Source organism: Oncorhynchus nerka, linkage group LG27 (genome assembly GCF_034236695.1).
Source record: "Oncorhynchus nerka isolate Pitt River linkage group LG27, Oner_Uvic_2.0, whole genome shotgun sequence".
In the NCBI taxonomy this organism is placed as follows: Eukaryota; Metazoa; Chordata; class Actinopteri; order Salmoniformes; family Salmonidae; genus Oncorhynchus; species Oncorhynchus nerka.
In genome coordinates this window covers 46,157,452-46,633,756 of record NC_088422.1, presented here as the reverse complement: position 1 = coordinate 46,633,756, position 476,305 = coordinate 46,157,452, and the positions used below count along the sequence as shown (strand labels likewise).

The 476,305-nt window shown below is 43.1% G+C and overlaps 10 protein-coding genes across 19 annotated transcripts; 7 read left to right on the top strand and 3 right to left on the bottom strand.

Moving 5' to 3' along the window:
* Positions 1–11,237: 11,237 nt before the first annotated feature.
* LOC115111893 (ubiquitin-associated domain-containing protein 1-like) lies at positions 11,238–31,180 on the top strand. Of its 2 annotated transcripts, none has more exons than XM_065011714.1 (11): positions 11,238–11,645; positions 12,343–12,463; positions 12,581–12,654; positions 12,866–12,970; positions 13,379–13,481; positions 17,284–17,392; positions 19,384–19,642; positions 20,897–20,983; positions 21,192–21,330; positions 21,529–21,668; positions 30,817–31,180. In XM_065011714.1, exons 1-10 carry the CDS (start codon positions 11,508–11,510, stop codon positions 21,642–21,644), a joined length of 1,251 nt encoding a protein of 416 aa, XP_064867786.1. In that variant the 5' UTR covers positions 11,238–11,507; the 3' UTR covers positions 21,645–21,668; positions 30,817–31,180. The 2 variants fall into 2 exon arrangements, with proteins under 2 accessions (XP_064867786.1, XP_064867785.1); XM_065011713.1 differs by having other exon boundaries at positions 12,863–12,970.
* A 12,736-nt stretch (positions 31,181–43,916) lies between these two features.
* On the top strand, positions 43,917–55,441 carry noxa1 (NADPH oxidase activator 1). Its single transcript, XM_029638420.2, has 16 exons — positions 43,917–45,053; positions 45,620–45,800; positions 45,884–45,966; positions 46,260–46,368; positions 48,847–48,984; positions 49,247–49,354; positions 49,453–49,512; positions 49,961–49,998; positions 50,460–50,598; positions 51,587–51,658; positions 52,110–52,197; positions 52,412–52,524; positions 53,579–53,739; positions 53,910–54,015; positions 54,226–54,349; positions 54,467–55,441. Exons 2-16 carry the CDS (start codon positions 45,627–45,629, stop codon positions 54,610–54,612), a joined length of 1,659 nt encoding a protein of 552 aa, XP_029494280.1. The 5' UTR covers positions 43,917–45,053; positions 45,620–45,626; the 3' UTR covers positions 54,613–55,441.
* A 25,013-nt stretch (positions 55,442–80,454) lies between these two features.
* On the top strand, positions 80,455–192,650 carry whrnb (whirlin b). Its single transcript, XM_029638417.2, has 12 exons — positions 80,455–81,851; positions 140,784–140,996; positions 146,025–146,150; positions 156,495–156,721; positions 168,882–168,918; positions 172,920–173,102; positions 173,502–173,705; positions 176,469–176,543; positions 176,797–177,574; positions 178,204–178,376; positions 178,722–178,847; positions 186,984–192,650. The coding sequence occupies exons 1-12, from the start codon at positions 81,093–81,095 to the stop codon at positions 187,194–187,196; spliced, it is 3,114 nt and encodes a 1,037-aa protein (XP_029494277.2). The 5' UTR covers positions 80,455–81,092; the 3' UTR covers positions 187,197–192,650.
* A 5,161-nt stretch (positions 192,651–197,811) lies between these two features.
* Positions 197,812–244,613, bottom strand: LOC115111890 (syntaxin-binding protein 1-like). Of its 2 annotated transcripts, XM_029638415.2 has the most exons (20): positions 244,450–244,613; positions 237,349–237,398; positions 236,374–236,455; positions 236,199–236,275; positions 235,706–235,784; positions 235,044–235,147; positions 232,531–232,679; positions 232,149–232,233; positions 231,574–231,704; positions 230,628–230,735; positions 230,418–230,478; positions 230,216–230,281; positions 229,841–229,921; positions 219,962–220,100; positions 219,659–219,768; positions 219,187–219,291; positions 218,489–218,574; positions 214,180–214,334; positions 201,188–201,313; positions 197,812–199,670 (listed from the first exon to the last, which is right to left on the bottom strand). In XM_029638415.2, the coding sequence occupies exons 1-19, from the start codon at positions 244,484–244,486 to the stop codon at positions 201,204–201,206; spliced, it is 1,815 nt and encodes a 604-aa protein (XP_029494275.1). In that variant the 5' UTR covers positions 244,487–244,613; the 3' UTR covers positions 197,812–199,670; positions 201,188–201,203. The 2 variants fall into 2 exon arrangements, with proteins under 2 accessions (XP_029494275.1, XP_029494276.1); XM_029638416.2 differs by lacking the exon at positions 201,188–201,313.
* An 11,508-nt stretch (positions 244,614–256,121) lies between these two features.
* Positions 256,122–313,926, top strand: LOC115111887 (protein Niban 2-like). Its single transcript, XM_029638413.2, has 14 exons — positions 256,122–256,475; positions 278,567–278,697; positions 281,717–281,845; positions 283,571–283,676; positions 284,188–284,355; positions 296,486–296,601; positions 300,907–301,011; positions 301,270–301,432; positions 302,193–302,380; positions 302,615–302,770; positions 303,894–304,007; positions 308,518–308,625; positions 308,848–308,959; positions 311,002–313,926. Exons 1-14 carry the CDS (start codon positions 256,421–256,423, stop codon positions 312,315–312,317), a joined length of 2,967 nt encoding a protein of 988 aa, XP_029494273.1. The 5' UTR covers positions 256,122–256,420; the 3' UTR covers positions 312,318–313,926.
* Positions 313,927–314,982: 1,056 nt separating this feature from the next.
* Positions 314,983–367,397, top strand: npdc1b (neural proliferation, differentiation and control, 1b). Its single transcript, XM_029638414.2, has 9 exons — positions 314,983–315,445; positions 343,265–343,426; positions 359,759–359,854; positions 360,214–360,408; positions 360,869–360,935; positions 362,332–362,416; positions 362,768–362,847; positions 363,215–363,314; positions 363,732–367,397. The coding sequence occupies exons 1-9, from the start codon at positions 315,337–315,339 to the stop codon at positions 363,795–363,797; spliced, it is 960 nt and encodes a 319-aa protein (XP_029494274.1). The 5' UTR covers positions 314,983–315,336; the 3' UTR covers positions 363,798–367,397.
* A 2,239-nt stretch (positions 367,398–369,636) lies between these two features.
* On the bottom strand, positions 369,637–373,902 carry LOC115111886 (alpha-(1,3)-fucosyltransferase 7-like). Its single transcript, XM_029638412.2, has 2 exons — positions 373,695–373,902; positions 369,637–372,304 (listed from the first exon to the last, which is right to left on the bottom strand). Exon 2 carries the CDS (start codon positions 372,179–372,181, stop codon positions 371,135–371,137), a length of 1,047 nt encoding a protein of 348 aa, XP_029494272.2. The 5' UTR covers positions 372,182–372,304; positions 373,695–373,902; the 3' UTR covers positions 369,637–371,134.
* A 4,463-nt stretch (positions 373,903–378,365) lies between these two features.
* Positions 378,366–460,672, top strand: abca2 (ATP-binding cassette, sub-family A (ABC1), member 2). Of its 6 annotated transcripts, none has more exons than XM_065011711.1 (50): positions 378,366–378,777; positions 411,029–411,122; positions 423,191–423,302; positions 423,826–423,995; positions 425,131–425,252; positions 425,980–426,093; positions 426,180–426,356; positions 426,827–427,048; positions 427,536–427,903; positions 428,254–428,413; positions 429,406–429,534; positions 429,803–429,970; positions 430,518–430,614; positions 430,900–431,073; positions 432,207–432,309; positions 433,316–433,430; positions 433,938–434,128; positions 435,162–435,312; positions 435,687–435,891; positions 436,052–436,210; positions 436,458–436,638; positions 437,059–437,271; positions 437,501–437,697; positions 438,869–439,042; positions 439,517–439,737; positions 441,296–441,416; positions 441,784–441,863; positions 442,064–442,286; positions 442,554–442,772; positions 443,096–443,198; positions 443,446–443,771; positions 444,043–444,256; positions 445,538–445,643; positions 446,246–446,357; positions 447,452–447,512; positions 447,688–447,862; positions 448,073–448,188; positions 448,509–448,656; positions 448,891–449,014; positions 449,120–449,252; positions 449,724–449,844; positions 453,194–453,372; positions 453,869–454,010; positions 454,146–454,280; positions 454,537–454,640; positions 454,863–454,955; positions 455,383–455,485; positions 455,958–456,095; positions 457,347–457,556; positions 457,760–460,672. In XM_065011711.1, exons 1-50 carry the CDS (start codon positions 378,712–378,714, stop codon positions 457,793–457,795), a joined length of 7,605 nt encoding a protein of 2,534 aa, XP_064867783.1. In that variant the 5' UTR covers positions 378,366–378,711; the 3' UTR covers positions 457,796–460,672. The 6 variants fall into 6 exon arrangements, with proteins under 6 accessions (XP_064867783.1, XP_064867780.1, XP_064867779.1 ...); XM_065011708.1 differs by having other exon boundaries at positions 436,052–436,237; positions 457,766–460,672; XM_065011707.1 differs by having other exon boundaries at positions 436,052–436,237.
* On the bottom strand, positions 460,664–463,633 carry paxx (PAXX non-homologous end joining factor). Of its 2 annotated transcripts, none has more exons than XM_029638411.2 (7): positions 463,419–463,633; positions 463,004–463,064; positions 462,858–462,907; positions 462,534–462,718; positions 462,321–462,368; positions 462,084–462,177; positions 460,664–461,745 (listed from the first exon to the last, which is right to left on the bottom strand). In XM_029638411.2, exons 1-7 carry the CDS (start codon positions 463,571–463,573, stop codon positions 461,697–461,699), a joined length of 642 nt encoding a protein of 213 aa, XP_029494271.1. In that variant the 5' UTR covers positions 463,574–463,633; the 3' UTR covers positions 460,664–461,696. The 2 variants fall into 2 exon arrangements, with proteins under 2 accessions (XP_029494271.1, XP_029494270.1); XM_029638410.2 differs by having other exon boundaries at positions 462,321–462,371; positions 463,419–463,632.
* A 23-nt stretch (positions 463,634–463,656) lies between these two features.
* dph7 (diphthamide biosynthesis 7) lies at positions 463,657–473,990 on the top strand. Of its 2 annotated transcripts, XM_029638409.2 has the most exons (10): positions 463,657–463,720; positions 464,136–464,297; positions 467,641–467,768; positions 467,915–468,002; positions 468,254–468,348; positions 471,293–471,450; positions 471,780–471,852; positions 471,976–472,041; positions 472,476–472,648; positions 472,914–473,990. In XM_029638409.2, the coding sequence occupies exons 2-10, from the start codon at positions 464,157–464,159 to the stop codon at positions 473,426–473,428; spliced, it is 1,437 nt and encodes a 478-aa protein (XP_029494269.1). In that variant the 5' UTR covers positions 463,657–463,720; positions 464,136–464,156; the 3' UTR covers positions 473,429–473,990. The 2 variants fall into 2 exon arrangements, with proteins under 2 accessions (XP_029494269.1, XP_064867784.1); XM_065011712.1 differs by lacking the exon at positions 464,136–464,297 and having other exon boundaries at positions 463,690–463,720.
* The last annotated feature ends 2,315 nt before the right edge of the window (positions 473,991–476,305 follow it).

Here is a 476,305-nt window from a genome sequence, read left to right as displayed (position 1 = left end):
GTAACGTGTTACGTGTTAGTATCATGGGCAACTACTTTGGTAACACAGGACCTAGACCAGGTTGAATTTGTGTCCCTGTCCATTGATGCATCCAATCATGGACATGTAAAGCTGCTGCCAATAGTAGTCAGATATTGTAAGATATATGATGGTCCGGATTTGACCATATTAATGACCTAAGGCTCATATTTATGTGTGTTATTATATTATAATGAAGTCTATGATTTGATAGAGCAGTCTGACTGAGCGGTGGTAGGCAGCAGGCTCGAAAGCATTAATTCAAACAGCACTTTACTGCGTTTGCCAGCAGCTCTTCACAATGCTTCAAGCATTGCGCTGTTTATGACTTCAAGCCTATCAATTCCCGAGATAAGGCTGGCAATACTAAAGTACCTATTAGAACATCCAAAAGTCAAAGGTATATAAAATACAAATGTTATAGAGAGAAATAGTCCTATAATAACTATAACCTAAAACGTCTTACCTGGGAATATTGAAGACTCATGTTAAAAGGAACCACCAGCCTTCATATGTTCTCATGTTCTGAGCAAGGAACTTAAACGTTAGCTTTTTTACATGGCACATATTGCACTTTTACTTTGTTTTTGCAAATTGAACATGTTTCATTCTTTATTTGACTAAATTGATTTTATTGATGTATTATATTAGGTTAAAATAAAAGTGTTCATTGTTCATTCAGTATTGTTGTAATTGTCATTATTACAAATATATATATAAAAATCGTCCGATTAATCGGTATTGTTTTTTTTGTTCCTCCAATAATCATTATCGGTATCAGCGTTGAAAAATCATAATCATTCGACCTCTACTAGAAACGACTCGGTTGACCGTTTTTATGTGTGAATTAATTGAGGACCTTGTGCATTTCAGGTAAAATAACAACCTAGTGTTTCTATCCCAGGAGAAATTAGCTAGCAACAGCAAGCTAGCTAATTAGGACAAATTAGCTAGCAAGTGCAAGCTAAATTGCCATAAATGTTTAATGCTTTCGACCTGTCCCCAAATGTCGTGATCGCGTTTGGTGTAGGGGGACAAAATACATTACTGCACGATGGCGCACACGCGCAGCCGGTTTGGGTTCCGTGTCACCCTGTTCACCCGGGCAGGCCTGGGGCATTAATAGAATCCCCTCAGGTTTGATCCATAGACATTCCGTTCGATCATGTATAACATTTGTAATTGGTAGTTTCACATGATAAAACGCTAAATGTTAGCTTTTACCATTTAGCCTAAACCTGGCACACTTATCCCTACATTCTAACAACACCTTGAACATGTATTATTTCCTGTAACAAATTCTGCATCAGCCAATAGGCCTTCTCCAAGTCGCTATTCACAATTTCCCCACGGTGAGGGAAAAACACAGGGATTTTCGTAAACCACCGTTGACGATTTTAATTGGCTGGTGCACATTTTGAGAAGAAAAAAAGTTTAAATTTAAAGCTGTAACTTTTTGGGAGACACGACCAAATTCACATAGAAATGACAGTTACAGATATGTCATTCCAAAGTGGGTCGCGAGGTATCAGAGTAAATGTAGTGTAACGACCCTGGGTTTATCAGCGCGGAAATCGACCCTGCATGCTTTTGCGGCACAGTCGATAGCGCGCCGGACCTCGGGCTCGAAGGTCGAGGGTTCGAGACCTGCTCCCTGCTGTTTCATTACAGTATAATTAATTAATGAATTACTGGGATTGATTTGGCCAAGTGCAACTGCGCTCTCTGTTCAGTGCACTCTCTGATTAGCAGCGGTCTCTGCTCGGTTTGGCAGCTGTGCGACTGTACTGGGAGAGGGAGATGCCCGTGTGCTTCGCGGTTTACCAGATTTTTTTTCTGCAGTTTTCTTGAACGTCACTCCGCGACACACGCTGCAGCGCTGTTGTTCAGCAGCAGATGATGCGCTGTCACTGAGTAGTCATTCCCACTCACCGCTGTCATTAAATGGACTCATGCTAGCCAAATGTTCTGACTGAGCGCAATCGTCATGAAACGCAAATACGCCGATGAGTTTCTCTCTCTTTCATACAAACTTTGAGAAATAACGAGGAGCGCCCACAATGTGTTTGGTGCGATGAAGTGCTTAGTAATTAGTCTCAAAACGAACAAATTAATATGATACATCATCCACAGCATGACGGTAAACTCAGGGAGTTCTTACTAAACAGGGCAGAATGCTTTAGGAAACAGTGCCTCGACAGCGGAGAGGCATTGTTGTCATTTTATAACAGGTGAAATAAGTGAGTACTATCTCGTAGTAGATTTGAGTTTCTCTTTCAAACAGTTCCCTGCCCTTGTACACAGCTAATAGCTAACGTTAGCCAAAGCAAGCGAGCTAGCGACACTAATAACAGTGCAGATGAAGATGAAAAAATGATCAGGCCTACTGTACATTTTACTGTATAAATTATTGTTGAAAACAAGTCTAGGTTGGAACTGTTGCTGTTAAAATACAAGTAATAATTTTATTGTGAACTGGAATAAACTGATTGAAGCTAGATGCTTTTTGAGGCAAACACTCACACAGTTCTGGGTTGCTAATCTCCAAGAAGCAGTCTCCTGCCTGACTGAGAAAGCAGTATATGTTCTGATCCAGTTTGGCACCACATACAGTTGAAGTCGGAAGTCACATACACTTTAACCAAATACATTTAAACTCAGTGTTTCACAATTCCTGACATTTAATCCTAGTAAAAATTCCATGTCTTAGGTCAGTTACGATCACCACTTTATTTTAAGAATGTGAAATGTCAGAATAATAGTAGAGTGATTTATTTCAGCTTTTATTTCTTTCATCACATTCCCAGTGGGTCAGAAGTTTACATACACTCAATTAGTATTTGGTAGCATTGCCTTTAAATTGTTTGTTTAACTTGGGACAAACATTTTGGGTAGCCTTCCACAAGTTTCCCACAATAAGTTGGCTGATTTTTGTCCCATTCCTCCTGACAGAGCTGGTGTAACTGAGTCAGGTTTGTAGGCCTCCTTCCTCGCACATGCTTTTTCCAGTTCTGCCCACACATTTTCTATAGGATTGAGGTCAGGGCTTTGTGATGGCCACTCCAATACCTTGACTCTGTTGTCCTTAAGCCATTTTACAACAACTTTGGAACTATGCTTGGGGTCATTGTCGATTTTGAAGACCCATTTGTAACCAAGTTTTCACTTCCAGATTGATGTTGATGATGATTGATTCAAAACCTACACTCGATCCCTCCGATGTCAACAACTACAGACCAGTATCCCTTCTTTCTTTTCTCTCCAAAACTCTTGAACGTGCCGTCCTTGGCCAGCTCTCCCGCTATCTCTCTCAGAATGACCTTCTTGATCCAAATCAGTCAGGTTTCAAGACTAGTCATTCAACTGAGACTGCTCTTCTCTGTATCACGGAGGCCCTCCGCACTGCTAAAGCTAACTCTCTCTCCTCTGCTCTCATCCTTCTAGACCTATCGGCTGCCTTCGATACTGTGAACCATCAGATCCTCCTCTCCACCCTCTCCGAGTTGGGCATCTCCGGCGCGGCCCACGCTTGGATTGCGTCCTACCTGACAGGTCGCTCCTACCAGGTGGCGTGGCGAGAATCTGTCTCCTCACCACGCGCTCTCACCACTGGCGTCCCCCAGGGCTCTGTTCTAGGCCCTCTCCTATTCTCGCTATACACCAAGTCACTTGGCTCTGTCATAACCTCACATGGTCTCTCCTATCATTGCTATGCAGACGACACACAATTAATCTTCTCCTTTCCCCCTTCTGATGACCAGGTGGCGAATCGCATCTCTGCATGTCTGGCAGACATATCAGTGTGGATGACGGATCACCACCTCAAGCTGAACCTCGGCAAGACGGAGCTGCTCTTCCTCCCGGGAAGGACTGCCCGTTCCATGATCTCGCCATCACGGTTGACAACTCCATTGTGTCCTCCTCCCAGAGCGCTAAGAACCTTGGCGTGATCCTGGACAACACCCTGTCGTTCTCAACTAACATCAAGGCGGTGGCCCGTTCTTGTAGGTTCATGCTCTACAACATCCGCAGAGTACGACCCTGCCTCACACAGGAAGCAGCGCAGGTCCTAATCCAGGCACTTGTCATCTCCCGTCTGGATTACTGCAACTCGCTGTTGGCTGGGCTCCCTGCCTGTGCCATTAAACCCTACAACTCATCCAGAACGCCGCAGCCCGTCTGGTGTTCAACCTTCCCAAGTTCTCTCACGTCACCCCGCTCCTCCGCTCTCTCCACTGGCTTCCAGTTGAAGCTCGCATCCGCTACAAGACCATGGTGCTTGCCTACGGAGCTGTGAGGGGAACGGCACCTCAGTACCTCCAGGCTCTGATCAGGCCCTACACCCAAACAAGGGCACTGCGTTCATCCACCTCTGGCCTGCTCGCCTCCCTACCACTGAGGAAGTACAGTTCCTGCGCAACCCAGTCAAAACTGTTCGCTGCTCTGGCCCCCCAATGGTGGAACAAACTCCCTCACGACGCCAGGACAGCGGAGTCAATCACCACCTTCCGGAGACACCTGAAACCCCACCTCTTTCAGGAATACCTAGGATAGGATAAAGTAATCCTTCTCACCCCCCCTTAAAATATTTAGATGCACTATTGTAAAGTGGCTGTTCCACTGGATGTCTTAAGGTGAACGCACCAATTTGTAAGTCGCTCTGGATAAGAGCGTCTGCTAAATGACTTAAATGTAATGTAATGTAAATGATGTCTTGAGATGTTGCTTCAATATATCCACATAATTGTCCTCATGATGCCATGTATTTTGTGAAGTGCACCAGTCCCTCCTGCAGCAAAGCACCCCCACAACATGATGTTGCCACCCCCGTTCTTCACAATTGGGATGGTGTTTTTCGGCTTGCAAGCCCATTTTCCTCCAAACATAAGGATGGTCATTATGGCCAAACAGTTCTATTTTTATTTCCTCAGATCAGAGGATGATCTTTGTCCCCATGTGCAGTTGCAAACCGTAGTCTGGCTTTTTTTATGGCGGTTTTGGAGCAGTGGCTTCCTCCTTGCTGAGCGGCCTTTCAGGTTATGTCGATTATAGGACTTGTTTTACTGTGGATATACAGTGGGGCAAAAAAGTATTTAGTCAGCCACCAATTGTGCAAGTTCTCCCACTTAAAAAGATGAGAGAGGCCTGTAATTTTCATCATAAGTACACTTCAACTATGACAGACAAAATGAGAAAAAAAAATCCAGAAATTCACATTGTAGGATTTTTAATGAATTTATTTGCAAATTATGGTGGAAAATAAGTATTTGGTGACCTACAAACAAGCAAGATGTCTGGCTTCTTCTTTAAGAGGCTCCTCTGTCCTCCACTCGTTACCTGTATTAATGGCACCTGTTTGAACTTGTTATCAGTATAAAAGACACCTGTCCACAACCTCAAACAGCCACACTCCAAACTCCACTATGGCCAAGAACAAAGAGCTGTCAAAGGACACCAGAAACAAAATTGTAGGCTGGGAAGACTGAATCTGCAATAGGTAAGCAGCTTGGTTTGAAGAAATCAACTGTGGGAGCAATTATTAGGAAATGGAAGACATACAAGACCACTGATAATCTCCCTCGATCTGGGGCTCCACGCAAGATCTCACCCCGTGGGGTCAAAATAATCACAAGAACGGTGAGCAAAAATCCCAGAACCACACGGGGGGACCTAGTGAATGACCTGCAGAGAGCTGGGACCAAAGTACCAAAGCCTACCATCAGTAACACACTACGTCGCCAGGGACTCAAATCCTGCAGTGCCAGACGTGTCCCCCTGCTTAAGCCAGTAGATGTCCAGGCCCGTCTGAAGTTTGCTAGAGAGCATTTGGATGATCCAGAAGAAGATTGGGAGAATGTCATATGGTCAGATGAAACCAAAATATAACTTTTTGGTAAAAACTCAACTCGTCGTGTTTGGAGGACAAAGAATGCTGAGTTGCATCCAAAGAACACCATACATACTGTGAAGCATGGGGGTGGAAACATCATGCTTTGGGGCTGTTTTTCTGCAAAGGGACCAGGACGACTGATCCGTGTAAAGGAAAGAATGAATGGGGTTATGTATCGTGAGATTTTGAGTGAAAACCTCCTTCCATCAGCAAGGGCATTGAAGATGAAACGTGGCTGGGTCTTTCAGCATGACAATGATCCCAAGCACACCGCCCGGGCAACGAAGGAGTGGCTTCGTAAAAAGCATTTCAAGGTCCTGGAGTGACCAAGCCAGTCTCCAGATCTCAACCCCATAGAAAATCTTTGGAGGGAGTTGAAAGTCCGTGTTGCCCAGCAACAGCCCCAAAACATCACTGCTCTAGAGGAGATCTGCATGGAGGAATGGGCCAAAATACCAGCAACCGTGTGTGAAAACCTTGTGAAGACTTACAGAAAACGTTTGACCTCTGTCATTGCCAACAAAGGGTATATAACAAAGTATTGAGATAAACTTTTGTTATTGACCAAATACTTATTTTCCACCATAATATGCAAATAAATTCATTAAAAATCCTCCAATTTGATTTTCTGGATTTTTTTCCCTCATTTGGTCTGTCATAGTTGAAGTGTACCTACAGGCCTCTCTCATCTTTTTAAGTGGGGGAACTTGCACAATTGGTGGCTGACTAAATGCTTTTTTGCACCACTGTAGATACTTGTGTACCCGTTTCCTCCAGCATCTTCACAAGGTCCTTTGCTGTTCTGGGATTGATTTGCACTTTTCGCACCAAAGTACGTTCATCTCTAGGAGACAGAACGCGTCTCCTTCCTGAGCAGTATGACAGCTGCGTGGTCCCATGGTGTTTATACTTGCGTACTATTGTTTGTACAGATGAACATGGTACCTTCAGGTGTTTGGAAATTGCTCCCAAGAATGAACCAGACTTGTGGAGGTCTACAATAATTTTCTGAGGTCTTGCTGATTTCTTTTGATTTTCCTATGATGTCAATCAAAGAGGCACTGAGTTTGAAGGTAGGCCTTGAAATACATCCACAGGTACACCTCCAATGATGTCAATTAGCCTATTAGAAGCTTCTAAAGCCATGACATAATTTTCTGGAATTTTCCAAGCTGATTAAAGGCACAGTCAACTTAGTGTTTGTAAACTTTGACCCACTGGAATTGTGATACAGTGAATTATTAGTGAAATAATCTGTCTGTAAACAATTGTTGGAAAAATTACCTGTGTCATGCACAAAGTAGATGTCCTAACCAATTTGCCAAACCTATAGTTTGTTAACAAGACATTTGTGGAGTGGTTGAAACACTTAGGTTGGAGTCATTAAAACGTTTATGTAAACGTCCGACTTCAACTGTACCTATGTGTACAGAAACAGTCTCAATGCTGTGCCTGACCTGCACTGTCAAAAACTGAGCCCAGAATAGACATGCCTGTTGAAAACTTCAACCAGCCATACACCTCTCATTATGACTGTGTGGGTGTGTGTTTTCTGGTTCACATCTGTGTGATGTGATCAATCAGTTTATTCCAGTTCTGAACAAAAAAATGAATTGTATTTTAACAGCAACAGTTCGAACCTAGACTGATGTTTATTTTACTAGGCGAGTCAGTTAAAAACAATTTCTTATTTTCAATGACGGCCTAGGAACAGAGGGGCAGAACGACAGATTTTTACCTTGTCAGCTCGGGGATTCGATCTTGCAACCTTTCGGATACCAGTCCAATGCTCTAACCACTAGGCTTCCTGCCACCCCATATGTAAGTGTTTTTAATGGGGGAAAATAAGCATGAATAGATATTTATATGGGTATTTCATTTAATTGTTATTGTCTATATTGCATTTGTTTTAGGCATAATGGCAATGAAATGTATCGATATTTACGTAATACAGTTGCATATTTTCCAAAGCTTGGGTCCCAGGAAAAGTTTAAAACCCTTGTGTTGTCTTAAGGGTAGAAAAATGACCCACCACTATGTTTAACAGCAGAGAAAACCCCCTAAATGATATTTTTTCAACTTGAAATTGGATGACTTTTCCTAGAGTGACCCCAACATTAGAAAAAAAAATAAACATCGCCTTTGGTCATATTTCCATGAAAGCTGTACACCACCAGGGTACAAATATTGTCTTAGGGTAATTTTTGACCCAGCAGTTGTAAAATCAATTACACACCACAAAAACCACAAAGACACACACACACACAATGACTGAACTCAGACAAAACTAAAACTTTCTTGTGCATGTGCAGCTCTCCTCCACGACCCAACACATGACTCAAGTTCACAGACAAAATAAAAACAATTTCAGACTAAATAAACATTTCTTGAAAGCATTGTGTACTAATGGGGAATGCAGTCAGAGGCTATAGAGGTGCTGCAGATGACAGTCCCCCCCCAGTTCTCACTTTGCTGAAGCCATGAGTGCACGTTTCAGTGCCCAACAGGAGGTCGTAAATCAGATTTTTTTCAGATGTCCAGGAGGAACAAGTGAGCAATGATTTAGAAGAGGAGGTATCTGAATTAGAAGATGGGGAAGAATTACAACCCAGAGCACAATGCATCATCTTCAGATGAAGATTAAATCCCCCAAGCTGAAAGAAACATTTTTGTCAAAGAACATCAAAATAACATTGTCCTTGTCACCATATGACAACCAGAGCAAGATGGCAGGACAAAATGTCATAAGGACGACCCCAGGGCCCACAAGACATGTAGTTAGTTGCCCATGTCCAGGACATCTCCAAAACATTGTACATGTTCATCACACCAGCCAAAAATACTGGAGATGACAAATTTGGAGGGTTTCTGTAAATATGGAGACAACTGGAAAAGGATTGATGAGATTGACCTGCGTGCCTACATAAGGATGCTAATCTTAGCGGGTGTATATATAGGTCCCGAGGCTAGGCTACATTTAGTCTCTGGGATGCAGAGAGTGGAAGGGCGATTTTCCGGCCACAATGCCTCTCAAAGTCTTCAACACTTCCTCAAGAATGCTATGTTTTGATAACCGTGAGTCAAGACCTGCAAGACATGTGAGAGACAAACTGGCGGCCATAAGAGAGGTCTGGGAGGAGTGGTTGGAGCGTCTGCCATACCTCTATAACCCTGGGCCTGAAGCAACAGTGGATGAGCAACTGGTTCTATTCAGAGGTACATTTCTATTTACATATCTGTAATGTAAGTTATTTTTCACTGTTAATTTTATTATGTATTGCTGTAATATCATTGATTTATGTGATCGTTTTCTGTGACACTGATACTAATTACTGATTATATATATATATATAAATATAATATTTTTGGTTATTAAAAATGTTTTCTAACGTTGGCAAGTATGGACCCAGTGTGTTTCCATTGGGCCCATTCAACCCAATGCATTGCACTGTTTATGAAATACATATTGGCCTACAGAAAAAAGTTAAGGGGATACTGGAAGTAGTGACATGTGTAGAATCTGAATTGTAATGTGTTTCCCATGAAAGGCTGATCCTTCTGTGGCCAAAATAGGATGCCTCAGTAAGGCAATATTTATACTTAACAAAAATATAAAACACAACATGTAAAGTGTTGGTCCCATGTTTCATGAGCTGAAATCAAAAATCACAAACATGTTCCATGTTTACATCCCTGTTAGTGAGCATTTCTCTTTTGCCAAGATAATCCATCTACCTGACAGGTGTAGCATGTCAAGAAGCTGATTAAACAGCATGATCATTGCACAGGTGCACCTTGTGCTGGGGACAATAAAAAGCCACTCTAAAATGTGCAGTTTTATTACACAGATGTCTCAAGTTTTGAGGGAGCGTGCAATTGACATGCTGACTGCAGGAATGTCCACCAGAGCTGTTCCCATCGAATTAAATGTTAATTTATCTACCAAAAAGCCTCATCCAATGTCGTTTGAGAATTTGGCAACATGTCCAACCGGCCTCACAACCGCTGACCATGTGTAACCACGCCAGCTCAGGACCTCCACATCCGGCTTCTTCACCTGCAGGATCGTCTGAGACCAGCCACCCAGACAGCTGATGAAACTGTGGGTTTGCATAGCCGAAGAATTTCTGCACAAACTGTCAGAAAACGTCTCAGGGAAGCTCATCTGCGTGCTCATCATCCTCACCAAGTTCTTTACCTGACTACAATTCGGCATCGTAAAATGACTTCAGTGGCCAAATTACTCACCTTCGATGGCCACTGGCACGCTGGAGAAGTGTGCTCTTCACGGATGAATCCTATGGCATTGTGTGGGCAAGCAGTTTGCTGATGTCGACGTTGTGAACATAGTGCCCCATGGTAGCAGTAGGGTTATGGTATGAGCAGGCATAAGCTACGGACATTGAGCACAATTGCATTTTATTGATGGCAATTTGAATACCGTGAGATACCGTGACGAGATCCTGAGGCCCATTGTCGTGCCGCCATCACTTCATCTTTCAGCATGATAATGCACGGCCCCATGTCACAAGGATCTGTACACAATTCCTGGAAGCTGAAAATGTCCTACATACTCACCCATTGAGCATGTTTGGGATGCTCTGGATTGACGTGTACGACAGCATGTTCCAGTTCCCGCCAATATTCAGCAACTTCACAAAGCCACTGAAGAGGAGTGGGACAACATTCCACAGGCCACAGTCAACAGCCTGATCAACTCTATGCGAAGGAGATGCATGAAGAAAATGATGGTCACACCATATACTTGGGTATGGTGCAGCGGTCTAAGGCACTGCATCTCAGTACTAGAGGCGTCACTACATACCCTGGTTCGATCCCGGGCTGTAATTGCAACCTGCCGTGATCGAGAGAGTCCCATAGGGCGGCGCATGACTGGCTCAGCATCGTCCGGGTTAGGGGAGGGTTTGGCCGGGGTAGGCCGTCATTGTAAATAAGAATTTCTTCTAAACTGACTTGCCTAGTTAAATAAAGGTTAAATATATATATATATACTGACTGGTTTTCTGATCCACACCTCTACCTTTAACCAACAGATACATATCTGTTTTCCCATTCATGTGAAATTCATAGATTAGGGCCTTATTTATTTATTTAAATTGACTGATTTCCTTATATGAACTGTAAATCAAATCTTTGAAATTGCTGCATGTTGCATTTATTTTTATGTTCAGTGTAGTAGGCCCAGGCACTGCAGGCTTTGTCTCCCTCTTCTGGTGGTACATTTTAGGATTAACAGCTCAGCTAAATGAGCGCGAAACTACACAATTTAAAACAACTACAATTCCCATTTTGCACAGGGACAAACGTTGCCTAGGTTCAAAGGTTAATCATAACCAACACAATAGTATACTTGGCAAGTTGCTCGACTCTTGGAGAAAGATAAACAACTCTTCTTTGCGAAATTAACAGCACTCGACTGCTATAGCATTGAAGTCCGATCAAACTGTTTGAAAATCATAAGTGTAGGTGTTTACACTATTGTCGCTGTTTTTCGAAGGCGCTAGCTAATGTTAGCAAACTAACGTAGCCATCACTGAACTGGCTCGCTAGCTATATAGTTACACACAAAACTACAGCTATGTTTGTGCAAGAAGAGAAGATATTCGCTGGAAAAATATTAAAAATCCACATTTGTACTATGGAGGGTACAGAGTGGTTGGAAGAAGTAACAGAGGATACCACTATTGAACAACTCAAAGAGAAGTGCTTGAAACATGTATGCTTGTTTATTTTCTTACTTGCTCATTGATTGGTGTTTGCCCGGGTGAAATTGTAACGCCGATGTTTGCAGCCCTAGTTGAAATAGTCAATGTCGGTGTCAGTCGTTCCGTATTTAGAGTAACTGGGTAGACACTGCTATTTATAATTTAGCAAGTTGATTCACAAGTTAGCGAGCCTAGAATCCCTGCAAACTAGGCGCACCCCATGAGCTCCTTGGCAAAATGTGATAGCTAGCCTAGCCCAAATGCTCGTGTCTGTTGGTGTAACTATGTAAGTTAAGTTACTCTCTTTATGTTCCTAGGCTCCTGCCTTCTGAGTTTTCCATATTTCTTCCACAGACTATACTGTACTGTTGCTATTTAGGGCTACCCATTTTTTACACTTGATTCGTCTGTAAGTGCCAGTATGATGCCCCGCATGCAGCTAGCCTACCCCATATGGCTGCCAGTCTCTTTCTGCACTGCATCCTCCTAGTACAAATTTAGACAGTAAGAGACCCAGCTAATGCAGAAATTATTGGTACCTTTGGAAATATGTTTGGCTGTTGATATAGGGCTAGCTAGCCTATCCATTACCAATTATTTGCGTGGTTAAATAAAAACAACAGTAATATAATTACCAGGGTAAAAGTACTATTTGTTCCTGTCGATGGGATTCTTATTTTTTGGGGGGGGTGGTTGTTTTTTTTGCAGTATGTACATGGAAGCCTCGAAGACCCCAAAACAATCACACACCATAAACTTGTCCATGCTGCCACGGAGAGGATCCTCACAGAAACTAAAACGGTTGCAGATGAAAATCTAAAAGATAAAGGTACTTCTATGGATTTAAAGGTTTGAAGTTGTCTCAATGTTAATATTTTCCAATCAAACAGACGATATGTTCAATGCTACCACATGCCATAAAGTGAATGTTTTCCTTTGGTTTTAGATTTTCTTCTACTGATAAAGAAGAGACCACTGCCACCCCCTCTGAAAATAGCTGACATAACTGCAGAGGAAAAGGTAGGCCAAACAGATTTAAATACTCTCCCTAATTGTATTGGTTTGTGGCTTATCTAACTCGGCACTTAAACTCCGATCATCAGACAAAAATGTTTAATGAATTGTTAAGACTGCTAGAACCAGGGACAACACAACAAGAAACGTATTACGTCCAACTTGTTGTACTGTTTGCAACTATCTTAATGTGTGTTTCCTCCTTGTCTGTCAGAAGAAGCAGGATAACAAGGCTCCAGATAAAGATGCCATCCTGAAGGCCACCGCCGGCCTGTCCACCCGCCACACAGACCGCACTGTCACCCAGCATAACATCAGAGATGTAAGTACAGCACAATACAGTAAATAACCTGTCAGAATGCATAGTTCAAAGCACTTCAGGAGCTTTCCACTGACTATTGTACTGAAATTTAACTAGTCCTAAAATGTCACCTGCAAACTTATCAGAGACATATTAAAATTAGTGAATTTGGTCATATTAAGCCTATTCTAAATCCCCGATACTAAGATTTTGTTTGTTTAATTAACCCGGAAGTTCCAATGAGGTCAGAAGACCTCATTCCCAAAAGAACCTCATTCTTAAAGCGAGGTTATTCATTCTGATTTATGTGTATATGTGTTTATGTGTATAAACCAGAATGAATAACCTCTCTTTAAGAATGAGGTTCTTTGGGAATGAGGTCTTCTGACCTCATTGGAACATAAACAAATAAAATACATTTTCCATCAGTTTCAGACGGAGCTCAGGAAAATCCTCGTCTCTCTCATTGAAGTGGCCCAGAAGCTTCTCGCCTTGAACCCCGATGCTGTGGAGCTCTTCAAAAAGGCCAATGGTACAGTGTGCAGACATTATTTCATTATCAAAGATTGTTTTTGGTAACTGCCTTGCAGGGCTAAGAGACTGGTTTTGCATTAGTTTATTTTTTAACTAGACAAGTCGGTTAAGAACAAATTCTTATTTACTATGATGGCCTGGGAACAGTGGGTTAATTCCTTTGTTCAGGGGCAGAACGACAGATTTTTACCTTGTCAGTTCAGGGATTCGATCGAGCAACCTTTCGGTTACGGCCCAACGCTCTAACCACTAGGCTACCTGCCACCCCAACGGCTACCTGATGATTGTTTAATGAACAACAAGTTGAAGCTGTAACAGTCATATTGTCAATGAGCTTATGTATAAGTGACAGAATAGTGCATTATGTAAGCGATAATCAACTACGTTCTCTGGAAAATAATGTGCGACGTGGAACTCACCTTACACAGAGTTAAATTATTTTCCAGAGTACGCATTAGAGCTCCAAAGTTAATTATCCCTATTATATACCATGGCTATAATTTAACACATTTGATGCTAGAAATGTGTTCAACATCCACTGAAGTAGCTAGCAAGTTTACTAGATATCTATAGTAGTTGCCTTGGTAACCAAACAAATAGACTTGCTAGCTCAGCTAACCAAATCCATAGAAATCAGTATGATTTGATTCTGATTTCTGTGGCCAAAGCATTAGTCCTAGCTTGCTATTATAAAAATCTAATTCAACAATGCCAATAATGTTTTCAAATCAACTATTGCTTTCAAAAGCAGCTCAAACAGAACATGTAAGTATGAATTTCATAGCCACTGAATTATACTGTGCGTTATAGGGAATTATAAACTGGGTGGTTCGAGCCCTGAATGCTGATTGGCTGAAAATCGTGGTATATTAGACCGTATACCACGGGTATGACAACATTTTATTTTTACTGCTCTAATTACATTGGTAACCAGTTTATAATAGCAATAAGGCACCTCTGGGCTTTGTGGGTTGGCATCGTGCCTAAGAACAGACCTTATCAGTGGTATGTTGGCCATAAACCAAACCCCCTCGTGCCTTATCGCTTAATTATACAGCGGGTGGGTCTAATTCTGAATGCTGATTGGTTAAAACTGCGTTGCAGTCGGTGTCTATTCCACAAGTTACCACTGGCTATATCTATGCCGTTAAAATGCCTATTTACTCTGTTCCATCTGACTGCGCAATCCCGTGTCTCATCAGCCCAGCCAGGCAATTTATAAACTTGATCTCTACTATAAAAAGAATCTAGACATTATCTCACCTTTCTTTTAGACTAACATTTAGTTTTCAACAGCGGAGATTTGTATAAATCTTGCTTTCTGACATTTGCAACATTTCAGTATTCAAATTTGAGACAGACAGGCAGCTTTTCTCAGCCAGTCGAAATCATGAATCAGCATACATTTTTATGGATACAAAGAAATGTCAATTAACAGGTAAAGCTAAATGAAGTGCAGCTAGTTAGCAGTCTTTCTAGCTTCAGTTTGAAGTGATTGTGTTAGCTGTGTTGTTGGCTAGCTCCTCTGAACAACAGTGTCCAGATGAGAGTACATTTTCTATGCCAGGTGAAATCGCACATCATTAGCTCATTGTTATGGATGTGTCCCAAAAAAGATCACTAGAAAGCTTAAACAAACGCAAGTGCAGCTGTTATTCTGGCTGCACTTTTTGACATGACTGTAAGTTAGCCGTAGTTGAATAGCTAGCAAGCATGGGATAAGAACGTTGCCAGCCAGTATGGCAATGGAACATTTGGAACGAACGACTGGGTTGCGCCAATACAGTTGAAGTCGGAAGTTTACATACACTTAGGTTGGAGTCATTAAAACTTGTTTTTCAACCGCTCCACAAATGTCTTGTTAACAAACTATAGTTTTGGCAAGTCGGTTAGGACATCTACTTTGTGCAAGACACAAGTAATTTGTCCAACAATTGTTTACAGACAGATTATTTCACTTATAATTCACTGTATCATAATTCCATTAGGTCAGAAGTTTACATACACTAAGTTGACTGTGCCTTTAAACAGCTTGGAAAATTACAGAAAATAATGTCATGGCATTAGAAGCCTCTGATAGACTAATTGACCTAATTTGAGTCAATTGGTGTACCTGTGGATATATCTCAAGGCTTACCTTCAAACTCAGTGCCTCTTTGCTTGACATCATGGGAAATCAAAAGAAATCAGCCAAGACCTCAGGATTTTTTTTTTGATAGACATCCACAAGTCTGGTTCATCCTTGGGAGCAATTTCCAAACACCTGAAGGTACCATGTTCATCTGTACAAACAATAGTACGCAAGTATAAACACCATGGGACCACGCAGCCATCATACCACTCAGGAAGGAGACTCATTCTGTCTCCTAGAGATGAACCTACTTTGGTGCGAAAAGTACAAATAAATTCCAGAACAACAGCAAAGGACCTTGTGAAGATGCTGGAAGAAACAGGTACAAAAGTATCAATATCCACAGTAAAACTATTCCTATATTGAGATGACCTGAAAGTCCGCTCAGCAAGGAAGACTCCACTGCTCCAAAACCGCCATAAAAAAGCCAGACTACGTTTTGCAACTGGACATGGGGACAAAGATCGTACTTTTTAGAGAAATGTCCTCTGGTCTGATGAAACAATAATATAACTATTTGGCCATAATGACTATTGTTATGTTTGGAGGAAAAAGGGGGAGGCTTGCAAGCCGAAGAACATCATCCCATCCGTGAAGCACGGGTGGCAGCATCATGTTGTGGGGGTGCTTTGCTGCAGGAGGGACTGGTGCACTTCACAAAATAGATGGCATCATGAGGGGAAATTATGTGGATATATTGAAGCAACATCTCAAGACATCAGTCAGGAAGTTAAAGCTTGTCTTCCAAATGGACAATGACCCTAAGCATACTTCCAAAGTTGTGGAAAAATGGCTTAAGGACAACAAAGTCAAGGTATTGGAGTGGCCATCACAAAGCCCTGATCTCAACCCTGTAGAAAAATCGTGGCGAAACTGAAAAAGCGTGTGTGAGCAAGGAGGCCTACAAACCTGACTCAGTTACACCAGCTCTGTGAGGAGGAATGGGCCAAAATTCACCCAACTTATTGTGGGAAGCTTGTGGAAGCCTACCCAAAACGTTTGACCCAAGTTAAACAATTTAAAGGCAATCCTACCAAATACTAATTGAGTGTATGTAAACTTCTGACCCACTGGGAATGTGATGAAAGAAATAAAAGCTGAAATAAAATCTTTCTACTATTATTCTGACATTTCACATTCTTAAAATAAAGTGGTGATCCTAACTGACCTAAGACATGGAATTTTTACTAGGATTAAATGTCAGGAATTGTGAAAATCGGAGTTTAAATGTATTTGGCTAAGGTGTATGTAAACTTGCGACTTCAACTGTAGATGGAGAACAAAAAGGCTAAATGACTGTCACATCTCTGGCAACCGAACCGATAGAACGAACGACCGACCAGCCAGCTTTGGTAGCAACCCTAGATTTGTGTCAGTACTTTATCTTGTGGAATGATTAAATAGTAGGAATAAATTCATTTAAAAAAAATATATATATGTATATATATTTCGGTAACCCTTTGTATAAAGTGATAATGCCAGAGAAGCCGGTGTTTGGAGGAGATATTGGCACGGTTTGCCAATATATCCCTCAAACACCGGCTTCTCGGGCATTATCACTTAAATAATGCACGCTCTAGAATTCCCTTCAGTCAGTAGCAATGCCATGGCATGAAGTATTATTATAGTTATACTATTATTCACTAATATTGTGTGTGTGGTTTGTCAGCCATGCTGGATGAGGAGGAGGAGGACCGGGTGGATGAGACGACCCTTCAGCAGCTGACTGAGATGGGTTTCCCTGAGAGCAGAGCCATCAAAGCTCTCAGGCTCAACCAGTGAGTCACAATCAATAGTACTTATCACCACCTGAAGTCAAATGAGATAATCACTGACACAAGGAGTGCAGGGTTTTTTCTGAATCAAAAGGGGGCGTGACGGGGGTGTGGCAATGGGCATGCTCAGCTCATGGTTAGTGCTATCTTGGCCCAATACTCCTGAATTCATTATTTTTGTCTAGCTTTTATTTGAGTGATTTTTATTTCTCAAATAGTTATTTAAAAATATATAGGTCCATTATTTTTTACATACTTGATACTAACTGTTTAGTTTTTTCTATATACAACAACACAGAATGTTTCTCCATCCCAAAAAATGAACCCTCCCCTCTGAAAACATTGTTTGGACCTAAACAAATTATTTGGCCGTTCGCCCAAGACTTTTCTAGGCGAAGCAAAAAAAAATGTATTGTTTAAGATGAGGGAAGATTGTTATTTTATGAGCATGGCCTTATTTCTATTACAGCATATTGGATGACACTCATTCATGTTCAATGTCACTGCGATAGGTTTAGGCTGCCACATGATACTCAATTTTTTTTGAGGTTGCTACAACCTAGCCTATGAATAAAAGTTTACAACGTAGGTGCACACAGGGCGAGACACCAAATTTAGGGTGACAGTGACACTTTTTTGGTTTTGATACATGGACAGATAGTTCCATGTAAATACTGCCTTGCACACTCTTGCCTGCATCTAGCTGATATAGGGTGTAATCATTAGTCCAATAGTTGCAAACGAAAGTTTCTAATTGACAAATTCAGCTACATTTATAGTCGTTTTGTTCCGTTTGCTTCCTTTTAAGAAACATTTTCCAACAGAATCGTCAGAATAAATTCACCCCCAATCGCACATAAACACAGTTCGCTTTCATAGCTGCCACGTTGTATTCCTTCTCGCATCTATGCGCTCTCCTCCTCTCACCTCTTCCCTTTCGCTTGTGGACTTCAATGTGCAACACATCAGCTGAGAAAAAAACCTTTCCAAGCCAAACCGCTACACTCAGCCTACATCATTGTCACCATATTAGCTAAAGTACCGTCATAGTCAGCATAGCTAATTGAACTAACGTGTTAGTAAACCCGCTACAATCATGCAGTAATGTTAGTGTACTGTATAGTCACTAAGCTGTTACACCGGCGGCCCTGGTGGCAATACATTTGTAAAAACCGAAAGCTTACCCTGAGTTCCAGTGTTGTTGGAAAGTCAAAGCCAGCTAGCTAACATAGCATCCCTCTGTTTGAGCAGGGTGTTCAGTAGGCTAAACTAGCTAGCTGCATTTGCTAGCAAAGTGAGAGACAGAAATTACTCTCTCGCTTCTCTCTTTTGGAAGAAATTAATTTAACTGTTCAATTATTGTCTTTCTCTCTCTGAGTCAACTACTCACCACATTTGATACACTAGTGCTAGCTACCTGTAGTTTATGCTTTCAGTGCTAGATTAATTCTCTGATCCTTTGATTGGGTGAACAAAATGTCAGTTCATGCTGCAAGAACTCTGAGGTTGGAGGAAGTCCTCTGGAAGTTGTCATAATTACTGTGTAAATCTATGGAAGGGGATGAAAACCACGAGCCTCCTAGGTTTTGTGTTGAAGTCAATGTACCCAGAGGAGGATGGAAGCTAGCTGTCTTACGGCTACACCATGGCGCTACCTTAGAGTGCTGTTGAGGCTACTGTAGAACTTCTTTGCAAAATAGTGTTTTAATCGATTATTTGGTGACGTGATTATATTTAGTATAGTTTTATCCAAAAATAATAAATGTCTGACATACATGTTTTGTTTTTTTAGAGTTCACTGAGGATGGACCACTGCCCTGGAGTGTAGTCTGAGTCAATGATACTGGTCAGTGGTCATATCAGTGAAGTCTATAAAGAATCAATTAGACACTTAGCCTGTGATTCTATCCATCACAACAAGTGAGTCCAGTCTGATCCGATGAGTCTGAAACAACAAATTCATCCATGCCCCTCCCTCACTGCCTCTCCTGCAGCATGTCAGTGACCCAGGCCATGGAGTGGCTGATTGAGCACGTAGACGACCCCACGGTGGACACCACCCTGCCCGGCCAGGGCACCCCAGGAGCAGTAGGAGCCACAGCACCACCCCTGATCCCATCTATCTCTGCCTCATTTCCAAACCTCCTCCGCACCGTCTCCCAGACTAACACAGATTCCGCCGCCAGGCAGGACGAACTCACTGAGATCTTCAAGAGGATCCGAAGGAAAAGAGAGTTCAGGCCTGAGTCACGGGTGAGTGTTCTCTCTGTCCCAATGCCCTGGGATATACCAAGCTAAAACTGTTACATGTTAGACTGGTCCCATATCTGTTTGTGCTGAATAGTCAACTGAAGGATTTGGCAAGACGACAAACAAATCTGTGACCAGGCAAGATACCTTCCTAATATTGAGTTGCACACCAATTTACCCTCAGAACAGCCTCAACTCTACAAGATATCGAAAGCGTTTCACAGGTATGCTGGCCCGTGGTGCGCCTGGCACGTACTACCGTACCCCGTTCAAAGGAAGGCACTTCAATCTTTTGTCTTGCTCATTCACCCTCTGACATGTACACATACACAATCCATGTTTCAATTGTTTCAAGGCTTAAAAATCCTTTAACCTGTCTCCTCCCCATTGCTATTGCAACCTCTTTGCAATAAGGAATTGTTTAAAAAATTACAATTATGGAACCTTTATTTAACTAGGCAAGTCAGTTAAGAACAAATTCTTATTTACAATGACGGCCTACCCCGGCCAAACCCAGACGACGCTGGGCCAATTGTGCGCCGCCCTATGGGACTCCCAATCACGGCCGGATGTGATGCAGCCTGGAATTGAGACCGAAAGCTCAAGAGAAGTTAAGATTTTATTACCAAGGATGCCGTCAGCTGAATGCATACATTTTTAGAAAGTTCAAAACACATCTTATACTCTTCTCTCCTTTTAGTCACCACCCCAGCTATACATTTTATGACCCCTAATGAGTATCCCATATCTGGACTGTGGAATGTCCACGGTCCTCTCTTTGTTTAGCTTGATGTCAGAATCACACCTCGTCCATCTTCATTGTCCTGCGCCTGACCCTGCTCACTGATCCTAGGCAATTTCCTCTTATCTGATTAGGTCAACTTTTCCAAATTAGCATACACACAGTTTCATGGCCTGAACTCCATTAATACTCACTTGTTAATGATTATTCACTAAACAAGAATCAAACAAACTATAGTTTAAAATGAAACATGTTACATTTGAACAGAATCCGTCAACTGATTGAAGGGGATTTAACAAGTGACATAAATAAGGGATCATAGCTTTCACCTGGAACGAGCAATTACTAATGTTTTGTACACTGTATATAGCTGTTAGCTAGCTTACCTAAAATGTTGTAAACTGTGTCTCTGCTACTCCCTTACTGAATGTTGGCTTCAAACTGTGATAAACTATTGATTATTCTATAGAATGACTGTGTAATGATAAACTCCGTATTGTTCTTTGTCTCTGCAGGCTGTCATTGCGTTGATGGAGATGGGCTTTGATGAGAAGGAAGTGGTCGATGCCCTGAGAGTCAATAACAACCAACATGATGCTGCAGTAGGTTTTACTGTCCACACTGAGGAATAAAGGATCAAAGAAAATGAAGCACACACTTATTGAGTAACAAAATAAGTCATTGCTTCCTGTCTTCTATGAATGGACTGCTTTTTACAGCTCTTACCCATGTTGTCATTTGGAATGAGAACTGTTTCTACATTGACCGTCCTAGTTTAAGAGAAGTTAACTCACCGATCTAAACCCACAGTGCGAGTGGCTGCTGGGGGACAGGAAGCCGTCTCCGGAGGACTTGGATAAAGGCATCGACATCAACAGTTCTCTGTTCCAGGCCATCCTGGAGAACCCTGTGGTCCAGCTGGGCCTCACCAATCCCAAAACACTGCTGGGTAGGTTTGGAGTAAAACAAGTTGTTCAGTTAAAAATAACAAAGCTCAGAGGATAAGGGGAGGGGGTGGACCTGTTCATCAAGCATCACGCTACAGAAACATGCTTCAGTCCAATGGGCCGTTCTGGCTCAGACGAGGCTACGTATGGAATTGTTGTATAGTCTCTAAAACCCTCTAAAACCTTCTGTTTGTGTGTAGCGTTTGAGGACATGTTGGAGAACCCTCTGAACAGCACCCAATGGATGAATGACCCTGAGACTGGGCCTGTCATGCTGCAGATCTCCAGAATCTTCCAGACACTCAACCGCACGTAGAGTGTGTGAGTGTGTGTGGGGGAGGTGAGTGAGCTTGTGTGTGTGTGTGTGTGTGTGGGGGGGGGGGGGAGCGCGTGTGTGGGGTGAGCTAGCGCGTGTGTGGGGTGAGCTAGCGCGTGTGTGGGGTGAGCTTGCGCGTGTGAGTGTGGGGTGAGCTTGCGCGTGTGAGTGTGGGGTGAGCTTGCGCGTGTGAGTGTGGGGTGAGCTTGCGCGTGTGGGGTGAGCTTGCGAGTGTGGGGTGAGCTTGCGCGTGTGGGGTGAGCTTGCGCGTGTGGGGTGAGCTTGCGCGTGTGGGGTGAGCTTGCGCGTGTGGGGTGAGCTTGCGCGTGTGGAGTGAGCTTGCGCGTGTGGGGTGAGCTTGCGCTTGTGAGTGTGGGGTGAGCTTGTGAGTGTGGGGTGAGCTTGCGCGTGTGAGTGTGGGGTGAGCTTGCGCGTGTGAGTGTGGGGTGAGCTTGCGCGTGTGGGGTGAGCTTGCGCGTGTGGGGTGAGCTTGCGCGTGTGGGGTGAGCTTGCGCGTGTGGGGTGAGCTTGCGCGTGTGAGTGTGCACACGGCTGTGACAAGTATTGTTTTTTGCCTTGAAAAGTCAAAGCCGGAGAAGGGGGGAGTGTAAAAGACATATTTATTTATACCACAGAAAACCTTGTACAAAACTATGTTAACATGATTATTACAATTATTGTTGTTTTTTACATTTTAAAAATGACCGTTTTATAGTTATGACGCACATGATTTATTTGATCAATTTATCCATGTACAAAAAAAGACCATCAGGCATCAAACCAATGTTTACTCTTCAAAAACATTCCCTTTTGCCATTTTCAAATATTGATTAGTTTTGATTTGTCTCCATAAATTGTTTTCATTTCCTCAAAGGTGAATGTTTCTAGCGTGAGTTGAATGACTCCAGGCAGCCTGTATAATTTGGTTGAAGACAAGTCAGACTGCAAGTGAACATGCATCAAACTGTTGCGTGATGATGAAATGAGTGTTCAGTACTAACCAGAGGTTTTTTCAGAACATGAAAATGTTCCAAAGGTTGTAGATAGACATGTAATGTATAGAGTGGATCCGATTTGATTATTCCCTGTGACAAATAAGGTCTGTTCTAAATTACGTGTTTCTATCTTAAAGTTGTGTAATGTTCCATTCTTCCTGAATGATTAAACCCCAGGTTATGGCTATGTTCCAGTTAACCTCTCCTTCCTTCTAAATTGTGCACTTGTTCACTTCCCTTCTGTGGTTGAAAAGGAAATGACTGGTGTAAGAAATGTGGTTGAAACTCCCTCTAGTCCATGCCTCCACAAATCTGATGCTTTTAGATTTGTAGGAAGTATTTGGATGCACTTGCTGTGATGGCAATGGTTGTGCTTATCACATTAAGTCCAGGACTTAGTGTGGAGGTACAGGTGGATTTGGGTGGTCAGACACACTGACTTTATATTTTGCTTTCGCTCACAATCTCTCTCGGTGTGTTCAACCTTGGGAGCCTAGTGGTCTGCCTGCTGTGAGTCACAATGTGACACTACTCAAAGAAGTGTGAAAGTAAAGGAGGACATTGTCCTTCTCCCAAATATTTATTTAATGGCAACTTTCTTTTTAGAAAAGTGTATTACGTGCTTACGTGTCTTTTTAGTGTCTGAGGTCAAGTTTGTCTTGGTAATGGTCTTGATTTAAATATATATATATATATCTACAGTACCAGGTCAAAAGTTTGGACACCTACTCATTCAAGGGTTTTTCTTTATTTTAATTTTTTTAATATTTTCTACATTACTTGCTGAGATGCTTTTCCTTCACTCTGCGGTCCAACTCATCCCAAAACATTTTGATTGGGTGATTGTGGAGGCCACGTCATCTGATGCAGCACTCCATCAATATCCTTGGTCAAATAGCCCTTACACAGCCTGGAGGTGTTGGGTCATTGTTCTGTTGAAAAACAAATGATAGTCTCACTAAGCGCAAAGCAGATGGAATGGTGTATCGCTGCAGAATGGTGTGGTAGCCATGCTGGTTAAGTGTGCCTTGAATTCTAAATAAATCACCAACGGTGTCACCAGCAAAGCACCATCACACCACCTCCATGCTTCACGATGGGAACCACACATGCAGAGATCATCCGTTCACCTACCCTGCGTCTCACAAAGACACAGCGGTTGGAACCAAAAATTTGAAGTCATCAGACCAAAGGACAGATTTCCCCAGTCTAATGTCCATTGCTCGTGTTTCTTGGCCCAAGCAAGTCTCTTCTTCTTATTGGTGTCCTTTAATAGTAGTTACTTTGCAGCAATTTGACCATGAAGGCCTAATTCACGCAGTCTCCTCTGAACAGTTGATATTGATATGTCTGTTACTTGAACTCTGAATCATTTATTTGGGGTGCAATCTGAGGTGCAAGTAGCTCTAATTAACTTATGTTCTGCAGCAGAAGTAACTCTGGATCTTCCTTTCCTGTGTTGGGAGAGCCAGTTACATCGTAGCGCTTGGTTTTTGCGACTGCACTTGAAGAAACTTTCAAAGTTCTTGAAATGTTCCGTATTGACTGACCTTCATGCCTTAAAGTAATGGACTGTTTGTTTGCTTGTTTGAGCTGTTCTTGCCATGTTATGGACATGGCCTTTCACCAAACAGGGCTATCTTCTGTATTCCACCCTTAACTTGTCATAACACAACTGATCAAACACATTAAGAAGGAAAGAAATTCCGGAAATTAACTTTTATCAAGGCACACCTGTTAATTGAAATGCATTCCAGCTGACTACCTCATGAAGCTGGTTGAGAGAATGCCAAGAGTGTGCAAAGCTGTCATCAAGGCAAAGGGTGGCTACTTTTTTGGCAACTACATGATTCCATATGTGTTATTTCATAGTTTTGATGTCTTCACTATTATTCTACAATGTAGAAAATAGTAAAAATAAAAACCCTTGAATGAGTAGGTGTTCAAACTTTTGACTGGTACTGTATGTATTAATTAGTTGTCATTGTGCTCTGAATGTTATCGTGTTGCTCTAATTCTGCGCCTGGTCTCAATGCTCTTAAAACAACTCACTACACCAGGAACAAATGTAGTCATATTTTCTGACAATGGGCGGTTTGATTAGTCGGAGTGGCTGTCTGTTTGTGCTATTAGACCAACTCCTGTTCACTGATTGCAGGGGTTTTTCAGGATCAAAAAGTGTATTAGGTGGTGGACGTGACAATGGGCGCAACCGGCCTGTTTATCTTTTTTACACAGTTTGGATGCTTACGCGGGCCGCCCAAGGATTTCAATAGCAGAAAATGACACTGAGCGTTGGAGTTGGCAAGAGCACAAACAGATCAGGGACCAGGCTACATATATATATGATGCTTGATCCACGGATGTCACATTAGTGCAAGTGTGTTGATTGAGTGATGGTATATCATTCCTTCCTGCAACGAAACAAGGTATCTTAGTACAAACATACAAGCCAATGCATTGAAGAATTTGACATGCAGTGGTATACTGAGCTAAGTGAAACGGCTAGTTGAATAGTGGGCCAGTCTTCTTTTGAGAGTAAATTAGATGTGAGCTGTTTAACCAAAACATCATGCACTTATTATTGACTGTGCAATGACTTGCCTTGTCATAAGATAGACCTGTAATAATAGTGCATTTTTGTGCAATTAACGAGACCTGTAAAAATATATTTGATTAGTGTGTCAGAAATGTGTGAATTGAAATGAGTTAGTAAGGCTATATCTTTATTCTATATATTTGTACAATTTATAGTAAGTGTGTACTCCGACTCGCTAGTACTGCTTTTGATGAATCAATATGACCGATTATTTTGGGCTCCGTCCCAAATGGCACACCATTCCATAAAATATATGCAGTACCAGTCGAACTTTTGGACACACCGACTCACTCAAGTGTTTTTCTTTATTTTACGATGTTCTACATTGTAGAAATAATAGTGAAGACATCAAAACTATGAAATAACACACATGGAATCATGTAGTAACCAAAAAAAGTGTTAAACAAATAAAATATATTTTATTCTTCAAAGTAGCCACCCTTTGCCTTGGGAGCCAGGCCCAGCCAAATGTACATTTTTTAAATGTATTTTTTAAATAAGAATAAGATTTCCCCCACAAAATGGCTTTATTATAGATCGATATACTCCTCCCCCCTCTGACGATTCCGCAGGTGAAGAACCCAGATGTGGCGGTCCTGGGCTAGCGTGGCTACACATGGTCTGTGGTTGTAAGGCCGGTTGGACGTACTAAGAAATTCTCTAAAACAACCTTGGAGTCAGCTTATGCTAGAGAAATTAACATTAAATTCTCTTGCAACGGCTCCGGTGGACATTCCTGCAGTCAGCATGTCAATTGCACACTCCCTCAACTTGAAACACCTCTGGCATTGTGTTGTGTGAGACAACTACACATTTTAGTGGCCTTTTATTTTCCACAGCACAAGGTGCACTTGTGTAATGATGATACTGTTTAATCAGCTTCTTGATATTTCCACACCTGTCAGGTGGATGGATTATCTTGACAAAGGATGAAATGCGCATTAACGCGTGTAAACGAGTCTGTGCACACAAAGAAGTGTTTTGTGCATACGGAACATTTCTAGGATAATTTATTTCAGCTCATGAAACATGGGACAGCACTGTACATGTTGTTTTTGTTCAGTGTAGTAGTGCACTATATTAGGGAATGGTGGGACGCAACCTTTAATTTAATTGCGAGTTTCGTCTATAAGAAGAACATGGCTAATGGGAGGTGTGTTTTGCAAGATTTGAGTTTTTGTATTCAATATTTGAAATGTGCTGTTGAAGTGACTGTCCTCAGGGAGGCTGTTGTTGTTTCTCTAGCTATGCCACTGTGAGGCCAAACCTCTACTCCTTTTATGGCTTTAACTAATCCATGGTAACGTGGTTTATTGAACAGAGCGTCAATAAGTATGGTTTTGTTAAATGCAATATTTGAACATGATTTTTTTTTCTATATATATATATATATATATATAAGTATTTCCTTCAATTGTGTGTATTTATAGTTAAGCAAAAATAGTTACGTGCTCTTATTAATAATATTACATTTGCGAGAATCTGAAATCTGCCCTTCAAGTTATTGAAATACAATTTATTTACAAAATAGATAGACCTTGAGAAAATGTAGCATTGTTGAATGTTCAATGCATTTGTATAGAGGCTCTAGACCATATTGGCAGCCTTTCTGTATACAGGTCAAGAATGCACTGTAAATAGTCCTGGTGGACTATTTTGATTAATTGATCAGTAGTTTTATGGCTTGGGGGTAGAAGCTATTAAGTAACCTTTTGGACTTAGACTTGGTGCTCCGGTACCTCTTGCCGTGCGGTTGCAGAGAGAACAGTCAATGACTTTGGTGACTAGAGTCTTTGACAATTTGTTGGGCCTTCCTGTGACACTGCCTAGTGTAATAGGTCCTGGATGGTAGGAAGCTTGGCACCAGTAATGTACTGGGTTGTACCCACTACCCTCTGTAGTGCCTTACGATCAGATGCCGAGCAGTTGCCATACCAGGTGGTGATGCAACCGGTCAGGAGGCTCTAATTGGTGCAGCTGTGAAACCTTTGAGGATCTGAGGACCCATGCCAAATCTTTTCAGTCTCCTGAGGGTGAAAAAGGCATTGTCATGTCCTCTTCACAACTTTCTTGGTGTGTTCGGACCGTGTTAGTTTGTTAGTGATGTGGACACCAAGGAACTTAACTCGCAACCCACTCCGCTACAGCCCAGTTGATGTGAATGGGGGTATGCTCGGTCCTCCTTTTCCTGTAGTCCACAATCATCTCCTTTGTCTTGATCATGTTGAGGGAGAGGTTCTTGTCCTGGCACAACATTGCCAGGTCTCTTGTCCTCCTCCCTATAGGCTGTCTCATCGTTGTCGGTGATCAGGCCTATCGCCGTTGTTTTGTCAGTTAACTTAATGATGGTGTTGGAGTTGCGTTTGGACACGCAGACATGGAAGAACTGGGAGTACATGAGGGGACTAAGCACACAGCCCTAAGGTGCCCCCGTATTAAGGATCAGCGTGGCAGATGTCTTGTTACCTACCCTTACCACCTGGGGGGTGCCCCGTCAGGTAGTCTTTGAGCTTTGAGGGCACTATGGTGTTGAACGCTGAGCTCCAGTCAATTAATAGCATTCTCACATAGGTGTTCCTTTTGTCCAGGTGGGAAAGGGGAGTGTGGATTGAGATTGCATCATCTGTGGATCTGTTGGAGTGGCAAGCGAATTGGAGTGGGTCTAGGGATTCCGGCATGATTGTGTTGAGGTGAGCCATTACCAGCCTTTCAAAGCACTTCATGGCTACCATCGTGAGTGCTACGGGGCGGTAGTCATTTAAGCAGGTTACCTTCACTTTCTTGTGCACAGGGACTATGGTGGTTTGCTTGAAACATGTAAATATTACAGACTCTGTCAGAGAAAGGTTAAAAATGTCAGTGAAGACACTTGCCAGTTGGTCAATGCATGCTCGGAGTACACGTGATGGTAATCCGTCTGGCCCCGCGGTTTTGTGAATGTTGACCTGTTTAAAAAATCTTGCTCACATCGGCTACGGAGAGGATAATCACACAGTCATCCTGAACAGCTGGTGGTCTCATGCATGCTTCAGTGTTGCTTGCCTCGACGTGACCATAAAAGGCATTTAGCCCGTCTGGTTGGCTCGCGTCACTGGGCAGCTCGTGGCTGGGTTTCCCTTTGTAGTCCATAATAGTTCGCAAGCCCTGCCACATCCGACGAGCGTCTGAGCCGGTGTAGTAGGATTCAATCTTAGTCCTGTATCGATGCTTTGCCTGTTTGATGGTTCATCTGAGGACATCGTGGGATTTCTTATAAGGGTACGGATTAGTGTCCCGCTCCTTGAAAGCGGCAGCGTTTGCCTTTAGCTTGGTGCAGATGTTGCCTGTAATCCATGGCTTCTGGTTGGGATATGTACGTACGGTCACTGTGGGGTTGATGTTGTCAATGCACTTATTGATGAAGCCGGTGACTGAGGTGGTATACTCCTCAATGACATTGGATGAATTGAGTTTGAGTTTAATTTATTTTTACAGGGACATTGCACATTAATCAACGTTTCAGTAAAAGTGCCGGTTTTAGCCAACCTGGCAAATTTTCAACCGCAGTCCCTGGGCAGGTTATTAAAAACAATTACAATATAGACAATCATTGAGCAGTGAGCACACGCAGAGCAACATAGGACAAGCAAGACGTAGCATACAGACAGAGCAACATAAGACAAATTTCATAAAAGTATAAAGTGTTTCCACACCTCACAAGCTACAGACAACACGGAAAGCAGCAATACACAGTTATGGATTATGATCACAAATCAGATTGACCTTTAGCCATGTATTCATACATTTTTGTGAAAGTGTGATAAGGTGGTGCAGTTATGTGTGTCTGAAGGCAGTGTATTCCAGACGTGGGAAGCTCTCACAGAGAAAGCGGATTTACTAAAGGTGCTTTTCCTTAAGGGAACTATACAGTCACCTCTCATGGCAGACCTTGTGGATCTGCTGCCATATGTTTGGGTTTTCTGTTGAACAAAAATACTGAGTGGAGGGGGAGCCAGGCCATTTAGGATCTTGAATACAAGACATGCGTCGGTGTATTGCACAAGATTTTCCCAGCTCAGGAGCTCATGCTTTCTGAGGATGTAACAGAACATCCTCCCAGAACATATTCCAGTCTGTGTTAGCAAAAGAGTCCTGTAGCGTAGCATCCACATCATCTGACCACTTCCGTATTGAGCGAGTCACTGGTACTTCCTGCTTTAGTTGTTGCTTGTAAGCAGGATTCAGGAGGATAGAATTAAGGTCAGATTTGCCAAATGGTTGGCGAGGGAGAGCTTTATACGCATCTCTGAATGTGGGGTAAAGGTGGTATAGCATTTTTGGTTGCTCATGTGACATGCTGGTAGAAATGAGGTAAAATGGATTTAAGTTTGCCTGCATTGAAGTCCCTGGCCACTAGGAGCGTCGCTTCTGGATGAGCATTTTCTTAGTGCCAGCGTCGGTTTGTGGTGGTAAATAGACGGCTACGAAAAATATAGATGAAAACCTTCTTGGTAGATGGAGTACCTCATGATAAGCTGTAGGCCACACTAACTCAGACGAGCAATGCCTCAATATTAGACATCTCGCAGCAGCTGTTATTGACAAATTCTCACACACCCCCACCCCTTGTCTAACGGATGTAGCTGTTCTGTTCTGCCGATGCACGGAAAACCCAGCCAACTGTATATTATCCGTGTCTTCTTTCAATGTCACGTTGGTAGGATAGTCTCGAACTGAGCTCATACAGTTTACTCTCCAGTGATTTCATGTTGGCCAATAGAATGGATGGTAGAGCCGGGTTATCCACTCACCTACAAATTCTCACAAGGTACCCTGATCTCCGCCCCTTGTATTTCTTTATTTTCTTCATGCGAATGACAGAGATTTTGGCTTTTGTCTGAGAGCAACTTTATATCCTTTGCATCAGACTCATTAAAGAAAACATATTAGTCCAGTTTGAGGTGAGTAATCGCTGTTCTTATCCAGAAGCTCTTTTCATAAGACACGCTAGCATCAACATTATGTACAAAATAAGTTACAAACAATGCGAAAAAACACACAAAATAGCACAATTGTTGAAGAGCACGTAAAACGGCAGCCATCCCCTCCGGCGCCATTCTTTAACGATTTACATTTGATCAGTGCTTAGGGGTCTTCTTGGTGTGTGTGAGTCATTTTAGCAATTGGGATTGTTCACTGTGTGTTCATACAGTACTGTCCGGTACCAACAACCAATGCAATATAATCTCTCGTTCTGTTAAACCGACTAGCCTCGCCCTCGGGGCTACTGTCATGCAAATCATTATTACATTAAGAGCATTTCTGTTGCAGTATTCTTTTTGAATCCTGTGCTTTGTTTATGTGAAATGGGGAGTATGTTTTGTTTCAACTGGGATGGCATTCTGTTCTAGCATTAAACCACTTTAAGCACTTATTAGCCTATGCTGCTGTGTGATCTCAAGATGCATGTTGTGTGCAGCACTGACACGTACACGACTCTTCTGTTGATTTAAGTATCAACACAGTGACTTTGTATTGGTCTGGTGATGATCTGCTCTTGTACTTACTCCTCTATTTGCCCAACTCTCTTGTCTTGCAGCTGGTCCCAATTTGCTCCCTATCACTACGCTCTTGGTCCTAACCAGTATGTGAACCTGACCCTTGGATGTCTGCAGATCTGTAGGGTGGACCCTCCACCACTACACTGCTTATACCTTTCCAAAGCCTTCATATCCACAGACATCAATGGGTTAGGGCCAAAGGAGGGGGGGGGGGATATGGAGCACATTACGACCAACTGATAGTCCTCACTAACTATCTGATCTAGTTTTGCACAATTCCGCTGTCACGCTGGGTCATTTTAATTAACGTGAATTTGTTCATTCCTCAACTGTGGAAAAATGTGAAAAGCCTTGTAACATCACTTCTCAAGTTTGTTAATACCAATAAAGGTTTTTAACTTACCTGATGCGCGGGAGTGCTCATTTTGTGTGTTTACCATTCACTGCTTTCTGAAAACCAACTGCTCCCTGTCCTTGTAGTGCCTCTCCATCCTTTCATGGAAGTTTGAGTCAATTGCAGGTGTATGCTACAACTCTTTAAATGTGATAAAGAATATATTTTCCCCTATGGCTGCTCTATGGCAAGGTCACAGCACATTCTCAACTGGTGGACCGCAGGTCGTAATCCCGACCCAGAATGGGTAAAACAAGGACTGGATTCAGGATTCGACTCCTGGTATCATACGAACACACATAAGCCATGGAGAATTTTGAATTCTGTAAAGTGAGTGTGGAAGTAGTGAAAAAATTATTGGTATCAACATTGACAAGCCACCGGGGTCTGACAACTTGAATGAAAAATTAGAGGATAATAGCGGACGATATTGCCACTCCTATTGGCCATACCTTCAATTTAAGCCTACGAGAAAGTCTAGGCCTGGAGGGAAGCAAAAGTCATTCCGCTACCTAAGAATAGTAAAGCCCCCTTTACTAGCTCAAATAGCCAACCAATCAGCCTTTTACCAACTCTTAGTAAATTGCAATTGGCTCAGAACAGGGCAGCACGTCTGGCCATTGGATGAACACAGAGAGCAAACATTAATAATCTGCATGTTAATCTTTCCTGGCTCAAAGTGTAGCAGAGCTTGACTTCATCACTACTTGTATTTGTGAGAGTTATTGACATGTTGAAAGCACTGAGCTGTCTGTTTAAACGACTAGCACACAGCACTACATCGAGCCATGACTACATGGAACTCTATTCTACATTGGGTATCTGATGCAAGCAGTAGAATCAGATTTTAAAAAACAGATAAAAGTACACCTTATGGAATAGCAGGGACTGTGAAGCAAACACAAAAACATAGGGGCAGACACATGCATACACACACGATAACATACGCACTATACTCACATGGATTTTGTATTCTACATATGTGGTAGTGGAATAGTGGCCTGAGAGAGCACATCACACGATAACATACGCACTATACTCACATGGATTTTGTATTCTACATATGTGGTAGTGGAATAGGGGCCTGAGAGAGCACATAGTGTGTTGTGAAATCTGTTATGAATGTAATGTTTTTAAAATTGTAGAACTGCCTTAATTTTGACAGACCCCTGCCTTGGCAGCATCTTATGGGGATCCATAATAAATACAAATACAACTCTTGAGTTTATTAGTCACATGCACAGGGTCGCAGATGTAATTGCAGGGTACAGTGAAATTCTTATGTTCCAAGCTTCAACAGTGCAGGTCAAAGAGATGTGAGTGAAACAATAATAGTAATAATACTAAGTAAAATAATAGAATGAAAAAATATAACACGGCATATACTGGATATATATATATATATATATATATACAGTTGAAGTAGGAAGTTTACATACACCTTAGCCAAATACATGTAATCTCAGTTTTCACAATTCCTGATGTTTAATCCTAGTAAAAATTCAATTTCTTAGGTCAGTTAGGATCACCACTTTATTTTAAGAATGTGAAATGTCAGAATAATAATAGAGAGAGTGATTTATTTCAGCTTGTATTTCTTTCATCACATTCCCAGTGGGTCAGAAGTTTACATACACTCAATTAATATTTGGTATCATTGCCTTTAAATTGTTTAACTTGGGTCAAACTTTTCGGGTAGCCTTCCACAAGCTTCCCACAATAAGTTGGGTGAATTTTGGCCCATTCCTCCTGACAGAGCTGGTGTAACTGAGTCAGGTTTGTAGGCCTCCTTGCTCACACATGCTTTTTCAGTTCTGCCCACGATTTTTCTACAGGGTTGAGATCAGGGCTTTGTGATGGCCACTCCAATACCTTGACTTTGTTGTCCTTAAGCCATTTTGCCACAACTTTAGAAGTATGCTTGGGGTCATTTTCCATTTGGAAGACCCTTTTGTGACCAAGCTTTAACTTGAACTGATGTCTTGAGATGTTGCTTCAATATATCCACATAATTTCCCCTCATGAGCCATCTATTTTGTGAAGTCCACCAGTCCCTCCTGCAGTAAAGCCTCCTGCAGTAAAGCACCCCCACATCATGATGCTGCCACCCCGGTGCTTCACGGTTGGGATGGTGATCTTCGGTTTGCAAGCCTCTCCCTTTTTCCTCCAAACATAACGATGGTCATTATGGCCAAACAGTTCTATTTTTGTGCTTCATCAGACCAGAGGACATTTCTCCAAAAGTACCATCTTTGTCCCCATGTGCAGTTGCAAACCATAGTCTGGCTATTTGTATGGCGGTTTTGGAGCAGTGGCTTCTTCCTTGCTGAGTGGCCTTTCAGGTTATCTCGATATAGGACTCATTTTACTGTGGGATATAGATACTTTTGTACCCGTTTCCTCCAGCATCTTCACAGGGTCCTTTGCTGTTGTTCTGGGATTGATTTGCACTTTTCGCACCAAAGTACGTTCATTTCTAGTAGACAGAATGCATCTCCTTCCTGAGCGGTATGACGGCTACATGGTCCCAAAGTGTTTATACTTGCGTACTATTGTTTGTACAGATGAACGTGGTACCTTCAGGCGTTTGGCAACTGCTTCCAAGGATGAACCAGACTTATGGAGGTCTACATTTTTTTTCTGAGGTGTTGGCTGATTTCTTTTGATTTTCCCATTATGTCAAGCAAAGAGCCACTGAGTTTGAAGGTAGGCCTTGAAATACATCCACAGGTACACCTCCAATTGACTCAAGTTATGTCAATTAGTCTATCAGAAGCTTCTAAAGCCATGACATCATTTTCTGGAATTTTCCAAGCTGTTTAAATGCACAGTCAACTTAGACCCACAGGAATTGTGATACAGTGAATTATAAGTGAAATAATCTGTCTGTAAACAATTGTTGGAAAAATTACTTGTGTCATGCACGAAGTAGATGTCCTAACTGACTTGCCAAAACTATAGTTTGTAACCAAGAAATTTGTGGAGTGGTTGAAAAAACAGTTTTAATGACTCCAACCTAAGTGTATGTAAACTTCTGACTTCAACTGTATATAAATATATATACACTGTGCATTCGGAAAGTATTCAGACCCTTTGAATATTTCCACATTTTGTTACGTTACAGCCTTATTCTAAAATTGATTAAATTATTTTCCCTCATCAATCTACACACAATACCCTATAATGACAGTGAAACTTTTTTTTTTTTTTAAATGTAGGATTAGAAATGAAAAACATACCTTTTTTGCATAATTATGAAACTCGAAATTGAGCTCAGGTGCATCCTGTTTCCATTGATCATCGATGATGTTTCTACATCTTGATTGGAGTCCACCTGTAGTAAATTAATTTGATTGAACATGATTTGGAAAGGCACACACGCGGCCAAAATAGCAATGAGGGGAGAGGTGACCAAGAACCCGAGGGTCACTCTGACAGAGCTCCAGAGTGCCTCTGTGGAGATGGGAGAACCTTCCAGAAGGACAACCATCTCTGCAGCACTCCACCAATCAGGCCTTTATGGTGGAGTGGCCAGACAGAAGCCACTCCTCAGTAAAAGGCACGACAGCCCGCTTGGAGTTTGCCAAAAGGCACCTAAAGGACTCTCAGAACATGAGAAACAAGATTCTCTAGTCTGATGAAACTAAGATTGAGCTTGGTTCAAGAGGACAAGTACATTAGTGTCTAGTTTGAGAAACAGACACCTCACAAGTCCTCAACTGGCAGCTTCATTAAATAGTACCCGCAAAACAACAGTCTCAACGTCAACAGTGAAGAGGCGACTCTGGGATGCTGGCCTTCTAGGCAGAGTTCCTCTGTCCAGTGTCTGTGTTCTTTTGCCCATCTTAATCTTTTATTTTTATTGGCCAGTCTGAGATGTGGCTTTTTCCGTGCAACTCTGCCTCGAAGGCCAGCATCCCGGAGTCGCCTAATCCTAATTTAGATGTTGTGGCAGGACTTGAAACTAGCAGCTCATGCTTGAAAACCCACAAATGTCACTGAATTAAAGCAGTTCTGCATGCAAGAGTGGGCCAAGTTATCTCCACCACGATGTGAGAGACTGATCAACAACTACAGGAAGCATTTGGTTGCTGTCATTGCTGCTGAAGATGGAACAACCAGTCATTAAGTGTAAGGGGGCAATTACTGTTTCACACAGGGGAATTGGGTCTTGCATAACTATGTTAATTAAATTAAATAAGTATCCATTTTTGTTATTTATAAACGCAGGTTCCCTTTATCTAATATTAGGTTTTGGTTGAAGGTCTGATAAAATTCGGTATCAAAAATATGCAAAAATCTTTTTTTATGGCACTGTATATATTTACAATTATTTTTAAATTCTGTACAGTTGCTGCAGTTAGAAGGGGCAACGTTTGTAAACAAACGTGGGGCAGGAGGGGAACGGGGAACAGTTGTGGCTATTCGGCAACCTGAAGGTTTGGCCATTCAGTCTGTCAGTTTTTGCCACGATGCTCTGATTCTGAGTGATGAAAGCGGGAAGAACAGGACAAGAAGGATGTGAACAGTTTGGGATTGCATGGGTTGTGAGGTGGGGGGTTTGTTACTAAGCCGATAAATGACATATCAGTCCGGACCTTTACCACCTAGGAAATGTGACTGGACCTTCTCAAATAGTACTTGAGTGTCCCTGCCATAGAGTATGTGGTTTAACGTTTTGAATGTCCGGTAGTCTCTTCAAGACTAGAAGCACGGCATGTGAAGCTATTGCCTGAGTGATTCTGAGGCTACATTGTGGGGGTCAACCATAGAAGGGATACTGTGCCATCATGCAAGACAGTTCAGAACACAGTAGCTCTTGAAATCACCACTAGAGGACACTATTGGTCAATTGTCCAGCAGTAACTTTGGCCTCATGTTAACAAAGATCAAATCAATTCAATTCAAGGGGCTTTATTGGCATGGGAAACATATGTTAACATTGCCAAAGCAAGTGAGGTAGATAATATACAAAAGTGAAATAAACAATACAAATGAACAGTAAACATTTAACATACAGAAGTTTCAAAAGAATAAAGACATTACAAATGTCATATTATGTATATATACAGTGTTGTAACGATGTACAAATTGTTAATGTACAAAAGGGAAAATAAATAAGCATAAATATGGGTTGTATTTACAATGGTGTTTGTTCTTCACTGGTGGACCTTTTCTTGTGGCAACAGGTCACAAATATTGCTGCTGTGATGGCACACTGTGGTATTTCACCCAGTAGATATGGGAGTTTATCAAAATCGGGTTTGTTTTCAAATTCTTTGTGGATCTGTGTAATCTTATGGAAATATGTGTCTCTAATATGGTCATACATTGGGCAGGAGGTTAGGAAGTGCAGCTCAGTTTCCACCTCATTTTGTGGGCAGTGTGCACATAGCCTGTCTCCTCTTGAGAGCCATGTCTGCCTACGGCAGCCTTTCTCAATAGCAAGGCTATGCTCACTGAGTCTGTACAAAGTCAAAGCTTTCCTTAAGTTTTGGTCAGTCACAGTGGTCAGGTATTCTGCCACTGTGTACTCTCTGTTTAGGGCCAAATAGCATTCTAGTTTGCTCTGTTTTTTTGTTAATTACTTGACACATTGGAAATAATTATCTTTTTGTTTTCTCATGATTGGGATGGGTCTAGTCGTGTTGCTGTCCTGGGGCTCTGTGGAGTGTGTTTGTGTTTGTGTTTGTGAACAGAGCCCCAGGACCAGCTTGCTTAGGGGACTCTTCTCCAGGTTCATCTCTCTGTAGGTGATGGCTTTGTTATGGAAGGTTTGGGAATTGCTTCCTTTTAGGTGGTTGTAGAATTTAACGTCTCTTTTCTGTATTTTGATAATTAGCGGGTATCGGCCTAATTCTGCTCTGCATTATTTGGTGTTCTACGTTGTACATAGAGGATATTTTTTAAGAATTCTGCATGCAGAGTCTCAATTTGGTGTTTGTCCCATTTTGTGAATTCTTGGTTGGTGAGCGTACCACAGACCTCACAACCATAAAGGGCAATGGGTTCAAGGTATGTATAGTTTTTTGTGTGCTCTAGGGCAACGGTGTCTAGATGGAATTTGTATTTATGGTCCTGACGACTGGAGATTTTTTGGAACACCATTATTTTGGTCTTACTGAGATTTACTGTCAGGGCCCAGGTCTGGCAGAATCTGTGCAGAATATCTAGGTGCTGCTGTAGGCCCTCCTTGGTTGGTGACAGAAGCACCAGATCATCAGTAGACACTAGACTTCAGATTCTAGTAGGGTGAGGCCGGGTGCTGCAGACTTTTCTTGTGCCCGCGCCAATTCGTTGATATATATGTTGAAGAGGGTGGGGCTTAAGCTGCATCCCTGTCTCACTCCACGGTCCTGTGGGAAGAAATGTGTGTGTTTTTTGCCTATTTTAACCGCACACTTGTTGTTTGTGTACATGGATTTTCTAATGTCGTATGTTTTACCCCCAACACCACTTTCCATAAATTTGTATAGCAGACCCTATACAAATTTGTTGAGTTGAAGGCTTTTTTTAAATCAACAAAGCATGAGAAGACTTTGCCTTTTTGTGGTTTGTTTGTTTGTCAATTAGGGTGTGCAGGGTGAATACATGGTCTGTTGTATGGTAATTTGGTAAAAAGACAATTTGACATTTACTCAGTACATTGTTTTCACTGAGGAAATGTACGTGTCTGCTGTTAATGATAATGCAGAGGATTTTTCCAAGGTTGCTGTTGACACATATCCTACGGTAGTTATTGGGGTCAAATTTGTCTCCACTTTTGTGGATTGGGGTGATCAGTCCTTGGTTCCAAATATTGGGGAAGATTCCAGAGCTAAGGATGATGTTAAAGAGTTTTAGTATAGCCAATTGCAATTTGTTGTCTGTATATTTGATCATTTCATTGAGAATACCATCAACACCACATGCCTTTTTGGGTTGGAGGGTTTTTACTTTGTTCTGTAGCTCATTCGAGGTAATTGGAGAATCCAGTGTGTTCTGGTAGTCTTTAATAGTTGATTCTAAGATTTGTATTTGATCATGTACATGTTTTTGCTCTTTGTTTTTTGTTATAGAGCCAAAAAGATTGGAGAAGTGGTTTACCCATACATCTCCATTTTGGATAGATAATTCTTTGTGTTGTTGTTTGTTTAGTGTTTTCTAATTTTCCCAGAAGTGGTTAGTGTCTATGGCTTCTTCAATTGCATTGAGCTGATTTCTGGCGTGCTGTTCCTTCTTTTTCCGTAGTGTATTTCTGTATTGTTTTAGTGATTCACCATAGTGAAGGGGTAGACTCAGATTTTCCGGGTCTCTATGTTTTTGGTTGGACAGGTTTCTCAATTTCTTCGATTTTTGCATTCTTCATCAAACCATTTGTCATTGTTGTTCATTTTCTTCGGTTTTCTATTTGAGATGTTTAGATTTGATAGGGAAGCTGATAGGTCAAATATACTGTTAAGATTTTCTACTGCCAAGTTTACACCTTCACTACTACAGTGGAATGTTTTACCCAGGAAATTGTCTAAAAGAGATTGAATTTGTTGTTGCCTAATTGTTTTTTGGTAGGTTTCCAAACTGCATTCCTTCCATCTATAGCATTCCTTAATGTTACTCAGTTCCTTTGGCTTTGGTGCCTCATGATTGAGTATTGCTCTGTTCAAGTAGACTGTGATTTTGTTGTGGTCCGATAGGGGTGTCAGTGGGCTGACTGAACGCTCTGAGTGACTCTTGGTTGAGTTCAGTGATAAAGTAGTCTACAGTACTACTGCCAAAAAATGAGCTATAGGTGTACCTACCATAGGAGTCCCCTCAAAGCCTACCACTGACTATGTACATACCCAGCGTGCAACAGAGCTGCAGGAGCTGTGACCCGTTTTTGTTGGTTATGTTGTCATAGTTGTGCCTAGGGAGGCATATGGGGGAGGGAATGTTGTCACCTGCAGGCAGGTGTTTGTCCCCCTGTGTGCTGAGGGTGTCGGGTTCTTGTCCAGTTCTGGCATTTAGGTCGCCACAGTCTAACTAGTACATGTCCCTGGGCCTGGAAATGATTGATTTCCCCCTCCAGGATGGAGAAGCTGTCTTCATTAAAGTATGGGGATTCTAGTGGGGGGATATAGGTAGCACATAGGAGGAAATTTTGAATTTCCTTTTGAATTTCTAGCCAAATGTAAGATGTTCCTGTTTTTATTAATTTAATGGAGTGAGTTAGGTCTGCTCTATGCCAAATTAGCATACCTCCCGAGTCCCTTCCCTGTTTCACACCTGGTAGTTTGATGGATGAGACTACCAACTCCCTGTAACCTAGAGGGCAACCAGTGGGTCTGTCTCCTCTATACCAGGTTTCTTGCAGGATGACAATGTCTGTATTACCGATTTCTTTGGTGAAGTCCAGGTTCCTGCTCTTTAGGCCAAAGGCAGATGACCTCAGGCCTTGGATATTCCAGGATGAGATAGTGAAGGCTTTGTGTTCCATAAAGTGTCCAATGTTGTAGGTCGTGTGGTTTGGCTTCAAGCCAGTAAGTGTGAGCAGAGCCTGCTGAGCATCTGGTACATGCCATTGGCTTGGGCTAGTGTAAGAGTGGGGGTTGGGCCTGTTTGCCCGCTCACAGCCTGGGCGTATGTGTGATTTCCATGTTGAGGCCCTCTTTGCCGGGGTGGGGTGCATGGGGTGGGCAGGAGGGGCATAGGTCTGATCTGAGGAAGGCCTAAATGGGGTGTGGACATGGTTGACTTGGGGGGGGGGTGGAGTGTGTATGTGGCTGGTGGTGTTGTGGTCTGGTTGTAAGTCCTCTTGGCGTGGGTCCTCTATGTGTAGGTCCGGGGGGGGGGGGTGTCTCGCTGGTCTGGGCAGGGTGTCTATTGATCTGTTGCTCGTGTGAAGTGTTGGGGCTATGTTTGAGAGTGATGTCCTTTAGAGTCTGGGCGAAGGTGGGCACTGCTGCCAAGTTGGACCTGGTCATAGAGGCTGTTCAAGTCCAGGGTGAAGTGGTGGGCCAGGTAAACATTTGTTTTTTTCAGGCACAGTCACGGGAGATACTTGCGTTTACCCGCTGTATTGTGGCAGGGTGAAAGTATTTTCGTGGTAGCAGGGTGGAGATAACCACTTGTGCATTGGGGAAAGTAGAAGAAGCTTTTTCAATCACTCCCTTCTGTGCTGTGGCAACCCTTTCCTGCTGTGTTCTCAGGTCATTTGTGCCTGTGTGTATTATTATGTGGCTGGGTGACCCTAGTTGGTCCTCAGACAGCAGGTCTAGGGCGCACTGGGTGTTTGGACACCAGAGTTTAGACACTGTTTGGGAAAAACTTTTTTTCTTGTATTTCCCATTTGAGTCCATAAAGAGTTCAATCTGCGTCTTGTGATTGTCCTCAGTGGGTGTGGGGGGGTTGTCAGGAGGGCTATCAGGGTGGCTGACAGGGGGGTGTTCAGAGGGGGTGAGATCCCCTGGGCTTGGGGTTCTTCATTTGTCTGTTCTGCTGTGATGTCGACGCTATGGTCAGGGTCTGGTGTGGACTGTTCTGCTGTGTTGTCGAGGTGGGCTGTTCTGCTGGCTTCTCTGCGGGGGTGGCCACCTCTCTAGTGGGTTGTTCTCTGTCACACGCCATCCCCCTCAACCCCTCCTCCAGCAGTCTGATCCTCTCCTGCTCCTGCTCTTTCTCCTGTTGAAGTTGTCTCACCACTGTCCAGAGTGCAGATATGTCTCTCTCCACCTCCAGCTCTCCGGGTCTAGTTAGGAGAGTGTTGTTGTGCTGGACTGTTGTCTGGGTCTGTGCTGACTGGAGTGTAATCACCTGCTGTTCCAGCTCTACCTGCCTTACCTCCAGCTGGGTAAATGTATCCTTAATTTTAATGAGGGGGTAGTACTCTGTGCTGGGAGGTTGACTTTCCGCTGGGGGTGGCTCGTCTGTGGGGTTACACACTGCTCAAGAAAATAAAGGGAACACTAAAATAACACATCCTAGATCTGAATGAATGAAATATTCTTATTAAATACTTTTTTCTTTACATAGTTGAATGTGCTGACAACAAAATCACACAAATATTATCAATGGAAATTAAATTTATCAACCCATGGAGGTCTGGATTTGGAGTCACACTCAAAATTAAAATGGAAAACCACACTACAGGCTGATCCAACTTTGATGTAATGTCCTTAAATCAAGTCAAAATGAGGCTCAGTAGTGTGTGTGGCCTCCACGTGCCTGTATGACCTCCCTACAACGCCTGGGCATGCTCCTGATGAGGTGGCGGATGGTCTCCTGAGGGATCTCCTCCCAGACCTGGACTAAAGCATTCGCCAACTCCTGGACAGTCTGTGGTGCAATGTGGCGTTGGTGGATGGAGCGAGACATGATGTCCCAGATGTGCTCAATTGGATCCAGGTCTGGGGAACGGGCGGGCCAGTCCACAGCATCAATGCCTTCCTCTTGCAGGAACTGCTGACACACTCCAGCCACATGAGGTCTAGCATTGTCTTGCATTAGGAGGAACCCAGGGCCAACCGCACCAGCATATGGTCTCACAAGGGGTCTGAGGATCTCATCTCGGTACCTAATGGCAGTCATGCTATCACTAGAGTGAAAGCACCGCCATCATTCAAAAGGGACCAAAACATCAGCCAGGAAGCATAGGAACTGAGAAGTGGTCTGTGGTCCCCACCTGCAGAACCACTCCTTTATTGGGGGTGTCTTGCTAATTGCCTATAATTTCCACCTGTTGTCTATTCCATTTGCACAACAGCATGTAACATTTATTGTCAATCAGTGTTGCTTGCTAAGTGGACAGTTTGATTTCACAGAAGTGTGATTGACTTGGAGTTACATTGTGTTGTTTAAGTGTTCCCTTTATTTTTTTGAGCAGTGTATAATGAAGAGGTCTGGTCTGACCTGCTCCGGTTGGGGATATCTTTCTCAAGGGAGAGCTTCTCCTGCTGGGCTTATTCTTTGATGAGGTGAAAGTCCATCTGAAACGGTTTGGGGTTGCCCTGTACCATTACTGTTCCAGACTTATAGAGATTTATATTAGCTGACTCAGAGTCCTAGTTGTCAAGTATCCTGAGTTTCCACCCCTCATTAACTTATCTAGGATAGGGGGCAGCATTTGGAATTTTGGTTGAAAAGCATGCCCAAATTCAACTGCCTGCTACTCATCCCCAGAAGATAAGATACGCATATTATTAGTATTAGGATTTGGATAGAAAATACTCTGAAGTTTCTAAAACTGTTTGAATCATGTCTGTGAGTATAACAGAATTTATGTAGCAGGCGATACCCCGAGGTCACTCTCTTTTCAATGGTTTTTCATTGGGAGTCCAGATTTCTAAGGGACTTGCTTGCAGTCAGAGGTTTTTCCTTTGTGTAATGAAGAAGTAGCCCTGTTCAAAACGAGGGCCACTTCAAGTGTACTGTTTGATAGAGGCGCATGACCAGAAAGGTAGCGTCAGTTTGTTTTCTTCCTGTATTGAACACAGATCATCCCGTCTTCAATTTGATCAATTATTTACTTAAAAAAATACCTAAAGTTGTATTACAAAAGTAGTTTGAAATGTTTTGGCAAAGTTTACAGGTAACTTTTGAGATATTTTGTAGTCACGTTGCGCAAGTTGGAACCGGTGTTTTTCTGGATCAAACGCGCCAAATAAATTGACATTTTGGATATATATGGACGGAATTAATCGAACAAAAGGACCATTTGTGATGTTTATGGGACATATTGGAGTGCCAACAAAAGAAGCTCGTCAAAGGTAAGGCATGATTTATATTTTTATTTCTGTGTTTTGTGTCGCGCCTGCAGGGTTGAAATATATTCTCTCTTTGTATAGGGAGGGGCTACCCTCAGATAATAGCATTGTTTGCTTTCGCCGAAAAGCCTTTTTGAAATCTGACATATTGGCTGGATTCACAACAGGTGTCGCTTTAATTTGGTATCTTACAGGTGTGATTTCATGAAAGTTAGATTTTTATAGTAATTTATTTGAATTTGGAGCTCTGCATTTTCACTGGCTTTTGGCCAGGTGGGATGCTATCTTCCCACATATCCCAGAGAGGTTAACAAAGGGGGAGTGTGCTAATATAGCACTGTGTCATGCCAGGAGATGGTTTGTGTGGAATATGAGGTTGCTGATGATCCCATTTTTGTAATAGTCATCAAAAAGTGTCTTTTGATTTTCCATAAGAGCTTCATTTTGTGATCTTTTCTTGCCTTATCATTCTTTACATACACAGGGTACTGTATTTGAAGTACCTCTGAACAGCGGGAGGCAGCTTCTAAGGCCTCTCCATTTGGTTGGAGTAGACTGTTCAAATCTCCTGCCATTGTTGGGCAAAGGGCTTTGACACCTCTCACTTGACACGTCAGTGCTAATTGAAGTTGTATCAAGATGGCAGCCTTAATTTAGCGTTCAGTCCTTATAAAGTGATGTAGTGTATTTGTCTTCTAATATAATAATCCTTGGTAGTTGTAAGCCTTCCAGGTGATTCTGTCATTCTGTCCAAAATCAGGTTGTAGGTTTTGAGTTTTGATTTGGAGTAAAGGTTATGTGTAGAGGGTAGCATCCTGTATATGTTCCTGACAATAAATCCAAGTTTATTTAACTCTAAACCTATGTTTTTTAAAGAAAATGCTGAAAAATGCAGGAGCTCATCTGATCATGACCTCTCTCTCTCTCTCTCTGTCTCTATGTATCTCATAGACAAAAATAATTTGTCTATGATTAATTAATAATATGATTCCTTAGGGATAGGTATTCATAAAAAAATGCATAGTTTACTTAAACAAATGTTTAATTTCATTTCTAGAGAAGCTAGAAACCTCATCCCCATATTATTACTTACCCTCTTGCTCTTTTGCACCCCAGTATCTCTACTTGCACATCATCATCTGCACATCTATCACTCTAGTAGTAATGCTAAATTGTCATTATTTTCGCCTCTATGGCCTATCTATTGCCTACCTCCCTACTCTCCTACATTTGCACCCACTGTACATAGATTTTTCTATTTTTCTTTTCTTTTGTGTTATTGACTACGTTTGTTCATGTGTAACTCTGTGTTGTTGTTTTTGTCGCACTGCTTTGCTTTATCTTGGCCAGGTCGCAGTTGTAAATGAGAACTTGTTCTCAACTGGCCTACCTGGTTAAATAAAGGTGAAATAAAAATTATAAAAAGCTGAACCTGTTCTTTAACACGACATAGCTTGTAAAACAGTTAAGCCAACTATCATTCAATTGGAAAGGTGAGCGCTCAAAGAAAGCAGCTCTGGTAGACAGGTAAAAACCCAATGGCAAATATATTTTCCTTCCATCTTCCTCTTCTTGAACATCCATTTAAAGTCCCAAGTTTCAAAGGTCAATTTGAATTACCAGGATGTAAGAATGTAAGAATGTAAATGTCCTAGTTTCATACTGAGTGTGTTATAAAAAGTGTGAATCAGCCATGACCTAAGTCAACCTCAGTGGGTGTGTGCCTTCAACTGTAGTATCGCCCTTTGTGAATCAGTAAAACTTTGTAATTGAAGCTATTGTGTTCTTGCTATTGTCACTGTCTCCTGGAGTATGTCCCAAATGGCACCCTATTCTCTATATAATATACTACTTTTGACTTTTGCCCTATGGACCCTGGTCAAGAGTAGTGCCCTATTTAGGGAATAGGGTTCCATTTGAGAAACAGCCCAGGTGCATTCCGTGCCTTGTTTGCTTGCTCAACCTCCCCACCCCAGGGAATGCGACTGACTTCCTTGTAGAGCAGGGTTGTGGCTCACTCACTGCTGTCGCCAAATTATGCAGCTTTCCCTACCATCCTGAGGGAGACTCAAGGTGCTCAGGTGGAATACTTTACCAGGAACCTATAACTGACCATAGGATTCTCTTCTTGTTTATGTTTTAAGTGTTAGAGGGAGAACCTGTAAGTAACCATTTTTTTGTATATATTTAACAATGATTTAACAATGATTTAAATACATATTTAAAGGCAAGATATATTTAAGGAAGTCCTTCTAGCTTGCATGTGGTTGATTAATACATGTGAAAGACTGGCATACTCTTTAAAAGTCACCCAATCAAAATCTCCCTGCTGTATCTGCTGAGTATGAGCACAAAGCTGATTGTTCTTGTTTAATGGTGAAGATCAGCGAATTATTTTATTTGTTGCGTTATCCCCCCCCCTTCTTAAAGGCTACCACACCAGTTCGTCCAGTTATTACATTGTAGGCCTACATGAAATTCTCAGAGTAATCTCGTTATTTTCTTCATTGCACTCAGTCAAGGTTATCGGTTAATTAGGGAGTCTGGGTTTTGAAAAACAACAGGGGCGATATAAACTACAATGGCTCTATATCAAACATTTAAAAGTGTGAAAATGGATGTACCCAATTCTCTTTAAAATTGCAGTGTATACAATTCTTCTGCTTCCCACTTGTCCTAAATGTTTTGTGGTATAACTTGTCCTTTATATAAAACTTCATACCACAGGAGGAGGATGTTGTACACAGAGTTTTTGCGGTTGTGGGATGAGGCGGTAAAGGCAGTGGATGCCAGAGACTGGCAGGGAGCCCTGTCTAAACTCAACCAGATCACTGAACCTACCTCCCGGACTCTGTTTCTGACTGCCTCAGCTCACCTCGCCTTGGGACAGCTGGAGCCTGCCATCCAGGTCAGTCTGGAGGAGAGTGATTAATCAATATATGGGTGTGCACGTGTGTGTGTCATATTTATCTGTCACCCTGTGTTACCAAGGCTCTAGACCAGACCATAGCAAAGGATGAGCGACTTGCAGTTGGCTTCTTCCAAAGAGCTGGAGCATTCATGATGGCTAGCAGGTAAGTGATCACTGTAAAACATTATGGTTCCTCTTAGGTCTACTGATGTTCTGTCTTTTATTAAAGTAAACAACAGGTTGAGTCTGTACAGTTTTTAGACATTGGTTAACCTATGAAGGCAAATTACTGTTTATTCATTCTTTGGATTACAAGAGACGTTTAGCTGATAGCCATTATATCTGAGATCTCCTTGCTGCTGTGTGTGGGTATGTGTGTGGTGCGTGCATGTGTGTGTATGTGTGTGTGTGTGTGTGTGTGTGTGGGTATGTGTGTGTGTGTGGGTATGTGTGCAGGCTGGAGGAGGCTCTGAATGACTGTACCTCGGCTCAGAAACACATGAGAGGGAACATGGTCATTGATTACAAACAGCTGGGGCTACGCTACAAGCTCTACAGTTGGCAGGTACAACAGACTTACACCATGCTCTTAAAAGCGTACACTTGTATCATACTAACACCGTGATCCTATAGGTGGACTTGTATCATACTAACACCGTGATCCTATAGGTGGACTTGTATCATACTACACCGTGATCCTATAGGTGGACTTGTATCATACTAACACCGTGATCCTATATTTGGACTTGTATCATACTAACACCGTGATCCTATAGGTGGACTTGCATCAAACTAACACCGTGATCCTATAGGTGGACTTGTATCATACTAACACCGTGATCCTATAGGTGGACTTGCATCATACTAACACCGTGATCCTATAGGTGGACTTGCATCATACTAAAACCGTGATCCTATAGGTGGACTTGTATCATACTAACACCGTGATCCAATAGGTGGACTTGCATCATACTAACACCGTGATCCTATAGGTGGACTTGTATCATACTAACACCGTGATCCTATAGGTGGACTTGTATCATACTAACACTGTGATCCTATAGGTGGACTTGCATCATACTAACACCGTGATCCTATAGGTGGACTTGCATCATACTAAAACCGTGATCCTATAGGTGGACTTGTATCATACTAACACCGTGATCCAATAGGTGGACTTGCATCATACTAACACCGTGATCCTATAGGTGGACTTGTATCATACTAACACCATGATCCTATAGGTGGACTTGTATCATACTAACACCGTGATCCTATAGGTGGACTTGTATCATACTAACACCGTGATCCTATAGGTGGGCTTGTATCATACTAACACCGTGATCCAATAGGTGGACTTGCATCATACTAACACCGTGATCCTATAGGTGGACTTGTATCATACTAACACCGTGATCCTATAGGTGGACTTGTATCATACTAACACTGTGATCCTATAGGTGGACTTGTATCATACTAACACTGTGATCCTATAGGTGGACTTGTATCATAATAACACCGTGATCCTATAGGTGGACTTGTATCATAATAACACCGTGATCCTATAGGTGGACTTGTATCATACTAACACCGTGATCCTATAGGTGGACTTGTATCATACTAACACTGTGATCCTATAGGTGGACTTGTATCATACTAACACCGTGATCCTATAGGTGGACTTGTATCATAATAACACCATGATCCTATAGGTGGACTTGTATCATACTAACACCGTGATCCTATAGGTGGACTTGTATCATACTAACACTGTGATCCTATAGGTGGACTTGTATCATACTAACACCGTGATCCTATAGGTGGACTTGTATCATACTAACACCTTGATCCTATAGGTGGACTTGTATCATACTAACACTGTGATCCTATAGGTGGACTTGTAACTTATAGGTGTAGACTTACACCACAGTCTTATAGGTGTACATATAATTACATTCTGTATTATAACTCTAATATAATATGATCTCCGTGCAGGTGTAGTTTTTACCTTATATGTGTGCACCAGGTACCAGTAGTGGAGTAAAGTATGATTAAACAATATTCTAAATGGATCTATGACAATCCAAATGTATATAGTGTCAGATATAATGGTGTCAGATATTTGAATTAAGTTTGCATCCCAAATGCCACCCTATTCTCTTTAAAGGGCACAAATGTTGGTCATTGTGACTTGTTATAATAGGGCTCTTGTCAAAAGAAGTGCACTATATAGGAAATAGGGTGCCATTTGGGGTGTACACTGAGAAATTCATGACTGAGAATATCCCCAGTTCCAATATGTCAACACTTTCATTGTGCAGTTCAGAAGCCAGATACACCACCTGGTAGGGATCTTTGACAAAGCCTCATTGAAGGAAGGGGGGTTTCTGAGGTTACACAATATTAAATACCTCTCATAATGAAGATAAGACATATTACACATTCCTACCCCATGTTAACCTGTGGCTGTGTTTGTCTCAATCTGGGCTACTGACTATGTGTCTGTCTGTCAGGCGAAGGCATTCTTGACATAGGAATTGCATAGGAATTTATTTCCCCAAATCTATCAGCTAGAACAAATGTGTTTATTGTTTTTGGTTTATTAACCACATTTGTGAGACCTTTATTGATTCAAGTTGAATTACGTATTGTCTGCACCCAGACAAATCTATATCTTTTGTTAAGAGATGAGGCGTCACCAAAGTTTTCAATTGCAGCATAATTTAGCTCTCTCCATGGGCTGTTGTTGAGTATTACTTGTCTGTGTGAGCATATGGAGAGTGTACAACAAAATCAAATCAAACTTTATTTGTCACATGTGCCGAATACAACCATACCATGAAATGCTTACTTAAGGGCTTGTTGTGTTGTGACAAATAAAGTTTGATTTGATTTTGTTATTATGGCCCACTATTCCTATACTGCATTACTTTTGACCAGTGCACATAGGGTTCTGGTTAAACATAGTGCAGAAGATAGGGAATCGAGTGCACTATATAAGGAATAAGGTGTCAGTTGTGACAGTCTCTCTATGGTTCTCCAGGTCTTGTATAACGCAGCAGCTGTCCACTCTAGACTGGACCAGTTGGACAAAGCCCGGGACATTCTGATCTCAGCCTCCCAGGAGAAAGGAAGAGGGGGGCGAGGAGGGAACATGGAGGTGGCTTTAGACATGATCTCTGTAAGTACACGATCAGAAACATTCACTGAAGACATCGGAAATCTCCCCACAAAGAACCAGAGGTTGTTTCTCACTGATCAAGTCACATGGGCAGGGAAAAGTCCTGGCTATATCCCCACATAGTCTTTTGACATTGGCATGATGGTGTGTGGTGTCCTGTTCTACATGGCTACATTTCTCTTTGTGCTGAGTTACTCTCTCTCTCTCTCTCTCTCTCTCTTTGTGTGTGCGTGTGCATGCGTGCGTGTGTGTCCATCCCCAGAGGGGAGAGGTGCTGCCTGTCCTCCTGGTGCCAGAGGGGCAGGTGTTCCGCCCCAGGAAACAGGACGTAGAACAGCTGGGAGAGAGAGACTTCCTGGGCAAACCAAAGGTACAGTAAATCCACACCACTCTCTGTCTCTGTGTGTGTGTGTGTGCGTGCGAATTGAATCAGATTTAATCACAGATTGGCCTTTCCTGTGCTTTCAGGTCATTTCCTCTATGATTCCCAATGATGACTTTGGTGGATTTGAACCTCTCAGGGTTCAGGTAAGGCTGCATAATGCTGTTAGAACAGCATTGGAATTACACAGAACCTTGGGTGCACCCCAAATGGCACACTATTTCAGGGGTCGGCAACAGGCGTTTTTTTTTTGGGGGGGGGGGGTAAAAAAAATGGCTGTAAAATTACAAATAGCTCAGCAGAAATTGACTTTATTTTAGGACATCTGTTCCCAAGTATTCCCCCAAATAAAAAAATAGACATACTGTATGTCTCAATGTGATTAAGGTATGAAATTATTGTTATTTTCAAATGCAATCTCTTTTTGGGATTAGTTGTGGTCAATTTGCAATGTACACATTATTATTATTTTCTGCCCCCCACCCCACACCCAAGTAGTGCACTATAAAGGGAATAGGTTTCCCATTTGGGACACAGCCCAAAGCCCATGCCTTCTGCTTCTCCCTCTGACTGTGACTCCTGTCCTCTGAACAGAAACCTGGATACTACGAGCCCAAGGTGGATAGAGTGGAGTAAGTTACATTATTCACATTGATATTTAATTATGTTCCCAAAATGAATGTCATTGGAGCAGGAAAATGAGCAGGGACATCATAGGAAAAGCTCAGAGCTGATATTTGAATCCAAAGAAGATAATATGGTGTTAATATGGTGGATTGAGTGACATGGTGTCCAAAAGTAAAATTGGGTGAGTTTATTTTTGGGGCGGCAGTGGTTAGAGCATTGGACTAGTAACCGAAAGGTTACAAGTTCAAATCCCTGAGCTGACAAGGTACAAATCTGTCGTTCTGCCCCTGAACAGGCAGTTAACCCACCGTCATTGAAAATAAGAATTTGTTCGTAACTGACTTGCCTAGTTAAATAAAGGTAAAATAACATTTGGGGGTTTTCACTCTCTGCACTACAAGTGAGAAAAGCATGGTAGTGTACATGTTTACCCTTTACTTCTAATGGTGTATTTGCCTCCCCGTAGGGATTCTCGCTACATGTGTCTGCGTACCCCCTACATATCCGGGGGCCCTGGTCAGCTGACGGTGCCAGGGGGAGCCATGGTGTTTGTCTTCAGTGATATGGAAAGAGATGGACTGGCCACGGTCATACACGATGGACAGGTGAAAGACCCCTGTAACTAGTGGTCGCTACTCCATAGTAGAAGCTAACAATGATGCTTGAATTACAAAGCACATAAGAGCAATGCAATACTTCCACATTCCAGACGAGGCTGTCTGGCAATTGATAGGCTAGTAGGCTATTTATAGCTGTATACAGTATTTAACTGATAGACTATTTATATTACACATTGGAACTTGGACTCCATGCTGTCGGGGATTTCCGTTCCATCACTCGTAGGCTTACCAGTGTTCACAGAATGGAGGTTGCTGTCATGAGCGCCGCTGGGTCTTTGGCAGTCATCTGCTTGGTTTTCTGGGAGAGGAGGAGGAGAAGGAGGGACTATCACTAGAGTAACTGTCACTATTCTTGAGGGGAGGAAGAAGAGGAGGAGCAAGGCCACTCATTGCCGGGCAAGGGCAGCAGGGGCTCTGTCGGGAATGGGAGGCTGCTTGTGCTAGCTGCTGCATAACTAGGTCAACTAGCTTCCACCTGCGATGGTGTTTCGTAATTTGAGGACGAGGTGGTAGCTTTGATGATGCTTATCCTCAGTAATTTGGCATAAGATTGATTTTTTACAACGTTTTTGTGCACAACTTGGTCTTTCTTGCCTTTTGTTTATCCATCTTGAACAACGCACTCACTGCACCCTGATTCATTTAACTTTTTTGATACTTGATAACCAATCAGGTGAGAAGGCCGAGAAATAGGCAAATTAAATGCATGACAACTATATTGTCTGTCTGCCTCACCTACTACCATCTAGACTGGACAACACAAACACTTTGCTTGCTACGTGTGGAAATGCAAAAAAATATTTATAAAAAATTAACAAATAAATTGGACAATGGGGACTGCGGGGGTTTCCACTACGCCAGTGCACCTACTCCTTTTATTGTGGCCTGTCTTCTTTCTGTATGATTGTGTATCTATGCCTTTTGATATTTGGTTACCACTCATCTTTCATTTTGAATGTCTTTCTTCCTTTAGAAAGGACTTGTCCCCATGACACTGCTCGACCCAGTGGATATCAAGAAGTCCAAAGGCAGGAGAAATAATAAAGTAAGATTTTCTGTTTCTATATTATTTTACAAAGACAATGTCTGTTATAGAGGTGAACTAAATGTGCTACTACATTTAGGAGCAGCTTCATTTACATTTTTTTTTTTACATTTGGGCTATTTAATCTCTCAATTTTCAATTTTAGAGGAATGCTGAACAGAGCTTTATCTCCACTGTACCCCCCCCCCCGGACTTAGTGGGGGAAAAGTGATGTGTCAGGGAAGAAGTTGCTGTATCACAATGTACTAAAGTTGCACCTGCTTAACACTTCTAGATGTAGAGGACAGACAGGCTTGTTGAATTCCCTTGGATTTTAACGATGAGGGAGAGAGGTGTCATAAAAGGAATAGCAATTATTAGCCCAGCCTCTCTGGATAGTTCACTGCTGTAATGGAAAGCACAGAGAGAGATCTGTTACCTTGACTACCCTGTTCTGATGTGTCCTCCACAGAGTATTCCCAGTGGGATCCCCCTCCCACCGGGCCTCAGGCCGCCCACTCGCCCACAGAACCAGCCCAGCCCCATAGCATCTCCTCTGGGTAGGCTCAACTCATTTAACCCCTCTGGCAGAGGACAGGACAAGGGGATGGAGCCAGGCCAGAATCCATCTAAACTAAAGCACCTTTTGTTGTTCATTTAATTATAACAGTCGTCATTCTGGCATGCCCATGTACAGTACTACCGGTATAAATGTGATCATTTTGAAAGCCTCTTCACTGAGTGTTTTAATGTTGTACTGTAATTGATCTGCAGAGAGCCCAGTTAGACAGACACCACCACCATCTTATGCCTCTGCCACCCACCCACCAATCAGTTCCACCCCGCTACGCAAGTACACATCCACAGAAGACAGCCCCACTGAACTGGTGAGTAAAGGGCCTGACTTAATCAGTATTTGTATCTGAGTTTGTAGCTGTTAATCACCAGCGAAATAATACATTTAAAGATAAAATGAAGATTATGATCATGTCATTTATTCCTCTAAAGATAGCAGGTGAAAATATTTAGTCGATCTGTCCTCAAGTTGTACTGTAGGATATCTCACAGAATGTGTATCAGCATGATTCAAAGAAGGGTCAAGGTTTCAAAGTTTATTTTCCATGTGCACAGGAAACAAGAGGTATGAAACAGTACAGGGAATTCTTACCTTGAAAGCTATTTCCCAACAAAGCAGTGATGATGATAATAATATAGATAATTACAGAAATATATATATTTTAAAAAAACACACAACAACTACAATGTGAGTTAAAGAAGCATGAGAATGCAAGTATATACAGGTCAGTGCCAGCACCTTATTCAATGTGCAGGTGTACAGAAGTAATCACTTGACACCCACAAACTATGTTATACTATACTTCCTTCCAGCTGGGTTTACATATACATTATTCTGATGGAGTTGTGTATAAATAGAAAATCATTTTATGACTCATAAAGTGTTGTAGTGGTGTAATGAATAGAATGCTGATGATGTGCCCTGATTAAGTCCAGAGAATGCCTATGGGAGGGAGATGTCAGATAAAAAAATATGTTATTTTGTGCCTCAGCATGTCAGTGACCTGAATTTTTTTCATAAGAAGAAATGACCTCTTAAAATCTCCCTGATGCCTGTGCCAAAATGTAATGGACTTCTCGTGTGAAGGCTGCTATACTTTCCAATATGATGCCTGACTGGCTGGCTAGGGGAAAGAGAGGTTTCAGGGAGAGTGTTCTACACTAGACTTCCCCATCTCTGTCCAGGCAAAAGCTGCCAATCCAGTTATACTGTCAGGAGATACATTTTTTCTGAAAGCTTCCTTATGATCATTCACTCATGTTTGTTTCCTATACAATCATGTAGAAAGTGCTTTTTGCAGAATTTGTTTTCGTTTTTTTGTGCAGATACTTCCCATGCCATAGAATATACATGTTTTCTCACAGGATCCCACTTCACCCCAGGGAGCAGAGGCTGGGTCTGTGGTGGTAAAGGTGCATTACAGATACACCGTGGCTCTGAGTGTCCCTTTAGGCACGCCGTACGATGACCTACAGGAGAGAATTGCACACAAATTGGGGCAGCCAGCCTCACACTTGCGCCTCAGGTAACTGCAGACCTGCCAACCCATTTCTGTCATTTCAGTGCTGCTATCGCACTAAAAATATAACCACTCACCCTCATGTGTGTCCACTTTACCCCCCCCTCTCTCTTCCTTTCTCCCATTCCCTCTCCTCCCCTCCTTCCTCCTCCTCTCCTTATCTCCTCTCCCCTCAGACACAGGCAGCATGGCTCCCAGGTGCTGAAGCCTCTGGATGGGGAGGAGGGGCTCAGGGCCCTGCTGGAGGTGGCAGAGGCAGGCAGAACCACACTGTGGTGCCAGGTGAGATCCACAGGGCTCAGGCAAAAAAGTATTGCAGCATATAGGGAATAGGGTGCCATTTTGGACAAAGACCTATAGTGTATCCCTCTGGAATAATCAATAGTACAATATACTGTATGTAGCACAGGGCCATTTTGAATTTAAATTCATCAATGTATTGTGTGGCTAATTTCTGAGTAAAAATATGTTCCTCTGCTCTCCCTGTGTCAGACTGAGGACCGCCTGGACAACCGTACCATTCTCTACCAGATGGTGGCACTGTATGACTATGCAGCAGAGGGCCCAGAGGACTTGGAGTTCAGTGAGGGAGACTCTATTGACATTCTCAGTGAAGGTAATGGAGAATGAGAAATTATGAAGTCTTGTGCTTTTTAAGTGCACAGTAAGTACGTAACCTCCTGTTCTGACAAATGACTCTATCCCCCCCCTCTTTCCCCCGTCTGTCTACCAGTCAACGAAGAGTGGCTTGAGGGACACTGTGCTGGTTACATTGGCATCTTCCCCAGCTGTTTTGCCTACCGGGAAGCAGAGACCCCCACAACCAGGGGTGCAACTTTCACTGGGGACGGGGGGGGTCATGTCCCCCCCACATTCTGAAATGGCATTTTTGCCCCCCCAGTTGTATCATTGCAATGTGATACAAAAAGAGGCAAAGGTGTGCTTTAGGACCATGCCTCTGAGTGGTCGGGTAGGCTGTTTGGAGTGTTCAGCCAGCTGGATTTAGGACCGCTTGGATACCACAGAGCAGGCTGACAGGCTGTCTGAAGGCAAAGCTTCTGGAAGGCTGGCTGGACCGGCACGCGAGAGTTGAGCATAGTTCAGTGTGTATGTGTTGCGCTTTTTCACAGAGTTGTAAAAATTGGCTACTCTTTAGGCGACTGATGTAACTGACAAGGCAACTAGTGTTTATTCGCAGTGCTGAGCTAGTATTGTAACTGACATGTAACGTTAGCTACTGAGGTGAATGAATTAGCTACGCTAGCTAGTACTGTAGCTACCACAGCCTGGTCAGTTCTAGCATCTAGCTATCTATCAGATAGCGATATGAGGTGGCTATTATTACTATCTAACAGCAGCTGTTTGTATGGAAATGTTTTTTAGCCTTCGTTTTGTTCTGTTTCAACAGAAGTAAATGAACTTGTCAAGCTTTCACAACTTGATGTACCGTTAGAAAGAGAGAGCTGGCAAAAGGTTGGCTAATGTTAGCTATGATTTTTGATCACACTAGACCTGAATGATCACACTAGACCTGAATCAAATGATGAAAACATCAGCCAAATGATTGAGAATTGATATTCTAATGTTTTTTCAGTGCAATGTGAGTCTTTATTAGTCAGTATGGCAATGTAACTTTATTGATCTATCAGTTTCCCTAGCTAATTCCCTGCTTTTCACACTGACACAGTAATAAACAGCTCTAACATTACAGGCTCCACTGCACAGTAGAGGTCTGAGCAGGACCGATTTCTTAATCTGCAGTTTTTCATATCACACTCCACCTGCAACCGCCTGCACCGCTGACTCCCACCTGCTACTGCAAGAACTTGTCCCAAACCCAACCACAGTCCCTCAATGTTATTTTAGGCTTATGTGACTCAGTTTACTTGCCAGCCATGGTCCCTGAAATGTTGCGCCCTTTAGGCAATATCAGATGCGCAAAAATAACTTAAGAAATAGTTTAAATTACCAAAGATTCGGCACATGGCCATAATATTAGGCTATCTGTATTACTGGGCAGCCAGTATGCTAGATGTAGTTTGAAGAGAGCAGAGTAGGAGAGACTTGCACTTTCTCTTGAGCTATTTGTATAGCCTATCTTTTAGGAGTTGGAAGATTATCAGAAGGAGAAATATGGGTGATCTATTTCTAGGCAATGTAGTAAAGTATTTTAGGAAGTACATTTCCTCGGAAAGATAACTGCCCCGTGCTTCTTCGCCCATGCATAGGCTATAGCCTACTCTATTTAATTGAGACCACACACGCACCTGATGTCGCAGGTATGGCTACTGAACTTGAAGCAGCAAGAATTATGACAGCAACACTTCCTACATTTTGCATAGGCCTATAGGATATAGTCTAGCTTTTACAAGGCAGAGACAAATAAATGGATAATCAATAGTTATTTAAAATGAAAAGGTTCAACGCTCGCTTAACATAGTAGTCTAACCTTTGCGCGTGTTGTGTGCCTTTTCTTTTTTCCTCAATGATGATTCCAAAAAAATATTGCACTTTGACTCACGTTGGTTGAGCGCCCTCCACTTCTTTCCATTATCAAAAGCCTATTTACTTACAGACACTGTAGTAAACTACAGTCTAATCATATTTAAGTTAATTTCATATTTAAATTAACTACCACGTGATTCTCCACCCATGTATGCAGCCTACTCTATTTTAACGAGACCAGACATACTAGGCGCGCTTGAACTCTCACGCCCAACTAGGAGAGGTAGGCTACCTAAATTGAAACAGCGAATTCTGAGTGTGAATAAAGATGTGTTTTTAATACAATAGATAGGCTAACGCATATAAAGCAGAAAGCGGACCGTTTCCAAATAATCTAGAGGACAACAAAAATATTTTAATCCCAAAAACGTCTCTCTGACCGCCCGCAGCATGAAAGATGCAGACCAAGTCGCAATGATCTCTGTCGCCACCCGCAGGCATTTTTCAGATGACAGGTAAAACAAAACATCTGAGGAAAAGCTATTGATGATGATGATGAATGGATACAGATATGTTTGAATACCCAGTCATGTTCATATAATCTCAGACATACATTACTGTAGTTTAAGACCATCCATAGAACACAGGTTCATGCTCTACAACATCCGCAGAGTACGACCCTGCCTCACACAGGAAGCGGCGCAGGTCCTAATCCAGGCACTTGTCATCTCCCGTCTGGATTACTGCAACTCGCTGTTGGCTGGGCTCCCTGCCTGTGCCATTAAACCCCTACAACTCATCCAGAACGCCGCAGCCCGTCTGGTGTTCAACCTTCCCAAGTTCTCTCACGTCACCCCGCTCCTCCGCTCCCTCCACTGGCTTCCAGTTGAAGCTCGCATCCGCTACAAGACCATGGTGCTTGCCTACGGAGCTGTGAGGGGAACGGCACCTCAGTACCTCCAGGCTCTGATCAGGCCCTACACCCAAACAAGGGCACTGCGTTCATCCACCTCTGGCCTGCTCGCCTCCCTACCACTGAGGAAGTACAGTTCCCGCTCAGCCCAGTCAAAACTGTTCGCTGCTCTGGCCCCCCAATGGTGGAACAAACTCCCTCACGACGCCAGGACAGCGGAGTCAATCACCACCTTCCGGAGACACCTGAAACCCCACCTCTTTAAGGAATACCTAGGATAGGATAAAGTAATCCCTCTCACCCCCTCCCCTGAAAAGATTTAGATGCACTACTGTTCCACTGGAGGTCATAAGGTGAATGCACCAATTTGTAAGTCGCTCTGGATAAGAGCGTCTGCTAAATGACTTAAATGTAAATGTAAACATACTATATGCCAGTTATACTGGGAAAAAAAGAAATGTCATTCCTCTGCTGGAGGTGTAAAACACAACATGGGACATGTTTGTATATGTTAGGGTCTTGTGAAGGCTGTCTGAATTCTGGCAAAGAGTATGTTCTCTTATCTCAGCATGTCTACAGATTCTCCCTTCTGCCTGTTTTTGTTTGCTTGGCAATGTTGATACCGGAGACTGTTGTCTGAAGAAACTGTGTAGCCGAGCATTTATAGCAGCTAAGAAAAGGTTGGTTATCCTCCAACAATGTCACAATAGATGGCAGAAATGTCAAGTTCATGTATCACTAAATTTGATTTATTACAAAGTTATGGGGATACTGGGCAACTTTTATAAGGTCTGCAGACGACACTACAGTGGTAGGCTTGATTACCAACAACGACGAGACGGCCTACAGGGAGGAGGTGAGGGCCCTCGGAGTGTGGTGTCAGGAAAATAACCTCACACTCAACGTCATCAAAACAAAGGAGATGATTGTGGACTTCAGGAAACAGCATACACATCACGGACAAACTGAAATGATCCAACCACACAGACCGTGTGGTGAAGAAGGTGCAGCAGCGCCTCGAAATTCGGCTTGTCACAAAAAACACTCACAAACTTTTACAGATGCACAATCGAGAGCATCCTGTCGGGCTGTATCACCGCCTGGTACGGCAACTGCTCCGCTCATAACCGTAAGGCTCTCTAGAGGATAGTGAGGTCTGAACAATGCATCCCTGGGGGCAAACTACCTGCCCTCCAGGACACCTACACCACCCGATGTCACAGGAAGGCCAAAAAGATCATCAAGGACAACAACCACCCGAGCCACTGCCTGTTCACCCCGCTATCATCCAGAAGGCGAGGTCAGTACAGGTGCATCAAAGCTGAGATTGAGAGACTGAAAAACAGCTTCTATCTCAAGAACATCAGACTGTTAAACACTGACATTGAGTGGCTGCTGCCAACATACTGACTCAACTCCAGCCACTTTAATAATGGAAAAATTGATGTAATAAATGTATCACTAGCCACAAACAATGCCACTTCATATAATGTTTACATACCCTACATTACTTATCTCATATGTATATACTGTACTCTATACCATCCACTGCATCTTGCCTATGCCGTTCTATACCATCACTCATTCATATATATTTTTATGTACATATTCTTATTCATTCCTTTACACTTGTGTGTATGAGGTAATTGTTGTGAAATTGTTAGGTTAGATTACTCGTTGGATATTACTACATTGTCGGAACTAGAAGCACAAGCCTTTCGCTACACTCAGATTAACATCTGCTAACCATGTGTATGTGACAAATAACATTTGATTTGATGCCTTATATGGAATACAGGACAAGTAAACAAGTCTGTATTGAAAACATGCCCATGTCAGGGGAGATACCTATTTAGGCAATCCCTTGCTGCTGGGCTGCTCAGTCCTGACCCTGGGGGTCTGCTGTCCTGTTGCTTGTGCCATTTGAGACGCAGGCTATATGTGGAGGACTACATAGGCCTACTTTACCTTAGTACCCACATTGAACAGAAAGTAATATTATTTTAATAGGGTTGTGGACTGGCAGAAAGATAGAAGCTTGATTCTGTGTGAATTAAAGGTATAAGGGCAGAGGATCTTGTCTGCATCCCAGAGCCCACCTGTTTTGAGCCCCACCTGTTTAGCAAAGAATATATATACAGTACCAGTCGAAAGTTTGGACACACCTACTCATTCAAGAGTTTTTCTTTATTTGTACTATGTTTTACATTAACCTCACACCCAACGTCATCAAAACAAAGGAGATGATTGTGGACTTCAGGAAACAGCAGATGGAGCACCCCCCTATCCACATCGACGGGACAGTGGTGGCTTCATGAGGTAGTCAACTGGAATGCATTTCAATTAACAGGTGTGCCTTATTGAAAGTTCATTTGTGGAATTTATTTCCTTCTTAATGCATTTGAGCCAATCAGTTGTGTTGTGACAAGGTAGGGGTGGGGTGGTATACAGAAGATAGCCCTATTTGGTAAAAGACCAAGTCCATATTATGGCAAGAACAGCTCAAATAAGGAAAGAGAAATGACAGTCCATCATTACTTTAAGACACGAAGGTCAGTCAATGCGGAAAATGTCAAGAACTTTAAAAGTGCAGCCGCAAAACCCATCAAGCGATATGAAGAAATTGGCTCTCGTGAGGACCGCCACAGGAAAGGAAGTCCCAGAGTTACCTCTGCTGCAGAGGATAGGTTCATTAGCGTTAACTGCAGCTCAGATTGCAGCCCAAATAAATGCTTCACAGAGTTCAAATAACAGACACATCTCAACATCAACTGTTCAGAGAAGACTGTGTGAATCAGGCCTTCATGGTCGAATTGCGGCAAAGTAACTATTATTAAAGGACACCAATAAGAAGAAGAGACTTGCTTGGGCCAAGAAACATGAGCAAATGGACATTAGACCCGGGAAATCTGTCCTTTGGTCTGATGAGTTCAAATTGGAGATTTTTGGTTCCAACCGCTGTGTCTTTGTGAGACGCAGAGTAGGTGAACGGATGATCTCCACATGGGTGGTTCCCACCGTGAAGCATGGAGGAGGACACACTTACTACTACTAAAACACACTTACCAGCATGGCTACCACAGCATTCTGCAGCGATACACCATCCCTTCTGGTTTGCGCTTAGTGGGCCTATCAATTGTTTTTCGACAGGACAATGACCCAACAGGCCTCCAGGCTGCGTATGGGCTATCTGACCAAGAAGGAGAGTGATGGCGTGCTGCATCAAATCAAATTGTATTGGTCACACGTGATTAGCAGATGTTATTGCGGGTGTAGCGAAATGCTTGTGCTTCTAGCTCTGACAGTGCAGTAATATCTAACAAGTAATATCTAAACAATTACAGATTCCCAATACACAAAAAATCTAAGTAGGAATGAATTAAGACTATATACATATGGACGAGCGATGTCAGAGCGGAATGGACTAAGATACATTAGAATAGTACAGAAAAAACAGTATACAGTATAGATATGAGATGCGTAATGCAAGATATGTAAGCATTAAGTGACTAAGATAGCGTAGAATAGTACAGAACACAGTATATACATATGAGATGAGTAATGCAAGATACATAAACATTATTAAAGTGACAAGTCTTCCATTCCTTTAAGTGGGCAGTGATTCCAATTCTATGCCTATAGGCAGCAGCCTCTAATGTTTTTATTTATTTATTTTTTATTTATTTTATTTCACCTTTATTTAACGAGGTAGGCTAGTTGAGAACAAGTTCTCATTTGCAACTGCGACCTGGCCAAGATAAAGCATAGCAGTGTGAACAGACAACACAGAGTTACACATGGAGTAAACAATTAACAAGTCAATAACACAGTAGAAAAAAAAGAGAGTCTATATACATTGTGTGCAAAAGGCATGAGGAGGTAGGCGAATAATTACAATATTGCAGATTAACACTGGAGTGATAAATGATCAGATGGTCATGTACAGGTAGAGATATTGGTGTGCAAAAGAGCAGAAAAGTAAATAAATATAAACAGTATGGGGATGACGTAGGTAAAATTGGGTGGGCTATTTACCGATAGACTATGTACAACTGCAGCGATCGGTTAGCTGCTCAGATAGCAGATGTTGGAAGTTTTTTGCAATTCGTTCCAGTCACAGGCAGCAGAGAACTGGAACGAAAGGCGGCCAAATGAGGTGTTGGCTTTAGGGATGATCAGTGAGATACACCTGCTGGAGCTCGTGCTACGGGTGGGTGTTGCCATCGTGACCAGTGAACTGAGATAAGGCGGAGCTTTACCTGGCATGGACTTGTAGATGACCTGGAGCCAGTGGGTCTGGCGACGAATATGTAGCGAGGGCCAGCCGACTAGAGCATACAGGTCGCAGTGGTGGGTGGTATAAGGTGCTTTAGTAACAAAACGGATGGCACTGTGATAAACTGCATCCAGTTTGCTGAGTAGAGTATTGGAAGCTATTTTGTAGATGACGAAGTCGAGGATCGGTAGGATAGTCGGTTTTACTAGGGTAAGTTTGGCGGCGTGAGTGAAGGAGGCTTTGTTGCGGAATAGAAAGCCGATTCTAGATTTGATTTTAGATTGGAGATGTTTGATATGAGTCTGGAAGGAGAGTTTACAGTCTAGCCAGACACCTAGGCACTTATAGATGTCCACATATTCTAGGTCGGAACCATCCAGGGTGGTGATGCTAGTCGGGCGTGCGGGTGCAGGCAGCGAACGGTTGAAAAGCATGCATTTGGTTTTACTAGCGTTTAAGAGCAGTTGGAGGCCACGGAAGGAGTGCAGCAAGAGCAACATCATTGATATATACAGAGAAAAGAGTCGGCCCGAGAATTGAACCCTGTGGCACCCCCATAGAGACTGCCAGAGGATCGGACAGCATGCCCTCCGATTTGACACACTGAACTCTGTCTGCAAAGTAGTTGGTGAACCAGGCAAGGCAGTCATCAGAAAAACCGAGGCTACTGAGTCTGCCGATAAGAATATGGTGATTGACAGAGTCGAAAGCCTTGGCAAGGTCGATGAAGACGGCTGCACAGTACTGTCTTTTATCGATGGCGGTTATGATATCGTTTAGTACCTTGAGCGTGGCTGAGGTGCACCCGTGACCGGCTCGGAAACCAGATTGCACAGCGGAGAAGGTACGGTGGGATTCGAGATGGTCAGTGACCTGTTTGTTGACTTGGCTTTCGAAGACCTTAGATAGGCAGGGCAGGATGGATATAGGTCTGTAACAGTTTGGGTCCAGGGTGTCTCCCCCTTTGAAGAGGGGGATGACTGCGGCAGCTTTCCAGTCCTTGGGGATCTCAGACGATATGAAAGAGAGGTTGAGCAGGCTGGTAATAGGGGTTGCAACAATGGCGGCGGATAGTTTCAGAAATAGAGGGTCCAGATTGTCAAGCCCAGCTGATTTGTACGGGTCCAGGTTTTGCAGCTCTTTCAGAACATCTGCTATCTGGATTTGGATATAGGAGAACCTGGAGAGGCTTGGGCGAGTAGCTGCCGGGGGGGGGGCGGAGCTGTTGGCCGAGGTTGGAGTAGCCAGGAGGAAGGCATGGCCAGCCGTTGAGAAATGCTTGTTGAAGTTTTCGACAATCATGGATTTATCGGTGGTGACCGTGTTACCTAGCATCAGTGCAGTGGGCAGCTGGGAGGAGGTGCTCTTGTTCTCCATGGACTTCACAGTGTCCCAGAACTTTTTGGAGTTAGAGCTACAGGATGCAAATTTCTGCCTGAAGAAGCTGGCCTTTGCTTTCCTGACTGACTGCGTGTATTGATTCCTGACTTCCCTGAACAGTTGCATATTGCGGGGACTATTCGATGCTATTGCAGTCCGCCACAGGATGTTTTTGTGCTGGTCGAGGGCAGTCAGGTCTGGAGTGAACCAAGGGCTATATCTGTTCTTCATTCTGCATTTTTTTAACAGAGCATGCTTATCTAAGATGGTGAGGAAGTTACTTTTAAATAATGACCAGGCATCTTCAACTGACGGGATGAGGTCAATATCCTTCCAGGATACCCGGTCCAGGTCGATTAGAAAGGCCTGCTCGCAGAAGTGTTTTAGGGAGCGTTTGACAGTGATGAGGGGTGGTCATTTGACTGCGGATCCGTAGCGGATACAGGCAATGAGGCAGTGATCGCTGAGATCCTGGTTGAAGACAGCGGAGGTGTATTTGGAGGGCCAGTTGGTCAGGATGACGTCTATGAGGGTGTCCTTGTTTACAGATTTAGGGTTGTACCTGGTGGGTTCCTTGATGATTTGTGTAAGATTGAGGGCATCTAGCTTAGATTGTAGGACTGCCGGGGTGTTAAGCATATCCCAGTTTAGGTCACCTAACAGAACAAACTCTGAAGCTAGATGGGGGGCGATCAATTCACAAATGGTGTCCAGGGCACAGCTGGGAGCTGAGGGGGGTCGGTAAGCAGGCGTGCTAGTGATGGCTGTTTAACAGTCTGATGTTCTTGAGATAGAAGCTGTTTTTCAGTCTCTCGGTCCCAGCTTTGTTGCACCTGTACTGACCTCACCTTCTGGATGATAGTGGGATGAACAGGCAGTGGCTCGTGTGGTTGATGTCCTTGATTATCTTTTTGGCCTTCCTGTGACTTCGGGTGGTGTCGGTGTCCTGGAGGAGGGCTGGGCGATATGGCCAAAATATTATATCATGGTATTTTTTTTTTTTAATTGACGGTATGACAGTATTTGACGGTATTTTTAGTTTTTGAATAATACAAGTTTTACGTTTGCTTTACGAGTAGTGAGTGATCCTAGGGTGGCAACACATACATTCTAAGTGATTTCAATTAGTCTTTCTCCATTCTGATTGTTTTATACTGTTCAATTCAACTTCAACCAAAACAAATTTCAGCAATTTTATCATTTCTGCATTTCCTGCACTCAATTGCAGTGGTGGAAAAAGTACCCAATTGTCATACTTGAGTAAAAGTAAAGATACGTTAATAGAAAATCACTCAAGTTAAAGTGAAAGTCAACCAGTAAAATAATACTTAAACGTCTAAAAGGATTTGGTTTTCAAAAGTAAATGTAATTGATCAAATGTACTTAAGTATCAAAAGTAAAAGTATAAATCATTTCAAATTCCTTATATTAAGCAAACCAGATGGCACCATTTCTTTAAATTTTTTAAATGTACAGATAACCAGGGGCACACCAACACTCAGACATAATTTACAAACAAAGCATTTGTGTTTAGTGAGTCCTCCAGATCAGAGGCAGTAGATGACCAGGAATGTTCTCTTGACAAGTGCGTGAATTGGAACATTTTCCTGTTCTGCTAAGCATTCAAAATGTAACGAGTACGTTTAGGTGTCAGGAAAAATGTATGGAGTAAAAAGTACAGTATTTTCCTTAGGAATGTAGTGAAGTAAAAGTTGTCAAAAATAAAAAATAGTAAAGTAGAGTAAAGACACCAAGAAAACGACTTAAGTACTTGAAAGTATTTTTACTGAAGTATTTCACACCACTGCTCAATTGAGATCATTTCCACACTGCCACGTAGGGCTGCACGATATGGGCAAATATTCTAGGACTTATTTTTAATTAACCAAATGTTGCAATTGCGATTTGACTTGCGAAACTGTTGGAATCATGGAAATAGAATGACTATTCTAATTCTATAGTTAGAATATAATAGTGGACACTTTGAATAGTGTTGTTTGAGATGACAACGAATTAAAATGGCAGGGAGGAGTTATTGTGACATGATAGGAACTGAAGTGTTGAGAAATGTTTCCTAGGAGACCCTATACAGTGTTGCCACTCAGACCCCTCTAGCGACACATTTTTTAAAAATTGACTAGCGGCTTTTTCTTGTGTTATTGGAGACTTTTGGAGACTGACGTGAAAGCACGTATCGTTCTTACTCTTCTCAACGAGCAGCGGGTGCTGCCGTGGGCCCCACCCCCATCCCAAAGCACCCCCATCCCAAAGCACCCCCATCCCAAAGCACAGCAGTCCCTCCCAGCTGCAGTCAGAGCAGGAGATGTTCACCCCTCCACGTCCAGACGGCAAATGAATAACGCATGCGGGAAGCCGCCGCTGGCTGATCCCGCCAAGGTATACATTCAGGGTGGGATGTAAATGTAAAATGTTTTCTTGTCTAAAATAAACCACTGCACAAAAATAAATCACTGCATTTGACTCACACAGCCTCAGTCACTTACTCACCTTGTCCACAGTGTGTGTGCCTCTCTGTGACATTAGCTAACCGTCCAGCTGGCTAGCTCATCATGTCTCAGTCAAACTATACACTCAAAAATACAGAAAGGAGTGGGAATCAAACCCTGAATTCAAAGGCTGGTTGAAGCCGTTTATTGGAGATGATACACGGGCATACTGCCTGTATTGTAAGGCTGATTTCTACGCCAAACTTAGTGATGTAAAAAAATACGACAACTCAAAAACATACTCACAAGGCAAAACAAGCTGCCATTTATGGTTAAAAAAAATAGACTGCAAAAAAGGCTGAGGCCACCATGGCATTAGCTTTCGCTGAACACTGTTCCATGCTGGCATGTGATGACATTGGAGAGGCATGTAGAGCTGCTTTCTCAGACTCCACTGCTGCTACCCACTTCAACGTGCACAGAAATTATTAATGGTGTTCTAGCACCATACTTTCTGAAAATGTTGGTCGCAGATGTGGGTGACCAGCGTTTCAGCCTCCTCCTCGATGAGTCCACGGATGTAAGTGTTTCTAAGTACCTGGGGGTTGTGATAAGGTACTTTAGTGACACCAAGCAGACAATTGTATCAACATTTCTGGGGCTTGTTGAGTTGGAGGGAGGAGATGCCAAATCTATAGCCCCATGCCAAATCTATAGCCCCATGCTGTTGTGGCTTTCCTCGAGAACAGTGTTGTCTTAAAAAAGAGAAACTCCTGGGGATAGGGACTGACAATGCCTTTGTTATGACGGGGATTAACAATGGGGTCCATAAAGTGCTGAAGGAGGAGTATGACCTCAAATATCTGGTTCTTATTTGCTGTGTGTGCCACTCTCTGCAGCTTGCTCATTTGTAGTTCTAAACATATTAAGGTGTTTTTTCTCATTTCTTGTCTCTCCCACAACATTATTCCTCTCTCCTACAGCATCCTTAACAATTACATGCACATGGCCAATTATGCAAATTAGGCGATTACATCATTTAGCAACTTCTAGCGACTTTTACGACAGCCAGTTGCTACTTTCCTTACTGAGGAGTTGGCAACACTTCCCTATAAGCTTTGGCTACATTGCATGTTTTCTCTTAGCTACTTCATGTAGCTAACATATTCTTGCTTTACATATTCCTCTTTGATTTAGAAGATACTGTTGCACAAACAACATGCTGATTTAGGTCCACACCATCACTAGTATTATCAGGCTGTATTAGCTAGCTGCGTTTGCTCTTACTCAGTACATGTATTAGCTAGCTAGCTATTAGCGGCTAACAAATAGCATCTCACAAGATTTAGGGCAACTTGCGACGAAAAGACAAACTAGCTGTTTGCTGATGTAAGAAACACAAACTAATAGTGCCATTATAGAACACTAGTGGATTTATATTAAGAGGCAAAGTGAAAACAGCATTGTTGTCATCAACATTGTTGCATGTGCTGCATTGACCATGCAGACTGAACACAAGTGTCTGGTGGTTGAGGAACATCAAATTCCCTCCTTGAGTGACATGGAGCGTGGCTAGGTCTGTGTAGAAAGTGGCATGGAGAGAAAGAGCAGAAAGAGATGACTCAAGTAGTGAAGTAAACTATGAACATTTAAATTACACATGGTGTATCACATTTAACAAACCAAACATTCAAATACCGGTATAGAAGTAAAAACCCAAACCGGTTCCTGCATCAATACCGGTATATCATAAAATACGGTATATCGCCCAGCTCTATCCTGGAGGGCCGGTAGTTTGTCCCCGGTAATGCGTTGGCACCACCCTCTGGAGAGCCTTGCGGTTGGGGGCGGTGCAGTTGCCGTACCAGGCGGTGAAACAGCCCAACAGAATGATTTCAATTGTCCATCTGTAAACATTTGTGAGGGTTTTAGGTGACTAGGTTGATGAGGCTCTGTTGTTCCTTCTTCACCACACTGTCTGTGTGGGTGGTCCATTTCAGTTTGTCAGTGATGTGTACGCCAAGGAACTTGCAGCTTTCCACCTTCTCCACTGCAGTCCAGTTGATGTAGATATGGGGGTGCACCCTCTGCTGTTTCCTGAAGTCCATGATCATCTCCTTTGTTTTGTTGACGTTGAGTGAGAGGTTGTTTTCCAGGCACCACACTCCCAGAGCCCTCACCTCTTCCCTGTAGGCTGTCTCATCATTGTTGCTAATCAAGCCTACTACTGTTGTGTCCTCTGCAAACTAAATTATTGAGTTGGGAGGCGTGCTTGGCCATGCAGTCATGGGTGAACAGGAAGTACAGGAGGGGGCTGAGCACGCACTCTTGTGGGGTCCCAGTGTTGACGATCAGTGGAGTGGAGATGATGCTTCCTACCTTCACCACCTGGGGGCGGCCCATCATGAAGTCCAGGACCCAGTTGCAAAGGTCGGGGTTCAGAGCCAGGGCCCCAAGCTTGATGATGAGCTTGGGGGGTACTATGGTGTTGAATGCTGAGCTATAGTCAATAAACAGCATTCTTAAACAGAGTGATGGCAATTGAATCGTCTGTGGATCTATTGGGGCGGTAAGCAAATTGAAGTGGGTCTAGGGTGGCAGGTAAGGTAGAGGTGATATGATCCTTGACTAGTTTCTCAAAGCACTTCATGATGACAGAGGGGAGTGCTACGGGGTGATAGTCTTTCATTTCAGTTAACTTTTCCTTCTTGGGTACAGGAACAATGGTGGCCATCTTGAAGCATGTGGGGACAGCAGACTGGGATCAGCAGACTGGGATCGGGAGAGATTGAGTATGCCCGTAAACACGCAAGCCAGCTGGTCTGTGCATGCTATGAGGACACAGCTAGGGATGCCGTCTGGACCGACAGCCTTGCGAGGGTTAACACGTTTAAATGTTTTACTCACGTCTGCCACAGAGAAGGCGAGCCCACAGTCCTTGGTAGCGGGCCACGTCAGTGTGTTTAGCCTGTCTGGAAGCAAGACGTCGGTCTCGGCGAACTGGCTGGTTTTCCTTTTGTAGTCCGTGATTGTCTGTAGTCCCTGTCACATACATCTTGTGTCTGAGACGTTGAATTGTGACTCCACTTTATCTCTATACTGACGTTTAGCTTGTTTGATTGCCTTGCAGAGTGAATAACTACACTGTTTATATTCTGCCATATTACCAGTCACCTTGCCATTGTTAAATGCGGTGTATCGCGCTTTCAATGCTACCATCTATCCACGGTTTCTGGTTAGGGTAGGTTTTAATAGTCACAGTGGGTAATACATCTCCTATACACTTTATTATGAACTCAGTTACCGTATCCGTGTATGTGTCTAGATTATTTTCGCACACTACCCGGAACATATCCCAGTCCACGTGATCAAAACAATCCTGAAGCGTGGATTCTGATTGGTCAGACCAGCGTTGAATAGTACGAAGCATGGGGACTTCCTGTTTGAGTTTCTGCCTATAGGACAGAAGGAGCAAGATGGCGTCATGGTCATATTTGCCGAAAGGATGGCAGGGGAGGGCCTTGTAAGCATCCCGAAAGTTTGAATAGCAATGGTCAAGAGTCTTAGTAGCACGAGTAGTCAATATGTTGGTAGAATTTCGGCAGCCTAGTCCTTAGATTTGCTTTGTTAAAATCCCCAGCTATAATAAATGCAGCCTCATGATATGTGGTTTCCAGTTTGCATAACGTACAGTGAAGTTCTTTGAGGGCCGTCGAGATTTCGGCTACCGTAATCAAGCAGTTTTGAACCATCCCTGTAACTGTCGCTTCTGCAGAGAGATTGTTTTCTCAACTAAAACTCATAAAGAACTACCTAAGAACTAAGCATTAGCCTCTTGGTCTGATATGCGCTTTTAGACACCTGAGTAAGCCACTAATTGCACTGGCGCCGTCGTAGCCTTGACCACGGCATTTGTTCACCGATATCCACATACTTTCAATCAGTTCAATTATTTATTTTTCAAGGCATGAGGCACTTTGATCAGTCACATTCTTGAAGCCCAATAAATAAATACTTAGCTTCCTAGTACATGTGTAAATTAAAAATATGTATAATTTACTGTTCGTAGTGTTACTGTCAAAATGATTTGTTAAATATTAAATTAATCGATGACAGGCACATGGGCACTCAGAGCTCAGAGCCCCCCCTCCGGTATTCCAGTGTGGCTATGGCTGCATTCCGGATACACTTGAATGTCGTATGAGGGGGGCGCATGTCTTTCATGTATTATTATATAAAACAACGGTTGTTGATGTGTACGGCTACATTTCAGATGCATTTTCGTACAGTAGTTGGACCAATTTTGAACAGTAGTAGGACCAATTTACCTTGTGTTATTATGGCTCCAAAGTAATACTAGTTGTGCCCCCCATGGATTTAAAATGAACCGGACCTGGTGACATCTGATAAAGATAATTATTTCTGCCAGTCCATGTAGCAAGAGAGATATAGAAGAATGTTAAGAATGTTTGATGCAATAGTCTACTGTAGGTCACTGCCAAAAGTTTCAAACACTTGCAGTAGATACGGTAGCAATGGCTAGCTAGCTGGTTAGCTCCAACACAGGGAGCGTGCACAGGATATTTGGTCTATTATGATGTAAAATCCATGATTGAATCATTTTAGTTTAGCAAGCGGTCTGTGTAGGCTTTGAACTTAATCTGCGAGACGAGTCAGTGCGATGATGATATCCAAACAGGTGTTCTGAGTATTTCAAATAGATTTTGGATAATAGTCTGTGGAGATTCCACAGGTAGCAGATCTAAAATACATCTAGGCCAGAGTTAAAAACACCCCAATTCAAATAACTTTTATTTTCTCAAAGGGGAAGTTCTGGAGTCATTAGTTGGTCGTAGCCTACTCGTACAAGAAAACAGAAACAATTATGCAGGCTGAGACCCTGATGACCTCCCATGTGCCCCAGCGTGCCCCTTCCCATGAACCTGGCCTGAGGCTTCCAGCTGTGGTCAGTGAGAGGCAATGCTGCTCCACAGAGAACAAACCTCTGCACCTAAGCACCTTTAACCCTATTGCACCCTAACCTCAGTCTATGAGATAACCCCACATCTATTTAGATTGGTGCTTTGGTCAACAGGGCTGTGTGTTGTCAGTCATATACTAATGATGGTCATGATAGCTATAAGTCCCGCTCACATAATGTTTCAAAAGAGTAGCCCAGGGCTAAGTGAGAACCCATGACAGAGTTTGAATTGTCATTCTAACTCTACAGATGCCGTATATTGATTTGACCCTGCTTCTCACAGCAGGAAAACAATTCTGCAGCAACAGAAAATGTGAATGATTATTTTTCATTTAATTAATGGACATTTTAGATAGTTAGACATTCTCTACTCGCATGAGTGCGAGCAGCAAAGTCATCATGACATTGAGCCAGGGAAGCTTTTGGGCATTCTTCCAGTGTTGCTGGGGAAGTTGATCTGCGTGGCTGCAGCTAGTTGGGGGAAGGGAAAAACTGCTAGCACCACCACCAGTGGAGGAGGGAAAATCAATCAATCAATCAATCAAATCAGCAGAGGTCACAAAGTGCTATACAGAAACCCAGCCTAAAAAAACAAACAGCAAGCAATACAGATGTAGAAGCACGGTGGCTAGGAAAAACCTCATAGAAAGGCTGGAACCTAGGAAAAATCCTAGAGATGAACCAGGCTCTGAGGGGTAGCCAGTCCTCTTCTGGCATTGCCGGGTGAAGATTATAACAGTACATGGCCATTTAAGGCCAGATTGTTCTTCAAGATGTTCAAACATTCATAGATGATCAGCAGGGTCAAATAATAATCACAGTGGTTGTAGAGGGTGCAACATATTAGTACCTCAGGAGTAAATGTCAGTAGGCTTTTCATAACCGAGCATTCAGAGGTCGAGACAGCAGGTGTGGTAGAGAGAGAGAGAGAGACACAGTCAAAAATAGCAGGTCCGGGACAAGCTGGCACATCCGGTGAACAGGTCAGGGTTCCATAGCCGCAGGCCTAACAGTTGAAACTGGAGCAGCAGCACGACCAGGTGGACTGGGGACAGCCAGGAGTCATCAGGCCAGGTAGTCCTGAGGCATGATCCTAGGGCTCAGGTCCTCTGGGAGGGGAGGGAGAAAGAATTAAAGGGAGCATCCTTAAATTCACACAGGACACCAGATAAGACAGGAGAATTACACCAGACATAACAGACTGATCATAGCCCCCCGGCACATAAACTATTACAGCATAGATACTGGAGACTGAGATCTGACTAGGTGTCAGCTCCACGGAGAGCAATACTCTGTGACATCACGGCACTATTAACCAATCAAAGATCACTATAGTTTCAACTGTTCTGCCTTATTATTATTCGACCATGCTGGTCATTTATGAACATTTGAACATCTTGGCCATGTTCTGTTATAATCTCCAACCGGCACAGCCAGAAGAGGACACCCCACATAGCCTGGTTCCTCTCTAGGAACCCTCTCTAGGTTTCTTCCTAGGTTTTGGCCTTTCTAGGGAGTTTTTCCTAGCCACCGTGCTTCTACACATTTACATTACATTTACATTTAAGTCATTTAGCAGACGCTCTTATCCAGAGCAACTTACAAATTGGTGCATTCACCTTATGACATCCAGTGGAACAGTAGTGCATCTAAATCTTTTAAGGGGGGTGAGAGGGATTACTTTATCCTATCCTAGGTATTCCTTAAAGAGGTGGGGTTTCAGGTGTCTCCGGAAGGTGGTGATTGACTCCGCTGTCCTGGCGTCGTGAGGGAGTTTGTTCCACCATTGGGGGGCCAGAGCAACGAACAGTTTTGACTGGGCTGAGCGGGAACTGTACTTCCTCAGTGGTAGGGAGGCGAGCAGGCCAGAGGTGGATGAACGCAGTGCCCTTGTTTGGGTGTAGGGCCTGATCAGAGCCTGGAGGTACTGAGGTGCCGTTCCCCTCACAGCTCCGTAGGCAAGCACCATGGTCTTGTAGCGGATGCGAGCTTCAACTGGAAGCCAGTGGAGAGAGCGGAGGAGCGGGGTGACGTGAGAGAACTTGGGAAGGTTGAACACCAGACGGGCTGCGGCGTTCTGGATGAGTTGTAGGGGTTTAATGGCACAGGCAGGGAGCCCAGCCAACAGCGAGTTGCAGTAATCCAGACGGGAGATGACGAGTGCCTGGATTAGGACCTGCGCCGCTTCCTGTGTGAGGCAGGGTCGTACTCTGCGGATGTTGTAGAGCATGAACCTACAGGAACGGGCCACCGCCTTGATGTTAGTTGAGAACGACAGGGTGTTGTCCAGGATCACGCCAAGGTTCTTAGCGCTCTGGGACGAGGACACAATGGAGTTGTCAACCGTGATGGCGAGATCATGGAACGGGCAGTCCTTCCCCGGGAGGAAGAGCAGCTCCGTCTTGCCGAGGTTCAGCTTGAGGTGGTGATCCGTCATCCACACTGATATGTCTGCCAGACATGCAGAGATGCGATTCCCCACCTGGTCATCAGAAGGGGGAAAGGAGAAGATGAATTGTGTGTCGTCTGCATAGCAATGATAGGAGAGACCATGTGAGGTTATGACAGAGCCAAGTGACTTGGTGTATAGCGAGAATAGGAGAGGGCCTAGAACAGAGCCCTGGGGGACACCAGTGGTGAGAGCACGTGGTGTGGAGACGGATTCTCGCCACGCCACCTGGTAGGAGCGACCTGTCAGGTAGGACGCAATCCAAGCGTGGGCCGTGCCGGAGATGCCCAACTCGGAGAGGGTGGAGAGGAGGATCTGATGGTTCACAGTATCGAAGGCAGCCGATAGGTCTAGAAGGATGAGAGCAGAGGAGAGAGAGTTAGCTTTAGCAGTGCGGAGCGCCTCCGTGATACAGAGAAGAGCAGTCTCAGTTGAATGACTAGTCTTGAAACCTGACTGATTTGGATCAAGAAGGTCATTCTGAGAGAGATAGCGGGAGAGCTGGCCAAGGACGGCACGTTCAAGAGTTTTGGAGAGAAAAGAAAGAAGGGATACTGGTCTGTAGTTGTTGACATCGGAGGGATCGAGTGTAGGTTTTTTCAGAAGGGGTGCAACTCTCGCTCTCTTGAAGACGGAAGGGACGTAGCCAGCGGTCAGGGATGAGTTGATGAGCGAGGTGAGGTAAGGGAGAAGGTCTCCGGAAATGGTCTGGAGAAGAGAGGAGGGGATAGGGTCAAGCGGGCAGGTTGTTGGGCGGCCGGCCGTCACAAGACGCGAGATTTCATCTGGAGAGAGAGGGGAGAAAGAGGTCAGGCACAGGGTAGGGCAGTGTGAGCAGAACCAGCGGTGTCGTTTGACTTAGCAAACGAGGATCGGATGTCGTCGACCTTCTTTTCAAAATGGTTGACGAAGTCATCTGCAGAGAGGGAGGAGGGGGAGGAGGATTCAGGAGGGAGGAGAAGGTGGCAAAGAGCTTCCTAGGGTTAGAGGCAGATGCTTGGAATTTAGAGTGGTAGAAAGTGGCTTTAGCAGCAGAGAGAGAAGAGGAAAATGTAGAGAGGAGGGAGTGAAAGGATGTCAGGTCCGCAGGGAGGCGAGTTTTCCTCCATTTCCGCTCGGCTGCCCGGAGCCCTGTTCTGTGAGCTCGCAATGAGTCGTCGAGCCACGGAGCGGGAGGGGAGGACCGAGCCGGCCTGGAGGATAGGGGACATAGAGAGTCAAAGGATGCAGAAAGGGAGGAGAGGAGGGTTGAGGAGGCAGAATCAGGAGATAGGTTGAGAAGGTTTGAGCAGAGGGAAGAGATGATAGGATAGAAGAGGAGAGAGTAGCGGGGAGAGAGAGCGAAGGTTGGGACGGCGCGATACCATCCGAGTAGGGGCAGTGTGGGAAGTGTTGGATGAGAGCGAGAGGAAAAGGATACAAGGTAGTGGTCGGAGACTTGGAGGGGAGTTGCAATGAGGTTAGTGGAAGAACAGCATCTAGTAAAGATGAGGTCGAGCGTATTTCCTGCCTTGTGAGTAGGGGGAAGGTGAGAGGGTGAGGTCAAAAGAGGAGAGGAGTGGAAAGAAGGAGGCAGAGAGGAATGAGTCAAAGGTAGACGTGGGGAGGTTAAAGTCGCCCAGAACTGTGAGAGGTGAGCCGTCCTCAGGAAAGGAGCTTATCAAGGCATCAAGCTCATTGATGAACTCTCCGAGGGAACCTGGAGGGCGATAAATGATAAGGATGTTAAGCTTGAAAGGGCTGGTAACTGTGACAGCATGGAATTCAAAGGAGGCGATAGACAGATGGGTAAGGGGAGAAAGAGAGAATGACCACTTGGGAGAGATGAGGATCCCGGTGCCACCACCCCGCTGACCAGAAGCTCTCGGGTGTGCGAGAACACGTGGGCAGACGAAGAGAGAGCAGTAGGAGTAGCAGTGTTGTCTGTGGTGATCCATGTTTCCGTCAGTGCCAAGAAGTCGAGGGACTGGAGGGAGGCATAGGCTGAGATGAACTCTGCCTTGTTGGCCGCAGATCGGCAGTTCCAGAGGCTACCGGAGACCTGGAACTCCACGTGGGTCGTGCGCGCTGGGACCACCAGATTAGGGTGGCGCGCGCCACGCGGTGTGGAGCGTTTGTATGGTCTGTGCAGAGAGGAGAGAACAGGGATAGACAGACACATAGTTGACAGGCTACACAAGAGGCTACGCTAATGCAAAGGAGATTGGAATGACAAGTGGACTACACGTCTCGAGTGTTCAGAAAGTTAAGCTTACGTAGCAAGAATCTTATTGACTAAAATGATTAAAATGATACAGTACTGCTGAAGTAGGCTAGCTGGCAGAGGCTGCGTTGTTGACTATGTAGGCTAGCTGGCAGTGTCTGCGTTGTTGACACTACACTAATCAAGTCGTTCCGTTGAGTGTAATAGTTTCTACTGTGCTACTGTGCTGCTATTCGGGGCTAGCTGGCTAGCTAGCAGTGTTGATTACGTTACGTTGCGTTAAAAGAACGACAATAGCTGGCTAGCACCTGCATTGCTTGCTGTTTGCGGTTTTAGGCTGGGTTTCTGTACAGCACTTTGAGATATCAGCTGATGTACGAAGGGCTATATAAATAAATTTGATTTGATATAGCTTCCAGCCCCTACTGGATTGGCTGTTGATAGATACCTAGCACTACCTAGTATGCTTGCTTGCTTGCTAGCACCCACATGAGGGCGAAGCTAGCGTGGCTATCAATATTTTTGCTGATAAGCTAATATTGCCCTTAACGTAAGACAATCCCCTTCTCCTCTTCTACTTCACCCCTGAAATTAATTCCCTGTTTATCTCTATTATATCAATTACATAAATGAACACGAATAAATCAATTGAGTATTATCAACAGAAATAGGCTACATTTTACAACTCTAATACATTTTTGGGGGGAAGAAAATGTCATAAAATGAATGCTATTACATATGTTTATTACATAATAAATCTATCAAACAGATTGAATATTATCAACAGAATAAGCCACATTTTTTTAATCTAAGAAATAATTGAAATAGAATGTCCCATGTTTGAAATGGAAATATTTGTAAAGTGATCGGGTACTGGTCAGCATTGCACCATGAATATGTTACGTTTGGTATGGTTACATAAGACAAAAGGTTATTTAAGGTTAAAAAAAAGAAAGGAGGGTAGTTGGTCGAGCGTATAACGCCAACATCTAGCAACCCAAAGGTTGCATGTTCGAATCTCATCAAGGACAACATCAGCATTTTAGATAATTAGGAACTTTTCAACTACTTACTACTTTTTAGCTACTTTGCAACTACTTACAGTAGAATCTAACCTCTAACCTTAACCCTTTTAGCTAACCCTTCGCTGAAGCCTAACCTCCCGGCACAACGGGGACTGTGAAGAGACACACCGCCATTTCTGTGCATTTTATATTGTATTTTGCGTTGTATTATGTATTGTACTATGTATGCGATGCGTGGTTAGGATACAACTGTTATATATGGTTGTCTCGCCTGGCTATTTTAAGATGAATGCACTAGCTGTGGGTCGCTCAGGATGGGAGTGTCTGCTGAAGTTGTAATGTAAATCTAGTGCTATTTATATTTATGTATATTTTGTATTTTATTTGTTGCTTTGTTTCCTGTTTGGACTCCAGGAAGAGTAGCCGCTGCCTCGGCAGCAGCTAATTGGGGATCCTAATAAATACTAAAACCCTTTAACCTAACTCCTAACCTTAACCCTAACCTTAACTAAACCCCTAGCCTAGCTAACATTAACCAGCTCGTAACATATCATCCGTTTTGCAAATTCGTAACATATCATACGAAATGTATGCCGGACATCCACAAACACAAATGAATACACACCATACGAAACATAACATGACATACTAAATGGAGTGTCTCAGATTTACATACAGAATAATCTGAAATGCTGTGAGACGAGGTCGGTATTCTAGATCCGCTACCTGTGGAATCACTATGGACTATCATCCAAAATAAATTTGAACATCTGTTCAGATATCCTCATCGCACTGACTTGTCTCGCAGATTGAGTTCAAAGTCTACTAAGTGTTTAAACCTTTGGGCAGTAACCTACAGGAAGCTATTGCATCCAACATACTTCTGGAACTACTTTAGACGTCATACACTACAGTTCCACTAGATGGTGCTAGAACATGAAAATATGGGTCTCATGCTCGTGCTATCGCAATATGGATTGGGAGTTAGAATCAGTGGCAATTTTAGCATGTAAACCTCGGTGGGGCAAAAAAAAATAAACATGTTTTGATGCATGCCAGCAAAGCCACCACACAACACTAAACAATACATTAATTGTACTATAACGGTAACAAACGGTGCCCGCAAACTTTTAGGGCCTACATAAAGCTTTCTTTTCAGCACCATGGAGTGAATCCTTACCAACGCTACACCTGGCTATCAGCCTGGTCTGGCAGTGAAGCAGTTCATTTAGCCTCATTTACTGCCTTTTAGAAAAACATAGCTGATATTGCTGACTTGCTTAAACAAATGTGGTTTCTACTAACAATTGAGATGTACAAACTATGGTATAAGGGAACGACGAATGGACATGAGGCAATCCATAATTTCAATGAAGACATTAATGAGCGAGCTAAGATGGACATAGTCAATATAACTATTTGTTCAGCACTTTTGAAATATACAGCGACAAAATGCAGAAACATGGACCCTTCTTCCAGTATTTTCCCTGTACACCAGGTCAGAATGGTAAGATAAATAAAAGGGGCATATAAGCAGACAATGAAAGCGCTTACAATATTTGATGATGACATTTCTCAAAAATAAGCTGTAGGCTACATGTGCACCATGTGTCAAAACAGTAGGCTAAGTAATGAGGGCATAATGAGGGTGTTGCATGTGAATGTTTATCATTTTAAGCTTAGAAGAGACCCTTAAACCCATACTTGGTCCACACACCCTCTCCACTGAATAGCATGCTAGTGATTGCTTGCAATGCTTGCAGTGATCCCTTCCAAACCACTCATTGTTGAATTAGCTTTTTCCAACTTGTGTAATGTTTATGTCCAATGCGCGATGAGCACCGAAACGTTTTATCTATAATTTCTCTTCATTTGACAAGGATTGAAAAGGATTTACAAAGAGATTGTCGACTTAATTCATGATTATGACTGCTTGTCTAACTTGCTAGCTGAGATTTTGAAAGTATGATGTTGACATGATCAGTTCAATCAAAGGTATGGTAGATATAACGTGATTTGACATAATTTTATCTGTGCCCAATGACCTCGAGCCTTCTTGGATGGGCACTTATAATGTAAATCTATGGCAGCACTCAAAGGGCTCGAACTTTCTTGCTCTCCCTGTAGATTTTGCGGTGACGTAGTGTCCCCATGAGTGACAGAACACTGAGCCAATCATGGCACAACTAGAGAACATTACCAACCCCTACGCTCTGTATTTTCCGCTGGCTGCCCCACCACCACAATAATCACTGAGCTAGGCTGAAACACCTGCATTTTGGAGCTGCTTTACTCAAGAAAGCTAGAGACCATGTTTGTATGTGGATTTATTAACTGATGGATTTATTTTTACATTGTTTGTAAACTGATGTGAAAAGTATTCATGCCACAATAACATGCAAAACAGGCAATTTTGTACAAAATAAAAACCTTTTTTAGTCCAATTGGTTTTTGCCCTGAATGACGGGTCGCCACTAGTCTTTAACATCCGTCACTTCATAATTGTCAGCTCATGTTTTACAATGACAACAGATTTGTCAGTTCTTGCTGTGAGATGTTACCCCACTCTTCCACCAAGGCATCTGCAAGTTCCCGGACATTTCTGGGGGGAATGGCCCTAGCCCTCACCCTCCGATCCAACAGGTCCCAGATGTACTCAATGGGATTGAGATCCAGGCTCTTCGCTGGCCAAGGCAGAACACTGATATTCCTGTCTTGCAGGAAATCACGCACAAAACGAGCAGTATGGCTGGTGACATTGTCATGCTGGAGGGTCATGTCAGGAGGAGCCTGCAGGAAGGGTACCACAAGAGGGAGGAGGATGTCTTTCCTGGAACACACAGCATTGAGATTGCCTGCAATGACAACAAGCTCAGTCCGATGATGCTGTGACACACCGCCCCAGACCATGACGGACCCTCCACCTCCAAATCGTTCCCGCTCCAGAGTACAGGCCTCGGTGTAATGCTCATTCCTTTGATGTTAAACGCGAATCCGACCATCACCCCTGGTGAGACAAAACTGTGACTTGTCAGTGAAGAGCCCTTTTTGCCAGTCCTGTCTGGTCCATTGACGATGGGTTTGTGCCCATAGGTGACGTTGTTCCCGGTGATGTCTGATGAGGACCTGCCTTACAACAGGCCTACAAGCCCTCAGTCCAGCCTCTCTCAGCCTATTGCGGACAGTCTGAGCACTGATGGAGGGATTGTGCGTTCCTAGTGTAACTCGGGCAGTTGTTATTGCCATCCTGTGACTGTACCGCAGGTGTGATGTTCGGATCTACCGATCCTGTCCAGGTGTTGTTACACGTGATCTGCCAATGTGAGGACGATCAGCTGTCCGTCTTGTCTCCCTGAAGCGCTGTCTTAGATGTCTCACAGTATGGTCATTGCAATTTATTGCCCTGGCCACATCTGCAGTCCTCATGCCTCCTTGCAGCATATGCCTAAGGCACTTTAACGCAGATGAACAGGGACCCTGGGCATCTTTCTTTTTGTGTTTTTCAGAGTCAGTAGAAAGGCGTCTTTAGTGTCCTAAGTTTTCACAACTGTGACCTTAATTGCCTATGTCTGTAAGCTGTTAGTGTCTTAATGACTGTTCCACAGGTGCATGTTCATTAATTGTTTATGGTTCATTGATCAAGCATGAGAAACAGTGTTTATACCCTTTACAATGAAGATCTGTGAAGTTATTTGGATTTTTACAAATGATCTTTGAAAGACAGGGTCCTGAAAAAGGGAAGTTTCTTTTTTGCTGAGTTTATGTTAGATTTGTCCTTAATAAAGTATATGCACATGATTGAGATATGAATCTATTCTAAAGCATATGTATTATCATTGGGCATTAATATTTAGATTCAATGCAATTCCCCCCTCATGTAAATGAAATACCCCATATTTATCTGTTCAGCTTTATCGTCTCAATAGGTTAATTAGCAACATTCTCAAATCCAGAGCATTTAAATAATGTGTTGTTAGCGACTGTTTTTGTAGGCTGCTGTTTTTGTAGACATTTGCTTACTTGACCGTTTCTGGATAGGCTACTTACCTACCAACAGTTGCAACTCCGGAGCATGGTAAGGTGTGCAGCTATGCGATGAGGTCTGTGTAGGGACCTGGCTAATGCAGATGTATGGTCCTAAAGTCTGCTTGCTGCTTAGCCTATTATTATCTAGCTCCTGACAAATAGAGAGCCACCAGCAACAGTATCTCAGACACAGAGGAGCCCCAAATATTGACCTAAAAAATTATAGAATTATCAGAGATGTATTATAATACACTGAATGGGGACATGTAGCCCTGCATTTAGTCCATAGGCCTACACGTGATTGAAATTAAGTAGTGAACTCTCGATGCCACTCTCACTAGCCTGTGTAGATCTCATGTACATTATGGAACTTTCTTATGTAAGGTAAATTAACTGGAGCGTAGTGATACTGTAGCTGGGAACTTCTATTATTTATGCGCGTTACTTCAATGAGAACAACTCACGTATTGCCAAGCATCTGTATGTGTGGATGTGTAACGCCTCGCAATCCCGTCAGTTTCTCACCAACACACACACATACTGCACACACCTGCGTCATTTCCTAATCAGAAAAGATCTGAGTGAATGAGCAAGTGCGGCGCTTTTAAGTAACAATATGAAATATTCTTCTCCGATAGAGGAAGACCAACTACCTTGCAATTGAAGGGGACACTGAGACGAACGAGAAACAACCAGCTTTTTAATTTTGGTCTATAAAAATAATGATGACATAGGTAGGATACAAAGATGACCAATTGCGAACAGTTTTGCTCCCAGACAACCCAGAGGAACACATCCAGGTGCCACGTAGCGCAAGAGCGCGCGTCTTGTCCGTATTCTTTGTTATCCAGGATAATATTCAGTTGAATAAAAGTTGTTGTCTAGAAATATTCCTCTGCTGCACGAGTATTTTTGCCAACTTTTTGAAGCAATTATTTTCTCACCATCATCTACGGATCTACGGTGCACCTTCGCACAATCCGGACTCTCCATAAATAGGTGAAGATTGAAGATGCGGCGGCAATGGAGAGCTGTTATTATTTGATGCTTCCGACAGGCATTATTGGAAAGATGACAATTTTCAACGCTGACTTCCTCCAAGAATCACCGTGCGGTCATGTGTTTTCGGAGCGGAGAGACTTCTATAGCAGTATCTCAAATGCATGATCTGACCATCCATGTCTGGGGTGTGCTGTTCGTGGTAAAGCTGTAGCATGATGAGCAGTGATTTGGAGCGCGTTTCACTCAATTCAACGACGGCTAACTCGGGAATTGGGTCGGGTGGCCGCGCGCTGTCAGCAAACGTTCGGAAGCTGCACAACGCGCTCAACCTGCTGCTCACAGACTTCGAGAGAGAACAGTTCATACACTGTCTAAATGTTTACCATGCAAAGCGCAACGTCTTCGATTTAGTTCAAACTCTCAAAATAATCCTCAACACGCCAAACAAACGACAACTCCTCCCCATGTTGCGGTTGGTCATTCCGCGCTCAGATCAGCTGTTGTTTGACCAGTATACTTCCGAGGGCCTGTACCTTAAAACGGACCATCTACCGCAAAACAGTGGTAACAACCCTGAAAGCTCTGGAGGAGAAGTAGGCAATGCTGCAAACCACCATGTCCAAATTCCCACTGCTCACTGTATGAACCCTCATGATCTCTCTTGTTACGCATCACCAGGAGCGTGTCCCGGCAAGGATGGTTTCAGCACCACTGCTGATGGGACCGCTCCCCAGGCTTTCATCCAGGGGGAGCCTTTTGGAGAGATCCGCCAAGTGACACTGAGACGCAGAAAGAGCAATGAGGGTTTAGGGTTCAGCATCCGGGGAGGCTCCGAGCACGATGTGGGAATATATGTGTCGCTAGTAGAACCCGGATCTTTTGCTGAGAATGAGGGATTGAGGGTCGGTGATCAAATAGTGACTGTTAACGACATGCTGTTTGACAGACTCTCACACATGGAGGCAGTCAAGGTAGGCTGTGTGGCTGTGTGTATATGTGTGTGTCTGGGACAGCCTTCATGAAGCAGGGATAAATTGGTTGTCACCTCAAATCTCATTGTGTGTGTGTGTTTGTGTACACGGATATCCCTATCAAGTGGCGATTTTAGCATGTAAATCTTGGTGGGGCAAACAAACAAAAACATGTTTAATGCATGCCAGCAAAGCCACTACACAACACACCTTTAAACAATACATTAATTGCACTATAACGGTGACAAACGGTGCCCACAAATTGTTAGGACCTACATACATAAAGCTGTCCCAACAGCAGAGTCCCAACAGCGGTCCTAACAACACCTTACCACTTCTACGCCTGGCTATCAGTGGTGCCTTGTCTGGCAGCGAAACAGTTCATTCAGCCTCATTTACTAGCTTTTAACAAAACATAGCTGATATGGCTGACTTGCTGAAACATTATTTTCAGTTTCCACTGACAATTGAGATGTACAAATGATGGCATAGTGGGATGACGTGCGAATAAGAGGCAATCTGTAATTTTGATTAATACATTAATGAGCGAGCAAGGATGAACTTAGTCTATGTAACTATTTTTCATCACTTTTTGAAATGTACAGCGACAGAATTCAGAACATGGACCGTTATTACTGTATTCTCCCTATACACCAAGTCAGAACCGTAGGATAAATAAAGGGGTCATATAAGCAGACAATGAAAGCTCTTACAATATTAAATGCTTACATTTCTCTAAAACAGGCTATAGGCTACATGTACACCACCAAGTCAGAACAGTAGGCACAATTATGAGGGGAGAATTGACAGTTTACTACACAACATACACTTGTATTACTTTCTTAGCTACAGTATACAAATTACATAATTTATGCAGCAGCAGCATACAAGACATTTTTGGACTCAACTTGTTGTGCTGTGCTCACTTGAACAGGAAGGTGGCGCAGCGGTCTATTACATCAAAGTCTGGCATTCTCTGGATTTATGGTGCTTTCAAGACAACTGGGAACTCTGAAAAAAACAAGGATGAATCCTGATGACTTCAGTGATCTTCAGGTCGGCGCTCTAGAAAGATGCCCGAGTTCCCAACTTGCAATTCCGAGTTGGATGACCATTGAACATGTATTTTCCCAGTCGTAGTTTGCTAGCTAATGTTTTGAAAGTATGATGTCGACATGATCAGTCCAATCAAAGCCAATGTAGATATAACGTAATTTGACGTAATTTTATCTGTGGCCAAAGACCTTGAGCCTTTTTGGATGGGCACTTCTAATGTAACTCTATGGCAGCACCCAACATGCTTTAATTTTTAAGCTCTACCCGTAGATTTTGCGGTGATGTAGTGTCCCCATGAGTGACAGAACACTGAGCCAAGCATGGCGCAACTAGAGAACATTACCAGCCCCTACACTTCGTATTTTCCGCTGGCTGCCCCACCACCACCGAAATCACTGAACTAGGCTGAAACACCTGCATTTTGGAGCTGCCTTACTCAAGAAAGCAAAAAAAGAGACCATGTTTGTATGCGGCTTTATCAACTAAATGTTATTTTTTTAAATTACGTTGTTTGCTAACTGATATGTGACATTTTCATTCCAAAATAGCATGCAAAACAGGCGAATAACCCACGTGCCCTGAATGACGGGTCGCCACTGTCCCTATCCATAGTGCATATGCTTATCCACAACTAAATAGAGAAGATTAATAAAACAGAAGAAACCAAGACACAGGGTAGTAGTAGCAATGATGCCCAGTTCCAATACAGCATAATGTGACATTAATAAACACACAAAAGCTCTTTTTACGTCTCAAATGGCACAATCGTCTTTTTAAAGGGGCACTACTTTTGACCGTGAGCCATAAAAGGCCCTCGTCAACTGTAGCGCTCTCATACGGGATTGTGTGCCTTTTGGGAGACAAATCATGTCTGTTAAGGAAAAAGGACAGGACCAGTGAAAAGCAAACTACTAATGTAGCCTTGTCTGCTGAAACAGAGCGAAAGAGAGTGTCGTGTGGGATACGACATCAGTTTGCTTAAGGTCCAGTTTAAGACGCTAGTTTTAATCCCATCAAAATCAATGTTAATATTTTATTCTACACCACTGATCACAGATTCATGCTCCCTACCATGGCCTGTGTCTCCAATGCGACCTCAGCTGAACTTCTCTTTTTTATTTTCTATTTTTGCAGAACTTTGCTAGTCTGAGGAGAGAAAGTATAGTGCAGATACTGGGGCCGTCCCAAATATGACCCTATCCCCTATATAGAGCACTAAAAGTAGTATGAAATTGAATGTGGACTTGTAAGTGGAACGTAAAGTGGAGGGGGCAGGGTGAGTGGAGTGGAGGGAGATGAATACAAGCAGCAGAGTGGGAGTGTGTGTCTCAAATAGCAGCATATTCTCTATGAAGTGCACTACTTTTGCCCAGAACCCATATGGTGTCATTTAGTGCATTGTAAGGAATAGGGTGCCATTTAAGACTCAATCAGACAGTGTAATGCCTGGTTCTCTTATCTAGTCAGGAAAATGAATGTGTTTCACAAAGTGACATTATTTGTGGGGTTGTTATCAGTGGGGTGTTTTGTTGTCACAGCAGGTGTATTTTATCAGTGCTGCTGTCTGTGTTCGTCAGGCTGTCTGTCACAAGACATTGTATGGCAAATGCCATCTGATTTCACCCAGTCAGACTTCACTAGACAACCTGCAGCTTTCTGTTGTTGCAAAATAAAATCCCTTACAGACGATTCAGAATTGATTGATGTATAATTTAAGACCAAATACAGAACCATTTTCAACACAGTCATAGAACATTTGGCTATTTTGGATCACTTTAGAAGGAAAAAACAGTTTTACAAAGTTAACATGTCCAGTCATTTATTTTGTCAAATACTGAGTCAAAATATGAATAGATAATTTTTATTTAATAAAAATGTATTCTATTGGATATGTTTGCTTGCCTCAAAATGAGGAATTTAGAATGGTTGGGCCTTGGCAGAGTCATGTATTAAGATATACATAAATCATATCTAAATATATGGATGTTGGTCTTGGTGGTTATTGCTCAGCAGGCTGCTAATTGTGCCTGAATAGAGGAGTCTCCGAAGGACAGGCAAATAGGGTTGTGTTGTCTGACTTATTAAGTTTTGAATGGGTTCAGCTTGTTATGTTAGGAACCTGGTAATTATGAGTCAATGTATTGTTGTTGGTCTTCGGTTCTTCTCAAGGTACAGATCTAGACGGACACTGATAAAAGCTCAAACCAGATGTACTCTCCCAACTGGATGCTTCAGCTGGATAGCATACGGTTACACAGTTCTTTATATACAGTGCATGTAGCAAATGTCACAGGAGGATTTGCACAGGCTGGGCCGGATGGCTATTCTTCCTCCTTGAGTTGCAGTTCCTCTCTCTGCATCCTGTTATTCTCACTCTGCTCCCCAACTTCGACGTTGAAGACCATCTCCCGTCTTCCCACAGGAACTAGACTGGTGGGCAGTAACTCAACCACGACCTTATCATTACCCAGACAGATGGCTTCTGTCCAACTCTGCAAAACATGTTCTAATCGCAGACAGATGGCTCCTATCCAACTCTTATAGGATCGTACTTGCACTCAGAGACATGCTCCTTCTGTACTTGTCCGTACTTGTCCATTTGCCCATGTGTAACACACATACAGTGCATTCGGAAAGTATTCAGACCCCTTGACTTGTTCCACATTTTGTTACGTTACAGCCTTATTATAAAAAAAATGTTTTCTACACACAATACCTAATAATGACAAAGCAAAAACAGGTTTTTAGAAATATTTTCAAATGTATTAAAAATAAAAACAGAAATAACTTATTAAGATAAGTATTCAGACCCTTTGCTATGAGACTCGAAATTGAGCTCAGATACATCCTGTTTCCATTGTTCATCCTTGAGATGTTTCTACAACTTCATTGGAGTCCACCTGTGGTAAATTCAAATGATTGGACATGAAATGGAAAGGCACACACATGTCAATTCAATGTCCCACAGTTGACAGTGCATGTCAGAGCAAAACCAAGTCATGAGGGCGAAGGAATTGTCTGTAGAGCTCTGAGACAGAATTGTGTCGAGGCACAGATCTGGGGAAGAGTGCCAAACAAATTCGGCAGCATTGAAGGTCCCTGAGAACACGGTGGCCTCCATCATTTTTAAATGGAGGCAGTTTGGAACCACCAAGACTCTTCCTAAAGCTGGCTGCACGGCCAAACTGAGCAATCGGAGGAGAAGGGCCATGGTCAGGGAGGTGACAAAGAACCCGACTGTCACTCTGTGGAAATGGGAAAACCTTCCAGAAGGACAACCATCTCTGCTGTACTCCATCAATCAGGCCTTTATGTTAGAGTGGCCAGACGGAAGCCACTCCTCAGTAAAAGGTACAACTCCACTTGGAGTTTGCCAAAAGGCACCTAAAGGACTCTCAGACCATGAGAAACAAGATTCTCTGGTCTGATGAAACCAAGACTGAACTCTTTGGCCCAAATGTCAAGCGTCACATCTGGAAGAAACCTGGCACCATGCCTATGTTTTTTTAATTATTTTTTTTAACCTTAATTAAACTAAGGAAAGTCGGTGAAACATGGTGGTGGCAGCATTATGCTGTGGGGATGTTTTTCAGCTGGCAGGGACTGGGAGACTAGTCAGGATCGAGGGAAAGATGAACGGAGAGATCCTTGATGAAAACCTGCTCCAGAGCGCTCAGACTGGGGAAAAGGTTCACCTTCCAACAGGACAACAACCCTAAGCACACAGCAACAACATTGCAGGAATGGCTTCGGGACAATTCTCTGAATGTCCTTGAGTGGCCCAGCCAGAGCCCAGACTTGAATCCAATCATACATCTCTGGAGAGACCTGAAAATATCTGTGCAGTGACGCTCCCCATCCAACCTGACAGAGCTTGAGAGGATCTGCAGAGAAGAATGGGAGAAACTCCCAAAATACAGGTGTGCCCAGCTTGTAGTGTCATACCCAAGAAGACTCAAGGCTGTAATCGCTGCCACAGTTTCCTCAACAAAGTACTGAGTGAAGGGTCTGAATACTTAAGTACAGTGCCTTGCGAAAGTATTCGGCCCCCTTGAACTTTGCGACCTTTTGCCACATTTCAGGCTTCAAACATAAAGATATAAAACTGTATTTTTTTGAGAAGAATCAACAACAAGTGGGACACAATCATGAAGTGGAACGACATTTATTGGATATTTCAAACTTTTTTATCAAATCAAATACTGAAAAATTGGGCGTGCAAAATTATTCAGCCCCTTTACTTTCAGTGCAGCAAACTCTCTCCAGAAGTTCAGTGAGGATCTCTGAATGATCCAATGTTGACCTAAATGACTAATGATGATAAATACAATCCACCTGTGTGTAATCAAGTCTCCGTATAAATGCACCTGCACTGTGATAGTCTCAGAGGTCCGTTAAAAGCGCAGAGAGCATCATGAAGAACAATGAACACACCAGGCAGGTCCGAGATACTGTTGTGAAGAAGTTTAAAGCCGGATTTGGATACAAAAAGATTTCCCAAGCTTTAAACATCCCAAGGTGCAAGCGATAATATTGAAATGGAAGGAGTATCAGACCACTGCAAATCTACCAAGACGTGGCCATCCCTCTAAACTTTCAGCTCATACAAGGAGAAGACTGATCAGAGATGCAGCCAAGAGGCCCATGATCACTCTGGATGAACTGCAGAGATCTACAACTGAGGTGGGAGACTCTGTCCATAGGACAACAATCAGTCGTATATTGCACAAATCTGGCCTTTATGGAAGAGTGGCAAGAAGAAAGCCATTTCTTAAAGATATCCATAAAAAGTGTCGTTTAAAGTTTGCCACAAGCCACCTGGGAGACACACCAAACATGTGGAAGAAGGTGCTCTGGTCAGATGAAACCAAAATTGAACTTTTTGGCAACAATGCAAGACGTTATGTTTGGCGTAAAAGCAACACAGCCCATCACCCTGAACACACCATCCCCACTGTCAAACATGGTGGTGGCAGCATCATGGTTTGGGCCTGCTTTTCTTCAGCAGGGACAGGGAAGATGGTTAAAATTGATGGGAAGATGGATGGAGCCAAATACAGGACCATTCTGGAAGAAAACCTGATGGAGTCTGCAAAAGACCTGAGACTGGGACGGAGATTTGTCTTCCAACAAGACAATGATCCAAAACATAAAGCAAAATCTACAATGGAATGGTTCAAAAATAAACATATCCAGGTGTTAGAATGGCCAAGTCAAAGTCCAGACCTGAATCCAATCGAGAATCTGTGGAAAGAACTGAAAACTGCTGTTCACAAATGCTCTCCATCCAACCTCACTGAGCTCGAGCTGTTTTGCAAGGAGGAATGGGAAAAAATGTCAGTCTCTCGATGTGCAAAACTGATAGAGACATACCCCAAGCGACTTACAGCTGTAATCGCAGCAAAAGGTGGCGCTACAAAGTATTAACTTAAGGGGGCTGAATAATTTTGCACGCCCAATTTTTCAGTTTTTGATTTGTTAAAAAAGTTTGAAATATCCAATAAATGTCGTTCCACTTCATGATTGTGTCCCACTTGTTGTTGATTCTTCACAAAAAAATACAGTTTTATATCTTTATGTTTGAAGCCTGAAATGTGGCAAAAGTTCGCAAAGTTCAAGGGGGCCGAATACTTTCGCAAGGCACTGTAAATTTCAGTATTTTACTTTTATATATTTTCAAAAATGTCTAAAAACCTGTTTTTACTTTGTCATTCTTGGGTATTGTGTGTAGATTGATGAGGTGGATTTTTTAAAATACATTTTAGAAGAATGCTGTAATGTAACAAAATGTGGAAAAAGTCAAGGGGTCTGAATACTTTCCGAATGCACTGTATGTGTGTTACACATGGGCAAATGTTCAAGGAGTTTGAATGCTTTCTGAATGCACTGTAGGTTCAATATAACCCATAACTAGATAATTACTACGGATAAGCTAATTATACTATACATGAAAAGGTGCTCAGGTCACTACAGTCTCTAACAGTCTTTACACAGTTGAACCATTACAAAGAGCTCTATTTACATAAGTGGCCATAGATATTTTCATATATTTTCATAAAATGTGTATAAGCCTTTTAACTCGCTTAATAATACGGTTTCCATAAGTAATGTCGACATTAGAATGCAGTTAAAACCACCTCTTCCGAGCGATTTTACTAATGCGCTTTAGTGTGCCTAAAGTAAATTAAAATGGGTTTTCCAGTGTGTTTGTCGCTGTTATTTTTTTTAGGCATTAATATTTTTTATGGAAAAAGGGTTATTAACTCATAACGTTATGGGAAAAGGGTTTTTGTTCCAGATAACTGATAAGATCCACAGGATGAAATTGTCATTTTACATAACTGTTACATCACTTTTCAGTTTTTGTCTCCTATACGTTCCCAGCAGACTCCTATCAGTTCCTAAGGCCTGTACCACCCTGCTGTGCTGCTATGATTTCCCTGCAGAGAGAGACTGTGGCTCCCTCTCAGTTATTCATTGGTCTCGATCCCCATCTCATCAAGAACTAAATAATTCATTAAAGCTTTTAATTAAGCAGGCAGCATTTAAGGCAGGGAGCAACAAGGCTAATGCTTCCTCTCTTGTGCTACTTCAAAGGATATGTCACAAATGGCACCCTATTCCCTATATAGTGCACTACTTTAGTAGTGTAGTGCACTATTTAGGAAATAGGATGCCATTTGAGACGTAGACAAAGTGCCACTGTAAGTTTGCCAGACAGGAAGCAGCTGGAGGGAGTGAGCAGTTATATACATTTACGTTGACATTTTAGTGATTTAGCAGACGCTCTCATCCAGAGCGACTTACAGTAGTGAATGCATACATTTTCATACCTTTTTTGTGCTGGTATACTCTTCATTGTTTATCCAGTGCTGTTATGGAACACATACAGTGTAATATATTCAAATCCCATATTACTTTAAGCCTGTACGTTTCTCTGTCAAAGAGCTGGGGGGAGTGTAGCTGAAGTGAAATGGAAACTTTGGTCTGTAGGGTTTTACCTACATGGTTCTCCCCTGCAGTGTTGTGACTCTTTCTTCACAGTAAACCAAACAGGCTGGGCAAGGAGCTTATATCGGTCACTCTTATCTGCATTCTCTCCCTCTCTCTTTTCCTCCCTCTCTTTCTCTCTTTCACACGCTCACGCACACGCTCACGCTCTCACACACGCATGCGCACACACACACACACACACACACACACACACACACACACACACACACACACACACACACACACACACACAGAGGAATTTGCTGAAGGCAAAACAGCCCTCACAGTCTTGTGAATAGCTAATACTCTTACTCGTCCTCTCCATTCATTCAGGAGGAAGTAGATGAAGCAGAAACAAGCTGTGCTGAATTCCCACCGCTCTGGAACAGACCTCTAACCAATGCTGCTGCTGCTATTTATATAGCGTGATACACAGGGGCAATTGAGTTTTTCATGTAACCTAACAAAAAGCGAATGTCATGACAAAAGCTTTAGAGAAACGGTACCGTTATATAACGGCGGAGTGTGAATAATGAGGTGAATAATAAGCAAATATTTAAATAAATAGATATCAAGGGAGGGAGCAGCAGTTGTGTTCAGCTGCCATGGCGTGGTCAGTATTATCAAAGTGGATCCCAGCCAGGCTTGGGTTGCATCCCAAATGGCACCCTGTTCCCTATACAGTGCACTCCTTTAGACCAAAGGCCATAAGGCTCTGGTCAAAAATAGTGCACAATGTAGGGAATAGGGTGCCATTGATTCATCAAAGCGCTATTTTGCATTGAGGGGGCAGCAGTGTGTTTTTTTGGAGACGTTTGAAATGTGGTGTTATAGTTGAGTCAATTGGGTGGGTTCTCATCCCATGCACAAAATGTGTGCTTATATATCTTCTCTTCCTTACTGAGGCACCATGGAGGGCCTTGCAGGGCCTAACATACTCCAGCACAGCTCTCTCCACGAGATGCAAGAAAAGAGGACGACACGAGACTCACCTCAACCATCTCTCAAAATCACGCCCTGCTCTTTTTATACTTCTGGGCCTGTATTCATAAAGTGTATTCAACACTGCACCAAAGGACTGAGAAGGAACATATTGAAGCTGCCCAAGGTTAAATGTTGCTAACTAATGCACTTTACATGAGTTCTTGTTATTTGTAGTCTGGGAGCTCATTCTTTTGACAATTAGATTAGTTTATGGCTCAGATCAGCCCTAGCCCATACATGTCCCCCCCCCTAGTTCTGACTGACTTTGTCCCTGGCTTCATTACTGAACTGTCATCCCCATTGTATGTGCTGCTTCTCTTTATCAAAGCCACCTGTCTGTCATCTTCTCCCCCATCTTCCTTTCTTTCCTTTTTTCTTTCTTTTTCACCTGTCTCCTGTCACCAGGGATCCATTTCTTGTCACCCATCTTTCATCACTGTCTTTCAACTCTTTCGCTTTCTCTGCATCTCTCGCTCTCTCTCTCTGTCTGTCTGTCTCTCTCTCTCTCTGGACCTATATTCCTTTCTTTCTTCAGTCTCCCTTTCACTGCTAAACATATCTTTCTGTCCTTCTCTCTTTGCACTCTGTCTTCCCTGGACAATACTGTGTATCTCACTCTACCGCTCACTCAGAATACCAACCAACAGCCCTCTACAGAGAGAAACATTGAAACGGATATGCTTCAGCAGCACATCAAAACAGTCTGTCCGTCAGACAGCAGTGGAATGGATGGATAGATAGACAGGAAGTAGTAAATGATGTGTTTTATGGAGCTGTTAGAGCATTGAGCTGTAGCTTGTAATTACTGTCTGAAATGAAGATACTTGGGCTCTAGACTCCATCTCAGGCTACATCCAAAATGGCGCCCTATTACCCTATAGAGTGCAATACTTTCGACCAACTCAGTGGCCTTGTGGTTAATGTGTCCGCACTAAGATTGGAAGGTTGGGAGTTCAATTCCTTGCTGAGTCATACCAAAGACTGTAAAAATGGAAACTGGTGTGTCTCTGCTTGGCACTCAGCATTATGGAGATTGGGGGTAAGACCCTGTGATAGACCAGTGTCCAGGGGGTGAACTTGTACATGAAGCTGTCTCATGCTACAGAAACAGGAGCCAAGGCTTGTGGAAGGCTACTTCCTTACTATGGGCCGTGTGGGATGCAGAACAATCTCAGGCTCACACGACAACTATGGGCCCAATAATGAAAGGTCCAGACAGGTGACATCCTCACACTATGATAAACTGGACCTTGAGAGAAGGCTTTACCACTATTAGTTGCAAATCTAGGCTTGAGGTAATTGGATGATTATAGGTATTGCTGTAATATGAGCATTAAGATGATTTGGTTTTGGGTGCTAAAATTATATAACATTTTTTAAATATTTTTTATTTGACCTTTATTTAGCCAGGTAGGCCAGTTGAGAACAAGTTCTCATTTACAACTGCGACCTGGCCAAGATAAAGCAAAGCAGTGTGACACAAAAAACAACAGAGTTACACATGGAATAAACAAACATACAGTCAATAACACAATAGAAAATAAAAAAATCTATATACAGTGTGAGCAAATTAGGTAAGATTAGGGAGGTAAAGGCAATAAATAGGCCATAGTGGCGAGGTCATTTCAATTTAGCAATTAAACACTGGAGTGATAGATGTGCAGAAGATGAATGTGCAAGTAGACATACTGGGGTGCAAAGGAGCAAAAAATAAACAAATAACAACATGGGGATGAGGTAGTTGGATGGGCTATTTACAGATGAGCTATGTACAGGTGCAATGTTCTGTGAGCTGCTCTGACAGCTAATGCTTAAAGTTAGTGAGGGAGATATGAGGCTTCAGTGATTTTTGCAATTCCTTCCTGTCATTGGCAGCAGAGAACTGGAAGGGAAGGCTGCCAAAGGAGGAATAGGCTTTGGGGGTGACCAGTGAAATATACCTGCTGGAGCACGTGCTACGGGTGGGTGCTGCTATGGTGACCAGTGAGCTGAGATAAGGTGGGGCTTTACCTAGCAAAGACTTATAGATGACCTGGAGCCAGTGGGTTTGGCGACGAATATGAAGCGAGGGTCAGCCAATGAGAGCATACAGGTCGCAGTGGTGGGTAGTATATGGGGCTTTGGTGACAAAACGGATGGCACTGTGATAGACTGCATCCAATTTGCTGTGTAGTGTTGCAGGCTATTTTGTAAATGACATTGCCGAAGTCGAAGATCGGTAGGATGGTCAGTTTTACGAGGGTATGTTTGGCAGCATGAGTGAAGGATGTTTGTTGCGAAATAGGAAGCCGATTCTAGATTTAATTTTGGATTGGAGATGCTTAATGTGAGTCTGGAAGGAGAGTTTACAGTCTAACCAGACACCTAGGTATTTGTAATTATCCACATATTCTAAGTCAGAACCGTCCATAGTGATGCTAGACAGGCGGGCAGGTGCGGGCAGCGATCGGTTGAAGAGCATGCATTTAGTGTTACTTGCATTTCAGAAGAGTTGGAGGCCAGGGAAGGAGAGTTGTATGGCATTGAAGCTCGTCTGGAGGTTAGTTAACACAGTGTCCAAAGACGGACCAGATGTATACAGAATGGTGTCGTCTGCGTAGAGGTGGATCAGAGAATCACCAACAGCAAGAGCGACATCATTGATGTATACAGAGAAGAGAGTCGGCCCGAGAATTGAACTCTGTGGCACCCCCAGAGACTGCCAGAGGTCCGGACAACAGGCCCTCTGATTTGGCACACTGAACTCTGTCTGAGATGTAGTTGGTGAACCATGCAAGGCAGTCATTTGAGAAACCAAGGCTGTTGAGTCTTCTGATTAGAATGTGGTGATTGACAGAGTCGAAAGCCTTGACCAGGTCAATGAATACGGCTGCCCAGTATTGTCTTTTATCGATGGCGGTTATGATATTGTTTAGGACCTTGAGCGTGGTTGAGGTGCACCCATGACCAGCTTGGAAACCAGATTGCATAGCGGAGACGGTACGGTGGGATTCAAAATGTTTGGTGATCTGTTTGTTAACTTGGCTTTCGAATACCTTAGAAAGGCAGGGTAGGATAGATATAGGTCTGTAGCAGTTTGGGTCTAGAGTATATCCCCTTTTGAAGAAGGGGCTGAACACAGCAGCTTTCCAATCATTGGGAATCTCAGACGATACGAAAGAGAGGTTGAACAGGCTAGTAATAGGGGTTGCAATAATTGCGGCGGATAATTTTATAAAGAGAGGGTCCCAATTGTCTAGCCCAGCTGATTTGTAGGGGTCCAGATTTTGCAAATCTTTCAGAACATAAGCTATCTGGATTTGGTTGAAGGAGAAATGGGGGAGGTTTGGGCAAGTTGCTGTGGGGGGTGCAGGGCTGTTGACCAGGGTAGGGGTAGCCAGGTGGAAACATGGCCAGACGTAGAGAAATGCTTATTGAAATTCTCAATTATCGTGGATTTATCGGTGGTGACAGTGTTTCCTAGCCTCAGTGCAGTGGGCAGCTGGGAGGAGGTGTTATATTTCTCCATGGACTTCACAGTGTCCCAGAACTTTTTGGAGTTACAGGATGTAAATTTCTGTTTGAAAAAGCTAGGCTTTGCTTTCCTAACTGCCTGTGTATATTGGTTCCTAACTTCCCTGAAAAGTTGCATATCGCGGGGCTATTCGATCCTAATGCAGTATACCACATGATGTTTTTGTGCTGGTCAAGGGCAGTCAGGTCTGGAGTGAACCAAGGGCTATATCTGTTCCTGGTTCTACATTTTTTTTAATGGGGCATGCTTATTTAAGATGGTGAGGAAAGCACTTTTACGGAATGAGGTCAATGTCCTTCTAGGATACCCGGGCCAGGTCGATTATAAAGTCCTGCTCGCTGAAGTGTTTTAGGGAGCGTTTGACAGTGATGAGGGGTGGTCATTTGACCGCAGACCCATTACGGACACATGCAATGAGGCAGTGATTGCTGAGATCCTGGTTGAAGACAGGAGAGGTGTATTTGGAGGGCAAGTTGGTCAGGATGATATCTATGAGCGTGCCCGTGTTTACGGATTTGGAGTTTTACCTGGTAGGTTCATTGATCATTTGTGTGAGATTGAGGGCATCTAGCTTAGATTGTAGGACTGCCGGGGTGTTAAACATGTCCCAGTTTAGGTCACCTAACAGCACGAGCTCTGACAATAGATGGGGGGCAATCAATTCACATATGGTGTCCAGGGCACAGTTGGGGGCAGAAGGTGGTCTATAACAAGCGGCAACGGTGAGAGACTTGTTTCTGGAAAGGTGAATTTTTAGAAGCTCAAATTGTTTGGGCACAGACCTGGATAGTATGACAGAACTCTGCAGGCTATCTCTGCAGTAGATTGCCACTCCGCCCCCTTTGGCAGTTCTATCTTGTCAGAAAATGTTATAGTTAGGGATCGCCATTTCTGGATTTTTGGTGGCCTTCCTAAGCCATGATTCAGACACGGCTAGGACATCCGGGTTGGCAGAGTGTGCTAAAGCAGTGAGTAAAACAAACTTAGGGAGGAGGCTTCTAATGTTAACATGCATGAAACCAAGGCTTTTACGGTTACAGAAGTCAACAAATGAGAGCACCTGGAGGGCCTGGAGGGCCTGGATTAACCTTTACATCACCAGAGGAACAGAGCAGGAGTAGGGTAAGGGTACGGCTAAAGGCTATAAGAACTGGTTGTCTAGTGTGTTCGTAACAGAGAGTAAAAGGAGCAGGTTTCAAGACATAATGCACATACAAGGGAATGGTATGGTGTGCATACAGTGGAGGTAAACATAGGCATTGAGTGACGGTGAGAGAGTTTTTGTCTCTAGAGACATCATTTAGACCAGGTGAGGTCACCGTATGTGTGGGAGGGAAACGAAAGGGCTGGTCAAGGCATATTGAGCAGGGCTGGAGGCTCTACAGTGAAATAAGACAATAATCACTAAACAAAACAGCAATGGACAAGACATATTGATATTAGGGAGAGGCATGCATAGCCGAGTGATCATAGGGACCAGTGGGTAGCTAGGCGAGCTGGAGACACAGCGATTCAGACAGCTAGCGGGCCTGGGCTAGCAGAAGGGCCTTGCGATGTAAGAAGTCTGTTGTAGCCCCCTCGGACGGTTACGTCGGCAGACCAGTCGTGTTGGATTGGCAGGGCTCCGTGTAGGCAGTAAAAGGGTCCAGGCCAATTGGCAAAATAGGTATTGTAGCCCAAGAAGTGGCTGATGGACCTCTTCAGCTAGACAGGAGATGGGCCTAGCACGAGGCTAGTTCCAGGCTCACTGGTGCTTGCTTCGATGAGTAGTATGATGGACTAATTTGGATGTACTACAGTTGAATAACAATAGCAAAACTATAGTATCCATTATTGTGATACTCTGATAATTGCCACTGAATTCCCAGTGGAACAGAGATGCTCTTTGCCACCTTTTACATCAGCTTCTGAGCTCCAAGTCACACAGCAGGCAGCATTATGTACCCTAACACTTGATTGCCTGACAGTGTTTCCTGCTTAATTAACTTAAAGTGCATCCCAAATAGCACCCTACTCCCTATATAGTTCACTACTTTTGACCAGGACCCATAGGGCTCTCGTCAAAAGTGCACTATATACTGTAGGGAAGAAAAGTTTGTTTGTGTCTGTTTGGTGGTTGACATTATTATATTTTTACCTCTCTGTCTGGGCCATCAGTTGGGAAATGGTGATGCTACATTCTTTCCCTTCAGTGCACCTCTAGTCTGTCAGTAACAGCAGGGATGCACTTGTAAATCTGTAATCAGGTTGTTTCTTTGGCAGACAGTGGGAATGTTGATACAGCACTGGCACTGTGCTTGCCGTACCACTTCCTACCTAACCAGCACTTACCGAGACTAGAACTCGGAACTTCTGCTTCACACACATGCGCTACCAACCTCTTTGACAATGTCCTAGCAAGTTACGCCACTGAAAAGCTAGCAATACAGCAGTGCCGGTGGAGACATTTTAGGCTGAGGAGTAAGTTATTGATCCCCATCTGTTATACTATTCAGTTATTCGACTAGTGTGATGAACTACATTAGTATAACTCCAGGAACTTTGAACCATTTAGGGAACCAAATTGCTAGCTCGCTTTCTTTCTGTTATTTTGCTCACACCTTTGAATATTCCACAACAGACAATAAGAGGTCAGGGAAAATGTCTTTGTTCGTAGGAGATGTTTTTCTGAGAGTTAGATAAAGGTCAGTGACTTATTATTATTACAGCTGTTATTAGAACCAGTGATGTTGTCTTGAGCATCTCCTGGAGTTCCTTGGAGCCTCTTTATTCATGGCACAACCCACACTTTCAAACAATGACAGCTCTTCTAATAAGACCACATTTTTCAGTGGCTGTTGTTGAGTGTCCTTGAATGTACACTATATATACAAAAGTATGTGGACACCCCTTCAAATTAGTGGATTTGGCTATTGCAGCCACACCCGTTGCTGACAGCTGTATAAAATCAAGAACACAGCCATGTAAACTCCATAGACAAACATTGGCAGTAGAATGGCCTTACATAAGATCTCAGTGACTTTCAACGTGGCACCGTCATAGGATGCCACCTTTTCAACAAGTCAGTTCATCAAATTCCTGCCCTGCCAGAGCTGCTCCGGTCAATTGTAAGTGCTGTTATTGTGAAGCGGAAACATCTAGGAGCAACAACTTCTCAGCCGTGAAGTGGTAGGCCACACAAGCTCACAGAACAGGACAGGACTGTCTTCGGTTGCAACACTCTCTAACGAGTTCCAAACTGACTCTGAAAGCAAAGTCAGCAAGAACTGTTCATCAGGAGCTTCATCAAATGGGTTTACATGGCTGAGTAGATCACCTAAGCACCAAGCCTAAGATCACCTTGCGCAATGCCAAGCGGTGGCAGGAGTGGTGGAAAGCTCGCCACCATTGGAATGTGAAACAGTATTCTCTGGTATGATGAATCATGCTTCACCATCTGACGAATATGGGTTTGGCGGATGCCAGGAGAACGCTACCTGCCTGGATGCATAGTACTAACTGTAAAGTTTGGTGGAGGAGGAATAAAGGCCTGGGGCTGTTTTTCATGGTTCGCTCTAGGCCACTTAGTTCCAGTGAAGGGAAATCTTAATGCTACGGCATACAATGACATTCTAGACGATTCATTGCTTCCAACTTTGTGGCAACAGTTTGGGAGAGGCCCTTTCCTGTTTCAGCATGACAATGTCCCCGTGTGCAAAGCAAGGTCCATACAGAAATGGTTTGTCGAGATCGTGTGGAAAAACTTGACTGCCCTGCACAGAGCCCTGACCTCAACCCCATCGAAAACCTTTGGGATGAATTGGAACACTGACTGCGAGCCAGGCCTAATCGCCCAACATCGGTGCCCGACCTCACTAATGCTCTTGTGGCTGAATGGAAGCAAGTCCCCACAGCAATGTTCCAACATTTAGTGGAAAGCCTTCCCAGAAGAGTGGAGGCTGTTATAGCAACAAAGGGGGGACCAACTCTATATTACCCATGATTTTGCCCATGATTTTGGAATGAAATGAATGAGATGAGCAGGTGTCCACATGCTTTTGGTAATGTAGTGTAGCTCGTTATTCTTCCAAAGCACATATTCTAAGTAAAGTCACTGTGTAGGAGGACATGAAGTGAATCAGATCCTCTGGTGTCTAAAAACCACCCTAACTGGCCATGTAGGAGAGAGTGAGGGAGAGGAAGAGGGAGGTGGGAGTGGGAGTGTAGTAATCATGTCCTGGGTTTGGATGTGTCTCTGCCTGGGGTAGCAGAGGGTGGATGGATGAGAGGGATGGGGGAGGTATGTTTAAAAGGGATGAGTTGAGTCAACAGTGATAGATGAAGAAATGGGGGAAAGCAGCTGGCAAAGAAGATTTGAGGTGACAGACAATTTACCTCAATTTACAGCTGCTACATTGAGGTTGTCCCAGAGACACACACACACACACACACACACACACACACACACACACACACACACACACACACACACACACACACACACACACACACACACACACAATCACTGCTGTTGGGCCTCATATAAACTGTTATGCAATCCTTGTTTACTTATTTGTTGTTTGGAAATCAATCTTGTCTGACTACAGCTTGTGCACATGTAGAAGGGGTTAAGAAAGTATTTGTGTAAATCTACTGTGGTGCTTTGGAAATGACAAACCTCATGAACTAGAAAAATAGTATCTTTGCAGTTTGTTTGCTTTTATGTACAATATCAACTCTATTGAGAAGCATACAGTGCCTTGCAAATTTATTAATTCCCCTTGGATTTTTATTTGGATTTCATGTAATGGACATACACAAAATAGTCCAAATTGGTGATATGAAATGAAAAAAAGTACATGTTTCAAAAAATTCTAAAAAATACAAAACTGAAAGTGGTGCATGCATAAGTATTCACCCCCTTTTCTATGAAGCCCCTAAATAAGATCTGGTGCAACCAATTACATTTAACATTTACATTTAAGTCATTTAGCAGACGCTCTTATCCAGAGCGACTTACAAATTGGTGCATTCACCTTATGACAATACATATAGCTGACACTCCCAAACTCGCTCCACAGCAACCCCAGTAGATGAGCTGAGCACAACTGCAGTTCCAGGTCAAAGCAATATTATAAAGGGCGTCACGCTGCTTGCTAAGCCATACCGCTTTCTCCCGAGCCAGCTCATACCAAGATGAGAAACTCAGGACCTCTGCCTCACAAATACACATGACAGGCCTCTTGAAGCATTCTAACCTGTTGCACAACTGCAGACTAAGGAGTGAGTTTCATAGATCCTCATCTGCTACATCTCCTTAAATATCAGACTGGGAAGAACTGACATTAACGAACCCCCCCCCATTATACCTACACCTAACATGCCAATTCAACAAATATGAATATGTACACATTGAAATATATATTTCTGCAGTGGCAAGAAGTGAAAAAATAAACAACCCGGTTAGACATGGATTACCAAGGAAAAGCTACATCTAGGTTACCAGAGGACTATTGCCAGCGTTGGTAAAGGTGTTATGAATCAGTGTGGAAAATATCTGTACAGGAGATATAATTTATGATGCCCAGGCCAAATATCTGTATCATATTTACAGTAATGAGGGGTGAGATGAAACAGGGTGGTAGTGGTTGAATCCACCCTTCCCCCACTCCTCCTCCCCTCAGTTATCACCAAAACCTCTCTGAGCCAATGGGCCAGGGCATTGTTAGAGACACCTTTAAAAGCTGACAATTGTGCTTTAGTTGTGAACAGGGTCACTAGGGGACTTTGTGTATTATTTTATGTTTGCTTGGGGCCACAACATCAACCATATACAGTACCAGTAAACCCATCATGTTAATTACCTTCAGAAGTCACATAATTAGTTAAATAAAGTCCACCTGTGTGCAATCTGAGTGTCACATGATCTGTCACATGATCTCAGTATATATATACACCTGTTCTGAAAGGCCCCAGAATCTGCATCACCACTAAGCAAGGGGCACTACGAAGACCAATGAGCTCTCCAAACAGGTCAGGGACAAAGCTGTGGAGAAGTACATATCATTCGGTTATAAAAAAATATCAGAAACGTTGAACATCCCACAGAGCACCATTAAATCCATTATAAAAAAAATTGAAAGAATATGGCACCACAATAAACCTGTCAAGAGAGGGCCGCCCACCAAAACTCATGGACCAGGCAAGGAGGGCATTAATCAGAGAGGCAACAAAGAGACCAAAGATAACCCTAAAGAAGCTGCAAAGCTCCACAGCGGAGATTGGAGTATCTGTCCATAGGACCACTTTAAGCCATTCACTCCACAGAGCTGGGCTTTACGGAAGAGTGGCCAGAAAAAAAGCCATTGCTTTAAGAAATAATTAAGCAAACACGTTTGGTGTTCGCCAAAAGGCATGTGGGAGACTCCCCAAACATATGGAAGAAGGTACTCTGATCAGATGAGACTAAAATGTAGCTTTTTGGCCATCAAAGAAAACGCTATGTCTGGCGCAAACCCAACACCTCGCATCACCCCGAGAACACCATCCCCAATGTGAAGCATGGTGGTGGTAGTATCATGCTGTGGAGATGTTTTTCATCGGCAGGGACTGAGAAACTGGTCAGAATTGAAGGAATGATGGGCGACGCTAAACACAGGGACATTTTAGAGGGAAACCTGTTTCAGTCTTCCAGAGATTTGAGACTGGGACGGAGGTTCACCTTCCAGCAGGACAATGACCCTAAGCATACTGCTAAAGCAACACTCGAGTGGTTTAAGGGGAAACATTGAAATGTCTTGGAATGGCCTAGTCAAAGCCCAGACCTCAATCCAATTGAAAATCTGTGGTATGACTTAAAGATTGCTGTACACCTGCAGAACCCATCCAACTTGAAGTAGCTGGAGCAGTTTTGCATTGAAGAATGGACGAAAATCACAGTGGCTAGATGTGCCAAGATTGTAGAGACATACCCCAAGGTGGCTCTACAAAGCATACAAAGCATTGACTTTGGGGGGGGTGAATAGTTATGCACGCTTGTTTTCTGTTTTTTTTGTCTTATTTCTTGTTTGTTTCACAATAAAAAATATTTTGCATCCTCAAAGTGGTAGGCATGTTTTGTAAATCAAATTATACAAACCACCCAAAAATCAATCTTAATTCCAGGTTGTAAGGCAACAAAATAGGACAAATGCCAGGGGGGATGAATACTTTCGCAAGCGACTGTACACAGAGCATAAGATGTGTTCTGTAATAATAGCTGAAATGAAGAGCACCTTTCCATGGTGTCAGCTAATATCTGATACCACTAATGTTAATCTCGGCACCCAGAACCAGATACTTGATTTAAACATTTATGATAATGCTGTGAGGGAAGACTGCTACAGATGTAGGATCTTAATTTGAACCAGTTTGCTACAGCAGGAAAATAATCCTGCAGTAACAGGAAATGTGAATTCATATGTGGATTATAATTAATGATCCATTTTCAGGTTAGGGCAAATCAAGTCTGACACTTTAAATAGAATATGAACTTTAGAAGCCTTTTTAAACCTCAAATACACTACAAGTTTGCATTTCCAACTGTGCAGAAATAATTCCTGGAAAAACAGGATGATCAAATTAAGATACGCATCTGTAGTGAAGTGCGACTCTGAAAGCCCTGTTAGCCAGAGCCACTGCAGCTTGCCGCCTGCCCTGCGTTGACGTCTGCAGTGGCCCCTCTCCTCTAGGCTCCTCTCGGCCTGCTCTTCCAGCTTATAAATAAAGCCCTCTATCCTCCTCCACCCATCACCATACATCCAACTCCAACACCACTGACAGCACTGTTTACGCCCACTCCAACTCTGACTGCATCCGTTGAAAACCTGAGGGAGACATGTATAGCCTAATAGCAGTTGAGTGTTACTCCTCTGTGCTCAATACAGCACTGACCTTCGGCTCTCGTACTCCTATATGAGCTTGGTGCCTGCAGCATATCTACCCAACAACTTAGAATAGAAAGGGGGTTACTGTTCTGTACATCTGACTAAATGTATACTTCAAGAGTGATATAAGCATGTTGTACAAGTAGTGGATGGTTCAGTACATTGTTCCCAGTCAGTAGCCTCCATAAAGATTGTGTAATTCACTAGTGATTCTTTTCTTACTGTAATTCTATGCTAGCATCCTTTTTGTGACCATCGAGCATACATTGTTTTGTGTGTTAGTTAGGGAAACAATTTAATACTGCAGAAGAACGCTGTTCTGTTTTGTTCTAAGCTGTATCTGGGTCAAGTGATTAATACATTGATTATATGTCTCAACCTAATTTATTAAGACCATAATGGGCTAGGAGAGACATTTTAATGTTGAGTGCTTGTTTTAACAGCGTGTCTTTTACTGTGTGCTGTCAGAAGTAATGGAGCATGGGAAGGATTTCATTGGAGGTTGGAGGTCTTTAGTGTTGGAGGACACATGATTTTATATAGACAGCGCCAAGGAAAACACTGTCTGTCTGTTCCCCTGAACATCCATAATAAAGAATAACTAATCACAGGCTGCGTCCTATATTGCACTATATAGTGCACCACTCTTGACCAGAACTCTATGGGCCCTGGTCAAAAGTAATGCACTGAATAGGAAATAGAGTGCCATTTGGGATGCACCCGATGTCTGTCTGCTCCCCTGTGCATCTATAATGAATAATGACTAAACACAGTCGCAATTATATTCATTCCACCACACTTCATTTCCATGTTTGTCATCATGACATTAAAAATAATTTAGAAAGCCTAGCAGATTGTAGGATGGCAGGATAGAACTAGGAGAAAATGTACAATAAATTAGGACATGCATGGGGACTTTTTGCCATGCCCAAAGTATAATGTTGTTCAACATAGTTTACAATCAGACTTCGACAGTCCCTTCTCTGCATTCTGCTGTATCATGTATGTTTAGTGAAGAATGCAGTAATAAAACTTCAGCAACTTATGATATCTCCCATTCTCATATGATAAAACCCAGAACTTACTGTATCTATAATTATCTTGTCATAGAAATGAAGCGATCTACAGTACTATACTGTCACAATGACCTCCTGTCATCTGTACTTGAAACACTTCCTAACTCCCAAATAGAACGGCACATCAAAGTAAATGAGGAACTTCACACATCGTCAAAAAGCACAAGTATTCCTGTTTAATGTGACAAATGCTTTAGAGCATAAGGATGTGGGGTGTCTATCATATTTATTGTTAGAGACTGAGGTAGACAAGACCTAGGGTGCAGCACAAATGTTACTCTATTCCCTATTTATTCTACTATTTTTGACCAGAACCCATGGAATAGGGTGCCATTTGGGTGCAGCCCTACCTTTCCTGCCCTTTTCTACCTGTTTTAAGTGTGTTTCTGGGTCTTCAGTCTTTTGGGGGTAGAACTCAGCGTGCCAACACTCTACTTAGTGTTCTGGAACCATCTGCTAGGACTGGGACTGCTACAGCAGTTAGTTTCAGCCTGAGTGTAGCTGAGGTTTGACAGAGTGGGAAGAGGGGGAGAGAGAAAAGTATTACTTTAAGCTGTGAGTCAGTCAGGCCCAAAAGGCTCTATACTGAGTCAGCTGGGTACAACAAAGGTTCAACAGTACAACAACGGTTCAGTCACTCACATCTGGCTGCTAGCTTCACATTGCTATGGACTGTTGTGGATTGTTTGTTTATTTTCGACTGTACTGATGTAACAACAATTAGTCTGATGTGTTTGTGGCTGGGTGGAGCCTGAGTGGGGTTAATGTTGTGTCTATGGCCCTAGACTGACAGACACACACACCCTCTGATGAAGCTGTACAGGCTGGGCATGTGGATGGTTGAGTGGGGGACCACCGGCCCAGCCCAGCCGAGGCTCATAGGCTCAGCATAGAGGATGCATCCCAAATGGCATTCTATACACTATATAGTGCACTACTTTTGACCAGGACCCATAGGGATCTGAACTAAAGTAGTGCACTACATAAGGAATGGGGTGCCATTTGGGATGTAGGTAACATATCCGAGGTCTGTCTTTGGCTGTTTGTCAGCTGGTTTGTCAGGTTGGTGACGGGCCGAGCACAGTGTGATGGATGAGCAGTGTGTTGCTGGAATGACACTTCAGGTACCTTAGTGCTGAGGCAGACATCCATCACCAACACTGGGGTGGGGATGCATGCAGACGGTACAATGAAAATAATTTGTGTGAATAATAAGCTGTGTGTGCGCACGTGCGTGCACCCGTGTGTGTGTGTGTGTGTTTGGAAGAGAGTCACAGTCATGTCCATTTTGTTTTAAGAGAGGGAGGGAGTGAAAGTACGATTGTCCCAGGGGTAGAGATCACTAATCAGGGCATCACACAAACCATATCTCCTCCCATGCACTGTAAACCCTAATGTTCTGTCATTACTTAATATATTTGAGTCGCCTACAGTTAGTTAGTGATTTTGTAGTCATTTCTCACTGTGACCCTGTAAGGCAGTGGTATTCAATGTCGGGGGGCAAAAAAGTATTTAGTCAACCACCAATTGTGCAAGTTTCACACTTCAACTATGACAGGCAAAATGAGAGAAAAAATCCAGAAAATCACATTGTAGGATTTTTTATGAATTTATTTGCAAATTATGGTCGAAAATAAGTATTTGGTCACCTACAAACAAGCAAGATTTCTGGCTCTCACAGACCTGAAACTTCTTCTTTAAGAGGCTCCTCTGTCCTCCACTCGTTACCTGTATTAATGGCACCTGTTTGAACTTGTTATCAGTATAAAAGACACCTGTCCACAACCTCAAACAGTCACACACCAAACTCCACTATGTGGGAGAACTTGCACAATTGGTGGCTGACTTTTTGCCCCACTGTATATATATACAGTGGGGAGAACAAGTATTTGATACATTGCCGATTTTGCAGGTTTTCCAACTTACAAAGCATGTAGAGGTCTGTAATTTTTTATCATAGGTACACTTCAACTGTGAGAGACGGAATCTAAAAATCCAGAAAATCACATGGTATGATTTTTAAGTAATACATTTGCATTTTATTGCATGACATAAGTATTTTATCACCTACCAACTAGTAAGAATTCCGGCTCTCACAGACCTGTTAGTTTTTCTTTAAGAAGCCCTCCTGTTCTCCACTCATTACCTGCATTAACTGCACCTGTTTGAACTCGTTACCTGTATAAAAGACACCTGTCCACACACTCAATCAAACAGACTCCAACCTCTCCACAATGGCCAAGACTGGAGAGCTGTGTAAGGACATCAGGGATAAAAATTGTAGACCTGCACAAGGCTGGGATGGGCTTCAGGACAATAGGCAAGCAGCTTGGTGAGAAGGCAACAACTGTTGGCGCAATTATTAGAAAATGGAAGAAGTTCAAGATGACGGTCAATCACCCTCGGTCTGGGGCTCCATACAAGATCTCACCTCGTGGGGCATCAATGATCCTGAGGAAGGTGAGGGATCAGCCCAGAACTACACGGCAGGACCTGGTCAATGACCTGAAGAGAGCTGGGACCACAGTCTCAAAGAAAACCATTAGTAACACACTATGCCGTCATGGATTAAAATCCTGCAGTGCACGCAAGGTCCCCCTGCTCAAGCCAGCGCACGTCTGAAGTTTGCCAATGACCATCTGGATGATCCAGAGGAAGAATGGGAGAAGGTCATGTGGTCTGATTAGACAAAAATAGAGCTTTTTGGTCTAAACTCCACTCGCCATGTTTGGAGGAAGAAGAAGGATGAGTACAACCCCAAGAACACCATCCCAACCGTGAAGCATGGAGGTGGAAACCTCATTCTTTGGGGATGTTTTTCTGCAAAGGGAACAGGACAACTGCACCGTATTGAGGGGAGGATGGATGGGGCCATGTATCACGAGATCTTGGCCAACAACCTCCTTCCCTCAGTAAGAGCATTGAAGATTGTTCGTGGCTGGGTCTTCCAGCATGATAACGACCCGAAACACACAGCCAGGGCAACTAAGGAGTGACTCCGTAAAAAGCATCTCAAGGTCCTGGAGAGGCCTAGCCAGTCTCCAGACCTGAACCCAATAGAACATCTTTGGAGGGAGCTGAAAGTCCATATTGCCCAGCGACAGCCCCGAAACCTGAATGATCTGGAGAAGGTCTGTATGGAGAAGTGGGCCAAAATCACTGCTGCAGTGTGTGCAAACCTAGTAAAGAACTACAGGAAATGTATGATCTCTGTAATTGCAAACAAAGGTTTCTGTGCCAAATATTAAGTTCTGCTTTTCTGATGTATCAAATACTTATGTCATGTAATAAAATGCAAATTAATTACTTAAAAATCATACAATGTGATTTTCTGGATTTTTGTTTTAGATTCCGTCTCTCACAGTTGAAGTGTACCTATGAAAAAATGACAGACCTCTACATGCTTTGCAAGTAGGAAAACCTGCAAAATCGCAGAGTATCAAATACTTATTCTCCCCGCTGTATATACTATATATATATATATATATATACAGCTTTGGAAAAAATTAAGAGACCACTCCAAAATTACCAGTGTCTCTAGTTTTACTGTTTATAGGTATGTGTTTGGGTAAAATGAACTACTGTCAACATTTCTCTCAAATTATTGTCATTTAGTGCTTTTATTTGCAGAAAATGACAACTGGTCAAAACAACAAAAAAAGATGCAGTGTTTTCAGACCTCGAATAATGCAAAGAAAATAAGTTCATATACATTTTTAAACAACACAATACTAATGTTTTAACTTGGGAAGAGTTCAGAAATCAATATATGGTGAAATAACCCTGATTGTCAATCAAAGCTTTTATGCTTCTTTGCATGCTCTCCACCAGTCTTTCACATTGATGTTGGGTAACTTTATGCCACCTGTTAGGGCCGTGGTCCCGTGGTGGGAACATCAATCAGCGGAAATGTTCAAGAGCGCCACCTATAGAGGTTGATAAAACTCAAACTTTCATTAAAATGGACATACAATGTACTGAATTAAAGCTACACTCGTTGTGAATCTATCCACCAAGTCAGATTTGTAAAATGCTTTTCGGCGAAAGCATGAGAAGCTATTATCTGATAGCATGCACCCTCAAAATACTGCAACGTCACCTAACACGACAGATTTTGCGGTAGCCGGCGCAAACCAAAACGCAGAAATAAAATATAAAACATTCATTACCTTTGACAAGCTTCTTTCTTGGCACTCCTAGATGTCCCATAAACATCATTTAGGGTCTTTTTTCGATTAAATCGGTCCATATATAGCCTAGATATCGATCTATGAATACTGTGTGAACAACGGAAAAAAAAGTCGACGATAAACTTTCATAAAACACTTCGAAATACTTTTGTAATGCAACTTTAGGTATTAGTACACGTTAATAAGCGATAAAATTCACCAGGAGGCGATGTAAATTCGATAGGTGTCCGTCTTGAAAACATGTCAGGAGAAATCTCAACCAAAACATCCGGTCGGAGACCGGAGGGAATCGGTTCCCTTGTGTCGGTTTGACCAAGAATCAAAGCCGAATCAAATGACAAGACTCTAGACATCGTGTGGAAGCTGTAGGTACTGCAACCTAAACCTAATTTATTCCGGTTCATTACATCATTACATTTAAGTCATTTAGCAGACGCTCTTATCCAGAGCGACTTACAAATTGGTGCTTTCACCTTATGACATCCAGTGGAACAGCCACTTTACAATAGTGCATCTAGGTCTTTTAAGGGGGGTGAGAAGGATTACTTTATCCTATCCTAGGTATTCCTTAAAGAGGTGGGGTTTCAGGTGTCTCCGGAAGGTGGTGATTGACTCCGCTGTCCTGGCGTCGTGAGGGAGTTTGTTCCACCATTGGGGGCCAGAGCAGCGAACAGTTTTGACTGGGCTGAGCGGGAACTGTACTTCCTCAGTGGTAGGGAGGCGAGCAGGCCAGAGGTGGATGAACGCAGTGCCCTTGTTTGGGTGTAGGGCCTGATCAGAGCCTGGAGGTACTGAGGTGCCGTTCCCCTCACAGCTCCGTAGGCAAGCACCATGGTCTTGTAGCGGATCGATCAACTGGAAGCCAGTGGAGAGAGCGGAGGAGCGGGGTGACGTGAGAGAACTTGGGAAGGTTGAAGACGGGCTGCGGCGTTCTGGATGAGTTGTAGGGGTTTAATGGCACAGGCAGGGAGCCCAACAAGTTGCAGTAATCCAGACGGAGATGACAAGTGCCTGGATTAGGACCTGCGCCGCTTCCTGTGTGAGGCAGGGTCATTACTCTGCGGATGTTGTGGAGCATGAACCTACAGGAACGGGCCACCGCCTTGATGTTAGTTGAGAACGACAGGGTGTTGTCCAGGATCACGCCAAGGTTCTTAGCGCTCTGGGACGAGGACACAATGGAGTTGTCAACCGTGATGGCGAGATCATGGAACGGGCAGTCCTTCCCGGGAGGAAGAGCAGCTCCGTCTTGCCGAGGTTCAGCTTGAGGTGATGATCCGTCATCCACACTGATATGTCTGCCAGACATGCAGAGATGCGATTCGCCACCTGGTCGTCAGAAGGGGGAAAGGAGAAGATTAATTGTGTGTCGTCTGCATAGCAATGATAGGAGAGACCATGTGAGGTTATGACAGAGCCAAGTGACTTGGTGTATAGCGAGAATAGGAGAGGGCCTAGAACAGAGCCCTGGGGGACACCAGTGGTGAGAGCACGTGGTGAGGAGACGGATTCTCGCCACGCCACCTGGTAGGAGCGACCTGTCAGGTAGGACGCAATCCAAGCGTGGGCCGCGCCGGGAGATGCCCAACTCGGAGAGGGTGGAGAGGAGGATCTGATGGTTCACAGTATCGAAGGCAGCCGATAGGTCTAGAAGGATGAGAGCAGAGGAGAGAGAGTTAGCTTTAGCAGTGCGGAGCGCCTCCGTGATACAGAGAAGAGCAGTCTCAGTTGAATGACTAGTCTTGAAACCTGACTGATTTGGATCAAGAAGGTCATTCTGAGAGAGATAGCGGGAGAGCTGGCCAAGGACGGCACGTTCAAGAGTTTTGGAGAGAAAAGAAAGAAGGGATACTGGTCTGTAGTTGTTGACATCGGAGGGAAGTGTAGGTTTTTTCAGAAGGGGTGCAACTCTCGCTCTCTTGAAGACGGGAGGGACGTAGCCAGCGTTCAGGGATGAGTTGATGAGCGAGGTGAGGTAAGGGAGAAGGTCACCGGAGATGGTCTGGAGAAGAGAGGAGGGGATAGGGTCAAGCGGGCAGGTTGTTGGGCGGCCGGCCGTCACAAGACGCGAGATGTCATCTGGAGAGAGAGGGGAGAAAGAGGTCAGAGCACAGGGTAGGGCAGTGTGAGCAGAACCAGCGGTGTCGTTTGACTTAGCAAACGAGGATCGGATGTCGTCGACCTTCTTTTCAAAATGGTTGACGAAGTCATCTGCAGAGAGGGAGGAGGGGGGAGGAGGATTCAAGAGGGAGGAGAAGGTGGCAAAGAGCTTCCTAGGGTTAGAGGCAGATGCTTGGAATTTAGAGTGGTAGAAAGTGGCTTTAGCAGCAGAGACAGAGGAGGAAAATGTAGAGAGGAGGGAGTGAAAGGATGCCAGGTCCGCAGGGAGGCGAGTTTTCCTCCATTTCCGCTCGGCTGCCCGGAGCCCGGAGCCCTGTTCGGTTCACCTTTATCAATTCCTGGAAGTGGCGCACGGATATTTATTTCCATTTTCAGTGATCAGATTTTCCTGCACTTTTCGATGAAACGCACGTTCTGTTATAGTCACAGCCGTGATTTAAACAGTTTTAGAAACGTCTGAGTGTTTTCTATCCACACATACTAATCATATGCATATACTATATTCCTGGCATGAATAGCAGGGCGCTGAAATGTTGCGCGATTTTTAACAAAAAGCTGCGAAAATTCGCAACTTCCCTAACAAGATTTATGCCACTCCTGGCACAAGAATTCAAGCAGCTCAGCTTTGTTTGATGGCTTGTGACCATCCATCTTCCTCTTGATCATATTCTAGTGGTTTTCAATGGGGTTCAGGTCTGGAGATTGGGCTCAACTTACTAGAATTATTTGAGTTAAAAATGCCTTGGGGTTTTAAGTAGCCTAATTAGGTAGAGAGAGAGGGAGAAAGAGGAAGAGAGGAGCTGCTGTTTATATTTTACACATCAATTGCAATGTCCTGAAAGTCAAGTTTAATGAAAAACCACTTGAAAATGCACCGTGCTGTGAAATAACAGTCTGTCAGGTTCATTTTAGTTGTTAGTAGGAAGACGTGCAAGTTCACAGGCACTTTCCGCACTACACTAAAAACTGCTATTGTGAAACCCCTTCTGAAGAAAAGTCATCTAGATTCTTCAGTTTTTAGCAATTTTCAGCCAATCTCCAACCTTCCATTCTTAAGCAAAATTGGTTTTCAAACAGTTAAATGATTTGATAGTGCCAACTGTATAAAAACAAATCTGGTTTTCGGGCCCACCACAGCACAGAGACAGCCTTAGTTAAAGTGGAAATGCATCTTACAGCCAAACACAGATGCTAAACAGCACTCTGTCCTTGTACTCTTAGATTTCAGTGCTGCATTCAAAACTGTTGACCATGATATCCTTCTGGACAGACTGGAGAGATGGGTTGGCCTCTCTGGTCCAGTTCTAAATTGGTTTAGAACCGGTCAATAAAGTTTTTTCACCCTTCGTGAACATAACTCGGAGAAAATACATATCACGTGTGGCATTCCACAAGGTTAAATTTTGGTTCCAGTACTGTTCATTTTATATATGTTAACCCTTGGCAGCGTTATCAGAATGCACAGCATTGATTTTTACTGCTACGCAGACAATACACATCTTTCAATTTCTGTGTCACGAGAGGCTTTTAGCTTGACTAATACATTATTAGACTGTATTAGTGATTTAAATACTTGGATGGCTCACAACTTCCTCCACATAAATCAAGACCCAAGGTACTTATTGTTGGAGCCAAAGCAGAGAAAATCTGAGAGAGAATCTGGACGGACATTTTAATTAATGGGCAATAAATATGACCTAAATACCTAAAACCTAGGTGTTATTTTACATTCTAAACTCAATTTCGAAACACACATTAGGAATGTGACCAAAATAGAACATTGCCAAGGTGCGACCGTTTCTCTCTCAGGCTGATACAGAGAGACTCATCTATGCTTTTATTACAAGCAGGTTTGTCTACTGTAATGCTCTCCTGTCTGGTCTACCCAAGAAAGCCATTTGTCAATGTCGTGGAAATATTCAGTCAATAATATTTCTCAAATACCGGAGCCTCTGAGTTCAAATAGACTTCTATTACAAAGTAATATAAGTCGAGCTGGTTCATTAAAACAACTAACTTTCCCAGCCTTGGCAACCACTTTTTATACAGGTTTCATCCTTACGTCACACACATAGTAACTCCTCTTTATGTTAATAATTAATCCCCTCTGGCATTTAGCCACCATTATCTTTTTGCCTTGCATTCATTTTAGTTTAGTTTCATATTAGGGCATAGAAACATTAGAGCCATAGCAATGGTACAAAAATAAACAGACAGGTGCATGTCCAATGTCCGTTGGACCAGACAGATGTCCAATGGTGCCCAATGAGCTAGCCACACATACAGAGCGTACCTATTCTGCTGACCACTCCAAGATGTATAATGGGCACACATGTTCTAGAAAATTCCCAATAGGTGTAATCATAGCAACAGTAAATATTAGGCTATAGCAATGGTACAAAAATAACCAGACATGCCCACTCCCCAGACAGGCGCATGTCTAATGACCTAGACACACATGTAGAGTGCACTTATCCTGCTGACTACTACGAAATGTGTAATGGGCACATATGTACTGGAAAATGTCCAATATATCCCTCCTCTGGGGCTTAATAAGTCCCAAACCTTAAAGTTTGTTCCAGTACAAGTGACAAGGGAAGCACCTTCTATGTTGCTAAGGAGACAATCTGCCTCCCTTAAACCTTATCAACCTTTGCTTCACTTTCTCATTCATACTGGGGAGGCAGGTGTTAAGGCTTCTAGGAGTAGTGGGTGGAGGAGTCAGGCGCAGAGAGAAGGGTAGTTCAAAACGTGGATCTTTATTCCAAGAACAGATTAACGGTCACGCCAAACACAAGGGCACATAAATACCCAGACCAACAAACAGGACGAAACTGTCCGGAAAAACGGAATCCACAATAATCCACACACCATGAACAGAAAAACAAGCCCGCACAAAAGCCAGCGGGCCTACCGGGTTTAAATAGCCCAAAGCAAAACCCAAACAAGAAACAGGTGCAACTAATCAGACAAAACTAACTGAAACAGAAAAGGGGATCGGTGGCAGCAAGTAGGCCGGCGACGACGACCGCCGAGCGCCGCCCGAACAGGAAGAGGCACCATATTCAGCGGGATTCGTGACAGCAGGACCAAATATATCCCTTTACATAGCTAGAAGGAAGTAAAAGATCCCTCCTCAAGCCAATTGTCCTTTAACATACAGTGTAAAAGCATGTGCATGCATTTCCTAGCCTTGCCCTAGGTTCTCAGTTATGTAAAATATAAGAAAAACAAGAAAAACATTTTTTTTTTTAAATAAACTAAACCTCATAAACCCTTATAACATCGTTCTCAGTATGACACCTAAACATATGGCCCTCCTATTAAACCTGTTGAAGAATTAAGGGCAAGGTCCATAATTGGAAAACCCTAACATCATATATCATTCAGCAACTGTTACATTGAGTACATGGTTATATTCTGTTACACTATGTATATACTTTAAACACATTCTCTATCCCAACACAAGGTGCAGTCCCCCCTTTTTCAAATGGCACAGAAGATTGGGTCAGCATGATGAAAATGTCCAATTTTTACATCATCTAGTTTGCACCATTTGCACAAACCTCAAACGTCACAGGTTCAGGTACTATTAATATACCTGTCATGGGGTATTTGCTACACAGTATACAATTGTCCATTCTATGTTTTTGGGCTGGCCCACTTATACCAGCCATTTTTTTCACTCTTTTCTCTCAATTTTAGGTCAATGTTTGATTCTGGGGTATTTTCTTAATTGTGGCTACCCCAATTGGTAACAGATGTCCAGGTTTTCTGTAGCAACCCACTTTCTTGTGTTTCTGCTATTGTCTTAGTTGGTGTTTTTACCATTCTTCTAGGTTTGCCACTGTTGCTGTCAAGGCCATTCTACCGTTCTTCATCTGTCCTGGTTTCCACTGTCTGTTAGGAAGACCATAGGGGTGGCAGGTAGCCTAGTGGTTAGAGCGTTGGACTAGTAACCGGAAGGTTGCAAGATTGAATCCCCGAGCTGACAAGGTAAAAATGTGTCGTTCTGCCCCTGAACAAGGCAGTTAACCCACTGTTCCTAGGCTGTCATTGAAAATAAGAATTTGTTCTTAACTGACTTGCCTAGTTGAATAAAGGTCAAATTAAAAATTAAAAAATGCGAGGTCAGATGTGAGGGCCTTTCCATTCTCCTGTCGTTATTTCTCTGTACCCTTGGACAGCGCCTCCGTCAGGGGTATGTCATCAGGAGCAACAGGCATGTCCCTCCAGCCCATCCCTGGACACTCTGGATCTTCAGGCGAGGGTATCTGTTAACTATTGGGAGTTGCACGGTGATCCTTTTCTCCTCCACCATCAATTTGATTATGTGGCCAGATCGGTCTCTACACAGTATCCTACCATCAATTTGATAATGTGGGCAGATGTCATTCTTTGTTGTGTATAATTATTTATCTCTATTGTACCATTTTGTAAACTCTAGATACTGTAACAGTATGAAACTAATCACATGGCACAGTGATTGGCACATGGCCAATTAGCATCCTCTCCTTCTGTTCCCTCCGGACTCCTGCCTGGAGTATCAGCATCCTATCCTTCCATTCCCTCCGGGCTCAATGGTCGTTCGATCGCCCTTGGAGCTTTGGTGCAGTGGTTTAGATGGTACCACGTGGACGGGGAACCTCTGGTCCTGTTTCAGGTTTTCGCCTTCTTTCCGTGAGGTTTTCAAACTCAGAGACTTATGGCCTCTGTTCTATGATCACACCATGCACAATCTTATTTCCATCTCTCATCACACAACAGAATGACATTCCAGCTGAAGCCGCTGACTTCCTTCACTTCAGCTGAGCTGCTTTTAGTTTCTCCACTTTCTCCTTCTGGTTCCTAAGAGAGTAGCATAAGACTTAGAAAGCAAAAAAACAAAAACATAACGGTTAACAATGTGGTAAGCTATGCCTAATTAAATATATAGACACTGCTCAAAAAAATAAAGGGAACACTTAAACAAAACAATGTAACTCCCAAGTCAATCACACTTCTGTGAAATCAAACTGTCCACTTAGGAAGCAACACTGATTGACAATAAATTTCACATGCTGTTGTGCAAATGGATTAGACAACAGGTGGAAATTATAGGCAATTAGCAAGACACCCCCAATAAAGGAGTGGTTCTGCAGGTGGTGACCAAAGACCACTTCTCAGGTCCTATGCTTCCTGGCTGATGTTTTGGTCACTTTTGAATGTTGGCGGTGCTTTCACTCTAGTGGTAGCATGAGACGGAGTCTACAACCCACACAAGTGGCTCAGGTAGTGCAGCTCATCCAGGATGGCACATCAATGCGAGCTGTGGCAAGAACGTTTGCTGTGTCTGTCAGCGTAGTGTCCAGAGCATGGAGGCGCTACCAGGAGACAGGCCACTACATCAGGAGACGTGGAGGAGGCCGTAGGAGGGCAACAACCCAGCAGCAGGACCGCTACCTCCGCCTTTGTGCAAGGAGGAGCAGGAGGAGCACTGCCAGAGCCCTGCAAAATGACCTCCAGCAGGCCACAAACGTGCATGTGTCTGCTCAAACGGTCAGAAACAGACTCCATGAGGGTGGTATGAGGGCCCGACGTCCACAGGTGGGGGTTGTGCTTACAGCCCGACACCGTGCAGGACGTTTGGCATTTGCCAGAGAACACCAAGATTGGCAAATTCACCACTGGCGCCCTGTGCTCTTCACAGATGGAAGCAGGTTCACACTGAGCACATGTGACAGACGTGACAGAGTCTGGAGACGCCGTGGAGAACGTTCTGCTGCCTGCAACATCCTCCAGCATGACCGGTTTGGCGGTGGGTCAGTCTTGGTGTGGGGTGGCATTTCTTTGGGGGCCGCACAGCCCTCCATGTGCTCGCCAGAGGTAGCCTGACTGCCATTATGTACCGAGATGAGATCCTCAGACCCCTTGTGAGACCATATGCTGGTGCGGTTGGCCCTGGGTTCCACCTAATGCAAGACATTGCTAGACCTCATGTGGCTGGAGTGTGTCAGCAGTTCCTGCAAGAGGAAGGCATTGATGCTATGGACTGGCCCGCCTGTTCCCCAGACCTGAATCCAATTGAGCACATCTGGGGCATCATGTCTCGCTCCATCCACCAACGCCAGATTGCACCACAGACTGTCCAGGAGTTGATTTCCATTGATAATTTTTGTGTGATTTTGTTGTCAGCACATTCAACTATGTAAAGAAAAAATAAGAATATCCAACCAAACAAAACTCTGAGTCGCATATTTCTTGAAAGTTTATCATAGTGTCTGAAATGTCACCCCTACAGTGGCTTGTGAAAGTATTCACCCCCCTTGGCATTTTTCCTATTTCGTTGCCTTACAACCTGGAATTAAAATGTATTTTCTGGGGGTTTGTATCATTTGATTTACACAACATGCCTACCACTTTAATTCATACCACAGATTCTCAATTGGATTGAGGTCTGGGCTTTGACTAGGCCATTCCAATATATTTAAATGTTTCCCCTTAAACCACTCGAGTGTTGCTTTAGCAGTATGCTTAAGGCCATTGTCCTGCTGGAAGGTGAACCTCCGTCCCAGTCTCAAATCTCTGGAAGACTGAAACAGGTTTCCCTCTAAAATGTCCCTGTGTTTAGCGTCGCCCATCATTCCTTCAATTCTGACCAGTTTCCCAGACCCTGCCGATGAAAAACCTCTCCACAGCATGATGCTGCCACCACCATGCTTCACATTGGGGATGGAGTTCTCGGGGTGATGGGAGGTGTTGGGTTTGCGCCAGACATAGCGTTTTCTTTGATGGCCAAAAAGCTACATTTTAGTCTCATCTGATCAGAGTACCTTCTTCCATATGTTTGGGGAGTCTCCCACATGCCTTTTGGTGAACACCAAATGTGTTTGCTTCTTTTTTTCTTTAAGCAATGGCTTTTTTCTGGCCACTCTTCCGTAAAGCCCAGCTCTGTGGAGTGTATGGCTTAAAGTGGTCCTATGGACAGATACTCCAATCTCCGCTGTGGAGCTTTGCAGCTCCTTCAGGGTTATCTTTGGTCGCTTTGTTGCCTCTCTGATTAATGCCCTCTTTGCCTAGTCCGTGAGTTTTGGTGGGCGTCCCTCCGGGGGATGTTCAAAGTTTCTGATATTTTTTCATAACCCTACAGTGATCTGTACTTTTCCACAACTTTGTCCCTGACCTGTTTGGAGAGCTCCCTGGGCTTCATGGTGCCGGGTGCTTGGTGGTGCCCCTTGCTTCGTGGTGTTGCAGACTATGGGGACTTTCAGAACAGGTATATAGAAATTATACAGTTGAAGTCGGAAGTTTACATACACCTTAGCCAAATACATTTAAATTCAGTTTTTCACAATTCCTGATATTTAATCCTCGTAACAATACCCTGTCGTAGGTCAATTAGGATCACCACTTTATTTTAAGAATGTGAAATGTCAGAATAATAGTAGAGTGATTTATTTCTCAGCTTTTATTTCTTTCATCACATTCCCAGTGGGTCAGAAGTTTACATACACTCAATTAATATTTGGTAGCATTGCCTTTAAATTGTTTGACTTGGGTCAAACGTTTCGGGTAGCCTTCCACAAGCTTCCCACAATAAGTTGGGTGAATATTGGCCCCTTCCTCCTGACAGAGCACACGCTTTTTCAGTTCTGCCCACACATTTTCTATAGGATTGAGGTCAGGGCTTTGTGATGGCCACTCCCATAACTTGACTTTGTTGTCCTTAAGCCATTTTGCCACAACTTTGGAAGTATGCTCGGGGTCATTGTCCATTTGGAAGATCCATTTGCAAAGAAGCTTTAACTTCCTGACTAATGTCTAGAGATGTTGCTCCAATATATCCACATCATTTTCCGTCCTCATGATGCTATCTATGATGCTATCTATTTTGTGAAGTGCACCAGTCCCTCCTGCAGCAAAGCACCCCCACAACATGATGCTGTTACCCCTGTGCTTCACGGTTGGCATGGTGTTCTTCGGCTTGCAAGCCTCCCCCTTTTCCTCCAAACATAACCAAGGTTAATATGGCCAAACAGTTTTATTTTTGTTTCATCAGACCAGAGGACATTACTCCAAAAAGTATGATCTTTGTCCCCATGTGCAGTTGCAAACCGTAGCCTGGATTATGGCGGTTTTGGAGCAGTGGCTCCTTCCTTGCTGAGCGGCTTTTCAGGTTATGTCAATATAGGACTCATTTTACTGTGGATATAGATACTTTTGTACCTGTTTCCTCCAGCATCTTCACAAGGTCCTTTGCTGTTGTTCTGAGATTGATTTGCACTTTTCACACCAAAGTACGTTCATCTCTAAGAGACAGAATGTGTCTCCTTCCTGAGCGGTATGACAGCTGCGCGGTCCCATGGTGTTTATACTTGCGTACTATTGTTTGTTCAGATGAACGTGGTACCTCTAGGCGTTTGGAAATTGCTCAAGGATGAACCAGACTTGTGGAGGTCTACATTTTTTTTCTGAGGTCTTGGTTGATTTCTTTTGATTTTCCCATAATGTCATGCATTATGTCAATTAGCCTATCAGAAACTTGACATTTTCTGGAGTTTCCCAAGCTTTTTAAAGGCACAGTCAATATAGTGTATGTTAACTTTTGACCCACTGTAATTGTGATACAGTGAATTATAAGTGAAATAATCTGTCTGTAAACAATTGTTGGAAAAATGACTTGTGTCATGCACAAAGTAGATGTCCTAACCGACTTGCCAAAACTATAATTTGCTAACAAGAAATGTGTGGAGTGGTTCAATAACTCCAACCCAAGTGTATGTAAACTTCCAATTTCAACTGTATAGACTGAGATCATGTGACAGATCATATGGCACTTAGATTGCATACAGGTGGACTTGATTTAACTAATTATGTGACTTCTGAAGGTATTTGGTTGCACCAGATCTTATTTAGGGGCTTCTTAGCAAAGGGGTGAATACATATGCACGCACCACTTTTCATTATTTATTTTTTTGAATTTTTTGAAGCAAGTAATTTTTTTCATTTCACTTCACCAATTTGGACTATTTTTTGTATTTATATTACATGAAATCCAAATAAAAATCGATTTAAATTACAGGTTGTGATGCAACAAAATAGGAAAAACGCCAAGGGGGATGAATACTTTTACAAGGCACTGTATCTCTTCTACTCTCACCATGATCTGGGTATGTGTAATGTTCAATTTAACTTCATTAACTCCCTATATTGTGCACAGTAAGCTGTCCTCCTTCTCCTATGAGCTATCTCCTGTAACAATATACAATCTCTGGGAATGATACTCCTCTATCACCACGACTTTAATTTATGAGCCCCCACAGATCTTTACTGCAGTCAAGTTACATCCCTATGTAAACATTCTGTCTCAAACACCTACTCCTACTACAGATACATTTGCACATATATCATTCCATCTAACCCATAACACACTAGTCACTACTCCTAATAATAGACTTCTTTAGTTATGAACATACCACAACATTCTCAAATCAATTAGTCAATATACATTTATCCCTCCTCTGGAACATGGATCACTCTGATGTTATCGAAACCTAATAAACATATTGACTTGAAAAGGAAAGAGAGAAAAAAGTACACATTTAATTACTTCACACCACCCCTTGATGCTACAAACTATAATTTTAATTACATGGTTAAACAAAAGAGAACAAAAAACTTCATGGCTAACCCAAGCTATCATCCAGTGAGTTCCCTAACAACCTCCCTGTCAGAGGACACTTCTGGTTTCTGGAGCCTCCCTCTGCCTAATAAATTTGAGCAGTGCCCTCACCCCTCACCGTTCGAAAGCAACTCTCTCTCGCTGTATCCGAATCATAACTATAACAGTTTGTAAAGTATACAACTCAAATTCAGAATGACAGTCCTTAAGTGCTTAATTTGAGTCTATGACTCGAATTACAGCTTCTTAACTTAGCACACATCATCCCGGTTAGAAAGTACATTTTTAAATGGAACCTTTTATTGCCGTTAATAACTCTTCTGATTACAGCCCTCTTTGTCCCTGTTTTCCTGTCGTAAGTGGCCTTGTAATGAAAGATCAGTATCACAATGCATCCTTAGTCTAAACTGTTCCCCAACCCCCCCTGTCCTTCTCCCAGCACTTATCATTCTAGCTTGTCTTTTACATATATCGTTTAAAGTTATTCTTCCCAATGGCACATGTAACTCTTGCCTGTCCCATTTGATGGCCCTTGATAATGTCCCAATTTTAATCTCCAACGTACACAAGTCTCTCACCTGAGCCGTTCGCTCTCTTCACACTCACTCCACACGTGCCTTCAGCACTCCTGCCCCGGTTTATGGCTCGGACTCAGATAAAAGTGTTAAAAGTCACTGTGCATTGCATGCTTTTGTCACTCTTTCTTCAGCCGGTTAGGGAGGGTTTTGAGGTTCACACACACTGTTTGTGGTCAAATTTTTCCTACCATGCATTAAGATACAATCTGACGTCACCTTCCATGATAACCTAAAAAAGAACAGATCAGACCAACAGTTTAGTTCAATTCATTTCTGTTTCAGGAAATCCAGACAAGCATTGACTATATGACAAATGATTCATTAATCTTTTCTTAATAACATTATATTATGAGAAATGTCAAAGCGCATACTGTTACTACTAAAACCATTTTCAAAATGAGTTCATACTATCTTATTTTCCTAGCGATCGCTCTGAAGAGTTACCAGATCAGAACGTTATCACCCTAACCCCTTGCAGAAATCCCAAGCTCCATAAATCCCAATCTGGTGAAATTTGTATCGAAACAAAAACAAAAAATTAAATCAGCAATTTACATATGACACTCCATTTGGAGTAACTGTCGTCCCTTCTTAACATATATCTTTCCTTCTGTATGCAGACTGAACAAAGTACATTTGTAGATTTACCCAAAGACCAGGACCCCAGGAAACTGGTCATGTTCCCCTTCGAAGACATGATTCAAAATTGTGTTAAATAAAAAAATAAACCAATTCAAATAACTAATCAACTTAGAATTACAACTCTTTATAACTCACTAAGGAAATATTAGAATCTCATACAGTAATGGTACAATTTGAATAGATACTGGTGCTTCACATTCATTTTATAATTAAATCCCACCTGTTCTTGTTATTTCGAGTGAGATTAGATAAGGCCTCACCAGAAAGACAGGATACAGGGCATTCGACACCATTAAAATATGTCCTCTCCCTTTTCTTTCCCTGACCTTCCGAAACCATTTAAACATGTTTCAAAGCATTTCCATTCTTCTGCATACCCAATTTAAAACTGAAATGAAAAAAACTCACAGGTTCAACACCACTAACGCATATTCATAACCAGTGAATTGTGCACGCGTGCTGTTGTGTGTGTGTGTGTGTGTGTGTGTGTGTGTGTGTGTGGTAAACCATATGACAAAAACAAACAATAATAGCCAGGCCTTATTTAATTTGGTAATTTCTCTTCATCACTGAATCATACCTATACTGAATTATACCTATAAAACTGCCTAATTTCACTAACTGCTCTCCCAAGACTATAGCCTCAGGAAACATTTCAGAGAGAGGTAATGAGACACCCTCCTCTTCTGGAAAGGAAAGTGTACATTTCGTTAGCATTCACTATGCTACATCTTAATCAGCAATCCCAAAGTATTATTTATAAACCAAACATGATCATGGTAAATCCACTGTCCTTACTCCAATCATTAAATGTTTGTTTTAATCCACCCCATTCTTTCTTTAGCATGTACTACCCTTAACACAGTTCACTCCCATATGGTATTATATGATTGGTCACTCTCTTCCATAACCATGTACAATTATCCTGATATCGTTACTAGACCAATGTCCAATCAACATATGTAATAGCTGTTTCACCTTAGATTGCTCCTGTTAGCCTTTCTAAATGGAATACCTTTTCCTGTTGCAAATGTAGTCAATTTCTCAGTGATATTTGATCCAAGGTATCTAATAAAAAGTTGTTTGAGACATGGCCTCCTATGTATCCCTTAATTACCATACCTACTGTATTGGATGCAAGAATCCTACTCAAGACACATCAGACTCCATTAAGTGGAATCGACCCCATCTAAAATAAACAATCCCAGAACCCCTTTCTGGTAATCCTATCAGTTTAACCTGTTGCATTAGTTTAGTAAAATACAAAACTGTTGTTTAACAAATGTAGAACCTTCAAAACGTTGGAGCAGTCTTATCAGCTTAATAGTCAATTCTTATTTAATTCTGCTTTTCCATGTAATGGAAACAGATTATAATTTTGGAATACATGAACTTCCTTGTTTGGGCGGTGTTCGGCAGTCGACGTCACTGGCCTTCTAGCCATCACTGATCCATTTTTCATTTTCCACTGGTTTTGTCTTGTCTTCCTTCACACCTGGTTCATATCCCATCAATGACATGTTGTGTATTTAACCCTCTGTTTCCCCTCATGTCCTTGTCGGAGATTGTTTGTTTGTATGTTCGTGTATTATGTATTGGTGCATGATGGGTGATTGTCCACTTTTATTTATCTTGCCATTTTGGTTATGAAGTTTTGTTAAGTCTATTAAACGACTCCATTTATATCAAGTTCGATTCTCCTGCGCCTGACTTCCCTGCCACCTACACACACGCGATTACACAAAGAATGTTTCTCATACCTCTACTTCAAATATCCCACTACCTGCTTGCTTTCAACCGCAGCTAATCTTTTTTGCGATCTCAAGGCTCAATCCCTCTACTCATCACTTAACCTTGTATTGAAACCTCATCTTTTCAAATTACTAAAATATCGCATCATTTAGAGTGCTATAAAAACACTAATAACATATTACCATTCACATACTGTCAAACACTCATTACATTTATATCAATCCTCCTTATCAATATAACTATATTTTTAATCACTAACCTCTGCTTCACACTCATTAAACATCTATTATTTTAAGATGAACTTGTAATGCCCAAATGTAGAAAATACATCAACCAATTTTTTATCAATCCAAACAATTCATCTTCGAAATTCTTACTTTCCAATTCACTAACTCTCCTTTGTTACCTTCCCCAGTCTACATCTCTCCCCTTAAACTCAGAAAGCTCTCCGCAATCTCAACCATATTCCACCTCTGTCTTTCCGCTAACGCTACTTCATTAAGTTAACAATTTTTCTTTAATTATAGTCAGAACAACATAACTTCTACTTTTCACAGGGAGGCCACTTGAATTACTCTTATCTCTTCCTCGCTTCTGTCACTTCAATAAATATTTTTTAGAATAAAATGAAATAAAGTCTCACGAGTTCAAAACTACTAGGGTTTTCTTCTCGAGTCGCAAGGTTCTCAAAACCCCCAAATATGTTCTCTTGTTTTAGCCGGTTGTACTCTGCCATAGCTATAATTCCTTGTGTCCCTGCTCTACCACTAATGTGGCAATGTTTGGCATGTGAGTTTCTTCGTCTTTTTACGCCAATAACAAATACACTACCTTACATATTGTATCAACACAGAACCCCCAAATTTACACCCTTTAGCTCTTGTTTGAATGCGGCGTGATACAAAGTTGGACTATTTTTAAACATCATTCATGCTCTCGCCCATATACACTGCCAATTTTAATATGTTACCTGATATCCACTGACATTGATTCTCACAAGGATTATTCAACCCCAAAAGCCGCCAATGAACAGGGTTGATCCAAACGTTGATTCATAATGCCTAATACTTTTTTTTCCCACAAGGCGGTCAAGTACCCAAGCTAACTGGCTAAAGTTTATTAAAAACGTTGGTGACTAACTGTGCTTCTGGCAATAATTCAATTACGTTATTTCCCTGACGTTTACTAACACCGGCCATGTTCAACCCGGCGTTGAGCATTCGTAAATTCATCAGTTATTCTGCACTCTGGTACATTCAAACTAGAACTTTGAAATCCGAACAAAATAGCCTGAGCAATTCTACCAAGTACCCCATTCAACAGTATCCATATTCAAATAGTGTGGTTCATGCGATTACGCTGATAGAACGCTAACATCAATACACTGGTATATTGAGCTTTTGATTTTGGTTTTATGTGATTGTGTCAATTCATAATTGCCTCCCTGAATTCTTTATTTGATTCGAATTCTCCGTTAGCAAGGAAATGTTGCCCAATATTATCCAGTTTGCTCAATTCTTCCCATATTCGAGCCGAATTGGTAGAATTTCTATGCGCTTCTTTCAGCGACTCCATGGTTGTATTAAAATCCTCTAGCTTCATATTACGGCGAGAAACAGGGCCGTTTGTCAACATATATGAATAATTATTATTCCCAAACCTCTCCCTACTGTGTCTAGGGTGTTTTAGATTTCTTCACTCCCTTCTATATTACATACCTTTATTAACTACTTTCCAAGCCTCTCCCTATTTTCCTGTGATATCCGTATTTATTATTTGCTTTATTGTGCTATTCACTTTATTAAAACCACTTTCTTTCTCTTGTTCTTAGATTTCTCTCTTCTCGTCCAGGGCTAAATATTTCTAACGGTCTGTTAAAGCCCTGAACGACTTGACCACACCCTATTCCCTCCTATGTATGTCCACGTTTGTAACGGTTTTCCTCCTCTTCTGAAAGGACGGATCGGACCAATATGCAGCGTGGTACGTGTCCATGTTAATATTTATTGAAACTGAACACAAAACAAAATAACACGAGAACTAACGAAAACGAAACAGTTCTGTCTGCTACAGAGACAGAAAACAACTACCCACAACCCATAGTGGGAAAACAGGCTGCCTAAGTATGGTTCTCAATCAGAGACAACGATTGACAGCTGACTCTGATTGGGAACCATACCAGACCAAAACCAGAAATAGAAAACATAGAACAAAAACAGAATGCCCACCCCAACTCCAGTTGGCTTCCAGTTGAAGCTCGCATCCGCTACAAGACCATGGTGCTTGCCTACGGAGCTGTGAGGGGAACGGCACCTCAGTACCTCCAGGCTCTGATCAGGCCCTACACCCAAACAAGGGCACTGCGTTCATCCACCTCTGGCCTGCTCGCCTCCCTACCACTGAGGAAGTACAGTTCCCGCGCAGCCCAGTCAAAACTGTTCGCTGCTCTGGCCCCCCAATGGTGGAACAAACTCCCTCACGACGCCAGGACAGCGGAGTCAATCACCACCTTCCGGAGACACCTGAAGCCCCACCTCTTTCAGGAATACCTAGGATAGGATAAAGTAATCCTTCTCACCCCCCTTAAAAGATTTAGATGCACTATTGTAAAGTGGCAGTTCCACTGGATGTCTTAAGGTGAACGCACCAATTTGTAAGTCGCTCTGGATAAGAGCATCTGCTAAATGACTTAAATGTAAATGTAAATGTAACTCACGCCCTGACCAAACTAAAATAGAGACATAAAAAAGGAACTAAGGTCAGGACGTGACAACATTATTTTTGTTTCTCTGATTCTTGTACTCGATCTATTGGATCTATATCTTTTATAATTGTTCTCTCTTTTTGAGTATATTCTTACTTCAAATATTCAAATTTCTATATTTCTCTGAACTCTATATTCTTCTACCTTTGCAACACAGTATGCAATTTTCAATGGCCTTACCGGGCAATCGCTGATGTCGTCTTGACATTTATTACTATTTCACTATAATGTTCATGTATTTTTTATTTATTTATCCTAACTATTCAAACTTCTAGTATCATATTACTTCAATGGTTATTCATGTACCATTCACAGTCCCCTCCTTTAGTGCGGGACTGGGTGCGTCCTCCCTACCAGGTCACACTTTAAGCAACGTTTCGGGAGAGGTGCGTGGCCCTTTCCCCACCAACAGCAAGAGATTTTACACTCACTTTCACACTCTCTCACGCTTTTCTAAGCAACCTGAAAATTCAGCATTTTTCTGATTCACTTCCTCAACACAGAAAAGGCAGTATTCCAAGCAGTCCCCATTGATCGATTCATATCCTCAATGCAATAGGCGGTATCACAGGATTTATACCCATCCAAGCAGTCCTTATCGATTGACTTCCTCAACACGATAAGCAGTATCACAGGATTTATACCCATCCAAGCAGTCCTTATCGATTGACTTCCTCAACACAATAAGCGGTATCACATGATTTCTATTTCATTTTATTTGACCATGCAGATGGACTGTTGCCACTCCAAACTCGATCAAACAGAACAGTCAACAGGGCAGACAGACAACCTGAACGAGACTGAACACACCCACCCCAGATGAGCAACTGAGCGAGCTGGATGAATTGAATTGTCTGACTCGGATTGATTGAATATGATGAAGGGGCTGTGTTTTGTACGCAAACACAAGCATGTCTAAAACAAATAAGTCCAGCCAAACTGAATCAGACAACACAGTCACAACTCAAACAGATTGAACAAACTGGTCAGATGTACCGCCCAAACAAATGAGTGAATAACCCCACTCAACTGAGCCAGTCAAACCAGATGAAACACACAACTCTCCCTCTGCAGTGGTCACACACCAATGAATATACTCAATTTTCACTGTTGCAACCTTCAAAGCTTTTTATCCCGTCATTATTTTGCATGCATTTCATTTGAACTCAAAAGCTCCCAATATATCTTTGGTTTGGCAAATTTGGAGAGACCCACTGTAACCTACCGCTGAGGCAGGTTTCTGGAGCGAACCACATAATCTCTATACTATAGACACAAGCTAAGCTTACCTTGTTTTTCAAGTGGCCGCTTATTTGTGCAGTTCATCCGTCTACAGCTGCAGATTTTCACTGTCTCTGGTCCCTTTTTGCCACTCCTAGCAAGCTCACCATTTACAATGGGGCAAAAAAGTATTTAGTCAGCCACCAATTGTGCAAGTTCTCCCACTTAAAAATATGAGAGAGGCCTGTAATTTTCATCATAGGTACACTTCAACTATGACAGACAAAATGAAGAAAAAAAATCCAGAATATCACATTGTAGGATTTTTAATGAATTTATTTGCAAATTATGGTGGAAAATAAGTATTTGGTCAATAACTAAAGTTTATCTCAATACTTTGTTATATACCCTTTGTTGGCAATGACAGAGGTCAAACGTTTTCTGTAAGTCTTCACAAGGTTTTCATACACTGTTGCTGGTATTTTGGCCCATTCCTCCATGCAGATCTCCTCTAGAGCAGTGATGTTTTGGGGCTGTTGCTGGGCAACACGGACTTTCTGTCCGTGAGGTTAGCTAGCCAGCTATTTGTCGTCCTTAACGTAGGAGACACTGCTAGCTAGCCAACAGCTAGCCAACGTCTACCGAATAGAACTTCCTCACTCAACAACCCGGTCACATTCGCTCCACAGGTAGTATCACATTTTCATTTCATTTCATTACATTACAATGGTTTGATTTGTTTGATCGTAGCTAGCTACATAGCTAGCTACATAGCCGTCTTTGTATCAAAGATAATTGTGTAGTCTAGAGCGATTTTCTAGGTTAGCTAGCCAGCTATTGTCGTTCTTTTAACGCAACGTAACGTAATCAACACTGCTAGCTAGCCAGCTAGCCCCCGAATAGCAGCACTGTTGAAACTATCACACTCAACGGAACGACTTGATTAGTGTAGTGCCAACAACGCAGCCACTGCCAGCTAGCCTACTTCAGCAGTACTGTATCATTTTAATCATTTTAGTCAATAAGATTCTTGCTACGTAAGCTTAACTTTCTGAACATTCGAGACGTGTAGTCCACTTGTCATTCCAATCTCCTTTGCATTAGCGTAGCCTCTTCTGTAGCCTGTCAACTATGTGTCTGTCTATCCCTGTTCTCTCCTCTCTGCACAGACCATACAAACGATCCACACCGCGTGGCCGCGCCACCCTAATCTGGTGGTCCCAGCGCACGACCCACGTGGAGTTCCAGGTCTCCGGTAGCCTCTGGAACTGCCGATCTGCGGCTAACAAGGCAGAGTTCATCTCAGCCTATGCCTCCCTCCAGTCCCTCGACTTCTTGGCACTGACGGAAACATGGATCACCACAGATAACACTGCTACTCCTACTGCTCTCTCTTCGTCCGCCCACGTGTTCTCGCACACCCCGAGAGCTTCTGGTCAGCGGGGTGGTGGCACCGGGATCCTCATCTCTCCCAAGTGGTCATTCTCGCTTTCTCCCCTTACCCATCTGTCTATCGCCTCCTTTGAATTCCATGCTGTCACAGTTACCAGCCCTTTCAAGCTTAACATCCTTATCATTTACCGCCCTCCAGGTTCCCTCGGAGAGTTCATCAATGAGCTTGATGCTCTCGCTCTCATCCAACACTTCCCACACTGCCCCTACTCGGATGGTATCGCGCCGTCCCAACCTTCGCTCTCTCTCCCCCGCTACTCTCTCCTCTTCCATCCTATCATCTCTTCCCTCTGCTCAAACCTTCTCCAACCTATCTCCTGATTCTGCCTCCTCAACCCTCCTCTCCTCCCTTTCTGCATCCTTTGACTCTCTATGTCACCTATCCTCCAGGCCGGCTCGGTCCTCCCCTCCCGCTCCGTGGCTCGACGACTCATTGCGAGCTCACAGAACAGGGCGCCGGGCAGCCGAGCGGAAATGGAGGAAAACTCGCCTCCCTGCGGACCTGGCATCCTTTCACTCCCTCCTCTCTACATTTTCCTCTTCTGTCTCTGCTGCTAAAGCCACTTTCTACCACTCTAAATTCCAAGCATCTGCCTCTAACCCTAGGAAGCTCTTTGCCACCTTCTCCTCCCTCCTGAATCCTCCCCCCTCCTCCCTCTCTGCAGATGACTTCGTCAACCATTTTGAAAAGAAGGTCGACGACATCCGATCCTCGTTTGCTAAGTCAAACGACACCGCTGGTTCTGCTCACACTGCCCTACCCTGTGCTCTGACCTCTTTCTCCCTCTCTCTCCAGATGAAATCTCGCGTCTTGTGACGGCCGGCCGCCCAACAACCTGCCCGCTTGACCCTATCCCCTCCTCTCTTCTCCAGACCATTTCCGGAGACCTTCTCCCTTACCTCACCTCGCTCATCAACTCATCCCTGACCGCTGGCTACGTCCCTTCCGTCTTCAAGAGATCGAGAGTTGCACCCCTTCTGAAAAAACCTACACTCGATCCCTCCGATGTCAACAACTACAGACCAGTATCCCTTCTTTCTTTTCTCTCCAAAACTCTTGAACGTGCCGTCCTTGGCCAGCTCTCCCGCTATCTCTCCCAGAATGACCTTCTTGATCCAAATCAGTCAGGTTTCAAGACTAGTCATTCAACTGAGACTGCTCTTCTCTGTATCACGGAGGCGCTCCGCACTGCTAAAGCTAACTCTCTCTCCTCTGCTCTCATCCTTCTAGACCTATCGGCTGCCTTCGATACTGTGAACCATCAGATCCTCCTCTCCACCCTCTCCGAGTTGGGCATCTCCGGCGCGGCCCACGCTTGGATTGCGTCCTACCTGACAGGTCGCTCCTACCAGGTGGCGTGGCGAGAATCTGTCTCCTCACCACGCGCTCTCACCACTGGCGTCCCCAGGGCTCTGTTCTAGGCCCTCTCCTATTCTCGCTATACACCAAGTCACTTGGCTCTGTCATAACCTCACATGGTCTCTCCTATCATTGCTATGCAGACGACACACAATTAATCTTCTCCTTTCCCCTTCTGATGACCAGGTTGCGAATCGCATCTCTGCATGTCTGGCAGACATATCAGTGTGGATGACGGATCACCACCTCAAGCTGAACCTCGTCAAGACGGAGCTGCTCTTCCTCCCAGGGAAGGACTGCCCGTTCCATGATCTCGCCATCACAGTTGACAACTCCATTGTGTCCTCCTCCCAGAGCGCTAAGAACCTTGGCGTGATCCTGGACAACACCCTGTCGTTCTCAACTAACATCAAGACGGTGGCCCGTTCCTGTAGGTTCATGCTCTACAACATCCGCAGAGTACGACCCTGCCTCACACAGGAAGCGGCGCAGGTCCTAATCCAGGCACTTGTCATCTCCCGTCTGGATTACTGCAACTCGCTGTTGGCTGGGCTCCCTGCCTGTGCCATTAAACCCCTACAACTCATCCAGAACGCCGCAGCCCGTCTGGTGTTCAACCTTCCCAAGTTCTCTCACGTCACCCCGCTCCTCCGCTCTCTCCACTGGCTTCCAGTTGAAGCTCGCATCCGCTACAAGACCATGGTGCTTGCCTACGGAGCTGTGAGGGGAACGGCACCTCTGTACCTCCAGGCTCTGATCAGGCCCTACACCCAAACAAGGGCACTGCGTTCATCCACCTCTGGCCTGCTCGCCTCCCTACCACTGAGGAAGTACAGTTCCCGCGCAGCCCAGTCAAAACTGTTCGCTGCTCTGGCCCCCCAATGGTGGAACAAACTCCCTCACGACGCCAGGACAGCGGAGTCAATCACCACCTTCCGGAGACACCTGAAACCCCACCTCTTTCAGGAATACCTAGGATAGGATAAAGTAATCCTTCTCACCCCCTTAAAGATTTAGATGCACTATTGTAAAGTGGCTGTTCCACTGGATGTCTTAAGGTGAACGCACCAATTTGTAAGTCGCTCTGAATAAGAGCGTCTGCTAAATGACTTAAATGTAAATGTAAAATGTATTGTCATGTTATGTCTTGTTCCTGTTCTTTCTCTTCACTTCGTTTCCCCCTGCTGGTCGTATTAGGTTACCTTCTCTCCCTTTCCTTCCCCCAGCTGTTCCTCATCTCCTCTAACTACCTCGTTTACTCTCTCCCACCTGTTCCCTTTTTTCCCTCTGATTAGGTCTCTATTTCTCTCTCTGTTTCTGCTTCTGTCTTTGTCAGATTCTCGTTTGCTTCACCCTTGTCCCGTCCTGTCGTAATCTGCCTCTTCATCAGATGCTACGTGTGATCAGGTACCTCTGTCCTCTACAACCCGCGCCTACCCGGAGAGACCAGCAGTCTGTTGCCGCTAACCCTGCTATTCTCCTCTGCTGCTAGAAGGGGACTCTCCTGTAACGATCAGAGGACTTTATGAATTATTTGTCGCCCTCTCTGCGGGTTGTTTATTTTGTCTACCGTTACATCTGAAGAGGATTTATGTCTTCCCTGTGTTTGGACATTAAAAGACTCTGTTTCTGTTAAACCGCTTTTGGGTCCTCACTCACCTGCATAACAGAAGAATCTGACCAAGAATGGACCCAGCGACTTCGGATCCTCTCTACTCAGCCGTCGAGATCCAGGGAGCGATGCTAGGCAGACACGAGCAGGAATTGTCTGCTGCTCGACATGCCGTTGAGACCCTGGCCGCCCAAGTCTCCGACCTCTCGAAACATATTCACCATCTCCGCCTCGATCCACCGGCTACTTCCAGGGCTTCCGAGTCTCCGGAGCCCAGAATTAATAACCCGCCGTGTTACTCTGGGGAGCCCACTGAATGCCGCTCGTTCCTCACCCAGTGTGATATTGTGTTTTCTCTCCAGCCCAACACGTACTCCAGGGGCACAGCTCAGACGCCTACGTCATATCTCTCCTTACTGGACGGGCTCGTGAGTGGGGCACGGCAATCTGGGAGGCGAGGGCTGAGTGTACTAACCAGTATCAGAACTTTAAGGAGGAGATGATACGGGTTTTTGATCGTTCTGTTTTTGGGGAAGAAGCTTCCAGGGCCCTGTCTTCCCTATGTCAAGGTAATCGATCCATAACTGATTACTCTATAGAGTTTCGCACTCTTGCTGCCCCCAGTGACTGGAACGAGCCGGCTTTGCTCGCTCGTTTTCTGGAGGGTCTCCGCGCGGAGGTAAAGGATGAGATTCTCTCCTGGGAGGTTCCTTCCAGCGTGGATTCCTTGATTGAACTCGCTATTCGCATAGAACGACGGGTTGATCTTCGTCACCGAGCTCGTGGAATGGAGCTCGCGTTATCCGTTGCCCCCCTCTCCGCATCACTACCATCTTCCTCCACTGGCTCAGGTGCTGAGCCTATGCAGCTGGGGGGTATTCGCATCTCGACTAAGGAGAGGGAACGGAGAATCACCAACCGCCTCTGTCTCTATTGCGGTTCCGCTGGTCATTTTGTCATTTCATGTCCAGTAAAAGCCAGAGCTCATCAGTAAGCGGAGGGCTACTGGTGAGCGCTACTACTCAGGTCTCTCCTTCAAGATCCTGTACTACCTTGTCGGTCCATCTACGCTGGACCGGTTCGGCAGCTTCCTGCAGTGCCTTGATAGACTCTGGGGCGGAGGGCTGTTTTATGGACGAAGCCTGGGCTCGGGAACATGACATTCCTCTCAGACAGTTAGGGGAGCCCACGGCCTTGTTCGCCTTGGATGGTAGTCCTCTCCCCAGGATTCAGCGTGAAACGCTACCTTTAACCCTCACTGTCTCTGGTAATCATAGCGAAACCATTTCTTTTTTAATTTTTCGTTCACCTTTTACACCTGTTGTTTTGGGCCATCCCTGGTTAGTGTGTCATAATCCTTCTATTAATTGGTCTAGTAATTCTATCCTCTTCTGGAACGTCTCTTGTCATGTGAAGTGTTTAATGTCTGCTATCCCTCCTGTTTCCTCTGTCTCTTCTTCACAGGAGGAGCCTGGTGATTTGACAGGGGTGCCGGAGGAATATCACGATCTGCGCACGGTGTTCAGTCGGTCCAGGGCCACCTCCCTTCCTCCGCACCGGTCGTATGATTGTAGTATTGATCTCCTTCCGGGAACCACTCCCCCCCGGGGTAGACTATACTCTCTGTCGGCTCCCGAACGTAAGGCTCTCGAAGATTATTTTTCTGTAGCTCTCGACGCCGGTACCGTAGTCCCTTCCTCCTCTCCCGCCGGAGCGGGCTTTTTTTTTGTTAAGAAAAAGGACGGGACCCTGCGCCCCTGCATGGATTATCGAGGGCTGAATGACATAACGGTCAAGAATCGTTATCCGCTTCCCCTTATGTCTTCAGCCTTCGAGATCCTGCAGGGAGCCAGGTTTTTCACTAAGTTGGACCTTCGTAACGCTTACCATCTCGTGCGCATCAGGGAGGGGGACGAGTGGAAAACGGCGTTTAACACCGTTAGGGCACTTTGAATACCGGGTTCTGCCGTTCTCGCCTCGCTAACGCTCCAGCTGTCTTTCAGGCATTAGTGAATGATGTACTGAGAGACATGCTGAACATCTTTGTTTTCGTTTACCTTGACGATATCCTGATTTTTTCACCGTCACTCCAGATTCATGTTCAGCACGTTCGACGTGTCCTCCAGCGCCTTTTAGAGAATTGTCTTTATGTGAAGGCTGAGAAGTGCTCTTTTCATGCCTCCTCCGTCACATTTCTCGGTTCTGTTATTTCCGATGAAGGCATTAAGATGGATCCCGCTAAGGTCCAAGCTGTCAGCGATTGGCCCGTCCCTAAGTCACGTGTCGAGCTGCAGCGCTTTCTCGGCTTCGCGAATTTCTATCGTCGTTTCATCCGTAATTTCGGTCAGGTGGCAGCTCCTCTCACAGCCCTTACTTCTGTCAAGACGTGCTTTAAGTGGTCCGTTTCTGCCCAGGGAGCTTTTGATCTCCTCAAGAAGCGTTTTACATCCGCACCTATCCTTGTTACACCTGACGTCTCTAGACAGTTCATTGTCGAGGTTGACGCGTCAGAGGTGGGCGTGGGAGCCATTCTTTCCCAGCGCTCCCATTCTGACGACAAGGTCCACCCTTGCGCGTATTTTTCTCATCGCCTGTCGCCGTCGGAACGTAACTATGATGTGGGAAACCGCGAACTGCTCGCCATCCGCTTAGCCCTAGGCGAATGGCGACAGTGGTTGGAGGGGGCGACTGTTCCTTTTGTCGTTTGGACTGACCATAGGAACCTTGAGTACATCCGTTCTGCCAAACGACTTAATGCGCGTCAGGCTCGTTGGGCGCTGTTTTTCGCTCGTTTCGAGTTCGTTATTTCTTATCGTCCGGGCTCTAAGAACACCAAGCCTGATGCTTTATCCCGTCTCTTCAGTTCTTCAGTAGTCTCCACCGACCCCGAGGGGATTCTCCCTGAGGGGCGTGTTGTCGGGTTGACTGCCTGGGGAATTGAGAGGCAGGTAAAGCAAGCACTCACTCACACTCCGTCGCCGCGCGCTTGTCCTAGGAACCTTCTTTTCGTTGCCGTTCCTACTCGTCTGGCCGTTCTTCAGTGGGCTCACTCTGCCAAGTTAGCCGGCCACCCCGGCGTTCGGGGTACGCTTGCTTCTATTCGCCAGCGTTTTTGGTGGCCCACTCAGGAGCGTGACACGCGTCGTTTCGTGGCTGCTTGTTCGGACTGCGCGCAGACTAAGTCCGGTAACTCCCCTCCTGCCGGCCGTCTCAGACCGCTTTCCATTCCCTCTCGACCGTGGTCTCACATCGCCTTAGACTTTATTACCGGACTGCCTTCGTCAGCGGGGAAGACTGTTATTCTAACGGTTGTCGATAGGTTCTCTAAGGCGGCTCATTTTATTCCCTCGCTAAGCTTCCTTCTGCTAAAGAGACGGCACAAATCATAATTGAGAATGTTTTCAGAATTCATGGCCTTCCGTCAGACGCCGTTTCGGACAGGGGTCCGCAATTCACGTCTCAATTTTGAGGGAGTTTTGCCGTTTGATTGGGGCTTCCGTCAGTCTCTCTTCCGGTTTTCACCCCCAGTCTAACGGTCAAGCAGAACGGGCCAATCAGACTATTGGTCGCATCTTACGCAGTCTTTCTTTTCGTAACCCTGCGTCTTGGGCAGAACAGCTCCCCTGGGCAGAATACGCTCACAACTCGCTTCCTTCGTCTGCGACCGGGCTATCTCCTTTTCAGAGTAGCCTCGGGTACCAGCCTCCTCTGTTCTCGTCCCAGCTCGCCGAGTCCAGCGTCCCCTCCGCTCAGGCTTTTGTCCAACGTTGTGAGCGCACCTGGAAGAGGGTCAGGTCTGCACTTTGCCGTTATAGGGCGCAGACTGTGAGAGCCGCTAATAAGCGTAGGACTAAGAGTCCTAGATATTGTCGCGGTCAGAGAGTATGGCTCTCCACTCAAAACCTTCCCTTAAGACAGCTTCTCGCAAGTTGACCCCGCGGTTCATTGGTCCGTTCCGTATTTCTCAGGTCATTAATCCTGTCGCAGTGCGACTTCTTCTTCCGCGACATCTTCGTCGCGTCCACCCGGTCTTCCATGTCTCCTGTGTTAAGCCCTTTCTTCGCGCCCCGTTCGTCTCCCCCCATCCTTGTCGAGGGCGCACCTATCTACAGGGTCCGTAAGATTTTGGACATGCGTCCTCGGGGCCGTGGTCATCAGTACCTAGTGGATTGGGAGGGGTACGGTCCTGAGGAAAGGAGTTGGGTTCCATCTCGGGACGTGCTGGACCGTTCGCTGATCGATGATTTCCTCCGTTGCCGCCAGGTTTCCTCCTCGAGTGCGCCAGGAGGCGCTCGGTGAGTGGGGGGGTACTGTCATGTATTGTCATGTTATGTCTTGTTCCTGTTCTTTCTCTTCACTTCGTTTCCCCCTGCTGGTCGTATTAGGTTACCTTCTCTCCCTTTCCTTCCCCCAGCTGTTCCTCATCTCCTCTAACTACCTCGTTTACTCTCTCCCACCTGTTCCCTTTTTTCCCTCTGATTAGGTCTCTATTTCTCTCTCTGTTTCTGCTTCTGTCTTTGTCAGATTCTCGTTTGCTTCACCCTTGTCCCGTCCTGTCGTAATCTGCCTCTTCATCAGATGCTACGTGTGATCAGGTACCTCTGTCCTCTACAACCCGCGCCTACCCGGAGAGACCAGCAGTCTGTTGCCGCTAACCCTGCTATTCTCCTCTGCTGCTAGAAGGGGACTCTAGATTTATTTGTCGCCCTCTCTGCGGGTTGTCTATTTTGTCTACCGTTACATCTGAAGAGGATTTATGTCTTCCCTGTGTTTGGACATTAAAAGACTCTGTTTCTGTTAAACCGCTTTTGGGTCCTCACTCACCTGCATAACACTTTCAACTCCCTCCAAAGATTTTCTATGGGGTTGAGATCTGGTGACTGGCTAGGCCACTCCAGGACCTTGAAATGCTTCTTACGAAGCCACTCCTTCGTTGCCCGGGCGGTGTGTTTGGGATCATTGTCATGCTGAAAGACCCAGCCATGTTTCATCTTCAATGCCCTTGCTGATGGAAGGAGATTTTCACTCAAAATCTCACGATACATGGCCCCATTCATTCTTTCCTTTACACGGATCCGTCGTCCTGGTCCCTTTGCAGAAAAACAGCCCCAAAGCATGATGTTTCCACCCCCATGCTTCACAGTAGGTATGGTGTTCTTTGGATGCAACTCAGCATTCTTCGTCCTCCAAACACGACGAGTTGAGTTATTACCAAAAAGTTATATTTTGGTTTCATCTGACCATATGACATTCTCGCAATCTTCTTCTGGATCATACAAATGCTCTCTAGCAAACTTCAGACGGGCCTGGACATGTACTAGCTTAAGCAGGGGGACATGTCTGGCACTGCAGGATTTGAGTCCCTGGCGGCGTAGTGTGTTACTGATGGTAGGCTTTGTTACTTTGGTCCCAGCTCTCTGCAGGTCCTTCACTAGGTCCCCCCGTGTGGTTCTGGGATTTTTGCTCACCGTTCTTGTGATCATTTTGACCCCACGGGGTGAGATCTTGCGTGGAACTCCAAATCGAGGGAGATTATCAGTGGTCTTGAATGTCTTCTATTTCCTAATAATTGCCCCCACAGTTGATTTCTTCAAACCAAGCTGCTTACCTATTGCAGATTCAGTCTTCCCAGCCTGGCGCAAGTCTACAATTTTGTTTCTGGTGTCCTTTGACAGCTCTTTGGTCTTGGCCATAGTGAAGTTTGGAGTGTGACTGTTTGAGGTTGTGGACAGGTGTCTTTTATACTGATAACAAGTTCAAACAGGTGCCATTAATACAGGTAACGAGTGGAGGACAGAGGAGCCTCGTAAAGAAGACGTTACAGGTCTGTGAGAGCCAGAGACCTTGTTTGTTTGTAGGTGACCAAATACTTATTTTCAACCATAATTTGCTAATAAATTCATAAAAATCCTACAATGTGATTTTCTCATTTTGTCTGTCATAGTTGAAGTGTAACTATGATGAAAATTACAGGCCTCTCTCATCTTTTTAAGTGGGAGAACTTGCACAATTGGTGGCTGACTAAATACTTTTTTGCCCCACTGTATTTTGTGGAACTATTCAGTCAAAATCATTTCTCAAAAACACTCGGAGCCAGTGAGTTCAAATAGACTTTTATTACAAAGTAATATAAGCCGAGCTGGTTCATGAAAACAACTAACTTTCCAGCCTTGGCAACCACTTTTTATACAGATTTAATCCTTACGTCACACACATAGTAACTCCTCTTTATGTTAATGATTCATCCCCTCTGGCATTTAGCCACCATTATCTTTTTGCCTTTAACTAATTTTAGTTTTGTTTCATATTTGGGCATAGAAACATTAGAGCCATAGCAATGGTACAAAAATTAACAGACGTGTCCACTCCCGAGACAGGTGCATGTCCAATGGTGCCCAATGAGCTAGCCACACAAACAGAGCGCACCTATTCTGTTGACAGAAGTTCACATACACTTAGGTTGGAGTCATTAAAAGTCATTATTCAACCACTCCACAATTGTCTTGTTAATTAACAAACTATAGTTTTGGCAAGTCGGTTAGGACATCTACTTTGTGCATGACACAAGTAATTTCTCCAACAATTGTTTACAGACAGATTATTTCACTGTATCACAATTCCTGTGGGTCAGAAGTTTACATACACTAACTTGACTGTGCCTTTAAACAGCTTGGAAAATTACAGAAAATGATGTCATGGCTTTAGAAGCTTCTGATAGGCTAATTGACATAACTTGTGTATTTCAAGGCCTACCTTCAAACTCAGTGCCTCTTCGCTTCACATCATGGAAAATCAAAAGAAATCAGCTAAGACCTCAGAAAAGTATTGTAGACCTCCACAAGTCTGGTTCATCCTTGGGAGCAATTTCCAAAAGCCTGAAGGTACCACGTTCATCTGTACAAACAACAGTACGCAAGTATAAGCACCATGGGACCACGCAGCCATCATGCTGTTCAGGAAGGAGACGCATTCTGTCTCCTAGAGATGAAAATACTTTGGTGTGAAAAGTGCAAATCAATCCCAGAACAACAGCAAAGGACCTTGTGAAGATGCTGGAGGAAACAGGTACTAAAGTATCTATATCCACAGTAAAACGAGTCCTATATCGACATGACCTGAAAGGCCACTCAGCAAGGAAGAAGCCACTGCTCCAAAACCGCCATAAAAAAGCCAGACTACGTTTTGCAACTGCACATGTGGACAAATATCATACTTTTTGGAGAAATGTCCTCTGGTCTGATGAAACAAAAATAGAACTGTTTGGCCATAATGAACATTGTTATGTTTGGAGGAAAAAGGGGGAGGCTTGCAAGCCGAAGAACACCATCCCAACCGTGAAGCACGGGGGTGGCAGCATGGGGGGGTGCTTTGCTGCAGGAGAGACTGGTGCACTTAAAAAAATACATGGCATCATGAGGCAGGAAAATTATGTGAATATATTGGAGCAACATCTCAAGACATCAGTCATGAAGTTGAAGCTTGATCGCAAATGGATCTTCCAAATGGACAATGACCCAAGCATACTTCCAAAGTTGTGGCAGAATGGCTTAAGGACAACAAAGTCAAGGTATTGGAGTGGCCATCACAAAGCTCTGACCTCAATCCTATAGAACATTTGTGGGCAGAACTGAAAAAGTGTGTGCGAGCAAGGAAGCCTACAATCCTGACTCAGTTACACCAGCTCTGTCAGGAGGAGTGGGCTAAAATTCACCCAAGTTATTGTGGGAAGCTTGTGGATGGCTACCCGAAACATTTGACCCAAGTTAAACAATTTAAAGGCAATGCTACCAAATACTAATTGAGTGTATGGAAACTTCTGACCCACTGGGAATGTGATGAAAGAAATAAAAGCAGAAATAAATCACTCTACTATTATTCTGACATTTCACACCACTTAAAATAAAGTGGTGATCCTAATTGACCAAGGACATTTTTACCAGGATTAAATGTCAGGAATTGTGAAAAACTGAGTTTAAATGTAGTTGGCTGAGGTGTATGTAAATGTCCAACTTCAACTGTATAATGGGCACACATGTTCTAGAAAATTCCCAATAGGTGTAACCATAGCAACAGTAAATATTAGGCCATAGCAATGGTACAAAAATAACCAGACATGCCCACTCCCCAGACAGGTGCATGTCTAATGGTGTCTATTGACCTAGACACACATGTAGAGTGCACTTATCCTGCTGACTACTACGAAATGTAGAAAATGTCCAATGTCAACTGCAAAACATACAGAATCCTGCAGCATGGGTACTGACCAAAACCAGACAAAGAGCACACATTACACCGGTTTTAAGGTCTCTGCACTGGCTGCCTGTGAGTTTTAGAATTAATTTAAAGATTTTTCTATTGGTTTTTAAATCCATGTTAGACATGCTTTTAAGTTATGTACCTACTGTAGTAGGTCCCCAGTCGGTCCCTCTGGTACTGGCCTTTTAACTATCCCAATTAAAGCCTCGGACCAAGAGGCATGGGAGGCAGCCTTTAGTTACTATGCCCCCAGCCTCTGGAATAGCCTGCCAGAGAACCTGAGGGGGGCCGAAACCGTGGACATATTTCAAAGAGATCTTAAAACACACATTTTATCTTTGCTTTTCTTCAGGTTGTTTTTTAGTTGTTCAGTTTTTATTGTTATTCTTTTGTTTTTTTTATCCTCTTGTTTGTTGTGTGGTAAATATTTCTGTTTTTATTTTCATTGTTTTTATTTGTTTTGTTTTTTTTAACCTGTGAAGCACATTATATTGCATTCCTTGTCTGAAATGTGCTGTAATAAATAAAGCTTGATTTGATAGGCGCGTGGATTCAACAGTGTGGTCTGGGTGAAGCAACCTATGAGCTCTCTTTAGCACTGTACCATGAAAGAACAGAGGATGAGCAACTCCATTTTACATATAACTCGCTTCCGGATGACTCTATTCATCCACAATTAAAAACAAATACAGTACAGCCACACATAACAGTATAGCAGAAAAGTGTTTTCAATATTCTCCAGAACTATTTTTCTAGGAAGGAAAACAGATAGATGCACTCAGAAAGATAAAAGCAGACAACCTGCCACTCTCAGATACACATCTCTCTCTCTCTCTTGAGTGTGCTCTCTTTCTGTCTCTGCCCTCTCTCTCTCTTGAGTGTGCTCTCTTTCTGTCTCTGCCCTCTCTCTCTCTTGAGTGTGCTCTCTTTCTGTCTCTGCCCTCTCTCTCTCTTTCTGTCTCTGCCCTCTCTCTCTCTTGCGTGTGCTCTCTTTCTGTCTCTGCCCTCTCTCTCTCTTGAGTGTGCTCTCTTTCTGTCTCTGCCCTCTCTCTCTCTTGCTTTCTGTCTCTGACAGCCATCCCGTAGAGAGGGACAGCTTGGTGCCTCCAGGGAGATCCTTATCACCACATGATCTCCCTGCCCCCTCAGACTGTGTTGTATAGAGAGGCATGTACTGTGTGTGTGTTTGTGTTTGTTTGAGTGTGTGTACTAGTGTGTGTGTGTCCCTGTGTGTTTCTGTCATAGTGCATATGAGTCAGAGGACAGTCACTCAGAGAGCTGCCTCCAGCCCATAAAGAAGGGGAATGATGTGGCTGCTGCTAGACACTCCCTCCGCTCGCTACGAGCTTCACTGTTTTCAACCAGAACATAATGAAATCAATGACGGGGGCGTGACGATGGTAAACACAGCGATTCATCCAGAGAGGACAATAAAACACTGCGTCTACATCACCAATTTGTCTGAAAACATCCGTAGCTTGTATAATGGTGGAGCCTTTGCGTACGTAATCAGCTAGGACGATGTGAGGGGTATATTCGGGCCGTGACACAAAGTGGAATGTGGAATGAGTGTGTAAGCCACAGAAGATCAACACGTCATGACTGAAGTTAGCAAAGAATCCACCCCTGTCCTCTTCTTCCCTCCCCATCTTCTACTACTCACTCTCCTGTGTGCGTGTCATTTATTGTGTTTGCTGTATGTTCTCATGTTGTTGTGGTTACTTAGTCTCACATCCCCAAATGAAATTGCCCTTTGGGATGAATTAAATTGAATCCCCTCCTTCTCCTCCATGCAGGTCCTGAAGGGCTGTAAGAAGCTAGCCATGTCAGTGTGTTCTGTGGGCCGTATCCCTGGCGGTTATATCACCAACCACATCTACACCTGGGTGGACCCTCAGGGCCGCAGTGTCTCCCCTCCCTCCGACCTGGAGAAGCAGGAGCAGCACAGCACCCTGGGACGGCAGGACAGCCAGAGACGTGGACACACACAGGAGAGGGCTGAGAAGACGGTGAGTCTGATATTGGACCGTTGGTTGTCATACTTTTTGAATTCTCAGCAAGGTTCAAACAATTTCTCTATCCATCAGCACATTCTGTTGCCGGGGAAGCGGAGCTGCGTTGGTAGAGAATTTTTGGTAGGTCCGTGGTCGGGCTGCTCTGACAGCCATGTAGGTTTGCTATTACAAGGAATCAAACACTAACTACTTGATCTGTGTCTTGACATCTTAATTAAATATACACGATAAAGAATGCCCTTGCCAGCAACCATGCTATACAAATGAGTGTATATAGAGGTGCAGAGGTAACATCAATTCCCACAAAGAAGGCTAGGTGCCCAGCAAAGGAGGAGTCCCAAAGTAAAGACTGCCTCTCTATTGGCAGAGATTCATGTCCCCTGGCTCCCAAATGGCAGCCTATTCCCTATGTAGTGCCCTATGTTCAAAAGTAGTGCAGTACAAAGGGAATAGAGTGCCATTTTAGACGCAGTCAAGCAACACATCATACCCTGCCTGGGGCCTGGGCTGAGATATCAGTGGTAGTAACAATGTCTCAGCCCCACGTCCAGAGAAACTATATCACTATCAACACTAATGACATAAAACATCTCACGACATTCGAGTCTCATCCAAATGCAGCGAAAAAATAAGCAATTTTCTGTAGGATTAAGTCTGCCCCCTGGCTAGCCCAGTATTCCCACAGTTTATTTTAGTGAATGTAAATCTGTTTGGATGTGTTTGGCCATCATCAAAGTTTCCATCTAAATCTGCAGCGCTGTGCAAAACGGTGTATCGTACCCCTGCCCACCCCGCCTGGTCTGTGGAGCTGACGATGCAGTTTCACATCAATATATGAGAGAGGTGGGCAAACACTGGAGAAAGGAGAACACAGGCTACATCCCAAATGGCACCCTATTCACTATAAAGGGCACTCATTTGGAATAGGGCTCACGTGAATAGGGTGCCATTTGGGATGTAGTCTGGATGCTAAGAGGGGAGCTCCACATCGATTTCTCCCTGGCCCATGGAGTTGTCCCATCAGACTACAAAACAAATGCAGTCACCCCCATCCTAAAGAAGCCCGGACTAGATACCTCCATCCTCAACAACTATCTCCCCATCTCCAACCCCTCCCTCTGCAACTGGATCTGGACTTCCTGACGGGCAGCCCCCAGGTGAGGGTAGGTAACAACACATCTGCCACGCTGACCATCAACATGTGGGCCCCTCAGGGGTGCGTGCTTGGTCCCCTCCTGATCTCCCTCTTCAACCACGACTGTGTGGCAGCGGGCGACTCCAACACCATCACTAAGTTTGCAGACAACACACTGGTATTTGCCCCCTTTCGAATTTTCTGTACTTTTGCATATTTTTGATACTGAATCAGATCATTAACCAAAACCTAAGTCAGCACAACAAGTACATACTTATTTCATTTATTTCATAAACAATGTTATGCAACACCCAATGCCCCTGTGTGAAAACATAATTTCCCCCTTACATTCAATAACTGGTTGTGCCACTTTTAGCTGCAGTGACTCCAACCAAATGCTTCCTGTAGTCTTTTATCAGTCTCTCACATCGCTGTGGAGAGATTTTGGCCCACTCTTGCATGCAGAACTGTTGTAACTTAGCGACATTTGTGGGTTTTCAAGCATGAACTGCTCGTTTCAAGTCCTGCCACAACATCTCAATTGGGATTAGGTCTGGACCTTGACTAGGCCATTCCAAAACCTTTTAGCTTTTTAGACATTTTCATGTACACTCGATTGTGTGTTTTGGATCATTGTCTTGCTGCATGACCCAGATGCGCTCCAGCTTCAGCTCACAGATGGATGGCCTGACATTCTTCTATGGAATTATCTGATACAGAGCAGAAATCATGGTTCCTTTTATTAAGGCAAGTCGTCCAGGTCCTGAGGCAGCAAAGCATCTCCAAACCATCACTATGTTCGACACAAAAATATATCTTTCTTAATTGAACCTTCCTTTAACTTGGCAAGTCAGTTAAGAACAAATTCTTATTTACAATGACGGCCTTCCCGGGGAACAGTGGGTTATCTGCCTTGTTCTCAGGCAGAACGACAGATTTTTATCTTGTCAGCGCGGGGATTTGATCCAGCAACCTTTTGGTTACTGTCCCAACACGCTAACCACTAGGTTACCTGCCACCCCAAAGGTTCTTACTGTGGAATGCAGTGTTTGGTTTTCGCTAGGCATAATGGGACCCATGTCATCCAAAAATATATACTTTTGAATCATCTGTCCATTGAACATTCTTCCAAGAGTGTTGATGATCATCCAGGTGCTTCCAGATGCTTTTTGCCAAACTTGAGTCAACTTTTTCGATGACATGGGTCCCATTATGCCTGGCGAAAACCAAACACTGTAAACTCAGGTTCCCTTTATCTAATATTAGGTTTTGGTTGAAGATCTGATAACATTCAGTATCTGCTAAATGACTTAAATGTAATGTAAATGTAAAAATATGTGCAGTGGTCTAAGGCACTGTATCACAGTGCTAGCTGTGCCACCAGATATTCTGGGTTCGCGACCGGGAGGCCCATGGGGCTGGACATCATTGGCCCAGCGTCGTCCAGGTTAGGGAGGGGTTGGCCGGCAGGGATATCCTTGTCTCATCGCGCACTAGCGACTCCTGTGGTGGGCTGGGCGCAGTGCACGCTGACCAGGTTGCCAGGTGTACGGTGTTTCCTCCGACACATTGGTGCGGCTGGCTTCCGGGTTGGATGGGCATTGTGTCAAGAAGCAATACAGCTTGGTTGGGTTGTGTTTCGGGGACGCATGGCTCTCGACCTTCACCTCATTGCAGCGATGAGACAAGACTGTAACTACTACCAATTGGATACCATGAAATTGGGGTGTGTAAAAAAATATTTTAAAAAATATGCAAAAATAGAGAAAATCAGAAAGGGTGCAAATATTTTTTTGCGGCACTATACACATCTACCTCAATTACCTCATACCCAATTACCTCATGCACATCAACTCGGAACTGGTACCCAATGTATATAGCCAAGTTATCGTTACTCAATGTGTATTTATTCCTTCTATTGTTTATTAGTAAGCATTTCACTGTTAGTCTACACCTTTTTACAAAGCATGCGAAGCATGTGACAAAAACTATTTGATTTGAACTACAAACCCACCTCCTGAACAATAACATATTTGAGTCTCTCCAGTCTGGTTTCCACCTCATCCAGAGTACTGAAATTGCCCTCCTCAAAGTCATCAACAACCTCCTAACCTCTACTGATACTGGTGCCCTCAACATCCTGCTTCTCCGCCACCTGAGTGCCGCCTTTTACGTGGTGAGCCATCAAGTCCTGCTCAGGGTCTGGGTGTTGGGGCACCGCACTCTCATGGCTACAATCACATCGTACCAATCACATCGTACCAACATCGTACTCAATGGCCATACTTCTGACTCTGCTGCTGTCACACAGGGTGTTCCCCAGGACTCTTACTCTTCCCATCAACATCCTCCCCCTTGGTCAGATCCTCTGCCACTTCAACCTCGACTTCCACAGATACGCTGACAACTCCCATATATACCTCAGCACCAAATCCCTCCTCGACCCACCACTGACCCACGTTGAATCATGCCTCTCTGCAATAAAAACCTGGATGCAACACAACTTCCTCAAGCTAAAGAATTACAAACCTGAACTCTTCCTATTAGGCACCAAATCCACACAAGTTAGCAACCTCCCACTCAAAATCGATAACACCACGCACCAACCTTGGAGTCATCCTGGCCTCCACCCTCTCCTTCGACCACCACATCCGACAGACTGTCAAATCCACATCTGCAATATTTCCAAAGTCAGGTCCTCCCTCTCCCGTCCTGCTGCTGAAACCTACCGTCTCAACTACTGCAACTGACTACTCTCCGGCATCAATGCAAGCTCACTCCATAAGCTCCAAATGGTTCAGAACTCTGTGGCCCGACTCCTCACCCACACTAAGTCCTGGCAGCACATCATCCCTGTCCTCCGTGAACTCCACTGGCTCCTTGTCTCCCAACGCATTAACTACAAGATCCTCCTTCTGAACAACAAAGCCCTTCACCACCTTATCACCCTTACCTTTCCGACCTCCTTCTCCCCTACCAACCCACACACTCACTACATTCCACCACAGCAGGCCACCTTGCCCCCCCCCCACACCCACACCCACCCTCTCTCCCACATGCACTCTCTCTCATACACACATGCAACACCTGCTCGCTCGCTCGCTCACTCATACACTGACACATCACACTCTTTTCCCTTCTTTAAGCCCCTCCCCATTCTCTTTGTTTAATGTTTTTGTCTCTTCCTTCTGTTAGTCTGTTGTTGTCTTGTTATGATCTCTGTTGTTTTGTTTAGTTTCTACAATTGTCAAGTGACTTTGGATCATTGAAAGGTGCTATACTGTATAAGTTCCATGTATTATTGTTAGTCTTGTTATTATTATTATTAAATTATAATCACTGATCACTGTCACTTCCAGGAGGTCTGGGGCCATATGTATCAATCAACTCACAATAGGAGTGCTGATCAAGGATTTGCCTTTTAGTGTACAGAGTCAGAGTGTAGCGGGTCGGACGAAGTCAGGCGCAGGACACAGAACTGAGTAAAAACGTAACTTTACTCGAAATAAACCAACAATAAATTCCCCACTGGGAAAAACACCAGCTCACAGAAGTACTGACCACTTCACAACGAATAAACACTCACAACAACCATGGACAAAACAGAGGTTAAATAATGAACATGTAATTGGGGAATTGAAACCAGGTGTGTAAAACAAGACAAAACAAAAGGAAAATGAAAAGTGGATCGGCAATGGCTAAGAAGACCGGTGATGTCGACCGCCGAACACCGCCCGAGCAAGGAGAGGGACTGACTTTGGCGGAAGTCGTGACATTTAGATCATAATGAATAAGATTATATAGACAGGGAAGACCTGATCCTAGATCTGCACACTTTATGAACACGACCACTGATCCCTGTCCTCTCTGTCTGTGTATCCCTGCAGATCACCCTAAACTTGAACGATGGTCTCTCTCTGGGCCTGATGATCAGAGGAGGGGCAGAGTACGGCCTGGGCATATACATCACTGGAGTGGACCCAGGCTCAGCCGCAGACCACGGTGGACTCAAGGTATTTACAGACCATTACCATACACATCCTATGGAAATTGTTTCACCCCACCACAGGGAATAAAACACAATGCAAGGTTCTGACACAGAAAAGCAGTGGGGGAAAGAGTCTGCTATGGTCTGTGTTGCTGATTCGAAACATGGCAGCCACTTTTTACTCCACTAAAGACATCGATTCTATGTACAAAACATAGTTCATTGCGCTCTATTTTCAACTTCAGTCTGCTGTGTTTTCAGGTCAGATTTCTGAGGCAGGAATACAGTGGCAAGGAAAAGTATGAATCCAAATTAGATCTGATCTTCATCTAAGTCACAACAACAGACAAACACAGTCTGCTAATAACACACCAATTATTATATTTTTCTTGTCTATATTGAATACATAATTTAAACATTGACAGTGTAGGTTGGGAAAAGTATGTGAACCCCGAGGTTAATGACTTCTCCAAAAGCGAATTGGAGTCAGGAGTCAGCTAACCTGGAGTACAATCGTTGAGACGAGATTGGAGATGTTGGTTAGAGCTGCCCTGCCCTATAAAAAACACTCACAAAATGTGAGTTTACTATTCACAAGAAGCATTGCCTGATGTGAACCATGCCTCGAACAAAAGGGATCTCAGAAGATACAAGATTAAGAATTGTTTCCTTGCATAAAGCTGGAAAGGGTTACAAAAGTATCTCTAAAAGCCTTGATGTTCATCAGTCCATAAGATAAATAGTCTATAAATGGAGAAAGTTCAGCACTTTTGCTACTCTCCCTGGGAGTGGCCATCCTGCAAAGATGACTGCAAGAGCACAGGGCAGAATGCACAATGAGGTTAAGAAGAATCCTAGAGTGTCAGCTAAAGATTTACAGAAATCTCTGGAAGATGCTAACATCTCTGTTGACGAGTCTACGATACCTAAAACACTAAACCAGAATGGTATTCATGGGAGGACACCACAGAAGAAGCCACTGCTGTCCAAAAAAAACATTGCTGCACGTCTGAAGTTGCACGTCTGAGCATCTGGATGTTCCACAGCGCTACTGGCAAAATATTCTGTGGACAGATGAAACTAAATTTGAGTTGTTTGGAAGGAACACACAACTCTATGTTTGGAGAAAAAAAGGCACAGCACACCAACATCAAAACCTCATCCCAAATGTAAAGTATGGTGGAGGGAGCATCATGGTTTGGAACTGCTTTGCTGCCTCAGGGCCTGGACAGCTTGCTGTCATCGACGGAAAAATGATTTCCCAAGTTTATCAAGACATTTTGTAGGAGAATGTAAGGCTATCTGTTTGCCAATTGAAACTCAACAGAAGTTGGGTGATGCAACAGGACAACGACCCAAAACACAGAGGTAAATCAATTACAGAATGGCTTCAACAGAAGAAAATACGCCTTCTGGAGTGGCCCATTCAGAGTCCTGACCTCAACCCGATTGAGATGCTGTGGCATGACATCAAGAGAGCGGTTCACACCAGACATCCCAAGAATATTGCTGAACTGAAACAGTTTTGTAAAGCGGAATGGTCCAATATTCCTCCTGACCAAATGTTTGGTTGAGGTTATTGCTGCCATGGAGGGTCAACCAGTTATTAAATCCAAGGGTTCACATACTTTTCCCACCCTGCACTGTGAATGTTTACACAGTGTGTTAAATAAAGACATGAAAACGTGTAATTGTTTGTGTGTTATTACTTGAAGCAGACTGTGTTTGTCTATTGTTTTACATTTTATGACCAATTTATATAGAAGTCCAGGTAATTCCAAAGGGTTCACATACTTTTTCTTGCCACTGTATAGATCAGTGTGCCTGTAAACAGTATGACTGGCATCATAGCATTATGGCATGGCTGGGCTTGGGAAGATATCTGGCACACATCTGTCTCTGTTTCTCACTGCTTCTCCTCTGTCAAGACATGTTCAAACATGTCCATCTCCCTCTTTGGAAAAATCTTCTTCCATAAAGAGGACTATAAAAAAAAACTCAGAAAGCCACACTAAATCCAAGCCTGGACTCTCGATTAAATAACAGGCGCTTGACATTTTGGCAGCATTTATTTGACAGAAAGCACTGTGCTGCCTTGTGTTTTATAGCTGAGTGTGGCAGAGGGAGGCGGGGACAGAGGCCAGGCACGCTATCAGCTGAGTGTTAGGGCTCTGCGGCCAATCATATACATAGCATAACTAGAATGGGAATCAAAATCTCTGACTATGGCAATTTAACTGGTAAACTCATGCCAGCACTCAAAATGGCCATCAGTTCACCCATTAACGGAGACCTGTTCTACTCATTCTAGTTCTGTGGGGCTGATGGTACTCTAGCCACTGGGATGACAACCTACATGGACTAAAGGTTTTCCAGAAATCCTGGTTGGAAGATTCCAGATTCCCTGGTTATTCCCTCCTGATTCCCGGAATCGTCCAACTGGGATTTCTGGAGAACCTGTTCATTTTGGAAAAGTGACAGGTTATTTTTCTTTCTCTATTCTACTACAAGCCTCTCAGATATTTTGATTATTTAAAAAAAATATATATTCTGCCTCAGTTTTGGTAATTGTACTCCACAGTGTATTCAGAGATCTATAAGAACTACACTGTTTTCCAGTGTAATGCTCTGTCGGAGTTGTGTTGTGGGTCTACATCCATGGCAGTCTGGCAGAGTGAGTGATATTGCCATTAGAGGAGGAGCAGTAGGAAAGTAAAGAGGCTGTCTGTTCTCCTCGGGAGGTCGTCTCTGTCTGTCTCGCCTACCCCCATTTACCTCCCCTCCCTCTCTCATTCTCTCTATTCTCCTTTCCCTCTCTTATGTCCTCTTTCTTCCCCTCTACCTCTCTCTTACTTCAGCCTGTTAAACACTGACCTGAGGCCTGTCTGTCTGCTACCTCTGGCAGATATCAATGGGAAACAGCTAGATATCAAACTATTGTTTCTTTTTAGTATGCAGTTTGCACCTGCATTATCACCAGGTGTATACATGATTAATTACCACAAAGGCTGTACGTGATTGCAGACATTATTGTGGCGATGTTAATGTTCTATACAACCTGTTTATATATGGATGAAGTTATCTATAGCCCTGTGAATTATGGAGTAAAAAAAATATGTTTGAGAACAGGGACATTCAATGTTCGCCTGGTCAAGCAGTGAAACAGAATGTGAGCTATCAAGTTCTGGCTGATTTCATGAGGCTAATTCAATGTTGCTCTTTGGATTCAAGGCCTTTTCTGAAGTTATTTGACAGAAGCTAAGAGAAACAAAATGCTGCCTCTTCTTTTCTCTCCTCTGACAGTGGATAAACTAAACTCCTCTAAATGCATCTTATTAGTCATCCTGTCACTGAGGAGCAATAAGACACCGTCCGTCAGCCAGGTGTCAGCCCCATAACGAGGGCCTCTATCAAGCCAGTCTGGATACAGCTGTTGTCTAACGGGCGGTGTGACAGATGATCGTGTGCCTGTCCCATCTGTGTGCAATGACGTGGGATTTAATTAGTGTCACTCCCCCAGGGGATCGGACGCTGCCTTATCCAGCCTACAGCCCTGCCTTTTCTTTTCTTTTAACAGGCCAGCCCACTGGCTCACTATACTTTCCCCCCTACTTTTGAACAGAGCCCTATGGGGATGGGGTGCCACTTGGAACCATTATTTCATAGGCAAGGAACGTTGAACAAGCCCGGTGCCATTTCAAAAGTCTCTGTTCCTATTGGAATTTGTGCATGTTTAACGCGCCATCATTAGGTAACAGGTAGTTTTTTTTATTTTGTTTTTCCCCCCAAATCATTTCATTGTTTTTCTTAATTTTTTTGGAAATCTTTTTGGTGACATATTTGAGCTCAACCTAAACTTACAAATCTCTTATTCCTTAAATGGGGACAATAAAAAATAAAAATACATTTCAGGGCCTGTTTTATCTCAGGCTCTGTATTTTACTTAGCATGGGTTTGTAGGATGTATAGTTTTGAAATCCGAAATGTACTTTATGAGGGTAGTATACAATATTATGCGTTGTTTAGAAAATGCCACCAGGGGGGTCAGAGTTTACCAGGTTAACCTATTTAGACACTTTATGTTGGTGTTTCTGTTATTTTGGCGGTTACCTATAGGTACACATACAGTACATATAAAAACCAAACATAAAAATATAGCCAATAATAGCAGCCAAATATCTTAAAGTGAAATATCCTAGATCATCTTATGGGTGTACATGATGGCCTTGGACAAGGTGGTTAGTATCTCAACACTAACTCCATTAAGTTTGGCAGGCATTGAACATTAATACCCAAACTTTACACAATACAAAATTCAGTTCAAACCAACTTTTGAGAATGCTTTTTTTTTCTCCACAGCTGTTGAAACTGCTAAGATTATTTGCTTTTCTTGAAAATACATGTCGAATTTTTGATTGTAACCAAAGAGCATGAGAACTGGGCAAAATGGAAGAATCTTATTGAGAATTTTTCTTAAGACATCAACAAACCTATTTCCAAAGAGCTTCAACAGTTAATCAGTGCCAAAACATATGCATGTAGTTTCTTATTAGAGAACAACCCCGGGTCTATGAACCAAGCACACATTTGATCTCGCAACCCTGGTGTATGCAATTCAAATAGACGTGTTCAACCTTTGCATACAGCTTGAGATCACAATAAAACATTGACAAGGGCCTGTAGCTGGAACATTTCACAGGCTGCCATTTTGGAAATAGCCTCTGCCACTTCTCATCCACAGATAGGTGCCAGTGTCTTGTCTCTTTGGCTGGCAACCCTCTGAAAAACAACATTTAGTGTGTTTGGGAGAGATTGTCCATTTGCTGTACCGTGTCCGTAATAGCCCCTCTCTCTCAGGCGACCTGGAGATAAACTATCAAGTCAGACAACTGTCTCGGCCACCCAAAATAGGAAATTGCCCTTAGCCTCTCTTCCTTCGTTTTTTTTTCTCTCTCTCTACCCCCCTTCTCTCTCTCTCTCTGAGAAAGGACAAGAACATTGTGTATGGACAATTGCTCCTCTCAGTCTCGTCTGACTCATAACCATTTTATTTCACGCTTCATCTCGGATGATCAATGAAACGCCAGTTGGAAATGACGGTTCAATCTATCGACTTTGAGCAGCTGAGTTACAGTACGCTGGAGGGGTCCCATACTGCCACAGACTAAGCATTACAGAGGCAGGGGGTTGAGGGACATGGACTTTGAGTGAGTCCCAAATGGTACCCTATTCCCTTTATAGTGCACTATAGTAAAACTCTCCCGTTCAGTGGCTGCACCTCAGATGCCCTGGCTGGGCGATGTAAATCAGACCCCCCCCCCCCTCCATCTCTTTCCCTCCCTCCTCTTCAATGAGTTATGGAGGTTCACTCAAGCTGATTCTTCCACCGCTTATACTGTAAATGCATTAGTGTTAGGAGGGAGGGAGAGGAAGGGAGAAGTCAATAACTAATTTCTTCCTTTACTTCCTCTTGTGGAAAGAGAATTGGCCATTTGAAGAGGTCCCGTAATGCCACTATACATCCTCAGCTTCTCCTGTGTTTCTCAGATTTTCTGTTGTCTTTTATTTCACACTAGACTAACTTATTCTTTTTTAAGGAGTGGGGCAGTTCTTTCTTTTTTTTATGTTTAATGGATAGGATAGAGATTATGAGGCAGGGGGAGAGAGCTAGACCACCCCAGGCCTTTAGACTAACATTCTGATGCTCTGAGAAGACGAGTATAAGACTTGAGAAATGGAAAAACAACATTGATACACTTCAGTCTATGTAGAAGTTATTTCATTGTGAATTATATTTCTATTAGATACTAATCATGTTACATATTGATAGCAAAGACGCCTTTTGTATCCCCCTGTAGATCATGTTTTCCTTACTAAGGGACAGATAGAAATGGGGAAAAAATGGTTACCTGGAGGAAAATGGAGGAGGGTCATGTTTTTTCAATTTCAGTCAAGAGGAGGGCTTAGTATTTTTTTACATGGTCCAGGGGAGGGTCATGTAATTTTGCCCTCAGAACAGCCTCAATTCATTGGGGCATGGACTCCACATGGACTCTAGGTGTCGAAAGCCTTCCACAAGGATGCTGGCCCGTGTTGGTTCCAATGCTTCCCACAGTTATGTCAAGTTGGCTGGATGTCCTTTGGGTGGTGGACTATTCTTGATACACATGGGAAACGGTGGAGCGTGACACAAACCAGTGTGCCTGGCACCTACTAATATACCTCATTCAAAGGCACTTAAACATTTTGTCTTGCCCATTCACCCTCTGAATGGCACACATACAAAAGCCATGTCTCAATTGTCTCAAGGCTTAAAAATCCTTCTTTAACATGTCTCCTCCCCTTCAACTACACTGATGGAAGTGGATTTAACAAGTGACATCAATGAGGGTTCATAGCTTTCACCTGGATTTACCTGGTCAGCCTATGCCAAAACTAGGCTGCATTTTGAGGGCTCCCGAGTGGAGCAGCGGTCTAAGACATTGTATCTCAGTGCTAGAGGTGTCACTACAGACCCTGGTTCAATCCTTGGCTGTATCACAACTGGCTGTGATTGGGTTAGGGGAGGGTTTGGCCAGGGTAGGCCTTCATTGTAAAATAATTTGTTCATAACTGACTTGCCTAGTTAAATAAATGTTGATTTTTTAAAAATGAACACAGCAATGGATATTCCAACCCTGAACCCTGGCCTGCTCTGCTATTTCTGATTGAAAACGTTTTTGTGTGCTGCTTAACCAATGGCTGTGCTACGTGGGGCTATGGTGGCAGTTCAGGAGATGAGTAACTAGCTAGCAAACGTAGTTAAACAACAATACAGAAGACAATATCAGAATGTAATGTACCTAGTTGGCTGTAGAATCGCCAGAAGCAAACTGCACGATCAATTTAGGAGTCTACAAACTCACCATATTGAACTTGCAGATACATGCGCTTCACAGAGTGTATTCTAACATTCGCAACGGCAGACACACTGTAGTTTTGAGGAGATGGGAAACGTTGTCCATGCTATGGAAATGGAACGCGTGGTGATTTCTGGGCGATTCAGGGACAAGGAGCGCTGTCCTTCAAGGAGTGAATGGGAGTCTTTTGGGGGCTAGCTCAAAAGCCCAACATTTGCAGAATTTCGTCAACAAAATTACAACATTACACATTTTTTTGTGTTTAAATCGTGACATTAGGTACTATCAAGGAAAAAAGTATACACTGACTTTGAGAAGGGATTGCGTGATTAGCAACCGCGTTACGCAGCATGACAACGTGACCGCGATTGGTTGACAGTCTGCTTGTGGGATGTTATACGCTCCTTCGTTCATTGTATTCCTTTCTATAATATCTCTAGCAAATGCAACACGCAATGCGCGCTAGCTTAAAGATGCAGACAAATAGGAAAATTTGATAGACCCTCTGTTAAATTACAAATTTCTCGAGGTAGGAATATCAAAATAATATGATCAATGGCTCATTCGAGAAAATAAATCCTTCCGAGTTATGACATCGGCCAATATTGAAATCAGACATGTATGATAGATGTTTTTGCGGTCTAAACGTCTGTAATCCTATCAACTTCTAGTGTACAGTCGTGGCCAAAAGTTTTGAGAATGACACAAATATGAATTTTCAGAAGTCTGCTGCCTCAGTTTGTATGATGGCAATTTGCATATACTCCAGAATGTTATGAAGAGGGATCAGATGAATTGCAATTAATTGCAAAGTCCCTCTTTGCTATGCAAATGAACTGAATCCCCCAAAAACATTTCCACTGCATTTCAGCCATGCCACAAAAGGACCAGCTGACATCATGTCAGTGATTCTCTTGATAACAAAGGTGTGAGTGACGAGGACAAGGCTGGAGATCACTCTGTCACAAAACATAGAATGCCCATGCCAACAGCAAAGCATCCTGAGACCATTCATGTGTGGGGTTGCTTCTCAGCCAAGGGAGTGGGCTCACTCACAATTTTGCCTAAGAAGACAGCCATGAATAAAGAATGGTACCAACACATCCTCCGAGAGCAACTTCTCCCAACCATCCAGGAACAGTTTGGTGACGAACAATGCCTTTTCCAGCATGATGGAGCACCTTGCCATAAGGAAACATTTATAACTACATGGCTTGGGGAACAAAACATCAATATTTTGGGTCCATTTTGGGATTGTGGTCAATCCTCAAGAGGCGGGTGGACAAACAAAGACCCACAAATTCTGACAAACTCCAATCATTGATTATGCAAGAATGGGCTACCATCTGTCAGGATGTGGCCCAGAAGTTAATTGACAGCATGCCAGGGCGAATTGCAGCTCAAGACTGCAAATGTTGACTCTTTGCATCAACTTCATGTAATTGTCAATAAAAAAGCCTTTGACACTTATGAAATGCTTGTAATTATACTTCAATATTCCATAGTAACATCTGACAAAAATATCTAAAGACACTGAAGCAGCAAACTTTGTGGAATTAACATTTGTGTCATTCTCAAAACTTTTGTCCACGACTGTAGTGAGAGTGACTTTATCACGGTGCTCCGTAATACCGGCGGGATTTCTGCCTGATTGAACGTCAATAACTCAGGTACACATGAAAACATGAAATGATCCAAGGAATCGATAGAACGGGAAAGGTAGGCCTAGCTTTTGAAAGTACCATGCTCAGATTCCTAATGACATCTCAGGTTATTATTATTTGCCAACTGGGACAGTTTCCTTACAAAGAAGACACACTGATTTGGCATTGGATAAATAATGATAAGATGAACACATAGGCCTATCACTCTGTCCATTAGTCTGTAATTTCGGTAATTTTTGTGGTATTCAATTTTTTTTCTGCTAATGTGTAAAATGTAGAATTGCATGAAATGTTTATAAATGTCAATCGTAAAATGCTTTAACTATAAAGGAGATTTGTCCATCCCTACTCTTGGCCACGGTGGTTTGCAAACCCACAACCTTCTGGCAGTTTTTAAAACTGCATATCTAAGTCTCTGGTCTGTCCAAGAAGTGAGGGTAAACGGTAGACATGTTCTCTGCTATTCACTTTTTTATTTAAATTATTATTTTGAGTATAGGGGAGGGTCAATTGTTTTGTTTTTTCACGCGTTCAGGGAGGGTTTAGGGCAAATATATTTTACTGAAGGGAGGGCCATTCATTTTAATTTCAGAGAGGTCCAATTTTCTCCATGTATAACTTTCACTCCCTAATAACTATTAAGCTCAAATCAAAGCTAAACTGCTTCTCAAACAGGAAGAATCACTATGTCAAGTGTTTTGTTTGTGCTTTTGAAGAATGAATAGGCTGGAAGATAATAAGCATTGGTTGTTATGGTCTGCTAGAACATGGTTTCATGAATGTGATGTTCATGATGTTCCTTCCATAGATTTGGCCTCACATCAGTCCAATCTAAGCATACAGTAGATATAACAGGATTTGATGTCATTTTATCTGTAGCCAATGGCATTGAGCCTTCTTGGATGGGCACTTCTAATGTAAATCTATGGCATTTACCCAAAGGGCTTGAATTTTTGAGCTCTCTCTGTAAATTTTGAGGTGACGTAGTGTCCCCATGAGTGACAGAACACTGAGCCAATCACGGTGCAACTAGAGAACATTACCAACCCCTACTCTCTGTATTTTCCGCTGGCTGCCCCACCACCACACTGAGCTAGGCTGAAACACCTGCATTTTGGAGCTGCCTTATTCAAGAAAGCAACAAAAAAAGAGACCATGTTTGTATGCGGCTTTATTAACTTTTTTTTTTTTACATGGTTTGAAAACGGATATGTGACACGTATTAACGTATTAATGCCAAAATAATATGCAAAACATACTCTTTTTTTAGCTAAACAGGTGTGGCTCAAAAGAGGTGGGGCTCTGCCTGTGATCCCTTATTGATGTCACTTGTTAAATCCACTTCAATCAGTGTAGATGGAGACAGGTTAAAAAATGATTTTTAAGCCCTATGACAATTTAGACATGGATTGTGTGTGTTCCATTCAGAGGGTGAATGGGAAAAACAAAAGATTTAAGTGCCTTTGAATGGGTTATGGTAGTAGGTGTCAGGAGCACCGGTTTGTGTCAAGAACCGCAATGCTGCTGGGTTGTTTCGTGCTGGGTAGTTTCCTGTGTGTATCAAGAATTGTCCTCCACCCAAAGGACTTTCAGCCATCTTACCACAACTGTGGGAAGGATTTCAGTCAGTATGGGCCAGCATCTTTGTGGAACGCTTTCGACACATGGTTGAGTCCATGCCCCGACAAATTGAGGCTATTCTGAGGGCAAAAGGGAAGGTGCAACTCAATATTAGGAAGGTGCACCTAATGTTTGGTATACTCAGTGTATATCTACAAGTATAACTTCTCTTCTCTGTGGGTTCAGGTGGGCGACCAGCTGCTGGAGGTGAATGGGCGGAGCTTCGTGGCCATCCCCCATGATGAGGCGGTGAGGATCCTGAAGACGTGTCGCCACCTGCTGGTTAGGGTGAGAGACGTTGGCCGTCTGCCCCATGCCCGCACCGTGGTGGACCAGACCAAATGGATCAGCAGCCCTAGCCCCCCCAGCCCACCGCCCATAGCAGAGAGCACCGCCAGCCCAGCTACTACACGGTGATTTAGCACAAACAGGCACAACATTGTCAAAAGGGCAATCTCTTTGTGAATTCTATGGGTGTATCCCAAATGGCACCCCAATTCCCAATAGAGTACTCTACTTTTGACCAGAACCCTTATGGGCCATTTGAGATGCTTCCTATGAGAGTTCTATGACATTTTTGTTTTCAGCTAAAAAGTCATGTTGAAGGTCACAGTTCTAACTGCAACTAGTGAGTGTAAGCTCTTTTCTCTGTTTATTTTAAATTCCCTTTAAACCAAACATTCTTGGAATGTACAATGAACAGTGGCTCCAACATTCCCTTAAGAGGGATGTAGTATGTTTCATGCTTCAAACATTGAATGATATTTGCATTCAGTCAGTCATTTCTTATTTGAGCAGAAAGAATGTCTAGGGCATTGATGGAAAAATACTTTGTCTGCATGGCACCCTATTCCCTATTTAGTGCACTATCAGTACACTATATAGGGAATAGGATTCCATTTGGGATGCAGTCATTCTGTTGGGTGAAATCAATTATATTCAACCGGTTGACATTAAGATTAGCAACATAATTTAATATTTGTTTTCTTTATAAGACAGCCCCCATTGAAGAATTTCATCGAATTATCACGTAGCAAGGTAGCAGAATGAAATTACCATTCAGTCTCTGACCAATGTATTTATTTATCCTACCACTCAGTGACAGGTCTTTTGTCATGTGAGTGATTGAGTGAGTAATGTGAGGCAGAATACATCCACTTCATTGTTGGGTTTGACTGTGACGTGTGATATGGTGCTCAGTCCCACAGCCAGCTGCCTGTCTCTCCCTCCTTTCCTCAGCTGTCTCTCACCAGCTCTAATGGAGGCAGGCTGTTTGAGAACCCTAGGAAGTATGCATTTCCCCTCAGCTCCTTTAGAAATCAAGCAAGGTGGCTTTTAGTCCTTCACTTCCATATATTTGGCATCTCATTATTAGTGATATCCTCCTTCCAGCACTTTCTGTTTAATTACTAACCAAAGAGCCTACTCCGTCTTATGGCACAATTCAATCAACCCGCATTGCGTCAGCTGCTTAGCCTGGTGGAACCAGGCTAATCTGGCAATAACTCACATGCTGTTTCACTTTACTTATCCGTGAAACGAAACGTGAGTGCAGCAGCCAATTTGCTTGACCAGGCCAGTAGCTTCTTTTCCCATGGGCGAATGACACCAGCGATTATTTCCAGAGTAAGAAGTGTGTGTTTGCGAGGGCAGTAGTTAGTCAACAAAGAAACTGCATAGCCTACACATTGCTGTGGTGGGTTGGAGTGCACTAAGTTCTGCTTCAGTGTAGTGTGTGTTATTGGCTGAACCTTGAGCTGCAGCTGTCTGAATGTCTGCTCTGCTCTCTCCTGAATACTGTCCTTGACTGTTGTAATGACATTCACTGTTCAAGGTTATCAGGAAAACCTATGGCACTTTAGTGTGGGTGTATACTTGTGTGTGCAGTGGCAATTTTAGCATGGAAATATTGGTGGGGGCCAAAACAAAATTGCTTAAGATGCATGCCAGCTAAGCCACAACACTAAACAATACATTAGTTGCACTATAACGGTGACAAACGTTGCCCACAAACTGTTAGGGCCTACATAAAGCTGTCCCCACAGAGCTTTCTTTTCAGCACCATGGAATGAATCCTTACCACTGCTACACCTGGTTATTAGTGAAGCCTTGTCTGGCAGCAAAACAGTTAACTCAGGCTCATTTACTACCTTTAAAAGAAACATGGCTGACTTGCTTAATCACATGTGGTTTCTACTGACAATTGAGATGTACAAACTATGGCATAAGGGGACGACGAGCGGACAGGAGGCAATCCGTAATTTTGATTAAGACATTAATGAGCGAGCTAGGACGGACGTAGTCAGTATAACTATTTGTTGAGCACTTTTGAAATGTACAAAGACAGAATTCAGAACATAGGCCGTTGTTACAGTACTCTCCCTGTACACCAAGTCAGAAAGGTAGGATTAATAAAGGGGGCATATAAACAGACAGTGAACGCTCTTACAATATTCAGTGATGACATTTATCTAAAACAGGCTATAGGCTACTTTTGCACCACCAACAGCTAACAGCTTACTTAACAACTTTTTTAGCTACAGTATACATATCTCCCTGGCATATTACATAATTTATGCAGCAGCATACAAGACATTTTTGGACTTGTTGTGTTGTGTTCACTTCAACAGGAAGGTGGCGCGGCAGTCATCAAATTCTGGCATTCTCTGGATTTATGGTGCTTTCAAGACAACTGAGAACTCTGAAAAAAAAACAAGGTTGAATCATGATGTCAGTGAGCTCTAATCATGATGTCAGTGAGCTCTAGAAAGAGGCCCGAGTTCCTGAATTGTGAATTGGATGACCATTCAAAACATATTTTCCCAGTCGGACCTCGTTTTTTTCTCAGAGTTCCCAGTTATCTTGAACTCACTGAAGTCTGAGATTTTCCAGTTCCGAGTTTCCAAGTCAGGAACTCGGGCCTCTTTCTAGAAGTCATGCTCGATTGACAGCATGGCCAATGTTTAATATTTATCCTTTTAAGCTTGGAAAAGAGACCCTTAAACCCAGACATGGACCACATACCCACTCCACTGAATAGCAGACTAGTGATTGCTTTGCAATGCTTGCAGGCAGCCGCTGATTCCTTCCAAACCACTCATTGTTGAATTTCCAACTTGTTGTGTAATGTTTATGTCCAATGGCCGATGAGCAACATTACATTTTATCTATATTTTTTCTTGATAATTTCTCTTCATATAACACCTTCCCAATAAATCCATTATTTATTTTAGACAGAGGAAAAGACTATCATACTCTGGGTTGTCCTTATGTTAGGTCCTGATGTGGCAATGCTAAATGGCTGTGGGCTAATTCTAAGATTTGCTTAGAAATCCGTGGCATTATTTTATATTATTTTACAGGACGAAGAGTGCAATTGAATCATTTTCTACAAATGATTTGATGGAGTGTGCACATGCGGCTATGCTGTGTTGAGTAGTTAACAAAGAATGACAAACTCCTATCCTTAATTTAGAGTTATTAATGTAACTTTAGTTGTTCCACAAACGTTGGGCTATATGTTTTTTGTTTTTAATACATTGTAAGGCTGCATGATGAGACTAATAATGATGATTTGAAAAAAGTTGCTTGAAAAGGCACGAGCTCTGCTTTGTTTTTTGCTCAGGCTGTACACACTTCAATCGTCTCTCATTCCCAATTTGACAAGCACTTAATAATGCCTCGAATTTCACGGCGGCATCTCCTTTGTGGCCGTAATGCAACCTAAAAAGATCTGTGCCTTTTGTGGCCCAGAGTGCTGCGTTGTGCCCTTCTCCCTGATTGCTGTGCAATCGGAAGCGCCTCTCCCACTCACATGGCTCTCAATCACATGATCGGGTCTGTCTCACAGGCTACAGGTGAAGACAGACACATTGGGGACGCAACTGAGCATGTCCTTGTCCAATTCCGAGGTGCATATTAAAGATATTGGAAGAACTGTCCACATTTACTTTTTGTCAGCCAACAAGATGAGAAGGCCTAACGAACAGCAAAACCACTAGCCTATGTCAATCCACTATCCCCCATAGTACAAAAGTCGACCTATTCTATTGTGTGCAAGAAATAAATATTCCAAACATAGTCTGGGACAGTTGTGGGGTGCGATAGATCCCAAATTAATACGTGGCTGACGCAACAGATCAGAACGTTTAGCTTAAAATGTTGATAAACTATGAAGGTATTTCTTCACATTATAAGTGCAGCAATGCGCACATGGCAGTAGGCTATGAAAACACCACTATCAAAAATGACCGTGAATGCAATTATGCATGTAATGCATTTATTATTAAGGCGCATTTTTATGGTGAAAATGATCTTCCCCACACTTGAAACTCACGCCCTGCTTATGAATGCCTATTACGCTCTGAATCCCTTGTAAAGCAGATTAATGTGCTTAATTTTAAGAAGACACTTTAGTAGTGATTACAAACCTTACAAACCAAATATATAGGCCTATGGGCTACATGAGGTGTGCGACCATGATTAGAGAAATTAGCAGGAACCAATACATGTCATCTACAGTTGAAGTCGGAAGTTTAAATACACCTTAGCCAAATACATTTCAACTCAGTTTTTCACGATTCCTGACATTTAATCAGAGTAAAAATTCCCTGCCTTTAGTCAGTTAGGATCACCACTTTATTTTAAGAATGTGACATGTCAGAATAATAGTTGAGAGAATGATTTATTTCAGCTTTTATTTCTTTTATCACATTCCCAGTGGGTCAGAAGATTACGTACACTCAATTCGTATTTAGTAGCATTGCCTTTAAATTGTTTAACTTGGGTCAAACGTTTTGGGTAGCCTTCCAAAAGCTTCCCACAAGTTGAGAGAATTTTGGCCCATTCCTCCTGACAGAGCTTGTGTAACGGAGTCAGGTTTGTAGGCCTCCTTGCTCGCACACACTTTTTCAGTTCTGCCCACAAATTTTCTATAGGATTGAGGTCAGGGCTTTGTGATGGCCACTCCAATACCTTGACTTTGTTGCCCTTAAGCCATTTTTCCACAACTTTGGAAGTATGCTTGGGGTCATTGTCCATTTGGAAGACTCATTTGCGACCAAGCTTCAACTTCCTAACTGATGTCTTGATGTTGCACCAGTCCCTCCTGCAGCAAAGCACCCCCACAACATGATGCTGCCACCCCCGTGCTTCATGGTTGGGATGGTGTTCTTAGGCTTGCAAGCCTCCTCCTTTTTCCTGCAAATATAACAATGGTCATTATGAACTAACAGTTCTATTATTGTTTCATCAGACCAGAGGACATTTCTCCAAAAAGTACGATCTTTGACCCCATGTGCAGTTGCAAATGTTAGTCTGGCTTTTTTATGCCAGTTTTGGAGCAGTGGCTTCTTCCTTTCATGTTATGTCGATATAGGACTCTTTTTACTATGGATATAGATTATTTTGTACCTGTTTCCTACAGCATGTTCACAAGGTCCTTTGCTGTTGTTCTGGGACTGATTTGCACTTTTTGCACCAAAGTATGCTCATCTCTAGGAGACAGAACCGCTCCTTCCGTACCGATCCTTCCTGAGCGGTATGACAGCTGCTTGTTCCCATGGTGTTTATTCTTGCGTACTATTGTTTGTACAGATGAATGTGGTACCTTCAGGCGTTTGGAAATTGCTCCCAAGGATGAACCAGACTTGTTGAGGGAGGTCTTGGCTGATTTCTTGTGATTTACCCATGATGTCAAGCAAAGAGGCACTGAGTTTGAAGGTGGGCCTTAAAATACATCCACAGGTACACCTCCAATTGACTCAAATGATGTCAATTAGCATATTAGCTTCTAAACACATTACATAATTTTCTGGAATTTTCCAAGCTGTTTAAAGGCACAGTCAATTTAGCGTATGTAAACTTCTGACCCACAGGAATTGTGATACAATGAATTATAAGTGAAATAATCTGTCAACAATTGTTGGAAAAATGACGTGTCATGCACAAAGTAGATGTCCTAACCCGACTTGCCAAAACTATAGTTTGTTAACAAGAAATGTGTGGAGTGGTTGAAAAACGAGTTTTAATGACTCCAACTTAAGTGTATGTAAACTTCTGACTTCAACTGTATGCACTTAAATAGCGAATGGAAGACGATTTTCATGTGGTTCAATTTCATGCCAGCCAGGAAGGCTATACTCCTGTTGTAAAGATAAACAATGTGCTTAATATTATTAAAGTTGAGAAATAAATATAATAGGCCTACTCTATAGAAAGCCGATGGGATCCTCCACCTTTTAGTAGAGGCCATCACTCGGTTTTCTCGCACAATTGCATAGCCTATAGAAATGTTGCGCAACATTTGCTCATGGGCTCTCATGACGTGTTTGATTAGATTTTCGATTATATTTACATTGATGTCAGAGTGACTAGAGGGACAATAGAGTGCTGAGTAACAGGCAGTTAGCAAGTTTGGTAGGCTACTAATAACCATCAGCAGCATCAGAGCTTGGAGAAGCCTATTTACCGGAATTTGACTGCCTTTGTGACTCATGATCACCAGTGTGGCGGTGATGCAGTCACCGCAACAGCCCTAGTCATTGTGCCATTGCGCCAAACCGCCACAAGGGGGAGTTAGAACGCTGATTATGCTTTCGTTCCGGTCCTCAGAATGGGAGAAATGAGCCCCTCCTCTCTTTCCCTCCCTCTACCTCCCTCCCAAATACAAGCCAGAACACACAACCAAGATGCATGTGTGTGAGGCTATTTCTCAACATGGAAGGGGCCCTCTGGTTAAATTCGATGGTAATGCTTCATTATTAATTTGCCCCCATTTATTTTCTCATTTGCAAATGGATTCACATGGCTGATCTGGAGCAGGCCAATAGGCTAAATAATTACTTCATGCTTTTTACAGAGATCATGGACCGCTCTTATTAGAAAATGATGTGCAGCAGCACAGCTCCCTACATCTAACTCACTAGGGAAGTGGTCAGATGACGCAGATGCTCCGGGATTCTTCCGATGGCATTGAGGAGTACACCACATCAGTCACTGGCTTCATCAATAAATGCATCGATGACGTCATCCCGACAGTGACCATACATACTGTGGCATACAGCAGGTCAGCCACCAGGGAGAGACTCGTCGAGGCCTGGTGACAGACGGAGTATACATCACCAGGCGATGGCTCCATCTGCTGGACGTGCCAGGTCTCGACAGCTCTCCGGCCGGGACTAAATGGGGCTGATTGGGAGCTGGTGAGGAATCAAGGGCTGATTGCTCACCAGCTGTGCACGGCCCTTAAAGCTGCCAGAAGGGCAGCACACAAGGGAGAGTGGGGGAAGAAAGGACTCTCGTATAGTTGGGGACGGTTACAGAGGGAACAGGAGTGAGTGCAGTTGCGATCCCGACAGGATACAGCAAGACCCGGAGCCCAGAAGACGGTATCCCGGAGAGGGTCTCAAAGGGGAGACCTATCCTTTTCTTTTTTGTTTATTATTTAAATAAACACCCTTGAAACCGAGTTTATCCTACTCTGTCCGTGTCTGATCTGTGTAAACGTCTTGACCAAACCCCCTGGTCTACCAAAGTACATAACCCAATCAGAAGCCATGGATGAACAATCAAACAGGCAAAGTGACAATACAGGACAAAGATTGAATCAAACTACATCGGCTTCCGATGATCGTCGGATGTGGCAGGGCTTGCAAACTATTACCGTCTACAAAAGGAAGCACAGCTGCGAGCTGCCCAGTGACAAACCTACCAGATGAGCTAAATAACTTTTATGCTCGCTTCGAGGCAAGCAACACTGAAGCATGCATGAGAGCATCAGCTGTTCTGGACGACTGTGTGATCACGCTCTCCGAAGCCGATGTGTCACGCCCTGGTCTAAGTATTTTGTGTTTTTCTTCATGTATTGGGTCAGGCCAGGGTGTGGCATGGAGTTTTTGTATTGTGGTGTGTTTTGTCTTGGGGTTTTGGTGTGTATATATTTGGGATTGTAGCTAGTGGGGTTATCTAGCAAAGTCTATGGCTGTCTGGAGTGGTTCTCAATCAGAGGCAGGTGCTTATCGTTGTCTCTGATTGGGAACCATATTTAGGCAGCCATATTCTTTGAGTTTGTCGTGGGTGATTGTCCTTAGTGTCCTGATGTCCTTGGTCTGTGTTAGTTGACACAAGTATAGGCTGTTTTCGGTTTTCGTTACGTTTATTGTTTTTGTAGTGTTTTGTATTGATTCGTGTTTACGTGTGTTTTTTCCATTAAACATGGATCGCAATCTACACGCTGCGTTTTGGTCCGACTCTCCTTCACCACACCTAGAAAACCGTTACAAGTTGTGAGTAAGATCTTTAAACAGGTCAACTTTCAGACGGATTACCAGGATGTGTACTTCGAGCATGGGCTGACCAACTGGCATGTATCTTCACTGACATTTTCAACGTGTCCCTGACCGAGTCTGTCATACCAACATGTTTCAAGCAGACCACCACAGTCCCTTTGCCCAAGAACACCAAGGTAACCTGCCTAAATGACTACCGACCGGTAGTACTCACGTCTGTAGCCATGAAGTGCTTTGAAAGGCTCACATCAACACCATTATCCCAGAAACCCTAGACCCACTCCAATTTGCATACCGCCCCTTTCCCACCGGGACAAACTGAACACCTACGTGAGAATGCTATTCATTGTCTACAGCTCAGCGTTCAACACCATAGTGTCCTCAAAGATCATCACTAAGCTAAGGACCCTGGGACTAAACACCTTCCTCTGCAACTGTAACGTCAGACTTCTTGACGGGCCGGCCCCAGGTGGTAAAGATCTGCCACGCTGATCCTCAACACGGGGGCCCCTCAGGGGTGTGTCCTCAGTCCCCTCCTGTACTCCCTGTTCACCCATGACTGCATGGCCAAGCACGACTCCAACACCATCATTACGTTTGCAGAGGCCAGAACAGTGGTAGGCCTGATTACCTACAATGACGAGACAGCCTATAGGGAGGAGGTCAGAGACCTGACAGTGTGATGCCAGGATAACAACCTCTCCCTCAACATGATCAAGACAAAGGAGATGATTGTGGACTACAGAAAAAGGAGGACCGAGCACAACCCCATTCTCACCCACAGGGCTGTAGTGGAGCAGGTTGAGAGCTTCAAGTTCCTTGGTGTCCACATCACCAACAAACTATCATGGTCCAAGCACACCAAGACAGTCGTAAAGAGGGTATGACAATGCCTATTCCCCCTCAGGAGACTGAAAAGATTTGGCATGGGTCCTCAGATCCTCAAAAAGTTATACAGCTGCATCATTGAGAGCATCCTGGCGGGTTGCATCACTGCCTGGTATAGCAACTGCTCGGCCTCCGACCACAAGGCACTACAGAGGGCAGTGCGTATGGCCCAGTACATCACTGGGGCCAAGCTTCCTGCCATCCAGGACCTCTATACCAGGCGGTGTCAAAAAATTGCTAAAGACTCCAGCCACCCTAGTCAGAGACTGTTCTCTCTGCTACCACACGTGCAAGCGGTACCAGAGCACCAAGTCTAGGTCCCCCCATTTTTACACTGCTGCTACTCTGTTTATTATCCATGCGTAGTCACTTTACCTCTACCTACATGTACCTCAAAAACCTCAACTATCCGGTACCCCCGCACATTGACTCTGTACCGCTACCCCCTCTATATAGCCTCGCTACTGTTACTTTATTGTTGCTCCTTAATTATTTTTTATTTTTCTTGTTTTTTTATATATATATGTATTTTTTAATTTTTTTTTACTTCAGTTTATTTTAGTAAATATTTTCTTATCACTTTTTTTCTTAACTGCATTGTTGGTTAAGGGCTTGTAAGTAAGCATTTCACTGTAAGATCTACAGTACCTGTTGTATTCGGCGCATGTGACAAATAACATTTGATTTGTAACAATGTAATTGACTGTTGTTTGTACAAAGTAGATTAGCTAGGTGTGCTAGATGTCAGCATTTAACCACCAGCTTTACTAAAATGTATCAACGGCGGATCACTCTGATATACACTGAGTGTACAAGACATTAAGAACACCTGCTCTTTCCATGACATAGACTGACCAGGTGAATCCAAGTGAAAGCTATGATCCCTTATTGATGTCACCTGTTAAATCTACTTCAATCTGTGTAGATGAAAGTGAGGATACAGGTTAAAGAAGGATTTTTAAGCCTTGAGACATGGATTGTGTATGAGACATGGATTGTGTATGTGTGCCATTCAGATGGTGAACGGGTAAGACAAAAGATTTAAGTGCCTTTGGATGTGGTATGGTAGGTGCCAGGTGCACTGGTTTGAGTGTGTCAAGAACAGCAACGCTGCTGGGTTTTTCACACTCAACAGTTTCCCATGTATGTTGGGGAAAAACGGGTTGGGGAAAAAACTATCGGTAACTGTAATTTGTTATGTTACCAGAAAAAAAATGTGTAATCAGATTACAGATACTTTAGAAAAACTAGATGACTGCATCGAGGATTACTTTTAAATTCAGAAAGGATGTTTCCGTAAAAAAATCCTTGACACTTCTGTTTTTTTCAATGATATTCATATTAGCATTGAAAAAAGGCTCACGTTTAAGGTGGTTCCACCTGAGTGAGTCTGACCACAAGTCAGAGACCAGTATTTGAACCCAATAATGGTTGAATTCAAGAAGTTTAAACTGCCTTTAAATCATTGTTTTTGAAACCAGTCGACAGCCTGTGAAAAATGCACTCTTGCAACATATGCATAGTGGGTATCCCAGCCAATGGAATAAAAGTGGGGCTTTTATTGCTCAATCTAATTCATGCTGATAAAAACAATGCTTGATATACTTAAAGGTGCAATCTGTAGTTGCTACATCCATTTTTGGAGTTTCAATTATATATATTAATGTAAAGATGTAATTTAATTATATTATTCTATGTAGTAGAAAGTGATGGGTTAGAAAATGTAACATCCTTTAACATAGATTTTTGTGTTATTCTAATGCCTTTTAAAGGGAAAGTAATCGAAAAGTAACTGGATGTAATCAGATTTTGTTACTGAGTTCGGGTAATCCAAAAGTTCAGTTACTGATTACAATTTTGGACAGGTAACTAGTACCTGTAACGGAATACATTTAGAAAGTAACCTACCCAACACAGGGAACAAGTATGGTCCACCACCCAAAGAACATCCAGCCAACGTCACACAACTGTAGGAAGCATTGGAGTCAACATTGGCCAGCATCCCTGTGGAATGCTTTCGACACCTTGTAGAGTCCATGCCCCGATTAATTGAGGCTCTTTTGAAAGTGTTCCCAATGTTTTGTACACTGTATAAGGATTATGTATTGAACTAAAATATAACATGCAACAAATTAGAAGATTTTACTGAGTTACAGTTCATTTAAGGAATTCAGTCAATTGAAATAAATTAATTAGGCCCTAATCTATGGATTTCACATGACTGGGAGTACAGATATGCAACTGTTGGTCACAGATACCTTACAAAAATGGGCCTCACAGTGGGCCTCAGGATCTCGTCATGGTATCTCTGTGCATTCAAATTTCCATTGATAAAATGCATTTGTGTTTGTTGTCCGCAGCTTATGCCTGCCCATATTATAACTCCGCCGCCACCATGGGGAACTTTGTTCACAACGTTAACATCAGCAAACCTCTCGCCCACACAATGCCATACATGTTCTCAGCCAAATTCTCTAAAATAACGTTGGAGGTAGCTTATGGTAGAGTAATGAACATTACATTCTCTGCCAACAGTACTGGTGGACATTCCTGCCAATTGCATGCTCACTCAAAACTTGAGACATCTGTGACATTGTGTGAGAGAACTACACATTTTAGAGTGGCCGTTTATTGTCCCAAGCACAAGGTACACCTGTGTAATAATCATACTGTTTAATCAGCTTCTTGATGTGCCACACCTGTCAGGTGGATGGATTATCTAGGTGAAGGAGAAATGCTCACTAACAGGGATGTAAACAAATCTGTGCACAAAATCTGAGAGAAATAATAGTTTTGTGCCTATGGAACATTTCTGGGATCTTTTATTTCAGCTCATGATACATGGCACCAATACTTTACACTTTGCGTTTATATTTTTGTTCAGTGTAATATTCCCCTGTCCTACCGTAAATCAACACACATACATTTTACAGTGACAATAAAATGGAATATAACAGAATAAAATAGAAAGGATATTTTTCCCGATGGCTAATGCTACCAGTACTCACGTGGGGAAAAGTTTTTGAAAACAATTCTGAGAGTTATTTGCCAAAAATAGATTCATTAGAATCTCCTCAATCAAAACGTCTTGCCTGTATGGAATTCTGAAAGTGTGTTTGAAAAGTGATTTGGTCTACGCACGCAACTTTTAATTGAGGAACCACTGTATGTAGAGAATAGTGTGCCAATTTGGGATGCATCTGTTGACTTCCTTTTTTGCTGAGGCACAGGGAGCACTGCTGCCAGTTCTCTCCGGGCTGTTGTTGTTTTTTTCATGTCATATTACACATTTCAAAGTCATTTGTGCTTGGTTGTTATATGTGCTATTGTAAAATGGGTTTTCTGTCAGTGGTTCATAATGTGAGCATCTTTAATGTTCTACTGTTTTTTGCTGCAGGCCATCTTCAGCGCGGGCTACACCTGTATTAGGAAAGGTATGTCAAATTCTACTCCTATACTACTTGATAGTACTATATCGTCATTGATAAATAAACGTATAATATCCGAGTTCTTTTTCCTCCACATTAACCCCAAATGAATGACATCAGAAGTGAAGAACACACGGACAACGCATACACACATTTATAATAGGTCTCTTAATTGAGGGGTCACCAGATTTGGCCACACTTAAGGCCTTTTAGACTGACCGTTCACCATCTTCAGATTAAATCTTAATATTCTAGTACCCTTTAACCTCACAGACAGCTGAGCACATCATACATGAACTACACAGTGTGTGTGTCCCAAATGGCAGTCTGTTACTATATAGTGGGCTACCAGGGCTACCCGTGATGGTTTGTTAAAGTCCCATAACTTGAGTCACAGCTCTTCAGGGTCGGATACAATCTGCAGTATGGATTTTCGAAATTGAACAAGTCGCAAAGTGCCTCTGGGCCCTGGTCAAAAGTATAGGGTCCCATTTGGGATGCACACTAAATCTTACAGTATCATTAAGGTACGAATCTATAGCTCAAAGTGGGAGTACTTAAAGTAAGACCAGGGCTATGTCCCAAAATGGCACCCTATTCCCTATATAGTGTACTAGATCCCTATGGGCTCTGGTCAAATGTAGTGGTCTATGTAGGGAATAGGGTGCTATATGGGATGCAATTTAGTAGCTAATGCAGAAAACATAGAAAACAATAGGATTTACTGGAAGAGAAGAAAGAGAGGCACTTTGCGGCTAGTTCGATTGGAAAACCAATACTGCAGATGGTATCTGACCATGAAGAGCAGTGACTCAAGTTATGGGACTATAACAAACCATCACGGGTTAGGTACTGTATGTACATATTGTGTTTTACCGTTTTACAGTTAAGAGTAGTTCACCCCTGCTTTTCTCTTCTATCTCTCTTTCTCTCTCTCGCTCTCTCTTTCTCTCGCTCGCTCTCTTGTTCTTGCTCTCTCTCTCTTTCTCTATTTCCTAGCAAGAGAGGCACTGAAGTGAAGAGGAAATTCAACAACTCTCCATGTTCAGGCCTTCTTCACAGGCCAAAACATGGTGGTTTTAACAATAAAGAAGCATTTTTATCCACTGTCCTCCAAGAGTTGCTGAATTTCATCCTCACTTCATTCCTAACATCCATGACCTCATCCTTAGTTGGACATTTTGATCGATCCTGTCAAGGGACAGTGACAGCCACCTGACAAGATGCCATCACCATGGCGACTCAAAGTCAGGTCTCGTCAATAAAAGAGAAAAGCGAGGGAAGAGTCCTTCGTTAGTCACCTTTAATTAAAGGGGAACACTGAGCTAATCTCATTGAGGAAATGCTGTATTCTGTATTCAGCCATGACGCGTCACTGTTGTTGTCCCTAAAACCTCACGCTACTCGTGAGCATTCGCTATCTATAAAGTTTAGTACAGAGAAATGCAATGCAACAGATGACGTAGAATTACAGTTTACAGTAGTATGACTATTAGGCCAAGCAGTGTGTTTATCAGCTGAGATATGTAGAGAGAGTTGATCCATTTCTTTGGAGACCCTGAGGGTCTCCTCATGTTCTCCAGTTTGGGAATAGTCTCTTTTCACAGCCACTGTGTGAGTGTGCAGAGTGCCCTGAGTCTGGTGAGAGAAATATCAACTTGATGGTTGAGCAATTCTAGGTTCTAAAGCGTTCATTTGTATGATGGTTTACCTTCTACTGCTGTGAGTAGAGTGCTGTGTACCTGTGCTCCAGTCAGGCTCTCCTGGGGAGGCTTGCAGAGTGGTCCCATGGTGGTGATGAGAGGCAGGATTCAATGACAGACAGCCTAGACACTCAATCATACACACGAGCATGCATACACGGATTGTGTGAGTGTGTGATTTTCAGTGTTTAGGGTGAGTTCTGGCAGCCAGAGAGAGGTTAATGGCCCTGGAACCAATCTCACAGTCACACACACACAGATACCATTCTCTCACAGTTACAACAGCAGGAGAACACCTTATGGTGCCGCCTGCCGAGAAGTGAGGACTCATGACCAATATCAATGCTACCTAACTCACAACAACCAGCTTTAGAAAAACACATTCACTTGCTGTGAAATGATACAGGTACGCAAACAAAAGCTCTGTCTTTCCTCCTTCTAACCTAGACCAACACATTCAAATCGACCAGTTCCTAAATGTGTCATCTAATCTTGCGATGGTTGCAGCTTTGTTTCCAAAGAGGGGATGTATTTTATTTGGCTTGTTTCCTAAATTGCACCCTATTCCCTAAATAGTGCACTACCTTTGACCAGAGCCCATAGGACACATCCTCGTATCCCTAATGCATTCAGTCAGTCTGGCTTGCGGCTGTTAAAATGATACTCTGACCTGTATTAAATCAACATGCTCTCACCACCAATCTCCAATTACAAATCTCATTAGTTGCAGACCGCCAGAGGCACCAAGTTTGGACTCATTCCTGATGAATAGCTGTTTAATTTTAGCAAGGTCCTTTGATGTAGATCCAATTGTAAGCATTCTAAGCACATTTGTATGTTGGCTTTCTGTTCACAATGGAGGTCAATGGTGAGAGAGTGAGAGAAAGAAAGAGATAAACCGAGAGACAGATAGAGAGGCCAAGACAGAGACCGAGGTGACTCGAAAGAGCTATACTGTGCTTGATCACACTTTCTGTGATTGATTATGCTGAAAGTGTTTTCTCCGCAGTTTTCCCTGTCCTTAGTCATGCTCTAATGTTCACATCATCAACTCTCCTTTACACCTTTGGAGACCTTCAACTGTATCTCAAACCCAATACGTAACCATAAAAGTGACTGCTCTTCCATTGTATGGATTTCACTGCAGAATATGGAAGCTCACCTAAACTCCACAGGGTTGTGTTACTTGGAATGCTACCGGGGTAAACCCTTGTAGGGTCACCTTGGGGAGAAATGAATGTCTTCATTGATTCCCAAATGGCACCCTGTTCTCTCTATTGTGCACTACTTTTGACCAGAGGCTCTGGCCAAAAGTAGCACACTACATAGGGAATAGGCTTCCATTTGGGAATTTCTCTGGTCTGAGCTAAGTATGGTGCTGGTGGAGAAGTGAGGGCAGCACCGCGCAGGACAGGAGCCCAGCGTGACTGACAAATTCCCTTAGTAATTATTAGGAACAAGAGTCAATGCTTTGCTCCTGACCTGCTAACTGTCTCTGTCATTTTTTCTCTTTACTCTCTGGGCCCTGCAACATATTCATCCTCCTGGTGCTCCTCTTGACAATCTGCTTCACATTCCCAGGCGTCTATAACCTCCAACATGTTGTGTCCTCAAAAAGGTGTGCTGCGGTATATCATCTGAGATGTCCAAACATAACCATCTGTGTTAGACGTCCTCTCCACATACACGCACAGCTCTTATCCAGGCACACATTTTAGAATGAGTGGAACTGCATCGTTTTGAGTGCCATCGTTTAACCATGAATGGTATTTAAGATTCATCAATGGCTAGGTACTCAATTCTATGTTCCGGTCTATTTAAAGCTGGAATGGTCATTTCAAGCTGTAGCTGAATAACAATGATACAGTTATTGGTCTCACCCTAACACTGATGACTTTGAAGTGGTTTCTATTGTTAGAGCTTGAGAAACGCTTGTTGGTGTGCTGTTGATGTGTGTGGGATGACTGAGAGCAAAGGAGATATGCTGTACAGCAGACTCTGTACGCGCTCAGAAATAAAGGTTGAGATTTTTCTTAAAGGGGTACAAACGCTTGTCACTGTAGCGGTACACTCTAAGGTATGTCCTTTGTACCTTTCGTTAACAATACTGTACCCTAACCAAACCCTTAATTCCAAGAGTGCACATTCATTCTTTCTCTCTCTCTTCTTCTGTCTTTCTCTTTCTCTCCCTCCCACTCTCTGCCTGTCTGTCTTTCCTTCTCTCGCTCTCTCTTTCTCTCTCTCTCTCCCTCTTGTTCTCTCTCTCTCACTCTCACTCTCTCTCCTCTCCCTCCCTCGATACAGTCAGTGTGTCGAGGTGTGTGGCCCCCAGGTTCCCAGGTGTCTCTGGAGGAGCAGGCCTTTCTGCTGCTGACCGACCCAGAGAGGCAGACCATGGTTTACTACCTGCAGGAGTACCAGGAGGGACACATCGGTCTGGAACCCCTGGCTATGGCCCTGTTTGAACTCTTCAACACCCACGCCAAGGTACTGTAACGCCTGCTGAGTCAGCACATCTGGGCTAGCATCCCAAATGGCACCCTATAGGTCACCCTAACTGTCCACCGGTCTTCCTCCTGTCCTCCCTCCAGTTCCCTTTGTCAAAGGAGACGATGAAAACCTCGTGCTCGAAAGTTAAACGCTGTCCAATAAATTCCCATTGAGAGCATAATGCAGTGTGTGGAGTCCCCTGTTCACCTTTTATTGAACCCTTTCTGACGTCCAGCACCTGCTCTATGTCAAATAAGGACTCTATATAGCCTATAGGGCATCTATGTAACCGACAGGGCCTCTGTAACATCATAGGGCTTCCATGTAACTGTGATAGCGCATTTATGTAACTCTATTGGGCCTCTATGTAACTTGTTGACCGTTTCTCCTCTACAGTTATCCTTGCTGTCTGAGGTGCGTAGCCTGGTGGCTCCCCAGGACCTGGAGCTGTATGATGGTCTGGTGCTGCACCGTGAGAGGGAGGCTCTGAAGGCCTGGCATGGGGAAACGGGAACGTTGCATCCACACAGCCACTGTGTACACACAGAGCCCTCAGCCAGCCACAGCCACTCCAACCCCACCACTCTCTGCTCTGCCAAGGTAGTGGAAAGATTGCACCCTAAATGACACCCTACTCCTCATACAGTGGAGTACCTTTGACCAGAGCCCCATTAGCCCTGTGTGTGCACGTGTGCGTGCACGCCTATTCAGTTCTATGGTGCGTGTGCGTTTGATTTCCTCCAGGCATCCTTTTAAAATATGTTCTGTCATCAATTGGATCTGGCACCAGTGTCAAATGAGAGAGAGCAGTGATTTCAGATGAGTTTACTGAGCTGCAGTGCCAGTGTAGCATCGATGTTTCACTGAATCAGTATGGCCCTGATCAGTACAATGGGACCTCATTCTGCCAGGGCACAGTCACTCTACAAAACACTCTATAACCATCCAAATGAGACCCAGCCACCCTGTAATAGAAACGGTTAAAACAGTGTTTGAATGCACAATGGCACCCTATTCCCTATTTTAGTGCTCCTCTTTTGGCCAGACTCTGACTCTGGTCAAAAGTTATGCACTATACAGAATAGGGTGCCATTTGCTCCAACAAAGCAGAGATTATTCAGCCGTGGACCGGGGGGATTTGAAACCATTGTGAGGAGAGATTATCTTTAAGATGACTGAGAGCTGAACCCAAATACAGTTGAAGTCGGAAGTTTACATACGCCTTAGCCAAATACATTTAAACTCAGTTTTTCACAATTCCTGACATTTAATCCTAGTAAAAATTCCCTGTCTTAGGTCAGTTAGGATCACCACTTTATTTTAAGAATGTGTAATGTCAGAATAATAGTAGAGAGAATGCTATATTCCAGATTTTATTTATTTTATCACATTCCCAGTGGGTCAGAAGATTACATACACTCAATTCGTATTTGGTAGCATTGCCTTTAAAATGTTTAATTTGGGTCAAACGTTTTGGGTAGCCTTCCACAAGCTTCCCCCAATAAGTTGGGTGAATTCTGGCCCATTCCTCCTCACAGAGCTGGTGTAACTGAGTCAGGCTTTCTTTCACATGCTTTTTCAGTTCTGCCCATACATTTTCTATAGGATTGAGGTCAGGGCTTTGTGATGGCCACTTCGATACCTTGACTTTGTTGTCCTTAAGCCAGTTTGCCACAACTTTGTAAGAATGCTTGGGGTCTTTGTCCATTTGGAAGACCCATTTAGGACCAAACTTGTAACTTCCTGACTGATGTCTTGAGATGTTGCTCCAATATATCCACATCCTTTCCCTTCCTCAAGATGCCATGTATTTTGTGAAGTGCACCAGTCCCTCCCGTAGCAAAGCACCCCCACAACATGATTGAAAGTCTCCCCCTTTTTCCTCCAAACATAATGATGGTCATTATGGCCAAACAGTTCTATTTTTGTTTCATCAGACCAGAGGACATTTCTCCAAAAAGTAGGATCTTTGTCCCCATGTGCAGTTGCAAACCGTAGTCTGGCTTTTTATGCCGGTTTTGGAGCAGTGGCTTCTTCCTTGCTGAGCGGCCTTTCAGGTTATGTCGATATAGGACTCGTTTTACTATGGATATAGATACTTTTGTACCTGTTTCCTCCAGCATCTTCACAAGGTCCTTTGCTGTTGTTCTGGGATTGATTTGCACTTTTCGCAACAAAGTACGTTCATCTCTAGGAGACAGAACTAGTCTTTTTCTTGAGTGGTATGACGGCTGCGTGGTCCCATGGTGTTTATACTTGCATGCTATTGTTTGTACAGATGAATGTGGTACCTTCAGGCATTTGGAAATTGCGCCCAAGGATGAACAAGACTTGTGGAGGTCTTGGCTGATTTCTTTTGATTTTCCCATGATGTCAAGCAAAGAGGCTCTGTGTTTGAAGGTAGGCCTTGAAATACATCCACAGGTACACCTCCAATTGACTCAAATGATGTCAATTAGCCTATCAGAAGCTTCTAAAGCCATGACATAATTTTCTGGAATTTTCCAAGCTGTTTAAAGGCACAGTAAACTTAGTGTATGTAAACTTCTGACCCACTGGAATTGTAATACAGTGATTTATAAGTGAAATAATCTGTCGGTAAACAATTGTTGGAAAAATGACTTGTGTCATGCACAAAGTAGATGTCCTAACAGACTTGCCAAAACAATAGTTTGTTAACAAGAAATTTGTGGAGTGGTTGAAAAACAAGTTTTAATGACTCCAACCAAAGTGTATGTAAACTTCCAACTTCAATTGTATATCTCTGTGTGCTCAGCAGTAGTTCATCTTAGTGTGTGTGTGTGTGTGTGCACGCGACTGTGTGTGTAAGCGACTGTGTGTGTGTGTGTGTGTGTGTGTGTGTGTGTGTGTGTGTGTGTGTGTGTGTGTGTGTGTGTGTGTGTGTGTGTGTGTGTGTGTGTGTGTGTGTGTGTGTGTGTGTGTGTGTGTGTGTGTCAGTGTGTCAGTGTGTCAGTGTGTCAGTTTCCCCATTGTCCAAGGTGACAAAGTGTTGTTTTCTGTTGGTTGGCTGGTTTTGCTGATTGCCATGGTCCATTCTGTGCTTGTATAATTGGCCTCGTTGACATCCTCATTACTATAGCTGTAAAATCACACCCTTAGTAAACAAATAATTGCAGTTCATTTATATTGTATGCACTAAATTAACTTCCTGTGTTAATTGCTAATTGAAGTCTTTAGTCATGGGTTCTGGGTTAATGTTTCAGCACATTATTGTCACACAACATTGTTCTGGGATGCAGGTCAGTGAGTCTATGGTTGGGCCTGTTTATTTTGAATGATAAGTTAAAGTAAACAGGTGAAGTCATATTATAACACACAAAACCTTGTGTCTGTCACTTTCAGCATGAGTGCTCACATGGTGACAGTGTAGAGCAAGATCCAGGGGTACGCACTAATGTCCTACCTGACATTACATTGGTGAGTCTGTGTGAGTTTGAGGTTGTTCTAGTCTGATGGAAATAATAGTCAGGTTTTATTATGTGCATGAGTGGCAGATTAGACTTAAAATGCTAATCTTTGTGTACAATGCATTTAAAGGTGAGGTGTGAAGTTGCGTTTGAAGGTGAGTCTCTCCATTAAAAACATTGTTGGTGAACTTCAGCAGACAGACTGAGGTTGTAAAGAGTTTGGACCACTTTTCTGTACAAGCAATGTCCTTTTGTGTTTCTAGAAAGAAGTGCGGTCTACAGCTGAATCTCCTCCGTCCTTCAAGCCATCACTTCCCTCCGGCCATACCCAGACGAGAAACCCCAAGGAGAGGGACCCTTCCAAGCGTCCCTCATCCAGTCACTCCCAGTCTGGCCTGATCTTTACTGCCCCCACCAGGCTACATCAGGAATGTCACCACAAATCCCTCAAAGCCTTCAGCTCCTCCAACCACCAAACCTCCACCTCCCCTAGTTCTGGCCTCCATCACACCTGTCCCAACCCTGGCCACCAAAACAGCCGCAACCCTGGCACCAACCACAGTGCCAATCTAAGCTCTGCTCATCAGACATCCATAAACTCTCTTCACCACACCTGCCAAAACTCCCTCCACATCTCCACCCCCACCTCTGACCACCACCCCCACCAATGCTGCCCTAGCTCTGGTCACCATACCTGCCCCGGCTCCCTTGATCACAACTCCTTGTCGTTCCCCTCTGCTCTTCCAACCCAGGAGACGACCATCAAGCACCCCATCTTCAGATCCTCTTCCCATGAGAAGCCTGCTACCTCCCATAAGACTGCCTCCCCGTGTCTCTCACCGTGTCCCTCCCCTGGTCTCTCCCCATGTCTGTCCCCCTGTCCCTCGCCCTGTCCCTCTCTCGCTGTCCTGAAGCCGCCCCCATGTAGCCCAGACAGACCCTGCTCTCCCTGTTCTCCCTCCCTCAGCCAGGGAGGTCAGTGTGTCATGGCAGGCGTACACAGACTGACTGCTGAGGTCAGGCCCCAGCCCCAGCAGAGAGGTAAAGGTCCATGTGTGTCTGTGTGTCTATGTGTTTTTGTGCATACCTGCCTGTGTTTCTGTGTGTGTATCACTTTACATGCTTGAACCATGTGTGTACAAAACATTAGGAAAACCTGCTCTTTCAATGACATAGACTGACCGGGTGAATGCAGGTGCAAGATATGATCCCTTATTGATGTCACTAAATCCACTTCAATCAGTGTTGATGAAGGGGAGGAGGAAGGTTAAAGAAGGATTTTTAAGCCTTGACAATTGAGGCATAGATTGTGTATGTGTGCCATGCGGAGGGTGGAAGTGTAAGACAATAGATTGAAATGCCTTTGAGCGGGGTATGGTAGTAGGTGCCAGGCACACCGGTTTGAGTGTGACAAGAACTGTAACGCTGCTCGGTTTTTCATGCTCAACAGTTTCCTGTCTGTATCAAGAATGGTCCACCACCCATAGGACATCCAGCCAACTTGACACAACTGTGGGAAGCATTGGAGTCAACATGGGCCAGCATCCCTGTGGAATGCTTTCAACACCATGCCCCAACGAATTGAGACTGTTCTGAGGGCAAAAGGGGGTTCAACTCAATATTAGGAAGGTGTGTATATATAATCAAATCTATTACTTCTGTGTATCCAGGCGCCACATTGTCCCAACTGTCAGACAGTGGTCAGACTCTGAGTGAGGACAGTGGGGTGGACATTGCTGAGGCAGGAGGGCTGAGTAAAGACAGCAGTCCTCGGCCCAGTAAGAACCAGGCCACACAGCAGTCCCAAGTGGCCCAGGGACCTGCAGCACTGGCATCCAAACAGGTGAGGGCCACCAAGGGCCCATATCACAACAGAAATAACATGTTGGTGTCTCAAATGAAACCCTTTTCCATATATAGTGCACTGCGTTTGACCAGGGCTCATAATGCACTACTTTTTTACCAGAGCCCTAGCTAAGGTGCCATTTGGGACGCACAACATAACATTCAAAAATCTCTTGAGTTTCACAACACTCTGTTGAGCCTTTTCACAAATTCATGGTTTGCCACACATTTTATTACAGAACACTGTCCATCCTTTAACCGTAGTGTTTGTCTTGCTTCTTGTCTTTTTGACCTTGTTCAATGTCCTCATTCGAGGTCCTCATTCTTCTTGTGTTCCCTGCAGCAGCCTGGCTCTCCAGTGCCCACCCCTACCCTGGTACATGTGGTAAAGAATGCCAATACTCTGGGTATCGCTATAGAGGGAGGGGCAAACACACGCCAGCCGCTGCCACGCATCGTCACCATACAGGTGAGAAAGAGAGATCACTGCGTCCCAAATGGCTCTCTATTCCCAAAATAGTGCACTACTTTTGACCAGGGATTATGGGGCTCCGGGTGAAAGTAGATGATTCTGCATCACCTTATCAGACTCCAACATTTAAGGGTAACTCTGAACATGAATGTAGCATGATGAGGACTACACAGGGCTTTTGTACTGTGATGTCTGCACATGGTAAGAACCACTTCGTCTTATGTGAATGTAGACCCCCGATGTTGCGCCTGAAGGTGTGCCATACTTATATATATTTTATTGCATAGCAGCAAGCATAAAAAACGACGGAATTACCATTTTCACTTTCATCCTAAATGTGACTTTCCCCCGAGCATCTGTTTATGTGCGTAATAGCTGCCTATATTTGCATTGATAAGAATCTCAAATCAGGTAAAGGATGCTCTCCTGGGGATTTGTAACTTTGTCGAAGAAAGTTTTCTACCACCTGTTTAGTCTCAGAAATCTTGGATTGGATGATCAATTCAGGTCACCAGGGCCCATATTCATTAGGAACAAAATGGAAGCAAACCCAAACATGGAGGGTCTACCTGAACTTGTCCAATAAGGAACACGTGTTTTCATTTTTAGTTTTCAGGTGTGAGTAGACCGACATAGTCATTGTGAGTGGGCCTACATGTGTATGCAAATATTATTGTCAAGAACAGCCTTGATGTAAGGATCGACGCTGGAGACGAGAAGCAGGTACAGGGAGTGAACATTTAATAACTACGGACAGGAACAGAATACAGACAGCATCTGGACAGGGGAAACGGAAACAACAATAATGCTGGCACAGGGATGAAACCGAGGAAACAGACAGATAAAGGGAAGGCAATCAAAACGTGAAGGAGTCCAGGTGAGTCCAATGAGCACTGATGCGCGTAATGATGGTGACAGGTGTGCATAATGAAAGGCAGTCTGGCGCCCCCGAGTGCCAAAGAGGGAGAGTGGGAGCAGGCGTGACAGAAACAGGTGTATGTGTGACGGTGCATAGATTTCCATATCAATGACTCCTCATGAACAGCCCCCATAAATATCAGTAGTCCAATAGAGTCCTGTTGGACATACTCCCACTCATTTATAGGTTCATCTAACACAATACTCACTGCCCCCCCCCCATTATCAACATAGCAGGGATATCACACCGCCTCGTTATTCCAACTATTTCCCCCCATCATTTAATGGTACTGTCTATGATTCAGTAACAGTCCATAGTTGTTTTCCAAATGGCAACCTATTCCCTATATAGTGCTTATAATTCCTACACTTTTAGAAAAAAAAGTTGCTATCTAGAGCCTTAAACGATTCTTTGGCTGTCCCCAGAGGAGAACCCTTTGAAGAACCCATTTGGGTCCCTTTCCACAGAGGGTTCTACATGGAACCCAAAAGTCTTCCACATGGAACCAAAAAGGGATCTACTTGGAACGAAAGCGGGTTCTCCTATGGGGACAGCCACAGAACCCTTTTGGAACCTTTTTTTCTAAGAGTGTATGGGCCTTAGTCAAAAGTAGTGCTCTACATAGGGAATAGGGTTCTATTTGACACGCAGCCATTAGGTTGGCTCGGAATGGTCACACAGAGAATTAAAAGTGACATGGTTGGATATGACAGTCAACAATAATGGGATTTTATTGTTTTACTGACTTAATGATATGGAGCCTTGCCACCTCTGGGGATATGGTGCGATAAGAAGATTATAAACAATAGGTTGTCACAGCCAATTTCAAGGCTCTGCAGCAGCTATTGCGTAACGCTAGAGTGCCACTGCTTTCCAAAGAGTAAACATTGTTGGTTAGTTGGAATGCCTTCCCCCTCTGTCGTAATGAGGGTAGATTGCAGGGTGCTTAAACTTAAGTGGCGACTGCTGCTGTCCAATATAATTGTTGTTAGGGTGTTTTGATTAGTGTTATTGCATCCCACACTTATATTTTTCTTCCTGGCGCTGATTCTGCTGATAGAGGATAATTATTTTGAAGAAGGGTCTACTTGCACTGACTGTGATATGTGGGGGGTGGGGGGTTTCTACCAAAAAATGAACTGAATGTAAATCGTTCTGGATAAGAGCGTCTGCTGAATGACTAAATTGTAAGAAACAGTGAAGGAACAGTGAGAGCAGTAAGGCAAGCATGCTTCTTGTTTTTATTTATTAATCGATAGCCAGGGGAACACTCCAACACTCAAAGCATTTGTGTTTAGTGAGTCCGCCAGATCAGAGGCAGTAGTGATCCAGGATCAGAAAGGCCTTTGTTTCTGGCCATTTTGAGCCTGTACTCAAACCCACAATTGCTGATGCTCAAGATACACAGCTAGTCTAAAGAAGGCCCGTTTTGTTGCTTCTTTAATCAGGACAACCGTTTTCAGCTGTGCTTGCAAAATGATTTTCTAATGATCAATTAGCCTTTTAAAATAATACATTTGGATTAGCTAACACAACGTGCCATTGGAACACAGGGTGATGGTTGCTGATAATGGGCCTCTGTACGCCTATGTAGATATTCCATTAAAAATAAGCAATTTCCAGCTACAATAGGCATTTACAACATTAACAATGTCTATGCTGTATTTCTGATCAATTTGATGTTATTTGACAAAAAATGAGGTTTCAAAAACAAGGACATTTCTAAGTGACCCCAAACTTTTGAACGGTAGTGTATATATATTAGGGGTGAAACGGTAAGTGTATTCGTATTGAACCGTTCAGCACAGGGTCCACGGTGCACGGTTCGGTACGCACTGCAAACTGAACAATACATGAATCATATATTATAGCGAGGAAGAAGAAAACAATAATTATTTCTTTCTTTCTTTTTCATTGTAAAAAAAATTACATTGCATAAACCAATGGTGTATAAATGAACATGGGCAACATATCCACATAATAATAAAGTTGTTTATGGTTGTCCACAGCTCCGCTCATTGACGTAGTTATTTCACTTCAGCGAGAACAGAGCTGAGAACGTCGTAGCAGCAATTAGCTTATGAAGGAATTAGCAGTTAAAGGATGCAAAGGAGCAACATGACAAGCATTGGCGAGCCAGAACTAGAAGACGCCCCAGTACCATTCAGGTCTGCCGTCTGGGAACATTTCGGTTTCCCTTTAAACTATGACGGGGATTGCCAACGAGTGGTGGATAAAACCTCTACAACATGTAACTTAGGCGCTGTTCATAAAAAAGCCATGTCCTTTAAACACGTCCCCTTCAGAGTAGGAGATGAAAAAAGCCATGTCCTTTAATGTAACGATTCCTGTGACCACTGACAACGCTAGAAATATTGTAAATGCAGTTGCACTAGCTGGATTGGGGCCACAGATAGGATGCTTTGCTCACGTTATTAATCTAGCATCTCAAAAAGCAATGTCAGTGAATCAATCTCTCGCCTCCTAGCAAAGATCATGAAGGTTGTATCCTTCTTTCATAAAAGCACAACTGCTGCACATGCTGGAGTTCCCAAATCACAAACTAATCCAAGATGTCCCTTACTAGATGGAATTCAAGCCATGACATGGTTGAGAGATACTTTGATCAGAAAGGTGCGGTGTATTCTACACCGACTGATCAAGCTGTGAGAAAGAATGTCAAAGATATTGTGACTTTGTCTGAAAATGACGTGAGACTAGCAGAGGAAGTTTATCAAAGTGTGCAAACCTCTCAAAACAGTCACAACACTGATATGCACTGAGAGCATTCTCAGTTTCCATGGTCCCGCCTATGAAAACAATGACCCTGAAATCAATGGTGGCATCTGATGAAGATGAATCCGCAGTAAGGGGTGTCAAGACTGCTATCAGAGTTAACTTGGAGCCTAGATATGCTGACCCTGGTGTCCAAGACTTCTTACACAAGAGCACCACTTTGGACTCCCGGTTCAAGTCCCTGCTGCACCTGGATGCTGCTGCCTGTCTAAAAGCTTGTGACCAATATACAACAGGTATTGTATTTATTTTGTTAATGTGACATTTATTTGATTAATTAGTGATTTAACAATTCATTATAAAGTTATAATTGTAATTGTCATAATAGTGTCTGATATATATTTCTAACAAAAAATCACATTTTTAAAGCCACTTCAGAGACAGTCATTTTCATCTAATTGTAATTCTGCAGGGTCAAGCCACATATACCACAGGAGCCAACCCCTCTACAGAGACGGCAGACAACAGGGGTTCTCCTCCAGACAAGATGTCTGCCATGGCTGAGCTTTTTGGAGAGTTGTTCACGACCCAGGAGCAGGGAACCAAGTCAAAGGTCAAGGTCATAGAGGAGGAGGTGACCTCATACAGGGAAGTGGACTGTATTTCCCTGGATGCTGATCCACCTACATGGTGGAAGACCAAAGAGTTAATATACCCTCATGTTGCCATGTTATCAAGGTGCTACCTGGCTGTGCCTGGGGCCTCTGTCCCTAGCGAGAGGGTATTCTCCACAGGTGCCTGGCTGTGCCTGGGACCTCTGTCCCTAGCGAGAGGGTATTCTCCACAGCTGCCTGGCTGTGCCTGGGACCTCTGTCCCTAGCGAGAGGGTATTCTCCACAGCTGCCTGGCTGTGCCTGGGACCTCTGTCCCTAGCGAGAGGGTATTCTCCACAGCTGCCTGGCACCTCTGTCCCTAGCGAGAGGGTATTCTCCACAGCTGCCTGGCTGTGCCTGGGACCTCTGTCCCTAGCGAGAGGGTATTCTCCACAGCTGCCTGGCTGTGCCTGGGACCTCTGTCCCTAGCGAGAGGGTATTCTCCACAGCTGCCTGGCTGTGCCTGGGACCTCTGTCCCTAGCGAGAGGGTATTCTCCACAGCTGCCTGGCTGTGCCTGGGACCTCTGTCCCTAGCGAGAGGGTATTCTCCACAGCGCCTGACATTGTCACAACAAGCCGATCTGTGCTCACTGCAGATCATTTCAATAGATTCATCTTCTTAAAGAAAAACTTGAAAATCTGATTTAATTATTATTATTATTTTTTTTTTTTTAACTAACCAGTCTCAAGTGGTCCTATTTTGTTTAAGGCTCTGCTATGTGACTTAATTTTGATATATGCTGCTGGACTATGCACTCTGGTTGAAGTTCTGTTATAAGGCAGGCACTGCTGTTTTTTTGTTGTCCCTTTGATTCCATTTGCTCCTGGGAATTCAAGCTACCTGTCAGGACCCGGTTACGAACCCGGGTCTCCGGAGTGAGAAACAGTCACTTAACCAACTGAGCCACGAATAGTTGGCAGAACCCAGAAGATGAGGCAGACACAGCAGTACTTGAGACGATGTATTTAATGAAGTAAAAAATGAAGTTCTTCAGGAAAACATGTAACTCCACAACTTCAAAAGGAATTCCACAAGAACAAAGGTAATCCTCCAAGACAAAAAGGTAAATCCACAAGGTGGAAGGTATAGCACAAAAAGCATCAAAAAATACTCAAAAACAAACAAGAACAAAAAACATAATTCCACAAGAGCGTCCACCGGGATCAACAAGAGTTAACAGAATACTAGGGCTGGGTGCTAACATACAAACACAGAGCAAAGGACTGAGGAAAACAAAGGGTTTAAATACAATCAGGGGAAACGAGGCACAGGTGCAAATAATAATGGGGATCAAGGGAAAACAAAAGGTCAAAAGGCACAATGGGGGCATCTAGTGACCAAAAACCGGAACAACCCTGGCCAAATCCTGACACTACCCATGTTTACTATTATAATAAATGGAAAATCTAAATACAAGTTACATATTTCTCAGGCATTTATTTTGTCAATGTATCGAAACCGTACCGAACCGTGACACCACTGTGCCGTATCGTACCGAACCGTGAGTTTTGTGAACCGTTTCACCCATTTATCAAAATAAAGGTTTTAATTAAAATATGTCAATCATTATTTTTAAATTATTTGAATATGTTGGTAACCCGTTGTATAAAAGTGATAATGCCCTCGAAGCCGGTGTTTAGAGGATATATTTGCACAGTTTGCCGGCATTCAACTTCAACTCGGGCCTAACAACACCTGTGCCAATATACAGTGTCCTCCAAACACCAGCTTCTCGGGCATTATCACTTAAATATCTCCATTTTGATATAGATCATTCTCAGACCAAGTCTTGCTCGTCAATGCGTGTGTCCGTGTGCCCCATCGTGTGCATGTTGATTTTGTCCACTCACACAAGACACGATCAGGACACGCAGGTTGAAATATCAAATATCAAGCATTACCACCACCAACTGAACTGGAGTGTGGACCTCAGTTCATCTTTCAATCACTCACATGGATATATGCTCCTAAAAACCAATGAGGAGATGGGAGAGGTGGGACTTGCAGCATGTCAAGCATCACAAATAGAACCAAGTTATATTTTAGCGCCTGGCTACGCAGACACTCGTTGACTCGTGCGAGCAGTGTGGGTGCAATGATTGAATAACATGTATGTGTACATTTATTTTGCAACGATTGCTCACGCGACGCAAACGGTGTGGTCAGCATATAATGCTTGCTTGTATATTTTAATTATCTTCATGGAGTCAGATAAAAAGCATTATAGGCTAATTGCTTAGTCTTATTATGAGTCGCATATGAGGTGTAATAATATGCATATATCAAATATTACCCCACTACATCTTTGCCAGCTGCTTTCCTCCCATTCACCTTGAAAATAAGTATCTTGACGTGACAAATAGTGTAGGTATCAGTAGTGATGTTTGCTAATATGCTGTCTTCAACCTCCGACCTTGGAAGGTTGCATGTGGCACCCTTCCACACCGAAGAGAAGTATAGACTCAGGGTTTCACACTCTTGTGTCTTTGTGTCATCTCTCTCACTCTGGTCTTCTGCATCACCCGTCAGCTTTTTAATGGACCAGTTTCTGCTGTCCTTAGTCCTGAGATGAGAGACTTTATCCTCCTAGTGCAGTATCTTTTCTTAGCATGTTGAATGAGACAGGGAAAGGGGATACCTTAATCGACATCCACGTCATCGGTGCCCGGGGGGCAGTTGTTGTGGGGGTTAACTGCCTTGCTCAAGGGCAGAACGGCAAACCTTTCGGTTACTGGCCCAATGCTCTTACCTACTAGGCTACCTGCTGCCCCAGGCATGCCACTTTGGAGCCCAGTCTCTGGTACTCACTGTTGTCCTTTGATTGGAAAGCTCTCGGCCTATCGGCAATGAGCTCCTTTATTTGAGGAGTCATCCATGGCTTATCAGATGTTGTGATGTTGCTCCTTCTGATGGCCAATGTCTGCTTGAGGATAGGAGTAATTCACAGCGATTCACTGTTTGTTTTTCACTGTGTATTTCTTACATGGGTCATTATATACATTTTTTATGAAATGTTTTGTCTTTAACTCTGCATTGTTGGAAAAGGACCCGTAAGTATGAATTTCACTGTTAGTCTACACCTGATGTTTACAAGCATGTGACAAATAAAATGGTATTTGATTGGATTAGCCTGATGTCTTCACCCTGATGTCTTTGTCCTTATTTGGCCTGACCGATAGGAGGCCCCCCCCCGCACAAAGTGCCAAATCATTCCTCCCCTCAATCTCTTCTGACAATTAATCAGAAGATCCTCTACCTTTTGTATTTTGTCTCTCACCTTTCCTTGAAACCACCAACCATGTTCTCCTCCTTCTCTCTTCGCTTCATATCTTCTCGCTCTCTTTAGCTCTTTATTTCTGCCACAAGGACACATCCTGTCTACAAAAGTGATTATTTAATTGATGCTTCATTATCTCTCTCTCCCTGTCTCTCTGAATTCAATGAATTATCCATTTAAATGCTTTATTGGCATGGGAAACATATGATTACATTGCCAAAGCAAGTGAAATAAATAATAAAAAATGAACATTAAACATGACACTCACAAAAGTTCCAAAAGCATAAAGACATTTCAAATGTCATATTATGTGCAAATAGTTTAAGTACAAAAGGGAAAAGAAATTAACATAAATATGGGTTGTCTTTACAATGGTGTTTGTTCTTCACTGATTGCCCTTTTCTTGTGGCAACAGGTCACAAATCTTGCTGCTGTGGTGGCACACTGTGGTATCTCTCTCACTCTCTCTCTCACTCCCCCCTCTGTATCTCTGTATCTCACTCACTTTCTCACTCTCCCCCACATCTCTCTCTCTCTCTCTTATAGAAGGGGGGCTCGGCACACGGTTGTGGGCAGCTGAAGGTGGGTCAGGTGATTCTGGAAGTGAACGGTGTCTCCCTGAGGGGCCGTGAGCACCAGGACGCTGCTTGCATCATCGCTGAGGCCTACAAGTCCAAAGAGAGGGACCACATTGACTTCCTGGTCACAGAGTTCAACGCAGCCCTCCTGCAGGGCCTTTTGCAGGGTCGTATTCATTAGCCACCTTACAGAAGAAAATTGACTAAAATAGGCAGGGACTACCTGAACTTGTCAAATAAGAAATGCTTGTTCCTATTTTCCTGCAGAGGCTTTAGCAGGACTTTGCACTTTAAAGAGATGAAACGGAAGGAGAAGGAGAGAACGGGAGGGAGAGGTCTGAGTGTTAATATAAACAATCTATCTTAGTCTCGTCTAAGCCCGTTCTCCCTTCCCACTTTTTTTTTGTCTGTAGATCGCAACCAGGCTTTCCATGTAGAGTTGTATTGCCAAAATGCATGACATTCTGCATTAAGAACTCCCCAATATAATCTAATAGAACCTAAGAAGAACTCACCAATATAACCTAATAGAACCCTAAGAAGAACCCACCAAAGGAACCGAATGGTATTGAACTGAAATCTTGAAAATCACAGCTTATAACAACAATATCAATGCTGTGATGTCATTAATTATGTCATAACATTTAGCTGCTTTTCAGTCTCCCTGCTTTCTCCTCTCCAATAGGTCTGCCATTTGTAGCAGCTCTCTCCTGGAAGTGGTTATACCAAGACGGTGCTTTGAAAATGGACAGAAATGGTATCTAATCTTAGTCGAACTATACCTTTGTGCTATCTCTAAAATACTTTCTTGGTATAATTTCTGTAATGTTTTATGAACACCCTATATGTTGTATATAACACTGAAATGGGTAGAGGATTTGAGCTATTTATAACACTAGGTCGTCTTTATGTAAGAAGATAACATTTCTTTATGGATTTGATTCATTTACTTAATTTTTTATTTATAAGGGCAGTTCGTTTTCTATCATTTGTGTTCATAGTATACAGTATTGGTTAATTGGCTGTGGGGTGAATCTTGTGATTACATTAAGAATCCTTTTTCATACACTTCCATATATATATATACAGTATATATACAGTACATACACAGTAGATAAAAGCAGAGACAATACTGAGAATTAGCAAAGGTACTTCATCTGAGCTGTAGAGCTGAATCAGAGACAGTAATGTTTCCTGGGAGAGGAAAATTAGTACATGAGCTGCTAATGCATCGTTATACAGATACATGACTTGTCAATTATAGGTAACTGATTCACTATTAGCAGAGATGGGGTGGAGGGGATGCAGCAGCAGCCATAATGCACATTGTGTGTTTGGGAGAGAATATACCGTACACATCGCCAAAAGTCAAGTTCTTCCACACCAATCTCGGCGAACCATTTCACTATCGACGTCTGTGCACGGGGCATTGTCATGCTGAAACAGGAAAGGGCCTTCCCCAAACTGTTGTCACAAATTTGGAAGCACAGAATCGTCAAGAATGTCATTGTATGCTATGGCGTTAATATTTCCCTTCACTGGAACTAAGGGGCCTAGCTCAAACCATGAAAAGCAGCCCACAGACCATTATTCATGCTTTACAGTTGGCACTATGCATTCGGCCAGGTAGCGTTCTCCTGGCATCCGCCAAACTCAGATTTGTCCGCCGGACTGCCAGATGGTAAAGCGTGATTCGTCACTCAAGAGAACGTGTTTCCACTGCTCCAGAGTCCAATGGCGGGGACCTTTACACCGCTCCAGCTGACGCTTGGCGCTTCTGATCTTAGGCTTGTGTGGGGCTGCTCGACAGTTCCACTTCACAATAACAACACTTACAGTTGACCGGGGCAGCTCTAGCAGGGCAGAAATATGACAAACTGACTTGTTGGAAAGGTGGCATCCTATGATGGTGCCACGTTGAAAGTCACTGAGCTCTTCAGTATGGGCCATTGCACTGCCAATGTTTGTCTATGGAGATTGCATGACTGTGTGCACCATTTTATACACCTGTCAGTTACGGGTGTGGCTGAAATAGCCGGATCCACAAATGTAAAGGGGTGTCCACCTACTTTTGGCCATGTAGTGTATCAGCGGCAGTGTATGCTAGTGTAGTGAGATACTAGTGGATATCCTGTCACCATAACGGGGAGGTACGCACCAGTCACTTCCCGAATGGGTCCTGGCCAAAAGTAGTGCACTATATAGGGAATGGGGTGCCATTTGGGAAAGATCACATTGCTTGCTGTTGATGGATGTCTTGAACTGGATGAACTGTTGAAAGAGTATAAGAATGTATAAAATGACTAACGATACATCTTTCAATGAGAGTATAACAGATTATCATCGACTAAAGGTTTGTAGGTATTTTTCAATATTATACAAATGACATGTTTTTGTGACTGCAAACAGTCCAAACATGATACATATATATTGTCCACATATATGCATTCGGAAAGTATTCAGACCCCGTGACTTTTTCAACATTTGCATACGTTACAGCCTTATTCTAAAATGGATTCAAATGTATTTTTCCCCTCATCAATCTACACACAATACCCCATAAACAGTTTTTTAGACATTTTTGCAAATTCTGAAATATCACATTTACATAAGTATTCAAACCCTTTACTCAGTACTTTATTGAAGCACCTTTGGCAGCAATTACAGCCTTGAGTCTTCTTGGATATGATGCTACGAGCTTGGTACACCTGTATTTGGGGAGTTTCTCTCACTCTTCTCTGCAGCTCCTCTCAAGCTCTGTCAGGTTGGATGCTGAGCGTCGCTGCACAGCTATTTTCAAGTCTCTCCAAAGATGTTCGATCGGGTTCAAGTCTGGGCTCTGGCTGGGCCACTCAAGGACATTCAGAGACTTGTCCTGAAGCCACTCCTGCGTTGTATTGGCTGTGTGCTTAGGAATGTTGTCCTGTTGGAATGTGAACCTTCGCCCAAGTCTGAGGTCCTACGCGCTCTGGAGTAGGTTTTCATCAAGGATCTCTCTGTACTTTGCTCCGTTCATCTTTGCCTCATTCCTGACTAGTCTCCCTGTCCCTGCCGCTGAAAAACATCAGAGCTGTCACGTGCCTTTTACTGAGGAGTAGCGCCCTTCGGGCTACTCTACCATAAAGGCCTGATTGGTGGAGTGCTGCAGAGATGGTTGTCCTTCTGGAAGGCTCTCCCATCTCCACAGAGGAACACTGGAGCCCTATCAAAGTGACCATCGGGTTCTTGGTCACCTCCCTGACCAAGGCCCTTCTCCCCCGATTGCTCAATTTGACCGGGTGGCCAGCTCTAAGAAGAGTCCTGGTACCCTTCCCCAGATCTGTGCATTGACACAATCCTGTCCCGGAGCTCTACGGACAATTCCTTCGACCTCATGGCTTGGTCTTTGCTCTGTCGAGCACTGTCAACTGTGGGACCTTATATAGACAGGTTTGTGCCTTTCCAAATCATGCCCAATCAATTGAATTTACCCCATGTGGACTCCAATCAAGTTGTAGAAGCATGATCATGGATGATCAATGGAAACAGGATGCACCTGAGCTCAATTTCGAGTCTCATAGCAAAGGGTCTGAATACTTATGTAAATAAGGTATTTCTGTTTTGTTTTTTAATTAATGTAAAAAAATTCATAAAAAGCTGTTTTTGCTTTGTCACTATGGGGTATTGTGTGTAGATTGATGAGGATTTTTAAAAATTGAATCCATTTTAGAATAAGGCTGTAACGTAACAACATGTGGAAAAAGTCAAGGGGTCTGAATACTTTCCAAATGCACTGTATATGCTGTAAATAGATTTAAAGACATATATAGTGACAGATTACATGGCTGTTTGAAAGTATCACACAACTACAAACAATATCACTGTATTATTCCTGTGTTTGCTGTCACATTCTACAGTAGCTCTCATTCGACTAGTTGCTCAGAGTGTATTTGCTCAGGTTCCAGTTGGGTATTGATTGATTGACCACATACAATGCATTACCTATAGCAGGTGAGGGTGGTGTAATGCTACATCACCTTTTGGGACTTTGCACCAAAATAATTCCAAGATTTACAAATACTCACAGTAACAGTATGTGAACATCAGTTGACAATACAGTCAGATGAAATGTAAATCTAAAGTAAACTATTTACAGGTCTGCTGCATCTTGGCCCGGTTTACACAGGCTGCCCAATTCTGATCTTTCTTTGACTAATTGGTTTTTCCTCCTATCAGATCAGCACTTTTGCCAATAATTGGGCAAAAGATCAGAATTGGGCTGCCTGTGTAAATGCAGCCATGATGCAGCAGACTTGTAAATAGTCTACTTTAGGTTTACATTGGGTTTTTCATCTTGCTACATTGTCAACTAAATGTCCCTGCACATTGACTCGGTACCGGTACTCCTTGTATATAGCCTCATTATTGATATTTTGTGTTACTATTTCCTTTCTTTCTTTTGCTAACTTTTCTTACTTTTTAACTTTGCATTGTTGGGAAAGGGCTCGTAAGTAAGCATTTCATGGTAAAGTCTAGACATGTTGTATTTGGCGCATGTGACAAATACAATTATATTTAAACTGATGTCACACACTGTTTACCGTGAGTATTTGCATCGTTTTGGTGCTATAGGTAATACATTGTCAGTCAATTTGCCCTTTTTTTTGTTCTTTTTTTTGTTCTGTGCCGGCCGTCTGTTACCCAAGAGTAGGCTGTATTGTAGGGAAAAAAAAGAAATCATGCTGGACAATGTTTTAGTAGCCTGAGTGCCAGTCTGTTTGTGCTATCATGCCAGCTCCCTGTCACTCATTGTCATGGCAATGTTTGGCTTGACAATGATAGCAAGGGAGTTGGCTACGGATGGAAAGTAGCTGAAAGCAAAATCTGGTGCGACACATCAATTCTCAGTGGTTTGAGACTTATGTTTTTGTTGTGCATTGTCCCTGCCAAATAAACGTAATACACATTTTACAACAACAAGAAAGCACAAACAGGTCTAGGACCAGGCTAATGTTTCAGCACCATAGCTGTAGCAGCATATCATAGTAACATAGTGCATCTCACTACTACAGAGCTGACACAATATTAGAGGTGTACAATCATAACCAAATGCTTACTGCACTAAAACCTTAGGACTCTATTCAATCAGATCCGACATCTGCATAGGGGTTGTTTTGGCGGTGTCGGAGGTGGAGCTGCGTTAGAGCTGTGAAATCCACAAGCGGCTTTTGGCATTTACACCTAAAGCGGACATTGCCGTTGGCTGCATGGAGCCGCATTAAGAGAAATCCCATGCAGCCTTCTTAAAAAGGTTTGAACACTGGAATGTAAGATGAAGCCTACACCTCGATTAGGATGACAGAAATCCTCGTCATTTCGTTGAATGATTTTCAGCTTGAGTGTCATTATTTCTATACAGCCTACACTTTCTCATTCTGCACTTCTAATACCAGTAGGACGGATGTGGCTTGTTGAAAATGATCACAAGTAGCTGCTCACCGATTTGACACCTCCAACACCGGCCAAGCATCAGGTGTCGGCTATCACCGGTTAATGCTTGATCTGATTGAATCTAGGCCTTAGACATATTCCTGAAGTCTATAGAGTGCATAGCAATGCCACACTGAAGTGAATTGAATAAAGATTTACCAACTCATGTCTTAGATCATTTTTTGGCCTGGTTTGGTTGTATAGCTATAACATTTCAAAATACAAAATATTGTTCATTTCATTGATCATTTATCAATTGAGAATACACTGTGACCCAGAGGAGGCTGGTGGAAGGAGCTATAGGAGGACGGGTTCATTGTAAAGACTGGAATGGAATAAATGGAACACTATTAAACATATGGAAACAACGTTTGATTCCGTTCCATTTATTAAATTCCAGCCATTACAATGAGCCCTTCCTCCTATAGCTCATCCCACCAGCCTCCTCTGCTGTCACCATAAATTGGTGGCTGACATAGTGTTCAGTTGGCTCAGCAGCCACTTCCTTCACAGTGCTCAACATAGAGACTAGTATTATAGAGCTAACAAATAGGATTGCACATATGACTCTTGATGTACTGCATTTTTCTCTATTATGTCAGGTAGGAGTTCTATTTTGGCTATGCATTCATTACGTAAGGAGATAATCAGTGACAAATTCAAATATACCTGCAAATTGAAGCTGCATCACTGCTGGGTATCCTGCTGTCGAACCAAAACTGTCATCCTGATTAAAGAAGCAATAAAAAACTGGCCTTCTTTATACTATCTTTTTGAGTATCTGGAGCGTCAGCATTTGTGAGTTCGATTGCAGGCTCATAATGGCCAGAAACAAATAACTTTCTTCTGAAACTCATCAGTTTAGTCTTGTTCTGAGAATAGTATTCCATGCGAGAAATTGCTAAGAAACTAAAGATCTCATACAACGCTGTGTACTTCTCCCTTCACAGAACAGCGCAAACTGTCCCTAACCAGAATAGAAAGAGGAGAGGGAGGCCCCGGTGCACAAATGAGCAAGAGGACAAGTACATTAAAGTGTCTAGAAGGCCAGCATCCTGGAATCGCCTCTTCACTGTTGACGTTGAGACTGGTGTTTTGCGGGTACTATTTAATGAAGTTGCCAGTTGAGGACTTGTGAGGCGTCTGTTTCTCAAACTAGACACTAATGTACTTGTCCTCTTGCTCATTTGTGTACCGTGGCCTCCCACTCCTCTTTCTATTCTGGTTAGAGACAGTTTGCGCTGTTTTGTGAATGGAGTACTATACAGCGTTGTACCAGATCTTAATTTCTTGGCAATTTCTTGCATGGAATAGCCTTAATTTCTCAGAACAAGAATAGACTGACAAGTTTCCAAAGAAAATCCTTTGTTTCTGGCTATTTTGAGCCTATAGTTGAACCCACAAATGCTGATGCTCCAGATACACAACTAGTCTAAAGAAGGCTAGTTTTATTGCTTCTTTAATCGGGACAACCGTTTTCAATTGTGCTAACATAATTGCAAAAGGGTTTTATAATGATCAATTAGCCATTTAAAATGATAAACTTGGATTAGCTAACAAAACATACCATTGGAACACATGAGTGATGGTTGCTGATAATGGGCCTCTGTACGCATATGTGGATATTTAATTTAAAAATCAGCCATTTCCAGCTACAATAGTCATTTAATTAACAATGTCTACACTGTTTTTCTGATCAATTTGATGTTATTTTCTTTCAAAAACAAGGATATTTCTAAGTGACCCCGAACTTTTGAACGACGGTGTATATATGCTACCAGTCAAAAGATTTAGAACACCTACTCATTCAAGGGTTTTTCTTTATTTGGACTATTTTCTACATTGTAAAACAACAGTGAAGACATAAAAACTATGAAATAACACATATGGAATCATGTAGTAACCAAAAAAGGGTTCAATATATCCAAATATATTTTATATTTGAGATTCTTCAAAGTAGCCACCCTTTGCCTTGAAGACAGCTTTGCACACTCTTGGCATTCTCTCAACCAGCTTCATGAGGAATGCTTTTCCAACAGTCTTGAAGAAGTTCCCAAATATTGAATCTCAAATATTGTCACGTCCTGAACTTAGTTATCTGTGTTTTCTTTATATTTTGGTTAGGTCAGGGTGCGACTAGGGTGGGTACCCTAGTTTTTGTATTGTCTAGGGTTTTTGTATTGTCTAGAGTTTTTGTAAGTCTAGGGTTTTGTAGGTCTAGGTTTTTTTTGTATTCTATGTTGGCCTGATATGGTTCCCAATCAGAGACAGCTGTTTATCGTTGTCCATGATTGAGGATCATATTTAGGTAGCCGTTTCCCTTTGGTGTTTGTGGGTTTTTGTCTATGTGTACCTGTCAGCACTCATTTGTATAGCATCACGTGTCGTTTTGTTATTTTGGTTAGTTTGTTCAGTGTTCATTCTTATAATAATAAAGAATGTACACATACTACGCTACTCCTTGGTCTCCTTCGTACGACGAACGTGACAGAAGAACCCACCACAAAAGGACCAAGCAGTGTGTTAATGAGGAGCGGACATCCTGGGCCCGGGAGGAGGTAATGGCAGGGGACCAGTCCCTGCCATGGAAGCAGGTGGAGATAGCGCAGGAGGAATGGAGACAATACAAGGGGATACGGTTAGCACGGAAGCCCGAGAAGCAAGCCCCAATAAATAAAAAATTGGGGGGCACACGAGGAGATTGGCTGAGTCAGGTTGGAGACCTGAGCCAACTCCTCGTGCTTACCGTAGGGAGCGTGGTACTGGTCAGGTACCGTGTTATGCGGTGGAGCGTACGGTGTCTCCAGTGCGCTATCATAGCCCGGTGCGCTCTATTCAAGCTTTGGCCGGGCTAGAATGGGCATCCAGCCAGGATGGATGGTGCCGGCTCAGCGCTCCTGGTCTCCAGTACACCTCCTTGGACCAGGATATCCTGCGCCTGCTCTGCACACTGTCTGCGGTGCGTCTGCACAGCCCAGTGTGTCCTGTGTCAGCGCCCTGCATTGGCAGGAACGAAAATAAGCATCCAGCCAGGACGGGTTGTGCCAGCTCTACGCTCCAGACCTCCAGTGCGCCTCCACAGTCCAGTACATCCTGTGCCTGCTCCCCGCACTTGCCCTGAGGTGCATGTCATCAGCCCGGTGCCACCTGTACCGGTCCCACGCACCAGGCCTCCAGTGCGCCTCCACAGTCCAGAGCTTCCGGCGACAGTTCCCAGTCCGGAGCTTGCGGTGACAGTTCCCAGTCCGGAGGTTGCGGCGACAGTTCCCAGTCCGGAACCTCCAACGACGGGCCACAGTCCGGGGTCTCCAGCGACGGGCCACAGTCTGGGGTCTCCAGCGATGGGCCACAGTCCGGATCTCCAGCAACGGGCCCCAGCCCGGGGTTTCCAGCGACGGTCCCCAGTCCGGGGTCTCCAGCGACAGTTTCCAGTCTGGGGCCTCCGGTGATGATCCACGGTCTAGTTATACAAAGGCGGAGGGATCCGTGTAAAGAGGGGGGGGGGGGGGGTGGCTGCGTCCAGAAGCGGAGCCGCCACCGAGGGTAGATGCCAACCCGGACCCTCCCCTATAAGTTCAGGTTTGGGGTCAGGAGTCCGCACCTTTGGGGGGGGGGGGTCACGTTGTAACGAATCTCTTCGTCGTCTGAGGAGCAGTAGGAAGGATCAGACCACTATGCAGCGTGGTAAGTGTCCATGTTAATTTATTAGACTGAACACACGAAACAAAATAACAAAGTGAAAGGAAGAAACTAAACAGTTCTGTCAGGTGAATACACAAAACAGAAAGCAACTACCCACAAATCATAGTGGGAACACAGGCTTCCTAAGTATGGTTCTCAATCAGAGACAACGATTGACAGCTGCCTCTGATTGGGAACCATACCAGGCCAAAATCAGAAATAAAAAACATAGAACAAAAACATCAAATGCCCACCCCAACTCACGCCCTGACCAAACTAAAACAGAGACATAAAAAAGGAACTAAGGTCAGGACGTGACACACGTCTTGACCTTAGATATCTCTGTTTTCTTTATATTTTGGTTAGGTCAGGGTGTGACTAGGGTGGGTACACTAGTTTTTGTATTGTCTAAGGTTTTTGTATTGTCTAGAGTTTTTGTAAGTCTAGGGTTTTGTAGGTCTAGGGGTTTTTTGTATTCTATGTTGGCCTGATATGGTTCCCAATCAGAGACAGCTGTTTATCGTTGTCTCTGATTGAGGATCATATTTAGGTAGCCATTTCCCTTTGGTGTTTGTGGGTTCTTGTCTATGTGTAGTTGCCTGTCAGCACACATTTGTATAGCGTCAGGTGTCGTTTTGTTTTGGTTATTTTGGTTCGTTTGTTCAGTGTTCATTCTTATAATAATAAAGAATGTGGGTTGTGTTTTGGACGCACGGCTCTCGAACGGCTCTCGACCTTCGCCTCGCCTGAGTCCGTACGGGAGTTGCAGCGATGAGACAAGACTGTAAGTACCAATTGGAGACCACAAAATTGGGGAGAAAATGGGGGGGAAAAAATGAAATACAAAATTAAATAAAAATATAGAAATCCCTGAAATGAGTAGGCGTGTCCTACATTTTGACTGGTACTGTATATATAAACATACATACTGTTACTGTAATTTAATGATGCCAATGTGTTTTCATTAATTGAAAACTCTTAATCTATTTTATGAGAATTTGTAAGATTCTTGTTTGCATAAAATAGACTGAGACCAGTCTTTTCAATAATAGGTAACAGAATTTATTCTCGGGGCGCGCTCCCACTTCACCACGAGCAACAGTTCATATACAAGTCATGACGTCATTTCATTGTTTTAACAGAATCCCCTCCTCCCGACCAGGACGAAGTGAGGTGAAAAGTTCATTCTAACTTACTAACACACTCCCAGGTAACTTTTGACCCCTCAACATTATCGATCACCACTGAGCTTACAGTTCTAATTAACAGAAAACTTAGGAATGCACTCACTGTCTTATCTAAAAAACCCGGAGCTCAGTTCCGTAGGTTCAACCATAGGTTAACTACCTTATCTGTTTACACAGTCCACAACCCATTCGTTTCTTCCTAGTTGGAATGGTGTTCATTAACTTTAATTACTCCTTGTCTGTGTCACACAATCCCATCGTATGAACTCGTATTGTTAATCAGATATAATAAAACAGAGTATAAGTTTACTTAGTTACAGTTCCATTTAAAATGATTTGTTCAGTCATTTAATCATAACTTTCCCAATACATACATACATACATACATACATACATACAAATATATATATACACACACACATATACATATCCTTTTAAAATATATTTTCCTTTATTATTTCTCACTAACCCTACTGCCTGTCCCCTAATTCGAGTAAACGAATAAACAACAACACTTAGGCTTCTACTTCCAGCTTATACATACTATATACATTTCACAGACACAATCTATTTTACAATAGTTGCGTTTTTGTTTTTTGTCCTGGCATTCCTTTATTTCTGATGTCCATCCATCCAGTTCCATCCACATATTTTTTAACTGTGCTATTTCACAAAAGTTCTGAACCTATATACATTTTACAGACACAGTATATTTTACATTTGTTATCTTGTTATTAGTCCCACCCACAAAACATAGTATTAATTTAGTCCTACCATTCAAATCATTTTTTCATTTATTGAAGTAACCCCCACAATACTCAAAAGCTTTAGAAGTTTGTTGGAATTATGGGGTATTGTGTGTAGATGAGAATCGTAAAAAAAAAAATCTATTTTAGAATAAGGCTGTAACGTAACAAAATTTGGAAAATGTCAAGGGGTCTGAATACGCTCCTAATGCACTATATGTATTTCAATAGTCATATAGTAATGTAACAGTACAAAACCAACTTTTATTTGAAGCCTTTATTGGAGCTTTTGTACATGATATTTGCAGAAAGGGTACGGTTTGTGATAAATCACTTCCAAGCATCAAATTCTGATAAGTTATACTGGTATTACAGGAAATAATATCTCTTAATAAATAATAGATCACTCTAATAGAAAGCTAACAAATCACTATACAACAACAACAGCTGCAATGACAACATATTTTTTTGCATCATGACAGTGTCAACACTGGAAAGTGGAATGAAAATGACCATAACTTCTACAGGGAGAGGAAATAACAAATCAAGTCAACATAGTGACATAATGTTAATGAACAGAGACAGACAACTAACCTAATAGAGGAAGAACCCTCCAATGGTTGATCACTGTCCACCTACTATACTGTTTACTACAACTAAAATGACCACGAGTACAGAGTGGCTTCACATTGGCATGTCCAAAGTCAGGTTAATCACCGTCAAAACATTGATACAGCACGGCATATATTCTACTGATTGCATGAGACGGAAGATGTTTCTTATTTTAAAATGGTGGTTGAAGTTTCCAAATTCTAAAATTGTTTTTCAAAATACGGAAAGTAAATCAGTCTTTTTGCTCAGTGTTCCGGAAATGTTTACAAGCAATGAGACAAAAGATGACACTAAATAATGACACTAAAATGACACTAAACAGACAGTCTTAGAAACACAGGAATCTTGCAAATATTTTTGAGGGGGGAATGTTATACATAGATCCCATCCCACTATCCTCACATTTGGTGCCTTTCTACTCCTATCTGAAATATGATGAGCACTCTACACCAAACACCAGCCTAAATAATTCCTCAATTTCCAACTACACTACTCTAATCTACTCTATGACTGGCTTCCCTTTTAAGGAAGTGCAACTACAGCATCCTGAGATGGCAGTTTACATCTACTGCTCATAGTATCACCAGTTATCCAGCGTACACAATCTCTACTCTTCCATCCAATCATTAAGGGTGTGTGTACAGTAGTTAAAACATTGTGGTTCTTGGTGCTCTGGTTTTGAGGGATCTTATGTAATTCTATTGAAACATGATATCTGAATACATGACTTGGATATGCTAGAAATAGATGCTGCCATTTGTTTTCTTCAGTCTTATGTGTAGAGTAGAAGGGCTTGTTATGTCTTGGGTCCTGACTATTCATGTATGCCAGTTGGGAGAGTTTGGAGGTTAGGAGAGGGACAACTGCAGCCAGGGAGCTGTTCAGCTCAAACATCTTGTTGCTTATCCATGTCTTTGAGGGCTTGAAGAAGGCGTGTAGGGGTGAAGATATTGGTTGATCCTGCAGCAGAGAGAGAGAGAGAGAGAGAGAACTACACATATTTTCTCAGTTTGAACTAGGCTCGTCTGTTAATTATAGTACAGTACAGTTCCAAATTGGAATGACATTGAGAGAAATACACAGACAGCAGAAATCACATATAAATGCATGGGTTCAGCTTTTATATGCTTCTCTAAAACATTTTCAGCCAAATGACAAAAAAATACAGGGGCAAAAAAAGCTTACATTTAAAAAACCGTTGCAAGAAATATTACATTGCTAAATACAATACCGACATAGTGCCTTGTTGATTGTTAATACAGAAATGGGAGCTATTGACAACTGTCTGCATACAGCACACCACAAGGACAAATCTCCAAAGGACAGATACAGAGAGCACAGACAAGATAAACTGAATAGACGACAGCACCACAAACCAAGAACACACATACAGACAAAGAATAGAGGTGAGAACAAACAATCAACAAAGGGATAGATCACAAACAGTAGAATCAGAATGTGCTTTCCTATGGGCCCTAGTCAAAAGTAGTGCAATGTAACGGAAACAGGGTGCCATTTGGGATGCACAACAGGGGCCAGAGTCTTTGGCACGGTTTCCCGAAAGCATCTTAAGGCTAAATTCATCGTAAGAACCTTTGTAGGGGCACCGTTAAATCTCCAAGCTGTTTCCCAAAACCATCGTTAGTAGAGTTGCACTTGAAAACTCTCGTTAATTTTCCGACTGCCTCAAAACAGCTAAGTGCGTCGTTTGATGCTTTTTTGCCCTTCCGTGTCACTTTATACACAGACGATCTCAAGATGTTTATCTGTCGCTCTATGACCCCCATAACTTCGAATCGAAGTTTACAACAAATACAAAGTCGGCAATGTCTGTGTAGGATAACAGAAAACCGAGATGACTGCTTCAAAAAATAAATACAGTAGGCTACATAGGCCTCTGCATATACAGTATTTCAATCATATTGAAATTCATTTAAATGTTTAGTCAACTGAGTTCTATTTTGCTAATTGTAGGCTAAACTGTCTGGAATTTTTTTTGCTTTAATATATTTCATGATGTGTAACAATATGTGCGCGTTGATGTGCCAGATTTGTGATTCAATGCATTATTAGGCTCCAGGGTAAGCATTAGAATAAGCCGCCTCAATATTTGCAGCCATAAGGTGATAATATCTCTCTAGGACTTGATCCGTTGGCAGTATTGTGGAATAATTATAATGTTAAGGTAAGATTTCAATGGAGAAAGCTGATCCGAGAGCAGCTGGGCCTTTCTTTCGAACCTATCAGTATTGACACATGCTCCAACGACACACTTAGCCAATGTTCTTTCTGCGTAGTGTTTTGGGAAATGCATGTTACGTCTTCGGGTGTTGTAAGAACGATGCATCTTTAAAACACTTGAAAGCCTAAGTTCCATTGCTATCGGGAACCCGGGCCCAGGGCCAGAGGAGGGGGAAGTGGGGTGAGGCTGAGGGAGATCAGAAAAGGTGGCTTCACATCACAACAACTATCTTTACTTCTCAGTGTGTGTTCTCATTCTGCAGGGGCAGGCTCTGGTTCCTCAGGGGCGGCGTTGGGGTCCAGGAAGTCCGGGTGCTGCAGCTCCTTTAGGTATTTGGTGGGAGTGAGTGTGTGGGTGGAACCTAAGGAGGGACAAAGGCTTTCACATTGCACCCTAATCTCATTCTCTGGTTTTGTGTAAAATCTCCATTGTCTTCTGACTGATAACATTATTCTAACATGACTGCGTTGCCATGAACTGTAAGTGGAGATGGAGTTGTCGCACTTGATCTGATGCAAAATGGTAAGGTCCCCTGAAAAAGATAAATATTAGTGGCAAAAAAATGAATGTAAAAGCAGTTAACATGTGTGAAAGGACATTCTCCAGATAACATGAATTAAGCTTGGTTTTCCTGTCCTAAATGGCACCCTAACGTAACACACAATATAGGGAATAGGCTGCCATTTAGGATGCAGCTAAGTCATTTAACTTGACCTAGACTTGGCATTTGATAGATAACTAATCTGCAGATCAATGTAATTCAGTACCTTCGTAGAGTAACTGTGTCCTGTCCCTGCCACTGTTGGTATCCCTTCCCTGCTGTCACAACACACACATCCTCTATCTGATGCATTCTCAGAAACACCATCTGATCTGAGCCCACTAACACACTAAGCCGATTCCACCCAGTAGCAGCAGCAACAGCTGAGTCAAACACAGCGGAAAAGCAATATAGGATATCAACTGTATATTCTAATGATTTCCACAGTTCCTAAGTATAGATAGGAGGATTCAAGATATGTAGATCAAGTCAAAGGGCGCTATCATACAAATTCTATGATATGTTACGAATACCAATTTGTTGTGGCTAATGTTAGCTAGGTGGCTAACGTTAGCTAGGCTTCCTCCCTCGCCATCCCTTTGGTAAATCAGACCATAACCACCTCCCGCTACCTGTTAACAAGCAAAAACTCAAACAGGAGGTACCAGTGACTCGCTCAATTCCAAAGTGGTACGATGAAACAAATGCTAAGTTTCGATAGCACAGACTTGAATATATTCCGGGACTCCTCTGGTAACATTTAGGAGTTTACCACATCAGTCATTAATAAGTGCATCAGTGACGTCATGGGAGCCCATGAGCTCATGTTAAGCAACATTTCTATAGGCTATGAAATTGCGAGAGATATTTAAGTGCATATTTTCTCCCACTGCCCCTGTTCGAGACAGGTGCATGAACGGTCCATTCAAAATCAAAACAAATTTCACACAAATATTATTTAGAATATGTAAAGATTAAATAAAGAATAGTCTGATGGGTGACAATGTTGGCCTATCACTTGTGAATTATATAATATCACATGTGAATGATGCCAAGCATAAGAAACTGCCTTCTTTTAGTGCTACTTTTTCGAATCATAGTCACACCTCATGTAGCCGAGCCCATAGGCCTATATGTTTTGATGAGGTTTGTACCACAACTAAAGTGGCCAAATAACTTCTTAAAATTAAGCACATTGATATGCTTTACAAGGGGTTTACAGCCTAACTGGCATACATAAGCAGCCTGTGAGTTTCAAGTTTGGGGAAGATCATTTTCACCATAAAAATGCAACTTTATCATAAAAACATTACATACATAATCTCATTGATGATGGTGTTTTTCCACTAATGGAACATCCTCACTGCTATATGCGCATTGCTGAATTTATAATGTGAGAAATACCTAATAGTTATTCAACATTTTAAGCTAAATGTTCTGATCAGTTGTGTCAGCCACATTTTATTTACAAAAAAATGTTTTGAGGCTAGTGATTGTATTCATTTGGAACCTTACTGCACCCCACAACTGTTCCAGACTAGGGGGGATAGTATTGACATAGGCTAGTGCTTTTGCTGTTCGTGAGGCCTATTCATCTTGTTGGCTGACAAAAACTAAATATGGACAGTTCTTCCAATATCTTCACTATGACCTCGGAATTGGATAAAGACATGCGCAATTGCGTCACCGATGTGTCTGTGATGGAGAGCCATGTGAGTGTGAGGTGATTCGGAGCGCTCAGCACTCAGGGAGAAGGCCACAATGGCCAATGGCCGCAAAAGGCATGGATTGTTTTAGGGTGCTTTACGGCCACACAAATCACATTTTATTGGTCACATACACATGGTTAGCAGATGTTAATTCAAGTGTAGCGAAATGCTTGTGCTTCTAGTTCCGACCGTGCAGTAATATCTAACAAGTAATCTGACAATTTCACAACAACTACCTTATACACACAAGTGTAAAGGAATGAATAAAAATATGTATATATAAATATATGGATGAGCGATGGCCGTGCGGCATAGGCAGGATGCAGTAGATGGAATAAAGTTACATACATACGAGATGAGTAATGTAGGGTATGTAAACATTATATAGTATAAAGTGGCATTGTTTAAAGTCACTAGTGATACGTTTATTACATTACATTTTTTATTATTAAAGTGGCTAGAGATTGAGTCAGTACGTTGGCAGCAGCCACTCAATGTTAGTGATGGCTGTTCAACAGTCTGATGGCCTTGAGATAGAAGCTGTTTTTCAGTCTCTCGGTCCCAGCTTCGATGCACCTGTACTGACCTCGCCTTCTGGATGATAGCGGGGTGAACAAATCAAAAAATCCTTTTTTTTGTCACATACACATGGTTAGCAGATGTTAATGCGAGTGTAGCGAAATGCTTGTGCTTCTAGTTCCGACAATGCAGTAATAACCAACAAGTAATCTAGCTAACAATTCCAAAACTACTACCTTATAGACACAAATGTAAGGGGATAAAGAATATGTACATAAAGATATATGAATGAGTGATGGTACAGAGCGGCATAGGCAAGATACAGTAGATGGTAGAGTGCAGTATATACATATGAGATGAGTATGTAAACAAAGTGGCATAGTTAAAGTGGCTAGTGATACATGTGTTACATAAGGATGCAGTAGATGATATAGAGTACAGTATATACGTATAAATATGAGATGAATAATGTAGGGTATGTAAACATTATATTAGGTAGCATTGTTTAAAGTGGCTAGTGATATATTTTACATCATTTCCCATCAATTCCCATTATTAAAGTGGCTGGAGTTGAGTCAGTGTGTTGGCAGCAGCCACTCAATGTTAGTGGTGGCTGTTTAACAGTCTGATGGCCTTGAGATAGAAGCTGTTTTTCAGTCTCTCGGTCCCAGCTTTGATGCACCTGTACTGACCTCACCTTCTGGATGATAGCGGGGTGAACAGGCAGTGGCTCGGGTGGTTGTTGTCCTTGATGATCTTTATGGCCTTCCTGTGACATCGGGTGGTGTAGGTGTCCTGGAGGGCAGGTAGTTTGCCCCCGGTGATGCGTTGTGCAGACCTCACTACCCTTTGGAGAGCCTTACGGTTGTGGGCGGTGCAGTTGCCGTACCAGGCGGTGATACAGCCCGACAGGATGCTCTCGATTGTGCATCTGTAGAAGTTTGTGAGTGCTTTTGGTGACAAGCCGAATTTCTTCAGCCTCCTGAGGTTGAAGAGGCGCTGCTGCGCCTTCTTCACGATGCTGTCTGTGTGGGTGGACCAATTCAGTTTGTCTGTGATGTGTACGCCAAGGAACTTAAAACTTACTACCCTCTCCACTACTGTTCGATCGATGTGGATAGGGGGGTGTTCCCTCTGCTGTTTCCTGAAGTCCACAATCATCTCCTTAGTTTTGTTGACGTTGAGTGTGAGGTTATTTTCCTGACACCACACTCCGAGGGCCCTCACCTCCTCCCTGTAGGCCGTCTCGTCGTTGTTGGTAATCAAGCCTACCACTGTTGTGTCGTCCGCAAACTTGATGATTGAGTTGGAGGCATGCGTGGCCACGCAGTCGTGGGTGAACAGGGAGTACAGGAGAGGGCTCAGAACGCACCCTTGTGGGGCCCCCGTGTTGAGGATCAGCGGGGAGGAGATGTTGTTGCCTACCCTCACCACCTGGGGGCGGCCCGTCAGGAAGTCCAGTACCCAGTTGCACAGGGCGGGGTCGAGACCCAGGGTCTCGAGCTTGATGACGAGCTTGGAGGGCACTATGGTGTTAAATGCCGAGCTGTAGTCGATGAACAGCATTCTCACATAGGTATTCCTCTTGTCCAGATGGGTTAGGGCAGTGTGCAGTGTGGTTGAGATTGCATCGTCTGTGGACCTATTTGGGCGGTAAGCAAATTGGAGTGGGTCTAGGGTGTCAGGTAGGGTGGAGGTGATATGGTCCTTGACTAGTCTCTCAAAGCACTTCATGATGACGGAAGTGAGTGCTACGGGGCGGTAGTCGTTTAGCTCAGTTACCTTAGCTTTCTTGGGAACAGGAACAATGGTGGCCCTCTTGAAGCATGTGGGAACAACAGACTGGGATAGGGATTGATTGAATATATCCGTAAACACACCAGCCAGCAGGTCTGCGCATGCTCTGAGGTGCGCGGCTGGGGATGCCGTCTGGGCCTGCAGCCTTGCGAGGGTTGACACGTTTAAATGTTTTCCTCACGTAGGCTGCAGTGAAGGAGAGTCCGCATGTTTTAGTTGCGGGCTGTGTCAGTGGCACTGTATTGTCCTCAAAGCGGGCAAAAAAGTTATTTAGTCTGCCTGGGAGCAAGACATCCTGGTCCGTGACTGGGCTGGTTTGCTTTTTGTAATCCGTAATTGACTGTAGACCCTGCCACATACCTCTTGTGTCTGAGCCGTTGAATTGAGATTCTACTTTGTCTCTATACTGACGCTTAGCTTGTTTGATTGCCTTGCGGAGGGAATAGTTACACTGTTTGTATTCGGTCATGTTTCCAGTCACCTTGCCCTGATTAAAAGCAGTGGTTCGCGCTTTCAGTTTCACGCGAATGCTGCCATCAATCCACGGTTTCTGGTTTGGGAATGTTTTAATCGTTGCTATGGGGAACGGCATCTTCAACGCACGTTCTAATGAACACGCTCACCGAATCAGCGTATTCGTCAATGTTGTTGTCTGACGCAATACGGAACATATCCCAGTCCACGTGATGGAAGCAGTCTTGGAGTGTGGAATCAGATTGGTCGGACCAGCGTTGAACAGACCTCAGCGCGGGAGCTTCTTGTTTTAGTTTCTTGTTTTAGTTTCTGTCTGTAGGCAGGGATCAACAAAATGGAGTCGTGGTCAGCTTTTCCGAAAGGAGAGCGGGGCAGGGCCTTATATGCGTCGCGGAAGTTGGAATAGCAATGATCCAAGGTTTTTCCAGCCCTGGTTGCGCAATCGATATGCTGATAAAATTTAGGGAGTCTTGTTTTCAGATTAGCCTTGTTAAAATCCCCAGCTACAATGAATGCAGCCTCCGGATATATGGATTCCAGTTTGCAAAGAGTCAAATAAAGTTCGTTCAGAGCCATCGATGTGTCTGCTTGGGGGGGAATATATACGGCTGTGATTGTAATCGAAGAGAATTCCCTTGGTAGATAATGCGATCGACATTTGATTGTGAGGAATTCTAAATCAGGTGAACAGAAGGACTTGAGTTCCTGTATGTTGTTGTGGCAACACCACGTCACGTTAACCATGAAGCATACGCCCCCGCCCCTCTTCTTACCAGAAAGATGTTTGTTTCTGTCGGCGCGATGCGTGGAGAAACCAGCTGGCTGCATCGACTCCGATAGCGTCTCTCCAGTGAGCCATGTTTCCGTGAAGCAAAGAACGTTACAGTCTCTGATGTCCCTCTGGAATGCTACCCTTGCTCGGATTTCATCAACCTTGTTGTCAAGAGACTGGACATTGGCAAGGAGAATGCTAGGGAGTGGTGCACGATGTGCCCATCTCCGGAGTCTGACCAGAAGACCGCTTCGTTTTCCCCTTTTACGAAGTCGTTTTTTGGGGTCGCCAGCTGGGATCCATTCCGTTGTCCTGGGTGAAAGGCAGAACACAGGATCCGCTTCGCGAAAGTCATATTCTTGGTCGTACTGATGGTGAGTTAACGCTGCTCTTATGTTCAGTAGTTCTTCTCGACTGTATGTAATGAAACCTAAGATGACCTGGGGTACCAATGTAAGAAATAACACGTAAAAAAAACAAAAAACTGCATAGTTTCCTAGGAACGCGAAGCGAGGCGGCCATCTCTGTCGGTGCCGGAAGTACTAGGCAGTGGCTCGGGTGGTTGTGGCCTTGTTGATATTTTTGGCCTTCCTGTGACATCGGGTGGTGTAGGTGTCCTGGAGGGCAGGTAATTTGCCCCGGTGATGCGTTGTGCAGACCTCACTACCCTCTGGAGAGCCTTACGGTTGTGGGCAGAGCAGTTGCCGTACTAGGCGGTGATACACCCCGACAGGATGCTCTCGATTGTGCATCTGTAAAAGTTTGTGAGTGTTTTGGTGACAAGCCCAATTTCTTCAGCCTCCTGAGGTTGAAGAGGCGCTGTTGTGCCTTCTTCACCACGCTGTCTGTGTGGGTGGACCATTTCAATTTGTCCGTGATGTGTATGCTGAGGAACTTAAAAACTTTCCACCTTCTCCACTACTGTCCTGTCAATGTGGGTAGGGGGGTGCTCCCTCTGCTGTTTCCTGAAGTCCACGATCATCTCCTTTGTTTTGTTGACGTTGAGTGTGAGGTTATTTTCCTGACACACACTCCAAGGGTCCTCACCTCCTCCCTGTAGGCCGTCTCGTCGTTGTTGGTAATCAAGTCTACCACTGTAGTGTTGTCTGCAAACTTGATGATTGAGTTGGAGGCGTGCATGGCCACGCAGTCATGGGTGAACAGGGAGTACAGGAGAGGGCTGAGAACGCACCCTTGTGGGGCCCCAGTGTTGAGGATTAGCGGGGTGGAGATGTTGTTTCCTACACTTACCACTTGGGGGTGGCCCATCAGGAAGTCCAGGACCCAGTTGCACAGGGCGGGGTCGAGACCCAGCTTAATGACGAGTTTGGAGGGTACTATGGTGTTAAATGCTGAGATGCAATCGATGAACAGCATTCTTACATAGCTATTCCTCTTGTCCAGATGGGTTAGGGCAGTGTGCAGTGTGATTGCGATTGCATCATCTGTGGACCTATTGGGGCGGTAAACAAATTGGAGTGGGTCTAGGGGGTCAGGTAGGGTGGAGGTGATATGATCCTTGACTAGTCTCTCTAAGCACTTCATGATGATGGAAGTGAGTGCTATGGGGCGATAGTCGTTTAGCTCAGTTACCTTAGCTTTCTTGGGAACAGGAACAATGGTGGCCCTCTTGAAGCATGTGGGAACAGCAGACTGGGATAGGGATTGATTGAATATGTCTGTAAACACACCAGCCAGCTGGTCTGCGCATGCTCTGAGGACGTGGCTAGGGATGACATCTGGGCCGGCAGCGTGGTGAGGGTTAACACATTTAAATGTTTTACTCACGTTTTGAGCTTATGCCATGACCGTTATTGGTAGATGGTGGCATTCTGTCATTGCACCACACTATCACAAGGGGGAGTTAGAACGCTGATATATCGGTAGTCTAAATTGTAGCACAAATGGACTTTAACCTCTTCAACCTATGGGGGCGCTATGTCATTATTGGATAAAAAAACGTGCCCGTTTTAAGCGCAATATTTTGTCACGAAAAGATGCTCGACTATGCATATAATTACCAGTGTTGGAAAGAAAACACTCTGACGTTTTCAAAACTGCAAAGATATTATCTGTGAGTACCCCAGAACTGATCTTACAGGCGAAACCAAGATGAAACTTCAAACAGGAAATGAACAGGATTTTTGACGCTGTGTTTTACTAACATCTCCTTATATGGCTGTGAATATGCTGTGAACGAGCTTATGCGCTCTGCCGTTCATCCAAGATGTCTGCAGCATTGTGGCGTATTTGTAGGCATATCATTGGAAGATTGGCCATAAGAGACTACATTTGCCAGGGGGCCGTCCGGTGTCCTTTGTCTAAATTGGTGCGTAATTCCCAGTAACACTCATTTTTCCATGGGATACAGACAGAGAAGCACACTTCCAGGAACGATACCACATTGAAGAGATATGTAGAAAAACACCTTGAGGATTGATTCTAAACAACGCCATGTTTCAGTCAATATTATGGAGTTATTATGGAAAAAGTTCAGCGTTTTTATAAATGAATTTTCGTATTTTTTTTGGTAGCCAAACATGACGCAGAAAACGGACCGATTTCTCCTGCACAAATAATCTTTCAGGAAAACTGAACATTTGCTATCGAACTGAGAGTCTCCTCATTGAAAACATCCGAAGTTCTTCAAAGGTAAATGATTTATTGAATGTTTTTGCTGGTTTTTGTGAAAATGTTGCCTGGTGATGCTAACGCTAAATGCTAAAGCTAAATGCTAACGCTAAATGCTAAATGCTAGTTCTGCTATGGTAGAGAAGCATATTTTTGAAAATCTGAGATGACAGTGTTGTTAACAAAAGGCTAAGCATGAGAGCTAGCATATTGATTTCATTTCATTTGCGATTTTCATGAATAGTTAACGTTGCGTTATGGTAATGGGCTTGAGGCTGTAGTCATGATCCCGGATCCGGGTTGGCTCGACGCAAGAAGTTAATGGGGGTGTTTTCAGTCAGAGTCTCCTACATCAGGCAACAACAAAAAACTGTCGGTGGTGCTGGAGTTAAGAGAGAACTTGGGTACAAAATGTGGGAATTACACTTTACATGTGGACTGATGATTTTCGAAAAAAAAGCCACAGTGGGCTTTTGGTTTCTCTCCCTCTAAAAACAGAAATAAATCATTTTAAATAACAAACTGGCTTTACTTACAAATTAGTAAGAATGCCTCACCCCATGTTCAAGAATGGCCTTTTCCCCTTTATTCAGATTACAACTGCTCACTTCAGGTTATTTGAAAACAAAATAATCTCAAAAATATCGTTATTTTTTAAACAAGCCACAGAAAGTTGGTTGCAATTTCAGTTTAATCCACCAGAAGACAGAACAAATAATACAACAAATATTGTGGTTAAACTCAAATATACTAATTTATAAAAAATTCAAAATAAATTAGAACCATTACCATGTGGAAAAGGGAAAAAGTAAGGAACCTGTCTGTCTGCCCTGCATTAAAGATCAAAATTGGTTAAAGAAAATTGTGATAGATAAAAAATATATACCAGTTTAATTTAAGGATGTAGACTGCAAAATAGTTGGGAAGAGATTTTCGATATACTGATTCCATGGCACATGGTTTATGAATTGACACACAATTTTCAGTTTATTATAACCTACTGCAGGCCTGAAACCTTTGGGTTTAACCTTCTGAATTAATGATTATATTGAAGATAGAAGCCGCTCTCTTAATCAGTTCCAAGAGCCGATCTGTTATCCAACAATTATTATTACTTCTACTGAATGACAGAGCATGGGGACTGGTCTTGATAAATCAGTCAGATTTTTATTTGGAAATGTTAGGATTATTTTGTACAGCACCATATTTTCCTAACTGAAACCCTTAATTAAATCGCTTTAGCTAGCTGTAATTGTAAAATGAAATCAGCTGATGCATTGGTCCAGAGCCAGGTAGTATAGATGGAGAGTCATGTCATTGGTGGGGTCAGGTGGCATTTGCGGCATTTACTCAAGTAAAGAAGGGGGCGAGGAACGAGATGAAGTCACAATCCATGCCAGGCACACCTGTGAGCTCTGGAACTCCACCTCTTGTTTGTGGACTCTGCAAACAATGTGTCCTTGATGAAAATACCTATCTATTTGTGGAAAAATCACCCTGATTAACTCTTTAGTCATATCACAGTTTAACGATTTGCTTATGGGCAACCGTGCTTGAGGCGTCACTACAGACACCCTGGTTCGATTTCAGGCTGTATCACAACTAGCCGTGATTGGGAGTCCCATAGGGCGGCGCACAATTGGCCCAGCGATGTCTGGGTTTGGCCGGTGTACGCCGTCATTGTAAATAAGAATTTGTTCTTAATTAACTGACTTGCCTAGTTAAATAAAGGTTAAATTATGGTTTTGACTACACCTAGCGACCTGTTTAAATTATATGAGCAAAAAATATTCAATTTGATTTGGCAAGCCAGACAAAATTAAAAGGGCCTATTTATATAATGAATATGAATTCGGAGGGCAGAAATGAGAAATTACTTTATCAATTGGAACCTTTATGAGAAAGGGGGGAAAAGTAAGGAACTTGTAGACCAAAATGGGATAATAAAGCATTTAAAGGCTGACATTGGTTGATTTTAATACTTCTTACAGCCAAAATTCTAACTCCACCCATAACTTTTGGACTTTGAAAAATTCCCAGAAGGCATGGATTGTTATAACCTAGTGCAGGCCTAAAACCTATGAGTGCAAACAATGTTTCCATGATGGGTTGTTTGCAGGACAATAGACTCTTCAACCTTTAGAAGAGGATAGTTCGGGCTAGGTGTGAAAAAAAATCTCCCCAACTTGCAATGTATTAAGTACTCTAAAGTTTTACATTTCTAACTACAAACATGCAACGCATAATGTTGGGTAAAGCATATACTGTACAGAATATCTTCATCAACATCTTTATGCTTTTGTTAATAAAATAATGATAAAAATACTCTCTCAAAATGCATATGTTTGTCAAGTATCAGCAGGACAATAGACTCTTGCCAAGTTTAGGGACTTTAAATATATTAATGGATCCATAACGAATTACTATGGGAATAAATATCACTGAATGACAGCATGCTTCATTTACCACAGTGTGAAAGAGTGATAGCCCCTCTACATAAGGACAACTCAGAGTCTGCTATTCTGTTCTTCTGAAATAGACTACATTTTATTCATATCATACTTCTTTTGACCTGTCTAAAATAAATAATGGATTTATTGTGAAGGTGTAGGCTATATTACATGGATTTGTTAGACTTTTAAAAATGTAATGTTCCAAAGGTCTGCATCAGTGGCTTGTAGGCTATGTCTGGAAACCAGGAGATAATAAATGTGTTTATGTTAATTAACGGTCAATTACCGTGAGATCGACAGTTATTTGCTTGACAATCACCGTCTGACGAAAGTTTGTGACCGCCATGCCCTACATGAGACCCCCAGCTGTTCCGGATGACTGTGATCCCACTCTCCGTAGCAGATGTGAGTAAGGTTAACAGGTCGCAAAGGCCGCGTGGCCAGACAGAATACCAGGACACGTACTCAGAGCACACACTAACCAGCTGGCAAGTGTCTTCATTGACATTTTCAACCCATCCATGACCAGGTCTGTAATACCAACTTAAGCTGCCTAAATGACTAGCGCCCCGTAGCACTCACATCTATAGCCATGAAATTCTTTGAAAGGCTGGTCATGGCTCACATCAACACCACCATTCCAGACACCCAATTAGCATACCGCCCCAAAAGATTATGCAATCTCTATTGCACTCCACACTGCCCTCACCCACCTGGACAAAAGGAATACCTAAGTGAGAATGCTGCTCATTGACTACAGCTCAGCATTCAACATCAAGCTCATCACCAAGCTCAGGACACTGGGACAGGACATCTTCCTCTGTAACTGGGTCCTGGACTTCCTGATGGGCCGCCCCAGGTGTTGAGGGTAGGCAACAACACATACATAGGCCACACTGACCATCAACAAGGGGGCCCCTCAGGGGTGTGTGCTTAGTCCTCTCATGTACTCACTGTTCACCCACAACTGTGTGGCTGCGCACAATTCCAACACCATCATCAAGTTTGCTGTGACACGATGTGCTCTCCTCAATGTCAGAGACAAAGGAGCTGATCGCGGACTACAGGAAATGGAGGGGCGAGCACGCCCCCATCTATATCGATGGGTCTATAATGAAGCGGGTCGAGAGTTTCAAGTTCTTCAGTGTCCACATCACTGAGGAATTAACATGGTCAAAGCCACTGCTCCAAAACCCCCATAAAAAAGACTACGGTTTGCAACTGCACATGGGGACAAAGATGATACTTTCTGGAGAAATGTCCTCTGGTCTGATGAAACACAAATAGAACTTTATGGCCATAATGACCATTGTTATGTTTGGAGGGAAAAGGGGAGTCTTGCAAGCATAAGAACATGTGTGGATATATTGAAGCAACATCTCAAGACATCAGTTAAAGTTTGGTTGCAAATGGGTCTTCCAAATGGACAATGACCACAAGCATACTTCCAAAGTTGTGGCAAAATGGCTTAAGGACAACAAAGTCAAGGTATTGGATTGGCCATCACAAAGCCCTGACCTCGATCCCATAGAAAATTTGTTGGCAGAACTGAAAAAGTGTGTGCGAGCAAGGAGGTCTTCAAACCTGACTCAGTTACACCAGCTCTGTCAGGAGGAATGGGCCAAAATTCACCAACTTACTGTGGGAAGCTTGTGGAAGTCTACCCGAAACGGTTGACCCAAGTTAAACAATTTAAAGGCAATGCTGCCAAATACTAATTGAGTGTATGTACACTTCTGACCCACTGGGAATGTGATGAAAGAAATAAAAGCAGGAATAAAATCACTCTCTACTATTATTCTGCCATTTCACATTCTTAAAATAAAGTGATGATCCTAACTACCTAAGACAGGGGAATTTTACTAGGATTCAATGTCAGGAATTGAAAAACTGAGTTTAAATGTATTTGGCTAAGGTGTATGTAAACTTCCGACTTCAAATGTACATAGCTACCTAAATTGCCTCGTACCTCTGCACATTGACTTGATACTGTATTCCCTGTATATAGCCATGTTAATTTTACTCGTTATTGTTATTCGTTATTTACTGTATATTTAAAAATATATATATTTATCTTTAACTCTGCTTTGTTGGAAAAAGACCCGTAAGTAAGCATTTCACTGTTAGTCTACACCTGTTGTTTACAAAGCATGTGACAAATATAGTTGTATATTTTAATTGATGACCAGGAATACATCCAACTAGTGCAACCAGCCCATGGATATTGCCTAGGCCTATGTATTTATTCACAGTTTATATTCCCATGTTAGATAAAGAAAAACAGGACACAAAACAGTAAAACATGTAACCCTACATATGCTGCCAACTCACCAATGATTGCTTCCCATTTTCCATTGGCTTGTGTGACCTCGTAGACGCAGCGCATCTCGCTGAAGGTCATACCTCCGATGATGAAGATGATGACTCGGGGACCTGTCTTCATCTCTGTGGGGCCCTTGTTCTTATGCCAGTTACCGTACCGGGCACTGCAATGAGAGGGGAAGATATTCAAGTAACTATTTGGATAGTCCATTTATGATGAGACATACTGTTGAGATGCTACTGAAAGGCTAAAGAAAAGCTGATGAGATGTTGATAATAGTCTACTGACAGTTTGTTGAACATCTGTGGATGGACCAAAGTTCCTCTGTCCAGTGTCTGTGTTCTTTTGCTCATCTTTTATTTTTATTGGCCAGGCTGCCAGTTGAGGACTTCTGAGGCGTCCGTTTCTCAAACTAGACACTCTAATGTACTTGTCCTCTTGCTCAGTTGTGCAGCTGGGCCCCCCACTCCTCTTTCTATTCTGGTTAGAGACAGTTTGCGCTGTTCTGTGAAGGGAGTAGTACACTGCGTTGCATGAGATCTTCAGTTTCTTGGCAATTTCTCGCATGGAATAGCCTTCATTTCTCAGAACAAGAATAGACTGACGAGTTTCAGAAGAAAGTTCTTTGTTTCTGGCCATTTTGAGCCTGTAATCGAACCCACAAATGCTGCTGCTCCAGATGTAACAGTATAACTTTAGACCGTCCCCTCTGCGCACATCAACAACTGACACCCACGAAGCATCGTTACCCATCGCTCCACAAAAGCTGCGGCCTTTGCAGAGCAAGGGGAAACACTACATCAAGGTCTCAGAGCAAGTGACGTCACCGATTGAAACGCTATTTAGCGTGTACCACCGCTAACTAAGCTAGCGTTTCACATCCGTTACACAGACACTCAACTAGTCTAAAGAAGGCTAGTTTTATTGCTTCTTTAATAAGCACAAAAGTTTTCAGCTGTGATAACATAATTGCAAAAGGCTTTTATAATGATCAATTCGCCTTTTAAAATTATAAACTTGGATTAGCTAACACAACGTGCCATTGGAACACAGGAGTGATGGTTGCTGATAATGGGCCTATGTAGATATTCTATAAAACATCAGCCGTTTCCAGCTACAATTGTCATTTATAACATTAACAATGTCTACACTGTATTTCTGATCAATTTTATGTTATTTTAATGGAAGAATTATGCTTTTCTTTTAAAAACAAGGACATTTCTAAGTGACCCCAAACTTTGGGGCAAAAAAGTATTTAGTCAGCCACCAATTGTGCAAGTTCTCTCACTTAAAAAGATGAGAGAGGCCTGTAATTTTCATCATAGGTACACTTCAACAGACAAAATTTTAAAATAAATCCAGAAAATCACACTGTAGGATTTTTAATGAATTTATTTGCAAATTATGGTGGAAAATAAGTATTTGGTCACCTACAAACAAGCAAGATCTCTGGCTCTCACAGACCTGTAACTTCTTCTTTAAGAGGCTTCTCTGTCCTCCACTCGTTACCTGTATTAATGGCAACTGTTTGAACTTGTTATCAGTATAAAAGACACCTGTCCACAACCTCAAACAGTCACACTCCAAACTCCACTATGGCCAAGACCAAAGAGCTGTCAAAGGATACCAGAAATAAAATTGTAGACCTGCACCAGGCTGGGAAGGCTGAATCTGCAATAGGTAAGCAGCTTGGTTTGAAGAAATCAACTGTGGGAGCAATTGTTAGGAAATGGAAGACATACATGACCACTGATAATCTCCCTCGTTCTGGGGCTCCACGCAAGATCTCACCCCGTGGGGTCAAAATGATCACAAGAACAGTGAGCAAAAATCCCAGAACCACACGGGGGGACCTAGTGAATGACCTGCAGAGAGCTGGGACCAAAGTAACAAAGCCTACCGTCAGTAACACACTACGCCGCCACGGACTCAAATCCTGCAGTGCCAGACGTGTCCCCCTGCTTAAGCCAGTACATGTCCAGGCCCGTCTGAAGTTTGATAGAGAGCATTTGGATGATCCAGAAGAAGATTGGGAGAATGTCATGTGGTCAGATGAAACCAAAATATAACTTTTTGGTAAAAACTCAACTCGTCGTGTTTGGAGGACAAAAAATACTGAGTTGCATCCAAAGAACACCATACCTACTGTGAAGCATTGGGGTGGAAACATCATGCTTTGGGGCTGTTTTTTGCAAAGGGACCAGGACGACTGATCCGTGTAAAGGAAAGAATGGGGCCATGTATCGTGAGATTTTGAGTGAAAACCTCCTTCCATCAGCAAGGGCATTGAAGAAGAAACGTGGCTGGCTCTATCAGCATGACCAAACACACCACCCGGGCAATGAAGGAGAGGCTTCGTAAGAAGCATTTCAAGGTCCTGGAGTGGCCTAGCCAGTCTCCAGATCTCAACCCCATAGAAAATCTTTGGAGGGAGTTGAAAGTCCGTGTTGCCCAGCAACAACCCCAAAACATCACTGCTCTAGAGGAGATCTGCATGGAGGAATGGGCTAAAATACCAGCAACAGTGTGTGAAAACCTTGTGAAGACTTACAGAAAACGTTTGACCTCTGTCATTGCCAAGTATTGAGATAAACTTTTGTTATTGACCAAATACTTATTTTCCACCATAATTTGCAAAAAAATTCATTAAAAATCCTACAATGTGATTTTCTGGATTTTTTTTCTCATTTTGTCTGTCATAGTTGAAGTGTACCTATGATGAAAATTACAGGCCTCTCTCATCTTTTTAAGTGGGAGAACTTGCACAATTGGTGGCTGACTAAATACTTTTTTGCCCCACTGTATATAAAATGCGATATTTCAGTTGCAAAAAATTCTAAAATCTTGTTTTGGGTTTGTCATTTTGGGGTATTGTGTGTAGATTGACGAGGAAACTTTGTTTTTAATCAATTTTAGAATAAGGCTGTAACCTAAATGTCAAGGGGTCTGAATAGTTTCCCAATACCCTGTAGGTTGAAGAGCCATATCTGTTTATGGTCCAATAACATTTTTAAAATCATCCATCTACCTTGAGGATCTGTTTAGACAATTTGCACATTCGGATAAAAAATACTGTTAATTCATATCATATCACCCCTTTTGAATTTCTTTGCCCATGGGAGAAATATATTTATCCCCCCCCCCCCCCCCCCATCACACATCACATATACCTAAGTAGTGGCGTGGATCAGAAAACCAGTCAGTATCTGGTGTGACTACCCTTTTCCTCATGCAGCACAACATCTCCTTTGCATAGAGTTCATCAGGCTGTTGATTGTGGCCTGTGGAATGTTGTCCCACTCCTCTTCAATGGCTGTGCGAAGTTACTGGATATTGGATGGAGGTGGAACATGCTGCCGTACACGTCGATCCAGAGCATCCCAAACCTGCTCAATGGGTGTCAGGTCTGGTGAGTATGCAGGCCATGGAAGAACTAGGACATTCTCAGGATCCACGAATTGTGTAAAGATCCTTGTGACATGGGATTGTGCATTATCATGCTGAAACATGAGGTGATGGTGGCGGATGAATGGTATAACAATGGGCCTCAGGATCTCGTCACGGTATTTCTATGCATTCAAATTGCCATTGATAAAATGCAATTGTGTTCGTTGTCCGTAGCTTATGCCTGCCCATACCATAGCCCCACCGCCACCACGGGGCACTCTATTCATAACGTTGATATCAGTAAACCGCTCGCCCACACAATGCCATTCACGTGGTCTGCAGTTGTGAGGTCAGTTAGACGTGCTGTCAAATGATCTAAAACAACATTTGATGCGGCTTATGGTAGAGAAATTAACATTAAATGATCTGGCAACAGCTCTGGTGAACATTCATGCAGTTAGCATGCCAATTGCGTGCTCCCTCAAAACTTGACTCCCTGAAAAAAATGAACATTTTAGAGTGGTCGTTTATTGTTCCCAGCACAAGGTGCACCTGTGTAATCATCATGCTGTTTAATCAGCTTCTTGATATGCCAGACCTGTCAGATGGATGGATTATCTTGGCAAAGGAGAAATGCTCAATAACAAGCATGTAAACAAATTTGTACACAAAGTTTGAGAGAAATACATTTTTTTGTGAGTATGGAACATTTCTGGGATCTTCTATTTCAGCTCATGAAACAAGGGACCAACATTTTAGACATGTTGCGTTTATATTTAGGTTCAGCATAAAAACTATCAAATCAAAGTGTTGGGAAATATTGAGGCTGTTCCACTAAGACCTAAAACGAAAAATGTCATAAAGTAATTGGAATCTCAGAAGGTACAGAGCACAGAGGTGATGTACAATTAATAGGGTTTATCTGTATACCTTGATGGAGCGCTGCTGTGGGTGGATGCAGTGCGTTGGGAGATGTAGGGGTACTGCTTTGGATCCAGTTTGTCCTCAATGGCATCCTGTAGAGAGACATAATTAGGTCAGTGGACTAACCATACCCCGGCTCAACCCAAACCCTAACCCTAGCTTTATGTCCATACCCTGGCTCAACACTAAAAGCGAGAGACCATTTCTTCCATGCCAGTCTTAACCCACACTAAATTAATGTATGTTAGACCCTACTAACAAATTGATCATGTATAAAACAGTCTACAACTTATAGAATGATTTGTATGTTTAAGATTATGACTAAAGTATTCTACCCTGAAACCATTTAATTGTATGAAATATGTTAGAGTCATAATTCAATCATGTGTGTGACTAGTCCATTGTGTTGCTATTTCGCAATATGAGCTGGGTATAGTTGAGACATTCAAGGCCAAATGAACTGTCGACTTGTGATAACTCTGAAACCAGTGTGTGTGTGTGTGTGTGTGTGTGTGTGCGTGTGATATAAAGATTGTGTTCTCATTTTGAAGTCAGACCGCTCTCTGAATAAAGTATTGGTCTATTGCAGACTGGGACTTTGTCTAATTCTTCATTAACCAGGGCCTTACAACCTCTGGGAATTGGTCAAAGCTATAGTGATAGTTGAGATAATTCTCGTGACAACAACAGCAGGCTGGACTTGCCTCCATGATGTCCTTGATGAGAGGGGTCCATCGGGAGAGCTGGTAGGTCTGCTCACTCACTCGCTCCTTCCGGTCAGTCTTTTTCACTTTGCGGGTCGGGTTCCCCTAGGAAGTTCAGTAGATGATTGACGCACTGAAACACTATTCAGTTGGACCCAGATAGCATATAAACACTGCAGATATCATATTTATGCCACTATCCCAAAAATGGATCCCCAATCCACATGTTAAAATGTTTTACTAGTGTGTGAGAGAGTTGTGAGATAGTTCCACAATGGTTCATGGGTCATATTCATTGGGGCACACTGTAGAAAAACATAACAAAACATTTTACAACAGAAAACGAAAACAAGAGTTGCTTGTTGGACAAGTTAGCTAGTAGTTCCTCCCTGTTTCAGTCCATTTTCTTCTGTTCAGTGCCTAATGGATATATGTCCTGGTGTTACTAAAGTATGGTACTATAGGATCTCACCTCTAAGATGATGGGCATGCCCATATGGGCCATGTTGGCGATGATGTCACTGTCCTCAGGAGGGATGTTAGCATGCTGGAGGAGCTTACAGAGGTTCTCCTCCGAAACACCTGACACACACGCATGCACAAACACAGACACATGCACATGCCCAGAAAAACACACACATGCGTGAAAACATGCACAGACATGCAGAAACATGCACACACCCACACAACAAAATCTGAATTCTAATGGTAACAGAGAAGTGGAGTCAAGTACATCGTAAAATACAGACACACAGGAAATAGATTTCTCTCTCACCGTTCTTCATGAAGATGTACAGCAGGATTATGCGGATCTTGTCGAAGACAGTGACATCTTTATCCAGCAGGACGGGTACGATGGCCCTCATGGGGTCCTTGATCTTCTCCCCCTCTGCATCTGTACCCATCGCTAGATCCTGCGGTAGGGCAAGACAGTTGGAGGGGCACGGGGTGGATTAGAGGATGAGAGATCTAACAGATATACAAAACATTAGGAACACCTGCTCTTTCCATGACATAGACTGACCAGGTGAATCCAGGTGAAAGCTATGATCCCTTATTGATGTCACTTGTTAAATCCACTTCCAATCAGTGTAGATGAAGGGAAGGAGACATGTTAAAGAAGGATTGTTAAGCCTTGAGACAATTGAGTAATGGATTGTGTATGTATGCCATTCAGAGGGTGAATGGGAAAACAAAATATTTAAGTCCCTTTGAACATGGTATGCTAGTAGATGCCAGGCGCACCGGTTTGAGTGTGTCAAGAAGTGCAACGCTGCTGGGTTTCACGCTCAACAGTTTCCCATGTGTATCAAGAATGGTCCACCCACCACCTGCACGCTGACACTACAGTCAAATGGATATAAAGAACTCACTAAAGACTAAAGGAAATGGAAGTCATGACTCATGATATGTCGTGAAGGAATTATTTTGTTTCTTGTTAAGTTCCCTCTTCTTGTCCCTATTAAGTATGCTGCACGACTATGGACTTCAACGGGATATTCATTATTGGCAGAGGTAGCCTAACGGTGACCATTACCGGTCACGTGTCATGTCATTCAAACGGGACAGTATAGGCTAACTGCATATACATTCTTTGTGTTGATGAAAATATTATCTGACTAATCATAGACCCGATTTATTTGTAATTGTTTTTTAAATTATTGTTTTGGAGTTGGGTTTGTAGGTCCGCTCGTCTCCATGCCAGTCGGGTCAGCCGGCCGGGTTGGGTCTCTCCCGGGTCCTTGGAAAATCCCTTTGGTCGAGGGCAGGGGCCTCCGCCGACCTGTGGCTCGAGAGCACCTACCTGTAGCGGTTTGTATGGGTCTATTCTGTTTGGATTTTCACATTGATGTGGTGACTGGGTGCCTGTCCACTTTCAGCATAAAGATTCCATATTCCAAAGATCCCTCTCTTTTCCTCGTCATAAAGGATTCAATTTATTAGCCGTATGTTTTTTATGTTGGTGCTGAGAGCTCAGTTGGGGAAAATGACTCGAGCTGGTCAGACGCCCATCATAATATGGCCCGAATAATCAAGATTGATAGATTAATGTGCCACTATAGCCTCGCCCTGGCTCTCAGACTGGGATTCAAATATTGAGAGGTGGTTCTGTTTGATTTTGCTGACTATAATATGAAGCAGAATGGGATTTGCCCTGGTATTTGATTAAGAAGCCAGCTGTCATTAACGAATCCCTCTTCTTTCTTAAGTCTATTTTGTTCTTATTAAACAATGAGCTTGTTAATTAAGGGAAGTTTGATACATTTTCTTTTATCCTTCCCAGCCCACTATTATTATTATTATTATTATTACTTTATCATTAGTATTATTAGGCTATAATTAATTAAATAGGCTAGTAAATTACTTGTCAGCTAATGGTTTTGGACAAAAAATGGTTTTGACTGAACGAACTATGAATGCCGTTTTAATTGCCCTAATTCAATTTGGGAAAAGGCCTCTGGGAAGGTAAACCGTACCAGGGTAGCTAACGGTAAAATCTAAACGTTTATTTGGACTAATGAACGCAATGGAAGATGCTCATAGGAGACGATGGACTAGACAACGTTAAATCTATCTCCAAATGCGGTCAATATATCGTCGCTTTTTCAATTTTCAATGGGTTACCTTGAGCATGGTTTCATATGTAGTGAACATAATTTAAGGTTAGAAATGGGGAGGATTGAACGGTTTGGTGAAAATAATGATTTCCATTTTCAAGACTCCACCTCCCCTGTGGCTTAACCAATCAGTATAACGTACTGATTCAGTCTTTGTCAGGTGTTTTTATTTTGTTATGTAATGCTGGCTGTATACGGTGTATTTATGTTTTTCTTTATCTTAATGTTGTCCAAACGTGAAATACTCTCAGATGGTTCTCATTGCTCTTTCATTGCATGTTGCAAATCCTGTAACAACAGCAAACCCCAACGAGTGATTTAAAAAATAACTACTATTCATTTGAAAGGAATTCATTTGCCTATCAAATGTACAAAAGTATTGGCTCAGTTAAAAAAAAAAAAAGGTACAGAAAAGGTATAGGACTTCCTCCAAACAGCCCTTTTAAAGAATTACAAGCTGCAAGATCAGCATTAAACAAATGCTTTACAGACAAAGCAGAAGCATCTATTACCCAGTCTGGGCACAGATTATAAGAACATGAAAATAAGACAAGTCGACTGGCAAAGAAGAGAACTTCACCAGACGCTATACTTTCAATTAAAAGGATCAAACTACAGACTCCAGCAATCATTTGGCTGACGTACAACACTTTCTCGATAAACTATGTCTCTTCCAACAATACATGTGGGAGACAGAGAATTATTATGCAAGGAGATATCCAAAGACGAAATACAAGAGATGATTCAAACCCTTAAAGATGGGAAACCCCCAGGACATGATGGGTTTGGACCAGAGTTTTATCGGAATGGTCAAGGTTTCATAACGGAACCCCTTCTCAAAATGTATACGAACTCCCTCCCACTTTAAGCCATGCTAATATTGATGAAGACTGCTCTAACTATAGGCTGGTGCCCCTTATTAGTGTAGACAGTAAGATCTTAGCCAGGGGACTAGAAAGATTCCTACAAACTTGAATAAAGCTGGACCAAACTGGTTTTATAGCGCAAAGACATTCAATTACAAATATCAGTCATTAGCATAATACAACATTGTGAGCAATCAAAACATTGAGCAGTGTCTCTATCGTTGGATGCCGAGAAAGCATTTGACCGAGTAGAATGGTCATGCCTATTTAAAGCACTCCACCGCTTTAAAATTGGAGAGAATTTCGATAACCAGATCAAGTTGCCCCACAGGCTGCTGTGATAACAAACGGAATGCAGTCACCCACTTTATTTTTGAGTAGAGGGACATGCGAGGGTTGCCCACGGTCACCTCTGTTATTTTCCTTGGTATTAGAGCCCCTGGCAGAGGCTATACGTACCCAGGAAGGTCTTACAGGTGTCAAGATTGGAAAATAAAACTCACATTATATCTCTATATGCAGATTATAGTTAGCTATTTATTTCTTATTGACTTAAGAGGTATAGATCTTTTTTTGGCTTCAAAATATTTTAATAAATCAGAAACTATGACACTAGGGAGCTTGAGTGACAACAATTTGAATGACTTCCAATTCAATTGGACAAAAAATGGTTTTGTTTATCTTTGTATAAAAATGTTGAATAAACTTCACAACCTGTCTAACAGCAAATTTGCACCTGTACTTAGGGCAGACATAGATAGGTGGATTCATCTGATTAAAATGAATGTTTTCTCTAAGACTTCATATATGGCACTGTAAACTGCAGCTACCATATAATTTAAGAGGCTTAGCACTACCTAATTTGCTATTTTATAAATGGACATGTCATGCTTGCATAATTGCAGAATGGTTAAGAGATTAACATTGCACTAATTGGATCAGTAACGACTCCTGCTTCACATCTCCATACTCATTAATCAGTGTTATGGCTGAGAGCATCCTGTCGGGCTGTATCACCACCTGGTACGGCAACTGCTCCGCCCACAACCGTAAGGCTCTCCAGAGGGTAGTGAGGTCTGCACAACGCATCACCGGGGGCAAATTACCTGCCCTCCAGGACACCTACACCACTTGATGTCACAGGAAGGCCAAAAAGATCATCAAGGACAACAACCACCCGAGCCACTGCCTGTTCTCCCCGCTATCATCCAGAAGGCGAGGTCAGTACAGGTGTATCAAAGCAGGGACCGGAGAGACTGAAAAATAGCTTCTTTAACAGGCCATCAGACTGTTAAACAGCCACCACTAACATTGAGTGGCTGCTGCCAACATACTATCTCAAATCTAGCCACTTTAATAATGTAAAAATGTATCACTAGCCACTTTAAACAATGCCACTTTTATATGTTTACATACCCTACATTACTCATCTCATATGTATATACTGTACTCGATACCATCTACTGCATCTTGCCTTTGCCGTTCTGTTCCATCATTCATTCATTCATATATATTTATGTACATATTCTTCATTCCTTTACACTTGTATGTATGAGGTAGTTGTTGTGAAATTGTTAGGTTAGATTACTTGTTGGTTATTACTGCATTGTCGGAACTAGAAGCACAAGCATTTCGCTACACTCGCATTTACATCTGCTAACCATGTGTGATAGATTTGGTGATAGAAACTCAGTCAGCACAGAAGTGAAACATAACCCGACTCTTAACAATACCTTTATGATCTGGAGAGATATTTGCAAACATCTTGGGAGAAAGAATTGCTTTTCTGCTCTGACTCCCCTTATAAATAATGAAGTATTTTCCCCTGGCGTCTCTGATACCATTTTCCACCTCTGGTACCAGAAAGGTATAAGGTCAATATCAGATATATTTGATGGTGACACGTTGCTATCGTTTCAGCAAATCCCCCCCCAAAATGTGCTGTACCACATCTGCAAGTAAATTGGACAAAGACTATGCACCAAGCAAGACAGTTGGTCATCTGCAACGAGGTGCAAGAGATGCAATATAAGATTATGCAAAAAGGGTTCATATAGTACTCCCCTTATATGGAATAACATGAAATCAGAATGTTCTGATAGTGTAAGAAGAAAAAGGCACTCGTGACCATCTGTTTTTGGACTTGGCCTATTAACTATGATTTTTTTCTGTGGAAATGTGAAAACTGAACTGGAAGGCGTGTTCATATGTGCTATAAGAATGAACCCATGGCTATTTGTATTGGGTGTCGTCGGGAACAGGCCCTCACTTACCTTAGCACAGCTCAATCTTCTTTAAAAAATGACTCTTTGTGGCCCACAAATGCATTCTCCTTAACTGGATAAAAGACCAGCCATCAACAATAAAGCAGTGGTATAGTGAGATCTTTAAAAAGTGTTCTCCACTGGAGAACATTAGTGCTATATTTAGGAACACGGAAGGAGATTGCGATACAATATGGGACCCCATTTTGCTATCTCTTCCCCCTAATCTTACAGATACCCTAAGAAGTGTCGATGTAAACATTTTATGAGTCTGTTGGTCAAATGGACCCTTGTCGATTTCTTGTATAAAATGATTATGTTGTCGTATAGGCCTCAATACTTTGCTAAGGGTATTTTACACACTACAGCCACACATTTTGTGACAGTAACATTAATAAAGGCATGTAAGGAACATAGATTTTTTTTTAAACATGAGCTGGCGCACACCCAGAAAAATTAGTTTGTGTGGAGGTGCTGACTAATGGCAAATAAACTATAAACTATCAAAATAAAGAAAGTCACACACTCCATATATTAACTCCCAGTAATTTAATGGGCAGCACTGTAACCTTCCTCAGGGTAATGTCATGAATACTTGAACCAGGTTATGTAGACAAACAGTGCAATTAGTGCAACCAATGACAAGAGTGAGGGGTGTGTCATAATGATTAAGTTAATTAAAATTAATTAGTGAAACTGTTAAAAATGGCATATTATGGCATATTACATATATTACGCTATTGTTATCATATTAGAAACATAATTGAATATTGTACATCATATTAGCATCAAAATACATGATTGTTTAATTCAATTTCACATAATTGTTTCGTATTTCATTTCAGATTTGTTACATGTAATCGTTTGGTTCAACCTTAATGTATAACGAGCATCATCAATGGGGGAAAATAGTAGGTGTACGCTAATAAGCTGTAGAAAGAATATATACGTTTATAAGACTTGTTCATAAAAGAAATAATTGTTCATAAGAAGGGCCTGAGATCAAAGTCAACATTCAGACCAATCAGGGGTCAATGTTTTTAGATAGGATATCCAGTAAGCCTCCCTTTGTAGTAGTCGGATCTCGATGTTACCTCCTCTCCTTGGTAGAGCAACATGCTCAATGCCTGTGTATTTGAGGGAGGAGATGGTATGGTTAGCTTCAACAAAGTGAGCTGCTACTGGATAGTCAATGTTCTTACACCTGATTGAGCTGCGGTGTTCAGCAATGCGTTGTTTTAATTGTCTTTTCGTTTGTCCTACGTAGGCTTTTCCTAATGAACAGGTGATGAGATAGATTACTCCTTTGGTCTTGCATGAGATGACACCACTAACAGGGATTTTTCGACCTGTATGTAGTGTGGGTGTCTGAAGAAATACGTTTTTATAGTGCTATTGCACTGTGCGCATGAGCCATATTTGTAGTTCCCATTTGGGACAGGTGTCAAGAGTGTCTGAGTGGGCATGTCAGATCTCACCTAGCTATCTCCAATATTGCGACCACGCTTATAGACCACCAGTGGGGGTTCCTTGAAGAGGTGTGCAATTTTTATGTCTGATTGCAGAATATGCCAGTGCTTTTTCAGGATTGCTTTCATTTTCTCCGAACCCTTTGTGTACTTAGTGCAAAAGACAGTTGCGTTGTTTTTCTTCTTTGGTTGAGTTTTTAGTAATTCCTCTCTTGGTTTTTGAGATATTTTAGCAATGCTGTCAAAATCTGTCTGGTGGCCACAGATTTGTTCAACCCTACATAACTGGCTATATGGTAGACCCTTCTTGGGGAGAAAGGGATGCATACTATCCGCACACAGCAAGGTATTGCGTTCTGTGGGCTTTATGCGGAAGTCTGTGTGTAATGCATCATTCACTTTGATAATCCATAAGTCCAAGTAGTTTATTTTTCTCTCATCAGTCAGCATGGTGAATTTGAGGTATTCAGACCTCTCGTTTAGTAGAGTTTGGAGTTAATTTAGTTCCTGGTGACTTCCTTCCCAGAGCACAAAAACATAATCTATGTATCTCTTCCCTAGGAGTATTTTAGAAAGTCAGGGGTGTGTCTCTGTTTTTTTATAAAGGAGTGCTTCCTCAAATTGTCCCACATACAGGTTTGCATAGTTGGGGGAAAAGAGGGAACCCATGGCTACACCCCGAATTTGAAGGAAAAGTCTGACTCAAAGACAAAGTAATTATCGGATAATACCAGTTCAGTAAGTTGTAAGATGCAACCATTGGATGGAGCAAGGGTAGAGTCTCTCTGCTGAAGGAAGTGTTGCAGCACCTGCAAGCCTCCTGTGTGTGGGATGTTAGTGTACATGCTCTCCACATCAAAAGTGGCCAGCAGGGTGCCCTCTGGTATCCTTCCTAAGCCCTCTATCAATGAGATCATGTGACTAGTGTCTTTGGCATAAGATGGGAGATTCTCAACCATCGGTTTAATGTGGTAATCCACAAATTTAGAAATGTTGGATGTCACAGAGTAGATTGCTGCTACAATGGGTCTGTCTACCTGGAGGAGGAGACACTTGTTTGTGTAATTTAGCGACTGTATAGAAAGTTGGTATCTTGGGAAATTTCACACATAGAAACTCAACAAATTTTTGGGTGATTTGTTCTGATTCTAAACAGCTTTCCACTATGGATGAGATATTATACTGGAATTCTAGGGTAGGGTCACAATTCAGTTTGCGATAGAAGTCACCTTTAGATAGTTCATTCACATAGTCACATTTGTTTTGTATCTTTATTTTATGAACAAGTCTTATACATGTATATATTCTTTTTACAGATTATTAGCGTACACCTAATACGTTCCCCCTGTTGATGATGCTCATTATACATTAAGGTTGAACCAAACGATTACATGTAACAAATATGAAATTAAATACGAAACAATTATGTGAAATTGAATTGTTTTTTTAACAGTTTCACTCATTTATTTTAATTAACTTAATCATTATGACACACCCCTCACTACTGCCATTGGTTGCACTAATTGCACTGTTTGTCTACATAACCTGGTTCAAGTATTCATGACATTAAATCAAGTCACTTGGCTCTGTCATAACCTCACATGGTCTCTCCTATCATTGCTATGCAGACGACACACAATTAATCTTCTCCTTTCCCCCTTCTGATGACCAGGTGGCGAATCGCATCTCTGCATGTCTGGCAGACATATCAGTGTGGATGACGGATCACCACCTCAAGCTGAACCTCGGCAAGACGGAGCTGCTCTTCCTCCCGGGGAAGGACTGCCCGTTCCATGATCTCGCCATCACGGTTGACAACTCCATTGTGTCCTCCTCCCAGAGCGCTAAGAACCTTGGCGTGATCCTGGACAACACCCTGTCGTTCTCAACTAACATCAAGGCGGTGGCCCGTTCTTGTAGGTTCATGCTCTACAACATCCGCAGAGTACGACCCTGCCTCACACAGGAAGCAGCGCAGGTCCTAATCCAGGCACTTGTCATCTCCCGTCTGGATTACTGCAACTCGCTGTTGGCTGGGCTCCCTGCCTGTGCCATTAAACCCCTACAACTCATCCAGAACGCCGCAGCCCGTCTGGTGTTCAACCTTCCCAAGTTCTCTCACGTCACCCCGCTCCTCCGCTCTCTCCACTGGCTTCCAGTTGAAGCTCGCATCCGCTACAAGACCATGGTGCTTGCCTACGGAGCTGTGAGGGAACGGCACCTCAGTACCTCCAGGCTCTGATCAGGCCCTACACCCAAACAAGGGCACTGCGTTCATCCACCTCTGGCCTGCTCGCCTCCCTACCACTGAGGAAGTACAGTTCCCGCGCAGCCCAGTCAAAACTGTTCGCTGCTCTGGCCCCCCAATGGTGGAACAAACTCCCTCACGACGCCAGGACAGCGGAGTCAATCACCACCTTCCGGAGACACCTGAAACCCCACCTCTTTCAGGAATACCTAGGATAGGATAAAGTAATCCTTCTCACCCCCCCCCTAAAAGATTTAGATGCACTATTGTAAAGTGGCTGTTCCACTGGATGTCTTAAGGTGAACGCACCAATTTGTAAGTCGCTCTGGATAAGAGCGTCTGCTAAATGACTTAAATGTTAAATGTTACATTACCCTGAGGAAGGCACAGTGCTGCCGAAAAGTTGGTAAATACCCATTAAATTGCTGGGAGTTAATATATGGAGTGTGTGACTTTCTTTATTTTGATAGTCTATGTAAGGAACATTTAAAAAAATTACGATAATGAAATTAATGTTATATTTTTTTTGATTAAAGTAATTAAAAATGAAGAGCAGAGAACGGAAATGGAATGTATAAGTCTTATTGTTTTGGCTATGTTTTGGTGTTTGTTGGTTATGCTATGTTTTGGTGTTTGTTGGTTATGCTATGTTTTGGTGTTTGTTGGTTATGCTATGTTTTGGTGTTTGTTGGTTATGCTATGTTTTGTGTTACCTTGTTTCATTTTGGAATTCAAAAATATGTACAATCTCTTTACGATGTAGACCTGAAACAAGGAAAATTATATAATAATAATAGTTGAAAAAGATGTATCTAAGAATGGTCCCACCACCCAAAGGACATCCAGCCAACTTGACACAACTGTGGGAAGCATTGGAGTCAACATGGGGCCAGCATCCCTGTGGAACGCTTTCGACACCTTGTAGAGACCATGCCCCGACGAATTGAGGCTGTTCTGAGGGCAAAAGGGGGTGCAACTCAATATTAATGTTTTGTACACTCAGGTTATATCCCGTATAGTGTATTTTAATAGCCCGAGTGCTAGTCTATTTGTGCTATAATGCCAACTCCCTGTCACTTGTTGTTTGGCTTGACAATAACAGCAATGGAGTTGGCAAGAGTTCAAACAGATCACAAACATTTAATTTAAATGTATTCCAATTCCCTGGGCTCCCTGGTTATTCTGTTACCTGCTCAACACGACATAGCTTGTCCACCGTGCCCTGATATCGGTTCATACAGTCTTCAGCCAGGTGGAGGTGGGTAGAGTACTGAAACACAGGGAGGGGTGGATTCATTAGTGTACACAGTAGCAAAATCTATTTGCAGCCCGAAAAAAGGAAACAAGCATTTCTTATTGGACAACGTCAAGGTAGTCCCTCCGCGTTTCAGTCAATTGTCTCCCATTTGGTGTCACATTCATAGTCTTAATAGTCCACAGTGAAGGTCTTCTATGTGTTATATTGCATAGCTGCCTGGGGAACCAGTTGTCTGTCTGAGCATGTTGGGTGTATTATTTCTGTGCTGGGACATCCATACAGTATCATATGGCTCATCATGCTTACCTTGCTTAGCTCTTTCTGATACTGCGGCATCTTCTTCAGCATCTGAGACAAGTCTTTCATTGTGGTCTGTAGCAAACCCAGAACAGCACATCACTGTTAGACACATACAGCAGTCTATACAGTACAGAGGGTTACGAAGGACACATCGCAGTTCAATAATGCAGTAGGTCGGTAGGACTAATAAAGACTGAGTTGCATGTACCTTCTCTCCTGTGTTCATCTTTTTGGTGGCTGAGAATTCTTTGAGGGAGCGGGTCACAGCCCTGTTTGAATGTGTGAGAGGGATAGATTTTTTTTTTAAAAAGAGAGATAAATAAAAGACCTATACAGGGCAGCAGGGCTTCCGTGCATCTGTGTGTCCGTGCATGTATGTGTGAGAACCACGGGAGCATCCTATTTTTTAAAGACTTACGTGGTGACTTCGGCAATATGCTTGTGTCTGAGACTCATCCACAGGTCATCATCCTCATCCAGCAACACCGCCTTCTCCTTGACCTCCCCCATCCCACTGGTGTCATACCTGACAGACAGAGACAGAGCGAGAGAGCAAGAGACGAAAGCGAGAGCAAGAGAGGAGAGAGAGAGAGAGAAAAAGGGAACAGAGTCAAACACAGAGAGGTGTACAAAATAAACGCTCATAACAGCAAAGATTGATTTGCCCAAATGTTTACTTAGAACTAAATAGGAAGCTACCGAACAAGATGACAATTCCTATCCAAACAAAACGAGAGATGGACCTATTGCGAGGCTGTGCCAGAGATAGAGATCATATAACATAGGGATAGAGATTTTATAATTCACATAGGGATAGAGATCCTATTGTTAATTCACATAGGGATAGAGATCCTATAATTCACATAGGGATAGAGATCTTATAATTCACATAGGGATAGAGATCCTATAATTCACATAGGGATAGAGATCCTATAATTCACATAGGGATAGAGATCTTATAATTCACATAGGGATAGAGATCCTATAATTCACATAGGGATAGAGATCCTATAATTCACATAGGGATAGAGATCCTATAATTCACATAGGGATAGAGATCCTATAATTCACATAGGGATAGAGATCTTATAATTCACATAGGGATAGAGATCCTATAATTCACATAGGGATAGAGATCTTATAATTCACATAGGAATAGAGATCCTATAATTCACATAGGGATAGAGATCCTATAATTCACATAGGAATATAGATCCTATAATTCACATAGGAATATAGATCCTATAATTCACATAGGGATAGAGATCCTATATGTTCTCTGTAATTCTGTGGTGCGAGGCCCAGTGTGTTGTGTGCGTTGAACCCATTGCTGTGCCAGGCTGTGCCAGCGTGGTAGTGTTTACTTGTAGACGTCGTTCTCGATGCCCAGCAGGTCATAGCCCATGGCTTGGAGGGTGAGTTCATGGAGGATGGGAGAGACTGGGTCAAAGCCTCGGTCCAGAATCAGGAGTTGAGAGCGAGATTTGTCCGGACCCTAGGCAGGGCGGAGAGAAAGAGGGGGCCATATTAGCTGACAGGGACAGAGAGACAAATGGCTGGACAAAGAGTTTGACATTATGATTTGACTGTACTATTGCAGTTTCATAACCTCCAAAACGTCATAACGATCTACAATAGATTCAACTATTTCATTATTGTGAATGATACATTGATTTGACATAATGACATGTTTCACTGTAACCTAAAGAACAAAACACACCGTGCTGACGAATGGGTAAAAGCCGCGGGTGGCTGACCTATCGTACTTCTTTGATACCGTATTTATATTACAGTAGGTGTACTGTAATATGAAACACAGAATTGTACTTGCAACCAAGCTGCCTGTAGAATACTGTCAAATTCACAGAAATCCATTTACAGTGTGTGTTATATCAGTTAAATCAGTGTGGCTTGTTGGTTGGCTGCTCTCCTGCCTCACCTCTCCCATGGTGGGGTCGTCTGCCTTGTAGCCGTCTAGCTTGTCCTGCAGGAGCTGAGCCAGAGTGGCACAGTCTTTGTACTCCCTGAGTCAAGACAACAGAGTGGGCAACAAACAGGCTATTAGCTTTCCATCACACGTACAGAAGACTGACTCCTTCTAAGAATCCTCTCAGAGGCGGATGAATAGGCTATGTCCCAATCCACAAGGATGCTATGTTTGGAGGTAGGTAGCTGCCTTGGGATTGATACATAGCCTATATACATTCCATTCGGGTCTGTCTGGGACTCAAACGAACCACCAGCCACCACTACACAGAAGCCAGTATAGATGAAACCGGAGCAGTAATTGATATTGCTGTAGCTCTCTCGCTCTTTCTTACCCTCTGTATCTGATGCCAGGGTATTCCTTCAAGGTGTTGCAGAGAGTGGCGATCTGCTCAGCACAACGCGCCAACATGTTGTGCTTGATGTCAGCCTTGTAGGGGCTGTAGAAGTCCTGGAAGGCATCTGTCTTGTCCAGGGAAAACACCTAGATACACACAGAGAAATAATCAAATCAATTAAATGTATTTTATTTGGCTGTTTTTACATCAGCAGTAACAACTTGCTTTACAGTTACCCGTCCTATACACAAAAATGTTGGTCACTTTCGCAAAAATCCTAGGTTTTCCAGAAATCCTGGTTGGAATATTCCCGGAATCAGGATAGAATAAGCAAGAAATCTGTGAATCCTACAACCAGGAATTTATGAATTTGGGCGAAATTAACAAATGTTTGTAACCTTATCCAGTGGAGATGCAGGGCCAGACCTGCAGGTGGCACTGTAGCAGTGTGTTTGACTGTGTGGGTGAGATAATATAATCCCATTTGACTGCATTGATTCCCAAATGACTGACAATACAGTACGGTGTTGTAGGATCAGATGGGACATCTTTCATTAATTCCCACAGCCTTGAGAAAGGCAGTTAAACCCCAACAACAACTGCTCCCTGGGCTCCGACGATGTGGACGTTAATTAAGGCAGCCCCCCGTACCTCTCTGATTCAGAGAGGTTGAGTTAAATGCAGAAGACACATTTCAGTTGAATCCACTCAGTTGCGCAAATGACTATTAATCCCTTTTCCGCTTTCCCTTTCTTTCCTTTATGACTGATTTCTGAAATCAAATCAAGCTTTATTTATACAGCACATGGAAAAAAAATAAAAAAAATAAAACATTTTCAAAATAAAAGCTGAAATATTTACTAAACAACAAACATAAGATAAGAACTAAATAATAACACAAACTGAACAACTAAAAAGCACCCTAAGGAAAAGCAAAGCAAAAAGAGAGGTGTGTTAAAATCTATTTTAAATATGTCCACAGTTTCGGTTCCCTGGCAGGCTAAGGCTATTCCAGAGGCTGGGGACATAATAACTAAAGGTTGATTCTCCATGCTTCTTGGTCCTAGGCTTTGGGATAGTTAAAATGCCAGCGCCAGAAGACCTGAGGGACCTAATGGCTACATAACTTAAAAGCATGTCTGACATGTACTGGGGTGCGCAATCGTGGATTGATTGAAAAACCAAAAGAAACATCTTAGAATACATTCTAAAACTCACAGGCAGCCAGTGCAGAGAGCTTAAAACCGGTGTAATGTGTGCTCTCTGGTCTTGGTCAGTACCCGTGCTGCAGCATTCTGTATGTTTTGAAGTTGACCAATGGCTTTCTTGGGTAGACCAGACAGGAGAGCATTACAGTAGTCAAGCTTGCTTGTAATAAAAGCATGGATGAGTCTCTCTGTATCAGCCTGAGAGAGATTGATTTGATTTGATTTAAAATGGCCACACCTTGGCAATGTTCCTCAGGGGGTAAAAAGCTATTTTGGTCACATTTCCATTTGAAATTTAGTTCAGAATCTAAAATAACACCTAGGTTTAATCTTTGATTAAAATGTGAGGCTAGATTCTCTCTCTGTGCTTTGGTTCCAACGATGAGTACCTCGGTCTTGTCTTGATTTAGCCAGAAGAAGTTGTAAATACAAGTATTTAAATCACTAATACAGTGTAATCATTTATCTGTGGAACTAAAATCCTCTGGTGACACAGAAATGTAGACTTACGTATCGTCTGCATAGCAGTGAAAATCAATGCTAGGCTTTCTGATAACACTGCCAAATGCCCCATGACATACAGTAAGCGACAGTTTATTTCCAAACTAAAACTTCCTATTTCTTCTCAGCCATGCCTCCCTTCATCCACTCTACTAAACCAATAATGTGTGTCAGTCAGGCAGGCTCTCCCTTTCCCATGCACCACTGCAACCAGCACCTTCAAACGCTCGAGCCCATCTGTTGACCGTCACATGACAACAATCCCTCTAGTGTGCAAACAACTTCCCGCTGTCACACAACCCTCCTCCGGCTCCCATTGGCTCCCTGGCCAGTATTTTGATGCATCCGCCAATGAGGTGAGGGATTAGAGATGGACTGGGAGGGAGGGAGGCTGGGCGACGTGGCATCCCCACACACCCCTCATCTCCTTCTCATCCCCACACCGTCCCCTGTAGGATTAATTCTAGAGGACAACAGAACAGCAGAGGATTGGAGGCACAGCAAAGCCATGGCCTGGCTAAAGCCACTCTGCTCTGGAACATTCCATCAGGAGAAAGAGGAGAGGAGACTACCCCAGCTCATTCAGCAATCCCTCCCCCACTCCTCCCCTACTCTACCTATACTCCTCCCCCTCTCCCACTCTCCACTGGTGTTTCCTTCTCTGTGTCCCCTCCTGCTCACCCCCCCCCCCCCCTCCCTAATCTTAATCCTTCCCCTTTCCTCCTCCTCCTCTCTCTCTATGTATCTCTCCCACAGTCTTTCTATCCCTCGCCAGAGACAGAGGGGCAGATAGGCTCTTACCTGTGACTCATAGGGCAGAAAGGCGATGTGGATCTCAGTCAAGGTCTTCATGGCTTTGGACGCACGGGATTTTGTCAACAGATTGAACAATGTATCTGGGATTGCTGGGAGTTGGGGGGGAGTGAAAAAAAACATGAAATTATTGAACATTGAAATTTGATGAAATTAAAGGATGAAAATAATAGGGAAATAGAATAGAAATCTATATACTCCTACAAAAAAAGGTGCAATCTAGAACCTAAAAGGGGTCTTCGGCTGTCCCCATAGGAGAACCCTTTGAAGAACCCTTGTTGGTTCCAGGTAGAACCGTTTTGGTTCCAAGTAGAATCGTTTTTGGTTCCAAGTAGAAGCCTTTCCACAGAGGGTTCTACATGAAACCCCAAATGGTTCTACCTGGAACAAAAAAGGGGTTTTCCCTGGAACCAAAAAGGGTTCTCCTATGGGGACAGCTGAAGAACCATTTTGGAAGAGAGAGTGTACTGTGTAAGGTTGACATTGAGTGTTGGTATTGTGGCAAAGAGGAGTTGTCTGCTAGTCTGTTCCCAGTACTCGAGGAGAATCAGATATAAAGTTATCATCAGACTGCTCCAAACTCAAATTCATATACTGTATACAATACGTGATGATACAAAGTTGTCCCATGTCTCTCCAATATTACTCACTGTCAGTGAAGAAGACGTGAGCTCCTCTGTATCTGGGCGACCGCGGGTCTCTGAAGTCATCTATGAGTGCCTCCACAGTCTGGGTAGGAGAAGGAACATCACAAATCTTACCAAAGAACGCTAAAGCTTTTTTGCTCCTGCGTGTCTCAGATGGTAGAGCATGGCGCTTCCAACGCCAGGGCTGTGGGTTTGATTACACTGGAACCGCCCATAAGTAAATGTATGCATGCACTACAGTAAATCACTTTGGATAAAGAGTTAAGGGGCGGCAGGGTAGCCTAGTGGTTAGAGCGTTGGACTAGTAACCGGAAGGTTGCAAGTTCAAATCCCCGAGCTGACAAGGTACAAATCTGTCGTTCTGCCCCTGAACAGGCAGTTAACCCACTGTTCCTAGGCCGTCATTGAAAATAAAAATTGGTTCTTAACTGACTTGTCTAGTTAAATAAAGGTAAAAAAAAAAAATGCATTTACTAAAACTAAATGGTTCCAATACCTCATCATTGGGAGTTATTAGGTAGATGGCCTCCATACTGGGGAGAGGCTCTCGCTTCTTGCCAATGTCTTCAACAACTGTACAGGATAGGAGAGAAAAGCACAGTCATTCAGTTAGCCTTTGAAGTGATGCTGAACGTTGAGCGTGTGTGTGATGTTGACGGAGTGGTACTCACTGGTGATGCCATCTGACATGATATCTGTCATCTTACAGCAGGATGACATCATCCTCATGCTTAGCTTGTCTACTACCAGAACCTGGGGGAGGACAGGGACGAGGTTTACAGGGGGTCAAGGGTTGTATCCTAAATGGCACCCTATTCCCTATATAGTGTGCGACTTTTGACTTGGGCTCATAGGGCTCTGGTCAAAAGTAGTGCACTATAAAGGTAATAAGGTGTTATTTGGGCGCAGACAATTATTATCATGTACTATCACATACACAGTCATTCATAACCAAGAATGTCATTGATATAAAAGATTTGGCATGGGTAACCAGATCCTCAAAAAGTTCTACAGCTGCACCATCGAGAGCATCCTGACCGGTTGCATCACCGCCTGGTATGGCAACTGCTCGGTATCTGACTGTAAAGGCCCTACAGTGGGTAGTGCGTACGGACCAGTACATCATTGGGACCAAGCTTCCTGCCATCCAGGACCTACATACTAGGCAATTTCAGAGGAAAGCCCCAAAAATTGTCAGACTCCAGTCACCCAAGTCATAGACTGTTCTCTATGCTACCGCACTGCAATGGGTACAAGAGGCTTCTAAACAGCTTCTGCCCCTAAGCCATAAGAGTACTGAACAATTCATCAAATGGCCACACAGACTATTTACATTGACACAAACCCCCACATTTGTTTTTACACTGCTGCTACTTGCTGTTTATTATCTATGCATAGTCACTTTAACCCTACATACATGTACAAATTACCTTGACTTACCTGTACCCTCGCACACTGACTCGCTACTGTTACTGTTCTTTTATTGTGTTACATTTTATTAATTTTTATTTTATTCTGTAAATATTTTCTTAACTCTTTCTTGAACTGAATTGTTAGTTAAGGGCTTGTAAGTAAGCATTTCCCGGTAAGGTCTACACCTGTTGTATTCAGTGCATGTGACAACGTTTTATTTTATTTGCCCATACCTTCCATTCGCCCTTCTTGTGCACCTTCTTGATGACATCATTCATAATCTCTGTAAACGGAGGAATAATTGATTAGCACACACTTCAACTTACATTAAACTGTTCTGTGCTAAAAAGCACAAGCACTGTAGGCTATTGGCCCCTTGTGTCGCACCCTGATCCGTTTCACCTGTCTTTGTGCTATTTGCCCCCCTCCAGGTGTCGCCCATCTTCCTCATTATCCCCAGTGTATTTATACCTGTTTTCTGTTGCCAGTTCGTTCTGTTTCGTCAAGCCTACCAGCGGTTTTTCCCGTGCTCCTTTCTTTCTCTAGTTCCTGTTTTCTAGCTTTCCCGGTTTTTGGCCATTCTGCCTGCCCTGATCTTGAGCCTGCCTGTCGTTCTGTACCTTTCAGACTCTGCTCTGGACTTCTGACCTCTGCCTGCCCTTAACCTGTCGTTTGCCTGCTGTCCTGTTTTTGTAATAAACGTTTGTTACTTCAAAACTGTCTGCATCTGGGTCTTTTCCTGAGCCTTGACACCTTGTATACAGTTTAGTCTCTCAAGGTCATCCTTCAGAATCTCGTCTCGTTGACTCAAACTAATGGAACAACTTGAGCGAAGCCTGGGTATCTAAGCATAATGCTTCAGGTATAAAAGGGCATATTAGATATTCTGGTCTAGTGAATTGTTAGTTTAGGTGGGTGACAGACGGTGTTAGCAGTGATGGCACAGCCACAGTTGGAATTTAATGGGCTCCGGTGAGGGGTCTGAAGTGAGCGGTTATACCAATGTAACACTCATTACATCTGTGAGGAGTCTGGGAACCTGGTGCCCCGTTGGAACCATCTGGGAGACAGTTCATGCATCCCAAATGCCAGTCTGTGGTAATGGAGAGGGGGGAAGGATCAGCTTTGAATCTATAGTTTAAAAGCTGGCCCATCTATCTACTGCATGAGTCAGTGAGAGAGACACACAGCAATCACAAGGCCTAATCTCTTCCAATCCTCTTACGCCACGGAACCACCAGGGTCGCTATTTCTGGGCTCTTTCTGTGCCACAGGATGTGATGTCACAGGGAAACCTGTTGACACACGCGCATGTTCGATTTGGCTAGTATTCTAAAAAAAACTCAATTAAATACATTCATCAGTGTTATTTGATTTTAAATAAGTATACGTATTAAATGAGTAGTAGCTACAGTGCCTTCAAAAAAAGTATTCACACCCCTTGACTTTTTCCACATTCTGTTGTGTTACAGCCTGAATTTCCAATGGATTAAATTGAGATTTTGTGGGACTGATCTACACACAATAACCCACAATGCAAAGTGGAATTTTGATTTTAGAAATGTCTTGAGTTAAGTATTCAAACCCTTTGTCATGGCTAGCCTAAATACTTTCATGAGTAATAATGTGCTCAAAAAGTAACATAATGAATTGCATAATAGGTGTTAGTTAGTTGCAGGAGAGGAAGGAAACCGCTCAGGGATTTCACCATGAGGCCAATGGTGATTTTAAAACAGTTACAGAGTTTAATGGCTATGATAGGAGATAACTAAGGATGGATCAACAACATTGTAGTTGCCTTAATGACAGAGTAAAAAGAAGGAAATCTGTACAGAATAAAAATATTTCAAAACATGCATCCTGTTTGTAATAAGGCACTAAAGTAATTCTGCAAAAAATGTGGCAAAGAAATTAACTTCTTGTCCTGAATACAAAGCATTATGTTTGGGGCAAATCTAACACAACACATCACTGAGTACCAGTCTTCATATTTTCAAGCATGGTGGTGGCTGCATCATGTTATGGGTATGCTCATCAACGGAAAGGACTAGGGAGTTTTTTTGGTAGGATAAAAATAAAACGGAATAGAGCTAAGCACAGGCAAAATCCAACAGTAAAAACCCTGTTCAGTCTGCTTTCCAACAGACAAATTCATCATTCAGCAGGACAATAATCTAAACTCAAGGCCAAATATACACTGGAGTTGCTTACTAAGACGACATTGAATGTTCCTGAGTGGCCTTGTTTTAGTTTTGACTTATATCTGCTTGAAAATCTAAGGCAAGACCTTAAAATGGCTGTCTAGCAATGGTCAACAACGAACTTGACAGAGCTTGAAGAGTTTTAAAAATAATAAATGGGCAAATATTGTACAATCCAGGTGTGCAAATCTCTTAGAGATTTACCCAAAAAGACTCACAGCTGTGAACGTTGCCAAAGGTGATTCTAATACAGTATGTATTGACTCAGGGGGTTGAATACTTATCTAATCAAGATATATTATGGTTTTATTTTTAAATTGAATTTTCTTCCACTTTGACATTACAGAGTATTTTGTGTTGAAAATCAATGGGAAAAGTCAAGGGGTGTGAATACTTTCTGAAGGCTCTGTATATCCTTCATCCCCAGCTTAAAATGATTGGTACATTAGAGCATGGATCCTAAAAGCCAGTGACAGAAGTATTTGGCTGTTGTGTCAGGATACACGATTTAAAAAATTGTTCCAAAAGGGCTCTTCCGCTGTCCCCATAGGAGAACCCTTTTTTGTTCCAGGTAAAACCTTTTTGGTTCCAGGTAGAACCTTCTGTGAAAAGGGAACCCAAAAACGGTTCTACTTGGAACAAAAATGTTTCAACATGGAACCAAAAAGAGTCATTCAAAGGGTGTAGCATAGTATGGCTCTCTGCTTTCTAAATGAATCTTAACATGCATTACCTCCATTGAAAGACAAAACAAGACAATGTCACAAATATATAACAATCAATCAACTCAATCATTGTTAACATTTCAGAAATCAAGAACAAAAAATGTGCCTATATGCTTCATTCAAACACTGTTGTTGTTTTGAATATGGGTCGGGTGGTTTGATCATTGAGGTGACATGTCTATCAGTGAATGAGTTCTGTATCCAATTACCCAACTGGATTAGTTAGGGGAAATTTCCCCAATGCCCCATGAAAGAGTCAGTCAGCATCAACAAACGAAGAAGCTGCTTTGGGATGGGAGATAATGTCTGTATCTCAAATGCCGCCCTATTCCCTATATAGTGCACTACCTTCGACCAAAGCCAATAGGGCTCTGGTCAACATTTGTTAACTATATAGGGAATAGGGTGCCATTTTTGGAGAGTTCAATTTCAACCAGGATTATTATGTCATTGTGGTAACCAAATTTCAACATAGACAAACCTTGTATACAATATGTTGAATTTGTACCTTTAAAACAACATCAGATCTTCAAAGTTATATCCACTATCAGAAATAAACAATAGGCTGTGCAGCATAATTGATCTAACCACAGCTACACTTTGGTCTCCCATCTAGGGTTTTAAACAAGACCTGCTTAGCTATGATATTTGTAACTGACTATTACCAGTGTGCTATTGTGAGAGTTAAATAATATAACTAAATCAAATCAAACTTTATTTGAAGTGCATTTAAAGTTTGATTTGATTTAGTCCTACTCTTTCATTTAGACGTTTTGGGGTGAGATGGAGATGTGAAACCAACATATCAATTATTAACTAACCCACTGCGCACAAACTGGTTGATTCAACATTCCTTAAACGTAATTAGTCAACGTATTATGACGTGGAATCTACAATTTGTCACTGACTATTATCAATGTGCCATTGTGAGAATGATTGCTGAGAGATCTCCACTTGAAAACTAAGATTCACTGTTACTATCGAGGTAGATTTAAAAGAGCAAAGTAAATGGGACCATACTTTATCACTCATATCTCATCCATTATGCTATTTAGGCCTATATAGCAATTGCAAAGTCATCAACGGCTATTGTTTCAATTCAACCCAAAATTCAACTAAACATAGACAATACAATAGGCCTAGGGCTGTGAATGCAATGATATTTAGTGATATTGAATTGTGTTCGGTTGTCAGGGCAACCAAATATCATCTTTTGAAGCAGATGTATCTTCTGCTTGGAGAGTTCCATCTGTTCCACTGACTTATTCTGGCTTTAATTCCAGTTTGTTGCAGCAATAATGTGCGCAGAATTTCAAAAGGCATTGATCACTTGCACCATGTACTTTTAAAGGGGCAATCAGCAGTTGCTACAAACATTTTTGGATCGACAAATAAATGATAAATACCTATTGATTCTTGAAGAATATAACTTGTAAATGCCTCATGAGTCTAGCTCAACTGTTGTACCCCATCAGGAACCAAACTATAAGCTTGTTTTACTCCGATGTTTGTAAACAAAGTAAATGTAAACAAACACCACATAGCCTCAAAACATGGTTTAAACTATAGTTTTAATATCATGGATGGTCAGTCCTTTTCCGTCGCTCTGTCTATGAATGTACGAGTGGTTAAATTTCTCCAACCCCCATTCCTCAGCTTTTTACCCAAAACAGGGGTGGGGTCAGTGATAGATATTTGATTGACAACTAAACCAAAAATCAGACATTGTTTTTCCATTGGAGTTTGGTTGTGCTTTTAGATTGTTGAAAGCAGTGATAACACATTGGAAATTCAACAAACTTTTCTCTGTCTTTTTGAGTGGGTGATTTCCATCCATTTCTAATTTATTATACAGTATTTGTCATACCCATAGATATTTATGTCTGTATGACAATAAAAGTCTTCAGGAGTAAGAGCAAAACAACCCATAAAATGTAAGGGACAGGCTCAACAAACTGTCAACACCAACAGTATTCCTTGTGAACACAGTACTACAATGTGTGATTTTCAGGAAGTCCAGCATAGCTAGCAGTTGGTGACGCTGAATGTTACTGGTGGCTGGGTGGAGTTCCACAGCTCACTTTACACCAGGGGAACAAACTCTGAATCACCATAGCACCATCCTGTCTCACCTCAATCAAATACAGTGGATATCTGAGGAGCAGGGTTGGGGAGTAACGGATTACACGTACAAAAGAAGATAACTGTAATCCTTTACGTTACCAGTAAAATAATATTGTAATCAGATTACAGATACTTGAAAAACTAGATGAATACTTTAAATTCAGAAAGGATGTTTAAAAAAAAATATATTTTGACACTTCTCTGTTTTCTCAATGACATTCAAATCTGCATTGAAAAAAGACTCAAGTTTAAGGTGGTTCCACCTGAGCGAGTCTGACCACAAGTCAGAGACCACTATGATGACACACCGAATGTGTTTGATTGAACGCGGGAAAAGAGCAGGAATAGGCTTTGTAGGCTACAGTCCAAGCCATGTCTTCCAATGGTGTGACTGCTGTTGGCATCCAAAGATTATCCAACTTGAATAAACACTTGGAGGTAAGGATGACAGCAGTGGTTTAGTCTACGGTGATATGGATATCACTTATTATTGATATCTACATAGCGCATTGATGTGAATCACACTGCTGCTCTCTCATTTTTCTATTTGCGCCTTACGGATTGTGGTTGTTGTGGGTGGCTGTTCACAAATCTAAATGTGTATTTGAACCCAATAATGGTTGAATTCAAATAGTTTAAGCTGCCTATTAATCATTGTTTTTGAAACCAGTCGACAGCCAGTGAAAAATGCGCTCTTACAACATCTGCATAGTGGGTATCCCAGCTTTAGGAATAAAAGAGGGGCGTTTAATTGCTCAGTCTAATTCATGCTGATAAAAGAAATACATCCATAGGCCTAATGGACACATGCTCAAACTCGCACACTTTTGATAGATTTAAAGGGGCAATCTGTAGTTGCTACATACATTTTTGGACTTGTAAAGATACAATGTAATCGTATTATTATATGTAGTAGAAAGCAATGGGTAGAAGAAGTGTACATAACCAACCCATAAAGTAAAATTGAACATCCATATATGGCCAGCTATGTAAACGTTAACATTGAACCACATCTATTGCAGGATAAATCAATTGGTAAAATACATGTTTGTATTCTTCTAATGCCATTAAGGGGAATGTAATCTAAAAGTAACTGAATGTAATCAGATTATGTTACTGAGTTTGGATAATCCAAAAGTTACGTTACTGATTACAATTTTAGACAGGTAACTATTAACTGTAATGGATTACATTTAGAAAGTAACCTACCCAAGTGACCTACCAAACCCCGCTGAGGAGGTATTAAATAGCGGATACCCACGCAATAACAACAAACGTTAACCCCAATATCTCTATTCCCCTGTCTACCATACCATAAATAAATGAAAGACTGCCAGCCAAACATTTAACATATTTAAGACTGAAGTTGGCATTGTGGAATTATTGTTTTCACCATTTCATGCATGGATAAGGTCTTGCTTTTTATGTGCATAATGGGGAAACTAGGTTATATGCCCGTTCTTGAATGAATTGCCTTCAACACAGCAGATGTATTTTAAAAGCCACAATACAAAGTAATAGGCCTGCACCAGTAGAGGCTGCTGAGGGGAGGACGGCTCATAATAATGGCTGGAACGGAGAAAATTGAATGGCATCAAACACATGGAAACCATGTGTTTGATCCCACTCCAGTAATTCTGCCCCAGGCATTACAATGAGCCTGTCCTCCCCAATTAAGGTGCCACCTGTGGCCTACACGTTTACATCCACAAAAGAAGAGATTTTCCCCTTTCGTGGTGGCTTTAGGTAACTGAGTGTGGAGCTGTATTGTGGTGGATCCATGCAGCAAGGAGCACTATGACAGTGGAAGAGCTTAATCCGTATGGATTTAGCGCATGTGGATTTACCCGAAACGACAATTTCATAGTGCAACTCACTACAAAACAAATGCCAGTATTGTACAGTGCCCATAATTAAAACCCAATATTAAAAGACCAACATTTTGCTACATCTAATGATGCAGAGATATAGGATAATTGAGAGTGCGTTAGTGCGCCTTTACGCACTTTGAGCAATCCTATCGAATTTGAGACGCACTAGATTTTTTACTTTCAATAGGTCTACTTCTGGACCAATTTTTGGCCAAAAAATGTATTTAAATTGTGTTTGAAATACAAATTGAGATCTAAATAAAATAGTAATTCAAATCAACTAAATAGCTTAAATTAATAGAATGTCCAAAATAAAGCAAAAATAAAATAGCCTAGGCCAACGCCACAATACAAAATAACCATAGAGCATAGACCTACATAAGAAGTGATTAAACAAAAATACATATTCTTACTTTCTCCCACAATGGCTTTTAGTCCGAGTGGTGCCATGGTGATGATGTCTCTGTCGTGGCCGTGTCTTCGCCTCCCCTTTTCTTTCCCTCTCTACTCTACCCAACCACCGCTAATACTGTGTAGGACTGTAGGCCGCGGGACAACATCCAAAGTGATTGCAGAGGGACCGTATTGCTTCGAAAATAATCCCTTCCACGCCTCCACAAACATGCCGATTTCAACTGTCTGTCATACAATGCCACGGACAACCTACTTCAACTTTTAATAGACATCCACATATTCTATGTTTAGCTGTTTGCAGTGGTATTATTTATCAAGTGAAATAAAGTTATTGTATTTATGAACTATTTTAATAGGTTAGAATAAATAGCAGTTATGGGCCTAGTAATTTGTATACAACAAGTAGGATTTTGTACAACCCTAATGGAAAAAAAAAGTAATGATCAGACCATTGAATTCTTATTTTAACATACTGTATTTTCACAGCAACTGCAATAGGATAAAACACAATAGACTACATTGGCTACATTATCAATAATACCCACAGATGTCCACAGAGGGGCAGTAATGTCTAAGTAAATATAGGCCTTTCATTCATCCTTATGCCTCATTCACACTGACAGTGTATTTGCGCAAACTCAACATATTCTGGATATATGTACAACAAAAGTTCAACATTAACCTTCTGCCAGCGGAGTAAAGTGCTTAAGTAAAAATAATTTAAAGTACTACTTAGGTAGAGTTTTTGGGTATCTGTACTTTACTATTTATATTTTTTGACAACTTTTACTTTTACTTCACTACATTCCTAAAGAAAATTATGTACTTTTTACTACATACATTTTCCCTGACACCCAAAAGTACTCATTACATTTTGACAGGAAAATGGTCCAGTTCACACACTTGTCAAGAGAACATCTGGCGGACTCACTAAACACAAATGCTTTGTTTGTAAATTATGTCTGAGTGTTGCAGTGTGCTCCTTGCTATTTGGAAAATAAATAAAAAACAAGAAAATTGTGCTGTCTGGTTTGCATAAGATAAGACATTTGAAATAATTGATACTTAAGTATATTTGAAGAATTCCCTTTACTTTTGATACTAAAGTATATTCTAACCAAATACTTTTACTCAAGTAGTATTTTACTGGGTGACTTCCACTTTTACTTGAGTCATTTTCTATTACTTTTACTTTTACTCAAGTATGACATTTTAGTACTTTTTCCACCACTACCTTCTGCTACCATTTCTGAAAAGCTGTACACGCATAAGTTCAATAAATCCAAAAGTATGCACCACACAGAACGCACTGTGACTGCCTCTCCAACGCAATGCTGCAAGGCAAACACAGCATTCCATCAGAAATAAATGTTTTTCTGGTGTCCCAAAATGCAATGACGTTGTCAGTGTGATCGAGGTGTAAGGTCATGTCTTGTGCATGCACCAGGGGTAGGCAACCCTGTTCCTGGAGTGCTGCAGGTACTAGTCAGCACACCTGACCAACTGAGCTAATTGATCAGTTCACTGATTGCCAAAATTTCACAAACCTGGAATTCCAGGTTGATTAAATCAAAAACATGAAGTGCCTGTGTAGCAAATGAGGATGTGTGAAACTTAACCCTCACGCCTCGATCACACCTACAGTTTCATTGAGCAAAAGGGTACGCAGCATCATCTGGATATGTGTGCAACAAAACTTCAACATTCACCCTCTGCTACCATTTCTGTCAAGCTGTCTACGCATACAGTTTGACGCATACATTGGGTTCGATAAATCCAACATCAGATTTTATTGGTCACATACACATGGTTAGCAGCTGTTAATGCGAGTGTAGTGAAATGCTTGTGCTTCTAGTACCGACCATGCAGTAATATTTAACAAGTAACCACACAGAATGCACTGCAATTGCCTCTGCAACGCAATGCTGCAAGGTAAACGCAGCTTTCCATTGGAAATCTGTACTTCTGGTGTACCATAATGCAATGACGCGGTTGGTTTGATCAAGGCATCAGCCTGAGGTGTTCCGCTTGTGTCGCCTCATTAGCTAGCTTTTTGCATGACGCCGACTGATAAGACGCTTCAGAAAGGCAGTCACACTAGATACCTATGCCTTGCTAGCACACATGACCGCCCTCCTGAAGCGTCTTCCCAGTCGGCACCATGCGAAAAACCAGCTATTCGCTGGTGCAAGTGGGGACACTTCAGGCTGAGGAGTAACATGCTGACCAGAACAGGCACGTGCGTGCGCCATCGCGTGCATGTCGATTTTGTCCATCCACACCAGACGTGATCATCAGGACACGCAGGTGGAAATATCTAGTTGCAAGACGACGCCGACAGAGATGGTCGCCTCGCTTCGAGTCCTTAGGAAACTATGCAGTATTGTGTTTTTACATGCATTATTTCTTACATTGTTACCCCAGGAAATCTTAAGTCTTACATACAGCTTATCAACATTACGACCAGGAATACGACCTTCTCGAAGAGGATCCTCTGTTTGGACCACCACCCAGGATAATCAACCTAATCCCAAAAGCCGCCCCAAAACAATGGCGCCGCAGAAGGGGCAGACGGAGCGGCCTCCTGGTCAGGCTCCGTAGATGTGCACATCGCCCACTGCTCCCGAATATACTACTCGCCAATGTTCAGTCTCTTGACAACAAGGTAGATCAAATTCGAGCAAGGGTTGCCTTCCAGAGAAACGTCAGAGATTTTAACATTCTCTGTTCCACGGAAACATGGGTTTCTCCATGCATCGCATCGACAGAGATAAACACCTCTCTGGGAAGAGGAAGTGCGAGGGTGCATGCTTCATGATTAACAACTCATGGTGTAATCATAACAACATACAGGAACTCAAGTCCTTCTGCTCACCCGACCTAGAATTCCTTACAATCAAATGCCGGCCATATTAGCTCCCAAGTTAGTTCTTGCCAGTTATCGTCACAGTGGTGTACATTCCCCCTCAAGCAGACACCAAGACGGCCTTCAAGGAACTTACATTTACATTTACATTTAAGTCATTTAGCAGACGCTCTTATCCAGAGCGACTTACAAATTGGTGCGTTCACCTTAAGACATCCAGTGGAACAGCCACTTTACAATAGTGCATCTACATCTTTTAAGGGGGGGGGGGGGTGAGAAGGATTACTTTATCCTATCCTAGGTATTCCTGAAAGAGGTGGGGTTTCAGGTGTCTCCGGAAGGTGGTGATTGACTCCGCTGTCCTGGCGTCGTGAGGGAGTTTGTTCCACCATTGGGGGGCCAGAGCAGCGAACAGTTTTGACTGGGCTGCGCGGGAACTGTACTTCCTCAGTGGTAGGGAGGCGAGCAGGCCAGAGGTGGATGAACGCAGTGCCCTTGTTTGGGTGTAGGGCCTGATCAGAGCCTGGAGGTACTGAGGTGCCGTTCCCCTCACAGCTCCGTAGGCAAGCACCATGGTCTTGTAGCGGATGCAAGCTTCAACTGGAAGCCAGTGGAGAGAGCGGAGGAGCGGGGTGACGTGAGAGAACTTGGGAAGGTTGAACACCAGACGGGCTGCGGCGTTCTGGATGAGTTGTAGGGGTTTAATGGCACAGGCAGGGAGCCCAGCCAACAGCGAGTTGCAGTAATCCAGACGGGAGATGACAAGTGCCTGGATTAGGACCTGCGCTGCTTCCTGTGTGAGGCAGGGTCGTACTCTGCGGATGTTGTAGAGCATGAACCTACAAGAACGGGCCACCGCCTTGATGTTAGTTGAGAACGACAGGGTGTTGTCCAGGATCACGCCAAGGTTCTTAGCGCTCTGGGAGTAGGACACAATGGAGTTGTCAACCGTGATGGCGAGATAACTTCACTGGACTATATGTAAACTATATGTAAACTGGAAACCATATATCCTGAGGCTGCATTTATCGTAGCTGGGGATTTTAACAAAGTAAATTTGAGAACAAGGCTACCTAAATTTTATCAATCAACTGATTTCACTACACGCGGGTGGAATACTGCTACTCTAACTTCCGCGATGCATACAAGCCCTCCCGCGGCCTCTCTTTGGCAAATCTGACCACGATGCCATCTTGCTCCTACAGTCTTATAGGCAGAAACTCAAACAGGATGTACCAGTGAATAGAACCATTCAACACTGGTCTGACCAATCGGAATCCACACTTCAAGATTGTTTTGATCACGCATACTGGGATTTGTTACAACATCGATCTACTCACTAACTCTGTGAGTGAGTTTATAAAGAAGTGCATTGGAGATGGTGTACCCACTATGACTATTAAAACCTACCCTAACCAGAAACCATGGATGGATGGCGGCATTCGCGCAAAAACTGAAAGCACGAACACATTTAACAATGGAAAGAGGTCTGGGAATATAGCAGAATATAAACAGTGTAGTTATTCCTTCAGCAAGGCAATCAAACAAGCAAAATGCTGGTACAGGGACAAAGTGGAGTTGCAATTCAACGGCTCAGACACAAGACATATGTGGCAGGGTCTACAGGAAATCACAGACTACAAAAAGAAAACCAGCCACGTCACGGACACCAATGCCACGCTTCCAGACAAACTAAACACATTCTTTGACTGTTTTGAGGATAATACAGCGCTACCGTTGCGGCCCACAAACAAGGACTGCACCTCCCCCTCTCCTTCTCCATGGCCGATGGGAGTAAAACATTTTAACGGGTTAACCCTCACAAGACTGCTGGCCCAGATAGCATCCCTAGCCACATCCTCAGAGCATGCGCAGACCAGCTGGCTGGTGTGTTTACGGACATATTCAATCGCTCCCAATCCCAGTCTGCTGTCCCCACATGCTTCAAAATGACCACCATTGTTCCTGGACCCAAGAAGGCAAAGATAACTGAACTAAATTACTACCGCCCCATAGCACCCACTTCTGTCATCATGAAATGCTTTGAGAGACTAGTCAAGAATCATATCACCTCCACATTACCTGGGTGCAAGCTCAGTCCCCTCCTGTACTCCCTGTTCACCCACAACTGTGTGGCCATGCACACCTCCGACTCAATCATCAAGTTTGCAGATGACACAATAGTAGTGGGCTCTATTATTACCAACAACAACGAGACAACCTACAGGGAGTAGATTAAAAAATGTATATTTTTTACCTTTATTTAACCAGGTAGGCTAGTTGAGAACAAGTTCTCATTTACAACTGCGACCTGGCCGAGATAAAGTAAAGCAGTTTGACACATACAACAACACAGAGTTACACATGGAATAAACAAACATACAGTCAATAATACAGTAGAAAAAGTCTATATACAGTCTGTACAAATGAGGTGAGATAAGAGAGATAAGGCAATAAAATAGGCCGTAGTGGCAAGGTAATTACGATATAGCAATTAAACACGGGAGTGATAGATGTGCAGAAGATAAATGTGCAAGTAGAGATTTGGGGGTACAAAGGAGCAAAATAAATAAATAAATACAGTATGGGGATGAGGTAGTTGGATGAGCTATTTAGAGATGGGCTATGTACAGATGCAATCATCTGTGAGCTGCTCTGACAGCTGGTGCTTGAAGTTAGTGAGGGAGATATGAGTCTCCAGCTTCAGTGATTTTTGCAGTTTGTTCCTGTCATTGGCAGCAGAGAACTGGAAGGAAAGGCGGCCAATCTAGGAATTGGCTTTTGGGGTGGCCAGTGAAATATACCTGCTGGAACACGTGCTGCGAATGGGTGCTACTATGGTGACCAGTGAACTGAGATAAGGCAGGGTTTTACCTAGAAGACTTGTAGATGACCTGGAGCCAGTGGGTTTGGTGACGAGTATGAAGTGAGGGCCAGCTAACGAGAGCGTAGAGGTCTCAGTGGTGGGTAATACATGGGGCTTTGGTGACAAAACGGAAGGCACTGTGATAGACTGCATCCATTGTTGAGTAGAGTGTTGGAGGCTATTTTGTAAATGACATCGCCAAAGTCGAGGATCGGTAGGATAGTCAGTTTTACGAGGGAATCTTTGGCAGCATGAGTGAAGGAGGCTTTTTTGCAAAATAGGAAGCCAATTCTAGATTTAATTTTGGATCGGAGATGCTTAATGTGGGTCTGGAAGGAGAGTTTACAGTCTAACCAGACACCTAGGTATTTGAAGTTGTCCACATATTTTAAGTCAGAACCGTCCAGAGTAGTGATGCTGGACGGGTGGGCAGCGATTGGTTGAAGAGGAGGCCACGGAGGCCACGGAAGGAGAGTTGTATGGCATTGAAGCTCGTCTGGAGGTTAGTCAGCACAGTGTCCAAAGAAGGGCCAGATGGTTACAGAATGGTGTCGTCTGCATAGAGGTGGATCAGAGAATCACCAGCAGCAAGAGCAATATCATTGATGTATACAGAGAAGAGAGTCGGCCTGAGAATTGAACCCTGTGGCACCCCTATAGAGACTGCCAGAGGTCCAGACAACAGGCCCTCCGACTTGACACACTGAACTCTATCATAGAAGTAGTAGGTGAACCAGGCGAGGCAGTGATTTGAAAAACCAAGGCTGTTGAGTCTGCCGATAAGAATGTGGTGATTGACCGAGTCGAAAGCCTTGGCCAGGTCGATGAATACAGCTGCACAGTATTGTCTCTTATCGAAGGCAGTTATGATATCGTTTAGAACCTTGAGCGTGGCTGAGGTGCACCCATGACCAGCTCGGAAGCCAGATTGCATAGCGGAGAAGGTACGGTGGGATTCTAAATGGTCGGTGATCTGTTTGTTAACTTGTCTTTCGAAGACCTTAGAAAGGCAGGGTATTATAGATATAGGTCTGTAGCAGTTTGGGTCTAGAGTGTCTCCCCTTTGAAGAGGGGGATGAACGCGGCAGCTTTCCAATCTTTGGGGATCTCAGACGATGTGAAAGAGAGGTTGAACAGGCTAGTAATAGGGGTTGCAATAATTGCGGCAGAAAGAGAGGGTCCAGATTGTCTAGCCCGGCTGATTTGTAGGGGTCCAGATTTTGCAGCTCTTACAGAGCATCAGCTATCTGGATTTGGGTGAAGGAGAAATGGGGAGGCTTGGCCGAGTTGCTGTGGGGGGTGCAGGGCTGTTGACCAGGGTAGGGGTAGCCAGGTGGAAAGCATGGCCAGCTGTAGAAAAATGCTTATTGAAATTCTCAATTATTGTGATTTATCGGTGATGACAGTGTTTCTTAGCCTCAGTGCAGTGGGCAGCTGGGAGTAGGTGCTCTTATTCTCCATGAACTTTACAGTGTCCCAGAACTTTTTTGAGTTTGTGCTACAGGATGCAAATTTCTGTTTGAAAAAGCTAGCCTTAGCTTTCCTAACTGCTTGTGTAGATTGATTCCTAACTTCCCTGAAAAGTTGCATATCACGGGGGCTATTTGATTCTAATATAGTACGCCACAGGATGTTTTTGTGCTGGTCAAGGGCAGTCAGGTCTGGAGTGAACCAAGGGCTATATCTGTTCCTGGTTCTATTTTTTTAATGGGGCATGCTTATTTAATATGGTGAGGAAAGCACTTTTAAAGAATAATCAGGCATCCTCTACTGACAGGATGAGGTCAATATGCTTTCAGGATACCTGGGCCAGGTCGATAAGAAAGGCCTGCTCGCTGAAGTGTTTTAGGGAGCGTTTGACAGTAATGAGGGGTGGTCGTTTGACCGCAGACCCATTACGGATGCAGGCAGTGAGACAGTGATCGCTGAGATCTTGGTTGAAGACAGCAGAGGTGTATTTGGAGGGCAAGTTGGTCAGGATGACATCTATGAAGGTGCCCGTGTTTACGGATTTGGGGTTGTACCTGGTAGGTTCCTTGATAATTTGTGTGAGGTTGAGGGCATCTAGCTTAGATTGAAGGATGGCCGGGGTGTTAAGCATGTCCCAGTTTAGGTCACCTGAAAGTATGAACTCTGAAGATAGATGGGGGGCAATCAATTCACATACGGTGTCCAGGGCACAGCTGGGGGCAGAGTGTGGTCTATAGCAAGCGGCAACGGTGAGAGACTTGTTTCTGGAAAGGTGGATTTTTAGAAGTAGAAGCTCGAATTGTTTGGGCACAGACCTGGATAGTATGACAGAATTCTGCAGGCTATCTCTGCAGTAGATTGCCACTCCGCCCCCTTTGGCAGTTCTATCTTGTTGGAAAATGTTATAGTTAGGGATGGAAATTTTGGTGGTCTTCCTAAGCCAGGATTCAGACATGGCTAGACATCGGGGTTAGCAGAGTGTGCTAAAGCAGTGAATAAAACAAATTTGGGGAGGAGGCTTCTAGTGTTAACATGCATGAAACCAAGGCTTTTACGGTTACAGTAGTCAACAAATGAGAGCGCCTGGGGAATGGGAGTGGAGCTAGGCACTGCAGCGCCTGGATTAACCTCTACATCACCAGAGGAGGAGTAGGACAAGGGTACGGGTAAAGGCTATAAGAACTGGTCGTCTAGTATGTTCGGAACAGAGAGTAAAAGGAGCAGGTTTCTGGGCGCGATATAATAGATTCAAGGCATAATGTACAGACAAAGGTTTGGTAGGATGTGAATACAGTGGAGGTAAACCTAGGCATAGAGTGACGATGAGAGAGATCTTGTCTCTATAAACATAATTTAAACCAGGTGATGTCACCGCATGTGTGGGAGGTGGAACTGAAGGGTTAGCTAAGGCATATTGAGCAGGGATAGAGGCTCTACAGTGAAATAAGACAATAATCTCTAACCAGAACAGCAATGGACAAGGCATATTGACATTAGGGAGAGGCATGCATAGCCGAGTGATCATAGGGGTCCAGTGAGTAGTTAAACTGGCTGGAGACACGGCGATTCAGACAGCTAGCGGGCCAGGGTTAGCAAGCTAGCAGAAGGGCCTTAGAGGGACGTCGCGACGGAAGAAATCTGTTGTAGCCTCCTCGTGCGGTTCCGTCAGCAGACCAGCCATGATGGATTAGTAGGGTTCCATGTGGTAAAGGGTCCCAGTCAAATTGGAAAAATAGGTATAGTGACCCAAGAAATTGGCCGATGGACCTATTCAGCTAACAGTCCTATATGCTCTAGACAGCTTGCGGGCCGCTGCTAGCAGGCTAGCTGATGGGCTTTCAGGGGACGTTGCTACGGAGGGGCCTGTTGGAAAAAGAACCCCCAGGCAGATTACCTCGGTAGTCCAGTCGTGATGGATTAGCAGGGCTTCGCTTTGCCAATTGGCAAAATAGGTATTGTAGCCCAAGGAGTGGCTGATGGACCTCTTCAGCTAGCCGGGAGACGGGCCTAGCATGAGCTAGCTCCAGGCTATGAGCTAGCTCTTGCTTCGGGACAGAGACGTTAACCAGGAGTAGTCACGCGGATTGCAGCTAGCTACCTGCGATAATCCAGGAGAAAATGTCCAGAGCTTGCGATAGGAATCCGGGGATATGGAGAGAAAATAAGTCTGCTATGCTCTGGTTTGAATCGCGTTGGCGAGAGATTTCCAAGCTAGAGGTTAGCTGATGACCACTAGCAGTGGTTAGCTGACTACTAGCTAGTTAGCTGGCTTGCTTCTGTTGGGGGATTCCAGTTTGAAAGTAAATAAAAAATACTTTAGAAAATAGCAGATCATACCACATTGGGTGAGGCGGGTTGCAGGAGAGTATATTGAAGTTGAGGTTTAGGAAAAATATAAAAAAGATATGCGAAAAACGAAGATATATACACGGGACACGACAAGATGACAAGAAGAGGACAAAGACGTCTGATTGCTACGCCATCTTGGATAACTTCCGACCTCAACTGTATACACAGGTGAGGGCACTCGGAGTGTGGTGTCAGGAAAACAACCTCTCACTCAATGTTAACAAAACAAAGGAGATGGTCGTGGACTTCAGGAAACAGCAGAGGGAGCTTGTCTTTGGCATCCCAATATGAACAGCGTAGCTGGCAATACACTCTTAACCCCTGCAACCAGCGAGTACATAAAATATCCTCCATTCAGGCTGCAAAGGCATCTGTTTCCTCCTAAACTAGTTGAATGTTGTGCCACCCGAAAAGAAAACAGGAAAAATATGCATTTTACTTAATAAAACACAATTTCGATTACCATGCACCCAAAGAACAGTGGCTTCCATCATTCTTAAATGGAATAAGTTTGGAAGCACCAAGACTCTTCCTAGAGCCGGCCGCATGGCCAAACTGAGCTATCTGGGAAAAGGGCCTTGGTCAGGGAGGTGACCAAGAACCCGATAGTCACTCTGACAGAGCTCCAGAGTTCCTCTGTGGAGATGGGAGAACCTTCCAAAAGGATAACCCATCTCTGCAGCACTCGCGAGACAGAAGCCACTCCTCAGTAAAAGGCACATGACAGCACACTTGGAGTTTGCCAAAAAGCACCTAAAGGACTCTCAGACCATGAGAAACAAGATTCTATGGTCTGATGAAACCAAGATTGAACTCTTTGGCCTGAAAGCCAAGCATAACGTCTGGAGGAAACCTGGCACCATCCCTACGGTGAAACATGGTGGTGGCAGCATCATGTTATGGGGATGTTTTTCAGCGGCAGGAACTCAGACTGGGGAGAAGGTTCACCTTCCAACAGGACAATGACCTGAAGCACACAGCCAAGACAACGCAGGAGTGGCTTCGGGGAAAATCTCTGTGTGGCCCAGCCAGAGCCTGGTCTTGAACTCAATCAAACATCTCTGGAGACCTAAAAATAGCTGTGCAGCGACACTCCCCTTCCAACCTGACAGAGCTTGAGAGAATCTGCAGAGAAGAATGGGAGAAACTCCCCAAATACAGGTTGCCAAGCTTGTAGCGTCATTCCCAAGAAGACTTGAGGCTGTAACCGCTGCCAAAGGAGCTTCAACAAAGTACTGAGTAAAGGGTCTGAATAGTTATTTAAATGTAATCTGTTATTTATTTATTTTTGCTAACATTTCTAAAAATCTGTTTTTGCTTTGTCATTATGGGGTATTGTGTGTAGATTTATGAGGGGAAAAACAATTGAATACATTTTAGAATAAGGCAGTAATGTAACAAAATGTGGAAAAAGTCAAGGGGTCTGAATACTTTCCGAATGCACCATGTATAGTCTGATATACCACAAATTTCAGCCAATCAACATTCAGGGCTAGAACCAGTTTTGCGTATCTGATTAATTATAAATCCGACAGTTGAGTTTGAGTGATGAAAGTTGAACACAGGGTGTGAAATCGTTATAAATGGCCCATTTGCGAGATTGACTTGTCATTTCAATAGGCATAGGCTACAGACTAAAATCGGCGTTCATGATTGCATTTAAACTTTGCCTTAGTTTGCCTAGATAAAGGCAGATAGCCTATTTTTTGTTGTTGAGAAATGTCATGGCGACCGCGGTCCAATCCGCAAACAAAATATTTTGACGACATAGTTTCCAATGTATCCCAGTGGGTTGAACCACTGGGCAGATTGAGTCAACACATACAGTAGACTGTTAATACAAGACGTCAGAAATAACTACGCCCTCTAGGGGTCTCGGCGCTAATTTAATCATGATTTTAGGATAATTTGTAGCGTATTTTATAGCTGAAACTCATCAGTTTGGTTTATAGTACAACATCGAATAAAACCCCACATTTAATGTAAGTATTTCACAGCTGGTAAAACTATCGTGGAGAGAAAATCTCTCCATCTTTCAGCTAAAAATAATTCCGTGTGTGCTATAATTTGTTTACAATCTCTTGACACGCCCTTTATGGCAGTGAATCGGCCCCGTATGTCGAAGGACTACCTCTGTCGAAACCACACTTTCGACATGCCTAAAGAAATGTCTGACTTGCATAGTTCAACGAGTAGTGACTCACATTTAGGGTGTCTCCCTCCTGCTCAAGGCGAGCTCAACTTTTATTTTCTTTCCCTCCACCCTTTCACCACCGCTTGCATTCTTCCAATCATTCACCACGCTGTGTGCACGCGAGTTCAAAATAGTTCCTGTTAATTTGTTTAGTATATTTGTGCGTTCTATTTGCCTTTGAAACTAACGGCATTGTTGTCACTGGATTAAGTTTTATTTGTTGTTATGGGGGACTTGATTTCGAGCCACCTGGATGAGGGCAAGCGGGAGATCATTAAAGGTGAGTGCGTTGGGATTTTGTCAACATTTGCTTTTACCACAGTAATACATGTTTTGTGTGTACATACATACATTCTACAGATCATAAATGCGTGAATAAGAACTAGAGAACTGAACAGTATAGCCGTCATAGTCAATGTTACCAGCAGCATTTTAGTGATCTGAATGGAAACACTGTCGTTCTCTATCATGAATATAGCAGGTAAAGTAAACTACTAGGCGTGTGTCTAATATATGGATTAGTTCGATTCCAGTTCCCAAGTTTTAGTGTTACCATAGCTCTCGAAAACCGCTCTCCATTGGTAGGGTTTTCAGCTTACATTCGCCCAAGGTTTGCTCCATGTGAACAACAATTCTGATGCTGTCTTTTAACGTTCAGAAGCGTCAATCAGCGCGTTTCAATCTGGTTTTCAAAACATATTCTTATCTTTTAATATAAAAAAGATGCACATACTCTAGCAGTTTTGAACAGATCCGATCCACAAGTTGTGTGCCCCCAGTCAGCATGGTCTCAGACTTGACGTAACATAGTAAATGTAATTCCAGGATACGTTTAAATTAGTATATTTTAGATTTGGCATGGGTACAAAAGACAAAGATTTACTTAAGGCAAAAGCGAAAGGTGGGTCGGTGGACATACAATTGAAGTCGGAAGTTTACATACACTTAGGTTGGAGTCTAACTCGTTTTTCAACCACTCCCCAAATTTCTTGTTTACAAACTATAGGTTTGGCAAGTCGGTTAGGACATCTACTTTGTGCATGACACAAGTAATTTTCCAACAATTGTTTACAGACAGATTATTTAATTTATAATTCACTGAATCACAGTTCCATTGGGTCAGAAGTTTACATACACTAAGTTGACTGCCGTTAAACAGCTTGGAAAATTCCAGAAAATGACAGAGCAAGGGGAACCACTACTTCAAGGTCTCAGAGCAAGTGACGTCACCGATTGAAACGCTATTTAGCGCGCACCGCTAACTAAGCTAGCCGTTTCACATCCGTTACACTAGCTAATCTGTCCTGGAATATAAACATTGAGTTTTTATTTTACCTGAAATGCACAAGGACCTCTACTCTGACAAATTAATCCACACATAAAATGGCCAACTGAATCGTTTCTAGTCATCTCTCTTCCTTCCAGGCCTTTTCATCGTTGAACTTATATGGGGATCGCATCTAAACCTTCATAGTATTACCACGACTACAGGCAAAACAGTTTGTCTTCCGTCTTTCAACAGTTCGTCTTTCAATATAACCAATGAGGAGATGGGAGAGGCAGGACTTGCAGCGTGATCTGCGTCAGAAATAGGAATGACTTCTATTTGCTGTTGGCATCGCAGACACTCTTTGGCGCGCGCAATAATTGAATAACATGGATTTCTACATTTTATTTTGCGACGCTCGCGCAGATGTGTCCGGTCTGGTCAGCATGTTAGCATTCTTCCAAAGTTGTGGCAAAATGGCTTAAGGACAACAAAGTCAAGGTATTGGAGTGGCAATCACAAAGCCCTGACCTCAATCCTATAGAAAATGTGTGGGCAGAACTGAAAAAGCATGTGCGACCAAGGAGCCGTACAAACCTGACTCAGTTACGCCAGCTCTGTCAGGAGGAATGGGCCAAAATTCACCCAACTTATTGTAGGAAGCTTGTGGAAGGCTACCCAAAACGTTTGACTCAAGTTAAACAATTTAAAGGCAATGCTACCAAATACTAATTGAGTGTATGTCAACTTCTGACCGACTGGGAATGTGATGAAAGAAATTAAATCTGAATTAAATCATTCATAAATAATTGAATTTACCATAGGTGGGCATTAATATGTAGTTGAGCCCCCCCCCCCCAGGCTTTCTACTAGATGTTGGAACATTGTTGCGGGGACTTGCTTCCATTCAGCCACAAGCATTAGTGGGGTCGGGCACTGATGTAGGGCGATTAGGCCTGGCTTGCAGTTGGCGTTCCAATTCATCCAGAAGCGATGGGGTTGAGGTCAGGACTCTGTGCGGGCCAGTCAAGTTGTTCCACACCGATCTCGACAAACCATTTCTGTATGCACCTCATTTTGTGCATGGGGGTATTGTCATGCTGAAACAGGAAAGGTGGAAGCACAGAGTTGTTTAGAATGAGTTAACTAGAACTAAGGGGCCTAGGCCAAACCATGGAAAACAGCCTTAAATCATTATTCCTCCTCCACCAAACTTCACAGTTGGCACTAATCATTCGGGGCAAGTAGCATTTTCCTGGCATCCGCCAAATGCAGATTAATCTGTCAGACTGCCAAATGGTGAAGTGTGTCCACTGCTCTAGAGTCCAATGGTGGCAAGCTTTACACCACTCCAGCCGACGCTTGTCATTGTGCATGGTAATCTTAGGCTTGTGTATGGCTGCTCGGCCATGTAAACCTAATTCATGAAGCTCCCGACAAACAGTTATTGTGCTGACGTTGCTTCCAGAGGCAGTTTGGGACTCTGTAGTGAGCGTTGCAACTGAGGACAGACAATCTTTACTCGCTTCAGCACACGACGGTCCTGTTAGCTTGTGTGGCCTACCGCCTCGCAGCTGAGCCGTTGTTGCTCCTATGCGTTTTCACTTTACAATAACAGCACTTACAGTTGACCTGGGGCAGCAATAACAGGCTAGAAATTTGACGAACTGACTTGCTGGAAATGTGGCATTCTATGACGGTGCCACGTTGAAAGTCTCTGAGCTCTTCAGTAAGGCGTTGCACCTTCTTCACCACACTATGTGGGTGGACCATTTCAGATTGTCAGTGATGTGTACGCTGAGGAACTTGAAGCTTTTCACCTTCTCCACTGCTGCCCTGTCGATGGGGGTGTGCTGTCTCCTGAAGTCCACGATCAGCTCCTTACTTTACTTTTGTTGACGTTGAGGGAGAGGTTATTTTCCAGGCTCCACTCTGCCAGGTCCCTCACCTCCTCCCTGTCGGCCGTTAGCGTCTATGAATGGGTTAGTGTCACTACAGACGCTAGTCTGATTAATCAGGCTGTAATACACAATGAATTGGTATATACAGCCTGTAACTTTTGAATGCAAAATCATGTAAATGTTCCTTAAATGCTAGAATGTTGAATAAAAAGTTATACAAAAATGTGTGGATTGTTCTCAATCTTCCCACGATTCAGAGTATATTATTTTCATTGTCATGGAATGCTTGGTTGAATAGCTATTGACAAGAGAACCGAATATCCAAAATAAAACTTTACCTTGTTGCCAAACCATATACCTTCCGGCTCTCTAAAAATGTGGTGAACAATATTTTCCTGTGGATATTTTGTCTCAAATTCTGAGCAGCTGAAGGACAAAATGCATAGAGAAATGTTAAGTTCAAATGTAACTTTTTTTCAGCATTCTGTCTTTTATGGAACATATATACGATTTTGCACACGTTTCAGGCTCTATATACCAATTCATTGTGTATTACAGACTGATTAATCAGACAACACAGAGACATGGTTTAAAGTGTGTGGGGGAGGGGGGTATTGTTAATTTTCTATGTAAATCCCCTTTACTTGAGTTGATATTAATGTAAAGCCCACGTGGCTGTGGCAATGGTGACCATAAGGACTGAGTTTTATCTCACTGTATAATCATACTCTTGTGCAGCAGTCTGTATAATCCCAGTAGCTTCAAGGGCCTGCCTGTAGGAACTTGTCCACAGGCAGCTGAGAGGATGTGCCTTCATCAGAGAGGAATAACACATGATTAACAGGGTTTCTTTTCTGAGTAGAAAAGTCTTGGGCAGGCTGTCAGTTGTTTCGGGCCATCTACAGTACCAGTCAAAAGTTTGGACACACCTACTCATTTCAGGGTTTTAATTTATATTTACTATTTTCTATATTGTAGAATAATAGTGAAGACATCAAAACTATGAAATAACACATATGGAATCATGTAGTAACCAAAAAAGTGTTAAACAAATCAAAATATATTTTTCAAAGTAGTTACTCTTTGCCTTGATGACGGCTTTGCACACGCTTGACATTCTCTCAACCAGCTTCACCTGGAATGGTGTTTCAACAGTCTTGGAGTTCCCACATGTGCTGAGCACTTGTTGGCTGCTTTTCCTTCACTCTGCTGTCCAATTCCTCCCAAACCATCTCAAATTGGATTGAGGTCAGGTGATTGTGCAGGCCAAGTCATCCAAACGGATGTTAGTATTCGAATACTTGAGTATTAACTTTGTTGAGGGGGGATATTTGGCCATATTTTAACACTGAAGCCTTTTTCTAAATTAAAATATCCATGTGACGTTACATACAAGTGTATACCATGACATTTCTAATTATTCATTTGAAAAGCTTGTCGTTTTATTAGTCGTTTTTATGATGTGCGTGGTGCTCCCCCAAAAAAGACATGTGGCCGACCAGTAGCCTTGACCTGTGTAGCTTTGCCAAGTTAATTGGCCAACATAAACTACAAAGAGACTCAATGTGTAGCAAGTGGAGTGCAAGTGTACTAATGCAATACAAGATGGAATTAAAAGTAAGCGACATGAGGAGTAGGCTACAACGAGCAACCAACAGGTAGGCTGCTGTTTTTTCTGAACCGGGCTGGGGAGAAAGCGTAGCAGGTGGCCTCCGTTAACCTAGCTAGCTTCTCTTGGCTACTCCAGTCAACAGGCACTGTTATATGGGATGATAAATAACATTGTGGCTTTCTACAAGTCTTTAGCTGTAGCTGAGTTGCCTTGGCATCTCTCTCTCCCTCGTTCTGCTCGCCTCAACACAACGCCCCGTACCTTCTGCAGCGGAAGCAATAGAGCGCCAGCTTCTCCCTCACTCAGCAGGGCTTAGGTAAAAATAGGTATTTAGAATATCCGGATATCCAACGAAAATTCATGATACTATTCGAATAGTGAAATTATTTCAAACTCCCATCCCTAATAGCTAGACAGTCAGGGAGAATCTTTGATTATTTATTTTATGATGCATTCAGGAGTTTATTTTGTTGTCATGACATAAGGCCACCATTGATTTTGTTATAAAATTTGAGGCACTCCGATAGCATAAACTGCGGTAAAATGTGTAGAATTGCTGGAAATCTGCTTTAAAACTGCAAAATGTTACCTCCACCACATGGAAAAAGGTGTAGAAATGTGCTTTAAAACAGCTTTCGGGCTCCCGACTGGCACAGCGGTCTAAGGCCCTGGATCTCAGTGCTAGAGGCGTCATTACAGACACCCTGGTTTGAATCCAGGCTGTATCACAACCAGCCGTGATTGGGAGTACCATAGGGCGGCCCACAAATGGCCCAGCGCCGTCAGGGTTTGGCTGGTGTGGGCCGTAATTGTAGATACGAATTTATTCTTAACGGATTTGCCTAGTTAAAGGTAAAAAATGTATTATGATAATAATACATTTTGTCACTGTGGCCAACAGGAGGGCTTCAAGAAATACAGTACCATTGGCCATGCAACTGTCACGCCCACCACCTAAGCCCCATTTTGATCCAGAAAAGAACCCTGGGTAAGGGTGTGTTGGCCAACAGGAGAGAATGAAGGCTCCCTCCCAACATTGACATTTAGTATCAACACCTACCTAGCCGTAGCTCACCAATGCTTATATTCTTCATTGAGGTATCCTGACTCCTAATCAACTACCGATTTTTCTTTTGAATGGCCATGTGGCTTCATAAACCCTGGCTGCACACAATACATAAATATGAAGAATGTCGAGCTATCTTATGAAAAACCAAACATTTCTGTAGATAACAAGTGAAGTCTTTCTCTATTCCAAGTAATCCTGTGCCATTAGCAGGGAAACATCTTAGAGAGTGATCCTCTTGATGATAAAGGGAGCAACATTCTCTTTTGGAGTCATACTTTTAATGCGTTGGCCAGCCAATCCAGAGACCCATATCAGATGTGGAATTACAGGAATGCATGAAAAAAAGCATGTGTGCTTGTGGCTGGAAAACTAGAATATTTGGGGCCTTGGGTTGCAGTCAGTCTCTTGCGAGTCTCGGACAGAGAGCGGAGCGCCACACAGTCTCTAAAGTACTTACTGTCAAGGGCCTGAATACGTCAAGGTATTCAAGGGCCTGAATACGTCAAGGTATTCTTTCAGTCTGCTCTGAGGAAATGTCTGTTCGTTATTATGTGCTGAGACGCACATACACACACATAGGTGCCCGCCTGTTTGCGCACACAAACCACATATTTACCTTAACAGCATACCAGACAGAGAGGGACAGAACTCCTACTGAAAATCAGTCACTATATTCTGGATGTAGCCAAGGTGACTGTTCCCTTAGTTTGGATAGTTAATAATTGAATCATCAGATATCATTGTGTCATGACTCATTTCCCTGTTTTACTGGCTGCTTGGTGCGTTCTTCACATGTATATTCTGGTCCAGCTCTGTTGAGAGAGAGTTAGAGTTGCCTTGATGCTGATAGGATCTACAGTCAGGGAATCCCTCCACACGTGGCCATGTTCCAAGACTGAACATCATAACTGTATTCCAGTAACCCTTGAACGAGGTCATCATCTTGAGACTAGTAGGATAGGGTTGCAGCAAGAGCTCTGGCGGTCATGACATTTTGTCAGACGGTTATTGTCTTGAAAATGACTGCTGGTCTCACAGTAATTGACCGTTAATTAACATAAACATGTTTAGAATCTCCAGGCCTCCGTGCTTACAAGCCACTGATGCGTACCTTTGCAACATTTATATTTAAAAGAATAATAAATTAATTTTAATATACACCATCACAATAAATCCATTATTTATTTTAGGCAGGTCTAAAGAAAGAACCGAAACATACAGTAGGCCTACTCATATTATCTGGCTAGTTAATTTAGCGGACAAGATTTGCTTAAGTCCCATGCCATTATTTTATATGATTTTATAGTAAGAATAATATTATTGAACTTAGCTGCATGAAATAGAAAGGATATTGTTCCCATTCATATGCTCAGTCGCTATGGAAGTGGCTATGTCGAGCGTAAAAGTGATAATTTGAAACAGCTCCTATACGCTAGATTTAAAGTTATTGGCTAATTTAGTTGTGAATGATACAAACCTTTTAGAATGTCTTAGAAATCAAAATATATATGGGCTGCGTGATGTGATTAGGTTGACTATTTGAAAAAGTCGCAAAAAAAGCTTGCTCTCTGTTCCGTCCCTCAGACTGAACACGCTGTTCTCTCAAGGGATCATATTTTCACCCATCAGACTATTCTCAATTTAATCTGGTCTTTACTGATATGTAAAATTGGTTTAGATTTAGAATGGCACATTATCAAATGGGCAGGGGGAAAAAATACATGTCACCCGTAAGCACTTGAATAGTGAATGGAAGCAGTTTGTTTTCAAATCATGCCAGGTAGCCAACTCTGGTTTTCATAGTGGAACAGCAGAAAAAGAAATATAGTTGCAGCTGGGATCCTCCTCATTTTAGTGGCGACCATCAAAACTCTATCACAAAGGAATGCATATAGAAATGTCTGGGCTTATAAGAATTACTTATTTCACTTCATTCATCAACCACTGTTTGAGGAGCATGCAGCCTCTCTCTGCGTGAAAGGTGACATTCTGCCCAAATTCTGTATGCCATGGGCTCTCCAACCGTGATTCCTGCTGCTACCCAGTGGTTAATTCAGGAAACTAAGTGAAATCTGTTCGTGAACACTGACAGTAACTTTTTTGCAACAAAACATATGAAACTGTTTTACAGCCCATATCTCTGCGCACTTGAGAAATAAATTAAGGCGAGAGAGGAGATAGAAACGCTCGGTGGTGAGATATTCTGTAGCTAAAAGGTCATGTTTCAGCCTATTAATTATCAAAAATATCTTACTAGGCTATTCAAAATCGAATACAAATTCACTATAATTAACTCTGCAAGCCGCCCTGCACAATCAATGAAACAGCATCGCCTAGGCATATAAACTCAGCAAAAAAAGAAACGTCCTCTCGATGTGTAAATATTTGTATGAACATAACAAGATTCAACAACTGAGACATAAACTGAATAAGTTCCACAGACATGTGACTAACATAAATGGAATAATGTGTCCCTGAACAAAGGGGGGGATCAAAATCAAAAGTGTCCACCAGTTGCATTAAGTACTGCAGTGCATCTCCTCCTCATGGACTGCACCAGATTTGCCTGTTCTTGCTGTGAGATGCTACCCCACTCTTACACCAAGGCACCTGCAAGTTCCCGGACATTTGTGGGGGGAATGGCCCTAGCCTTCACCCTCTGATCCAACAGGTCCCAGAAGTGCTCAATGTGATTGAGATCCGGGCTCTTCGCTGGCCATGGCAGAACACTGACAGTCCTGGCTTGCAGGAAATCATGCACAGAACGAGCTGTATGGCTGGTGGCATTGTCATGCTTGAGGGTCATGTCAGGATGAGCCTGCAGGAAGGGTACCACATGAAGGAGGAGGATGTCTTTCATGTAATGCTCAGTGTCGAGATTACCTGCAATGACAACAAGCTGGACAGCTGATCCAGACCATGATGGACCCTCCACCTCCAAATAGATCCCGCTCCAGAGTACAGGCATCGGTGTAACGCTCATTCCTTCGACGATAAATGCGAATTCGACCATCACCCCTGGTGAGACAAAACCGCGGCTCGTCAGTGAAGAGCACTTTTTGCCAGTCCTGTCAGGTCCAGTGACGGTGGGTTTGTACCCATAGGCTACGTTGTTGCCGGTGATGTCTGATGAGGACCTGCCTTACAACAGGCCTACAAGCCCTCAGTCCAGCCTCTCTCAGCCTATTGTGGACAGTCTGAGCACTGATTGAGGGATTGTGCGTTCCTGGTGTAACTCGGGCAGTTGTTGTTGCCATCCTGTACCTGTGTGATGTTCGGATGCACCGATCCTGTGCAGGTGTTGTTACACGTGGTCTGCCACTGTGAGGACGATCAGCTGTCCATCCTGTCTCCCTGTAGCACTGTCTTAGGCGTCTCACAGTACGGACATTGCAATTTATTGCCCTGGCAACATCTGCATGCCTCCTTGCAGCATGCCTAAGGCACTTTCACGCAGATGAATAGGGACCCTGGGAATCTTTCTTTTGGTGTTTTTCAGAGTCAGTAGAAAGGTGTCTTTAGTGTCCTAAGTTTTCATAACTGTGACCTTAATTGCCTTACATCTGTTAGTGTCTTAACGACCGTTCCACAGGTGCATGTTCATTAATTGTTTATGGTTCATTGAACAAGCATGGGAAACAGTGTTTAAACCCTTTATAATGAAGATCTGTGAAGTTATTTGGATTTTTACGAGTTCTTTGAAAGACAGGGTCCTAAAAAAGGGATGTTATCTTTTTTTGCTGAGTTTATGATCTTTCCCAGACTCATGGATTAAAAGTTTGGAGCGTAGCATAAGGTAACCTGTCCATCCAGTATGTATAATAATATGGTCAACACTCAAAAGCGATTTACTAGAATTTGTTTAATTTTGGAGTGTAGGCTAGACAATATATAATGTTTTTTACCAAAGACACCTTAAATCTTTCAAAAATATATATATATTTCTGCCATGAGTAAAATGCAGTAGGCTGTTATATATTGTTTAACCACACAATTGTGATGTTTGTTGTGTTACAGCCTGAATTTTAAATGCATTATATTTAGATTTTGTGTCACTGGCCTAACACTGGCAATAATGTCAAAGTGGAATTGTTTTTCAACATTTTTACAATTTTTTTTTTTTAAATGAACAGCTGAAATATCTTGAGTCAATAAGTATTCGAGCCCTTTATGGCAACCCTAAATGAGTTCAGGAGTAAAAATGTGCTAAACAAGTCCCATAATAAGTTGCATGGATTACCTTGATTTTTGAATGACTACCATCTGTACCCTACACTTACACACCGAACAGAAATATGAATGCAAAACATGTAAGGTGTTGGTCACTTGTTTCATGAGCTGAAATAAAAGATGCAAGAAATTTTACATATGCACAAAAAGCACATTTCTCATGTTTTGGTCACAAATTTGTTTACATCCCTGTTAGCGAACATTTCTCCTTCGCCAAGATGATCCATCCACCCGACTGCAGGAATGTCCACCAGACCTGTTGTCAGATAATTGAATGTTCATTTACCTACCATAAGCTGCCTCCAACGTCATTTTAGAGAATTTGCCAGCAAGTCTAACCGGCCTCACAACCACAGACTACATGTAACCACGCCAGCCCAGGACCTCCACGTCTGACTTCCACACCTGCAGGATCGTTTCCACAACCGAAGAATATCTGCACAAACTGTCAGATGCTCATCTTCGATGGCCACTAGAACGCTGGAGAAATGTGCTCTTCATAGATGAATCCCGGTTTCAACTGTACCGGGCAGATGTTAGACAGTGTATAGGGTAGGGCGTTGTGTGGGCGAGCCCATGGTGGCGGTGAGGTTATGGAATGGGCAGGCATAAGCTACTGACCTCCAACACAATTGCACTTTATAATGGCAATTTAAATGCACAGAGATATCCTGAGGCCCATTGTCGTGCCATTCATCCGCCGCCATCACCTCATGTCTCAGCATGATAATGCACAGCCCAATGTCGCAAGGATCTGTACACAATTCCTGGAAGCTGAAAATGTCCCAGTTCTATCACGTCCTGCATACTAACCAGACATGTCACCAATTGAGCATGTTTTGGATCGATGGGTACGATAGCGTGTTTCAGTTCCCGCCAATATCCAGCAATTTCGCACAGCCATTGAAGAGGAGTGGGACAACATTCCACAGGCCACAATCAACAGGCTGATCAACTCCTATGCGAAGGAGATGTCGTGCTGCATGAGGCAAATGGTGGTCACACCAGATACTGACTGGCTTTCTGTCCGCACCCCTACCTTTTTGTGAACAACAGATGCATATCTATATTCCCAGTCATGTGAAATCCATATATTAGGGCTTAATCAATGTATTTCAATTGACTGATTTTCCTTATATGAGCTGTAAACTCAGTAAAATCTTGACTTGTTGCATGTTGTTTATATTTTTGTTCAGTGTAGTTCACATATGCCAGTCGTGGACTAATCGAACGGCTGAGAACTGTAGGGAGAAGGAAGAAGGTCACCTAGAGTTTGAGAGCTAGTGCATACCATACATTTACCCACCCACCCATAGGCTATTTAGCTGTTTAAGTGCAGTTGTTCAACATTTACTTCCCTAAAGTAATTAAGTATTCAATTTGATGTCAGGATGTGATTGGTAAAGATTTCGGCTGCATTCCAAAATGACATATATGACATATACAAATATTTTTGGTATCTCAGATTGTTCTGGATATTCTCACACAGAAACTTCATTAGGAGGAAGGATGTTTGATATGCATTTTACATTTTGTATCACTTTTTTGAAAATGATTTTGAAAGTTGCCATTTTAGGCCCTTTTTAGACCTATACATGCCTCTTGTAAGAAGACTCTGTGAACCCTACATGATACAGCAGCATATTGGTGTCATTTTACTCCTTATGTGCTCTTAAAAATGAAGTATGTTTAGATTCTTCATAACATTCTTCACATTAATTTATTCAACATTAAAAAATATTAATATGAATATCTCAAAAGTACTTCGTTTCGAACAATGTGCTCTTCAAACACATTACATTTCTGCTGCCTTTGGCCGCTTTCATGATTTTCAAAAAAATGGTTTGTGATACAAATGTAAAAAGCATATCAAACATCCTTTCTCCCAGTGAAGTTCTCCCTATTCCCTATATAGTGTTGCTATGGGGGACTTGAAAGTAGTGCACTAATATAGAGAGTAGGGTGCCCGTTTGGCTCTGCTCAAAAGTAGTGTCTTATAAAGAGATTAAAGTGCTATTTGAGACTGAGCGTTCTCCTGTGAGTCATTGGAACATGACAAGACAGTAACCCAGCTTTCACCCAGACTCAGCACTGCTGAGGCCCCCTACACAATTAGCTGGGACACGACGGCACACCAAATGAACAACCTAGCACAGCGTCAGCTAGTCTCACAATAACAGAGCCAAGATGCTCCCCATCTCTATTTCTTCCATCTTTTTAACTCGTTTATCTCTTCTTCTCCATGAAAATGGATTAAAGGGGACAATGAAGTGTTTCTTTGAATAGAGGATGGTAATATGGTGAAATGCAATTACCTTATTGCTCTCAGCCTCGGTGTTACTGCTTAACGGTGTAAAGATTAACTTTACAGTATACACAATCATGAATTTGACCTGGATTGCCAAACTAACACATTAAATAATGTGGCCCAGGTGAAACTCCCACATAGTTGCCAGGCTGAACATGTACACAATGCACAGAAGGATACTCTTCAGTCCGGGCACAATAGCATATTGTATCTGACTGCCAATTGTCTGCAATAGTGATTTGAATTACAGTACTCTGATTTTCAATTGCTCTTTTGTGCCTCCTAATTTGGGGCGGCAGGTAGCCTAGTGATTTGTGCGTTGGGGTCCCGAACAAGGCAGTTAACCCATTGTTTTCTGGTAGGCCATCATTGTAAAATATGAATTTGTTCTTAACTGACTTGTCTAGTTAAATAAAGGTTAAATACGTTTTTATATATATATAATGTGATTTTCTGGATTTTTTTTCCTCTCATGAAGTGTACCTAGTATGAAAATTACAAGCCTCATCTTTTTAAGTGGGAGAACTTGAGCAATTGGTGGCTGACTAAATACTTTTTGCCCCACTGTGTGTGTGTGTGTGTGTGTATATATATATATACATACATACATACATACATACATACATACATACATACATACATATACACACACACACAGTGGGGCAAAAAGTATTTAGTCAGCCACCAATTGTGCAAGTTCTCCCACTTGTAATTTTCATAGTAGGTACACTTCAACTATGACAGGCTAAATGAGAAAAAAAAATCCAGAAAATCACATTGTAGGATTTTTAATGAATTTATTTGCAAATTATGGTGGAAAATAAGTTTTTGGTCAATAACAAAAGTTTATCTCAATACTTTGTTATATACCCTTTGTTGGCAATGACAGAGGTCAAACGTTTTCTGTAAGTTTTCACAAGGTTTTCACACACTGTTGCTGGTATTTTGGCCCATTCCTCCATGCAGATCTCCTCTAGAGCAGTGATGTTTTGGGGCTGTTGCTGGGCAACACGGACTTTCAACTCCCTCCAAAGATTTTCTATGGGGTTGAGATCTGGAGACTGGCTAGGCCACTCCAGGACCTTGAAATGCTTCTTACGAAGCCACTCCTTCGTTGCCCGGGCGGTGTGTTTGGGATCATTGTCATGCTGAAAGAGCCAGCCACGTTTCTTCTTCAATGCCCTTGCTGATGGAAGGAGGTTTTCACTCAAAATCTCACGATACATAGCCCCATTCATTCTTTCCTTTACACGGATCAGTCGTCCTGGTCCCTTTGCAGAAAAACAGCCCCAAAGCATGATGTTTCCACCCCCATGCTTCACAGTAGGTATGGTGTTCTTTGGATGCAACTCAGCACTCTTTGTCCTCCAAACATGACGAGTTGAGTTTTTACCAAAAAGTTATATTTTGGTTTCATCTGACCATATGACATTCTCCCAATCTTCTTCTGGATCATCCACATGCTCTCTAGCAGGGGGACACATCTGGCACTGCAGGATATGAGTCCCTGGCGGCGTAGTGTGTTACTGATGGTAGGCTTTGTTACTTTGGTCCCAGCTCTCTGCAGGTCATTCACCAGGTCCCCCCTTGTGGTTCTGGGATTTTTGCTCACCGTTCTTGTGATCATTAGGGGTTAGATCTTGCGTGGAGCCCCAGATCAAGGGAGATTATCAGTGGTCTTGTATGTCTTCCATTTCCTAATAATTGCTCCCACAGTTGATTTCTTCAAACCAAGCTGCTTACCTATTGCAGATTCAGCCTTCCCAGCCTGGTGCAGGTCTACAATTTTGTTTCTGGTGTCCTTTGACAGCTCTTTGGTCTTGGCCATAGTGGAGTTTGGAGTGTAACTGTATGAGGTTGTGGACAGGTGTCTTTTATACTGATAACAAGTTCAAACAGGTGCCATTAATACAGGTAACGAGTGGAGGACAGAGGAGCCTCTTAAAGAAGAAGTTACAGGTCTGTGAAAGCCAGAAATCTTGTTTGTAGGTGACCAAATACTTATTTTCCACCATAATTTGCAAATAAATTCATAAAAAATCCTACAAAATGTTTTTCTGGATTTTTTTCTTCTCATTTTGTTTGTCATAGTTGAAGTGTACCTATGATGAAAATTACAGGCCTCTCTCATATTTTTAAATGGGAGAACTTGCACAATTGGTGGCTGACTAAATACTTTTTTGCCCCACAGTATAGTAGAGTCCTGTAAAATGCCACACTGTATGTTACAGTATGTACTAGGACTATACAGCACACGCATTACAATCGGTTGAGGGACAAGTATTGCGTAGGAGTGACCCCCATCTGATGTGAGATAATACACATGCCCTGTCAGCACTCCCTTCCTCCCCCTCACCGCTCTTGACAGTGGGGGAGAGACTTCTTATTCTTCATGAAGAACAAGAAACCCTCACCCATCCTCGCACTGCAGAGAGAACTCACACACACATCTGAATCACATTTCTCACACTCGGGCTCCAAACCTCTAGGGCACAGGGTTGGTTATTATGGGATCTAGTGTCAACTAAGGCTGCATCTAAAATGGTACCCTACTTCCTATATTGACCTATGGGCCCTGGTCAAAAGTATTTCACTATATAGGGGATAGGGTGCCATTTGGGATGTACGTAAGACAGAAGCCCACAGTACTGTAGGTTAGTTTTCATACAACACAATGTTTTGAAATTGAGTTTCCATTTTTGAGTCAGGTAAAGTTTTACGAACGGCAGCAACAGCACAAAGTCCGAGTCGGAGAGTTTGCTGTTCATCAGGAAAGATTTCAGTGGACCGTTTCACCTTCACAGAAAAGTTCCAGGGAAGTTTATTCAACTGTAGACTACAAGACACTAAAGGCCAGTTGAATAGGGGCAGTATTATCTGTGAGCCCAGATACCGCATGCTGTCTAGTTAGACATCATGTACTGAGAGAAATTAAGCTTTTCATTTTTTTTTTTAAGAAGTCCAGTGGTCCTGCCACCATGTGATCACGCCTCACAAACAACCAAGTAAATCCAAGGACAGTGTTGAGAGCATGTCAACTGTGTCATGCGCCAAATCAACCGCTCACACCTCATTGTGAATATTTTTAAGTGTTATGAAGTCTGCCAATGCCATACAGAGTGCTCTTTCAAGTTACCTTGTGACTTCAATCACTGGTAGGCTTTCTAAACACGTTTAACAGAGGATAAAGACTGCCAATCTGGCTGTATAATTTCATCGTGATTGCTATTCTAATGTCATATTTGGGTACAATGAGAAGTGTCACTGTCTCGCCTTGATCACATGAAACTAAGTCAGCATGTGACTCAATCAATTGACACACACACACACACACAAGCACTGTTGTATTTTGTGGTTGTTACTCCTCAGGCCTGTCATTCCAAGCTTTCAAAAGTGACCACACCCCCAACATGGGAACCATTCCCAGGCCAACTCTCTTTCCTAGCTCCCTCTCACTGGTTCAGTTTTTCAAATGGATTTTTTTTTTTTTTTTTGCTGGAGTGGGTCTAAGCCCTGAACTGATTTCCAGGTTTTGTTCCATCAGTAGCACTATGAAGACACTAGAGCCCCCCCCTGACTAAGTTGTTATTAATAGTTACGTAACGCAGACACTTCCTCACCAGTCAGCCAGCTGGCCCACCAGGACATTCCCCAAGCTTTGTGTCATCTTATTTTGGGAGAAATGGTTGGTCATACTCACATCCTAAAAAAAAAACCGCCATTCACTGTTTACTTAGTTCTAATTACCACCTTAAAAATGACTTGGGCCCCTGAGTGGTGCAGTGGTCTAAGACGCCACATCTCAGTGCCAGAGGCGTCACTGCAGTACCTGGTTCCAATCCAAGCTGCATCACATCCGGCTGTGAGTGGGAGTCCCATAGGGTGGCACGCAATTGGCCCAGCGTCGTCCAGTTTTGGCCCGGGGTAGGCAGTCGATGTAAATAAGAATTTGTTCTTAACTGACTTGCCTAGTTAAATAAAGGTTACACAATGACAATGTTTTGATCAAGAAGATCTTCATCAGGTCAAACAGAAAAGTTTTAATTACAGTGTTTGGCCTTTTCTATTCTTTAACCTTATTTCATTCCAATAATTAATAATAACATTAATTTTGGTGGGTGCTTATACAGTATTTGTCCTATTTCAAATGTTTTTTTTGCATATGGTCACAGCCAGTATTACTTCTTCTGACCTCACCATATTTTTGGCTTTTTCTGCAACAGAGTTGCAGTGCATTAGACTCACTTTAGCCTGGTCCCAGATTTGTTTCTGCGATCTGGCCAACTCCCTATGAAATTGTCATGTTTGGCATGACAATAGCTGACAAGGAGAGCAGAAATATACTGACACACAGGCTCGGCTCACTCCACCTAGAGGTGACCTATGTCCGAATAGTTGTGGCCTGTTTAACCATCCATTGTCTTTGACCTATAACTAAGGGATTAAGCAGTCAGAATCTGTGGGGGAGAGTTTAGTTGAGCAAGCATCTGGTGACTGGATGGGTTTGGACTGACTGGAAGAGTGGAGGAGCCACTTGCCGTTTTAGTCATCTGTCTACAGTCAGATGTTTGTTCAAGATGGATTGTGAGTCACTGCACAAACAGTGATACAGCTATGAAAGGCTACCCTAAAACCACCACCAACATGTCACCTGCTATTCCTTCTCTGTACCATGGTCCTCAAGTCTCTGATAGACCCACACTCGACTCTGATTACTTCCATCAGTAATCTGATGGAAGGCCTGTGTTGTGTTGGAAGGCCATAGGAAGGAGTGGCACAAGGTGGACTTTGCTGTGAGCCTAACATTCCCACAAATTAATTGGTGATATTTCAACCCCTCCCCATGTCTTCTTAGCCTAGTTCCTTACTAACCCGGTTCGTTCTAATGTCCAGTCCCCCCAGACGCTGCTCCTGCTTGCCTAATGTCTTTACCAGAGCCCTTAATTATACTGTAGCCTCAGTCTTTAGAAAGCAAATCTGATCCATCTCTCATTATTTTCACCCAACCACCTCTCTCCCAGTCCCAGCAAAAGAAACATTCCATAAACTTAATGCAGAACAGATGGGATCAGAGAGAGATTATCTCTGCTCCAACTATAATTACTATCTAACATTATCGTATTTCCCGTGTAAGTGCTATAGTATCAGAAATACACATTTTGCCAATTTTTGTTTTGGCAATACCATTTAGTCACTCACTCGGTTGGGCTACTACTCACACTCCATTATTTGTAGCAACTTTTCTCCTCAGCTGGGTCTTGGGTTGGTGGTCTTAGATAGGTCTAAAGAGCAGCAGATGGAAGGACTCTTGCCGTCCTCTTTCAGGAGAACCCAAACTATTTGGCACCAGTCAGGTGGTTCTTTATTTCCCCAATTCCATTTCTCTCTTTCTCTCACTTTCTGGTTGCGCGTCCCAAATGTTACCCTGTTCCCTACACAGTGCACTACTTTTGAGCAGAGCCCTCTGCCCTGCCAGCAGACCATTCCTCGCCACGCTACATTTATAGCACCACTCTCTAAATAGACAAGAAAAAACATTTGACTTATTTTTTTTCTTTATTCCCTTCTCTCCAAAATAGCCCAGACATAAAGAGACGATAACATCAGAAATAGCCTAGACATAAAGAGACGATAACATCAGAAATAACCTCGACATAAAGAGACGATAACATCAGAAATAGCCTCGACATAAAGAGACGATAACATCAGAAATAGCCTCGACATAAAGAGACGATAACATCAGAAATAACCTCGACATAAAGAGACGATAACATCAGAAATGGCCCAGACATAGAGACCGACAACATCAGAAATGTCCTCGCTCGGTATGAGAGTCACATAAAGAAAATAGTTTGTTGGAGAAGGTCCGTGATGGTGAAATAAATCGATAGTTAGATAACGGGATGTAGTCTTTGGTATATCATATTTTTTTTGACAATATTGCAATATAGTTTTTGTGCTTGTTGGCTGTACCTGCACCAGAACTCCAGTATTTGTCCTTCATAGCTTGTTCTCCATCTTTTTATATTGGGACCCAATTTGGTTTCAGCACCTAAGTATCATGATAATATCCTATATTTTGGTATTTTAATAGGATCCCCATTAGCTGTTTCAAAAGCAGCAGCTACTCTTCATTGGGTCCACACAAAACATAATACAGAACATCAATAGACAAGAACAGCACAAAGACAGAACTACATAATAAAAAAAGGCACCTTTAGCCTACATATCAATACATACACACAAACTATCTAGGTCAAATAGAAAGATCCCTGGCAATTTCCAGCTCTAGTCCAGGATATAACTTTGAAGTCAGGGCCTTTTCAGTTACACAAACAAATTGATAATGTGCCAGATTTGTTTCCATGCCAACTCCATTACTGGGTAGAGGTAAAAGGATCTGTGAACTGAAGGCTAACTCCGGGTAATGCAAACATGACTGTGTGGACATTCTGATAAAGGACCGTGTGAAATGCTGTACATTCTTCAAAGCCTGTGTTTTACTTTCCACTTGGAAACATTTTGTTGTTTTACACCGTGATATACGTAGTAAATAGGAATTGAGGGAATGGTGCACTGGAACGAGAGAAAAGTGCCCGTTAGCTCTCTCAAAGACTATTACATTCAGTTGAAGTCGGATGTTTACATACGCCTTAGCCAAATAAATTTAAACTCAGTTTTTCTTTTACAATTCCTGACATTTAATCCTCGCAAAAATTCCCCGTTTTAGGTCAGTTAGGATCACCACTTTATTTTAAGAATGTGAAATGTCAGAAATAAAGTTCGACCGATTTCAAGTTTTCATAACAATCGGAAATCTGTATTTTGGGCTCCGATTATTATTTATTTATTATTAAAAAAAAAATGTTTATACCTTTTATTTAACTAGGCAAGTCAGTTAAGAACACATTATTATGTTCAATGACTGCCTAGGAACTGTGGGTTAACTGCCTTGTTCAGGGGCAGAACGACAGATTTTCACCTTGTCAGCTCAGGGTTCCAATCTTGCAACCGCACAGTTAACTAGTCCAACTCTCTAACCATTGCACTCCACGAGTAGCCTGCCTGTTACGCGAATTTAGTAGAAGCCAAGGTAAATTGCTAGCTAGCATTAAACTTATCTTATAAAAAACAATCAATCATAATCACTAGTTATAACTACTAATCCAGTTTAGCAGGCAATATTAGCCAGGTGAAATTGTGTCATTTCTCTTGCGTTCATTGCACGCAGTCATGGTATATGCAACAGTTTGGGCTGCCTGGCTCATTGCGAACTAATTTGCCAGAATTTTACGTCATTATGACATACATTGAAGGTTGTGCAATGTAACAAGAATATTTAGACTTAGGGATGCCACCCGTTAGATAAAATACCCGAACGGTTCCGTATTTCACTGAAATAATAAACATTTTGTTTTCGAAATGATAGTTTCCGGATTCGATCATATTAATGACCAAAGGCTCGTATTTCTGTGTGTTATTATGTTATAATTAAGTCTGATTTGATAGAGCAGTCTGACTGAGCAGCAGCAGGCCCGTAATCATTCATTCAAACAGCACTTTTGTGCGTTTTGCCAGCAGCTCTTCGCAAGCACAGCGCTGTTTTTGACTTCAAGCCTATCAGCCTAATGGCTGGTGTAACCAATGTGAAATGGTTAGCTGGGTGTGCGCTAATACTGTTTCAAACGTCACTCGCTTTTAGATTTTGAGTAGTTATTCCCCTTGCGCTGCAAGGGCCGCGGCTTTTGTGGAGCGATGGGTAACGATGCTTCGAGTGTGGCTGTTGTAGACTTGTTCCTGGTTCGAGCCCAGGTAGGGCTATTACTATTACTCTGGCAATACTATTGTGCCTATAAGAGCATCCAATAGTCAAAGGTATATGAAATACAAATGGTATAGAGAGAAATAGTCCTATAAATACTATATTAACTACAACCTAAAACCTCTTACCTTGGAATTTTGAAGTCTCATGTTAAAAGGAACCACCAACTTTCACATGTTCTCATGTTCTGAGCAAGGAACTTAAACGTTAGCTTTTTTTACATGGCACACATTTTTACATGGCACATATTACTTTTTTCTCCAACACTTTGTTTTTGCATTATTTAAACCAAATTGAAAAATGTTCATTATTTATTTGAGGCTAAATTGATTTTATTGATGTTTTATATTAAGTTAAAATAAGTGTTAATTCAGTATTGTTGTAATTGTCAAAAAATCGGCAGATTAATCTGTATCGGCTTTTTTGGTCCTCCAATAATCTCTATCGGTATCGGCGTTGAAAAATCATAATCGGTCGACCTCTAGTCAGAATAATAGTAGAGGTAATTATTTATTTCAGATTTGATTTCTTTCATCACATTTCCAGTGGGTCAGAATTTTACGTACACTCAATTAGTATTTGGTAGCATTGCCTTTAAATTGTTGAACTTGGGTCAAACGTTTTGGGTAGCCTTCCACAAGCTTCCTACAATAGGTTGGGTGAATTTTGTCCCATTCCTCCTGACAGAGCTGGTGTAACTAAGTCAGGTTTGTAGGCCTCCTGGCTCGCACACACTTTAAGTTCTGCCCACAAATTCTCTCTAGGTTTGAGGTCAGCGCTTTGTGATGGCTACTCCAATACCTTGACTTTGTTGTCCTTAAGCCATTTTGCCACAACTTTGGAAGTATGCTTGGAAGACCCAACTTTGGAAGACCCAATTGCGACCAAGCTTTAACTTTAGCTTTAACTGATGTCTTGAGATGTTGCTTTCTATATAGCCACATAATTTTCTTTCCTCATTATGCCATCTATTTTGTGAAGTGCACGAGTCCCATCCTGCAGCAAAGCACCACCACAACATGATGCTGCCACCCCTATGCTTCACGGTTGGGATGGTGTTCTTTGGCTTGCAAGCCTCCCCCTTTTTCCTCCAAACATAACAATGGTCATTATGGCCAAACAGTTCTATTTTTGTTTCATCAGACCAGAGGATATTTCTCCAAAAAGTACGATCTTTGTCACCATGTGCAGTTGCAAACCGTAGTCTGGCTTTTTTATGGAGGTTTTGGAGCAGTGGCTTATTCCTTACGGAGCGGGCATTCAGGTTATGTCGATATAGGCCTTGTTTTATTGTGGATATAGATACTTTTGTACCTGTTTCCTCCAGCATGTTCACAAGGTCCTTTGCTGTTGTTCTGGGATTGATTTGCACTTTCGTACCAAAGTACGTTCATCTCTAGGAGACAGAACGCGTCTCCTTCCTGAGCAGTATGATGGCTGCGTGTTCCCATGGTGTTTATACTTGCATACTATCGTTTGTACAGATGAACGTGGTACCTTCAGGCGTTTGGAAATTTCTCCCAAGGAAGAACCAGACTTGTGGAGGTCTACAATTGTTTTTCTGAGGTCTTGGCTGATTTTCTTTTGATTTTCCCATGATGTCAAGCAATGAGACACTGAGTTTGAAGGTAGGCCTTGAAATACATCCACAGGTACACCACCAATTGACTCAAATTATGTCAATTAGCCTATCAGAAGCTTCTAAAGCCATGACATCATTTTCTGGACATTTCCAAGCTGTTTAGAGGCACAGTCAACTTAGTGCATTTTAACTTCTGACCCATTAGAATTGTGGCACAGTAAAATAAACTGTCTGTAAACAATTGTTGGATTTTTTTTTGTGCATGCACAAAGTAGATGTCCTAACCGACTTGCCAAAACTATGGTTTGTTAACAAGAAATTTGTGGAGTGGCTGAAAAACGAGTTTTACTGACTCCAACCTAAGAGTATGTAAACTTCCGACCTCAATTGTAACATATTAATTCAGAGTACACTAACTAATACATCACTGTTGACATGGGGAATGTGTCATTAAGTAAGCATTGTCGGAGCCAGAATGGCCTATAGAGCAGGAGCCTCTTGTTTGGAGCATGTGGCTGTGTCATTATACACCACTTAATTTGTAACAACTGACCCCGCCTCTCCTCCCTTCCCCATGCAGCCCGGACAGGCGAGGTGATTGGAGAGTTTGGCCGTCTGTATGAGCAGCAGTATGCAGTGGCCCTCTTCAACAAGGTCCGTTTTGACATTGAGGGAGGAGGGGGGCCCCAGCCACAGCTACTGCGCCGTAAGGTAATGAACACGTCCTCCTCTCCTGTCCCTGTTTTTTTCTCCTCCTCTTGTTCCCCTCTTCCATACTCCTTTATTCCTACTGTGCCTTCCCCGAGAAGGCGATGGAATAATATCTGCAGTTTCTCATGAAGTGCTGACATTTGGAACACTTTGCCCACATTATGTTGAACCTGGAGCTCACATCACACTACATCAAATGAATGGCAGTCTTAAGAGGGACTCAGGACAGATGCTGATTTACACTACCATGCTTTCAGTGTGATCTGAAGATTTAAGTGTGTTTAGATCACGAGGTGGTTTATTATAAATACAGAATGACAGTCGCCTTGATTTTTGAAGGCCACTTCCACTTCAGCCAAATGAGTCTGCTTTAGAGTTACATGGTACGGATGGAAAGATCTCAGTTTCCCTTGTATGGCTCTGTCTCTGTGTAGCAGATGTTAGCTAGCAGGCTAGTGAAGAACAAGCAGCCATGCTGTTTCGTGGTGACCTCATCTGCAGTGAGATCTCAAGTTAACCGTGCTACTGACATAGTGAGAAGTACGCTTGAACAGCTGCTACAGTTGACTTTAGGGCGAGTGGCGTCACACCTAGTAAACTCTTTATTTGTATTCTCCGGGATGTCCAGTGTCTCTAGCCATGGTTTAATTCACCTTTTTCAAGCCTGCACAGTGCCATTACCTTCTTAAAGAGAAACTGTTACATTCTGTCTGGTGCTACCGCTGCACTCAGAATGCTACTGTAACTACATGAAGCTGTGTGGAAGTGACCGAAGTCTTGATCCGCATCAGAAGTGCAACACTATTCCGTATGCAGCTCTTTTCAAAAGTAGTGCACCACTACGGAAATCAAATCAAATGCATTTATATAGCCCTTTGTACATCAGCTGATATCTCAAAGTGCTGTACAGAGACCCAGCCTAAAACCCCAAACAGCAAGCAATGCAGGTGTAGAAGCACGGTGGCTCGGAAAAGCTTCCTAGAAAGGCCAAAACCTAGGAAGAAAACCTAGGAGAGGAACCAGGCTATGAGGGGTGGCCAGTCGTCTTCTGGTTGTGCCGGGTGGAGATTATAACAGAACATGGCCAAGATGTTCAAATGTTCATAAATGACCAGCATGGTCAAATAATAATAATCACAGTAGTTGTCGAGGGTGCAGCAAGTCAGCACCTCAGGAGTAAATGTCAGTTGGTTTTTCATAGCCGATCATTAAGAGTATCTCTACCACTCCTGCTGTCTCTAGAGAGTTGAAAACAGCAGGTCTGGGACAGGTCAGGATTCCATAGCCGCAGGCAGAACAGTTGAAACTGGAGCAGCAGCACGGCCAGGTGGACTAGGGACAGCAAGGAGTCATCATGCCAGGTAGTCCTGAGGCTTGGTCCTAGGGCTGAGGTCCTCAGAGAGAAAGCGAGAATTAGAGAGAGCATACTTAAATTCACACAGAAGACCGGGGAAGTACTCCAGATATAACAAACTGACCCTAGCCCCCCGACACATACTGCAGCATAAATACTGGAGGCTGAGACAGGAGGGCTCAGGAGACACTGTGGCCCCATCTGATGATACCCCCGGACAGGGCCAAACAGGAAGGATATAACCCCACCCACTTTGCCAAAGCACAGCCCCCACACCACTAGAGGGATATCTTCAACCACCAACTTACCATCCTGAGACAAGGCTGAGTATAGCCCACAAAGATCTCCGCCACGGCACAACCCAAGGGGGGGGGGGGGGGGGCAACCCAGACATGAAGATCACGTCGGTGACTCAACCCACTCAAGTGACGCACCCCTCCTAGGGACGGCATAAAAGAGCACCAGTAAGCCAGTGACTCAGCCACTGTAATAGGGTTTGAGGCAGAGAATCCCAGTGGGGAGAGGGGAACCGGCCAGGCAGAGACGGCAAAGGCGGTTCGTTGCTCCAGAGCCTTTCCGTTCACCTTCACACTCCTGGGCCAGACTAGACTCAATCATATGACCCACTGAAGAGATGAGTCTTCAGTAAAGACTTAAAGGTTGAGGCCGAGGCTGCGTCTCACATGGGTAGGCAGACCATTCCATAAAAATTGAGCTCTATAGGAGAAAGCCCTGCCTCCAGCTGTTTGCTTAGAAATTCTAGGGACAATTAGGAGGCCTGCGTCTTGTGACCGTAGTGTACTTGTAGGTATGTACGGCAGGACCAAATCAGAAAGATGGGTAGGAGCCCATGTAATGCTTTGTAGGTTAGCAGTAAAACCTTGAAATCAACCCTTGCCTTAACAGAAATCCAGTGTAGGGAGGCTAGCACTGGAGTAATATGATCAATTTTTTTTGCTCTAGTCAGGATTCTAGCAGCCGTATTTAGCACTAACTGAAGTTTATGTAGTGCTTTATCCGGGTAGCCGGAAAGTAGAGCATTGCAGTAGTCTAACCTAGAAATAACAAAAGCATGAATACATTTTTCTGCATCATTTTTGGACAGAAAGTTTCTGATTTTTGCAATGTTACGTAGATGAAAAAAAAGCTGTCCTTGAAACAGTCTTGATATGTTCGTCAAAAGAGAGATCAGGGTCCAGAGTAACACCGAGGTCCTTCAGTTTTATTTGAGACGACTGTACAACCATCAAGATTAATAGGGAGTCATTTGGGATACAAGTTGTTTAATTGTCTTTGGTGAGTAAGTGAGGTTCTTGAGAAATGCCTGCTGTTTTCCTGAGAACAACAATAATGACTGGGTGGGCTTATGATTGGGTAAACTAAACAACACTACTCCAGTGTCTAGGCTACAGTTGAGATATCACGTACAGACAGTAGTATCACACATGGCATGCATTATAAGTATGCCTGATGTTTCTAAAGGAACGCAAAGGCTTAAAGTTTTAGGCCACTCCTTGGCTTTCTGGAGTATTACAAAATCATGGAATTTATTGTTGACGTAAAAATATACTGCCCATGAATATGGCTCTATCCACACAGAGGTGATGTCCGTTCATGCCAGTCATCATTGGGATGTGTACTGATTCCCCTGTCTGTCCTACTCAGGCTCCGCTGGAGAATAGGTCCATCTTTTCTGGAGCTCTGTTCCAGTTTCTGGAGGAGAACAAGAAATGGAGAAACCGTTTCCTCTTCGTTCCTGACTCCTACAACATGAACTACTATGACAACAAAGCGGTACGGGAGAATTTAATTCAAATGTCCCACGTTTATACACACACACACACACACACACAGTGTACTAGTCAAAAGGTTTGACACACCTACTGATTCCAGGGTTTTTCTTTATTTTTACTATTTTCTATATTGTAGAATAATAGAGAAGATCTCAAAACTATGAAGTAACATATATATGGAATCATTTGAGAATCTTCAACGTAAGCCACCCTTTGCCTTGATGACAGCTTTGTACACTCTTGGAATTCTCTCAACCAGCTTCATGAGGTAGTCACCTGGAGTGCATTTTCATTAACAGGTGTACCATGTTAAAAGTTTGTTTGTGGAATTTGTATCCTTCTTTATGCGTTTGACACAATTATTTGTGTTGTGACAAGATAGGGGGGTATACAAAAGATAGCCCTATTTGGTAAAAGACCAAGTCCATGTTATGGTGAGAACAGCTCAAATAAGCAAAGAGAAATGACAGTCCATCATTACTTTAAGACATGAAGGTCAGTCCATATGGAACATTTCAAGAACTTTGAAAGTGCAGTCGCAAAAACCATCAAGCGTTATGATGAAATTGGCTCTCATGAAGACCGCCACAGGAAAGGAAGACCCAGAGTTACCTCTGCTGCAGAGGATACATTGATTAGAGTTAACTGCACCTCAGATTGCAGCCCAAATAAATGCTTCACAGATTTCAAGTGACAGACACATCTCAACATCAACTGTTCAAAGGAGACTGCTTGAATCAGGCCTTCATGGTCGAATTGCTGCAAAGTAACTACTATTAAAGGACACCAATAAGAAGAAGAGACTTGCTTGGGCCAAGAAACACGAGCAATGGGCATTAGACCGGGGAAATCTGTCCTTTGGTCTAGTGAGTCCAGATTAGAGATTTTTGGTTCCAAACGTGTGAGACGCAGAGTCGGTGAACGGATGTTCTCTGCATGTGTGGTTCCCATCATGAAGCATGGAGGAGGAGGTGTGATGGGATGGGGATGCTTTGCTGGTGACACTGGTGACACTGTGATTCATTTCGAATTCAAGGCACACTTAACCAGCATGGCTACCACAGCATTCTGCAGCAATACACCATCCCCTCTGGTTTGTGCTTTGTGGGACTATCATTTGTTTTTCAACAGGGCAATGACTCAAAACACAACTCCAGGCTGTGTAAGGGCTATTTATCCAAGGATATTGATGAAGTGCTGCATCAGATGACCTCACCTCCACAGGTCCCGACCTCAACCCAATTGAGATGGTTTGGGATGAGTTGGACCGCAGAGTGAAGGAAAGGCAGCCAACAAGTTCTCAGTATATGTGGGAACTCCTTCAAAACTGTTGGAAAAGCATTCCAGGTGACACTGGTTGAGAGAATGCCAAGAGTGTGCAAAGCTGTCATCAAGGCAAAGTGTGGCTACTTTGAAGAATCTCAAATATTTTTTGATTTGTTTAACACTTTTTTTTGTTACTACATGATTCCATATGTGTCATTTCATAGTTTTGATCTCTTCACTATTGTTCTACAATTTAGAATGTAGTAAAAATAAACACACACCCTTGAATGAGTAGGTGTGTCCAAACTTTTGACTGGTTGTGTGTTATATATATAATACACACACCTTAGCTCAGTTGCATTATGATGGTGTATTTTATGTCCGTATTAGCTAATAAAATGCTACTATATCTGCAAGTATCATTCTCTTAAGTCTACCATGTCCTTGTGTTCCTGTCCAGTCTCATGAGAGAGGGCTGCACCCCAAGGGAACCATCAACTGTGCCGGATACAAAGTGCTGACCTCGATGGATCAGTACCTGGAGCTACTCAACAATAGCCTGCCTGGTGAGAACATGTTACGCCTGAAAACCAGGGGTGGGCGTGAGGCACATGTTGCAACTGCTCACCCAATTGTCATATATAATCCATTAAATTGGAAGGCTTAATACTGTCCTGATTATGAACATCTCAATGTCATTTGATGTTCTGAAGAACTTGAGGCTATTTCACAGTGTTACTTTTTATTTTCATTTAACTAGGCAAGTCAGTTAAGAACAATGACGGCCTAGGAACAGTGGGTTAACTGCCTGTTCAGGGGCAGAAAGATAGATTTGTACCTTGTCAGCTCGGGGTTTGAACTTGCAACCTTCCGGTTACTAGTCCAACACTCTAACCACTAGGCTAACCTGCCGCCCCAACTACCTTAAACTACTAGTATTCAAATACCATATAAAACACAGTAAAATCTGCTTTTTGACTATACTGGGCCTTTAAGTTGTTTTCAGTGTGTTTTCTGCAAAACCATGCAGAAAGGGCGATGTGGACACCAACTGATAGAGGAATGCGTGTGTTTCAGATGTAAAGGCTAAAGTGGGCAACACTCCCTTCCTGAAGTGTGCCACAGAGTTCCTTCTGATCCTGTGGCACCCGTATGCCCGCCACTACTACTTCTGTGTGGTAACGGAGAAAGAGCAGAAGAAGTGGCATGCAGTTTTTCAGGACTGCGTGAGACATACCAATGATGGTGAGTAAAACCTACACAAACATTCAACAAACATTCAAACCTAGACACACTGTAGAGCCCATAAAAATCATATAATTCACATTTAATTATGTGGTAGTGGAGCACATATTAAACACAAAATTCCACAGATCTTAGGGTCATTCCACCAATTCACCTCATTTTAAGTCTGTCATAAAGAGCATCTGTTAAACTTAAAGAGCAACTGCCCCTAAACTAAATTTTTGAAAACAGCCCATGAGGCATTGATATGAATCATAAAGTTTTGTTCTACTGACAAAATTCACTACTAAGTGTAAATAGGATCATTTTGGTCAAAAGGTCAGTCTTGACTGCATCACAACGTAAATTAAGGTTAGGTTTGTTTCAACCCTGCCCACAGCTGGCAGCACACAAGTAATCATCAATTCAGAATGCAGCTGCACACAATGTGTGGTGTGTGTGTGTAAGGGTTGGATGTGTGGAGAGTGCAAATAGTCTCTAAGGTGAAGATGGTCTCAAGGGTGTAATAGTCACAAGGTGCAGGTCTGTTCAGGGAGACCGCTAAGGATATCTGTTCAACAGTCTGAAGGTGATAGAAGCTGTAGCAGAGTGAACAGTCAATCGCTCGGGTGACTGGATTCCTTCATAACCTTTTGGGCCTTCCTCAAACACCGCCTGGTGTAGATTCCTTGGAGGACAGGGAGCTCGCCCCCAGTGAAGTTTTGGGACGCCTGCACCACCCTCTGTAGAGCCTTGCGGTTGAGGGCGTTGCCATACCAGGTGGTGATGCAGTCTGTCAAGATGCTCTCTTGGTGCAGCTGTAGAACATCTTGAGGATCTGAGGGCCACCTCCGCCTAGCTGACTCTCAACACGGGGGCCTTCGGGGGGTGTGATCAGCCCCCTCCTGTACTCCCTGATTGTCTTAAGTAGCCTGAGGTTGAATAGGCGCTGTTGCGCTGGCTTCTCTACGGTGTTGGCGTGATTGGTCCATGTCAGGTCCTCTTTGATGTGCATGCCGAAGAACTTGAAGCTTTTCACCCTCTCAACTACAGCCCTGTCAATGTCAATAGGGGCGTACTAACTCGTTACCAAACTTCTGTCTGGAGTCGAATGCGTTGGATGCAGGGGCGGGGATTTGTACCCCCTTTGGTCCCTGGGGCCAGGACTGGGGACACTGTATTGGCCAGATGGTATTTGAGCTGCTAGTGGAGAATAACTATAATTTTATTTCAGTATAGGCAGTTATGTCACTGGCTACAGTGTGCAGATAAGATTCCATTGTTATTGTGAGACCTAATTTATTTTATTCATTGTATTTTCTCTTTTGTGTATATTATTTATTTAATTTAAATGGTATTTCTTTAATCATTCTGCTTAAAAACATGTAAATAAATGATGCCTTGGTGGGGTGGGTGGTGGGGATAAAGGGCTGGATATGTTGTATTGATGTCAATGTCTCTATGTTCGCAAATTCAAAAACATACAAATAAAGAGCTTCAATACAACATATCCCACCCCACCAAGGCATCATTTATTTACATGTTTTAAGCAGAATGATTTAAAAAATACTCGATCAAGCTCCCTGGTTTTGCTGACGTTGAGGGAGAGGCTGTTTAACCTCCTCTCTGTAGGCTGACTTGGCAATCAGGCCCACCACCGCCATGTCGTTGGCAAACTTATTGATGGTGTTGGGAGTCGTGCGTTGTCACGGGTGTACAGGAGGGCACTGAGCACACACCCCTGTGGGGCCCCCCGTTTTGAGTCAGCGTGGCGGAGGTGTTGTTGCCTAACCTTAGCACCTGGGGTCTGCCTGTCAGGAAGTCCAGGATCCAGTTGCAGAGGGAGGTATTCATACCCAGGGTCTTGAGCTTAGTGACATGCCTGGAGGGGGACTATGGTGTTGAAAGCTGGGCTGTATTCAACAAAAAGCATTGACACATATGTACAGTATTCCTCTTGTCCAGGTGGGACAGGGCATTGTGCAGAGCAATGACGATTGCTTCGTCCTTAGATCTGTTGTGACGGTATGCAAACTGTACCAGGCCCAGGGTGTAAGGTAAGGTGGAGCAGATGTGGTCCTTGACCAGCCTCTCAAAGCACTTCATGATGACTGAAATGAGTTCTACAGGGTCATCTTCGTTTGCTTGGGTACAGGGAAAATGGTGAACATCTTGAAGGATCACAGGGAAAGGTTGAATATGTCCTTAATCACTCCCGCCAGCTGGTCTGCGCAAGCTCTGAGGACACAGCCAGGGTTACCATCTGGTGCGGGTGCTTTGCGAGTGTTCACGCGCTTGAACGTCTTACTTACGCCTGCCACAGAGGTCGAGAGCTCACAGTCCTCTTCAGCAGTGGAGGTCCTCATTGGAGGACCCAGGTTGATTGCCTCGAAGTAGAGCATGAAGTGTTTAGCTCGAGGTTAAATGATAAAATGACTATAGTAAGTGCATATTAAAGCCCAAATAAGATTGTCAACCGTGTTACTTTATCTAAAGCCATAAATCCCCTTGTGACAGGGGGAATGGAAGTTTGTTCTGTGCAACAGGGAGGGACTATTCAATTTAAAAACATTTATAGTCTATCTATGGGTAACAGGGCTGATGTGTTATGCTCGACCTGCTCAGTTTTCCACCACAAATATGTTTGTTTTTTTGCCAAACCAGCTCACCTGCTTTTACACTATGATTGAACTATTAGACGTTCAATGTTTCATTTGAATTTATCATTCTATTTTAAAGGAATAGTTTCGCCATATTAAAACAAGGTTGGCCTTAAAATGAGGGACACATTTTTATTAACCTGAAATGAATCACCAACCACATGAAATCACTCGCTGTAGTCAAAGAAACCAAATAATAACAGCCCTTAAAATGACGGTGAAAACTCTGAGAAATGTTGGCATTTTAGCAAGCTTTAAAGTCAGGAAGATATATTTGAGTTTTAGCAAGTCCGAGTTATAGAATTGTCCATGTGCTCTATATTAAAGGGCGCTTCATTTAATATAACAGGCTTTTTTTAAATGCAATATTTGTGCACAATTTCCACTTATAATATCAAAGGGATGCAAAAGGCACCCCTTTTGGGGTTTGGTTATGTAGCTAGACTAGTTGTTGATGTTCTGGAGGTTGAATCAACATAAAATATGCCTTGCAGTAATAACCTTTCAACTTCCCTGTGAAGTCAATTTTCCATTTTGCAAGATGCATCACTAATTGACATATTCATTGGTTACTCCCTAACTTTAGATGCGTTGCCCTTCCGACAGTCTTCCTCTTTTTCCATTGTTTAGCTTTGTTTGCTTGTATTTCATGCCCGTGGATGAGTCTAGGCTCTGATTATCCAACCTTTTTGTCTGCCCTGCACAATGCACCGAATTGTAAACAAGACCGTGTGACACATGCACAGACAAGTGCCTGTCAATGTTAAACCTGTGGTTTTACATACCCGTTCTCAAACTTAAATATAGGGAATCATGTGTGTGACATACTGTTTCATGTAAGTTCAGAAATATGGTCAGAAGTCAGCGGCAGCTCACCAGGCGGTGCAACAAAACGGACAGTTAAGAGTGGAAGGCAGGTACTCCCGGCAAAATGTCTCTGCTGTCGTTACGGGGACCAGGTAAACAGCCGACATCACATGCAGTCTATTCCATAGTCAAAACCTTTCCACCGGAGTTTCTGACTCAGTCCACTTGAGGATATTACAGCTAACTAACTGCATGTTACTGCAGATGTCAATGATCGTGTGCTGTGGTTGCTAATTATACTGTAGAGAAGCGGATTCATGCCCAATGAAGTCATGCCAAAACCATAGAACTATGTATAATCTATGTAGTTATACTTTAGGCTGTACCAGCATCGTTGTTGCATGGCTCTTCAGAGCCAACATGGGTGCCCTAACCGACCCAAGACACTATCAATAGGTCCCTAGAAGTTAGTTAACATGATGCCCTGGACTGCAAAACCTACTAAGCTCTTTTATTTTACCCATATGTGGATAGGATCTTGCATGAGAAACATGGGAGCCATCATGAAACGGTGAGGCTGGTGAGCAGAGAACAGCTAGAAGCCACAGTGCCTGGGATGAGTGGGTTCAGATGACATCACTTCACCACCAGTCAGTGTACTTCACACTGCTACAATGTAAACTACCTCACTCATATCTCTCCCCCTGTTTGAGTTATGGCTACTCTGGTATTAGGGAGCAGCTGTGACGGGACCTGGGTTTAAGTACTATTTGAAATTGTTGAAATATTGTCTGCGTTTGCTTTAGCCTGCCACAAGTGCCAGATGGGCAGGGTTAGGGACTATTCCATTGGTCCATGGAGCAATGGAGCAAGGCAAGCTCAATCAAGCACAGATGAAGTATTTGTAAATGATTTCAAAGGGTAGTTGAACCTAGATCTGGCTGTGGGCGACCCTACCTGCTGCTGGAGTTCGCTCTGCGTGCACTGTACATGGACAGGTGAGCTAGCTGTCAGTGGTACAGACCAGACCAGGCAGTCAATACAACCAGAGATGGAGAACAGAAGAGAGAGAGGAAGGCTCCCTCTGACTCACATGCTCTGGTACTCCTCAACACAGGACTCACAGTGCCTTTTGGTAGTACTCCAGGGGGAGTTGAATGTTGTGGGAGAGGAGTAAGAGGGTTCATATGAACACCTTGGTCAAACGTGGTGCACTATAGGGAACAGAGTGCCTTTTGGGATTGACATGGGTCATTCAAAGCACATGGATTGACTTACTAAGCACTCCCATTCCAAAATCTGTGCTGGCTTAATAGAAGTTATGTGACTTAATTGAGTTGTTAGTAGGCATGCTCAGCACAGTCTGTGAGGGAGTATGTGAGTGGGCGGACAGTTTGTTGTGTGACCTAACAAGTCAGGGTCGGCAGGCAAATTAGCCCAAACTGGAGGCATGAGCTGGCAACATGTTCTTGGTTGAGGTGACGAGATAATGAAGGAGTTGACCGGCACCAGGGGCTTTCCATAGACCCCTTTTTTAGGCAAATGGTTAGTAGCCTAGTGGTTAGAGCGTTGGACTAGTAACCAGAAGGTTGCGAGTTCAAACCCCCGAGCTGACAAGGTACAAATCTGTCGTTCTGCCCCTGAACAGGCAGTTGACAAGTTAGCATGATGGGGAGTGGCAGGAATAGCCAACATTGATGAGGTTGTAGAAGGGAAACGGAGGGCCGAGCACGCCCCCATTCACATCGATGGGGCTGTAGTGGAGACGGTCGAGAGCTTCAAGTTCCTCGGTGTCCACATAACTTTTTTTTCATATTTTATATGTTAGTTATAGGGGAGAGGAGTGTGGATGAATGAGCCAACTGGAAGCTAGGGATGATTTCTTTAGTGCCTCCTACTGGCCCTCCAACACCACTTCCTGCAGCATCCAGTGAACCCACTGTTCCCAGGCCGACATTGAAAATAAGAATGTGTTCTTAACTGACTTGCCTGGTTAAATAAAGGTAAAATTAAAAATAAAAACATTTAAATGTAACAAGCTCTAACTCGATAGAGTGAACTTTGTAAAGGAATCTGTTAGCAGGCAGCTGTCATTCTTGGGATTCTCGACCGACACAACTTTGTTACTTTTCTAATCCAATTTAGTCCTCAGTGAAAGATCTCATCTGCCTGGCGGCCAGGGCTTCCACAGATGTACAGTACAGCTCTTTCTTTCTGTCATATCAAGGAGTCTAGAATCAGTGTTTCCCAACTCCGGTCCTCGATTAGCCCCAACAGCACACGTTTTTGTTGTAGCCCTGGACAAAAACACCTGATTCAACTTAGTTGACAAGTAGAATCAGTTGTGCTTGGGGGCCGCAACAAAAAATATGTACAGTTGGGGGGGTACTCGAGGACTGGAGTTGGGAAATACTGGTCTAGATCATGCCCCAAAATTCACATTTGTACTCACTTCAAGTACTATAAGTTTGCCTTCTCCTGAGCCAGATCAGCCCATAGAACATTAGTCCATCTCCATTTTCTGTAGCATGAGGCAAATACTTCAAGTACTATTTGATATGTCCCTGTAGCCTTGTATGACCAGAGCAAAGACACGGGCCAACCTAAAAACAACGCATCATTAAGTGTATACAATGTGTAGAAGCTCCAGCCTGAGCTTCATAAAGAAGGGGACCACAATGTTGTGATTCTGTAAAGGTCACATCATGTGCGCTTCCCAAATGGCACCCTGTTCAATAGATAGTGCACTACTTTTGACCAGGACCTATAGTGCCCTATATAGGGAATTGGGTGCCATTTGAAACATGCATGTCTTCATGTAGTCAAACCCTGAGTGGTCAGTCAGAGCAGTGTATGAACAACTGCTCTGTAGCTCGATGTTTAGACTGCAGGCTCAATAAAGTCTGGTATGTGGCGGCAATTAATTTCCTCAGGCGGTCCGCCCTGCTTTGGCTCTACCCACCCCCACCCTCCTTCCTAGAGCAGGCTGGGGGCTAGGGGCCGAACACAGAGGGACCCTGTCCAGCAGACGGACACCCTGCTGACCATGAATGAAGACTTCACCTTCAGGGGCCATAGGATTTACTCCTCATTCATCGCTTATGTCCCGCACTAGGGCTGTGTTCCAAATGGAACCCTGTTCCCAATGTATGTAGTGCACTATATAGGGAATGTGGTGCCATTTGGGACACAACCAAGGACTCATGCAGACTGAAGTTAGCATGGTGGGGAGTGGCAGGAATAGCCAACATTGATGAGGTTGTAGAAGGGAAACCGAGGGCCGAGCACGCCCCCATTCACATCGATGGGGCTGTAGTGGAGACGGTCGAGAGCTTCAAGTTCCTCGGTGTCCACATCACTTTTTTTTCTCGTATTTTACTAGGTAAGTTGACGGAACACATTCTCATTTACAGCAACGACCTGGGGAATAGTTATAGGGGAGAGGAGTGTGGATGAATGAGCCATCCGGAAGATAGGGATGATTTCTTTAGTGCCTCCTACTGGCCCTCCAACACCACTTCCTGCAGCATCCAGTGACTGACCAGGGCCAACACAGCTTAGCTTCAGAGGTAAGCCAGCAGTGGGATGCTGGGTGGTATGGACCTATCACTAAGGATCTATTGTGGCCCAAACACAGTCGTGAAGAGGGCAGGACAACTCTTCTTCCCCCTCAGGAGGCTGAAAGGATTTGGCATGGGCCCTAGGATCCTCAAAAAGTTCTAAAACTGCACCATTGAGAGCATCATCACTGGCTGCATCACCGCTTGGTATGGCAACAGCTCGGCATCCGAACGCAATGCGCTACAGAGGGTAGTGCGTTCATCCCAGTACATCACTGGGGCCGAGCTCCCTGCCTCTATACCAGGTGGTGTCAGAGGAAGGCCCTAAAAATTGACTACAGCCACCCAAGTCAGTCTGTTTTCTCTGCTACCGCACAGCAAGCGTTACCAATGCACCAAGTATGGAACCAACAAGACTCTGAACAGCTTCTACCCCCAAGCCATAAGACTGCTGAAAAGTTAAACAACTACCCAAACGTTCTGCATTTTACCGCCGACCTACATGTACATAGTACTTCAATTACCTAAGCAAACCTACATATACTGTACATATTACCTCATTCACCCCAACCACCTTGTACCGGTACTCCTTGTGAATTGCATCGTTATTGTTATTCTGTTTCTATTTTCTTTATCTATTTGTTAATTTTCTTACTTTTTAACTGCATTGTTGGGAAAGGGCTCGAACGAAAGCATTTCACGGTAAAGTCTACAGCTGTTGTATTCGACGCATGTGACAAATACGATTTGATTTGTATCTGTCAGTGGGTTCTATTGACCTCTGTCTACATTGACAGTTGTGATCATGTTACTTTGTCCAACTCAAATATGATACTTCTTTATGGAAAACCACACTGTAGGACTGTATATGATCTGGAAAATGTTGCAATGACTGGAAAAGCAGCTATGATCACCATGTCCGAAAAGCATTATGATATAGGGATTTTTAAGTTGAACAAAAATCTCCATAGTCAGCTCTGAAGCTGGGACCCTCTGACAACAAAGCAGACTATTAATTTTTTTTTTTTTTAACTCACACGACACTACTCACTATAAGGAGGTGTTGCTGAACCACAACCAGCCTCAAACTGACCAGGCCATTCTTTCTCTACAGACGCTGATCAATTGATATACAGTTACTGGAATTTCAGCATAAACGTGTCTTTTAGTCTAGTTTGACTTTAGATCTGGGGTACAGACTTTATTGGGCTGGCAAAAATCCCCTCCACGTTCTCATGAGGCAGAGCCAAGATAAATGGCCTGGCTCCCACCCTCACACTCTTTCAACACACACACACACACACACACACAGCTTTCAGAGAGGGAGGTAGTCTGGGGCTGTGGACTTCCTGCCTGTAGCTAGAAGCTCCACTTCCCCCCCCTAATTCATAGTCCCAGGCCCCATTCTCACTCACACAGACCACTCACTCCCCCACCCTGCACAACATACTTCCTGTCTTTGTCATGGCTAGAGTTAATTTATGAATTCCCCATTTTTATCACAAGACAGGATTTCACATGCTTTGTTCTGATGCTGTGGTTAGACTAGCTCTCTCCTCATGTAAAGTACAGTGCATCCAGAAAGTATTCAGACCCCTTGACTTTTTCCACATTTTGTTACGTTAGACTTATTCTAAAATTGAGTTTGTTTTTATTTAAGCCATCTACGCACAATATCCCATAATGACAAAGGGAAAACAGGTTTTTAGATTTTTTTTGCAAACCTTATTTACATAAGTATTCAGACCCTTTGCTATGAGACTTGTAATTGAGCTCAGGTGCATCCTGTTTCCATTGATCATCCTTGATGTGTCTACAACTTGATTGGAGTCCACCTGGGGCAAATTCAATTGATTGGACATGATTTGGAAAAGTACACACATGTCTATATAAGGTCCCACAGTTGACGGTGCATGTCAGAGCAAAAACCAAGCCATGAGGTTGACGAAATTGTCCGTAGAGCTCAGAGACAAGATTGTATCAGCACAGATCTGGGGAAGGGTACCAAAAAATGTCTGCAGCATTGAAGGTCCCCTAGAACAGTGTCCTCCTCTATTCCTAAATGGAAGAAGTTTGGAACCATCAAGACTCTTCCTAGAGCTGGCTGCCTAGGGAAACTGAGCAATTGGGGGAGAAGGGTCTTGGTCAGGGAGGTGACCAAGAACCCGATGGTCACTCTGACAGAGCTCCAGAGTTCCTCTGTGGAGATGGGAGTACCTTCTCTGCAGCACTCCCCCAATCAGGCCTTTATGGTAGAGTGGCCAGACGGAAGCCACTCCTCAGTAAAAGGCACATGACAGCCTGCTTTGAGTTTGCCAAAAGTCACCCAAACACTCAGACCATGAGAAACAAGATGCTCTGGTCTGATGGAACCCAAGATTTAACTCTCTGGCCTGAATACCAAGCGTCACCTCTAGAGGAAACCTGGCACCAATCCCTAGGGTGAAGCAAGTTGGTGGCAGCATCATGCTGTGTGGATGTTTTTCAGCGGCAGGGACTGGGATACTAGTCAGGATCGAGGGAAAGATAAACGGAGCAAAGTACAGAGATCCTTGATGAAAACCTGCTCCAGAGCACTCATTACCTCAGACTGGGGTGAAGGTTCACCTTCCAACAGGACCCTAAGCACACAGCCAAGGCAACACAGAAGTGGCTTTGGGACAAGTCTCTGAATGTCCTTGAGTGGCCCAGCCAGAGCCTGTACTTGAACCCGATCGAACATCTCTGGAGAGACCTGAAAATATCTGTGCAGCAACGCTCCCCATCCAACCTGACAGAGCTTGAAAGGATTTGCAGAAAATAATGGAAGAAACTCCCCAAATACAGGTGTGCCAAGCTTGAAGCTTCATACCCAAGAAGACACAAGGCTGTAATCGCTGCCAAATAAATGTGCTTCAACAAAGTATTGAGTAAAGGGTCAGATTTTTTTGTTGAAATGTACAAAGAATTCTAAAAACATCATTTGTGCTTTGTCATTGAGATATTTTTGTGTAGATTGATGGGGGGGGGGACAATTTAATCAATTTTAGAATAAGGCTGTAACGTAACAAAATGTGGGGAAAGTCAAGGGGTCTTAATACTTTCCGAACGCAATGTATGTTTGGATGGTGAGTCTACATACCAGAGTCTGATTCCTGATCCAAACACAGCTGGATACATTAATCAATTATTCAGGTTGACTCTTTCAGTAGAGGTGAAGATGATCTAAGCGGGAGGTGTGTGTGTGTGTGTGTGTGTGTGTGTGTGTGTGTGTGTGTGTGTGTGTGTGTCATCTATTAGATGTAGCCTTGTTCACCAGTCACTCTGGCCCAACGAAGATGCTTTAACAAAACAAAACAAACCCTGTTGCCAAAACAACGTGTACAGTTATCATGCTATTACTAGCTACTACTTCAATATTTGGAAAATGAGTGGGTGTTTATTTTTTTATATATATTTTTTTACAAATGTATTTGAAATGTACTTTTTGTGGGATGACGACAATAATTTACTTCCCTAAAGATGGATAATGTGGAATCTCCCTGGGTTGCCATGACAAAGCTCTGATAAATAACCCTAGCCACTCGTGACATGAGAATGATCCAGTTGACTTTACAGAGTGTATGTGGTGTGGTGTGGTCATTGCGTATGACTGTTTCACTCTTCCCACGTACAGTGCATTCGGAAAGTATTCAGACCCATTGACTTTTCCCACATTTTGTTATGTTACAGCCTTATTCTAAAACTGATTAAATTGTTTTTTCCCCCCTCATCAGTCTACACACAATATCCCATAATGACAAAGCAAAAACAGGTTTTTAGAAATGTTTGCACATTTACAAATAATAATAAACATTTATCACATTTACACAAGTATTCAGATACTTTACTCAGTACTTTGTTGATGCACTTTTGGCAGCTATTACAGCCACGAGTCTTCTTGGGTATGATGCTACAAGCTTGGCACACCTGTATTTGTGGACTTTCTCCCATTCCTTTCCCATTCCTTCCTGAGCGTTGCTGCACAGCTATTTTCATGTCTCTCCAGAGATGTTTGATCGGGTTCAAGTCCTGGCTCTGGCTAGGCCACTTAATGACATTGAGACTTGTCCCGACGCAAGTCCTGCATTGTCTTGGCTGTGTGCATAAGGTTGTTGTCCTGTTGGAAGGTGAAACTTCGCCCCTGTCTGAGGTCCTGAGCACTCTGCAGCAGGTTTTCATCAAGAGCTGTCAGAGTGACCATCGGGTTCTTGGTCACCTCCCTGACCAAGGCTCTTCTCCCCTGATTGCTCAGTTAGGCCACACAGCCAGCTCTAGGAAAGGCCCTGGTGGTTCCAAACTTCCTCTATTTAAGAATATTGGAGGCCGCTGTGTTCTTGGGGACCTTCAATGCTCCATAAATGTTTTGGTATCCCTTCCCCAGATCTCTGCCTCGACACAATTCTGTCTCAGAGCTCTATGGACAATTGCTTCGACTTCATGGCTTGGTTTTTGCTCTGACATGCGCTGGTTACTGTGGGAATTTATGTAGAGGAGTGTGTGCCTTTACAAATCATGTCCAATCAATTTAATTTATCACATGTGGACGCCTGTCAAGTTGTAGAAACATCTCAAGGATGAGCAATGGAAACAGGATGCAGCTGAGCTCAATTTCGAGTCTCGTATCGAAGGATCTGAATACTTATGTAAATAATGTATTTCTATTTTTTTTATTTAGAATACTTTTGCAAACATTTCTTGAACCCAGTTTTCACTTTGTCGTTATGGGATATTGTGTGTAGAGTGAGGTTTTATTTAATCAGAGGAAGACTAAAGTAACAATGTGGGAAAAAAGGTGTCTGAATAGTTTCCAAATGCACTGTACTAGACAGTTCTCTTTCTGCACAAGTTGCAACAGACTCTAGGAATGCATGGAAACTCATTTTCAAGTATATTTCTGTCAAACCTGAATTCAAGATTTCAATTGAGATTAGCCTGGTGGAATCAGTAACAATTTGGTTTGAAATGTGAGCACAGCAGTCAGTCTGCTTGACCAGGCTAGTGCTGATTTTATGATAAATTATCAAACTTGTACAATGTTTTCAAGTCAACCTTCACAATGTCCACTTCCACTAACAATTCTAATCCTCTGTGGTTACCCCATAGGTTTGTTGGAGGAGAGTAAGGTGCAGACGCCAGCCTTCACAGACTCGGTGAGGCTTTTTCGCCAAGCCCATGGGCAGTATGGCACCTGGGAGATGATGTGTGGCGCACCTCCACAGGTAAGGATGGCACAGCCAATGACAGTGGCTTTGTCCCAAATGGCACCCTATTCCCTATATAACAGCACATTCTTGAGCTTTCCTCAGTACGAAGTCCTCGTCCACCCACTGTGCTGTCAGGCTCTGCATGCTAATGGGGCTGACATCGCTGGTCCAAATGTCAGTTGTGAAGCTAATAGCAGTGACGCCCATAGCAAGTAGCTCATGGATGTGCGTTTCAACAACATAGGGCAACATCTGAAAAATAGTGCCTAATTGGTAGTGTGTACCGGGGCTCGAGATGCTCGACCAGTTGGCGAAAGCCAACATCATCCACAACAGAGAACGGTTGATTGTCAAGGGCAATGAATTCCATTATCTTGGCGTGAATGGATTTCGCCTTTGCGTTGTCTCGCTGAAATGTTTTTACTCTTTCAAATGACTGCTCGATACACACAGCAGACATTGTGGGCTAGGTTAGGAATGCTGTGTTGCACGTGTAGAGCTATTTTTTTCGTGCCGTCATTACATCATCTCCCTACATTATATAGTTATGCACGTCAGCTTTGACATCGGCAGTAAACTAGACATCAGGCCGATGTTAGCACTTTTAGCTAATATCGTCTGTTTTCGATATGCTTACCGATTTCTATATTGCGCATCGCTAGCTGTAACGTAACAATGTGGAAAAAGTTTAGGGGTCTGAATACTTTCTTAGTGCACTGTAGTGCACTACTTTTGACCAGAGCCAAATGGGTCTATGTAGGGAATAGGCTATAATTTGGGATACAATTAGGGATGTAGAGTCCAGCTGAGAGATGATATCACTATGCCCCCTGCCCTGGTGACACAGCATCCTGTGGGCATGAGCTCACTGTGCCGCCCCCCCTCTGCAGAGCTGAGTCTTTGTCTGTCTGTGTGAGTGTGATGTCTGTAGCTCTTACATCAGGGCCTGGGGGCCTTGACTCATACCCATCATTCTTAGTATCTCATAGACAGATTGCTCCAGTGGGAGATGGAGGGAGCCAAAGGCCAGACGAGGAGCCTTGGGCTCAGAGTTAACCACAGAGTCAGGACTCCCATAAACTCAAAGGTCAGACACAACACAGCACTTTCAACAGACAGACAGACACAGCCTGTGTATATACAGTGTACAAAACATTAGGAAAACCTGCTCTTTCCATGAGACTGACCAGGTGAATCCTATGATCCCTTCTTGATGTCACTTGTTAAATCCACTACCAATCAGTGTAGATGAAGGGGAGGAAGGAGACTAAAGGTTAAAGGTTAAAGAAGGATTTTTAAGCCTTGAGAGTTGAGACATGTATTGTGTATGTGTGCCATTCAGAGGGTGAATGGGCAAGACAAAAGATTGAAGTACCTTTGAACAGGGTATGGTGGTAGGTTCCAGGCACAACGGTTTGAGTGTCAAGAACTGCAATGCTGCTGGGGTTTTCACACTCAAACGCTTCTCATGTGTATCAAGAATGGTCCACCACCCAAACGACATCCAGCCAATTTGACACAACTTTGTGAAGCATTGGAGTCAACATGGGCCAACATCTTTGTGGAACGCTTTCGACACCTTGTAGATTCCATGCCTCGATGAATTGAGGCTGTTCTGAGGGCAAAAGTGGGTTTAACTCAATATTAGGAAGGTGTTCCTAATGTGTTGTGAAATCAGTGTATACGAGATACATTTTGCACTCCTCTAAACGTCCATCTCCAGTTAACTAATATTTCACCAAGCCCTTCATTTTAACTTTTCATATAATTAATTAAAATGCCTTTATTAGTATGGCATGTTCAATAGAAACAAAGTTTTTTTTTTTTTTTTTTTTAAACGTCCCTCCCTGACGAAGGCCATGCAGCCGAAACGCATCGTTTAAAAAAAAAACCGTTGTTTCTATTGAACATGCCATACTAATAAAGGCATTTAAATTAATTATATGAAGAGTGCATTAGTCCTCCTCTCTTTTTGATGACCAATTTACCCCTTTTACCAAAGATCACCTTCTATCTACCAAAATGTACTATTGTGTACCTTAGTAGCGCTTCCCTTCCTCCTCTTTCTCCATCATTTTAACATTGTCACAAAGAGCACATGTTCAACTTATTAAAAAACATGTTTTTCAATCTCAAGTTGTTCAATAAAAAAACTACTATAGTAAGTGCCAAATAAAGTAACAGAGTTGACGATTTCATCTTAAGTCAGCCATTAACCCCCCTGTGACAGGGGAAATGGAAGGTTGTTGTGTGCAACAGGAACGGACAATTGAATGCAAGCTCCACCAAAAAAACTATTTATTGGTCAAATAATTCTAGCCTGTCTATCTGTGGGTAACAGGTTTGACGTGTTACGCTTGACCCACTCAGTTTCCCACCACGACACACCAGAAAATGGACAAAAAGAGTAGAATGAGCTTTTTTTCTTTTTAAAGGAATAGTTTCACAATATTAAAATGTGAGTTCAGTTCACGTAAACAGGGTTGACCTTAAAATGTGGGACATTTTCTTCCTGAAAATATGAAATATAATGATTTTCAGAAATGACTTTGTCAAAACAACAACATAACTATGGCTTTACACTGATGAAAATGCTTAAACATTCTGGTGTCAAGTGGGTTCAAATATTCCTAGAAGTCAGTGCACAGAGGGACATGCCCAAAATCATTCAATAAAAATATTATTTATTGAATGTTCAATGTTCTATTAAATGAAGTGCCCTTTAATATAACAAGCTTTTAAAATGTAATGTTGACGCACAATTTCTATTTAAAATATCAGAGACTCATTTTGTGGAATGACTCATTTTGTGGAATGACCCAATAAATGTGAAAAGTATTATTATTTATTTTTTATTTTTCCGTCAGCAGTGCACTGTGATACTGTTATTATACCATATCAACGTGTCACTGAGGTGTCAAACACCCGACATAACATCTAACCGTTTGTGTCAGTAAAGCCTTGTTCACATTGGTCAGTTTAAAGTGACTCAAATCCCCCAAAACATGTATATCGATTAGAATCTGAATCGACAACCAAAAGCCATGTGGAATCGGATATTTCAAGCCACATTTCAAATCACCTTCATAAGTGGTTTGAAATCTGATACAAATCTGATTCCTATTATTTGCCCTCAAGTGGTTTTTAGACTGTTATTTGGCGTATTTTGTTTTTTTTGCTAGCTACTCTGTTGATAGTTTGACAAGAACATGGTAGCTAACTGTTAACAAATAAATTAGTGAATGTGCTAGAAAGTTAAATGGCTACCTAGCTAGCTAGTTGGCTGTTGTTGCTAGACAAAACTGACTAATTTGAGGCATTTAAGAGTGTTCTTACACTATGATTTTGAACATTCAAAGCAACTGGGAAATGTCCATGGCAGGCATTGTCAACTTAACTTGCTACATAACTTGCAATCTGTGCACATCTGTGCACTCCTTGGCTAACATTTTTACAATAACCAAACAGTGGTTGTCATTCATCGTGCCCTGCTGTGACACACCACCAATGTGACACCTACAGATAAGACCAGCACTCATCTTTCTGTTTCAAGTTGAAATACACCAGAATGGTAGAACAGAGATTCTCTGGCAGCATTGCCAACTCTACTCCTACACATTCCTCTGTCCCATATCATCAAGATCAGGAACTCGCATCCAATGCAGCCTCGCCCAAAGCTCTTGACTTCAAGGCCAAATAAGTACAATAGAAGATAGTCATGATAAATATGTTGTGATGAATGTGTTGGGCCCCTTATATTCAACTCTGGACCTCAAAGCCAGTTCCACTTATTTTAGACCTGGGGACACCAGGTGGGTGCAATTAATTATCAGGTACACAGAAAACCAGCAGGCTGCGGACCTCATAGGGTAAGAGTTTAATACCACTGATCTAGAGCAATCAGGCTAGAAAAACCAGTTCTCAGGTTTCGATAGCTCTGACATATCTGCAGTGTAGAGTGCCGACCACACCTGAGAGGGAAAAGTACAGTAGACTAGTATACAGACTTTTGGAGGATGCCCTCCACCAGATACAAAGCATGAATAGGACCTTCAATGAACCACTTCCCATGTATAAATAAATACTTTGCCCCGAGGCCATAGATTAGCCCCACTGCCCAGAGGTGGGTAGAGGGTGAGCTGGTATGACCTTAGTAGGTCATAAGAATTGTATCACTCTGGAAGTATGGCTGTATTGGTCTCGGTAGTTCATGAATCACTTTGCGTCTCTTTTTGGGAAATGTGTCTTGCATCTCAAACAGCACAGCGTCACCACACTTATTGTTGTCATCTGATCTTGAACCCACTACCATCCCTGTAGATTCTGGCCAACCTGGTGATGGAGACACTTCTCCCTGAGGTCAGGGATCTCATCACCCCGGGACTGAAAGGCAAAATGCACGAAAGGCAGAGGAACTGGATGCTGGTAAGTCCTATCTCACACAACTGACCAAATACCCCTTTATAATAATAGGGAAAATGTCTTCTCCTTAACCAGCTTCTGAGTTCCCTGTTTGTACATTAATCCATGTCATGTTGGGATGCAAGAATACTGGTGATCTACATCTTTGTATTCCATGTTCACAAAGGTGGATAATATGGCACTTTGGTCAACGTTTCGGCCCAGTGGCTTTTCTCAATACAAGATGCAGACATAACAATCCTCTTGTGTGTCCCCATGCAGATCTGCGATGCTGTTTATGGTCTGGTGGTGAGGCAGGCCCAGGCCCAGTATGAGGCTGTGGTGCAGAGCTGTGAGGCTGGACGCCCCCTTCTAGAGGCCTCCATACGCACAGACATGGATCAGATCATCACCTCCAAGGAGCACGTCAGCAACAAAATCAAAGGTGAACCCTCAGTGACCTGTGTGGTTCACCTGTTAGAGCTGCAGACCCCAGCTCATGCACCCTAGAGTCAGCATGAGTTGGAATCCACACCATTGCACTTCTGACGTGCCAACTTTTCCACCTTTCATGTCTCCTCTTCATTATCCCATCTTTATAAAAGAAATAAATATACCACAATAAATATATTTAAAAGGTTTGAGCCCTCCACAGTAAGATGAAGTTGAGCCCTAGTCCCAGACATTAACCCAACGTCAGTTTTACAGTCCACCCAGTCATGGATTTTGGGAGAGTAAGCAGATCCTAGATCTGTGCCCAAGCCAGGTCAACTTGGGACCAACAGTAGGTAAATACCAGTAGTTGCAGTACAATGGTAGATTCTAGTTCATACTCTGAATACCTACAGTACATGTCTGGCCTGTGTGTCATTCTGGGCTCTTTGCCAGTGGTGTGACAAATATTTGCCAACAGTTGGACAGGGGGTTGTCACAGCCACAGACAGTTTTGTGCTATGTTGACAGCCTGCGTCCATTGAGTTGAAGTCAGGAAGAATAGCAGCATTCCATCAACAGTTACATGGGGGACTTAGTCTGTCGCAATAACAGTCTTATATGGAGAGGAACTGAATTCCTTTGGACGAATCATATCTTGAGAAAAGCATGTGTTGCACAATGAGTCACAGTGGAACTTCTGCCAGTTTATGTAGACTAGTCTGTGTGTTGACATCCTCTCTCTCTCTCTCTCTCGTTGTGTTTCCTCACAGCGGTGGCATTGCCTAAGGCAGAGAAGCTGCTGAAGGTGAGTATCCAGCCCTACATCAGCTCTATTCTGGAGGCCCTGATGGAGCCCACCAGTCGAGGCTTCTCTGAGGTCAGGGACGTCTTCTTCAGAGAGCTGGTGGACATGAGCAAGAACACAGTGAACGACAGCACCAAGGAAAAACTGGGAGAGGTGAGAACGTTGTTATTCATTTATATGGGTGTCAGTCTAATGATCCAGCATAACAGTTTAGCTGCAGGCTTTTATTCCACCCATTTTAGGTGATATCTGAAGTGTAGCATACAAATTGATGAGTGAATTGAAAGACATATATCATCCAAGCCTGGTCTCTATGGTTTATGTGTTGATTCTGTCAACCCAGCCTCACTCTTCCTTCTCTCCCTCCTTCTCTCCCTCTCTCGTCAGCACATGGAGAAGATCTCTATGCTGGCTTTCCACCCGGTAAAGATGCAGAGCTGCTATGAGAAAGTAGAGGACCTGAGTCTGGATGGTTTGCAGCAGAGGTTCGATGTCTCCAGCCCCTCCGTGTTCGTCCAGAGGGCACAGATCCTCATGAGAGAGGTACAACTTAACTAGCACTGATTGAGGATGAAGGTTTTACTTGCAATGACTGTGATAGGTTGTCGTACCTAGCTTAATTGAATGTGATCCAAATGCAAATGTAAACTACACCTTCCTACACTTTATTATTCTGCAAAATGTGACACAACATCTTACTGATGATGTGGACAGTTAATCACTAAACTGACATATGGGGTATGAGTATGGTGAGGTACTAATTAAATAATTGCTGAAATGTCTCCATTTGAGTTCCTGGCTGGTGTATGAGTGCTAAAAGGATGTGGCCTGCAGGTCTATTTTGTGGTTGTTGGTTGTGCTGTTTTGGTTGGAGAACAAGCACATTCTGGTTAGTGAGTGGTGGTTTACTGTCATTGGCTGGCTGGTCTCTGTTGACAGGCTGTTGGTTGTTGGAGAGATATCCTAGAGCCAAGTATTCACCACTCTGTCCCCCACTGTGAATCACATAGGCTGTTCTCTTTGTAGTGGCTAGAAGCTGCTGGGGGTTAGACCTCTCAGACAGGGGCTAAGGTCTCGGAGAGTTCAACAATTGAACGTTGCTTTGCATCCAAGATTCTGTTTATAGTTCAGATATACAATAGCAAAGATCTACCCTCAGGGTTCAGAGTGTGATTAGTTTAGAATGGAGGGAGGGAAGGTTTTTTTTGGACAGGATTCAACTAGTATATAGAAAGCAATCCTATTTTGTTATGCTACACTTTAAAAGGAATTGTTGGGAAGATAGTGTCCCCTTGTGGTGAATATATGAAATCTTATGGAATGTTTTGTTCTTGGCTTGGCATTTTGTGATTTCAGCAAACAGGCAAATCATGGACTTTATCTATACACTGTCGGATGACTGCTTAGTGGAGTTCACCAGTTTTTATTGAGTTACCAACATGCCCACATGATGATCCATTTTATAAACCGATTTCTCTGCGTTCTCTTTCTGTCTGGTAGAGTATAGACCATTTTTAAAGATAGGTTTACTTGCAATGACTGTGATTTGTGGTTGTTTTTCCACTACTAAGCTTAGTTGAATGCACTGACTGTAAGTCACTCTGGATAACAGCGTTTTGCTAAATGACTAAAATGTAAACTGATAAACAAACCTTTATCTGTGCAGCAAATGGACGATGCGGTGTACACCTTTGAGCAGATCCTTCACCAGAGTCTGGAGGACCAGGGGCCAGAGGGTCTCTGTAAGAACATCCAGCGCTGCCAGGACCGGGTCATCAAGGTAAGGCAGACAGGAAAGGGATGGCTGTTGGCCCAGTGCACACCATGACATAGGCACGATGACTACTCAAGACCATTGCGCTCTCCCCCCAAAAAAGTTTAGTTGGTGTGTAAAACCAGTGAATCTAGATAAGCACACAAAAATGTCATATATGGCTTGCAAGGCACATGGATGGATAACATTGTATTTTTATCAATTGTATTTAACCAGGTAGGCCAGTTGAGAACAGGTTCTCATTTACAACTGTGACCTGGCCAAGATAAATCAAAGCAGTGTGACAAAAACAACAACACAGAGTTACAAATGGGATAAACAAACGTACAGTCAATAACACAATATAAAATATGTATACAGTGTGTGCAAATTAAGTAAGGAGGTAAAGCCAATAAATAGGCCATAGTGGCGAAGTAATTACAATTTAGCAATTAACACTGAAGTGATAGATGAGGATGTGCAAGTAGATATACTGCTGTGCAAAAGAGCAGAAAAAAAACAAAACAACAATGGAGATGAGATAGGTAGTAGGTTGGATGGGCTATTTACAGATGGGCTGTGTACAGCTACACCGATCGGTAAGCTGCCCTGACAGCCGATGCTTGAAGTTAGTGAGGGAGATATAAGTCTCCAACTTCAGTGATTTTTGCAATTCGTTCCAGTCATTGGCAGCAGAGAACTGGAAGGAAAGGCTGCCAAAGGAGGTGTTGGCTTTGGGGATGACCAGTGAAATATACCTGCTGGAGCGTGTGCTACGGGTGGGTGTTGCTATGGTGACCATTGAGCTGAGTAAGGCGGAGCTTTACCTAGCAAAGACTTATAGATGACCTGGAGCCAGTGGGTTTGGTGGCTAATATGTAGCGAGGACCAGCCAGCATACAGGTCGCAGTGGTGGGTAGTATATGGGGCTTTGGTGATAAAACGGATGGCACTGTGATAGGCTGCATCCAATTTGCTGAATAGAGTGTTTGAGGCTATTTTCTAAATGACATTGCCAAAGTCAAGGATCGGCAGGATAGTAAGTTTTACGAGGGTATGTTTAGCAGCATGAGTGAAGGAGGCTTTGTTGCGAAATAGGAAGCCGATTCTAGATTAAATTTGGGATTTTTATTTTTTATTTTTTATTTTACCTTTATTTAACCAGGCAAGTCAGTTAAGAACAAATTCTTATTTTCAATGACGGCCTAGGAACAGTGGGTTAACTGCCTGTTCAGGGGCAGAACGACAGATTTGTACCTTGTCAGCTCAGGGGTTTGAACTTGCAGCCTTCCGGTTACTAGTCCAACGCTCTAACCACTAGGCTACCCTGCCGCCCCGATTGGAGATGCTTAATATGAGTCTGGAAGGAGAGTTTACAGTCTAGCCAGACATTTAGGTATTTAAAGTTGTCCACATATTTTAAGTCCGAACAGTCCAGAGTAGTGATGCTAGGCGGGCAGGCCGGTTCGGGCAGCAATCGGTTGAAGAGCATGCATTTAGTTTTACTAGCGTTTAAGAGCAGTTGGAGGCCCCGGAAGGAGTGTTTGGCATTGAAGCTCGTTTGGAGGTTTGTTAACACAGTGTCCAAGGAAGGGCCAGATGTATACAAAATGGTGTCGTCTGCCGATACAGAGTCGAAAGCCTTGGCCAGGTCGATGAAAACGGCTGGACAGTACTGTTTAAAAAAAAATCAATGGCAGTTATGATATCGTTTAGGACCTTGAGCGTGGCTGAGGTGCACCCGTGACCAGCTCGGAAACCCGGATTGCATAGCGAAGAAGGTACGGTGGGATTCAAAATGGTCTGTGACCTGTTTGTTCACTTGGCTTTCGATGAATTTAGAAAGGCAGGGCAGGAAGGATATAGGTCTGTAACAGTTTGGGTCTAGAGTGTTTCCCCCTTTGAAGAGGGGGATGACCGTGGCCGCTTTCCAATCTTTAGGAATCTCAGACGATATGAAAGAGAGGTTGAATAGACTAGTAATAGGGGTTGCGACAATGGTGGTGGATAATTTTAGAAAGTTTTAGAAGGAGAGGGTAGGGGTAGCCAGGTGGAAAGCGTGGCCAGTCGTAGAGAAATGCTTATCGAAATGTTCTATTATCGTGGATTTATCGGTGGTGAGTGTTTCCTAGCCTCAGTGCAGTGAGCAGCTGGGAGGAGGTGCTCTTATTCTCCATGGACTTTAGTGTCCCAAAACCTTTGGGAATTAGTGCTGCAGGATGCAAATTTCAGTTTGAAAAAGCTATCCTTTGCTTTCCTAACTGACTGTGTATAATGGTTCCTGACTTCCCTGAAAAGTTTCATATCAAGGGGACTATTCGAAGCTTGTGCAGTGTGCAAGGACAGTCAAGTCTGGAGTGAACCACGGGCTATATCTGTTCTTAGATCTACATTTTTTGAATGGTTATTTAAGATGGTGAGGAACAACCAGGCGTCCTCTACTGACTGGATGAGGTCAATATCCTTCCAGGATACCTGGGCCAGGTCGATTAGAAAGGCCTGTGTGTTTTAGGGAGCGTTTGACAGCGATGAGGGGTGGTCGTTTGACCGTGGACCCATAACGGACGCAGGCGATGAGGCCGTGTTCACTGAGATCCTGGTTAAAAACAGCAGGGGTGTATTTGAAGGGCAGGTTGGTCAGGATGATATCTATGAGGGTGCCCATGTTTACGGATTTGGGGTTGTACCTGGTAGGTTCCTTGATAATTTGTGTGAGGTTGAGGGCATCTATCTTAGATTGTAGGACGGCCGGGGTGTTAAGCATATCCCAGTTTAAGTCACCTAACAGTACGAACTCTGACGATCGATGCGGGGCGATCAATTCACGTATAGTGTCCAGTGCACAGCTGGGAGCGGTGGGTGGTCTATAACAAGCGGTAACAGTGAGAGACTTATTTGGAGAGATTCATTTTTAAAAGTTCTATCTTGACGGAAAATGTTGTAATAGGGGATGGAAATTTCAGAATTTTTGGTGGCCTTTCTAAGCCAGGATTCAGACACTGCTAGGACATCAGGGTTGGCGGCGTGTGCTAAAGCAATCTTAGGGAATAGCAATCTGATGTTTACATGCATGAACACAAGGCTTTTACGGTTACAGAAGTCAACAAATGAGAGCGCCTGGGGACACACAGGGCCTGGGTTAACCTCTACATCACCAGAGGAGGAGAAGGATAAGGCTACGGCTAACGGCTATAAGAACTGGTCGTCTAGTGCGTTCGAGCAGAGAGTAAAAGGAGCAAACTTCTGGGCGTGGTAGGATAGATTCAGGGCATAATGCATAGACAAGGGCATGGTAGGGTGCGAATACAGTGTAGGTAAACCTAGGCATTGGGTGACGATGAGAGAGGTTGCATCTCTGGGAGCGCCAGTTAAGCTAGGTGAGGTCTCCGCATGTGTGGGGGGTGGGGGGAGCTAATCTAGGCATGAAGACTGGGACTAGAGGCTCCGCAGTAAAACAAAAACAATGAGAACTACCCTAAACAACAGTATACAAGGCATATTGACATTAGAGGGAGGCATAAAGCAATCACAGGTGTTGATTGGGAGGGCTAAGACAACAACGGGTAAAAAGCTAAGACCACAATAACGTGTAAATGGCGATGAATGGGCAGAGAGGGTCAGTTGGCTACACACAGGGCCTGAGTTCGAGGCTGGCACCGACAGATAAACCAAATGAAGTACTGTGTTAATGAACAGTCCAGTTGGCATCAGCTGTGTAGCCGAGTGATCATAGAGTCCAATAAGCAGCAATGGATGAAAAAGGGAGCCGCTCGGCAGTCATCACTACGCTATGCGAGTTGGAGACACGGCGCTCAGAGGCCGGTTGAGAGCACTTTGGCCGAAATACGTCAGCAGACCAGTCGTGATGGATCGGAGGGGCTCCGTGTCGACAAAGGGTCCAGGCCAATTGGCAAGAGAGGTATTGTAGTTGGTGTACTGTGTTTGCTAGCTGGGGGACTGGGCCTAGCTCAAGGCTAACTGGTGCTTGCTTCTGGAAAGGGGCGTTAGCCACGATAGCCACTTGGTAGCAGCTAGCTAGCTGCGATGATCCGGTGTAATGGTCCAGAGCTTGTGGCAGGAATCCGGTGATGTATTGGGGGAAAAAAGCAGTCCGATATGCTTCGGGCTGATATCGTGCTGTGCAGATATTATCCAGGCTAAAGCGGCTGGTGTCTGTGCTAAAGGTAAAGACTGCTAGCAGTGGCTAACAATGACTAAATAGCTAGTAGCTAATTAGCTGGATAGCTTCTGAAGGCTAGCTTCTGATGGAGGTTCTGGTTATAAGGTCTAAAAAATAGCAGATCTGTACCACGTTGGGTGAGGTGGGTTGCAGAAAGCTGTATTTAATTCTAAAATGGAAAAAGAGTTTGAAATGTATACAGAAAGATGAAAAAAGCTGAATATTTACTCGGGACAAAAACGTATTGCTGCTACTCCATCTTGGAAAATGTAGGATTGAGCTGATTGATACTACATAAATGTTCTTTAAAAAATCATAACATCTCCTGTCTTTTATTTCGCTCCTGTCTGTCCACAGAAATTTGACTATGACAGCAGCACAGTCCGGAAGAGGTTCTTCCGAGAGGCTCTTCTTCAGATTTTCATCCCTTACATGCTGAAGCAGCTCACTCCCTCCGTCGCATCTGTAAGTCTAGCAGCTGTAGCCGGCTAGACAGTGTGTCTAGGACGGGTCAAATGCATACATTGTGTGAAACTGACATTACACTTCCATGCAATAGCATTCCCTTTGTCACTCATACTGTTAACTTACTGTTTCTCTGCATGTCTCTCCTGAGTGTATTCCTGAGTGTGTATGACACCTTTTATGGGTCCTCTGTTCTCATACTTGTTCCTCTGCTGTGTCCAGGAGCTGCCTCGTTTCCAGGAGCTGATTTTTGAGGACTTCTCTCGTTTCATCCTGGTGGAGAACATCTTTGAGGAAGTGGTGCTGCACTCTGTCATGAAGGACATCATGATGGGTGAGTCTCACAATGGAAACAGTGGCTTTGTCCTTAATGGCACCATTACTCCCTTTGTATTGCATTACAATGGGCCCTGATCAATAGGAGGAATAGGGTGCCATTTGGGACGCAGGCATATACTTCTCTTATATTTCAATGCCTTATGTCAGGGTTAACCAACTGGCTGTGATTTCATTTGGCCCTCCAAGTTTTCTGAGCAAAAAATGTATTCAACATAAATAGGGTTCAACATAAAATACTATAGAAACACAAGCAAATCTGCACCCAGTGAGTGTACAAAACATTAGGAACTTCTGCTTTTTCCATGACAAACTGACCAGGTAAATCCAGGTGAAAGCTATGATTCCTTATTGATGTTAAATTCACTTCAATCAGTGTAGATGAAGAGGACGAAATCAATTAAAGAAGGATTTTTAAGCCTTGAGACAATTGAGACATGGATTGTGTATGTGTGCCATGCGGAGGGTGAATGGGAAAGACAAAAGCTTTACGTGCCTTTGAACGGGGATGGTAGTAGGTGCCAGGCACACCGGTTTGAATGTCATGAACTGCGACACTGCTGGGTTTTTCACGCTCAAAGGTTTCCCATGTGTATCAAAAATGGTCCACCACCCAAAGGACATCCAACCAACTTGACACAATTGTGGGAAGCATTGGATTCAACCTGGGCCAGCATCCCTGTGAAACGCTTAATTGAGGCTGTTCTGAGGGCGAAAGAGGTGCAACTCAATATTAGGAAGGTGTTTCTAATGTTTTGTACACTCAGTGTATGTGAGCATATGCAAATAAGCAAGGTTTAAAATTATGTTTCAGTCAAACATTATATCTGTTGGGCTTCTGAGTGTGTCAATTTGCAGTTTGCAAATGGTTTGTAATTATGTTCCGGCCCCCTGACCATCCACTCAAGAAAAGATTGTCCCGGTGCTGAATCTAGTTGATGATCCCTGTCTTGTGTATTCAGTGTATGGAATACGAGTACTCACAGGCTATATTTAGGCCCCAGAGTTCTTCGTCACCAAATTACCTCACTAGGAAAAACTCCATGCTCTAGTGATATGCAAAATCGATGTGTTAGAAGAGATACCGCTCCTGAGTCGTTTCACCTCAAAAGCACAAGAAATAAGATTGACAGACTCCATTTCTGATTGTTCTGAAATTGTTTCTATAGTTAGAAACAGATAATATAAGCATTATTTTGTTGAAAGATTATTTGAAACATTTGAGAAATTAAATATAATGTTGCACATATTTGCCATTTTAATTGATAGGATTCATATAATATTCAATAAATATATTACCCATCTTCCAGTTTGGTGCAAACCACTTCTTAATAATGTATAAAACATGAGAAATCCAAATAAATGGTCAAAAGCCTCCCACGGACCCGCCCCAAGCCCATCCCAATGGCCAGTATACAGTATCAGTTATCTATATTTGACAGGTAGTATCACACTGCGGCTTGAATTATTGTTTATTCATACTATGTAATGCATTTTCAGTGAACTTTGTGAAGTTATTTCCCTCCCCGTTCAGACAAATTTGCCATTGAAGTCGCTTGCATTTCTGCTCATAAAATAGTGTGAAAGTACCAGGTTTTTCCCACTAGATGCCGCTGTTCATGCTGTTACTTTTATATATTTTGCTGGTCACTTGTGTTTTAAGTGGGGGAGGGGGGGGGGTCTGAACTTTCTGATTAGGGCCTTTTTTCAGCTTGGTCAATAAGAAATGCAGAGGCCATGAAATCTGGGTTTGGGCATTATATTTAATTCATATTATATGAATCCTGTAAATTGAAATTGCCTATTTGTGCAATCAATTAGCTTAATTTCTCAGAATTCCAAATGTCTTTCAACAAAATAATATTGAAGTACATATATAATGTTAAAACAAATAATGCAACTACAGACACCATTTCAGAACAATCTGAGATGGTGGGTGTCATTAATTTCTGAAATTGAATGGAACGGACCTCCGGTGTACAATGTCTTAATGACCTTTCTCTCTCTCTTTCTATCCTTTCTTTCTTCCTCCCTGTGTAGCTGTGAAGGAGGCAGCAGTCCAGAGGAGACACAACCTGTACAGGGACAGCATTGTATTGACCAGCAGTGACCCCAACCTGCACCTGCTGGGGGACAACCCTGCCATTGATTGGGCCGGGGAGTACGGGACAGGACCAGAGGAAGGACGGGGACAAGATGAGGGAGAGGGGGAAGAGACTGGTGATAGTGGGGAGGCCCATAGGAGGCGCAGGATGAAGCAGGTGGTCTCTATGATCCAGCTGGATGGCTCCCCCATCCTGGTCAACGAGTCCTGCCTCGAGGTGCCCAGTGTGGATGGCATCCCTGAGGAGAGGGAGGGAGAGGGGGAGGATCAGGATGCTCCATCGTCTCCAGAGATCATCCACCAGGATCCAGTCAAAGTTAATGCAACCACTCCAAAAGAAAAGAGGAAAGCTCCTCCACCTCCTGTCCAGCCTGAGAACAGTCCATCCCCTGCCCTAACGAACGGGTCCGTCCTGAAAGGAGGAGAGTCGGTGACGATCGTGAGTGTGGCCCCAGAGGTGCAGACCAAAATCTCAGAGGGTGTGACCCAGGAAGCTGAGCGTGAGGAGAAGTACCTAGAGATTGAGAGCTCCTTACAGGACTCTGAGAACACAGCATCAGCCATCGAGAGTGCCATACAGGAGATAGAGAATGCTGTGCAGGAAGAGGACAGCGAGCCAGGCGTGGAGGTGGCTGCAGTTTCACAGGAGACCGCAGCAGAAGTGTCCCCCTCAAGCCAGGAGGTTAGAAGTGTACCCTCAAGCAAACAGAAGGAATCTCTGAAAACAGTTCCGGAAGAGGCTTCGGCACCAGCAGCTCTAACCCAAGAGGATACGTCTCCTAGTTCAGAGGCGGTATCTTCCCTACCCTCAACGCAGATAGAAGCAGTAGCAGTAACACCCATAGCACAAGAGGAGATCCCCATACCAACAGCCCTGGACACAGAGTTCCAAGTGCCTGCACCCACACAAACAGAAATTCCTGCAGCCACAACAACAGCCCTGGAGAAAGTCCCTGTCCCTGCACCAATGCCAGAGGAGTCGGAGAGCACTGAGAGCACTTCAAATGTCCAGAGAGCAAATCCACAACCCACGGTGGATTTGAACTCCCTGCCCCCTCCACCTCCACATGACGACAGTGGCTTCCAGTCTCCCACCAGTGAGGCGGTGGAGAAGGCTGCCCCCAGTACAGAGGAGCCAGAGGCAGCAGAGGTGATCCCTGAGGCAGGGGGAGAGGGAGTGACTGTGGCCCAGGAGGGAGCAGCAGCGCAGAAGAAGGACTCCGAGAAGGCAGACGGCCCCAGTGTGGAATGAGTCATTGTTTGGGCTGTATGCTGGTGTCAATTTGGAATTCGTTTTTTTTTACCAAGACCGGGATATTATACACAATTAATCTCACAATAGCATAGACAATTTCATCAATGGAAATTGTTTGTATACAGTAGTTTTGCCAATAATTTTACCGCTTAGTTTTCATTGTCAAGATTATTCTCTTAATAACAGTTACTTTTTTTCACCATTATTATCCACCTCTACCAAATCATCAGTCTGTATGTACATTGATCGGGGTTCAGGTGCAACTTCAATGCCTGTATATGTTGTTTTCCTATTGTTTCTATATTTTGACAGATTACGTCCACATTCCAGTTGATAGCATGTGCATTGTGGCTTGAGTGCCGGATGTTTGTGCGCTCATGCCAACTCTCACTGTCACTCATTGTCATAACAAAACAAAAAAACATGGCTTGGCAATGGCAGCTTTGGAATTAGAAAGGCCACAAACTGATCTGGAACCAGATTAGGGACTCACCCCATTGTCCTTTTTTTTTTTTTAACTATATATTCACTGGGTAGTGAATGAGGAGCACAATAGAAAGACCCAGTTGTGTCCATATTATGGTGTGCTGTGAATATGAAATTAACTCACACACTTCAGGTGTTCTTGGTGGGGTATATAACGTTCAATATCATCATTGATTTGTCCTCTATGATCTGCTCAACCACTTGAATTGGCTTTATCCTGAATCCAAAAGCTGTCAAGGGTCTGACTCTAGTTTGTGTTCAATTGTATTTAGAGTGGACCATGACAACATGAGCAAAGCTACAGTATAGCTAGCCATGGCTAAATTCAAAATCAAGAGTATTTATTCCAATAGGTTCAACAACTGATATGTCCATTGTTGTCAGCTTATTGGTGTTCTTTCATTGTCACTTTCGTACAGTTGCTCTCTACTCTGAAGTTTCCTGTCAGTTTTTGAAACTCTTTTTCTATCAGAGTAATTCCAATACTTTTATAATTGTGTATCAACCTCCAATAATATTCTTCTGACATGTATTTATTGAGATATGTTGAAAAGGTGTCTGGGAAGCAAGCAATTCTGTAGTAACAGTGCCTTTATGAAATACTAGAAAACATCTCATTCAAAGTACTTTTTATTTTCTATTTCAAATTGAAATGACAATCCGTCAAACATATTGATGTGTTAACTGTTCTGTTATCGCAAGACATGGAAAGCAAGGCAAACGAGTAATGGTATTTGACCTGTTGTCTTTAATATTTGACAAATTCTTATTGACATGAATACCTCAGTTAAAACATTGAGCTATTCCCAACAGAGAAAGCATCTGTACATACTGTATTTAATGCTATGTTGACTTCATACGTTTTTGACCCTTTTCATTGTCATGTAGTCTTTCCACAGATGCTCGTCTTAGCAGCTGTGACACGTTTTTATTTTTAACTTTCTCTTCATTGCCTTCATTGATACACATAATATGATCTCAATTATTTGTATTTCTTATGTATTGCACTCTGCATTGACGTCCCTGTCCCGCATCCCTTTTGATGCCTGTACTTTTAGATTTATTTTACTCAATGTTATACACAGGACTGTTACTGATAATAAATCATTGTTGATTCAAATGTTTGTATGTTTTTCCTTTGTAATGCAAAGGTTTGTTAAAGGACAGTCTGGGATTTGAAAAACGACGTGGACATCTTGCCACTTTTTTTTTGTTTGTTAAACAGCTCAGGAATGGGGCTGGAGATATTTGAATTACTCTCAAATTTTGAAAATGGATGGACCATCAATGATTGTTGGGTTCAAGTGGAGCAGTATTTAGTCTTGCATTCACATTGACTGTCATATTTCCATCTGGGCACAATCTACAGTTAGTCTGAAGAAAGACTTCCTACTACGCCTTGCATCGTTGCACCTTCCAGAATAGGACAATGTAGTAGCCTGCCATAGAATAATTGTGGTTTAAAAATGTTGTCTTGGGAAATGCCAAATGTATAGTACACAACTCTTAACCTAGGAGGTCCAGAGCCTCCTGGTTTTCTGTTCTACCTGAAAATTCATTGCACAATTAACTGCACACACCTTGTGTCACAGGTCTAAATCCGTCACTGACTAGAGGGGAACAATGAAAACATGCAGTGGAACTGGCTTTGAGTTTGAGGGGTACAGACTAGAGCCCTCAAATTCACTTCTGGACCTGGAAGCCAGTTCCACTGTGTGTTTTTTCCTCTAACTAGGGACTGATTTAAAACCTGGGACACCAGGTGGGTGCCGTTATATTATCAGAACAGAACCAGCAGGCTCTGGACTGGACCTCGTAGGGTAGGAGTTGAATACCCCTGCTCTACAAACTATAGGCCTACTACAAATGTATAATATGTATAACCCACATTAAGTATTGATCTTCCACAAACCAAACACTCGAAAAACGATAATATTTCAAGAGATATTGGTTCAGCCACACAGATACAATGTTTTGTATCTCTTTTCCAGACTTAATTGATCCATTTCAGCCTTTTATTATGTAACCTTGGTGTCATGTCATATTATGTATGAATCATCAGTGTGCCCTTATACAGATTATTTGAATCCTTAAAAAAAATAGGCACTAGAGGCACTATAGTCCATTAAAATGCACCTGCTTCGGTACTGTGGCTCGTATTTGCGGCTGTGCGTACGGTAAAGCTGATTAGGCGCGCATCGTGACGACATCTACGTAACTCTCACTACACTATAGAAACTCTGTGACAGACAGCAGCCCTGCCCTCACTCGTTTCTTCAACCGTCAGACATAAAGCGACATAATGGGATCCTGCGCAAAACACATAGCAGACAAAATCGTTGACCAGCGCTCTATTACCGAATCTGGTTCTTGCAACTGAGCGCCTTTTCTACTCCGCATTCTGACTACATATTTACAAAAGCTGAGCACCTTTCCAAAGCTTCTTTCTGTTCTAAGGGGATGGGGGAATGATCAACCCCGACTCCCCATCTCCAGCTCAGTTGTATCAGTTGTAAGAGCGCTTTGCAGTATGCCATCCCCGAGAAGAGGTGTCGATCACCGACAGAGAACCGCCGCCACGCTTCTAACCCAGGTTGCTGTCTTTGCAACCTTCGTTGCTATGAGCGCATGCATGGCAGGTAAGAACAGCTCTTTTAATATTTAAGTCTGCGTGTTGTGTGCACATTTATGAAAGTTGATCCCGATGTGGATGATGTCATATGCTGTCAATGTAAACATATTAATGCGCAGGTGTTACCGCGTTCCCTACAAAAGGTAACATATGGTAGGACTCTAGGCCTACACAAACTCAACAAATGGATGAAATACTATTAATTTCTGATCATAGGCTTTTTTAGATTTGAAAAAGGGATATTTTAATTGGAATATATAAAGTATGTTTATATGTAGAACAAACATGCCTCTGAAATATAGAGTAAGGAATCATATCAGTTCTTCAAGGTATGTATATGCAATGCTCTAGAATATTTGGCAACTGATCCCCATTGTGATTGTTCTGGTCATTTCCAAGTAAAAGGACCCATGACCATGTCATATTGGGTGTCAATGAAAGTTAAGAGTCTACTGTATCTCTCTCACACATATATATATATATATATATATTATAATTTTTTTATTAAGGTTTGTCAACCATTTTCCACCCAAAACATTTGGAATAAGCTAAAGCTTTTATTTCTGGTCAAACAGATGGAAAGGGGGTCTTAGACAACATCTACCATCATATGTCTGAAAAGGTATTAGAAATACGTCAAAACACTCTTAATTAAATCAAAGACCCCTGCCAACAAATTCCAGCACTTAGTGTGTTCAGAAAGTATTCAGACCCCTTGACTTTTTTCCACATTTTGTTACGTTATATATATTTTTTAATCTACACACAATACCCCATAATGACAACGTGACTTTGTTTACCCAGTACTTGAAGCACCTTTGGCAGCAATTACAGCCTCCTTGGGTATGACGCTACAAGCTTGGCACACCTGTATTTGGGGAGTTTCTTCCATTCTTCTCTGCAGATCCTCATGCTCTCAGGTTGGATGAGGAGCGTCACTTTACAGCTATTTTCAGGTCTCTCCAGATATGTTCGATCGGGCTCTGGCTGGGCCACTCAAGGACATTCAGAGACTTTTCCCGAAGCCACTCCTGCGTTTCCTTGGCTGTGTGCTTAGGGTTGTTGTCCTGTTGGAAGGTGAACCTTAACCCCAGTCTGAGGTCCTGAGAGCTCTGGAGCAGGTTTTCATCAAGGATCTCTCTGTACTTTGCTCCGTTCATCTTTCCCCCCGATCCTGACTAGTCTAGGAGTCTGTCTCTGAAAAACATCCCCACAAGCATGAGGCTGCCACCACCATCCTTCAGCGTAGGGATGGTGCCAGGTTTCTTCCAGATGTGACGCTTGGCATTCAGGCCAAAGACTTCAATGTTTCATCAAACCAGAGAATCATGTTTCTCATGGTCGGAGAGTCCTTTCGTTGCCTCCAAGCAAGCTGTCATGTGGCTTCCGTCTGCTCACTTTACCATAAAAGCCTGATTGGTGGAGTGCTGCAGAGATGGTTGTCCTTCTGGAAAGTTCTCCAGTCTCCACAAAGGAGCCCTGTCAGTGACCATCCGGGATCTTGGTTACCTTCCAGAACAAGGCCCTTCTCCCCCGATTGCTCAGTTTGGCTGGGTGCATCAGCTCTAGGAAGAGTGTTGGTGGTTCCAAACTTCTTCCATTTAGGAATGGAGGAGGCCACTGTTCTTGGGGACCTTCAATGCTGCAGACTTTTTTGGTATTCTTCCCCAGATCTGTCCCATGAGACAATCCTGTCTCTGAGATATACGGACAATTTCTTTGACCTCATGGCTTGGTTTTTGCTCTCACGTGCACTGTTAACTGTGGGTTGCCTTTCCAAATCATGGTCAATCAAATGAATTTACCCCAGGTGGACTCCAATCAAGTTGTAAAAACATCTCAAGGATGGTCAATGGAAACAGGATGCACCTGATCTCAATTTCGAGTCCTATCGCAAAGGGTCTGAATAATTATGTAAATAAGGTATTTCCGTGTTTTTATGATTGAGGCCACTGTGTTCTTGGGAACCTTCAATGCTACATACATTTGGATGCACCTGAGCTCAATTTCGAGTCTTCTAGCAAAGGGGCTGAATACTTATGTAAATGTCATTTTATTTTAATGCGTTTTCAGAAATCTGTTTTCACTTTGTCATTATGGGTTATTATGTGTAGATTGAGGAAAAACAACATTTATTTAATCCATTTTACAATAAAGCTGTAACAAAATGTGGGAAAAGTGAAGGGGTCTGAATACTTTCCGAATGCACAATACTGCTGTTGTATTGTGAAATCTTGGGTCGATACATTTAATTAAGATTATAGAAAGGTGAATGGCTAATAAATTAACAATATAATGTACATAGATGATTACACTGTATTACTTGTAAGTTATGTACAATGCAAATACTTCAAGGAATTCATTATCATGAGGTGTCCCTCAGGCTATGGCATATGCATATCTGGCAGTAATATAAAAAAAAATCCCCCACCCAAAATAATTCCCACCTTTTTTTATATTATTAGTAAATGCACAGAAATTAGGAATTGATTGAGATATTTTATTGACAAAATATGATCTTATTTGGGAGTATTTCTCACAGTAGAGGAGAAAGTGCATCTCTGTCTACTAGAGGTCGACCGATTATGATTTTTCTAACGCCGATACCGATTATTGGAGGACCCAAAAAAAAAGCCGATTCCGATTAATCGGCCTTTAAAAAAAATATATGTTTTTGTTGTAATAATGACAATTACAATAATACTGAATGAACACTTATTTTAACTTAATATATATATAATACATCAATAAAATCAATTTAGCCTCAAATAAATAATGAAACATGTTCGATTTGGTTTAAATAATGCAGAAACAAAGTTTTGGAGAAGAAAGTAAAAGTGCATAATGTGCCATGTAAGACAGCTAACGTTTAAGTTCCTTGCTCAGAACATGAGATCATATGAAAGCAAGTCTTCAATTATCCCAGGTAAGAAGTTTTAGGTTGTAGTTATTATAGGACTATTTCTCTCTCTACCATTTGTATTTCATTAACCTTTGACTATTGGATGTTCTTATAGGAACTTTAGTATTGCCAGTGTAACAGTATAGCTTCCGTCCCTCTCCTCGCTCCTACCTGGGCTCGAACCAGGATCACAACGACAACAGCCACCCTCAAAGCAGCGTTACCCATGCAGAGCAAGGGGAACAACCACTCCAAGTCTCAGAGCGAGTGACATTTGAAATGCTGTTAGCGGCACCCCGCTAACTAGCTAGCCATTTCACATCGGTTACACCAGCCTAATCTTGGGAGTTGATATGTTTTAAGTCTGAAGTGCTGTTTGAATGAATGCTTACGAGCCTGCTGCTGCCTACCATCGCTCAGTCAGACTGCTCTATCAAATCATAGACTTAGTTATAATATGATAACACACAGAAATACAAGCCATAGGTCATTAATATGGTCGAATCTGGAAACTATCATCTCGAAAACAAGATGATTCTTTCAGTGAAATACTGAACCGTTCCGTATTTTATCTAACGAGTGGCATCCATACGTCTAAATGTTCCTGTTACATCGCACAAGCTTCAATGTTATGTCATAATTACGTAAAATTCTGGCAAATTAGGCGGTCCAAACTGTTGCATATACACTGACTCTGCGTGCAATGAACGCAAGAGAAGTGACACAATTTCACCTGGTAAATATTGCCTGCTAACCTGGGTTTCTTTTAGCTAAATATGCAGGTTTAAAAATACATCTGTGTATTGATTTTAATTAAGGCATTGATGTTTATGGTTATGTACACATTGGTTAGGTACGCAGGACACGCTAGATAAACTAGTAATATCATCAACCATGTGTAGTGAACTAGTGATTATGATTGATTGATTGTTTTTTATAAGATACGTTTAATGCTAGCAAGCAACTTACCTTGGCTTACTGCATTTGAGTAACAGGCAGTCTCCTCGTGGAGTGCAATGTAATCAAGTGGTTAGAGCGTTGGACTAGTGAACTGTAAGGTTGCAAGATTGAATCCCTCGAGCTGACAAGGTAAAAATCTGTCATTCTGCCCCTGAACAAGGCAGTTAACCCACCGTTCCTAGGACGTCATTGAAAATAAGAATGTGTTCTTAACTGACTTGCCTAGTTAAATAAAGGTTAAATAAAGTTGTAAAAAAAAGAGAGAGAAATTGGCCAAATCGGTGTACAAAAATACCGATTTCCCATTGTTATGAACACTTGAAATCGGTCCTAATTAATCGGTCAACCTCTAGTCTCTACCTCCCCTGGCTGCAGGGACCACAGACATTCTTTGGTTAGCCCTGTTTTTTGTGTCTCCCTTTTTCTTTAGCTAATTGGTGGTCGCTGAGCCAGTATTTGGTCAGGATCGGTCTCTGTCTTGTATCTCTGACATAGTAGAGATATTCTGCCAATTTGTATTACCTTTTGATTGCCAAATAGCAATTTAGTTTATTCTGTGTTTTTGTTTCATCTTCACAATTTGTCAAGTAGGTTTTCATTTTTGTAACAATTTGATGAATTTCCTTGTTTGGATAATAGGGTTGTTTAGTGTTTTTAACCACTGACATAGGGGACTCTTTTCAGGGTTCAGCTCTTGGGCTTCCAGTGCTTTGAATTGTAAGCATGTTTTGGGGCTTAACCTGAAATGATGCCAAAATGTTTGTCCTTTTCTTTTATATTTACAATTGAAAGGGAATCGTCCGAGTTCCGCTCTGCATGCATTATTTGGTACTTTCTTTTGGATATTTAGGATAATTCTGCAAAATTCTGTATGTGGATTTTCTATGTGTTTTTTCTCCCAAAGCTCATAATCGTAATTACGGGTTGGACCCCAAACCTCACTTCCATATAGTGCAATTGGTAAAATTACACTATTGAATATTTTGCACCAGATTTGGATATGAATATCTATTTTTGAGAAATGTTTTTTTATGGTGTAAAATGGTTTGCAGGCTTTTTCTTTTAGTGCATTAACTGCGAGACCAAATCCACCAGAGGCACTGAATTTTAGTCCCAGGTAGTTGTACAATTGGGCATATTCAACCATGGTATTTCCTCATTTGAAGGAGTGTCTGCTGCTCTGATTCCTGGCCTTTTTCTGGAAAACCACAACTTTGGTTTTCTGTAAGTTGATGCTGTATTCCCAAATAATGTTAAGTTGTTCCTGTAGACCTTGCTCTGTTGGTGACAGTAGGACAAAGTCATCTGCATAGAGCAGGAATCTGACTTCATCTTTGAGGGTGTGTCCAGGGGCTGCAGATCGGTCCAAAATCACTGCTAGTTCGTTGATATAGATGTTGGACTTAAACTGCACCCTTGTCTCACCCCTCGCCCTTGTGCAAAAAACTCTATAGTTTTATTGTTCATTTTAATGCTACATGTGTTGTTCAAGTAAATAGATTTTATGATGTCGTATACTTCACCCCCAACGCCACTTTGGAGGGTTTTGTAATATTATCCATTATGCCATATGGAATCAAAAGCATTCTTAAAATCAGCAAAACTCAGAGACATGCAAAGAACTTAGAAGCAACACCACAAATACTCTATAGATTGCGTCGTAGAATTACAACATTGTTAATCACATTACTCTTATATTAGAATGTAATCCTATATTAGTACTCACACTGTCTGTTTTTCTTAGAGGCAACACAATAGGATTGTTAGAACTTTCATGTGTCTGTGTGAAGGGAGAGAAGCCTGAGATTTAACGCTGACAAGTAGATTCACGATGGCTTGGTGATAACCTAAAGACTGCATTTACATTCCAAACCATGATTAGTGTCTGTGTTCCTGTCTGTTGGTAACAGGGAGAACCAACCACCTGTTTATTTAAGGAAAGGATTTAGTATTCTAGATTGCATTAGTATTTTTGTGTAAGCAAGCAGTAAATAAACTAGAGACATATTTTCCGCAATGTAAATCTTGATGTCTGTTGCATGAGAGCACAATCTACCCTTTTGTATAATTTCAACATATCTATTCTTCATCACAAGGACTCAGGAAGACTATAAAGAGTTGTAACCAAATCCTGTTTATTTGGGTTTTAACTCTACACCATTGGGTGGTTGTTAACGTTCCATTACTGCAGTAATTACTAATAAAGTTTGATTGTTTTTGAAGAACTCTAAGTCTCTCCTTTGATTAGAATAATTCACGACAATTGCTACACAAAAATACATTTTACTGTACTATATAACATAATGAGCACAGATCTGTGTCAATTCATGTTTAACCCAATCAAATAGAGTGCATTCTGTGAAGATGATAATTTTCTATGCCATTCATGGTATGGCATGATCTCGCTCCTCAGAACAGAAGCAGAGAACATGTTGTGCTCTGAGTTTCCACTCCGATTTCCAGGATCATTTTGTGTTTTCATTTCGCCTGCTTTATTGGAGTGCAGGACTGTTAACAGTGCTTCTCACCACCTTGATTAGTTTCTTTCATCCCTGTTTCCCTGGCCCGGGCACAGGAGAGGCGATAACATAACATCTGTGATATGAAAAGGGTTGCAGTGAGTGCAAGTGCCCTGCCACTGGTCTTAGTGCTGCTGTGTTTGACGGGCAACATGAACCTGGATTTACTGATGTGAGCTCTTAAGCACCGGAATCAATGAGTTGGGCTGTGTCCCAAATTGCACCCTATTCCCTTTATAGTGTGCTACTTTTGACCAGGGCTCACAGGGAGAATGTATTGTGTGGTGTGCTGCAAAGTCCTCTTTATAATTCGGGATTCCCCCTATAGCTAGCTCGCTATCTAGCTAGCTAACTATAGCTAGCTAACTTTAGCTAATAGCTAGCCATCTAGCTATGCGTCGATGGAGGCACAGTGGGGCTGCTCATGTCGTGGCCCTATGGGTGAATGAATGGCTGGCTAGCTAGCTAGTGGCAATAGAGTACCACAGTATGAGTTGTCATAACCATAAAACCTAGCAGTCAAGCAAGTAAATGGTTCCAATTGTTTTTCCATCATACATTTTTCCCAAAGGGGATTTTTGAAACATTTAAAATTAGTGCTGTGTTTTATGTAGGCTTACCCTGGCGTGAAGTTTTGTTAACTGTGTAAATCTCTCTAGGACAAGGTGACTTATCAATATATTTGCCTGTATTTACCCCCCCTTCCCACAAAATTAAATGCTAATTAGCTGTTAATCTGGCTATCATAAAGAACTACAAATTTCATGATGATCTGGATGAGACTGCCAAATCAAGGCAAGGGTAAGAATCTCTGGATTAAATATGTTAGCTAAATTTAGTATGAATAAATAGATTTATTTAAATTGACCATTCTGTAAACTTTCTTGTGCAAGTTTTACATGGCAAAGGTATCAGCTAAAAATGTTGTGCAGGAGGTTGCAGGGATTTGTAGTCTTGCATGATGTCTACTTTGATGCTGATTAGCGTTTACGGAATCTGAGGGTAACTAGAGCCGAATATATTAAACTCACCTTGTCTGAGAGAGATTTACATGGTTATCAAAACATCACGCCAGCCCTTATTTTTAAGTGTTTCTAAAATTTGCTATGGGAAAATGAATGGTGGAAAAAAGATTGGAACCATTTCCATGTTTTGACTGCTAGGTTTTCTGGGTATTATGACACCTCCACTGTGGGGCTCTATACTGTAAAACAAAACACTTTGTTTGGACTGTGTAGAGCAGGGCTCTCTAACCCTGTTCCCATGTTGCAATTACTTAGTGCGCTGGCTACCTGACTAACTACCCATTTTATGTAATTGTTACTGTAGCCTGCACAACTTACTTTTTTTTCACAGCTGTCACATCCTGTTGTGCTCCAGAGCAGTTTGTTTTGTTTGTCAAAAAAAAAAAAAAATCCTAAATACATCTGTGCTCTCATTTGCCCATGTTTCTTGGGGATCCTGAATGGTTTTGTGATACTCTCAACTCATCATGTGGTACAGTATCAAACACATTCATAACTGTTTTATAACACCTCAAATGTCACTTTACTTACGGTGCCTGTGCACACACTATAACTGCATATGACATGGTTATGCCGCCCATCATTCAATTCAATGCAATAATGTGACAGAGTTTGGTCAATTATATAAGGATGCTATAACATCTGGTATGTAGAAACGTATGTACAGTAGCATGTAATACTGACAAGTTGTCATGCAGACTGTGTAATAGCAGTTGTTTTTAACAGTTGACATTCTCTTTTGGAATCAACCTGGGTATGTGTGAGCTGGATAGAAGGGATGAGAGCTGGCTCCTGTTAAAGCTGTAGAATTGAGAACCTGATTTAGGACTGTGTGGAAACAAGAGAAATGGAGCTGTACAGTATACTGCTCCTAAAGGATATCTGCTGGGCTGGCACTCCTGTCCTGAACACACTGACTAACCATATGGCAGCATTATGTTAGGACTGTAGAGGTGATAACTACAGTTGTATAGTATTCAGCTCCTAAAAGAGATGTGCTGTGCTGGCACTCCTGTCCTGAACACACTTTCACCTTTATGGCTAAATGTCCCCCCCAAAATGTTTTTGTTGAGAGAAGTCATTTAGGGCATTCTGTTTTTGAGCGAAGCGGTTTCAGGCCATTGGGAAGCTTTGTCCCTGTGCCTTGTCATTTTGGCAGAAAGAGACCCTATTGTTCATTTTAATGTAGATGTGTGGGTTTGTTTCTCCAGTCTTTTGGATAGAAAACAGCTCTGGCATCACACAAAGTGTAGACATTCCGTTGAGTCCCACATGGAAACATATTCTCTATAGAGTGTACTACTTTTGAACAGTGCCCATAGTGCACTGTATAGCGACTAGGACGTCATTTAGGATGCAGCTTCTGACTGTTCAAGGAAACCAGAGGCTATGTCTAGCTCTTGGAAAAGATGCCACTTGGAATACCAGAGCACAATTTTAAAAGGCTCTCAATGATAATTGATCATTAGAGGATTGACATTTTAAAGTGTAGGAAACGCTCATAATAAATGCATGACCGTCTGTATTGATTGCTTTGTCGCAGTAGAGATGTCAAATTTGTTGTATTGCTGCTGCCCCAAGAGTAGGGGAGGAGGGAGGGAGAGTTGAATTATAAGGTTCTGCCTACGTTTATTAGAAGCTGTGGAGCGTAACTGTGACAACCCGACCAGGGCAGGTCTGTTCCTTCTCCCGAAGGCGTTGGTTTTCAGAGCGTGACTGAATGTAGTTTCTTCATATCACCTTATTCTTCTCGTCTCACCCAATCTGACGTCTGTAGAGGTCTGTGCTTGAGTCTCAACAAGCGTATGGACTTGATGTTAGACTGGCACAGCAGTCTTAAGGCCTTTTTCACAGTATGTGAACTAAGATCTGATTTAAACATGAAGAAACCTTAATTATTTTTTTTCTAGGTATTGTCTGGTCGACCGTGTGCTTTTTGTATGGAAGTGACTGACGTCACATGGTGAACTAACTGCTACCTGTCAGCAGCTTTCAGATCTTATCGTGTCACAAAAGACCAAACGCTCCATAGGGTGGTTCCAAAAACGTGTCTGCTGTGCGCGTGGTTGCGTGCCCCCAAGTAGGCTCGTCATACTAGTGCTGGCTTGAAGATGAATCCTGTCGACGTGTCAGTGAGATGTTTAGTCTTTCTGCTGATGTGGTGTGTGCTGCTGGCACTGGGAGGACCAGCTTAGACTGCCTTTCTCCCAGCCTTCTCTTCCTCTCCAATTCTATGTCTCTCATTCTCTTGGCCTCTCGCTTTCTTCCTCTTGCTCTCTTTCTTCCTCTCGCTCTCTCTCTTCTATGTTTTTGAGTTATTCCTCTTTCATGCTATCTCTTATTGTCAATAACATCTCTGGTGCCGTAGGTACATTTTCAAGAACTTACTTCTCTCTCAATGCTCATAAGAGTAATCTCGCTCTCAACCCTTTGTTACTCTTGAACCATCTAGGACAGGGGTGGTTTGAGTAAATCATTATTTGATGATAAAGATCCATTTTTTTCTCAGGGGAGAAACGATCTCAATCGACATGGCAATCAATGACTCAAACTAAATCAAAACTGTGTATAAATGATCATGGACCTACAGTTAGTCTCTCTACTCTGTCCAGCTTGCTAACAGCTAAAGCAAATTTTGACAGTGAAGTACTGCCCTCCGGGGCAAAATGAGTTTGACAAAATGAGTTTTTACCCTAATCTAGGGTAACTAACTGCCTGGCTTTAATAAATCATCAATGTATCTACAGAAATACAGTGCATTCTGAAAGTTTTCAGAGCCACTCCTTTCCACATTTTGTTTTGTTACAACCATATTCTTTTATTTTTTTCCCCCTCAGCAATCTACATAATGTCAAAGCAAAAACATGTTTTTAGAATTTGTCGCATTTATTTTTTATAAACTATTACATTAACATACAGTGGGGAGAACAAGTATTTGATACACTGCCGATTTTGCAGGTTTTCCTACTTACAAAGCATGTAGAGGTCTGTAATTTTTTATATAGGTACACTTCAACTGTGAGAGACTGAATATAAAACAAAAATCCAGAAAATCACATTGTATGATTTTTAAGTAATTAATTAGCATTTATTGCATTGCATGATAAGTATTTGATCACCTACCAACCAGTAAGAATTCCGGCTCTCACAGACCTGTTAGTTTTTCTTTAAGAAGCCCTCCTGTTCTCCACTCATTACCTGGATTAACTGCACCTGTTTGAACTCGTTACCTGTATAAAACACACCTGTCCAGACACTCAATCAAACAGACTCCAACCTTTCCACAATGGCCAAGACCAGAGAGCTGTGTAAGGACATCAGGGATAGAATTGTAGACCTGCACAAGGCTGGGATGGGCTACAGGACAATAGGCAAGCAGCTTGGTGAGAAGGCAACAACTGTTGGTGCAATTATTAGGAAAATGGAAGAAATTCAAGATGACGGTCAATCACCCTCGGTCTGGGGCTCCATGCAAGATCTCACCTCGTGGGGCATCAATGATCATGAGGAAGGTGAGGGATCAGCCCAGAACTACACGGCAGGACCTGGTCAATGACCTGAAGCGAGCTGGGACCACAGTCTCAAAGAAAACCATTAGTAACACACTATGCCATCATGGATTAAAATGCTGCAGCGCACGCAAGGTCCCCCTGCTCAAGCCAGTGCATGTCCAGGCCCGTCTGAAGTTTGCCAATGACCATCTGGATGATCCAGAGGAGGAATGGGAGAAGGTCATGTGGTCTGTTCAGACAAAAATATAGTTTTTTGGTCTAAACTCCACTCGCAGTGTTTGGAGGAAGAAGAAGGATGAGTACAACCCCAAGAACACCATCCCAACCGTGAAGCATGGCGGTGGAAACATCATTCTTTGGGGATGCTTTTCTGAAAAGGGGACAGGACGACTGCACCGTATTGAGGGGAGGATGGATGGGGCCATGTATCGCAAGATCTTGGCCAACAACCTCCTTCCCTCAGTAAGAGCATTGAAGATGGGTCGTGGCTGGGTCTTCCAGCATGACAACGGCCCGAAACACACAGCCAGGGCAACTAAGGAGTGGCACCGTAAGAAGCATCTCAAGGTCCTGGAGTGGCCTAGCCAGTCTCCAGACCTGAACCCAATAGAAAATCTTTGGAGGGAGCTGAAAGTCCGTATTGCCCAGCGACAGCCCCGAAACCTGAAGGATCTGGAGAAGGTCTGTATGGAGGAGTGGGTCAAAATCCCTGCTGCAGTGTGTGCAAACCTGGTCAAGAACTACAGGAAACATATGATCTCTGTAATTGCAAACAAAAGTTTCTGTACCAAATATTAAGTTCTGCTTTTCTGATGTATCAAATACTTATGTCATGCAATAAAATGCAAATTAATTACTTAAAAATCATACGATGTGATTTTCTGTATTTTTGTTTTAGATTCCGTCTCACAGTTGAAGTGTACCTATGATAAAAATGACAGACCTCTACATGCTTTGTAAGTAGGAAAACCTGCAAAAGCAGCAGTGTATCAAATACTTGTACAATATACAGCAGTATAAATATTATAATCCAGTATATAAATAAATATATATGTAGGGTTTAAACTAGAGGTTGACCGATTAATCGGAATGGACCGAGTTCAATTTTTCATAACAATCGGAAATCGGTAATTTTGGACACCAATTTTGCCAATAAAAAATATATATATATATATATTAATTATTGTAATTTTTTTTGTTGTACACCTTTATTTAACTAGGCAAGTCAGTTAAGAACACATTCTTATTTTCAATGACGGCCTAGGAACGGTGGGTTAACTGCCTTGTTCAGGGGCAGAATGACAGATTTTTACCTTTTCAGCTCAGGGATTCAATCTTACAACCTTACGGTTAACCAGTCCAACGCTCTAACCACCTGCCTCACGAGGAGCCCGCCTGTTACGCGAGGTAAGTTGCTAGCCAGCATTAAACTTATCTTATAAAAAACAATCAATCATAATCACTAGTTATAACTACACATGGTTGATGATATTACTAGTTCATCTAGCGTGTCCTGCGTTGCATATAATCGATGCAGTGCGCATTCACGAAAAAGGACTGTCGTTGCTCCAACGTGTTCCTAACCATAAACATCAATGCCTTTCTTAAAATCAATACACAGTATGTATTTTTAAACCTGCATATTCAGCTAAAAGAAATCCAGGTTAGCAGGCAATATTAACTAGGTGAAATTGCGTCACTTCTCTTGCGTTCATTGCACACAGAGTCAGAGTATATGCAACAGTTTGGGCCGCCTAGCTCATTGTGAACTAATTTTCGAGCCCAGGTAGCGGCGAGGAGAGGGATGGAAGCTATACTGTTACACTGGCAATACTAAAGTGCCTAATAGAACATCCAATAGTCAAAGGTATGTGAAGTAGAAGTCGTATAGAGAGAAATAGTCCTATAATTCCTATAATAACTACAACCTAAATCTTCTTATGTTAAAAGGAACCACCAGCTTTCATATGTTCTGAGCAAGGAACTTAAACGTTAGCTTTCTTACATGGCACATATTGCACTTTTACTTTCTTCTCCAACACTTTGTTTTTGCATTATTTAAACCAAATTGAACATGTCTCATTATTTATTTGAGACTAAATTGATTTTATTGATGTATTATATTAAGTTAAAATAAGTGTTCATTCAGTATTGTTGTACTTGTTATTATTACAAAAAAAAAAAAATTATCGGCCAATGTAATTGGTATCGGCTTTTTTTGGTCCCCCTATCGGTATCAGCGTTGAAAAATCATAATCGGTCGACCTCTAGTTTAAACTGTGTAATTAAAATACAATGTACATTTAATACAATGTATATTTAAATACATTATTTAAATACACAGTACAAAACCCTATGGCAGAATGAATAGAATTGCAGGAAATTAGCTTCCAGACCAGAGACAGGCAGTGTGCCCCCAATGATGCGTTGTGAGGCGTCTGTTTCCAAAACTAGATACTGTAATGTACTAGCTCAGTTGTGCACCGGGGCCTCCCACTCTTTCTATTCTGGTTAGAGCCAGTTTGCGCTGTTCTGTGAAGGGAGTAGTACACAGCGTTGTATGAGATCTTCAGTTTCTTGGCAATTTCTTGCATGGAATGGCCTTAATTTCTCAAAACGAGAATAGACTGAGATCTGAGTTTCAGAAGAAAGTTATTCGTTTCTGGCCATTTTGAGCCTGTAATCGAACCCACAAATGCTGATGCTCCATATACGGCTTACAGGGAGGAGGTGAGGACCCTCGGAGTGTGGTGTCCCGAAAATAACCTCTCACTCAATCGATGGGACAGTAGTGTAGAAGGTGGAAAGTTGTTTTTTAAGTTCCTCAGTGCACACATCACAGACAAACTGAAATGGTCCACCCACACAGACAGCGTGGTGAAAAAGACCGCTTTGGCTTGTCAGCTAAAACAAACTTTTACAGATGCACAATTGAGAGCATCCTGTTGTGCTGTATCACCGTCTGGTCGGGCAATTGCACTGCCCTCAACCGCAAGGCTCTACAGAGGTTGGTGTGGTCTGCACAACGCATCACCGGGGACAAACTTCCTGCACTCGAGGATACCTACAGCACCCGATGTCACAGGAAGGCCAAAAAAATCAAGGACGACAACCACCCGAGCCACTGCCCGTTCACCTTGCTGTCATCCAGAAGGTGAGGTCAGAACAGGTGCATCAAAACTGGGACCAAGAGACTGAAGAACAGCTTCTATCTCAAGGCCATCAGACTGTTAAACACCATCACTAACATAGAGAGGCTGCTGCCAACATACAGACTCAAATCTCTGGCCATTTAAATAAATTGACTTAATAAAAGTGTCACTTTAAATTACGTCACTTTAATAATGTTTACATATCCTACATTACTCATCTCATATGTATATACTGTGTTCTTTACCATCTACTGCATCTTGTCTATGCCGCACTCCATCGCTCATCCATATATTTATATGTACATATTCTATTCATCCCTTTAAATTTGTGTGTATAAGGTAGTTGTTGTGAATTTGTTAGATTACTTGTTAGATATTACTGCATAGTCAGAACTATGCACAAGCATTTCGCTACACTTGCATTATCTGCTAACCATGTGTATGTGACCAATGAAATTTGATTTGATACTAAACTAGTCTAAAGAAGGCCAGTTTTATTGCTTCTTTAATCAGCACAACAGTTTTCAGCTGTGCTAACATAAATTGCAAAAGGGTTTTCTAATGATCAATTAGCCCTTTTAAAATAAATTATAAACTTGGATTAGCTAACACAACGTGCCATTGGAACACAGGAGTGATGGTTGCTGATAATGGGCCTCTGTATGCCTATGTAGATATTCCATAAAAAAATCAGTCGTTTCCAGCTACACTAGTCATTTACAACATTAACAATGTCTACACTGTATTTCTGATCAATTTAATGTTATTTTAATGGACAAAAAATGTGCTTTTCTTTTACAAAACAAGGACATTTCTAAGTGACCCCAAACTTTTGAACGGTATGGTAGGTATTCCTCTTGTCCAAGTGGGATAGGGCAGTGCAATGGCGATTGTGTGGTCTGTGGATCTGTTGGGGTGGTATGCAAATTGTAGTGGGTGTTGAGTGAGGTGGAGGTAAAAAAATATTCTTAACTAGCCTCTTAAAGCACTTCATGATGACAGAAGTGAGTGCCAAGGGGCGATAGTCATTTAGTTCAGTTACATTTTGCTTTCTTGGATACAGGAACAATAGTGGACATTTTAAAGCAAATAGGGACAACGGACTGGGATAAGGAGAGATTTGAATATGTCGACAAACACTCCAGCCAGCTGGTCTGCACATGCTCCAAGGACGTGGCTTGGGATACCGTCTGGGCTGGCAGCCTTGCGAGGGTTAACACGCTTAAATGGCTTACTCGTGTCGGCCACGGAGATCGGGAGCACACAGTCCTCGTGAGTGACAGGAGCCCACATCGGCGGCTCTGTGTTTTCCTCGACGCGGGTGAAGAAGGTGTTTAGCTTGTCCCGGAGAGAGGCGTCGGTGTCCACATTGTGGCAGGCTTTCCCTTTATTGTACCTGAGTGCCTGGAGTCCCTGCCACGTTTCTCATGTCTGAGCTGTTGAATTGGGACTCCACTTTGTCCATGTACTGTCATTTTGGCTTAAGGAGGTCGTAGCTGGTCTGTTTGTACATGTCCATGTTCTCAGTCACCCTGCCATGGTTCCATGCGGTGGTTTGCGCTTTCAGTTTTGCACAAATTTTGTTATCCAAACCAAAAACCGTGGAATGATAAGTTCTAATCATCACAGTAGGAACAACATCCTCTATGCATTTCCTGATGAACCTAGTCACTGAGTCATAGTATATTTCGATACTATTCCCAAAAGTGACCAGTCCCCCTGATCAAAACAATCTTGAACCATAGATTCCGACTGGGCAGACCAACGTTGAACAGCCTTTACCACGGCTGCCTCATGCTTAAGTTTCTGCCTATAGGCGGGGAGAAGCAGGATGTAGGCTTGATCTCATTTGGTGGAAGGGAGGGCTGGGAAGGGCCTTGTAGCCATCCTGGAAGCAAGAGAAACAATGGTCAAGAGTATTCTCTGTGTGTAGCAGAGAACATGTGTTGATAGAATTTCGGGAGCTTTATCCTCAGATTTATTTTTTTAAAGTCGCCAGCTACAATAAATGCTGCCTCTGGATTTGTGGTTTCCAGTTTGCACAAAATCCAGTGTAGTTTCTGGAGACGTCGTGGTGTCAGCTTGGGGGTAATATACACCATTCTAGATCGGGAGAACAAAAGGACTTGAGTTCCTGTACGTTACCACAATCGTTTGGGGGGGGGGGGGGGGGAAACGCCCCTTTTCTAAAAAAAAATGTTTTAAAAAATGCATTCATTAACTATGAAGTGTAAACAATAGCCACTTATTTCCCTTCATAGTTTGTTTGCCTAAGCATGCCCATCAACTACATACCATTTTTCTTCTGCAAACATTGCTTTTTTGTGTCATCAATTGGACAGGAAGGGCTAGTCACCCCACGTTACCCTATGTCCTGTATTTCTAGGAGTACTTAAAAAATAAAAATAAATCACTAAGAGGACACTCTCCATGTCTAATACCATCTTCGCTCTTGATTTCTCCTTTTGTTTTCTGAAGAGGAATAAACCAAAGTACTTTGAATCATAGAAGACTATTTACGAAAGATACTTACTTTACGCAACAAAGATTTTCCATTGCAGTGTTCCATTCCCATAAATGCTCATATCATATGAAGGTAATTGCATTTACACGTCCTCAAATTAAGGTTGAGGGATCATTTCTAATAATATAGCCACTCAGGCACTGGAATAGAAGCCTAACTCATTCCCGGCCGCTGTCAAACAACACTGATCAATGGTAATAATTTGAGTCTATTCTATTTTAGTCAGTCTCTTCATCATTTAAAGCAGGGATATTAATGATTTATTCTATACACTAATCAGCCTAAACTGTATTCTGTATCACCTGAATCTGTTTGATTTAACATTTTAATGTTAAATCGTAAGGGTAAACATAAGGGTACTACTACTCTGTTTATCCATACTAATTATTTTAAGTGCGTGTCAGTTGGCATGCGCAGTCTGGATTAACGGAGGTAAAATAATGTGAAGTGCATTAAGGACAGAATAAACTTGTTTTTGTCATATCTTTACACATTTCTGCCTAAAAACCATTTATCTGCTCTCCTGTGACATTCGGCACAGCTAAACAAGGACATAAGAAGTTAACATTGCATGTGGATTACCAGGTCAATCCAGTTCAGTGATTGCCATATGCAAGGTAGACTTGTTGTGTCCTTGTATAGCTGTGCAGAATGTCACAGGGGAGAGAATTAATTTAAGGATTAGGTTGTGTGGAAAGTAAATATCTGCCAGGCAGCTGAGGATATCTATAATACAACAGACTGGGGGGGGTCCCAATGACCTTCAATGGTTCACATGGGTTCACACCTGTAGGTTCTCTCAGGGGAGATCACACTCACTACTGGATATTGTTGTAATGGAAATATTCAATATCTACCATAGAAATAATTACATTTGTATTACACATGTACAATAGTTCAGACCTAACAATACTTCAGACCTAATCTTGTCCCCAGCCGGCTTTCCCTTTATGTGGTAGAAATTGGGACGAGGTTACTTCAGACTCTACACCAGGGATCATCAACTGAATTCACCTACTGGCTGATTCCTTTTTTTTTAGTCGGTGGACTGGAACTTGACTACAAATAATTATTACACTGCAAATTGACCACAAGAAGCTCAAACAGATGTATTTGACTAAAACATAGTAATTTCAAACCTTGCTTATATTTGTATACGATCACGTCTCTCTGTGTGGGAATACTTGGGAACAGATTTTCACTATTCAAATCAATTTTATTGGTCACACACATTTAACAGAGGTTATTGCGGGTGTAGCAAAATGCTTGTATTTTAAGTAAAATCACTTAGTATTTTTTGTTTGTTGGACATGGAATACAAAAACAATGAAAATGCCCAAAAAATATACACTGAAGAAAAATATAAATGCAACAATTTCAAAGATTTTACTGAGTTACAGTTAATGAAAGCCATTCATGCAGCGCAATACTTCTCCTTCACGTTGAGTTGATCAGGCTGTTGATTGTGGATGTTGTCCCACTCCTCTTCAATGGCTGTTGGAGGCAGTTTATGGGAGAGAAATTAACATTAAATCTCTGGCAACAGCTCTGGTAGACATTCCTGCAGTCAAAGCGAATTGCAAACTCCCTCAACTTGAGACCGCTTTGGTGTTGTGTGACAAAACTGCACATTTTAGAGTGGAATTCTATTGTCCCCAGTACAAGGTGCACATGTGTGACGATCATGCCGTTTAATCAGCTTCTTGATATGCTACACCTGTCAGGTGGATGGATTATTTTGAAATGCTCACTAACAGGGATGTAAACATATTTGTGCACAGCATTTGATAGAAGCTTTTTGTCTTTATCAAAGATTTCCTTTATTTTATTTCAGCTCATTAAAATGGGACCAACACATGACTTGTTTATTTTATAAACGGGGGGGGGGGTCAAATTAAACCAGTTGGGGGACCCTGTCCTACAGTATAGCTTGCTCACTTAGAAAACACCATGAACAATTCTATGTAATACACTTGAGACCATGGCCACTAGACACAGAGGGCAAGCAGTTGCCTATTTCAGAGAACATTTTGAGGAAATGTGACATATTATTAGAGCATTGAGCTGCAGTATGACTCATATTTCTGTTGCCACGGTGTCCTTTGTCTCTCCCAAACGGCACCCTATTTATTTGTGCACAACTTTTAGCTGTTTGAATCCCAGATTGCCACGTCAACTGGCCACCAGATTGTTGGAAATTGCATCTGGAGATGACTAGTTTGCATTAGTTTCAGGTGCAAACATTTCTCTGTCTCAAATGCATTGTGTCCTGCTATCAATAGGGAATAGATCACTAATATATGCATAACTGGCTTGTGTCATTACACCCATATGCCATCGACCAGAGCTAGAAGGGAGCCAGACTGAAAAAGGGAAATCTGTGATTTTCAATTCAATACATAATGACATTTACTCATTTCATATGACAAGACAGGAGACAAGCAGTGAGGCTTTTTCTCTTACTGTGTGTATAGAAAAGTAAAGCAGATTATCATGGCTCAACTATATAGCCTTTTTTTTTTTTTTTACTCAACGATTTACAATTGGAGTTGAGCGGCGACTAGTGTGGACTGACTGGAGCGCCCACGTCACATAAAATGAAACATGAAACACAATTGATTTCAGCACCCACAGAATAGCCTGCAATTACACACATTGTTCTGCATCATAAATCATGTGGAGTTTAGTCGGCTACTATATGGGACTATTGAGCTCCACATTGGACGCGTTATAATACCCATAAAACCTAGCGGTCAAACACTGAAATGGTTCCAATTGTTTTTCCACCTTTTATTTTATTTATTGTGGATTTTAGAAACACTTCAAATAAGGGCTGTGTTTCGTGTAAGCTTACCCTGGTGTGATGTTTTGATATCCATGTAAATCTCCCTCGGACAATGTGGCTTTTATCAATATATTCGGCTCTATTTACTCTGATTTCAAAAATGCAAATTAGCATCAAAGTAGACATCATACAAGACTACAAATCCCTGCAAGCTCCTGCACTTCATCTCTAGCTGACACTTTAGCTGTCATGTAGCTAGCTAGTTACCTTGATCCAAAACAAAAGATATATTGAACATTTTAACATTACTCTTCCATATTTTATTTAACTAATTTGTTTTTATTCATCCTTTTGGTCTTGTACAGAAGACTATCCTAGTAGCAGTCAGATATTTATAATGTGCCATGAATAGTAGGCTAGTTTTTGCAAAGCAGCAATATAAGTAGCCATGACCCTTATTTTATAAAAATGTCAAACAGCAGCTTTTATTCACGAGAGTACTGCTCCTTACACATTTTACCACAGGTTATAAACTGAAAATGACGTCAGCGTTTTCTAAATGTTCTGTCACTTCTTGACACTGGTAGAAAGGCTCTATAGTTCTCAAGCTTTCCCACCTCGCCTAGAGCCAAGGTCAGCCAGTGTAGATAAGCATTCTAGCCAGTCTGGCGATATAGTTAATTCATTTCTACCAAGGAACAGACAGTCATTGTTCTAATTCTTGATTATATTTACACACATTATATTCAGTACTAGGATTAAAAAGAAAATTCATACATATACAGTAACATAATAGTATTCTGATTAGTACATATACAGTAACATAATAGTATTCTGATTAGTACATATACAGTAACATAATAGTATTCTGATTAGTCAGTCCTGATTGAAATGTATACATAATTAGTCATTATTGATAAAAATTCCCTTAACATAGACTGCATCCAATTTGCTGAGTAGAGTGTTGGAGGCTATTTTGTAAATGACATCGCCAAAGTCCAGGATCGGCAGGATAGTCAGTTTTACGAGGGTATGTTTGGCAGCATAAGTGAAGGATGCTTTGTTGCGAAATAGGAAGCCGATTTCTAGATTTAATTTTGGATTGGAGATGCTTAATATGAGTCTGGAATGAGAGTTTAAAGTCTAACCAGACACCTAGGTATTTGTAGATGTCCACATATTCTAAGTCAGAACCGTCCAAAGTAGTGATGCTGGACGGGCGGGCAGGTGCTTGTCACGATCGGTTGAAGAGCTTTCATTTAGTTTTACTTGCATTTAAGAGCAGTTGGAGGTCACGGAAGGAGAGTTGTATGGCATTTAAGCTCTCTCGAGGTTAATTAAACCGTGTCCAAAGAAAGGCCAGAAGTATACAGAATGGTATCATCTGCATAGAGGTGGATCAGAGAATCACCAGCAGCAAGAGTGACATGATTGATGTATACAGAGAAGAGTCGGCCCGAGAATTGAACCCTGCGGCACCCCCATAGAGACTGCCAGAGGTCTGGACAACAGGCCCTCCGAATTGACACATTGAACTCTGTCTGAGAAGTTGTTGGTGAACCAGGCGAGGCAGTCATTTGAGAAACCAAGGCTGTTGAGTCTGCCGATAAGAATGTGGTGATTGACCGAGTCGAAATCCTTGGCCAGGTCTATGAATACAGCTGCACAGTATTGTCTCTTGTCTCTTATCGATTGTCTAGCCCTGCCGATTTGCAGCTCTTTCAGAACATCAGCTATCTGGATTTGGGTGAAGGAGAAATGGGGGAGGCTTGGGCAAGTTGCTGTGGGGGGTGCAGGGCTGTTGACCAGGGTAGAGGATGTACGCCACAGGATGTTTTTGTGCTGGTCAAGGGCAGTCAGGTCTGGAGTGAACTACGGGCTATATCTGTTCCTGGTTCTACATTTTAAGATTGTGAGGAAAGCACTTTTAAAGAATAACCAGGCATCTTCTACTGATGGAATGAGGTCAATATCCTTCCAGGATACCCGGGCCAGGTCGATTAGAAAGGCCTGCTCGCTGAAGTTTTTTAGGGAGCGTTTGACAGTGATGAGGGGTGGTCGCTTGACCACAGACCCATTACGGACGCAAGCAATGAGACAGTGATCGCTGAGATCCTGGTTGAAGACAGCAGGGGTGTATTTGGAGGGCAGGTTGGTAAAGTAGGCAGACAGGCATTGAAGCATTCAGGTGCTGTTAGATTGAATGATAGAATATGAAATTGTGACAAAGCAACTTTGAGCGTGGTATGATCATTGGTGCCAAGTGCCTGATCCAGTGTCTCAAACGGCTAAACTCCTGGGCTTTTCATGCACGACAGTGTCTAGGGTTTACCGGGAATGGTGCGACAAAAACAAAAAACATCCAGTCGGGGGGCAGTCCTGTGGGCAAAACAGCTTGTTGAGTATAGGGCGGAAGAGAATGGCAAAACTCGTGCAAGCTAACAGATGGGCCACAAAAAGAAAAATAACGGAGTAGTACAAGAGTGGTGTGCAGAACGACATCTCGGAACGCACAACTTGTTGATCCTTGTCTTGACCACACCGGGTTCCACTCCTATCAGCTAAAAATAAGCTGAATCAGCTTCATTGGGCACGCAATCGCGAGATCAGTTTTCTTGAGTGGCCTGCTCAGTCTCCAGACCTCAACTCAATAGATCATATTTGGGATAAGATGGAATGGGCTGTAAGCAGCATGAATGTACCGCCTTCCAATCTGCAGCAACTGCGTGATGCCATCGTGTCAGCATGGACCAACATCCCTGTGGAACGTTTCCGACACCTTTGTAGAATGCCCCAAATAATTCGGGCAGTTCTGGAGGAAAAGTGGGGTCTGACCCAGTACTAGCTGGGTGTCTCTAATAAACTCTGAGTGTATCCCTTTTATACATAACATATAAACATCTGAATTTTTAAGTAAACATTAAATTATTTATTAGACAATGCCACAAACCTGGGACATCCCGAAGCACCATATGAAGCATTATTACTCTCCGAGAGCGCACAGATTCTTATGCTTTTCCATTTTAGGAATTAGACCAGCACAAATGGCATGTAAAAACAGTATATTTTGGTGGATGATTTAGAAATGGAAAAACTGGACAAGGAAGGTAGGTCCGCTCCAGCAGAATGAGAAACACACTAAACATACTCAAAACAAGGAAGCCATGCCTAAACGCAGCTATATCAACACATTTCTTGTCAATTTACCAGGTCCATGTTGCTGCTGTTAATTGTGAGCAGCACGTTTACCACTGCATTCAGTCTGAACCCCAGAGTAAGCGGGAGGACAGCATTACATAGGTGAAAGAGGTAGCAAAAACGGTACACCACAACACTTACATTTTTTAAATTATTTTAAACGCTACACTGAGTCTAGATGTGATCAAATCAGGAGAAGAACAAGTGAAGGAAGCAGCGTAGGGAAACTAGGTTGGGTTTAAAGAGGAGATGGAGAGTTCCCGAATTGTCCGAAGTTGAGGGACCATTGGGCGTAAAAGGCTTATTGTGGAATAAGGGGTAGCTAGAGAGATGTTTGGTCATGGAAAAAAACATAAAAGTAGATGCTAAACGTTGACAGTACGTCCAACCGGCCTCACAACCGCAGACCACGTGTAACCAAGCCCAGGACCTCCATATCTGGCATCTTCACCTGTGGGATCAGGGGAGGGATGCTGAGGAGTGTTTCTGTGGGGAAAAACTCATTCTGATTGGCTGGGCCTGGCTATACCCTCCCAGACCAACCCATGGCTGCACCCCTGCCTAGTCATGTGAAATCCATAGGTTAAGGCCTAATGAATTTATGTCAGTTGACTGATTTCTTTACATGAAATGTAACTCAATAAAATATTTTAAATTGTTGCGTTTTATATATTTGTTAATTATAGAGATAAAGCCAGAAGATGAATGTACTTGTTGAACAGAGCTATAGCCAACATTCTTGCGTGTTAATATGGTCATCACTCACTCACTGTTAAATTTGTCAAGGTCCCGACATCAGTGTTAGCTATCCTGCTACAGCGCTTTTTGATGTTGGGATGCGCACGCATCACTCGAACGGGCTGTTTGATGGTAAACAGAAAATGGCTCTAAACAGATGGAGCAGAAGTGAGCCAAGGGCCCAATACAGAACTGTCTTTTCTATAACACCCTCTGGAAGAGTGTAAGGCTGTGTCCCAAATGGAATCCTAGTATTCCCTATATAGTGCATTAGGGCACTGGTCAGAAATAGTGCACTATATGGGAAATAGGGTGCCATTTGGGACATACTTAAGTCTTAATACTAAACAATTAGCCTAAAAGAGGATGCTAATCAGTCTGGACTCTTCCTGTTGACATCCCTCAAACGGATAGACAGACAGACAGCTTGATAATAGAGGCAGAGTCTTCTATTTGTAAATGACATGACAGGACACTGCCTGTCATGTTTTCAGATTAGCGCCCCGGTCGCCACCCTTCAGTGCCCTAGGTACACGGGGCTCAATGTCTGGCCTCTGACAGCAGCGTACAGCTAGCTATCTGACCTCACACAGCCTGCCTAGCCCTGATGATCACCAGCCCTAATAGGTGGCAGGTTGTGGAGGAGCTATCGCACGTGCCGTAGACCGTACCGTGCCGTAGTGCTTTGATAATCCTCATAGTCATACCATTTTAATTTGAGTCAATTAACCCTTATGCGGTGTCCGTGGGGCCCATTTTAAATGTTTACTGAAAGAAAAATGATCAAATGTAATTATTTTTTCAACTTGAGACACATTGGCCTTTGCTTATTTTATGTCAAGAACAAGCTAGCTGCAATCAGGTCAGTGTGGGACAAGTGGGTGGACCGCCTTCCCTTGTTTTACAACCCTGGTGCCAATGTTACTGTTGCTGAGCAGCTTCTGCCATTTAGGGGCCGTTGCCCCTTCAAGCAGTACATATCGTCTAAACCCACAAAAATATCGAATCAAGATCTGAGCTGCCTGTGATGCTGCTTCATCATATGCGTGGAACTTGCAAGGGTATACGTGGCAATTAGATGGAGGAGCCCCTGAGAAGAACCAAAGGATGTGGGTTGTCCTGGATGTGACACAGGGACTCTGTGGCCACAACATCACGCAACACGTTTTTACATTGCACAAGCTGGGACAGGAGCTCCTCGAGGAAGCCGACGATGGTAGGAACAGTACGTAACATTACAATACCATAAAAGGAGGGGTGGACAATTTAGACAAGCTGGTGACTGGCTACAGCTGCAAAAGAAGAACCCTACCCTGGCCGTTTGATATTCTTCAACGTCTCGGCGTACAACACGTTTGTCATGTTGTCCTTCCGATTTGTTCAATTCAAAGCAAGAAACATCAATAGTGATAACTTTTGCGTTTATATTTGTTCAATATAATCATGATTTTATTCCACCCATGTCTTGATTATATATATTTTTAAAGGGATAGCACTTTTATTGATATATGTGATCTAGCAGAGGTAAATGGCAAATGTTAACCATGTATGCTGTCTATATTGCTTGTAATTGATATGTCAACATTTTAAGTCTTTACGTAAATTGTTACAGCTGTATTGTTTTGAAAGTCCAACAACATTATTGGGTTATGAGACCCGCAAACATTGGGTGAATAACAAAAAAACATGACCCCCACCACACAAGGGTTCAATTTTAAATTCTGTTTATGAATTCATTGGAGTTCCCATAAAATGATTGCCATTGTTTTTCTATTCCAGGTCTTCAGTAGTTTTAAATGGAATTAACTTTGGCAGACAGTTCATAGGCATAAAACCCCTTCACATCAAAATGGAGGAGACAGTCTACTTGACTCACCTCAGTTTGGTAGAGTTGGAGAGATCGCAGTACTACATTTACGTCTTCTGTTTTGCATACAGTATGCTGCTAGATGGACTACAGCGCTTCCCAAATGGCACCCTATTCCCTTAATACTAGGTCAAAAGTAGAGCATTAGATAGGAATATGATGCCATTTGGGACGCAATGTGTGCTGCCAGATGAACGAGGCGACCTCAAGTGTACCCAGAGAGGATTTGGTTATATGCGTCAGTTGTGGATTTATTGACCCACGGATAGGTGTGGAGAATGATGGAAAACTTGTAGTCAGTTGTGCCTGCTTAGGCGGCAAGCAGCTGGATGCTGCCTATGGAAGACCATCACTAGTTGACATGGATGCTTTGTAAAGACCTGGGACTTGTTGTTTGTTCATACCCTCACAACCTATTTTCTCCTTTCAAAGTTTTTGTCATTTTTAATTACATGGTTTACAGGGTAATCTCAAGTAGTTATTATTATTTTATTTTTTTGTCACGCTGCTGAGGAAACCGTATTCCGTTCTCTCTTGTTGCTTCTTCTAAAGTTTCATGGCCATAGCCAGGGTCTAGACTAGAATATTGTTGAGACCATGCTCTCTGAGGAAAATGAGATGGGGGGGTGGGGGGGGGTGATTATAGCCTGCTGGTGCTGAATGAAGATTACAGGAGATCTGCTCTCTGTCAGATCCAATTGAGAAGCCTGATTTGTCAAGTGCAAAAACAAGCCATTTGGGCCAGATATTGAGTTAATTAGTCAGATCAGGAAAACTGAACTTGCGTACCAAATTGCACCCTATTCCCTACATAGTGCACTACTTTTGACCAGAGCCCTGGACGAAATAGGCTGCCATTTGGGACGTAGACAATGAGAATGAGGGAGAATAAATATAGGTCAGTATTTGTAGCTTTTTTTAGCTACTTTAAAATTACAGTCAGATGAGATTCAAGGGTTTGTTTTGCTTTTCAGGGTCAAAACTCATGAATATCTCATTGATAACGCTTATCAAAAGCAGACTGGAGCATAGTTTACTACTTAAAATAAACACCATGTCCTTTAAAGTTTACTAACCCACTTAAAATGTTCTCTTCCCGCTATCGTTTGTCTTAATCTTACTTAGTTTGTCTTAATCCCACCTTCCCCCACCCCTTCTCTGCATTCACAGTTTGACTCACACCTGATGTCACGCTGTCTGTTGCCATGGCAATCATTATGGCAACCACAGCAGCCTAGTTTCAGTGGTTGGCTGACTTCTTTTTGGAGGGAGAGTCAGTAAGGGTTAATATTGATAAGTTTACTTTTAATTATTTGCTTCCCTCAGCCTATTGAATGCTTACAGAGCATTGGCAGGCAGAGAAGAACAAGCCTACGGCTGGTTGTATGAATCCTCTAACAGCCTTGCTAAGTCGAGCCCAGCCAAGACCTCTCATACACACACACACACACACACACACACACACAAAGACTAAGGCTTCTTCCCAATTGGCTATTCCCTGGCCTATGTAGTGCTCTACTTTTGACCAGGGCCTGTCATTTGGTCGGTTAGGAGTTTAATCAGCCTGCCTAACAGTAAAAACACCTATCTCAACATGACACCAAACATACAACCCAACAGGAGTCAGGAGCCTTGGGCAGACTGACTGACTGACTCACTGTTCTGGTCACAGTGAGGGTTACTATTCCATGAGAAAAGGGCCTTTAGCTAACAGCACAGTCTTTTCCCTTATCTTAGCACCCACCTGCTGGCCCATATAGTCCCCCAGCCCAGAGAGCCTGTCCACCTCCACCCCACTACACACCGGTCAGGTGGCGACAGAGGCCACATGAACATGGCCCCAAAACGACATCAAACACCGGTCAAGTAATACTGTAGTTTAATATTCTGTTCACATCAGAGTGAAGGATTTCAACCTCCTCCATCGTAGCCTAAACCTGCAGAATCATTTCTGACCCTTAGATAACAAAGTCTACAAACTAAAGACTGCCCTCAGACTTCAGAGGAGTTTGGTTTCTCTGACTGAGATTTGGTACAGTGAGGAATTTGGCTGGTTTTCCTGAGAAGTAGTGAAGTAGATGTCCGACTCAAATGGCACCCTATTCCCTATGTAGTGCACTTATTGTGACCAGTGCTCTGGTCAACAGGAGTGCATTACACAGGAAATAGGGTGCCATTTGGGACGCAGTATCTATTCTGATTAGCTGTAGCTCAGTGAGTGGTAGGGCTGGCCTGGAGGCGTATTATATTAGATGACGTACTGTCAGGCACCAGTAATTATGATTCTATTTTCTCTCTTTCTCACTCACTCTTCCGTTGTCACCTTAGGCACCCTGATAATAGCTAGGCTATAAGACTCATGAGATGCCTCTGTGCATAATGTTATATGCTTAGTTCTCTAGTGTGCGTGTGTCCAATTTGTGTGGAAGCCTCAATGGGTATTGTCATAAGAGACTGGTGTTTTGATTGACAATACATTTGATTGGCATTTTTACAGGAACATGTTCAAGTAAAATGTCTGCTGACTGCACCAACAGTCAGGATGAGATGGGCTCGCCTTTTCACTGTTAGCGCAGGTGTACTGGCGTTAAAATCCAAATGGATGTGAATACTAATGTTACTCTGTGTCTTACTATCTCCACAGGGTCTTCTTCAGTATGCCCGCGGAGCTTAGACTGTGCCCGAGCAGGGCGTCATTTCTGCCAGCCGGGCAGCTCACACTGCGGCCCCTGCCTCAACCCGCTGGTAGAGAACTCACATGGCAGATGCATAGTGAAGAGGAGACACGCTCACGCCCCCCATTTTGGTATGTTCACTTATCCCTACTAATGCCAATGCATTGCTGTTTCACTGCTAGTGTAGAAACAGTAGCCAAAGCCACAAAGCACGTCTCGTTGCAAGCCTTGACCAAGCCTCAACTTTCTAGACTTTTCCCTGTTAACACTATCAACATTTCCCTTTACTGTGGTAATTGTGATTGAATCAACGCAATATTAGCCACTTTCAATGCAACATACCGAAACAAAACGAACTATGCAAGACTTGGGGTGTTTCTCAAAGAGCATACTACCATGCTCCGAGCAGGCAAATTGGAGCATGGAAGGTTCGGAGTATGTCCAAGTATGCAAAATGGAGCATGGTGGGCACTTATCGAATGCGTACTCAATTTCTACATATCTTGAAGCATGCATCAATGCAAGCTTCAACGGAAAGTATGCAATTAAAAAAAAAAAAAAAATGCAACCACTTAAAAAAATGTGATAAAATGTCTTAAACAGTTATTTCATTATTTGAGCTGAAGCGAGAGAATACACTCAGTCATCGGAATGAAATGTTTGATATGTTAAAAAATACATGCTGTGTTAATTTTGGCATGTTTACCTGCCTACATACCGTAGATCACAAGCCCATAATAAGTCAATAGGGCTATCTAGCTAGCTAGCCACGAAGAATTGGTAGGTACCCCCAAAATATTTTCATCTACCTTGCATAACATTAATTTGTCATATTTGCCTGTTTAACTAGCAAGCTAGTTAGATTATTACGATTGAAATATCTAGCTGATAATAGTTATTATTATTATTATTATTATTTGCTTTGTGAATATCTTGTTTTGTCTTGTTGCTATTGTCCTGGCTGGAAGAAGGTTCAGTAAATGGGGAGGTGAAGCATGAGGTAATACAGTAGGGGGAGTGCGAGTGCTTCTCAAATGTAATGTTTTATGCATTCTCCACATTCTCGTTCTCACAAGCGTACTCAAGAGAACATCGTCAGAGAATGCCCTCACAGCATTACATTTACATTACATTTAAGTCATTTAGCAGACGCTCTTATCCAGAGCGACTTACAAATTGGTGCATTCACCTTATGACATCCAGTGGGACAGTAGTGCATCTAAATCTTTTAAGGGGGGGGTGAGAGGGATTACTTTATCCTATCCTAGGTATTCCTTAAAGAGGTGGGGTTTCAGGTGTCTCCGGAAGGTGGTGATTGACTCCGCTGTCCTGGCGTCGTGAGGGAGTTTGTTCCACCATTGGGGGGCCAGAGCAGCGAACAGTTTTGACTGGGCTGAGCGGGAACTGTACTTCCTCAGTGGTAGGGAGGCGAGCAGGCCAGAGGTGGATGAACGCAGTGCCCTTGTTTGGGTGTAGGGCCTGATCAAAGCCTGGAGGTACTGAGGTGCCGTTCCCCTCACAGCTCCGTAGGCAAGCACCATGGTCTTGTAGCGGATGCGAGCTTCAACTGGAAGCCAGTGGAGAGAGCGGAGGAGCGGGGTGACGTGAGAGAACTTGGGAAGGTTGAACACCAGACGGGCTGCGGCGTTCTGGATGAGTTGTAGGGGTTTAATGGCACAGGCAGGGAGCCCAGCCAACAGCGAGTTGCAGTAATCCAGACTGGAGATGACGAGTGCCTGGATTAGGACCTGCGCCGCTTCCTGTGTGAGGCAGGGTCGTACTCTGCGGATGTTGTAGAGCATGAACCTACAGGAACGGGCCACCGCCTTGATGTTAGTTGAGAACGACAGGGTGTTGTCCAGGATCACGCCAAGGTTCTTAGCGCTCTGGGAGGAGGACACAATGGAGTTGTCAACCGTGATGGCGAGATCATGGAACGGGCAGTCCTTCCCGGGAGGAAGAGCAGCTCCGTCTTGCCGAGGTTCAGCTTGAGGTGGTGATCCGTCATCCACACTGATATGTCTGCCAGACATGCAGAGATGCGATTCGCCACCTGGTCATCAGAAGGGGAAAGGAGAAGATTAATTGTGTGTCGTCTGCATAGCAATGATAGGAGAGACCATGTGAGGTTATGACAGAGCCAAGTGACTTGGTGTATAGCGAGAATAGGAGAGGGCCTAGAACAGAGCCCTGGGGGACACCAGTGGTGAGAGCATGTGGTGAGGAGACGGATTCTCGCCACGCCACCTGGTAGGAGCGACCTGTCAGGTAGGACGCAATCCAAGCGTGGGCCGCGCCGGAGATGCCCAACTCGGAGAGGGTGGAGAGGAGGATCTGATGGTTCACAGTATCGAAGGCAGCCGATAGGTCTAGAAGGATGAGAGCAGAGAGAGAGAGTTAGCTTTAGCAGTGCGGAGCGCCTCCGTGATACAGAGAAGAGCAGTCTCAGTTGAATGACTAGTCTTGAAACCTGACTGATTTGGATCAAGAAGGTCATTCTGAGAGAGATAGCGGGAGAGCTGGCCAAGGACGGCACGTTCAAGGGTTTTGGAGAGAAAAGAAAGAAGGGATACTGGTCTGTAGTTGTTGACATCGGAGGGATCGAGTGTAGGTTTTTTCAGAAGGGGTGCAACTCTCGCTCTCTTGAAGACGGAAGGGACGTAGCCAGCGGTCAGGGATGAGTTGATGAGCGAGGTGAGATAAGGGAGAAGGTCTCCGGAAATGGTCTGGAGAAGAGAGGGGATAGGGTCAAGCGGGCAGGTTGTTGGGCGGCCGGCCGTCACAAGACGCGAGATTTCATCTGGAGAGAGAGGGGAGAAAGAGGTCAGAGCACAGGGTAGGGCAGTGTGAGCAGAACCAGCGGTGTCGTTTGACTTAGCAAACGAGGATCGGATGTCGTCGACCTTCTTTCAAAATGGTTGACGAAGTCATCTGCAGAGAGGGAGGAGGAGGGGGAGGGGGATTCAGGAGGGAGGAGAAGGTGGCAAAGAGCTTCCTAGGGTTAGAGGCAGATGCTTGGAATTTAGAGTGATAGAAAGTGGCTTTAGCAGCAGCGACAGAAGAGGAAAATGTAGAGAGGAGGGAGTGAAAGGATGCCAGGTCCGCAGGGAGGCGAGTTTTCCTCCATTTCCGCTCGGCAGCCCGGAGCCCTGTTCTGTGAGCTCGCAATGAGTCGTCGAGCCACGGAGCGGGAGGGGAGGACCGAGCCGGCCTGGAGTTAGTGGAAGAACAGCATCTAGTAAAGATGAGGTCGAGCGTATTTCCTGCCTTGTGAGTAGGGGGGGAAGGTGAGAGGGTGAGGTCAAAAGAGGAGAGGAGTGGAAAGAAGGAGGCAGAGAGGAATGAGTCAAAGGTAGACGTGGGGAGGTTAAAGTCGCCCAGAACTGTGAGAGGTGAGCCGTCCTCAGGAAAGGAGCTTATCAAGGCATCAAGCTCATTGATGAACTCTCCGAGGGAACCTGGAGGGCGATAAATGATAAGGATGTTAAGCTTGAAAGGGCTGGTAACTGTTACAGCATGGAATTCAAAGGAGGCGATAGACAGATGGGTAAGGGGAGAAAGAGAGAATGACCACTTGGGAGAGATGAGGATCCCGGTGCCACCACCCCGCTGACCAGAAGCTCTCGGGGTGTGCGAGAACACGTGGGCAGACGAAGAGAGAGCAGTAAGAGTAGCAGTGTTGTCTGTGGTGATTCATGTTTCCGTCAGTGCCAAGAAGTCGAGGGACTGGAGGGAGGCATAGGCTGAGATGAACTCTGCCTTGTTGGCCGCAGATCGGCAGTTCCAGAGGCTACCGGAGACCTGGAACTCCACGTGGGTTGTGCGCGCTGGGACCACCATGAGAGAGGAGCACTGTATTATGCATATTGAGTATGCAAAACGAACTATGCAAAATATTTTGTTGTAAGCAGAATGCATCGGAGTAAGATTCTATTGCATTGACAGATATGACAGGCCCGAACTTTACACAGATCAGTGTGTCATAACCAATCAGAGCTGCAGTAGGCCTATTTGCAAATATACCATTGCCATATATGGATCTGTGCCATTCACTTTGAACTGGACTATGTTTACAGCATGAGCGGTGTCACGACTCTCCTGTGAGGATCCAAAGATCAGGCTACAATCGATCAGCATCTACAGAGCCATTGGTGTGTGGGTTTTATGACACCTCCAGTCGATCGTAAATTGTAGGCAGCAAACAACTCCTTTTGGTCTTTAGTATTGGTGAGTGGAATCTCTTTGTTACGGAAGGTTTTGCAGCCCAAAAACTCTAACGTCCAACAGTGAACACTGAGACAGTATATTTCAACATCCGAATGTGGGGAATGATGAGAGATGGAATATGGGAAATTAATTTATATATGGTCATGTCATTAAAAGTGATATAACAAAAATATATTGTAACTAGAAGAGCTTTCACACTGTGTATATCAGGTTTACATCCTTTACGCTGTGTAGGAAATATCAAAGATGAAGATAATAATTTTGTTAAGATAGAAATCTAAAATCACATTCGTAACGAGATCAAAGTTTTTGATGTTTTGCCCGACGTTTTGCCTGTCAGTATGACAGAAATGCCTCTTTACCCAAGTGTATAAAAGACTGAATTAAGAATTAACATACCAAACAAGAGGGACCACAAGCTGCAGCTAGGTCTCCATTGGTCACGACCCTAAAAAAAACGACACAAGTTGAAGAAGACAAAGTAGCCTCTAACAATCAATGTTACAGTACTTAGAACAGCTACTCAACCCTAACTAAGAAAGTGAATAGGACCATCCGGTTAATCTCTTCAAATCATCGTCGACTACACTGCTCTCATCACAAATCTGGGGATCATCGACACAGCTGATTTAGCTGTCCTCAGAAGACCACTCTTCCAGAATGAGTGAAAGTAAACACAGACAACTAAGGAGAAGGACATTGTGACTCTTGCGGTCATACAGAGACTTACAGTAACGAACTAAGGAGAAGGCCCAATCGAACCCTTTTCACAAAGCAGAACCCTTTTAACGAAGGCCTGGTTCCAACAGAGATAGACGATGAAGACCTTCAACACGTAAATACATGCATTACTTCTTACCCAAACGGGCACCAGTTCGGGGCAAGGTATTAGGATTACTGTGAGCATAGTTCCCGACTGTATCTAAGTGTTGTCTCTCTTTAACTCTCCATCTTTTGTAACAAGTGTCATATTGTGTTAGTCCACTAGGGACCTGTTTTCATCTTATTAAGTTTCAAATCAGTAAGTGTGTGCATCATTTAGTTTGTTAGTAAATAAATAATCAAATCAATTTGTGTGGTACGGAATGATCAGTTTCAAGAAGTCTGCAACGTTCAGAATGAGACTGATATGAGGTAATGGTTATGTGACTTATCGATTTATATAACTTGTGTATATATTCTTCAGTTTAATTCAGAAGATGAAACTCGTTAAACAACTTCCTCCATGGTTCCCCAAATTCCTACTGAGTTAATTGTTGCATGATTAATTTAGTCTGGTAACAATTAAACATGGTAGGTAACTATGAGATAAATAACACTCATCACATAAAGGAAAGTCACGTCACAACAGCGGTCATGAGTAGATGCACTTGTTTTGAGATCAAAGCGAGAGCTAAATGTAGCCGTGTGCACTTTTGTTCATATCCTTTGCTAGTTAGTGAGTTATTAGCCCAGTTGTAGATTATTTGTAGTCAGCAATGGGGGAGTGCAATCATGTGCATTTCAAGCCATCTTTGAAAAGTGAGTCAGGTAAAGTGCTTTTTCATGTTTTTAAAGGAGCAGTGTTGTATTTTGAGACAGGCTTGAAGAGCTAAGTAGCCAATACGTGGAAGGTAGCATAATTTGTCTGATTTTCTGTAATAGTGGTTTAGGAATAATGATGCATTTTATTGTGTACAGTGGCTTGAGAAAGTATTCACCCCCCTTGGCATGCTTCCTGTTTTGTTGCATTACAACCTGGATTTTTTTTTTTAATGAGGGGGGGGGTTGTATCATTTGATTTACACAACATGCCTACCACTTTGAAGATGGAAAATATGTTTTATTGTGAAAGAAACAAGAAATAAGACTTGTAAAGCCACCTTTTTCAGCAATTACAGCTGCAAGTCTCTTGGGGTATGTCTCTATAAGCTTGGCACATCTAGCCACTGGGATTTTTTTCCCATTCTTCAAGGCAAAACTGCTCCAGCTCCTTCAAGTTGGATGGGTTCCGCTGGTGTACAGCAATCTTTAAGTCATACCACAGATTCTCAATTGGCTTGAGGTCTGGCTTTGACTAGGCCATTCCAATACATTTAAATGTTTCCCCTTAAACCACTCAAGTGTAGCTTTAGCAGTATGCTTCGGTTCATTGTCCTGCTGGAAGGTGAACCTCCATCCCAGTCTCAAATCTCTGGAAGACTGAAACAGGTTTCCCTCAATAATTTCCCTGTATTTAGCGGCATCCATCATTCCTTCAATTCTGACCAGTTTCCCAGTCCCTGCCAATGGAAAAACATCCCCACAGCATGATGCTGCCACAAACATGCTTCACTGGGGATGATGTTCTCGGGGGGAGGAGAGGTGTTTGCGCCAGACATAGTGTCTTTTTTGACGGCCAAAAAGCTCATTGTTAGTCTTATCTGACCAGAGTACCTTCTTCCATATGCTTGGTGAGTCTCCCACATGCCTGTTGGCGAACACCAAACATTGTTGCTTATTTTTCTGGCCACTTCCGTAAAGTCCAGCTCTGTGGAGTGTGTTGCTTAAACTGGTCCCATGGACAGATACTCCAATCTCTGCCGTGGAGCTTTGCAGCTCCTTCATGGTTATATTTGGTCTCTTTGTAGCCTTTCTGATTAATGCCCTCCTTGCCTGGTCTGTGAGTTTTGGTGGGCGGCCCTCTCTTGGCAGGTTTGTTGTGGTGCCATATTCTTACCATTTTTTAAAATAATGGATTTAATGGTGCTCCGTGGGATGTTCAAAGTTGCGGGTATTTTTTTATAACCAAACCCTGACCTGTACTTCTCCACAACTTTGTCCCTGACCTGTTTGGAGAGCTCCTTGGTCTTCATGGTGCCGCTATCTTAGTGGTGCCCCTTGCTTAATGGTGTTGCAGACTCTGGAGCCTTTCAGAACGTGTGTGTGTGTATGTATATATATATATATATACTGAGATCATGTGACACTTAAAGTCCACCTGTGTGCAATCTATTTTTTTATGTGACTTCTGAAGGTAATTGGTTGCACCAGATCTTATTTGGGGGCTTCATAGCAAAGAGTGTGAATACATGTGAACGGACCACTTTTCCTTTTATTTTGAATTATCTTGAAACAAGTAATTTTTTTATCTTCACCAATTTGGCTGTCCATTACATCCAAATAAAAAATCTATTTAAATTACAAGTTGTAATGAAACAAAATAGGATAAACTCCAAGGGGGGTGAATACTTTTGCAAGGCATTGTAAAGTGGTTTCCTGCATCAAACAAAACATTTTCAGTCACCTCCTCCTTGTCTAAAGGACAAGTGGATAAATGGGTTAATGTCAAGCCCTGCATGTCTTTTTCCAATAGTCTAATCCAGGTATTCCCAGACTGGGGTACGCCAAATAAAAATGTGATTCACATTAAAAATTCTAAAAGTGTTTTGCTCTACATTTTTAAAAAGGCCCACATCCATATAGGCACATACCAACTCTACTGGTTGTACTGCTACTCCCAGCAGTACTACACCTGCACCTGTCGACGACACAAGTTGTTCTGCTTCCACGATCACATCCAATGCTAGCATCAGTAATTCTACATCTGTTGTTAGCCCAGCTAGCATGGACAGTGAATCTGATGCAGCCAATGAGCTACTGCCCCCTTACCCGGGAAAGCACCGCAAATATGATGAGAACTACATTGATTTGGGGTTCACTTATATTGGGAGTAGTGCCTTTCCTTAGCCACAGTGTGGTATATGTTCAAAAGTACTATCTCACAACACGATGAAACCTTCACTTGTAGGCAGACATTTAGAATCAAAACATGCCAATTACAAATTAAGACTTCCAAGTAGTAAGACAAGTATAAAAGCAACAGATACTATTAATAAGAAGGGGCTAGAAGAGTCTTATATGGTGAGCTTCCGAGTGGCTAGGACCGGCAAGCCCCATACTATTCTGGAGAACTTCATTCTTCCTGCTGCCACGGATATGGCTGAAACAATTCCGGGGAAAAAGGCCCAAAAAACTATACAGAAAATCACATCAGTGACATGGCAGGAGATGTTTTGAAGCAATTACTGCTTCACATACAAGCCAGTGAATTCTATGTGTTACAGCTGGATGAGTCAACAGACGTGACGGGCCTGGCACAGCTCCTGTTATATGTCCGTTACGTTTATGGGGGGTCAATTAAGGAAGACATCCTCTTCTGCAAACCACTGGAAACCAGGACAACAGGAGAGGATACTGGACAGCTTTGTGACATCAAATGGACGTTGGTGGTCGAGATGTGTTGGTATCTGTGGCACAAAAGCCATGACAGGAAGACCTAGTTGTGTGGTAACGCGCATGCAAGCAGTTGCTCCCGACGCTACTTGGGTACACTGCAGCATCCACCGAGAGGCTCTTGCTGCCAAGGGAATGCCTGACAACTTGAAAGACGTTTTGGACACTACAGTTAAAATTGTTAACTTTGTTAAAGCAAGGCCCCTAAACTCTCGTGTATTTTCTGCACTATGCACTGATATGGGCAGCAACCATGTAACGCTTTTACGACATACAGAAGTGCGCTGGTTGTCAAGGGGCAAAGTATTGACAAGTTTTTAAAAATTGAGAGACACTTAGTTTTTCATTTTCACTTGTCTGACCACTTGCATGATGACGAGTTTTTCACATGACTGGCCTATCTGGGTGATGTTTATTCTCGCCTGAATGATCTGAATCTATGATTACAGGGACTCTCCGCAACTATATTCAATGTGCGGGACAAAATTGGACAATACACAGGTCTTTCCATCATTGTATGATTTTTTTTTTGGTGTGCAAATTAACTCACACTTACGGACAATGTCAAATGTGATATAGCGAAGAACCTCTGAGTTTGGTGCGCAATCACGCAGGTAATTTCCCAAAATGGACGACACAAACAACTGGATTCGTTATCCCTTTCATAGCCTGCCTCCAGTCCATTTACCGATATCTGAACAAGAGAGTCTCATCGAAATTGCATAAAGCAGTTCTGTGAAAATGGAATTTAATCTGAAGCCACTGCCAGATTTCTAGATTGGGCTACGCTCAGAGTTTCTTGCCTTGGCAAATCGCGCTGTTAAGACACGGATGCCCTTTGCAACCACGTACCTATGTGAGAGGGGATTCACGGCCCTCACTAGCATGAACTAAATACAGGCACAGACTTTGGGAAATTATTTAAGACTGAGACTCTCTGCAATACAACCCAACATTGCAGAGTTATGTGCATCCTTTCAAGCACACCCTTCTCATTAACCTGGTGAGTTATTCACAATTTTCAATTAAAAAATAAAGCTTTATATATAAGATGGAATAAAGAGCAAAATTATTTATTATTATTTGTGCCCTGGTCCTATAAGAGCTCTTTGTCACTTCCCACGAGCCGGGTTGTGAAGACAACTCACACTCATTCTTATGTTTTAATAAATGTATTGTGTGTGTGTGTGTGTGTGTGTGTGTGTGTGTGTGTGTGGCAGGCTTACAATGATAGCAAAAAAAACATTTGAGAGTCCCCTGCCCTGGTGCTAGAGTGGGTACGCAGCTGGAGGTTGAATGTTTGAAGGGGTTTGGGACTATACAAAGTTTGGGAACCACTGGTCAAATCAAATGTAGGCCTACATTGAACACCACACATTGGCTGCTACTGTAGGCTGAATGATAGAACAGCTATTTCCATGTTAGAATGTTATGGGATCCATTTTCTCCATTGGTTTTGATGGTAGGCCACTCTAATTTAGGACTAAATTATGATCAAATAACCACAGCAGTCAACTTGACCACTGTTAAAATGAAGTTAAAGCGGGTACAGCCGCAGTGTTCGCAGTAAACGAGCGCCAGGAGTTGCACAGAACTTTCACAATGTTCAGGTTTGCGCTCAGCAGACCTTTTGAGGGAACGTTGAGTGTACCCCCACAAGATTCGTCCTAATAACCTGTTATACAAAACGAGGGCACAAGGGAGAACTGTTCCACATTGTCTGTCCCATCTCACGAGAGACTAGTTTAATGTGAAAAAGAAGTTAATATTGCTCACTTTTTAATGGATAATAGCAGTCTCCCCTCCAGTCCCCCACTGCCTCAGACTTAATGAGACAGCGTAGGAGGTGCGTCATCAGGGGACTGAGAGCTGATAGCTCGGGGAAAAAAGGTTTGTTGTTCCAATGGAGAGAGAGAGCCAGAGCAATGTGAAAGGATTCATAATGGTTCAAAATGAGAATGGATGACTTTCATAAAGTGGTATCGATATAAAACAATTGGCATTAAAACCCATAAAGAAATATCTTAGATTAGATTTAGTCATAGGCCAGACAGACACTGGAGGGAGGGTGACTCCAGGAAAGCCCTACATTAAAGAAGGAAAGGAATTGAAAGACTGAGACCTGATTCACCACCGGTCTGTGAGATTACAGCCTAGCCACAACAAAGTCTAAACGAGTATCCCTCAGCACAGATTGTAAAGCATGGACTGTCTGCCAAGCAGGTTTTCCCTGATCCACTGACAGAAAATACATCCCAAATGGCACCCTAATCCCTATTGAGCATGCTACTTTTAACCCAAGCGTGCCATTTGGGACAAATCCACTGACTGGCTCCGGAAGAGCTGATGGTAAACAGAGTAAATCACTAAACAGAAGGTCAGAGGACCCCTCCATTATTCTTTCCTCCTCCACATAGCTCTCTTCCTCTCTATCACTCTCTATCCTCCTTTTCTTCTTTCTTTTCCTCTTGCTGCCCTTCACACACGCTATCCTCCTGAGCGAGCTCATCCGTGGATATTCTAGCCACTCCATACACACTGAGCACACTCATGTTGTGAGCAACAGTTTGCCCTGTTGGAAATGATCGTCCACTCGTATGGATGGCCATGTTAACAAGGATGTTGGTTGTGATATAGGTCATTCTACCCATTTAGACTTTGAGTATCTGTCATCTGGACATGTTTACCGGCTCTCATCCTGGGTTGCTTCCCAAGTGGTCCCTGTATGCACTGCTCTGACCATAGTCCGGCTTCTGTTAAAAAATAGTGCAGTATGTCGTGAATAAGGATGCCATTTGAGACCTCTGGATTTGCAGCTGTACACACAGTTAATTCACCGACTTAGCCCACCGCATTTAAGTGGTATCCATTTTCCTAATGGCCATTTTAGTTCTTTGCAGCCACTTGGGACATGACTGGCACATGACTGAATTTAATAAGAATGCATCACATGCGAACCACTTTGTATGTTGTGAGGCCGGTTGGAGGGACTGCCAATTTCTCTAAAATGATGGATGGATTATCTTGGCAGATGATAAATGCTCACTAACAGGGATGTAAATAAATTAGTGCACAAAATTTGAGAGAATATTTTTGTGCATATGGAAGATTTCTGGGATATATTGTTTCAGCTCATGAAACATGGGACCAACACCTTACATGTTTCATTTATATTTTTGTTCAGATTATATATACGTTGCTCAGAAAACTTGGGGAGCCAAATTAAACCACAGCACGCGGGCCGCCATTTGGGGAACCCTGCCCTACAGTATAGCTCGCTCACTTACAAAACACCTGGAACAATTATATGTAATACACTTGAGACCATGGCCACTAGGCACATGGGGCAAACAGTTGACTATTTCAGGTAATTTCCCCCAAAACAAGGCAATATTTGCAGACATGTTCAAACGAGAGATTGGTCTTTACCCAGCCCCAACCACCCACTCGACAAACACAGAACATTTTGAGGAAATGTGACAGAATAATTACATTTGAGCATTGAGCTGCAGTATGACTCATATTTCTGTTGCCACTGTGTCTTGTTTCTGCACCCTTTCCCCTAGCTGTGGTTTAAGTCCGAGATTTTCACTTCAACTGTGGCCACCAGATTATTGGAAATTGCAGCTGGAGTTGATTAACTTGCATTGGTTTCAGGTGCAACCTTTTCTCTGTTATCAATAGGGAATAGATCACTAATATATATGCATAACTGGCTTGCGTCATTCAGACCCATATGCCATCGACCAGAGCTAGAAGGGGGCCACATTGAAAAAGGGTTCCGTGATTTTAAAATGCATTACTTACTGACATTTACTCATTTCATATGACAGGACAGGAGACGAGCATTGAGGCTTTTGTTCTTACTGCGTGAATAGAAAAATAAAGCAGCTTATCATGGCTCAACTATATAGCCGATTTTTAACCAACGATTTACAATTGGAGTTTAGCGGCGACTAGTGTGGACTGACTAGAGCTCCGACGTCAGATAAAATGTTCTGTGTACTTGCAGGCTATTCTTTGGGTGCTGAAATCAATAGTGTTTTTATTTGAATAAATAATTGTATGTGATGTCGGAGCACCAGTCTGCTCACACCAGCTGCTGCTCAACTCCATCGTATATCGTGTTGTTTAGTCGGCTACTATATGGGGCTATTGAGCTCCGCAGTGGACTTTTTAATTTGATTTAACTAGGCAAGTCAGTTAAGAACAAAGTCTTATTTACAATGACGGCCTACCAAAAGGCCGCCTGTGGGGACGGGGGCCTGGGATTAAAAATATAGGACAAAACACACATTGCGACAAGAGAGACAACACTACATAAAGAGAGCCCTATAAAGACAACAACATAGCATGGTAGCAACACATCTGTCAGTAAGTGTCCACGATTTCAGTCTTTGAAAGAAGAGATTGAGATAAAACTGTCCAGTTCGTGTTTGTTTGCAGCTTGTTCCAGTCGCTAGCTGCAGCGAACTGAAAAGAGGAGCGACCCAGGGATGTGTGTGCTTTGGGGACCTTTTAACAGAATGTGACTGGCCGTGTCATAATACCCACAAAGCCTAGCGTTTCAAACACTGAAATGGTTCGTTGTTTTTCCACCATTCATTTTATCCTTTGTAGATTTTAGAAACACTTCGAATAAGGACTGTGTTTTGTGTAAGCTTACCCTGGCATGACATTTTGATATCCATGTAAATCTCTCTCGCACACAAGGTGGCTTTTATCAATATATTTGGCTCTATTCACTCGGATTAAAAAATTCTAAAAAGCATCAAAGAAGACATCATGTAAGACTACAAATCTCTACAAACTGCTGCACGTCATCACATGTGGTCTGCGGTTGTGAGGCCGGGTGGACGTACTGGCAAATTCTCTGAAACGTCGGAGGCGGCTTACGGTAGCAAAATTCATTTATAATTCTCTGGCATCAGCTCTGGTGGACATTCCTGCAGTTAGCATGCCAATTGCACACTCCCTCAACTTGAGACATCTGTGGCATTGTGTTGTGTGACACAACTGCACATTTGAGAGGGGTCCTTTATTTCCCCCCAGCACAAGGTGCACCTGTGTAATGATCATGCTTTTTAATCATCTTTTTGATATTAGCACACCTGTCAGGTGCATGTATTATTTTGGTAAAGGAGAAGTGCACTCTAACAGGGATATAAATACATTTGTGCACAACGTTTGAGAGTAATAAGCTTTTTGTGCATATGGAACATATTTTATTTCTGCTCATGAAACATGGGACCAGCGCTGTACATGTTGCGTTTCTATTTTTGCCCAGTATAATTGGAGTCATATTTGTGGTCTGCTGCATACAATAGTTGCATTGAACTGAATAGGAAGAATTGATGACAGGGGGCCCAGCAGTTACTATTATTCAGAGCTGCTTGGATGCCACTGGTCAATTCATCGCTATTGTATTATTGTGCACTTCACTTTACTGACTTCTAGGCGAATCTCTAGAGCACTTGCAATGTGGTTGGTTGGCACAAGCTATGGAGGGATGATGTATATGACCAAAGTCTCACATGTTGAAAAGATTTATTACAGCAGAAAATAATAATACCTTACAGTACTTGAAACGGCCTTTAGAAATGGGTCTTTGGTTCATTTACGGTTCTTCACCTCTGAACCACATATTTAATCTGACTCCAACCCCCCCTCTTTTTTAAAATGTGTATTTATTCAAACCTTATTTTACCAGGTAAGTTGACTGAGAGCACATTCTCATTTACAGAAATGACCTGGGGAATAGTTACCTTCTATCCTCTCCCCTCCCTTCCCTTTCTTGGCTTCTCTCTCTGTTGCCCTGGTTATGGTTTTCATTCATGATTGCTCTCTCGCTCTCCCTCCGTCTCTCTCTCTCTCTATCGTTCTCGCCCTACCTCCTCTGTGCCCCCCACCCACACGCTCAGAGCACCTCTTCATGACAGAGACGCTGACCTATCCACCCACACACCGCGACACAATTTCCCCCACTCTCACTAATATGTAATGTACAGAATCTCTTACACACACAAATACACGCATGAATACACACACACTCTCTCACATACACACACTGCACCACTCTCCCACACACACACACACGCACACACACACACACACACACACACACACGTATGCATGAAAGCACCTCACATTCACTCTGTCATAGACACCCACCCACACAGAGATTCTCTCACTTTGATCCAGCTAGCAACACACAGTATCACTGGTTTACTCAGTCTCATACATAGACACACAGGCATTACAGCACCACACACACACACACACACACACACACATTCGAACACTTACAGCACCGTACTGCTATGCAGTTTATCACCTCACTGCTCTCACCTCACCTGTGAAACCGGCATTATTAATTACTGTTGATATAGTAACCCTTTGATTAAGCACAAACCAATCCAATGTAAGAAACATGCAGCGTGTCATCTCTGCAAATACAAAGATATTTCATGCTTTTACAAGGCTGCAGTTTGTGTTTGCGCAAGCCTTTTGTACTTGATGAATGATTTGATTTGGATCCTTATACGTATCATCGACTCACTTGTTGTTGTAGGTGTGTGTGTGTGTTTATCCACACTGGCCACACGAGGGCAGCATGGACCAGTTCTTTCTAACTGGAATTCCTCTGTGTCCCCTATGAGGACCAGTACCGGGGAATATGGATGGAGTCAAGGAGAGCCATGTATTTACACTGAACAAAAATATAAACACAACATGTAAAGTGTTGTGAGCTGAAATAAAAGATGCTAGACATTTTCCATATGAACAAAAGCTTATTTCTCTCAAATTTTGAACACAAGTTTGTTTGCATCCCTGTTCGTGAGCATTTCTGCTTTACCAAGATAATCCATCCACCTGGCAGATATCAAGAAGCTGATTAAACAGCATGGGGACAATAAAAGGCCACTCTAAAATGTGCAGTTTTGTCAACCACACCACAGATGTTTTGAGGTAGTGTGCAATTGGCATGCTGACTGCAGGGATGTCCACCAGAGCTGTTGCCAGAGATTTAATGTTAATTTCTCTACCATAAGCCGCCTCCAATGTCGTTTTAGAGAAGTTGGTAGTACTTCCAACCGGCATCACAACCGCAGACCAAGTGTAAACACGCCAGCCAAGGACCTCCTCATCGGGCTTCTTCACCTGAGGGATCGTCTGAGGTGGTGCTGAGGAGTATTTCTGTCTGTATTAAAGTCCTTTTGTGGGGAAGAAATCGTTCTGATTGACTGGGCCTGGCTCCCCAGTAGGGGCAGTGGTCTAAAACGCTGCATCTCATTGCAAGAGGCACCACGGCAGTACCTGGTTCGAATCCAGCTGCATCACATCCGGCCGTGATTGGTAGTCCCATAGGGCGGTGCACAATTGGCCCAGCGTTGGCCGGGGTAGGCCGTCATTGTAAATGAGAATAAGTCAAATCTTTGAAGTTGTTGCATTTGTATGTATGTTCAGTAATAGATGCAATATGATGCATTTACATGATGACACTGTAATTCCATATGGTGGCTATGTTAGCTCCCCATTTTAAAGTGTATGCCTCTGCAGTCAAGTACCAAAGACTCTGGATTTCCCTTAGTCAGCAGGGCTGTGGTTTTCCTGTTGATCTGCCACCCTGAACTACTGCACTACTATTAATACAATTATAGGACGAATACATGCCTGATCTCTCCAGTAGTGTGACTATATGGCTCTGTGTTTCGTAGCCTTTCGTTCTGTATGGAAATCAATAGCTTGTGCAGTTGATTAAGTGTAGCTTGTGTTGTCAGCATCTGATGACTGATACCCCATAGTCACTATGGTGGAGTAGAAGGTCATCATTGGCGATTGTAGATCTCTGACTCATACCTGCAATCACCTGGATGGTGGAGGAGAAATTGCTTTCTCTCTCTCGCTCTCTCGCTCTCTCCTCACATCGTTGTGTAAGTAATCATTGAATCCTAATGACCAAGATCATGTTCTCCTTTCAGCGGGAAAAGTGACCACGTTCCCTGAAGTGGATGAGGAGATAGACTTCCTGTCCACCATCATCAGCCAACGGAAGGAGTCGGGGGTCAAACATCCAGGTGAGAGAAGAAAATCTTTGGCTTTACAGTGCCATATTTTGACCAAAGCCCTATGGCCTGCAGGCGCCCGGCCCGCGACAAGGAATCGCTGGAGCACGATGAGCCAAGTAAAGCACCCCCTGGCCAAACCCTCCCCTAACCCGGACGACGTTAGGCCAATTGTGTGCCGCCCAAGGGGGTGGCCGGTAGCGATGCAGTGCCTTAGACCGCTGCGCCATTCGGGAGGCCCAATTTGACAAAGCTTTTAATTGCGTAGTTATGGCATAATGTGACCAGGAAGATCAAATGATTTGCTATATTAGTAGTATAGTTTTCCTTGCTATCAATTACATTAATTCTCTCATTTTTGTATCTTCTAGCTCCTCTCTCTCAGGAGGAAGATGACCGATCCATGATCCTCACCCAACGGCCTACCACAGAGCACCCTACGACACACAGTACCACTACAGCCCCGTATAACACGACTACAGCCGCCCCCACCACCACCCACATCCCAGCAGTTCGTAGTGGGCCCCTGATCATCCCTTACCCCTCCAACGATCATGTGTTTATTGGCATGTAACCTTCCTTATTACTTTTTAATGTTTCGATTTTAACAGCAAAATGCTTTCCTCTATATACATGAGTCCAGAACGTTCCAGTATTATCTACACATTTCTCATGGAAATATTGAACAGGGGAACCATTGTTCTCCAATCTGAAGTTTTTCCACATCCTGATTATCCTATGAATGCTTTTATTGACTTTAACTGCTCTTGGCTCTTAACTGAGGTTTATAGTGACCCGAATGGCACGATATTCCCAGGGATGCAATTTGGGATGCCCATACAACCTTGTGAATGGATTCTTTTTCAGCTCCCACTTACTTCTCCTAGTCTGTGAACTAATTTAGACAGTGCCTTTAGTCTCTTGTCTTCTCCTCTGATCTATACCCTCTTCAGGATATGTCTTCCCTTTTCTCTACCAGCTGTTTTCATCCTCTTTTCCTAACACCCTTTCTTTTCCTCTTTACAGTCATGACCAGTGTGTTTGTGGTCATGGGATCTGTGGCCTTGCTCTTGGCTGGTGTCTGTTGGATCAGGTAAAAATTCTCCCTACATCTGCATCTTGTTCCAGTCGGCTTTGGTTTCTTACATGTTGCGCGGTACTTTACTGTACACTGACTTAACTGTTTTATGAACGGACAGTTTGTGTTTTTAGTAGTCACATTGTCGCTTCGTTTTAGTGTCCGTTTAAGTTGCTGATTGTAAATTGTATGCACGTCAGTTGTACGGACTAGTAGAAATTTACTCCATGTAACCATTTTAGTCGCGACTGACTCGCGCATTAATAAACAACCGAGGTTTAACTTGCTACCAGACTATTTGTAAAATGATTACAAAGCAAATTCAGGGAGATTAGATTCATATTGGTCTAAACTTTAATCCAGAGCTCAAAATTGTGACCGAAATCCTTGAATTTGCGACCCTTTGACTTGGCAGTGCGACACCAATTTTTTAAATTGCTTTAGCTGGTTACGTTAGTTTTTGGTTCATTTTTGTATTTTTTTAATGAAGATTTATTCCAACATCAATCGGTATGCAACAATGGGCATGTAAACCAGGTATTCAAAAAGTTTGATCCGAAGTCTTAGTTGACTTTGTGATGCGCAATTCACCCATCATGCGCTGTTTGAATGAACATTATCTAAAGGCGTTCACCAAACAGCTTCCCAATTAAATGTTGACTGCAAAGTAGGCCTACCTGGCAGAATGATATCATAATGATTTGTATCAATTGCCCGGCATTTGTTTAACAAACTCCGCCATCACATCATGCAGTCTACACTGTACAGTACAAAAACGCAGCTAGCCAAACACAACTATCTCTTCTGGTGTGGTTTAAGCATTGTTAGAATATGCAGTTTTTGTAGTATAATAAATATAGATATATTTCAAGAGTGAAAAACTGAAAAAACGTTGAGAAACTGGGAAAGATTAAATAGGGCCCTGTTCAAAATCGCTAACAAGTAACACCCTTTTTGAGATTGCGTAAAGGTTATATTTTTCCCTCCAAACAATAAATGCAAATATGATATTGTCAAGTTAAAATGTCATTCTGTTTGAGGGTATGTAATTATAAGCTACTTGCTCAGCCCACAAATTAAAGATGACATTTAAATGATGTGCGAATCATCTGCTTTTAATTACATACCCTCCAAACAAAATTACATTTTAACTAGACAATATCATACATACAGTGGGGCAAAAAAGTATTTAGTCAGCCACCAATTGTGCAAGTTCTCCCACTTAAAAAAGATGAGAGAGGCCTGTAATTTTCATCATAGGTACACTTCAACTATGACAGACAAAATGAGAAAAAAAAATCCAGAAAATCACATTGTAGGATTTTTAATGAATTTATTTGCAAATTATGGTGGATGAACAATGTGTTGGATATGGCACAGAGCTAACTCTGATGTCCCTGTATCATCTCAGGTTGCAGAAAGGTGTGCGCCTAGCTCAGAAGGCAGACTACCCTGCTTATGGGGGTACGGGGCCCCATTCCTATGACAACAATGTGGTGAGTACAGAACACAATCGCATTACAAAGTCATGGTTACAATATAAATCATATAAAAAATATAAAAAATTATCCTACGTTATCTTTCCATTTAGTTTGTATTTTTATTCATCGCTTTTTGCCTTTGTTTATTTTTTTATCACCTTCATTTTATTGTTTTCCTGTAAAGTGTGTTTCAATTTCCAATGCAATACTAATCACAATGAAACAATCTCACGTTCTGTACAATAATGTTCTATTGAAACACTTCCACATGGCACCTGCTTTTTATATAGTCTGTTTAAAAATAGTGTACTGTGTAGGGAGTAGGGTGCCACCATGCCCTCATGTAATCATATGCCTTGCCTGCAGCCTGGGGATAAGAGGTTGGCTCAGAGTGCGCAGATGTACCACTACCAACACCAGAAACAGCAGATGCTCTCCCTGGAGAAGTGAGTCATGCCCCTGGCCTTCTAGCTCCACTCCGTCTGTCTGTCTTGTCTGCTACGTAACCAGACTTACCTGTCTGCCGTCTGTCCCTGGCTGTCTGAAAATGTTACCAGCTGTCAATTCCTTGTTTCCTCTTTTGTAAAGCTACTTGGTGGTGCTCCAAAGTGTTTTACCAGGAATTGAGGGGGAAAAGGACAGAGGAAGAAGGCTATTAACGTTTCCAGACACGGCCCACGTCTCGCCTCTCCTCCTCTTCCCTCCCTTCTCCCTTGTCTTCCCGTCAGTCTGTATCAGGGTGAATTGTAGGTTGTGGTGTGATGTTTGGATACCTCCATGACTCCAGTTTTCTGTTCTTTGTTTTTCCTTCAGACAACGGGATGAGCCAAAGGTGCCTGACTCTGTGGCCACGTCAGATGAGGAGAATGAGGACGGGGATTTCACGGTGTACGAGTGTCCTGGATTGGCCCCAGTAAGAGACAGACACACATAGTGTACTATGCAGGCATGGTAGAGGCAACGACACACGACTGATATCCAATATATATTTACCTCCTAGTTTGAATACATTTGAGTTAAATACTGTACATTTACTTTGAATACAATTTTATAAATAGTAGGCTACAGACTTCTCTTATTTTCTCTCTCGCATTTGCTTTACTGGCTTGACGTATTGCTACATATTGCCAAAGCACACTGTTGAATTAGAAAATAGAGTAATTAACAATAGAAAATGAACAGGTTATATAAATCAGAACAGAATTATCAAGTAACCATTTTAATCAGGGGGGGGGATAAATGGACTCCATACTACTAATCATAGATTTATAAACTACACAGTCTTCCTCATCTCATGGCAGGTTGTCATTAACTCTCTCTCTCTCTTTAGACGGGGGAAATGGAGGTGAAGAATCCTTTGTTTGATGATTCCACCCTTCAGCGGAGCCACAAGTAACCCTGACCACCCTGGACATTCTGATATGCACCTATAAAAGATGTCATCCTACACGTACAGGAAGATCAAATCACACTTAATTACTCAAACATCTACAAATACACATCGGGTTTCTCTATACCTAGCCTGTCTCACACGATACACTCCTAACACGGTAGGGCGGCAGGTTTGTAAGGAGAGAAGGAATGAGCGGAGGTTGTGAGAAAGACGGACTTGAAAAGGAGGAGGAAGAGAAGCGGTGGACTGTATGGACATTGTGTCTGAATGGCAGATTGAAGTGGCATGCAGGTGAATCTCCTTTTGGATCGGACTGATATCTCTCGCACTTAGAAAACCTACACGACGTTGTACCTTTCCGTCTGGCCTAAAATATCCATTCCTTCGTATTTTGTTATGTTTATCTTATCTCTGGTGTAATTGATCCTGTAAAATTCTCTCTGTTTTTTTTCTGTCAAACATGTGCACACATCAACCAACAAACTGACTGAGAGATTATGTGTATGATGATGGATAACATTCTCCGAGTACTGCTCTCCCCTTCAGTCCTTTGCGCTGTCTCACCCCTGTACAGAGGAACTTCTGGGTCGTATTCACTAGAAATCAAACAGAAGAAAATTGACAAAGGGACTATACATGAACTTTTCCAACAAGAAATGCTGTTTTCTTTTTCCATTGCAAAATGTATCGCTACAGTGTGCGCTAATGAATACAACCCTGCTTCATACGACAGATACCCACAGACAGCTTCAAGGAGAACAGTGAACTACAGTGGGAAAATAAAGATGTGTTATGGGCCTATAGGTAGCTGTAGACTTGAAAACTGGTCTTAGAAATAATTATGGAACTGCAGATGTTAGTTCAAGCCTTTAGAAACGAAGAATGGTTGGCATAGTACAATTATAAGGCTGTCAATGCTAATCATTGGCCAGACTAAATGGCTGCATTACAAAAGTCACCTCATTCCCTACATACACACATTTATATATATAGGGAATAAAGTTCCATTAATTATGCATCTTAAATATCTGAAACTCATCATTGACTTTCTAATAATTTAACTTTAAAAAATAAATAATTTGTATTTTATTTTACTGTTTCATGTACACATGCAGTGCATACGGTAAACCTGACCTGTTAAAGCTCTCTTATATAGCCATTATATTATCATTATATATGGTCCCTCTATGCATGACTTGATGACACTGGGTTCTGCTGAAAAGGGATAAAAGTCTATATGCATTTATGATTGTTATTCAAGTTTCCTGTGTAAACTTGCTTCTGATATCTAGATAACGTGAATGATTTCAAAGGAATTTGGTTCCTCTTTTACAGAACTCTGAAACAGAGCAACCCCATCGTGTACACATATTTGTCCCCATGATTTGTGATGACGTTCATGTAAATAGCCACTGACGTGTACTGTACAGAGATGGCCAACTGTCACTAATGATGTATTTGTACACATTATTAGTCTATATTTCTGATTGCTGTGTCAAATGAACCACCGTTTGCTTTAGCCTAATGTGAGACCCAAATTGCACCCCAATCTTTTGTATCGTGCGTTTACTTTTTATGAAAGCCCGATAGGGCCTGGTCAAAAGGGTCGCACTATAGGGGAAAGGGTGCTCTTTGGAGCACACGAGTCTTTTCAGAAGTTGCCTATTGCCGTTGTCTCTCAGGAATGCCGATGTCATTAGCTCTTCTATGTACTTAACCATTTCTCTTACTCTCTGCCTCAACTCTCATACTGAATGAAAAGGTAGTCCGACACGTACTGTAACATGAATGATTTGTGGATGCAGTTTTATTTTATTTGCCCAGTTAGGCTTCAAGAACAATGTATGTGAGATAGAAAGAGGATACTCTTAGAATGGACCCGTCCGTTGATGTAGGCCTAGATGACTCGTGAAGATGCTGAACATCAAACCTTGACTGTTTTACCACATACCTAGAGGTAACTGTCAAAATAAAGAGAACCCCCAATGCAAAGTGTCTTAATTGGAAGTGTTGCCACCACGAGCCTCCAGAACGGCTTCAATGCACTTTGGCATAGGTTCTACAAGTGTCTGGACCTCTTTTGGAGGGCTGTGACACCATTCTTCCACAATAAATTCCAGAATAGGAATTTTGTTGATGGTGGTAGAAAACGCTGTCTCAAGCACTGCACCAGAATCTCCCATAAGTGTTCAATTTGGTTGAGATCTGGTGACAGAGAGACACACACACACACACCAGCTTTAAACCCCCTATGCTCTTTCAATGTCACAGATTTCTGATTCTAGACATTGTAGCCAAAATAATGACCAACTTGACATTTTTATACATGACCCAAAACATGATGGGATGTTAACTGCTTAAAGCCCAGTGCAGTCAAATGTTTTATATATACACTGAATGCACAAAACATTAGGAACACATTCCTAATATTGAATTGCACCCATTTTTGCCCTCCGAACTGCCTCAATTCGACAGGTCATGGACTCTACAAGGTGTTGAAAGTGTTCCACAGGGATGCTGGCCCATGTTGACTCCAATGCTTCCCACAGTTGTGTCAAGTTCGCTGGATGTCCTTTGGGTGGTGGACCATTTTTGATACACACAGGAAACTGCAGTTCTTGACACTCAAACCGGTGTGCCTGGAACCTGCTACCAGTTCAAAGGCACTTAAATATTTTTTCTTGCCCATTCAGCCTCTGAATGGCACACATACTCAATTGTCTCAAGGCTTAAAAAGCATTCTTTAACCTGTCTCCTCCCCCTTCATCTTCACTGTTTGAAGTGGATTTTAACAGGGGACATCAATAAGAGTTCATACCTTTCACCTGGATTCACCTGGTCAGTCTGTCATCGATTTCCACACTGAGGTTAGAATAACACTAAAATTGTGAAAATGATCATTCCCTTTTAGTGTAAGAGCTGCCTGAAATGTTCAGCCTACTGTAGTTTTGGCCTGCCTGGAGTTCCAAACCTCTGCCAATAACAGCTAGTTTTCAGTTTTCCCCTCCTCACTCAGACCAATCCCAGACAGTCCTAGCAAAATTCTTGTTTGAGAAGTTGTTCTTTGCTAAGAAGCTATGTTTGTTTATTTTTGATCATTTTAATTGAACACAATCACAGTAAGGCACTTAATTGTTACCCAGAAATGATTTAATATTGAGAGAAGCATCTGTTTTGTACCTTTAAGGAACCACACCTGTGTGGAAGCACCTGCCTTCAATATACAGTACTTGTATCCCTCATTTACTCAAGTGTCTCCTTTATTTTGGCAGTTACCTGTACATCAATACTGTCCCCTAGGCCCTATGGTTGCAAAATGCTGATAACCTAACCAAAATTCCTAGGTTTTCCATAAATCTTTGTTGAAGGATTTGACATTTTGCTCTTTGCTTGCTTTCACGAATGTGGATGGTTAAGAATCTCCAGGAGTGACTAGTGACTACCCTTTTTTTACAGTAAACCACCCTCCCGGACTAGAGGGTAATTAACACACCAACCCTGAGAGACGAACAACCTCTTTTACTACTACTGGGATTGTTGAACATGATGCATGAAGACATATCAGAAAAATGTAATAATATAAATATTTGATCTTAACTGCGACATGGTCTGCTGTGCTGTGTTTTTTATGACATAATGGACAATCTTGTTGGAAGATGATCTAAAGCTTCAAGTGAAGATTGTTTTTAAAAGAAAATCAAGCAAAAATACTAGATGTGATGCAAACATCAATCTGGGATCTCATGAGAGAATCAAAATATACAAGTACCAGTCAAAAATTGGACACACCTACTCATTCCAGTCTTTTTCTTTATTTGTACTATTTTATACAATTGTAGAATAATAGTGAAGACATCAAAACTATGAAATAAAGCATATGGAATCATGTAGTAAGCTAAAAAGTTTTAAATGAGCCCTTTTTGGTAAAAGTCCATATTATGGTGGGAACAGCTCAAATAAGCAAAGAGAAACGACAGTCCATCATTACTTTAAGACATGAAGGTCAGTCAATCTGGAAAATTTCAAAAACTTTGACAAATTCTTCAAGTGCAGTTGCAAAAACCATCAAGCATTATGATGAAACTGGCTCTCATGAAGACCGCCACAGGAAAGGAAGACCCAGAGTTACCTCTGCTGCACAGGATAAACTGATTAGAGTTAACTGCACCTCAGATTGCAACCCAAATAAATGCTTCACCGAATTCAAGTAAGGGACACATCTCAACATCAACTGTTCAGAGAGGACTGCGTGAATCAGGCCTTCATGATCGAATTGCTGCAAAGAAACTACTACTAAAGGACACCAATAATAAGAAGAGACTTGCTTGGGCCAAGAAACACGAGCAATGGACATTAGACCGGTGGAAATCTGTCCTTTGGTCTGATGAGTCCAAATGTCTTTGTGAGACACAGAGTAGGTAAATGGATGATCTCTGTGTGAAGCATGGAGGAGGAGGTATGGGGGTGCTTTGCTGGTGACACTGCAATTTAGTTAGAATTCAAGGCACACTTAACCAGCATGGCTACCACAGCATTCTGCAGAAATACGCCATCCCATCTGGTTTGCGCTTAGTGGGACTATCGTTTGTTTTTCAACAGGAATATGACCCAACACCTCCAGGCTGTGTAAGGGCTATTTTACCAAAAGGGAAAGTGCATCAGATGACCTGGCCTCCACAATCACCCGATCTCAACCCAATTGAGATGACTTGGGATGAGTTGGACCGCAGAGTGAAGGAAAAGCAGACCAAAAGTGCTCAGCATAAGTGGGAACTCCTTCAAGACTGTTGGAGAAGCATTGCAGGTGAAGATGGTTGAAACAATGCCGAGAGTGTGCAAAGCTGTCATTAAGGCAAAGGGTGGCTACTTTGAAGAATCTCAAATATAGAATATACAGTATTTGGATTTGTTTAACACTTTTTTGGTTACTGCATGATTCCATGTGTGTTATTTCATAGTTTTGATGTCTTCACTATTATTCTACAATGTAGAAAATAGTAAAAATAAAGAAACACCCTGGATTGAGTAGGTGTGTCCAAATTTTTGACTGGTACTGTATGTTAATAGCCTATAAAACAATTAATGATTTATTCTAAACTCAAGAAATCCAGTGGTGGAAAAAGTACCCAATTGTCATCCTTGAGTAAAAGTAAAGATACCTTAATTGAAAATGACTCAAGCTAAAGAGAAAGTCACCCAGTAAAATACTACTTGTGTAAAAGTCTAAAAGTGTTTGGTTTTAAATGTACTTAAGTATCAAACGTAAATGTAATTGCTAAAATATACTTAAGTATCAAAATATACTTCAGTATTATACATAAGCAAAGCAGACAGCACAATTTTCTTGTTTTTTAAATTTACGGATAGCCAGGGGCACACTCCAACACTCAGATATAATTCACAAACATAAATGGTCACCGTGTCTAAACACATATGGGACACAATTTGAGGGGTTTTAAATGATATTATTAGTAACCAATCAGATCAGTAACCAATCAGATCAATAGGACTGTAGATGTTTTCAAAGTGAGGAGAAAAAGACAGGAAATGTTGATATTTTGAGAGGAAAGCATTTGTGTTTAGTGAGTCGCCAGATCAGTGGCAGTAGGGATAGCCAGGGATGTTCTCTTGATAAGTGCGTGAACTGGATCACTTTCTTGTCCTTCTAAGCATTCAAGTACTTTTGGGTGTCGGGTAAAGTGTATGGAGTAAAAAGTACATTTATTTTGGAATCTAGTGAAGTAAAAGTAAACCATTTTGAAAATATAAATAGTAAAGTACAGATACCCCCCCAAAAACTAGTTAAGTTGTATTTTTACTTAAGTACTTTACACCACTGAAGAAATGTAAAAAGCATATCTTTATTGTTTCCATATGTTATTCAGTTTTTAGGCAATCATGACATCTGGTGGCCAGAGCTATATGTGCATAGTGGTCAATTATTGTTCCCTGAATCCATAGATATAGAGATTATAAAGCAACATCTCCAGAAACTAAGTGTGTATTCCAAATGGCACACTATTCCCTATAAATTTCACTATGTAGGTAATAGGGTACCATTTGAGATGCAACGTTGGTGTGTGTAACTTTCATTGGAACTAGAAATCCAATAATATGCATCACTATTGGTCATACAGTTACATCAGGTTACAGAGGAGGTAGTTTGAATTGAGTGACATGCAGAACTTTTAATGCACAGTAATCTCTCTGAGAGGGATTGCGTGAGTATTGGCACAGGGATTTTGTTTATGGTTTACTATTCTTTTTCAGGGGAAAAGAAACAGGGGTTGACCCAGAAGGACTTGGGAGGAGAGAGAACAGCCTCAATTGGTGTGATCTGGAAAACCCTGAACCAAGTGTGATGGAGGACATTCATCAGCCTATTCTCCCCATAAGAGCCAAGGGCTTAAATCGAGTAAGTCATGCTAAGGTTGGCAACTGACTTGCATTAGTCATTATGCCTAAAGAAAGGGTATGAACTATACTGTATGCTTAAAACTTCAATAAAAAAAAACTTCAATAAAAAAGGACGAAAAAGAAAATGATGGAAATAAGGAAATGACACAACCGTGTCGGCTAGCTAGACCATGGTGCAATGGTAATGGCACAAGACAATGTTGTCTTTCCCGACAATAATATTGAGGGTAAGCTTTCATAGATTCAATATTACTGCCGGGAAAGACATTGTCTTGTGCCATTACAATTGCATCATGGTCTAGCTAGCCTGCACGGTTGTGTCATTTCCTTATTTCCATTTTTTCCCCTCCTTTTTTTATTGAAGTTTTAAAAAGCATACATTTTTACAAAAGTGAAACCGCTCTGAATCCCGAAAATCCCTTGTTTGTCCTCTGAGCCTTCCCTATCCCTCCCACTTGCCCACCCACATTTGTCAACCTGATTAGCTCCAGAAAAAAACACATACTACGTACTACTAATAATAAATCAAAGCATCTAACATATGAACTAAACATTTATTGTGTCAGAAATATGGGTGTTAGAGGAATGACTTCCCTTTCCTGTGGTGTTTCTGAATTAGGGAACAAAAGTCAATGTTGTAATGTCATCAAGATGATGGGAAAGTGGCCCACCACCAGGACTGAACCAAATCAAATCAAATGTATTTATATAGCCCTTCTTACATCAGCTGATATCTCAAAGTGCTGTACAGAAACCCAGCCTGAAACCCCAAACAGCAAGCAATGCAGGTGCAGAAGCACTGAATGCATTTCAAGTTTCACTGCAGACTGCTGTTTTGCATGGGGGAAAAAACAGGCTACTGTACAAGTTCTTGAACATATTGTAGTACAAAACAACCTACAGTAGCAAAAGCATCTGTGATGTTATCTACTGGCCCATGCCTCCAGATCGTAGTACACCTTGTTACCTGGTAGTCTTTGATAGTTGACACAGATATTACAGAGCCTCTCTCTCCAGTCTGTGTACATCTTGATTCTATGTGTCTGACGCCACTTGAAGTAACCCTCGTAGCGTCCTCTGTCTGTGGCCAACTGCTGTAGGAAGACAGCCAGCCCCTCTGTGCTATTGAAGTCACTGACATGGATGAACGAGCCTGGTGGCACAAGGGCCTCATAGTTAGCCCGAGTGGGCCCCAGAACCACAGGTACTGCCCCTGCTTGGTAGGCATTCCTCCACAACTTCTCAGTTATGTAGTCCAATGCCACTGAGTTTTCAAAAGCCAGGTAGAAGTTACAGTGGCCAATGGTAGGTATCAGCCTTTGGTCGGTCAGTGGCCTCTTTGACCAGTGTCCATACACCTCTATGGGAATGTACTTCCTCAGGCTCTGGTAGACTTGACTCCTGGCATGGTCCGGCCTGTAGTTGCTGACCACCCAGCTGGCCAGACAAGCCCCCTTCTTGGGGATCACATAGCTGCTACCGTTACTGATACCGTTATGTGGAACCGGAACTATCTTCCCATAGGGCATGGATATGTCAGCGTCGCCTCGGTAGCTCATGGTCCAGTTGAACAGTCCGTTGTACTGGGTCAGGTTGCCATTGTGCACCGGGGGCTCAAGGGACAGCCAGAGCCAGCGCTGGGAGACTGACCGGGGGAGGTGGAGAGGCAGGGCAGAGCGGCCTGTCTTCAGCTCATGGTGGTGGAAGACCACCACGTCTGCCTGGGGGAACAGGGAGGTGTTGTCACTGAGGAGGCAGTCTGGGATAGCGTACTCGTCGCTGCACACATCTCCCTCCAGGCTGTAGGGACGGCCGAAGGGCCAGTGCCACAGCAGGATGGTGAGGTTCCTGGGTTCGTGTTGATGAGCGGTCCCTGTCTGAGCCAGCAGTAGGAGCCTCTGGTGGAGCATATAAGAGGAGATGCTGAGGATCATAATGGCTGAGAGGAACAGGGGCTTGGAGGCAGTCATCTCTGACCCAGGGGATGATAGGCAGGCAACAGACTGACTGGTGGAATTGCGGCGTACTTTCGTTTCGTCCAGAATCACACAATCTCCTCGGGATTGTTACTCAAATAGTGTAATATTTCCTCCCTGGTAAGACAATAAGATAAATTAGTATGCAATAAATTCAAGGGCCCAATCAAAACGCTTAGGAAAAGCATACATTTTCTAAGTCTGATTCGGGTCTTTAAAGAATAGGGTTGGAAGAAGCTCTTGGAGTTCCTTATAAATACAGACATGAACAATATGGCACAAGCATTTCGCTACACTCGCATTAACATCTGCTAACCATGTGTATGTGACAAATAAAAATTGAAATAGTCACTTTTAAATAGTCAATTTCAGGAAACTGCATCAGCTCCACTTTCACCTCTGCAATACCACTTCCTCTCACTTCTTTCTATTTTTAAGATCAAAATCACACTCATCATCAGTATTTCACAATCACTGGAACAGTTAAATACATTAAGTACAGCAAATTACTAGCCTTACCGAAGATGGAATATACAATATCTGAGGATTGATTAATTGATTCAAGTAATCAGAAAATATTCATATATCACTACAAATGGGAATCTCTCTTTTTTTTCCACATAGCCCATGTACATTAAACATTTTCTGCCTCTTCCATATAGTTTCAAAGGAGATGAAATGACAGTCAGAGGAACAGAAATGGTTTCAGATGGTACTTGTTGAAGTGCTCTTGATTTGTGCTGATTCGTGCGGCGTGAAATATAATGTGGACGCCTGAATGGCCTCCTGCTGTGTGTGGCTATGTAATGAGATACAATGTATCATGCTGTGCATAACAAGAACCTTATTCTCCTGCCTTCCCAGACCCCTACACTCTTAGAAGAAATGATTCCAAAAGGGTTGTTCAGCTGTCCCGTTAGGAGAACACATTTTGGTTCCAGGGAAAACCCTTTTGGGTTCCACATAGAACCCTTTTGGGTTTTATGTACATCCCTCTGTGGAGAGGGTTCTACATGGAACCCAAAAGGGTTCTACCTGGAACCAAAAAGGGTTATTCAAAGCGTTCTCCTATGGGGACAGCCAAAGAACCATTTAAGGTTTGAGATAGCACCTTTTTTTCTAAGAGTGTAGCATTCAGAACCATTGCATTCAGCGTGCATAACGACACATCACAGAGATGCCCCAAAAAGGCCGCAACAACAAACATTTGATCGAATGCATAGATACTCTTTTATTTAGTGTTCTCCCTGGTAGTAAGCCATGCCATCAGCGGTTATTTTTAAAAATGTACCCAGATGAGCATCCCATTCCATAGAACCCTTTTAATAGCGCTGGCGTTGTTAGAATACGTGTTAGATATTACTGCACTGTCGGAACTAGAAGCACAGGCATTTCGCTACACTCACATTAACCTCTGCTAACCATGTGTATGTGACCAATAAAACTGGATTTGATTTGATTTGGCAAATAGAGATGTCTCCCGACACCAAGGCTCAATTGTACTCACCTGGGTGAGGTCCGAAGGGCGTCTGTCAGCGTTTGCGGTCCTGTGGAGGTAAGACTCACTGAAGATGACTTTTCTCCTGTGAGATTATATAGTAACGTAGGCAGCGGCACATACCAGTGTGTAGGAAATCCTGTTTTTACCCCCTTTTTTTTGCTCCCTTTTCACCGCATCATCTTTCTGTTCTCTCTCAACATGCACTTACCACAGACCACACCCTTGGTTGTGACTTTCTGACAGTCATTTGGATAGTACAGCTGAGCGTTGGTAGGGGCACTCTTGTAGTTACTTTAAGAATGCATATATTTTACTCTCATTATTTACATTTTATTATGGACTCATTCAATTGTTGGGAGCATATTTAGTGTGTGTGACTTTCTTCATTATTATTTACATTTTAAGCCATAGATAGGCTAATTTATGAGACCAAAAATCTATCACAATAATGAAAGAGCCCAAAATAAGCATATTTCAATCATTGGACGAAGGTACCAAGCAGAGTTTTTGGTCAATCCAGACTTTCTACTAGATCCTAATCAGTGGATCCTAATCGGTATTCTGCTCGGAATTGATTTAATATGTTTGAACTTCCCCTTTTTTTTTTTTACTGTATTTGAGCTTTGTTAGATAACTTTTCCCCATTAATAATCTAAGCTGTATGCTCAGAACAATCACTTCAGTTGAGGTCATCCGTAGGCACCAAGGGTGTGACTTTCAAATGACTTAACCACAATGTTTTCTCGTCATTGTTGAAAAATGGAGAGGAAAGAGGTACCACACCATGACCACAGAATAACGGTTTTATGTGGCCAATGCCACTTTTCTTGCAGTTGGCTTGCCAGCAATTTACTTCTGGATCTTACAGTGCATTCGGAAAGTATTCAGACGCCTTGACTTTTTCCACACTTTGTTACGTTACAGCCTTATTCTAAAATGTTTAAATAAATAAAAATCCTCTGCAAATTTACACACGGTGTAAATTATTTACATAAGTATTCAGACCCTTTGCTATGAGACTCGAAATCGAGCTCATGTGCTTCCTGTTTCCATTGTTCCTCCTTGAGATGTTTCTACAACTTGATTGGAGTCCACTTGTGGTAAATTCAATTGATTGGACGTAATTTGGAAAGGCACACACCTGTCTATTTAAGGTCCCACAGTTGACAGTGCATGTCAGAGCAAAAACCAAGCCATGAGATCGAAGGAATTGTCCGTAGAGCTCCGAGACAGGATTGTGTCGAGGCACAGATCTGGGGAAAAGCACCAAAAAATGTCTGCAGCATTGAAGGTCCCCAAGAACACAGTGGCCTCCATTATTCTTAAATGGAAGGAGTTTGGAACCACCAAGAGTCTTCCTAGAGAAGGACCTCAGACTGGGGTGAAGGTTCACCTTCCAACAGGACAGTGACCCTAGGCACACAGCCAAGACAATGAGGAGTGGCTTTGGGACAAGTCTCTGAATGTCCTTGAGTGACCCAGCCAGAGCCCGGACTTGAACCCGATCGAACATCTCTGGAGAGACCTTAAAATAGCTGTGCAGCGGCGCTCCTCATATAACCTGACACAACTTGAGAGTATCTGCAGAGAAGAATGTGAGAAACTCCCCAAATACAGGTGTGCCAAGCTTGTAGCGTCATACCCAAGAAGACTCGAGGCTGTAATCTCTGCCAAAGGTGCTTCAACAAAGTACAGAGTAAAGGGTCTAAATATGAATGTAAATGTGATATTTCAGTATTTTATTCTTCTTTTTTTGCTAAAAATAAAAAAAATAAACAGTTTTTGCTTTGTCATTATGGGGTATTGTGTGTAGATTGATTGATAAGGAGGGAAACTATTTAATACATTTTAGAATAAGGCTGAAACTTAACAAAATGTGGAAAAAGTCAAAGGGTCTGAATACTTTCCAAATGCACTGTATCCGTTGAAACACAGCCCTGCCTAGTTTCTCTCCTGTTGAAGACCAGGTCCCGCCGGTGACCATGCCCTCAGTTTGGCTACTGTGCAAGAGCTGTCTGATTTAAACTGATAACTGTACCAAAATGGAAGGCTTGAAAGGGCTATCATTTTCATATTCAATCAATCCCTATACCAGTCTGCTGTTCCCACATGCTTCAAGAGGGCCACCATTGTTCCTGTTCCCAAGAAAGCTAAGGTAACTGAGCTAAACGACTACCGCCCCGTAGCACTCACTTCCGTCATCATGAAGTGCTTTGAGAGACTAGTCAAGGACCATATCACCTTCACCCTACCTGACACCCTAGACCCACTCCAATTTGCTTACCGCCCAAATAGGTCCACAGACGATGCAATCTCAACCACACTGCACACTGCCCTAACCCATCTGGACAAGAGGAATACCTATGTGAGAATGCTGTTCATCGACTACAGCTCGGCATTCAACACCATAGTACCCTCCAAGCTCGTCATCAAGCTCGAGACCCTGGGTCTCGACCCCGCCCTGTGCAACTGGGTACTGGACTTCCTGATGGGCCGCCCCCAGGTGGTGAGGGTAGGCAACAACATCTCCTCCCCGCTGATCCTCAACACGGGGGCCCCACAAGGGTGCGTTCTGAGCCCTCTCCTGTACTCCCTGTTCCCCCACGACTGCGTGGCCACGCACGCCTCCAACTCAATCATCAAGTTTGCGGACGACACAACAGTGGTAGGCTTGATTACCAACAACGACAAGACGGCCTACAGGGAGGAGGTGAGGGCCCTCGGAGTGTGGTGTCAGGAAAATAACCTCACACTCAACGTCAACAAAACTAAGGAGATGATTGTGGACTTCAGGAAACAGCAGAGGGAACACCCCCCTATCCACATCGATGGAACAGTAGTGGAGAGGGTAGCAAGTTTTAAGTTCCTCCGCATACACATCACAGACAAACTGAATTGGTCCACTCACACAGACAGCATCGTGAAGAAGGCGCAGCAGCGCCTCTTCAACCTCAGGAGGCTGAAGAAATTCGGCTTGTCACCAAAAGCACTCACAAACTTCTACAGATGCACAATCGAGAGCATCCTGGCGGGCTGTATCACCGCCTGGTACGGCAACTGCTCCGCCCTCAACCGTAAGGCTCTCCAGAGGGTAGTGAGGTCTGCACAACGCATCACCGGGGGCAAACTACCTGCCCTCCAGGACACCTACACCACCCGATGTTACAGGAAGGCCATAAAGATCATCAAGGACATCAACCACCCGAGCCACTGCCTGTTCACCCCGCTATCATCCAGAAGGCGAGGTCAGTACAGGTGCACCAAAGCTGGGACCGAGAGACTGAAAAACAGCTTCTATCTCAAGGCCATCAGATTGTTAAACAGCCACCACTAACATTGAGTGGCTGCTGCCAACACACTGACATTGACACGGACTCAACTCCAGCCACTTTAATAATGGGAATTGATGGGAAATGATGTAAATATATCACTAGCCACTTTAAACAATGCTACCTTATATAATGTTACTTACCCTACATTATTAATCTCATATGCATACGTATATACTGTACTCTATATCATCGACTGCATCCTTATGTAATACATGTATCACTAGCCACTTTAACTATGCCACTTTGTTTACATACTCATCTCATATGTATATACTGTACTCGATACCATCTACTGTATGCTGCCCTGTACCATCACTCATTCATATATCCTTATGTACATATTCTTTATCCCCTTACACTGTGTATAAGACAGTAGTTTTGGAATTGTTAGTTAGATTACTTGTTGGTTATTACTGCATTGTCGGAACTAGAAGCACAAGCATTTCGCTACACTCGCATTAACATCTGCTAACCATGTGTATGTGACAAATAAAATTTGATTTTCATTTGATTTGATTTGAATCGTGTTTTATCTACTCACACCTTCACAATAAACCACTGAGGAGCATTTCCCTATGTTTTTTTAAACGTTTATCACACCCCTACGTTCCCCTGCTAACAAGTAGAACACTATTGTCGTGCCACTACTGTTGTGTCCCGATTGGAGCCCTATTCTCTACGTAGCACACTATATAAAGGGAAAGGATAACATTGTAGCAGTAACAATTTATAAAAAGACCACTAGATGGCAGCGGAAGTAAAGAATTTGCTTTGGCCAGGTATATTCTTTAGGAACAGGTAAATAAATAGATCATCCACAAGTAGTAGAAGTTAATTGATATGAACACCACATTTTGTTTAAGATTTGACTAGAAAACGTATTTGGGTCCTCCTAGACCCCTAGTATTTAGGATCACTGCATAAAGACATGTCACAAAGATGCTCAGTCTGTCTCTGTTTTTGTATAATCTCTCTCTCTCTCTCTCTGCACACAAACACACACACATACAGAGTGACACATGAGTGCATGACTAAACATTTGAGAAAGCAATGGTCATCACAAATATTTTGTAAGGAAGAACAACATTTAGAGAGATCTAGAATTCTACAACTCAGAATTGGGAACACTGAAAGACTGTCTACACTTGAAATGACTAGGTTAAAATCCTGGAACTATATGTATTACATAGACTACTAGGTTTTGCCTGGAAGAACTTTGTGTTTCAAAGAATAGTATCTAGATTACAGTGGGAGAAGAGGTAGACTACTGTAGCTGTCCCCGCCCACTAGACTGCACGACGGTGATATTTCTCCCTATACCCACCGTGCTCGGTTCATTCTAACGCATTGCATAAGCACGGTTTCCATTGGATGCTTCTGTATTTTTCCGCGGATGGTGATTGCATACAGAATACCAGCCTGGCTTGCCGCTGAAATACAGCTAGTCACATTTAGCCATCAGTGGAGGAAAACAGTCACCTGGTCTAGTTGAGAGAGAGAGATAGAGAGCAAGAGGTAAAATGGGCAAATAAGCCTATATCAAGTCGGTATATCTTGTCCAAAATAAATGTATCTAAATTGTAATTTAATCACGTCGGAATGGTTAGTAATCCATTTCCAAAAATCCACCACTATATGGCAACTTAATTAACGGTGTCATAATTTAACCGTTAAACCGCGAGCCTGTGGAAATGGGATTCCTCCACCAGCTACAGCTTCTGTTGTGGAAGAATGTGTCTTTGAAGAGGAGAGGACCGGTAAGGAAACATTTTCGTTGATATTCATAGATGATAATTAGAATGGAGACACATGGATATGTGGGCCTTGGCTTGTGCGCTCGCCGGATGTCAGCGCGAGATCCGACAGGCGTCGGTCGGTTTACAATATAATTCGGTTGCTGCCGCTGCATTGCATGTATTTCAGGCTGGCATGATATTCAGAGCCACCATCATGTATCGACTGAACATTTAACACCTCGTTCCTTTATTATCAATACATTTAATTCGCTGATATGTTTGTGAAATTGTTGGCCAATTTGCGATTCCCGTAGTTGCCAAGATGTTTAGATGTGGTGGTGTAGCCCCGGGGGTTTTACTCGTCGTGCACATAGGACTGAACAGGTTGTTGCGTTTCAACAAACAACAATTCATATCAGATCATGCGCCTCAGTACATCAATCAATGTGGTAGGGAAGAAGATGTAAACTCACATTTAATCAACTTTTTTTTTAAATGCAAGTCATTCTGGTATCGTGAAAATGTATCATGATATGCATCTTGAAATGATAATAGATTACATTTAAATGACTAAATGGTATTCATATTTTTTTTTAATGCATAAGTATAGCATAACCAATTGCTTGTATGCATCTATTTGGGTCTTTTGGTTAAACACCAGCCTCACGTGTAGTCTAGGCTACCTGACAGACAATGACAGTAAGGACAGGACACTGAGAATGGGGACAGCTGGTGCTCAGTCTAACATCTTGGGAGGGGCACTTTCACAGAGGGGGCAGGTGCTCTTGCACCTATCTGTGCATATCCCTGCAAAAAAAATAAGATGCTCTGAGGTTGCTCTCCCTTCTGATAGGATAATAGAGAGAAAGGACCAGAATCCCAGGATTTTCGCAGCTCTGGCTCCTTTTCATGTTATAGTACGTGTATGTCTGTGTTCTGGCGAACATGACTCGTCTACACGTTTTTTAAACACTGGTCTACACATTGTTTTCTAAAACCACACAGTGGAACAAACGACACAACTTTCTTAGAGAGCTCCCCATCAGTAGCGCGTGCATGTGTTAGGCTACACGCTTATGTCAGATTAGTAAAGCTGCGGCAGCACCTAAAAGACCCTGAGCAGTAATCTAACTCTTCCGTAACTACAGATACAGAATAGCATATTATTAAGTCATAACCTGTTGTGATATGATTATTATTATGTAAACCGGACTTAATGGGATTGAATGAACTCTTGCGTAACTCTAATCATATTCATTTGGAATTTGGGCCTGAATATCAAATCAAATCCAATTTTATTTGTCATATTCACCGAATATAACCTTATCGTGAAATGCTTACTTACAAGCCCTTAACCAACAATGCAGTTTTAAGAAAATACAACTGGCCGTGCGGTAGCAGAGAGAACAGTCCATGACTTAGGTGTCTGGAGTCTTTGACAATTTTTTGGGCCTTCCTCTGACACCGCCTAGCGTATAGGTCCTGGTTGGCAGGAACCATGATATTTTGTTGGTGATGAGGACACCAAGGAATTTCAAGCTCTCGACCCGCTCCACTACAGCCCGTTGACGTGAATGTGGGCATGTACTGCCCTCCTTTTGCTGTAGTCCACGATCAGCTCCTTTGTCTTGCTCAAGTTGAGGGAGAGGTTGTTGTCCTGGCACCACACTGCCAGGTCTCTGAGCCCCTCCATATAGACTCTCATCGTTGTCGGTGATTAGGCCTACCACCTTTGTGCCATCAGCAAACTTAATGATGGTGCTGGAGTTGTACTTGGCGAACAGGGAGTACAGGAGGGAGGGGACTAAGCACGCACCCCTGAGGGGCTCCCGTGTTGAGGATCAGCGTGGCAGATGTGTGGTGGCCTACCCTTGCCACCTGGTGGCGGCCCTTCAGGAAGTCCAGGATGCAGCTGCAGAGGGAGGTGTTTAGTCCCAGGGTCCTTAGCTTAGTGATGAGCTTTGTGGACACTATGGTGTTGAACGCTGAGCTGTAGTCAGTGAACTGCATTTTCATATAGGTGTTTCTTTTTTCCAGGTGGGAAAGGGCAGTGTGAAGTGCAATTGAGATTGTGTCATCTGTGGATCTGTTGGGGCAGTATGCGAATTGGAATGGGTCTAGGGTTTCCGGGATGATGGTGTTGATGTGAGCCATGACCAGCCTTTCAAAGCACTTCATGGCTACTGACGTGAGTGCTATGGGCGGTAGTCATTTAGGTAGGTTTACCTCGGGTTCTTGGGCACGGGGACTATGGTGGTCTCCATGAAATATGTAGGTATTGCCGACTGGGTCAGGGAGAGGTTGAAAATGTCAATGAAGACTCTTGCCAGTTGGTAAGCGCATGCTCTGTGTACACGTCCTGGTAATCCTTCTGGCCTCGTGGCCTTGTGAATGTTGACCTGTTTAAAGATCTTGCTCACATCGGTTATGGAGAGCGTGATCACACAGTCATCCAGAACAGCTGGTGCTCTCATGCATGCTTCAGTGTTGCTTGCCTCGAAGCTAGCATAAAATGCATTTAGCCCATCTTGTAGGCTCGCGTTACTGTGCAGCTTGCGACTGGGTTTCCCTTTGTAGTCTGTAAAAGTTTGCAAGCCCTGCCACATCTGATGTGCATCAGAGCCGGTGTAGTAGGATTCAATCTTAGTCCTGTATTGACTCCTTGCTTGAATGGTTCGTCTGAGAGAATAGCGGGATTTCTTATAAGCGTCCGGATTAGTATCCTGCTCCTTGAAAGTGGCAGCTCTAGCTTTTAGCTCGGTGCGGATGTTGCCTGTAATCAATGGCTTCTGGTTGGGATATGTACTTACGGTTAACCTATTGGTGAGGCCAGTGACTGAGGTGGTATTCAAGCTCAATGACATTGGGTGAATCCCAGAACAATGCTTACAATGTATGGTGCCTAGTTTGTAGACAGCACCTGACAAACTTTGGAGTGAATCCCTTTAATGTACAGTGTAAAGTACCTACTTTAAAACCTAATGACCTAAAGGACTGTTTTTAGTTCATCAGTCAACAGGGCCTATTTATAGTAGTCTGTAGAGAGCACAATCTATTTCCATGCATTTTGGAGCCTTTCCATTTATAGCAGTGGGGGTTTTGCTTAAAGATCTTTATAGTTCACATCTACCCTTTTGCATGAAAAAGGGTAGATGTTAGAAATACAATTGGCGATGTAGAGCTCGGGACACATTTGTTTTGTTGTTCCTAAAGATGCTTAGTTTTATCCATCATCCATCATAGCTTAATGTCTTTGCCTCCCGTGTCCTTTTTTTGTGCTATTTTTATCTTTGGTTCCCCCTTCAGAGATCACACACAGGATCTGTCTCAAATGGCACCTTATTCCCTTTATAGTGCACTACTTTTGACCAGGGCCCATGCCCTATTCCCTATATAGTGCACAAGTTATTGACCGGCGGGCCCTGTTCATGCACTACAGTGCTGCACTACGTAGAGAATAAGGTGAAATTTAGGACCCAGCCTCAATAAAGACGTCAGATAGATTCAATGGAGTACACTAGTGTTGCCACAGAGTAATAATAGTAGCAGCCACGTCATCTGTAGGTTTATTAGCATGCAGCCCAGCGCTGGGCCTGCAGGGGCTCAGGAAGATGTCTATAGCATTAGCCTAGTGGATTGATGGGTTCCGGGATGGGGCTAGTCAGCATTTGTCAGGACCAGTGGCATGCTTTGGTCTGTGTTCTAATGAGCGAGTCCTGCTATTGTATAGAAATTGGAAACTCTGGCTGTGACCGACTCTATTCCCGGGGACCATAGGGCTCTGGTCAAAAGTATTGCACTATATAGGGAATAACAGGTTGTCATTTGTGAGTGTACACTGTGCACGTTTTACATTTTGTGGACAGAGCAATGTTTGTGAGGAGGGTTGATAGTTTACAACTTTGTACTGTGCTTTCGAAAGGTCTCTATTTGCATAGCAGCCAACTGACGCCATGGTGTGAAGACCATGGTTCATTGTTTTGTTTTCTGCCTGACAGTCCGTGCCACGCAGAAAAACCTTGTGATTACCTCGAGGCGTAATGCAAATATCTCTAAATAACGTAACCTAATCACTTTGTTGTTTGGTACAGGAAAGTCCCATGTCTGTAGCGTCAAACCTTTAGCTCCTCTTCCTGTCTGTCAATAACTCCCTGTCACTGCTCCTGCTCTGCAGACATGTTTCTGTTAGAGAGAGAGAGAGAGAGAAGAAGAGAGAGCTGAGAGGAAGCGAGAACAGAGAAAGATAGAGAGGGGTCAAAGCTGAGAGAGAGTGAGAGAGAGAGAGAGAGAGAGAGAGAGAGAGAGAGAGGGTGGTCAAACCCCTCTCTGTCCCATTGCACTCTCTTAGCTCACCACTATCCTGCCTAGTGCAGCAGCAGCATCAGCACTCATGACCTAGTTCTCCCAGTCAGGCACTCAGCGTCCCTGAATGATTGGCTGACTGAGGGCCGTGCCTCGCCGGACAGAGCTGGCTGGGTAACAGAGAGAGGGGGAAAGGGAGAGAAAGATGCGAGGGAGGTAAAAGGGGGAGAAAGATTGAAACGGAGAAAGAGAGAAGGTGACAACTACAGAGGAGCGCGTCACACTGGCAAGCCAATAAATGATACATGATATCTGTAAACTCTAATGGACTAGCACTGCAGTAGCTCATAGATGTTGGGCATGTCAGACACACGCTATCTCTGTATGCTGATCTCACAGCAGGGACAGGACTCAGACGGGAGAGAGATAGAAATGGAGGTCAGTCTGGAGGGGCTGCACACAGATTTCTCACTTTGGAGTAGAGGGTTACTACTACAGTACTGTACGAGCCTAATGTGGATGACTCTAATCCATTATCTCTCACTAATAGTGAGAGCTCATGAATGATGTCGTCAATGAGTCGTGACTAGAGCCTTCAGAATGATTTGGCCCAACCTGCAGTGGCTGATATGTAGGGTATGCAAAATGCATGTGAGGATATACATTTTTCTGAATGTCTGACTCTGAGTTTACTTCAGCCGGTACCAAAAATGAAACTCTCAAAATTATATTACAAATGTTTTATTTTATTTTTTACGAGTGCATATACATGCTTCATTTGTTTTGATTTATTGCCTCTTTCTTTGTATAATTGAAGTGACAGAAACAGTTTAAATATTGAATTGGGCATAGAATATATTCAACAAGTCAGAAAAGATCATCTGCAAGCCCTTGGATAACTTTTTCTTACGAAAGGGGATTTGAATATTCCTGGATGTTCCAATTGGATGAATATCCAATAACTTGAGGATTTTGATTGACAGGTTATTCAATTTGAATATTACAGTTCAGTACCTGATTAATTCAGTTGTTACTCCAGCCCGAGGCATGCATTTGATGTTTCCTATCATGTTTAAAACAGCCTTTTGAGTTTCATCATTTTCAGGATTTAGAAAAAATTATTGACTTGGGACCAGTTGTCTTCAGAAGTATGACATAACTTCCTGTAGTCTGATGCCGTTTGGCACTGTAATAAATATGTTTTATGACACACAATATAATAAACACACACACAGAGACAGCTTTATGGCTGATTGATAACACAACCAGTAAACATGGCCTTCCATACAGCACCTATTTTATTGGCTCACAGTCACACCTGGCATGGTCCATGCAGGCCCTCTCTAGGACTAGATGTTGGGTTAACCCAAGCCTGACACACACTAGCCTGGTATCATACTGTGCTGCAGCTCTTCTATTGCTTTCATGCACAAAGAGTTGGCTACAAGATACAGTAGCCACAGCCACCCCCCATATTTCAAATTCCCATTCAATTCCATCTGGATTCTCACTGGCCTAGCCTAGACTCCGATCCTGGTAAGAGTGGTGGTAGCAATGGTGGTGGTGGCAGTCTTGCTGGTGGTGGTGGTGGCAGTTCTGGTGGTGGTGGTAGTCTTGGTGGTGATGGTGGCAGTGTTGTTGGTGTTGGTTGCTGTGTTGGTGGTGGCAGTCTTGGTGTCAGTCTTAGTGGTAGTGGTGGTGGTAGCAGTCTTGGTGGTGGTGCTGGTAGCAGTGTAGTTGGCAGTGACGTGTGGTGAGGTCTGAGGCCGAGTAGGCACTTTCTATTGAGACATTTAATGTCCCCCAAAAAGTTGCAGTTCTAGCCTACTGTCCAATGAGGCCTATTCACTCACAATGACCAATGTTCTTTCCCCCGGAGCATTTTTTCCCCCCAGGAAAGGAGAGAGTGACTCTCTCGACATAGCAGCGGTCCCCAGCAAAACAGATACTGGGGCACACAGGCAGACACTTTCATTGCATGAATCAAGAGGATAATGTACTTTACTGTTTGACCAAATCATGGTTTTAGCCTCCTAAAGAATAGAACGTTTTTAGTGAGGTGAATGAATGTGCATCCCGCAACAATGCGACCAATGTTTTTTTAAACTAACACAGCCAAGTGAAAGGATCATAAAATGCAACTAAATGGTCTCAAAATGCGACTAAATGGTCGCAATCTGGAGCCCTACCTTGTATAGAATTGTCACTATAGTCACACGCTCGAACTTTAGTTTTACTTAAATGAAAAAGGCCTCTATCTTTGCAATCAACAGTAGCCTAGGCCAAGGCCAAGGCTCCTCTCTCGCTTTCTCTCTCTCATAAATGTTATTTATCAGCTTTTAATTTATTTTATCAGCCAAAAGCAAGCAATTACCGGCTAACGTAAACCCTGCTAACAGGCCCCGCATGAACAGGTGACTTTCAGCACCACAGACAGCGACCCAAATGTAGGCCTACTTGTAGACAGTGCTACACACAAAAATGCCTAGTAGTCATTGCTACTGATTGAGATACACAATAAACATGTAATGTAATAATATCAGACGGTGCTACTGTAAATACAAATTTGCACCACCCATCTATCCTTCTGGGTAAAGACATCAGTGACTGAACTGTAAAACTCCTCCCTGTTGGCCCTCAGTTTTAGAAGTCTGACGTACTAGACGCTATGGAGATATGGCAAGGGATGAGAGTCATCCTTGATCGGTCCAGTTTCAACTGCATGTCTTCATCCATTTCAGAAAATTCCCTCAACGGAAGCTGTTGGTGGCTGGTATAGTGAGGACTAGCTGCAGTAACTTTGTCGCCTCGATGACAGTCTGTGTCATGCTGGAACAAAAAGCTGAGGAGCTGTCTAAATGATTTGTCTCGTACTATTTGTGAACTGTACAGTCTGACAAGATCAGCATTAAGTCTAACGAAATTCAAGTTCTTAGCATATTTTGACAGGCTCTCGTCTGCTGGTGTCTAACTTTTGTGACATTGTTGAAAAAAAATTGCAGTCCACTAAGCCAAATTAAGTTCACCAATGCGGTCAAACCTGGCTCTCATCTGAACATTGGTTTTGTCCAGTATGTTGTAGTAAATTCGCCCCCTATCTACTGATCGGCTGTTTACTGCGAGTTTCACTTTCTGCCAAGCCCTCGTAGAAATGATCAAAGTCTTAACGCTGCCGTTCCAGGACTTGCATTATGTGGCTGATTCGGGTATGGCAGACACTCATATCCATCACTTTGTTCTTTGTTCTTCATTGACAATTCCATCATGAGCAAAAAAGCAAACCTGGTGTTGGTCTCTAAATGAGTCGCTAACGGTTCATTTAAAAACAAATCGAAGGCATGTTGTAGTTACACATACTTTCCCCTGGGCCTGTTTGATGAGCCGGCACTCTCACCTAAATCAAATCAAATCAAATTTGTATTTGTCACATACACATGGTTAGCAGATGTTAGTGCGAGTGTAGCGAAATGCTTGTGCTTCTAGTTCCGACAATGCAGTAATAACCAACAAGTAATCTAGCTAACAATTCCAAAACTACTACCTTATAGACACAAGCGTAAGGGGATAAAGAATATGTACATAAGGATATATGAATGAGTGATGGTACAGGGCATCGAGTACAGTATATACATATGAGATGAGTATGTAAACAAAGTGGCATAGTTAAAGTGGCTAGTGATACATGTATTACATAAGGATGCAGTCGATGATATAGAGTACAGTATATACGTATGCATATGAGATTAATAATGTAGGGTAAGTAACATTATATAAGGTAGCATTGTTTAAAGTGGCTAGTGATATATTTACATAATTTCCCATCAATTCCCATTATTAAAGTGGCTGAAGTTGAGTCAGTGTGTTGGCAGCAGCCACTCAATGTTAGTGGTGGCTGTTTAACAGTCTGATGGCCTTGAGATAGAAGCTGTTTTTCAGTCTCTCGGTCCCAGCTTTGATGCACCTGTACTGACCTCGCCTTCTGGATGATAGCGGGGTGAACAGGCAGTGGCTCGGGTGGTTGTTGTCCTTGATGATCTTTATGGCCTTCCTGTGACATCGGGTGGTGTAGGTGTCCTGGAGGGCAGGTAGTTTGCCCTGGAGATGCGTTGTGCAGACCTCACTACCCTCTGGAGAGCCTTACGGTTGTGGGCGGAGCAGTTGCCGTACCAGGCGGTGATACAGCCCGACAGGATGCTCTCGATTGTGCATCTGTAGAAGTTTGTGAGTGCTTTTGGTGACAAGCCGAATTTCTTCAGCCTCCTGAGGTTGAAGAGGCGCTGCTGCGCCTTCTTCACGATGCTGTCTGTGTGAGTGGACCAATTCAGTTTGTCTGTGATGTGTATGCGGAGGAACTTAAAACTTGCTACCCTCTCCACTACTGTTCCATCGATGTGGATAGGGGGGTGTTCCCTCTGCTGTTTCCTGAAGTCCACAATCATCTCCTTAGTTTTGTTGACGTTGAGTGTGAGGTTATTTTCCTGACACCACACTCCGAGGGCCCTCACCTCCTCCCTAGGTCGCATGATGAGCTTTCATTCAAATGCCACTGTTCTCTTTCACCTTTGCTTTCTGCATGCAGATGTTCATTCAATGACAGATCTATCCGTGAGCTGCCAAATGTCTTTTAAAGCTGTGTGGCTTTGGATGTGAGACAGACTTCTCACACTTGTTGAGTGCTATAGGCAAGTTGTTCAAGTTGCAGTAACCGGCTTTAGTCCAAACGCGGTCGCTTGTGGAGAACAGCAGGAAGGGGAAGCAGTTGAGTCAGCTGCTAACAGCGCAGCCACAGAGCCAGTCTTTCTGTTGATACCACTCAGATTCAAATGATAGTGTTATTTTCTGTCCCTTCCTTTGATGTAGGTCCCTAAGCTCAGGTGTTGGTCTTCCATCCCTTATAACAACTCCCTGTTTCGCACGAAAATCCAACAATGAAAACTGTTTCAGATGCAATATGTTAGTCATCCTGTTCAACTTTAGCTAGCAGTAAAACGAATGTAAACCCCATTACTTTTTCCATGCCAATTTATGAAAATGAATGGGACATATTGACACATGGAAGGCAGCGAAGCTTTCTGCCTGCAAATTTGGGACCTAAGTACTAGTTCAGAAATTGTCACGCCCTGGTCTAAGTATTTTGTGTTTTTCTTCATGTATTGGGTCAGGCCAGGGTGTGGCATGGAGTTTTTGTATTGTGGTGTGTTTTGTCTGGGGGTTTTGGTGTGTATGTTAGTGGGATTGTAGCTTAGTAGGGTGTTCTAGGAAAGTCTATGGCTGTCTGAAGTGGTTCTCAATCAGAGGCAGGTGTTTATCGTTGTCTCTGATTGGGAACCATATTTAGGCAGTCATATTCTTTGGTTGTATTGTGGGTGATTGTCCTGAGTGTCTTGATGTCCTTGTTAGAGGTTAGTAGACACATGTATAGGCTGTTTTCGGTTTTCGTTTCGTTTATTGTTTTGTCGTGTGTTACGTTTGTTTATTAAAGATGAATCGCAATAGACACGCTGCAGTTTGGTCCGACTCTCCTTCACCATATGAAAACCGTGACAGAAATAGATTTTATCATGCAGAAAAAAGCATGACGATGACGAAATGATTATTGATAAAATGTAGATTTATTTATTTTTCATTGCAGTTTTTTTCTTCTCCTTTTTTCACTTGTTTTCACAGGGTAAAACCATGCCTACCCTGTCTACCCTGACCACACGTCACTGGTTGGTGGTGGTGGTGGCAGTGTTGGTGGTGGTGTTGGCTGGGCCGGTGCCAGAACAAATCAGTTGGATGGGCATTTGATTTCCATAGAGGGGAAGAAAAGAAAATCACAGGCCCTCTGATGGGTTTTAAGAGTCCTCTGCTCCGACTCCTTCCTTCCAGAGCCTAGTGTGCTGGAGAGAGACTGGGTTGAATATACGAGATGGAGAAGAAGAAAAAATTAGGGGAGAGGGAGGGAATTCCAACAGCTGCCGTTCACCACGCAGGGCAGAGAGAGAGACAGAGAGAGATTAGTAATCATAACATTTTGCCTGCTGTAACTGTAAGGATTAAGCGCAATGGTCAAGTGTTGACCTCATATCACCTGCTATGTGTTTGACATAACTGAGGGATAGTATGGTGAGTGTGGAGCCTTCCCTGTCAAATGGCTGTTACTGCTTTATAACTACATCTCATAAAGTCATTTCATAGTTAATCAGGGATTAGTAAAGCTTGACTGCTGGGAATAGTAGACAGAGACTTGGTTCTAATGGTGGAAGGATCTACCACTGTGTATTCTCAAGTCTGTGTGTGTGTGTGTGTGTGTGTGTGTTTTTATATGACTGTATCTCGGCTTTGTATGGCCCCTTCCCCAGTCCTGCTGTGTGAGCCACCTGTTTGCTGTTACAGATCTGCGGCCAGTAACAATGCTCTCACACCTACTGAGACCAGGGATAGCGGGCGTGCCTGTGTGTGTTCGTTTAATTACAATCATTATTGTCATCATTAGATTGGTTATTTAATATGATGTGGAAGTGTGAATATCAACGTGCACACATCTACAGAATGTGAAATGGTATGTCTGTCTATTTCTCTGCGTCTGTCTTCCATCTCTCTTTTCATGTGTTATCTATCTCCCTCCCTCCTCTATCCCTCAGCTGTAATCAGGGTGTCTTACTGTTAATGAAATGACAATGGCCTCTCAGCTGCTTTATCTAATGTAGTTGCTGTGTTTAAAGCATACCATTAAATATTTACAGGTGTTGTACCATAACCATAATACAATGTTCATTCTTATTAAATCGTCATGTTTTTACCTTGATAGACATCTTGAATTTTCTGATGTAAAACTAATCATGTGAAAGATAACCGTCTCCCAGGACTGTGTCTCAATTGGCACCCTATTCCCTACATAGTGCACTACTTCACGAGAGTCCTATGGGCCCTGGTCAAAGTGCACTATATAGGGAATAGAGTGCCATTTGGGATGTATTACAAGCCATTATTAAATGAGTCCTCTCTTCTAGTTTGTTGTAAAAAGGCAGATTGTTATTCTCCGGAAGGGTTTTAGTTCCAAGTTATAGGAAGTGTCCTGTATGACGAAGTGCCCTAAGTGAACATCTCGCTAAATGTTGTTTGTTAGATGGATATGACTTTGGATGACAGGAGAAGGATAGTTTGTTTGTTCTATGTGTCTGCTGTGTCCAACAGCTTCTCGTCTTAGGATTGATGGCACCGCCAGCAGAACGTCTTGTTCACTGTCTGTCTGGTAAAAAGAAGCAGAGAGGAGCTTGTTTGCAAAATTCATGTTGTCTTGTCTGTCTAATGGGGAGTGGAGCGGAGTGGGAAAAAAGGTCTGAGTAGGAGTGTAGAGAATAGGAGAGGGGGGGAGTGGGAGAGGAGATGAGAGGAAAGCAGAGCAGAGTAGAGGAGATGAGAGGTGGGGAAAGGACGGGAGGGGAGAGGATCAGGATTTAGGCAGACGCTGCAGTAGAGTAGCTACTCATCTTTGTCACATAACCTGTGGAGTCCATTGTTCATTTCTCCCGGCGATAACACAAGCCTTAGTCTGGTATTCACATAGCTTTGTGCTTTAGCCAATTCCTCCAACTTTCCTTTTTTTGTGGCACCTGACCACACGACTGAACAGTAGTCCAGGTGCGGTAAAACCAGGGCCTGTAGGACCTGCCTTGTTGATAGTGCTGTTAATAGGGTAGAGTAGCGCTTTATTATTGATATACTTCTCCCCATCTTAGCTACTGTTGTATCAATATGTTTTGACCATGACAGTTTACAATCCAGGGTTAGTCCAAGCAGTTTATTCACCTCAACGTGCTCAATTTCTACATGATTTATTACACAATTTAGTTGAGGTTTAGGGTTTAGTGAATGATTTGTCCCAAATACAATGCTTTTAGTTTTATAAATATTTAGGACTAACGTATTCCTTGCTACCCACTCTGAAACCAACTGCAACTCTTTGTTAAGTGTTGCAGTCATTTCAGTTGCTGTAGTAGCTGACATGTATAGAGTTGAGTCATCTGCATACATAGAAACTCTGGCTTGACTTAAAGCCAGTGGCGTGTCATTAGTAAAGATTTTTTAAAGTAATGGGCCTAGACAGCTGCCCTGGGGAATTCCTGATTCTACCTGGATTATCTTGGAAAGGCTTCCATTAAATACACCCTCTGTGTTCTGTTAGACAGGTAACTCTTTTTCCAGCAGCAGACTATGATCAATAATGTCAAAAGCCGCACTGAAGTCTAACAAAACAGCCACCACAATCTTTTTATCATCAATCATCAGTCATAATGTGTAAGTGCTGTGCTTGTTGAACGGCGGCTTGTCATTGTTGATAGACACCAATAATTTTTTCACTTCTTCCACACTCACTTTAGGGAATGCTAAATTACAATGCTTGTCTTTCATAATTTAGTCAGATATACTTGAATGTGTAGTGTCAGCGTATGCCTAAATTTGCTAATCTTACCAATGAAAAGTAGTTGACAATGTCAGTTGGTTTTGTGATGAATGAGCCATCTGATTCAATGAATGATGGAGCTGAGTTTGCCTTTTTTCCCAAAATGGTATTTAAAGTGCTCCAAAGCTTTTTACTATCATTCTTTATGTAATTTATCTTTGTTTCATAGTGTAGTTTTGTCTTCTTTTTATTCAGTTTGGTATCGATTTCTCAATTTGCCAATCGGTTGTGCAGTCAGATTTATTTGCCATTCCTTTTGCCTCATCCCTCTCAACCATGCCATTTTTCAATTCCTCATCAATCCATGGGGATTTAACTGTTTTTACAGTCATTTTCTTAATGAGTGCATGCTTAATTGTAACTGGAATAAGAAATTTCATAAATGTGTAAATTGCAGTGTCTGTTTGCACACCACAGACCACTAACAAATATTCTTTACATCAACAACATAGGAATCACTACAAAACGTCTTGAATGACCTCTTACACACTATATTAGGCCCAGCCTTTGGAACTTTGGTTTTCCTAGATATGGCTTCTATACTGTGATCACTACATCCAATAGATTTGGATACTGCTTTCAGCATTAGTAAAGATATGATCAATACATGTTGATTATTTCATTCCTGTACTGTTTGTAATTACCCTGGTAGGTTGATTGATTACCTGAACCAGGTTTCAGGCAGTAGTTACAGTTTGAAGCTTTCTCTTGAGTGAAAGCCAGTCAATATTTAAATCACCCAGAAAGTAAACCTCTCTATTGACATCACATACATTATCAAGCATTTCACACATGTTTTCCAGATACTGATGGTTAGCACTTGGTTGTCTATAGCAGCTTCCCACCAGAATGGGCTTTAGGTGAGGCAGATGAACCTGCAGCCATATTACCTCAACAGTATTTAACATGAGATCCTCTCTAATCTTTGCAGGAATGTGGTTCTGAAAATATACAGCAACATCTCCACCATTGGTATTTCTGTATTTTCTGTAAAGGTTATAACCTTGCATTGCTACCACTGTATCATCAAAGGTATCATCTACGTGAGTTTCAGAGATAGTCAGAATATGAATGTTATCTGTTACTATTACATTATTGATTTCATTAACCTGATTTCTTAAGCTACATATGTTAACGTGGGCTATTTTGAGCACTTTTCTTCTGGGATGCTTAGTTGTTTTTATTGCTTTACTCAGAAGCTTAGCAACAATAGATGTGCTCATGTTCTTTATCCTTGTGCAGGGTGAGCTGCACAATGTGGACTTCCTCTCCTCCTAGGGCACACCGGCTCAGTGCTAACAGTGTAAATCGGGTTTGTAGGCACATGATTACTGCATACAATAGCTATAGGATCAGCAGAGACATTCAGAGCTGTTCGTGGGACATTAATTATGTTACTTATATTGTGTCTACCAATACGCCTGGTGTAATGTACATTTGCTGAAGCATTATGACTACACTGCGTCACAATGCTAGGGATTAGCTGAGCTGGGCTTGGGTCATTGATAATTCATTGTCTCAACGCAGCCTTATAATGCAGTGAAAGGATCCAGGAACCCAAATGATTTGGGTGGATCCTATCCTCCTTATAAAACGCGTTTTGTTTCCAAAAGGTATCGAAATTGTCAGCAAACGTTACACCCATTGAGCTGCAATAATCATGTAGCCAGTTGTGAGGAGAAAGAATCCTGCTAAAGCGTCCAATGCCACTATTAAGAGAGGACACAGGGCCAGATATGATGGGTGTTTTGTTATTGTCTAGCATAGAGTTAATCAGCTCTTTAAAATCCAGTTTCAACTGTTCAGAGCTGCCCTTCATAATGTCATTAAAACCCACATAGACTACGATAGAATCGATTTCCATGTCCTGGCGTAGTACATTCGGGAGCAGCTTAGTAATGTAATTTACTCTTTCTCCTGGATAGGACATTGTTTTTGCACCAGGAACGGTCACATTTCTTACCACGGAGCTGCCCAAAATCACAGCTGGCGAGAAGGACGAGGAAATCCGCCCAATCCCACGCTTCACAAGATTCAGGCCTCCGACAGATGGAAAATCCCCGCTCGATCCAGAGCATGGACGGAAGGTTGCCGACGTTGACTTTGAAATCGTAATATTAGGCACTGTGGCCGCAGACACAGGCACCCCCAGCGACGAGGGTGCAGGGAGAACAGGCTCCAGGACGTTGTTTGTATCCCCTCCTGGCCTCTCGTTGGGAGTGTAGACTGCTTTGCGGGAGGTCGCTGTCTTCGGCTTCCACGACTCATAACATGCGACCATCGTTGATTGCCTTTTTCCTCATGCTGTGCTCCTCCGCTATCAGATGGGAGAGCTCCGGGCAACACCAGCCAGTCGGATAAAGACAAACTACAAGGCGGAGATGTATACAACAAGCGCGAACGCCGTCCAGCCACCGGCGTAGAAAATGTAAACATCCCATTCTGCCTTTTCCCCAGTTTCTTACGTAGGCTGGCGACCTGCATGATCAAGGAAGCCGCCTCAAGCCTTGGCAAGTAAACAATTGCAGCATTGGAACTCTGGTTTGTCCCGAAACAAAGCCTAGTAGATACAGCGCTGGAACCGTTCATTTATTGCTCCAGACAAAGAGGGCTCCATTGCAAAACTCATCTGGTACCAACTTTGCTAGCTTGATGGCTAGCAGCTTAGCGTCTCTGCCAAGCAGGCTTCAACCTGTCTGTTAAGTGGGATTCCAGGACAAGAAATGCCAGTCCGAGCTGTTAAAGCTTACCGGGTCACGGAATCCACGCAAAAACAAGTTCTGTATTCGTATTTAATGAATAGCGGTTTTGTTTTAATAAAAAATAACAAACCAAGTGTTTTCCAACATACAATGTTCAGCTGCGCACCTTGATGCTTGTAGAAGGTCCTCTTCAAGTTGCTCACTCTTCTCCACTGTGCTGCTTGTTGAAGAGGAGTGCTCTTCTCAGGCACTTAGATGAAGGCTGTGCCAAGTGCAGGAGGGAGGGAGGAAGGGATGGAAGGAAGGAAGGAGGGAAAGAGGGAGGGAATGTTAATGATTCATACTGTCATCCTGGATCCCAATTAATCATTTAAACTTCCGCCCAGAAACTTTGTGTGTGTGTGTGTGTGACTGGGGTGAATGTGAGGACAGGAGAGTGTCTGGTGTGCTGATCTTTTTATCTTCCACTATTTATACCCAGACTGCTTTTCTGTTTACTGTGGCATATATTATCCAAAGCTGATTAGTACATTATTTAGGGTGTATGTATGCTTGAGGAAAACAAAGTCCCCATTTAGGAAATGGTATTTATTGAGGGTCGTCTTATTCCCTGGCTTACTGAAGAAGATAGAGGTTTACTGAAGGAGAGAGAGAGAGGGAAAGGGAGATTAGACAGCTATGGTTAGAGAGAAAGCCTGCAGTCTCAGGTGGCCATGTTGAAGAGGGAGCATTGATTCTGAATGAGTGTTTGAATGAGTTCACATCAAAGTCAAGGAAACTCCATGAGTAGAGCAGATATAACTGAAGGATAGGGAGAAAAACAGAGAGAATAGAGAGATAGAAGAGAGAGTGAGAGGAGGAAGAGAGGGAGGCTGAACGGTTTTCACCATGGTGAAATCATTTTACCCTCTGGATTAACACTGGCCTATTCACCTCGTATTCACTTGGAACAACAAGGACGCAAACAGGCCAAATCAAGGAGGGACCTACCTGAATAAGTCCAATAATAAGAAACGATTATTTTTGCTTTCAGTTGCAAAACATTTTGAAACGGTGTGTATTAATTATTTCACTAGGAACCAAACATAACCAAACTGAAGAAAATGGAACAAAACTGTGTGGGACTTACCTGAATTTGTCCAATAGAAACTATTTTCGTTGCAAAATGTTTTCCGTTTGGAGTAAACGTATCCGTTGCAAAACGTTTTGGATTAATGATTTATGAACCAGCTGTGCCCAACATTGCAAGAGTGTTTCCAAGATGTTAGCTAATAGCCATACTAGCCCCTGCCTGCTTGTGGCTGCATCCAACATTGTTATAATAATCAGCGTCATTAATCATTCTAGACTCACTCTCTCTATCAGAGCTCACAATAAGACCCAGATGCAGACAGCTAGAGTTACATATGTTTATTGACCCAAACAGGGGGCAGGCAAAAGACAGGTCAAAGGCAGGCATAGGTCCGTAATCCAGGGCAGAGTCAGGCAGGTACAGAAGGCAGTCTCGGGGTCAGGACAGGCAGAATGGTCAGAACCGGGGAAACTAGGAAACAGAACTTGAGAAAGCAGGGAGACGGGAAAACACACTGGTGAGACATGACAAGACAGGACAACAGACAAACAGAGAATACAGGTATAAATACACTGGGGATAATGAGGAAGATGGACGACACCTGGAGGGCAGCTCGGCTGGGAACGCTGGGCCTCACGGACCTGCTTCCCTATTCCCCAGATGAGTGCAATCGCCAGACATGAGGTGGGAAGGATGGTCTCGGGGTCCAAGGGTGTAGCGGCGGGGTTATAGCGGCGTGATAGTGCATCCGGCTTGATGTTCTTGGATCATGGTCGGTAGGAGAGGGAGAAGTTAAACCGGGTGAAAAGCAGAGCCCATCTAGCTTGCCTGGAATTGAGACGCTTGGCGGTGCGGAGATTTTTCAGGTTCTTGTGGTCCGTCCACACAATGAACGGATGTTCCGCCCCTCCAACCAGTGTCTCCGCTCCTCCAACACCATCTTCACGGTGAGAAGCTCCTGATTCCCCACATCATAGTTCCTCTCTGTGGTGTTGAGGTGATGGGAGAAGAAATCGCAGGGATATAACTTGTGGTCCAGGGCAGAACGCTGGGACCGAACAGCCCCCACTCCGACATCCGAAGTATCGACCTCCACCTTGAACTGATGGGACGGGTCAGAATGAACCATTATGGGAGCAATGGTGAAGCGGTGCTTGAGGTCACAGAATGCCCGGTCAGCAGCTGGGTACCATATGAATGAAACCTTGGGAGCGGTGACTGCAGACAGGGGCGAAGCCAGGGTGCTGTAACCACGACTAAAGTGGCAATAGAAGTTGGAAAATCCCAGGAAATGTTGCAGCTGCACTCTGGACGTAGGCTGGGGCCAATCCGCCACCGCTCTCACCTTCCCGGGATCCATCTGTACATTCCCTGCAGCGATGATGTAACCAAGGATGGGGATGGTGGAGCAATGGAATTCTCATTTCTCCTCTTTCACAAAAATCTGGTTCTCCAGGAGGCACTGGAAGACCTGTCGGACATGGAGCACATGTTTTTGCGTGGGAGAAAGTGGGAGAAACGAGGGTGTCATGAAGGTAGACGAAAACAGACCGGTTCAACATGTCGTGGAGAATGTCATTAACCAGTGCCGGGAACACAGCAGGGGTGTTGGTAAGTCCAAATGGCATGACCAGGTATTCGTAGTTACTAAAAACCTCCTGGAGGTCCTGATACTCCCGAGTGAATGGCGGAGAGGTCAGGGGCAACTTCCGAGCCCACCAGAAGACATCCCGGGGAAGGCTGCGCTGACTTCAGACAACTGGCGTGGCAGAACACCCAAGAGAATCCCAATACCACGCTGCGCATTGGTCCTCACCTTCTTCCACCGATGACTGTTACACTCAGCACCCAAAACAGCCAGATGAATATGCGCCATTTTGGAGTCAACAAAGTTAGAAATAACACCATAAATATTAATTTACCTTTGATGATCTTCAACGTGTTCAGCCCAGTAATCCATCTTCATGAGGTGCAGGCACTTCGTCCAGACAAAAACTCAAAAAGTCCCGTTACAGTCCTTTAGAAACATGTCAAAAGATGTATGGAATCAATCTTTAGGATGTTTTTAACATAAAACATGAATAATGTTCCAACCGGAGAATTCCTTTGTCGGTAGAAAAGCAATGGAACGCGAGGTAACTCTGTCGGGAGCGTGCGTCATGAGACCAAGGCTCTCTGCCAGACCACTGACTCAAACAGGTCTCATGAGCCCCTCCTGTATAGTAGAATCCTCATTCAAGTTTCTAAAGATGGTTGACATCTAGTGGAAGCTGTAGGAAGTGACACTTTATCCATATCTCAATGTGTATTCGTTAGGCCAAGCTTTGAAAAACTACAAACCTCGGATGTCCCACTTCCTGGTTGGATTTTTCTCAGGTTTCCGCCTGCCATATGAGTTCTGTTATACTCACAGACATCATTCAAACAGTTTTAGAAACTTCAGAGTGTTTTCTATCCAATACTAATAATAATATGCATATATTAGCATCTGAGACAGAGTAGGATGCAGTTCACTCTGGGAACGTTATTCATCCAAAAGTGAAAATGCTGCCCCCTATCCCAAAAAGGTTCATGGATAGTTGGCAGTTCGGGGAGAAATGACACTTTTCTCCACAATAGGAGCAGAGGACCATATTCCTCCTCCACCTACGTGCTGCCTTGGGCAAACGTGCAGATTCCGCGTAGGTCTTTGTCGGAACCGCAGGAGGTTGTCCAAACGGATTGCCATGCTGATGACCTGGTCGAGTGACAGGTTGTCATCGTGGCAGGCTAACTCCATCTGTACCTACTCCCGCAGTCCGCTGCGTAAAACGTGACCAAAGCCGACTTGTTCCATCCAGTGGAGGACGCGATGGTCCGGAACCATTGGAAGCTCCCGAGCTGCGAGCTCATCTTTGATCACCTCCGATAATCCTTGAAGGAGCATGTCAAACTATGCTTCTGGGATCCAGGCACTCTCAGCTGCCAACGTTTGAAAATCGACTGCGTGGTCTGCCACACTACGGGAGCAGTTTAAGCAGCCTCTCTCCCGGACAACGGAGAATCAAACACCTTCCGAACTTCCTCCACAAACTCCTCCAGACTGAGCCAGACGGTGGACTGTTGCTCCCACACCACCGTGGCCCAGGCGAGTGCCCTCCCGGACATCAGTGTTATGATGTACGCTATCCTCCAGCGGTCCGAGGGGGAACAAGGAAGGCTGCAGCTCAAAAATGAGGGAGCACTGGGAGAGAAAAACCCAGCAGGTTCCGGGATCTCCAGCGTAGTGTTCCGGAGGAGGTAAGTGGGGTACTCGGGACACTGGGGTAGGCTGGGAGATTACGGGTGTGACCTGCTGCCCAGTGGGGAATCCGCAGATATGCTCCAGCAATATATTCAAACGCCTGGCCACGGTATTCTGCCAGGGTATGGAGTCCCTCGATAAGACATTGCAGTAACTCCTCGTGTCATCCAATGGTGGCTCCTTGCAGAGAGACACCATTTCAGGCTATGTGTAATTCATAGCAGGATGTGCCTAACAGACGTTCAGTGCCCACACTTCCTGTTATCAGTCCTCTCCACAGGATATGACACATTCATAGGTGATTTGTTGAATGAAGAGGTGTACGTTCCTCATGGCACTCTATTCTCTAAATAGTGCACTACTTTTGATCTTGGCCAAAAGTAGTGCACTATTATAGGGTGTTGTTTGGAACGTAACCTGCTCATTGTTGTCCTGGCTCACACCTGTCATCCCAGGCGTAGAGACCACCTGACCCTTTAGCATTAATTTGTGATCGAGGACACTCGTTTAACCCCGTTCTACACCTCTTCTCTGGGTGCCTCTCTTTCACGCTCACCTGTCCCCTTGACTAGTTACTTTTTCTGTTTTTCTTTTTCACCTCAAACTACCTCCACAATTCTACTCTAGTCACTAATCCCCAAAATCCTTTAGAAATATGTTTCATGCTTACTGAAAATTACAACTGTAAAAGCAGTAGAGATGCTGTCCGCTGCAGGTGGCTGACTTCCACCATTCCCTGGCAAACGGCACCCTATTCCCTAGTGCACTACCAAAGTTGTGCACTGTATAGGGAATAGGGTGCCATTTGGGACGCAGACCCATGCACCAGTGTGGCTCAGGTTGGCCAGCCCATGTAGCTGTGTAACAGTGTTGCCAGACTGTAGTCTGTTTACCTAACACCTTGGAATAGAACAGAGCGCCGGCCCGGCCGCAACACTGTGATTACACTGCTACAGTTCCTGAACAAACACCCCAATGGAGATGTGTTGTAATGTGTCCAAACGATTTGTACTGTAGCATGGTGATAAAAGTTTGGCATTTGCAATAAGTCAAATTTATATTAAGGGATTTTTGCATGACGATGTCGTCATGTCATATCTGGAGCCTCAGAGATTATGAAATTGTATAAAAATGGTCTTTGGGACTGGGTAGAGGGAGAGCTTTCTCTTTCATGGTGACACAAGGAGGTTGCTGATGTCACCCGTGTGAGACACAAGAGAAGGTGATGTGTATGTCTGTGTGTGACTGCTGACCTGTACATCACCTTCCACTTTCACCTTCCCTGTCATCAGCCAAAAACACACACAAACACACACACACACACTGACACTTCTCACATTTGCATACTGCAGCAAACAGCAAAGGATAAACTCCTTCAGGAGGATGGGATGTTCTTTTTTTATTCCTGATCTTCATATTTACATAAGGCCAGCTCGCTCTCATTTGCCTGAGGAGAAGTTGCTGTTAATGAAACTCCATGGACTTTAAAGTTGGGCGTAAGATAGAGAAAGCCAGTGAATGTAAAAGCCTGGGACAGGATTGTGCTGTGCGTCAGATGAGCATGAGACGACTGCACAATCCAACACTAACATAATACTTGTCGTGTTGGGAGGCTTTTAGTCTGAGAGGAGAGGAGCGCTGCACGGAGACACCTGGTGAGATTTATCCTGCCTAGTCTGTGCTGTTGTGGTATTAGCAGCGGGCTGATATTATGATAGTGAGAGACAGTGGCAGAGGGTATTGCTGGTATTATGCTAGAGAGACAGTGGTGGAGGAAGGGTAGAGTGTGTCTTTGGCATCATTAAATTGAAGACTGTTATTTTATCAAATCAATTCTCTGTAATTATTATTACATGATTAAACGAATCATGTAAATGTAATTAACTAGGAAGTTGGGGCACCAAGGAAAATCTTCAGATTACAAAGTTATAATTTTCCTAATATAACTTTTCAGATATTTTATTATCTGATCAATTAGTCGTCTAATTAATGAATTATTCTTTACCTCATGTTAGTCCCATTCGAAACGTCGTAAGTTGTTGGTTATCTGCACGAACCCAGCCTTCACTATGAATCATCCATGCATCAATTGTCTTAATAATTTATTTACTAACTAACTAAATAATCACAGAAATGCATAATCAAACAAACAGTAGATATGGTTACAAGGAAATGATAGGGGATGTTCCCTAGTGGGCTAAGACAATATGGCGGCTTGGTGGACAAAGGGAAGTGGGGGTGGACTGAGAAAGGCGGGAATTACAAATCACTACACAGTTGATAATTATATTGATTGAAATGCTAATCCTTTGCACATGAACGCTCACTCATTCGGGAATAATTGCAATCAATATATATTTCCGTTCAGTGTGTCGTCGTGATCTCTGTTGGAATCGTCCGTCTTTCTGTTGGAAAATTCACCCGCCCGTCTCTCTCGGTTCCCATGAAGTCTCTCGTGGTTAGATGGATACTTCAGAGCACCACCCAGAAATGTTCTGATAGAATAGTTGTTTCGGCGGTTGTCGATGGTACCTAATTCCTAGCTGCAGACTAGTAATTAGTATCGAAGAGTTGCTCTAATTCTGTCAGAATTGATAGTCTTAGAGTTTCAACAACCATTACAACCTTAGCTTATACTGAGATTCTTGTGGTCTCTACTCAACCTTCCCTCCCTCAGCTGACCGAGGTAGGCATGGTCTGAAGGAAAATTCTTCAGGTGTGTTTTTTATTCGTAACAGTAGGAAAGGGCTTTCCCATGATGCCAGATCAATGTCTGTGCTCATGGGGCGGGCCAATGACTTAGTTAAACTTTGAACAGAAATACAATTCTCTCACATTAACGGCTCAACATCACCTTACATAATTTCATAAATAGTTTAATCTTTAATCATTCATTTTATACAATAATTAGATGCAAACCTCATAACGGAGGCTCCTGTATAAACAGAGTTATGGTAATGTGACTTTATTGTCTTTCCATAAGGTCACAACATGAAACAAAACGGACCAGTCGTAGCTGGTTTCTCCACTGACCGTTTACAAGAGAACAGGGGAGGAAACAGGGGAGAGAACGGGAGAGAACAGAGGAGAGAACAGAGAAGAGAACAAGGGAGAGAATGGGAGAGAACAGAGGAAAGAACAGAGGAAAGAACAGAGAAGAGAACAGGGAAGAGAACAGAGAAGAGAACAGAGGAGAGAACGGGAGAGAACAGAGGAGAGAACAGAGAAGAGAACAAGGGAGAGAACAGAAGAGAACAAGGGAGAGAACAGGGGAGAAAACAGAGGAGAGAACAGAGAAGATAACAAGGGAGAGAATAGGAGAGAACAGAGGAGAGAACAGAGAAGAGAACAGAGAAGAGAACAAGGGAGAGAATGGGAGAGAACAGAGAAGAGAACGGGAGAGAACAGAGGAAAGAACAGAGGAGAGAACAGAGAAGAGAACAGAGGAGAGAACAGGGGAGAGAACAGGGGAGAGAACAGAGGAGAGAACAGAGGAGAGAACAGAGGAGAGAACAGAGGAGGAAACAGGGGAGAGAACAGAGGAGAGAACAGAGGAGAGAACACAGGAAAGAACAGAGAAGAGAACAGGGGAGAGAACAGAGGAGAGAACAGAGGAGAGAACAGAGGAGGAAACAGGAGAGAGAACAGAGGAGAGAACACAGGAAAGAACAGAGAAGAGAACAGGGAAGAGAACAGAGGAAAGAACAGAGGAGGAAACAGGAGAGAGAACAGAGAAGAGAACACAGGAAAGAACAGAGAAGAGAACAGGGGAAAGAACAGAGAAGAGAACAGGGGAGAGAACAGAGGAGAGAACAGAGGAGAGAACAGAGGAGAGAACAGCGGAGAGATAGGCTACAAGGAAAGATGCCAGCTAAAAAGAAATACAATTACCTAGTTGGAAAAGCAGATGAAATGAAGGTTGAAATGAGACCAGATGTTCTGTGTATTTTTGTGATTTGTCTTTCTATTGAGTAGAATCTCCAATTTTGAAAACTGGGGACCAAGTACCTGACCATGTATCATATCGGTGGTTCTGTTCCTGTGTAACTTAGTCCTCTCTGCATTGTTATCTCAGTGGTAATGGCACATTGAGAACTAACTAGGCTGGGAAAAAAAGAGTGAAACAGAGAGATACGTAGAGAGAGAAAAAGTGAGAGAGAGAAAGCTAGAAAGAGAGATAGGAAGAAAGAGAGGCAGAGGGAGACAGACAGCACAACAGAGGAAGACAGAGAGAGTGAAAGTAGAAGACAGCAGAATAGAGAGGATGAGAGTGTGTTCAGTTGTTCTTAGTTGCAGTGTAAAACAACGAAAGGCTCCAGAGACAGAATCTCCACTAATTGCTGTGATGAAGCTGCTAATTTGGATGTATTTCATGCATAAAGGCCCATGCGGTCCTGAGTTGACTGGTAATGATTAAAAGCGACGCCTCCACAAGCAGAAAGATCAAAGTTTGTTAGTGATGCTCACAGTTTGCTTGGTAATTAACAACTCAGAGATGTGCAGAGTTGAGCAAAAAATAATCCTGTTTCTTCCATCCAACCTTTTCATGCACGTAAAGAAGATAAAGGAAAATGTCACGATAGGCCTAATGGAAACAGTCCATTTGTCGGTAAAACTTTCCAAATGTCAGCGAAACAAAATATGCTAGACAAGGTGGGATCCTTTTGTGTTGGTAAAATTAATCATGCGAGAAATGGCGTTGGAAACTCCTTTATTCGCCAACATTGACCTAATAACCATCATATCGACGTAACCTTGGTGTCACACGATGGATGATATGTTGTGTGGTCCTCCCACTACGACCTGGGAAAGCATGCGGTTTATTAGGCTACATCATCAGTCATCGTGTCACAAGAATAAGACCCTCAATATTTATTGGGAAGGAGCATCAATCACCATGCACTCTCGCCACACTGTGAAGTCAAAATCAAAATAATCTCGCTCTTCTGTCCATAATAATCTCATCACGGAGGCACGTTTACCCACACTGTATCTCCAAGCTCTTGGCTGGAGCGCACTGAGCCCGCCAAGACCAGAGTGGGCACATTTTGCTATATAATGCAACATTGTTTTTTACAAAGCCATCAAGTATGCGATGGAACCCCATTTAACTACATCATCACACACAGCCTTTTATCCACAACAAGTCAATTTGATCGGGTGGAAAAATGCACACATAAGTTGTTAAAAATATGAATAATTACGTGATATCCAATTGGTAGTTAAGATCTTGTCCCATCGCTGCAACTCCCCTACGGAATCGGGAGAGGCAAAGCTCGAGAGCCATACGCGTTCTGCCGGCCCCCCCAAAAAATATTTCGCCAATTCGATGGAAACCTACCTACTGTAACTTTGTATACTTCTTACATGCTGACCACACCGCTCGCATGTGCGTTGTAAAATAAATGTACACATACATGTTATTCAATCATTGCACCCACACTGCTCGCGCGTGGCCAGGCGCTAAAATAGAAATTGGTTCTATTTGTGACACTCAACGTGCTGCAAGTCCGGCCTCTCCCATCTCCTCATTGGTTTTTAGGAGCATATGCCCACGTGAGTGATTGAAAGATTAACTGAGGTCCGCACTCCAGTCGGTTGTAGTAATGCACCGTAAAAAAAATTGCCAACAGGTGTCTACAATTTAGTTAGCCTGGAACGCGGCCATGGTGACCTGTACAAATTCATTCCAGTTCAAATGCAAACATCTCAATGTTTGATTGATTCTGCAGGTCAGAGGCAGACACTATTCATGGCCCTGGTCAAAAGCAGTGCACTGCATAAGGAATTGGGCACCACGCAGCCTGTTTAATGAATCAGTGGGAAATGTTTGCATGGCATGGCAGGAATGCAATTCCCTAGGACTTTCAAATCCTATTTCCCTTCCAGTTCTCTCTCTCTGTTGGTCCCTATTTCACTATTTCCATTCATTAGACTCTCCCTAGGTGGAAAAGAAACACACTAAAGTTCTACTGCTTTTTGTTGTTAGTATTGAAATAGGAAGTGATACCTTCGGGAATAGTATAACTATATAGGCAAGGGGAATGCTACAGAAATATCACATTTACATAAGTATTCAGACCCTTTACTTAGTACTTTGTTGAAGCACCTTTGGCAGCAATTACAGCCTTGAGTCTTCTTGGGTATGACGCTACAAGCTTGGCACACCTGTATTTGGGAAGTTTCTCCCATTCTTCTCTGCAGATCCTCTCAAGTTCTGTCAGGTTGGATGGGGAGCGTCGCTGCACAGCTATTTTCAGGTCTCTCCAGAGATGTTTGATCGGATTTAAGTCCGGGCTCTGGTTGGGCCAATCAAGGTCATTCAGAGACTTGTCCCGAAGCAACTCCTGTGTTGTCTTGACTTTGTGCTTAGGGTTTGTCCTGTTGGAAAGTGAACCTTCGCCCTTATCTGAGGTCCTGAGCGCTCTGGAGCAGGTTTTCATCAAGGATCTCTCTGTACTTTGCTCCGTTCATCTTTCCCTCGATCCTGACTAGTCTCACAGTACCTGCTGCTGAAAAACACCCCCACAAGCATGATGCTGCCACCACCATGCTTCACCGTAGGGATGGTGCCATGTTTCCTCCAGACGTAACACTTGGCATTCAGGCCAAAGAGATGAATCTTGGTTTCATCAGACCAGATAATCTTGTTTCTCATGGTCTGATAGCCTTTAGGGGCCTTTTGTCAAACTCTAAGCGGGCTGTCATGTGCCTTTTTACTGATGAGTGGCTTCCGTCTGGCATAAAGGCCTGATTGGTGGAGTGCTGCAGAGATGGTTGTCCTTCAAGAATGTTCTCTCAGCGCCACAGAGTGACCATCGGGTTCTTGGTCACCTCCCTGACCAAGGCCCTTCTCCCCCTATTGCTCAGTTTGGCTGGGCAGCTGGCTCCAGGAAGAGTCTTGGTGGTTCCAAACTTCTTCCATTTAAGAATGATGGAGGCCACTGTGTTCTTGGGGACCTTCAATGCTGCAGAATTTTTTTGGTCCCCTTTCCCAGATCTGTGCATAATCCTGTCTAGGAGCTCTACGGACAATGCCTTTGACCTCGTGGCTTGGTTTTTGCTCTGACATGCACTGTCAATTGTTGGACCTTATATAGACAGGTGTGTACCTTTTAAAATCATGTCCAGTCAATTGAATTTACCGTATGTGGACTCTGAAGGATGATCAATAGAAACAGGATGCATCTGAGCTCGATTTTGAGTCTCATAACAAAGGGTCTGAATACTTATGTAAATAAAACCTATTTTCACTTTGTCATTATGGGGTAATGTGTGTAGATTGCTGAGGATTTGTATTTATTTAATCAATTTTAGAATAAGGCTGTAACGTAAAAAAATGTGGGAAAAGTCAAGGTGTCTGAGTACTTTCCAAAGGCACTGTACTGAACACTGACCATTTTTATGCTGGATGGTTTGTCAGTGGAATAAGTAGGGTTTTGTTTTTTTAATCTTGTGTGGAACTGCAGCACAGGAGGTTGTTGGCACCTTAATTGGGTAGGATATGCTCGTGGTAATGGCTGGAGAGGAATCAGTGGAATGGCTATTCTATTCGCTCCGTTCCGGCCATTATTATAAGCCATCCTGCTCTCAGCAGCCTCCTGTGGATTGCAGACCATGTCAGGGCCATATCTGAGTGGTGTTTTGGTGCCTAGATGGTGGTTAGTTTGTGAGTGTTTGTTAGATATTGTTTTGTGCTAAAGTGTATCTACTACGGAGGTGAGTGATGTTGTTTGTTAAGTGACACCAGATTACCTGTGAAGCCTGTAGTCCCAGAATCTCTTTATTGTGTGTGTGTGTGTGCGTGTGTCTGTGTGCATGTGCGTGTCTGTGTTACAGTAAACCTGCACCTCTCTAAACTATCTCTGCACTCAGTATTGAGGACAGCAGAGGCAGATAGACGCATTGGCACACCTATAAATAATGGAAGATATACCTTCGACATGCAAATTTGGGGGAGGAAAAAACTCAAACAGGCACTATGAAACTCACTGATTCGGAAGGGAAGCTATTTAATATTCGAATTAAAGGTTTGTGTTTGTCCTTTCAGGGCACGGAAATCAATAAGCTTGAGGAATTCTAGCAAGAAACAAGTGCTCCCTCTGGACAGTGATTTCCTGCAGTGTGTTTGTGTGCGTGTGTGTCTGTGCGCTTGCCTGTGTGTGTTTGTGCGTGCGTGTGTGTGTTTGAGTGTGTGTGTGTGCTTGTGCCTGTGTGTGTGCGTACTGAATGTGTTTGTTCATGCATGTGTGTATACACAGAGAGAGAGAGAGCAGTTGGGTTTACTACTCAGGATCTTATAATGGAAGCTTTGTTGAGTGTGTCAGGGCATTGTGAGAGAAGCATGTCAAAGAGCTGTTTGTCCGTCATGACCTTCACAGACAGACACAGAGACAGAATGTCTGACCCCCCTGTCTCTCATGTGAACAAGAGACGATTGGGACAGAGCAGGGAGAAGAGAGTACATCCCACACACACACACACACACACACACACACACACACAAACACACACAGGCACACACAGGCACACAGGCACACAGGCACACACAAACACACACACACAGGCACACACAAACACCTGCATTGTCACTCAATCACCTATCCATCCTCCCTCTTTCCGGTGACTCAGCACTCAGCATCCAGCCTGTGATTGGACAGGTGGCCTGCATGCATGTGTGTGTGTGGGTGTTAGAGAGAGAGAAAAGGGAGTGGAAGGAAGAGGGAGAAGGAGACCTACACCGATGACTGTTTCCCTGGTGCTGTGTACCATGACACCATGCCGTAAAATGAGGTAGTCTGTGTACTCTGACTGCGTCTCTGACACTCCCAATGTGTAAATAACGTCATCTGTCTCCCACACACACCATCTCTGACCCTTAAACCCTTCAGCAGAACTTCGGCTGTAGAATGGGAAATCAGGACAGGGTTAAACCAGGACAGATCTAGTTGGAAAGAGGGTTAGATCAGGTGAACAGCATAGATGAGGAGAACTGGTCTGTGTTCCAAATGGCACTCTATTCCCTATGTACTGCACTACTTTTGACCAGGGCCTATAGAGACGCATTTGGAACGCACACCATGTCCCCTCAGGTGACCAATGTTTGCCACTCCCATAAAGTGAGGCTAGCTTGGCCTATATGGGCCATGGGAGTCCCAGCAGAGAAGACTGTAGCAGAGGATGGAGTTAGGGTCAGAGTCTGCATCTCAAATGATTTCTCTTCTCAAGGAGAACACAGACTTCCCCAGCGCATAGAGACCAGCAGCTATTTGAACACTCGGGAGAGAAGGGAAAATCAGCACACTGCTCTTTTTGTCACACACATTATTCCTCTTCTCTCTCTCTCTCCTTTACTCTCTCTCCTTTTCTCTTTCCTCTACACTCTCTCTGTCTCTTTCTCTCTCCTCTCTCTCTCCCCTCTCTCCTTTACTTCTCTTGCTTCTCTTACGTTCCGTGCAAGCAGTCAAGGTATATGCAGCAGTTTGGGCCGCCTGGCTCGTTGCGAACTGTGTGAAAACCATTTATTCCGAACAAAGACCGTAATTAATTTGCCAGAATTGTACATAATTATGACATAACATTGAAGGTTTTGTGCAATGTAACAGCAATATTTAGACCTATGCTTATTGATGCCACCCGTTAGATAAAATAAGGAACGGTTCCGTATTTCACTGAAAGAATAAACTTTTGGTTTTCGAAATGATAGTTTCTGCATTTGACCATATTAATTACCTAAGGCTCGTATTTCTGTGTGTTATTATGTTATAATTAAGTCTATGATTGGATATTTGATAGAACAGGCTGACTGAGCGGTGGTAGGCAGCAGCAGGCTCGTAAGCATTCATTCAAACAGCACTTTCGTGCATTTGCCAGCAGCTCTTCGCTGTGCTTCAAGCATTGAGCTGTTTATGACTTCAAGCCTATCAACTCCCGAGATTAGGCTGGTGTAACCGATGTGAAATGGCTAGCTAGTTAGCGGGGTGCGCGCTAATAGCGCTTCAATTGGTGACGTTACTCGCTCTGAGACCTTGAAGTAGTTGTTCCCCTTGCTCTGCAAGAGCCGCGGCTTTTGTGGAGTGATGGGTAACGATGCTTCGAGAGTGGCTGTTGTCGATGTGTTCCCGGTTCGAGCCCAGGTAGGGGCGATGAGAGGGATGGAAGCTATACTGTTACACTGGCAGTACTAAAGTGCCTATAAGAACATCCAATAGTCAAAGGTATATGAAACACAAATGGTATAGAGAGAAATTGTCATATAATCCCTATAATAACTACAACCTAAAACTTCTTACCTGGGAATATTGAAGACTCGTGTTAAAAGGAACCACCAGCTTTCATATGTTCTCATGTTGTCACGAGTTCCGCCGAAGTCTGTCCCTCTCCTTGTTCAGGCGGCGTTCGGCGGTCGACGTCACCGGTCTTCTAGCCATCGCCACTCCACCTTTCATTTTCCATTTGTTTTGCTTGTTTTCCCGCACACCTGGTTCACATTCCCTCATCAGACTTAATGTATATTACCCTTTGTTTCCCCCATGTCTGTGTGTGGAATTGTTCTTTGTGTAGGGTGTTACGTTACAGGCTGGCTTGCGCTAGATTTGTTTCAAACCTAGGTTTGTTTGTTTTGTTTAATCCGGTTCATGTTACCGTGGTTGTGCTTTTTGCTGCCTCGCCTGCGCCTTTGGGCTAGGGTGTATATTAAAGTTATCCTCTTATCACCCATCTCTGCTCTCCTGCGCCTGACTTCCCGGCAACCAGTCACTCACCCCGTTACACATGTTCTGAGCAAGGAACATAAACGTTAGCTTTTTTACATGGCACATATTGCACTTTTACTTTCTTCTCCAACACTTTGTTTTTGCATTATTTAAACCAAATTGAACATGTTCCATTATTTATTTGAGGCTAAACTGATTTTATTGATGTATTATATTAAGTTAAAATAAAAGTGTTCATTCAGTATCGTTGTAATTGTTATTATTACAAATAAATAAATACATTTTAAAAATGGCTGATTAATCGGTATCGTTTTTTTTTTTTGGTCCTCCAATAATCGGTATCGGTATCGGCGTTGAAAAATCATAATCGGTCGACCTCTAATCCATAGTGGTGGGAGGAAATTGTTCTTCTCTCTCTTCTTCGGTCGAGTTTCCTAGACTATTTTACACATAGAGCTGCAGGCTGTGAATGTGTAGTCTTGTAGAGGTGTTCTTCTTCTCTGTTGAAAGTTTCAGAGTTTCTAGCCATTCAGTACTTTTCAGCTAACGCCGTCGGTCTCGTTGGCCTATAGAGTGGTAACCATTTCAGCGTGGGGACGCATGTCCTCACGTTCTCGGGTCTCATAGTTTTGTAGATTTCTTAACCATTTGTGACTTCCTCTGTCTCTTTCTCACTCTCCTCTCTCGCTCCCCTATATCTCCTTTCCTCTTTCCACTATACTTCCTCCTCTCTGTATTTCTCTCTTTCTCTTTGACTCGCTCTCTTTCGCTCTTGAATACTGATCAGGATGCATAAACCCTACCTACCGTTCCTCAACATTCTTGATGTGATTCATGAATCATCACTTTGTTGCGTTCAAAGCACGTATAATTGAATGTTTAGAGAGTGGTAGCTCTCTGTTTAGAGAGTGGTAGCTCTCTGTTTAGAGAGTGGTAGCTCTCTGTTTAGAGAGTGGTAGCTCTCTGTTTAGAGAGTGGGAGACGTAAGGAGGAACAATCAGACCGCCATATTTTTTTATTTAACCTATTATCTAAATGCTAAATGCTAAATGACTTAAATGTAAATGTAAATCTAACGAGGCAACTGGCAAGTCAATCAAATTCTTATTTGCAATGATAGCCTGGCAAGGGGCTGGTTTTATGTATTTAAAAAAAAAAAAAAGTATTTTGAAACTGTCTTGCTTCACTACTAGATAACTCGTGTCAGTTGACGCGTGTGAAATTGAAAGTGCTAGTTCCTTTTCCTGCCAATATACACCAGGCAATAAACACAGATTACCTGATTTGTGTGTGTGTGTGTGTGTGATTTGTGTGAGTTTATGTATGTGTGTGGTGTTTCTTATAGTGCTGCGTCTTCCATCTTCTATACCCCCCTTCTTCATAAGTAATATCTGTAGCAGACCGCTTTGGAAAGCACTGGCCGTTTTGGCACCCAGTCCATGAGCCAAAAATGCTTGTTTAGCAAACTGGACAACCTTCACTCCAACTCCCTAATTTAATGGATCAATAACTGACACTGGGTAAAGTCGACTCAACCCATTTACTATGCTGATATATCACCAAGTAAATGAGAATCGACAAGGAGTGGTTCGTTGTGGAAAGAAAGTAGTAGCTAACTAAATTCAACCTTGTAGCCACACCTGTGTGCTGTTTTACAACTACTGTACCTAGACTGGTTTAGCTGTTCAGCGGTTTCACTCACTCACTCTCTCTCTCCCTCCCTGCCCCTCCCTCCCTCCCTCTCTACAGTGGGTGTTGGCCTTTGAGATCTTCATCCCTCTGGTCCTCTTCTTCATCCTGCTGGGCCTGCGCCAGAAGAAACCTGCCATCCCCGTCAAGGAAGGTAGGAAAGAAAGAAGGGAGCTACACAAAAGAGTGTAAAAATGGAAGAGAAATAGAAGTGATTTAGAAGTAGCCTAAGTGCCAGTCTGTTACCATGCAAACTCCTTGTAACTCATTGTCCTGCCAACATTGTTTGGCATTATTATTGCGTTTATTTGAACAGGGACAATGTACAACAAAACATAAGTCTCAGTACACTTGAGAAAAGATGCATTGTACCAGACTTAGCCAACAGCTCATTTCAGTCTGCAGTGAACATACAGAATAAACAAGGAAAATGTTATTTATACGAACGGACAACATACAAACATCAGACATGGTTGTTGATATACAGTAACAGTCAAAGTATAGACACACCTACTCATTCAAGGGTTTTTCTTTATTTTTACTATTTTCTACATTGTATAATAATAGTGAAGACATCAACACTATGAAATAACACATATGGAATCATGTAGTAACCAAAAAAGTGTTAAACAAATCTAAATATATTTTATATTCTTCAAAGTATCCACCCTTTGCCTTGATGACAGCTTCGCACACTCTAGGCATTCTCAATCAGGTTCACCTGGAATGGTTTTCCAACTGTCTTGAAGGAGCACCCACATATGCTTAGCACTTGTTGGCTGCTTTTCCTTCACTCTGCGGTCCAACTCATCCCAAACCATCTCAATTGGGTTGAGGTCAGGTGATTGTGGAGGCCAGGTCATTTGATGCAGCACTCCATCACTCTCTTTCTTGGTCAAATAGCCCTTACACAGACTGAAGGTGTGTTTTGGGTCATTGCCCTGTTGAAAAACAAATGATAGTCCCACTAAGTGCAAACCAGATGGGATGGTGTATCGCTGCAGAATGCTGTGGTAGCCATGCTGGTTAAGTGTGCCTTGAATTCTAAATAAATCAGTGTCACCAGCAAAGCACCTCCACACCATCACTCCTCCTCCTCCATGCTTCACGGTGGGAACCACACAGGCGGAGATCATCCATTCACCTACTTTGTATCTCACAAAGACACAAAGGTTGGAACCAAAAATCTCAATTTGGACTCATCAGACCAAAGGACACATTTCCACCCATCTAATGTCCATTGCTTGTGTTTCTTGACGCAAGCAAGTCTCTTCTTATTATTGGTGTCCTTTAGTAGTGGTTTCTTTGCAGAAATTCGACCATGAAGGCCTGATTCACTCAGTTTTCTCTGAACAGTTGATGTTGAGATGTGTCTGTTACTTGAACTCTGTGAAGCATTTATTTGGACTGTAATCTGAGGTGCAGATAACTCTAATGAACGTATCCTCTGCAGCAGAGGTAACTCTGGGTCTTCCTTTCCTGTGGTGGTCATCATGACAGCCAGTTTCATCATAGCGGTTGAGGGTTTTTGCAACTGCACTTGAAGAAACTTTCCACGTGTTGGACATTTTCTACGGATTGACTGACCTTCATGTCTTAAAGTAATGGTGGACTGTCATTTTGTTTTTACTTATTTGAACGGTTCATAATATGGACTTGGTCTTTTAAGAAGGAAAGACATTCCACAAATTCACTTTTTACAAGGCACACATGTTAATTGAAATGTATTCCAGGTGACTACCTCATGAAGCTGGTTGAGAGAATGCCAAAAGTGTGCAAAGCTGTCATCAAGGCAAAGGGTGGATACTTTGAAGAATCCCAAATATAAAATGTATTTTGATTTGTTGAACACTTTTTTGGTCACTACGTGATGCCATATTTCATAGTTTTGATGTCCTCACTATTATTCTACAATGTAGAAAATAGTTTTAAAAATAAAGAAAAACCTTTGAATGAGTAGGTGTGTCTACACTTTTGACTGTTACTGTATATCAAAAAAATGTGTGTCTGATGTTTGTATGTTGTCTGTTCGTATAAATAATGTTTTCCTGGTTTCCTTGTGTGTCCAAATGTTTGACTGGTAGTGTATATAATAATACAAAATACAAAAAAAATACAGGTCAGGACAAACAGATACATTTCCAGACGGAAGTCAAGACATTGCACATAATAATAATCAGACACATTGCTATTGGAATTAAGAGTCGTAAAAACATAGTAAAAGAACAGCAAGAAAAACAAAACAGCAACAGAAAAGGTTCACAAGTCTGCTGACACTAGCCACACATTTACACTTTTCTAGAAGTTGGTGGTGGACAGTTTTTACAGAAAATGCAGATTGAGCAAAAGCTGTTCCACACACTGGAACTACAGTTTACATTCACTGCACAGCTAGTAGTGGACCATGTACAATATATAGTAAAGTAGTCACTGGACTACTTAAGGGTTGTGGATCAAGTCCATGTTTTTTTTTTTTTTTTTCACCTTTATTTAACCAGGTAGGCTAGTTGAGAACAGGTTCTCATTTGCAACTGCGACCTGGCCAAGATAAAGCAATAGCAGAGTGAACAGACAACACAGAGTTACACATGGAGTAAACAATTAACAAGTCAATAACACAGTAGAGAAAAAAAGGGGAGTCTATATACAATGTGTGCAAAAGGCATGAGGAGGTAGGCGTATAATTACAATATTGCAGATTAACACTGGAGTGATAAATGATCAGATGATCATGTACAGGTAGAGATATTTGTGTGCAAAAGAGCAGAAAGGTAAATAAATAAAAACTGTGGGGATGAGGTAGGTGAAAATGGGTGGGCTATTTACCAATAGATTATGTACAGCTGCAGCGATCGGTTAGCTGCTCAGATAGCTGATGTTTGAAGTTGGTGAGGGAGATAAAAGTCTCCAACTTCAGCAATTTTTGCAAATCGTTCCAGTCACAGGCAGCAGAGTACTGGAACGAAAGGCGGCCGAATGAGGTGTTGGCTTTGGGGATGCTCAATGAGATACACCTGCTGGAGCGCGTGCTACGGATGGGTGTTGCCATCGTGACCATGTAAACATTTAAAAAGCAGTTTTACATTTTAAAATGTACAAAATCTTCAAAACTTAACATATTGTGTTGAGAATTTAACAATGGTGATGAAGATTCGGGTTTCTGATCAAATAACCTTCAATGCACTCTTGTACTGAGATTTGCAATGGTTTGATTGGCCTTTTTTCCTGCTTGTGACCCACTTGCAATGCAATAGAACATGTGAGAACATATCATAGACTGCATATAAACCTTAGCAGCATTAGTGTTAAGACAGTTTATTATACAGTGCCTTCAGAAAGTATTCAGAAACCTTGACTTATTCCACATTTTGTTGTGTGTTATATTCAAAGTGCATTAAATAGTTGGGGAGTTTTCTCAACCATTTTCACACAATATCCCATAATGACAAAGTGATAACATGTTTTTAGACATTTTCACATATTGATTGAAAATGGAAAACATAAATGTCTAATTGACATAAAGTGTTCACACCCCTGAGTCAATACATTGTAAAAACCACCTTTGGCAGCAATTACAGTAATTAGAGCTTTCCACGCCTGTTTTGTGCATTATTCTTTAAAAAATTCTCCAAGCTCTGTCAAATTGGTTGTTGATCATTGTTAGACAACCATTTTCAGGTCTTGCCAAAGATTTTAAAGTAGATTTAAGTCAAAACTGTAACTGTAACTGTAACTGCCACTCAGGAACATTCAGAAAATTCACTGTCTTCTGTGTTTTAGGTTATTGTCCTGCTGGAAGGTGAATTAATCTCCCAGTGTCTTGTGGAAAGCAGACTGAACTGGGTTTTCCTCTAGGATTTTGCATGTGCTTAGGTCCATTCAGTCATTTTTTTTATCCTGAAGAACTCCCCAGTACAAGCATACCCTTGACACGATACAGCCATCACTATGGAGAGTAATGTGTTGTATTGGATTAGCCCCAAACATACAGTGTATTCGGAAAGTATTCAGAGCCCTTGACTTTTTACACATTTTGTTACGTTACAGCCTTATTTTAAAATTGATTAAATAGTACGTTTTTCTTCATCAATCTACACACAATACCCCATAATGACAAAGCAAAATCTGGTTTTTAGACATTTTAGCAAATGTGTATAAAAAAACCCCTGAAATATCACATATCCTGATTGGTGGAGACCTGCAGAGATGGTTGTCCTTCTGGAAGGTTCTTCCATCTCCACAGAAAAAAACTGGAGCTCTGTCAGAGTGACCATCGGGTTCTTGGTCAACTCTCTGACCAAGGCCCTTCTACCCCAATTGCACAGTTTGGCCGGGCGGCCAGCTCTAGGAAGAGTCTTGGTGGTTCCAAACTTCTTCCATTGGAGAATGATGGAGGCCACTGTGTTCTTGGGGACCTTCAATGCTGCAGAAATGTTTTGGTACCCTTCCCCAGATCTGTGCCTCGACACAATCCTATCTCGGAGCTCTACGGACAATTCCTTCGACCTCATGGCTTGGTTTCCGCTTTGACATACACTGTGGGACCTTATATAGACAGGTGTGTGCCTTTCCAAATCCTTTCCAATCAATTGAATTTACCACAGGTGGACTCCAATCAAGTTGTAGAAACATCTCAAGGATGATCAAAGGAAACAGGATGCACCTGAGCTCAATTTTGAGTCTCATAGCAAAGGGTCTGAATACTTACGTAAATAAGGTATTTTTGTTTTTATTTTGTATACATTTGCCCAGATTTCTAAAAACCTGTTTTATCTTTGTCATTACGGGATATTGTGTGTAGATTGATTTTAAAAAACAACAACACTTTAATCAAGGCAGTAGTGTGACAAAATGTGTAAAAAGTCGAGGGGTCTGAATACTTTCCAAATGCACTGTAACATTTTGTATTCAGGACAAAAAGTGAATTGCTTTGTCACATGTTTTGCAGTATTACTTTAGTGGCTTGTTGCAAACAGGATGCTTGTCTTGGAATATTTTGATTCTGTACAAACGTTCTTTTTTACACTTTGTCAATTAGGTTAGTATTGTAGAGTAACTACAATGTTCTTGAGCCGTCCTCAGTTTTTGCCGATCCCAGGCATTAAACTCTGTAACTGTTTTAAATGGGCTCCCGAGTGGCGCAGCTGTCTAAGGAACTGCATCTCAGTGCTAGAGGCATCACTGCAGACCCTAGTTCAATTCCAGGCTTTATCACAACTGGCTGTAATTGCGAGTCCCTTAGGGTCCCATAGGGCGGCGCACAATTGGCCTAGCATCGTCCGGGTTAGGGTTTGGCCGGGGTAGGCCGTCATTGTAAATAAGAATTTGTTCTTAACTGACATTCCAAGTTAAATTAAGGTTAAATAAAGTAAATCAATTTAAAGTCACCATTGGCCTCATGGTGAAATACCTGAGCAGTTTCCTTCCTCTCCAGCAACTGAGTTAGGAAGGGCACCTGTATCTTTGTAGTGACTGGCTCTATTCCTACACCACCCAAAGTGAAAGGCAATGGAAAACCTCCCTGGTCTTTGTGGTTGAATATGTGTTTCAAATTCACTGTTCAACTGAGGGAGCTTACCGATAGTTGTATGTGTGGGGCACATAGATATGGTAGTCTTTCAAAAATCATTTTAAGCAATATTATTGTTCATGCAACTTATTATGTGACTTGTTAAACACATTTTTACTTGTTATGGCTTGCCATAACAAAGGGTTGAATACTTATTGACTCAATACATTTCAGCTTTTCATTCTTAATTAATTTGCCAAAATGTCAAATTATGGGGTATTGTGTGTAGGCCGGTGACACAAAATCTCAATGTAATCATTTTCAATTCAGGCTGTAACACAACAAAATGTGAAAAAACCCAAGGGGTGTGAATACTTTCTGAAGGCACCGTATGTCTAAAGTAAAATTGCACAGTATTGAACAGCTTCTTTACATGTTTTCTTAAAGTCAGTACCACACCCAGGTATTTATATTTCAGACACAATATAGATTTTTTTCTGACTTAATAAAGATGTCAGAAAAGGTTCAATGCTTTTTCTTTAATAAACATTGCTAGTTTAGAGAGTAGAATTTGTGATTTAGGGAAAGGGAAAGGGGGATACCTAGTCAGTTGTCCAACTGAATGTATTCAACTGAATTCACCACGATTTACAGTATCAAATGCTTTTTGTAAAGCTCCTACCACTCCCACTTTGTCAAGTTTCAATTGAACCTTCCCCCCAAAAATAACAGTTTGCTGACTCAGTAGAATGATTATCTCTGAAGCCAAATTTCATCAGGTGTAATGACAATTCACAAGTATTCAAGTGATCAATCAAATTGCTCAGCAACTACCCTCTCTGCAGCCTTCGAAATAATTGGCAAAATTATAATACACTGAGTATACCAAACATTAGGAGCACCTTCCTAATATTGATCCCCCCTTGCCCACAAAACAACCTCAAATCATTGGGGCATGGACTCTACAAGGTGTCGAAAGCGTTCCACCGGGATGCTGGCCCCATGTTGACTCCAATGCTTCTCACAGTTGTGTCAAGTTGGCTGGATGTCCTTGGGGTGGTGGACAATTCTTGATGCACACGGGAAACTGTTGAGCATGAAAAACCCAGCAACGTTGCAGTTCTTGACACAAACCGGTGCGCCTGGCACCTACTACCGTACCCTATTCAAAGGCACTTGAATCTTTAGTCCTGCCCATTCACCCTCTGAATGGCACAAATATTCAATCCATGTTTCAATTGTCTTAAGATGTAAAAATCCTTCTTTAACTTGTCTCCTCCCCTTCATCTACATTTATCAAGTGGCATCAATATGGGATCCTAGCTTTCACCTGGATTCACTTGGTCAGTCTATGTCATGGAAAGAGCAGGTGTTCTTTATGTTTTGTATACTGAGTGTAGGTCTATAATTATTGACCTTAAAACAATCTCCAGACTTGAATATGGGGGTAACAACAACTGACCAGGACAGCAATGGATTTGGCAAGAGCACAAAGAGATCTGGGACCAGGTTAAGATGCAGAAGAAGATGAGAGGAGGCCAGGATGCAGAGGGTTGAGGAGCGATGGTGGTTAGTGGTTGGTTAGTTTACTGTGCTGTGGATGCGTGAGAATCTCCCATGCTTACCTCACTATTGCCTCCCAGTGGGGAAGGGGTCCACCAGTTCAAAAACATTCATCTAACCATACCTTCATTGACAGTCCCACTGTGGAGTTCGAGAAGACAATGAACAGTGCTGTAGCCTACAATGCGCCGTAGATACAGACGCATGTTGGCCTAAATATGGAATGTATGCATCTCAAATGGCACTGTATTCCCTATGTAGTGCACTACTGGGTCAAAAGTAGTGCACTTTAAAGGGAATAGGGTGCCATTTGAGACTGCTGATGTGTGTTGTGAGTTGCCACGTATTTCTGTTTAGTTGTAGAAGGCCAACGTTAGCTTTGCTAATCTGCTAGTGAAGTGCTGGTTGCAAAGACACTACTGTCTAGTCGTGTTGTCATTCATAGTACTGTTAGTCATGTTTAGTCATGTTAGTTTGTGCACTGTCATTGTCCACAGACATACACACCTGTTTTATTTACATGTTTTTTTCTCTCTCTTTTATTCTATGGCCCTCTACTCTTTCTCTCTTTTTATATCTCTCCCTCCTCTCTCTCTCTCTGTCTTCTTTTTCTCTTCTCTACTCTCTGTTGTCTCCTCCGCATGATGCATGTTCACTGCATGCTAGAGCAGTCTGTAAGTGTCAAATACGTCTTTATTATTGTGGCTGTGACTGACTCATTCATGGAAATCTCATCTGTGGTTATATTTACCTTGACTCTGACTCGGGTCTCCTAATATTTGTGTGTGTGGTAGCCTAGCGGTTAAGAGCTCTGAGCCGACTAGGTGAAACATCTGTCAATGTGCTCCTGAGCAGGGCACTTAACCCTAATTGCTTCTTTAAGTTCCTCTGGATAACAGTGTCTGTTAAAGAACTTCAATGTCAAATATATAAATAAAAAAAATGTGTCTGCATGCCTCCCCTCCTGGTCTCTGTGTTGTCAGCACCGTAGTTCCCTTTATAGTACACTAGTTTTTACCAGGACAGTGCATTATATAGGGAATAGGGTGCCATTTGGGACGTATTCTCAGTGACTGGGGTGGGATCTGTCTACAATGTCATCTCCAGCCAACAGATCCTATTTCACACATCTGACTAATACTAAAGAGCTTTGTGCCCAGGTTACCGTTGTAAGGCACACACTGGCACCCTGCCACATATATACACACACATACACACACGCGGGCGCACAACCACCGGCTCAAATGTGTAGGGAGCAAATACAACATGTTATCTGTGACTGCATGTACACGGTCATGATCACAAATAAAGTCACTGGGCTGTCCGTGTGGATTTGAAGGTGAATGTTGTCTGTGTGTGTGAGTATGTGGGAATCAGTATGTGTGCCTGTGTCTATGTTTCTGTGTTTCTGTGATAACCAGTTACTGGTAGCAACATATACTACATCATGTATACATCACATACCTCTACCATAAATCTGTCTGGAACTAGATCTAACTGACTGACACTTGATCTACTTTTCCGCTGGTTGACTGATCTACTAAACCATTGACCTTTGATGATCTTGTGTCCTTTTATCCTGGGATCAGTGTGTGAAGGGGGACAAGATGTCCGGACTGAACTGTGTTGTAATGTGGAAGATAGGACTGTGTGCGTCCCAAATGGTACCCGATTTCGTATTTATTGCACTACTTTTGACCAGAGCACTATTAGCCCTGGTCAAAAATAGTGAACTACATAGGGAATAGGATAACATTTTTAAAAAATCTATACTAATCGTCACAGTTTACGGAGGGCATAAAAGATGCAGCGAAATACTTGTGCGCCAGCTCCCTCAATAATGCAGAACAATAATCTATATCAAGAAAAACAAGAAAATAAGTCAAGGTCAAAAATACTGTATCAAGTAATAAAAGAGTTAGTATGCATAGTAATAATAGACCATATTTACTGATATAAAGTTGGCCGTGTCTTGGTCGCGCAGTATAATAAATGATATATAACAGAACAACAGCATTGACTGTGTGTGTGTGTGTGTGTTCCTGAGTGTGTATGTGTCAAATCAAACTTTATTAGTCACATGCTTCGTACACAACAGGTGTTGTGTGTGTAGCAGTGAAATGCTTACGGGCCCTTCCCAACAAGGCAGAGAGAAAGGCCCTTCCCAACAAGGCAGAGAGAAAGGCCCTTCCCAACAAGGCAGAGAGAAAGGCCCTTCCAAACAAGGCAGAGAGAAAGAAAATAGAGAAATAATACGTAATAATAAAAGTGTTAATAAATACACAATGAGTAACAATAACTTGGCTATAAATACGGAGTACCAGTACTGAGTCGATGCGCAAGGCTACGAGGTAATTGAGGTGGATATGCACATATAACTAGGAATAAAGTGACTAGGCAACCGGATAGATAATAAACAGTAGCAGCAGCACATGGGATGTGTCATTATGATAAGGTATGATGATGTGAATGGGGGTGTGCTCGGGCCTCCTTACAGCACAGTACAATGCATACACGTTTTATAAGTGTAGGTCTATGAAATCCCTGTGGGAATTGAACCCACAACCTTGGATTTCCCTTGTGTTCTGCTCTTACCAACGAAGCAACACAGGACTTCAATCCCAGCTATGCAGTTATCAAGGAACACTCCTTCAACATTCTCAGAAACAGAACTTTTTGACAGGCACGTTCTGTGGTTTAACATCTTTATAGTCTACTTTGCCGTGGCACAGGGTTAGTAGTGCCTGGAAGGAGAAGCGGCATGATCCCTGTGTGTGTTGCTCCTTCTCCACCCTGGTAGTAGTATGGTTGGTCCATGTCAGGTCCTCTGTGATGTGCACGCTTAGTAACTCGAAGCTTTTGACTCATTCCACCGCGTCAGCAGCTCTGAATACTGATTGCCCTTAGGTTCAGATCTGGGATCAGTTTACCCTCTCCAAACCTTACAGTAACAAACTGACCTTAGATCAGTGTCTCTAGGGGCTGCTTCATCCTAGAGCATCATGAGAAGTGCTCACATAAGGACTCCTTCATCTGGAGTCCTTATTGGCTCAGAAGTGGGTATTTCCAATTTTTATAGGTTATTCAATGAGACAGTAATAGCACCAGAGTAAGTGTCAGCAGTTTAGCATCCGGTTTTATTAGGATAAAGCAATGTTGGTGAGATGGATAGATTTTTATAATCACAGGGGGTAATTCATTTTTATACCCAAGTCTTATATTAACAAAAGAGCTGCAAAATATCACTGCACATTAAGAACAATCAGATAAAACTGCATTAACATCAGAACACTAGTTGATCAGTTTAATAATTTATAGACCTAGATCCCAAAGAGCTTTTAGTAATATCCGTAATACGTAGCGCTCTACATTGCCAATCAAGGCAACCGTTATATCAAACAATACATTCTCAAAGTGGCCTATTTGTTGATAGCCAGGATATGCATCGTTAGGATGCTTATTGTTTTATCCAAAGGGATGCATGACAGTGTAATATGAGGGATGAACTGGATGTATCATTGAAGAGAATAGAGAGTGTTGTTGCTAGGCGGATGGATGGAGCTGCTGAGAGAGAAAGGTTAAGAAAAACTCTCCACGGTAGTCATGGAAACATGGACCATTCCACTGTACAGTATTATTTGATTTAACCTTTATTTTATCAGGGAGTCATACTGAGACATGGTCTCTTTTACAGATGAGCCCTGAATTAGTGGAGGGTTTGGCCGGCGGGGATGTCCTTGTCCTGTCGCGCTCTAGCGACTCCTGTGGCGGGCCGGGCGCATGCACGCTGACGCGGTCGCCAGGTGTACGGTGTTTCCTCCGACACAGGGGCATTGTGTCAAGAAGCAGTGCAGCTTGGTCGGGTCGTGTTTCGGAGGACACATGGCTCCCGACCTTCGCCTCTCCCGAGTCCGTACGGGAGTTGCAGCGATGAGACAAGACTGTAACTACCAATTGGATACCATTGGATACCAAATTGTGGAGAAAAAGGGGTAAAAGTAAAAATCGAAAAGAGAAGTATCAATCTACGTGACATCAGAGGGCCAACCAACTTTCTGGTAGAGAATGGAGTGATGAGTACTAAAACTGTTGCCCGTAGTAAAGCACAGTGCGCTATGATAAACTGTATCCACAGTAGCTAACGGCTTTAATGAAGTTGCAGCTGTGTTCATATAGAAGATGTCGCCATAGTCTAGAATTGTTAGGAGCATCGACTTAAAAATCTGGTTTCTACTATTTAGCGAGAGGCATGACCTATTTCTATAGAAGAAACCCATTTTCATTCTTAGCTTTTTAACTAAGTCATCAATATGTTTTTTAAAAGACAGCCTTTCATCTATCCAGATGCACAGATACTGTATTTGTAAGTAGGGACACTATCAATATGAACACCATCCAAAGTACATATGCTTAAATTAAGTTATTTTTATGCACTCTAGAGAACAACATATATTTAGTTTTACCTGCATTCAATACTAATTTCAGATCAATAAAGTTTTTCTTTAGTACAATGAAGGCAGACAATAGCGTACACAACCATATCATTGGCATACAAGTGCAGGTAAAACATTTTTACAGACATCAATATTGTTAATGTAAACAGTAAAAAGTACAGGACCCAGAATCGACCCCTGCGGGACACCTTTCATTATGTCCAGACCTTGTTAGTATAGACCTAGTTTTTTTTGCAGGCTTGGTGAAAGTGTGTCCAGCAGTCACAATTTATGAGTGGTTTAGGAACAAAAGTAGCATTTTGTTGAGACAGAATGATGACATTATGTCCAAGAATTCAGCCCTGACATCTTGGTCCCTCTCCTCTCTGGCTACTGACTATGTGTTATCTGTGTTCTGGGTTTTTCTTATTTCTTTCTAACTTCCTCTCACTTTTTCTCTTTACTCATTTGACATACTTTTTGGGGTTTGGTCTTCACATTCAAACCCTCCAACCTCCTCCCAACCAATTCTTTAAACCTCTCCCTTCTCTCTCTTCCTTGCTTTTCCTGTGAAACATATCTCTTTGTCCTACCTATCTGTGTCCTGCCTATCTCTCCCTGCCCTTCTTTATCCCTGTCTCTCTCTCTCAATTCTTGTCTTCCCTACCTACCACCTGTCCCCCCTGTCCTTCCCTGGTGTCCATCCTGTATGTCCAGCCTTCTACAGCGCAGCTCCCCTCACCTCAGCAGGCATCATTCCCATCATGCAGTCTCTGTGTCCCGATGGCCAGAGGGACGAGTTTGGCTTCCTACAGTACAAGAACTCCACGTGAGTTAAACAGTCCCAGCTTTCTCTCTCTCTCTCTCTCTCTCTCTCTCTCTCTCTCTCCTCTACCCCTTCTGTTTCTCTCCTCTTTATGACAGGCAGCTAATAGTTTAATGTCACTAAGCACTAATGTCCTAACAGTGTTAATGTCCATAACACTTAACAGTAGGATTCGATGGTGGTCATTACCTGTAATTGTATGCATGTGATTGATTAATCTCCTTCTGCTTAGTTTTTTTATTTGTTGGCCTCTCCTAATGGGAGGGGACTGTCATTGTGTCCTTATCTATAACTAGACCCCACACCTCTCTCAATATGCTCTCTTTTCCCTTTTCTCTCTCTCTCTCTCTCTCTCTCTCTCTCTCTCTCTCTCTCTCTCTCTCTCTCTCATCTCATCTGTCCTCTCTCTCTCTCTCCCTCTCTCTCACTCTCTCTCTCTTTGTCCCTTCCTTTCACTCCCTCCACTCTTTCCACCTTTCTTTCCCTCACTCACCTCTATTTCACCCCTCCCTCTCCCCTCTCCCAGTGTCACCCAGTTGTTGGAGCGGATCCGTGAGGTGGTGTTACAGAACCACCTGTTCACAGCAGACAGGCCAGGACTGGGCCAGGAGCTGGAGTCCCTACAGCAACACCTGGAGAGCCTCAGCACATCAGCAGGGCCCTACCCACTGGACAACAATTTCAACACCAGCCAAGGTGTGTGTGTCACATTTATTTTTTAAAGGTTATGACAGTTATTTTATTTTCATGATGGTCCATAACCGTTGGTAACACGGTTAAACAGCTCTGTGTGTGTGTGTGTGTGTGTGTGTGTGTGTGTGTGTGTGTGTGTGTGTGTGTGTGTGTGTGTGTGTGTGTGTCTGTGTTACAGTAAACCTGTACCTCTTTAAACTACCTCTGCTCTCAATATTGAGGACACCAGCTGTAGACAGATTTGGAAGACAAGCAATTTAACCTTTCAAATCAAAGGTTTGTGTTTGTCCTTTCAGAGCACGGAAATCAATAAGCTTGAGGAATTCTAGCAAGAAACAAGTGCTCCCTCTGGACAGTGATTTCCTGCAGTGTGTGTGCGTACCACACCCAAGTGATACACATGCACAAAAAAGTTTCAGGAGGACAAAGACCTTTGGGTTGAAACATTACACAATAAACTGCAGGAGCATTCATCTGTTTGCAGTGTTGGGGAGTACTGAACTACATGTAGTTTAACTAGGTTTTGCAGTAGCTTGGTAGTAGTTGAACTAAAATTCAATCTAGGTAGTATTTTCAGTAGTTAATTACTTTTTTTCCATGTAGTGGTGTAGCTAACTACTGGAACTACACAGTACTGTTTTTGGGTGAAGTAGGCAATCATTTCCTTTCTTTTTCATCATCCGACCTGCCTAATTCTCACTTGAAACACAGTTTTTGTGTTGAATATGCTAAATTACACCTTCTGTTAGCATATGACCCCAAAGTGATCTGTCTTGCAATTTGTAGTCTATGACATTTCAGATGTACATATGATAATTCTTCAAAAAGTAGCTTGGATGTACTGAACTACTTTTTCAAAGTAACTTTAGTTAAGTCAATTATATTTTTCTAAAGGGTAGCTTTAGTGTAGCTTAATTTCTTCCAGTGTGAAGTAATTGGTAGCTTGGTAAACTACATTTTCAGAGTAGCTTATCTATCTTAATCCCATTCGTTTATTTTTGTACCCGGCACCTACAAGTTATTGGATGTACGTACACTGCATTTGACACTGTTCTGTGCGATTTCTATTGGATAAACAGTTCCTGGAAGTCTTCATGTATATTATCTGTGGTTGTGCTGTGTGATTCCTGCCCTGCAGGGTTCACAGTAGCCAGTGTGTTGAAGAACCAGTCAGTGTTCCATCAGTTCCTGGTCAGGAATCTGTCCCTCCCCAATGACACGGCCAGCCTGCTGCTCTCCACTCCTGTCAACCTCAAAGAGGTCGGTGATCCTGTCACATGCATGTGCACACACACATGTACACGCACACACGCACACACACACACACACACACACATGTACACACACACACACACACACACACACACACACACACACACACACACACACACACACACACACACACACACACACACACACTGTACCTAGTCCTCATCTACCCCCTGGGGACTGTTTTAGTTATGGGGTAATGCAGGGTTTACATTCAAATGTTGTGACATGACTGATGAACAAGGAAGTAAGAAACAATGTTAGTATAGACTGCCAAATCTGAAATCTTGGCTATTGGGTATATTTACATTTAGATAACACAATTTTGACATCTAAATTTGAATATACACCCGTTTGCCAAGATTACAGATTTGGCAAAGACGTATTGTCATTGAGGAATGACATTGAATCATACAGTATCAATATATGGCTCGGTGCCTCCCACCTTTCTGTTTCCCTCCATCTCTGTCTCAGTTAATTGTCTAGGCCTGGCATCAGGTCCTCATCTTTATCTTCTCCAGTCAGTCACTTTCTGTCTGTCCCTCCTTGTTTCTCCTCAGTATCCTGTTTTTCTGACAGCTTTCCCTATGCGAACAAATGCTGAAGTCCTGTCTGCCACCTGTGTGTGTGTGTTTGCGTGTGTGTGCACGTGCGTGTGTGTGTTTATCTTCCGGTTCTCTGAGTGTGTGGGTCCTCTATTTCACTTGCTGAACTGCAGGTATTCAACCTGATCTTTGGCCTGTACCCCAGAACTGGAGGAGGGAGTAGTCACAGTTCTGGAGGGGAAAAAGAGACCACACATACCCCTGCAGAGAAGATACTTCAACTGGAGGTAGGCTACTAATGGGAAATATTGAATTAAATTGATCTGAGTCTGTGTATTAGCTCAGCAGTAATCCCCTCCTATCGTCCCCTCAGGAGAAGATGCTGGGAGTCATGCAAAGTCTGGATGGTGGACTGATCCACAAAGCTTTACGAGACCCAACCAAAGCAGCCCATCGGCAGGCCCTACTCAAACTCATGTCCCAGGCTTTAGGCCTAGCAGGAGGAGGGGCAGGCCAGAGATACGACCCTCAGGGACTGAAGGAGGTGGAGGTGCACTGCTTATCTTATCTATCCTCCTCTATCTGAATCATCCCCCTTTTCTTCCCTCCTTCTTCCTGTCTTTTTTCTATTGAATCAATAGCCTTTATTGTATACCCTGAGTCAATTACCTTTATCAATAGCCTTTATTGTATACCCTGAGTCAATTACCTTTATCAATAGCCTTTATTGTATACCCTGAGTCAATTACCTTTATCAATAGCCTTTATTGTATACCCTGAATCAATTACCTTTATCAATAGCCTTTATTGTATACCCTGAATCAATTACCTTTGTCAATAGCCTTTATCGTATATCCTGAACCAATTACCTTTATCAATAGCCTTTATCGTATACCCTGAACCAATTACCTTTATCAATAGCCTTTACAAGACTACCACTGAAATAATTGATACCATACATGATGATGATGCTGATGATGGTGAATTGTATTGAATGTGCTCTTGATTGTTTTTTCAAAGGGTGTTCTCCTGACTGGTGCCATGTTGGAAATGCTTACCTGTGGGGAGGCTGGGACTAGTGAGCTGAGCAAGATCCTATTGGTTCCTGAGAAGCAGCAGTCCCTGCTCCAGGCCTATCGCAGCGCAGCATGTGGAGGTGGGGCGGGACAAAGGACTGAGCGCTTTGGAGAGATGAGCCAGGAGCTCCGAGAGCAGATAGACACACAGAGCCTCATTGACAAGGTACATTAGAGACAATCGCTTCATCCAAAATGGCACCCTATTCCCTATTCAGTGCTGTAATTTTAACCAGGGCCCATAAAAAAAAGTAGTGCACTATATAGGAAATAGGATGCCATTTGGGACACACTCAATGGCTGCTTTGAACTGAGAATCCCTGTGGTGAGGTGCTTTTCCCTCATCAAACACACATAAATAAATACTGTGGATCTTGTATTTGGAATTCTATGGCTCCTCAGTATCTATCTTAGTTCCCTATCTATCTCAGTATCTATCTCTAATACTCATTATTCTCTCTCCCTTTGATTCTTATCCACATCGGTCTCTCTCTTTCTTTTTCTTTCTTTCTTTCTTTCTTTCTTTCTTTCTTTCTTCTTTCTTTCTTTCTTTCTTTCTTAATTTCTTTCTTAATTTCTTTCTTTCTTTCTCCCGCTCTCATACTTTCCCCCTTTCTTCTGTCTCTCCACACCTTTCGACCTCCTCTCTCCAGCTGCGTCTGGAGCCAGCCAACTCCTCGGCCCCTCTGTCCCAGTCCCACCTGGGTGCTCTGCTGAAGGACTTGGCTGAAGTGGAGAAGCTCCTCAGGGATGTAGACCTGCTGTCAGGCCTGGCTCGCCTGCTCCCCAAGGGGGCCTGTGCTGGCCACGTCCCCCCTGGGGCTCCAGCCAACACCACCACTTCCTGGTCCCTCAACGCCACCACTTGGGGGCCCAACACCACCGAGAACCCCTGGGAGGAGGGCGGAGAGGAGGGGAGAGGACGAGAGAAAGAGAATGTGAAAGAAGAGAACCCTCACTCGTTTTCTACCTTTGTGCAGCTGTGGGCAGGGCTGCAGCCTATTCTGTGTGGGAACAACAGGTTTGTGTCTATGTAATAGGATCATTCCTTCTGCCATTGTTATTTAACTGCAGATCCAATTGCATGAGTGCTAGTCTGTTTATGCTATCATGCCAATTCCCTGTCACCCATGGAGTTGCTTGGGCACGAACAGATCTGGGACCAGGCTAGAGATCTACAGGTTGTGCAGGCTTATGTTCCAGCCATATAATAACACACCTGATTCACCTAATCAAGGGCCCTGATGTTTTAAATTGATACAATGCAAATCAGGTGTGTTAGAACTGGGCTGGTGCCAGAGTAGAGAAACACAGTTCTGTACACCTATGCCGTAAAGGCTGAAGTTGTTGATCCCTGTCTACTGTCTCCAGAATCATTGAGCCAGAGGCTTTAAAGCAAGGGAATATGAGCTCTCTGGGCTTTACCAGTAAAGAGCAGCGCAATCTGGGCTTACTAGTGCATCTGATGACTACAAATCCCAAGATCCTCTACTCCCCCATCGGCTCACAGGTGGACAAAGTCATTCAGAAGGCAAGTACATGACCATGTTCTTTCAAGCTCTGTCAACTATCGTTATCGTGAATGTACTGTAGCATTTACACAGTGACTTGTACCTAGACAGTGTACTGTAATAGAGTTATTCAGGTGTCATTAGGCTATAGAGCTATGCACACTGCTGCCCAGGCATGGTCTATATTCATTTGATAAAGTACGAGGAAAGCGGGTGCTTACGTACACAAGATGTGATCTATTTCCAAATGCCAAGACTAAATGGAGGATAGCCGGTGCTCCAGTTTTTTCATTCATTTATACGGCCTAGCTGTTGTCAGACACTTTGAGACTCACAGTGTATTGAGAAAATGTTGGAAATTCACTAGGAGCCCCATGGTCATTTGTATCCCAGCTTTACACATTAATCACGTAGCTACCATGTTCTGTACATCGGGTTAAGGGCAAGATGTGTAGGAAGTCTATGCGTGGCTAGATGAATCATGAGATCCTCAGTCCCCGGGGGTCTCGCTATACCACAACATATGCACAACTGGCCATTGATTCTCTGTTTCTCTGTACATCCCACTAGTTACCACCGGCTTGTTATTGGCAGATGGTCTATAGCTAGATTTGTTATCTTAGCCAGAGGACTGGAGGAGGGAGGGGTTTTACGAAATTAACAAAACTAGAGAGGGAGGGAGAGAGGCAGAGAGCAGAGGGAAGGGCCACAGAAGGGACTCAACAGAAAAGGACAGTTGAAAGGATGTGGATCGAGTAACGAGACGTTAATGGGACTGGGATAGCGCTGCTTCAGGATGTGGCTTGCTGACACTGGGAAGCCTCAGCACCAGCAAGCTGCACCTAACACCCTGGACCAGAGCTAGGCCTGGGATAGCTCTGCTTCAGGATGTGGCTTGCTGACACTGGGAAGCCCGCAGCACCAGCAAGCTGCACCTAACACCCTGGACCAGAGCTAGGCCTGGGATAGCTTCTTCTGTGTCGGTGACCCGTGACTCTGCTTCTGTGTGAAGGCCAATGAGACATTTGCGTTTGTGGGGAACGTGACTCACTACGCCCGGGTGTGGCTCAACATCTCTGCCCAGCTCAGGACTTATCTGGAGGAGGGCAAGCTGCACCACCACCTGGCCTGGATGCAGCAGGTAACACACAGCTTTTACCTCTCTTCATATACAGTAACAGACACTATTCACCTCACCTCATAAGGTAATATTGTCTGATAAATGGCATAAGATTTAACTGGCAATCTTGAAAAAAATTATTGTCCCCCACACAGTATATTAATACAGTCCATATCTTGCCTGATAAGCCCATATGTACACTGTATCATAAACACATACACACTACTGGACAATAAGCCCATGGATATGCCTACCTGTGCATTAACTGCTTATGTTTTCCTCTTCCTAGTTGACCTCTGACCTACGTGGTCACCCGGAACCGCTGAATGGGACAGACAGTGATCTGCTGCGTGGGTTGCTGGAGGGCAACTACACCCTGCCCAACACCTCCACCCTGCTGGAGCAGCTGGACACCATTGACAACGCCGCCTGTGGCTGGACACACTTCATGTCCAAGGTCAGTATGAAACTTGAATGAAAAAGAAAGAAGGAAACACACAAACACACACAAAACAACAGAGATGAATAGTACATCTAGTAGTAGTAGTCCTGGTTGGAAAGAACACCCAAGGTCACTATCCATTACATGAGAGCTTTATAAGATTCTGGTGTACGGGCAGGAAGAACTGTAGACATGGGCGTTCTGATTCAGACTGACACAGGAAGAGCAGTGGAACTTGAGTGCTGTATATTGATCCGGACACAGACAGCAGGCGTGCAGTAATATGAGCACCGATAATCCGCTCTGGACAAGGATGCAAAGCTCCATTCAATAGTCCCAGGATTAATCCCAAATGGCACCCTATTCCCCTATATGTTTGACTACTTTTGACCAGAGCCCAGGGCAGGGACTATTATTGCCTATGTTGCCGATATAGACGTTTCTTGTGCTCTTGGGGGTTGGCGCTGTACTGTGGCTGCCATCTGGTTGGGATCAAGGCAGAAGACAATTTCCCATTAACTGCAAGGATTCTTCTTTCTTCTTCTTCTTCTTCTTGTTCCAGGTCAGTGTGGATATCTTCAAGGGTTTTCCGGATGAGGACAGCATCGTCAACTACACACTGAACCAAGCTTACCATGATAACATCTCAGTGTTTGCCAGTGAGTACACTCACCACTGCAGTGGGCAGACGACTTGATGTAATCATAAGAACTTTACTGTCCATTACATTATCACAAAATGGAAACGTGTCTTTGGCACTCGATTAGACTTTACGGTTAAAAACAGATCGTGGCTAATGGCCAGGCCCGGTGGCCAGATGGATTTTACTGAGAGGACAGTGGCTACGGCATGCAGCTAGCCTCCGATCGGCAATAGATTTCATATTATGAGGAAATAATGTCAAAAGCTTATTGTACATAATGTTCCCCCTCCCTCTCACCCAGGTGTGATATTCCAGACCAACCTAGATGGCTCCCTGCCTCCTCATGTCCTCTATAAGATCAGGCAGAACTCCAGCTTCACAGAGAAAACCAACGAGATCCGCCGGGCCTACTGGCGCCCAGGGCCCAACACGGGGGGAAAGTTCTATTTCCTCTACGGCTTCGTGTGGATCCAGGGTACGTGAGCAGAGTCCTCCACGTTGTCTACCGAAGTGTTGTAAATGTAGACTGAAATGTTGTCAATTCTAGCCAACTCTAGCCAGGTTTAGCCAACTGTAGCTAACTTTAGACAACTCTAGCCAACTTTAGCCAACTCTAGCCACATTTAGCCAACTGTAGCCACGTTTAGCCAACTGTAGCCACGTTTAGCCAACTATAGCTAACTTTAGACAACTCTAGCCAACTGTAGCCACGTTTAGCCAACTGGAGCCACGTTTAGCCAACTGTAGCCACGTTTAGCCAACTATAGCTAACTTTAGACAACTCTAGCCAACTTTAGCCAACTCTAGACAATTCTATCTAACTCTAGACCACTTTAGACAACTCTAGCCATTATCATCAGCATCACAGCCACAAAGACATTAAACGGATTCTTCTGGATTTTGGCAATGAGGCACTATCTATTTCCCCAGAGTCAGATGAACTCGTGGATAACATTTTATGTCTGCGTCCAGTATGAAGGAAGTTAAAGGTAGCCAATACTAACTAGTGTTAGCACAATGACTGGAAGTCTATGGATATCTGCTAGCATGCCAAAATCACAAAGTATCCCTTTAACCAAAGGAGAAAAGATTGGCACTTGGGCTATTTCAAATGAATTAATATGAAGAAAACGGTTGGCTCTAATTCGTGTTTTATACAGAATTGGAATGCTGGTATGGCATTTCCAGATGTTGTTGTGTCGTTGGTATGTTTCTCATTCCACCTTGCTTAGTAGTAAAGAAGACGTCTCAAAACTCGAAGCTGTACTTGTTGTCTCAGCGTTATCTGCCGAAGGCAAAACTATAAATAGGCTATACTGTACATAGACTATAAATCAGCTGACCAAGTCAGGTTCACGGAGGACACAATTGTTATGTCAAACACATTTTTTTTGCTGGTGTTTTATTAAGATAAGGGTTTATTGGGGTAAAATGCTTACCCTAGTGATCTTGAGGTGGGCACACCTGTGTGGGTACCAACGCCAAGCTGCAGATCCAGCACATTCTCTCCGTATGTTTTGTGGAAAACTTGATGGGAAGGCTTATTCACTAAGGTGTAGCGTGGCCCTGTCATCTCTGCCGTGTGTGTGTGTGTGTGTGTGTCCTCAGATATGATGGAGAGAGCCATCATTAACACGTTTGTGGGCCATGACGTGGTGGAGCCTGGCAACTATGTTCAGATGTTCCCTTACCCCTGCTACACAAGAGACGAGTAAGACTTGGAACTCTCTCAATATACCTCTCCTCTACTCACATTGGCTTTTTCTTATAGTTGCTCTACCCTGGGACTGTGGCCAAAATAACCATTCATTCTGGCACTATTTCTATCTGAGGTAATCAACTTACATTGGCCCTGCACATTTAGATAGATAGGTAGATAGATAGTACATAACATGATTAGTCAAAGACTGAAGTACATTTAAAATGTACTGTATGTACTAAATGTATGTTAGTACATACAGTACACACAATATCTAGGTCTAATACATAGTAAAGTGCAAATTACAATACAAGATATATAAAATGCGTGTGTCTCTTCACAGTCCCCTTTATCAGTGTTTGTTCAACTGTTTTTATTGCTAGCTTGAGTTGCCTGGGGTGGCAGAGAGTTCCATGTCGTCATGGCTCTATTTAATACTGTGCGTTTCCCCGCCTCGGTTCTGGACCTAGGGACTGTGAAGAGACCTCTGGTTGCATGTCTTGTGTTGTACCGATGAGTGTTCAAACTGTCTGCCAACTGCTTGACCAGACAGTTCTGCACCTTCAACACATCAATACCTCGCACAAAGACCATTAGTGATGCAGTCGATCTCTCATCAACCTTGAGCCAGGAGAGACTGACGTGCATGTTACTGACACGTACCCTCCGTGTACAACTAAATGCGATACGTGCTGCTTTGTTCTGGACCAAATGCAATTGACCTATGTCCTTCTTTGCCGCACATGACCACATAGCTGGGCAGTCGTCCAGGTGTGACAAAACTAGGGCTTGTAGGACCTGTCTGGTCGACTGAGATGTCAAGAAAGCAGAGCGACGCCCTATCATGGAAGGGCCTCTTCTCATTTGAGCAAGTTCTGACCGTGAACGCTTGCTACCTAGGGTTACGCCCAGCAGTTTAGTCTCCTCAACTTGCTCGACTGCCAAATGATTCAAGAATAGATCTAAATGAGGTTTAGCACTGAGCGAGTGATTTCTTCTGTCTGTCGTTGGTCCATAGCTTCCTGTTTGTGATCGAGCACATGATGCCTCTGTGCATGGTGATCTCCTGGGTCTACTCTGTAGCCATGATGATCCAACACATTGTGGCGGAGAAGGAGCACCGGCTCAAAGAGGTGAGACTGCCTGCAGCTGCCTGCTCACCTGTCTACACTAGGCTCTCCATGTGTGTTCCAAAATGGCAACCCCTTTGTAGTACAATACTTTTGACCAGACCTCTAGTCAAAATTGGTACACTATATCGGGAAAAGGGTGCTATTTAGAATGCATCTCCTATCCAATGTCTGTCTGTCTGTGACATTGGAGCAGCAACACTAAAGCCATCTTTTCTCTGCCTTTGTTCGGCATCCGAGAGCAAGATGATGTCACTCGTATTTATTGCCACTCTTCTGCCCCCTACTGGAGAAATATGGATTTCAATTAAATGTTTTCCAAGTTGAATTCCTATGATAATATTGTATGCGTTTTTTTCTTCTTCTTCATATTCAGAATATTTTGTTCATATCTGGGGATGGGAGGGGGGGTTGAGGTTACATTCACATCCATATGAGTGACTGTAAGAGTAAATAAGAGGAATAACCTCTTATGGAAAGTAACCTGTATCCTTCCTGCCTGGTCTGTAGGTGATGAAGATGATGGGCCTGAACAACGCGGTCCACTGGGTGGCCTGGTTCATCACTGGGTTTGTCCAGTTGTCCATCTCAGTGACGGCCCTGACGGCCATCCTGAAGTACGGTCGGGTGCTCCTCCACAGCGACATCTTCATCATCTGGCTCTTCCTCTCCATCTACGCCATCGCCACCATTATGTTCTGGTAATGGCACCACTACTGCTCTGACGTTAGTCGAGTAAAAAGCATGAGTTGACACACAGCCAAAATAGTAGGAGAAGTGCAGACGAACATAATATTGTACGACAAAGAAAGTTGCACACTGCTCTTTTAACCATTATAATCATTGGGAGCGTATGTGCAGCTTTCAACTTTGTCTATGTCCCAGACAGAAGTTGCCATGGCCTTAGGCACAGATATAGGATCAGTTTACCTTCCTGAAATCTTCACCATTTCACCACTAACAGTGTCTAGGGGGCAACTGCAACTTCTGCTTTGACTGGTTTCTCTCTGACTGTTATTGCAGTCCTCACTGAAAGCCGTGATCTCAAAGCAGCCGTGACCTTTACACACGTTCAAGGTGTTAGAGATTAATCTAACGACTCTTAACGAGTCACTGCGGTGTTCAACGGCTGATTTGACAAAAGTTGTTTCCCTTTCACGTCCACGTTCGTTGAGAAAGAAACGCGTTATTAAAAAAAAAAAAAGCTCTCTCCTTCATGTATCAGGCCGACAGTGACTCCGCTCCTTTGCAAGACGTCCCGAGGAAACGTGCACGGTCGGTAAATGCTAGCAAATAGAAACACTCGCTACCTCACTCTTCAACCAAGGTGCGTGGATTTGAGGAGCAAACTAAAGGGAAGAGGAGATTCAGCACCTTCACCTCATCTTAACCTCTGTTGCTGCCACGCTATGTTGTTGTCTTAGGTCTCTTTATGTAGTGTTGTGGTGTCTCTCTTGTCATGATGTGTGTTTTGTCCTATATATATATATTTTTTTTTTTAAATCCCAGCCCCCATACCCGCAGGAGGCCTTATGCCTTTTGCTAGGCCGTCATTGTAAATAAGAATTTGTTCTTAACTGACTTGCCTAGTTAAATAGGTTGAATAAAATAAATAAATACAAATACGTCTCCAGGCTATTGTCCTTTGGGCGAAAGTGTTTAGAAACAAGATTAGTAAATGCTAACAGTATTTCTCTCCGTTCTGTCTGTCTGTGTCCTGTCTGTGTATGCCAGTTTCCTGGTGTCAGTGATCTACTCCAAGGCCAAGCTGGCGTCAGCGTGTGGTGGGATAATCTACTTCCTCAGCTATGTCCCATACATGTACGTGGCCATCAGGGAGGAGGTGGCCCATGACAAGATCACGGCCTTCGAGAAGTGTATCGCTGTAAGATCGGGCCTTTGTTCTCCTCCCTGTCTGACTCTCTCCCTGTGCTTTATTCATGACAGGGATTTGTTTGTTGTTAGTCATAAACTGTGCCCATGTCTAGACTGTCTGGATATATTTCATGAGAGAAACATGACCCCGGGCTCATGGCTAGACTTAGTTATTTGTCTCTTTCACTGAGTCAAATTTCCTATTTCTGTGTCAAAGGTGTATCAAATTGTCGAGCAAAGTAGTTGAAAGTCCGGAAGAAACCAGACTTCTATTCTATTCTCTGACACTACCAGTCTGAATCCGTCAGCCCTTGAAAGACATTGATCTTCATACACGTCAACAGCTTTTAACACGTCCATTGTCCTTATTCCCATTCTCTCCAGTCTCTTATGTCGACCACAGCGTTCGGCCTGGGCTCTAAGTACTTTGCCCTGTACGAGGTGGCTGGGGTTGGTATCCAGTGGCGCACCATCAACCAGTCACCTGTAGAGGGCGATGACTTCAACCTTGGCCTATCCATGATGATGCTCATCATCGATGCTAGTGTGTATGGAGTACTCACCTGGTACATAGAGGCTGTACATCCAGGTAAACAGTCAACATCCAATATGGATTTCCATTTTTCATGTCTTGCGCTGCTAACTTAAATCCCTCCCTTTTGTGTCCCTGTTTTGTCACTGACTGTTTATGGAAGCAACTGGGCTGAATCACAAATGGGTTTTTTCACCCATTCTCTCCTGTCCTCCAGGGATGTATGGGCTGCCTCGGCCGTGGTACTTCCCCCTGCAGAAGTCCTATTGGCTGGGCAGTGGGCGTGTGGAGACATGGGAGTGTCCCTGGGGGGGAGGGGCCAGGCTGAGTGTCATGGAGGAGGACCAGGCGTGTGCCATGGAACACCGGCGATCTGGTAGGGCCAAGCCTGACCTTGGACTTGGTTAGTGGATAGTTAGTAGAAATATGGTTGATAGGTAGTTGAACATCTACTCAACATCTATAAAGCATTGATTTGGGACTATCCAAATAAGATGTTACCAAAAAAATATAATCTCAAAATAAGGTTCTTCCCTGGTTCTGTAATAGAGAGCAGCTTTATCCTCTCTCTCTCTCTCTCTCTCTCTCTTTCTCTCGCTCGCTGGGTCTCTCTCTCCATCCAGAGGAGATGCGTGGTATTGAAGAGGAGCCCAGCCACCTGCCTCTGGTGGTTTGTATAGACAAGCTGACCAAGGTCTACAAGATGGGCAATAAGCTGGCCCTCAACAAGCTGAGCCTCAACCTCCACGAGAACCAGGTGGTGTCCTTCCTGGGACATAACGGAGCCGGCAAGACCACCACCATGTGAGAGAGAAAAATGTGTGTGTGCCCACGTGTGTGTCAGAGGGTCCCCGGTCGTTTGTGTTGTGTTGACGTGTGGGTTTACAGAGAGACACGGGGAGATGTGTGTTGTATGTTTTGGTAAGAATTTGTTTGAAGGGCTATTCATCATCTGCTTATAAACCATATTGTAGATGAACTATTTGTTAACAATTGTCATGTAATGATAAATTATAAACAGGCCATGCATAATGTTGGCTACAACATCACCATAATGTTTCCGTCATCTTTCCTTGACTTTCCCATATGATTCCCATAACATCACCGTAATGTCCACAAAAATGGCCTTCAAACACAGTATAACCTATGTTTTACGTGTCCATTTCTTCCCTCTCTAACTAACCCTGTCGCTAACTCCCATTGGTTCTCTACTGCCATCCCCAGGTCTATTCTGACAGGTCTGTTCCCGCCCACCTCTGGCTCAGCCACCATCTACGGCCATGACATCCGTACTGACATGGAGCGTATCAGGCAGAACCTGGGCATGTGCCCCCAGCACAATGTGCTCTTTGACAAGCTCAGCGTGGAGGAGCACCTGTGGTTCTACTCCAAACTCAAAGGCATGGCCGAGGAGGACATCCGCAAGGAGATGGACAAGTACGTCACATCCCATTTGGATGGTTTAACCAAGTCAAAGACCCTAAGGTGGAAATGAATCTATCAACATGGCATTAGATTAGGATCTCACCTCTTCAAATTGAAGGGTGTAGATAGTATATAAGTACAGGTGACTGCCATTGAAGGATATGTATAGTTTGGAAACAAATTATACCCATCCACAGCCCAAAATAATGTAAATGACCACGAGTTGTGTGTATGTTGTCAGGATGATAGACGATCTAGAGTTGAATAATAAGCGTCACAGCCTGGTGCAGACTCTGTCTGGGGGAATGAAGAGGAAGCTGTCCGTGGCCATAGCGTTTGTGGGCGGCTCCCGGGCCGTCATCCTGGATGAGCCTACGGCGGGGGTGGACCCCTACGCACGCAGAGCCATCTGGGACCTCATCCTCAAGTACAAACAGGGTGAGACATGATGCGTCAAACACACACACTAACCCTCACACACTAACCCTCACACACTAACCCTCACACACTAACCCTCACACACTAACCCTCACACACTAACCCTCACACTCTAACCCTCACACACTAACCCTCACACACTAACCCTCACACTATAACACTCACAATAGGTGAAACATGATGCGTCAAACTCGCACACTAACAGATGAAACGTGATGCTTCAAACTCACACACTAACCCTCACACACTAACCCTCGCACACTAACAACAGATGATACGTGATGCTTCAAACTCACACACTAACCCTCGCACACTAACAACAGATGATACGTGATGCTTCAAACTCACACACTAACCCTCGCACACTAACAACAGATGATACGTGATGCTTCAAACTCACACACTAACCCTCGCACACTAACACTCACAACAGGTGAGACATGGTTCAACCATACTAAGATTGTGTCTCAAATGGCACCCTGTTCCCTATAGAGTACACTGGTTTGTCACTCTGCTCCCTATAGAGTGCACTGGTTTGTCACCCTTGTGTTTCTAGGTTGCACCATTCTGCTGTCCACCCACCACATGGTTTGACACATGTTGATGTACACTGAGTGTACAAAACATTAGGAACACCAGCTCTTTCCATGACATAGACTTACCAGGTGAAAGCTCTAATCCCTTATTGATGTCACTTGTTAAATCGACTTCAATCAGTGTAGATGAAGGGGGGGAGACATGTTAAAGAAGGATTTTTGAGAGTTGAGACATGTATTGTGTATGTGTGCCATTCAGAGGGTGAATGGGCAAGACAAAGGATTGAAGTGCTTTTGAACTGGGTATGTTAGTAGGTGCCAGGCGCACCGGTTTGAGTGTGTCAAGAACTGCAAAGTTGCTGGGTTTTTCACGCTCAACAGTTTCCCTTGTGTATCAAGAATTGTCCACCACCCAAAGGACATCCAGCCAACTTGATACAACTGTGGAACCATTGGAGTCAACATGGGCCAGCATCCCTGTGGAACGCTTTCGACACCTTGTAGAGTACGTACAGTACATGCCCCGACGAAATGAGGCTGTTCTGAGGGCAACACCTTCAATATTAGGAAGGTGTTGCTAATGTTTTGTGCACTTGGTGTATATTGAAAGAGAAACATTTCAACTGTGCTTCTAGGTCGCACCATCCTGCTGTCCACCCACCACATGGATGAGGCTGACCTGTTAGGAGACCGCATAGCCATCATCTCCCATGGGAAACTAAAGTGCTGCGGCTCCCCACTCTTTCTCAAGAGCACCTACGGAGACGGCTACAAACTCACCCTGGTCAAGAAACAGAGTGAGAGCGGAGGTGAGTCTTTTATATGTGTATAGGTGTGTTTCTCTTTGTCATTTTGTCACAAGCTGTCTCAGTCTATTATCAATGACAAACTTCCTCTGTCCCTCACTTTTAGAATATGATGGATTTGTTCTCTATCAGTGGAGGTTGTTGAGGGGACGACGGCTCATAATAATGGCCGGAATGGAGCGAACTGCATCAACACGTGGAAAACATGTGTTTGATGTATTTGATACCATTCAACATATTCCACTCCAGCCATTACCACGAGCCCGTCCTCCCCAATTAAGGTGCCACCAACCTCCTGTGTTCTCTATAATATCCTTCACTTTCTCTTTTAAAAGTCTTTGAACATGTACAGCTAGTATTTTGCCTTTGAAAATGATCTTTGTCCTCTACTTTTCCCGCTGCCCCGCTCTCTGCTTACACCTTATCCTCCTTTCCCTCCCTCCATCCATCCATCATGCTGTGTGTTTGTGCCTCCAGACCAGGTCACCCAGCCCCAGCCTCCCTCCACCGTGTCCCCCTGCTCCTCCTCCCTGTCCCCCTCCTCCTCCTCCCTTTCTCCCTGCTCAGAGACCCGGGTCACCCAGTTCATTCGTCAGTTTGTGGGGTCCTGTCTGCTGTTGTCTGACTCCAACACTGAACTATCCTATGTGTTGCCCTCTGAGGCTGTCAAGAAGGGCTGCTTCGAGAGGCTATTTCAGGTACACACTCAGACAGACACAGACCTAGAGATGAAGGTACACCCACACAGACACAGACCTAGAGATGAAGGTACACCCACTCAGACACAGACCTAGAGATGAAGGTACACCCACACAGACACAGACCTAGAGATGAAGTTACACCCACTCAGACACAGACCTAGAGATGAAAGTACACCCACTCAGACAGACACAGACCTAGAGATGAAGGTACACCCACACAGACACAGACCTAGAGATGAAGGTACACCCACTCAGACACAGACCTAGAGATGAAGGTACACCCACACAGACACAGACCTAGAGATGAAGTTACACCCACTCAGACACAGACACAGACCTAGAGATGAAGTTACACCCACTCAGACACAGACCTAGACATGAAGGTACACCCACTCAGACACAGACCTAGACATGAAGGTACACCCACTCAGACACAGACCTAGACATGAAGGTACACCCACACAGACACAGACACAGACCTAGACATGAAGGTACACCCACTCAGACACAGACCTAGAGATGAAAGTACACCCACTCAGACACAGACACAGACCTAGAGATGAAGTTACACCCACTCAGACACAGACCTAGACATGAAGGTACACCCACTCAGACACAGACCTAGACATGAAGGTACACCCACACAGACACAGACACAGACCTAGACATGAAGGTACACCCACTCAGACACAGACCTAGAGATGAAGGTACACCCACTCAGACACAGACCTAGACATGAAGGTACACCCACACAGACACAGACACAGACCTAGACATGAAGGTACACCCACTCAGACACAGACCTAGAGATGAAGGTACACCCACTCAGACACAGACACAGACCTAGAGATTAAGGTACACCCACTCAGACAGACCAGACCTAGACTAGAGATGAAGGTACACTCAGACCAGACACAGACACAGACACAGACCTACACCCACACAGACACAGACATGAAGGTACACCCACTCAGACACAGACCTAGAGATGAAGGTACACCCACTCAGACACAGACCTAGAGATGAAGGTACACCCACACAGACACAGACCTAGAGATGAAGTTACACCCACTCAGACACAGACCTAGAGATGAAAGTACACCCACTCAGACACAGACACAGACCTAGAGATGAAGTTACACCCACTCAGACACAGACCTAGACATGGAGGTACACCCACTCAGACACAGACCTAGAGATGAAGGTACACCCACTCAGACACAGACCTAGAGATGAAGGTACACCCACTCAGACACAGACCTAGAGATGAAGGTACACCCACTCAGACACAGACCTAGACATGGAGGTACACCCACTCAGACTCAGACTCAGACACAGACCTAGAGATAAAGGTACACACCCACCCACTCAGACAGACATACAGACAAAGACCCACACACTCAGAGAGACACATGACCTAGAGGGACTTGACCCACACACATAGACAGACGAAGACCTAGAGACTCTTTCAGGCACTCACTTAGACAGACAAATGTCACCCTATTCCCATTATAGTGCACTACTTTTGACCAGAGCCCATATTTCCTATTCCCAGGCATTGGAGCAAAATCTGGCCATCTTGGCTCTGACCAGCTTCGGGGTGATGGACACCACTCTGGAGGAGGTCTTCCTCAAGGTGTCGGAGGAGGACCAGTCCCTGGAGAACAGTGATGCCGGTGAGACCAAAGAAATATGCTTTTACTTCCATGGGTACACTCAAAATGACTGCCAGTCCACCCATTATGGCATCATTGACTTGAATAGGAATGTCCATTCTAGTAATTCTATTTTTGTGTGTGGGACCAAAGCTTTGTGTGTCTGTCTGCGGCTACACAGATCAATAAAGTTATTTTGGGAGGGCTTCATTACATTAATAATTTATGATACACATCATGAATTTAATTTCTGCTGAGTTTGCAAACAGTGTTTGCGTTGCCAAATAGCTAAATGCTGACATAGACGTTTCACAAGTTATCTATTTAGTGTTGGTGTTGCAAATCTTTAAATGTTAATCATGATCTCTTAAATTCTCTCTCCTCCCAGACATGAAGGATTCCCTAGGCGGTATCTCAGTGGGGAAACCTGCTGCCGCAGTGGGTGTGGGGGGCTCTGGAAAGCCAGAGGTAGGGATTAGTTCAACACATGCTTTTCAGAATGGATTATTAGTTGATTGCAAAACAGTTAATTATTTAAACAAATGAAACATTCTAGTAATTTCACAAATGTCTTTATTTTATTTGAGCTTCCCTTCTTTTCTAATTGATAAAAACCCCCTTGGTTGACTAATGACTTATTTGACTTACTTTCTCCCTATCCTCCCTAGCCGGGGGCCCCTGCGGGGAGCAGCAGCAGTGTGGAGAGGCCAGAGGTAGAGCTCTCTAACCTGGTGATGTGCTCCAGGCTCAGCCAGAGCCAATCCTCCCTGCGCTCCTCCTCCTCCCTGGGGTCCGTGCTGGGGGACGAGGAAGGGCTCTACGCAGACTTCTACGGAGACTACTGCCGCCTCTTCGACAACGGACGGGACCCTCACTCTACCAGCCTGAGGGGTAAGAGTCCCACTGTTGTATGAGGAGACTGAAGGACATCGAGAGGGTGTTACTCAGTGAATACCTTTTTTTTAATCTTCATTATATTTAACCAGGTATGTTATTAAGAACACATTCTCTTTTACAACACGTACCTGGCCAACTGGGGGCATTGAGATATATAGTATGGTTGGATGAGCTTATGAGAGTCATTTTCCTCCATGTGATGTGTTTTTAGGCTTTTGCTAATGTCTCTCTTTGTCTCGCTCCATCTCTCTCTACTTCCAGAGGACGTGGAGGAGGCCTCCCCTGAGCCTGTGGTCCTGGAGGGGCAGGGCAGCTTCAAGCTGGAGGGCTGGTGGCTGAAGCTACGCCAGTTCCACGGCCTCATCGTCAAGAGGTTCCACTGTGCCAAGAGGAACACCAAGGGCCTCTTCTCACAGATCCTGCTGCCCGCATTCTTCGTCTGCGTGGCCATGACTGTAGCGCTCTCTGTGCCTTCCATCGGTGAGGACAACTACAAGTGACATTACATTTGAACATCTTAGTCATACAGCAGGCACTCTTATCCGGAGTCTAGTCAACTAAGTTTAGTAGGAGAAAACAACCACATAATATCACAGTTCTAGCATGTGGACTCTTCTTCGAAATACCCGCTGTGAGCAGAAGCAGTGGCAGGAAGAAGAAGACAAGTGCAGGTGTGAGTGCACGGCAGACGGGTACCGTTTGTTTCCCCTCAGGTTCAACTACAGCTGATCTTGACCCTGACCTGGCTGTTTGTCAGTGTTTGTAGGTCATCGTGGTGTGATTGTCTGTCTTCTGTTCTCCAGGAGATCTGCCACCACTGATCCTGTCCCCATCCCAGTACCACAACTACACCCAGCCCCGTGGCAACTTCATCCCCTACGCCAACGAAGACCGCCCACAGTACAGGTCAGACAGACAATGGGAGTAGGAGACTGCATGTCACTCTAGTATATCCACAATTTAAATGCGCTGTTTTTACACATCCATAATCGTGTCCTTCTTTCTGGCCGGTAACATTATGCGTTCATTTGTGCATCTGAGTCTCAGTTATCACCCATCGTACACAACATCATTAGTCTAATCTACAGGACATGGATGTGGTAAAGCGTCCTTCTGTAGCTTTATAACAGCCTCCTGTTCTTCCTCTCCTCAGGAGTAACCTGTCCCCGGATGCCAGCCCTCAGAAGATCGCCAACACGCTGCGTCTGCCATCGGGCGTGGGCGCCACCTGCGTCCTCAAAACGCCCTTCAACAGCACCCTGGACCAGCTGGCACAGACGCTCAACCCCAGCGCCAACAACAGCAAGACCCTGGCCGCCCGCTACTTTGACTCCATGTGTCTGGACTCCTTCACCCAGGGAGTGCCACTGTCCAACTTCGTACCCCCTCCCCCCTCGCCAGCCCCCTCCGATGACCCTGACACTCACTTTGAGGATGGGCTGTGGAACTTCACTGCCACCACTCCCACCACTGTCAGGGGTACGTCTTTGCGCCCCTCCCACCGCCGTGCTCAATGCTCAGGTGGTAAAAACTGTCTAAAAGGATATATGTTATACTTCGTATGTAGGCTAATGTTTTATGTGTCATATAATTGCATTATATCAACATTATATAATTGTATTTAATAGCTACAGTTGAGTCCTGTGTCGGCCATTCTGGCTCAGACAAGGCTTACTTACTCTACTTGCTTACTAGAGTCCTCTACAGTAGCCTTCCTAAAAATCCTGCCTCTGTCTGTGTCTGTCTTTAGAAACGGTGACGTCTCCTCCCACCCTGCCCCTGTTCATTCGGGAGCTGGTTCGTTGTATCTGCTCCATGCAGGGGACGGGCTTCTCCTGCCCCAGCGGGGTGGGGGGGCGGCCGCCCCTTATGAAGGTGGTCACCGGGGACATTCTGGTAGACATCACTGGGCGCAACGTGTCAGAGTATCTCCTCTACACCTCTGACAGACTGCGCCTGCACAGGTAACAGACTCACTGGGGTTGGGCACAGGTAACAGACTCACTGGGGTTGGGCACAGGTAACAGACTCACTGGGGTCGGGCACAGGTAACAGACTCACTGGGGTCGGGCACAGGTAACAGACTCACTGGGGTCGGGCACAGGTAACAGACTCACTGGGGTCGGGCACAGGTAACAGACTCACTGGGGTGACAGACTCACTGGGGTCGGGGTAACACTCACTGGGGTCGGGCACAGGGAACAGACTCACTGGGGCGGGTGTCAGGTAACAGACTCACTGGGGTCGGGACAGGTAACAGACTCACTGGGCCGGGCACAGGTAACAGACTCACTCACAGACTCACTGGGGTCGGGCACAGGTAACAGCACAGGTAACAGACTCACTGGGGTCGGGCACAGGTAACAGACTCACTGGGGTCGGGCACAGGTAACAGACTCACTGGGGTCGGGCACAGGTAACACTCACTGGGGTCGGGCACAGGTAACAGACTCAGGTAACAGACTCACTGGGGTCGGGCACAGGTAACAGACTCACCGGGTCGGGCGCAGGTAACACCCACTGGGGTCGGGACTAACAGACCCACCGGGGTCGGGCAGCGGGCACAGGTAACAGACTCACCGGGGTCGGGCGCAGGTAACAGACTCAGACTCAGACACTGGGGTCGGGCGCAGGTAACAGACTCACCGGGGACTCACTGGGGTCGGGCGCAGTAACAGACTCAACAGGTAACAGACTCACTGGGGTCGGGCGCAGGTAACAGACTCACTGGGGTCGGGCGCAGGTAACAGACTCACTGGGGTCGGGCGCAGGTAACAGACTCACTGGGGTCGGGCGCAGGTAACAGACTCACTGGGGTCGGGCGCAGGTAACAGACTCACTGGGGTCGGGCGCAGGTAACAGACTCACCGGGGTCGGGCGCAGGTAACAGACTCACCGGGGTCGGGCGCAGGTAACAGACTCACCGGGGTCGGGCGCAGGTAACAGACTCACCGGGGTCGGGCGCAGGTAACAGACTCACCGGGGTCGGGCGCAGGTAACAGACTCACCGGGGTCGGGGCGCAGGTAACAGACTCACCGGGGTCGGGCGCAGGTAACAGACTCACCGGGGTCGGGCGCAGGTAACAGACTCACCGGGCTCGGGCGCAGGTAACAGACTCACCGGGGTCGGGCGCAGGTAACAGACTCACCGGGCTCGGGCACAGGTAACAGACTCACCAGGCTCGGGCACAGACGCATACACACACAATTTAAATGTCTTTTCTCTCTCCCTCCCTCTCTCCTAGATATGGAGGACTAACAGTAGGCAACATACAGAAATCAGTCCCAGCATCCTTTGGGAAAAAGACTCCGCCCATGGTTCGCAAAATAGCAGTCCGCCGATCAGCTCAGGTCAGCAGAATGGCATTTTCTTGAAAGGGGGAGGGTGTAGCGCACTATATAGGGAATAGGGCTCTGGTCTACAGTAGTGCACTATATAGGGAAAAGGGCTCTGGTCTACAGTAGTGCACTATATAGGGAAAATGGCTCTGGTCTACAGTAGTGCACTATATAGGGAAAAGGGCTCTGGTCTACAGTAGTGCACTATATAGGGAATAGGGCTCTGGTCTACAGTAGTGCACTATATAGGGAAAAGGGCTCTGGTCTACAGTAGTGCACTATATAGGAAAAGCTGGCTGCACTATATAGGGAAAATGGCTCTGGTCTACAGTAGTGCACTATATAGGGAATAGGGCTCTGGTCTACAGTAGTGCACTATATAGGGAATAGGGCTCTGGTCTACAGTAGTGCATTATATAGGGAATAGGGCTCTGGTCTACAGTAGTGCACTATATAGGGAATAGGGCTCTGGTCTACAGTAGTGCACTATATAGGGAAAAGGGTGCCATTTGAGATGCAACTCTAGTGTCAGTTTGATGGACAGGTTTATTATTACACTTAGCTATTTGCACTGCAGTGTCATTGCCAGTGACAGAATTGTCCCCTCCCAATAGGTGCTGTTCAATAATAAAGGGTACCACAGCATGCCAACCTATCTCAACGTCCTCAACAATGCCATCCTGCGTGCCAACCTGCCTCCAGGCAAGGGCAACCCTGCTGCATACGGTAAGAGATGCTGTCCATGAGGAGAGGGGACATACAGATAACTGCCAAAATAAAGGAGACACTTGAGTAAATGAGGGATACAAAGTATACTGAAACAGGTGCTTCCACACAGGTGTGGTTCCTGAGGTAATTAAGCCCAGTTGCCCATTATTTTGGCTACGCGATGGCTAGAAGAGACCTCACTGACTGTTAAAGAGGGCTCTCCAAGGAGCATAGAGGTTTTTAAAGTGTGTGTGTGTGTGTGTGTGTGTGTGTGTGTGTGTGTGTCACCTGATCTCAACCCAGTTGAATACTTATGGAAGCTTCTGGAGAATTTTCCACCACCATCAGAAAAACTCAAAATTATGGAATTTCTCATGAAAGAATGTTGTTGTATCCCGCCAATAGAGTTCCAGACACTTGTAGAATCTGTTCTGTTGGCTAGTTGTGGCCCAACGCCCTATTAAGACACTTTATGTCGGTGTTACCTGTACATACTCAGAAGCCTGGTTCCAGATCAGTTTTTTATCTTGCCAACTCCATGACGATGAGTGACAACAAAGATTATCTATGTACTGACAAGATACTGGACTGACCACTCTAGCAATGGAAATAAATGAGGGCAGACGAGAGGAGGCGGAAAAAGCCAATGAGAGGGCCGATGAGCCAATGAGAAGGGCCGATATGTGTGTGAACAAAAGGCACAGTTCCGATATAAAATTGTTTTTCTCAAAGTTGCCGGAATGCCACTGGCGTACACTTATATCAATACATTCGTAAAAACCTAAACATTACCAACTTCTTTTAGATCAAATAAGCCTCACGTAGCAATTAGCAATCATATTTTATGTTGACCAAATTCCCACTTAGTCTGCTTCACGCTGTATTTTCACACGGACAGATTTAGGGCGGAGTCAAGACTCTTAGTTCTCCCTTTTCTTCTCAGGCGACAAGGAGTTAGCATTATAGCACAGGCTGGCACTCTTGGCTGGGATTATTTGAATTGGGTAGTTGTTTACGTGAAAATGTATTTTCTTAGTGCCTTGTATTAGTATCTGGGGATCAGTATCTGTTCCCATCTAAACCATGTTGTTGATGTGTGCTTGATTCTGCAGGAATCACACTGACCAACCACCCCATGAACCGTACCAGTGCAAGCCTCTCTCTGGACTACTTGTAAGAATTTATGCATTGAGTTACTGTATATTATACTATATGTGGTACAACATTTCTGAAAAGTACCTGACAGTGTCTCCAATGGCACCCTACTCCCTATTGGGCCTTATATAGAGGATAGGGTGCCATTTGGGATGCAGACACTGTCTTAGTAGCTTTCTTTTGCTCCCTCCAGGCTCCAGGGCACTGATGTGGTGATAGCTATCTTCATCATCGTGGCCATGTCCTTTGTACCAGCCAGCTTTGTGGTCTTTCTGGTGGCAGAGAAGTCGACCAAGGCCAAGCACCTGCAGTTTGTGTCTGGATGTGACCCTGTCATCTACTGGCTGGCTAACTATATATGGGACATGGTGAGGGGGGGTGAAGTTTGCTATTGTGTGCGTTGTGCGGGCAAGTGCTCCCTATAGCCGTACTCTCTGAAACAAGTCCTACCATGGCCTGTATGTCTTCTGTCTGTTTGTACTGTTCATCCACAGAGGGTCCTATGAATATTTGAGAGATGTTGTCTATTTCTGCCAGCCTATCTAACTGAATCTCTCCTGTCTCGCTCTGTCTCTCAGTTGAACTACTTGGTGCCTGCCACGTGCTGTGTCCTTATCCTGTTTGTCTTTGACCTTCCTGCGTACACATCCCCAACCAACTTCCCTGCGGTCCTGTCTCTCTTCCTCCTCTATGGGTGAGTGCACTTCACTGAAGACACATCAGCACTTCTCTTATCTAAGACCCATTATGAGGGATACACAGAAAATGTGCTTTTGGATTCAGGTAACCTGGAAAAAAAGCATAGACATTGTTGATGACATAATTTAAGAACAGTAATGCATTATTCATAACTGTCTTTGACGATATCAAGAAACTGTAATGAATGTTTAATGAATATAGCCTATTATCATACATTCTCTCTCTTTCTCTCTCTCTCACTCTTTCATTCTCTTTCTCTCTCTTCAACCTTATCTCTATCTTTCTCCCTCCCTCCCTCTCTCTCTCTCCCTTCAGGTGGTCTATCACTCCTATCATGTACCCGGCCTCCTTCTGTTTCGAGGTGCCCAGCACGGCCTATGTGTTCCTCATCGTCATCAACCTTTTCATAGGCATCACTGCCACAGTGGCCACCTTCCTGCTGCAGCTCTTTGAGCATGACAAGGTGTGTGTTTTACTCTGCTGACAGTATTGGTGTACTGACAGATTACAAAATTCATAGAACTTTCCCCAAGGTTTTTCTGAAATTCCGTTTGAAAGTTGCCCGAAATCAGGAGGGAAGAAGCAGGAAATCCCGAAACTTCTAAACAGGATTTCTGAAAAACTGAAGAATTTGGGGAAAATTACCAGAATTTAGCAACATTTCCTCACACCACTGTGTTTTGGTCTCTCCCTGCAGGATCTGAAACTGGTGAACAGCTACCTAAAGTCCTGTTTCCTTATCTTCCCAAACTACAACCTGGGTCACGGCCTGATGGAAATGGCTTACAACGAATACATCAATGAGTACTATGCTAAAATAGGTATTGTTACAGTTCAATTATATTTCAAGTTCTGTACATTTGAATCCTGCCCTCCTGTTGAATTTAATCAATATATTCAATCTCTCTTAAATATTTAACTCTCAGGTCAGTTTGACAAGATCAAGTCTCCATTTGAGTGGGACATTGTGACTCGAGGGCTGGTAGCCATGACAATCGAGGGCTTTGTAGGATTCTTCATCACCATCCTGTGTCAGTACAACTTCCTCAGGAAACCCTTGTGAGTGTGTGTGTGTGCATGTGTGTCTGCTTGTGTGTGTGTGTGTGTGTGTGTGTGTGTGTGTGTGTGTGACACCAATAAGATCCACTGTAGTGTTCTAGGTCTGTGCACACTCTGAGTGTGTGTGTGTGTGTAGGCTTCTGGTCCCCACAAGCATAGTAAACAAACAAACATTTGACCAACTGGGGACATTTTGTTAATCCCCACAGAGTCAAATGCTATTTCTAGGGGGATTAGGGTTAAGGTTATAGTTAGTATTAGGGTTAGGAGCTAGGGTTAGTCTAAGGGTTAGGGTTACAATTAGATTTTTGGGTTAAGGCAAGAGTATGACTTAGGGTTACATTTAGGGATTTAAGGAAAATAGGATTTTGAATGGGACTGAATTGTGTTAGCTGTACAAAGGTTAGCTGTACAAGACTGTGTGTGTGTGTGTGTGTGTGTGTGTGTGTGTGTGTGTGTGTACTGTAACAGGAGAGTACCAGTGAGCAGCCAGCTCATAGAGGATGATGATGTGGATGTGGCCTGTGAGAGACGGAGAGTACTGAGAGGAGATGCTGACAACGACATGCTGAAGATTGACAACCTCACCAAGGTCAGACAGACACAGAGATCCCAATGTGCTTTATTTAGCTTCAGGACCAGAATAGATAAGTATATAGTAGGTTTAATAGCATTAAGGTCAATTGAGTATCACTAGACACTAGTGGTAATGCTGAGCGATTTGTGCTTTTTGAGGTCGTTTCGCTTCAGTTATTAAAAAAATAATCACGGTTTTCGATTTCGATATTTAAAAAAAAACATGAAATGCACTATGCATTATGTGGGTTGAATGCTATAACAACACAGAATAAAACAATGAACAAAAGTCTCATGATGATAGTGACTGCCCATTACTGCTTACTACCATCATTTATTCACGCTTTACTTTAATAAAATATTTCAGTTGTTGTGTATAGTGCATTTTTTTTATTTGATGACTTTATTATTTCATTCCAAGTCATCCTCTTATCTCTATAAAGCTGCTGTCTGACAAAATCTCTATTTTAGTAGTTATTCAAAGTAAATAAGGCATAGTTTTATGCCTGCTGACCTATCAATCACTTAGATCAGGGATGGGCCACTGGTGGCATTCCTCTCTTTTGAAGGTCCTCGGATCAATTCCTCGGAGCCCCACCCCCAAAGAAACATATATATATATATATATATCCTTTTTTTTGGAACTCAGCCAGGGTCTCAACGTGTTAGAATAGTAGAATACACAAGGTGGAATTTTGAAATTTGGTTGTTCTTCAGCAGTTTCTCTCTTGTTATGTCAGTCATTGACAGTCACTCAATTAGCCCATGTCAGCTAAAATGTTATAGATGTATTCTAATGGCCAGCTATCTAAACTTAGTAATCACGGTCGAATTACCGGCCGGGGGGCCACCATTGATTTTGTTAGTCAGTCTCACTCAGATATCAAATTAAAAACTGCAAACATTTCTCTCCACCCTATGGCAAGTTGTGTAGAATCCTCTTCGCTCAATGGCTCAATGTGTAGAATCAATCGCTCAATGTGTAGAATTGCACACAAAGCACATACGGACATATTCAATCAATCCCTATACCAGTCTGCTGTTCCCACATGCTTCAAGAGGGCCACCATTGTTCCTGTTCCCAAGAAAGCTAAGGTAACTGAGCTAAACGACTACCGCCCCGTAGCACTCACTTCCGTCATCATGAAGTGCTTTGAGAGACTAGTCAAGGACCATATCACCTTCACCCTACCTGACACCCTAGACCCACTCCAATTTGCTTACCGCCCAAATAGGTCCACAGACGATGCAATCTCAACCACACTGCACACTGCCCTAACCCACCTGGACAAGAGGAATACCTATGTGAGAATGCTGTTCATCGACTACAGCTCGGCATTCAACACCATAGTACCCTCCAAGCTCGTCATCAAGCTCGAGACCCTGGGTCTCGACCCCGCCCTGTGCAACTGGGTACTGGACTTCCTGACGGGCCGCCCCAGGTGGTGAGGGTAGGCAACAACATCTCCTCCCTGCTGATCCTCAACACGGGGCCCCACAAGGGGGTGCGTTCTGAGCCCTCTCCTGTACTCCCTGTTCACCCACGACTGCGTGGCCACGCACGCCTCCAACTCAATCATCAAGTTTGCGGACGACACAACAGTGGTAGGCTTGATTACCAACAACGACGAGACGGCCTACAGGGAGGAGGTGAGGGCCCTCGGAGTGTGGTGTCAGGAAAATAACCTCACACTCAACGTCAACAAAACTAAGGAGATGATTGTGGACTTCAGGAAACAGCAGAGGGAACACCCCCCTATCCACATCGATGGAACAGTAGTGGAGAGGGTAGCAAGTTTTAAGTTCCTCGGCATACACATCACAGACAAACTGAATTGGTCCACTCACACTGACAGCGTCGTGAAGAAGGCGCAGCAGCGCCTCTTCAACCTCAGGAGGCTGAAGAAATTTGGCTTGTCACCAAAAGCACTCACAAACTTCTACAGATGCACAATCGAGAGCATCCTGGCGGGCTGTATCACTGCCTGGTACGGCAACTGCTCCGCCCTCAACCGTAAGGCTCTCCAGAGGGTAGTGAGGTCTGCACAACGCATCACCGGGGCAAACTACCTGCCCTCCAGGACACCTACACCACCCGATGTTACAGGAAGGCCATAAAGATCATCAAGGACATCAACCACCCGAACCACTGCCTGTTCACCCCGCTATCATCCAGAAGGCGAGGTCAGTACAGGTGCATCAAAGCTGGGACCGAGAGACTGAAAAACAGCTTCTATCTCAAGGCCATCAGACTGTTAAACAGCCACCACTAACATTGAGTGGCTGCTGCCAACACACTGTCATTGACACTGACCCAACTCCAGCCACTTTAATAATGGGAATTGATGGGAAATGATGTAAATATATCACTAGCCACTTTAAACAATGCTACCTTATATAATGTTACTTACCCTACATTATTCATCTCATATGCATACGTATATACTGTACTCTACATCATCGACTGCATCCTTATGTAATACATGTATCACTAGCCACTTTAACCATGCCACTTTGTTTACTTTGTCTACATACTCATCTCATATGTATATACTGTACTCGATACCATCTACTGTATCTTGCCTATGCCGCTCTGTACCATCACTCATTCATATATCCTTATGTACATATTCTTTATCCCCTTACACTGTGTATAAGACAGTAGTTTTGGAATTGTTAGTTAGATTACTTGTTGGTTATCACTGCATTGTCGGAACTAGAAGCACAAGCATTTCGCTACACTCGCATTAACATCTGCTAACCATGCATGTGTATGTGACAAATAAAATTTGATTTGATTTGAATGAACTATAAAATGTATGGATGTGGGTACGTAGGCCTGTGATCAACTGCGGCCCCTCATGATCAAAGTTGCCCATCCCTGACTTAGATAATGTATATTCAGGTAGAGATATTTGATATGATTTGATTTGAGATACCTCGCGAAGCAACTGCTCTGTCATTCTCTGTCATGCTAAGCTATGTAGAATATTGGCCTGTTGGAAACTCCATACTGCATCGCACAGTTCGGGCTTGATCGGATTTATGTGAAGAGAAATTGCGCAATGTGCGCAATTGAGCTCACAGATTTTTTTTTACAACTGGAATTAAATAATTTAACTGAAAAAATAACCAACATTTCGGTTAATCGCTCAGCACTAACTAGAGGCAACATTTTTGTGGTGTAAAACCGAACAGATCTGTGCAAAAAATACTATGCACCTCATTGTAATCTGGCAGCATGATTTAAATAGACATTTTTCTTCAACAATGTGCATTACAAGGAGGCTATTTAAACTTTAGAGTTATGTAAAACGCACAATGCATAAATAGTCCCCTCCTTATACCATGCTCTGTGTCACTAGGTGTACAAGTCGAGGAAGATGGGTCGTATCTTGGCTGTTGACCGGTTGTGTCTGGGCGTGCGTCCTGGGGAGTGTTTTGGCCTCCTGGGGGTGAACGGAGCAGGGAAGACCACCACCTTTAAGATGCTGACTGGTGACGAGAGCACCACGGGAGGGGAGGCCTTCATAGGGGGAAACAGGTATTTTACATATACACCAGGTCTTGCGTACCAAATTGCACCCGATTCCCTTTATAGTGTACTACATTTGATGGGCCCTGGTCAAAAGTAGTGCACTATATAGGTAACAGGGTGCCATTTGGGACGTACCCCAGATGGGTCTTTAAATCACAATGCTAACACAAATCTCAATGCTCTATGCTAGTCTTAGTACAAGTTTATATCAGATACTGGTACTGTAGCCTACCTGAGATTGATACAGAAGTGGTTATTGCTAATTCCAATACACTGCTCAATGTGTTATGCTAGTTTTAGTAATAAATCTGTACATCATGGCCCGTATTCATAAATTGTCTCAGGAGTGCTGATCTATAATCAGTTTAGCCTTTTTGATAATCATCAGTAAGACTATATGGACAGGGAGGACGTGAGCCTCGATCAGTGCTCCTACTCTTAGACGCTTTATGAATTCGGGCCCAGGTACTGTTGTTGAGCTGGATCTGTGTTGTGTTGTCAGTATCCTGAGGGAGCTGTTGAGAGTGCAGCAGAGCATTGGTTACTGCCCTCAGTTTGATGCCTTGTTTGAAGACCTGACAGCCAGAGAGCACCTGGAGCTGTACACACGCCTCCGAGGCATCCCCTGGAAGGACGAGCAGAGGGTACGGCTACAACACACACAAACTCTCAAGCAGGCACACACACACACACTCCACATTTCACATTCAAAATATTATATTACTGTGTTATTTTTGTTGTTGAAAAGTTCCTCGTTTACTTTCGTCTTCCCCTCTCAGGTGGTCTCGTGGGCCCTAGAGAAACTGGAGCTCTCCAAATATGCAGACAAGCCCGCTGGCACCTACAGTGGGGGAAACAAGCGCAAGCTGTCTACTGCCATTGCCCTCATCGGATACCCCTCTCTCATCTTCCTGGTTAGACTCACTCAACCCCATCACCATGGGTGGGACCCAAATGGCACCCTATTCTCTATATAGTGCACTACTTTTGACCAGGGACCATAGGACTCTGGCTAATTTTTATTTTATTATATATTTTTGGGTTCTCTTCATTTAAAACAAAATATTTATATTGTCTTTTGTTTGAAAAAAATCTAAAATACTTACAAAAATACATATTCTCCTCTGGATAAGATCGAATACCCTCAGTTCTGATTGTGTGTTTGTCCAGGATGAACCTACTACAGGCATGGACCCTAAGGCCCGCAGATTCCTCTGGAACCTCATCCTTGATATCATCAAGACGGGACGCTCTGTGGTGCTGACGTCACACAGGTGAGACGCTCATTCTCATCAGACATGATGACGTGTGCTGCTAATGTATTTACTACTATCTGTATTATTGAAGTGTTGTGGGTAAGACGTCTGTTATCCCCTGCCTTGCACTCACACCCACGCTTGTTTTGTCTTCCTGGCACTGATTCTGCCGATAGCAGTGACTGTCAGTATGTCTGCTAAATGACTCAATGTCAACTGTGAATGTCTCTGTCTCTGCAGTATGGAGGAATGTGAGGCTCTGTGCACCAGACTGGGCATCATGGTCAACGGCAGGTTCAAATGCCTGGGCAGCATCCAGCACCTCAAGAACAGGTCAGCAGAAGTGCACACTCACTCAGCTAATGCAGGGTGTGGCCTCACTCTGTTGCTAGGCCAACCAGAAGCTGAAGACATTATGGGATGCCAACTAATCTGTAATCATCTTTGACTCACCCTTATTTTTTTCTATTTCCTCCTTCCTTCAACTTGTCGTTTGTCTATATGGTTACACGACCTGTTATGTCATCTGTGACCCTGTTGAAATACTTCAGAAATGCATCCTTCCTTCCTTATTTCCTTGAGGTAAGCACAGATCCATATGTGGTTAGATAGATGTAAGCAAGGTTACCACCCTATTACTCTCCCAATCCAACCAATTTAGATCTGGGATTACTTCAAGGAAGAAGGTTGAATTTCTAAATTAAGCAATCATGGCCTGTGTGTCTTGTCTACTCTCATCCTGGTTGTGTCCCTTCCTTAGGTTTGGTGATGGTTACATGATCACAGTGCGGACTAAAACCAGTTCCAATGTGAAGGAGGTGGTGAGATTCTTCAACAGGAATTTCCCTGAGGCTGTACTAAAGGTACACATTACATTTGCCATTTAGCAGACGCTCTTGTGCTATTTTTCTGTACTGCATTGTTGGGTTTGGAGCTTGCAAGAAAGGCATTTCACTGAACTTTGCACGTGACATTAAAACTTGATACATGAGACTTATCCAGAGCGCTTACAGTCAGTGCATTCAATTAGGGCTCTATTCATTCCGCATGGAGGAAGTTCAGCTTTACAGCGTGATTTCAATTTAAAGGCAATGTTCCTGCTCTAGCAGAGAATGCATTCGCGATAAACGTATGTCATCGGCTCAATCGGAAATTACCTTAAAATGAAAGCTTCAGCTTTACAGATTGAGTAGAACCCTAAATTTAGTTGGACCACTTATCCCAGTTGTTGCAGGTAGACTCTTCTCTGACATAACTGCTATCAGCAAAGTCAGTGGCAGAAAAGAAAATGCGATTGCCAGTAAAACAAGTTGTTTGAATTGAATCCACCCCCAGGAGCGCCACCACACCAAAGTCCAGTTCCAGCTGAAGTCCGACAGGATCTCCCTGGCCCAGGTGTTCAGTAAGATGGAGCAGGTGGTGGGGGTGCTGGGGATAGAGGACTACTCTGTCAGCCAGACCACACTGGACAATGTGAGTTACTGTTACACTGTGTTTTAGTCATTTCCAGTGGTGGGAAAAAGTACTCAATTTTCAAACTTGAGTATAAGTCAAGATAACTTAACAGAAAATGACTCAAGTAAAAGTGAAAGTCACCTAGTAAAATAGTACTTCAGTAAAAGTATTTGGTTTTAAATATACTTAAGTATCACAAGTAAATGTAATTGCTAAAATATACTTATATAAAGCAAATCAGACAGCATCATTTGTTTATTTTATTTTTATTTACAGATAGCCATGGGGCACTCTCCAACACTCATAATTTACAAACAAAGCATTTTAGTCTGCCAGATCAGAGGCAGTATGGATGTTCTCTTGATAAGTGGGAATTAGACCATTTTCCTATCCTGCTAAGCATTCAAAATGTAACAAGTATTTTGGGGTGTCAGGGAAAATGTATTGAGTAAAACAAACTTTTATTTAGGAATGTAGTGAAGTAAAAGTAAAAATGGTCAAAAATGGCCTCCTGGGTGGCGCAGTGGTTAAGGGCGCTGTACTGCAGCACCAGCTGTGCCATCAGAGACTCTGGGTTCGCGCCCAAGCTCTGTCGTAACCGGGAGTTCCGTGGGGCGACGCACAATTGGCCTAGCGTCATCCAGGTTAGGGAGGGTTTGGCCGGTAGGGATATCCTTGTCTCATCGTGCACCAGCGACTCCTGTGCGGGGCCGGGCGCAGTGCGCGCTAACCAAGGTTGCCAGGTGCACGCTGTTTCCTCCGACACATTGGTGCGGCTGGCTTCCTGGTTGGATGCGCGCTGTGTTAAGAAGCAGTGCGGCTAGGTTGGGTTGTGTATCGGAGGACGCATGACTTTCAACCTTCGTCTCTCCCAAGCCCGTACGGGAGTTGTAGCGATGAGACAAGATAGTAGCTACTAAAACAATTGGAAACCACGAAATTGGGGAGAAAAAGGGCAAAAAAAGATATATATATATATATATATATATATAAATAGTATAAAAAGTAAAGTACAGATACCCTAAAAATCTACTTAAGTAGTACTTTCAAGTATGTATACTTAAGTACTTTACATCACTGGTCATTTCCACACTGAGACAGTACAGATGAGGTGATTTTAAATGTTTATTAAAACATGCACAGACATCGGTTATTGCTCCCTTTCATGTTTGTTGACTTGAGGAAGGCCTTGCAGCTGAAACATCTAAAATAAAAAGTCTCAATTATATCCCCTTGTCTTTGTTTCTCTGCGTTCTCTCCCTTCCCTAGGTGTTCGTGAACTTTGCCAAGAAGCAAAGTGACAACCTGGAGCAGCAGGAGAGTTCCCCCCCTGGTGGAGGCCAGTCACCCCTGCAGCGCCTGCTCACCCTGCTGAGGCCCCGGCCGGCCAATACGGAGCTCAGCGCCCTGGTCAGTGAAGAGCCGGAGGAACTGGAGAGTGACGACGATGAGGGCCTCATCAGCTTTGAAGAGGAGAGGGTGAGAGGCGGGAAGAGAGAGGAGAAAGAGGAGGAGAGGGTGTAAAGGGAAGAGAGGGTTTGAGGGGAGAGGAGAAGACTGAGAAAGTGAGATGGGATGTTGTCTACATAGATACACTGTGCAGATCATACTTAAGTACTTAACTGTAAGTAAACTTGACTGTATTTTATCCTTTACTAATCACCGGTATGTCTCCATGGCAGGTGCAGCTCTCCTTTAACACAGATACTGTCTGTTGAACTGTGGAAACTCAGAGAGGGGGCGTGGCTGGACAGACAACATGGGAGGAGGAAACTCAGGGAGGGTGTGGCTAGATATACAAAGTGGGAGGAGGAAATTCAGAGAGGGTGTGTCTATTAGAAAGAGAGAGGAGGAAATATACTTCAGAGGAGGCTGGTGGGAGGAGCTATAGGAGGCAGGGCTCATTGTAATGGCTGGAATGTTTGATTCCGTTCCATTGATTTAATTCCAGCCATTACAATGAGTCCATCATCCTATAGCTCCTCCCACCAGCCTCCACTGATTTACATGTACTAGGAAGAGTATGGACCGTCTCTATCTACCCAAGAGAAAAGTAAGATACATTTAATTTTTAGCCTCAAGCACCTAACAGTGACAGAGACTGAGGCATTGGACTCGGAGAAGGAGACACAGTGGGACAGAGAAGAGAAGGACAGAGAAGTGAAGTCAGCCTCTCAAAGCTGTCACAGTTAGCCATGGTTAAAGGCTGAGGTGACGAAGAGATCGGTCTTCTGTCATGGGAAACATACAGCTACGGTGAGAATGCTTGCATTTTAATGGAGATATGTTGTTATAGGAATGTTTATATGTATTTTTTTTAATATATATTGATAGATGGGAACACTGAAAAACCAAAGTGGTCCATCTAGAAAGGACTGAAATCAAAAGGTCTGATTAGGTATTAATGTCGCTACTAGTAAGTTGGCTTCATTCACTGCCGATGATGTCACAAAATATCACAAAATTCCTTCTGATATGACCACCTTACTCAGTCTAATCTTTTATCAGATGTTTGACGCAGTGAATTTGTGATTCAACATTGGTCAAATTTGTTCCGTACCTGCCAAAGTACAAGTTGCATCCTAAATCGCACCCTATTCCCTATATAGTGCACTACTTTTGACCATGGCCCATGGGGCTCTGTTCAATAGTAGTGCATCATGTACTGAAGGGAATAGGGTGCCATTCGGGAGTCACTGTTCCTATTCAACCAGAGATTCCACCCCAACCCCCTTTAAAATCCTCTACCTGCCTTGAGAGCATGTCATGAAACCAGTCAAACTAGTGTTGTGTCATACAGTATATATATCTATATTTTTCTGTGGCAAGAAGAATGATTTATTTTCTAAATGTATACAGGACAGATATCTGATCTGTGATTGATTTCGAAATAACTGATGATGGTTGATAGCTAAGTAAGTTTTGACGTGAGTCCTGAATCGTTGGCCTTTTATTTGAAATCACTTTACTAGACTAAGTGAGTCAGAGGATAGCTGCACCAGATTTCCTCTTTTAAGAGAATGTAACGGAATGATTCTATATGTTGATGATGATGATGCTGATGGTGCCTCCCAAATCTCTAGCCTCTTCATTTGGACACTGTATATTTTTGTCTCGACATGATAATTAGAGCACTTTCTACTGAATGCTGAATTTTGTGCTTCTACAAATCATAATGATTTGTTTCTTTCAACAAGATCCTATGTTGGACACCATGTAATAACTTACTTTACAACGAAGGTAATCAACAAGATAATTTAAGTAATCAAAAACCGTGAACTTAACTTAATAATAATTCTATCCTGTAATACCTATAAGGACACATACAGGATTTACAATAATAAGCATACACTACTGCACTACCATCACTGTGAGAAAAAGAAGTTGAACTTTCTGATCATTGTTTAGTTTGAAATCTTGTATGATTTACAAGATGCTTTCAAGTCAGCTGACTTTTTCTTTTGGAAGTTGGAGCACATTAGGAATTTTGAAGAACACGCACACCACGTCATTAATGAAGAGAAATGTTTGTCATTTCTTGAATATGTATGTTGCCATGTGATTTGAAATGGATATGTTCATGGGGTGTTTGTGTTGTAAAGATATAGTTGTGATCCCTCTTAATTCCTCTCAGAAATTGCTTAAGTTATTTCGTGGACTAATTCTATGTAATTTAACACATTGATTTCTTAATGGGTGACCTATTTGGACTTATTTGAAAAACAATATCTTGACTGGGGTGTTTGTTATCCTTTTACTATTAAACAAGGAAACTAATTGTTGTGATTTGTTTTCCTCAGAATGTAAAGTAGGTGAAATAATTTTTCATGTGAACTAATGAGAATGAGAAACCAAGCCTGTCTTTGAAATGTGTTAATTAATGCTACCTGTATATGTTGGGAGCTGAAAAGCCGTGAGGAAAGATGTAATGAACTTGAGGTTAACTTGTGTCCTTTAACTCAAGACTAAATGATGACCGTGATGCTCTGCTTTAACTAGAGTTCTGTGACTCTGGACCTCAAAGGAACAGCGATGTGGTTTAGAACCATTTTAGATGGTTTTGAACATTATTTGATCAATTGCAACTGTTATTGCCACCCAACATCTCTGAATACTTAAAAAGGTATTTGAAGTTTTCCGAGCAAAAAAAAGCTTGATTAAAAATATAAAAAAATGTAAAATTGAGAAGAACTTATTGTTCAAAGATCTCCGGAGTAAAAGTAAAGCAAACAGGTTTTTTTTTAAACGACACCAGCAAATATGAGAATTGGGTGCAATTCTACATGGGTGCAAATACGATGAGATTTTTTTTCTCTTCATCAATCTAGTGATTACTTGGCTTTGCTCTGAAGCAAAAATGCTTTGGAATTTACCCAGGTAGTGTATGTGTGCATATGAATATAATATATATCTATATATTTTATGAAAATGTGTCTGACATTTTTCTGTTGTAAAGCATCTGTTCATATTTGTTCTTCTTGCGTTACATTTGGACTTGTTGCTGAATCTACTGTTGTTTCTGTATTCTGTGCTTCACGTTGGGTGATCTGGATTTTTAAACAAAAAAATGACAAATAAATCAGGTATCAATTGGGTTATTTTTATCTATGGTTTTAATCATGCATTTAATTATAGTATACTAGTACCTACCTTCAACATTAGGTATTAGAACCAAATATTTTACTGTGCATGCTCTTTGAAGGCTTGCAGTCATTTTGCTAACAATAAAGATATGAGAATCAGTCTGATATACACTATCAATTTCATGGTTTCCTGAGCAGATTTGACTAACTTGTTAAAAATTATAATTATGTTATTAGAACAAAATCGACATGAATGATTGGACAAGGAGAATGGCTTTAAAAAGTCATGCTTATTATAAAGTTAAAAGATTAAAATACGAGCCTCCCGAGTGGCGCAGTGGTCTAAGGCTGTGCCACTAGAGATTCTGGGTTCGAGTCCAGGCTCTGTCGCAGCCGGGAGACCCATGGGGCGGTGGTGCACAATTGGCCCAGCTGCGTCTGCCTCCACGGAGGGTTTGGCCGGCAGGGATGTCCTTGTCCCTTTGCGCACAAGCGACTCCTGTGGCAGGCCGGGCGCAATGCACACTGACACAGTCGCCAGGTGTACGGTGTTTCCTCCGACACATTGGTGCGGCTGGCTTCCGGGTTAAGCGGGCACTGTGTCAAGAAGCAGTACGGCTTGGTTCGGTTGTGTTTCGGACGACGCACGGCTCACGACCTTCGCCTCTCCCGAGTCCGTACGGGAGTTGCAGCGATGAGACAAGACTGTAACTACCAATTGAATACCACGAAAATTGGGGAGAATAATTTGGGGGAAGACATGTTTCACGTCTTCCCACAGTGATTGAGGTAATGATAATGAGTGCGTTTAAAATTGCACCCTATATAGTGCACTACTTTTAATCATTACCCATAGGGATCTGGTCAAAAGTAGTGCACCAAATAGGGAATGAGTGCCATTTGGGATATTTTGTTGAAGCTGTATGGCTTAGTGTTAGTGGATTAAAAGAATATTCATGCACTATATTGTTTGTATGCTAGAGAAATGTGACAGCAAGGATGGAAAGCAACTGTGGTTATTCCTCTTAGCAAATTATCATTGATCGTCTTCTTCATCAAATGCCACCCCGGTTGCTTGACGCTTTCTGAAAAAGGTCAGAAAAACATAAATAATAGTGAACTTGTCTCTTTACATTATTTGCATGCAGATGCATGTAAATACAGTATGTAAAGACAGTCTGTTCGCTACGTCCCAAATGCCACCCTCTTCCAGTTAAAGTGCACTACTTTTGACCAGGGGCCAGCCTTTTAAACTAGTGGACTATTTTGGATCAAAGGCATATCCATTTATAGTGCACAACTTTTAAGCTGAGACCTATGGGTACTGGTAAAAAAAAAAGTACACTATATATGAAATAGGGAGCCATTTGGGACATAGTCACTGTCCTGATCTCAGTGAGAAGGTGATGTATAGGTGATGAACCTCTTAGTTCCTGGGTTGATGAGAGAATCTCCTGGGAGACGCTTCTTGACTGCCATAGTTTGGCCACTCTGCTGGTGTCTCCTTGGCTCAAAGTCTGAAAGAGCAAGAGTAGCATTTACTACACATCATCGTTCCTAATACGTTAGAGGATGAGCTATGTTCTATTGTAATTTACCAAGGTAACTAAAAATACATGTCTACAGAAAAAAAAGATGAAGAGAACTTGTCACACAGCACCTGTATTCCGTTTGTGCGGACTCTTCCCAGGACTGAATGAGGCAGGGCCTGCTGGAGAGAACATAGTAACACAACAGAGAACATAAAGACAGTGCGGTAAGAGTACACATGCCTTCTGTAACAGCAGTTAGCAAGGCCTTCCCTAGATAGGAAAGAGTACAGTATGTGAGGAGAACTTTGTATGCTGTATAAGAGCTTTGTCCCTAACCTCACCAGTATTGTTTAAATGGGTCAGGCTGTCTGCCATTCTAAACAGCAGCTCTCTCAGGACCTCTTTAGCCTCTTGTTCTTTTAGTCTGGACAGAGTCACACTCAGGTCTCCTGGACTGGCCGCTACATAGAGCACTGCATCGGTGTCCTCCACCGATACCGACACACTCCCACTCCCACACGCAGACCTGGAAGAACATAGGAGAGGAGAGGGGAGGAATATGCAAGTATTGTAAAGGCATGGAAAGTGTAAAGGATCTTGTAAGGATCTCAAGGAGTGCATGAGGTCCTTGGATTAAAATATACTGGGAAATGGGATAAACATACCTGATTTTCAGGATATAATCCTCTGTTGACTTTAAGGCAAACTTCTGTCTCTGAAAATAAATGTGCATGTCATTTTGTTATCATATACAGAGGGGAAATGCCAAAATAATGCATTAAGAACCTACATATTTTTACAGGATACATACAAACTGGTTCAATGTCTCCTCAGTGAAATCTGTGCTCCACACATCAAAGGCATTTGTCAAGCTGAAAGAGAAAACAAGTATGATGTTAGCTGCATGTGTTACTACACCAATCTTTATTTTACCGGTGAATATTATAGCAATATCTATATGATACCACTGGCGGCAGCTTTGTTGTTGTTATTGTTGTTAGCACTAACCTGAACACTGCAGCACGAGCTTACTGTGATTCACCCGAGTCGATGAGATCACCTCTCTATTTGAGCAAAACTGTATAATAGCTAATGTATAATAAATACCTACCTACATATGTCCACAACTACTGTAGCTCGCTAGGTCAGTTTTCTGGTCAGTTTACGTTGTTATAACGCATGGTTTCTATCCATACGGAAATGGCTAGATAGCTATCAACACTCACCCAACATTGAATATCCCAGATGTTGTATGCGTGTAGCATATTAGTTTAGATTGGTCTTTTTTATCTACCACGGTGCAATACGATGATTGGGTCAACGGTAGATTTCCATCCATGTTTTGTGTTGGTGTGGGCATGAGCTGATGGTCAGGGAACATCCACTGTGTATGGTTGCCAGTGGGTGGCTAGTGATACCCCACGTCTATGTAACATTGTGCAACGTTTCGATGCTGAATGTAGCCCCCAGTCGGTGACGTGGCAGCGTCATTCAGGAAGTGTTTGCCAGCCGAATAGCTGCTTCACATGTATGTTTCTAATTTCTTTATCAGAATATAGGTTGATCTGCAAACAAATATAGCTTATTGGGATATTATGTGCGTTGTAATTCAATCGAAATACTATAGTTGGAACTGTGTAGCTAGCTAAATGTTCGTCTAGGCGCCTGTTGCTAGCGAAGTAGGGAGGTAAATTATAGCCTGCTAACAGTAACGTTAGTGCTGGTTTTGCTAAATATGTGCGCTAGCTGGAGGCTAGCTTGTTTATGTTGTATGTATCTCAACCAGCAGTTAAATAGTTAGTTGGTTAGCTAGCTAGTTAACTAATATTTGATCCAATCCTATGTTACCCGTGTTCATGTTGTTGATGGTGGGCTGTGTTGTCTTGGCATACTAATTGTTGACACTGTCCATATTCGCATATTTGACTGGTGCTTTGGTCCAGTAATATGCAGAACATATTGCGATGGCTTGGAAGTCAAGGACCCGCAGTCTACAGGTGTTCGACACAGAGCTGAGTGCCGACACAGTGGAGTGGTGCCCCATCCCAGAGTGGCACAACATACTGGCATGTGGAACATATCAACTGCAGAAAGGGCCAGATGCGGTAAGATTGTAGACACTATCGTTAGACAAACAGACATTCAAAGCCAAGATACTTTTGTATATATAGTGTATGTGGATTCTTCGTGAAATGAGTGGATTCAGCTATTTCAGCCACACCCATTGCTGTCAGGTGTATAAAATCGAGCACAAAGCCATGCAATCTCAATTTACAAAGTCAGTAGAATGGTCTTACTGAAGAGCTCAGTGACTTTCAATGTGGCACCGTCATAGGATGCCACCATTCCAACAAGTCAGTTTGTCAAATTTCTAGCCGGTTAGAGCTGCCTCGGTCAACTGTAAGTGCTGTTATTGTGACGTGGAAACGTCTAGGAGCAACAACTGCTCAGCCCCGAAATGGTTGATCACACAATCTCACAGAACGGACCGCTGAAGCGTGTAGCACTTAAAAATCCTTGGTTGCAACACTCTCTTCCCGGGTTCCAAACTGCCTTTGAAAGCAACGTCATAACAACAGTACTTACAGTTGACCGAGGCAGCTATTTAACTGCTGGTTGAGATACATACAACATAAACAAGCAACAAGCATAAGATCACCATGCGCAATGCCAAGCGTCGGCTGTAGTGGTGCAAAGCTTAACACCATTGGACTCTGGAGCAGTGGGAACGCGTTCTCTCGAGTGATGAATCACGCTTCACCATCTGGCAGTCCAACAGACAAATGTGGGTTTGAAGGATGCCAGTAGAACACTACCTGCTCGAATGCATAGTGCCAACTGTAAAGTTTGGCTAGGCCCCTTAGTTCCAGTAAAGGGAAATCTTAACGCTACAGCATACAATTACATTCTAGTCTGTTCTGTGCTTGGAACTTTGTACTAGTAGTTTGGGGAAGGCCCTTTCCTGTTTCAGCATTACAATGCCCCCGTGCACAAAGTGAGGTCCATACAGAAATGGTTTGTCGAGATCGGTGTGGAAGAACTTGACTGGCCTGCACAGAGCCCTGACCTCAACTTCATCAAACACCTTTGGGATGAATTGGAATGCCGACTGCGAGCCAGCCTTAATCGCCCAACATTTATTAAAACCTCTTACGGCTAGGGGTTCCGCTAGCGGAACGTTTCGACAACATCCGGTGAAATTGCAGAGCACGAAATTCAAAATAAATTATTAGAAATATTTCACTTTCATACAATCACAAGTGCAATACACCAAAATACAGCTTAATGTATTGTTAATCCAGCCACCGTGTCAGATTTCAAAAAGGCTTTACGGCAAAAGCAAACCATGCGATTATCTGAGGCCAGAACCCCATCAAACAAACACATGACAATCATATTTCAACCTGCCAGGCGCGACACAAAACTCAAATAACGATATAAATTCATGCCTTACCTTTGAAGATCTTCTTCTGTTGGCACTCCAATATGTCCCATAAACATCACAAATTGTCCTTTTGTTCAATTAATTCTGTCGTTATAACCCCAAAATGTCCATTCATTTGGCGCGTTTGATTCAGAAAAACACCGGTTCCAACTCGCCCAAAATGACTACACATTATCTAATAAATTACCTGTAATCTTGGTCCAAACATTTCAAACAACTTTCCTAATCCAACTTTAGGTATTTTAAAACGTAAATAATCGATAAAATTTAAGATGGAATAAACTATATTCAATAGCAGATAAAAGCAAAGTGGAGTGAGCGCCAGGTCGTGCGCCCCAAACACAACAGTACGCTAGACTCGACACTCAGTCTGAACAGCCATACTTCTTCATTACTCAAAATAAAAATATCAACCAATTTCTAAAGACTGTTGACATCTAGAGGAAGCCCTAGGAACTGCAACCAGATGCCGACAGAAATCTAGATTCCCATAAAGCAATTGAAAATGAAAAATTAAAATGGAAAAAAATAAATAAAATGGAAATGAATTACTTAAATCATACAGTGTGATTTTTCTGGATTTTTGTTTTAGATTCCGTCTCTCACAGTGGAAGTGTACCTATGATAAAAAAATGACAGACCTCTGCATGCTTTGTAAGTGGGAATCACTGCCGATTTTGCAGGATATCAAATACTTGTTCTCCTCACCGTAGGTCTCATTTGCAAATGTACCCTGGTAACAATACAGGAAAATAAAATGATACAGAACTTAAAACACACAATTAAATAAATAGCAAAAATTATATAGGGGCCTGGTAGGAAAAGGAAAGGGAAGTCTCCGTCATTAACCAACCCTGTGATCTAGTGTTGTAATCAACATCAACAATGATGTTAAGTAAATTGGTAGTTTGAGCAAGGCTTTATAAACAAAAACAGAATGACGTGTTTTTAGCGAGGTCCAACCAACTTTATGTTAAAAGATGCAGTGGTGATTGTCAACTGTCAGATGTTATAAAACTAAGTGTGCTATAATAAATTGTGTCCAAGGGCTTCAAAACACCGGCATCTGCATTCATGTATATACTATCGCCATACACTTCAACAGGAATAAATGTAGACTGAATTGTCTGTTTTCTACTATTTTTAATGAAAGGCAAGCCCTATTCCTGTAGAAGAAGCCCAACTTAATTCTTAATTTCTTGACTAACTCGTCAGCATGCTTTTCGTCAATCCAGATGCCCAGATATTTTTAGGCGGCGACACGATCAATGGGGGCACCATCTAACGTACTTATGCAAAAATCATCAGTTACATCGTTACATGATTTGGAAAATGTACTTGATTTTACCAGCATTTAGTACCAACTTCAGGTCAACCAAGGCTTTCTGCAAGGTAGTAAAAGCAGATTGAAGAGTCAACAGAGCCTGAGGTGCCGTAGGGGCAGTAGCGTATACAACAGTGTCATCTACTTACAGATGACAGTTACAGTTTTGTACAAATAGACCAATGATCTTAATATAAATTGTGAAAAGAACTGAACCAAGAATCAAACCTTGTGGGACACCTTTTGTACGAGTAGAAATCCTGACTTAACGCCATCAGTAACGCCATACACACTGTGTTCTGTCTTTTAAATAATTTTCAAACCAGCTACAAGCAACCCGATCTAAGCCATCAGTGCCCGACCTCACTAATGCTTTTGTGGCTGAATGGAAGCAAGTCCTCGCAGTAATGTTCCAACATCTAGTGGAAAGCCTTCCCAGAAGAGTGCAGGATGTTATAGCAGCAAAGGGGGGCCCAACTCCATATTAATGCCCATGATTTTTGGAATGAGATGTTCGACGAGCAGGTGTCCACATACTTTTGAACATGTAGTGTATGACTATACACCATAATGTATGTCACTGACTGTATATCAGAAAGTTGTTACTTCTCATACACGTTGGGACTCTGGTGTGTGTATATAAGGTGGTGTAACAGTTCTCTCATTGTCCAATCATCAGGGACCAGAGGACGCGGCTACTCGGATTGGCCGACTGTACCTGTTCAAGTTTCGTCAACAAGGACCTATGTGTCCGCCCCTCAGTGAGCTGCAGCGGATTGACACACCAGCTATATTAGATATAAAATGGTAAGATGACACAAACAGCTACAAGCTTCTTTTCAGTTTGGGCTGGTTTCCTTGACACATTAGACCTTGTCCGGAACAAAACTATTTCAATGGAGCTCCTCCACCTGGCCTTGATGATTACTTTGTTGCTATACCTCTATTCTCAGGTGTCATGTGCCAGTGTCAGAGAAGCCTCTGTTGGGCATGGCTACAGCCAGTGGGGAGCTACAGCTGCACAGACTCATAGAGAGTCAGGTGAGATACAGATTCATTCACTGTCGAATATCCATGTCCGTTATGTTAAAGAGTGTTTGGGTTAGGGTTGCAAAATTCTAGTAGCTTCCCCAAATTCCCTGGTTGTCCAGATATCCTGATTTGCATTATTACTGGAATCAGGATGGAATAAGCACAACATCCGTAATCCTCTAAACAGGATCTCAGAAAAACTAGGGAATTGTGCAACCCTAGCATTGGGCACTGCTCTTATGGATACGTGTCTCCAGTAGGAAGGCCGGTGTGCTCTGCAGACTGTGACCAGTTTGGGACTGGGACCTGATAAGTTGGCTCTGTCATTAGACTGGTCCACTGGAAGAGGTAACAGGTGAGGATAATGGCTTCATTTGGGATATACTGAACACTGCATGGGAGGTTACTAAAGACCACCGATTGGACAACTAATGTTCTAATAGTCAGTAAAATTTCAGAATGTAAGCATATCCGTGGTAAGTTTGTTTGTCTGTTTCAAGTTCATTATTTGGGCTCCCGAGTGGTGCAGCTGTCTAAGGCACTGCATCTCAGTGCTAGAGGCGTCACTACAGACACCCTGATTCAAATCCAGGCTGTATCAAAACCGGCCGTTATTGGGAGTCCCATAGTGCGGCGCACAATTGGCCCAGCGTCGTCCAGGTTTGGCCGGTGTAGTCCATCATTGTAAATAAGAATTTGTTCTTAACTGACTTGCCTAGTTAAATAAAGATTCAATTATAAAGCATTGCATACATCTATAGTCACATTTCCGTAGTAGCATACAGTTGAACAGAGGCTTTTTTTTTGTGTTGATTTCCACACATGGGGATTTTCTTTAGCAGGGCCTTGAAATAAGTGGGCCTTTTTATAAATGCATTTCATGCAATTCTACGTCATTTACATGTTAAAATACATAATTTATGCTTCCCGAGTGGCGCAGTCGTCTAAGGCACTGCAGTGCTAGCTGTGCCAGTAGAGATCCTGGTTTGAGCATTGCTGTGACCGGGAGACCCATTTGGCCCAGTATCGTCCGGGTTAGGGGACGGTCTGGCCGGCAGGGATGTCCTTGTCCCATCGCGCTCTAGTGACTCCTGTGGTGGGCCGGGCGGTTGCACGCTGACAAGGTCGCCAGGTGTACGTTGTTTCCTCCGACATATTGGTGTGGCTGGCTTCCGGGTTAAGCAGGTATTGTGTCAAGAAGCAGTGCGGCTTGGTTGGGTTGTGTTTCGGGGGACGCACAGCTCTCGACCTTTGCCTCTCCGTACGGGAGTTGCAGCGATGAGACAAGACTGTAACTACCAATTGGATACTATGAAATTGGGGAGAAAAAGGGGTAAAAAAAACAACAAAAATACATTATTTGTATTTTATTTTTATTTTGTGGGGTTAGATCAACTTTAATATCGCAGATTGTAGGTTATATCAATTTAATTGTTTGCATCAATGCTAATCCCCCTTTATTTTTCAAATCAAATCAAATTTATTTATATAGCCCTTCGTACATCAGCTGATATCTCAAAGTGCTGTACAGAAACCCAGCCTAAAACCCCAAACAGCAAACAATGCAGGTGTAAAAGCACGGTGGCTAGGAAAAACTCCCTAGAAAGGCCAAAACCTAGGAAGAAACCTAGAGAGGAACCAGGCTATGTGGGGTGGCCAGTCCTCTTCTGGCTGTGCCGGGTAGAGATTATAACAGAACATGACCAAGATGTTCAAATGTTCATAAATGACCAGCATGGTCGAATAATAATAAGGCAGAACAGTTGAAACTGGAGCAGCAGCACAGTCAGGTGGACTGGGGACAGCAAGTAGTCATCATGTCAGGTAGTCCTGGGGCACGGTCCTAGGGCTCAGGTCCTCCGAGAGAGAGAAAGAAAGAGAGAATTAGAGAGAGCATATGTGGGGTGGCCAGTCCTCTTCTGGCTGTGCCGGGTGGAGATTATAACAGAACGTGGCCAAGATGTTCAAATGTTCATAAATGACCAGCATGGTTGAATAATAGTAAGGCAGAACAGTTGAAACTGGAGCAGCAGCATGGCCAGGTGGACTGGGGACAGCAAGGAGTCATCATGTCAGGTAGTCCTGGGGCATGGTCCTAGGGCTCAGGTATTTTATTTTTAAGCCTTGAGACAATTGAGACATGGATTGTGTATGTGTGTCATTCAGAGGGTGAATGTGCAAGTCAAAAGATTGAAGTGCCTTTGAATGGGGTATGGTAGTAGGTGCCAAGCACACCGGTTTGAGTGTCAAGAACTGCAAAGCTGCTGGGTTTATCACGCTCAACAGTTTCCTGTGTATATCAAGAATGGTCCACCACCCAAAGGACATTCGGCCAACTTGACACAACTGTGGGAAAACATGGACCATCACCCCTGTGGAACGCTTTTGACACCTTGTAGAGTCCATGCCCCGACGAATTAAGGCTGTTCTGAGGACAGAGGGGGTGCAACTCAATCTTTTTTACACTCAGTGTATATTGTAGGTTGCAGTAGGCTACTAAATATCTTTCCAGTGGCACTGAATGATGAAGATGAAGCCTAGGCTACTTACCGGTGATGGCCGATGCACTCATGCCAAAAGCTTATTTCAAGATAAGCTACTTAGAAAAAGTGTTGTTCGCTCAAAAAGTTGTTGCAACATGTTTTTTGTTGGCTTCTACAGACAGATTAGTCTTCTATTTTCAGCAGTAGGCATTTGCTTTCCAAACTTGAAAGTTTTTCTCGCAATTATATCTGTAAATTTGCTAAATGCCAACTGACAGCCGCAACCAGCCATAGTAGTATAATCCATTCAAGTCAGGACTGGCAGCAATAGCTAGTGTACCCATGAGTTTAACAGTCAAATTGCCAGGCTTAGAGGTTTTCAAAACCCTTCTATGGATTATATGTCTATAGCCACAATGCAACAAGCTGTTCTATATTTGGCGTGCATGCTGCCCAAATTCTGGCCTTCCCGACTTTAAGTGCTTATGATTAATCTTGATCCACAGCAACTTTTTGTTTTGAAGCTATTGATCCTCTGTGGCTCAATTATGCTCTCTGATGTAGTATTTTGAATGGGTTTGTCTGTTCAGACAGGAGTAATATCATTTTAGGAATACATATTCCTAATATTCCATTTAAGTCATTTTAATATTGCCAGAGAAAGAGCAGCACAATAGAATTGTTTAGGATATAGTACTAAGTTATGTGATTACCTAGGGTTTTCATCCCCGTGGGCCCTGTTTAAAAGTAGTGCACAATATAGGGAATAGGGTGCCATTTGAGACCCATCCATGGCGTATCTCTTCCCCTCTGCAGTAGTGACGTGCGCGTGGTGTCCAGTGACTCTGCAGGCTGTGTCAACGTCTTGTCCCTGGGGGAGAACAGTCTCACAGCTGTATCACAGTGGAAGGCCCACGACTTTGAAGCCTGGATCTCAGCATTCTCATACTGGGATACTCAGCTTGTCTACTCCGGTAACACTCCCTCTCGAAAACACATCCAGCTAATACAGGCCGCTTAGTTCTCAATACCCTCCTGTCAAGTTCTGTGTTAATGTTTGCCCCTCCTTGTGTGATGATGATGTTTACACGTTGCCTTAATAAGATGGTCAGGGTTGTCATGCTTTTTGAGCAGACGGGATCCTCATGTTCTTTAAAAAGTCTTGTGACATGCGTCCTATGTTTTGATCTTCCATAGCAGCAAGTTCAGTTGGTGACCTCATGTTTACTGTTGTCTGCGTGCTTGCAGAATAATTTAAACATGACCGTGTGTGTGTGTTGTCTGAATGGAATGCACCTGGCAGGCGGGGATGACTGCAAACTTAAGGGATGGGATCTCAGGATGGGTCCCTCTTCCCCCACATTCACCAGCAAGAGGTGAGCATGTTGACACAATACGCAGTCAAAATGCATTCGCTATTCCCATGGCCAAATCAGTGGGTGCCTCAGAAACATGTCTTAAATGAACATGTAACCAATAATGTTTTTCCTTTCTTGAAGGCACTCGATGGGTGTATGCAGTGTACACAGTAGCCCACACCGGGAGCGCATTCTAGCCACAGGCAGGTAAATGAACATTGATTTTGACTATTTCAGTCAGGTGTTTTATTTTCAAAAGGCCAAGCTGATATTATATTATACTATAAGCCTTGTATTCATCAAGCTCCCCTTTATATTCACTATGTGTTCCTGGGAGAGAAGCTGAGTAATCTGTTTTTTTTTCTGTCAACATACTAATTGATGTTACTTACCAGATGTGTGAAGGATAGATTGGTGTCGAACCCTGAGGCCCATACGAACCCTATAGTGCTTGCGTCCGAAATGGCACACTGTTCTCAATGTAGTGCACTACTTTTGACCAGAGCCCATAGGGCTCCTGTTCAAATGTAGTGCACTCTATAGGGAATGATCTGGACTCTGGACAAAAGTAGTGCACTATATAGGGAATAGTGTTCCATTTGAGATGCAGTGAATCATGTGAACTCTCTCCTGTCCTGTAGCTATGACGAGCAGGTGCTCCTGTGGGACGAGAGGAACATGCGTCAGCCTCTCAGTGAGAGTGCTCTGGGTGGCGGAGTGTGGAGACTGAAGTGGCATCCTACCCATGAGCACTTGCTGTTGGCTGCCTGCATGCACAACGACTTCCACATCCTTCACTGCCAGCAAGCCCTGGGTGAGTCTGACTGTCTGGGACGTGATGCTGCTCACATGAAAACTTGCCGCTTTGCCACAACTACCATGTCTGTCTGGTTGAAGAGCTGGGTTGTATTCACAAGGAAACAACTGAAGCAGGGAGGAGCCTACCTGAATTTGTCCAATAAGAAACACTTGTTTTATATTTTTATTGCAAAAGTTGTTCTACCTTGTGTTAGTATGAATAAGACCGAAGTTATGTCTTGTCATTTTGTGAAACCTGTAATATTGACTTCTTCCTCTAGAGGGCAGCGGAGGAGCGTGTTCTGTCGTAGCCTCCTATATCCTCCACAATTCCCTGGCCTATGGGGCTGACTGGTCCCAGCTTTCCCTGGAGGAGCCTCCCCCCTGCTCCCCTCTGGAGACCACAGAGTCAAGACAGTCCCAAACAGAGAGCCGTACAGGAGGACACCTAAGGATTCAGTATGAATCTCCCACTGCCAGCTTCGACACCTCCTTGGAGGATGACACAGGACGTTACATACCTGAGAGTTTATCCCCGTCATCTGCTAGCTCTGTGGCAGGCCCACCTGCCTGTCCTAACCCTGCCGTGGACAGCCCTGCAGTGTCCTGCCTGATGGCCAGCTGTTCCTTCTATGACCACATGCTTCATGTGTGGCGCTGGGACTGGACCCCACAGGAGGCAGGCTGCACTGGGACGGCCCAGGGGGAGGGAGAAAGAAGGGCTGTGGGTGAAGGAGATGGTGGCCAGGCAGTAGCGCCAGCAAAGTATGCAAAGTGCACTACACGTAGGGAATAGGGTGCCGATTGGAATGCTGCCGAGGTTTAGAGACATGTTTTTGCTTATTGGTCAAGCCCATTAAATCAGGAGGCAAAGACCGAAGAATGCATATGATATCTCACCATAGCGGTCTCTCACTACTACTAGAGGAATATTCACCTTCAAACAAAAACCACAAATAACATTTTTCATTTTTTTTTAATGTCAACTGTTGCAAAAATGTCAAATGTTTACCTTTCTGTAAACATTATGATTTCGTTCCAATACTGCACACATGATGCGAAAGCACCTGGCATTTATTCAACCTTTCTTGGATAAAATAGGCCTACTTTGAATCACTTGCAGATATCTGAACTATTTATGATTGTGCAGATCAATATCATTCCACCCTGATTTAATAATGCATTTTAATGAAAAACCAACACCTTTTAGGTCAGTATACATATTGGATCTTAAAGATTTCCTGATAAGTGGGTCATGGATTTGTTACAATGCAGGAAAAACATTTGTTTAATCCACTTGTACAATTTGTTCTTTTCACGTGTATACTTTTTTGAGCAATACATTTGCTGTGTTTGAATCCCCTGGCTTCTATTGTTCTGTTAACACTGATTTTATTGATTTAACCTTTACTTATCCAGGTTCGTCACATTGAGAGAGAATTGATTTTTCAAGCGAGACCTGGTTCAACCAAGAAGGCAGCAGAGAAAAATATTTGAGACAAATATCAGACATACTGTAGCAACTTGCAGGCATAGACACACCATACATTTTTGTTGTTGAGTTCCAGTAGTTGGTGTTGGATATGAATGCGTAGTTAATTACACAGTGAACGAGAATAACTTGCCTCCAACCAAATTAATTTGAATTTGGAATAATTTAGTGACAAATCGCAATTTCAGTCTTTATTATTACATTTTGGGAGTTTATGTACAGTTGTAAATCAAACAATAACACAAAAGTTTTTTTTATTTCAATATATTTAAAAAATAAATAGTGAATCGTACGAGGGTGCCAATATATTTGACACCAACTGTATCTGTCTGTACATTGATCAGTTGACCATAATGATTTAGCTTTTAACCTGTAGCCATCATGTGTACTGCTCTGGTAAAGAAGAAGACAAAAGTTGTAAAGCAATACAATGTAGCCTAATATACATTTTGTTTTAATTACAATAGCACATACTAGTGCTTTCAGCATGTACATTCACAATACACCAGGGTCCAGTAACACATGATCAGCTCAGCTGTAGCACATGTTTAGCAACCTTTTGACCTCCCAACACAAACAAAATGGTCCTTGATGCTCAGACAGAGTTTCAGATGGATCAGTCTGTGGGGTCCAGTTATTGTATAAAGGTATTGGGGTAGAGTTTGAATAACATGTAGGCCTACTACTAACTAAGTATACCATTGTACCCTGAAAATGACACTCCTTCCTCTTTACAACATTGGAGTACAAATACTTCCCTGATGAAACCCTTTCAGAATAAATACTGTTCCTTTTGTCCAGCTGGGAAAGGGCAGTGTGGAGTTCAATAGAGAGTGTGTCATCTGTGGATCTGTTGGGGCGGTATGCGAATTGGAGTGGGTCCAGGGTGTCTAGGATGATGGTGTTGATGTGAGCCATGACAAGCCTTTCAAAGCATTTCATGGCTACAGCTGTGAGTGCTACGGGGCAATAGTCATTTAGGTAGGTTTACCTTGTCGTTCTTGGGCACACAGACTATGGTGGTCTACTTGAAACATGTAGGTATTACAGACTGGGTCGGGGAGAGGTTGAAAATGTCAGTGAAGACACACACTAGCTGTTCAGCGCATGCTCTGAGTACATGTCCTGGTAATCCGTTTGGCCATGCGGCCTTGTGAATGTTAAACTGTTTAAAGGTCTTACAGAGTGTGATCACACAGCTGGTGCTCTTATACATGATTCAGTATTGTTTGCCTCGAAGTGAGCATAGAAGGCATTTTGCTTATCTGGTAGGCTTGCATCACTGGGCAGTTTGTGGCTGGGTTTCCCTTTGTAATGCATGATAGTTTGAAAGCCCTGCCACATCTGACAAGTGTCAGATTCGTAGGATTCGATCTTAGTCCTTTATTGATGCTTTGCCTGTTTGATGTTTCAACAGAGGGCGTAGCGGAATGTCTTATAAGCGTCCGAATTAGTGACCCGCTCCTTGAAAGCGGCAGCTTTAGCTCAGTGCGGATGTTGCAGCCTTTAGTGCGGATGTTGCAGCCTCAGTGCAGCCTTTAGCTCAGTGCGGATGTTGTCTGTAATCCATGGCTCCTGGTTGTGATAATTACGTATGGTCACTGTGGGGATGAAGTCGTCTAAGAACTTACACTCCTCAATGCCATCGGATGAATCCTGGAACATATTCCAGTTTGTGCTAGCAAAACAGTCCTGTAGCTTAGCATCCGCTTCATTGGACCATTTCCGTATTGAGCTCTGCACTGGTTCTTCCTGCTTTAGTTTTTGCTTTTAAGCAAGAATCCGGAAGATAAAGTTATGGTCAGATTTGCCAAATGGAGGGCGAGGGAGAGCTTTATGCGTTTCTGTGTGTGGAGTAAAGTTGATCTAGAGTTTTTTTCACCTCTAATTGCACATGTGAGAGGCTGGTAGAAATGAGGTAAGACTGATTTCAGTTGTCCTGCATTGAATTAGTCATATGTATGGGAAACACATTGTCCAACGAAATGCTTACTTGCAGATTCCTTCTCGACAATGCAACAATAATAAGAAGCTAAATATAAAATATAAGAATATGAACAAAGTAAATGTCTCAGTTGAATGGAATACATTTTTTTAGCATTGCGGGTATAAGGGGTTAGATTCCATCTGTAGTGTGGAAGATCTGCCTTATAGCTGGATCATTTTCTATTGAACTGACAT

What these genes read in the sequence shown, in the direction of transcription:
- LOC115111893 (XM_065011713.1), top strand. Translation starts at nt 11,508, where the DNA reads ATGTTTGTGCAAGAAGAGAAGATATTCGCTGGAAAAATATTAAAAATC. An exon ending in TGAAAATCTAAAAGATAAAG is followed by an intron (nt 12,464 to 12,580) that starts GTACTTCTATGG and finishes CTTTGGTTTTAG; the next exon opens with ATTTTCTTCTACTGATAAAG. An exon ending in CCCAGCATAACATCAGAGAT is followed by an intron (nt 12,971 to 13,378) that starts GTAAGTACAGCA and finishes ATTTTCCATCAG; the next exon opens with TTTCAGACGGAGCTCAGGAA.
- noxa1 (XM_029638420.2), top strand. Translation starts at nt 45,627, where the DNA reads ATGTTGTACACAGAGTTTTTGCGGTTGTGGGATGAGGCGGTAAAGGCA. An exon ending in TGGCTTTAGACATGATCTCT is followed by an intron (nt 48,985 to 49,246) that starts GTAAGTACACGA and finishes GTCCATCCCCAG; the next exon opens with AGGGGAGAGGTGCTGCCTGT. An exon ending in ACTTCCTGGGCAAACCAAAG is followed by an intron (nt 49,355 to 49,452) that starts GTACAGTAAATC and finishes CTGTGCTTTCAG; the next exon opens with GTCATTTCCTCTATGATTCC.
- whrnb (XM_029638417.2), top strand. Translation starts at nt 81,093, where the DNA reads ATGATGAGCAGTGATTTGGAGCGCGTTTCACTCAATTCAACGACGGCT. An exon ending in CACACATGGAGGCAGTCAAG is followed by an intron (nt 81,852 to 140,783) that starts GTAGGCTGTGTG and finishes TCCTCCATGCAG; the next exon opens with GTCCTGAAGGGCTGTAAGAA. An exon ending in AGGAGAGGGCTGAGAAGACG is followed by an intron (nt 140,997 to 146,024) that starts GTGAGTCTGATA and finishes GTATCCCTGCAG; the next exon opens with ATCACCCTAAACTTGAACGA.
- LOC115111890 (XM_029638415.2), bottom strand. Translation starts at nt 244,486, where the DNA reads ATGGCACCACTCGGACTAAAAGCCATTGTGGGAGAAA. An exon ending in ATCGAGAACGACGTCTACAA is followed by an intron (nt 230,736 to 231,573) that starts GTAAACACTACC and finishes TCTGTCTGTCAG; the next exon opens with GTATGACACCAGTGGGATGG. An exon ending in ATCAGAAAGAGCTAAGCAAG is followed by an intron (nt 229,922 to 230,215) that starts GTAAGCATGATG and finishes CCTGTGTTTCAG; the next exon opens with TACTCTACCCACCTCCACCT.
- LOC115111887 (XM_029638413.2), top strand. Translation starts at nt 256,421, where the DNA reads ATGGGGGACTTGATTTCGAGCCACCTGGATGAGGGCAAGCGGGAGATC. An exon ending in GCCAGGACCGGGTCATCAAG is followed by an intron (nt 304,008 to 308,517) that starts GTAAGGCAGACA and finishes GTCTGTCCACAG; the next exon opens with AAATTTGACTATGACAGCAG. An exon ending in TCACTCCCTCCGTCGCATCT is followed by an intron (nt 308,626 to 308,847) that starts GTAAGTCTAGCA and finishes TGCTGTGTCCAG; the next exon opens with GAGCTGCCTCGTTTCCAGGA.
- npdc1b (XM_029638414.2), top strand. Translation starts at nt 315,337, where the DNA reads ATGCCATCCCCGAGAAGAGGTGTCGATCACCGACAGAGAACCGCCGCC. An exon ending in TATGAGCGCATGCATGGCAG is followed by an intron (nt 315,446 to 343,264) that starts GTAAGAACAGCT and finishes CTATCTCCACAG; the next exon opens with GGTCTTCTTCAGTATGCCCG. An exon ending in CAGATGCTCTCCCTGGAGAA is followed by an intron (nt 362,848 to 363,214) that starts GTGAGTCATGCC and finishes TTTTTCCTTCAG; the next exon opens with ACAACGGGATGAGCCAAAGG.
- LOC115111886 (XM_029638412.2), bottom strand. Translation starts at nt 372,181, where the DNA reads ATGACTGCCTCCAAGCCCCTGTTCCTCTCAGCCATTATGATCCTCAGC.
- abca2 (XM_065011706.1), top strand. Translation starts at nt 378,712, where the DNA reads ATGGGATTCCTCCACCAGCTACAGCTTCTGTTGTGGAAGAATGTGTCT. An exon ending in TGAGTACTATGCTAAAATAG is followed by an intron (nt 449,015 to 449,119) that starts GTATTGTTACAG and finishes TTTAACTCTCAG; the next exon opens with GTCAGTTTGACAAGATCAAG. An exon ending in GTGGTGCTGACGTCACACAG is followed by an intron (nt 454,641 to 454,862) that starts GTGAGACGCTCA and finishes CTGTCTCTGCAG; the next exon opens with TATGGAGGAATGTGAGGCTC.
- paxx (XM_029638410.2), bottom strand. Translation starts at nt 463,573, where the DNA reads ATGTTCCCTGACCATCAGCTCATGCCCACACCAACACAAAACATGGAT. An exon ending in GATTATATCCTGAAAATCAG is followed by an intron (nt 462,719 to 462,857) that starts GTATGTTTATCC and finishes ATGTTCTTCCAG; the next exon opens with GTCTGCGTGTGGGAGTGGGA. An exon ending in ATCAACCCAGGAACTAAGAG is followed by an intron (nt 461,746 to 462,083) that starts GTTCATCACCTA and finishes GACCTTTTTCAG; the next exon opens with AAAGCGTCAAGCAACCGGGG.
- dph7 (XM_029638409.2), top strand. Translation starts at nt 464,157, where the DNA reads ATGGCTTGGAAGTCAAGGACCCGCAGTCTACAGGTGTTCGACACAGAG. An exon ending in TGCAGAAAGGGCCAGATGCG is followed by an intron (nt 464,298 to 467,640) that starts GTAAGATTGTAG and finishes TCCAATCATCAG; the next exon opens with GGACCAGAGGACGCGGCTAC. An exon ending in ACAGACTCATAGAGAGTCAG is followed by an intron (nt 468,003 to 468,253) that starts GTGAGATACAGA and finishes TGTCTCCAGTAG; the next exon opens with GAAGGCCGGTGTGCTCTGCA.